The sequence below is a fragment of the Strix aluco genome, chromosome 3, assembly GCF_031877795.1.
Source record: "Strix aluco isolate bStrAlu1 chromosome 3, bStrAlu1.hap1, whole genome shotgun sequence".
Lineage (NCBI taxonomy): Eukaryota > Metazoa > Chordata > Aves > Strigiformes > Strigidae > Strix > Strix aluco.
In genome coordinates this window covers 103834274-104410989 of record NC_133933.1, presented here as the reverse complement: position 1 = coordinate 104410989, position 576716 = coordinate 103834274, and the positions used below count along the sequence as shown (strand labels likewise).

General features: G+C 38.6%; 1 protein-coding gene across 5 annotated transcripts; it reads right to left on the bottom strand.

The window, feature by feature from the left end:
* Positions 1-98241: 98241 nt before the first annotated feature.
* KHDRBS2 (KH RNA binding domain containing, signal transduction associated 2) lies at positions 98242-538022 on the bottom strand. 5 transcript variants are annotated; one of them, XR_012622653.1, is made up of 13 exons: positions 537804-538022; positions 440720-440847; positions 378364-378480; positions 325309-325455; positions 255790-255917; positions 251136-251331; positions 168991-169073; positions 150213-150271; positions 136001-136084; positions 132872-133045; positions 130870-130921; positions 119860-120068; positions 98242-99196 (listed from the first exon to the last, which is right to left on the bottom strand). XR_012622653.1 is itself a non-coding variant. In XM_074819841.1 (10 exons), the coding sequence occupies exons 1-10, from the start codon at positions 537892-537894 to the stop codon at positions 132948-132950; spliced, it is 1131 nt and encodes a 376-aa protein (XP_074675942.1). In that variant the 5' UTR covers positions 537895-538022; the 3' UTR covers positions 131960-132947. The 5 variants fall into 5 exon arrangements, 2 of the variants coding, with proteins under 2 accessions (XP_074675942.1, XP_074675943.1); XR_012622655.1 differs by lacking the exon at positions 98242-99196 and adding an exon at positions 103028-103192; XR_012622654.1 differs by lacking the exon at positions 98242-99196 and adding an exon at positions 113508-113619.
* Positions 538023-576716: the final 38694 nt, after the last annotated feature.

Below are 576716 nucleotides of genomic sequence, written 5' to 3'. Positions count from 1 at the left end.
AAGGACCAATCAATCCCTACTTTTGGTATTAGCTATGGAGAGGAGTAGGTGGAGTACAACCACCTGCTGATCAGATTTCAGCAGCTAATGAAAATAGTTGCTTTGGCTAATATCATTAGTACCTGAAAGAAAATGGTTTGACAACCAGAGAAAACTAAATTGGAGTTAGAGCCATTTTAAATGACAGTTTCTCCACAAATACAAATGGTACAAGATAGTGAATGCTCTCTAACTAGACAGATGGTGGGAATAAAGTCTCAAATTCAGTTCTGAATAGAGTTAGGAAGACAGTGAAATACTGAGCAATGCACAAGGAAAGAAGTTACACTGGATGGTACTCACAGGTGAATGGAGCATTGCTCTTCACCAGGAAAAGGCAACAATAAATCCTTTCCTCCATCCTAACTGGTCTGTCTCAGATGGAGTGGACTTCCCTCTTTTGCCAAGGAAGACTATAAAGCACTCAAAGACTCCAATTATATTCATTCTGCAGTCATGATGAGCAGATGAACATCAATGTGCGTGGCCAAGCTATTCTGAAGCTGGTGATCTGGCATATCCCAGGAAACAATTAGCACAGAAGAGTGGGTGAACTAAGACAAATGATATGAATATGTTGATCACTGAGATATTTATATTTTAGGTATTTTTCTTATTTGAAATGTAAAATAAAATGCAAAGGTTTTTCTCTGTAGTTTTGCAGAAATGTTTCGTCCTCAGTAAGAGTGCTTCAGGATGTTTCATTAGTGGTTCAGGTTTCTTGTTTTTCAGGCCAGTGTCATTCAGCAGGGATTTTGATTAGAACTCTTGCCTTGGAAGGGCCAATAAGTTAGATGCTTCTGTCTTTACCCATGCAAAAATTACAGGACAGTTCTGGCCCAGAGGTGAGAGAAGGTAAAGAATGTTTCTTTACTTCAGTCCAAGAATTACGAATCTTGGGGAACAATAAGGGGGAAAAATCCCCTTGTTTGGGAAAAAAGAAGCTTAAACTTTAACTAACCAAGTTCCAGATTGTCAACATCCCTCACAGAGAGGCTCTCTTTTTGAGATTAATGTATGTTTGTTCATACCAACTGAGATTGGGACTGGTTTAATTTCTCATCAACATCTTAGATGTAAGACTTTCAGTAGCATCTATTGGAGAAATAGATCCTCTGATATAACATACCCAGAAAATGAAGAGAAGTATGTGCCGGTGAAAACTATGAAAGGGAAATTCATTGTTCTCAACATCAGTTCTTCTATGACATGTAAAACAGACTCAGGCATTGATTTCTATTTAAGATACTCTCCACTGATAATAATTGGAAGTGTTAGCACAGCCATGTGGCAAAACAGTGGATACACCGAGTACCTTTGTCAGGCAAAGAGAAACTGGGCTAAAAGGATAGCACTGAGAACAGGGAAGATGTGAGGGGAAAAGAAACAAACAGGGCAGATTAGGAGGACAAGAGGAGAGGAAAAAGATGAGCAAAGTTAAGCGCCCATTATGAGCTTATGTTTCTGAGAGAGCTGCTTAGTTAAGGAACAGAGCTGAGGATTCAGGAACAGGAAGGAAATTAGTTTGAGGGAAAGTGAAGAATTAATTAATGGTTTGGATAGAAATGAGAAAGGAAAAAAAGAAATTATTACAGTTGTGGTTACACAGTCTGGATGCTGTCTGATTCACAGCGGATACTTACAAGATATAAGATATATGGTATTTATAAATAAGAAAAATGAAAAGATCTGGGGCGTGTTTGTGTAGACAGAGATGCGGCTTAGTGCATGACCTTCACCATGTGATGGGAGTGTCACTCAACAAAGCACTTAAAACACCAATGTGTTTTTATAGCCCAGAGTGTCTTTTAAGTTCAGTGTCTCTTTTCAGTGCAGTTCCATGAATAATTGTGGAGGTTACTTGTTAAAAAAAAGTGAGGCAAGTATCCACAGTGTATCTATGTGTTTTGTTTTGTTCTGTTTTGTTTTGTTTTGTTTTAAAAAAGCAAACAAACAAATGACAAAGATTCACAGAAGATGAAGTTTAAAGTCTGTTTTGTTCTTTTAGAACTGGATTGCAGTTTCTCCAACAAAGAAAATGATATGCAAATACATATTTTTTTCCCTGCTCTTTGGCTAAGAGCAAGCTATTAGTTTAACATCTGATCTGTCCCCTGGCCAGTAGAAAGTATGCTGCTTTTGAAGGCAGATGGACTTGACAGTCTAATAAGATTTTCTTCTCGCTAGCTAAAATAGTCATCCTAAATAAATCTTTCTATAAACTTTTCTACAGCAATTTCAGTTAATGAACCATAATCATCTTAGATTTAATGTTAGAAATATGAAGTCATTGACTGAGATGAAATTTCGGTTAGGTTCCTTGTGATTTTTCTGTTGAGCTACTTGAGATTCACATTTTTCTTGCCACTTGCAGAAGTGCAAATAACCTGCTGATCTCATGCCTATACTGTCTTATTTTGAGAGTTTGCTTTCAAGATTCTCGCCTCTATAATCTAAACCTAAAAATTATTTGTGGATGTTTTAAGTGCTAATATTTTTAAAGTTTTGATATCAGTCTGAATGCACATTCCGCATTTCATTCTTAGAACACACTTTTATATTAGCTGTTTTATCTCTGTGGGAATTTGCCAGTAAAATAGTTGAAAGAAATATAAAAATTAAGTCTTACTTTTATTAACAAAAGATGAAACACCTTCTCCTAGGGAACTAGGTGTCCCAGGGTTTGTTAAGTGATTCAGAGCCTCTTTTGAGTCTTCTGTAAGCCTGAATATAGATCTGGTTGTTAGAGACCATAAGCTGTCGCCACTCAGCAATCTATGTGAGATGACTATGACAATATACTCCTTCAATATGTGACCCATCTGTCCTGCAGTCAGTGGGGCTAACCCAATCTGATTGGGATGAGCTGGGTTGCAATCTTGGTGGTCAGATGTCAAGAAATTCACAAGGGACTCAGAAGACAACCCCAGCAGCACAGGGGTTGCTCCATCCACTAACCCCATAGCTGCAAGGCTGCTGTGGCTCCCTGTGTCCAGGTTCAGACAGTAGTAAGACTGAGTGCGTATTCCTGATAGACGTGCACACACATGTGTGCACACAGGCGCACATACACAGTCAGCCACACAGGTCAGCACAGATAGAAAATAGTGACTCACCAGCACCCACATAAATATATAGGTGTCACGTAAACAGGGACTGTGCAGTCCTGTTCCTCTTCTCCAGCTGGTCTGGATTGAAGTCTGCTAGTGGAATATATACATATATATTTACACACACATACACCTTATATGCATTTCTTCAGTTGCTGACCTTAGCCCAGTAGATGTGTTCCAGATCCCTGGCCTTCCAGCTGCTAGCATCTGCACATTTGAACGCACTGAGGTTTGCAGCCTCACTCCGGTTGTTGGTACTCAGACCCCTACACACGCACACAGAGTCAGTAAATAGTCCCAAATCTGTGGTATCAGAAACAAATGAGGTTTTTTTCCATTCAGATATGGCCATGTGATTAACTTTTTATACAGTAAAAGTACAGCTAGACATACATAAGAAGTTGAGAATCCCCAGAATTTACTGTGAATAATTCCCTTGAACTATGAAGTATACCAGAATATGCACTTCTCCATTTTCCCAGAACTGTAATCCTGTGTATTGAAAAAGTTTCTTCTAACATGGAAACATATCTTGTTAAAGTGCTGCGAAACTGTGCATTCTGGAAAGCTGAAATAAAAAAAAGATTATAAACATGACCCTATTATTTAAGTATCAGTATCTGATATTCAGCACAGTCTTGCAGGTCCTTGTCCACAACTACTACACCAACTGAACCATATTTCAGTAATTAGAAATCCCTTTCAATACCGTGTGTAATTATAAACCTTGCTACTGGTGAATTTGATCACTTTTTAAAATATACTTGGCTTGTCTTGTGTTTGCTATTCTGGATCTTGCTTCTCACAAACAATGTGAAATAAACTCATTTTGAATTTGCATAGCATCTCACAGAAAAATCTAGTGAGTAAGCAATAAACTTCAAGTGGCAACTTGATTTGAGCAGTATGTTGTCTATTAGGAGGTTTTATATGCTTTCAGTGTACCAGTCTACATATTCTTTGTCTCCTTGTAAAATAGATTTTACTCCAACAAATTGGATTATGACAGCATATGATTGGTAAGAAGGACATACCTTGTTTAGTTATAAACTGCCTTCTTACATCATTTTAGGCACAAACTACAGAAATAATGTATACTCAGCAGGCCCATCTTATGTTATTCTTCAGCAAATAGTTTATAAGATGATAACCTTTCATGACTTTTATTTTCCTTCTACATAAAGTAATTTTAGAGAATCTGTAATAGGTTAAAACTAAGGAAGAGCAAATGACAAAAAGAAGGCCTTTGAATGAAATGGATATTGCTACATTTCATTCAGACTAAAGTATCAGGATTTCTTCTGTTCAGTACAGGCATTAATACTCCCATGCTGACATGAATTTTACTTCAACTATTGAGGAAGCTGATTTAATAGAAATAGTATAAACAATAGGAAATCAAATGAGAGTATGTGTCTCCTCTTGACTCATTTTGTTACAACAATAATATTTTCATGTTATATTTCAACATTGTTAAGGCATGATATCTTTTTACTGACACAGTTTTGCAAAATGTAACTAGTTTTACAGACATAGTTAATTAAAAAAATGCCTTGGGTTTTATTTTTTCCCATGGAGAAACTGAATTTATTTAGCTCTCACAAAATGGGATACTAATGTTATCAACCTGTAGTCTATTTTAGTTTGCTACTCCTTAATCATATTGGGCTTTGCCCTTAAAACTTTGCAAGAGCAGGGTTGATTTATGAGTGAGTATAATTACTACACACTAGGAATTTAATACAATTCTTTATAGTTTTTAAATCAATTGGATTAATTATAATAAATTGAGTATTTGCATCCTCTTTTTCATCCCTTTCCTGTTCCTTTCAGTTTTTTGCTTTCCATATCCTTCCCTATTTTCTCCCTCTCTGTTTAACTGATCACCTGTATTCTTCCTCTAGTACACATTCTCCTTTGTTCCCCTTTTATTTTTTATTCCTGAGTTTTCCTTCTTTCTCATTACTCTCTATTGTTTTCTTTTTTACTTTTTTCCCTCCCTCTTTATTTCTCTCCTTATTTTGATTATGATTATTAAAGATTTAGTGAACTTTTTAAAGAAATCTGTCAGACAGGGAATGGAAAGAGATTCAGCTGACAGGCTGGCTAACAGCTATGGCTAGGGACCCTGATACAGCTCTACCACAACGGCAGTAGCAAAATACTGAGACTGACTTTGGTGGAAGTATCAATAAAGATTCTTCAGGCCAAATTTTGATTTGAGATTGGCATATAACACACAGTGGGGATTCATTGTGACTAATTCACCTAGTTGCCATATTTCAACTGGGCACGCTAGAGTCCTGTTACCATCACTGGATACAAAACCATGTGTCTGTCCATTGATTTATCTCACCTGTTTTGGACAGCTATTCCAGCCTGCCAGCTTACTAACTACCTCCTTTTCAGAGTATGAATCCCATCTATCCTATCAGTATCTGGGTGAGAATTAGAGCACAATATCAGAGCACAATGACACTCCATGCTGCCAGTCTCCCTACAAAGAAGCATTTAAGCCAGTGGTGCTGTCAGTTATTTCCTGTGCTCTGAATTCAGTGGAAAGCATGTTTTGTGCCCCAGAGTATACTTAAGTAAAGACTTCTATAAATGTAACTGAAAGTACCTATTATTATTACTGAGGTAAGTATCATTAACTTTCTATAATGCTTGACTATCTGCTTTTTTACTCATTCTGACAACAAAGCACTATCCTTCCTAATTTTAGTTGAGACATATCTGTGGAGACTTTTGTGCATCTGGAAACAGCTGCAAAGATTGCACGTGTAGTTGTAGATAAGTTTAAAGGCTGGGACTTCATTAGAGACATTCAAGTGCAACTGTAGCTGAACCGGGACATGCAACAAATCTCGTCTAAAGAAATGTATTGATATATATGACAACCAACATTTTAACTCCCTATCCTTTGCTAGAGGCTTGGAATGTCTCTTGAATAGGTTCATTTTTACCTTGACTGAAACTCAAATCACACTCAGATATATTTGGAAGATCTCTTCATTTGATTCCAAGAATGTGACCAGATCTACTCTTTGGATTTATGTTAGCTGTATAGACCTTTTTCTTCCTTTCATTTTCCAATTGCTCTTTAATGCGTCAAAAAGTTGTGGCTAGGGCTGAAATTTACTGAATGTTTTAGACCCCATTTGTGTGTGAGGTGGCTGTGCATGAAATAATATTGTCTACTGTTCCCGTGATTGCTTAATAGTAAAAATTGTGTGATTCTATGTGTTGTAGGAAAGAATAAAAAATTTCAGAGACTGATTATTTTGTGTATGTGTATGCATCTTTGTGTGACAGAAATCAATGCCTCTGGCAATTTCCATTATAAAATCTGATTTTCAGTTGCTTTTGTCTCTCCTGAATTTTAGCTATTTAGACTGAATTTTGCTATGCTGGTCATCACAAATAAGGCTTCTCCCCTGACAGAATGTCTGACTACATCATAAGTGGTTATTTAACTTAATGCATTTAATTTTGCATTGAGGAACATTAAGTTCACACATTTTATGGAGAAATAACTTCTTGCTGGGGAGAAATTAATTGAACTACAGTATTCTGAATATGTAATCTTCCTGCCTTTATGGAATAGGTACCTTATTTGGGTACACTCCCAGCAAAGAGACCTTGAAGTGGGTGAATGGGACAGTTGCTCTTGAAATAATCAATGAACTGATCTCTCTCTCCTACAAATACTGAAAGCAATAGGTGAGATTCGTGTTGATAATTTCTTCTATTTACTTGTTCTTGTCATCAATATAAACCTTGCTGTGAAGGCAGTTCCAAGAACATTTGTCATGGACAAAATCTTAAAAGATGTTTTAGAACATGCCAGTTTCAGCAGCAGTAGAGAATTTCATTACAAGTCAAAATTGAGCTGCACTAGAAAAGTCGATTTTTGCTGTAGCAGCGTAGATTTCCCACTACTAAGGAAAATAATATAGTTAAAGAGGGATTTGTTTAAATGTCTAGTTAAGATAAAACATTGCAAGGCTCTTAAAGGCAATAGAAATGTATTTTTTTTTACTCCAATCTGAAGAAGAAATTATTTAAGTCAAGTAAAAAAATGCTTAAACTCACTAGATGGTGAACATAAAATGGTCCTAAAAATGAACGAGATTACTGCAGATTTGATTAGTATAAGCCTTTGAGAAACAACATATATCTACAAAGTATCTGCCTTGCTATTGAAGTGTTAAGGAGGAAATTGATCTATCCCATATAAAATCAGATTCAATTAGTGGAGCTACTATATAGACCAGGGACCTAGAAATAAGGAAAGAGGGGGTTCCCTTGTCATGTTTTGATGTGAGGGTAAGGTGAAAGAACAGTTAACAGGCTGAGACTTGCAGGCTTCCTAACCTTTTATCTTCTTTTGTTTCTCCCTGGTGGGACAGAGTACAAGCCTGCCTTTAATACCATAGTGGCTGGTTCTGGCAAAGAGAAGTGGTCCCTCCACTTCTGAATCTGTGCATTTTAAATTCACTCCAGAGTTACTCTGGGTAAAGCTGAAATTACTCCAGGGAAGCTGAAATTACCTGAAGTTGTGGTCTGGTAGTGAGAACTGAAATCAGGCCAAAGACCATTTTCTCCCAGGAAAGATTTTTAGAAAAATGTAACTCAGCCACTGATTTGCCTGTGTGATTTCCAGCCTTTAATGAAGACAATTTATTTGGGTAGCTGACATTGCCCTCACATATGTTTTTCAGACTTTTTTGCTTATTTTAGCTATCTCAGTAGAATTTGGTCAATATCCTTTGCCTTACCAGATAAGAAACTGGTGGTATAGTCCCAATACTATAATCTTACATTATTGTGATATCTGGGTGCATGTACCTTTTAAAAACTTCAGAGATATTGGAAATAGCTTTCAGTGAACTAGATTGCTTTGATAAGCAAGTAACAAGCAAACTCATTAGAAGGAAGATAACCATAGAAGCAGAGAGCTCTAATTGCCTTTGCAGAATAAATACTGCAGTGTAGCATAACATTTACACTGCTTCCAATACCTGAGCTAGCTCATTTAAAATGAGGTCAAGTTGTTCCAACTTTACACTGCAACCTACAGTGAAAACATATGTCTTTATCTATATCAACATATAACACAGATTCTGCTGGCCAGGCATTTTTTTTCAGGATGAATATCTCACTGGGCTTTCTGATCTTTTTAATTGCTGAATAGCTCTTTTTCCACCTCTGCAGTTTAAACTGTTTCACAGTGTTGTTGGTCCTCAGTAAATTTTCTAGGCAGGTTCCAGCCACCTGTTGCATTATTTCATCAAGTTTTGTTGGGATTTCTTATGTCAGTTGGTTTTGACCACACTACAGTGTAACATCCTTCCTCCAGTGTTTTTTTTTCAACAACAAATCAACAAGTAGATTTTAGTAATGTTGGAGCCTACAACTTATAAGTTCTTGCCCATGCCCCCACCCACCTCCAATCACCAGTGCTTATCTTACCCTCCTCTTTTTATTCCATCTTGTAGTTAAAACACTGTTGAATCAACAACTTTTTATCAACCCTGCAGTCTCCAGAGGTCCTAGATTGACATCTTTTCTCTAATAGACAATTTTTTTTCCCTCTGCCACTCTCTCTGTGATCTCTACAGCATAATCACAAAATATTTTCAAAATGTATCCAAATATTTCATGATAACGGTAGCAAATATTTCATGCAAGTCATTTGCAATTGCTGTAAAAGTTGCGAGTCTCCTTCTGGGTCATTAAGTATCTATTTAATATTTCCAATAAACAAAATTCCATGTAGCCCTAGCTTGTCCAATCCTCACAACTTTCAGTTCATAGAATGACCTTCTTGCTGTAAAGGAAGCAATCAATCTCCTGAGCCTTTATCATTCAGACATGAAAAAAAAAATACCCCAAGCTGTAATGCAACTGATATTTTTCATTATAACGAGGAGATATTCTGCTAGGTAGTAGGTTTTTCATAACATTTATGGCAAGACAATTTATTTTTATTTGTCAAGCTGGTCTTTGGGGGATTGTCATAGAACTTACATGGTCTGGCTAAGAAATTGGTGATTCAAAGAGCTTTCATTTTTAGAGTAATGAAGGTGAAAGAGTAAAGCAAGCAAATTAGTTTTAAAACTACAGGGTCTTCAGGCTGCAGCACAAGGACAAAGTTGCCTGTGGACAGAGACCTGTAAAGAGCCACTTCAGACCTAGCAGTTCCCTATAATGCAAGGGATATTGTAAAAAACTTGAGATAGGAGGACTGGCAGAACATGTGTGTGTGTTCTGATCTTGCTCATACAAAGCTTAATGTGTTAGTATTCTGTAGGTAAAGAAAAGCTTGGGCTCTGAAGAAGAGAAGAACAACCATATTCTGGCAGTTGCCTACTCTTTCAACCAAATCCACTGTCTGGAGGATGTACTCTTCATTTTCAGGCAAAGCCTGAACATGCACTGCAAGAGGAGATCCCTGGAGATGCAGGTGCGATGGACAGTGTGGGAAGCAGGCACCCTGGAGCAGAGGAGGGAGCTTGCCTGTACTTGTAGGTGGTTATCTATCTTGGGAATGCAAGGAGTTTCTTCAGAATTTGTTGGGACTAGGGAAAATGCTGAGATTTGCTGTACTAGAAAGCAAGGCTGGAGGAAAGAATTTATCCTGCAGAACTCCAGTGGGCAGAAGGGTGATTCTGTATTTTGATTTATCTTACCCAGCAGATTGGCATTTTCCCTTTGTAAGAGCAACCATTTTTGTTTAATGCAACCTAGCTTTAACATTGAAAGCTTAAGACACAGATCTATACTAAAAGCTGTAAAATGTGGAAAGATAACGGCTTTTATATATAATATGAAATATATATATGTGTGCATAGAATATATTTAATTATATTTACTATTTTACAGATGAATCTAGAAATACAGGAAGCTCAGGGACACACAGTAAGTTAGTTACAAAGTAAAGAAACAGTATTTCCCCAGTATCCCCATTTCCCCCAATGTAATTTCTTATGTTTCAAAGACATCTTGTACTGTTATGTTGAACTGGTCATTTTACCTCTGTGACTTATATACAGAAAAAGTTATTAAAGGTTAATTGTAAGAGTTCAGGGAAGAAATTACTTTGAATACACTAACTAGGAGCAATTATAGAAATAGTAAAATGTAAAGCATATTTATAAACAGGGAAAGTCAGCTAGTGGCCTAGGTATTAGACTTCACATGCACAGGAGATGTATTTGGCCTCTGGAATATATTCAGTCAGGAGGACAAGCAGAAACCCATGTAGATAGAGGTATTACTGCATGAAAGAGAAAAGAAGACAAGGACACTTATGTGATGTAGAACAAGGCCAAATCTTTCAGTTTATTGAGCCAGGTACAGTGCCTCACACATGTAGCTGTTTCAGCCTTTGGCAACCATCTAGAAATAAAAGTAACGCCTCAACCTGAAGAAGGTGTCCATATCTGATTAGAAAAACAGATTAAGAAATTGTGAGAACTAATAATTTTGACTAGTCTTCAAGATATGAATTGATTAATATTTAGAGATAAACGAGTTGTTGTTGTAGTTAGGAACTGTTAATGTTGGGTTGATTGTTGGACTGGATGATCTTCAAGGTCTTTTCCAACCTAGGCAGTTCTGTGATTCTGTGATTCTGAGTTGCTTAAGTTCAAGGTTTTAATATTAACTTGTATTTTAAAACTTTATAGATTATCTTAGATAAATGCTTTCCATGATTAAAGCATTAAACTAATATTTTTAGTCCAAGCTGTGAAACATTTATTGAACTGAACAGATTAAAAATGAATAGTATATGTTTCTAGAGAAAAATACATCACTGCAGTGACTGCAGTATGAGACAGATAATAGTGCTCATTGTAGCTCCAATTTGTTTGTTAGAAGAATAAGAAAGAAAAATCCTATTTCATCGTCATAAAAAAAAAAAAAGCTTCTGCCCTTACTTTCTCTAGATTGTTAAACTAAATTTCCACAGTTCTAAGTGAAATAAATATGTATTTTGAAACGTTTCCCATTAAAAATTGGATAATAACCATATGAGCTTAGACCCATAGTGAAACTTGTCAGCAAAGGTAAGCTAGGCTTCAGCCCATTTAACTTTTAGAGAATAGTTATGTATGTAGTTAGTTATATGTTGGATTCAGTTACTAAGCACATCCATTTACATAGTGATAAACAGATGCTATTTGATAATTACTTTATGAAAAAAAACCCCAGAGGTTTGGAAGGCATGGACCTGCTTGTGCTGACTCTGTGTGAGAAAGAATGAACATGAGAGCAGTTTTCATGCATTTTTGTACTCTTTTGCTACTAGCTTTTTTCAAATTTTATTATTGACAGTTGTTTTTTAAATGCAACTTTATGCATTTTATGCATAATTAAACTTTATGCATTATTAAACAATGAGTGTTTAATTTATAAAATGTTTTGAATAATTGTTTTTAAAAGCCAAAACCCTAATATGAGTATTTAGTTCTAACAGACAATGACGGTGAGTCCGTCATTAATTCCTTTTACTTCAATGCATTGGCCATCAGCTGTCTGGTATGAAATGATCCTGCCTGGTTGGGAATCCAAAATAATCCAAGATCCTAGGAATGAAATAAGTAGAATCTAGATAAACCAATCAATTAAATTGTATTTTGTACTTAAAACCTGATGGGAGTGAGGTTTTGGGTGAGATTTGTTGTTGTTGTTGTACTTTGTTAGAAAATTGATTTGTGTGCAGAAATTTCTCATTCATAGAGCAGGAAGCACTTTTCAACTAATGATGTTAACTGTCAACCACTTGCCAAGGGTCCTTGACAAGCTGAGCCAGAAGAGTATTGTTCAGTGGCTGTCCCTTGGAATCAATGTAAATGTAGACTGATTTAGGGCTGCTGTTTTTCAGAAATTCAGACCCTATCTAAAGTCTAGGTGCCTGAAGTAAGGCTCTCAAGGTACCTCCCTCAACTGAGAAACTCCATTCAGGAGTCTGGGTCTACCAGCAGTGTTCCAATCTGCCTGCATGGTCTTCTCAAGAGGGTTCTGCTTTCTGTATTCATGATCTCAGGCAACCCAACAGATGAAAATTTATCTTCAAACCAGACACTGTGTATTTATAGCAGAATGATGGTTTGCCTGAGCTTTGGTTGGGAGACTGTTATCTGAATTCTCTTCATTTTCCTGGACTTTCAGATCATAGAATCATAAAATGGTTTGGGTTGGAAGGGACTTTAAAGATCATCTAGTTCCAACACCCCTGCAGCAGGCAGGGACACCTTCCACTAGATCAGGTTGCTCAAAGCCCCATCCAACCTGTCATCCCTCTCACATTATAAGATTTCATTCTTCCTTCTGACTGAGTGTTGCTTTTCTTTGTACCTGGAATTCTCAGTTCATCTCTCTTGAATATTTTCAACCCAGCTTAAAAACATTCATGCTATAGTATGTCAATGGAAGAACACATTTAGCTCCACAGAGTTGTAGAATGGAGAAGTCTTGTTAGACTTTGCTTCATTTCAGGAACAGGAGTAGAAGGCACAATCTGTACTCCTTCTGACCCTGGCCACTAAGTAATCCACACCTTGCCTTTTTATCACTCAATTTAAAGAAAAAGGAGGTGCTGATTTCTTCTGTTCTTATCTTCCTAGTAATATGATTGCAGCTAAAAGCAACTGTGATTATTACAAGCTTTGTAATATTTAATATTATTGTTCCTTTAACTATTAGTTATTCTTTGCAAGGAAGGAGATTAATTCATTAGTTTTATTTCTATACGTAGCTTTGTGTTTAGCTTAGTATACAAATAATTGCTATTAACTAATAGCTTTATTCCTTCCAGGGAATATCTAGTTGAAGATTTGGAAGCCTACATTCTCTGCTACCTGGTATTAGAACATCTATTAACTGCAAAGCTTTCAGGTCTGATATCTGACCACTTTAATTGTCACTGTAATTGATTTTACCTTTGACTTGGCATGGTGATTGCTTTGTAATTTGTTGATGATTAATGACTGTCCTCTAGTTATCCTGCTTGGGTAGGCCTAAGGCATAAACCAGGCAATTGGTTTGCTTTGACTGACTTGTCCTAAAAGATGTCAAAAACTATTTAGTTCAAATTTATCATATGGGGAAAAAGGAGACTCAGCACATTCATGGCATCCTCAGCCTCTCAGCTGAGCAGATGGATGGCTACAACTGGCTTTGCAGAATGCATTTTCTTTTTTAAAGAGAGTTGCATGGGAACTTAACTTTCTGTGCTTCTAGGGTGGCCCACATCATTTATCTTGCAACAACATTTGGCACAGTGGGAAACAAAACTTTTCCGGACAAGCCACAAGCAAAAATTTGTGCTCTTACACTTTTATCTAATGTTCCTTTTTTTTGCCTAAATTTGGGATGTCAAAGTTGACAGTGTAAGACCTGAGGCTGATCTTGAGATTGAATTGAGATTTAGCTGAGATTGTGAATGATTTATTCTTTTTATTTTCTTCTCTTTAAAAAAAAAAAAATAGCAGTGCTGCAAGTAAAAAGGTGGACTTGTATTTACAAAGCAATGAGGCTGCATCAGCTGAATGTACTTCTGGGTGTTTCAGAAATACCTGCTATCAGATTCTGGGTTTCAGATTGATATCTCTGAGCCCTAAATGTAAGGTTTATGAAGTTCAAAGCTGGGTGCTGTCGTTCTTTCTTTTCCAAGTCACTGTAATGGCCTGTTAGAAGAATTAGAATGTCCTCTATGTTAGGAAGAAGTTCATGTTTCTCACCAGGTGCCCCAATTTTAAGCTTTCCTTTTCTTCTATTTCCTACTTCCCTGTATTTCATTTTGAGAAAAATATAACAATATTCTTCAATGTGTGCCCTATTTTCTGTCATACACTGTAAGCTCAGAATCAGTTAGTAATCGTTAGTGGTAGCTCTGTAGCTGTAGCCATCAAAGAAGTGGCTGAGCCCCAAAAATGGATTATCCACCATGGAGCATAATTCTGGAGTAGTTACTGAAAGATCTGCTCAAGCCAATCAAGACATTTATCAGTTTGTTAAAATAGAAAGGACAGATATGCCAACATCCTTTTGAAGGGCTTCCAAAGTTTCACCACATTGACATGCAGTTGGATTTAGGACTTTGCAACTTGGTTTGTTGAGCTCTTTCTCACCTTCCTCCCTTCTCCCTGAGCACACTGTTAATGAAGGCAAGTGTGCTGCAGGTGCATGTGCTTTTACCAGTTGTTTTGTTGGCAGCAAAACACACAGTGAAGCCTTAAAAATAAAACCCCATCAGAGCACCAGGCATCGCAAAAACAATAAACCACAGAAAAAAAAAAACCCAAATGCTTTTTATCCCATTTAATCTGCATGTTTTATTTATAACAATAGAGACACAAATATAATATCTAAAGAACTGACTAAATACAAATCAGAACATAGATGGAATTTTGTTTCTAAATTATTTTGAAAAATGAAGCAATTCTGCTGCAAAAATATTTGCATTAGGTGTAAAAAATGTTGAGAGTTCATTATGGGAACTGTGATAAGCAAAGCAACCAAGGTTACTGAAAGCTTTGTTTCTGATTCTCAAAACAGGTGTAAAGTCTTCCCTTAGCAGCCCATACCAAAACTGCAGGTGCAGTTTGTGAGCACAGACATGAAAACCAGAGACACAGAGAAGTGACCTATTCCTGTGCAAGCTGATATGAAGGTTTGTTCATACCCAGCATCCTGTCTGCAGTAGGGAGAAGGTGGTGTGGGGCTGCCTTTTGGGCTAAGGAACACCCAGGAGATGTTGAATGGACAGGACTATTCAGCTGAGGCTGTAAAGGACGTGGTACCAGCTGATCAAAGCCATGGGATGTAAAAGCTGAAGGCAACATCTGTGGACTTCAATCCCTTCCTTCCACAAGGCACTGACTTGCCTGGGGCACCGGCAAATGAGACCTGTCCCCCACAGCCTCCCACCTCTTTCCCATGGGTGACCCAGAGCCCTCTCACCGTGTCTGTTTGCAGAGGACTTGGAAACTGCTTCCCACATGTCTGCTTTTCCCCTCCCCAGAGACTGCCTGCTCTTCAGACCCTTTCCCAGTTCCACATATTCCTCCAGTGCAGAAAATCACTTGGGCTTTCTGTTGCCATTGGAGGATCCCACTTTTGTAATCGGTGGGGCAGGGAGAAGACGAGGTTGTGTTGCTAAGTCGAATATGACCATGCAAATGTTGAGAAGATGTATAGGTAACTAGACCTAGTTCTGTGTTGGATCATTTCAAAATATGCAGGAATAACTCCAACAAAACAACTGAGATAAGCTGGTATAAAACCTCTGCAAATGATGAATCATGCTATTCAGTAATTTTAGAAAGTGAGTATACTAAATCAAATTTCCCCTTATAAAATAAGAAAATCAATGCACTTTATAAAACCTGGATTTTTCTTCTTAACCTGTGTTTTAATGATGTTGAAGTCTTTAATGCCAAATGTCGTATCTGTAAAAGTGGTAAATTTCAAGACTGTATTAAAAACTTAGGGGACATTTACTTTTGAAATGATGTATGACATGACCTTCAACTCTTCATAATTTGATAAGAATGCAAGGCTAACTAATTAGACTTCAAAATGACAGATAAGTGCTAATTATGATTCCTCTTGAATAGACAAAAGAAGCTTTTAAAAATAAACGTTTTAGAGAGGTTTAGAGACTTTGCTACCACTAGCAGCAAGACAGACAATGTCTCCTAAAAAATGTATTTTTCTCCTGGGCCCACACAGAAATCATCCTCAATATCTTCAAAAGCAGTACGTGTAGCTCAGTTTGAATCCAAGATTAAGTTTAACAAATACTACAATGAGAATAATTAATCTTCCTGATTTCTCATTTGCCAGTTAAAATCTTACACAAAAATTTGTCTTTATGTTGTTGTTATTAAATCTAAAGTAATAGAGTTGGATTCTAAATATGAGCAATCTGATTTTTCAAAGTATTTTTTTCAAAACAAAAATTCCTTAAAAATGATTAGATTACTCTGTACTTCATGTTCCTACAGATAAGCTTACAATATGATCATTCAGCTATTTACTGTGATAAGGAAGTTTCTTGGCTTTATCACCTAGAAAGATCTTATGTCCAGAAACGGACTTGTTGAATTTGGATAACTTCACTTTTAGATTAAATTAAGCAAAAATGTAAGCTCTAAAAAAGAGGTGATCTAAAAAGAAACAAAACATTAAAACTTCTCACATTTATGGAGGCATATGAAGCAAATAGAAAACTAGTAAAAGAAATGAAATAACATTCTATAGTCACAACCTTTTGTAAAATATTCTGGGGTAAACAACTGTTCTCAAAATATTACACTGCTTTGTCAAGTCAGCAAAATATTATTCTCCTTTCTTGGTTTACCACCCTGAAATCCTGTGATAATGAATAATGCTTGTCTAAGCTCTTCATTAACAACATTGAGTTTTGCCAACTAGCAGAAACCAGGACTTTTAGTTTAGTTGAGAATTTTTTTTTTTTTTTTTTTTAAGAATAATTCGTATTTGCCTTTTATTTTGTTGTTCATGTTTCTAATAGGTAATTAATATATTTTCCTTTTCTGTGTCTTGCTCCACACAGATGAAGGTATTTGACAGACTGGACTATTTAGATAGCTGTTTGTTACTTTACTACATTTTTAGGGTTAATATATCCTCTAATGCATGTGAGAGGAGCAAAGTGGGAAGAATTCAGAATGGAGTTTAGGAATTGGCAAGAGGTGGGTTTGCTACCTACCTACCTACTAGACTGACAACCTGAGCAGAATTGGTTATTTTGCTCGTTCAAGTATATAGTGCTGAAACTGGAGAGAGATGTATGTCTATATATTCCCTCCAGTGTATCTTGAATAAATATAGAGAAACACTGGAAAGAAGGAAAAGTTGACTGAGAAAGTATGGTATTAGTCAACAGTGCACATAGGTTCCTCTATATTTTTTTATATTCTATAGTACATAAACCCACAAACTCATAACCCATTAGTGTCATGTCTGATTTAGTTTTCTCTTGTATACAAACTCTATTCAAGAGAGATCACCATAGGCTTCTGAATATTTTTGCAGAACTCTTGTTCCTATTAGATTCCTTTCCTGCTTTGTCCATGTTACAAACCTTTTTCCATTTACCTTCACATTCGTTACTATCCTTTTTCTCTTGTCCAAATCTGCGCCATAAAGTATACTGCTCACTACTTCCAGCTTCTAATTTATTCCCATAGTACCAAACTTTGTGTGAAAAGGCCATCTTTGGAAACCCCTGAGGCTATTTGAGAACTCAGTAGGTATACCTATGCTGTCAAATAATTTATTTCCTTGTTTTCCCCCTGATCATCCCAATCTCATACATACTGCATCCATTCCTGTACTCTCCTTTGGAGTAAATCAGTTCCCTTCTTGATGAAAGCAGAGTGCATTTCTGGAGGTAGTTCCCAGAACGGTGTCCTGTAGAGATGTCATGTTTTCTGACACAGTGACCCTGCACACCTCAAGCTCCTCTTTGGTCAAAAGCCTCCAGGGCATAAACCACATATCCTCAGTTCAACAGTAGAAGAACTCTGATTTAATGACCTGTAATGTAAACCTCAGGTGATTTCAAATTCTTTCAACTTTAAAAGCTGACAGAAAATGGTTATTAAAAGCTTTGGGTGACCACCGTGGGAAAGGAGACTCAAGCCAAGTCTAGGCTGTGTGGAAGTTCTCAGTCTTCCCAAAGAGTGTCTGTCCCTCAACAGTCTGTACATGAGTGACCTTGTACAAGTTAGCCTAGGATGCAGATAACTTATTAGAGCAAGTGTCTTTATCTGTGTAAATGGAGGCATTACATTCCGCACAAATTAATAAAGAATATTTCATGCGAACTAATAACTCATAAAGATAATAAAAAACCCTAAATTATTCATAAACTTTTTTTTCTGTAACTCATTATTCTCTAGGCCATTTCTTCATGTCACCATCATCATCCTATACTCATCCTATTCTTGTCACTCATTATTTACATTTTTTCTCTGTATTTTGTCATATAGTCTTGTCTACAGCAAAATACATAGTTACAGTTAATGAAATTCTACATATATAAAATTTTGGGGAGAGTGTGTGTTAAATTGGAAGTTTTAATAAAACATGTTTTTCACAGAAGAAGATATTTAAACCAGTTTTTGCAATTAAATACATTTAATTTGAGCACTATTCCAGTCAGAACTAAAAGGAAAAATCCACAAAACCAATCCCTAAAACCATCCAAAAATGTAAAAACCCACATGTATTTATTTTTAATTTACCTGTAAAAGTGAAACAATATTCTGTGTCTTTTAGGGACATTTCTACAATAAACTCAAGAATATTGTATGTGTAGAAGCCCATTTGAAACATACAAAAATAATTAACGCCTTTTTATTTCAGAGGAGACAATTTGATTAAGAATGAAAGAAACATTCCTCATTTGTTCATACAGAAAAAAATATTCTGTTGTTTTCATACAAGGTATTGCAAGAGTTTTATGCTGTAAGTCACTTATACACTAAAGAACAAAAGAAGGAAGATTTAAGATGAATGAGCAAAATGAGATCACCATGACAGAATGAATAACAGAGCAATCCCTCTGAAATTTGCAGGAAATGGACAGAAAGGAACGAAATATTGTCAGAGTGATGGGCTAGATATGAGGGGAATGGAAAGAACCCATAGGCCATCCTGAATACCAGCAGGGAAAGCTGGAATTAGAACTGCAGGCAGCTGGATTCTGAAAAATTCTGTAAATTGTGCAGAGAAATGGAAAAAAAAAATACATATCTGGTCTAAGTTAATGAGTTATTAGGTAAAATTATGTTATGGTTTCTAACCTAAATTTCTAAATACAGAAACTACATCAGGCTCTGAAAATCCCTCCGGTATGGATAGGTGAGATAGGACAGCACTCAGGGGAATACCGTATGCGCTTGTTGTAGACTTACACTTCTCCATCCAGATCTGTTAACAGCTGGTGCTGGAGATGGCGTACTGGGATGGATGGGCCTTTAAAAACCCGATATCTCATTCTCATGCATTCAAGGAGTGTAATTCTATGAGAACACACATTTTGTTATACCACTCTGAAGGTAGCTTATACTGGAATAGGTACTTGCCTCTCCAGAGGGAGAGGGGTATATATATAAAGGTATGTATATAAAGCCCCTTTACACTAGTATAACTGCATGACATGGGGGGAAGAGTGGTGAGAGCATGGCTTTACAGTGTACTTAAGCTACCACCAAAAGATTTCTTCTGTCTGCAATTGGGTTTTAGACAAATTGTGATTGTTTGTGCAAACAATAAATTAACCGGGAAATGTAATTTGTGATGTATCATGAATAACAGGTTTCACAGGTCACTACACCCACTTGCCTCAGTTCCTCCTCTTGCATGTCAATTAAATCACCTGTGCTCTCTCTGGAGGTAGTATTTATCACCTCTGATGGGCATCTACAATCACTAGAGAAGTAGTAGAGAAGCTTAACAACAAGAATGATAATGAGAGGCTTTTGGAGGCTAACAAAAGACAGTACAATGTAATTTACTCCAGTCTTGTACTGCTCTTGGCTTTTGATGTCTGTAAATCACACTAGACCCTGCCTTTAATCTCCACACATGTAACTTTAGCAGCATTTCTTAGGGGAACATAAATTGAAAGGGGAGAAATGCAATACATGGGGGAGAAAAAGAATTTGTGGTTTACAGGCTCTCAGGAGCCCAGGAGTACTAAACAGGTTGTTTTACATGAAGAAACCATGCATGGGAGCAGCTAGCCTGTTAAAGGGAGGTCCAACATAAGAATTACAACATGGATGGTATGTGAGCTGTCACAGGCAGGATGCAGGAACAACCACAAAACCACAGGCGGAATGCAAAGCGTAAATTTATTTTCATTACCTCGCCAACCAGGGGATGCCTGAAGCAGAACCCGGGCAGCAGCATGCAAATGGAGATGCAGGCACTGTGAAGCTCAGTCTGTGCTAGAGGATCACCAAACCTGCTGTTTTCACCTGTATTTCAGGGATTTGCACAGGTGTAACTTACCACTGTGCTTTGATCTTTCCCACAGCAGGGCAGGAATCTCAACCATGTTCGATAGGGTGCCTCTTAGTCTATCACAGGCCTATGTTATCTAAACACAGATGTTCTACTTGTCCAATGCACAAGACTAAACAATGATTAGTATGATACATGTGTCTTTCTACACCCCAGCTGCAAGTCACTTGAGCCTGTTTACAATCCTCCTCACCAATCTTCCATTATTTTCCCACAGGTGGGAACTTGTTTTTCCTGTGTCTGAAGTGGTATGGTCAAGGTACTACAGAGCAAGCAATGGTTGCATTCAATTACTATTGCCTATGTCAGCTTAGTACCCAATGCTACTGCAGAGTGAGCAGGCAGACCACAAACACCCTGGATGTTCAACCATTACAAGCTTCACTATGAATGCTGTCATTCAGATGCAGTGGAACAGGTTGAGGATAAACCCAGAGTTGAATACCAGATGATTTCCTAACAGCACCAATGCAATCTCTTGCAGTAGTGGCCAAACTGTCTCTAGTATTACATGAAAATGGACAATGAAGGGCTGAAAAAGCTGATTGTCAAATGGAATTGCTATCCTTTAAAAATAGCAGTGTTTCACAATTTGTGATGCACTGGTTCGTTAAGATCCTTTATCAGGGTATATAGTAAAACTAAGAGTGGGTTTTTTTTCAGAGCAATATGGGACTGTCTTGTGGAACAACAAAATGATGTTTTGGGCCAAGTCAGGAACCAGAACACCAACATTTCAATTTCAGAATAACAAAATATTCCATATTGAACAAAGGAAGCGTAATTTCATTGTTTGCACATATTTTTCCTTGGCATAAGGTACCAGGTTTGAAAATAGTTTTCGTGATTTTCGTTCAAAATCAGTGTTAAAAAAAAATCTCTCCCTCAAATAAAAGGAAAATAAATGGCACAGTTCTGCCAGTTACATTTGTATTTCCCTCTGAGACACAGTTTTGTCCTGACTGGTGCTGGAAGGTTGGCTCTACCATATTGTGCTGATACAGGGGGTCAGCAGCATCCTTAGTGCAAAGACCATGTACTCCGGCTCAGTGCGTGTTTCTCTGGCTCATAAATCTCATCTATCCAGTTGGCCTAAACTTTACCAACAGAAACATTCTTTCTAAGAAATAAGAAGACAGGTTTTAGTAAGAGAGGTTTATGGTTTTCACCACATATTTCTCCAACTGAACTGTGATCATAAAGTTTAGTCACTGGGGGCCTAATTTCTGGTTTGGGTGTTTAAACTGTCTCTAGCTGCAGCCACATAACTAAATCAGGTGTGAATATGAGCCAAGTTCTCCCTGAAGTCACAATTTCTAGGGAATTGAAATAGTTGGTTTGATTTTGCGATCACTGTGTTGTACGTGGATGGTTCTTCTTTGGTATTTCTAAGTACATTGCAATCATCTTTTTTTGGTAGAAATATTGGTCCTATTTCAGTGTTGTCTTCTTTGGTCTGTTATATGATGATAAAATTATTCTGCGTTCTGAAACTGATGTTTATTGAAGAAAGAGTTATGTGAATGGCTATTACAAAGGTAATGTTTTATTACAAATAGTTAATTTTCAAAACCTATTTTTTGTGTAATTGCATTTTGTAATTTATTTGGATGACATTGATGGAGTATTTACATTAGGAAATTCTTGGAGGATACCTTCCAACCATATTTACGAGCAGTTTGCCCTTCATAAACAACCTTATGGAGTGGGTATTAGTTTGCCATGATGCAAAGGCTTTGGGGAATTACTTCCTTCTCTGTTGCAGAGTTCTGATTGCATTATTATGCTGTCAACAATATAAGCTTGAATGCCAGATTTGCTATTTTTATGTTTTTGAGTGGGTGCAAACATCAATATATGTATCTTATTGCAGCTGAAGTGTCAGTCACAAGTCTCCTGTTAAAAACTTTCCTTTATGGATGGTTCCGATGATCTTAATTTGGAAGATAAGCAGCATTTGTTTGCTTCTCCAGCTTCTCTCTGCCCCTCTGAAAGATTTAGTGATATTAATATTTTCTGTTAGGCAAGAACAAGTAGGAAATAGCACCCAAAGGATGCAAACTATATCCATCATAACATGAAAACCATAGTGTATTCTCAAAGAGCTATAAGGGACTCTTTTTCCTCAAAGAGTATCTATTTTATTGTTTAATAACCAAATTAAAAAATGTGTCTAATAGCTAAGCTATTAGTGAGAATGCCAAATGGTCAACTGTCCTTAGCATGGGGTTGTAAACTTTCAGATTAGGTTAAAAAACGCCAACTCTTACAACTCTATCTTAAAATACTTAAGCCAAATCCTCCAGGATGCTGAGGATCCTAACAGGTGTAGCTTGTAGAATTCAGCTGAGACTTGTAGCTGTTCAGACTCTTGACTTTCATTGATTTACAGGGGAATATCTTCCATAGTCTAAAAAATTATTTAACCCATTATATCCCATTATATTGTCCTACAGAGGCATTCTCTCTGGCATAATCATGGCTTGAAAAAGAAGGGTGTAAGACCCTGGTGTGTGATCTGCCTCTGCTGTTTTTCTAAGTAACAAATATTCCCAAAGCTAGCCTCGTTTCTATTGACTAACACAGGTGGCTGAATGGATGAAAAATAGGCTGAAGGTAATATTCTAGTTTAATTTTTGAAGCTGCTGCTAGCTGGACTTTCATTTTCCTTTGAGGCAAATAATTTCTGGAATGAATGTACACACACATAACTGTAGGTGTTATACAGCCATATTGTTATACTGCCAAAAGATGTACCACAGTACTGATGAGTGATAGCAATAGCTCTTCTGGCAATATTGGTTGTGTCTGTAGTATCACACCACCTAGTACCTGCATTCCTGTCTGCAGCATGTGTGAGCAGAGAAATGTCTGGGAGTCTCCTGCTCCTTACCATAAACTTCCACCTCTGTCTCCCAAGATACTGATATCAGGGAGGAGTTACTGCAGGTTTTTTTGCCTGCATCACCATGGAAACTCATGAAGATACTATGAAACTGAATTATAATTTCTTCTCTATCCTCACTGCTGGAACAGCACAGGTGTCCTGCACAAACATTTAAGTTAGAGTGTGTTGGCAGGCTCTGGTGCACATGTTGAACTCTACCTCCTGGCACTTGGAGCTCTGATCCTGGTTCATGATGGAAGAGGATGCTATTTCCAGACCAAGCTGCTCTACAGCTTGCTTAGTGATAAAGCTGACATTTACATTCAGAGGAAACACATAAGGAAGGTTGCTTTTCTGAGAATATCTCAAGGGAGGCTTCTGTAGCTGATTTGTATTCAAATGCTGGCAGGTAGAAGCTGTGGGGAAAACTATGAAGGTTTTCACATATCTAATTTCTCCAGAAGGTGTGACCATAAAGCAGTCATGTTATGGAATATTGAAACAGTGTCAACGTTCAAATGGTCCTGCAGTATCTACCCGCTGTCCTAACTGTTTATAAAGCTGTCCAGTAGCCAAGCCTCTCTGTGTCACTTTGCATTGTTGCTAATTCACATGCACTGAAATTTTTCTGTGGAAATTAGTGAAACTTCTAATTTTGCTATATTCTTAGCCTCAGAACTTGAATACCAACTTGAATCAGTGACTCAAGGAAATCAAGCATGAATGCCCGAAGTGTTCGGAGTTCATTCACTCCTGCTGAAGTTACCTATTCTAACACTGCATTAAGCAAGAGAAAAACCAATGAAAATGGGTCCCTCAAAGTGCCTGCTTCTTTATTAGTTTATACGCACCCATTAAACTCTAATATTACAGAGTGACAGAATCACAGAATCATTCAGATTGGAAAAGACCCTTGGGATCATCGAGTCCAAACATCAGCCCTACTCTACAAAGTTCTCCCCTACACCATATCCCCCAGCATCTCATCTAAACGACCCTTAAACACATCCAGGGATGGTGACTCCACCACCTCCCTGGGCAGCCTATTCCACTGTCTGACCACTCTTTCTGTGAAAAATTTTTTCCTAATGTCCAGTCTAAACCTCCCCTGTTGCAGTTTAAAGCCGTTCCCCCTTGTTCTGTCACTAATCACCTGTGAGAAGAGACCAGCACAAACCTCTCTACAATGTCCTTTCAGGTAGGTGTAGAGAGTGATGAGGTCTCCCCTCAGCCTTCTCTTCCTCAAACTAAACAGTCCCAGCTCCTTCAGTCACTCCTCATAGGATCTGTTCTCCAGGCCCTTCACCAGCTTCGTTGCCCTCCTCTGCACTCGCTCCAGCACCTCGATATCTCTCTTGTATTGAGGTGCCTAAAACTGGACACAATACTCAAGGTGTGGCCTCACCAGTGCAGAGTACAGGGGGACTATCACCTCCCTACTTCTGCTGGTCACACTATTTCTAATACAAGCCAGGATGCCGTTGGCTTTCTTGGCCACCTGGGCACACTGCCGGCTCATGTTCAGTTGCTTGTCAATTAGAACCCCCAGATCCTTCTCTTCCACACAGCTCTCCAGCCACACCTCCCCAAGCCTGTAGTGATGCATGGGGTTGTTGTGGCCCAAGTGCAAGACCTGGCACTTGGCCTTGTTGAAGCTCATCCCGTTGATGTTGGCCCACCGATCCAATCTATCCAAGTCTCTCTGTAGAGCTTCCCTATCCTCATGCAGATCGACACTCCCGCTTAACTTGGTGTCATCTGCAAATTTACTGATAATACACTCTATGTCCTTATCAAGATCATCAATAAAGATGTTGAACAGAAATGGCCCCAACACCGAGCCCTGAGGAACACCACTTGTGACTGGCCGCCAGCTGGATTTAGCTCCATTGACCACCACTCTCTGGGACTCTCCAGCCAGTGCTTGATCCAGCAGACCGTATGCTCATCCGGGCCATGATTTTCCCTAATCCTCCTTTTGCTGTTAACGAATTTATAGAATCATTTTTTATTATCCTTAACAGCTGTAGCCAAGTGGAGCTCTAGCTGTGCTTTGGCTCTCCTAATGTTCTCCCTGCATAACTTCACTACATCTTTATAGTCTTCATGAGAGACCTGGCCCCTCTTCCAAAGGTCATAGATTCTCCTTTTGTTCTTGAGATCCAGCCAAAGGTCCCTGTTTAGCCAGGCTGGTCTCCTTCCCCGTCTGCTTGTTTTTCGGCATGGAGGAACAGCCTGTTTCTGTGCCTTTAAGACTTCTCTCTTGAAGTATGTCCAGCCTTCCTGGACTCCCATATCCTTCAAGGCAGCCTCCCAAGGGATTTCGTTAATCAGTCTTTTGAACAGGTCAAAGTTTACCCTTCGGATGTCTAAGGTGGCAGTTTTACTAACCCCTCTCTTTGTTTCTCCAAGGATCGAAAACTCAATCATCTCATGATCACTGCACCCTAGACGGCCTCCAACCTTTACTTCCCCCACAAGCTCTTCCCTGTTCACAAGAAGCAGGTCCAGGAGGCCACCTTCCCTGGTTGGCTCACTCACCAGCTGTGTGAGGAAGTTATCCTCCACATATTCCAGGAGCCTCCTGGAATATTTTCCCTTTTAAGCTGTTCTTAATGGATATATTGTTTCTGTTAAGACTTTTTGAAATACATAAATCAAAAACTATCAAAATGAAGTTTTACCCTCAGCAAATCTGGTTCTAATAGGTTCTGTTCTCAATAATGTATTTCAAATTAATCCAAAAAATGTTGGGAAAATCATGTTTGTTTTGTCTCCCATACTGCTGAAATGTGTCAAGTTGATTGATTTTGCTGAAAGGGTCTTGGGCTGTTAAGGAATTAGACTTAATTAGGAATTTAGACTTAAAATTAGATCTGCTCTAAATTTTCTAAGAATTTCAATTATTTAGATTTTATTAGAGAGTTCGGTCATGTATTCATATGATTATCTCATAGAATCACATGACTGTAGGTTAATTCAGGTGTGGAAGGACCTCAGGAGGTCTCTAGTCCTACTTCCGGCTTAAAGCAGGGCCATATGGGTCTAATCAGGTTGCTCAGGGCATTATACAGTTGGGTCTTGAAAACCTCTAAGAACAGAGACTGTGTAACCTCTGGGCAACCTGCTCCACTGCTGAGCTGTCTTTATGGCAAAAATGATTTTCCTCATAGACAGTCTGAACTTCTGTTTTCATCTTGTGCTTGCTGTCCTTCATCATTCCACCATGCACTGCTGTGAAGAGCCACGTGCTATATCCTCAATATCCTCCCTATAGGTACTGGGACCTACTGCTTGGTCCCCTGAAGCTGTCTCTTTACCAGACTGAACAAGTCCAGCACCCTCAGCCTCTTCTCACAGGGCAAGTGCTCCAGCCCAGCTATCTTGGTGACCTCCACAGAACTTGCTCCAGTTTGTCCCTGCTTTCCTGTATTGGGTAGGCCAAAACTGTTGTATTCTGGATGAGGTCTAATGAATACTGTGTAAAAGGGGATAATACCTTCCCTCTATTTACTGGCCATGATTGTCAGGACACTGAAAACCCCAGGACATTGTTGACCGTCTTTGCTGCCAAGGCATATCAGCTTAATCTAAGCAGAGCTCTCCACAACTAGCCCCAGCCCATATTGTTGCAGGGGGTTCTTCCTTTCCAGGTGCAAGATGCTTTATTTTTGTTTTTGTTTTTGTTTTTTTTTTTGTTTGTTTGTTTTAATAACACGAAGTTACCCTAGCTTGTCTGGGTCTCCTGAATGGCAACCCTGTACATAAGAATATCAATAGGTCCCCCCAGTTTAGTGTCATCTGCAAACCTGATGACAGTCCACTCCTTGACCTCCTCCAGGCCATTGATTGACCCACAACCGCTGAACAGTTTTTTTGCTTATCTAGTTGTCTTCCCATTGCACCACAATGCTGTAATGTGGTTACATTGGACATTGAGGGAGACAGTGTTAAAACTTTGATGAAATCGAGGTAAAAGACATGTGCTCCTCTCCCCTCATCCATAAATCCAGTCATTTTATCATACAAGACAATAATGATGGTCAGGCATGTTTAACCCTTGGTGAATCCACCTTCTTGTGCCTAGAAATGTGTGCCAAGAGGATTCACTCCATGATTTTCCCAGGTACTGAAGTGAGGTTGACTGTTCTGTAGTTCTCCAGACCATCCTTTTGGCTTAGGTGCAACTTTTACATTTCCCTGGTCACCAGAGACCTGCCTCAAGCTCCATGGAATTTCATACCTATGTGTAAATATACTGACTTTGTTGAAATTCTTTGAAAGGAGGAATTTTTATTTTTTATCTGTATGTGTATCCTAGATATACACCGCAATACAGTGCTGTCTTATTTCTTACAACGTACATTTTTGAAAATGTTTTTGCAGTTTAGGCACTGAGGCCAAGATTCATTAAAAATAGTTACTGTGCATCCAATTGATTTTTAATAAAATACTTCTGTAGATCTGGAGGTAGTGGATCTACTCATTTGGCTCCCAAAGTACTGGGTTAGATTTGATAATTTTATTCACAAGATGCATCTATATATGTTATTACCTATGGAAATGTCTTTGCATGGCTTGTGGCAAAATTGAATAAGCAATCTCAGAGGGGCCATTCAGATGTCTGCTATATACATTGTCAGTGAGGAGGTGAGCTACAAGTAGAGATGCAGAGATGACTGGATAGCTACATCAAGAAGAAAGATAGTACTCCTGCTCCTACTTGGAGCAGGTCTCCAAGGTACTGTTTTAAATGGAGGAGAGCCTAGCAGCTGGCACAGAATTAGGCATCTGCATTACCCTCAGCTCATGCTCCTTCCTCCAGCACCTGCTCTGGTGAAGTTCATACCATCTTTACAGGAGAGAGTGGGGGGACCTGTAGTATTCAGTGTGCTACAGGGTACCAATGTAAACAGAAGCAGAACCAAATACTGGTGATCTGATCAAATTCCAGCCTTTGAGTCTTTATACTGAAGTCTCTTTTCCTTAAAAGAAGGATAGACTGGGCACGTCATTGCAGAAGGTTTTTTTGAAACAGTTTTTTATTTTCCTTCTAAAATGGCATTGTCTTCCAGTTCCTGGTATTTATGGATAATATCTAAGAATTTGAAAGTACATGACGTATATATTATGTATTACTAGAGATGCATCTTTCCTGGTATGTTCCTAGTCCTTTGTGGGGAACATTTGTACACAGAAGTTTGACACTGTGTAGAAGTCAGAGCCCATGGTGGAACCACTGTGCAAAGTGGCTGGGCTGCCAGCCAGGACTGAGACACATTGAGCAGTCAGAGATGCATCTCCTGTTCCCTGGTGCAGGGACAGGGACAGAGGCCTTGACTGGTGTGTGTCTGAAGTGATCACTACCTACCTGCTATACCTATCTTGATAAATAAATTTTAAATCTTATGTCAGACTGGTGTGGTTCTATTCTTGCAGCTATCCCAGACTGAATTTCCCTCTGACACCTCTTTCATTTTTTTACCTCAGTTAAACTTAATTCCTCTCCCTGTGTACAATGATCTAGATATTGGCCATCCTCTCTTTTCTTCTGCTGTGTTCCTTCCATTCTAACTCTCTTGGTTGTTGCCACTCCTGTATCTCCATATCAGGGATTCTTCTCCATCCCTCTTCATAAATTCTATTAAAAATAGTTCTGTATTACCCCATATTCATTCTTCAGTGTTTTCAAGCCTGTTTCCTGTTATATAGCAAATTCCAGGTTGTTGAGGAATCCTCTTGGAATATTGCTTTCATGAGCTTTTTAACAATGTTGTTAATAACCATTTATTCCCAATCTCATCAATTTCCATGCAACACTTATAGCTGGAACACATCTCCAGTAGCTTTCCCATCGTTTATCAAACCTCATTCTTGAATCATCAGTGCTAACCAAACTTCTGTAGTACAGCTGAAATTTCACCACAATACATTTCACTGCATTTCATTTGTTGACCCTGTATAGTGCTGTTTGCACAGTAGATGATTAGTTCTAGATCACCTAATTTCTCACTTGACATCTCTTACAGCTCCCTTACTAATTCATCATAGAAGGATGTCAAACAGCAGGAAGAGCATCTTTGCTCTTACTCTAACCTCCAGTGTGAACTAGCTACCAATTTCACTTGAGATCAGGTTCCATATATGCATTTTAAATAGAATCTGTTTCATCTAGAACATCATATGATTTTGCTGCTTTCTGTAATGCTTTTCTAAATGTTAAATTGAATGCCTTCAGAAAGTCAGTGAAAGGAGCAAACATCACTGTTCTTATTGCCATTTTAGTACTTGGTCATCTCAGGGTGAGTACATCAAAACAGTAGCTGATCTGAAACGACACTTTTCCTCTATAACTTTCTTTATAACTTGTCTGAATCTGTTAAAAGTGTCATTCTTTACATTTTCTTTTGTTTATTTGGTTGGTTGGTTGTTTTTTTTCAGAAACTGACAATGGCATTTGTATCTGTAGGTGGCCTTATAGATTGACACAGCCTCTGTGTTTTGCCAGTCACTGAGTATCACCACTGCTCAAAAACTTAAAGGATTGTACTTCTGATGCTTTGTTCACACTTGTCCTTCTAGCTATTTACAGCTCAGCAGTTATGCTGTCTGCACCATCAGCTCTCCTCTTCTGATCTACATCAGTGCTCCTTCTGCCTCCTTTTTCTGCTGGCAGTGTAGTGCTCACATCCCTTCTGCCTTGAAAGCTGCCCTGTCTTTCCAACATGCCCAGACTGCCTGGATCTGCATGGTCAGCAGGGATTAGCACTTTGTCAAAATGTTCTTCCTATCCTGCTGGCTTTTCTTTAGCATTGTTCTCACTTTACAGTTAGCCTTTTTTTTTTACCCATTGTACCATTGGTTTGACTGTGTTTCCAAATAACTTAATCTTATGCATATCATTTTCACAGCTTATTTTCTTTTCTTGTTTTTAACCGAGCCTGTTATTTTCCCAAAACATTGTGACTATTTTTTTTTTCAGGATTTCTTTAGTGCTTTGTGTTGTCCCATTTTTCCCCCATAAAATCCTTCTTTCATTATTTACCCTGTTTGTGTCTTCTAAGAACTCTCTGCAGCTCAACTGTATTTCTTCCACAAATATTTCTCCTTATGTCTAGAGAGATTTCTGTAAAGAGATTAGTCTGAGGCATCCTGCAAAGGCATCCTCCTGCTTTGCCTCTTTCACTGCCTGGAACTGTTGGAACAGTTCTCACACTATTTGTCAAAATCAAACTAACCTCTTGTTACATCCATTTTTTGTCGGAGTTTAATATGAACTTAATATTTTTCCATACATAGCACACAATCTTTGCCATATTAAGTAATACTATAGACACTGATATCTAGTGGTTAACATATGTGACACTGACTTGCCTGGGTTTTGTTTAGATGGTCTGGTGAGTTTTGCATAATGACCAGTAATCTCACCACAGTCTCTTATATTTCCCAGTTATTACTTCCATGACCAGCTGTAATGCCACATGTAAGGATCACATTTTCACTCATTTTCACACTCAGGTAGTCAGGCAATCAAACAGTTTCCAGGTTTTGGAGGCAACCCTGAATCTCAAGGCACCTTGATGATGATTTGAACATCTAAATAGGTATTAGAGTGATCTGACTGAAATCCCAATGAGTAACATTTTGTGAGGGAGGGCAAGACACTAAATGGATGCAGCTCAAAACCAGAGAATATTTATGAATGTAGCAGTCTTTTAGAAAACAAGAAGTGATGTGCTATGAGACAGGATGAAGTTATTTTTGTTAAGAAATGCTGCATAAGCTATATTCGTAATCAGCAGTAAATGGAAAGAAAAACGACCCCTTAAACATAGTCTTCTGCTTCTTCTCACCAGAGAAAACTGAGAGGGACATGTTTATCATGCTTCATGTGGAATATTTTAAAACAAGAGGAGAATGCTGTTGTTGACAGAGCCAGGGTCCTGAGGGTGTTCATATGTGTAGACTGCTTGCAATGAGACATGCGAGCACATTCCAGTAAATGGAACAATAGAGGACTGAAACAGAATTTGCCTCCTTTCACCAGGTTTGGACATTTGAAACCAGAGCCTTATTCATTATGAAGTGTCCTGGTTTAGCCAGGATAGGGTTAAGTTTCCCCAGCAGTGGCGGGGGAGCTCTAGCCGGGTTATTCAGATACCATGTGGATGTCACATCCTGGCGCTGAAGAGGACAGTTGGTTACCGCGTGCACTGGGGATTGGCTCTGTTCTTACTGCTGTATTGGTAGATATTTTGCTCTGTTCATTGTTATTACTGTTATTGTTATTGTTGTTGTTTGCTGCGTTGCTGTTGTACTGTTGTATTAAACCTGTCCTTATCTCAGCCCCGGGGCTTTGTATTTCACTCCCTTTGGGAGGGGCAGCGGCTGCGTGGTCTCAGACCCTGGCAGGGGCTAAACCATCACATGAAGCCATGCGTTATATCCACAGGAGACACTGTGAGCAGAGATGCCTCTTAGAAATATCCCCTTCACTTTGGTCGTCTTCACTTCTTGCCAGTCATCCCTGTCTCCCTGTCCTGTTTCATAAAGCATTTCTTGTAGTTCCCTGACATCTCACTCTCCTTACAGCTTACGGTAATCTATAAAATGACAAATTTGTTCTAAGGAGAAGGAAATGTTGAAAGCCAGCTGTGTCTGCAATATTTCCTTTTTTTAATCACTTAAAATGGATAAATGACCTTAATGTGTGCCTTCTGTTTACAGAGTAACGCTTCCCTATGTGCTACTCTTCCACCTACCTAAGATAGTTTTTCAAGTAGTCAGTATTTACTTGCTGTATTATTGAGTATATTCAATTAAATATCAGTAGAGAATTTCAGCACTGACTCTACTATGTAGCTGAAATATTACCTCTGTCATATTTCAGATAATTCTATAGCCAGTTGCTACAAGAATGAAAGAGGGATTTGATAAACTGAAGGCTTTCTCTGGAAGAATCCTATTTTCACAGACCAGTGAAGATAATAGCAGACCATGGTCTTTCAGTCATGAATGCAAATAACATCACCGATATGGTAAACTACAGTTCATACTTTGTGCATAAAATTATGTATAAGAACAGTTAGGAATATGTACAAAGTAAGTAATGTTCACCAGTGATTATGTTCAAAAATAAAAATGTACACAAGAATCTTTAAATTAGGAAATATTTCCATGCAGAGTAGTTCCTTCTCACCCAAAACCAGAATGACAGCTTTAAATAGTGACAAAGTTGTCTGGAAAGTCAGACTAGAGTCTTTTAGCTTCGAGCTGCATTTTTTTTTTTCTTTTAATCTGGGCAACTATTTACTTCACGGGTGTTTTCAGGAATATACACAAAGCCTGAAATGCTTGAAGTTAAACTGATAATAAACACCTCTGTAGGGAGAGCTACATTTTGGAGGAAGCTTTAGTCTAGTTTTTTTCAAATCAGCCTCCTTGAGGCAGTCCTGAAAGTCATTCACATATGTAAGTAGAAGCAAGGACAGAAAGACTTATACTAGTTTTAGTATTTTCATGTGTTCTACTTCAAGAGAGCTCTGTTTATTTTTTATTTATTGTTATTTTAGGGTACTGTGTTGACGGAGACTTAGCTAGAAATCATTCTCAGAGTTATCCTGTGATGCTTCTTACCTGCCTGTGTTTACCTTTTTGGAAATATATTCCCCTCCTTCCCTCCCCCTCTCCCTCCCTCCTTCCCTTAATTCTTGACTTCCTGCCTTTCTTCTTTCCTGCCTTCCATCTTTTCCTATAAATTCACCTATAACCATTAGGTTGTTATTTTTAATTGAAATAAAACTTTTGTAGGGAATGGATACAAATGTCTCCTGAGGGCAATGATATTTCCGTATAGTGGGTTTATGCAAGGTCTTAACTTGCAGCTAAAATTATATAATACTGTAAATATTCTGCTCTGAAATACTGATTTTAGCTTAGATTCTTCTTGTAAACAAACATCTGCTTCAAGTAGTAAATCATCAGACTTGAATACACCATCAGTATTTATCTCCAAGATCTAGCGTGAGACAGTATGGTCTCCAGGGGATTGGAGAAGGGCAGATATAGTAGTACATATCTGTAGAGAAGGAGAATCCAGAGAATTACAGAACAGGCAGCATAAACTCAATACTAGAACATTATTGGAACAATTTATTAAGCAATCAATTTGAAAGTACCTGGAGAATAATAAGGTGATAAGAGACAGCTAATATGGATTTGCTAAAAAATGACAAACCAGCCTAATTTCCTTCTTTGACATGATAACTGGTTTAGAGGACAGAAGGCGAAGAAGAAGATACGATAGTTCTTGACTTGAGTAAGGTTTTTTATGATATCCCCTATGACACTTTCAGGGAAATATGATGAAATTGTGAGTGATGAAATTACAGTAGCGTTGATGTACAAGTGGCTGAAGAACTGTAATGGGATAGTAGTTATAAATTGCTGCCTGTCAACCTGTAAAGTTTTATCACATGTAATATGACAAAATCCTAATCTGAGTTCGACAGGAGTCAAAATTTTCACTAATATTTTGGGATTCTGGAATAAAGAGAACCCATTTATTTTCAGCATCCTGAAGGGCTTTACAAACACATTCACAGGCATGAGTAGAAGTTAGCTGGGCTGAGTAGTACAAATGATGCCACCTCCTCCTCCAACTTTTCCCCACATCCTCTGCTATTCAGCACTTGTGATGTCAATGGATATTGAAAATGAAGTTCTTAATCTAGTGATATTTTTCAGCTTCCACAGTCTCTTTTTCAACAAATAGGCTTCACTAGTTCTGTACATTTGAAGCCATTCAGACCTCTGCTTAGAAGCAAGCCTGGAACAAGCTCTTTTTCCCCTTTTCCATTGCTTTGATTTAGCTTTGGATTCATTTGAGAGGTGATCTTAAATCAGCAAGATGAAATCCAGCTGCAAAATACAAAGAGAAAGTAGAAATCAAATTAATGAATGGAGAAGGTCCTGCTACACAGCAGCACCGGTTCTATATGTTATGATGGATTAGAAAGTGAAAACCAGTCAACAAATATGGTAGATACTTTTCCAAATAACAGGTAGATGATATTCTAAAGTATTCATAGAAATATCATATGCAGGGAGATAATTATTCTGCTTTAGCAGTGAAAGACCACTTGCATACTGGATAAATAATTTCTGATATATTCAATCTGTAAAATATAAGGTATTTATGAATCATGTCAGAAATAAATCTATCATTGCTATTGTTCCATATACATTGATACTCAGTCACATTGTAGTCTCAGCTGAAGTTCTGTGCCAGTTTTATATACCATATTTTGAGGAGGATGTATGAAACCTGGAACCTGAGAGAGCAACTAAGTTTAAAAAATATGACTACCAAGGAAAGATAGAAAGCATTGGGTTTCATTAGTCTCAGAGAAAAAGAAGACTTTATGAAGATATATGGGATCATGTGTAAAACATTTCTTATAAAAAGACAATATCTTCCACTTGCTTCCATGAGTATTTTGCACAGGCAGTTAATGGTCTCGAGAACATTTGAAAAATGAAGGTTCTTATGAAAGGTGTTTAATTTGGTGATACCATTTGGTGTGTAGTTTGGATGAAAACAATTAAGCTATGAGTTTAGCTGGTTTGACTAATACTATTAAACACATTTTAATGTTGTCATCCTTGTTTACACTAAGGTCTCATGCTACTTGAATGAGGAAGACAAAATTAAACCAGTGTAATTTCCTAAAGTAGACAAGGTATTTATATTTCTGCTTTTATTACCTGTTCTGCCTTTTAATGTGCACGTTAGACAAGTCTACATTAAGCTATTAAATCAATAAGGGAGAGGAAAAGAGAGAGAGAGATATTACAACCACTTTAAGAGCATTACATGAATGGGGCTTTTAAAGAGCCAAATTAGCTTAAAGGCTTAGAATATGTGCACACTACTAAGTGTCTACTGCTGTGTGGAAACTCATCATGTGCACATGCTCAGCCTTCAGCTAATGGGAGGCAACCCAAGCCACGTAGCTTGCTTTAGTTTTTTAACATTTGACATGTGCACAAGAACACTGACTGCTCAACATGCAATTGCTTGCATAGCAAGTTGTGAAGGAAATTCACATGGTTCTGATGTGTATGTGTAGCAGTTTGACAGCATGGTCCCAAATTATTTGTGAAACAAACCAAATGAACAGCAATGCTTTTGGAAAACTACTCATCAAAATTGTCCTTAGGAATATGGAGCCTTAAAAAAGAAGAAAAATGTCCTTCCTGACATCTCTTCTGAAATACTACCATTCCTCAGAAGAATTACCTAAAGTCGGAACTTCTCGCTGCTCTCTCATTTCTGAGTTCCCTTGCCCTTGAGCCACTAAGTCCAGGCTACTGCCTAAATTCTCTTGCAAACTTTCTATTGCCACCTGTTGAACACATTTTATTTTTTGTTTATTTGATTATTTGCTTTCAACAGTCTTTGTTCATGGTATTATTTCTAGAACAAAGAAGAATATGGTCTTTCCTTGAGTTTTTATCTGTAGCTCTTGGAGGTAACAGGCATATCTGAAGCATGCATTACTCACTTTTGAAACCAAGGAGTAAACTCAATATAGTAGGAGTGCTTATTCTTCAAATACCCTCTCAAAACTGTTCTCCAGAATGGGTTGGTTAATACCCTGCTGTGATCTGCAGAGAATTCATGACCTCAAAATCTGAGGGAGCAATGACTTGAACAGCAATGTGCAAAAAGCATCCTTCTTATCAGTCTAATTCTTTAGAGATCTCTTTCGAGATCTCCAGGTTTGATTGTTTGGGGTTTTTTTGTGCAAAAGTATGCAGTCATTGCTAAACATGATCTGTTAAAGTTATATCTAAATGTTCAAAAATGTGTTTATTAATTATGATGTTCAGCAATTATGAATAAACTTTGATGAACACATTTTCAACTAGACAACTGCTTTTAAAGAAAAATCTCTGAAATTATTTCCCATAACTGTTAAATCCTTTCCACAAAGGAAAAATTGATTAACAAATCTTGAATGTTTTATAGGTGAAATTTTCATTTGGACATTGTGTTGGGCAGTTACATTTTGTACCTGACTGAAGGAAATTGATTTGAAATCAGTGTATGCATTCTTTAGTTTACAAATGGATGCATAGCAGATAGAATGATGCATAAAATGTTTGTGTGTTGATATAGCTATCATTCATCAAAAACATACAGTATTATAATGCTACCGTGCTTTGTGGAACTGCAATTTTTGTAGGAGGTATCTATTTACTGTGAATTGTATGAAATGTATGAGTTTACATTTTTTCCTCTCCAGCAACCTAATTGCAAGTTTGAAACACTGAATTCTTTTGTAAAACTTTTTTCTAATAGAACAAGAAAAGACATCTGAGGATCCATGACCTGCACTGTCTCTACACCCTAGTGACACCCATGATTATTGTCTTGTGCCATCGCCAAGTCTTGTGTCAGAGTATAAATAACTAGTGGGAGACACTGTCTCCGTCCAAAGTACAAAGACCCTCCTGAGCTGTGTAACCGAATGAATTCCAGAAATAGTTAATCTGTTGTGCACTGCTGCTTGGCAAATGTCCTGAGAGATAGAGTAGGTACACTTAATCTGAAGAAAAAGAGCCATAAACACAGAGATAAGTTGAAACAACTTCATTGAGAATAAAAATTGCTGCAGTCTATAACAATGAGAGGGGAAAAGGACACAGCACTTTGCCAATGTGTAGAGTAACAGAGCATGGTAACAACCTGATCAAGATCAATAGCCAACCAGTGTAATACAAAGAAATTACTTGAACTGGGAATAAGCATCCAAGGAGAATGAGAGATAACTAACAATATCCATAAATTAAAAATATCCATATAAGTAAAACAAAATTAGAAAGAGAATAGATAGTCAATTTGTCTATCTACAAAATTGGTCAAATATCTTGAGGGCAGTAAAAGAAAAGGTCAGTTCACTGTGTATAGTAGCATATATGAGAGTCTTTGGGCTCTTAATAATTTCTGCTGATACCAAAGCAAGAAGCTACAGGACCCTCACACATCGTTGTTCACTGTGACCTCATTGTGAGTGTGTCAAGCTGGCAGGTACTGGAATTTGTTTTTCAGATGGGAGAAGACCTTGTATTAAGCAGCTCCAGTGCACAAGTGTGAGTGCTCAACACATGCAAGCTGGTTAGTCACGTCCAATCCAGTCTTACCCTCTCGTCTCTTTTTCTGCATGGGGTTTGAGGGATGGTCATGATGGAAGTAAAAGGAACAGGTTACTCTGTTGCTCCAGCTCAAAACTGTATTTAGACAGGAAAATGGAAGTTTGATGCTAACCTTGTTCAGATGCAGATTTGTAAATGTTACAATATGTAGCTAGTAGAACAACTTACTGAATAGTGTCATAGGTTGCCACCATGGGTGATAATTAAGAAAATTATCCTGCCTTGATTTTTGAAAAGTATTTCTGTAGTGTTGGCAGGAAGTAACAGTGTCAGGGAGCAATTTTGACTTGACCTGTTTTAGGCAGGAGATGAGTTTAGATTAGAATGACTCCTTTTGACCTTACACTTATGTCTGTACTTTGAAAGCTTCTAGTTTTAAGAAAATCACTTTCAAGGTCTCTAACTTATAGTGCACATCTGATCATCTATGTGACTGTCTATCTGCCTACTTATCTTAACATTTAAGTTTGGAGACACATTTTTGTTGAAAAGATGTTTTATGCAGATATTTTCCAAGGTTACTCCTTCTCTGTTAACAGTACTTTGGGGATCTGCGGTGGTGGTGAGGGTCCTTCTCTGAAGCATAAACTTGTACAACAATGCTTGTGCTATGGGCCTAAGTCAAGATGGACATAGACAGTGGATACTTCTGCAGGTCTATCAGCTCATTCTATGTCTTTGTAATGTTTCATCTGCTTCTTTGGGTACCAAATTCAGCAAACCTGGTTTCATACTGGATATGGAGTACAGTGTTGCAGGTCCCATGTGAAAAACCCAGCAGCTGCAGTGGTTCCTGGAACAGAGACCCTAAAACAGAGAGAATAAATACACCAAAAGACATACAACTAGTCAGAACTCTGTCACTGACAGTCTTCAGCTTAGACAATTTCTACTGTTTTAAGAACATCTAAATAATGGATCACCTCCTCTCACACTTCACCTTCTGGAAATCTCCTTTAAAAATATTTTGTATGTGTTTATATTGTATGCAAAATGTATGTATACATTTTATACTGTATACAAAGCAGTGGTACATACAATAGACACTTGCAAGTCACCATTTCCTTTATAGTGGACAAGCTCCATAGTGGCAGCTCAGAGTGACTATTGTCCTTAAAGAGTTAACTTGTTGGAGGTTTGGATGTCTGATAGCATTATAATCATCCTTGGTGCTGAAATGAATATATTATAGGAGAAAACCCTGTTTTTACATGACCTTGGTTATTACATAGTATGATAAAATAAGTTTTATGTAGAAAATTGGAACTGTGAGTCAATCATAATCTTGTATTCAGTCTCTGCTCAGAAAATTTTAGTAGTGATTAAAGATTTCCCCCGATTTTGCAGAAGATTATACTGATTGCCTAGAATAGGAAGGTGCTTTCTTTATTGTTCCAGCTGCAGTGTGTTTTTAGAGGGGAATCACACAAGGTTTCCTTGATGGTGGTAGTGCCAATGTGTGGTATAAACCGTGTGATACAGACAGTATCTGTTTCTTCTTCACTTTCTACTATAAGAAATCCTTTCTTCAGAGTATTTTCAAGTCAAGACTAAATAAATTAAGTGACAAAATATTTTGGGCACATTGGTATTTTAACTTCTTACCTGAATATAATTTAAAGGGCTTCAGTACTGAGATACTCAGAATTTTGTCTAAAAACAAGTGGTTAGAAAACACTCAGATTAGTTATCATTCATCCATAAAACAAGAGTCCTTACAGGCCATTCTGAGTGTATAAAATTTATAATAGAGTGCTTAGAAATGCAGTACATTGTATAGCTATTCCTTGAGCCTTGCCTCTTAACCATTTAATTGCATCAGTTCAATATTATACATCCCTCACTACATATTTATCAACTTTCTGACTAAGTTGATATTTTATGCCTGTGGGTAAATGCATGATTTTCTGTGCAATTTTTTGCCCTGTAAGTTTAACTGAGATCAATGTTCTGAACGTTATTATAATCATCCCACTCAAGACAAAATTATTTGCAGGAAGTCTTTCGAATATCAAACTATAACTCAAGTTAGGTTAGAAGTGGGGGAGGATGAGCTGCAAAGAGGGTTAGGTCCATGACAAAATACAAGAACAGGCTGAAAAACAACACAAATCATAGTAGGCAAAATCACAACACGCTACACACATAAATAAAACACCAGACACATTCTGAATTTATACAATAGGGAGTTTAGTTGAGCTCAGAATCGACATACTTTTCCAATTAGCTGCCAGTCTTTTTAGCAAGACACTATTCTGACCTTTACCTTTTCATTTGATCATTTATACAGCATAGATTTCCAAAACCACAGCATCTTAAGTAGTGGTGTTGGTTTTGTACTGTTTACATTGTAAATATACTGAGAGTCAAAAACAATTTAAAAAAAAAAAAAAAAGAAAAAGAAGAGCTTGGAAGCATCCTGGGAAAGAGAGAAATGAGCTGATGATTGGAATTTTATTTTTTTTAATTGAGGCTTCTCCTATTTAATAGCTTTATTTGAAATATCAAGTAAGGTCTCCAGATGATGGATGTATCACTTCTTGGCTAAATTTCCATATTTATCCTATGTAACTAGTTTATAGGTGTCTGTTTGGACTGACCTCTCAGTAATAACTCAGGTCTTTTTGTGCATTTGAATACACTGACTTACCTAGGAGATTCCCTCCATTCCTAGGGGACTTCTCTAATCTGCCCCTGTCTGCATCATTTGTCCTTGTACTGCTGCTGAGCCTGGTGTACAATGAATAATTCAACCCTCCTTCTCACCTTAGCCCTAAGGAAAAGATAAATTCATAATCTTTCTGAAAGTTGCAGCTTGAGTGCTGCTCCTACTACCATTGTGAATTCTCAGGTTTCAAGTCTCTTCCAGCTGCTCAGACCATGATTTTCTGCTGCTAGCCCAAAGTGTGTTTGCAAACTACTTCCTCACTCATACTCTTACAGTGGCCCACAGTAACAGAGGATGTCTTCAAAAGTGGGGAAGAAATGGTTTTAGCCCATTGGTGAGGTGAATATAGTAGTGGTGATGGCAGCAGGTAACACTTAGCTGCTGTCCCTGAGAAGAGCAGTGCATGGCCGTTACCATTATGCACTGGCCCTGCAAGGCCAACATTTGCAATTATGGCTTTCAGTTACTCAAAAAATAGAAACAGCACAAGAACTTTGTTTCTTGTAATGCCACTATGTTGGTGCATACTGGTCTTATACCAGTCTATTTTAATCATTTTTCATGACATGCAGACGATACATAGACTACAAGACTGGTGCTTTTATATCACTCATGTGTAATGACTACTGGACAGCATCTTCTTGGTCCTCTTTCATTTGGAGTATGATTTTTTCTTTTCCATAAAAATCTCAATGGTGTCGTGCTCCATGGGGACATGATTGCTGACTGGGGGCTTCAGGTATTTATGTCATTGAAACAATTTTGAGAACCATAGCTAGGGAATGAGGAGGCCTGCACATGAAATAATCTTTGCTGGTTATCTGCAAGAAAGCAGAATTTGACAGGTATTATCAGTGGTAAATAAATACTTAATGAAATACATGACTGCTGGTTGAAAATTGTTCAGGGCTGGTCTTTTTTTTTTTTTTTTCTGTTTTTCTGTTGCATTTGCTCACAATTAAAATGCAAATATTTATTAATTTGTATGTATGTGTGTGAATATTTTCCCTCTCTCACAAACTGCTTCTTTAGACAATGGGTTTCTAACATGTGAGTAAGTGGCTGTCCTCTGTGTAATACTGCAAGTTCCCCAGAAGTCTATCCATTCAATAATTTAACCTTGATAATGAGAAAAGGTTGATATAGTTAAGGTTAATGAGCCAATTATTTGAGAATAACAGTCATCAAAGCACCTTATTCTAGTTAACAATGTACATTTACTGAAGTCATCCCAGCCTTTTCTTTTATTGCTGTTCTTATCAATAAACCATTATCAATAAAAGGCCTAATTGTTCAAGAAACAAAATGTTTCTCACCACCTAAAATATCTGGGTTATGAAGTAGTTCAAACTACATGTCCTTTTTCCAACCAATTACCTGGTATCAGCTAACTTAATTATGATCTCCTCAAGCACATGGTTCCTTAAGCAGTCAAGAAACAAAGACACTGTAACAGGAAGGCACTCTGTTTCTCCATAAAACTGACCCTGGGAGCAGTTTTTCATCTCATGTCCCCCTGGCTGCTATAGCCATGTCATAGCTCTCCCCTCGTTCTCCCTCTTTATTACTCTTACCTACCTCTTACATCTACCTGCAAATACCTCCTACCTCTTCTGCCCAGGCAAGCAGTGGTATATGCCATGGCTAGTTTGCAGGGTGAGGGCATACTGACTGAACAGCTAGTACGTGTGAAATGGTCAGACAGCTCTTCTTTCTGTGGTATGATGTGGGCCAAAGGAAAAAAGGTAAGAACAGAGGTGTTCCTGCCTTTTCTATTCTGTTTTTCACTTGGATGCTTATTTTCACGGGACTTTTCAGAACCTCATATACTTTGAAATTCCTATTGCTCTGTCATTTTAGCTTGCAATTGGCTGCATGTTTAGAAGTTACTGACAGACCCAGAAATGGAAAAAAAGATATATCTATAAATATGTACATAAGTTCACACATACTAGGCCATATACAAATGTGACTGCATAAGCTTAAAACAAAAGAATATCCACTGGTGAAGTCTTTGGATTACTGGACAGCAAACATGACCGAGGAAGGTTATATTGTCACATAATGCAAACTATATGTACCAAGTCTCAGATGTGAAAAGCCAACAAGGCTCTCTGCCTTTACATGCTTCCAGCATCTCTGCATGAAGCACCCTTGTAAAACCTGAAATGAGAAATGAGTAACTCATAGTAGATAGAGATAATTGAGTAGAAAATAATAAGTAGAATGAGAAGGAATTATCATGTGGATGCTGTCTAGGTGCTGACTTTTGTCACTGGTATACAAAACAATTCAGAGGAGACAGGAAAAAGAAATATGATGGTGGAACCTGCCTCAGTGTTGATGTATAAAGTGGATGTATCCTTGAATGGTCAGAAAATCAATTTTTCAGCAGAAGTGTTTCTCAGACATATTGTGAGCTAAAGAGAACTGGTGCAGAGGAAGATGACAATTTTTCAAACTCAAGTTTACTCTGGTCTTACAAATTTATCACAACACATGAAGTACAGTAAACAATGAAGTCTGCAGAAGCTTGCTCACAGCCAAATGAAAAATGTAAATTAGTTTTAAAATATTAAATTCTGGTAAATGTCAGTAGTTACATTAGTACTTTTTTACAAGCTACAAATCTTTTAGTTTGTTCACTAAATGTTACTAGTTTTTGTTGTCCAAGCTTTTTTAAAGTGATCCCATGCATACGTTTTGAACTTCTAAATTGTGGAACTTCTAAATTGTGAAAGTATTAGTCTCAAGTGATTCAAGTCACAAATAGAATAGCTAAAATAAAAGTTCCTATTTATCCCATGTTTGTTTACTTCACAGAATTGAAAATACCAGACTAGACAAATTCAAAGGGACTTTTGTACAAATAGGTTTATTGATTGCCAAAAAGCAAATAAACTGGAGAGTAGAATTCCCCCTGCTAAATGACAAATGCATTATAAATCTCAAAGACATTCTTCAACTTGAAAGAATACACTTCAGCTCCTGGAAAATATCAGAGAACATTGAACAAAGTATTTTATCCAGTAACATGTTATTTAGCAACAAATAAGTTCTGATCTGTAATATTTTTAAAGCAAATAAAAAAAATACTTATTGTGGTTGCAATAATATTCCTTGATTTTCTTCTTTTCCTGTGATTAGAATTATTACTGTTCCATAAGGATTACTGCATTACCATTTTGCAGTTTGATTACTCCAGATTTCAACCATTCATTATGTTGTTAATTTTTCCTCTACAATTTTTAAAGTATTATAGTGTTATTACTATGCAAAATGCTGCATTTTTAAAATATATTGGCAATAAATTTATTACTGCAGAAACAACTGGATTTTAATTAAAAAATGCAGAAAAACAAATGAAATAATTTTGGGGTTTTTTTCATGGAATTTTTCTTAACAATATTTACCCCAGCTGCTTTTCAAGGACACCTTCCATATCATTTAGGTCTCTGAGAGCAGCTCAGCTACACAACTGTGTCACCATTTGTGATGATTGAGTTTCTGGATACTTCGGTCATATTCAAGCTTTTTTGCGCTGTAATATCCTCCATCAAGAGGCAAACATAGCTAAGAATAGAGTTGGCAGAAAACATAAGTTTGGAAGGAATTTAAAAACAAAACTGGAATTTCTAAATATCATAGAACCATATCACAGAGTCATAGAATGGTTTGGGTTGGAAGTGACCTTAAAGATCATCTAATTCCAACCCCCCCTGCCATGGGCAGGGACACCTTCCACTAGACCAGGGTGCTCAAAGCCCTGTCCAACCTGGCCTTGAACACTTCCAGGGAGGTGGCATCCACAACTTCTCTGAGCAACCTGTTCCAGTGCCTCGCCACCCTCACAGTAAAGAATTTCTTCCTTATATCTAATTTAAATCTACCCTCTTTCCATTTAAAACTCTTACTCCTTGTCCTATCACTACACTCCCTGACAAAGAGTCACTCTGCATCTTATCTATAGGCCCCTTTTAAGTATAATGTATCCCTGGAGCCTTCTCTAGGCTGAACAACCCTAACACTCTCAGCCTGTCTTCATAGGAGAGGTGGTCCAGCCCTCTAATCATCTTCATGGCCCTTGTCTGGACTTTCTTGAACAGGTCCATGTCCTTCTTATGTTGGGGGTCCCAGAGCTGAACACAGTACTCCAGGTGGGGTCTCATGAGAGTGGAGTAGAGGGGGAGATTCACCTCCCTCAACCTGTTAGGCACACTTGTCTTGATGCAACCCTGGATCTGGATACCGTTGGCTTTCTGGGCTGCAAGCATACATTGCTGGCTTATATTTTTTTCCATCCATTACTACCCCAAGTCCTTCTCTGCAGGGCTGCTCTCAATCCACTATTTGCCCAGCCTGTATTTGTGCTTGGGATTGCCTCGACCCATGTGCAGGACCTTGCACTTGGCCTTGTTGAACTTCATGAAGTTTGCACGGGCCCACCTTTGAAGACTGTCCAGGTCCCTCTGAATGGCACCCCTTCCCTCCAGCGTGTTGACCTCACCACACAGCTTGGTGTTGTCGGAAAAATTGCTGAGGGTGCACTCAATCCCACTGTCCCTTTCACTGACAAAGATATTAGACAGCAGTGGTCCCAATACTGACCCCTCAGGAACGCCACTTGTCACTGTTCTCCACTTGGACATTGAGCTGTTGACCACAACTCTGAGTGCAACCATCCAGCCAATTCCTTATCCACAGAGTTGTCCATCCATGAATTCAATGTCTCTCCAATTCAGAGACAAGGATGTTGTGCGAGACAGTGTCAAAATCTTTGCACAAGTCCAGGTAGATAATGTCAGTTGCTCTTCCTTTATTTACCAGTGCTGTAACCCCGTAATAGAATGTCACTAAATTTGTCAGGCATGATTTGCCCTTAGTGAAGCCATGTTGGCTGTCACCAATCACCTCCTTATTTTCAGTGTTCCCTAGCATAGTTCCAGTAGGATCCACTCCATGATCTTGCTGGACACAGAGATGAGACTGACTGGTCTGTAGTTCCCTGGGTCGTCTTTTTTCCCCTTTTTAAAAATGGGGGTTATGTTTCCCTTTTTCCAGTTAACGGAAACTTCACGGGACTGCCACAGCCTCTCAAATATGATGAATAGTGGCTTAGCCACATCATCCTCCGGTTCTTTCAGGAGCCATGGATGCACCTCATCAGATCACATGGTCTTGTGCACCTTCATGTTCTTTAGATGGTCTCGAACCTGATTTTCTCCTACAGTGGGCGGTTCTTCATTCTCCCAATCCTCACCTTTGCCTTCTGCATCTTGGATGGTGTGGCTGGAACAATTGCTAGTGAAGACTGAGGCAAAAAAGTCAGTCTTCTCCATATCCTGGGTAACCAGGTCTCCCATTTCCTTCCAGAGAAGGCCCATATTTTCCCTAATCTTTCTTTTATCATTGATGTACCTCTAGAAGCTTTTCTTGTTACCCTTGACTTCCCTGGCCAGATTTAATTTTATCAGGGCTTTGGCCTTCCTAACCTGATCCCTGGCTGCTCAAACATTTTCTCCATATTCCTCCAGGCTGCCTGTCTGCTTCCACTGTCTGTAGACTTCCTTTTTGTGTTTAAGCTTGTCCAGGAGCTCCTTGTTCATCCATGCAGGCCTCCTGGTGGTCTTACCTGACTTCCTCTTTGTTGGGATGCATCACCCCTGAGATTGGAGGAGGTGATCCTTGTTTATTAACCAGCTTTCTTGGGCCTCTCTTCCCTCCAGGATTTTACCTCATGCTACTCTGCCAAGCAGATACCTGCAGTGGCCAAAGTCTGCTCTCCTGAAGTCCAGGGTAATGAGCTTGCTGTGTGTCCTCCTTGCTGCCTTAAGGATCTTGAACTCCGCCATTTCATGGTCACTGCAGCCAGGGCTGCCCTTGAGCTTCACACTCCTCAACAGCCCCTCCTTGTTGGTGAGAACAAGGTCCAGCATAACAGCTCTCCTCATTGGCTCCTCTATCACTTGGAGAATGAAGTAATCAGTGTATTCCAGGAACCTCCTGGATTGATTGTGCCCTGCTGTGTTGTCCCTCCAATAGATATCAGAGTGGTTGAAGTCCCCCATGAGGACCAGGGCTTGTGAATGTGAGGCTGCTCCTATCTGTCTATAGAGGGCCTCATCCACTTGGTCTTCCTGGTCAGGTGGCCTGTAGCAGACTGTCACTATAACGTCTCCTGTCCCTGTCTTCCCTTTAATCCTGACCCATAAACTCTTGGTCGGCTCCTCATCCATCCCCAGGCAGAGCTTCATGCACTCCAGCTGGTCATTGACATAGAGGGCGACACTCCCTCCTTGTCAACCCTGCCTGTACTTCCTAAAGAACCCGTGTCCTTCCATTCCAACACTCCAGTCATAGGAGACATCCCACCACATCTCTGTGATGCCAATAAGATTGTAGCCCTGCAGGCGTGCTCACGTCTCCAGCTCCTCTTATTTATTCCCCATACTACATGCGTTTGCATAGAGGCATTTAAGTTGGGCCCCCAATGAAGCTGACTTACAGGCTGGAATTCCTTTGTGCTGCTCTTCAGGTGCTCTCCTGCTAACCTGTGATCCCTCTGCAGGCTCTGGGCATCTTTTGCTGGCACTGGCATCAAGGTGGTAGGAGTGGGATGAATTGAGGTTCTCCTCCCACTCTTCACCACTTTGGCAAGCCTATGACTGAAGATGCTCTTCCCCTTCTCTGACAGATGGACCCCATGAGCCCCCAGTAGACCAGGCTTCTCAAAGCAAATCCCATGGTCTAAGTAGCTGAACCCCTGGCTGTTGCCCCAGTCCCATAACTAATTGTTGAGTTGCCAGATTCAATTGGCCCTTTCAAACCCCTTTCCCTTTGACGAGGAGGATTGATGAAAAAACTACCTGTGCTTCAGAGTCCCTTACCACTGCTCCCAGGGCTCTGTAATCTCTCTTGGTACTCCTCAGACTGCTACTGTCACCCGTTGCCTTTTTTTAGTTGCGCTGGTTATTTTACGGGGAACAGCTCCAGCGTCTCTCCTGATGTGATGGGTCTTTCCTCTTCAGTCTGCAGAGTGGTGAAGTGGTTCTGCAAGGGCACCTCAGGCTTCAGAGAAAGTCTTTTCCTCCTGCAGGTCCTTGCCATTGCAAGCTTCCATTCTCCTGCATTATTGGCTCCCCTCCCTTCTGTGTGTGCCAGTGGGGGAGTTTTTGGCTGTTTGGCCATGGGTTGTGGGTCCACAGCAGACAGTGCTTGGAACCAGCTATCTAACTCCTTCTCAGCCTCCCTGATGCTACACAGCCTCCTCACTGCCTCCTGCAGCTCAGCCACCTGCTGCAGGAGGTCCTCCACCTGGGCACACCCTTTGCAGGCAGTTCTGCTGCCTGTCCCTGCCCCAGGAGAAAGGTCCGGGCACTTCCTACAGTCTGAGGCCGTCTCTGCAGCTTCTCCCTTCAGCAACTCTGTCTGGTGGAGGCATCGGCCACCGCTGGGGTAGATGGTGCAGAAGAAGCTGCAGCCTTTGCTCTCAGACAAGTGTCCGCCATCCTGCCTTGAGGGCCAAGTAGGGTGGGTGCCCTTGGCCTGTGCAGATGGTCACAGAATCATGCCCAGTTGTTGGGTTGTGTGAACTTAAAGCCTCTCCACTCAGCCAGTAGAATGTCCCTCCTATAATATATATTATATAATATAAATATTACATTTCAAAATGCAGACAAAATTTTTATTGCATTCAAAAAGCCTCAGCTTACAATAGCAGATACATGACCCCAACCATTGAACTGCCTACTGACAACACGTATTTTACTCTGTCTTTTCACTGGAACCATTTATAGTCTTCTAATGAACTGTTTTAAAACGCAATATTATTGCAGGTTTTCTTAAATCTGGTATTGAGAAGACTTTTCAAAAGCGGAGGCAAGAGAGGTATAGGATCTCAAAATAGTGATCTTTTCCTTGCTGTGGTTACTGTTTTAATGTTTTTCACAGAGAAAATCAGGCCAACAAGTGATGCTTGGCCTCTGATGTTCCTTGAGAAGCATACACACGAACATGAGAATGCCTTTACTGGCTTCCTGTTTTTACTCCCTATGTCTGATCACATGAATCTCAGCTGCTTGTGGAACCATGGTTACTGTGTACTGAAATTAAACTTTTTCTCCCTTGGTTCAAATATTTATTTCGAAGGATAGCAAATAGAAGTAGTTTACAACTTCCAGTTTGATGCATTTTTTTCAAGAGTCTAAAGTACAGGTTTTTTTCTTCAATACAGTTACAAAGACATCTTCAGGGAAGCAGTCTTTTCAAAGAAAGTCCTAATCTTGCAGCTGACAGTTGAAGGACATGTATTGAAGGAATTATTCACCTTTTTATCACACCTTCAATTTCTGTTGTGGTAAGCAAGAAAGGGTGCAGGGTTCCACTTGCACACTGAGATCCCAAACACAGCAATACAGTTTACACACAACTAATAAGATTTTACTTATAAGTGATTTGGGAATAATTAGGAAATGCAATTGAGTTTGGAGTTGCTGACTGACAAGGAAAATAGAAACATGCTCTAAAACCATATAACAAAATGGCCAGGCTTGGCATTCATGCTAATTTCAGTTTAATCACTGAGTCATCTTGTTGAATATGCCATGATTTCTATGAGATACAACTGGAGGGAAAAGGTAGTTCTCAAGACAAATACACACATTTAGAATCTTATTCTACAAACCTACCCTAATTACTAGTTAGAAGGTGTGTGTGTTTATTGTTTGATTATGAAAGATTCACATCATAATCATTGATACACCTCAACACCAGGAACTGTTAATTTTGAAGTATTTAACAACTCTTCATTGTGTGCCAATTTTATTCAAAAGGAGATGTGAAATTACTGAAAACCTATAAAGATATTTTCCCCTTCTTTCAATAGTGTATTGTACTTATCCCATGATTAATAACCCAAAAATTCAAGTTCACTCTTGCTGTAAGGAAGGCTTTTTCTCTAGGATTTTCATTGGGTTGGATCTGTTGGAAACATTTTTGAATTAAATCAAGTTCAGTTATAATTTTAAAAATTGGAAGCAGAATGCATCATCTCATGTATATTATATATTTCTGAAACAAATGCAGCATTCTAAGAGCTTTAATGTATAATGACAGCATTTCCTTATATTTAACTCTTGTATTGTGTATCTGGTACTGGGTAGACAAATGTTGCTCCAGCTTTTTTCACAGAAGCAACAAAAGGGTAAGAAAATGCTAAATAGACACTGTAGCTGGTAATCTGATGAAAAAGATGCCCACAGGGCAAATAAAGCAGAGCTGAAAAGAATACTGAAAATCAGTAGTCTCCACTGAAGATGTAAGTGAGGTCAATTTCTCCTTCTGGAAAGTCCAGATGAGGAAGATGAAGTGCATCCTGTTCTCCTATGTTCTGTTGTTATTTTTATGTGAGAGACGTCAGCCAGGAGATACAAGTCTCAAGTGCCAGGTGTTCAATGGGATGATCACAGTATGTCTGCCTTGGATTTGCTGAGGAAGGTTATTACTTGCAAAGCAACTTGAAACTGCTATTTCCTATGTACTTTTCTTCTGGATAATTCTTGTACCTAAAAGTTTTACTTCTCTCACCCCTTAGTTTTAAAGGCTTGTCTTGATCCCCAGACATCGTGTGCTAGGAAGAAGGAAGAACAGAATTGCAACAACATTAACTCTCTTCTCGTTCAAGCCTGGATGGTGGATTGTTCTCAGTGGTATCCAGATTGTTCTCACTTTCCCCCAGTGCACAAGATCCTGAAACATCTGAAAAAACTACCTATATGGCAGGAATACCTAGTAAAGTAGAGAACTTTTTCAGTTTTGTGGGTTTTTTTGTCTGGTTCAATGAAAAGCCTCTAATACTATATGAGCCATCCATACATTCTCCTGCTGTCTAGGGCTGAGAGAGAGCAAATTGTCCTTATGCTTGGTTAAGGTGAACGGAATTGTCCTTATGCCCTGCTAACAAGCAGATGGTGTTTTCTCATCCTACAAGGCTGACCAAAGTATTGCCCATGTGGGATGTTGTCATGTTCCGCTCAGATGAGGGAGACAAGTGACTCAGATTCGCAAATCCCCAACGGAGCAGACAATGGTGAGACAAGTCTCAAAGTCCAAACATTTATTAACTACCCACAATGTACTAATTGAACACATGATAATTGGCTAAGTATATAATGAGTTGTGGCAAGCAATACAGTATGCCTTGCATTGCTTAATGGTAGTGAAGGAAAAGGGGAAAAAGGAAAAGAGGGAGATAGAGGAATAGAGGTATAGAGATCACTGGTCTGGGTTCCTGCGTTGATCCTGCCAGTGAGAGTTCCAGGAGACATCCGTCATCTTCGCTTCACTGCACTCTCTCCCTCTCCCCCCGCCCCCCCCCCTCCCCCCCCCTTGATTTATACCCACTTTCCTTGGGTCCATCCCCTAGGTCGACTCACATACCTATGTATCCCATGTACGGGGAGGGTTAAGGTTTTTCATGGGATGATGTAATTAGCATGATCTTGTTAGTCTTCATTAGCATATTTAGGGGTGTTAACTTAAATATGCATTTCGTGGATAATGAAGCAAAGGTCATTCACCGGACAGATGGCCCTTGAAATTTGGCCAGGTGCACCAGAACAGAGCCGTCCTGTCTCCACAGGGCTCCCTCCTCCAGCTGCATCCTGTGTTATTCGGGCAGCCTTATCAGCTTCGACCTCCACACCATCCACGCCCTGACTATAGTTTTGTCTTGGGAGTGGTTTGAGGCATATCTTAGCTCGGAAGGCCTCAACTTTTATCTCTTTCTCAGACTGTTTTTCTCAGTCTCACAGGCCTGTTTTTTCGTCTCTCACAGATGCCAGTCCCAGTTTTGCAGCTCACTTTTTAGTAGAAAGCATTGTGATTTCTACTACTTTCACCAACAGTTTGCTTTCCCAGTTACCGAAGACATGGCCAAATCTAAATACAAACCTCTTTAAAATAATTTTCAGTATGAATCAATTTCACTAAAGAAGAAGTAGCCCTTGCTCTTCCAGCTCAAGATCATGCCATCTGAAATTCCTGTCACATGGCACAAAGAAGAGGGTGAAAGATAGACATAGATGTAACTCCTGTGTGTAGAGATGTCTTTAAGGACCTCCCCCTAATATCTGATGAGTGTACAAATTTCTCCCTTAGAGAAAGAGTGGCGATTTTACAAGGTGACCTAGTTATGAACTACTTCTTGGCTGTTGGTTTATGAAGAACTTTTGAGTTTGAGTTAGGTTTTCAGTTTTCTGGAGAAGTAGTGGAGAAGGTGAAAGTCACAGCAATTTCCTACCAGCAACTTCCCAGTCACATCACATACAGACAGGCTATAAGTTAGTGAGGAAGTGTTCTCTCTGCCTCTTAGTGGTTGCTAAGAACACACCTGTGAAATGACCTTATACAGCTCTATTCACACAGCTGTAAAACCTTTACAGTAGATATTATGTCCAACAAAGCCAAGCACTATCCCCTTAAGAACTAGGTCATGTGTTGGACTTGGCTGCCTAGGTATCTAGTGCTATTTTAGATGCCCTGGAAGATTAGGATATGCCTGGACTCCAGGTGCTACTTTTAAAAAAGCACCGGTTTCTTGTAGACCTGTGTCATATCTTCCAATCGCATGTCAGTGTCCTGGGTGCTCTGTGGCCTCCTGCATGTAATCCTCTGTGTACATGTTACCTTGAGTTACTAGTATGAAATAGGCATATGGAAAATCACTGGAGGAAGAAAGAGAAGTCCTTTAGCACTGTGAATTATGTTGTTTGGGATATCCACATGTACATGCTGTGAGCTGTGCTCCTTTTTTCACCCCTGTCAGACCACTATCTTACTTGTTTCCAAAAATCCTGTCTTTTATGACATTGGTGTAAAGCTTCATGTAAGGTGTGTTTGTGCCATTATGGATACAACTAAACTTGAGCACATCAGCACAGAAGAAACATTGTTGCCATAACAGAGCTCACAGCTTCTCATCTTACTTTTTTCCTCCTTGTTTCCTCAAATATTTCATTTTTTGCACACTTACTCCTATGCCATTTTCACATAAGTCTCTTTGTCTCAGGAAGGAAATGTCCAACCTACCTTGAGTCTTCCTGCTTCTCTTTTAGCACTGAACTACCTTTATATTTACCTGCATCATGTTAGCTACTTTTTTCTGTATACTACTCTGTTATCTTTATTCTCTTTTGTCATATGTTTTCTTATTTTTTCTTTCCCATTATACCTATCCCTTTCATTTAATCTCTTTGGTTTATCATATCACATCAACTAAACTTTATTTCTCCTTTTTGCAGCCTAGGTTTTTTGCTTAGCACATTGTCCTATTTTTCCTGTTTCTCCTTTTCTCTCTCCTGAGCATTTTTACAGTGTCCTTTGTCTGTCTTTTTCTGTCACATTATCCTGCTTCTGCTCTCCATTTTCTCTAGAGTGTCATTTTGGTATAAAAGAAATTGTATTGTATGTTATTTATTCTCTACAATTTTGGGTGAATGGACCTGCCTGTATATAGAGACACATTTACACAATGACAATTACTTCCAAATTGTCACTATAATTTCAAGAGTACACTATATTTATAGTGGTTGAATTCTCCAATGGTTAATGTACTATAAATCTTTCACGCTTATTTATTCATATTCTGTCATAAAGAGGCAGTATTTGAATTTTCTATTTCTCATGTGGATTATTTTAATGCCACAGGGCCAGACTGCAGCTAGGTCTAGGGATATGCAAGTTTGTAAATTGGGGGCAATTGAGTTCTTAATCACTGATCTCCCAGAGAGCCCAGACAGGAGGAGTGCTTGGCTAGTACAGTCAGCAGCACTGATATATGGGAGGTGCAACTGGGGTCATCACTCTTCTCCATGACCTAGCAAGCTGCAGCTGGTACAGGAAAAGTATATGCAACACAGGCTTTTCTAACCCTAACTCTGCTTCGGTTGCTGTTGCTTCCACAGGGATGGTGAGAAAATCCTGAAGTATCCCTTGAGGCCTTCAGTTGGTGCTATGCTCAGCAGGGAGGAAGTTTCTGGTGTCGGCCTCTGGAGTGGCATTTGTCAGGCATGACAGTGCCTTAGAAAGGCACAAAAAATGCATGTCTGGTGTAAAATAAATAGTGTCATCTTGCTACTTGGTAGAGTGGCTTTGAAACACAGAGAAAGCTACGTTTTCTGATGCTGTGTAAGAAAAGTTAAATTTTGTGGCATGCTTCATTGTTGAAGATGTCTAAGATGAAAGTGAATGCTGCAGAGCCAAAGTTTCCTTGAAAATATGTAAGGTGAAAATATGTAGGAGAGAGGTGACAGAATGGGCACAGGGTTTACTGTATACACACAGAAGCATAATTTTAAGTTTTGCTCTACCTTGAAAAATTCATTGGAAAGAGACCCAAGGAGGTCACCTAATTAACTGCCTTCCCCTACAGTAACCTATTTCTTTTTTGTCTCCTGTCATCTAAGGTCTGCTCAAACTTTTTCTTAAAGACCACAAACAAAGAAGATGCTACAGCCTCAAGGTATCTGGCCATAAAAAAATTTTCCTAATGTCTCACCTGAATTATTGCTCTTTGTAGTTTAAGGCATTTTCTTTTCATATCAACTATGCATGTGGAGTAGAGATTAATTTCTTCTTACTGCAGCAGTCTTTAGGGAACTGGAGACTATTTTCAGAATTCTTCTCTCAGACATCCCTGCTTTATGCTAAACAACCTCAGTTCTTTTTTTTCTTTTTTCTTTTAACCGATTGTTCTTTATGCATCTGATTCTCTGAAGTTCTTCTAATTGTTCTGTATGTATGTTTCATAAAACTGAACTCATGCTCTTGCTGAAGAAAGCAGGTACAATATAGTAAAGACAGTGTTTCCCTTGCTCAATGGAGTTGCAATGGAAGACATCACATATCTTTTATCCTGATGTCTGTCTTTTTCACATCCAATATTTGATAGACTGTAACTACCAGATCCTTTTCCAAAGAACCAATAAATTGTTCTACAGCCTGTGGTCAGCTATTCCCACTTTCATATGCTAGATTATTTTTTGGGGCTATTTATCTACTCTGTCAAGATAATTTTGAACCTTAGCCTCTGAAATACATGCAGTCCCACCAGCCTCCTGCTGGCAGCAGAGATAAAAAATACCAACACCCTAGTCTGTCTTTTTTTGGTCACAAATGGAATTGTTGAATAAGGCTGGGTGCAGAGAAGAAGTCTGAGAAATCCTTCTTCATGTGTCATTCTGACGGCAGACCTATTCCAGAATGATTTAATCTTGCTCATGTTTTCTTAGCTTGCTTAAAAAGTCTCATGTGAGAGTCATCATATATACAGGATAAGCTACTTCTCTTGAATCCACAACACGTTACATTGATTTACAAGAGTATTATGTTGTTTTGACTTGTTTTTCATAAGTAGTAAGCTTATATTTCCAGCTGACCTTTTCCACCTGAGAATTCACATTGTGATAATTAACCTAAAATTCCCTACTCTCTGTTTGCTCCCTTTCTGTCTTCTGTCCTTCACCTGCCATACACAAATTCTTAAAGGTAACTGTTGTAAATCTGAGACTGCTTTTACTGTGTGTTTATCCTTGGATGAAGTTCAGTGTGATTTTTTTAAAGTCAGGATTATTTTAAAGCATCTAAATTATCCAATAGTTTGTAAACTATTCCTTTCATGTTCTAGGGTCATTAGGATATTCTTTTGTCAACAGTAGCAAGTGTGATGATGACTTTCTTCACTGGGCTCAGTTGTGAATTGCCATGAGTTATGAGAACCAGCAAGCACTGAGGATGTTTTGCTGGACAGACTGCTCTGTGTGCTGTTGCTAAAAGGCAATGTACTTTGTTTGCACTAACCACTTTCACCTGATGATCTCAGACGTCCTAAAACAGACTTTTGGTAAGTCTGAGAACTTCAGAGCTCCTGTTTCATAAGAGAATAGCTGGGTATTAGCTATTTTTCTGTGGCATTGAAAACGTGTTTATTTCCTTTTGCTGCTACCCTTAACTTAGATATAACACTGATGTCAGGTATTGTCACAGCAATGGCTAAACCATCAGACAAATCAAAGTACTCTCCTCTGGTTTACAAACATTCACAGGTCACTTCATTTTCTAAAGTAATAAATTTTTCAGGCATCTTTTTTGCTATGCAGTATGCCCATTGAAACAATGGGACTAGATAGACTGAAAGATTATTTCAAGATCATGAATGTGGTGAAATTTGAGTCAAAATCTACCAAAGTCAAAAGATATATTGTTTATTGCTTTGGGTTTTAGCTCAAATATTTTTTCTTATATTTTGTGGACATAAGGATACTGTATTATCTCACTTTCTTAAGGATATAGTGTTGGCTACAGAGAAATTAGCTTCTATTTATTTATTTATCTACTTATAACTTTCATCTGGGCACAGAAGCCATTAGGATGATAAATATTTTTATATTTACAAATTGAAATAGATTAAAAATAAGCATATGCTTTCTGTCACTGGAAATACTTGCAAATAGAAGATGGAGCAGCAATGTGTTATCCTTATTGTCAGTAGAAGTAAGTCTTGGTGGTATTAATATCTGATATTGAACACTATTTTTCTTTTTTCAAGCAGCTGCAATCTAGAAAATAGAATTTCAGTGACAAGGATAATGGAGATGAAGTAGACATTGTATTTGTATTATCTAAGATAGAATTAAAGGGAAGTTGGTGATCATTGAGCAAATGACTTGCTTTGCAAGTTGGTGTTTTGTTTGTTGTTTGTTGTTTTTTTTTAATTACTTTCTCACTGTGATCTGTGTATATTAATTTTCAGCATTTATAGTGAATGCTGTTTAAGATGGGAAAAGATAGGAAGGTCTGTTAGAAATTTTGTGCTAAAAAATTGCTAGCTTAGGGCTTGTAGGAGCTGTAGGTGAGTGCTGCAAGATGTTTGTTCTTAAATGCCTTGCAAGCCTTGTGGCACATCACATTGCCTACATTTCCTATGTTCTAGAGAGCTAAATATTTGAATGAGCAGCTGTTATTTTCTGTTGTTCACTAGAATGTGATATTCCTGTGCTGTTGTGTAAATGTGTATCTCTTCTCTGAAGCCTGAATATTCAAAAAAAGAGGTGCTATTTCATTTAACGAAAAATGTTTCACTTACTTAACTTTTGAAATTTTTCCAGGGAAGAAATCAAAGTCTACCACACAAATTTCTCTATTCAAATTACTTATCCTCTACTGCAACCACTATGAAACACAGAGTCCTTTGTGCCAAGCTGTGACTGAATTTACAGTATAAAATGACATGGAAGAATATTTAATAAGGAAGGTGAAAACAGGAAATAATTAAATCCAGTTCAGTTTATTTCATCTTCTTGCATCTGTAGTTTAGGAAAGTGGAAAGGCCTTACAGAGTCTTGCAGACACTTAGAAGTTTTGAATCAGAAGTGTACCTGAAGGGGGTACAGTTCAAAGGCTCATATAAGAAGTGTGAGCATACTGCATAAGCCTCTTAGTATATTTCAGTTCCTTTATGCATTGCCAGTCTTCTCATGTACTTGTTTATGTGTGTTTTTTTTCTTTTATGTACTTTTATACACCATTAGACTGATAAAACCTTCTAGCTTCTCACTTCTAACTTATATTAATATTATTTCTTTTTTTTTTAAAGATATGACAGAAGAGAAACTCTGGCTGCATAAAGTAGACATTACAGACAGATTTAGTATGTAATAAGGCTATATGCTGAACAAAATGCGACCATTTACAGTGTTCAGAAATCGAAAAAATCAGTCTTTGAGCATGTATGGCAGGCAAAAGTTTGTCTACCTCAATTACAGTGCAATTAACTGTTGTACCAACATTTATATGTACTCTCCACACAATGTTTGCTCAAGAGTTTGGGGCCTCTATAAGACAGGATTTTAGTAAGTGGAAAAAGATTCTGATATCATTCATTACAGCATAGGACACACGTCATCATATAATATTGTCACCTGAACTATTCCAAAGAAACAGTTCCATAAGAAACAGTTTCATAATGTTAATAATGGGTAATCCATTACATCATATAACATACAACGACAAAGTCCATGAAGGGCTAACACAAAAATAAGTGTGTTCAACACTGTATTCAACTACTAATGGAAGTTTTTACTAGTTATCTATGAATTTATTACATCAGCTGTTTATCTAAGGTCATCCAGGAATAATGGTAACTTTTCATTAGTCTGAATAATTTCTTTTCAGTCAAAAAAGTGAGCAATGATTTGAATTTAAACCCTCTAAAACTTTCATGAAGTTGAATTGCTTGTACATGTACAACAGCACCAAGAACTGGGAGATCATAATCTTAAATCTGTGTGGAGGAAGGATGGTTTGCAAGATTTTTTTGTTTAATTTTTTTACAAATTCCCAATTTAATCATTGGACTGCATACCTTCTGAACCTTTTTTGTCATAGCATGAAGATCTCTTTATGCAAATGTGTTAAATTAATGATATTTTCTGCATTTACTAAATGACTCTGCCTTTTTGTCATATTAAGAAGGATGACAATCTTCATTAAGACAGACATTAAAGACTAGTGATAACCTATTGTGATAAACATCACAGAAGGATCAGGAAATGGCAGTCAATCTAGGCCTGAGGAAATCTTAAAGCTACAGAGAGAGCGAAACTCTCTAGCCTCCCCTCCCTCAAATGATTCATCTCTTCTCTTGTCAGTGAATGCAACGACAGCTAGAACAGTCTAAAAATAACAAATTCCTCTGGCATTTTTAGAAGTGTGATTTCAAGGTCCTTTTCTAAAAATCTTATTGCCCTATTCAGGCCCTCAAAATGACATTCATGTCCACTCTTTTAAATTTTTTTTCTTTCTGAGGACTGAACTGGAGATTTTACAGATCCAGATGCCAGCTCCATTTTAGTGCATATTTATCCAAAAAGCTGGATTAGTACTGCTTTTCAAAAGTAAAGAAACCTCACTAATTGTTTCATGTTCCACCAGCTTTGCTTATTCAGGTAAAAATATCCTGCTTGTTTAAAAGTAGTTGTTGTGGGAACACTATAGACTTGTTGCATGCAAGTCTTCATGTTTTCTTTGTAAAATTTATTAGAGTTTTTACTTGCTTACTGCTTCTTGTTTTGATAAATGAGTGCACTAAAATTAATCACCTGTATTGCCCTATACCATTCTCATACATGACTATCATGGTAGCACCTCCTTTATCTCCAAATGTAATTTTAATCCTGCAATCTAGTTTGCTTGTTAGACACAAGACTTCAGTGGATATTTGACAGAAAGGAAAACCATATCCAGACTTTGATCAGCAGGTGAAAAATATATAGAGCCTGACTGGTCTTGTACCTTTTCTTACAATTATAAGGCTTGTGCTCTTTGGCTGTTTCAGCTCTCTATTGTCACAGTGTTTGTTTTTTACAGAGGACAAGAAGCTCTGAATACTGTAAGTGCTAACAAATGCAAATAATAATTACATGTTTTTTTCAAAACAGGACCCATTCCGTGATAATGTGACTCTGTGTTAAATGGGCATGGATTGATGGGGCTGTAACCCATTCATTATTATTGCCAAAGAACAATGCAAGCTGCCCAACATATCACAGAAAAAAAAGCTGTGCTGTGTGAATATCATCTCCCTCCCAAACACATACTCTTTCCCAATCACAGTATTACAGCAGAATCGGCCCTTGTGTTAGGTGCTACGTGAATATCTGGAACAATTTGTCTTGATTTTCCAGACGTACCAGCACAAAACTGATAGTTCAGCTGATGCATAGAGTAAATTCTGGTACACTGTTCTAATCTGTTCTTTGACAGTATTTCTGGCTCTAAAGATGCAACTGAGGAAAGCTCTTGAATACTTTAGGACACAGCTTAAGAAAGTGCTTAATTTAAATTAATTTTGGTTAATGGAATTACTTTTTCAGTACAGGTGATCCCTGAATAGGGGTCAAAAAGGATAAAAAAAACCCCTTGAATATAAGAAAAGCAGCTCATGTCATTTCTTGCATTCAGTTATTTTCCTTTCCAAGACAAGATATATACAAGCTGATGAAGGGAAAAGTAGTTAAAGTAACATTTATATATATCTGACATGTAAATAATATAGGGTAGTTTTGGAATTTGCTTTAACAGTGTGATGTATATTCAGTAGGTTTTGCTTGCAATTGGTACAAATTTTAATGTAGTAATACAGTTCACCTGCAAATGAGTGATTCCTGTCAAAAAAACATGAATGTATTTTTAAACCAGAAAATCAGTCCTAAATCAAAGTTTCTTCTCCCCAGATCTCTGTAATTGCAAGAGTTCCCTTACCAACAACTGGAAGTCATTTTCTCTTCAGTGGAAAAAGAGGTTATGTTTTTCAAATAATACTTAATTTCCTTATCTAATTGCTTTGGCATAAACAAGATACAAAAACTTTTGCTGCCTAAAAACTCCTCATAATTTCTATTTTACACCAAATTATAGTAGCTTTGAAAGGAAATAATGCATCTGCAGATGGTGCTGAATTGTGTGAAATTAATTATTACATGTTCAAGTTCTCAATAATTAATTCCACTGAGGCCTTTAAAATCCATTGTGAGCTGAATTACATGCTTTTTAGTCTTTCCTTTTCTACCTGAAAATTGCTGTATCATATTTTAAGCCCAGTTAAAAAGTCACAAGGAAAATATATTAAGGTCATCCAAGAAAATGCATTAGATTTTCTTTGTCATGCTCACAGTGTAAAGAAATCAAGCTGTTACTGAGCTTGTGTTAGTACGGTGACCAAACATTTCTAAATTGCTTTCTGGAAGTAATTATCTGCTACTGATTTGGTGAACATGGGATTAGTGTTCAGTCCCCACATAGGTTTTAATATAGTAAAGACAAAGGTTTCAGAGTTCAGCACTTATGACCACTTGTAACAAGTTTTTCATGTCTTGTGTTTGGACAAATTTGGAAGAAAGGGGATTGCTGTATAGAAGCAGTGATGTAGTTTGGGGTAAATTCAGGAGGTTGAAAAGGATTTTTAAGGGTGGAAATTTTTGGATGATATGGCTAACCTCACCATTACACCTCTAACCTGGCTTGGGAAGGAAGCTGTAGATGACACTCATAAATTCTGACTGTGATGAACTTTGCACAGGAAAGGAGGCCTTGAAAAAACAAAATAAGTTGAAAACTCCAAGTTAATCATGATCTGCCTCCTGAAGCCTGCCTAGTCTGGGCTCAGTAAGGACAAAGTTCACAATGAGTATCATGCTATGTAAAACCTCTGAAGCCAATGCCACTCTACTTTTTCCAACTAGCTATTCAGTCTGGATTCAGTCCTGTGAATAACGCTAGTGTTGTGTGAGGCATGGCCATATTAGCTTGTTGCCATTGTGCTCCTGTAGGGTCTGTATAGGTAGGGAGACTGCTGGTCTAATCTGACTATACCGCTTGTGATAGTTGATGCTAATTCACCATAGGATAACTTGGGTGCAACCTCATGGGGCTACACTGTGTCGAGCAGACATATGTTGATGTACATAATTTTTGGCACTAACTTGAGCCAAAGGACTAGTTTGAGCATTCAGACTTATGCAGTTTTGTCTCTCACTAAAATAGAAGATTTGCTGGGACTGTGTTTGGGGTTTTTTTGTTTGTTTTTTTTTTTTTTTTTTTTAAAGGGCAGTGTAGATGAACCCTATTACAAACTGAACAATAACATTTTCAGCACATTTGTTACCCAATTGTTTGTTGTGTTATTTAATCAGAGAAGTTCCTGTAAATCAGAACACTTCTGACCGATATGTGGCTAAAGAATAGATGGTCTTATTGAAAAAACAATAATCCAAACAATTATCTTTATCAACTTGAATTGAATTTTAGCTCTTGTCTCAACCTTTATTCCTTTTTATGTTTTATGAAAATCAAATAGGAAGGGGGGGACTATGTTTCCAGGTTTAAATTCTGGTATGTATAGTAGGTGAGGAGTAAGTCTCTCATGTTGTCTGCCACATTGCACTTAAGAATCTGTCAAAAAAATGAATAAAACTGTCAGTCTCCAAACTTGCTAATGCAGGTTGATACCTTAAGTCAGACACTCTCTTAGAAGACTGAAGGTGGAAAGAAACTCTGAGAAGGGAGCAGTATTTTCTCTGCCTCAGGCACTGAGGATACGTGACTCGCTGGACTTTCTACTTTTTGCAGAGCCATGATATGTGTGCTTCTGTAACCTTTCAGTCCAGACAGCAAATGGATAAATGCCAAGGAAAGCATGATCTGCTTTCTAATCAGTGGACAAGGCCAGTCAAAAAGAGAGGTATTTTTTTCTTCTATAACCCCAGTGTGCTGGTTATAGTAACAGACAGTATATTGATTCAAGTTTGGGATTTTCTGTGTGTATCAGATAAAAGGCCCATGTAAATCACCTTTAGCTTTTCTTGGCTGAATTAAAGAATAATTATGTGGTTGATGCAGATTAGAAGCACATCATAAAACTGATTCTAGTGTTTCAATAACCATCATGAAATACAGTTTGGATATTTGGATTTCACAGAGACTTCTAGCAGTGGATTTAAGTTTTTTCACCATGTACCTGATATAGAATGTGTTCCTGATAAATGTGAAGCATCTGCTTTAACAGCTATTTATATTAATGTCTACATTGTTCAGGGCACCTATGTGTTCCTGACAAACAGAGGGCTCCTCAACCAGGGACTGTGCCCTGGAGTTCAGCCCACTTTCATTAAGAAATCATGAGAAAGCAGATGTGTTATCCTCAAATAAGCTTGTGGTTACAGTATCACTTTGGGAAGTTCAGGATAGTGGTGGATTTGTTACTGTGTGACTTGGAGAGCAGACAAGAGCTCAGTGCTCTCTCATGCTCTTGAGAGCTGTAACACGCCAGGAGCTTAACCTTGAGTCAGTTTTTCTTTTTAGAAATGTCTCCTTTTTCTGGGAACAATTAATATGCATTGAACTAAATAAAAGAAAATGTCTTAGTCTTTGGCCCAGTTGTTAAAGGGCACCTTAGCTTGTGGGAAAATGTGATGCAAGACTGTTGTAACCGCAATCTATTGTAAACCCAACAGTCCTAAGTAGGACTGCTGTAACAGCAAAGATCCCTTAGCTTGCAGACAAAGGTGAGAAGACTTGGACCTATATTTACTACATTCATGTGAGAAGAATAAACCTAGACTTGTGGGCTGGGATTGCCAAAATACAAATATGTAGTCCTGTTGGAGATGGTCTGAGATACCTAGAATAGCTACACAAGGCTGGGAAACATGACAGTAGACCAAAGGGATAATGCCACTCTGTTAGAGTTGCAGCTGGAGGCCAAATAAAACATCCCACCATGCCTGAAGTGACCATGTGTAGGCAAATAAATGTCTCTCTCTCTCTCATTTTGTCCTCTTCTTTGCAGTTTTTTTTTGTGAGTATGCTCTGAGTTTCCGTTGAGACTTCAGGCCTCACCATGTAGCTGACAGTGAATATCTAATTTAAAAACCTCCCTCTCATGGTTTGAGGTATAACTTCTATTTTTGTGTACTAATATTGATGTTTGAGTTCCTTCATATCTGTCTACCAGTAGGTACATAAACATTTATAGCACACAGTTTGCATATGCTAGTGGTGATGATGCTGGGACATAAATCACAGTATTAGCTGCTTAGTCTCCTTATAGGATGTGTCCCTAAGGACACATGCTTGAGCAATGCTTTTGTAGAGCATTATACAACATTTTGAAAATGTCATTTTGCACCTTGATATTACTTTCCTTTTTCCCCTCAAAGATTTAGTGGGTTAAATAATAACTGATTAATTGTTTGTTTATTTTAATTAAAATGTCAAAATATTCATAGCAATACAAATAATTTTTGAAGCTTATAGCTTGTAATTAAAAATGACCTAACAGTTAAAGTAGGCTTTATTTTTCTCCTTGATCCTCTTGTTTGTTTGCAATATGACCTTTGACTTCCCCATCCACAAACTATTTATAGTCATACTTGTCTGGATGATTTATTTATCTTAATTAACATTTATTTGTCTTTGTTAACATTGGAAAAGTGCTTTGAGATCCATGGATGGAAACTAGGATACAAGTACAAAGTATTTTCTGCTGCTAAAAAATCTATTTTACCAGAATCGTGAAGATGCAAGAGAGAGATGGATGCAGATGTATGTCTGCATAACAGCTATTCTGGCCTCCTGGGAGCAAGTTAACATTTCTTCCTGAAAGGACTGATCTGTTCATAGACCAGATAATCAAACACAGACACATTATACCGGCAAGGTGTTTTAAAGGAGAATCTTGACTAAAAATAAAGATACTCTTTGACCATCCTGTAAACATCAGCACAACATGTGAAAGTCCTTGATAAAACTGAGGATTAAAAATAATGGCATTTAAAAAAGTCATGAATCACGTTCTGCTCTCAGTAACACCAATATAAAGCCAGAAGAGCTACATTTTAAATAAAAATGTTTAGCAGAGAAGAAACTTCAGTTCGATTAAAGCACATTTCCTAGATGAGGGTTCTGTGAGCTGACACCCCATGAACTTGAAAACAAAATCTGGGCAAGATACAGAATCTCTTAATTTTTCCCTTTTGAAGATAGAAAGGATGACGCAGCTGCTATTTTCCCAACAGGTAATTGTTTTCTGAAAGTGAAATCTAGCCATTTAATGAATCCTCAGACAAAGCATTTTAAGATATGACCATAAAAATGCATCCAATTGCTTCTTAATATCACCCTTTCTACACTGTTGCTATTGATCCCCTTGCTGCTCATCCATGTGGGCACCAATGATCTGGCCAGGGGAGACCCTGAGGACATCAGGAGGGGCTGCAGGGCCCCAGAGTGAGCCTGTGGGCAATGGGAGCCCTGGTGGCTTTTCCTTCATCTAAGGGAAGGGTTTGGGGAGGTCGTAGGCCAATCCAGTACATCAACACTTTGTACAGAATTTGTGTCATAGATGGGGATTAGGTTTTTGCAAACACTGGAACCTCTTTAAAGGCTGCGAATGAGAGCAAAGGAATCCACCTGACTAAATGTGGCAAGACCCTCTTTGCCAACAGAAATGCAGGGGAGGACTGAGACGTGGTGGATCACCTTATAGCTGAAGACCTGCAATGGACAGGTACAAGCTCTTCAGGAAAGGTTGGCAAGCAAAGTAGTGGCAGGGGAACTGGGGGAGGTGTTTTTTGCATGAAATAACAGCTCAAATGTAGGGAGCTCTTGTAAAGGATGGACAACAGGCTGGGTAAGAGCTTGTGGGTCAAAACCAAAGGAGAGGCAAGTGTTGGTGACACTGTGGTAGGAGTCCATGGTGGGACACCCCACATCCTGGGTGGGTAAGCAGACAAAGCCTCTTTTAAACAACTCAGGAAAGTTTCTGTATTGCCCTCAATAACAGGGCTGTTATTCATGGGGTCCCAGACAGGGTGGAGCAGTGGCCCACAAGAACCTCATGTGGTTAAAGAAAAAATGGAAAGCACTGCACCTGGGAAGGAAGGGCCTTTTGCAATGATACAGGCTGGGGCTGCTTGGGGAGCAGGTCTGCTTAAAAGAATTGGGAGCTCTTGATGGACAGGGAGCTACACATGAGCCAGCAGTATGCCCTGGCAGCAAACTCGGCTGACAGTGTCATGGGCTATATTAAGAGAATCATGGCCAGTAGACAGAGGGAAGAGATTATCCTCCTCTACCTAGCACTTTTTAAATCTCATCCAAAATACAGCATCCAGTTGTTTTATGCCCCCAGTACAAGAAAGACCTCAATAAATTAGGATGTGTTAGCTGAGGCCACCAAAATGTTTGGGGGCTGAGCGTTTGACCTGTAAGGAGAGGTTGAGGAAGCTAGGATTGCTCAGCCTGGAGAAGAGATGGCTTCAGGGGAACCTAAAAGCAGACCCTAGTGCCTTCGTGGAGGGTGATCAGGAGACAGACCAAGGCTCTTCACAGTGGTGCCTGATGGGAGGATGAGAGGCAAAATTGTAAGTTGGAAAAAAGGTTCAAACAGGCCATAAGGAGAAACTTTCTCACCCTGAGGACAGCCCAGCAGTGGAGCAGGTTGCCCAGAGATGTTATGCAGCGTCTTTCCTTGGTGATTTTCAAGACCAGACTAAGTAAAGCCCTAAGCAACCTGGTCTGATCCCTTGACTGGCCCTGTTTTGAGTGGGAGGTTGAACTGGAGACCTCCTCAGGTCCTTTCATACCAGAATTACACTATGAATCTATGATTCTAACAGAGAAATTGTAGTGAGAATGCCAGTTTTTGAAGCTTTGGTGTATTTTGTTTAATCTCTGTAGGTTGTTCCATTGCACCTGTCATTCTGGAAAGTCTTAAAGTGACTTCAACTAGGGACAGGCAGGCATACTCTCCAGTGATTCAAGTGACTAGTTTCCACTGATTTCTGAGGGAGACAGGCACTTAGATAGGTTCGAGGAATTTGGACTAAGGACTCTCCCTCCTTTTTTTTTTTTTTTTTTCTAAATATGCTAGGTGAAAAAACATTTTTTTTTTTTTTTAAAAATATATTTTAATGCACCTATGGCAGTTCTCCTTTGCTCATCTTTCCTAAGAAAAGAAACAGCTGGTAAGAGGGAAATCAGCTTTCTGATTCTGCAGAACTCTTGAACTAGAAAAAAGAAACAAATCATAATACCTCTCCCCAGCACTGTATCTTCACCATACCACCACTCTCAACCAAGCATTCAAAAAAACTGGTTCCCTAAAAGAAACTAGTAGTTTTCTGTTGATTTCATATCACAGCACCATCTGCAGAAAGATCTATTCACAAATATGGGTATCTGCCAAAGTGCACTCCATCCATTTGCTGCTCTTTCTCCTACAGGCAAGGCAATCAAGCTATTTACTAGGGAAAATAGTTTTCCTGTTGTCATCAATATTAACAGGAACAGCTTAAACTATATCTGCCACTTTGTGGGAGATCAATGTAAAGAAAATAAGACCAGCAGGAAAATTGCAAGGCAGCAGTAGGAAAGCAGAATTCATTTTCTAAATATTGATGTACAACTACCTTAGATACATTTTATTTGGAGCCTAGGAAGCAACTCTTTGGCTCAGAGGTTGTCATAAGTGAAAGGGCATAAGAAATATTTTGTGTCCTGCAAGCAACTTGGAAATTCACACTTTAAAATATTTTGTTATTTTGCCTAAATCTTTTGGTTTCTTGCTATTATTCATGGATTAAATATGCTTAGAAATGAGGAGTTAGAATGGGGAAGGGCACACGTAAGGGTTTAAGCATATCCAACTTCTAGAAGACTGCTGTTCCAGAAGACAATATAAACAAACCTCCACATCAAAATGCAGATATATGTCATGACTGAACATAAAGTTGAATACAGAGAGTTGTAGGAGGAGGATTTTACTTTTTCTGCTCTGGGGAGATGAGAATAGAAGAAGTTTAAAAAAACTTTGAGAGGCTGAAGGACACATCCTGTCTTAACTTTAGAACATGACCCTAAGAAAAAGCACAAAATGTAAGGTAACTACTGAGTGGAAACCTTGGAACGTCAGGTTTATTTTTCGCTGGAAGCTGACTCCTGTACCTAGGGACTTTGCACATTCTTTTAAAAAGGAGCAGAATGCATCAAATAAATCAAAATGAATCAACCATTAACTTTTGCTTCTAATTGCCTTGTTGTGAGTATGCAGGTCAACAAGGTTAATTAACATTACAAACTGATCCACTATTTTGCTAAAATGATTTAGGTGTAGAAAGTTATGTGGCCTCTATGTAGATATGATCAGGGACTGCTAAATTTCATTCAGACAATGAATGAACTTATTCCTGGCACATCTCCGAACAGAGCTCAGTCTTGTTTAACCTGTCATGAAGGTCAGAGCATTGGAGAAGATAAGGCAAATATCATTAGTGTCCTGGAAGACCCTTAGCAACCTATAAAACTGGAATATAGGGAAGAATCTGGAGTAATTTGCTCAGACAATAAACATCTCCTGTATCTATAACTATCTGTAGTCCTTCAAAGTTTGTAGTCATATTTTGGGACTGCCCTATTAGTTTGTTCTAGATATAACAAGGTCCTCAGTCATTTCTTTACTGCAATTTAGGGGCTCAAACACTTAGTAAGAATGATCACTACTGAAATCACATAAACGTGCTAAAGTCTACAATATCATTAGTCAAATTTTGTTCTGTATATATTATGTCAAGAAAACTGCCACCTATAATTGACAGGGGCTAAGATTATATATTTAGTTATGGTTAGATATGTCTTTGATTAGGTAGTTATCAAATCATCATAGCTTTTGTTAGCTGCAATTTAAAAAACTTGGACAAGTGATGCCACAAAACATAATAACAGCTGACCAGGAAAGTTCCTAGAACCAGATATATCCTAGTAATACAATAAACGTGTAGGAAGTGATGTTTTCTCTATTAGTATATATATATATATAGCAAACCTATTCCTAAAGTAAAAAAATAACTATTCATGTGCCTTGTGATCATACCAAGTCAATCTAACCCTGTTGTTTTCATATCGGTATGTTAAAAGTATGCCATCACATATTTGTGTTCATGACAAAAAATACATAATAAAACTGCAAAATACCTCTCCAAGATATCTGAATAACGGTGAGTCATTTTTCTTATGAAACATCCCAGATTAATCAGTGACCTTCACAATCAGTTGATGACCTTGACTAGAAGATCAATTTCTACTAATATGAATCTTCATGATAATGCTAATAGAAAGTGGTGGTGTTCAAGAAACCCTGGAAACAAACCAATAAAAATGGCCTCTTTCAAGCACAAGTACTTTTTGATTCCTTTCTAAGTTACATTCTTCATTTGATGAATTTTCACAAAGACCTCAAAGATGGTCATAATCTAATATGATGAAGTCATTAAGAATGTGGTGAGACATGCTTTGGACAGGAATGGTTGTAATGTGCTTGTTCACTAATAGTGGTCAGCACTATTCTGCAACAGCAGAAGTTCAGGAAAGGCCACACTCTTCTAAAACATTTGTAGTGAAAGATGGGATGCCCCCCTCTCTGTAAGGAATGGTTCGCTAGTGCTTTTTTCCCTAATATTCCTTCTCCACTTATGATGGTCACCATGAGATCTGGGTGTTTTCAAAACCCTATCCTTTCATCTAACCCAGCATCATCTAGCTTAGATGAAAATATGGCAGTAGGCTGAATTTCCTCTACTTGTTTTTGGCATTGGACTTTAGAGCATCTAGCTATCCCAGTGCTAGTTACCCATCTCTCCTCAGTGTTCTCCCTAATTAAGACTATTGCTGAACACTTGAGGCACATGGTAAAATATTTAAGACCTTTAACCACTTTTTCTACATCTCTACTTCCTTTCTGGATTCATCCAGTTCAGTAGGGTCCTGATATTTTAATAGTTGGACTTAGCTGAAAAGAAGAATGACCTTTGTCCTCCTCTGGGAGAAGATTAAGACTGGTCAGATCAACCACTGCCTGCACCATGCTTTGGCCAGCAGTCTGGCTTATGGAGAGTGATAAAGGAAATACCAGAGAACTGGAGCCTCCTGCGATGATTTCCTGACCTAACAGCTGATTGCTTGAAGGAAGGAACTTTCTCACTCTGTTAATGAAGTGTGTAATGATTTCCACCAGCAAACACCTCTGAAGAGTTTGTATTAGCCAGGAGGGACATTTGCCCACCTTCTAGGCCATATGTTCAGTCAGTACATGTCATTACACAGAAATGAAAAAAATATGAAGGACAGTGATGTGACAGATGGCTGCTTATGGCAGAGAATGGCTTGAATGTTCTGCCACAGCCTAAAGAAAACAAATATATGAAGTGACTTTACTAAAGGAATACCATAACATACTGCCATCTTGTATCATATTTTCAATAAGCCTTTTGTCCTTGTTTATGTTTCTTTATTTCAGGTTTTCTGAAGTCATTAAATAAAACTACTTTGATCTGAACATTTTAGAATAAAAAGTGGTAAAATAACCACTATCAGCAGAATATTTCTTCTAGGATATATGTTTAGAAATACCTTTTTCCTTTTACTTTCAGAAGCATTGGTCTGAAATAGTCTTGACTTTTATTTTACAAAGCAATTATGTTAGAATTAATTTAGGTAGAAGAAAATTAGTTGCATACTCAAATTCATTCTGTGAGTGTCATGGGAATTTCTGGACTCCAGAAAGAGGAATGAGCTTTTGTGCAGCATTTTATTTGGACTTGCAAGATACAAATCTGAGTCCAAAAGACAACAGGTAGCTCGACTTCTCTCTGGTGATTTTGCCTGTGCATTTGCTCTAGTACCTGATTCAAACTGACAGGCTTTATTTATACCCATAACAGTTCTTCCTCAACTGTCCTTGTGATGTATGTGTGAATAAGGACCCATTCTTGTGGATCAGGAAAATAGAAAAGCTCATAATAACAATCTTAACTGGGACAGGGTGAAAATTGTGCAGAGATTAATAAGTTCACAACTACCATACACTTGCTGTATGCCTCCTTGCCTTCTTTGGTATGGTAACTCCTGTCTCCAAATAGACTGTATTTTTGCCTTTCTCATTGTCTCATGTAGATGTTATCCAACAGATAACATCTTTTCATGGCTAATTTTTAGATATACTCAAAGAGATGACTTTTTTTTTTTTTTTTTAAATATTGCTATTTGAAGAATGACTTGATGGATCTCTGTTTATGCACTATAGTGGAATCACTCATTTACTACTTAGATTCTACTTGCATGTTTGTTCCTTCCATGTTTAACACATAAGAGACCGGAGCCCACCCTACCTGCACTGTAAGTGGATTTATTTAGAAATCAGCCTTTCTGGCAGTAACTGATATTCAGTTATTAAACTGCAGTGCTCTACTGCATTAATTGTATCAGAGTCCTCATGAAATTTGCTTGATTAATCCATAAACAGTGTAAGCACTATTGTAAACACTTGAAGCAGCAGTATGGGATATTTTGAATTTGGACAAGTCATAGTCTTTTCTGCTAAATTAAAATATGATCAAGTTTCAATGAATCACTGGCACTGACTGAAAGCTTAAAATGGAAAAAGGATTATAGTACTGTATAGAACAACTGTACAATTCAGAGACCATATGCAAACTGTCACTTTGACAGATGCATTCCCCCAGTCTATTGTAATGATAATTTAATTGAGAAAGTAAAGATCCCAGGTTCAGTTCCCCGATGACTTGCCAGATTTCTATAGTGTGGCTAAGAAATAATGTATTTATTTATTTAGTAACTGTTCTGTATTTACAGTTCTTAGACTCTGTTCTTAAGACTTGGAATGGAGCTTCTGCGAGACATTGTTCATGTTTTTCTCAGCAGTTTGCCAATTTATGCTATGCCTTCTGATGCTTTCATTCACCAGATTGACTACAAGAATGTCTGTCAGAAGCATAGGCTGAACATTATTTGCTCCTAGGAGTAACCAATGAACCCCTCACCTAAATACAGGTTTGTATCATCCAGTTATCTGAACTGGTAATATTAAATGCGATCAACGCAAAACCAAAAAAAAAAAACAAAACACCTGTGTTTACAAAGCTATTACTGTGTCTGAAGATCTAGGACTTCTACACAATGTTTTGCTTTCCTTACTTGGTTCCTTCCTTTCCCCAGGAATCGATATTGGCACAGTCACTTTAACTTTTAAAGGTATAATTGAAAGTATCTGGTAAGGAGTGAAAGCTGCTCACTGGTGCCAATCTTTCTAAACTTGGGGTACAATGGAGGAAATTAACAGATTAATTTTACTGTGTAATTTTCATATTCAGTCATGCTTGAAATCTCTACTACTAATGTCCCAATATGCTTTCATATTCCTTCCTGGGCCTATCACAATTGAGATTTGTTTTAAAGAGGAAATTTGGAGAAATTCCCTCTTAGGTATGGGACAAGCTTAGCACATAGATTTTTGAAACAAAATGGCAGTACCTGATCAGATAAAAGCTGAAACCTATCATAACAGGAAGATGCTTTGTGGAAGTGTATGTACTCCCAGAAGCTTATCAAACCATCCCCTAATCTTCAGCCTGTTTTAGAAGATTCCACACCAAAGTTAGTCTTACATGTTATTAAACTCACAAAGAAATTAACCTAAATTTGCCATTTGTTTTATTTTGCTTATGTTATGCTGCTGCTATAGCTGTGATTGATTGTTTAAGGATGTAAGTGAAGCAAGACTTGTCAGAAAGATAGTATCTTGTACTAGAAAAACATCTGGAATAAAACAGAGACATCCCTGTGGTCTTCAAAATATGAATTGGGGAACAAAAAGTCATGGTTTTATCTTCCATAATTGTTATTTTTCTTATCTTGTGGATACTACATATCATGAACTCAATAAAGATCATAATTTGTTAGCACATTACAACTTTTACCACATTATCTAAAGATAACTTACTGTGTCTCATAAGCAGCGGTTACGTGTTTCTCTCTACCATTCTAGGGTTAATAGCATCTTCGTCTTCCTCCCCTTCCTCCCTCTTCTCCTCTAGTTCAAATCACCTCTTTGTCTCAAGCTAATTATTTAAGACAATAAAGATAAGCTTAGGCCAACTCAACTGTAAAGCTGCTGCCTTTCTTTCAAACCCAAGGAAGGACTGATTTGCCTTAAAGCTGTCCTTTTTCCCAACTATGCAAGTTTCTTTTAGTGAAGGCAATACTTTTCCAGAAAATCTTATATCTCATGTTTTTACTACGGTACTGAAAATTCGAACCAAAATAATTTCTGGGTTCTTTCTGTGTTGCTTTGTATTAGATGCTTCTTGACCAAAAGAAAAAAAATTGCTTTCCTTTCAGAATAAAGTAGTCTAAAAAGCACAAATATTTTTAAATAATCTATGATGAATTGCTAATAAATCTGTTTTCAATAAATTTACTACTCTGCTTAGTGTACAGCAGTATTATTTTGACACTTAAAACCAAAATATGACTTTCTTATTGTTTTTAGGCAACATTTTAGGCAACATTTGCCTTTCAAAAGAAAGTGCCACTTGGTCCATAAGAATTATGATTCCATGAGCGTGATGAAAACCTTTAATTCTTTGTAATTGACCTTTGAAAAGGGTATATCACCAAGTGTTGTGGTTTGAACCCAGCCAGCAGCCAATTGCCACATGGCCAGCCATTCACCTCCCCCCTACCTGGTGAAATAGGGGAGGGACAAAAAAGAAGAAAATTCGTAGGTTGAATAAAAAAAAAGGAATTTATTAATAGTAACAAGAAAAACAACAGTAACACGATGTAAATTCAAAACGGGTAAAATGCAGCAGTGGCTTACAGAGCGCGGTGACAGGTACACAGCTCCCCACCCCCCAGCAGCGATCCGACTGCACCAGCAAAAATCCCACCAAAGACCCGGAAAACCGAAAATGATGCCCGCCAGAGAGAGCCCCGTCCGCGTGTATACACTGAGCATGATGTCACATGGTATGAAATACTCCAATGATGGATCCGGACCGGCCCTCTGTGCTCCCTCTCAGCCCAAGGGAAGTTAACTCTATCCTGGCTCAAACCAGGACACCAAGATATTCACACCACAGAATTTATATGAAAGGATAATCCCACTGTAGGGTTTCAGATATAGTAGAGAGAGTCTTGTGTTGGACCTTGTGCCACTGGAACCAATGGTAGTTTCATAAATGATTTTCAGGATGAGAGCATTGTTTTCTGTGAATGAATTACGGGTACCACTTTCCAGTTAAGAAACTAATACCTGGAATTTTTTTCTTACCTCTGTTCAGTCCCTCCACCTAAGCAAATATGCCATATGTATTTTAATTTTATTCTTATCTTAAAGCCTGATTCTGGAACAATGATCTAGCTGTGTATCATTTGGTAAGCATTGCATATTAATATTTTCTGAATTTTTGTAATATAGTCATCTCGATGCTTCTGGGTATTTAGTGGGTACCATCTGTCTGGAAGAATGATCACATAAAGCAATTAGTTTTCTTTTTTTCTATTGCATCCTGTGAAATAATTGGATGAAACTACAGTTTCCAAAAGTAAGACAATTAGATACTTATATCAAAACTTTTGCCAAGAGATGTACTATAATGAAGTAGAAGAAGCAGTAAAGTTCATTGTATGGAGAACTTAGCATTTGCTAAAAGTTGTTTAAAAATGTATTCATTCACTCTCATGCAGTTATTGAAATAGTTGACATGGATCCATTTCTTTCATGTCCCTTAAAAACTGCAGCTTTCTCCAAATTACCTGGAGCAGTCAATTAATTCATTCTTTTACATCCTGATTTTAATTTTTAACTATCTTTGTTTTGAAGTTAGAGCCTGAAAATATCCAGTGGTACAATCACCTGGCTGATGATGCACAATAAAGGTGGCATTATGGGATTTGTCTCCACCTATTTTGTTACACTGCTGCATAAATGAGCTTGTTTTAAATCACAGCCACCAAAGGTTTTTAAAGAAAAAAAAAGTTATTGCAGTGTATTAATCTTGTAACTTGCTCTAAAGGTGATTTTGCTGAGCACACAAAATGTTATGTAATGGAATGCAGAAGGATCCTGTAACCTTCTGCTGGACAAAAGACAATACTAAAAAAATAATTCAACCCTGACTTTTAAACTTAGAGTTCTTCTTCCATATAATATAATATCACATTAATAACAACAGAGCAGATGATAGATAAATGGAGTGTTATCACATCATATTGCTCAAATATTAGTTTTTATCAAAATGCAGCCTGAGCTAGTGAAACTTCTGCAATACAGAGGAAGTTCACACATACCAAAAAAGATCTTAAATAATATTTATTTTACTACTGGGCAGGGAAATGTTAATTATAATGTTTTTACTAATTAAATAAAACCTACTTATTTTTTTTTCTGATAATACATATTATACCAAGACCATAATCTAAGATTTGTAGGAAGATAGACTTAGTAGTACTTACGTTAAAAAGAAAGGAACAGAGCAAGTCTGAAGACACAGGAATGAAACTGGGATGTTTCTTCCTCCATTATATGCTCCTGAAGGTCAATACAAGAGAAAAGTATCCTACAGTTTTCAGTTAGGCTCCTGGTTTCCCTCTTCTACCCATTACACTTGTGCAATTTAATTTGTTATAGCAGGGCTCTAGAAGTGGTCCTTGAAAATTTACCATGTTAGTTTGTTCATGCTGAGCTTGTTTCAGCATATTTGAAGAAATATTTCCTTTTCTTTAAGTGCCAGGAAGAGTCAGTTTTAGTTCAGTGGACAATTTTAGGTTCACTGATGAGTGGTTTGGCGATATGGATCTTTTGGTCATGCAAAAGTTTATGTGGGCTTGTCAGAGAACATAAAATTAAAGAAGTAAGCAATGGCATTAACTGTCTTCATTCTTATGGCAGGACTAATCATGGTGTATGGTAAGTTGTATTATTGCTTGGCAGGAAGAGAAATTTCCATCAACCACTAGGGAAAAAATTGGGTGCAGAAAGAAGAATTTCTGGACAGAGAGATGTAAAACAACTGAGATACATTCTGAGTAAAGCAACTAATATGAATGAGCTACTTGGAAATGACCAGATTTTCAGTGGTAGTTTTCAATGACTTGAAAAAAATTAGTTTTCAGTGACTTGCACTAGTCATTTTTTAATGGGGAGATTGTAATTGTTATGATTGTTCATCCCTACATCATTAGCTTGATGAAGTTTACTTTTTTCCCTGGTTTATAGAAATACTGTACTTAAGAACTCTATATCCATTCATCCTTGTGCTTACATATGATGTACAATTAAAAGCACAAACATTAAAATTAAATATAAATGAGGATTTACGCTTTTAGCAATGAACATCTGATTTCCTTGCATGGACTGAAAACTTATTATTGCTAAGTAAAATTAAAATGACCGTATCAGTATTTTCAGTTTTTTCTAAGTATAACATTTGACTCTGTAGAGCAATAAAAAGTCATATATCATATGCTGAAATTGAGAAAATTTTAGTTAAACCATTTCAAAAAGTCTTAAATATATATGTGCTATTTCACAAAAAAAAATTTCGCTATTTCATTCAAAAGAAACAAGAAATACTTAGGAGCTCAGGTGCTATTATATACCTTTTTCCGCATGTAAAAATAGAATCTGACAACTCTTTTGTTTAGAAAGTTAATACTGGTGGTCTTCTACCTTTGATAATACAGTGACTTAGATGTTAATTAACCCTGTTTTATCTTGAGCTGTATCATACATACATGTATATACACTTTTGTTCACTCTTCTACAAACTCTCCTTAGTCATCTAGTAACCTCATTCAGTTCTTTCCAATGCTCACTGAGCATTGTTTTCATGGAAATATCCTTAGGACCTGGGAAAAGCCTTGGTCACCAGAAATCCAGAGCGACCAGATGAGGTTTTTTTTAAATGCATAGCCAGTTTTCTGAAACATACCTCCGCAGCCATACTGTATTTTTCTAACTATTTTCAATCTCCCATGCGTGCTGTTAGCTTGCAAACGGTTCATAATTTCATTATAAACCGGGGTTAACAGGAGACTAGGAAGATCTGACAGGTTAAATGCAAATCCCCATTCACATGCTGATCCACACATATTGCTTTGCAGAAGAGGCTTCTTCGGTGCTGCAAAGTGAGCACACTGGCTGCCTTCTAGGACACTTTCCCTTGTTGAGTATGCAGGCAACATTTTCCCGTTCGTCAGAAGAATGAAGTAAACCCGATTAGATTTGTTCTCCGTCTGGGAGCAGGAAATTAACTTTGAAAATCATTTGAATGTCTTGCCTGGGAAAGGACTTTTGCCACTCTGAGTTCAATAGTTCAATTTGACAGAGCTCTCTGCCAGATTTCTAATGCATAATAGTTGGGTGTAAGGGATGAATATGAGGTGAAATTTTTAGATTGTATTAGCTGAATTCTTATATTAGGTTGCTGCATGGTTTTGTTCTACTGTTATTGGAAAAAGCTGGTCTGAAGACCTGCTTACAGCAAAGAGGGGTATGTCTACATTAGTGTGCAGTAGAGCAGATTTGAAGAAGGATACAGTTAGGGATGAAGACCTGATGTTCCACAGGCATTTGGGGGATTTTCACTTTCAACTAGCTTTAGTCTGGTCCTATGGACTGAATGTTTTTCCCCATGTTTCTGTATTGCTATCACAGGCAGAGGCAGATAGCTTAGCATCCAGATCTGCTTCATTTATGCTCAGGCACAGAAATTTGGGTTTGTTTAACTCCATTCACTATATTCCATGAAATATGCCAGTTTTGAAAAACCAGCAGTATCCAAAGAAAAAGAAAGTATAATCATAGAATAGTTTGGGTTGGAAGGGACCTTTAAAGGTCATTTAGTCTAATCCCTCTGCAGTGAGGGACTAGATCAACTAGATCAGGTTGCTTAAAGCCCTGTCCAACCTGACCTTGAATGTTTCCAGGGATGGGGGATCTACCACCTCCCTGGGCAGCCTGTTCCAGTATTTCACCACCCTCTTTGTGAAAAATGTTTTCCTTATATCGAGTCTAAACCTGCCCTCTTTTAGTTTAAAACCATTTCACCTCTTCCTATTGCTAAAAAGTTTGTCCCCATTTTTCTTACAGTCCCCATTTACATACTGAAAGGCTGCAATAAGGTCTCACCAGAGTATTCTATTCTCCAGACTGAATAATTTAAACTCACTCAGCCTTTCCTCATAGGAGAGCTGTTCCATCCCTCTGATCACTTTTGTGGCCCTCCTCTGGACCCACTCCAACAGGTCCATGTATTTCCTGTGCTGAGGGCTCCAGAGCTGCACACAGTACTGCAGGTGGGGTCTCATGAGGGCAGAGTAGAGGGGGAGAATCACCTCCTTTGACCTGCTGGTCACACTTCTCTTGATGTAGCCCAGGATACAGTTGGTTTTCTGGGCTGCAGGTGCACAATGATGGCTCATGTCCAGCTTTTCATCCACCAGCACCCCAAGTCCTTCTCTGCAGGGCTGCTCTCAATCCCTTCATCCCTCAGCCTGTACTGATATTCAGGATTGCCCCGACCCCCGTGCAGGACCTTTTACTTGGCCTCATTGTACCTCATGAGGTCCACACAAACCCACTTCCCAAGCTTGTCTTGGTGCCTCAGGATGGCATCCCATCCCTCGGGGATGTCAACCGCACCACTCAGCTTGGTGTCATTGACAGACTTGCTGAGGGTGCACTCAATCCCACTGTCTATGTCATTAATGAAGATACTAAACAATACTGGTTGCAGTACGGACCCCTGAGGGACACCACTAGTCTCTGATCTCCATCTGGACATTGAGACACTGACCACTACCTTCTGGATGTGACCATCCAACCAATTCCTCATCCACCAAACAGTCCACACATCAAATCCATATCTTTCCAATTTAGAGAGAAGGATATTGTGGGGGACCATATCAAAGACCTTACAGAAGTCCAGATAGATAACATCTGTAGCTCTTCCCTTGTCCACTGATGTAGTCACTCTGTCATAGAAGGCCACTTGGTTGGTCAGATAGGACTTGCCCTTGGTGAAGCCCTGCTGGCTGTTTCAAATCACCTCCCTGTCTTCCATGTGGTTTAGCATAGCTTCTAGGAGAATCTGTTCCATGATCTTCTCAGGCATAGAGGTGAGGCTGACAGGTCGGTAGTTCCCAGGGTCCTCCTTTCTACCTTTTTTTAAAATGGGTGCAATATTTTCTTTTTTCCAGCCACCAGAGACTTCACCTGACTGCCATGACTTTTCAAATATCATGGAGAGTGGCTTGGCAACTACATCAGACAATTTCTTCAGAACTCTGTGATGCATCTCATCAGGTCCCATAGACTTATATATGTTCAGGTTCCTCAGGCGGTCACAGACCTGATCTTCTCTTAGAATGGGAGGGACTTTGCTCCTCCAGTCACTGTCTTGCAGTCCATCCACTCAAGAGGTGTGGGAAGAGAGATTGCCAGTGAAGACTGAGACAAAAATGTTGTTGAATACCTCAGCTTTCTTCTCGTCCATTGTTACCAGTTTGCTAGTCTTTCTCATCAGGGGGGTACGCTATCTTTCACCTTCCTTTTCTGGCTGACATACCTGTAAAAGCCCTTCTTATTATTCTCTGCATCCCTTGCCAAGTTCGCTTCCATCTGCACCTTGGCCTTCCTGACCCCATACCTACACAACTGGGCAGCGTCTCTTATACTTTTCCCAGGATACTTGTCCCTGCTTCCACTGCCTGTGCATTTCCTTCTCACCCTTTAGTTAGACCAGCAGGTCTCGACTCATCCATGACAGTCTCTTGCCTTCCTTGACTGATTTCTTACACCTGGCGATCAAGAGCTCTTGTGCTCTAGGGAAGGATTTCTTGATGCAGAGGGCAACCCCTCTCCCCTTCCTTCCTTGCCTGTCCATTCAGAACAGCCTGTAGTCATCAATAGCTGCACTCCAGTCATGGGATTTGTCCCAGCAAGTTTCAGTAATGGCAACTAGGTTGTAGCTTTCTAGCAGCACAGTGGATTCCAACTCCTCCTGTTTGTTGCCCATGCTGCATGCACTGGTGTAGAGGCACTTCAGTTGGACTGTTGGCTGTGTCACCTTCTTAGAGGAACACCCCTTAATTCCTTTGAGGTATTTCACTGGTGTATAATGGGCGACATTCCAATGGGGACACCCCCTCTCAGATTTCTTCTGTATCTAAATTAACAGAAAATAAATAAGTTTCCAGTGGATAGTGCCCAATAACAGGTAACCTCTTCTGCGAGTTATGAAACTAGTTAAAATTAGATTGTGCATGGCAAATGCCCTGATAGCTTTGGTCAATGAGTGAGATGAGCTTACATCTTCTATACCCAGACTTAGTGCTGTGATCCTCTGGATGAAAGGTGGGAATGATAATATTTAGAATCATAGAATCATTTAGGTTGGAAAAGACCTTTAAGATCATTGAGTCTAACAGGTTGCTCCCTTTCACACCCTGAAACTCCCTGCAGTTTCAAAGAAAGTATAATTTTACTTGTGGGTTTTTTATTAGTTTTGTTGAGTTGTGGGGTTTTTTTTATTTGTTTGGGGTTTTTTTGGGTTTTGTGTGTTTTTTTTTTTTTTTTTTTTTTTTTTTGAACAGACTTAATGCATGTCCTTCTAGAATATAAAGATATGAGGATTTAAAGATATGACTAGGAATACATCTTGAGGTGAGGGAAAAGAGTCCTCCATTTGTAGTGCAGTTTGTATGAACACTCCAGTGGGGAATGAGATCTAAGAAACACAGCTCTTCAGTATTCCTACTTTTAATGGAGATAGTGTCATACTCTTTGGGGCTGCCACTCTTTGATGTCTAATTCTCTAGGTATGGTGTAGAGGATAGATGTCTAACAGTAAATGGAATTTCACCAGGCTCCTAATATCTGATGCTGAAGTCTTCCATTGCAATAACCATGTCCGATCATGAATGTAGCTGTGAATTCTGGAATACACTGAAGGCATCAAATAATTCCTTGATTCTCTGACAAGCTGAATCATCACTGCCTTCACTATATATCTTTCATTCATTTAATTCCACAGTTCTTTAGAGAAACACAATCTCAGAGACATGTCCTCAGTTAGATCAAAATTAAATGGGAAGTACATAGACCAAATTTACAGTCAGACTGCACCAGTTATTAGCCTCATGTGCTAATGACTTATTTACAAGCTAACCTGAAACTATATTATTTTAAGCACCAAAAGTACCAGATGCAGCTGAAGTGTGAAAGGTGAGAGGCCAAGTTAAACATCAGCAACAGTAAACCAAATACTGTTATGGTAAAGCACCGTGAAGTTCAAACAGGACAGCCAAACACATCACTTTCCATTAACAGCAGAAACAAGAGATATGGTGAACTGAATGCTTAAACAGAAGGTAGGTCCTGATATGGCAGGAGTATGAGAGCTACAAGGGAGAAAGTAGCCGTTAGACAGGATCTGGAGAGGTGTCCCGTAAGAGTGTACAGCAGGGTGATGACAGTGAAAGGTCTTTACCCATTCATTAGCAATAAAAATCAGAGTAAGGCCCATCAAAATATCTGTGTACACAATGGTGTTTTGAGGACAGGAGGAAACAGGTTAACTGGAGTCTTAAGAAACTAGATGACCTGTGAAGTTTCTTTGTCATTGGAAAGACTTTATATTTAAATAGTTCTATTTCCATTACAGGAAGAGTGACATTACTAGAGCTTGCCATTACTAGAGTGCTTTGCCCAATAGGATATAAATAAACTCCTGACACTATCATAGGTACCACTGATATACAAGATGCACCTATCAGTGTACCCGCAAGCCTGTCAACAAAGAGAGCCCTTGTCATTGACTCTGGAGGCCACAGTCCAGTTGCCTGTGTGTGCCTCCAGCTGCAAAGCCAGAGACCCAGATGGCAGCTGGAGGCAGGGTGTCATTTAGCACATACTATTGGCCCAGCAGTACTGGCAAGAACAGCTGAGGTCCCAACCACCAAGGGTGGCAAGGCCCCTGCAGCTCAGCCAGGGCCTGATCCCCATGCTCATGGAGGTACCAGGGCTGCCACATCTCTGGAGGAATTGTGGGAAGAGATACCTGACAAAGCCCTGTGGTAACAGGGGTTCCCCAATAGTGCTGGACCTTGTCCCCAGAAGATCCAGAAGCTCCAAGAGCAGAACCTGCCCCTCCCTAGCACTGTCTGTGAGGGTGATTGACCTTCCTTAACCAGAGGGCAGCTGCATCAAAGGCTCCAGGCACCCCAGGTCAAGGGCAGCTGACCATGCTCATCTGAAGCTGCTAGAGCTTCCTGAGACCCATACGCTGGTGTCTGCCCTTACCTTGTCCTTCCCCAGCAGTGCTGTCCATGCCCTTGCTAACACAGCCCAGAGTGTGGGACTGTCCTTGCTGGATGGGTACACTGCCCACTCTTGCCCAACTTGGTGTCCCATCCCCTAAGGGCCTCAGAAGTGCTCATTAGTGACCTGTCCCCAGACCAACCTGCTGCCGGGAATTAGCCCATCCCCAGCCTGGCACTTTGCACTTGCCTTTGTTGAACTCCCTGGGGTTCTCAGAAGCCCATTTCTCAGTCCTGGCCAAGTCCCTCACAAGAACTGACCAGCCTCCAGCACCACCACTGCCATCCCCAGTCTGGTGGCATCCTCTTCCCTGGCTGAGAGACACTAAGGTCTCTTCTAGGATGTGACCTATTTTATGCTAAAATAATGTCCAAAACAGATCCGAAAGATCTTGCCCTTAAAAAAATCTTTCTCTCCATTGCCCCAAAAAGGAACCCAGGATAACTGGTTTACATATAGACTAGTTCAGATTATCTGAAGTTAGATTAGATGAATCCCATGTACATTCAGTTCAATATATATATATATGTACAGTTTAATGTCATTGATTTGATAGCACCTGATGGATAGCCCCCCAAAAAATTGTAGTTAAAGTGTAAAAATATGAGCCTTTCTAAAATGGCTAAACTTTGGAAGCAAGGTTGTTTTATTACCTAATGACTCAGCTCCAAGTCAAGGAGAGACATCAGTTAGGCTAATGAAACTGTGCTTGTGAAGCTGTGCAGTCATGTAGCTTGTACCAAGATGACTAACCAGACACCGCTTCCAGAGGAAGCAACTCGTTGGTCTGGGATAAGAGGACTTAATCCCAACACTGCCCTTTGACACTCCTTGTTCTGAAATACTACAGGTCTGGCATTTCAGATTTTACTTTTTTAAAAAAATCACTTTTCTTACCATCAGTCACACAATCTAGTCAGTAACATTTACTCTCATTTAATTAGTTTTTCTCTGATTAAAGCAATCTACCTTTTACTCTCAACCTGCTTTTGTCAGGGGGAAACAACAGCACTGCTGCTTCTCAAGGGAAGATGAGCCAGCAGCTGAGCAAGGGCAATGATGGCACAAGCAGGGAATGTGACTTTACTGACCAGAGCAAAATTGAGCAGGACTGGCATGGTAATGGGAAAATGTCCCTCCACAGTCCTAGGCAAGGTGAGGTAATGAGTCATGTCCAGGGTCCATCCAGGAAAAGCTGGAGACAGGTCTGGAAACGTGGCTACAGTGCAGATCTGGGGGCTGTCTGGAAGGTACAATCAGTGACCAGTCCTGCTACAGCATTTCTGTTGCAGGGACTAGAGCCCTGGTCTGGGCTGAAATGGGGTCCTGGGCTGTGGACAGGGTGGGTGAAGGCCCTGAGGGTCTGGTCAGGGACAGAAAGGCATGGTAGCCCCCTCAGGGCCCTGACAGCTTGACTAAACATCACCTCATTCTATTGACAATTATTTTGATTTGATCTAAGTTATTCTCAGTGTTTATTCTCTGAATGTTTGCAGCTGCAAAAGTGATTACATTTTCTTACCATGAATGGAGATGAGCCAATACCAAACATTTGATCTGAACTTTCTTGAGCTTTGAAGAAAGTTACATACAGCTCCAAGTCCTGCATTTAAGAGCACTCGTCTTTGTATGGTAGTCCTAATGATATTTCTATAATGGTATGGCCAGTAATGTAACTCCTTTTTGAAACAGGGTTTAAATGTGCATTAGTAACTTATAAAATCCAGCTGTTCCAGCTCTTGAACTATTATATACTATGTGCACCACAGAAGGAACTTAGTCTGGATTCCTCTCCAGGGACAGGACCCTATGTCATGACCATTTCAGTGTTTGACTTTGAAAACCTTCATTCTACATTAGAAAAGGCCGTAGAACAGGAAGACAACATAGCAGTGGATGTCTAATATAACCAGATAGGTTCATCACCCTTCACTCAGCTTAGCATATCCCCATTTGCCCGTTTCTGTGATAGGGTTCTGACCAAGCAAGTGGAGGCACTGTGCAGTGAGCTTACTGAGCTGCAGTGCCAGTATTTAGAAAGGGACAGGGAATGCTTTATCTGAATTCAATCTCTTTAAATCCAGAAATATTCCAGCTTACTTTTCTCTAAGTGTTAAACACTAGAAATAACTATTTGAAGAGATAATTTCTTGTTCAATTTATTTATCCCTTGTCCCTTTGACAGGGTAGATTTTCTGTGGATTGTTCTGCCTTTGTATCACTGATTGATTTTTAATGTATTTATACTTCATTTTGCAAATATGCAACAAAATATGTTTTGTGACAGGCAAACCCCAACACTTCATATTTTCCAGCTTTGTGCAATGCTTCTGATAGGAATGGAGGCACTTCACAGAATTATGGGGTCATAACAGCGGCAAAGCCACTTTTACCATTAATAGGGATGAGACTGTAAGTTATACTCTTTCATTTTTAAAAAATTTAATAACGAAGCAAAATGCAGAAGTATACAAGTTTTGGAGGAACAAAGCATAAAATTGTGATGTTTCCTTTCAGAAGAAACATGGAAGATAATAAAACTCTGGTGTTCCCATCAGAAAGGAAGAAATATTTTTTTCCCTCCTGTATGTATAGGGTACACTTACAATGATATTGCATGGCCAAAAGATTTTCTTTGTGCTTGGAGGATAAAACTGCCCAGACAAGTTTTTGTTTTAAAGGAGTAACTTTAACAAAATATACAGACTGGAAGGAGGGGGTCATATTAAAGTCATCATGAGGGAATAAACTAATTATAGCTGACTGGATCTTGAATATTTATAATGCAGCCAGTGACAGCTCCCTTTGGGCCACTTGTTTACCAAGTCTGTTGAATTTATATACCCTGATGGGATACATAGTTCTGAAAAGAGCTATGTATGTAACATCAGATATGGTTAGAATACTTGCAGGTTGTAAGGCTTCATCCACTAAGGCTGCATCTTTCTTGAAACACACAAATTTGGGGTATCTTTCCTCCTGAAAGTGTCAAGGACAGATATCTTAGAAGGAAGATGCAGGAGGACTGAAAAATGGAACCTAACATTTTGACAGAGGTTGACCTTTGCTCCTCAGATTATGCCAGGTTTTATCCTGAAATCCATTTCACTAAGCAAGGCACTAATGCTGACAGCCTGTCAGACCCCACATCACATTTCTTTCACCTTTTCTCCTCTCTGAAACTTGATGCAGAAAGCAGCATTTCATCTTTGAGGGCCAGTACAAAAGCAGGGTTTGCATCAGTTGTAATGACAGAAACAGACTGAAATGAAACGCTGCCTTGGTGTGGGAACAAGCATCGCACACCTGTGACCAGGATTTATGAATGATTGTCCATCCAGGTGGCAAGTGAAATGTCTTTTCCCACTCCCATGCTAACTATATAGTGAATTGCCAAAAAATCTTCCTGTGTGTTTTTTAAAAGTAGGGAAGATCAAACAGGGAAAAAAACAGTATTTAAAAATAACTTTTGAAAGAGAATACCTTTGTAAAATGCAGTTGCAACATGGTTGCACAACTGGTTTGACTTGTATGAGATTGTGCTGTCAGAAAGCTCTTTCACCCATGGCTTGTTCAAATACAGTCAGGCCAGACACTGAGCTGGGGGAGTCATATGGATCTGAAAGGGGAGGAGCATTGTCTGCAAGAAATTTCATGAACACCATGTGCTGATCTAAACTTCTGGGATGGGGGTTGTATTTTGGAGGCTTTTTGTTCATCACCCAGCCCAGGAACCATCTGCAAGGTGGTTGATGAGGGTGTCATATTTGCAAGCCATTTGATTCATGTCTATGAGGAGGCGAATGGCACTCCAGTCTGTGTTGCACTGGTAGTGAGTTGAAGAGAAAGAAAGCAGAGCCTCCTCTCTCTTCTCCTTCCTCTCCTCCTCAACCTGTCCCAGAGGATGTGTGGAGGTCCTTGCAAATGTGGGTGATCTATTCTAGATATGCAGAGTGAGTTAGTGATGGGCAGATATAAAAACTGCTAACAGGCACAGAGTGGTGGTAAACAGTGTCTGTTTCAGAGCAAAGGAAGAGTGAGGAGAAGCTGTGGGGAGCAGTCAACTGCCTGCTGTGCTTTGGGGTGACAAGGTCCTGCTGCCGATCACACACTGCTGCCCCAGAGCTACACGGGTGGCAGAACCAGGGACAGACTGCCGCACAGTGCATGCTTTTACTGTAGTTTAACAAGCACATACTTGTACTGTTTTTGTACATGTGCCCTTGGAAATGTGATTTTTCAAAACAGCCTTTAGAGAAAGTGCTCTATCATTCAAGATTTTTATATTTTTGCTGGCGATTACAAAAAGCCCTTCAACTGAAACAAAAACACCCTGTCCTTCATGGGTCTAAAAAGTGGGTGAAGTCATGAGATTTTAAACTGATTTTACTTTAATGATGTTTAAAAAGAGGGGAAAGTGTAAAATCTGACACAAACAAATCTCTCTTATGCTACAGGCATTGTAAAAGTAATATTCAAGTTTCTATTCTTGGAAGAAGGTTCATGAAACATACAAAGAAGGAAATAATTCACCACTTCACTGTGTGTTAAAAAGTCTGCCTATTCCTTTTCTGATTCATTAAGATATCTCTGACAGCCTAAGACTTGGGCCCACTCAGGACATTAAAAACTCCTATGAGCAGTGGGGGAAAAATGAGCCAAGGAAGGACTATGGGCATTGCTAAAATTGATCCTTAATAGAGAAGAATGGGTGCCCAGCACAGATATGTTTTGAAAGACTTTTGGCATTAGCCATTTTTCCTTTATGCTTTATTAATGCCACGTTACATTTAAATTCTGCTAAGTGTGCAATGTAAAATAGTTTCCATCCAATATGAATTCAGAACAACACATTTAGAGAGTCATGCTGGATGAGGAAATGACCCCAGGACTCTGTGCATTAGCTGTGTGGAGTGCTGCACGCTTCTCTGATTATCCTGACATTTCAGTGTTAGCATTGGCCTGCTACATATGGCTGAGGATGCATCTCAGCAGTTAGAAAATCTAACTCTTTACAGAAGGAACTTTGAAAACAATTATTTAGATAGTTCAGTACATTTCCTCTTTAAAAAAAAAAAATTAAATCTTGCTTTTTTTTTTTTTTTTTTTTAAATGGATCCAGATAAAAAGAAGAGGTGAAAAATGAACAGCACTGAAAAGCAGAATCATAATGATTGCTTACTGTATTTGTTCGGGGAGCAGTAAAGAGAAAAATGATACATACCTTCCTAATGTGAGAAGCAGAAGTATCAAAGACAAATTATCTCAGATTACCTGTGTAGTACAATGTACCAGTTGAAAATCCCCTCTACTGCATTTCACTGAAAGTGGAAGGAGGTTGGCAATTCTTGTGAGTGGGTGTGGAATCCCATAGCCAGGAGCTAGGTTTTTTTCTCCCAGATTACATTTTCCTGCATAGAACTAGAGAACAGTGTGCTGTAACCCAGTTAAAGTATGAGGGATTGTAGATGGTAATGATTCTATGGGTACCGATTCAAAACCAGATGCCTACATGGTCAGGGCTGTTACCAGCTGAAGCCTCAGCTCTGGCTGATGGTGGGTACAGAAGCAGCACATTGACTTGCAGTATTAACAGAAAGCTCAACTATTATACAGGAATAGAATATAGTCCACGCTTTCACTCAGGAAGTGTCAGACATTTCCATGTTTGGAAGAGAAAACTTGTACTGTTTGTTTATTCTGGTTGGTTTGCTAGCCTTGTTCTCCAAAATTTCCAGTCCATCACCTGTGCGTAAAAGTCACACAATTATTTATTTACTTAAACCATGCATTTCAAATACTACCACATCTTGTCTGCTAGTGTCATAATAATAAGTCTGTTATTCTACTCAAGATTTTCCCTTCCACAAAAGAAGAGTGACAATACATTTTACTGGCTATTCCAGCAGCAGAAATCAGGCAGAACATGTGGAACTGTTACACTTTCAAAAATATGTTAACTATAGCTGCATTCTGAATTTCCTTCCATGAACTACACAGGCAAGCTCCTGTACGCTCTTCAGAGAAAACAAGGCAGAGAATTGCTTGCCTCTGAACCACAAAGCATGAATGCAGCGCTTATTTTCACTCTTATTTTGCATCCCAGGGGTAAAAGGAAACTCTTCAATTCATTGTTGAAGTGTGCAAGATGTTTGTTTACTTGAATGAAAAGATGATATTTCAAAAGTGTGTACCCATATATTCCAATTTCATAGAGTTTCTGATGCTGAAAGACTGTGTGTTGGCTTTGGGGATAAAGCAAATCATTTGCTTTCTGCTTAGCTGTTTATCATTCATGCAGTGTCTCATTGTTAGAATTCCTTGAACCAACTAAGTGTTTATAACTGCTTATTTAAAACTGCTTTTCAGAGTCGTCAGTATAGCACATGAGTATGTTATGATTGTGACTACTTCAATATATTAGTTCTTGAATGTTATTATGAGTTGAATGTTTTAAATATGTTTTTTCTTTCATCTTCTTCAGCTGTGTCAGTAGTAATTTCCAGTTTATTTTCTAGGGGGTATTAGACGACCTACTGAGATAAGACTTAGTGAAGTTAATTCTCATTCTAAATGCAGTACATTTTAAAGTTAATTTCAGTGTTTTCATATGCAGAAAAAATAGAAGTGTAGCAGTTCCAGATACTATTAAAATGTAAAACTGCATGTAAAAATTTCACAATGCATCCTTAAATTTAGACACAAAGTATCTGTCTGAGGGACTGAACTTCAGCATTGTCATATACCTATTTCACTTAGTAAGGTAGGGTATAAAGATCACCCAGATATATAAGGAGGAAGAAATCATCTGTGTAATGAGTGGAAGAAACTGTGGTAATATTTCAAGTTCAAGTGTATTGCACTTTATAAATCTGTCATACCTCTGAAAAGTTAGACTTTTTCTTTGCATGTTTTCTTCTCAGTCTGTGCTTATTGTGTTGTGTGGCTCTTGAATATTAAGTAAATGGAGTTTGACACCACTGTGAAGAAAGTTATAGAAAGAAGGCACCTTTTACCTGCTGCATCAGTTGTACACTTACCAAATGAACTTTAATTAAAACCAAAACATGCACAACCTTCTTTTTTATAGTTTAAACCCCAAGCTTCTCATAAATGCTTATGAGTAAGACACTTTTCTTCATCCGCTTATTTTCAGCTGATGAAATACCATCCAATGAACATGTCAGAGTACAAGAGGAGAATTATAACCTGGTATCATACAGGAGCTGCAGCCAGTAAACAACTTCATTCTCTCCTATGTGTTATATTATCTGTCCAGACACATAGTTAGATTGGTTGTCATAGCCCTAAATATCCCCCCCTCATCTGTTTGCTGTGTTGCTAACATTGTCTGTATTGGTTTTTGTTTTGCTGTTTAAACATCACCTCTAGGCACACTGTCTTTTCTTGTCATTCAGTTGCATGCTGTTCCATACCAGAAAGAGACAAGTCCTATGGAAAATCATTGGGGAATCAGGGAACATCACAAAAATCCTCCTTCCTTTTCAATGAGAATGTTGTACTGTTTCAGTGGAAATTCCTGAAGCATGAACATGCTGTTATTCAGACCGAATTTTCCCAAAGTCTGTATTTTGACAGAAGATGCTGTAACTGAACTGTAAGAGATTTTTCTGCCTGTAATATTTTAGAGAATTTTTTTAAGTCTCTTTGACACTTGTACACCTCCTGTCATTATAATTGAAGTACACACTCAACTAGTAATTAATAAGGATGTTAGGTAACCATCTGGCAAAAATATTTCTGAGTTTTGTGTCTATGTAAAATAGATCAATAGTATCTGCAAAAAGCAGTGTGAAAAGAGGAAAAGCAGAAGATTTACTGGTTCAAAGCAGCTGAGTAGAAAGGGTGTAAGTGACCCATAAGACAGATCACACCGAGTTCAGTCCAAATGTGCTCTGTCAATGGCTGGTAGCAGGTGCAAAAGGAGAGTATCTAAAGAATGGCAGTTATAGAAGGATCTTTCCTTTTGGTCACTTGTTTCTGGCAAAACTGGGAGTAACTGTCTTCACAAAATGAATGCTTGATGATAGCTGGGTAAAGTGTCTTTCTGATAGTCACAGGGAAATTCTGGTTGATTCTTCTCAACACCAGAGCTAAGGGTGATCCTTCAGCATAGCAGTGGTTTCAACATTTAGCCAGACTTGGAGCCTTCATTGCTCTTCTTATCTAGGGGTGATGGCCAGAATCAAATAAAATTAAAAAGTTGGATTGCCTCAGTCTTAGTTGACTGATACCAAAGATGACACAGGCTTTTTAGGCTAGTACTGTAATAGCCAAGGAAATCCTGTGTGCAAGCTCTCTTCCTCATTCTTCAGAAACTAACTGAATTATGGATCTTCCAGGAGACATTTGAAGGGTTTTATTCAGTGTGTACTGTTGGCATTGAAGTGGTTTTAATACAGAGAAAAGCTTTAAATATTTTTCTGATTTTTTAACTAAAACAGAATCCAGCAGCTCTTTGTGTGGATAATTACGTGGAGCAGGTTTGTCTGAACCATGTTTCAGAGAAATAAGATACTCCTCAGACAACACGTTATTGTCTGCTGATTTTGGCACTTTTAGCTTCTCTAAATGAGATGCTTTAATCAGAAATAGGGTTATGTAAACCCAGTGCTTGGCATCTCCTATTTTTAATACATTGTTTTGTTTAATGTAAATAAATTGTTTTATTTAATGTTTAAGATCACCAAAAAATATGAGCATTACTTGAAAAAATAGCCTTACTGACCTTCATTTAAGATAATAGTAAAGTACATTTGGCTAGATTTTACTGAGCACTGTAATAAAATTTTGCTGATCCATGGAAAATAGAACTTTAAAAGTGTAGAGAAACCATTGATGCCACCATTAACCATTTATTTTGCTTAGGATAAGAAATAAGATGAAGCAAAATTACATGTCTTTTTAAATAATACTGAAGTGATAATGCTCAGGACATGACAGCTACACTGGTAAGAGGCCTGTTGAAGCACATGAATGCAAGAGTCCTGAATTTGCTCAAAAGCAAAAAATAAATGTGTTTCTTCTTAAAAGTGCAAGTATTTAAGTAATATTATCATGAAAATTTTAACAGTACTGCTTTTTATATAGTGAAAATGTGAATGAATGCTACAGGAGTTTCATAAATTAAGGAAAAAAAAAATTCTTTTTATTTCCTGTAAGGAAACGTCATCCCTAAACAAGTGTTAACAACTCATTCCAGCTCTGGTCTGGGCTACTGCAGGTCCTACTGTACATCCTCACGGCTAAGAAATTGAGATTTAATGAAGATTAAGTCTATATGAATGAAAAAATCCTGCAGTTTTGGGGGGAGATAGGTGCAATTTAATTTTTCTTCTTGTGACATGTAGTAAAAGACCTCTAAACCACCACAAGATAGTCTGCTTGTTATTCTGGACACACAAATAATGAAGAGATACAGCTGCAAGAAGTTTTGTGTTTAAAACCAAATTATTCAATAAGATCAAAATGATATAGTATCTGTCTCCACCCTTCTGCTGATCATGATGGTGGCTTGTCATAGCTCCCTGATTAATAACCACTACATTTTTAAATATAATTTCAAAATACTGCTAGGGTCATTCTAAATGATGAAAATAATTGGAATGTTGCTGAAGTGCTGACTGATAATTCAGACTAGATTGGCCTTTTGTGTTGGTCTTGCTGATTGAGATTGAATTTTTACTGGTAGCTTTTGCAGATAACTCTCCTATTTAATACAGTATTTTCATACAAAAATTAAATTGCTGTGTGTTGAAGTTAATAACTTCAGCCTCCTTACTGTGAGGCAGACTCTGCAATGATTGAGATAAGGCAGGAAAGAGGAAATGACCAGAAAGTGTCTGAGTTGTATCTGCATCATACTAACATTGACTACACTCATCTTCTTCCTCCTTACATCACCTTAGACCATTACTTGGCAATGTAAGGCCCTTATTTCTAGTCTGGGGCACAAACACATGCCATTTGTAAACTTTAGAGGCATCCAGTTATGCGATGGCTTTTCAGCCCCTTGTACGTGAGCTGGAGTTAACTGAACTCACATTTGTCCATTAAATTTTACCATTGTGCTACACTCCCACCAGAAACAATGTGATTAATTTCCTTTTAAGTATGATATTTTAGAAGGTGGCATTTGTAAGCAAATGTGATACCATTTCATTAGCTGGCCATTATATCTCCCAAAGGGGCAGGCTTTATCACTAAATCAAACTGAATTTAGTATCTTGTTCTCAAACATCAGGTATAACATTTCTATTTCAGATCTTGTGATATTTGGCAGTTCAGGACAGAGGAGCTGAAAGTACTGAGTCATGTTATTTACTGATTTTGCTAGCACCTAGAACAGAAGTGCACTGCTAGAATGTCAGAATTTAGTGGGCCAGGATTTTTAATTAAAAAATAGAGAAAACTTGAGTGTTACAAATGTGAGTTGGGCAGCTTTTTACTGGGGAGTTTAGTACTTCTTAAGAAACAAACCACAAAAGATAACAAAGGAATCTAATGTGAAAAGCCCTCGGAGAGACTCAAACTTTCAAAGTTTTGAATGGAAATCTTATAACATTGTTGTTGTTAGCTAGAATCCATATAATATATAAATACCCAGGAAGAAATCTGGAATAATCTAAAAATGTTGTAAGGAGACTGAAAGCATCTGGACCCTAAACGCAGCTTTCCCTCGCCTCTTGTTTGTCATTGTACAAACAAGGCTGAGTTGGGCTTGCTTGCACGAGTCTGGGCTACTGCCAGTCTTCCTGGCACAGACTGCTTTTTCCACCATCTTTTGTTGTGCTGACAGGAGAGTTCACGGAGCCATTCCTGTCCCACATTCCCCACCGGAAGACTTGGGATATCACCCCGTGACTCTTGCTGGACAACCAGAAGCCAGACCCAACTTTGCCCCTCTGTTTTCTGTGCTCACCTAAGTGGTGAATAAAGAAAACAGGTCTCATTGCAGGTGAAAAAAATCTAATCCAGTCATGGCTTGATGATGGAACAAGTCAAAAGGTCTCCGATGCGGACTCAGGAGTCACATATTAAAAAATAATTACAGCAAGAAACTGGTAATACAAGTCTTTCTTGGGAAGTTTCTCAACTTCTTTTTAGTTATTTGGAGAAACTGCAGTATGTAAGACTAGCGGAGCACAGGAAGTCTTTACAAAATCATTTTCCCTAGCTAAAGCTTCTGACACTTGAAATGGTAAAAGGGCAGATATAGCTTAGCTCACAAAGCTGTTACATTTTAGTCAGAAGGCAAGGAAATATGGAGAGATTTAAAATAAGTAACAGGAATTCAACATCTGGGGACTGGATTATACTAGGCACATCAAGCCTGCTTTTTATTGCTCAGCTCAGTTTGTGAGCATTATATATAAATAGAGATGCAAGGTAATTTCTTCTCTCTGCATGGCTCAGGCCATTGTGCAGGTAATGAGATATAATCCTGGAATCCCATCGGTGACTGGTGGCTGACGCGATGATAAGGAAACTCCCACCTTCCTAATTACCTTTGGCCATAGGTCTCTATAACTTATGGAAAAAACCTTGCATCTTCATGTAGCCATACAGTCCTGTTAAATTTCAGGGTCTGGACACAAGGAATATTCATTTGACTCTCACCCATCATATGCCTGTTCATGTGTTTGTTCTGTTGCAGACACCGTGGACTTGTCCATATACCATGGGTCACCTGCAGTCAGTCAGAAGCATGAAGATTGAGGTCCATGGGCTGGGGATATCTTTAATATGTGGTCACAGCATGGCAGAAATGTGATGAGAGCTTCATGTGGAGTCAGCAGCAAAGCTGTGGGTGCAAAGAAATCTTTCTAGCAAGCCCACTTACATCTCTGCTGCAGCCTAAAGGAGCAGGTTTTCTTCTGCTGTATGAGATAATGTGTGTATGTTGTCATGCCGCATGACTGGATGCAATGCTTTTTTATGGGCTTGGAATGAAAACAGTCTCCTCAGCTTCAGTGATGTACATGCAAACCTTCACACCACAGTTTTTAGCTTGGGCTAGGAGCACTGACTCCCTGCATAGTACCTGGAGTCCTCAACACTACACTCAACCCCAGAGACTTCTGAGTCATGAAAAAAACTAAACTGTCCTGGCATGGGGCCCTGAGTGCTGGCTTGCAATCATCTGTAGCATGAAATTTTTGGTAAGGTACCTGGCATAGGTTTGGGCCAGGCGAGCTACCACCCTTCCTGACAGTGCCCAAGCCCAGCCTGTGGGACAGCATGAGTTTGGGACCTAGCATGTGGTTTGAGATGTAGACACCCTTTCTGGCAGACCTGATATCTCTGGCACAAAACTTCATATGATCAAGTTTTGCTTGTTTTATGAACAGTGAGTTGGCACTTGTCAGTGAGCTCAGCAATGTTCAGATGATGAAGTCCTTCATACACAAGCAGTCCTCTCCCTCTAGAGCAGTCCTGAAAGGTGACTGTGGATGGTCGAGGCTCTCAACCAGCAGATGAGCCTTGCTCATTCATATTTGCATGGATAATTTGTCTTAAGAACAGTAATGACAGTAGAAATGACAGTAGAGTACTTGTTATCATATTCTTTCCTTCCCAAGAAAGCTATTTTTGGAAGTTAATGTTCAGCTCAGAGTGATGGTCCATGCTGCCACAGTCTGATTTCAGTTGAAGGATTTATCCTTTGTATTCCCACGTCCTCCTGTCTTTTTCAGTTTTACCTAATGAGAATGCTCTTGTAGCTAAAGGCAGGAAGAAATCTGTCACGTACACAGCTCTCCCTCTAGCATGACTCCCCCCTCTCTTTGTCTTGCTCTCTCTCCTTTAATTGGGCTAGAGAGAAAACATTTAGCAATCTCTCTTCCTCTTTCCCCTCATTAGGCTAACGATGACATATTCTTTTTCCAGAGTGTCTTTAGGAGCACACTATAGCAGCCACTGTTCATTATTAACACTGGAGGAAGCAAAAGCTGGTGGCTTGATCCTGAATTTATGTAGATGCATGTAAATGAGAAGACATTTCCTTGAAATCAGATGTAATACAGCAGTGAAAAATCAATGGAGAGAGATCAGAATCTGGCTCAGTGGTCTTTTGAGTCTCTGTAAGTGCTTCTGTTTCTGATGAAGGTAGGCCTCAGGTACAATGATACAAACAGATAAACCTCAGGCTTTTTGCATAATTTTTTCAGTCCTTTATGATATATTTTACCTGACTTTGTGTGTCAGTTTTCCAGTTTGGTTTTCTCACTTTTATCTATATACTGACAAAGCCACATGCAACAAATTCAACATTTTTTCCATACACATGAAACTAGAACTGTTATTTCTTTCCTTTTCCCCAACATCCCTACTTTTTCTTTTCCTTTACTTCTTTTGTTTTTTGTCCTTCCCTCCTGCCCTTCTTTCTTTACTTAGGAAAAAGGTACTAATGAGCTTTAATGACCTCTCTATACTTCAGTTACTGCTGCTAATTGCAATCAAACATCACCCATTTTTTACTTCTTTTTATTACCATCAAACCATTCTCAAATCCTACATTCACATTACTGACCTGTATTACATTTCTCTATAGAGCTAAAAAAAAGTAAATGTGATAATTAACCCATAAAGAGTATAGGTTTCTGTACACCAAAGGAAAATTAGGTTTAATTGCTGATTTGGACAAAGCAGGCTGAGTTGAAGAAGAAACTATATTTAATATTCAACAGAGTGAATGGAAAGATGGGTAAATGCAAAATAGATACATTCAATAGTCATCGCCTACCACTCATTTAACAGGATTATTAAGAAACCAAAGTTCCTGTCCATTTGAAGCCTGAGTTTTAATGTGCCTGTTGACTTCCACCCAGGGTGATTAAATACTTTAAGGCACTGGTTAGCAAAGCTTAAGAGTGCTTAAGAGTATAGGTTTCTGTACACCAAAAGAGTACCAAAAGAGTTCTGTACACGCCATAAAGAGTATAGGTTTCTGTACACCAAAGGAAAATTAGGTTTAATTGCTGATTTGGACAAAGCAGGCTGAGTTGAAGAAGAAACTATATTTAATATTCAACAGAGTGAATGGAAAGATGGGTAAATGCAAAATAGATACATTCAATAGTCATCGCCTACCACTCATTTAACAGGATTATTAAGAAACCAAAGTTCCTGTCCATTTGAAGCCTGAGTTTTAATGTGCCTGTTGACTTCCACCCAGGGTGATTAAATACTTTAAGGCACTGGTTAGCAAAGCCTCATATTATGTCTGGGAGTGAGACAAATATTATGACCTTCACACAAAAGAATAAACTGGGGCACAAAGGAGTAAAGTGGCTACTGAAAGTCCACAGAATCACAATTACATCTAAAATAAACTAAAATTGAGAAAAGCTTGGATGAGACTGGAGCCCCATGTGGGTCATGTGTGGCTTCTCCTTTACATCAGCCTTTGGTTTCATCCCCTTTGGTCTTCTTCCACCCCAAGCCTAAGTCCACAGGGTCTTCTGTTGGTCAGCATCAGTGGGCAGGCTTCAGTGTCCCTGAGATGTGTCTAACCCTCTGTACGGAGGCATCACTTCCAGAGCTATGCCACAGAAGTGCACAAGCTCATTGAATTTATGGGCAAGTAAAGTGCCAGGACCTGACTCTGTTCCTTTGAAATATGTGGAAAATTAAGTGAAGGAATTGCTCAGCCCAGTGTCTCACACAGCAGAGCTTGCAAGGCAGCCTCCATGCTGATTCAATCACTGGCCTCTCTGCTGAGACTGTCAACAAAGGTGCCAATTACTGCCAGTTCTGATGATGATTTTCGTGGTGCCGACACCTGTCCACTATGGACTGGACTGTGACCACTATCACATTTCCCATTAGATGCTGAACAGCTGTCAGGTGGTAGCAGGGCTGAATGATGTATTAGCTTCTGTGCACATCAGTAAATCAGACAGGCTGTATTATCTCTAAACTGCCTTTCATGTCAAATTATTTTAATCTCTCTTTAATAATGCAACTGACTTTGTTCCTTTGATTTTAGAGTGTTTTCTAGCTCATGGATTATTTATTCATATAATATCAAGTAACATTGTGTGACAGAACAAAACAAATTCAAATGCAAGTATAATCAGATTTTGAGCTGCAGGCACAAAAAGCACACTTGCAAAAATGTACTTACATAGCCTTTTAACAGCATTTGGAGGTATAAATTGCATAATTATAAACCTATCTGACTTCCTGCACAATTCCAGCTTGATGGACACAGAGACCTGTACAAAGGAGTGTTTGCAACAGACATCTACAGGTTTTTAATGTGTGCAGATTTGAATACAATGCATCAGTTCACTTTGGAACACAAAAGGAGCTTTTTATATGCAGATGTAAAATAGGTATGTAGGTATACATGTGCAGAGATCCTGACCAGAAGACCATTGTACATGGAGGAGTTAGTGACCTGCACAGCAATTACCCCAAACAGGCACAGGCCTTCACTGTGCTGCTCACACATGACGTTCAGGTCTTTCTTGTACTCTGTGCACGTCCTATGGCCACAGGATAAACTTAGCTGGCTAATTGTAATGAAGCAGCCTGTGGGCAGCTGCCACTTGGTCCCACAGATTGTACCACCTGCAGGTCCTTGCCTTTCTCTAAACCAGTAGCAACAAATTCTCACTTGCATATCTGTCTTGTTTGACAGTGAAAATGATAAATGGAGTTATTTTCTTTTAGGAAAATCTTAAAGGAGCTGAGAAGACTGAAATATTGGGTAACCTTTACATGGACAGGATCTGCACAGGGTGCCGTGCCCTGCTTGGAGGTCCATTTGATGGTGCATAACTCCAGGTTCCCAGCATCTGAAGGGCTGTAAGATTATCTGTGCTAACCTCTATTTCTTTATCATGTTAGCTGCAGTAGATGGTATTTTAAGCAATACTTCACAGAGTCTGAGTGTCCTTCTTACTGGGATTACAACAAACCAGCACCTCCTGGTGCAAAATCATGTGTGGGAATGTGTATGTTGCATGTGGTCTGCTGTGTTTTGATGTCTCCCTTCTGTGATCTAGCTTCAGTATGACACCACATCCTTTTTTCATCTGCTGTTAATTTAATGAATATAATTCACAGAGGATTACATGATCCTTTTCTTTGAGAAGTTCTCATGGGTTCACAGGTCCAATATTTTAAATTCAACTTTTACTCTTCACCTTCTTTATTAAAGAAAGACTTCATGGAAATGCCCAACCACTACACGATTTCTCAAAGATAAGTGATGAAAGGAGTTGACTCTTGATGAGTCATGACTGTCTGCCAATGACTGCCGCATTGGTTCATAAGATGTAGTTGCTTATTTTGGTAATTTTTCAAAAAAGAATGCCTGTGATCGCCTAGTGGAAAAAATCCATTTTATGAAATAGCTAAATAAGGCTGCATAATGTGTTCAAGGTGTTCCCCATGTTAAATAGTGTGTGACACAGTAGCAGCCTTTTGCATAATCATGAGTGAACTGAAAAGAGTGTAACAAACCCCACTGTCTTCATCTGATATATTGGACGCACTCTCTGAGAAATCCTGGAATTGTTTGTGTGACTACATGTAGAGTCTACCCCTCAATAACCCCGATTCTCTACTCAGCTGTTCCCTAACCATGATCTTTAAAAAAATGGATACAACAGCATATATATTTTTTTTTTTTCACAGCAACAGTATATATGGTCAGAATTCTTAGTAATTCAAGTTATAAAAATTCATGGATTTCTATTGTGAATAATAATTAGGAACTGAAAATAGTTTTGTTTATTATTTTCTGTAGGCTGCATACTCAATGGCTGATACATCTCGTTGGGAAAAAGTGAAGAGCTATTTGTAGTCATTTCAGTTTCAAGGACTATTAGCTAAACCACAAGGAACTTGATAGAAACTTGTATCTAGTGGATTTTTTCTAGATGCATGGATAACATTAATTTCTGTAGCCATTTATGAAACGAACACTCATTAAGGATTTTTGTCTGCAGTTTTGCAAAACCTTTGAAGCTTCAGAATAGGTTGCACATTGTCTATACATTTTAAAAGCTATCCTACTTTATAGTTGCAAAAGAAAGGATGAAAATACATTTACAATCTCCAGTGGAAAATAAAATCACCTGCAGAAAAGAAAAAAACAGGTATATATATATATACACACACACACACACATATATATATTTATATTCACTCAAGACACTGAAAATATATTTTGGGTATGTTCGTTTTCTCTCTCTTGACCAAAACAGAATGGCTTTTCTCATCAAGATGCTTCATGTAATGTACCATGGAGAATTTTTTTTTCAAATGTATTCCCTGGATGGTGTGGAAAAAAGAGGTTCGATATGATTTCTACTTGTGAGCTTGTGCAAATCTGTGTAGGTCTACTTCAGCCAGCAATACTTCAAGACAGATATCTTTTGGAATAATATAAAGTATTTTCTTTAATAATTATGAATCTCTTTAATATATAACTTCTTACATTCTTTTGTAATAGCAGACTTGTATCTCATATACAAGAAACTAATACAGGTTCACACCATATAATAATTTTTTGATTTTTAAGCATAGCATTTGTTCACTTGTCATAGTAAGATTTACCATGAGGACCCTGATGGTGTATTTTAGTGTTAAAATACAACATCAAGTTCCAGGTGTTTGTCTTCTCTCCTTAGACCTATAAAGTAAGAGGAAGAGTCTTCATGCAGACAATGATTTAAGGAAGCAAATTGTGACAATTCCTTATATTAATCAACCTGTTAACAACCTACAGGATATACTACAAATTCTTTTGCCTTCAAAAAGTTCCATACCTTCAGGGACTCTCCAAAGCAGGACACATGCAATATGTTGTGTGTTGGAATACATTATCTCTGTTCTTAGATCTATTCAAACAGGAGCTGAAAAATCTACATTTTAAGCAGCACTGATGCAGTACATTAGTTGTTGCAGTTCAACACAGTTACCGTTTGACAAAACTCATTGCACTGTGTACTTTCTGTTAACACGTCTTCCCAGCTTTAAGACTAGAAAATATTAATGGAAACTGGGTCATTTAAGCAGGAAAATGTGTTATAAAGGACCTGAAACAAATAGCATGTGTGTTGGCTCTTTGGTTAGCTTAGGTTTTTGAAATCTACAGGATCCACAGCCTGAACATTAAAGCAGAAGATTTATTCTATATAGCTTCATCATCTTGTCACAATCTTTCTCATAAGAAAGGAAGAGGGAACCTTGTGCCATTTTCAGTTCTTGTTTAGTATCTTCTTCACAGAAAAATGTTGCCAGGATATTAAACTCATCTGTTCTTTTGGATAATAAGGATGTAATGTACCATTCTGACCTTTCCAAATGCTGTGTTTCAAATTGCTGTTCATTAGATTTTTTTTTTTCTTGATTAAAGTCTCACTAACCTGTAGAAACAGAATGGAATAAGACCTAGTCAAGACATAGCATATCAAGTATGATCAAAACAAAATGACACATTTGTATCACTCAAGGGCTATAACAGATATTAACACTTTTCGTGCTATATCATTGTGTTCACTCATAACAAAGAAGCTAAAATGATGTTTATTTAAATTTTTCTCATGACAATTAGGAGTCTCAAGCTGAAGATCTTCTATTTGGTTCAAAGTTTTATTAGTTGAATAAGAAAGACTCAATTTCTGACATCTGTAGAAAAGTTTCAGAGATGAAGTCATAAGAGAACTGTATTATGGTCATCAAATGGAAATGTAATTAAATGATGGAACATATATGACTGAGGGCTAGATTCTGTTAATCTTATTCATTTTTGTTGATTTACAGATTCTTAAATTCAGAAACAGATATTAAGGGCAGAATAAATTGTACATTATTGCCTAGTCTAACTTCCTGCGTGGTCCCAAAATTTTCTTTAGCGGTCTCTGTAGCTTCTCTGAGATGTCGCATACCTTTCAGAAGGACACAGATTACTGCAATAGTTAAGAGCTCCCATTAATTTGGTGGAGGGGGGACAGAATGGAATTCTTGGCTCCAACTAATTATACATTCCCTACTCCTAAATTAGAGAGTGCTTAATTGTCAGAAATCCTTTTTGTCTGTAGGTACCTGAAGGCTGTAGTCAAGCTACTTCTCAGTCATCTCTTGACTGAATTATTAGATAGAGTTTCGTGTTTCACTGTTGGCACATTTCCCCTAAATTTTGTTCATTTCAGAGCTCTCTTCTGTACATCTTTTTGATCTTCAACATCCTTTTCAACAAACCATAATGGTACATGGCTTTCCAGTAAAAAATTCACAAATGTTGTGAACAAATAGCTCTGTGCCAATTTCTGGATATTATTTACTTATTTACTCTTACAAGGATTATATTCATCTTCAAATAGCATCCTACTCATAGTTCATATACAATTTATTATCTATAGTGACACTGTGTCCTTCTCAAAATTATTATTTTTCTCGTTAACTAAGGATTAAAACACACTAAAACCAAAATAAACTATTAATCAAAACAAAAAATAAGACACAAGCTGTCCATTTGTATACAACTTTAAAAAAATCAATACACTGCTCACTTGTGTTCACAGTTTGGTTTTGCTATCTATAAATGCGTGTATTAATGGGACTTTAAACTGGAAGTTCAACACTTTAGGCTGGTTTCCACTTTCTTTTCTACAGTGAAGTGGTTTTGCCTATAGTTGACCTCTAACCAGGAGAACTGCCCAGCACTGGGACTGATGTTACAGAATTACATATACACTTGGTGGTGATAAAATGACTGTTAATGGTACTCCTGAGAGAGAATAACTCAACATTGGTGTCAATGTTATGAACGCCTCCTAAGAGACTGCACTATCTGTCAGAGCAATTTGTTAACTGTTTACTTTTTCTGTCTCTGTAGATCAGTAACCATTTTAAAAGCAGTAGTTAAGAATCTTTGTATTAGCACTTATTAAACCAAAAGATACATCAGGAAAAATATATTGGTGTAACAGAGGAAACCTCTTAGTCTGGGCAGTGAATTTCTTTTAAGTGGTTTGTATCACACCCACAAGTGTTAAGAGATGAACATGACAGGTAAAAATTCACATGATTCTCTGTAGGAAAAGATAGTATCATCAAGAAGAGCAATAGCTTAAAATTCTGTGTATAACACACTTCCTTAGATACATTTTTTCCTGAGTCTGAACATTAGTGTTAATGAAAACCACATTTCCCTAGAAAAGAAACAGAACTCCAAGAAGTAGTTTTAGCTGCAGGTTATAATAATTGGTTTTGCTATATTGCTGGGTCCTGGGATCAGGGAAGTCATCAATCAGGAAGGGTTTACAATGAAACTAGATACTGTATTAACTATTTTCTCACTTTCAATTCATATAGATAGCTCAGGAAAAGGAAGGAGCAAAGCCAAACCAAGTTATTTAAGATCTTTTCAGAGATCTAGTGTACATATAGATGCACATGTGGGTAGCCAAGCACATGCACACATCTATAGTGGCCAAAATGTGAACTTACAATCTTTTCCAATGTTTATATAAATTTGAAATATCAGTATGGCATATCACCATAGACTGTTCTGCTCTGCCTGGGGATGCCTTCAAAGGCATTCTCATCGGAGGCACTAAAAACTACGGGTGTGAACTAATTATCGTAGTCTTACCTCAAGTAACCATGCAAACCATGAAAACCCTTGGAGGAAACATTTCTCCTCTTTCTTGATAAACTGCAATCCTTGGCATGCCTTCCTAACAGGGCAGTATATGGAAAAAACTGGAACTCCATGGCACTGTGCATGGCTACTTTGCCCATCTACATGGTAACTGGCATCTGTTTAAGGATCATGAATGTTTTGTTGTGAGCTATTATAAAACCAGATGACCATAAAATGGAGCCATATGGCTCTTCCTCTTCTCAGAATGAGATTGATGTCAGTTACCTTACTTTGAAGTGTTACATGGAAAACTACCCAAATGCATCCTATTGACAGCGGGACTAGGCATTTTTGTTTTTTTGCCTAATATTAAGCCTACAAAAACTCAGCATCATTGATTTTATGTTTTGTTTTCACGAGACTGTGAAAAAAGAGCCTGGAGAATAGCAAATGCACAAATACCATTCAAAATGTGAGGGAAGAAAGAGTGAAGTCTAATTAAACAAATATGAACACCTGAGATATGGTATTTTGACAGCATTAACTAGTGACAGCTTAATTTTTCAGGGGATTCTGTCTTTTAGTTAGAAAAATACAATTTAGGTAGAAAGCTGAGCTTTCTTGTCAAGCCATTGAAGAAAGGACAGGGATTTTACATGACAGGAGATATCATTGTGTTTTTAAAATATTTTTGTGTGCTCCCAAATATTTTACCATTAAGCCAAACCCAAGAAAACTAATTTAATATTATCAATGGATTGTAACATTAGGGTTTTTCTTCTTTTTCCTTTATTTTTTCCCCTTCTGCTTTCTTTTCTTAAATTATTTTTTTTAGAAAAGTCAAACAGTTTTCTCAAAGAATTAAGTAGCTCAGCCTCTTTTCTTAAGAATTGAACTATATATGTATTCTATAGCTTCCAGCTTCCCTGGTAGCTGGAAGACTTTTACATAATAAATTCTTGTTTGAAGTCAGACATCAAGGAAGTTTCTTCAGACTCAGTTCTCCAAATATCACTTTATGCTTGCTTGTAAAGCTATTAGATCCTTGTAATTACTTTTATTTCATTCAAATGTTTTCCTTTTTCATAGGCAATGAAGCAGTCCATAATCACTGACCCATTTTGAAAAAAGACAAATCTTTTAATTACTGCAGGGTATTTCTTAACCTTGCAGTACTGGTCAAAGTGGCATGCAGGTATATCTTATGAATACAAGTAGTTGAACAGCACAATGATGAAGTAAACTTGGCTACATAAAATACAAATTTTTAAAAATTTACAGGTACATTTGTGATTCTAAGAATATTCTTCATAGGTTTTTCACTGAAAAATGAGGCTTTAATATTCACAAGTAAAAATACAAACAACAAAAAGAAAGGTGACAAACCCTGAACAGACCCTACTAATGGTGGCTGTGATCGACTATATTTTGCATTTTGAGAAATCGGAAAGAATTCTCTTTTCTGTGCAAGAAGTACAAATATCATTCTACAACAGAGACTAACCCAATATTTGGGATGCTCTTTCCCAGTATTGTTGCTGGCACAGAAAATCTCTCAGATCAGAAATCAAAGTTATTTTTTTCACCCATGTTTGTGTCTTGCTTGTGTGTTGCAGTCCAGTGGATGGCATATGGATATGTGCACACACAGACACCCACAGGGGGAGCAGCGTCCTCGACTCTTACATTCTTTTCATGGCTACGATTAAAGAGGTTCAGGTCTTTATTTTTCTGGCCTTGCTCGAGGTGAATAAATAACTCAGTGTGACAAAATCTGGAAAGACCTGAATTATATGACAGTAGAATAATAAAATCAAGGATCAAATGTACTACTGTACAAACTATAAACACAAACGCACTGTACTATGTCAATTCTAGTGTCAAGGCAACAACCATAATATAATATGATTTTACATTGGTTTCTAATACCTTTCTGGTAAGAGTAAGGGTGCAGAAAAAACAGATTTCTCCTGAATGATACCAGTATATGGGTTATTTCAAATTATGGACATTAAAAGTCATAACCACTGGAAATAGCTTTTTCTCCTGTTGGAGGCACAGAATAGATCCCCAAGAGCTGAAATTTACAGAGTTTATTATTTAACATGGAAAGAGCTACTTTCCTTTACCCCAGGGCTAAAGCGATGTCTGGCAAAATTACACTCTGTTTTGTAAAGGGAAATAGGTGAATATTGACACTAGGATTCAGGGCATGTTTTTTATAATGCCTAGAATTTTGGATTTCTTATGACAGAGTAGGAATGAAAGCAAAACCTACATATTTGCATAGACAAAAAGTAATTATTTTGATAATTCTGAAGTCATAAGGAAATTGTAATGCAGAAACATAAAATTTAATATGTAACCCAACAACAACTTGAAAAACTTCCTTTTTCAGAGTAAGTACTTCTTACAGAGTATAATGAAATCTAATGTGTCCAGAAATTAATAGAACGTGAAAATAGAGCATGAAAATGACTTAGTAAAACAATTAAAATTGCACTTAGCAGTAGTTTAATGATTTTAATTTTTATTGTTTTGTAGCATTTTCAAAGCATCAATGTGTGCATCAAATCAGTATGTGGACAATCCCAGTCTTCCCTGAAACTTACTCAGAGTTAATTCCTAGCTGAATAGATTTGTGGAATCAAAAAAAATTGAGTGGACACCAAGTACCTGTGATGAACATGTGTAAAGCTAGGCAGAATCCAGTGGAAATGTGACTGCTTCCCTGTCATCTTGCCAAAGGCAATGCCCAGTGACCACCTCAGGCTCCAAAGAGTTGCTGGTTCAGAGAGGTCACTGCTGGCTTCAATTTACAGTTACCAATCCATTACTTTTAAGAGCAGACGCTGCAGAAAACCCCCTCACCAGGCAGGTTGACCTGGAGCACTTGGTTCCTTATCTTCCTACTACGGAGCTGGAGGAGCTCCAGCAACTTTTAGAGACTCTGGCATGAGGCTGGGAGAGTGGCAAGGGAAGAGGAAGACTGGAAGCCCCGAAACCCCAGCAAATGCTTGATTATGGATTGTCCTACTGGGATCCTTACAGCCTAAAAACCACAACGCCAAACAGAATGGGTAGGACTTACAACATCACTGCTTGTGCCCCAGGTCCTGAGCACCAACACCTGCAACCCAGGCAGTACTTTCCTCACCCTTCTCCAACTTCAGTGCTCTCCACTAGCTCTGTATTTAATCTCTTCAAGAAAAAACCCTGTCCAAAAATAAACTCTTCTGGAAAAGGATTTCAAATTTCATTCCCTCAGCATTAGAGTTTAAGCAGTTTGCTGCTCATTGTTATAGTTTTAGTTGATACAATGGATTATTCTGTGTATCTGAATTCTGTATTCCATATATATGCACTGAAAATATGACAGACAGCAGTTCCAGGTCTGTGCTAAAACACTTAACAGTTATTAAACACTTTATTTCTGCTGCAGTGGAATGCTAAAACTTTATGTATGCAAAAATCAAATAGATTTCAATGACATTACACATAAGCTTACGTTTTATACTTCCTCAACTTTTTGCTGTATCAGATCCATCTACTCTTTTAAAGGGGTAAAATAAATATCCTTTTATTTCTCTGATTCTTAAGAATATCGAATCTCAGTTGCTTCACACTGCATCATATGTATAGCACTGAATTGAAGACTTGATTTCAAACCTCATGAACTCAGTGAGCTTCAGTGAGGGTTTGAATCGGCTTGAATTTGATCACCGCTGTCCTTTGTGGTCACTATGGCAAAAAGCCACTGCATTTCCATTCCTGGATAAAGAATGCTAGTCATGTACATAACACTGAAAGTGAAAAAATATGTACTGGGAGGTCAATGACAAAGAATGAGGCTTTCAATTTTTTGTTAATCCAAACATTTGTGTTTCTGATTTAGGGATTATGACTCAGCAGATGCTAATTGTTTACATTTCAGAAAATGGTACCTCTGATACATATGAAGGGCTCATCCTGAAGTGAGTCTGCTTGATCTCTATAAATATTTGGAGGTGGTGTGCTACTTTAACGGAATTAATAAAAATCATTGAGATTTTTATTGGTACACAGACTACACTCCATAGAACACTATTGAACTGATGTGATGTAGCCCATTTATTACTTCTTCTGTACTCTTATATTTAGCATAGTATAATTTTAGAGACTGATCTTACAACCTATACACCTATGATTAGACCCACTGAGGTGAATCAGTTTTCTCATTACTGTAGTAAGGTATGACTTTTTTTTTTAAATTTTTTACTTTCTTTGTCAGTCTGATACTGGGACTTCCTTACAGATATCTTGGAGTTGTACATAGTTACTGAGACTACTGGGAGACAAAGAAACATCTCAGAAACCACAACAGGCAATTATTCATAAAGGCTGATGATTTAATTACATCTTTTATAGCTTATGGTAAGTCAACACTGCGGTTTTAGTAAAAAGCTTAAATGGGTTCTCATATTTATTTTTCACCATTATTACATTTATCACTCTTAACTGTCCTTTACTTGGATCAGGATCATTCAGGTCTTTTTAAGTGTATGCCTAAATATATTATTGTTTACTCTTCTGCTGCCCTTTACTCTCCTTTTGTCCATGACAGAATCAGTTTGTTGTCCCTTGTGCTGGTTTTGGCTGGGATAGAGCTAGTATGGGGCTATGTTTTGGATTTGTGCTGAAGACAGTGTTGATAACACAGGGATGTTTTAGTTATTGCTGAGCAGTGCTTACACAGAGTCAAGGCCTTTTCTGCTTCTCACCCCACCCCAACAGTGAGTGCGCTGGGGGTGCAGAGGAAGCTGGGAGGGGACACAGCTGGGACAGCTGACCCCAACTGACCAAAGGGATATTCCATACCATGTGATGTCATGCTCAGCATATAAAGCTGGGGGAAAAAGAAGGAAGTGGGGGATGTTCAGAGTTACGGCATTTGTCTTCCCAAGTAACTGTTACATGAGATGTAGCCCTGCTACCCTGGAGATGGCTGAATACCTGCCTGCCCATGGGAAGCAGTGAATGAATTTCTTGTTTTGCTTTGCTTGCATGTGCAGCTTTTGTTTTACTTATTACACTGTCTTTATCTCAACCCATGAGTTTTCTCACTTTTAGCCTTCTGATTCTCTCCCCTATACCAACTGGAGGGGAGTGAGCCAGCAGCTGTGTGGTGCTTAGCTGCCAACTGGGGTTAAACCACAATTGTGCTCTTCCAGATTCTCACAGAGAACTAGTTGTGCCAACCAGTTTCCATGTGATGGAAATACCTGCCCTTTTGTTGATAGGATGGGCATATGCAGTATTATACTGAGGTATGTGTACCTCTGAAGCACATACATTACATTCTTTAAGTGAATTATTTTCCACAGTATTGTTACACTTAGCTCATTATGTCAGCTGAATCCACAGATACTGGGATGAGCTGAGTGCTTGTCTACAGTTCACAAATATTTACAAAATAACTGTTTACTGAAAAATATATTTATGAGAATGCTAAAAATATTACAATATTACAGAAAATATTTCTGTGGTACAGAGAGAGTAGAAATGCTGAGAAAGAGACCTGGAGCATAAGAACAGTAGACACAGGTAACATTCTTCTATCTAATTCAGGATCCTTTTCCTAGTGTTGTCATTATATGATGCATTAGAAGAGGCTGCAAAAGTCTCACAGTCCTTGTACCCTGTTCTGTGGTGCTGTGCAGAGATATAATTCTCTTTGATTTCATAGGCAATGTTTAGAGTACCTAAGTAATGAAAATGCTTTCCACTCAACTACCAATTAAACAACCAGTCATTACAAAAAGTCTTGCTCTCTGTATTGTGTCATTATTGTCACACCTTAAAAATCTCTATAGACAAAGATTGACTGTGAGAGGATAAGAAGTTGGATGAGATTCTGATAAAAAGCAATAGGAATTGGAAAGTCATATTAGAAGACTAATATTTCACCATCTTGGTATTCATATAAAAATTGATGCTGCATATACTTTAATTAAAATATAAGAATATGTCTGAAAGTGAAATGTCAAAATAGGAAGTACATAAAAATACAAGTAGGATAGATCTGAAAAGACAGTTAAGAAAATTCAGAGATGATATTAAAGTAGGGAACTAAGAAATACACTGGTATGCCAACATGCATTTTGACAACATGCAGACCAATGTACTTCAGAAATCTGGGTACTAATAGATATTGCTTGATTTTAAATTAATTGGATTCATGGAAAATATATAGAAGTCACTGTGTCCACCCCAATAGAAACAGCTGCTCAATGCATAACAGATGTCCAAGAAACAGCAAATAGCTGACTGTGACGTGCAATTAGAATATTTAGATGTTTGAATCTTCATCTAAAATACTTGAAAAATTGTAGTGGTTAAAATGTCAGTGCTCCCTATTGATGAAAATCTTATTATTCATTTAATTTAGAAACCAAAAAACCCAAAAGAGTTCAGAGAAAAATCATTTTTTAAAAATGTAAAATGAACTAGAACAAGCCCCCTTAAAGGGGGCCTACAGGAGAGATGGGGAGTGACTCTTTATCAGGGAGTAACGGTTTTAAACTGAAAGAGGGTAGATTCAGGTTAGATATAAGGAAGAAATTCTTTACTGTGAGGGTAGTGAGGCACTGGAACAGGTTGCCTAGAGAGGTTGTGGATGCCCCCTCCCTGGAAGTGTTCAAGGCCAGGTTGGATGTGGCTTGCAGCAACCTGGTCTAGTGGAAGGTGTCCCTGCCCATGGCAGGGGGGTTGGAACTAGATGATCTTTAAGGTCCCATCCAACCCAAACGATTCCATGATTCTATGAAGTCACTAAGACAAATTATTAGTAAGAACTGAACTAAAACTCTTCTAATATACATCATAAATATGGGTTTATGGGCAATGGCCCATAAAGCCATAGTTCTGGTGAAAGCACATCTCCCTAGACCCAAAAAAGAATGAACACACCAAATTGCACTTAAATATTCTAGAGGAACCCTGGTATTTAACTTTCTTCTGTACATTTAACATAGAGAAAAATTCTAAAGCGATGTGGCATTTTATTTAAAAAAATGTAGAATGTAAATCCTTATTCTTTAAGGGAAAAATGAGCCATCAAATTCCTGAGACTGGGGAGGAACATTCTGTGTTGTCACAGTTATTCCTCCTGGGGAACCCATCACTATTGGGCCACTGTTACAAGTGTCTGATATTCCTAAGATTTTGCCTAGCTCAGGTTTGGGCCTTGGTTATCCAACAGGTCATCTCTGCCTGGGTACATCCCTCCATCTGGAAGAGGTCCTCTGTTTATCTGTGTAATTGCTTATTTTGTCAAATCCACTATGCTAAAGTGGAACATGAAGCTACAGTGCACTCACAGCACATGCGGTATTTAACCTCTGCTCCATTTCCTGGGAGAAGCTGGTGGTTCATGCTGATAGCTTTAGTTTTTAACCCTTATAGGGTATGATTATGACCTGGGTTATTTCTTATTTATATAAATGCTAATAATTTGTTGCCTGTTTTATTATTCTCGAAAATGATGAATATATTACCAGCCCCTATGTAACCACTGCTGAAAAAGAAACAAAGAAGTGAAAATCTAGGTTGATGTAGACATGATGTTAAAGCTATAGAGAGTGTAAAATCTGTGTCCTGGTGAGGAAAATTCCTGTATTAACATCTGCCTTTCTGCTCAGGTCTGAGCATAGGAGCTTTTCAGAAGCTATTCCAAGTCATCCTTTTAAGGATGTGTCATCACCTGATTTTGCAGCAACTGATACTCCTAGAGCCTTTATGGTAGTTTCTAAGCAAACACTGTTAAGATCCACACTATATCCCTTGTCCCTTGTCCAAGTTTCAGTTGGCTATGCTAGGCAATACCCAAGATTCACAGCTTTTTATTTTTCAGAGAAAAACTTCTATCTTCTCTTGCTTTGTTTGCAGGAATCGCTGTCCTAACTGAAGTCTGTGAACTTGTAATTATCTTCAGAAAGTCCTTTACTTCACCATCTATGTTCAAAAAAGTTTTATTTCTTAAAATGACAAGTATAGAAGTACCTTAGGGAAGACATCCAGAGCACACAAATACATCTGTGGAGATGTATACTGAATATTACTTTACAAGAAGATGAAAGTATGTGGAGTGGAACTCCAGCTTGGATTAGGATTGTAAACATTACTTATTCATACCATAATATTCACTCTATTCCCCACAAAGACTGCCAGTTTTAACTTGAAAAAGCCTACCTTCACCAAAATTGCTTTAATATATCTATGTGCAAATCTCTATGGAAGTAGTGGTTATCAAAGGTAGGGTAACAGAAAGGACAGGAAACTGCAGCTGAAGTACTCTTACACTGTGTGGGAGATAGGCATTTCAGAAGAGTATCTGAAAGACAAAACTGGGTTTACTCTTCCAGTAGTGGGAAAGTCAGATCCCAAATGAGATCTTGAAGAAAAAGAAATGACTTCTTTAATGGCTCATCCACTGTGTAATACTGAAGACTTTGGAACTGCATGTGTTAAGTTAATGTCCAGTTCTAGAAATTTCTGCATAGTGAAGTTCAGAATAGACATTTTAGTTCCAAAGTCAGCAGACATCTCATGTATTATCCATGCATTACCAGAAAGATAGAAGAAAAGCGAGAAAGGTGACAACACTAATTGGATTAAGAAATGTTAGTGAACTGATGAAGACCATGATGGGAGAGGAAAGTCTCTTTCACTAGACTAGAAAGTAAAAGGGAAAAGCTGGTAAAAATAAATACTTTTTTCTGTGATCAGAAGAGACTGCACTTGTCATATGGGACACTGGAAAAATAAGTCCTACTTTCCCAAATAGCAGAAGAAGAAAAAGCAGAATTATGGTATTGCTGGGATAAATGAAGGGGTATCTTTTATGCAAAAGCTTGGATCACTCTGTGTAATTGGCATCCCATCTGATCTGTTAAATTCAAAGGTTTGCAGACAATACATGGAAACACTTGCCCTTGCTCTTCTCGGGGTGTCTAGAAAGAATCGAAATACATTCTTCTGGGACTATGTTGAATTTTTAGCCCTGCCAGCTCAGCACAGCTATCACAGCCCTCAAAGGATAATTTGGATATGCACAGTGACACCATCTGTAATGCATTTATTTTGCTTGAATACAATAGGCTAGGACTCTCTATGGACACTGTCCATACTTTGTCATCCCAAGAGCTCCCAGGGAAAGAATTGATATTCTGTCCATTTTCTAGCAGCAATAATTTGCTGCAGCACCATCTTGCTCTGCTTCAGCTGTGTTGGCCATTCTTAGAGCTCATGCTTAGCAGAGTGCATATGGAGAATGCAGCATGTGTTTCTCCACAACCGTGTTCAAGTTCAGAAAAAAAGGTGGTTGTTTTTTTTTTTTTCCTCATTTCACATAGTGAGTCTAAGATTCGATTTATTCTTCTGGGAAATTTGTACAAAAGTACAAATACACAAATGGAGTACCAACAGACTTGCCAACTTATTCCACTGGTGCATCTAAACAATACTTGGGCAACAATTCAGAAGAGCCATAACAAGAGAAACAGTCAACTGAAGAAAAGCATGAAGGCTAGAAGGTTGTGGATGTACAAGGGGAAAAAATTTCTGGCCTGCAGAAGCATCAATATTAGTGATGAGGCATAGACCAAAAAGTAGCCACTTGACCTTCAGGCTGAGGTTACTGGACTGGTAATTAGAAAATTATCTTTTTACTTCTAAGTGGATTACCACTGATTGGAAGTCACCAAGGGACAAAAATATGATGTTCAAGATGCTTTGTTTTTTAAAAAAAAATGGAGTCACATTTCAAGGAAAGCTGTAATTTGAAATGCAACATTTATTGCTACTTTTCAAGGCAGCACTAGAAGAAAATCACTCCGTATCTTCCTCAATAGCTTTTATATTAGCAAATCCTCATATACTCAAGTGCAAAATTACTGTGATAGCAAAAGAGAAGGGGTTCTTTTAATTTGCTTTGCTGTTTTGAACAGCTAGTGACCTGCAAAACCTGGATAAAAACCACTGGTTTATTCATTCACTAGAAGGCTTTAGTGAAGCAGTTACATCTCTGCTTCTACAGGAATGATAACTGCCTGGAGTTGTGAAATTTGGTGATTACTTCAGATGTTAAGAATAAACAGTGGCACCTCTGAGGTGCCTTGTATACCCTAACAGAAGATATAAAAGTTGTTGGATGGCATAATATTCATGACTAACCTGGAGCAGATTTATAATCCTGTTCCATGGGAATAACAGAATGAATGGAAAGCAGTTAATAGGATTAGACCCACTGTACAGAGGTGTGAAGCATAAAGCCATAGTTAATGACTTGTGATCTCTCTCCCCCTGTGCCCATCAACACAGCTTCTTTATTCCTCTTTGGTCTATGTAATTCATGTTTATTCTCCTCATCCAGCAGTACATGGCCTTGTTTAAGTATTTTGTCTTTTACTTACAAACTTAGATGATAGTAACATTACTTCTTTTAAACAGCAATGAAATGTATTATACATGTGTGAATCAAATTAAAAATATTACTCTGAAATGTTACCTCAGTCCACTAAAAATGTATATGTAAATTCAATTTAATTTCCACATCTTTGTTTCAAGCACCTCAACAGAAGAAGTGATGCTGAGACCAGGGTATTCTTTTAGCATGTTTACTCCTTCATCTGATATTCTCTGATCAGCATCGTGGCCTAATATCACACAGCAAAAAATGTACTGTTCTTTCCTCAGCTAAGTCACTTGCATGATATTTCAGGGTGTCTAATAGACCGAGATATTATTTCATTATACAAATATCAACCTATGGGACTTATCTCCTATTTCAAGTGACAACAGAAAGTGTTTAAATGTTTCTTACACTAAAAAGATCTCAAATTCAACATTTTGATGAGAACAAGACTGACACTAAACTCTTGCTGAATAAACAGCATATCCACTGTTATTGAATAAAGAGTTGCATATCTAAAGAGAAGGAACTGAACTTCATACTTATCATGATAAGTATTGTTTTAAAGACAGTACCACTTTATTAAATCATAGCTTATTCAATATATTGCAATATATTTAAAAAAACCCCTAAGGTTAGAAATAGCTTTCCTTTAGCTGATAAAACTCCAGAAAATACACTGAGAGGTATTTTGAAGTTAATTTTTTCTGTCTTCCAGATCCTGAGAGTTATAAAATAACCTGTAACTGGAGGAAAGCAAAACAGAGGTCAGTTCAACCTGTACAACTTGAAACCAGTAACTGAAGTCTGCATGGACACTTAGTAGAGCTGACAACCATCTGGAGTTAATCTAGCAACAGTGTGCAAATTTTTGATATTCTTCTGAGAAAAATTCTCATATTATTCAAATTGCTATCACGCTCTTGGCACTAGTGCAATAAAGTGTTGATTTTAAACCCGTGAGAATTTACCCCAGTAAATTGCTGTCTATGAGTTGTCACACTGTTTTGTCAATGTCTTCTAAGCATAATGGAATCTGGAACTGTTTTCAGCATAATCTGGAACTCCAGATATGGAGGTCTATGGCAAGAGTCTTGCATACAGTGAAAGTCTTTCCGTTACTTATACTCCACTCATTGTCTGGAGACAAATTCAGAAGGGACTGTGTTGAATTTGGCTGAAAGTTTGAGAACAGTCACAGAGGAAAGAGGGATGAGCAAGGCCACACACTGCCCAGATTAATGGTTGGCAGTCTGCTTGTGGACCTGCCAAATATAACCATGTAAGGTCTTCTAAAAGCAGGAAGTGGATTTGATACCAAAGACTGCATACAGGCAGTGGCTCTTAACTCAGGGCTTATGTAAGTGCATATATATATATATACACATATATAAAAATATGACAGAAGTGCCTAGTTAAAACCAGCCAGTCACCAACTCTCCTGCTGAACTATGTGTGTCTCCAGAGATCCTTATTCAATTATTAATGCATCTGCTACTAATTTCATCAGGCAGAGTGTGAATTTGTCTTTCCACATCGAGCTCTAAGGGAAGTTTGTAAGAAATATAGAACTTGTCAGCACATGAGAGTCAACACATTACTGCTGTGCTGCAGCCATTTATAACGAAACTAAAATGAGCACTCACTTGTTTGGCATTAATTTAATGTCCCACTTAGCTCCTATCAGACATAAATAGCTGCTTCATCCATTTAAGCATTTCTGTTCGTGCACATAATGAAGTACTCTGTACCTGTCAAGTAAGCAGAATTCATAACTGAAATAAGAAATGGATGAGGAAATTCAGTGTTCTTAATATTAAGGCTCTACAGGGGCAGCATTAGACTTTTTTTCTGGCCAAAGGTATCCTGTTGTGAGGTTCACCTTTTATCCCTCTCTGAAGAGACCATACAAAGACATGACGTATACACATGTTAGTATTCAAAGAACATTTCTAAAAGGACTATCTGTTCAACTCCTGGCACAATTAACAACAGCTGTAGTTGTCAAACACACTCAAAACAAAATAAATTAGCTAGCTAACCTCTTGATATTTAAATGTTTTTTATGTTCTCTATTTTAGAAAAACAGTTTAATTTTTAACAGCATTCTAGTTATGATCATCCTCTCTTGAGGAAATTTTTTATGAGAATGAATGGAGGTAATGACTACCATTAGTCACTGTCATTAGCATAAAACATTAGAAATGACAATATTTATAACAGGCTATGACATGACAATTAAAACATGACTTTCTATCACTTATGTATGCTTTGGCTACAGCTGGTTGCTATTTTCTAAAGTTAAACTGATAGAAGTCTGGTAATGGTATATTTAATAGCATGTTCATCATCAGCTCTAATTGTTTTCCACCACAGGGTATGAAGCTTTATGTCCTCTATCAACCCAAACCAAACAGCCATACTGCTTAATGGCAGTTCAATTAATGTTTATGGTGCTACTTTTACAACCTAAGTTACAAGGCAAAAAACACTCCAAGAAGCAATTTAAGAACCTCAGAAGCTTAATAGGACTTCAACCAATACCAAAAATTACTAAAATACGTATAAGGTCCCACACTTGAGGATGTGAAATAGAAGACATTAGTCAGCATTGAAGAATTCTTCCAGAACAATGGTATAAGTGCCAAAGGAGGGGAAATCAGATCTTCACGGAGGTAAAGATGGTTGAGTGACTTCAGGGTGGCTGCCTTGCAATTGCTGTTCATTCTGGGTTAAAACCTGTTCATCCCAAGCCATGTAAAGGTCAGACTCTGTTTCTCAAATTGCAAAGTTATTCTCCTGAGAGTGATTTGCCCTCAGTAACCTAGATGTTCTTCACCTACTCATAATTCTTTCTCCTGTTTAGCAGAGCTCGTGCTGATTAAAAGGAAAGAACAGTTCAAAGATAGGCTTCCCTGTTACTGCATTGGTGCATATTAATTTTTGTCTCTCCCTATTGTACTAAGCCTGTAGAAAGCAATGTAAAACTACTGTAAATATGTTTTCACTGGAGAGCTGCCATTGTTCTAAATTATGGAAGTAAATGATTTCTGGCCTGTGCTGTTAATTGCATATAGCAATAATATATTCATTCAGAGCTTCCCATTTTAATTCAGACACCCTGATCACTGGTTTTTAATGATGCATTACAAGCCTGCACTTCTCTGACACCTAGGCAATTAATCATTGACACTCCTCAGTCCCCCAAAGTAGCTGGACACAATTAGACAAGAAAGAACCAGACTTGAGGGGTGGTAAAAATTTCTTTTCAGGAACTACACGTTTTTTCACACCATAAACTCTGCTTGACATTCATTGCTGCAAATGTATTTTAATAGAACTGTTACTCTGCCTCTCCTCCCAGAATCCCAGGAGTTTTTGTAGATCAACATGACGTTCAGAAATAGGAAGAAAATGCTCTGCAAAGTTTAAAGGCTGTCAAGCCTTCTTGGCAACTTCCCTCCAAGAGTGCAGCTGAGAAATGACAAACTTATCACCTGACTGGCTGTTGTTTAAAGCTCACTGCTTTTGATTAGGAAGCAATGAACGTTCCATTCTGGAGTTCATTTTGTGTTTCATAAGCACCTCTTCACTGAAAATTATGCAGTTGAACTGATCTGAATTTGATTAGTGGAATGCTACAGTTTTATTATCTGTAGTACATACAGGTATCTTTTATCATGTTACTGCACATTTAGGGGAATTTCAGGATGGTTACAGACTTACTTTTATTTCTCATCTATTATTGCTTGGCATTTGAAAAAAAAAATATCCAATAATAATACATGTCTGTGTTGCAGTTACTCACTTCTTGTGCATTGCTCCACATGTACTCACACTCTACTTCCTTTCTGCTCCAGTGGGAAGAATAGGATGAAAGCAATCCTGCCTACTTAAGGACAAAGTATTGTGTCCTCAGCAGGTAAGTTGAGCTAGAAAGAAAGTTATTGTGAACTGCAAGAGCTTCTTTAATGGAAAACTCCTGTGTTAAATTCTATGCTACAGATTTTGTGACTGATACTTCAACAACTAGTGCTGTGGAAGAGCACAGCCACCAGAGGTGTCTGAAGAATGCAACTTCTTTGGTCAGTCTGTTTAGATGTAGAGGAGGAGAAGTGCATTTGACCAGAAAATAATGCTGAGTGGAGTCAGCTGGACAGATCAATAAAAGCTAAAAATAATATTTGACTTTGAGAGAAAAGAGAGTTCAGGGGATAGCCTAAAGGCTAGATTTGGCCCTAACTAAACATTTATCTCTGTATCAGTGTTATAAGGAGTGCTTAGTCACCTGAATCTACACAGAATTATAGAATTTCATAAAATGGTTTGGGTTGGATGGGATCTTAAAGATCATCTAGTTCCAACCCCCCTGCCATGGGCAGGGACACCTTCCACTAGACCAGGTTGCTCAAAGCCCCGTCCAACCTGGCCTTGAACACTTCCAGGGAGGGGGCATCCACAGCTTCTCTGGGCAACCTGTTCCAGTGTCTCCCCACCCACACAGTAAAGAATTTCTTCCTTTATCTAATCTGGTTCTACCCTCTTTAAGTTTAGAACGATTACCCCTCATCCTGTCACTAGATGCTCATGTAAAACACGCTGCAGAGCAGTTACAGATGTAGCTACAGAACTCTGCAGTAAGATCTATGATTAACTAACAGCTTAATGTATTTATTACTAGTATGGTCCTCAGTGTCTTAAATCTATTAGCTCCAGGCTGAATATTCTCCAACATTTAATTCTACCTAACTTTAAAAAAAATGTATATACTTAAACAATTTATCTTCTTATTTGCTTACCTGTTTTCATAGATCATCACTATATTGCATGAGTACAGCAACATATCCCAATCATTAGGGATGTTTTTAGAAAAATAAAGTAGGTTCACTTCAGCTGCAATTCAAGCTATTAATGAAGTATTAGTGTTATATATGCATCTTCAGTACTTCTCTGGTTTTCATTAATACCAGCTGGCTGTCTCAAAATCTGTAATATATTAATTTTCACAGTATCTGTATAAAGATGCAAGGCAAGAAGTTCAAAAAAGGTGTTTTGGGTGAGGATATTTAGATCTTGTGTGCCAGTGATGACTCCTGATTTTTGAGAACCTGAAGTTGAGACTAGTGAAAGCTGCAGGCTTTCACCACTTCTGAAAACAAGTGTGTCTTCAGTGGTCAAATAAAGATGGAAGTTTATAATCCATCTGTTGAAAATGTTGAGAATTATCATCAGAAGTGCCTTGTCCTAAGCAAATCCCATTTCTTTAATAAACAAGCAATTCAACAACAAAGCCACCAGAGGAAAGAATTAGCAAAGGTTATATAAGTACAGAAAATCCTCTTCTGGGAAACTCCATAGGCCAGTTTCCATGAGGTGAATGCTGTGCATGTGGAGCTCAAAGTGAAGGCCTTGAATGGCCCTTTCTATCACAGCAAAGCTTTTGTGCATTGGGCTGTGCTTCTCTATGCCCACTTTTCAACCTCTTGCTCCACAGTAAAGCATTGGGCACAGACAGAACAGGCTTATGTCAAACTCCAAGGACAAGTGTATGTGTCAAGCCTTGTAGTCCCTTAGCTCTACACAATTTAATTTATGATATGATAGGATAGGATAAGATAGGATAGGATAGGATACACACAATCTGTAGCTTTTCATGTACGTATCGCTCACAACTGAAATCTAAAATTCTGTTCCTTAAAAGTTTAATTATTAACATTGGGATTAATTTCAGCCAACCTCAATTATCTAAAAGACAGGTCCATAGTCTATTCTGGGCATCTAGTCCCACTTTCTGAACAGTAGAAGGCATTTCATCCCACTTGTTTTTGACACATACCTGAAAAGGGGCTAAATTGCCCTTTAGACTTGAATTTTATATATATGCACATATATATACAGCTGAAAAACAAGAAAGTCAGAAAATGCAAAGGAAGTTGTGAAAGCAGATGAACCTTGGTATTTTACTATGAAGTTCTGGCTTGCTCAGGATGGGGAAAAATCAGACTTTCCTTCCTCCACAGATTTCTGTTCACCTTCTAGAAATATAAGTAGGGTCTTCCACCCTCCTGAAACACTTTTTCACTTATTAAAATCTGAAGTTATCAAGCCAAAAGTAATCACTACTCTGAGTTTCCAAGAACATGAAGTCATTTTCTTTAGGCAAAGAATGAAAATGATCACCTACTTCCAAGTCTCACTTTTAAGTCATTTTAGGAAACAGTACAATGGTTAGGAGATTGGGCTATAAGTAAAGGTATTTTCATTCTGATGAATAGCATTCTGTGTGATACAGAGTGAACAGATTCCCCCTTCTCCTTCCATTTGCTATATGCAAAGCACAAATAATAGTAGAGGCATTAATCTTCTTATTCCACATTGCTATAATGTGAAAAACATTCCTAAAGAGCCCTAGACTATTATTTACAAAGTATTAACACACTTAACTATAATCTAAGTAAACCCTTAAGAAACCTGCATATTTTCACCCATTTCTTTATCTCACTCTCAGCCTACTTAAAACTGGAGTGTGAGTACTGTGACTTAGGGTTTCTTTCCAGCTCTAGCTAGGAGGAGAAAACTTGAAAAATACACTGATTTTTTTGTTCAAGTCTAAAGACGTGTTAGGTTTGAATAGCTTTTGGCCACATGCTTTTAGTTCTTTCTCTGTAGAGAGAAATCTAAATCTAAAGCAAGGCATAGTGCAAATTTTTATTGCTATTTGTAGAGAGAAGATCCAAAAATAACATGGGCGAAAAAGTGTTATCACCTTCAGAACACGTGATGACAAGGAATGGAGTCCTGTAAAAGGATGTCATGCTGTTCTGCAGTGCAGGAGACAAAGCTTCAGGTCTGGTGTACAATCAGAAAGAGCAAGGGAAGGACTGTGGTTTCATCAGAGGGATGGGAAGTGATGGTGTGTATGGGTCTGTATTTCTGCTGCCACTGCATGTAATCTGCCAGAGGAGCTGCAGAGTAACTTCACATTAGCTATTGATACTACTTTTGTTAGTTACCTGAAACCTTCTGGACTTTGCTAGCTACCATCAACAAAGACTGAAAATGGTCTTTTGATTTGCATAGCTATTTGCTGAAGAAACAAGCTCATTTCTAATAACTAAATGCAGTAACTGTATTTTTATATGACATATGACTACAAATAAGCTTATTACAGAAAAATACAAATTCCACATAAGTATTTAGCTTGGAAGATTTAGGAAATGTTAGATTTATACTTTCCAGTATCATTAGATGATGTTCTTTAGTATATACAAGAGAACATAGCCTTTAACTACAGAACCCCTTGCTACCCTTCTCTCCGCAAGACCTAATTAATTCTGGATATGAGATTGAATTAAATATACATATCTGTCTTAAACACTAGTGGTATGGCTCTTTTTTGTTCAATGTTCTCCATCCAAATGTCCACTGATGTAGATTTATTTACTTTCTTACAGGTTTTTGTTGTCCATAGTTTGTAACAACAATGCTACAGTAGCTGAACCTTATAAATATTAATAAGTGTGTGTTCACAACATCTCATGAAGATACCAAAATTTTTCTAGATGAATAAGTGGAGAACAGAGTAAAGAACCCCAGAATCTGCAAAATTTGGTTTTATCATGATCATCTCAATGAGTTAACTCATCCAAGGGGAGATGATTTCTCCAAATATTTGGCACTTTAAAAAAATTATTTCTGGGTTCAACATACTGCACAAATATACTTTGATTATTTTTGTTATTTCTGTGAGAAAGATGATTAAATATTATATTTCTTTACCACAGAAAGAGAGCATAAGAACTTAGATACATTATCAAACTACCCTGTCTCAAAGTAACATGCATCATAGGTATCTGTGTAAGAGCTCTCTTCCAATGGCAAACATAAGGGGAACTGCTTTAAAATAATCCTATTTTTTGCAGACTGAGGTAAGATGAATTATCTCACATTTGACATAAACTAAAAACATATAGACAAATACCACAGCTCACCTGATAGACTGGAGGATCACTATAAGTCTGAGTGGTGGCATGTCCTAGAGAGGGTGGTAGTGGCAGATCCAGAACTCAGGGCTGTGGAGAGTTCCAACCTGAGGCTCAGTCCTTCAGATCCCACTGATTTATTGCAAATGATGTTGAACACTCTCAATTCCCTGAACACCGTTCAAAAGGTACAGTACTCCCCTAAGGGCTCCAAAAATCTGAAAATCAAGACAAAGTTGGGCAGACATATTCAGTGAAGAACACAAAATTATTTGTCACATGAATATTTTAGCTTAAATGTCTTATGTAGATTTGCACAGCCTCTGTGACACAGGGTTAGTCTGGATAACTGCAAACTCTTCAAAGTCACTACCTTTCAAATTCTGCAACATATGAGATAAAGCAGTTACCAAAAATAACAGCATGATTTGTTACAGAGTTCTGACACATTCCTGTGCCCTGCAAGAAACACAAGTAGAATGAAGGAGCATGTGATTCTCTGCTTAAGGTTTCTGAAATAATGTATGTGCATAACAGAGCAAAAATGAGGAAAGGGAACAAACTAAATACTGGCATTTCTAGTTTTGAAATTTTTTTGTAAAGTTATTGTATGGAACTTCAGTGATATCATTTTAGCTCATCTTTCTCATTTAACTTCTTACTTTTTATAATGCTACAAATTTATGAAGTGCTGCCTTCAATACCTTTTCTCCAGCTGCAATCATCTACTTGAGATGAAGGCTCATGGTCCGTGCACAGTTGTATGAGTATGTTTTTATCAATGTAATAAAAAGGGAGGTTTGTGGCAGTGAATTTTATGAACACCAACACTTTTTATGCAGATAATACAACATAGTAATTATATTCATCCTGAGCAAATTACTTCTGAGTACTGGTATGGATGAGAATGGGAACTTGTGAGAACAGGTTGTGTGGGAGTTGTGTTTCATTTCTTGATAATATTAACATAATCCAGATTATGAGACACTAATTCAAATCAGTTCTTATTAAAATCAATGGATTGAGAGATAATGTGAAGATTTAGGTTGAAGAGGTATTTTTTTAAACACATTAGTTAGTCTCTTCAACCAGCCAATGGAGAGAAGGTACATCCAGACAGTGTTTTAGAGTACCTGGTTTACATACACTGAATTATTTTCTGTAAGCAAAGACCACTCCACTGAATGTATAGGTACTCTAGGTACCTGTAGTGACAAAAGCTAGGTGTTTGAAGCTAGGTGATGAATGTGCTCAATATTTCTCCAAATGTCACACTAAGGTAACTTCACATAAAAGAAAAAAAATTCTGATCAGTGGGGTAGGGGAATAAAAACAATTTTGTATAGCTTCTAGCAAGTTTACTGAGTTGGTAAAAGGCAATTTTTTGGATGTCTCATGATATTCTCCAAAACAGATTTTCATGAAAGCATCAAAAAATAATTTCTGGGACCCTCAGTAGAGTTTCCCCTACCAAAAGCAAGTTCCTGTTACAAATTGCAGGAACACTCAATTTGTAAACTGTGTAAACCCTTCCATAAACTTGGAGACATTTTTCTATGATGGAAAGTAATAGGTAGGTATAAACATCAAGCTTGTAAAAGAAATGGTTGAAGTAAGCCAAGAGCTCTGAAGTTAGATAAATATGAATTATGGGCCAGTGAAACCCTAATTCAGCTCCTTTCATTTGATGTAGTCTTCACAATGTTAATGTCATTTTTTTTTTTTCTGTTTGATTTCATGCATAAGAAAGGGCACTGAAAAAACAGCTATTTGGTATCTCTTACTCTTATTATTCGATGTGTTGTTCCTTCATTAATTTGCTTAACTCTATTCAAATCCTTAATTTTTCTTGACAAAATTAGGAATTTCATGGTTGGCTTTCTGTGCCACTTGTGGCTAGAGTACGTGAATACTCCTCATCAGTATGACTAATTTTTTACTATTATATTTCTGAGCTAAAATAAACCATTCATCACTGTTACATAATCAGGGAAACCCAAGGCTTGATTTTTTAAATACCTAACCTTAAACAGCATTTTGCATAGTCAGGCACAACTCCTGATGATGCCACTTGTAATTCTGATGAAAATCAGATCCTGGGATTTTCTGTAAGACCTCAAGACAACAAGAAATACAGCATTAGTGGGGTTTTACTTTGAGCAATTTGTCTACCCTCACACAAAACTGCTGGTAGAGATGCTGAAGGAGAATATAATCCATTCCTCTTAGTTAAACTCAGATCTTTGGTCATGAAACTCCCTCCATTTTTCTTGTAACCCAAATCACTGCATAGACCCCAGCACCTGGGAACGTCAGCCAGGTGGTTCTATGGATAAGAGCCTATTGGAGCACACAACCCTTATACCCTACCACAGCTATCTATTTGTACGTTAGACAAGACAGGGGAGTTAAAAATATGGACACTGGGAAGGCAAGTCTGAGATGGGATCATTCTTGTGTTGTTTAATTTGCTGATATAGATAAGCCTTCTACTTTTTCTACATACTTCTCCTGACCCCTCCACCATGCACCCCAAGCCTCCATTTCTGGATCTGATAGAAAAAAGATACTGGTCAGGATAGATTCATGGTCTGACAAAGGAAGGCCGTTCTTACACTCTCATGCATGAGAAACGAGCACTAGAGTGTACTGCAACACATAGTTTGCAATATACTCATAGACATTTGCTGATAAAAGAGGAACTTTTATTATTTTGTAAGTGACCAAAATGCTGTATTTTTCTGAACTATTTGGCATTTTGGCCAAAATCCTTGGATTGAGCAGATACACATAATGGAAAATTTAATCTGACGTGGACACAGTTGCATTTATAGAGAGTACTGGTGAACTTAATGGTAGATACTATTACCAGCCCTGCCAATAGCATATTTACAAAATAAATGAGACAAATGGAGACAGGACAGATTAAAGTTGTATAGCTTATTTTGGAGTTCTGAATTTTATCTATGAGACCTGTGAATGAATCATCCAAATAAATCCTGATGAAGAACCCGGTATAAAAATGATTTTATATTAAAAAACCGAAACTATTTTCTACATCCCTAAACATATTTTAGGGTTATTTTTGGTTGACTATGTATTACAAAGCCAGGTGTCTTATTTCCATTAATCTAGCTAAGTAGACTCCAAAGTAGAAAAAACCCCACAACTCTGAGTCTAAAATTAGCCTTAAAATGGTCTAAAATAGAACGTCTGTTATTTCTAGAATTGTCAGCACTATAAAGTTTAACAATATGTAGGTTTTTAGGGTCCAGTACTATTGTGCTCAGTGCTGCTGGGAAGGCATTGGGTATTATCAGGAATTTCAAGCTCTTATCAGTGTGTAGAGATGTACTTCTTGCTCATCAGACATACAGCATGAGAAACCATGGCAACAGGTGATGCAGATACAGAAAAATACAGCTATAGTACAAACGGAAAAAGATAATAATAACAGGCTTCTTCAGTGTAAATTTTGCATATGTACATATGCTTACTTCATGAACACATTCTGCTAGCTGCTTCATCCAGTTGCCTAGTAAAACGCAGCAGGTTTCAAGTGATGATAGTATATCTGCACTGTGGACAGGAGAGTTCAGTTCTCAAAACACATCACACTTCCAAATACATCTTGTGTTTCATTTTCTGATGCAAATTCTTGCCCTCACTTGCTTCTTTGCTAATTGCACCTTATTACATCTCTTTGACCTCCTGAATGACGTTAGCTAAATCATTCAGCCTCACTGTTTCTCTAATGCTCTATTACAAGGCAGAGATTAAAATACCTTCTTCCTTCAGTAAGCATTTTGAGTTCTATGCAGCATTTTTTTTAAGTTCTGTACATACTATTCAAGCTTTGTAAGAGCTATGCAGTATTCCTGCTGTTACAATAACAGAGAGCTGTCTTCCTTTCTTTTGAACGATCACTAGATTCCATGAAGCACATATCCCACAGGCCTTCAGAGTCTAGTGGATAGCCCATTTTTGCCTAAGGTCTGCAGACAAGTTCAGTAACACTGTGATTAAAGACTATGTAAAGTATTGTGCCTCCTTCAGAAAGTTGTTTGTTAGTCCTCACTCCATGAAAATAAAATGGTGACTATCATGAATGGATGAACTTTGTTGCCAAGTCGAGATTTGGAGTGACAGTCCCAACCAAGCACCTTTACCTAAGTATTTTTCTTGCACATGGGAAAATTAGTTTTGGTGATATAAAAATCAGGTATCTTGATGTTGGTAGTCTAACTGAAGTGCTCTTCCTGAGGCAAGGTTATTTCACACTGCCCACGAAGCAGGACAATGGCTGGAATGACACAGTCCAGTCCTTAACAGATATATGTTCTGTTTGAATTTAATTAAATTATAAAAATTAATGCAGGTAAAATTCTGAATTTCATATTCCCTTTTCCTTCCTTGATGTCAGCATGGATTTTTAGTGAATGAAGCCTGAGCAGGATCTGCAGGATTGAATTCTACATCAAACAACTACTTTGCTTAACTAGCATTGAACGTAATAGAGCATTCCTGTCAGTTGTTTGTATCTTTACATCATGGATTCTAATAGAGACACTAAAAACCTATATAATGCTCAAAATATCATACAGAATAAGAAAAAGAACCCTATCAACTTTAAATACTCTGAGAATACTAAGCTGAAGTCCTATATTATCAGAGAATAGCAGCATTTCATTTGAGAGTGTCCTTGACTATCTTTTCAGCTGAAGTAGGTATATGAACAATTATATTCTGTGAAGAAGAAGATAAAAAGGAAAAAAAGAAAAAAAGAAAAAGAAAGAAGGTTCATGGTCAAGACCTTTCCACTGAATTTTGCCAGTCATTGTAAAGGATTGTTAGAAAATTCAAGAAGAAATATAATGAGTTATTAGCTGTCCAATGACTATAGAGTCATAAGTGAATATAGTAAATCATGATACAAAATATCCACACATTTTGTTCTGTTTACTGTGCAGAAATAAAGAAAAAAAAACCACCCAGAATGCTAAGAAGTCATAAATGAGAAGCTCAGCAGTTTGCATCTCTGACTTGTTAGTGGTAACAGTGTGAAGGTCTTGTAATGCAAGGGCATATAACAAAGATATTCACTGTTTTCCTGTGAGTGAGCTATCCATCATCAACTAATGCATCCAGCATGGTAAAAACAGTTCCAGACATGATATAAGCAGGTACTCTCATACTTTATAATAACACTGTATAATAAGAAACTATATCTCAATTAAATCAATAGGGCACAGCAGCAAGACGAAGAAAAAGAAGCATTGTTTTCAGAATTAATTCTACCCTTATCAGGGCACTCAAGCATTACCATTATCCTATTGTACACCCAAATGTTAAAAGATATCAGAAAATTCTGATTGTTTCTATATAGCACCTTGAAAAATTCTTTGGACATACACAAGATTTACAGTATCAGCTACATAGCTTTTTCTTTTTTTTTTTTTTCCTTTAATATGTAAATAAGGACCTATACCATTACAGTATGGGTGTGATCTTCCTCCAATAAACATTCCTTCTGATTTATAGGTTTGAGATATGAAAGCCTGAAACTACTTTCTCAATATATCTTGCTATTCTCTGGTAAAGCATCCTAGATTTCAAAGTTAATTTGATTATTTGAGAAAAGAAGGCTTTTATGTCTTTCAATAAGTACTAAACACAGCCCTTTATAAGGATTTATATAAGGAAAACAAACCTTTAAAACAGTGACATGTTTTTAGTAGAAGTTTAGGAATCTGCATTTCTTATGCTTAAATTGACAGAGATTGCTTCTGTTTGAGAATGAAAACTTTGTTCCAGACATGCATGATGTAGAGATGTATTTCAACAATTTTAAAATGTTCTGCTGAGTTATAATATAAATTACTTAGTCAGTCAGAGATCACAAAAGGACAGAAAATCTTTCCTGTACTCATACTGGGAGTCATAGTTCATCTTTAGACTCCAGTGTTTCAGAAAATAAATACTGTATACAGCATGTCTTCACTAAAAGTTATCAGCATATCCATGAGCAAAGCTCATAATTTTCCTAATAACCATGTCGATCAGCAAATCTTTCAGTGGGAATCATTTTCCTTAATGTCTCCAAATGAATGCTAGCATCTAACCTACAGGACCAGGAACAAAACCAATTGAAGAAAAAGGAAAGGCTTAATGATTTCAAATATTTCAATCAGGTCTCAATAAGCAATAACAATGACTAGAAAAATGCAATTAGCTAATAACAGAGTGAAAGATGGTCATCATCTCTGAAGCTGTAATTGGTCTGAGAAAGTCACCTGTGTGCCTTTTCTGTCTCCATAGACCAATACAGTAAAATGGATAAAATACTACTTTTGATAACTATTGTGTTCTAATAACTGATGAAGGTCACAGACCCCATCTAAGTTTTAATGGAGGACAAAAAACTTCAGAAAACATTACACTTGTTTCTCTGTTTAGCATTCAAATAATTTTCAGTTTTTCCTGTAATTTTACTTATTAATTAGGGTTCTTTTTGTATTTTGGCTACTCTGTTGACAACAGAGGATGACTTTAAATAGTAACAGATATGATCTTCATTCTTTTGACATATATTTAATTACAGCCATCTTTTTCAATTTTTGTAAACTAAAATTAGTGCTTTTTTTTGGTAAAAACTTTGTAATCTCTTAGTAAAATGATTTTTTTTTTTTATTCCTACTTCGGTAAATTGCATCTACAAATGAACTCTGCCCTTCTGAACCTTAAAAATACATAAGTTCTGGTACAGAGATAAATGGGTTCTTTTTCACACAGGATGAATTTACAACCTATTCTATGATTCTGACTGTATGAACATTTTTCCCAAGCTACTTCATCTCCTTGCAGTCTTGAGTCATTTACTGAAGTTCTACAGCATTATAAAAGAATTCAGCAAATACTTACAGAAAAAAAACCCTATTTTCTTTAATATCTTTTCTAGAAAGTTCTTAATAAATAGATTCTGTAAGGAAATTATATTTAGATTTGGTATTTGTTTCACAATATTACAAGAAAACAATTATTTCTGTCAAAATATGTAGCTGCTTAGGAAATTCAGGTAGAGTTTTTTCAGTTATCTTTTCACTTTAGATACTCTTTTTCCATAAAAGAAAGAAAATGTATCAGTAAACTTCAGGGAGTGTGAAGTATCTTTAAGTAGGTCATATAGAGAATACTGATATCCAGTGATGTCCCTATTTAATTCTATACAAACTTGACTTAACTTGCTTGTGCAAGTTAATACAATACAACATGGAAAACTTTCTAGGATTTCCCTTCCTTAATGGATCATATTCTTCTTTCAGATGTTAACAAAGACTTTTTCTCTCTGATGTTTAGCTTATTCTATGACTTTCCTTTGTCACCATTTATAATTTTGTAACTGCATTATTTGACTCTTGCAAACCTTTGGACTTCTTAGAAAGACAGTACACAGAACAACACTCCTACTGTTAAACATGAAGGAAAGACATCACTAATGTGATTGTTTTTTATTTGAACACAATACATTGCTTGGTTTTGATTTTAACCTTCAGGTAATAATCCTGGACAATATATCATGAGGACTACCATAAATCCATATTACCATGATAAAATGTTAAGCCTTTTAACTGATGCATTCATATATGTTCATTATCCTGATTCTAATGGTAACTTAATTGCTTTACTAAATTCCAGGTACTCAGCTCAGTACCTGTGGTCTGGCAGCTCACTAACAATTGGGAAACACAGACTCTTCCAGCCTGCTGTGCTTAGTGACCAGGTCTTCACATCTGTTTCTTCAGAGCTACCACAGACACAGTGATCTGTTTTACGCACGCTCACTCACTTTCACTAATATTGGTGTTACCTGGTTAGTAACTTGGTTAGTCAGCACATGTTCAAGTATAATGGAGTAATTATTGCTGGGTTATAGACTGAATGGGGCATGTGCAGTAAAGAATATCTCTTAGCTTTATGACTATAGCTCTGTTATTCTGAATGGAGGTGGAGGACCTCATTGAGCTGGAAGAACATTGTCAATATCATTTGAGGTGAGGTCAGGTATACTGTACTTCCTAAGGTTCTTCATTTATTCATACGAAGATTTAAGATCTTGTTTAAACAGTGTAAAATAGGCTGTATATGAGAGAAATAGCTACATGGTGCTACTTTTTTTCTGATAAAGGTTGCTACTCTAGGGATATTTAATTTTTTCAGTTAGAATAGCTCTTGAATACACGCAACAAGTCTGCTAGACAAAACAGGGCAATTTTTCCTCCTCTGTTACCGTTCCAGGAGCTCTGTCCCTGGTGGTCCAGCTCTGGAGGTTCTATTCCTGTAGGTGACAATGCTCTCAGCCACTTGGCGCTTTCTTCCTACTCTGTTTCTAGCTGGACTTGAAAATTGCTCATGCTCTCAGACTAAATTTCCAGCAACTGAGCTGTGTCAGTATGACATCAGAAACTACAGATTATATCACTGTGCCATCCACTCCACTATCCAATGACCATTTCAACAATGTTGCATAACCCACCTCCAGAAATCATTAGTTTTGAAACTGGCTCATTGATTCTATTCATAACAAATACTTTTTGGAATGTGCATTGTTTGCATTTATAAGGCAATAGCCTACCTATTTAGGGTAATAAAGGTTTTCACCAAGGCATGCTCATGCTCTTTGCTCATGAAAGCAAAGAATTTTTCAGAAGTAAAAAGCTCCATTTTAAAAAGAAAACAATGAAAATAATATTTAGCTTGATGCTGCAGATGTACAATTAAGAATATTTTAGTGCAGTTCTGTAAAATAATGTATTTTGCTGTTTTAAGAACTGAAAATTATAATGCACTACTTTCTTTTAAAGATGGAACCGTTCTATAGATGAGGTCAACCTGGACAAAAAAAAGTCTTAGAAATCTTTTAACAGAAGTTTTGCATTTTCATCTCTGGTTCTCTTTTCCAGTGTTTTTTACTCATTATTTTGATTTGTTTATACTAGTTTTTCTTCCTATTACGAACAAAACTACTTGGTATGTGAATAAATCTAAAGAACATGTGGTTGGTGACTACAGTATTGGAATTATCTGTAGCACAAGTGGAGTTCTGTGTTTTCTGGTGATGCATATAAGTTTTCAGGACATCAGAATTATGTCTGACCTGACTGGTGGCTGTGTGGAATACAACACAGCTTTCATGGAAGACTTAAAGATAACTGTTAATTAAAATAACCAGACTCTCTTATTCTTTCACAAATTAAGAAAGTAGATTTTCTTATTAAGTCATAGCTGATTAACTGTAAGACTTCTTCAGAAACTGATGTGAAATATACTTTGTAGTTAGCGCAGAACAGCACATGCACAGGTAATTTTTCCTACTGATTTCCTGAAAATCAATAGAACAAATGTTTGCACAAACAGTTGTTTGCACTGGCTTATTAACCTACTTTTTATAAATAATTCTTGTACGAGAATATTTCACAATGCATCATTTTACTGAAATTCTGCATTTTTTTTAATCTACACAAATAATGGCTGTAAAGTGGACTTTGAAGCAATAATGTTAAAGGACACTGCTCTGCTATAAAGCTGTATTTATTGGAGTCCATCCTCAAGGAGTTCATGTTAGTTACCCTCACATAAAAATCTGATGCACAAGTGCGAAATTAATTTTATGTACTTTGCCTTGGATCTCACTTACATCAGGTGTGACCTGCTCACAGTTTTCCATAATTTATCATTTCAGTAAGGCATATAAGCATTTCCTGAAATACTTATGTAGCAAAATCTATAACGTATAATAATCTATAATCACAGTTATACCAGTACAAAACTATTTATAGCAGTGGGTGTGTTTTTCTTGTCTGTATACATATAACATAATGAAGGAAGCAGATTTGTATAACTATATGCAAGTTGGGTAGATGGAAGATTTTTACTATAGCGGTACGCTCACACTGATGTGACGGCAATATGCAGACAAATCTTAATGCTGTGTTATATCACTTTGGCCTGTAGACTGTTTGTAGCACATAAATCAAACCAATTTATAAAGGTCTTGAGTCAGCCCTTTGGAGAGGAAAATTAAGCCCTTTATATCTTGTTATACAACACAACTTGTGGTTTGTAGGTAACCGCTGAATACACTGATAGCTGGAAAACATTAAACCAGCCGACCACAATCATGGGAAAAGATGCCAGAGTAATAAATGTGTCTGGGACTGTGTATCTGGTGTGCATCATCAGTTTTGTTTATTAACTCTTATCTAGTTTAACAATCATGAGAGAGGAAGAGAATTTATACTTTTTGTATTGTGATTAGGTTGACATTTCTGAGTGGACAAAGTTGTATTTGAGCTGAATTTTGCTTTACGTTTCCAGCAATGACATTTATCCTCAGTCAAAAATTTCATATATAATCTGAAGTCTATATAAGAAGGTTATCCAAGACACACCTTTACGTTTAAACATATTTAACAGAGAAATATGGAAAGTTATGCCTTGATCTATGCCATTGCATGGTAATACCATCAATGTCTCTGCCATTCTAAAGCATAAAAAAGAAAAACCTATCAAGCAAAAGAATAAATAACAAACTTCCTGTCTCTTTATAGGTACTTTTGTCATAGGAAGGAATTACAGATATTTTGAGAAGCAAAGGGAGGCCAGTATTATATTTTTCTATGTCATGTGACTAGTTTGTTTCCAAAGTGTAGGCATGCTTTTCATAAACACCAGCTCTTGTTTTTAGCAGGAGCAGTTATAAAGTATACCATCTTAATATTTACCATTAAAAGACTAGACAACAAGACTTCTTTTATTTAAATGAAGCGTATCATACCATGTAAAAGAAAATGTTTTGATTGCCATTGCACCATAATCACTATGCTCTTATGCAGGGAAACATTGCTGGAAAGAATGATTTATTTTAAAACTCTAGCTGAATACATTTCTGTGTGTTAGTAAAAACAAATACACAGATGAAATAGGAAAGAGGAAAACCCCCTGAGATGTGGCAGAACTTACCTGACCACTTCTTAGCAGATCTGCTGCTTAGCTGTCCAGTGCCTGTGAGTCCCTGAAATAGTGAGACAGAATAAACTCAATGTAACCATCATGTCGCCTACTAAAATCACTTTAACATGTCAAATGACAAAACATACACTTCATAAACTATTTAAAAAGAGTTAGCATGCAACTCCAGCTGCAAGAGATTTTGTCCACAAACTGAACAGCAATAGGCCTGTACTTTATTCTCATCAAAAAAGTAAACCAATCACATTGACAAAAAGCCACTGTAAACAAAAAGACTGTATTTAAAGGATTAACAGTTTTGGCATCCCTACCATCAAGTCTTCTGTTTTTGGTTTTTTTTTTTTTTTTCATCAGAATTTAGGTTATATATTTGTTGTTAGCAAGAGTTGCATCACTATTATTGTTAATTTTAGTTCTGTTTATCACCTTGAGGGTTATATATGGTAGAATAATTTTGTTGTCACTAGTTAATGTTAATTAGTTGTTTTAATAGCCTATATACCTATTTGTTATCTTTTGGTAGGTTTACTTTTTTAACTATCAGTAACTTAATAACTGAGAATATTTAACATTACTGTTGCATACTCAAAATTACAGAGTTACTATTAGTGTTACCTGTTTAACGTTTAGTCATCCTTTGAGTCCTGCGACATATTTCCTTAATAATCATCAGCCATCAAGTCTGATAGTCTCAAAAGAAATATCAGCCCTCTAAACTGCCTTCAAGGGCGGTGATATTTAGCACTGAAAATTACAAATAAAGTTTTTGAAGTTGAGTACCAACAACTGGGCAGTGACACTGATGATTTGTTTATCAAGACAAATTGTTATATACTACGAAAAATGCAGTCAACGCACTCTTCTGAGTGAAAACAAATAGGTGAATCTATGCAATGCTTACATGTTGAATGGGATATTTAATGTGCGGGGAAACTCAAAGGTTGAAGAACTAGCATTTAGACAGTCTAACAGTGGTAAGTGGTAATCTTACCTCTTTAAACTCCATTACACTCTCACGAGAGACATGCTAATACAAACAAGTCAATCAGAGTTTGTGTTTAGCAAGATCAAGCTTAGAGGATAGTTTAAAATCCATTTATTGTTCTAAAGCATTTTTTTCCATTAACATGTTATACATTAGTGGATACTAACCATGATTCATGTAACAGTTTAGTTTGTTAACTTTTAAATTATTTAACAACCAAAATCTATTAATACAACTTTTAAAGTCTTACACAAAAAATCTTAAAACAGGCTTGGGTTCATTTTTGTAATTTTTATATAAAAAACATTTTAGGCATCTCTTGAAAAAGAAATAAAGCAGTCATTTAAAGCTAGAAAACAAGTAATTCCAAATTTAGTTTGTTACAAAAGGTTTCAGCTTTATTGACAAATTATGGCAAACATATTTGACAAAATTATGGTTTCCTATTTAGAGAAGCTTACACATGGAACTTTATGTGATTTTTTTTTAACAAATACAGGTTAAAACACTGAACAAATTCAGTTAGCTACATACATACAGTAGCTGCTTGTGTGCAACCCCATTAAAACAGCATTTAAAATTAAATTTACAAACTTAATATCGAACATCTTAATCTAAACTAACATATATTAAAAAAGACAGGTTAAAACATCTTCTCTACAGCTTGATTACTGTCTGGTTCAAAAAAAAAAAGGAAAAAAGAATCATATTACAGTCTTTCAGCAACCCTAAACAAAAACAGCCTTAGCTAGTATGTAGAGAGACTCAAGATCTGTAACAGTGTCATGCTTTTTAAGTTACACACAGCAATGAATACAACCAACAGAACATCATCTTTGAATGGTTTATAGACAATGCTTGCCAAAGGTTTTTTGTCTCTGTTTTTTTAAGTCCGTGTTATAAAATAATACTAATGCCAATGTCACTCCAATGTTATAGGAAATACAAGTAGTACATAGGATAATAATGAGCAGTAATCCCTAGGATAGAAAAGAAATGGACTATTACTTGTCTTGTTGCTGTTTATGTGAAGACCACAGGCTATTAATTGTCTTTGAGATGAGGTCACAGATGAGGAGGACCTTCAATATCTACCATAGGGGTGTTCCCTGTAACCCCCTCTGGCTGACCTTGGAGGTGGTGCCTTTAGGCTGGAACGGGTTGTGGCCCATTCTTCTTGTGCTAAAAACAGAAGAGAAAAACATGTTTTGTAAATATCTAGACTTGAAAGAACGAAGTGATGCCACTGCTAATGGCTGTCAAAATTCTCAAGGGTTTTGGCTGAAAGCTTTTGAAAAATAAAAGGATGGTGTTTTGATCCATTTCTTTATCCAACCACAAAAACTTACAAAAAACTAATCTTCTACTTCTCTGCACAGGCAACCTGTCTATCTCAGGATGAAAAAAACCTTACTCCTTCACTTTCAGCAGAGAATGAATACCTACTGTGGTGGCAGTACAGTCAGCCCTGGAAAAATCACTGCACTAGTCTGCCAGCTCAATTTATTTGATGTTTTGAGCTTCTAGCATGTAAGTTAAAGCATCAGTGTGAACAACATTTAATGCAGTTGGTATGTTAATAAGATGAGGAGTTGAATCATGAAAAGATAATAGAAATACACTTGATTTTTTACTTTCATTTGAGACCAAAAGAAAGAAAATAATGGAAGAAAAATAATGTGTAGAAATGAAGTTATTACATTAAGAAAAGAGTTTTGTGAAATAGTTTTTACTTTGCATTATCTTTAGAGTACTTTTTCAAATTTGTGTGAATGAAATATGCTCAGGAAGAATAAGGTAAAAACTGTTAAGGCTAGTTAAATTTTTAAAAAGCTGCTACAAATTATTCCTGACACCTCCAACCCACCCCCCCACCCCCCGACCCCGAACCCAACAAGGTATTTCTGGAAATTAAGCCTTCCAAAGGAGGAAACAATTGTGGTCCAGCTGTTGAACCCCAAACTTCAACTCTCTCCTAAATCAGCTAGTGGATCATCAAATGATGGTTTGTGTCTTCCACTGACTTCAACTGATCATACACACATTGATTAAAATGAAAATGTAGAAATCATAGTATATCATCTATCTTACATCACATCATAGTGCAACATTACCCCTGTTACAATAGTCATAGAATACATCTGACATACACTGTTCATGAGGAAGTTTCAAAATCTCTACATACCCTGCCAGAGTTATATGATATTCTGTCTATGTGTTTGTAATGAAATATAGAAGCTATTCAGCAGTGTGGCAAATATTAGTCATTTTCCATATTGTTTTATTTTACTGGTGATCAGCATGTTTTTATTACAGGTATGCGCAGAATATAAATCTTTGTAAGATATAAAAGTAAGGGTCAAGCCCTCTGATGCTAGGGGAAAAGAGAACACTTTTTAAGGTGCATAAAAAACAGAGATTGGAAAGAGAGGAGTTTAAAAGATTGGAAGGTGACTTGAAGCCAGTGGAAAAGGGAAAGGAAGATTCGAATTGGTGATGAAACAGTATACTTGCTGTTGCTATCAAAACAAAACTAATTGTTTGGTATATTAAAATAGATCCTTTTTCCTAAGTCTAAAGTGGGATTGTTTTATTTAATTTATAAATAGGTAACACAGTAATAAGCTGAACTATCCAGCCTTGAACTACTGCTGAAGATTTGAAACAGTCAAGATCCTTGCTCCATAAATTTAAACATCCAGTTGTATCTATTTTTTAAGAGGTACGTAATTTTTATGCCTTGATCCATACAAAGTTTTTTATGTGCCTGTTAAATAAATTACCATTTCAGAACATATTTTCCTTGCTCAGGTCTTGTTTTAGACTTTTGCTACCCTACTCACCCACCAAGTATTGAAATGAGTACTCCTCACTTGGCATGGTCAATAAATTTCATCTATATGGAATATAAATGTGAAACTTTCTGAACTCCCAGGTATAATGGGATAGGCTGTGAGCCAACATGGGACATATTAGCTAATGTGAGCAGGAGCAAAAACATTCATTGCTCATAGCCAAGAGCATATTTTTACTACATTTTTCATGTTACATGCAACTTTCTCATTTATTTTCTAATAAGCCAAGAAGAGATGTTCTTCAGTTTGATCTGATTCCTGATGTACCTGTAGAGTGAATCCAACCTCAGTTAATTTTTCTCTTTTTCTTGTATTCCATTCCCACTACTGGAAGGAGAGACTGGGCTTTCAAGTGTCAGGTCACTGCCAGAAAGCAGTGATGAATTCCTAACTTTTTGAAAATAGTTTGTCTGTTGCAATTCACTTAAAACACTAAAGAATTTTGTTCAATTTTTTAACAAAATAACCTAAACAAGAGAATAGAGCTTTCTATGCAAAATAAAATAAATAGGCTAGTACAGGTGAATATTAATAATCACAATTGTATTATTCATACATTTCAATGAAGGCTAACTACATTACCTTAAATTTAATCAGCTACTTGATTAATGGAATGATGGTCTTAAATATAAAAAGGAACTGAAAAAATCTTCATCTCCATTAAAACATGTCAAAGATTTTCTTTTATTAAAGCAAGCTTTTAGAGTGATAGTAACATTTTTCTCTCAAGCAAAGACTTCATAAATGTACCTTCTAGAGCAGAACAAGAGTTCAGTAAAAGGTCCATATTTTGATTGCTTTAGGCTCAGGTGCTATAAATAACTTACTAAAGTTCAACCTTCACTGGTTTCTCCTTAAACAGTTTATTCATATCATTTGGTTATGATGAGCTTAAAATGACAAGACTCCCCAGTGAAACTAATACATACAGAGGCCTTTGTTTCTCTTCTGCATCTTGATTAATGTGTCTATGATAATAATACAGAATTCCAAACACACAATAGCGATAGCACAGAAAAAATTGTTTGGATTTTTCTTTTTATATGCATGTTAGAGTCCAAGTTCCAAATTAATTTTTGAGCAGTATGGTGACATACTAGCTACATGTATGGAATGGTGTGCTGATGTTACCTTTTCGTTCTATTATTTCCAAAACCTTTATAATACAATATATGCTGCTGTCAGTGATACCACACTTTTAGCTCTAACATGGGAAGTATGTGAATAAATAAGTTTACAAACCCATCCTATCAGCAGAAGCTTTGCAAACTTGAAATCTTACCCAACATGGATAGGATCACATACTGTCCACCCACATGGGAAACTGGAGTCACAATTTCTTTCTCTGGTGGGTCAGGAAGTCCTCCTGGGTAAAGGAGAATGAGGTCTCTTGGCAGTGGGAAGGAAACTGAACTCTCTTTAAATGTTGCATGGGTGCAAAAGTACAAAGATACTGATATTAGTATAGAGAAGCTCTTGCAGAAGAGTTGGGGAAATTCACAGTTGAAGAAGCTACACCATGAATGGAAAGGCAGTAACATTCAGTGTGCCCTCTGTTTCAGGCCAAAGCAAAATGAGTTAGTTCAAATCAACACTGAAGGCAAATTAATGTTTCACGTTGCAGTGAAACTAAGAGAGCACTCACACCTTTGGTTATGGTTAAGAGGTGGATTAACAAAACACCTTTTCAGTTGAGACATGGTTAGTGACTGCATTAGTGCAAATACTCTATTTTTTAATACAAAATAAACCACATTGACTTGAAACAGTGCTCAGGGTCAGACACCATATTTTAGTTGAGAAGCAGTAACCAAAACCTGACAGCTTATGGAATAATATAAACTCCAGAAAAACGCTTTACTCTGGCAGTCACCAGGGAAGACACTGGTGACTGGAGATATTGCCAGTGATGAAGCATCAACTTTTTCCCCAAAAACTATCACAGGGCAGAGCATGATTATACTATCTAGGGATTGCTTGGTGTCAGATCATTTATTAAAGTGAATTTTGAGTGCAAATGGTCCGTTGGGCCATTAGATCATAAACCAGATCCTGGCCCATGGCCCGACCAGCTGTATAGGCACACACAATATTATTGCATGTTGGCATCATGTTGAATTGTGAATGGGCCCAAATGCAGTCTGGAAAGGACATTTATTTCCTCCCTCTTATCTTCTGATGATTTTCCTCTGGGTACAGGTGTAACTGGCCCACTAACTTTCTCATCTCAGCTACTCCTTCACTGAAATCAAGTATATTTCCCAAAACCAAGCGGTGAATTTGCCCATCCAATCACATCAGACCTATCAATGGGGCATTTGAAGTTTTGCGGTGCAGATTTCTTTTCAGTTTTGGTTTAAAATAGTCAACCATTAGTAAAGTACTCGCTATTCTTCTAGTGTAAATGAAGCATTATATATCTACTGACCTCATCATTGTCCAAACTTCATTTTAAAAAGGAATAAAAACATTGTTGATGTTAAGAATTATTCCTTCTGGCCGTTCACTTTTGAAGTTTAAAAGTTGCCGCTGCCTACTTTTAATTTTCTTTATAACATTTAAAGACTTTTAAGACTTTAAAAATTCTCCCTGAATAAATGAAATTCATCATATATGCACTTTCATTTAGTAGGAAAAAAACACAGTAGCCCCCTTAGAAAATCGGCATACCTGTCATTTTTTTACCTCACTAATTGGAATATCTAATGTTGCCACAGATCTACAACCGCAAAAAAAAAAATCTATATAACAAAGACCCCAGGAGTGAGCAGAGGCAACAGAAAAAAGTTTGTCTGAACTGAAGCATTTTAGTTAATGAGCTTGGTTTTTTAATGGGCATGACTTTATTGCTGGTATCTTGTTTTTGCTAATCACTGATGACTTTTGCGGCCAATAAAAAAATAATTAGCTGACTCTAGACTAAAATATGGAATGGTTAAAACAGGTATGAAAGATTGCTTTTGTAAAAAGATAATGCTCTATGAAAACTGAAAACTGACAATATAAAACATAAAAAGCCTCTTAAAATTCTGAAACCTATTTCTTCTCTGCAAGATGTCTTCTCTGCAACTACATTTCATTACCTTGTTGCCTTGAGGTGTGAGGGGGAAGCTTAGGGAGGGGGAGTTAAAGTGAGGCTCAGGCTAGCACATGTTAGGAGTGGACATCTCCAGAGAAGATTTGGTAGCAGCTGATCTTGCCATGGAACAAGAAACATTCCTATCGTGATTTTTCGGTGCATTCCATTTATTTTCTTTTTCTTTCAGCTGCTCAGGATGTTCTCTTGTTGAATATCAGGGGTTTTATGGTCACATGAAACCAAAGTTTACTGTAAAAAGCTATTCCCTAGGGGGTTGAAGAAGTGGCAGCCAATATGATATAGTCCTAAATCCTCAGGTCTCTCATTCCTACAGGGAACCCGTTTCCATATACTGAATTTAAAAATTCTGCCTCTGCAGTATGTTTCATTACACACTTTAAAAATGGCATTTTGCTGTAAATGTGCTGCAGCTTCAATTACCCATTGCTAAAGTGTCACTGCATTTGCAGAGAGGCCTTGGGGAGAAGTAAGATTTAGACAAAGAAGGAGAAGCTTGATTTATATAAATGAAAATAACTGAAGTAGTAAAAATACTCACTAAATGTACAACACAAAGACAAACCAATTCCTTGTTCCTTTTAAGTCCTCTCCCCCACCTCCTGACTGAAACACCTTTATATAAAGGTGAAACATGCAGTCTTTCTGGCAGTACTCATATAGTTAAAAATGACTTTATATTACCTATTGGAAGAAGCTGTTTTTTCTTGACTAACAGTGTTCTTAAAGTAAATTGCTGCTGTGACTGTACCAGCCTCTGATACAGAACAAGAACAGAAACGTAATTTGTGGTACAAGTCTCTTATGCTCTTTTTTCCAGTAACATGGTAGACCTATTTGCTTGATTTCAAACTTCAACAAGGAAGGATTATGGTCACAATTTATTTATATTTGGTAATATCATCATCAAAATATGAAAGGACGGTTGACAGCTAACAGTTCTTGTTGATATTTCATGATAGACCCTACTGCATTAACAGGTGAATCTGTAGCCAAAACAGATGAAAGTTTTGGGATTACAGTCTTCAAATAGGAAAACACTGGCCTCTACCACTTACACAGCAGTAAAGGATTAGACATGAATTGTGGAGAAAGCAAGATGATATGGAGCAACACTATACAGAGTCTGAACCACACGATGCCAATAAATTACAAGATGCAGCCACATCAAAGAAATATGGTTATTAGTGTTTTTCCCTACAGGGATTTTTAATGTAGAACAACATATCTGAATGCTAGTAATTAAAGGTTCCTTGATGTGCAAAGTTGATCTTTCATATCTCAGTTCCAGTACTCCAAGGCAATCTTTTCTTTCAGCATCACGGGTGGCTCCTGAGAATAGAAAGCTCTGTCTTCAGGAATACTCTTGAAGGATTGAAGCCATATAGACTACCTTAGTAGTTATGCAGAGATTTGGGTAAGTCGTTGGGTAGCAGAGGGGTTGAAAGACCCTTTGGCCTTTTTGATTCCCAGGGTGAGTTTCATTGTGTTTCAGAACATATGAGAACAGTGGAGTCTGGTCTTTCTGTGAGAGATTGTGCCAAAATGGAAAGGAAAGAGAGCCTGGACATATTTTATTTTAATAAAGTGACATGTTAATGAAGTGGAAACTGAGGGGGGATTTCAGGTGAAGAGCAGGTAAGAGTTGTAGCCTTGGAGAGAGAAAGGTAATTGTGAGAAATGCTAGTGAGTCTGTGAATCAGTGTGCCCAAGAGCTGAAGGGATGTGCAGGGTGGTCACCGTGTTTTAATGCTGATTCCCATTCCTCCTCCTGACTCCTGTCAAAGAAACCGTGTGGAGTCTGACCTCCCTGCTCCCTCAGTGCCACCCAGCCTGCTGTCCCATCCTTCCGCTATAGCAGGCTCCTCTCACCCCCTGTCCTTTTCACTTCTGACCATCCCCAGTGCTATCAGGTGTCAAAGACTGTGACTGAAAAGAAATCCACACAGGCAGCTTAATAACTGAGGGCTGAGGGTCCAGTTTTTCCAGGAATTTGGTGTTATTGCAAATTTGAAACATCTCTCAGATGTTGCCATTCTTAGCTAAGAAGAAATATTGTATGCTTTGCTTTCAGAAACTAAAAGTATAAGTTATGGCAGCATGATGGAAACATAAGAGTTTATAGCTGAGGAATTTGAGTGTGCTTGGGCATGAGGATTGCTTTGGGTGTGTAACAAGTGTCGTAGCAAAATTTTTGGTGACTACTTTGATAAGAAATGTGAAGTCATGGGCACAGCCCTTTTAATTACACTGCATACTTCTTTCAATTTGCTGTATCCTCCTTGTGAATTGATATTTGAAGCTCACATTTAGGATACATATATTAATTGTTATCATCACAGGCAATCAGCACCTTTGGTTTACGATTGATTGAAATTGTATGTTAACATTTTTTCACTGCTTTTCACAACTCTTAGTTGCTGTGTTCACTGAGTTATATAAATACTTCCAGTATCTATTACAGACATCATTGATATATTAGCTGAGAGTATCTTTAAAGATTATTGTTTGATCAATTGCTAGTAGACTCAGTAGCTCTGATCTACTGTTTAAATACAGAATTTAAGTTAGATTTTTTTTCTTACTGGAGAGTCAGAATGGAAAAAGAGTCATAGTATGCTTAACCTGTGAAATTCATTTGAATGTGGGGTCACTAAATGGTATTTCTAAGAGAGAGACATACATATGAAGTTGTTTCTGTCTTACTATTTTACCTATGTAGTATTCAAAGCACAAAGAAAAATTCATAGTGGTCCATTTACCCCAAAATTCTACCCCAAGGTATCATCACATGCTTAAATGTCCTCTAGTACAAGATTCAAGAAAAGCACATATTTAAGCACATTTTCCCTACTCTTCAGTCAGCATTCTGCAACCTTGTCATGGAATTTTCCAGCACTGAATAAAACTCTTTCACAAATGCAAAGAGGGCAACAACACATGTAATTAAAAGGCAGATCATATTAACAGACTCTTTAAAATTAAAAAATAGATATTAACAGCATGTGATTTTCATATGAATACATTATTTTGTAATAATTTAATGTTTATTTTCATTGCTTATTCCCTGTAATAATAAAGACCTGATCACTGCTTCTTCCTGGTAACTTAAAATCTGAATATTGCCCACAATTTTGCACACAGTTTTATTCATCTCTGGTCAATTATTTTGGGACAGGTGGCCAGGAAGAGATGAAAAGAGCTATTCTGTTTAGATAATTAAGATGTATATAACAGCAATTAAGATAATGGTTTAATTTGATTTGCCATTTAGCTTTCAGTGGTATTAGAAACATAGAAGTTGCTTTTAATTCAGAATAAAATAGTTTTCTTTCCTATGAGGAAAAAAATGACCTTCTTTGCAAGGTCATTATACTGCATACATTTGGAGACAGCACAGTGCACTAGAGATGGAGCGTAAGTGGAATTCAGGAATTGTGATTACTAGCTCTACTCCTTCTTTGCTCGGTGACCTTGGATAATTGTTTAATATTTTGTGGTATGGGTTCCTCACTGCTAGAATGAGACAGGAATACCTACCTCCCTGGGGTGTTCTGAGATGTAATTAATTGCCTGAGCAGTAAGAGAAAAGTGCTATAGATGTGTGCTAAGCAGAAGACCCAATAGAAACCAGACATTTAACTTTAAAATGAGAACACTGAAAATTAGAATTATTTTCTTTGGATAATTCAATTTGTGCTGTCTTTCTGGTAAGCCTCCAAACTTCTCCCTCCATGAAAAGATGGGTGGAGGCAAAGTACTAAGCAATGGTTGGAAACTTTGCCCTACACAAGCTAATGACTAAAGTTCAACTAACATTGACAAAGCCAGAATTTCACCCCATAAATCCATACAGAAAAGACAGCTGCACTTTGCTTGTGTCATAATTGGACAAGTATATATTATTTTAGACAAAAATTCAAGAACAGGTTTTGTCTTGTTTTTTAAGGAGAGCATTAGGCTTATTTTTTCACTCTTCTGCTCTCTTCTTGCTTATCTGCAAAGTCTGCAACATACACATGATTTTCTGACTTGATATCTATGCATTTTATAATTTTCTGAGAAGAACTGACAAAATGGCTATCTTTCAAACCCCAAACGATACCTTTCTTATTTTAAATGTGGAATCTTGTCAGAAGACAAAAAAATGTTCTCAAAACACAGGCTCAAAACCACTATGCTTACTTATATTGTGCTAAATACCACTTATTCTACTAAACCTACTGCATATGCAGTATATATGGCTTAAAAACTAGAAATGCTAGGAAAAGTGTGGTTTAATAGTCTATGTTTTGAACTTAGCTGTTTTAAAAAGCTTCTGTCCCTATGCTTAACAATACCTTCTTTTCAGGAGGACTAACAAATTAGACTGCATGGGTACTCCAAATCTACTTTAGTATTGTGAGCTGCCGTGGCTTAAACTGGTAGTGGAGAATCACAGAAATCCTCCAGCTGACTTAGCACTGGAACAGATGAGGACTGCCTGTGCATTCCACTCTGCCAGCTCTCCCTGCAGGTTAAGTAATGTCAGCAAGAGGAGCAGTAATAACTACTGGAGAAAATAATTTCTTACAAGGCTTCAACACTTTTGCAGTGAATATCTACCTCAGACAGGAAATGAGCAGTATCAGAGTACACAGCTAACTAGTTTGGGAAACTGCAACACAGGGAGGAGACAGACTATTATCAGTGTTGCTGGGAGGTATGCGTGAATGTGATAGTGTGGAGGGAGTTTTATTATTCTCTTTTTTTCAGTACAAGTTAATTTTCTATTACTTTATGGCAATACAACGTGAAATGTGCAGTGAGATACTGTGTCTAGAATTACATAGATGGTCAGCACTACATGCACATCAGTATTACAGGACCTTTGTCTTAGGTTCTCCAACTCTGTGGTTCCCACGGTGAAAGTCGGTGAAATTACCATTTCATTTACTACATCGGAAAGTTTTGCATGATTTACTTATTCTGTCATAGAAAATGATTTCTAATTCAGCAGTAATAGAGAAGCACAAGTTGCTATAGATTAAAAGCACTCTCTCTTCTCATGCTACATGTGGATTTTTTTTTGGTGTTGTAGCATAATAACTGAAACACAAAAGTTTTAGGATATACAATCAATAAAAAGAATGTGACAGGTTTAAATATGGAACTTTCTAAAGAATTATAGCCCAATTAAAACACTGATTTGACAAAACAGCAATAACTTTAGTATCATCCCCACAGTAGCCATCATAGCTGAATTCAAACTGTGCTCCTTTTCCTGGAGACTTTCAAAATCATGCTCTTATGAAAATCATAAATCTCTTCTGAGGGAATGAATACTATCTGGGAGACAGATAAGGTGGTTCTTCCAGTAAAAGAATTGATAAAATTTTGCATAAAATCAAGGAAATGCTTTTGACAATTCATTCTGGCCCACAGAGCAAGAACGGGATTTCTGATACCCTAGTAAGTATAGGAGTGACTGATTTAGAAGATTAATGAAGAGCAATTTATTTGGTATACCTTCTGTCCATATGCAGTAGAAATCTTCAGTGACTCCTGTTTCTTGTGGAAGAAAAATAGAGCGCTGTACAGGAAGACTTAGGAGCACTTCTGAGTTCCCAGGGCTGGGTGTACACCTGCCTCATGATCAGGGAAAGACCAGATGCCTCTATCACCCCAAAATAAAGGTGTTCATGCAGGCCTATGGCACACCTGGCATCTTTTGGCACAGAACCACTGCATGTGAAGCAAGGTCATCAGCCTGGACAGCTGGGGAGGCATCAGGACTCAGGTGCTGTATCAATATTAGCACAAAGTGGTTACAAATAGGAATGATCTGCATAGGGAAGCAGCTGATGCTGAGGACTTGATGTTCACACCATATGGCTTCTAGAGATTTTTTCCATTTCAGACTGGCCATAGTTTAAGCCTCTGAACTGAATTCTCATAAACAGTTGGGAGTGCATTTTCAGGTTTAGTTTCAAATTAAAATCATGTACTTTGAGTTCACTCAGTGATGTGAAGAGTGATAAATGGAGACAACTGGGAAATCTGCCTCAAAAGAGCACTCCTGGTCCTATGCTACTGTAGAAGGACCCAGCACGTGCTAATCTGCCTGCCAGGTGATCTGTCAAGGCACAGCAGAAAAACTCCATGACACTGGCACAATCTGTGTCCTGTTGCTTCTGAGATGCCTAATCAATGCTAAGATGCTCCAAGACCTAGAAACTAAAGAAAGTTTTCTTTGGTATGTCATTTCTATTAGATACCAAATGTATATGCTCAGATGATATAAATGAACAATTAATGCACATTAGTAAGGCTTTATTAATTCATGTTAGTAAAGATCTTGTCTGTAATCACAAGTTATATGAAATCAAATACTGTAATGAGGAGAATCAGACCTATGGCTCTTACATCTGCATATCAGTCACTACCTTATTTGAGCATTGATTTCCTCCATCTGCTGACTTATATAGGACTAGGCTAGAAAAAAATAGGGTAAGAAACCCTTAGCTGCCTAAGCATAATGAATATTAGGACCAATGACCTACAATACCAAAGTTGTTATTAAAAATGAGGGAGGAACTTGGACTTGACAGCTGAACAAACCTCTTCAGCTGCAGAGCAACTGCTAAGAAGTGCTTTTTTCAAAATTTACAAATATTTTTCTGTATACATTGCAGCATGGCTTCATCTGGCTTTGTCACTGCCACAGATTAATCAATACAGGGTTTATTTCACACTAGAATGGTAGTTACTTGAGTTTCTCCATGAAATGAGCATGCTTATGTCTTGTAATGAATCATAAAATCATAGAATGGGTTGGAAGGGACCTTAAAGATCATCTAGTTCCAACCCCCCTGCCATGGGCAGGGACACCTTCCACTAGACCAGGTTGCTCAAAGCCCCGTCCAGCCTGGCCTTGAACACTTCCAGGGAGGGGGCAGCCACAACATCTCTGGGCAACCTGTTTCAGAATTTATGTCTCCTAAGGTAACATCTCTTCAATCAACCTATTTATCAGAATTCCTGAAGTTTGAACACTCCATACACTCTTTCCTCCCCAAATGTCATCATTATATATTTATTTTTACTTTTACTTCTTCAGCAGAAACTATCATTGCTATTGATAATACACTCTTCAGGACAAACACAAAATTAAAAAATAAACAAGGTAATAAAAAAGTAGTGGAACATTGCTGTACATTTTTAGTTTTTAGCCCTATAAATAATTTGTTTATAAAATGCTGTCTGTGTAGAGCATTACTTAGTAAACTAAAATTGTCATCACAACTGCAAAGCTCTCATATTGAGTGATTGGCAGGGAATTATTTGTGAAATATTCAGTTAAATCTTTGTGGCAGCATTTTACAACTTATATGATGTCTTACATTAAAAGGAATTATACCAACAGTTACACTCTCCAATTTTAATTAAAGATGGAATTATCCTAAAACAAAATACCAGTTGTTTACAAGTGAGCACTTAATGCTAAACTGAAGTAGAATATGCACTACAAAATGTGGTAATTAGAGAAAATGTGCCTGTTTGAAAATTTTTGGTGAAGTTAGAACACATTTAAATAATGTTGCCTTGCTGCAATGCATGTGCACACGCAGTAAACAGCCTTGCAACCTTTTCCTGAACAGCAGCAGGAATGTGAGTGGAGTTCACTTATGTCTTCCCTCTTTGTGTAGGAGACAACGTTCAGATTAACCTTCCTAACTCTTGCCTAAGACCTTTGGCAGATGCTGTTGTTCTAATTTAATTGTGGTGGTTTAGGATGTTAACCCTCTCCTTTCACCCTCTACCTAAGGTTTCTGTTTTTTTGGTGATAGCAACAGAAGTCCATGTGTACTGGACTCTCAGATACTGCAGTTCATGACCTGGCATAAAAACATAAATCACCATAATTTTCAGGTAATACACAAGGCAGTATATGCACCATGCTGTGAACTATAACATCTGACAACAGGCACACCCTTACTTTCCTCCATCCTCACTATGGCAGTTTCAAACTTTGGAAGCAGAGGCAGGAGCCTTTTCAACCTTCTGAAGCCGAAACTGGCAGAGCTTGTCTGCTAAGATCCCCAGCCTTTGGAATAACTAAGACAGAAAGTATCTGATAAATAAAACCTCGTGTGCTCTGATCAGTGCGAGGAAGAAAAAGGATTCAGATGAAACAACTGTGAGGCAGGTCAGATATAATTAAAATAGCTTATAAGGTATTAGATGTGCCTCGCTAGCAAGTCATATTATGTCTGTTATCTTTCTAAAGTGGCCTAACACAGCACAACACTTGTATCAAGAATCCTGGTTCCTCTAAAAGACAGGGAAAAGGAGAAAGAAATGAGAAAGTGAATAGTATACAAAGGACTTTTCCTTTACAGTGGTCCTTGTCCAGTGAAGGTGCTTTCTGGACTTGGGCATGACATTACATATGAGCAGGAAAGGTTCTTAGTTACCAAATTTTTAGTTGTACATTTTATCCTAATTGATTTATAAGACAAGTCATTAAATTCATGTTTTCACTAGATACCTCCTCAGAGGACAACACTGCCAGAAGGGAAACCACAAAATTATTGAAGTATAATGAGAGCAATGGATATAAACTTTGTGTTCATAAATTAATCCAATTTCATGCCTTCTGTTTTAAAACATAAGCATCATCATCAAGTTAAAATGACAGTCACCGTAGTTTAGACTCCTAGATTTAAATTCGTATCTGAAGATATCAAGACCTTCAGTGACATAAGTATCATAAATGTTTACTGAGTTGATTAGAAGTGAGGATGCTCTACATTTTTCAAAACTGTACAGTACTTTAAGAGATTGGCCTTTTAGTTTTAAAGTGCCTGCTGAAGATATTTCTTTATCACTCACATGAGGAAGTCTATAAAGGCTACATCCACAAGATTTTCAGGCATATGTCCCAAATTTATGTTCCTCAGCCAAGAACAGTGATCTTCAAAATTCTCTAGCGGTAGCTGCATAATCCTGATTCTATCCAAAAATTGTAGGAATCTCCTTAGTAGAGTATTTTCAGGTGCCAGGAGGCTGCTGCAGGGAATGCTTTGAAGTGCCTCTACTTTGATCCTTCTGAGAGACTGGGTGTCAAGCATATCAAATCACAATAGAGTTTAAGTGTCTAACTGCATGAGAGGGTTCTGTGCTATGAATTTTCATTCATGGAACATCCCGAAGTCATGGAAATAGTGGGATTTTACATATATCCCTCTCAGCTGACTTTGCTATTGTCTTGGGAGGTTCCTTGGTTGCATTTGGAGGGGACTGAATTCTCAGGAACCTTCACATCAGAAACTGAACAAGGAGTCAAGGCAGTTAACTCAAGTCCTGGATTTTACAGTGGTGAACAGTGTGTAAGAGTTCATCTTGCTCAGCCTCAGATAAGTGACCTACACCCTTTCTTGTCTAGTACTTCCATCTGATCAAAAGAGAGATGAACTTCCTGAGAATGACACGGTGTTCAGGTGGGCTCTGCTTTGAAACACCCCTTTGATTTTTGCAATACTACCGTAAACAATCCGTGAATCTTAAGAACTTCTGAGGAAACAGTGCCCCCAGTCAGACTTCTCCACAAGCTCTTTTAACAGGAGCACAGAAAATCCCATGAGACAAAAAACACCTGCTACTTTTCAGGAGCCCAGAAAGAAAAGTCATAGCAGGCAGCTCATATAGGAGTACTATGGTGCTGTATGATACTTAAAAACTACTGAGAGCTCTATATTATACTTAAAAAAACCCTGTAAGTATGAAGTAGCATTGTTATTTGGTCGAATCTACTTCATGAAAAAGAATAAAAGAAAACCTTGGCATTGAGAACTGTCCTCACTGAAGATAAGTTGGAAGCAAGAGGATGCATGGGAGAAAATAAAGAAATGCCAAGCTAGTAAATTTTTGATAATTCAGATACTGTTATTGGAAGGGATAAGGGTGAAAAGAGAACTCATTATACAAAACATCTAAGAGACAACAACAACAAAACATCAGTTCTCTGTTCATGTACCATTTGTGTGTGGTCTTACAGTTTGGGGTAATTCTGAATTGCAGAAGTGTGACAGAAAGAATTGTAAAGGAAGAATATAGCCTTGTGGAAGGTAAAACAAGGTGTGAAACAACTGAGGTGAAAGAAAGACTGTGTTGATTTCTGCAGGATGGTGAAAAATGAAGGGACAGATGATTTTATACAGTGGGATGGATTCAGAAGACTCACAATGAATTGCAAAACATCCTGAAAAAGAAGTGGAGAACTGGGAACAGTTCTCTGGGAACAGAAAATTAGGGTAAAAGTTACATGAGGATGAGAAGGGGTGGCACCAGACTGCTTACTGGCTGTGTGGGAGGCACCAAAAAAGTCAATACAGAGAAAACATCAGTATATGTACCGAGAATTCAGAAAGCGAGGAAGTTAAACATATATTCTATAGCTCCATATACTCAGATTACCTCCTCAGGTGGTGACTTTGGGACGAAGGAAATTCATGCACAGTTTTCCAAAGCACAGAACTAGCAAATTTACTAATCTGCTAAAGAAAGTGAACGAACAGGAGCACAAACATTCATATATAAAAATGTCTGATTTCAGAAAGTAGAAAAATTGCAATTTGGAATATTATTCCATTTTTAAGTTTACTCCAGGTTACTGGCAAAAATTATTCCAGACCTTTGTATTAAAATGCCAGCTCAGAAAATAGTTTAAGCAAAAAACCAAGTCCCCAGTTATCAACCATGTATTTTAAGAGAAGTCTAGTAAAGCAAACCCATTCTGAGTTTGTTTCAGTTGCTGAAAAAAAAAAAAAAAAAAAAGTAGCTTCACACAGAGCATAAATTTAATCATGACCCCACTCTTTGAATGCTTTGTAAGTCTTAGCTAATTAGTCCATTCAAAACCCCTGCTGGGAAAACAAGTAATATTCTTCCTAGTTTTACAAATGAGGGATTGGAGGAAGAGTGACATTACTTTAAATGTCTTGCCCAAACACAGAGAGATTTAGCATGGGGGGGTCTAGTTAAAAGTTAACAGACGGTAATTCTTACTGCTGAGCTCAGACTATGCTTTTTTGCATCGTCCAACCTTAGCAATGCATTTGGGAGGAGAGGTGGAGAGGGTGTATGTAGAGGGGAGGAAAGGTCTTTCGCCGCAGGTATTTAAAAAGTACGTACAAAAAGGAAACAAAACAAAGGGTAACCAAACCACACACATTCATATGGATAAGTCATTATTATTAGTTCTTTAGCACTGACAATGTGCATGACTGCTCACTGTATTATCCAAATGTATTGTGAGTACTGATTATACAAAAATTAAGTTATTTCTGATTATGCAATGCAGTCATTTTGACATCTCAGTAATGTCTCATGATTTCTGTGCTAATACAAAGGAAACTGCAACTTTGCATTACAGTGACATTTGCGTCACAGCTGCATGAATAAAATTATTTCTTTCAAGCAGCAATTCTTATATAACCACTTACTGTAGCTTCGCAGAATCATTTCCAGCAGCTCTCATTTTCACAATGCTTTGGAATTCACCATGCAAACTTAGAATACTTTATTAGTAGTACTAAATCAAGCATGACATCTCTGCTGAATATACTAGGGTCAGTCTTTAAGCTGGCAATAGTCAGCTGTGCTCTATTATTTCAGTGAAAATGTCAGAGTGAGATTCAGTGTGCCATCTGATGGTACAATGTACTGAAAAAATGTTGGTAGGAAAAGATGGACTAGATTCTAATTAGTTATCAAAACAGATCATTAATGTCAAAGAACACACCTAGAAAATAGGCTGTAGACATTGGACCAACACTTTCTTTTCCTCTCATGCCCTTGGTTCCCATGAAGTGGAACTATTCCAGCTCAGACAGAGACTCATTGGGGAGGTGCAAAGGGTACAGCTCTTCCTCTACTCATACTGCCTTGTGTGGCACCAGGTACTCCTTTATCTTCGTGCAGTGGGGGTTCCCATGGTGGTACAGCACCCTCTCTTTCCACTTTGATTAAGCCTCTATTTCAAAATCTCACAAAACTCTCTGGTTGAAGTGATGCATATGACAGTAGCAGATGCATAGTCTTGGCACATCAAGCAGACTGAAACTTAACACTGTGCAATATATTCAGGCACTAATCAGAAACTTCAGTGTTGCTGTTAAACTGATCTGTGACTGTGATTAATTAGTTTTGTAATTTTGATCAAAATTGATCTGTCCAATTTTCTGGTCCTATTTCAGTAACTCAAACCTCACCGTCAAGTTACACAAATCCATTCATCTTGGTCTTTGTAAAAGCAAAGAAAGAAAAACAAGTATGTGGAAGTAATTTCTGAGTTGTCAGTGACAGATTTTTTCTTTTGATTTCACACTTTTGCTGAAGATAGAATAGACCTTACCGTAGCTGTCATAAGCCTCTTCGCTTGTTCCGTGACCATAGTCATAATATTCAGGCACACTGTAACAGATTCAGATAGCCATGTCACTATTATCATAGGTAACCAACTCAAAACAAAAACAGACCACAGAAAGTGAAATGTATTTTAACACTTGTACATGACAGCACAGTCCAGCTACTCTCAGGGATACTGAGAATTTTAAAAATATGAAGGAAAATGTATCAGTGACAATAACAGCTATTATACAGCACATCCTATTTGTTATCTACTGAACATAAAACAAATTTGGTCCTAAGTATGTAAACCTGGGAGATGTGACAAACACTGACAGAAATTCTATTTGCAAAAATAAGGTCTGAAAAAAGATCATCCACTTTATTATGCCCTATTGTTAAACAGCCAAAAGAGGTTTTAATCTCATTTATCTATAATTCCAAGCATTTATGCAGTATCAAACTCGGCATAGTTTGTTTTCCCCAAAGCTGACTCTATTGTATTGTCTGGAACCTGTAATCTTTACCAAAAAACACTGACAGGTTTTTCAGCTTTGCTACTGAAGAAGAAAGTATGTTTTCACTGCTTGTAGAGAGAAACCTGATTCTCCACAGCCTTCTTCCTTATACAGTTATTGGACACCCATGGAAAGTTTTATACAGTAATCAATAAAATGCATACTGAAATTGGTGAGGGTCAAATCAGACTTACAGTCTCAAATTCACTTTTTCACTCTTTTCTGTTAATTAACAAAAATTATGTATGGTCACATTAACATGTTATCAAAAGATGTCAGATCATAGTTGCAACCAGATAAGCAGCAGTTCTCAGCTATTACTTGGAGTGGACACTCAGAAAATTTGACCTCTGAAACATAATGAAATCGAAATGGAATTATTCACATTTTTTACCTGACTTCTATTATTATTTACAGTTTGCACTGTGTTTTTGGTACCTAGTACCAAATTCAAGGTCAGACTACTGTTATCAGGTACCAAGTAGACATAACAAGAATCAGTCTCCGTCCAGAAAAACTTGCAAACTCCATTAATTCTACTATACTGTATTTTTTCCATCTGCAGTGAACCAAACAGAAAATGTAACACTTTCCCTGTTTTTAATTTTTTGTTGTTGTCACTTTTGATTCTTTTTCCTTGGCCACTGTGTGAGAAAGACTTGCAAAATGAACAGAAGCAGGCAATCAGATCAATATTGCATTAGTTATAATATTATTGCTCAGGCAATTTTCCATATTGGATTATCATTTTAAAAATATTAGTTTATACTTGAAAGAGAAGCTTAGCTGACAGTGGAGTATAAGTAAAAATATTTCACAAATGCAGTAGAGATAAACAATCTGTAACAATTATTTTCTTAAACTAATTTTGACTTCTTGTTCACAAACTGTGTGTAATCAGATGTTTAATTTCTTGAATTTAATAGCTATCCATAACTATTTTTGGAATAATTTCTCAGAATAATTCATGTGCTGTAATTCACTTGAGAGCCCTGATTGCATGTATCTGATAACTAACAGTCAGCCTGGTTTGATTTGGGACACGTCATCCTGACTGGCTAGGCACAGCTCTCATAGTCAGTTTTCAGGCACAAATATCTGTGGGGGTTTTTGAACTGAAAATTCAACTATAATTGTTGTGCATTAGTTTAGTGATTTAGCCCGAAGCCATTCGTGTGAGTGCATAGTACTCTGATGTCAATATCTCAGACAGATGAAATTAATTTGCTAAAACAGTTGCAGAAAGTGGACATACAAGTGACAGAATGAAAATGAAGTTAATACTTCTGAAGATTTTTCCCAATGCCAACCAAGCTCTATAGAACATAATCACTGCAGAGCATTACCTTCCAGGATAATGGGAGCCATCCAGTTGCTTGAAAATTAATTATCTAAATATATACACCCACCTGTTGAAGTGGTGCAAGAAACAAACAGGAGAAATAGAGCTTTTATTCGTTGAACATCCTAAGCATTCTGTACTATTTTGCAATGATTCTAGGAGCCAGTTAAATAAAATTACAGGATTATGTAAGGTGGACTAGAGAACTAGCTGCATCAGACTTAAATTATGTATCTAGTCATATCTATAGGGCTCATGGTTTAGACCTAAGTAATTACTTGAAATGTTCAGAACAGATGACATACCATCCAGATCTAGCAGACAGTCATATAAAAAATCTTGTGTAATATAATTTAAGTATCAGCATTTTGGCATACTGACTGATTTTCTGGGTAGAGGAGAGTGTTGAACTAGTGAGTGGCGTTACAGGAGAAGGAACCTCAGAACTCTCATCTTCTGCCAGCAGATAAGATGCTAATATTTCTTCCTGATATATTTTACAAAACAAAGGGACTACATCAAAAGGTCAGCTTTAAAAGGAGTGCATTTAGAATCCAATCCAAAGGCCAATAAGTTATTAACAGCAGTTCTGCATTCAGTGGTCACTGAGTAGGGCCTTGAGCTATTACCATCAATATAACATCCAGCAAAACACAAGAATTACAAGAGCAGGTAAAAATTCATTGCTACGTTATTGTTGCTGTATGGTTTTATTACAGAAAAAACACACAATCATAGAGACAATGAGGATGTGAGATAAAAATCCTGCACAGCGAGCATTCTGAACTGAAATACATTATAAATAGAACCCAAAGTTAATACACAAACCGTTAAAATAAGAAACAAGCTGTATCGCAACTGTAGAAAGAAGTGATTTGTTATATACAGCATATTTGATGTCTGTGAGCACAATACTTAACACAGTTCTGAAAACACGTAATTCATAGCACAATACATGATTGTGATCTAAGTTCTTCAACTTAATCTCCCTGAATAATATACATTTTTCACAGATTTGAGCCGAAAATGGTATTTCAAATTCCTTGCCACCTCATATTAGAAAGTGTTTTGAACAATACCTTAGTGAAGAAAATTTATTTCTTAGTATGAAATACCTGAGTTAAACTCATATTTTGTCAGCTGCACTGCTTATCCATTAGTCTGCTCTATTCTAAACCTTTCTGAATATTCACTATAATCTACTACATGCATTTATTTGTGAACATTTTCCTCTGTTTTTCAGCAAAGTGAACAATGAATGACATTTATAAAAAATGTGTTATAGAATACACCTTTACATACATAAGCTCTTTTAATTATTGAACTACAGAGAGATGCAGTTCGTTTGCATTATGCCCATCTGTGGAAGGAAACAATCAGCAAATGCATTCAGCATAAATAAAACTTGTTTATATAATTTTAAAGTTCTCAGACTGTTCCTGGAAAATTCAGTGATCATGTTCTCTAGAAATCTCAGGGTCTCCTGGCAGTGCTAATTGGAAACAAGACACCGTTATCGGTCAGTAGCATTCATTACTTTCAAGCAACATCAAGTGTAATTTACTTAAGAACATGTACCTACCTGAAAGCAGGATTTTATAAATACATTTTATGAAGAAGATAAGATTAACGTGTTACAAACTTCTCAGATTTTACTCCTAAATTTTCAAAGCATTGCACTATAACTGCAGACTTCTGAAAAATAGAGGTCTTCATGTGCCATGACTTAGACCTTAGTAACCTTCTACATGTACCATTTATGGAAGAATCAATATACATGTGACTATGAATCTTACAAGTAGTTTAACTATGTCTATATCTCAAATGGCTTGCAATCTGAGAAGCTCTGATGTCATTTTTCGCTATCTATATGAAGCTTTTGCAACAAAGATGTATGGTTCTGTCCTCATTCCTATTCTCTGGGCAAGAAGATTAATAATATATATACTGTCAATCTTCATAACCATAACCTACTTATGCTTATCTTTAACTTAACTTTTGTTTTTGGTTAGTGCTTTTGAACATGTTACTTTTAAAGATTCGGGATCAAAGTTTCCATAAACTTGTGATGTCTTCTTTTCATGCAGATAAAGCCAGATCAGTTCCATAAAAAAGAACACAAAAGATGTTCATTGTTTGAGAGATAAGGGCCCCCTGAAGTGCCTTCCAATCTGAATTATTTGGTGCTCCTATGATACGAGAAAGGCTCAAATACAGAGGTCCTGTATCTAAACAGCAACCTTAAAAGCTGTCCTGGTTTAACCAGGATAGGGTTAAGTTTCCTCAGCAGTGGGGGGGGAGCTCTAGCCGGGTTATTCAGATACCATGCGGATGTCACATCCTGGCGCGTCACATTTCCTGGAGCGGGAGCGCGGTGCGCGTAGTTTTGTACATCTACTACTCTCACTGCTGTATTAGTAGCTATTTTGCTCTGTTCATTGCTATCACTATTACTGTTATTGCTATTGTTGTTGTTGGTTGTGTTGCTATTGCACTGTTGTATTAAACCTTTCCTTATTTCAGTCTTGGGGCTTTGTATTTCACTCCCTTTGTGGGGGAGGGGCAGCGGCCGCGTGGTCTCAGACCCCGGCAGGGGCTAAACCATTACAACTTTGGCGTTCCAACATGAGGCTGGAGAAGACTGAAATAAGGACAAAAGGAGAAGGTGTGTTAGAGCAATCTGTTAGGTGTAATTTTTTTTCTGTTTTTATTTGTATTTGTTTAATAAGAAACGTTTGCAATGCTGACCAATTTGCTTGCGTGGTGGGGCTGGATTAATCCTTATATCCCCTGTGTGTTTCCAGTGCTGGTGTTTGTTCTCGGTGGAAAATGTATCAAGGGTCTTGTTCTGATCTACTGGTTACTGTCTGCTTATAATGGGCTCGTTTCGCTGCTTGTGGGGGTGAACCGATACATGTTTGCTGCCTGGTCTTTTGTTTTGGGTCTCACCCCCTCTGTGGGTGAGCCAGGGGAAGAGATTCTCTCGGTTTTTGAGAGTTTCAGCTATCCCTGGAGCACCCAGACCAGTGTGCTTGCGGCACTGTGCTTTCTAAATGTCTGCCAGATCTTGTTTTGGGCCATGCGGTACTTCTCCAACAATAGCACCACCCGGAAACCTGCCCTGAGGGCAGATGGTTATAAATGGCAAGGTGTGTGGGAGAAGATGGGCAAGTACCTGAGTGAGTGGTCACCCCCAACGTTCTGGGATTTTACTGCCGAACAAGTGCAGAGTCCTGCTAAACTGGTGGAGCGTTTGGAAAAGGTGTGCTGCCAATCTGACAAACCAAGGCAGAGATGCAATATATAGGTGGGCTCGAGATCGAGGGGTGGACCTCGCCATTGACACCATCGCAGAGATCATCCATGGATGTGAGACATGTGCTGCAATCAAACAAGCCAAACGGGTGAAGCCCCAGCGGAATGAAGATCGATGGATGAAATATAAATATGGAGAGGCCTGGCAGATTGACTACATCACACTGCCACAGACCCGCCGAGGCAAGCGCCACATGCTCACAATGGTGGAAGCAACCACTGGGTGGCTCGAAACTTATCCAGTGTCCCACGCCACCACCCAAAATACCATCCTGGGCCTTGAAGAGCGAGTTCTGTGGCAACACGGCACCCCAGAGAGGATTGAGTCGGACAACGGGACTCATTTCCGAAATAACCTCATAGATGCCTGGGCAGAAGAACACGACATCGAGTGGGTCTACCACATCCCCTACCACACACCAGCCTCCGGGAAGATCGAGCGCTACAATGGACTGTTAAAAACTACATTGAGAGCAATGGGGGCTGGAACCTTCAAACACTGAGACACACATCTGACAAAGGCCACTTGGTTAGTGAACACAAGAGGATCTGCCAATTGAGCTGGCCCGGCTCAGTCAAAACTTCCACGTGTTGTGGACGGGGATAGAGTCCCTGTGGTGCGCATGAGGGACCTGCTGGGAAAAATGGTCTGGGTTAGTCCTGCACCGGGCAAAGGCAAACCCATCCACGGGATTGTTTTTGCTCAAGGACCTGGGTGCACCTGGTGGGTGATGCAGAAGGATGGAGAGGTCCGATGCGTACCACAAGGGGACTTGATTGTGGGTGAAAACACACTGTGAGTTATACTGTGCTTTTGTTAATTTTTCTTTGTTATTGCTAATTGCTAAATGGCAGCTGGATGTGACGCACATGGTATAGAATAAAGGGGTGGATTATGTCCTGGTTTAACCAGGATAGGGTTAAGTTTCCCCAGCAGTGGGGGGGGAGCTCTAGCCGGGTTATTCAGATACCATGCAGATGTCACATCCTGGCACGTCACATTTCCTGGCGCGGGAGCGCGGTGCGCGTGGTTTTGTACATCTACTCCTCTCACTGCTGTATTAGTAGCTATTTTGCTCTGTTCATTGCTATCACTATTACTGTTATTGTTATTGTTGTTGTTGGTTGTGTTGCTATTGCACTGTTGTATTAAACCTTTCCTTATTTCAGTCTTGGGGCTTTGTATTTCACTCCCTTTGTGGGGGAGGGGTAGCGGCCGCGTGGTCTCAGACCCCGGCAGGGGCTAAACCATTACAAAAGCCAACATAAGCTTCTGATCTCTCATAACTGGAAGTTTTTCAAACTGACATTAGCTAAGCAGAAATGATTTCCAGTTTGACTGTGTCAACACCCATGGGAAACCACACAGCTTGCTATCCAAAAGGCTGGAGAGGATGGTGCTTTAAGGTGGTTTGAGCAGAGAACCGCAAATAAGAGTTAAGATTGAAGCCACAAAACCCTGACTCTTGTGTCAACAAGCCACATAGGGGAAGGGTGATGTTCACCACTCAGAGATCAATGGCGTTAGGTACAGGAAATCACAACATTAATGAATAGGCTGCATTAGCCTTTGACCAATCTCTTCCTGCACCTGTGGGAAGCTGCTGGCAAGAGATCCCGGGTTAGCAACATTACCATCTGGTTTCCTGGCTGCTCTTACAGCTTCTGTAATGTAAAGCAGCAGAACATTACAAGAACTGAAGATCTTGAGTACTTCTTGTTCCTTCATGTTTTTGGGGTACTTTTGTTCTTCCTTTTTCTCTTTTTGTTCTTTGCTTTTACTTGTTGAGAGATGCATCTAACTTTTTATTCTCTAATTATGGAGCACAAAATGTGGTTGAAGACATACAATGAGCCCACTACAGCCAAAGCTGAAAGTACAAGAAGGGGTTAATCTGCTTTGAACACTGCTAACACTTGAATCCTTATAGGTGAAGTGTGTTTTGTAGTCTATCCTGAAAGATCCTAGAGAAACTGAAAGCCTTTGATTAAGACCTGTTGAGCTAGATTTAGATTTTAATTCTTTTTTTTTTTCTTTTCTGTAAAGACATTATTATAACTTATGTTTCTTTCTTAATGGTTGTACTTTTTAACTGGGAGAATATATTCTAGAATTTTTTATAGGAATCTTTTATTAGGAAATGTTTGAGAAAGAGCTAGTCAATTTAGAAAAGAGGCTTTGGATCAACCTTGGAGTTACAACTCAGTCTCAGGCTTCTTTTGTGAAATACCTGAATTGGTCCAAACTAGGATTCATCTGAAGCCAGTGAGATTCCACAGTTCAGGCGCATAATCAAACAGGTGAAAAACTTCCATGTTAGCCTTTGAAGAAGTAAAAATAACTTGAGAGACCTCCCTCTTTGTGTTGTAGCAATCAACAATGTGAGAGTGAACCAATATTGTGTTTTAGGATTTGCACTCTTTGAAGAGGGATTCCCAGCCTTTGTCAGCTTGCAGTCAGCATCTATACTTTAGACAAATAAATGAAGCTTTAGCACTCCTTATAGATATATCCCAGTCTGGGTTAGCTTTAGACAACAGATTCTTGAGTCAAACTAACACCCAGGATAATTCACAAGGATCCCTAGAGGTGGGATTCAATATTTAGACAATTCTCATTCTTTTTCACTTCCTCAAATGGATCCTTTGAGGTCTTGGTCTTCTATCTACTGTTATCTCCCTCTGTATCATTCCTGTTGAGTAATTGGCAGAGTTTACAACTTTTATCAATAATTGATACAATCAAATACTCAGCTCCTATGCTAACAGGATCCTGTCTAACGCTGCTGCAGTCATTTTATGTAAGACTGCCTTTGTAAGGCTTCTCCCTCCTACACAAGGGAGGGGAGCCAGCAGGATTTAACACATAGTTGGCCAAGAAAGAAAAGCTATTTACACAAGCAATATGCTTCTGTTTGGAAGAAGGTTGAGCAAGATTTGCATTCACAGGAATTGCAATATATGCAATTGTTACAAAATAATATTTCATAATATTTCATACTGGAAATGTGTGAATAAAGAAATAATCCTCCTAGGAATCTGAAACTTACTGGAACATCTCTATTTAACAGAGATCTATAGGAAAGATGAGAATTCTTCTGAATAAAGGAACTCCTTGTAGGATTCATCCTTAAATCACAAATATAGTCCTTTACTGAATAGATCTTTAGAGTTAATGGAATAATATGGTGAACATTTTAGTGGATAAAGTCTCTCTATTTCTGAAAGCTCAAGTTTGATTGTATCCAATATTTTTAACAGAGAATAATGTCTCCGCTACAATACTCTCTGCATTTATTTAGTACCTTACAGCATGGCTGAAGTTAAACTAGATCTCATCTATCTCCAGCATTTTCCTATGTTTGCTTTCATGCTACTGCAAATCTGAATTTAAAAATAAAATAAATAATGAAGCCAGTAGAGTTATAAAAGTGTAGGAGTGGAGAGCCATCATAATTGCAAGATGACTTTGGGTTCTGAAATTTCTGCAAAATCTGAAGTAAAACACAATCCGCCATTAATTTGCTACAGCCACAGATACATGGGGATTTCTGTTAAAATATTCTCCATTCTGCTGTACTTTTCTCAGAGACACAGAATTATGACTGTTTCAGAATATAATATGAAATGTCTGCAGACACAGTATTTACGACAGGAATGATGCACAATTTTAGGAATCCTACCTGGTTTTAGAGGGAAAACTTTTTTCTATTTCAGAGTAATGAAATTTGATTTCATTTTGCTTGTTGAATCAAATAAATGAGAAGTGGCATTTGAAAACAGTTTCTGATGATGAATGCTATAAGTGGATTGCTGTGAAGATATATAAAATGTCATATTCCAGGCTTCCTGGCTTGATTGATTTCAACAGGTTGGAAATAAAATAGAGGGAAATCTTTATTTATGAACAGGTGGATATAAGCACAAAGCCAAAATGAAATATGACAAAGTATAAATACAATGCATACTGGTTAAAAAGTGAGAGTGCACAGTAGAGAAAATAATAATGAATATCCCATTTTACAAAGAAGCAGTGTAACCACTCTACCTAGTGCAGCTTGGATTATGTTTATGTGTCTTTATATTTTACTATATAGTAATATTTTGATAGTGAGAGAGAAGTGAGTAAATTTCTGATCATATCACCAAAAGATTTAACCATGTGATGATCTACTAAATAAATTAATGATTATTCATTTATAAACTTAGTTTAAAATTAAATTAAAAAAACATTTTAAACTAAGGACAAAAATGTTTCATTTAACTATAGATAGTTCTCTCCACAATTAGTCTGCAGGAACGTTTTACAAAGCACGTAGTCAAAAACAGTGGGACTGACTGATTAAATAAATGTATCTATCTGATCATTGCTTTAAGCATTTACTAGTCTCATTCTACATTCAAGGAAGATCACTGACCTCTCTCAGCGTCTTCCTTCTGAATGCATCAGAACATATGAATCTGAGAAATTCCTTTTACTAAAGCTCCTCAGCAAGACACTAGGAAAGACTATGATTGTGCGTTTCTCAATGGCAACTCTTTGTCTTAAGACTCTTCAGAAATATTTGTTCCCTAGTTCTTTGGTATTCAATTAAACAGCCGAAGATCTTACTTCTACCCTGAGTATTTCTGCCATCTTTTACTTGGAAATCCCTCCACAGCCTTATAGCTGGGGATTCAGTTGGAGGCAGGGTAGATATTTGGACACCTCATGGAACACTGAACAAGTGGTAGGTACAAGTGGTAGGTACAAACACACTAGAGACATTGGTAAGAGAAAGGAACTTACTAGAAGTCTGCCAGGCTTCTCTGCCCACCCTAAATGTCTATCAGCTGGTAAGTAAACTGATAGCTGTCATGTGAAGATTGAATCCAGAAATAGGGATCAGAACTTATCTGCTGTACAACAGCCATTTGTTACTGGCAATGGTTTTCTCAAGTAACAGTTCTAATTAGATTTTGAGAAGTCTTCAATCAAGTTCTCCTTCAAATTTTAACAAAAAAGCTTCTGCACAAAATGGAATATAAGAATAATTTCTGTCATTCCGGTAGAACCTTTTCAGGAATTTTGACTCAAAGATCTTTGAAGAATGCATAAACTTTTCAGTTGTACAACTCTAGCACAGTAACGTGCTGATCAGCTACTGGGACTTCTAGACTTTACAGTGATGCTAAGGAATGAATGTGCTTACATCACTTACAAGGACAAAGGTGGCTTCTAAACTGGGTGGTTTCAAGACAGCTATCATATCAGTAAAAGTTATGAACAATCTGAATGCTGCTGCTATCTGTCCCTTAGATCCACAGCAGAAGGTTTTTAGCAGTCATTCTTGCAGATTCGTGGCAGACTTATTTTATTCTTCTCATGACTACAGATGTCAGTGAGAAGACTGACAAAACAGGTTTTGTGTTGTAACTTGCACTAACTATTGTATGTACCCTGGCACTGTTATAAGAAGTCTATGTCAATACTTGAAACCAAAACGAGCATCTAAGATAATTTATGTTTTACATGAGTTAGCCATTAATTTCCTTTGTATTGGCAAATAAAATTAATATAACTCTTCAGTCTCTTGATACATTTGTATCTCAGACTTTTTTCCCCTAATGAATTTTGCCCCTTTTCAGCATAAGTAAGGAAACAGTCTAAACCAGAAGGTTCATCCAGTGCTGCATTGTATTGTATTATGAGATGTATTATAGTCTTCAGTTTGTTTACATTTGTGTATCTAGATGAAAATGCTACCTGTGAAAAATTAAGATCTGATATCTTTATTATGAGATCATCCTTAAGGAATGGACTAGAATTATATACTATAATTTAATGTAACATGAAAAACATATGAAAGTCAGTAGCCTACTCTATTAAAAAGACATTTATTTTTTTAGTGCTTGAAACATCAGATTTGCTTTAATTGTTCCTAAAAGGATTTCTATCGGTTATAAACATCCCACAAATCAAAACAGAGTTTGAAATGGGATTATTTTCTTTTTACTTGTAATAAAACAGCTTCCTTAGTCCAGTTAGATTATCCCATGCTGTTATCTTGAAGTAAACCTAGTCATGCATGAATAAAAAGGGGAAAAGGTAACAGAAAATACAGCTAGAAGGGACTTTAAGATGTCACTTAGATCATTTCATCTACCTATAAGCACACAAAATTATTTACATGATTCTTTACTGAAATTTGTCTAATGTAGTTTTAAAATCTATGGTGATAGAGATTACTAAGCACTCTTAGTCCTGTATTACTATTCTTCACTCCCTTCTAATGCTAATACTAAATTTCTGTTACTGGAACATAGGGACATAATTCTTTGCTGAATCCAAAAAGGAGCTTGGAGAGAAGAATAGTCCATTGGGTAGGGTTCATCAAAGAACACGTATGCCCAGCAGAACTATGTACTGCTGTCTTTACTAGTGTACTAGTCTGAAAGTGTTACTTTACTTGCAACACTGTTTGTGAAGAACTCATCTTTGGAAACATGTGCATACAAAGTCTTGATATGTGGAGGTCGAGCAAGGGTAACCAGGATGAACTGGAGCTCAGGTAAGCATACACTGTTGATGTAAATAGTTACTGGATATTCAACTGGATAAAATATTCTTTGCTTTACTTCCTAAATAATTTTGCAGCATGTCTCTGCACTGAAGTGCTTGTACTGTAAGCCACATAAGTGACATGGGCTGAACTCTGGTCCATGTTACACTCCTGCATATCAGATCAGAAATAAGTAAGTGATCCCTAAACCTCCTGTGCTAGCAGCCCACACTGCAGAAGAAGGAACTGTAAACACAAGCCGTACAGTAGATAGCATGAACTTGTCAACAGAAACAAGAATAACCAGGGAAACAGTTTCTTTTCAAAGTCAGTAACTTCATATATTCAGTCTCAATGCTTGAATATGCTCTTGAAATGTTCAGTGGGTCTGAGTCATTATAAGAATGTGAATCAGAATTGAAGAGCTTATTACAAGTTGAATTGATAGGTATTGCTATGAATATATAGTCACTGGGATACTACTACATTGATATGGTCATAGCAACTATCTGCCATAGCGGGAAAGTGGACATACATAGGCAACATATATGACCCGAAGCTTGTTTTTGTCATTATATTTTTGTTACTAGCATTGAGAAATAGGAGCCCAATGGGACTTTGTATATGACAGCACAGCTAAAGGTATTAACAACAGATAATGATATCTTTTGAATTAAATATAATTCAGCCAGATGAAAGCTATGCCTGTGTCATGGTTTAATGCCAACTAGCAACTAAGCACCACGCAGCTACTCACTCACTTCCTTCCCTCTCCCCCCAGTTGGATGGGGAGGAGAATTGGAAAGAAAAAAAGTAAAACTCATGGGTTGACATAAGAACAGTTTCATAATAGAAATGAAATAAAATTAAATAATAATAATAAAAAATAATAATAGTAGTAGTAATTAAAAGGAAGGTAACAAAAAGAGAGAGAAATAAACCCCAAGAAAGACAAGTGATGCACAATGCAATTGCTCACCCCTTGCTGACTGATGCTCAGCCAGTCCCTGAGCAGCCATCGGCATCTCCTGGCCAGCTCCCCCAGTTTATATACTGAGCATGACATTCTATGGTATGGATTATCCCTTTGGTTAGTTTGGGTCAGCTGTCCTGGCCATGCTCCCTCCCAGCTTCTTGTGAACCTCCTTACCAGCAGAGCATGGGAAACCAAAAAATCCTTGACAGGATAAGTGCTACTTAGCAACCATGAAAACATCAGTCTGTTATCAACATTATTCTCATACTAAATCCAAAATACAGCACTGTACCAGCTACTAGGAAGAAAGTTAACTCTATCCCAGCCAAAACCAGGACAGCCAGTCAACTCGAATTTCTCTGATACTGCACCTTTCCTTTCTCTCTTCAGTCCTCTAATTTCATTTTGGCAGTTACATAACACAGTGTGTGTAAGCCTTCAGATCATGTAAAACCTTAGAATTTATTTCAGATGAATTAATGTCATCTTTCTTTATGTTACGATTTAGAGTCTGTACTATCATTAATTTCTTAGAGAGGAAGTTCAGACATGATATGGTCTGTAATATGCATTTCTTTATCAGAAACAAAAATTTGGTTGTTTGCTTAGCAGATGCAGGATGAGTGTGCAGTGTGCGTTTGACAAACTAAAAAGAAGTCATTGCCCCAAAATGGGACATACCAGCATGGAATATGTGTCCAGAGGACTGTTACTTATAGCATTACATAAACTATTTGCAAGATTAAGAATAAATATTTTGCCAAGAATTGCTTCAAGGCCCTAAATTTGGGTTACTGTCATTAGCGAGGCTGGGTCCAGGCATGCAGAAGAAATGCTGTTTACCTATGTCATCTTGCAGTTACAGCATAGATGAAGATATGCCATGAGAAGGCCTATGTCACCGTGGGATGGCATCTGTAACAGTAATGTTTTGCACTATTTTCATCTATCATTTATTACTGAATTATTTATTCTTCTTGTCAGTATGTTACAGGTTTTCTGATATTTTCAAGTCTATTTCTAGCCCAGGATGGGAGTCACAGACTATTCTTTCTTTAGTAAGCACCCACTCAGCAACTCACTTTGCAGCTGAACTTTGTTTTAACAAAAGCCAGACAGAACAAAAGCCAGAACAAGCCAACCAACCAGCCCTGGAAGTCATTGCCAATGTACCAACTACCTGTTCACAAAAACAAGAACTAACTGATGTGAGGGTTCGTGCCTGACACTGTGGAACAGGGAAATTATATGAAACCTAAATTTTAAGCTTCAGTGGACAATCATTTACTTCCTTTGCTTTTCCCTGTCAGGCACAATTGTTCACACTACATATGGTTGGATTGGTTCATCCTGCGATTGGCCAGTCAGTCCCAGATGTCCTTAGTATCTCTTTTGGCTGTGAGACATGGTACCTTTGAAATGAAACTGCTGGTGCTGACAAAGACACAAAGATCAGTGGAGGACTATATATGTGGTAGCAGAGCTGAAGATGGCTCTGCTGACCATCATGGTTCTGAGCTGATTCATCAGCAACAGATCCACTTCTGCAAAATTACTCTGTTGGTCTTGGCTGAGAAGTTTGGTCACACTTTGCGTGTGGTATAGTCTGATCCCCTACCAACCTCTGAGTAACCAAAGAGACAGATCTTGTAGATACTCTCACAAAACTTCTCATCTTTTTCTCCTGGTGATCTAGTGTTCTCAGCCCATGAATCCTGGGCAGTGGTGTTGGTTCAACAGACTTAAAAGTTCCTGCTAAGAAAATAAAAAAGTGTATTATACTTTGAAAGCTAATAGGATTTTCCAACATCTTCTGTGTTACAGCTGAGTTGGAATGGATACTTCTACCATTTTGGAGTTTTGTTTTATGGACTTTCTTGTTGCCCTGTAAAAATCATATTTATTTCTTTAAATCAATATCTGAATGGGAATGGGAAGAAAGAATGGTTGCCACCACATGTTCCAAAGTGGTTTGAAGGTAAGAAGCCATTGAGAATATCAGTGTGCTTGAACTGCTAAGAATCATCAAAAAGTGGAAAAGCAGCATAACTTTACAGGCCTGCACAGGAACGACATCTACCTTAGTAATGGAAATTGGGCAGCATCTGATAGAATGGCTCACAGGTGAGGGTTGAGTCTAGCTATACACCTGTACAGTGATAGTAATTTTGTTTAATGACAATCCTGTTAGACAACGAGAATATACTTATTACAAGTTTTTAAGTACCAAGTGTGAGGGGAGTGGAGAACTTAGATGGATACTAACTGGTTGCTGAGATGTGATGCTGCTGTTTCAGAACGTCAGGCTAATTCTTTCCCTTACCTCCCTTCTACACTTCACCATTGACACATGTGAACAGGCTATGGTGAGGAGCATGGATGGCAATGATATTCAGAAAGGGATTTTTACTTCTGAATAGCATGTCTAGGATTTACAGGTCTAACCAATATTGTCAGACTAGAGATTCAGGAGGTAAATCTAGCTGTCAGAAATGGGTCTGAGTCTTCTTTGCCCAAGTCCCAAGTGCCTAGGGAGTAGTGTACAAACTTAACAACTACTAAATATCTCTTGGTGTGTCTGGACAGACAGATATACTTATCACTGAAAGCCATCTTCACACTGTATGGAAGGGAGAGGAGGAGAGAGGAAAAAGAGGTCTGATGAAGAAATTCCAAGTGCGGTGCAACATTGCTCATGGGAAGTATGTCAGATCTGATGTCTGTCTCTGCCCACTGAAATGGTTGTTTCCTTGTTCTCTTTGACACTGGACAAAGATTTCATTCTATTTACCTTAAAAACTGTATTTTGACATTAGTATGAACAAATTTCTAAAATGACCAGGGTTTTTAAATGTCCTTGCTAAACCTGTAGTTTTTCATAGAATCTTGTAAATAATGGTTATAGACACCAGGTGGCTTTAGAAATACAGCTTCTGTTAGTGAAAGCAAGACATACCTCATGCAATATAGACTGTATTTGTCATAGTCCATAATTCTCTCCTTCCTAAAATAAGTCTCCCCAAACATAATATGGTACAGGTGGCTTACCACAGTGAGGGTCCTGCTGTTCTCTTCAAGTTGCTTATTGTGTCCTTTTCAAAGTGCTCTTGAAGTGCCTCTTAGCTCATTTAGTGATGCAGACTTACTGTTGGTTTCATTTCAGTCGGATCCTGAGACTCTGTCATGATCTCTTCTGCAAGTGACACCCCCCCCCCCCCTATTTTCAGCCTAAAAATCAGACTGCTGTCATGAGGACAGAGCCCTCTGTCTGGAAGGGTGGGTGTGGTAGAGTTCATTAGAGAAAGATCTATACAAAATGTGTTTCTGGGCCTGCAACACTGTCCCTGACTTTTAGTACAAATCTTCAGATAATTGTGCACAGAAGTACAGCATTTATCTCTACTTGCATCTGGATGATCTTGGGGCTTGGTATTTGTAGTGGTCCTTCTACTAAATCATAATCCTGTGTTGTAGCACAGTGGTATATGTTGATAGCGTGCTCATTTTCTCTGCTGTTGGCAAAGCCCAATTTACAGAAAAGTCTAACTCAGACCTCTTGGGCAATGAAGCACTAAGGGCCCTGAGAAGGAATATGTATGGGCAGAAAGTCTCTGGTGAGAAAATAGGGAGTAGTGATAAGGTCTGGAAGACAAAGGTATAGGTAACAAGGGTAGTGGTGGCAGACCGCCCAAACACTATCTTCACTCTGTGCATTGGCTGAGTAGGGGAACAAGGCATGACTTAACTATGTGCTCTGCTCTAAAGCACACTGAATTCAGCTTGCATTCAGCCCATCCATCCCATCCTGTCTGTCCACACCCCAACACATTCTTCTATTTGAAGCAACGAAGGCTTGATCAACATGTATGGTGAGAAAGACAGTCAGACAAGAGTTTGTATCTTCTCTAAGAATTTCCATATTGATTCCTTAAGAAGCCATAAAAAGCAAGTGGAAACTCTGCCCTTAATGTGAACAGAAATCTCTCTGCATTAAGCCACTAACTGCAATTTTTTCTTGTCTCTTGCTTTAGAATTTCAGTCAATCCCTGCAGAGAGCAGTAATGATACTTTTTTCACAGAGCACAGACATTGTCTACAAGTTTTTGTTATTCTTTTTGCTGTAAATTGCACAATGGATGAGATGGATAAGTACTTTGAAGCAGTACTACTCATCTTCTTTGTTAGGTGTGTGCATGATATGACTTGCTCATATGATTGGAGTACACTAATAACCAAGATCTGAGACTGGGAGAAAACTCTTTGAAATATACATCTAACCAAATATTTTGGTCATGCTATTTCATTGTATTGTATTATTTTGCTTCAGTAGAGAGAAATTTTTGTGAAGCTAAATGGCCAATAAGGTACAGAAATCCAAATTGCATAGCTAATGGTCTCTTTAAATCTTCAAAATGAGAAGTGTGTTGTTCTGAAAGTGCTCTCTTTGAAATCAGTAGACTACTTGTGGCATTCAGTGCCACTCAACATGGGTAAATATGACTGCATGTCCTGCCATATATTACAGAAGGAAATGTTTTAGTTGCAGATTTTGAACAGATTAGGTATCCTGGAGGTAGCTCATGTTAGTAGAAAACATATCTGATGACTAAACAGCTGTTTAATTGACAAAATTACATGACTATAGGTTTTCTTTCTTGAGTCAAATTATCGCTGCCAGTTCTAGATTGATACACTCCTCACAAACTTGATATGTTTGTCATTTAGTTACCTGGGACATCAACTTGCAAAGAAATTACAGGGTAATTCAGATGATACAAAGCAATGTCATAGCAGAGAGATTTCCAACTAATTATTATTTTTACACCATAGGCAATATCTCCTGTGACAATTCACTATTGTAGCAAAAGATGGGCTGAATCTTTTTAAAAAAGTTGGAGTACATTTGACAAGAATATCTACCTACACAATGACGTGATGGGTGCAGATAGTAATGTATAATTACTTGAACTGTTGTTAAAGTATAATTGATGGGGTTCACATTTAGGTGTGACAAATCCTTTTAAATATACTTCACTGGTTATAACAGTGCTTACAAAGTATTTTTTACGACCTCAGGTGTCGCTCACTACAGCAGTTCTGGAGCTGAATGTAATTCTGACAGGCACTTTCATCAGCAAAGCATTCAACAAAAAAGACGGTTAAATAAAAAGCAAGTTGAAGGTCCTCTGGTCTTTGGAGTGCAGAACTCTGTATGTTTATATCTCTTTCTTGCCCAGTAAGAGTCACACTAACTCAGTTAAAATCTGTGTCTTGTTAAAATTTCATTTGCCTTTCCACAATCTTAGATGTATACTTAGCAAATCATAAGAGCATTTTCTGAATAATTGGCTGAAGCACCCTTCTATCCTTCAGTTTAACTGTGAAAAAGATGTCATTCCATACTTAATAAACATGAACCAACTGTCAAATTAATATATGAGTGCTTGTGGTGTATACAAAAAGTGATTATTTTTGTTGCTTCATTTTAGTGACACAAATCATAAAAGATGTGAATGTAATTTTCCTTTTTTTGCACACAGTAAGGAGATAAAATAAATTTCCAAATTTGGTTGCTTTTATCAATTCTGAGAGTTGATAACAAAGTAGTTTGCTGAAAACAGACAGTTTCAGCCTTACTTCAGGCATGCAATTCCCTTCTGTAGTTTAGCTGGTGGATGCCGACCAGTGGCAGGTATTTACCACCATATATTTTTTTTTTTTATTTCCTTCTCGTTTTGCCGAAAACATTGTAAAAGCCATAAATATGAGATGCCCTTGACAACTTTGTACTAGTAAAGGAAAAAAAATTGCACAAACAAGTTCAGAATGACATCAGATAGGAAAATGATGTAATCACTTGCTTTTTAAAAAATAATACACTTTACACAGTTTTAAAAGTATAGCTGCTTGCATTTTTGCTTAATATTAATAATTCTGTATATAAACTCTGCCATTATTAGTTTTTGACAGCTTTTGTAACTACTGTGAGATTTTGTAGAATTTAATGTGGAAAATAAACCAGGAAATTTACATGAAAAGCTAAGAGAAAAAAAGCATTCTTTGAAAATTAATGTAAAATTACAAATGCTTACCTTTGTGTTTGGGTGGCATAACTGTTATCATATGCCTCATAGCTTGGATCATCATAGTCACCCCCATATCCATCATCGTATCCCTAAGGGAAAAATAGAACACCACAGCTTAGAAGAGTGATAAATCAAAGCATATTATCAAGCTGTCACAGTAACTTGCATCAGCATATATGTGTCTTGTTTGCCCAGTGTTATGTAAAGCACTCAGCCTACTGATGAGGACTGTGAATCATGAAGAACAACCTGTACATTGCAAGGGTAAAGAAATCAGTTACTCATTTAAGAACTCAGTTTATTAATTGATAAACTGTGGTATAGTCCAAACTACAGTGCTTTGGTGGGATCTATGTAGAATACAGATGAATGATAATGAAAACAATAATTTCCTAGCAATTTGTTATAGAAATGGTTCCATAAATAGCTATAGGTGAAATGAACATATGGCAGGAAAATTGTATTGACTGTACAACATTATTAAGAATGTTATTGTGATAAGATCATACTATTCAGTCTATTTAAGAAAAAGCCACCAAACAACCTGTGAGAAACAATATTTGGGCATGTTTGTAAAGGAAGTAATGGGTTATGATTTTTATAAATAACTTACAGTAAGCACCTTTTCCTTCACTGAACATCCCACTCTTTTTAAAAGCATGCTTTTCTGTGACAAGTTAATGAACACTTTAATACAGGTTCCTCCCATCTAACCTGAGGGTTCTAATTCTAACTGAAGGGCTCAGACAACTGCTCCGTCTGCCTAAGCTAGAGAGACACAAGTTAACTTTAGAAGGTGGTTCAGTTTGTCTAATGACTGAATTGTCTGCTGAGGGAGCCATGGGCAATTACGATCCATTGTAGTTGCCTCTGAACCAAAGAGTGCTCAGGAACCAGATAATAAATAAATAAAGAGATTATACAGGAGATAACTTTTGATATGTTCTTTTCATATGACAGGATAACACAGTAGGCAAGAAATGCTGTATGGAAACTTTTTTTTTCTCTATAAATTTTGGGAGCCAATATTTTTAGTTAAATAGAAACTGAACATTTCGTAGTCACAAGAAAATTTGCCTGTTATGGGAAGTGCTAAAGGAACTAGGGACCTTAAAAATCTTTGACTTAATATCAATTACGGCAGAAGGCACCCCCCCACAAGCTATGCAAAGTTTCGTTAGGTTGGGGTAGACGGGACAGCATGAGGCAGTTCCAAAATAACAGCAGTCCCATAAACAATCACTCTGCTACACCATCATAACCATGCAAACTACAGTGTTAAGTTTGGTACTTCATTATTTCTGCTCGTTAAACTCCATAATGGTATTGAACTGGACTTCACTGGTACTCAACAATTTAAAGAAAACATTCAAAGGAGGAAACATTCAGTTATGTCTCCTTCGGTCAAGCATATTAAATTTGCCTGTCTTTCTGGTCTCCTGCCCAGCAGTGAGGGTGAGTGTGGATTCCAGGTGGGAAACTTCCCCCCTGGGGTGCTGCATGGGCTGAAGGAAGGACAGGACTTTGGATGGTGACTCCACTTCTCAGGCACCAGCATCAGCTTGCAGTGAGGGAAAGCTTTTCTGGACAGGAGGGAGACTCCCATTTTGAGACTGCAGAATGGCCTCCCCCAGAATCTGAAGTCTACACACACCTTGTCATCTTCCATTTTAGGTGGAAGTGCACCAGTTTGACTTGCCTTCATTAGTATAAACTCATAGGGAAAAGTACAGTTAAGTACATATCCCTGCAGACTACAGTGATGTATTTAACATTATATAGCTAAATACACAATCTTGCTTCTGGGGACAGGATGAGAGAAACAATGAACCACAGGAGACAAATGCTAGTCACATCGATTAGTATGCTACTGGGCAGGATCCTGCTACTGTGAAGATGAGAGTGATCCAAGTTCCTATATAAAGATGAATAGCTGGAGGAAAGACATTTCAGCATGCTTACCCACCATATAAGAGAACAGGAAAAGCAACAATTACAAATTAGTTCTCTTAGTTTCTTGATGCCTGAGGTGGATCAACATTCAGCACCAGCAGGGCAGAGAATACTTGTTCCTATTTGACACTTCTGTGGGTTCATGTTACAGATTTTAACAGCCTCCCTAAAGGCTCAGAGCAGGTCAATACAGTGCAAATGGTTCAAGTGGAATGGTTGGAAAACAGAGACAGAGTTAAAAAGCACAATGTCTTTTTAATAAAGAACAAGTATTTTTGGATAATGTTCTCTTATTTGTGTCAATCTGTATGAGAACTATCTTCTAATCCTACAGGTGAACTATTTATCTAAGGTACATACTAGCATTTTTCCAAAGTTTAATATGGTGTATTGTACCCAGACACCCTTGTCCCAAAGAAGCCTTTAGGCATCTAGAATTGAGATCCAAAATAGCTCCTTTCACATCTTTAAAGTGCCTCAAACTCACTGTCATTTTTCTTCTCTTCAGCTCCCCAGCACCTAAAACTTTAATGTTTGAAAGTATTTCCTGCATGCACATTTTGAGAAATGAAACACCCAGCTCCCATGTAGACCCTGTAAAGACCCAGAAGCTATGAGTTTGAGGATGTTCAAATTCACATATTCTGCGCTATGTGTGTGATGAAGACGGTACTCCCAAGAACAGTTCTGTATAAATCCAGAGACCGGAACCCAGGACACCCTCTCCAAATGCAGTGCAATCTTTTACTTGGCAGTAGTCAGACACCTTCATGCACTCTCTAGGTCTATTGTCTCTATATTAAAAACAAACAAGCAAACCATATTAAACTGATAAACGTTCTGTATATGTATGCTGATAGGAACAGACCTGTCCTCTTAGAGAATCCAAGTTACTAGTGTTGTATCCTCACCTCACTGAAGGAGAAAGGATTGGTTACCCGTGCTGTCAGTGTTTTGAATATGACATTTTTTCTTCCATAATTTCTACAATTTTATTTATTTCACCAGAAATCTTCACATATATATGTATATCACTTAGAATTCTATTCTGCACGTAACGCCTTTTAATTGACGTCTGTGCTTTTCAATGAGATCTATCTCAGATAAAGCGACTTTGGGCCTGATCTGATCAATCTCTGCCACTGCAGAATCCATCTCCATGTTCATCAGAATATTAGAAAACTTGTATGAAATGTTGATAGGGTCAAGCCACCCAGTTTCAGTGAAGGGGAAGAAAGTGTTGCCCTAAATCTTCAGAGTTCTTTGAAGAGGTTAGTGAGGGTGCAGATAAACGGGGCCCAAGGGAAACAGGTTCCTTTGAACTCCAAAAAGTTACTGACGAGGTTTGATTCTCAAGGCTATCCAAGGGACTGGGGTTGGTTGCCTGGGAAAACTCTTTTCCTGTGTGAGGAGTCTTTTTGCCCATGGTAGCTGCCACCACCATTCAGAAGAAAAAGCTTATATTTAAGGATTATATTTATTATATTTAATTATTTTTAAATTTTATTTTACTTTCTATTTATTTTTATATTTATTTTTTAATATTATTTTTTTCATTATATATAATATTATTGTATTAAATGTTTATATTCAAGTATTTACCAGTCTTTCCCCACAACATGAACATAGGAAAAACTTTTAGAAGAATCTCAGAATAACACATGAAATTAACATTGGGAACACTCACTTCAGGAGCAAATACGTGCTACTCTACCACTAATAAAGAAAATTATAGTCAGGGGAAAAAGGAGTGCAGAAGAAAAAAGGGATATATTTGGAAAAAAAGGCTTATATTCTACTACTTGAGAAAAAAATAAGTATCAATTTGATAGAACACCCAAGATATCATTGAGAAAGATTTGTTTGATTTATTTAGATTTACTCAAATCCTATCCAAGTTTCAGATGCTTAAACAAATATTAGAAATACAAACAAAATAATAACTATCATCAGTAAGAAGGGTATCATAATCTAATGCAGTCTGATCTCTTTAAACATGAATTTCCTACTTAAAGTCCTATTTCAAACAATAACAGCCAAATGCACCAAGTTTAAATCACCTCTTAGCCTTAGAAAATAGGGTTTTCACAGCATGCTCTGAAAAATGGTAGGTTTCAGCTCTGGAAAACCAAGAAGGAAAATAATTCTAATAAAAACTGCCCTACTCACAATATTTTACGTATGTCCTGTTATATGATAAAGTATATTGTAAGGAAGTCAAAACTATTCAGTTTTTCATAGAAGATAGCCCAACTCTATCTAAAGTAGCAAAATGCAAAATAACTAGACTTTTTTTAAAAAAAAGCAAAACACAAACAACAGTAAGTCAAAGTGAGTTATGCAACTCTGTACTTTACTTGGCAAATATGTGAACAAGAAAAATGTCTGCAGCCAGAGAATGAGGGTAGCCCTTCTCATTAGCTGCACCCAGCAGTACATGAAAATTAGTACTGTACCTCAGAGAATGGGAGGGTATAAAAATCCACCTCTAATTGTAACTCTAAGTAAAACCAGTTGTTTCTCAGTAAAAGGGGCCTTTGCATGGTTTCCACCATTTTCTTCTCCTTGCTTCTGTAAAACTATAAAGGCTGTCTCACTCTCTTTTCTGTTGTGATTTGGCCACATTCATATTTTCTCACACGTCCATATCACCTTAGCTTAGAAGGCTAGAAGCCAGTTGTCTACCACTAACCTAGTGGTAGATTCCCATAAGAATCACAGGGTAGAAATAAAACATTTTGATACGGTCATTCATTCCACATACTTTTGACACCTATTGGAGGACAAGTTGAATTGCTCTCTAAATGAGAACTTTCTTTCCAATGACTATAAAGGGAGCCCGGGACAGATGTATTAGATTTAGATAACTAACCTTTAGGTATGTAAGTTAGTTAATTGTTTGAAGGAATTTATTGCTCAGAGAAAGCTGAGCTTGTAAAAATCAGTGCTGCTAAACTTAATCTTGAAGGAATCTGAGACCCAGAATGCAATCAGAATGCTGTGAATGATCCATGGGGATGGGTGGGCATGTACAAATAGCATCTCAAACAGGTGGCACCCTCATCAGAGATCTCAGGTTAAACAGCCTGGCATGCAACTGACTATACACCCAGAACTCAGGAAATGCTAGCAACTATGGGACATCTTAAATCCAACTTCTTTTACTGTATATGAAACACTAGAGAGGAAATACAGAAATACACCTGGTAAGCATTCTCCTTACAGATGAATGAATGACTCATGCCCTTGGCTAGTCATATAGCCTGTGTGGCTTAACGAATCTTAAATTTTTTCTTGCAAAGAGCATTTAAGGTAATTAAATCATGCCACAAAGAAATGGCAATTTTAACCAAAGTTAAAAGAGATCACAGCTATTATACTTGGACCTGTATACTGTCACCTCCTTCTCTGCTTGTTCCTTTTAAAAAAGCAGCAGATAGTGCCAACATTGTGTGTTCACAACGATTTGTGGCGCTGAGCTGGCTGAGCCTCTCTAGAGTGCTGTAAGGGGGAGGACTTGCCTTCCATCACAGTCATACTCATGAGTTTGGTGATTAGTGCCGAAGTCATTCTAAGATGGGGGCAGCTCTGAGTAGATGTAGAACAACACATATCAATATATTAGTTTTATGTAATTTAGACAAATGACAACTTCTTTCTACTGACTACAAAGAGGAGTAAAAACTGTAATGGCTTTAGATTTGAATTATTCAGTTTGAAAACCTGCACTTAGAGCAAATGAATCTCACTGAAGTACCTGGGAAGTTAGTGTGTGCTGAGCAAGGATTCCCAGAATCGTAATTTATGAATAGAAACTGAAATTCTGACTAAATCATTCCATAAATACGTATGCCTGCTATCATAGCTGGCCTTGGATTCTTCAGCTATACCTCCAGGGTCAGAAGAAAGAGAAACTACATATTACCAGTTTGATGAGGATGATCTATATCCCCTGCACTAGTGAGACCTACCCAGTGTTTTGAAGATGAACTCAAAGACAACTGACATTATATCCATCAAAATGATAAATAGTAGTAATATTGATAAAAATAATGCTGGAATTAAACTGCAAATACTAATCAGTTGAAAAATCAGAGCTCTATGTTATGGATTTCAGAAATGCAATATATGAACTAGAGTCTACAGTGCTGAGACAACCCAGAGTAGATGTGCTTGCCAGAGGCAGTGAAGTAATCTCAACACATTTGACCTCTTAATGAAATCAGTCTTATTCTTCACATACCAGCAATAGGAAACACCTTTATAACTGAATGGTAAAAAATATAGAAGTGAACATTTTTCACATACTCAGGGAAATATAATTGAAATTTCAGTATAATCAGTCACAGAGATTTTGCAAATTCAAAGCAGAGAACATAAATGAGCTATTCATGTCCTCATATTTCAGTGGTTTAAATAAACCTCATGTTGAACAACTAAGGTAATAAGGATGAGTCAAACTAAACAAGTTTACTACCCAGAAGTCCTAAAATTGATTGTACACAAGATAAAGATAGGGCAGGGACCACTGAAGCAAATAGCTGTGCAGTGGCAAAGTAGTCACAGTAAAACAGAAACTCAGATACTTCAAGAAATTGATATGTACTCTCCTAAATGTAGGTTTCTTCATTTTTTCCCCCTATTTTTTTCTGTAATTTTTCAACTAAATGCAAAATGAATGAATAACATCTAAAATACATTTTGGTGTACTGAAAAAGAAAATCAGAATGGAATGAAAATGTAAAAGAAAATCTAATAGAAATTAGACTTTTCTTATTCCTTCCATATTTGCAAGTCTGTAGCCTACAGCATAATTTGCTGCCACAATTATTACATTACAACATTCATCTAACATCTTTATTTCTTCAAATCCTTCTGTTAGCTCTCCTATGCTCATGAAGTCACATTAAAACTTCTAATATATGTGTCAAAGCTCTGTATAATCAGCTGCTGTTTACATCCATTTGTTGTACTTTCCCTGTCCCCTAACCATCAGTACTGAAACCATTTCCTCTCCCATTTCACTTCTGTGTTTTTTTCTCATATTGCGTCTCCTTATGGAATAGCATCCTAACCTCAGTGTCACTCCTTTACTCAGTTCCCATTGCACAGGAATGTCTCACAGAAACATCTCTTTCTTCCAATATTAATATTATTTTAGTAAATATTATTTTAGTAAAATATTCCAATGTATCTTATTTGTGTATCTGCAATGAATTGCATTTTTGCACTTGTCTATGATTCTGAGATCCCTGAAGAAAGCTTTTTTTAATTGTTACTTTTACTTGTCATGATTTAACTCCAGCCAGCAACTAAGCACCACACAGCCTCTCACTCATCCCCCACCAGTGGGATGGGGGAGACAATTGGCAGAGTTAAAATGAGAAAACTTGTGGTTTGAGATAAGAACAGTTTAATAGTTAAAATAAAATAAAATAAAATAATAATAAATTGTAACAAAAAGAGAGAGAAATAAAACCCAAGAAAAACAAGTAATGCAAATGAAAAACAATTGCTCACAACCAACTGACTGATTCCCAGCCTGTTCCTGAGCAGTGTCTCCCTGGTCAGCTTTCCCCTCAGTTTATATGCTGAGCATGACATCATACAGTATGGAATATCCCTTTGGCCAGTTTGGCCCAGCTGTCCTGCCTGTGTCCCCTCCCAGCTTCTTTTCCTCTGTCCCCCCCTACCTCCTCTCTGGCAGAGCAGCATGAGAAGCTGAAAAGTCCTTGACTTAGTGTAAGCACTGCTCAGCAACAACATCAGTCTGTTATCAACATTATTCTTATACAAAATCCAAAACACAGCACTGTACCAGCTACTAGAAAGAAAATGAACTCCATCCCAGCTGAAACCAGGACATTACTGATGACTTGTACTGCTTTACATAGTACTTGAGTGATAATATATTACAGTAGCAAGTTGCACTGGAGACAATATATCACAGAAGTGGCATTTAAATGAAAGATTTATTTTCCCTGTGAACTGAAATGAATAGAGTAGAAAGCAGCCTTCGACTGCTAAGGGCGGATGGGCTGTAATACACCCACTATTGGTTTTAATCTCTTTATCATATCTAGTATTTCTCTTTCCAAAATTTCAAGCAAAGCAGATGGTTAACTTCTTGTGCATCCCGATGCTCCCCCAGCTGTATAATCAATAGATGGAGCTGACATAAAATCTGTCCATGGAGCAGTAAGGCTTCTTGTATCATAGATACAGAAATCATTACAAGTATCTACTGAAGACTGACGGCTCTTCTGTCTGAGTTTAGCAACTTATTGATGGTTTAAAGCATTTCACAATGGTTTGGCTTGCTAGACACAATGCCTTAAAAGTAAACCATGTCAAACTTAAATAAGCTTTATAATAATCCAGGAAATGAAATTTCCAGGTCTTGGATGGTTGGGAATTCCAAGGAATTGTCCTTTTTATTTTCAAACCCTTGAAAACTAGACCACAGGATTGTACATCTTGGAGCCTGTAAATGTGCAAGCAAATGTTGAGGTACTAGCAAAGAGCAGAAATGTTTTGATACGTGCTTTACAGGACCTTGAATTGCATTTAATTTTAAATCAAATTTCACTCTGATGTATTATTAATGCTGAAAGTAGGCAGATTAAATACAACTTGGCCAAATGCAAGATAATGTGCTCTAGTAGATACATCCTCAAATTCTACAAACTGCTCATGTCTCTGAATTTACACAATTCCCTCAGGAAAAGACTTGTAGGAGTCATCATGATTAACAGCTAAGAGATCTGTCAAATTTTACTGCAGCATTAAAACAAAAAGCTTCACAAAAATAGGCTTGTATTTTCTATGTCAAGAAAAGAAAATACGTAGGTTAATTTTATGTGCAATCCCATTGTTTTGAATACATTTTAATTCTCTATTTAAATATATTTAATCAGTAAGGATACCATGAATTAGTAATACATAACAATAACAAAACTTCATAGTGGAATTAGAGAAAAAATTGTTTAAAGTGCTCAAAACACGGGGCAAATAAAGATGTATTTATTTATTAGGCCTGAAGCAGGTCTGCATAAGAGCTCAGGAATTCTTAATGTTGGAATCTTTATATCCTAATCTTTGCCAGACACCCCACACCTTTTACATAAATTACATCTCTTGCTGAATCAAATTCCAATTGTCCTAGATTGTTACAAAGATAGTGTATCACACATTTCCTAGAATCTAATTTTGTAGAAATATATTTCTGAACATAAATTTGGACAATGAATATTAAATTATCTTGTTTATATAATTTATGCATTTTGCATAATTTTTGATTCTTTACATAAACATTTTATCGCTTATATTTATTTTTCTTACCTTACAAAAGACCATACATCAGTATTTAGAAGACATAATAATGGTAATCCTTATTTGGCAGTGTTTTAAGGTTAGTATTTCACCAGTTCTATGATAGCTTTGATTTAATTTTTGAAGTTGCAACCTGAATAGTGCATCTCATCAATTTATATATTTGAATTGATCAAACTTTTTTTTTCATTCAATCTTAAATTTTGAAGGTTGACATAATGAAACTTACTGTAAAAAATATAGGTAAATTTTAAAAGTTATGAAAATTAATCTAGTACTAGGGAAACTAAATGTTAAGTTGATATCAGTTGCAGAAAAGTTAAAGTCTTTTTTTCTGCTTATGACAATGATTAAACTTATTATACAAGTGCTGCTTACCATGAATGCAGCAGTGTTTGCACTGCTGCTAATCACATTTGAACAAAAATGTTCCTGGAAATTCTTCTTGGTACTGTACAGGGATAAAAAATAAAGTGCCTTCTCACAGCATCTTCTTAACTCTAATATTTCATTTTCTAACAGATATTGTCAGACTAGGAAATACGGCTTAGCATGATATATAAAATGCAAGGAGTAGAGGTAATGCAGAATCTTCTTCTTGGTTTTTAAAGATGTGTAAGAAGAATGAACTTAACTAGCACCATCTTGTACAGGAATTATTCCAGAAAGGCCAGGTATAATTAAAAGCAAACATGTAGAATATGATGGGACTATTCATTTGTGAATATAATAATGAGCAAAACACTAAAAAGTGGTTGATACTTATTGAGATACTTAGAGGTAGTCTTTAAATTGTTATTCCCTCAAATTTGAGCACGCAATTAGAGAAATTAGGGATGGAAAAGAACAGTTCATCTATTAGGAGCTCCTGTCAAATATGATTGCTCCTTTCAGCACATTTTCTAGTGTTTTCTCTAATCAAATTCTAAATATTGCCAGTAGTAGGGATTCCACCATTTCTCTTGGGAGACTGCCTGACAGCCTAATAATCTTTGTGTCAGACACCTCTGCTAAATTTATCCCATACAACTAAATATATCTCACTGTACCAGTATTCTCAGTATTCTCCAATGTCTGTGTTATATTCTTCCATTTTCTTTTTAAAATAATTCAAATATAAATGTTCAAAGTCAAAAGCAACACTGACATAGACAAAGATCAGCAGAGAGCACAGCAACAAGTCAGAACCCCCAAATCTTCATGTCAAATACTATGATTAGCCCCATAAAGTGCAAGCCTTCTAACACAAGTGGCTCTCAGGTGGTGATAGATGACCTGCCTGAATTAAATCCTTAAAAGTCTGATGGAATTTTATTGCATTAAACTCCACCTAGAAAGTCACAGGAAGTCCGTACAGGCCTCAGAATATGATTTTCATAGCAAGACTCTCAGCTTAGTCCAGTAATGCAGATATGGATTACAGTAACAAAATCCGTGTTAAATAGAGAATGAAAATCCTGTTATTATGTATGGTATATTCCTAGACTCTGGTACAGCCTTACTGTTGTGCTGCAAACAGGGATGCATCATGATCCCAGATTGTAGCAAGACACAAGAAAGAAGGAGGAATAGGAAGAACAGTTTCCCTTACTGAATGCTACACTCTTTCCACCATGCAGCTGTAATTGCTTTTGTCTAGATTAGTCTTAACCTGCTGGCTATCATTCATGGTTGAAAACTCAGAAAATGGACTGTAAATTTGATACATTAACTGAGTTAGTTAAGTGTATTAAAGATACAGAATCAGGTAAAATTCTTCTAATTCTAAAATTCTCTGCTATTTCTTCTAATGCTCACCAAGGAATAAAAAGAAAGAAAAAGCATAAGAAAAGGTAAAAAAGGCCAACAGCCCTGTTCATTGTGAGTCTATTTGTCTCAGAATAGCGATTCTGATATTTTCTGACACAGCCTGTCAACAAATGAAGAACAAAATATGATTAAAAATATTGATAGACTGCCAATCAGCCCAGTTAATACTAGTGCTGATTTTAATTTACCATATAGGAGCAGTAGTTCATATCTAATAATACCTCTTCTACTCTAAAAACTGCAGTGGAGACATCAAAAGCAGAGTTCAACAACCTTCTCAAGCGTGTCTAGGGCTGAGTTCCCAAAGCTGTACAGACCATCCTGGGCCATGACTGCTTCAGACACTGTGCAGTCTACCAATGGTGTCCAACACTGTAATTGCAAATGGACCTGGAGAATCTCAACGTTTCTTTTAGTCCATCTCATTAGCTTGCAATTTAATTTTTATTGATATATCTCAATTTGTTTTTAACTACTTATTTTATTGTATTTACCAGTGAAAAATTAACAAAATGTTGAATATAGGAACATTTTAACATGCACTGATTCATAGAAAGCATAATCGTACCAAATCCATTGTTCTACTTTACACTCACCAATGTTTTGGAAAAGTTGCCATTCTAGATTTTGATGAGTTCCTATAAACCAAGGTTTCTAGCTGACCACTGCAATCATAACATCCGATATAGTTATAAAAATGCTTTGCACCTTGGAAATCAAAGTTTTTGTAAGAAACGGGGTCTTCTATTGTACACCATATATTAATACATTAAGGAATATATTCATATAAATTCATATACATACATATATACACACACGGGCACCTATCTTGCTCTTGGATAACAGCAATATTTGCATCCCTTTCATTCAGTTGCGTTGTATGAGCGTATATAGTTTTGAGGCTCACTAAAAAGATGGAAGGCAGAAAGTTATGTTCACTATAACTTAAATCTCCAGTGAGAAGTACTTTCTAGTTCCTCTTTTTAACAACTATATTAGATAAATAGTGTCAAATGTGACGGCTGACTACTTTCTAAAAGAGAAAAAAGTTTGAAGAGATTATTCTCTGGCCATAGAAGTGTAAGCACAATATAGATTGCAGGGAACATCTGACTAACGCACTTGAAATCTTGTGTTGTTCCTGTTTTTTTGAATGAATAGATTTTGCTGTCATTCCTTAGAAGTTCTCACTGAGCTCAGAACCCTTTTAGCTCCACATTTGGCATTGAACATAATTTTCTGTGATTTTAGATCTTCAGTAGTTTAAATTTTAAATCTTGCATGCCCAATCAGTCTGCATTAACCTTCTAGGGAGAACTATGTGTCATCCCATCCCTGCCCTGCAACACATACAAATATACACATGTGAGCAGAAACGAAAGCAATTCCCACACAAAACAATTCTGTTGTCTCTCCATTTTTCTAGAAAAAACCCAAGATTTTTATAAAAAGAAGCTTTCCATCATGACCTGCCACTCAGGCTGTATCCTCAGTTATTACATTTCCCTGTATGCCATAAAAGACTCTTAGCTTTAACCTTTGTTTCTTTTTATGAAGGCAATTTCCAGATTGTTTTGTTTTGTTTTTTGTTTTGTTTTGTTTTGGTTTTTTTTTTAATACAGAGACATTTTAATGATATAAAATACAGATTGCAATATATCTTAATTCTACTTCAGGAAAAGAAAATAGTGCAATGGAATGAAAAGATAGAACTTGTTAATTATCATCTCTTTTTAAACCTTGTTTCAGCACTTTACACACCTTTATTTTGTTTATGTCATGATAATACCTTGTCCTGGATAAGACGAAAATCTACTTGTGTCTCAGGTCTTCTTTGTTTTAAAGGGCAAGAATGTTAAAAGGAATTTTTAAATTGAATTCTTTGAAATTTATAACAGGTCTTAGGCAGCAAGTTCAAAAAGCCACTATGCCAGTTTTGGAATTTCTGAAGGATGCTGTGTTCATAGCTAAATAAGAAAGTCAAAGAGGAAAAGTTGGCATTTATTCAAGTAGAAAAGGAGAATCATATGGATACATTTTTTCACTATCAGTTCAGAGAAGAAGCCAACTAACTCTTAGACTCTGCTTGAATATTTAAAAAATGAGCAGAAGGTTATTCTCATCTTACAAGGTCTAATGACAGAGATTGAAGATTCTGTCATTATTCTTTAAAGTCTCAAAATTTTCTAAAAAGAGATTGTTCATGCCAGTAATGTTTCATCACTAACTTTTCAGCTGGTAGACCAATATTCTTCAATGGCAGTATTATCTCCTCATTGGCATGTCCTTGTTCTGTTAATGCACTGGAGAAAATAAAGATGCCAATTTTACTGTGATTGTAATGGTCAATGACTCAGGAATCCATGTCAAAAAAAATCTCTGTGATTCACAGAGGTGGTGTCAGCACATTATACAGTGCTTCATTACAGTATTCAGTTGGGTTTTGAAACAGAAAATCCATGGGATAAAGGGTTTTGTGTGTTTTTTTTTTTTCCTACCCAAGACTAGGAATTAGTCTAGTGTAAAAATATATACATGATAACATAACAGCAAAATGTTACTTAAAATAATTTTAAAATGTACTTTAATTATCTTTCTCTACTTTTTTTTTGTTTAATAAGCTTTCTGTTGCATAAGTTCGTAAAACTTGATTCTAAATGCTGAAGATACCAACACACTGAAGGAAATAAATACATTAAAATATATTTGCTGACTGCAACAAATTGCTCACTTCGGGGGACATGGATTGAAAGGAAGTTGACTCTTTTTGTGACTAGTGATTCTCTGCATTCCAATTTATCATAAGAAATATCCAAGTCAGGCTCATGAAAATATGACACCTCTGAGTCCGATCATGCTGAGTCCAAGGACTCTACTTGGAAGAGGCTGGACTAGATCAGCAAAACAATAGCTGTGGTCTTAAAAAAAGCAATCTCCACTAGAATCTCACTCTGTTAATGCATCTAAGAAGCAAAAGAAGCTGACTTAACTCTGATGCTGATTTCTCACAATGTATCCCTCTTAAAATATAAAAAATGAAGCTCTCGTCCTGACTTCCATATTTCTGTACATACCAGTAGCGATCCAAGAACATAGATTTCAATAAGGTGTACTGAATATTGACTTGTCTATTTAGCATTAATATTAAATAGGAACTAAGTCACTGGGGCTAGCAGTATTTATTCACTTGGTAAAATGTTTGGAGATGTGTCAGTAAAGTGTGATCGATAAACTCCTGAGCACCACCCTGCACATCTGGGAAGCCTAGAACCTTGCTTAGAATTATAAAATATAGGAAGGACATTTACAGCACTTAATTGCAAGCATCACTGAAATAATACTAAATTATTAGTATTCAAATAAACATTAAGGGTTGCATCACTGGTGATCGAAAGCCACCACTCAGTTTTTAAATTGTGGTCACCTTGCCAGTTGAAGAAAGCTGTATTTTAGTTTTGACCTTGAGGCAGATTGATGAATATATTTGCAGTCAGCAGAGAAGTGAAAATGAGAGCAGCCAGACATAACTGAACACATTCCTTGTAAAAATTAAAAGCAATATTCTTCCATTTTGCCATCTGTAGTTTCTGATCCAAGGGGTTCTTTTATTTCCAGATTTTCAGTGGAGAAGTTGAATGTAATGAACAACATAGTGACTTGCTAATACAGTTAGGTTTATCTAAGAAAAAAAGTGATATGAAAAAAATTAAATTGAAGTCCATTTTGATAAGCACCAAAATTTTCTTCTTTGAAAGAGGTCTTTCTCATCAGTGCCTGCTTGAAGTCAAAAGTACAATTTGGTGGAGTTGTCTAGTTTAAGACTATCTCATTTTGGTGCCAATGTGAGAACTAGGTGCCTCACATCTGACCATAGGGCAGATATTGAGAGCTCAATTCAGCAGCTGCACATATTTATCTACTGTTGTTTTAGACATCCTAACATATCCTGGATTTTGCCTCCCAGTCCAGCAGGGCAGAGGTCTCTCCTAAGTCCTCTGTGATATTGTTCATTCTCTGTGGATGTCTTCAAGGCTGTAGGGTCCTCAAATGACCTTAGAACTGTGCCCAGACAGCCCAACAGAACCTGAATTGTGAGATTTACTTTAGATGAAGGGTGTAGCTACATTGTGAGCCAGCAGTGTGCCCAGGCGGCCAAGAAGGCCAATGGCATCCTGGCTTGTATCAGAAATAGCGTGGCCAGCAGTGACACGAAGGTGATCTTGTCCCTGTACTCGGCACTGGTGAGGCCGCACCTCGATTACTGTGTTCAGTTTTGGGCCCTTCTCTACAAAAAGGATATTGAATTACTTGAGCGTGTCCAGAGAAGGGCAACGAAGCTGGTGAAGGGTCTGGAGCACATGTCGTACGAGGAGCGGCTGAGGGAACTGGGGTTGTTTAGTCTGGAGAAGAGGAGGCTGAGGAGAGACCTCATCGCCCTCTACAGCTACCTGAAAGGAGGTTGCAGAGAGCTGGGGATGAGTCTCTTGAACCAAGTAACAAGCGATAGGACAAGAGGGAATGGCCTTAAGTTGCGCCAGGGAAGGTTTAGACTGATATTCAGAAGCATTTCTTTACACAACGGGTTGTTGGGCATTGGGATGGACTGCCCAGGGAGGTGGTGGAGTCCCCATCCCTGGAGGTCTTTAAGAGTAGGGTTGACATGGTGCTTAAGGATATGGTGTAGTTGGGATCTGTCAGTGTTAGGTTAACGGTTGGACTAGGTGATCTTCAAGGTCCTTTCCAACCTAGATGATTCTGTGATTCTGTGATCAGTGTTTTGAGCTGGGAGCTGTCTTAAGCACTGATCCCCCAAAACTGAGGCTAACTGCCAATATGTCTGACGTCTCGAAGCACCTAAGATTTTGAGATTATATATTCCTAAAACTTTTCTTCCGGGCAGGCTCGTAGCTGCTTCAATCTTGGCAGAACGGAACAACTCAACAACTGTATACTACTAATGCCTAATTAGTATCCACTAAATAGAAGTTCTCCACTTATCATCCAGCAAGGTTTTGAGCCAGTTGGCGTGTTCCAGGAATATCTAATGCATACATCCATGATCAGTCTGCCCACAAAACACAGTTGATACCACTTCTGTCTTTCCAAAAGAGCACAATACCACAACCCTCCAGTGAAATGCCAAACCTGGTTCAATAACTATTTCAGCCTGAAGCTACATTTCTAATGAGAATGGCTATTGCAACAAATAGACTTTAAGCTATTTCATGATATTGGCACTCTTAACTAGTTGATTTTTTTCCATTTTTAAAGATTAATTTGGGAAAGAGAGGTTGCCAGAGAAAGCATGAATATCCAAATTTGGTTTTGGGACATACTCTTGGAGAAGAAAGTTTTAGATTGCAATCCATGGTCTAGTAATTACTCTGAGTTTTATTATTTTACAACATTTTAACACCCCTAGAGCAGAAAAAAATCACTGAGGTAAAATTTTCTGTTCTCCTCTATTGGCATTTTATAAGAAAGACATAGCTCCTCTTTATTCCTTAGTTTTCTAGCTGCAGAAGAAGATTCAGGGCTTTAAATCATAATTATTCCTAATGGACTTCATAAATAGATACTTATACCTATTTATTTATAACTGAGCAAAATTCAAGCATGCTATATAAAGTTCCTTTAATGTTGCAATTGGGATGTTAACCACAGTATTTTAACATAGAAAAATTTTGGAAATAGCAATCTTTTAAGGTTCTTGATTTCCATCATCCAAATACCTTTGAATCTAAGATGTAAATGTTGGTGTTTAATTACATAGTATCTCTGTAAAGGTTTTGTTTGTTTACAGATAATCTTCTAACTGTCTTTTGGAATGTTAATTTCACAAAGAGGAGAAATACTTCACATTTTGTTTTTGCTTTCCCTTCTAATGAGAAAGCAAAAGCAAAAACCACTGCATATTTCTGTTTCCTGAAGCAGCTTCTCTGCTTTTCATAGCAACTAGCATTGATCACAGAAATGACAAGTAGAAGAGAAAAATACTTTTCAGCATGACTAATCTGTCTCCTGGATTATTCAATCCATGTGGTAGAAATGTCATTGTCCGTATATTTTTATAAAGTTACAGCATGTGAACAAAAGTTATCCGCTGAGCTAAGTCTAGTTCCTCCTTAAAACAGTGGTAAAACTCTCATGGACTTCAGTGGCATCAAAATCAGAAAAACAAGTGGGAATTTTTTAAATTTTTAAATCTGGGAAATGTAACTGTAGATATTAATTCAGAAATTAAAAAATATGTTATACTCCAGTTGCCATTATTTATAACAAAAACTATTGTATTAATAATATAAATAATTATATTGATTCTGTTTAATGTATTAAAGAATTTAACTTTCAAGCAAACCTGTGATATAACTAATTATCACTATCCCTGTTATACAGGTAACAGAATTTAGAAGTGTTAATGTAATTAACATGCTGAAAATCAAACTGAAAATCTGTGTCAGAACAATGAAAAAAACCTCAGAATTACTTGGATCACATCACCACCATCCTAAATGGTATGAGTCATTTCTTGCTCACATCAGTTTTAAGAGCAGATTAGATATTGATGCTATTGGAAAGGCTGTTTTATAAACCTTTTATAAATATCTTTTCAAACAGCTTCACCAACTTAAACACTTTAAGATCCATGATTAGAAGTCCACAGCCAACAATAACAGGTTTATATCACCTTAGAACATGCAACTTAGTGTTGCAAAAAAGATGTTTTAAAATTGCACTGAAATATATTTCTATCCTGATGAGCTTAATGGTGTGGCTTTGTTCATTACAGTCTACCCTCATATGACTTTCCCATTATCTCATAACACTTGATGAATTTTCAAACTTATTCTTTAAGTTTTTAACTGTTTTAAGCTAACTTGACAGACATACTATTCTTTTGCTTTGTCAAAACATTTCCTCATCTGATTTCACTAACACATGAAAGGTGTAGGCTGCCCTTCAGACCTTCATTTAACATTCTTTCATCACACATTTATAACAGCGCAACAAAAAATGAGTAAGATTGCAAGATGATCAAAAATGTTTGTATACTTAGTGATGCCCATCAGTGTGTCTGAGAGCTGACAGCGTAGCTCAAAATAATTATTTGAAGGAAAAATTTAACCTTTCTGTTTGTGAGGAAATTATGATTTACCTAAATATATCTGGTATTTGAAAATAGGTGGGGGTTTTTTTTTGTGTCTTTTTTTTTTTTTTTTTTTTTTTTTTAAATCATTTCATCCAAAGGGAATGATAATGAAGAGTCCTCTGCCAATACTGTGATTACTGTCACTTTTTATCTGTATTTTATGACTACAACCAGGATTGAGACAGCAGCACTGATATACATACATCTGAAATTTGCTTGCTCTAAACACTTACTTATACATACACTTTAAAATTAAATTTGAGAGGGTAGTCATATGAAATGTGTTCAGAAACAGCCTGTGTAGAACTTTCAGCTTGTTTCTTACCCTAACACTTGTATTTGGTTAGTATTTTTAAAAGTCAGGATTATTGCTTAATTCTTTTTTCCATTTCCATTAAAATATTATTTCATTTTGAGGTTTTGTTTGCTTCTTTAGATTTTTCTGTGTGTGCATTTTAGATTAACACCTTTTGCAATGCTACACTTTTCTACTTAGAAAATACTATCAAGAGAGTTTATAGGTCTTCCGATGTATATCCAACCATTCCTGATGGATGCTGGCACAAAAGTAAACAAGCAACACAAAGAAAATCAAGGCAGCATACAATGAAAAACTGAAATGTCTTCAAAATTTACCAGAAGTTGAAATAAAATGATACTTGTATTTTGATTTAGGCACAATAAATTTTTACAATAAAACGAAGTTTTGCAGTCAAATTTTCCTTTCAGAAGCATGAAACCTTCCCCTTGAAATTAAGAACCTTCTGTGAAAACATATGACTGAAAGCTGGTCTTTCTTAAGAATGACTACTAGACATGTATGCATGCAAGTTAGAACAACTTTCAAAGAAATTTGTTAAAGTATTTGCAAAAATTAATTTACTACGTTACACTTACTAGTATCCACTAGTCAAATTTCTTTATTTCAAATTCAAAGGCACAATGACCATCTGATTTTTTTAGTCTTGTCATAATGAATTAGATTTAAAACAACATGGACTACTTGAATAACATAGGCTCCACAGTGAATAAATATATATATATATAAAAAAAAATTCCCTATGTAAGAAGTGTGATAGTCAAGAAAAGGAACTAAAGAAAGCCTTCAAGTATTTTAAGTCTCAGAGGGGACATGGCTAGAGCCTCACTGTTGGAATGAGATGCTCTGTGCTGGAGGCGGTACACCTCTGAGGGGACTGAAGCTGCAGGCATCCCACCCTGGTGCAGGGACAGCCTCAAGGGACTGCAGCCCATGGGCAACCCATGCCAGGGCAGAAGAGAAGAAGCAAGGAGCAGCAGAAGAAAACAAGTAAGAAGAACTGAAGATTAGAAAGAAAGTAACCACCATTTCTTATGGATTACACTGCAATTACCAAAGATTCCTCAAGGAAGGCAGTCATCCTCATGAGAAAGAATCATCTTCAAACTGTAAAATATCCTAAATGTATTCTTCTTTACATTTTGCTGTTATAATGATTTCCTTTCTTCTTCAAAGAGCACTTTGTACTCTTCTCTTTAGTCATAAGCACCTTAGGGAGCCATTTAAAAATAAAACCTACAAATAATAATTTTGCTAATCAATATTGGTAAGCCAGGAAGATATTTCTTGTATATAATCTTCATCACCATCACATAAAATAGAGCAAGATAAGAAAAAAAAATGGTGCTAGCATTTAAATGTAAAAGTTAGAATAAACAGAAAGATACATTCAAATTACAAAGCTGTTGCTTTAAGGAAAGTTCCAATAGAAACATCAATCCAGCAGTTAGCTATGCTACAGATGACCAGTGTCCCTGTTGAAAAAATAATGTATAATTCCTGTTGGTGTCTCCCCTGCATTGTTCCAGCCATTCGATCCAAATAAGTCTCAAAGTACTACTTTTCCAGGTTAAAAGGACATCAAATCCAATTTCTTTTTTTACATCGTTTCTTTCTAAAAACTTAAATTATAACCTCTTGTGCTAGGTGCTTATTAATAAAAATCATTTATCTTGGAAACATTCTACCCTGTAGAGTCTGTGTTTACAATGAACAATAAGATGCTTGTCTTTTTCATTGCAAATTTAATTTAAGATCTTCTGCAGTGAACAAGTCTGTCAAAAGCTTAAAAAATTGATTTGCATTTTAAGATAGTTTAGGAGAAGAGATGAAGGTAACAACCCAAGGAGTCTGGAGAAAGCAGAAGTCTGTAGGATTTAAGTTTGTGAAGCAGAACCACAGAATCAGAATCATTTAGGTTGGAAAAGACCTTTAAGATCATCACAAAACAAAAATGAAAAGATCTGGAAACTTAAAATGAAAAACACAAGACTAATTTCTAGCCTTTTATTCAATTAAATAGTGGAAGTGATGTTAAAAATCTCACAAACAAAGAAAAATCAAGGGCTACATCTCACCCCAAAGGCCTTAGAGCTAGATTTCAGAAGATATTTAAGCACTAACACTACTGATTAATACTAATCACAATGAATACAAGGGGTGTTAGACATTCAAGTGACTCTGTGGATGTCAGTTAAAAAACAACACAAGAACTCTTCTGAAAAAGTGGTCTGCTTGAGAAAAACCATCTTCAAAAGCAATCTGTGCCATGATGTTTTGTGATATGGAAACCATGTACTTAGGTTTCAGCAGAGATAATAACCACCAAAGGTAGGTATTATTTTTTCAAAATTCCTGTGTGCCAAGCCAAGGTGCTGATAAGGTGCATAGTGGTTGTATGTGCTATTCACATTTCCATTTTGATACCAGCTGTCATTTTCCATCATGCCCACAGGCAAAGCATGCAGTGGAAGTGCTTACCTGAACATATGTTTGCGACTGCAATTTACTGTCATGTAGTAAAATGACTGATCTGTGGTTATACCAATTAATGACTGTGTGACATAAAACTGTCTGTTCACCCTATATAAGATCAGACATCATGGACTACACCAAAGCTCCAACTAGCCTAGTATGCTGTCTATGACTGCAAAAGGTAGCAAATATTTTGAGAAAAAGTATAAACTGTATAGACAACTAGACAGAAGTACCATCTAGAATTAATAGAGCGATGATCTCTCAGACATAGTCTGAGAAGTAGTCTGTTGACTTTTAACCAATAGTAATGTAAGGACTTCCTATGTCAGTGGTTGCAAGTGCCCATTGTGGTGTATCTACCTTCCATGAATGTTTGTAATAATTTTTTTAACTAATTTTAAACTCCTTTTTGCAAATGTAACATCCTGCGACATAGATTCTAAAAGTTACTACCTGTATGAAAAAAATGCTTCCTTTTCAGTCTTTTAGAGTTACATCATTCCATATACGGGCAAACTATGGGATTTGTGCACACTTTGTTATCTTTTATTCAATGATTAAATCCATGAGAAAACTATTCCTCATATAACATGATGGCTTAATACCTTTAAGAGCTTTTTTTTTTTTTTGAAGATCATAATGACAGCCTTCTCAGAAATGTCAGTGAACTAACCTTCATCCTGTTAACATTTTCACTGCCTCATGCAAAGAGCTCTAGCATTTTTGAAAACACAGCCTTTAGACAGGCTGTGCAGATTCTCCCTGAGTACCCTGTGCATATGTTTATGTCAAAGCTTTTTCTTCATGTGTTAGTTTCATTTGTCAGTTTCGTTCTTCACAATTTCGAGTAAAAAAATCCAGTTTGCTGATCTATAGTTCTCCGGGTTATTCCAAATATATTTTTAGAAGAAATGTTATTTACCATGTTTCAACAAAAACCCTGTGTGTGTGGCAGGCAGAGATGATAACATTGTTTTCAATTCATCTTTAGGATTGAACTTTGTGCTCTGTTCAGTCTCTTTCTCTCTGACCTCCTCAACAAAAGTTTGCACAACTTGACTTATCTTTCATGTAAGCAGGTGGATGACCCTTTCTACTTCTGTATCTGATTATCTTCCTCAGATGCAGCTGCTTTGGAGAAATGCCTTATAACTGCTATGAAGAAGTGTGCTGCAGAACAAGACTTGCCTTTAACTAAGTTACACTTAGAAGCTCTTTAAGCTTATGTTATGCTATGCATCTTCACACAAGGTCCATCCTTCCTATTCAGCATAGACCACAACAATGCCTTAAAGCACAAGGAAAGTATCTGTGCTTGTATATGTTTGAATATCATGGATGTCCAATTGTGACATTATTTATGTAGTGCCTCAAAAAAATCCTTGTCTTCTTTCTGTAACTGTATCTTACATATTTTATGCAAATTTGATGTCCTCTTTTTCTCACGGATAGAAAGCTTGATATCTCATTAAGTCAAATCATCTTGCATAACAAAATGAGACAATTTTACATTAAGTTTCGTTATATGTTTCTTCCTTGTTCTAAAATGGTGTTTCTGTGTGCTGCAAGAAATTTCTAACTACAGAAATCCTTTCTCTACTTAAGGTAACTTGATTAGTTCCTTACCCTTACTGAAGGTATATTTGTGCCTAACCTATGTGCTAGGGTTGAGGAGATTACCTGTGAAGGAGTTGTAAAAAACTCAGGTGTAATAGCAAAACTTGTTCCTGGGGGATAGCAGACCAGCTATCTCCTCCTGATAGGCACACTCATTACCCTGGCATGGGAGGAAGCAGGCAGGTTGCTGATTCAGTTCCAGTTCTGCAGTTTCCCCTAGAGTTGGCTCGATGAAAGCTGGGAAGCCGACAATCCTAGCCAAGGAAAACTGCAGCACAGCAAAATGTAGCATTGCCTCAAGTCATTTGACTGTGCTATAACTCACAGTACTTCTCTCTCCAAGGCACACCCCACAAACTTTAGTTTCATACAGGAGTAAAAAACACATCAAATTTAAATGCATAAATGTAACTTATGATCATAATCCATGAAATACACAGAGACTGCAGGTTGTAAAGATATTGAATGAAAGAACTAACTATAAATAAACTCCTTTCAGGGGTGGGAAACATATTGTCTAATATAAAATGCAGGGAATATGGGCATATTTCCGTGTGCATAATATAGCCTTATTCCATTTTGACAATGCTTGCTTGTCTATCTAGACCCATAAGTGACTGCCACTGCTAAAATATAAGCAGATAAGAAAGGATTTAACATGAAAAAGATTAATCCAGCAGCAAAATCCTAACCGTAAAACTTTCAAACTGGGTACGGTTGCACCTTGAATGCTGCATTCAGTCTTGAGCCCCTCACTACAGGAAAGACATTGAGGTGCTGGAGCGCATCCAAAGAAGGGCAACGAAGCTAGTGAAGGGTCTAGAGCACAAGTCTTATGAGGAGCAGCTGAGGGAACTGGGATTGTTTAGTCTGGAGAAAAGGAGGCTCAGGGGAGACCTTATTGTCTCTACAACTACCTGAAAGGAGGTTGTAGCGAGGTGGGTGTCGGTTTCATTTCCCAAGAATAAGCGATAGGAGCAGAGGAAATGGTCTCAAGTTGCACCAGGGCAGGTTTAGGTTGGATATTAGGAAAAATTTCTTCACTGAAAGGGTTATCAAGCATTGGAAGAGGCTGCCCTGGGGAAGTGGTTGAGTCACCATCCCTGGAGGTATTTAAAAGACTTGTAGACTTGTGGTGCTCAGGGACATAGTTTAGTGGTGGACTTGGCAGTGTTAGGTTAATGGTTGGGCTTGACGATCTTAAAGATCTTTTCCAACCTAAATGATTCTATGATTTGTGATTAACTAGCAGAGAGTCCAGATGACTTAGTCTTGTGAAGATGGGTGCAGTTTTTGCATAGCAAAATTAAAGGGAATTGAAGGCAGAGTGCTGTGTGGAAAGCTGAACTTGCAGAGTGTCTGGAAAGGAATCTGGATGGCATCTAGTAGTCTGTCACACATCAAATTTTGTGTTAAATTCAAGAGAAAAATTTTTGGTTTAGAAAAGGTTTCAACTGTATGATTAGAAAAGTTATAACCATAAGAGTATAAAGCTGTTTTTCCTGGCCAACCTACATCTGCAGTTTATGGCTAGCTCACTATTTCAATTACATTAATTGTCCAATAGCTTCATGTTAAGTTCTCCTCAACTTTATTTCAAATGGCCAAAATTCATGCTAGTATATTCCTAAGGATAAGTAAAAGTACATGGTGGTGCACAGGAAACAGGTCCTTTTATCTAAGCTGACCTAGTGCGGGCTTCTCTCTGCTCCTTTTGGCTTCTTAGAAGCAAAGCACTCCTCTAAGTGCTGACACTAGAATTACATCAAAAGTTAAGTGACAGGAAAACAGCCCATTAGTATCTTTTCTATTGATCATAAGTCAACTTTGTGTCTATAAAAAATGCTTATTCTTTCTTTTTTAAAATAAAAACTAAAGATTGTTGCTCCCCTCAAAAAAAAAAAAAAAATCAATATTTTCCCCAATTCTGTAGATGAGTCAAAATAAAAATAGATGAACACTATAGGGATATTAGCAATACAGACAGCAGAATCAGGGTGTTTGCAATAGCAGCATTGAGAAAACTGCATCTTTTTGACTGAGGGTCCTAGGAGCTAAAGTTAAATATCTTTCTTACAGCAAAAGGAGCTAAACTAAGTTTACTGAATGCAAAAATAGATTACTCAATAAACACAGACAAATGATGGCTCATGGTGGTAATCTTCCCCTTCTTGTGCTTGCACTACTTTCCACAGAGGGAAAATCTGTACTTTTCTATACAATGGTGCTGACTGTAGCTGTCTTTCACCTTTATTTTACCTGTGTATTCAAACAAATGCTACCTAGAAAGATGAGAAGATATAAAAAAAAGATATTAAAATCTTCAGTTACTCCAGTCATTCCTGTATCATGGGTATACTTTGGACTAGTTTTTTCCAGAGTGTGCTTTGGGGCCAAATTTTCAAGCATATCTGGCTACTAATTAACTTTGGTAGAGTAGTAAATTTCTATCTAAGGGGGCAAAATTAGATCCTTAGGAGCATGGGGAGAGTTAAAACTTTCAGTTAACACAAGTTGGACTGGAGTTGTAACAAAGTTGTGGCAAGCATGTTTTGCACGATTAAGTAAATTTCTTATTACTATAACACATCTAGTATACTGTATGACTGTTAAATTGGTGGTATACATGTCAGAACGGGCATCAAATCAGCATAGCAGGTATCCTATACAAAGAAAACTAACTCCTTTTATATATCTCTATTGTGCTGTTTTTTTCCCTTGCAAAAAAAGAGACAAATGTCTTGCAAAAATACTGTTGAGAAAATAGCAAATGGAAATCTGAATTTTGTATAAAAGTATAGATATGAAAAGTACTGAGTTTTAACTTTAGTTTTTAGCATGAAAGCTTAGCTTAGGATGAAAGTTTAGCTATCAGAAAACAGGTATTCTATAATGTATAAACAAAACAGCCCACAATATGCAATAATGTATAGTAAGGGAAAATTCTCTTAGGTCTACATGACTGATCTTAGTTCAGATATGTTGTTTTCCCTCATTTCCCTCAGCAGAACTCACACTGATACCAACAGGAAGTCCATGGAGTCAGCAGGAGCACAACAGGAGAGTCCAGATTTCTTGTGACCCAATTTACATTCTTCCAGTACCAATATTTTATGTAAAGGAGATATAAAGAAGAGTGTATCTGTGTGGTATTTGTACATGCATATGAAACTGAGGAAAAATATTTGTGGAGCGAAAACGTCTAACTTCCAGAATGTAGGTACATATATATCCAGACTTTTAATTAATTACATATTTTAATGCCCATTTAATGCATTTAAGAATCGTAAATTTTATGAAACAGCTTAGACTAAAAAATGTGCTTGGATATGAATCTCTGCTGTAGATTTATGGAACAGAAAAAGATATCGAAGGATTGAGGGCTTGGAAAAATGATAAGCTACTATGGGTAAGATAAAATGTGAATTGAAAGATAGCAATTCTGTAGCAGTTACCTATGGACACATGCTCACCCTAAATTTAATCTCATGTTTGTTTCTAGCTATGCGAGAATTTAAAAAATCTGGATAGTGGAAAGTTGGACCATGAGATTGTCTAGTCCAACTCCCCCTTGCTCACATAAATTTTCTCAGGACCAATCTGGTTTTGAATATCATAAAGGATGGAGACTCCACAACCTCCCCAAGCAAGCTATTACACTGTTTGACCACCTCCATAGTGAAAGAAGTGTTATATATTTAAGTGGAATTGTCTATATGTCAGGGTGCACTTATAGACTTTACTGGCTCTGACCAGTCTCACATGGAGCCTCCATCGACACACCCTGCCCATGGACCCATGAGCCCCATTTCAGCTTGGCCTTCATTCTCTGCCTCAGTGACACCACAGGAGTGCCAGTCTCCAGTTCAACCACAGCTATGCCTGTGCCTGGCCATGGACCCTGTTGATTTGGACCCCAACTGCTTGACTGGCTTCCCAGCTTGACCTTGGGTCTGCATTGTCACCATGGACTTGCCTGACAGTCACTGGGCTGTGTCTGATCCTGTTCATCCTTACCAGACCTGATCGTGACCTGTGGATTGACTTCCTGGCTTCACCTTAGATCCTCATCATCTGTCTGACAATCTGGAGTCTTGGTTGAACCCGGGTACTGTCGCTGGGACAGGGCCCTGGGTGATAAGGCCCCTGCCCTGCTGGTCTTGATTTCTGGCTCTAGACAGCCCTTGCTGTTCCTGACACTGTATTGCCACTTGCAACTCCCATTGGGTGCCCCCAAAAAGAATCTGTGTCTTGTTTACTCCACCTCATCAGGTATTAATAAGCCTTGATGAGATCTATCTGGGTCTTCTTTCCTCCAGGCTGAACTGCTCACTTAGTCTCTCCTCATATGTATGTCAATGCTTCATCACCTTAATCACCTTCATGGTCCTTTGCCTGAATCACTCCAGTATGTCCATTTCTCTTGCACTGGGGAGCCCAGACCTGGACCCAGTACTCCAGATGTGTCTCACCAGTGCTGAGTAAAGAGGATCACCTCCCTTGACCTGCTGGCAATGCTCTTCCTAATGCAGCCTGGGATGCTATTGCATTCTTTGCTGTGAGAGCACATTGTTGGCTCATGGTCAACTTGGTGTTCACCAAGATCTCCAGTTCCTTTTTTTCCAGGCATGGGGTGATTCCTCACCAGTTTTAGGACTTTGCATTTTGCATAGCAGAACTTAATTATTTAAGTCCACACCTGGCATATGTAATTTCATTTAAGGGAGATGAGAAAGCTTTTCTGTCTATATTCTGATTCTGCATTCATGCAACCTAGAGGCCTAATTAATATGCCACTGAAGTCCCACTTTTTTTCTATTTTGAATAATATTCAAGCAGTATATGGGCAATGCTTACAGTATGTTATAAACTAGCCAGTGGGCTACAGTTCACAGCTTTGATCAGGTGTACCTGACTCACAGGTGTTCAGACACAGGGTAAGTTACACACACAAAGCAGGAACCTGACTTGAAATGTCATTGCTGCCCTCTTTGGCAACAAATTTTGATCGCAGCTAAGCAGCAGCTAACTGGATTTTCCATCAATAGCTTGGGTTGGATCACATGAGGGTGAAAAAGCTCATGCAGATTTCGAGCATTGTAAACTGGAGGTAGGAGAATAAAGCTAGATGGGGAGGGAAGTCAGGTTTCAAGGTGGGACCTGACATTAGATTTCACAGAAATTTTACCTTTGTGCTCCATGAACTGAAACGCTATCTGCATGGAACTGAATTAGTGAGTGCACAGGTAAGTTGGAAGAACATCACAAGATACATCTCTAAGTAGTATACAACACGCACATATTGTTTCTTTAGATATCTGTGCCCTCAGCTATTTATATTTATTATACAGCACCTTAAAATATCCAATGCAGTTTGTGTTAAAGCTATAAATGACAGTTTGTTTGATGTAATTAAAGGAATCTTTCTTAGTAATAGTATTAAATTAGCTTTCTTGTAGGAATGCAAAGAACAAATTAAACTCCAATTCCATCTCTAAAAAAACCGCTCTCACTTGGTATAATGTCTATTGAGGGAGTGCTCAGCTCAGTGGGCAGCCCATTCAAAGAGAATTTGGCCTCAAGTAGCTAATTTTTTCATTATTTTTTGCTTGGAAAAAGAAATAATGATTTAACAGTTGACATTCAACCACCAACTAGTTTTAGCTTGTATATATTTGCTTTTCTTAAACACTTAATGACTTTCATGTGATATTCACACAGCTAGCAAACTTCTCACTTCCACTAAGCCAACAAACAAAAAACCTAAACCGGAGAATATAGTAAAGACAATGCCATAAGCAGGAAGCTTTTGTTAAAATATACAACTCATAAATTAAAAAATTTCATGCTCTCTGAAATTCAATCTCAGTAGTATTTTAGGTCTGATTTTTCCCTAGACTCAGTTTAATTCCATCAATGACATTCCATCTCCGCAGTCAGTTTCCGAAACAAGTGTAATCTTTCTTTTATGACATGATCCATTTACTAATAAATATAGTAAGCTGTATAAAAGGTAGTAAAGGAGTCATTAAAAATATGTGACCACTAATATGTGCTCATTAAATGTGAGATGGAGGAAAATGGTGAAATAAAAAATGTAACCTGGTCACTTCCTCAATCTCTGAAATGTATCTTTTTTTTCCAACCAGCATATTAAAACAATAACTAGAACCTTTAATTTGTTTTAAGATATATAGTTGTTCTGAAGTGATCATTTTCAAAGTGTGGGCTTTTTGTTTTTTAAGGTCAAGTTCACGGTTGCAACACTATGTTTAAGGAAGTAAGGCAGACATACTGAGGACAATAGAATGCCTGATATTAAAATACATAAAACCAAGTTAAGTGCATCCAAGTCAAGTGAAAGGTAGTAATGACAGGACTGCTGTTAAAAAAACCCAAACTGTACCCTCTGTATTATGCATTGTTGACAGTCATGTAATTCACATCTTACTGAGGAAGAATAAATTTAGAAAAAGGATAAGAACCACAAAAGCATCTCTGACTGCCATGTGTCAACAAGAAAATTTCTGTCCAAAGAATATCTTCCTTTTACTGCCAATTAGAAGTAGGTAGTGCCAGATACCAAAGAAACTGGAGAAGAAAACAATCAATTGATAATCTTCCTCTAGAGGTAATTAAAAGTGTCTGAATACCTTAGTTCTCCAGATCTGTAAACTTGAGGTTAGTGAACTATCATAAAAATTGCAAAGTGCTGGTAGGTCTGAACCTTACAGTTTCTCTTGTACTACTTCCTTGAGCGTGACTGCATGGATATATAAGCAAATAAAATTTGTGTGCACATTTACTGCCAGACCTATGGAGGATTGAAATTCATTTATATACTTCTACCACACAACCTACATAGATGTGCGAACATGTACTAAGCAGCTGAAAAAAACTTTTTCTGTTCACGTAAACAAAAGTAGATATACATTAGAGACACTTATTTAGCTCCCTCATTGTAACCTTATGTACAGCTTGTTTTCTTCTATTCTATAGGCATTTAGGTGAAATCTCACAATCACTTGCCCTTGTTCTTGTGAGAGACTCTAACTTCCCAGACATCTGCTGGAAATACAACACAGCAGCCCGGGACCAGTCTCGGAGATTCCTGCAATGTGTGGGAGACAACTTCCTGACGCAGCTGGTGAGAGAACCAACCAGAGAAAGTGCCCTGCTGGATCTCCTCTTAGTGAACAGCGAAGGACTGGTGGATGATGTGGCGGTCGGAGGACGACTAGGGCACAGCAGTCACGAAATAATAGAGTTCTCTATTCTTAGACAGGCCAGGAGAGGGCTAAGCAGAACTGACATCCTGGACTTCCAAAGGGCTGACTTTGATTTGTTTAGGCACCTGCTTGACAGGATCCCTTGGGAGACGATCCTGAAGGGTATAGGGGTCCAGGAAGGCTGGGGGCTCTTTAAGAAGGAAGTGTTAATGGCTCAGGAGCAGGTGGTCCCCAGGTGCTGTAAGAGAAGCCGGCGACAGAGAAGACCACCCTGGCTAAACAGAGAGCTTTGGCTGCAGCTCAGGGAGAAAAAGAGTTTACAGCCTTTGGAAGAAGGGGCTAGCCACTCACAGTGATTACAAAGATGCTGTGAGGCTATGCAGAGCAGAAATCAGGAGATCTAAAGGCCAGCTGGAAATTAATCTGGCTTCAGCAATCGAAGACAACACGAAATGTTTCTATAAGCATGTCAACAGCAAAAGAAAGACCAGGGAGAGCCTCCATCCCCTGCTAGACGCAGGAGGAAACATGGTAACAAGTGATGAGGAGAAGGCTGAGGTGCTTAATGCCTTCTTTGCCTCAGTTGTTAATAACAAGACTAGTTGTACTGAGGGAATCCAGCCTCCTCAGCCAGAGGACAGAGACTGGGAGAATGACTGCCCCGCCTTCCAGGAGGAGATAGTCAGTGACCTACTGCATCACATAGACACACACAAGTCTATGGGACCAGATGGAATACACCCAAGGGTGCTGAAGGAGCTGGCTGGGGTGCTGCCAAGCTGCTTTCCATCATTTATCAGCAGTCCTGGCTGACCGGGGAGGTCCCGATGGATTGGAAATTGGCCAATGTGATGCCCATATATAAGACGGATCGGAAGGATGATCTGGGAAATTACAGGCCTGTCAGTTTGACTTTGGTGCCCGGGAAGCTGATGGAGCAGCTCATCCTGAGTACCATCACACAACATATGAGGGACAACCAGATGATCAGGCCCAGTCAGCATGGGTTTATGAAAGGCAGGTCCTGCTTGACAAACCTGATCTCCTTCTACGACAAAGTAACCTACTTATTGGATGAGGGAAAGGCTGTGGATGTTGTTTACCTTGACTTTAGTAAGGCCTTTGACACTGTTTCCCACAGCATTCTCCTGGTGAAACTGGCTGCTCATGGCTTGGATGGGCACACGCTTTGCTGGGTAAAAAACTGTCTGGATGGCCGGGCCCAAAGAGTGGTGGTGAACGGAGCTAAATCCAGTTGGCAGCCGGTCATGAGTGGTGTCCCCCAGGGCTTGGTTTTGGGGCCACTCCTGTTTAACACCTTTATTGATGATCTAGATGAGGGGATCGAGTGCACCCTCAGTAAGTTTGCAGATGACACCAAGTTGGGTGGGAGTATTGATCTGCTCGAGGGTAGGGAGGCTCTGCAGAGAGATCTGGACAGGCTGGAGCGATGGGCTAAGGCCAACTGTGTGAGTTTCAATAAGGCCAAATGCCGGGTGCTGCACTTGGGCCACAACAACCCCCAGCAGCGCTACAGGCTTGGGGAGGAATGGCTGGAGAGCTGCCAGTCAGAGAGGGACCTGGGGGTGTTGATTGACAGCCGGCTGAACATGAGCCAGCAGTGTGCCCAGGTGGCCAAGAAGGCCAATGGCATCCTGGCTTGTATCAGAAATAGCGTGGCCAGCAGGGACAGGGAAGTGATGTTACCCCTGTACTCGGCACTGGTGAGGCCGCACCTCGATTACTGTGTTCAGTTTTGGGCCCTTCTCTACAAAAAGGACATTGAATTACTCGAGCGTGTCCAGAGAAGGGCAACGAAGCTGGTGAAGGGTCTGGAGCACATGTCGTACGAGGAGCGGCTGAGGGAACTGGGGTTGTTTAGTCTGGAGAAGAGGAGGCTGAGGGGAGACCTCATCGCCCTCTACAACTACCTGAAAGGAGGTTGCAGAGATCTGGGGATGAGTCTCTTTAACCAAGTAATAAGTGATAGAACAAGAGGTAATTGCCTCAAGTTGTGCCAGGGAAGGTTTAGACTAGATATTAGGAAGCATTTCTTTACAGAACGGGTTGTTAGGTGTTGGAATGGGCTGCCCAGGGAGGTGGTAGAGTCCCCATCCCTGGAGGTGTTTAAGAGTCGGGTCGACATAGCGCTGAGGGATATGGTGTAGTTGGGAACTGTCAGTGTTAGGTTATCGGTTGGACTGGATGAACTTCAAGGTCCTTTCCAACCTAGGTGATTCTGTGATTCTGTGATTCTTATCAAATTGAGCTACTGCTACACATCATTAATCCTTACTTGGACCACATGATATCTTTATTATTAATAATAACATGAGATTTTCTGTTTAAATTTACAATAAAATATCCTAATAGAAATGTACTCATTAAAGAAAGAATTAGATAGCTTCTTTGAAGTAATATTGAATTTAACAAACTTTCTAGTTTAGACATGGTTGGAAACTGATGATCGGCACAGTTTCTGAAGAATTTCTTACAACTTGCAGATATCACTTGCTCAAAATCTTTGAGTAACTTCAAGAACTAAAACTGCAAACAACGCAAACTAACATATGTTCAGCCATTCACCTGACTGAAGTATATTCTTTCTTCTCTTCAGCACAGTTGATATATTTAGTAGAAAAGAGGCAGTTAGCATTTTCTGATTTATAATAGTTGGCTGATATGGAGTGAAGGAGTTTAATCATTTGCAGTTGATAGTGGTGCCTTCTTCACGATTTCGGCAAATTGGATGCACAGGCTAATTTCCTCATTAACTGACTCAGCCAAACCTAAGGCTCCTGAGAGAAGATTCTGATCTAAATACCTCTTCAAAGTGTAAATGAAGTTTTGGTGAAGCTACTGACATTTAGATGCTGTTACAGTCAGGAATTTGTTGGACTACATCACTGCTTTGTTGGATTAAGGCAGATCAGGAATGCTACAATATTCAAAATAAGCTGGAATCTTAATTTGTTAAATATTTGGTTAAAATAATTCATAACCCTGTGTCTGACAAGGACATGCAAGCAACGTATGCCAATGATGTATTGGTTTATGCAGCCAGCTCTGAAGGAAGAATATGATTTACTCTATTTTCCACATAGTGATAATTGCAAAGACTGTATGACTATGGTAAGCAAAGACAGGAAACAGACAATCAGGACATTGTTGCACTACAGATCACTGACCTTAAAGATTTTGACAGCATAGTAAGGAACACTTAGAACAAAATAAAGAGAAGTTTATTATATACCATTTTCAAGATTGAGGAAGGCTGCTTGAAAATACATAGCCTTGTGCTTCAAAATTCAGAAGATATGGGCTGTTATGTATATGTCAACAGTCATTCATAGATCTTTGCCTATCTTTGCAGCCTTTCTCTACATCTTAGAAACAAAAACCCATTCCCAGTTAATGACAAACTGAGCAGTACATCTGTATATATTAGGAACAGGTGATCCTACACAGACACAGCAATTGTCAGGAGCACAAACATGAGTTTGTGGAACACACAACCTCAAAAGACTGTCACTCAGTATCAAATAAGAACAGGGACTAATGAAAAAAATGAGGTTTGTTATGAACAGCGATGCTAACCTTTTTTGAGATTTACCAAAAGATATTGCAACAAAGTCCTTATACTAGAGTACTCTATCATAACTCTTCAAGAGTCTTTAGAGAATGTTGTAGGCAAAAGCTTATTCACAATCACGAAGCAAAGTATGGGAAGGGAAGAGGAAATGGTAGTGTTAATTTTTGTTGTAGGGTGATTTTTCTTTTATTTGGATTATAGAAAGACAGGAGCCAATTGTTAAATATATTCATGGCAAACATTTTTGCATTACAGTTTTGAATTTGTCATTACTATTCTGATAAAGTGTCTGATGTTGCTGCTTCTTCAAGTCTTTTGATTCTATCACTGCTTTTTACCTGCTTGATAATTTTGGCATTCACTCAATGATAGATGGTCATGCTACAGTGTTCTTTCAAATGCAACATCTATTCTAGAATTTCTTTATTTCTTATAAGCATATAAGACTTACAAATACAAAGGTTTGGCAACACTTAGACTTCAGCAGTCAGTCTATTCCTATTTCTAGCATGTAAGCTCATGGCACTTGGCATGAGTTTATTTGACTAACTCATTGGCACGATCAGGGCAATCTTCCATGTCTGTTATCCTCCTCCAGCCCCTAAGGTAGCTGTAACTGACCTCTCTGAGCTCTGCTGTGTGAATTACAATGTGCTACAATAATGTCATGGATTTGGGGAGGAGGTCAGTCAGGTAACATACCTTCAGATATCTCATTTTCAAGATGCCACAAGTTATTTTTCTGATGGATCTGATGGTTTGATATCACTGCAATTTTCTTTTGCAAGAGTTTCAGAACTAGTTTCTGCCATATTTTTAAGTTACGAGCGCTTAAAAGAAAAAAACATTGAGTTAATTTTCATAGGCAAGGAAGGCATCTGAACTTTCAGAGGAAATTGTAAGCTACTAGTCACTCATGTGCCTATTCAGTTCCCTGATCTTAATTTCTCCTGCCAAGTCAGATTTTCTGAGAAATCAAGAGCTGTGTAAACTGCTTCAGATCTCTTTCCAATGAAGATGATTCAGATACTGTACAGTACTTGCATAGTGGTAAAATGGATTTTCTCACTGCTTTGAAAGCTTGCCTTCTCTGGTGAGGAATACGAATCCAGTAGACAGTGCCAAGGATCCAGGATCCACACCTGCTCTGAACTTTAGAAAGTCTTCTAACTAGGCAAATGTAACTAGTTTATATAATGAAATGGTTATCCCTGTGTTTTTCTAAAAGGTGTTTTTTTTTTTTTAATCTCATCTATGCTCATATTAGTTAATAGGGAAATAGCATAAATTTTCTCAAACACCCCACATACTATGTAATCCTTCCTACTATTTCTGTGTCAAATGGGCACTCTCCAGTGTGTGATATTGACACCTAAACATCTTCTTACGGGATAGGGCTGGGTTCTGTACTACCTAGCATGTTCTTTGACTCAATTCAACTAACTTTCTTTTTCAATTTATCTTAAATGTGTACAAAGACTCTGTTGCAGCTAAATGAATCACAGACTGTCTTACCTCTCTGGATACTCTTTGACAAAATGGTAGGTAACAATAATGTAAGAAGAAGCTTCTAGAGGCAGACCTCACAAGGGAATCTTTCTATTGATTTTATCAGGCAATGAATCATCATGCATTTATAACACAGTTTTTGTGCACATTTCTAATTACAATTTGCACCCAGTCCTTGTAGAGTTTTAATTGTGGCTTTGTTTTCCTGTCCATGGCTTTTATGAGCATCTTCTAGTAGAAATATTTCTGCGATGTTTCATTTCACTTGAGTAATTTCTCAAGGAACATTTATTATATGTGAGCTATTGCGGCTAGGCATTTATGACACTTGCATATGACCCACTGCTTGGAATTACAGTCTTGTCCTTGTTACGTCTCAAGAAAAATCTATGAATGTTTAGCACGGCTTTCTTTAAATGTCTCTTCTGTTATATTTTACACACAGTGCAAGAGAAATATTTAGACTATTATGACAAATAGTGTAATAACATAAAATGCTGGCAGAACTAAGTTTTGTAAAATGGAAGAGGCATCCTTTATGACATTACTAGCATTTTTTTATTTTCATCAGCATTTTTTCAGATACTTTACAATGGATTCTTTAATCTACCTTACTGAAGACTGTAGCTGGCATTTGGGAAAGGAAAAAAAGAAAAATCCAGATAAGACTAGACACCATGTTATATATATGGCAATGCATGAGAGAGATAGTCTTATTGTATGTTTATGGAGCTAAGAAATCAAAACCCACAAATAACTGAAATGTTTTGCCATCCTTTTGGATAGGGAGCAGTAAAACAGGCATGATAAATCAACAGAACAAATTGTCAGGCCAGTAACATGGCTTGCATTGTGCTGCTTCTCATTAAATGCAGCAGCAATTGAGGAAAAGCTATTACAGCATTCAGTATTGTTAATGAGACATACTACCACAATTAGTCCACTGACAAAGTATATAGTCTCCAATTTGGTTACCCTAAAACATTTTTCCATGTAAGAGAATTTAGCAAAGACAAATTTCTGATGGCTACCAAACCTTGAAAACCTTCTTAAAATATTTGCTGTAGTCTGATATAAAGATGACCTTTGAACTCTGGCTCTGCTTTGGGTAAACTTAAGATTCAAAGCCAGTGTTTTATTGAAATTTAAGCCAATGCATTCTGATAAGCCCTTTGATTATCTCCAACAAACTCAATGTCAAGTTCAAGTGTTGGTTGGAGAAAGTGTCAGTTTGTAAATATTTCTCTGACAAATTTTTTTAGACAAATTCTAATTTGAAGACTGAACCAAATATTATTATCTATAACCTGGGTGTGAATTATATGCTGCAGAAAAGAGGTGATATTTTGGTTTACTTTTTTATGGAATATGTTTAAGGAGATTTCAGGAAAATGAATTTAAGGAAAGTCACAGTGCTTATCATTGTATACCTGCACTTTTAAAATGTTTTAATTAAAAAAAAGTTTTCTACTTGTTTCAACTCCTGTTTTGTAATGTTTGAGCTCTGATCTCTAGGTGTGAGGTTAAAGCCTGATACCATTTTTCATGGTATTTTTCCCTGAAGACATTCATATATCTCTGTCCATATCTGAAGCAGATTTCCAGCAGATCTGAGAGCTTTTAAACACAAAAATCTTTCCCTGAAGTGATTTTTTATTTTCATTGATTTCTTTTTCCCTTCTGTCTTTTATTTTTTGATAGTCATCACAGTAATATACCATGTTATACAACATTCTTCCCTTATTTTTCTATTTTTGCTGAAAACACCTGGGCCCTGAAGGCACCAGCAGCCCTGACTTTCCCTGCTCAGCATCCCGAGGTTCCCCCTACCTGCCCACAGCCCAGGACCGCATGTCAGCCCCCAGGGCCATCAGCCCCTGCCCCAGCAATGTCACAGTGGGGCCAGTCTCCAGCTCCCAGCAATGTCACAGTGGGGCCAGTCTCCAGCTGTGCCCAGCCCTGCCCTGCCCGGCCATGGGCGCTGCTGAGCCGGGCCCTGCCGCAGACCCACATCCTGGCCTGGGAGGTGCCCCATGCCCAAGGGCTGGGGCTGCCCCGGTGCCCCCTGACTGCGCTGCTCCTGGCTGGGGTGGTGGGACAGGCCCTGGCTCCAAGGCCACGCCAGAGGAGCATGTGCTGCTGCCGGCCCCCAGGACCAGGGAGCTGCTGACCCTCCCTGCTCCCTAAAAGAAAGTATTCTCTACTGTACTATAATAATTATTAATATTATACCAGGCTTTTTCTTTCCCTACAATATTAGGTTTTAAAAATACAAGAATAACTCCATCTCATTCATTTTGCTGTTCAAGTTCATCATGTCTACCACACTGATGCCTTCCCAGGTAACCCCGCATCTGCTGATGAGTTTATCAGCTCTTGTCAGCCTTCCAGCTAGGTAAACCCAAATGCCCATATGAGCATTATTCTGCACTGGTGAGAAACTTGTATCATCTGCCTACTCTTGTTTCTTCCCCTGAGCTCATCCAGTTTCACTTAATGATCAGCATCATCCTTTCTTGGCCACGGGTCTCTGGATCAGTTTTCGACTCTCCTGATGGAGACTGATTCTGCTCTTCCCTGATGTCCTGTCTTCTGTTATTGCCTACCGGAGAAACAAACTTCTGCCTCAGAAATTACTTTCCCACTAATGAATTTTCTTCTCCTCTTACACCCTTACAGTCATATACTTCCTCAGGAAACCCTTTCTCTCCCTCCAGAGCCAGTCTGAACCCCATGAACATGTGCAGCTGCATCACTGCTTCTCTGAGGTCTTTGTTTGTGGGTTTATCAGGACACTACCCCCACAGATCATGCCACTTCTGTGCCTATGTGTCTTCACTATCTCCTCCATCCTGCAGAGCAGCTTCAGTCCTGGCTCAGCAGCTGTTCTCACCATGTCTTCCTACCCCTCACTCCTAAACAAAAATGCACTGTCTGCACGGCTTTTTTCCTGGACTTACCCATAAAAACTGCAGAGTATTCTGCACTCCTGTTATTCCATCCAAACTGAAGAGTCTTAAAAGTCAAACACTTTTTCTTACTGAAAGTTTGAATATATTTTAAGAAGAAAAAGTAATGCAGGAGAGTAATGCAATCGTCCCCCCCAAAAAAAACCAGAAAAAACCCCACACACATACACACACACACAGAATGAAAGAGCAAATAAACTTTAGTTGCTTCTGAGAAAAACCTAGGCAACTCCTCCTACCCTGTTTTATTGCCTCAATAGGAATTTTAAAACCTTCAAAATACCTGCCAACTTTGTTTCTTGAATTGCAATTTTGCTATTAGAAGCATCAGATTGCTGCACTCCAACAGCATGTAGGTCACGAGAACAGGAAATTATGATTTGTTTGTGAAACATTGCTGGTTTGCAAGGTGCTTGGGAGGAATCTTTTAAACAGAATGAGAGGACTCAGTAAAGTGCTTGTTCTCTTTTATGATAAGTACACTGGGATTGCAAAGAAATACTGTGATTCTTTTAGATAAATGTTGAACATCACATGAAATAAAATGGACTAGCCTAATTTTCATATATTTAGCTTGACTTTTTTTTTTCAGGTGGCTTAACTTCTTTAAAAAAGAAAAGGCAGCTAGGGTCAATTATCAGATATTGACTATAATTTGTAAGCAAAACAAACCAATTCAAGTTGTGGTTTTGTACACAGGGCTCTGAAATCTCGCCCTCTAACCTTTACATGGATTTACAACTCAGTGGTGCGTAATAAGTACAGCCTCCACTTAATGAAACCAGATCTTCACATTTTAACACTCATTTGGAAAACCAATTAACTCTGGCTCTATCGAACAACTTGAACAGGAAATGAATCAAGTGTTAAAACACTGGTGAAGAGCCAGACTTTCTGTAATTAGAGCACTGATGTGCCCAAGGCTGTCTATGTGGTCTGCAGCATTATAGATAGACAACTTCAACTGTCCAAAGCAATTAAAATTGTATATATTCCCTTTGTTACACAAGCTAGCATCCAGCAAGACCACTGTATTATATTTATCCTTCAAATTTGGGTTCAAGTTCTTTATGATTTATAAGAAATGTAATATCCCTTATTCGATCTAGAAGACTAAAGCAGTTCTTTGATTTTAAATTACATTCAACCTGATTATTCTGCAGGAGATGTACAGCTTGTTAGGTGGGAGACCACATAAATTTCCTAGACAACATTAACAGGTTCATGGATCACATGCAATGTTTTCAATGAAATTGGAATTTATTATGGCAAGCCTTACCATATATTTGCTATGACTTACTTTGTTCTTCCATATTACTTGCATGTATAAAGGAAAAGACTTTATCGAGTCTCAGGAATCCAAATCAGTCATAGCATTCAGTATTTCTCCAAATGTTTAGTATTACTTTTAGACTTTTATTAGTTAGTCTGTTCCTGCCTAAAAATAAAGCAGATGTAGGAATAAAGTAGAACACCTACTCTTATCATGACTATCTGTTCCCATTGACTGTCAGAAATTCTGATTTGGCTTAGTTGGTGGTCAGAGTCATTCACCTGTCCCTGGAATTTAGATAAAAATATATATATGAATAAGATAAGTGTCTATAATGACAGGGGTCTAAATACAATCCTTATACAACTCTTAATAATTTAAACATGGAGCACTATCAAAAAGTTATATACTTGCTACATCCACAACAGCGTTTCCTGGTGTGCATATATTTAATCTTGAATACTAGCTAGAAATTGTAGTTAAAGATAGTATGGGCAATTTCTATTAATAAATGCTAAGTAAAAAGCCACATGACCTGCAAGTTGTGTTCTGGAGAAACATCTCACAATGACAATACAGTACTTCCACAAAATATTTCAAGCACTGAAGTTAAAAGCAGAGAAATAAATTTCATGAGTAACCAAAGAATTAATTATAAATGAAATTTCTTACAAATTCAGGCTCAGGTTGCAATGATTACTATGATTAATAAATTTGACAAATCTGTGGATCTATACATGGTATGTGAGTACTTGATAGCAAGAGGCTCCACCTCAAGACCCATTACCATGCTGTTTAATTGGACTCTGAGGTGCTCACAGTGGCTGGGTGGGTGTCTGGCTTCCAACCAGTTGTGTTTCCCAGGGAAAGAATCAAGTTCACCAGGAGCCTTAGCAATGAAGTGTGGAAATGGAGGACTAGTCCCTGCCCCTGGACTGAGGCTGGATTAAATACATCTGGATTATATACATCTGGATCATTCCTGAGATTTTGTCTAATTATTTCTCCAGAATTCTTGGCCAAATTCTACACCAGAATTTTGAAAAGAAAACCCCAACAACCTGGAAAATTAATTCTTCAGAGTGGTTACAAGCACTTCTGATAAATTTGTCAAGCTGGGGATGGTAGCCTATGCCAGGAAGATAATAAACAGAACATTTACATTAAAGAAATGTAATTAGAAGCACATTTGATTCAACCTCAGTAAGCTTCAGAGTACATTGTGAATGAAAACATAATCAAAGTTTTGAAAATGAGTAGAAGAAGGATAAATGTAATAAACGTTTATGACAGATATACTACACTGCAGCAGTAAAGACCTAGAGTAGATCAACTAAGATATCCCTTCCATTGCAACATTTCAGTGGATTGGACAGGCATCAGGTATATAGGCAACTAAATGTACCAATTACATCTGGTTCACATTCTCAGTAGTTTCTGAGCAATTACTGGTTCTAAACGCCTACCAAAACTTATGTTCGCTTGTTTTTAATAGATCTAGCATAATTCAGAGCAGCTTTGAAATAGTCTTTGGTTACTGAAAATGAATGAACAAGAGTGGTGCCTGTGTATAACCTCCCTCAGGGGATGAAGAAGCCAGATGGTCTAGAGACACTTGCTTGGAAACTCTCAGCTGGTAGTTTCTTTATCACCTCAACAGACGAAGGTATCAAATTATTTTTTAGAGCCTGCTACGATGCTTGCATGGGTAAATATAGTCAATCTCATATCAAATCTCTTGAAGACATTGTTACATATTTAAGATCTAGCATAGAAAGGGAAAGACTTTTTGATACATGATTAAATCTGCTCTGTCTTATAGCTAGATATACCTCATGAATAAAACCAACTGAGTCCTAAAAAGAAAATCCCTCCTGACCACAAATCACACACACCTATTCAAAGATGAAAATACCTTATTAGTTGTTGGTGAATAGCGGACAAAATCAGGCTTGAAATGGAAACAGAAGCTTTAAATGCTTCAATTATTAATAGTAAGAAATATTTATATAAGATAAGAACCTTGCCTAATAGAATAAGATTTTATTTCTGAAAAGACTGAACAAATATAGATAACAGGCAAAAATAGCAGTATATGCAAAAAGCCTTTTTTGCAGGCATAAATAAATTATTTAGCTTCTTCTTCCAGTACTTTAATGAATTGATCCAAGAACCTAAGAAGCAACATTTGATTTCACTTTTTGCAATCTATAGTTGAACATCATACACATTCATACATGATATAGCTGTTCCATATATAGCTGTTTGAACTATGGGCATCAGAATGATTTTTTATTCTGTTTATAATTTCTTTTATTTCAATCAATTTTTTCTAAGCACAGAAAAAATTGTTGCTCTAAGAACAACGTGGCATTGAGTTTTTTTTTTAATTCACTGTAGACACAATTTTTATTCTCTTGCTGGCTTTTATAATTGAGTTTTCTCCATGTTCACTGCATGATAAGTGGTTATAGCATTCAAGTGTAAGTATTTTTGGCACTCCATTCTTATGAAATTTTGCTTTAGTAAGAGACTATATACACTGTCTGATAGTTTAGCTTAGTTTGAACTCACTTTGTTCAGAAACCTTCAGAGAGTCAGATGAGTATCACTTGCTTTCTCAACATGCAAAATCTCCTTTTTTTGATCGCTCAGTTTCCAAAAATATCACAACTCTCTGAAAGTAAATTATAAAAAATAGTTAATTATAATAATTTTGCTAACGTTCCCACTGATGCAAATAAAACTGGTTATTTCACAGACTTATTGTATCTGACATTCATACTGTTTTAATCTTTGATTTTTAAGTTCTGTTGCAGGCTAAGCTCAGGTGTCATTTTCTTAAGAAACAACTATATAATCTATGAGGATTTTATTTGATTCATTCCTAAATTTAAGAAAAATTTAAAATTTATCCTTTAGACTGCATTTTTGCATTTATTGAAAGAATTTTTTAAAAAAATATTCTGTATCTCATTTTCACCCTTCAGCACAGAATCTGTTACAACAGCAAAAGTAACTATAAGGTGTTCATTATTATTTAGTAGCTCATCTATAGTCACAATTTGAATTAGTGCCTGTACATTACCAAGAAATAAGTGAAAAACAACTTATTTTGAATACCCTTAGACTCACAATTTCAAGTGGCAATCATTAACATTAAAATACTTTTTTTTACACTCTGACTCGTTATATTTTTAATTAAGATATCTGTCCACTGAAAGACATTTCAGATCCCCTATTCTTATATTTTAACTTTTCATTCTCGGTTATTGAAATTCATATATTTTACTTTTGACAAAGGCTCAGAATCTTTCCAATTAGTTTTAGGTATGAGACCGAGACACTTAGTTTGAGAGCACTGTTGCTTTACATTTCTTGTACTGTTAACTGATAAAAAATGGCACTTTCATAGATAAATTGCCCTTTGATGGAATTACTAGGGAAATACATCTGATAAAACAACATCTGTTCATCTAAAAGATGGGTTCAGAAATGTTAGAAAAATTATACTCGCAAGAATAATTATCAACAATCACTATCAAAATAAAAAGATGCAATAAAAGCCACAGGGCTTTATCCTTGGTCCAGTGCTATTCAGTATTTTATTTAATTACTTGTGTGGAGTTATTCCATATATAGTTGCATAGATGACTTCAAGATGGAACGGTAATGCAAACATGTTGGAAATTCAAATTTATAACTTGAAAGACATTTTGATATATTGGACATAATATTTAAAATTTGTTTTCTAAAGCATACCTTTGCACATCAAGTTTCTGTAATAATATTTACTTAAATAAAAGACTACATACACTATCTGGCACCTTAACTTCATTTCTCTCAGTCTTTTATCACAGTTACTATTTTTATCTTCCCTCCTATTGTACCTGTATGCACTATTTTATTGTTGATTTAAAGAAGAGAAGCAGACCCTTGAAAATGGCTGTAATACCAGATGTGGAGAACACCACAAATAGTATAACTCAGAAGAAGAAAAGGAGGAAAAGGAGCAAGAAAGAAGTAGATGTGAAGTAGACTGTCTCAGGACATGAAAGATGAGAGATAAAACATTACACTCTTAGAAGTAAAGATGAGACATTTCAATTAATACGAAAGTACACAGAGAGAAGGAAAGGATTCAAGGAGTTGGATGATAGTGTTGAAGATGCTGGAATATTTATTGAAAGGATTAGCACAGCAAATGCAATTTCAGCTTGTACTATATTGCTGAATGAATTAAACCCCTATAGCAAAACCACGTTATCCATAATGTCTGATGCAGAAAATGATTAATTCAATTCAAATTTAGTATACTGGCAGGAAAAGCTGATTTAAAAGAAAGAATAACTTATGAATCCATGTTTTCAGTCAGGTTCACCATCTTTCTTCAGTGTATGTGAAATGACTGTAACTTTTATCAGAAGCACCTCTTTTCATGATGAAAAACTGGCAATATTGAAGAAATACAAAAATATATTAAAAAAATCCCCCTTCACTCTACCACAAAAAACTGTAGATACATCTGAAATTACAGAAGAAGGGTGGGAAATCTCAGCTGAATCAATTTCAAAACATTTTTATGAAGTGGTTAGATTTCACAAAAATGGCTGTAACATACTAAAGAAAGGGAACAAATAAAATGCAAAAGATGAGTCTGGCAAGAAAAAAGAAGGGGAAGTATAAGGAAGTGTCAGTAGAAAATAAGAGAACAAATGAACAAATTATATAATTAATATTTACTTTTATTCTTTCAGAACTTCAGATTCATATTTGAGATACCTGGGGTAGCTGAAACCTTATAGTATATAGTGCAACATAAACTAGAGCATGACCTTCTTCCTACCCAAGAGAATGTCATTGAAAAGAACTATTTTTTCCTTTAATATGAAACCAGAAGTATGTAAGTTGAAGAACAGACATTATTTCCTCTCCATGAGGGTCATCAGGCAATAGGTTGAAGCATCAAGGGAAATAAATGAAGCCCCACCACTTAGTGGTATTTTAAAGAGCTAATCAGAGACAGTACTTGAGCTACTGAAGTAGATTATAATTTTGGCTGAACAGGGAGGTCTAGAGCAAATGATTAAAAAAACCTTTTTTATTCCATAATGGTAGTGTATAGGATCTTATTTTATATTTGTAGATTATTCACCCTACCCACTGCACCCTCCCAGTAAAAACACATTAACGCTTGTTAGAGTTGCTAAAGAGAATCAACTCTTGGACCACGCCAAATGGATCCTCTCCCACCAGCCCGTTGAGGAGACTGCGGAAGCAGAACAAGTGTGTGTCTGCAGGTAGAAGAACCTCTGAGGGCTTGTTGGTCAGGAACTCAGATCTGATCACAAGAGCATGCCCGTGAGTTGTCTGCCCCTAACCATCCCTGTGCAGCTTTTTTGGTGTCAAGAGAGCTTCTGCAAGCAAAAAAGACACTGGAGGTCATTCCTAAATATGCTCATTAATAAGGAGCACAAAGGATGTATTTGTAGGGATTTTTCAAACACTTCAACTGAATTCCAGAGTGATACGTGATTTAAAATGACAAGCATATCAGATGTCGGCTGTGAGTTTTATATCAAAAGCTAATTTCTTTCACAGACTTAGGCCAATGCATATTTTTGGAAATGAATCACCTTTTCTTTACCATAGTCTATAAAATACACTTAGAATTCATGATTATATTTGGCAATTATATTTAATTAAGTCTATTTTTATATATTTATAGTTACATATATTTATATATTATATATTTATAATTATATTATATTTAATTACCAATTTAGTGACAGGTCTATTTCTCAAGGTTGTAGCAGCACTACCACTCACAATGCTGACATGATGTTCTGTAAAAGTGACTTTCATAAACAATGACCTTTTACAGAGTTATTTACTGATGAGTGATTTTAATGTCTTCTGAATATTTGGTTGTTACATTTTAAGTGGATTTTTAAAATTCTATATTCTTTGCTTTTTGGAAACAATACTGTTTTCAATAACTTAATGGAAATATTAAATTACTTGGGGTGTAGAAGTTGTCTGCTCTTTGGAAAATGCAGTCAGGAATTTTAGGCTGTTAGTAATATCAATAATGTACCAGAACAGCTTGTCAAATAACTTGTGCAGCTTCTCTGTCATAGTTATTAGTCATCTATCCAAAATTTGGACCATCAACCAAACATGCGGAGAAAGTGGAAACGAAATGGCATTAAATATCAAAATCAGGAATGACCTGGAAAAAGCACTGACTGTATTTGTACATTTCATGATGCATTGGGTTTGCATGGCAAGGTTTAAGTAGCAGGAGGGGGCTACAGGGGTGGCTTCCATCAGAAGCTGCTAGAAGCTTCCCCCATGCCCGACAGAGCCAATGCCAGCCGGCTCCAAGATGGACCCACCACTGGCCAATCAGTAACGGTGGTAACACCTCTCTGATAATGTATTTAAGAAGTGGAAAAAACATGTGCAACAGCGACAACAGCCAAAGAGAGGAATGAGAATATGTGAGAGAAACAACTCTGCAGACACCAAGGTCAGTGAAGAAGGAGGGAGAGGAGGTGCTCCAGGCACTGGAGCAGAGATTCCCCTGCAGCCCGTGGTGCAGACCATGGTGAGGCAGCTGTGCCCCTGCACCCATGGAGGTTAACGGTGGAGCAGATCTCCACCTGCAGCCCATGGAGGACCCCACGCTGGAGCAGGTGGTTGTACCCAAAGGACGCTGTGATCCCGTGGGAAGTCCACACTGGCGCAGGCTCCTGGCAGGACCTGTGAAACCATAGAGAGAGGAGCCCACACTGGAGCAAGTTTTCTGGCAGGATTTGTGGCACCGTGGGGGACCCACACTGGAGCAGTCTGTTCCTGAAGGACTGCACCCTGTGGGAGGGACCCACGCTGGAGCAGTTTGTGAAGAGCTGCAGCCTGTGGGAAGGAATCACATTGGAGCAGTTCATGGAGGACTCTCTCCCGTGGGAGGGACCCCACACGGGAGCAGGAGAAGAGTATGAGGAGTCCTCCCCTCGAGGAGGAAGAAGCAACAGAGACAGTGGGTGACTGCAACCCCCATTCCCTGTCCCCCTGTGCTGCTGGGGGGGAGGAGGTAGAGAAATCAAGAGTAAGGTTAAGCCCAGGAAGAACGGAGGAGTGAGGGGAAGTTCTTTTAAGATTTAATTTTTATGTTTCATAATCCTACTCTGATTTGATTGGTAATAAAGGAAACTAATTTCCCCAAGTCGAGTCTGTGATGGTAACTGGTAAGTGAACTCTCTCTCCCCTTATCTCAACCCATGAGCCTTTTGTTATATTTTATCTTCCCTGTTCAGCTAAGAAGTGGATTGATAGAGTGGCTTTGGTGGGCATCTGTCATTTGGCCAGGGTCAACCCACCACACGAGTACTGAAAGAAAATATTCTATACTAAAATTCATTTGAAGAAATGAAAGCATTCCCAGAGAACTGCACCAGACGGCTTCAGCAGAAAGGAACTGTCACAGAACATATGGAAGGTGGGGTTAGGAAGTTTGTGTCTGATCACAATAAAATTACTTTGGATGCTGTAGTTAACAACACATTAGCAGTGATTCGTGTAGTCTCTGTAGCCCGAGAAACAGAATTAAGGTGAAAAACATCAAAAAACATTTCCTGAAGGAAAATGAAAAATTCTCCGAAAGTGACAGGGTCGGGGGGGAAGAGCTACTAGGGAGGAGTTTTCCTGAAAATCTCAAATCCTCCAGACTGGAGGAATTTTGCTTACATTGAGTGATACTTTTCTTGAGGATGCATGTGCTGGCAGCTTCCTAGTTAGTGCAGTACTCAGCTCATCTGAGGAGGGGAAATAATTTATGCACCTGAGCAGCCACAACTCTCCTCTGTAGTCAGCTTTGATGAACAAGATTAATGTTGTTTTTTCATAAGCAACCAGAAAAAGTACCTTCAAAGCCTGACTTTCAAAATAGTCGCTAATTAAAAAAAGAGGGTTATCAAGATAAGCAGCACATGGGCAGCAGGCTTAATAACAAAAATGCCCACATGGTGAAAGGATTTCCAGCCACTAAATATACCTGATAGCTGGTATTTAGAATGTATCACTACAAATTTAAAGTCACGAAAATCATTAGCATGGCCATGCAGAAGGGAGTATAGGTGCAGTCATAAACACTAATAGCACTTTCTACGGGACTATCCTGGGAAAAGGTACTTAATATTTCACATGCAAATGCAAGCTTTTCAAATGTTCCTAAAGCCTTAGAAATTAATTCTGGCCAGTGAAAATGACAGCAACAATGATAGAGAGATGTCTGAAAATATCTAAAAGTTGTTAACTAAATTGATATGACTTATTCCTGGGTCTTAATACCTTGCTGTCAGCTTTGAAATTGTGGTAATTTTATGAGTGAGCTAACTTTCAAACTTTGTTGTTTATCTACACTGCTCAAAGACATTGGATAAAAATAAAGAAATTTACATCCTGGAGGAGAAATTCTGTCCACTAATAAATAAAACATTTTCAGTTCTACATCTCCTAAACCTCATGATTAACCTTTATCTTGAGACCAAAGTATTACTCAAATGCAAACAAGACCATTTTATTATTCAGTAATATAAACTCACAAATATATTTGTAAGAAAGCCACTAATTAAGTCTAACATCCACATAAAATCAAACCTGTTATTATCATTCAGTGTTGAAGCTAATTTCATGAGTTATAGTCAGAACAGAAATCTACTGGTTGGAAAACTATTTATTTCCAGATCCACATAAACATATCGAAAGATTAAATACACACAAACATAGCACATTTATTAAACAACTAAATTTTATCATATTAATGGGTGTATAATCAACTGGAGAGTATAAATTTCCATGTATTTCCAAATAAAATAAACAAAAAGGGGGGGGGGGGGGGGGGGGAAGGGATAGACTATCAAGTTCATAGAAAAACACAATTCCCTTTGATTTTAGTGACAGGTTTTCCTGCATGGAAACTGTGGAACAAGGCTGCAATATGGATAACTTGGAGCCTGCACATAACTGTGTCAAGTATATTCACTACCCTTAATCACAAAAGATTTTGCAGATCTATGGAATATTTCACAAATTGGCTTTTGTATTATATATGTTAGGGTCAACTGGATATTTGCTTAAAAGAGAAAATTAAATAAGATTAAATCCTATTACATAAACATTGCTTGCTTTATAATGCCTTATTAAGTAGGGGTAAATAGGATATATGCTAATCCACAAATTTATACCATTAATCCTATTTTACAGTGCATTTATTTCAGAGGTTTTTTTCTATTAAATGCTACAGTCCTCTCAACATTTTGTGAGTTTACTAGACATCCATGTAGTAAAATAGCAAGGATGATTGCTTGGATTAAACATTTTGCCAATCTATACAATTACAATTTGTATGGTCATTACCTGACACTAGAATGAGTGATGAGAATTTGACAAAGACACAGCAATTTGTTAGTATTGCCTGCTGGCCTGAGTGACACTTTTTATATTACCTCCATTTTTCGCCTTGGAGTCTTTCAAAGCTTTGGTTTGTGATTAAATTCTAGGACAAGCAGTTGCTGCAGCCTCTAAAATATATTTCTGAAACAGCTTTGATAATATGGTGTCATTCATATATTCTGGCACATTCTTTCCTACACATTGTATGTTCCACTGTTTACCTTATACCCCTCTGTTCACAAATCACTGTCACTAATAATGTTGCACACCAATCAAAGCGCGGCTTATTTGCACATGGTAACTAGATATAAGATACCATCTACTCACAAATTAAACTAAACACTAGCATGCACTCTTCTAACATTAATCATTCAGGTTTCTTGGAGAAGGCAGCTATTAATGATAGAAAAAGCTGCTACAAGGGCAAGTATAACACCAGCCATTTTGGTCTGAAACTACCCTGTACTCTAGAAATCTCCTTGATGTAATACAGCCTGCATTGCACCTACATACATCCCAGACTTTGTCCTTCCTCAAGGAATAGTCTGTAGGGCCCAGGTACCGTGCACCTCTACACCCACCTACACGCACATTCCCCAAGGTGTGTGGTTGTTGTTTTGGAAGTACTGTTTTTTCCATAGTTGCATATTCATACACTGTGCAATGCACTGTGTCCTTATTTTTCTCATAGCAGGGAACTTGCCTCTGACTGCAAGTATATATAACAGCTTGATCAACATCAGTAAGGCAGTTACCCCAAAGCCACTCACACTGATGCAATCCTGTTCCTTTCCAAGGAGTCTCCTCTGCTTCATACTGGTGCACAAAGAATTAAAAGCAAGCATCACCTGCCACCTCTGTGGTCATTTCTCTAAGCCTTTCTAATGCTTCCTCTGCACAACTGCCATTGCATCTCAATATTAGCTTTTGATGTGTTTTCAGGATGAATCTTCAGATTATAAATTTATCACAAAGTACCCAGTGGTATTGTGTCCTTCCTAAAATAGATAGATTGAGGAAATGGAAAACCTTCAGGGAAATCTAGGCATTGAAGAGAAAAAGGTGATGCCAACAGTAACCTCTTATAATTAATTTATGGCCCTTTTCGTTACTTATCTCACAATAATTTTAATTGTGTCATTTATTGCTGAAAATTTCTTATCTTGCTAAACTTATCTTACTAATGCTTTCCTTCGTGATTATTTCCACAGATTTTAGTGGCATCATGCATCAAGTAATATTATGAGACCATCAGCATCTGGCCCATGGCTTTTCAGCATGGAGTAACCACTTAAAACCAAACCAATCAGGAAAAATTAATCCTGTGATTTTAATAATCTATTTTGTACTAGTGTTGTTTAATGCATGAAATAATTTTCACATTTTTTCTGTTAACAAAATCTATAGGTACTTCTTTTCCTACCTCTATTAAAATGATACATGACTGATTTCAGTCTGGCTTTTTTGGCTTTAGTATAAAACAAAGGAGAATTGCTAATGAAGTTGAAGCCTTTTTTTCCTAATATTCTAAGTATTAATATATCTTCAGCTTGAAATTAGTTCAGCAATTTCTTGTAGTTCAAATCAATCTCCTACATATGCACACTTAAATAAGATGGTGCGGAGGCACACTTTTTTTGTACATTACATAATAAGCTATATTTATTGTATATTATATTGTTATCATAACTGGGACTCCAACTTGGACTTATGCTAATTGTATTCATCTTAAACTAGTAATTAAAAATTACAGTCTGTTCATTTTAAATTTGTTTCCTTATGAAAAATATACAACACAAAAATATCTTTAGTTTATACTCATATCATGATAGTGAAGCTCATGCATAACTGTTGCACTGTAAAGATCACAATCATTACAAGAGAAAGGAACAAATGTTAAATTACATCCCCTGTTTAAAAAGATTCTTAAATATGAGTAATTCATTGAAGACTATACCCCATAAATAGTTTCAGATGTAATAGTTTTTTTTCTTTTAAAATATACTGTTTATCATGTAGTATGTCTAGGGCTAACAATGCTTTGCCAAACATATAAATAAAAGGTGCGAAATATGCGTACAAATACTGCAGATAGACATCATATATGCCAACAATGACAATGCCAGGTGATATGGAGACCACAATAATGAGAAAGGCCACTTTAATGAAAGAAAGTTTTTTGAAAGAGATTTCAAGTAGGATAGGTTGAGCATTCAGTAGAATCTTTACATTAATTCATAGTAATTGTTGAGATTGTCCTGGAAATACATTCATTTTCTGGTTTTATATTTGTAAAATGCTAGTCAGTAACTTGTGTTATAACTGAGCCTTATTCACCACTTTTTCCTCCCCTATCCTGTAATAGCTACCTAACTACAAATAACTGAGTGTTAAAATGATAACCCACAGAAAAAAGGCATATTGCCTTCAGTGATGACAAAATTTTACTGCAACATCATCCCCTTCTGACTTCTGATGCTTTGTAATGACTGTATAACCCGCTCTCAGATATGTTCTTTGCTCCACTCCACCTGCACCCGGGGGTCCCCAAGGCCTCCTCAGGACTGAAGAGGCAGCAGAAGATGCCTGTTAGATGTAAACTTTACAGAACATTAAACTGGATACTCTGCTCCAGTCTCCAGAGCTGGATTTCAGTTCTGTACTGGGTCTGTTAAAAGTAAAGGAGCTAAAGCAGATCTTTTCCATCATGATCACTATTTTGGTCAGTGATATGAAGTAGATGTTGTGTGCAGCTTGGGTGATTAAGATCTAAGGTGCCTTAGTGGTTCTTTTTAGGTGTGAATTTGCCTTGCCTTTTTATTCAGTGTCTAGTGGTGCTCAAGCAGTAATGCAGACATGCTCATTATAGCAAGTTTATTTTGTGTTCTTGCTTTGGTTGAGCTAGATACTGCAGAATATAATGTTTCTTTATTTTTTTCTTCAGTAAAATGTCAGCCATATATATATTTTAACAAGGATACAACATGTGAATGAATTCATCCTTGTAGTAAACCTGTAAAAGATCATATTCATACTTTGATTTGTACTACTTCTGAGTTTGAATGACCCAGACTGTGTTCTTACATCCCAGTCAGGTCAGCGGAAAGCTTCTCCATTCATACAACTGATCTTCTTGATCTTCAGAGATGCCTACCCTTCCTAGATGATTTTATAGAGTTTTTATATTTTTTTGGAAGGCTAGACCAAGTGACAGGACTAGACACCAATATTTCAGGCTGATTATAGTTTTGTTAGGTGCCATTATGTACAACATTTGATCTAAGCCAAACTCATGATTTATCTTTTGTTCTTTGCATCAGATTCAGTAATAAGGAGTCATATTATCTGCTATGCAACTGACTGAAATTGACATGAAATCCTTCTTTCCAAAGGTAAAGGAATTATTTAACCTATACTCAGCACTGTCTGTGTACTTGGTCTCAGCAAGTGTAAGGAGAAGAAGATGTGTAAGTCTGCAAAAAACAACTTAGTTTTACTGGCCTCCTTGGAACTTTAAATCTAGAAATCTCATTTCAAAGACACTAACATTTTGTTACTAACTGGAGTTCATAGTTACAAATGGGGAGAAAAGTAGTTCTGAATATACAGATATCAACACTTTGACCTCTTGCCCATGCCAATATTATTGTTTTAATTTGCAGCTGTCATTATTTGACCAGTACCTTTCTACATGGGTTCTTTCTTATTCTTGACATAGTTAAGTATTGCAACTCTTGATCTGTAAAACAGACTAATATAAACCAGTGATTCAGTTTCATTACTGGCAACATCTCAGTGCATATTTCCCAGGACTCTACTATGTCACACCATAAATTACCTCAGTCGACAGCTTTGGGGTTGTATTTTATTAGAATGTTAAAATACCAGCAATTTCTCTTTTAACTATAAAGTACCCTGTATGTATGGTCAAAAGTGGTCTCTGTAGAAAATATATTATTTGTGGAGAAAAAAAATACAGTTTAACATTTTCTTGGCATCATTTTTCCAACAGAAGATAGCTTTCATTTAAAATAAATCCCAAAAGCCCAAACAAAAATATTTAATAAGAACTAGAATATAAGTCTACCTCTGTATGGCAATTAATATACTGTCAAGACAACACAGTCTGCTTAAGACTTCTAAAAGTTGCAGAAAGTAACAACTTTCAGTAGTTGCTACTGTCCCCCAGCACTGTCCTTCATAATGCTATAGCATGTAAAAGTGTTCCCCTTCTTGAGAAGCAGGCCACTTTGGACAATAAATAAAAGCAGAAGAGAAATTAATTTACTTACATGCCTAATAAGGAATCTAGAATATATATACAGTCAACAGAGCCAGTGATTCTGAAGATAGGTTCTGGGTATTTGTTTCAAAATAGTATCCAAGGAATTACATCTAGATGAGCATTATGGAAAATAACATGCAGTATAAGACCGTTTTCACCTCTAAAAAGATTAATTTTATGCAACTGTCAGAAACAGTCTCAATTATTTTTCTGAATTTTGCTGTGATAAACCCATGTCTTCACTGGAACTACTCCACATTTACAACACTGTGAGAACAGGATTCAGACTCCAGCTATTTATTTCATTGACAAAGAATCCCCCATCACTGCTTGATGTTCTGTCATATTATGTTCAGTAAAAGTCAATATAACTATCAGCAGTGATAACTGGTAAGCTAAGATAACAACTACCAATTGGTTTCATGTATCTATAAATTGTTATAGATTTATTGTCTGCAAAGCATGCCTGCTGCAGCAAAATGTCAAAAGGCAGTAATTTCTCTTTTAATGAGAATATATATATATTAGATCACAAAATGGTCTCTGCAAAAACATGTCTGGAGTAAAAAAAATGCTTTGTATGCTTCTTCAATGGTACTTTCCCCACAGAAGAAGTCCTTCTTCCCTTATTTCAGTAGTCCTGCTCATTTTTTGGCATGAAGGCTTCAAGACTGTAAATGTTCTGGGATGAAGAATTTTTCATTATACAGAACTACACTTTAAGAGTATCACAATGGATTTCTGCAGTCCTTGGGTACTACTAAAACACAAAAACATTTATAATCAATGTTGATGACAATTTGGCTTATGCAAATATCTATGTACATAAACCAGATGTTTGCCAGAAAGGAAGTAGTAGGACGGCTGTATGATGCAAAAAAAAAGGGTGCTTTGACCAATAATACTGACCTCTAAATACCAGAGAGTGGAAGAAACAAAAGCTTTTGATCAAAAGATCTTGCATAGTCTTTGTACAAAATGACATGTGTACAAGGTCCTTCATCACCACTTTGAAGTGCCCCTGCCATAAGATTACTACTCTCTAGCCTGTAGATTTCTTTATTTTCTGTTACAGCACAGACCTGTTCCGACAGCTTCCTGATGTGGGTTAAGGTTTTTGGAAAACATGACTCATAGCATTTCAAAATGCCTAGGTTGAAGACATTTAGGATTACACTTGCTTTGAAGCACAAGTCTGCATAAGTGCCTCTTTAGATACTCAAGTATAAAATTCAAATTCTCAAAATTGCCATTGTCACATACTACCTAAGCCAGAAATATGTAAGTTTTTATAACCAAAATTCTTCAGATGTCTGAAAATCAGTTTCTGGGTGTAACCAGAATTGTCTTAATGTTACCTTCCTGATATGAGAAACTCCAGACCCTACCCACAAGGTAAATTCTTTGCCTGCAGCACCCAACCCAGTCGGTGTTTCTGGAGAAGCCCACTTCACCAGTTCCCACCAACAGAGAGGACACCTCCCTTATTTAAAAAGTCAGTGATTAGACTGACTATCCAAGATGTAGAATACAAAATTTACTCTTTCCTGCTTGGGAGGATTTAGACATCACAGTGGTACAGCATGCCATTGGGGTTCAGTGTCTCCTCTGCAGTACCCCGTGAGAGCGCTCTGCACCCCCTGCTGCTGGCTCCAAGGGTGACTGACATGTTGCATCCTGGCTCTCTTGTGTGGGGTTGAGGTGAGGTGCCTAAAGCTAGGGTTACGGATACTAAAATGAAGGCAAGTGTTGCTATAAAGAGTGGCTCCCGAGTCCTGGAGAGGTATGCAATTTAAAAGGGGCTTCTTGTTTTAGCATGCTGATCTTCATATGCTGTATGGAAATTTAAGTGCCTTCTCTGAATTTCACGGAGCTAGCCATACCTCCCTATGGCATTTAAAAATATTGGTCATTATCAATCACAATAGAAACTATCAATAATTAATGGTAGAAACACCAAGTTTTAACATATAGTCAGAAAAATACCACTTTGTGTATGTAAACTCCATCTTATTTCAATGAGCTGATTATGTACTCTATTTGTTACTTACCCCATATTGATATAAAGAGATGTGAATTTGATCACACCCTTGATTACTGTGCATAGCATACTGTAAACAAATAGGCATGACTATGTAAAAAAATGTCATGAGTCATCCTGTGACAAAAAACCATAGAAGGCCTCTCAGCTGCAGAATTTCTCTGGGAAGATGTTAAACATCAAAGAGAAACAAGTTTTACTTATATTTTTCCACAACATGGACAATTAAATGTAGTCAGCTCACATTAAAAATAATGTAATTCAGAAGAAAAAGACAATAAAAAGATGTTGAGCACAAGCAATGCGGGACATTAAAGAATCACTGTGCAAGTTTCAAGAACTCCCCATGCTCTGCAGGTATAATCCTGATGGGTGCTGGGTCATGAGATCAAAATGTTATTGCTTTGTTATAATTATATTGTTATTCTATTTTATTCAAAATGGCAATAAATCAATTTATGGTTTGAAAGGTCTGAGGTCTTGCTTACCATTACTATCTCTACACTGAAGATTATTAGTATCGTGATATCACTGTGTGATATTGGTTATTCAGCTATGTGTATTTGTAGTACTCAAGGTTGGCTCTATCTAGAAAGGGCTGGAAATACAGTGTTCTGCTTCACAGTCTCCCACTGAAGATACAGCTTCTCAGTTACAGCACGAATCATTTAAAACTGCTAGCACTGAATTGAAGACTTACTGTAGTAGCATTTATTAAAAAACATGCTCATTTGGAGCAGTAATTGTTCTGCTACCAGGGCACAACCCTTCATAACATCCCTTTAACAGTTTTTTTATGAAGATAGAGCTTTAATTTTTCCACTAGCTACAAAGTGCAATGCATGAGTACCTTTCCTCATTTGTTTTTCATCATGTATCGCTACCCAGAGGCAATCATTAGCTAATTTGCTGATTTACGGTTGCAGTTTACGAGCTTTAAACAATGCTAAGCCATTATGATTCCATTCTTAGTGCTATGAGAGGAAAATAACTGTCCTTCTACTCTAAACTGTATAAAATGTCCCTCAACCTATGTACTTCTAGCTTCTCTTACATCTAAAATTGTTGTTATATTGCCTTCCTTGCTACAATTAACCCTAAATGTTGTTTAGCCTGCTTCTTCCTCCTAAACTGCAGATAATTCTTATTTTGCCACCCATCACAATCCAAGGATGCAAAATGAGTTTATCACAGGAAGTAACAGCTATTGCTTACTCCGTTTCCTAGTGAAATCCATGTTGAAAAGTAAATTGGTTACTGCTGGTTATTTTGGTTGGTTTTGCCTTAGCTGCCTGAGACATTTTTTTAGCATATTGTAAAAAGCAAGAAAATTAATTAAAGTGTAGCATGTCTGTTTAATTGCCCTAATGAGGACTGATAGGTAATGTGATAAAATGCTCCTCTGTATACTAGCAAAGGAGGACAGGGAGATGATGGCAGGTGGGACAGCCCAGACACCACCCTGCGCAGCTCTCCCCATCACCAGCTACTGGTGGACTCCGTGTTACTGGGGGGACTGTGGATCAGTGTGTGTCTGTCTGTGTCTGTCTCTCTCTATGTGTAGGTATGTGCAAAGGGCTCTGAGCATCAGTAGCTGAGAGGGGCTGTGACCTCTGGGCTCTTATGTCTGGGTGCCAGTAAATGGGGAGACTGGGATCCAGGGGCAGGTACTGGGCAGACTGAGTGTCTGAGAACAGCTGCTGGGGGATCCACCTTGTATATACGTACGTATTTCCCACTAGTGGACCTTCATCCTGCTCAGCCAGAGAGGGGAGCGGGATGAGGCCTCTGGTGCTGCCTGTGTTTGTGTGATTGCTGAGTGTGCCTCTCCGTCTGTTCTTTATGGCTGGCCATGTGTACGTGCATACATGTATTGCATACAGGTGTTTCTATATGCGCCTCCTGGGAATACATGCTCAGCCTCACTATTAGTCTGTCTTAAAACCTTGGTGATTCCAACATGTTTTCTGTAAATATGCTGTGGGGCAGAACAGAGCCTCTGGATGACAAGTGGTACTACAGGAAGGAGATCATCCTCTGGACAAAGCACTCTGGTTAAAATTAAAGCCTACTGTCCTCAATATCTTCCATGTATTGCCTCTAGAAAGACCTAAGAATGAATATATGGTTAGGGATTCTGATAAAATTACCAACCATTTCTGTTGATATGAATTAAAATTCTCTTAAGCCTAATTCAATATTAATGCAATACAGTTTTTTTCTCTAAAACATCTGAGCAAACAGAAGTTCTGGAAACAGAGCAAACAATTTCTAAGAAAAAAGCACCTAGCATTACAGGCTTCTGGTGCAATTTGAAAAACTGAAGTTGAAATTTTTGTTTGTAGACCGAAAAAAGTATTAGGCATGTGTTATGAAGCTGTGGCACTAGCTGAATTTTTCACTGCTAAGTTATATAAGATCAACCTCATCCTAGCTAACATTATAGTTACATGTATTATAGCAGAAACAGTGAAAAAATAATGGATCAAATCTGCAGACAAATATAAGATGTTTAAGAATCCCAATCCTAACAACAGCACTGCATGTCAATTAAAATGCAGTTCATTTTAAAAGTGCTCTGAGATGGACTTTGACCCCAGGTAAGTGCTGAGCAGCAGAACAAGGGTTGGGTTGATCTCAAATGACTTCACCATACTTGTAAGTGGGATAGTAACAGCCAGTAAACCCCAGCTACAATTGCTAGGGGGTGAGGAAGTATCTTCTGTATTTCTACTTTAATGAAGAACCAGTTAAGACATTGATCTTACCCCTTCATAAAACAAAGATCTGCTCCACTGCTGCTAGATTATTATGTTCAGTTCTTATGTCTGTGTTTCAAAAAGCACATGGAAAAGTGGTCCTGATTACACAAGAGGTCAGACAAGATGCTTGCAATGATCCCTATCTACAAACTTGTGAATTTTAACATATGTAATGTTCTCCTTCAACTCACATCAATGTAAATCTTCCCTTGCTTTGGCCAGGTAGTTGCATATTTTTGTTGCAGTATAGTAAATATTACTCCCACTCTTAACTGAATATTTCCCTGCATCATGTGAAAGAGCACAGAGCCCATATGAGTCCTGCTGGATCCTTCTCGTGTGTTTGAGAAGTCCCCAAGTAATCCCAAATTAATTCTCTGATTGTCTGTACCAGGGGATCTGTCCTTAGTTGCTTAATAGGTGCTGAGCTGCATGTGGTCTGCTTTAATGTTACCCTTGACGATCAGCATAGATTCAGTGGGGACAGTGAGAACTGAAATGTGTTGCCTAAATCAACCCAAGACAGACTACTCTTCTTTGCAACCACTTCTACAAAACAGAGGAAGAATCTAAAGGCTTAAAGACATGAAAAGTTCCTCTAGAGGCCCAGTCTCCAAAGCCTAATTTAAACCACTGCAAACCAGATCTAAACCACTGTAGGGTACTCCTATAATTACACACAGTCCTCTAATAACATGCACGTACACTTATTTGGATCACTGATGAAGGAGTAGTAGGTACTCGATAAAAAGCTTGGACTTATGCAGATACAGTGGATGTGTTTTGAATAAGGGGGATTTTTCATTGTGCTTTCTTCATTTAAAGGCATTTGGTATACAGTGTAGGGACTTGAGTTGAAAAATGAAGAGCTAAAATAAAATGACTGGAAATGCAATTTAAACTATAGTCTGGATATCTTCCAACTGTCTTATAGAACTTAAGGAAAGAATGCAAATGCTCTGGAGAAGGGAAACAACAACCTGTAAATCTGTCCTGTTGCTAATGAGATACTGTGGTAAAGGAAATAATTTAAGCCAGTGAAAATTTACACATTCTTACTTAAATTAGCAATAACAAAACATACTGTGACAGTACGCCTAGATTCATTGCTGGATAATACTGAAAAACGGCACCTTTCTGTGACAACAACATGGAATTAATTTAATGATAACTTCTGGAATGACATTTCATTTAAGGCAGAGATTTAATTTGAGGCTTTTACATTTTGGTATTACATTTAAAAAAAAATTCTCTGGACATTAAGTTAGCCATATCTATTTGAAAATAAACAGCCTTTTTCAACATTACTTTATTTGACATTTTTCAGGAGAAAAAAATCATAGGAGTGTAAAGTATTGCTTTGGACACTGTTGTTACTGGCTAATATTCTCTTCTGACTATCCCCTGTATCAGACAGCTCTCACATTTTCTGGAATGTGCCCCTGTGACCTTATTTGTTTCCTTGTTGGTGCCAGGCTTTTTCAGGAATTACTCTGATATTACTAGTGTCATGATTCAGTCTCTGTGTATGATCCTAAGAATGTTACCTTTTCTTCACCTGCTAGTTTAAATAAGCACTTGAAATATAGTTAATTTCTTGCACAAGAAATGGACTGTGGACTTCTCTCACCATTTATGTGTTCCCTCTCTTCTGCAAAAATTTTGCGTTCATCATTACGCCTACACAAAACACGTAATAAGAACCACCAATTCCTCAGTCCCCCTCCTCCCGAAATTTTTCTAGGTCCAGTTCTGAACATAATCCTCTTTTCTACAATAATAAAAATGTACTCGCTAAGACTTATTTACTCTCACAGGTTACTATAGCACTGATGATTTATACAGCAAACTAGTCTTCATCCCAGCACGTTCTAGCAGTAGGTACTTGTAACACATTACTGTCATCAGTTTAACACATACTAGACCACTATCAGAAATGTGGTGGACTGCTTGATATTATTTCAATGACTGAACACCTTCATGTGCTCCCATACATATTTTTGAGTATGAGTCACTACATTCCTTAAATCCTGCAGGGGAAAATGCAGAACTTTGTTGGGAAGGATTTTTTTAAAGCTAGGTTATTTATTCCCTCCTATGCATGTGATTAGATGGTATTTTGAAAGTAAATGTGAAGTCAGTAAAAAGTGTGAGGATGCCTGTATCTGACTCAGTAGCATACATTCAGATGAGGTTTAGCGCAATGCTGCTCCAACACTGCCACAGGGCTTCAGATGACTCAAAGCCCAGGCAGAATATTCTCCTACCGTCTCAAAGGCTTCAGAATTTAAATACATGCAACCACATCCAAATAGGATTTGCAAGTTCAGAACAAACGATTTAGTATTGCAAGGAAGTGTTAGAAGTGAGCCCAGCAGAACAGCAGGTAAATCCCCACTTATCTTTCTCTAGTGCTACTTTATTATGCCACTCCTACTGCTGGTTTGTATAAGTAACTGGAAAACAGGGAGATGCTAGTGGGAGTAAAGTGCTCCTAGAAATAAATGATGCTCAAAGGGATAAACTGCACATAAAAGAACTGAATAGAATTGGTAATTGTTCAAAGAATTTCAAAGGTTGCTTGTGTGCCTGGGATTTTGTGTTATCACTACCACTGGAACTGCTTAGGAAGGAGAAAGATGTTTGCAAACTTTCTTGTGATGTCTTGAATCTTAGTAAACTAGCTTTGTTTTATCCTTTAGATTCTTCCATTTGCATTTTTGTGTCTGTATTATAGCTCCCTAGAAGAAATTGAAGTAGTCCAGATAAAAGTTGTGCCACTGTGTTAAAATATATAAATAAAAATGTCATAAAATCCAGTAAGTTTCTGCAAGTTGCCTCCCACACTAGACTCATAAATTGATCTTGGATAATGGTTTGAAGAACAAGGCAAAAAACATTTAACATCAAGATGGTTAGTGTTGGAAGTGTGAGGATGACATGCTTGATAAATGAAAATCAGAGAGTGAACATGAAGTTTTCAAAATGCTATAATAGCCCAATAAATTCCACATGAATGGTTAGTACATAATGCATACATTTTGGACATGAAGCAAAAAGGCCAGGAACTATGGTCAATTCATGTGACAAGCAACAATGGATACTTTTCAAATCACACCAACAACCTGCACAGAGTTGAAAACAACAAGCAAGCAGATTCATCTACTGCACTTTCTTGTCCCAGAGAAAAATATCTGAAGGTCAACCTATATCATTAAGCCGGTTTTAAGTATTTGATTGATGCCCTTTTTCATAAGCCTTTCTTTAGCTACACCCAACAATTTGTAAGATAGTACAGATGGTACTACAGTTTGAGTCCAAGAGAAGATGATGCAACTGTTATGTTTTGAGAAAGAACTAGATCTGGCTATTCAAAATAGTCACACCCAGATAAGTTTAAGTGAATGGGTAGTCTAAACTGTGACAAGATAGAAAGTTATCATCTCATTCGTGTTATAAATGATAATCTCACAAAAGGATGTATTTTTAAAATTTAGGAGATGGGACTGATGGAAAAAAAGATGGCCTACTAAAATATTCCAGGAAAATAATCCAAAATTTCTGAAGCCCAATGAGCAATTATTTGCTAATAATCCTGGACAAAATTTTGTCCTCAGCCCAAAAGATATACATCTCTAGAGGAAGAATTTCATGGTGTTTCTAACATTAGAAATGTATATCACATTGTCCTGGTTTCAGTTGGGATAGAGTTAATTTTCTTGAGCTGTGAGGGGGCACAGCCAGAGTGCCGGGATCGGATTGGCCATTGGAGTATTCAATATCACATGACATTATGCTCCATCTATAAAGGAAGTGGTTTCTCTCTTGCTTCCAGTCTGCGATGGCAGGATCTTCGTTCTATCAGGATTGCTGGTTGGGAGCAGGTTGGGTATTGGTCGGTGAGTGATGAGCAATTGCATTGTGCATTACTCATTTGTACTTTCTGTTATTGTTATTGTTTTGTTTTTTTACAATCACTAAGCTGTGGGGTCTTTTTAATCTCAACCAACGAGTTTTCCTTGTGTTCCTCCAGTCTCCTCCCCCATTCACTGGGCAGGGGAAGGGTGAGCAACCAGCTGCACGGTATTTGGCTGCTGGCCAAGTTCAAACCACGACACACATATAGTGTGAAGGTCTGCTTGTTTAATCTTTAACTTTTGAAAAAAATGTGATTTTGGATTTTGCTGGTCTTTACTGATGTGAAAAAGATGGAGAGAAAGATGTACAACCTCATAATACATCACGGCTTCAATTTTTAAGTCATGTAAGAGCTGGTCCTGCAAGTCATTGGCTGTTAGGAGACTTTCTGCAATGCATCAGGTTGACTGAACTATTCAACTTCATATATTTCAGAAATACACATTGAGAGGAATTGTGCTAGGTATCATCTGTTATGAAAAACTGACCCGTCTTTTTCAGATATAAATACGTTTTACAGCACATGTGCAGATGGCCAGCCTTGTCCTGAGGTTAAGCTACTGGGAAAACGATGTGAGAAACTGCTGGACATTGCAGCCAATGGAAGGAGAAGGGTAGCTGGTCAGTTCTGACCTGGCCTAGACTGACAAGGCAGTAATACAAGAAGACACTACCAGAAACCATGGAGAGTGAAAGAGAGAATCAGATACAATAATAAAATCTCCCCTCTTCAGGCATGCTTCTCAAACAGGATAAGGCCTTTGGTGCCAACTGAATTTTATTTTTGTGTTGAAAGAAGTCAGAGTCTTTCAATGTCTATTGTTTCTAATTTTTCTATACTCACAACATATTCTCCCATGCACTCCTCCTCTCCAATCTCTCCTCCACTCCATTACTTTGGTTCTCTTTTTCTCTTCTTTATGAGCAACCTTTGTTCCTTAATACAAGCACAGCTGGGTTTGCTCCTTTGCTTTCATTCTCTCAGCTGCACTTCTGATCTCTCTTTGTGACACAGAGGCATGTTATTGCACTGTTCCAAATACTTCTGTCTTTCCTTAGACTTCATTCCTTTATTTAAAAGCCATCTTTATATTTTCCCCTGAAAACACAAGTTTGCTCCCTTTGCTTGCTTTCCTCATCTGCTATCTTTATCTTACTCTTATTGTTCCCTCACATCTCTTTTCTCTTCTTGCTGCAAGTTTTCCTTCATGTTCTTCTTGTTATCTAAACCTGATTCTGTACACTTGTACCAATTCAAATCCAGAATAAAAAAGCAGGTCCACTGCCTACTCGAGATGTATTCTAGCAATTTCCTCTTAGATGCTAGAAAATTGCAGTCTGGACGTTTATTTTATTCTTGCTGATTCTCTTTCAAAACACTTTAATTATCTGTGAATGCATAATTTGTATGGATGCAAAACCAGTCTGATAGTCTTGCAACTGTACACTTCTTGAAATATCTGTTTGCTACAGTTTTAGGAAACAGAATAATTCTCAGGAAAAAACAGTGCTGCCTCACAAGCTGGAAACAGTATCACTTTCAGCATATGTCATTGCTTGCAAGATATAAATACTGATGTTGTGAAACTAATCTGATGCACTGCATCTGTAATTTTTTTCCATTTGATTACACTGCAGAAAAGTTTATGCAATCTAATGTGATTTGATAATACTGCATAATAAGTCTGTGTAGAATACTAAGTGCTTTGGGAGCAAGTGCTTCTCATAAAAATGACCTTTATTCTTTGACAGTATTACAGAAACACACCAAAATGACTGAAGAATAAACCCCTTTTTTGCATGGTTTTCCTTTTAATGACTCACTTAGCGGGCTGTTGTGGTATTGACTGAAATATGAGGAGGCTCAAGTCTGGGGCAAACACTGAAGACTGTGACATCCTAATTTTGAATTCTGATTCTTACTTTTGAAGATTTCACTCCCAACATCCAACCCCAAATTCTCAATCTGTTCTTGAATATTTTGAGCACTATTTTCATTGTTCCTTTCCTTTCATTTGTTTTCTACTTTACTGTATAATTTTAGCTACAGACATGACTTTCAAGACTCAGAAAATGCATCCATTGTACAGATTAAAGATGACTTTTCTATTAGGATTCTGCTGCTTAATGAATGTGCCTTTGTGTATTTTCATGCAGAAAAGGATGGATTTTTGCATCCAGCTGAGGTGCAATTAGGGGAAAACAGTTTGTGGAATAACTTTCGTGTTGACATTAATGTACAACAATTCTTTGATTTCAGTGCAAGAAGAAACAGTTCTACAGGAATATTCTGATGTTAAAGTTAGGATCATTATTAATTCACTACAACTAGCTTTCCTTAATAATGATTTGACTATAATCAGAGACTTTCAGAATCACGAAAAGCTTCTGTTCAATTGAGATTTAAGATCTTTGAAAGTTCAGGGGATAGGAAGAGTTGTCTTTAATTCAAAGCAAACCCACAATTTAAATATGGGAATAAAGCAACTTTGGGCCCAGTGTTTGATGAACAGATTCCTTGAAGAGATTTTTTTTAAGTTAGTTCCTAAGAGACTTTCTAAAAGTTATGTGTATACATTGGATTTACTTGTTGCAAGATGTTTTAAATTTCTTGGCTCTTTTGTATCAACTTTTCACTCAATCATCCTTTCAAAATGAATTCCTTAAGGACTGGACCGGAGCTTTCACTTATCCTTCCCACCCTCAGCCACTGATCCACACTTTGTTAGAATGTACATGTCTTGGCTCAGGCTTTGCTTTAACGTATGTTTGCAAAGTGCCTACTGTACATTTGGTGACATAAATAATGAATGATAACTACAACATTAAATCTATGGGTTTGAATAGGTAATCAAGAGAATGCAATATGAAAGGTCTATTTGTATTTTGGCTGTTTTTCTCCTCACTGTAAGCTCCTTAGTTACCAAGAGCTATTTGTAGAAACTCTTACATACCTTGCTGAAAGTCTCATCTGGCAAGATCAATGTGCTTTTTAATACCACATTCATTATGACAGTGATGACATACTGCCTACAAACTGCAGCTTGTGGACACAAGTCAGGGATTCAGAAGAGACTTCTGTATCTTATAATTCCACTTCTCAAAGCTTAGATGAAAGATACCATAAACAAGATAAGCCAAAAAAGGCACAATCTATAATTTGGAGTAGAAAGCTTCTGGGTGACAACAGAGGAGGTAAAACAAAAAACAGAATAATGCAAAACATGGGGGCATGACTGAATTTTCGGTCTCACCCACAACATGAAATAGCTTTTTATTAAAGTCAGCAGTATCAAGAATAAGTCCAAGCCAAGAAGATCAAAAGGATCAGTATCCAGATGTGTGTTGCATGAATCAGTAATATTTATAGGGGATGACTGGAATGAAGACTATCCTTGTATTTTTGCTGTCAGAAATCTACGGTGAAGGAATAGTTGTATGGTAGAAGTAAGCCTGCAATGAAAAATATCAAGCATATAGCTATCAGCTTCTGTTTTGCCTTTTAAAAAATTAATTACAGATACAAATTGTTCATTATCCATATTGTGGTTATTTGCCCAAAAAAGAAAAACTGTGTACTTAACATAAACACATTTTTAAATAGTCAGTCATTATGCTAATAACTTTCATGTGCAGAGTATATGACTCACAGAAAGTGCAGGTGTGCAGGAAGCACCTCAATGATTAGACAATATTAAGACAATTTGCAAATAGAGATGAGTGTATTTTCATTGCATTCCCAACTACTTCATGTATAACAACTTTTATTAAAACCCCATCTTTCTCAAAATGAAAAGTTCAATAGAATTTATACTTCTATAAGAACTTCTGGCTTTGTTAAAGACTATTACAAGTGTATCTGATAGTCTAGCACATCCTGTTCATAGACATCAGTATACTCTGACTAGGTCTAGTTGAGAACTTCATAGTTTCCGAGCTCACCTAACTACATATTCACTATTAATCTAAACAGGGTGAGAGCACAGGCCTGAACTCTGGTATATGATGCCATAACACGGCATATGTGCATAAAGGTATCAGTTCTTAGCAAAATCTACTACCACATGTAACATCTAAGTCCTCATTCCTCTGCATACATTATACCTCTCTTTCTAGAGAGCCTCAGAGATGCTGATTTTTATATTCCAGATGCTGACTGGACTGAAAAATCTCAAAGATCTTCCACTGATAAGAGGCTGCTGAAAACTTCCATTATCAGGAAGAACTGAACTTTCTATGAGGAATTAATGCTTCTAGCATCAACACACAATTATGTCATGACTATCATGCAGGGTCTGGTATTGCAGCTGTAAGTCACAAGGTGAAACTTGCCCTGTTCCTGAGACAGAAACTCCTCAGGGACCAGTCAGACAGAAGTGATGGAGTGAGCTCCAACATGGAGCTGTCACAAGCTTCTTTTCCTGCCCTCTTACTGCAAAGAAAACTTACTAATATCTCTAAAAATACACAAGTTCTCAGTCAGATGCAACTACTTTAAATAGCATTCAAAAAGAATGACTTTCAAAAAGACTTTCAAAAAGAATGACTGAAAAGAAGGACTTGTATCTAAAAGAATCAGCCTCATTTAATGTGTTCCTGTAAGGCACTCTGTCCCGATGCTGATCACATTAAGGACCAGCATATCACTACAGGAGATTCTTACACACAATGGAAACTCTTTGAAGAATGATGTGTGTTTGTGTCTTGTATTTTTACACTATCTAACCAACTTTGGAATCTTAAATAAACACAAATAAAATCATAGCACTTCATAGCTGAAGATAGTTGGAAGTTTTCGGTTCTCCGTATCTGAGTAAACATGATTGTGAATATTTTTAACATCTCACTAAATAATCAGGTTATGACAACCCATTTCTTTTCCAAGCTGCTTACAAGCCCTTGTCAATTCCTATCTATCCACTTTGAAACTGATCCAGTACATTATTACTAGTTTAGTACTTACAGAATCTTACAATATCTATCATCTGTATTATAGTTTAATAGGCTTGTTAAGTCTTACATCTAAAGCATGGCATTTAAAATCACAACAGTATTTTATGATTAAGAAAAGAAATGATAGTCATATCCTGAAATGACCATCAGTGTAAGGCTGACTCAGTTATCTCCAAGGGATGACTTTATAGTTTCAAGAACTGACAGATTGTTATGTCATGAAATTCATGCAGGGCACAGTATTGTGGCTGTAAATCATAAGGGCAACTCATACAGTGGCCAGCAACACTCTGGAATAATCATTACATCCTGTTGTGTTCAATAAACCTCTTAGTTGAAAGATTATGCATGATGAGTTATTTCTCCAGGACTGGTAAAGGATAGCTCCTATGTCTTTGACAGCTGTTTACTAAAATTTAAACAATGCTTTTGGTTGGGCATTTATCTGTACTCGTACCCCTTCAAGGACTATAAAGGACAAGCAATTCTAATCCAAAGAGTCAGTTTGTCTTTTGCTATTTGCTTTAGGCGTATTTAAATCTAAACTGCTAATCTAAAATCCTGGAAGCCCTACATTAATTAAATTAAATAAATGAAGCCATCACAGCTGGATTGTACTAATCTATTACATTTTCTGCTTTGTCTGACAGAGATACCCTTCTCCTGCTAACTGGGTCTATTCAGAAATCATGCTGAAAGAGCAGGTTGCACCACAGTCCTGGGGGAAGTCCTTTCCTGCTTGGCACATACTGAAATGTTACTTTGAAGTTTATGACTTCCATTGCAGCCGCAGTCTATGTGGAGTAAAAGATAACTGCACATATTTCAGATTATCCCTTCTCTTGACCTCTAGCTACCTACTAGAGTAAGGACAGCAACACCTAGGAGCTTCAGCCCACCCAAAAATGTATCTGCTTTACATTAATTCCTTATTGATTGCATATGGCCTGAAAATTGTTATGGCTGCTCCCAGATGGGAGATGTTTTTAAGCCTATAGCTGAGAAGAATAAGATGACATAGTAACATTTCTGATGATTTGCTGGGTGGCCCAACCAGAAGTATCTCAGGGGACCAAAGCTTGCTTCAGTCCAACCAGCAACAATGTTCTTGGAATATCTAATTTTATACCTAGAAATACAACTGTGCTCACTTTGATCTCTACCTCATTTTTCAGAGGAGCCACTCTGGATTTACAGTGATACATTCATGGATTTTTGACTTACGACATTGCTTATACTTCTGAACTTTCCTCAGGAGATGGTATATAGGCTTGCATGACCACCTGCCAACACAAAATGCTGGCTAACTTTATCTCCAAAAGCCCAATATATTTGTTTTTTTGGTTTGGGTTTTTTTTTTGAATATGCAGTCCTAAGGACCATGATGATTATAGAACATATATGCAAACCTGTATGCATCCTGAGAATCCTGCTGGTTTTGGTAATTTAGTGTTCATTTTCTTTGCCTCTATATTCCCTTCCTCTCAGTGGATGAAGTAGGCTATAGCAACCCTCAGTGTTTTTTACAGTATTTTTTATGTCAATTTTCATATATTTTTTTACTTCATAAGGAAATGATAAAGCAGTCATAAAATTCTGGGCTGCATCAAGCAGGCTTCAAGAAATAAAGAAGCATTAGGTTCATAATGCTTTGAACTTAGAAACAAAGTATATTCTTGGATTTTTCATTTTGTTTTTCTAAGGTCAGCAAATCTCAGGACAGTTCAAGAAATAAAAATTACAGCAGAGCTTTTAGCACTTTTAGCAGAGCAGAAGTGTTCTTTACAAAACAAAGTTTGTCAGCATGCATCATTTTTAGAGTATGGAAAATATATCAATAATAACTAAAGGTAATTTCCTCCCCAAAATAATGTTCTAATTTTACATCATAGCTACTCAACATCGAAGTCATGTAAATTTGTATGCTCATACTTACCATGGCAACACACATACACAGCTTTAATGGAAATGTTCAACAAGATTATCCCCCAACTAGGGAAGGAGAAGCATCATGTTACTGAACCTGGGAAGTTTATCTTAACATCTTTTAGCTTTCATTAATTACTTCTTCTCTATATACAGTTTCTCAGACTGTATCCCGTAACCTGTTTGCTTATCCCCAAATATATAAATTCTGATCAAGTATGGATGGGTTGGTATTTCCCAAACAGAGTGGAAGCTTAGTTCTTATAACAATTCCCTTCTTGCCACACAAACAACAAATGACTGTGTAGTCTGTATACTGCTCAAATGAGGTCCTGAGGAAAGAAAGCAGATCCTTCAAAAGCCTTTTCCTTCAAAATTCAGTTTCACCTCAGCAGTTTCCTCATTCAATCAGGGACTATCAAAACAGTGTTGCCTCTTTGCCACATTGCAGTCTGCTTTCCTCCTAGGAAGGTGATAGACTTGTCAAAGCAGATATGTAGGATGGTTTTTTAAAAAGCTAGAATAATTTTTTTCCCCATAAGTTTTCTCCAAAATGAATGGCATGTAAAAAAATAAGCTTAGTTATCTAGAATTTAAGTCTGTTTTCAGAAGTTATTTAAGGATTTAGAAGCCTACTTTGTTTGCAAACTTTGTGTGATTTAGGATTTCTGGATCCTGGATAAACAAAAGAACCATACAGGAATTAATGACATCCAAGATGGATGTACTTTCTTGTATGATGTTGTGAGAGATGGAAAACAGGCCTGTGAGAATCATGGACTGAGAAAAACAGCCTGAAAAAGAGATAAAAGTTATCAGGGGGAGTGGAGGCCCTCCGAGCTGAGGAATGTCTCAAACACTCGCAAGACAAAACTATAGTCACGGCGTGGATGGTGTGAAGGTTGAAGCTGATAAGGCTGCCCGAATAACACAGGTTGCAGCTGGAGGAGGGAGCCCTGTGGAGACAGGACGGCTCTGTTCTGGTGCACCTGGCCAAATTTCAAGGGCCATCTGTCTGGTGAATGACCTTTGCTTCATTATCCATGAAATGCATGTTAAAGTTAACACCCCTAAATATGCTAATGAAGACTAACAAGATCATGCTAATTACATCATCCCATGAAACACCTTTTTCCTCCCCGTACATGGGATACATAGGTATGTGAGTCGACCTAGGGGATGGACCCAAGGAAAGTGGGTATAAATTGAGGGGGAGGAAAGAGCTGGGGCGGCCCAGAGAGTGGAGTGAAACAAAGACAACGGATGCCTCCTGGAACCCTCGCTGGCAGGATCGATGTGGAAACCCAGACCAGTGATCTCTATTCCTCTATTCCCTCTATCTTCCTCCTTTCCTTCTTTCCCTTTTACTTCACTACCATTAAGCAATGCAAGGCATACTGTATTGCTTGCCACAACTCGTTATATACTTAATTATCGTGTGTCTGATTAGTACATTGTGGGAAGTTAATAAATGTTTGGACTTTGAGACTTGTCTCACCGTTGTCTGCTCTGTTGGGAATTTACGAATCTGAGTCACTTGTCTCCCTCCTCTGAGTGGGACGTGACAGATGTACAGGAAAACAGGTAACTAAGAATGGCAGCCACGAATGGTACCCATAGTGCTGTACTCTTTAGGACGCTTTAGCTGTTCTCTTGGAAAAGGTGAAAACAGAGCTTTGAATAAACCTTGATCCTCCCCGCGATTTAGGTGCCATTGTTTGCATTGTGGGAAGGCAAGTCCTGCTCTCAGCACTGAGACCTCTCTGGTAGTGCACGTTACTTCTGTAGAAATTCCGTAAGACATCAAGTCCTTTTTTGTAAAAGAAATGTAGAAGAGTAGATTAAAAGTAGTCCTTTCAGTCTTTTTTTATCCATCATTTAATTAATCCAAGATGTGAGATGCTGACTTTCAGTTTTACTCCTGCCTTTAGGATTTAAAGCTTCATTCCTGATGCTCCCCACTCAAGTGGATACCACAACACTGTTCTGCAACCGATTCTACGGGAGGAAAAGACTCTCACTGACCTTCATATTGCACTGTGCATGGAAACAGAAATAGTACACATACTAACCACTGATTCAGCCATACAGTTATTGACTACAGTTACAGCTGATGTAGTAACCTCACTTGTAATTATACTCCACTACTACACACATACAAGACAAATCATTTGCATCAGAGATGTTTTATCCCTTAGAAAATAAAAAATTGAAACTCTGGTGAAATGAATAAACACAATGAAAATTACTTTTTATTCCCTCTTTTGCTGTGTTATGTTTAGCACATACAAGTACTTCTGCTGTATTTTGCGAAATAGCAACTTATATAAGGACCTCAAGATAAGTAAGTTGGAAAAGCTCTGAATGACTTTTTGGATTTAGGTGTTTAGGGTGTTTGCATAAAGGGTGGCCTTGCAAGAAAGTGCAAAACAGCTGCTCAAGGAAAGTGAACAATGACCAAAGTATTGTGGCATCTAATTTATTTGTTAGATGCACTCAGACTTAGCAACTGCATTTCAGTAATTCTCCGCCTTTTTTTCTTTTCTTTTTCTCCCAGCTACAGTGTCCACATTTAAATTTGGCAAAATTTAACTTGCAATGAAACACAGGTCCCTTCTTCATCTCCCCTACAGCCTGATTTACAGGACTTTGATTTACTTTTATTTGTTTATAATCCTTTTACTTTATTGCAAACCATCTAGTTAACTGATGCCATTCCGTCAAAATAATTGGAAATCCCAATTTCCAAAATTCGGTTTCAGTTTAAAAGCACTTATTCTTTTACTATTATTGATAATTAAATAAAATTAAAACAACATGGTAAGCTTTTACATACCTGAGCAATTTTGGTAATAAAAGTAAACCAAGCTAAACCAAACCTGGTACTGAAGCCATTTTTTGCAATGATATGCAAACAGGTAATAAAAATGGAATTATCTATTTTTAAAATAAGACTTAACTTAAAAGAAACAAGCATACATTTTAACTCTGCATGTCAGTTAAATAGTACAGGCAGTGTTTGTCCAAAAAGTAGAATGATTGATGGTAACTGGCTGGTAAAATAGAAAGTAATATAGTTTCAATTTCAATGTCTTTTCTTTTAAATGTATTATTTTTTTCAGAAAACTCCCAGCTGCAGCATGTGTGAGGACTGGTATATGCACGCAAAGTCTTCATAAAAACAAGTGTATGGTCTACATGTCATTGTAGAAATCCAGTGTTGAGTAAAATGGTGCAGCATCAGTCTTTGACAAAAATACCCAAATGTAAACAGTTCAAAGGCATACTTGCTCATTTTACAGTTTAGTCCTCAGAAAGATTAATAAATAATGTTAACTTAATTTTTTGAGTTTTTTTTGACAAAAACATAAGAAAGTAAACTGTGAAAAGCTGTGTGATTCTAATACAGGGAAAGAGAAACTAAAATATTAAAAAACTTCAGTACAGTACATTAATTTATATATTACCCAAAAATAAGACTCACTTCTGGTATATCTGGTTGTTTTTTTTTTTAACTTCAGCTTTCTAAAAATGTGGACGTATGAAGTTGCAAGGGTGTACAGTAAGAGACAACAATCAGGGACTGGGAAGTCCAAATAAAAGATAACAAGATATGGGGTTTCTAACCTAAAAGTTGCTGTGTCCCCATTCAGACTTAAATAATTTGCTTCTGACAGACATTTTTGTGGTCAGAAGAATTGGTGGTAGTATATTGTCTAAAAGACTATTAATACTTTCATTACAGAAACCCATGAAGCGGCCCAGAAGGGTTGGAGGACAGTATGAACACCAAGGCTACAGGTAAAGCATCGTGTTAGGAACTGATATGTAATGTCATGTACTCCACTTGGACAGATATACTGATTTTGAGAGGTATTTAAATGAGGTTATACTGTATTGCATAGGGTAGTACAGGGGTACATTTGCAAGAGTGTCCTTGGAATACTAATGTATTCTCATGATACTAACTTATAAGAAGCATTTACTTATCTAATTTCAATTAACAAATGTTGCACTCTTTATGATTTCAGATGTTGCACTCCACAGATTTTTACACCATACCAAGAGCTACAAAACAACAGCAGGTAGTCAAAGAGAGCTATTAGCTGTCTATGAGTAACAGCACTTATAATGACTGTAGAAGCTATTAAAATGCAGGCAACCATAATTTCATCAGGAAAAAAACAGGTTTGTATGGAGAAAGAACATTTTTCATCTCTAGTCTTCTACTTTATTGTCCCAGACCCATTATACTACATCCCCCTCTTCTAGCGATTGCTACACTCTTTAAGAACCCTATAGGTCTTACTCAAGGTACGTTGTTTCATAACAAGATCAATTTTCTCAACATTTCTGCTACAGTTTAAAGAGGTACATTAAGTCTGCACCTTTGAGAAAATATAACTCATCTCATTGTTTTAAAAATGACCATATCTGAGAACAACATTGACCTCTTTATATGACGAAGAGGTATTCATATGAGTTTTCCAGTCACTTTAATACTACCTTCGCTAAAGAAGTTAAGGATTAAAAAAAATATGTGCTTCATCCAGTCCATCTGATTATACAACTATTCTTTTAAATATTTGCTAGTATCTTTTTCCTTTCTGTATTTATTTTCTATATTTACTTTTTTTCCAAAACTGTATTATTAAAAAAGAAAATATACGCTTTAAATTTTATTTCTTTGATCCTTCAGACAGACTTCTTACACAGTTACTTATGCACATTGCTGGCTGCAGAGGAGCTCTGCACAATATAAAGTCCTTATAAACAGAAGTGCTGGAAGTAACAGACCACATCTTTCTGTGCTGTAGCTATAGATAATATATACACATATCTGTATCAGAATGTATGCACATATTTCTATACCCAAGCAAAGATTTACTGGAAATGCTAAGGCAGTTGAAGAGTCATAAACCCTCCCCCTTCAAAAGCAGCAAATAACGGGACATTCACATGCTGCCTCTGGGGAAGCAATTGCTGCCGTGTGTCTGCAGATGGCCTGCATCCAAAGCACAGCTTGAGACAACTTTGCCTATAACAATATACACATAGGGTGTATATATGCATTCCTATGTGTGTGAAAATCTAGGCTCATTTATATATTTGAGCCCCCCTTAAATACCAAGAAAGATCAGGCATATTGCTTCTGCACCCAAATACATGAGAGAATTAATCTAGCAGAAACCTTTTCCTTCCTATGTATAACTGAAATTCAGAGTTGCAAATGCACTGAACATAATGAAGGAAAAAAGATCATAGGCATGTAAGACTACTTTTCAGCCCTTTTATTGTACCAAATACGAATCTTCTTTTTCAATTATCCTGAGTAAGCATTAAGTGTATGGACAGAGGCAACTGGCTAAAAGGCCCATCAGCCAGAGAATGTAAGAGAACTGTACTCTGTAATGTCTGTCTTTAAGTGCAATTGCTAAGTATGTATCTCTGCAGTTACATGCAGAGGTATTTTCTGCAAGATGACAATGTCACAAATGTACCAAAGAGAAGAACATGAACTCTGATGAAAGCTTCCTGCAACAAGAGTATTTTTAAAATACATGGCCTTAAAATTCCACTAAAACTAAAATACTATTTTGGAATAAGCCATAAAAGCTTTCAATTAATATAAAATAGTTCCTAAACTGTGCATTTTACTATATTAATAAAGCTCATGTTTTAGCTACAGTGAAAATCCCTAATAAATAAAGAAAACACACAAAACAGAAGTACTCTTAGCTGTACACAAAACCAGTTGATATAAAGAGCACGCCATCTATCCACTATAATAACAAGTCTCTAATCTGAGGCTAGACTGAAAAACACATGAGTAAAACTGACATACTAGAGGCAAGGCTGTTGTGATAATGTTAAGTGCCATGGCATTTTATCACCCAGAGCCTTTCCTGAAACCAGAGCTCAAGACTTCTGCAGTTGTGTGGTACAGCTGAAACCTCTGAGCTTACCAGTCTGCAAGAAAGAGCAGCCTGCACTGAGCTTTTCTCATTACTGCTGAGTTTCTATGTATCTGGCTCCTCAGGAACTCACCAGTCATGATGAACCTTGCTGTTCAAAATTATTTAACTTTTTAGTATCTTGGTGGACTAGATCTTTATAAGAAACTTTGAGAAGTGAAAGACAAAACCCATGCCTTCCATTTGAGCCAAATTCATACAGTAACCGAACTCTCAACAGCTCAAATTAAATTGCACTTGTCCCAAATCTTTAACAGCAATTCTCTATGTTTGTATGAGTTTGTACAAAACAGTAAATTTATAACTGGCCTTTGCAGCCTGTTATAAAAGGATAACATGGGTGGAGATACAGTCACATGATAATGTTCAGCCCGCGGATGCCTAGAGTTATTTTGTACCAACCAAGGCTGTTCTCCATCAGATAAACAGCCAAGTGACAAGTTGTGACAGATGCAAGTGACAGTAGACAAGTATTTTTGGTAACAGACTCCTGAACAATCACCCTGTTTAATGATCAAATGGTGCATTGCATGATGCAGACAAAGTCTGTCTCCATGGAGAATGAATACTCCATATATTTTTTTACGTAGGATCTTACAAATATAACCACATATACTATGCATATTTAAGGACCATATGAAGGGCTGGATCATCAGTTGAGAGATGCCTCTCACTTAGATCTCTATATAACAAATATAAATATTTATTAGGTTGTAGCTGGATTAACAGTACATATAATGCTAAAACATGTACAGCTGCATCAGCATTTTGTTTTATACTCTAGCATAGAAAATAATTTTGAACTGAAAATTTGGTAACTAATGTCAAGGAGAGAATTATTTTTGCCAAGTAAGGAGAGCATGAAGAGGACGACAGAAGACCTTATCCTCCACAAAATCTTTCTGCAGAATTTGTAAGTAGATGTTAGAGTTTTATGTATTTTACGAGTAAAGTTTAGTCCATTGAATAACTATGATTATTACAATCAAATCACAACAAATCAAGAAAACAATATAATAAAGTCTGCTTCAGAGCACACTGTCAGTTTGTGAGAAATTCATAGTGGTGATGAGTCTGAAAGCAGTAATCACCTTTATGATGCATTGCTCACAGGACAGTTAGCTTGGTTTCATGAGGCAAGCCTTATTTATTCAGACTATCATCTATAAGAATAAGACCAAAACTATAGTTTGCACAGGTCACCCAAGCCTTTTTTATTCACACTATCATCTACAAGAATAAGACCCAAACTACAATTTGCACAGGTAAGCAAAAAACTCTAGAACTGCAGGTTCCCAGAGACTGAAGGTTTAATGCTGACTGTGGTTTTTGCTCTTAAAATCAAGAAAAATTGCCACTACTTTAATTCTGTATGTATGTTGCTAGATGTTTTTGCAATAAATATATTTATACTATCGATGGACCAAATTCTCCAAAGTTTGAATAACTAACAGAAAAATCCACTACCTTCATGAGACCACCATTCACAGTATTCTTCTAACGCTCAATAGGTCTTTCAGATAATATAAACATTATCCTGTTTATCGCTATTATAGTAAAAATAAAATTTGATTTTTCACGTCACAGCAGATGTAAGCTGAATACAGTTTAGCTCTTTTTCTAAGTGCCTTGGGCATAAATAGGTAATCAATCATATTTAATCAATATGTTGTTCAGCCATGCAGATTCCCATGTCTATAATTCCAGCTTTATTCAAATGCGCTTTAGTCTCATTAGACTCTTCATTGATTTTTTTTCATCCAAAAGAGGCACAGAAATAAGTGGAACATCTTGAAACTTGGATTTAAAAAAAAAAAATATTCCCCTTTGACTATCATTATATCCAATGTATTTCACTATTTTAAGGTTTGCAACTAGTTGTTTTAGTTGTCTGGGCCTCACTCTCACAGAGAATATCCTACTGAGATTATAGGAATGGACTTCAAAAGTAGCAGAATCAAGTACTGATTGCTCACTTTAACATATTCATTAAAGCACTAACACAGGTGCAAACATGCCATGAAGAGGAAGTGCAGGTCTTTATGCACAGTTCCCATCTACATACAGAAGTGGCAGATAGAATGGATTTAAAATCCCTAGGAGTTGCAGTTTAAAATATTAAACAAAGCCCCCAGCACCCACAATTTTGTGGATTGCAATCACATGTAAATGTTGATTCTCCTTTTTAAAATGTTAAAGTGTGACAAAAGGCCTCTTATTGTCAGTCTTTTCGTTGTCTAGGATGACAATGAATAAACATGAGCATAGTTGTTTCAATTTGTTTGAAAACTATTGAAAAATGTAAATAACCATTGAGCTTAGAATAAACAGTTGAATGTGGCATTTGCCTTCGTTTTAAACAGCTTGAAATGAGAGGAAGAACAGCATGACATTAAAAGCACAATCTATCTTATTGTGTGGTTCTTTTCCATTGACTTTCTAAAAGCATTGCTCTCCACTTATTCCAGAAGATAACAAGAAGCTGCGTTTGGCTGGTTTGATCAGTGAAATGAGACGTGAGAAAGAATGTTTGCATTTAAAATTGCTCTTTAATCTGGCTGTCCTAGACCTAGGAGCCGTACCAGTTTCTCAGTGTCTGGACAGACTGGTCTATTTCTTGCAAACAAATTATATATTTCTTTGTAAATACAAGAAGCTCATTAAAGTATTCCTATTAAGATGAGTGGCTTTCTGTACAAAAGTCCCCTTTTTTATCCAGGAACAAAAAGTCTCATTTCTTATCCAGGAGTAAAAATGCAAGTGCAAGTAAAATATAAAAGCAATGTGTATTTTAGTCCCGAACTTATTCTGTTTTGGTAACTCTTTGCATCTGGGGTAAGGGAACAAGTGCTAAGTCACTTCTAGACTTGCATTAGACCTCTTAGCAAGACTCACCATAGTTCTTAAAAAATGTAAAGAAAAATATCACTGCACAGTTCATTACCAGCTTCCGATTCAGGAGGCAAAAATACAGCTCCAGAGTCAAATGCCTTCCAAAACAGGATCTGAAACAATGGTATTTTTGGCTTATATCTGGGTTAAGCACCCTTCATCAAATATTTAGCTTTAATCTTGAGTGAAAAAGTCTGGATGCTTAGATTAAAATATATTGTGCTAAACATTGGCTTTATTGCCTCAGTAGGGTGTTCCTTCCAGCAGAAGATCTATTCAAGCACTTCCCACTCTTCACTTCTGTATAAACATGAACCTCCATCAGTCATGTCTATTGCCTGTTTCATCAGTTGCCAACAAGACCTTAGCCATTAACATTGATGATTCTTGTTGAGAAAGACTCCAGAAGTCTCCCCTCAATCTGTAACGGTGATATCCTTGTCAATTTTCCTTACTATATTTCAAGTAGATGATGAAAGTACATATCCAACCAAACAAATCTTAACCTTTGTAGTGAAAAAATGGCACAAAATCAGTCTTACCATTGTCCTTGTCAATAAAGATGATAAGCAGGACTGAAACAATATTTGAACTAATTTTCATTTACCATCTCCTATCTTGGTGCACTGATACAGAAACCCTGTGAGATTTGTTGATGGGACATCATCCTCCTAACAGACAAAACCAATACCTCAGACCAAAACTGTGCAAGATATAAGTTTAAAAGAAGCAATTAGAATGCAATTCCAGTACCATTCTCTCTACTCAAAATATCTCTGCCCAATGCAATGTAGAATATGAACCTAATTTACAAGATTCATTTGATAAATCCCAAACAGCCATCTTGTCCTTAGTTCTAACTGAGGACCCTGCTGGCATTGCCACTCTCCCTACCATCCACTGTAGGCTCTTCAGCATCCTGGCAGTAACAACACGGCTCAGTGGTAAATCAGTGCTTCTGAAAAGTTCCAGACTGAGTCATTGCTTTCAACTGGTTGTGGCATGTATTGCTACACATGGAAAGAATTAAGCAATAATTCAAATTAATTTGTGCTGCATTTGTGGAAGTAGTAGGGAGTATGATCCATAATGTATTTAATGGGGAACAACACTGTGTAGTTTTGAGTAAAAAAACCACAACAGAACCTGAGGTCCAGAAGGCTGTTTTATAATGAAGTTTTGAATCCTTTTCAGCAGCTAGAGACATGTTCAGTATGGTGGTGTCTGTGGATTAGAGGTGTAAAATTATATCTCAGAGAGTAACAACAAAGGGCTAAATTCAGCTTTGTGAAAGAAGCTTCTTCTGAAGAAAATTGACAATGATAAGGTCAAGATTCTGCGCTGAACTGCACTCTGGTGGATGTCTCTTTCAGCATAAGAGGAGCACGTACAAATTGGTCACACTCAACTAAGGTTAGTCACTTTGAACAGCACTTTTATTCACCAGGTTACAAATACAGGACCATGTCTCTGATCCCAGAAGCTGCACAGCAGCTGTTAGTTATGCTCTCCATCCAAATTCACACACAATGAGCTGTTTTTAAAGTGAGGAAGGTTCACAGAGCAACTATTTCTTTCTTTCTGTACATATCTTCTAAGTCTGTACCTCCTCTTCCTGTGGGTAGTCTTCTGAAGTTCCACTGAGATACTATCTACACTGCACCCAGTAAAAGCTATATATGTTTCAAAAGCAAGTAAAGAAAAAGGTGTGAGGTGTGTCACTCTCCCTGCCCTCTCTAGCCCTCTTCTTTTCTGAAAGTTGTTCCAGATTATTTTCTCTTTGGTTGGGCTGACATTGAAAACGTTGAATGTGAATATATTCACCACAATGACAAGACTTCACTTTTCTTGAGAAACCTTTAGACATTTACTTTTATGGACTCTCACAAAGACCATCAGGAAACCTCAAAATATTTAAATATCTGATAATCACAAAGGAGTGGTCCAAACTTTTAAATGCTTATCCAAACCAATTTGAACAGGTCTGATATTTCAAGGTCAAACAGTCAATACAATCTCTGATTAGTAGTGCTGAGCAAATATCTAAAGATTTTTTTCAGGAAATGTTGTTTAAACATTAAAAAAAGTCCGCTGCAGTCATCCTGTTCTATTTCTTGAGTTGACTTTCAGCTCAGCATTCTGATGACTATATTCTATTAGAGCAAAGAAAAATCAAAAATATGGTAACTCACAGTCAATGACATTGCATTCATGTGCACAACTAATCAAACCAATGGTGCTGGCATATAGTAGTCAAAAATTGGAGTGAAATACGTAGTCCAAAATGAAAAACATAAACACATAAAGAAATTGTAATATGCTTGAGGGTAACCTACAAGCAGAAAATGGGACAAAGTAAATTGAATGAATTATTCATTATTAATTGGTTTTTCATCTCTAGGATTCAGTGTGAAAGAACAATAATTACACATGACATTTGTTGCTGGTCAACAAATAGATCCAATTGCTTTTAATATCCAGTCAGATATGTGAGGTAGTGGTTTATTTGGAAAGAAAAACTGTGTTGATTATTTCCTGAAAAATTAAAAAGATTTTCCCCTAAAATATCATTTACAAATTCATACATAGATATATGACAGTGAACTTTTCCTTCTACATGCACACAAACAGACATTTAATTATTATCTCAGTACATAAGATACCAAGATGATTTAGATTGCACTTACAAGTCTTTGCAAAATGGCAAGAGATTTTCATTGCAAACTGGTGGATGTTGATCGTGCAAGTCAGGGGAAGCCTATATATTCCCACTCTGGAATATAGATGTTGAAAGAGACAGGAGACTGAAGGATCTCCAAAACATCTGAATTTGTTGTATAAGGCAATGTTTCTTGCTACTATTTAAGTAGGCAAAATAGAAACACAAACACATTTGTTTGTTTTTATTGGAGTAATCTACTACAAACTAAAATGACTTCTTTAATTGTGCGTATATTTTGTGCTTCTCGGAGTGTAAGCATTTCAAAACAACATGGACCTGGCTGAATGCTTTCTTAACCTTGATAATCCAGTTGCCTCAACTTCTACTCCTGCTTTCCATATATTTACTATCCAGAAAAAAGCATAAGAAATGTTCCCTAAAAACTGCTTAATACATTTACCAGTACTGTAGATAAAAAAAAAAAAAAAAAGAAAATATTTACTTAATTCATAATCTCAGTCTTACAAGGGTTCTGTTCTGAAATTTGTCACTTATGGATTAGGAAAAGCTGCAGTTCTGCACAGAAAGGAAGGTCTTATACATTTTGATACTAACAGATAATACACTATCTATCAAGGAAGGCTATACTTTTTAAATTCCTTTTTTAGCAGGGCTTTTATCTCATTTAAAGGTGTGTCCTGGTTTAGCTAGGATAGGGTTAAGTTTCCCCAGCAGTGGGGGGGAAGCTCTAGCCGGGTTATTCAATACCATGCTGACATCACCTCCGTGTGCCGAAGCGCGGGAGTGTGGGAGAATCGGTGAACTCGTGTGTTATGCCATCTCTCTGTTCTCACTGCTGTATTGGTACATATCTTGCTCTGTTCATTGTTATTACTGTTATTGTTATTGTTGTTGTTTGTTTTGTTGCTGTTGCACTGTTGTATTAAACCTCTCCTTATCTCAGCCCCGGGGCTTTGTATTTCACTCCCTTTTGTGGGGGAGGGGCAGCAGCCGTGTGATCTCGAACCCTGGCAGGGACTAAACCACCAGAAGGTGGAAACTGTGTTGAGGTAAATAATAACAGAGTGAATTCCCCTCCTTATTTGCAGCTGCTGTTCACTTGTGACTCTTGGCATTAACAGAATGTGCATCCCTGATTTGAAGTGGCCATGTTCTAATCTTTACTCTACAAATACAGATGATTGAGTAAAGCTTTACCAACAAAGCTTAATTTCTGTTTCAATTTCCTGTCTTCTGTTCTAGGAAGACTATTAATTGAGTAAAACTGCATCTTCTCAATTATAGTGTATCTTTTCAATGGTTCTCCTAGTGATAGGATTATGGAATGGATTGGATGTTCATCTTAACCTTGGATTTGCCACAGTCTGTCTTGGAAAAAGACAGACATCATATTTGACGGTACTTTCTCCTCTACTTGAATATCTGTTGTTATGGTGATAGTACCAGGAGGAAACATTAATGAGGATGACCTGAAAGCTTTGATGTTTACAGCACGATTAGTTTTAACACCTCATAAGAAAAGGTGACAGCTAATACTGCCCCTTGCTAAATATGCATCATTGTATCAGCTTTTATGAAAATTACCTGAAGATCTATTTGTTATGTATCTGTAACACAACATCAAATACAAAAATACATATATACATTTATATGTAATAAAAAGGATTCAGAAGAATAATCCCTCCCCCATTACATCTCAAAGGATATAATCTGTTATTCCTAAGAATTTGCCTACAGTGATGAGTGACTTTTAGTTATAATATAATCTTTAGAGTATCTGTATTGCCGTTTTCTGACAACCTGAAAGCTACTGAGCACAATCTTCTCATATCCAAAACTAAGCTGTGAACAATTCTACAAACCCACATCACCCAAAACGCAGGTCTGCAGACACATTGCATCACCCAGACTGTAATTCACCAGCAGTGGGTAAGCAGTAGACAGAGGAGTTATTGGCCTGGAGTCTTCCAACTCAGATGCTCAACACAGAGTTTGGCTCACATACGTTATGAATGCAAGCGGTTACTTACATATTCTTCATAGGCCTCATGTGCAGGTGGTGGGGGTGGTCTGTAGCCAGGGACAGCCGGGGTGCCCCTTGCTCGAGGGGTGGGAACACCTCTTGCCACTGGTGGGACGGGGAGGGCTCCACGGGTCACTGGCGCTCCTCTGGGTGCTTGGGCACCTCGTCCAGGTAGGGGTGGAGGAATCGCACCCCCACGTCCCCTGTGGAGAGCAGAAGGAATGATCACTTTGGTGTGTACCAGCAAGGGAGGACATGCAAGTGCTACTCCATCTTACATTTTTACAACTATTTAAAGTATTGTATAACTCTGGGGTTTTGGCAGGTACAATGTCAAGCACTTTTATGCAATATTTCAGGCAGAACTCATATTATGGAAAGGCATTACTTTTAAGCCATCCAGTGCCTTTTACACCTGATCCTCTTGTTGCTTGTACTAATGAAATTCTGGATCATTGTAATTCACAGAGATGCAGAGTTACTTCAAAGTAGTTCTAGAGGAAGGAGAAAGTGAAGAAATTTTTCTGTTGCTCTTGAATTGTTTTACAAGAACAATCATCACTCTCATTCTCCTGTTTATTGGTGGGTGGGAGAAACTGATTGGCAGAAGATGATGCAGGATGGCAGAAACTTGCAAGGCAAAATAGAGCAAGAGTATAAAATGAGAATAAGAACTTCCTATCTAATTTAGTTCAGTACAAGGGAAGGGTAGCACGGGATTCTGCCTTCCCCCACTGTGTAGAGAGAACAGTGCATACAGACAAGCACGGAGAGGTTTAGCATCCTCCCGTTTATTTATGCTATATCCACCTTGCTGTACTTATTGCTGAGTAAGAAGCAGCTGTTACTGGTTGTAACTATACCATATGACAAATTAGAAGGGGGATATATCAGGGAAGCAATCTGTGCATTTTGTGTCAGAGCAGTATGCTCCTGAGTGTGCTGCCCTTTCTGAAGGCTGTGAGTGCCGGGTACAACTATGCATGACACCCAGATCCAGAGCTGTGAATGAGCTGTGGCTTGTTCCCTGCTCAGACAACCAAACCCATAGCACTAGCTTGTGATGTTCACTATTTTACTACAAGTTTCACTAGCCAATTCTAGAATTACAGAATCAAAGACTGGTTTGGGTTGGAAGGGACCTTGTGATGGATGCACTTGACACCCCATTAACCAAAGTAGCAGTAGTTTGGTAGAGGCTCCAAAAGAGGTAAAGGTCTGAGTCGTAGCCGGGCCAAGAACTCCTCTAGGAACCACAAAGGAGCAGAGCGAACAAAGAAAGTTATGGGTACAAGAAGTCTCATGCATACTTCTCCCATTGTATGCAATTTGACTACGAGCCAACCACTGTATCCCATAAATATGACAGCCTAAGTGAGCCTTCTTTGAGCTCTCCCTGCTAGGCAGCATGGCTGCATGGCAATGATCTCCCCTTGAGCAACAAGATCTTTTAACAAAAACAGATTGTTGGATGAGCCCGATTGGAGTTCTCCCTAAATTCCAACTGGACTGCATGCCAGAAAATTCTCTCCTTGAGCAGGGACATCTCTCAGTGTTAAGACATATTAGTCATTTAGCTTAAATAAGTAAGTTTTGAATAGAATGAATTACTTAGTTATACTGTTGTGTGATTTAGTATGCTATTTGCTTAGCTTTACTTACTTAGCATGAGTAGCTAGATTTGCTAAAGCCTTAGGCTGCAAGCTGTAAACTTTCACTTAGATTTACTGAACTTGTACCTACTTAGTCAAAACAGGGGCCTCCAGAGCCAGCATAAATCAGAAGATAAGGAGGCTTCAAGGCTACAACCATCAACAGCAGCTGAACTTGACAAGATAATGAATGGCCTGCCTGAAGACAGTGAAGGAATCCAATAAGGTGTCAGAAATGCTCAGACCAGAATCACTATGGACCAAAGGGGGCGTGAAGAGAGTCTAAAGAGTTTGTGAAGGGCGGGTGAATAGTCTGTAAGGGTATAATTGCCCTGGGATTTCTTTGTTCAGGTCCCTTCCTCTTCCTTCTCTCCCTCCCTCTCCTGAGGCACCCAGCTTGAGCTGATCCTGCTGCTCTACCACTCTATAAATGATTTATTTTTATAAGATTCGATGCTTGAGACTCTGTTTCGGGAAACCTAGGGTTTGAAATTTGGAATGAACTAAACACCAGATGCCTGGATGGAAGGTAAGTGATTAAAAGCATGTTAAACTTTAAAATCCTAAGTGATATAAAGGATTGATTGTACACATATAATCCTTTAGCCACAAACTGTTGACCAAGTCTGGGACTGTCAGTATCCAGCCACACCTAAGCTCCTCTCTGAGAAGTTTAGAAAACAAGGGGATCCATTCTGAACCTCATGACTGAATGGGAGGGTCTCCCTTACTGTCTTCCATCTCTGATCTCCGTGTAGATAATTCTAAATTGATTCTGACTTGATTTTCCTTTGTATGTTTCTCCTGTGAATAGTAATAAAGTGAATTTTTCCACTGAACTCTGTTAAGTTGCACTTTTACAAATTAAGTGATCTAAAACACTCATTCACAACAGACCTTCTTCAGAGATCTTCTAGTCCTGCAGTGAGCAGGGACATATTTCACTAGATCAAGTTGCTCAAAGCCCTGTCCGACCTGACCTTGAACACTTCCAATGACGGGCATCCACAGCTTCTTTGGGAAACCTGTTCCAGCGTTTCACCACCCTCACTGAAAACATTTTTTCTCTATGTCCAAACTAAACCTACCCTCTTTCAATTTACCTGTACTGGCACTACAGGCGTTGGTAAAAAGTCTCTCTCTGTCTTTCGAGTGCCCTTTCTTTATGGAAAGACCACAATAAGGTCTCCCTGGAGCCTTCTCTTCTTCAGGCTGAACAGCACCAGCTCTCTCAGCCTTTCCTCATAAGAGAAGTGTTCCATCCCTCTGATAGCTTTTGTGGTCCTCCTCTGGACCCGCTCCAACAAGTCTATGTCTTTCTTGTGCTGGGAACCCCAGAGCTGGACACAGTACTCCAGGTGAGGTCTCACCAGAGTGGAGTAAAGGGGCAGAATCACCTCCCTTGACCTGCTAGCCATGCTTCTTGTTCTGCAGTTCAGGATATGGTTGGCTTTCTGGGCTGCAAGCGCACACTGTTGGCTGATGTCGAGCTTTTCATCTACTAATATCCCCAAGTCCTTCTTTGCAGTGCTGCTCTCAATCCCTTCATCCCCCAGTCTGTGTTGACACTGGTGATTACCCAGCAGTAGGACCTTGCACTTGGCCTTGTTGAACTTCATGAGGTTTGCATGGGCCCACCCCTCAAGTTTGTCAAAGTCTCTGTGGATGGCATCCCTTCCCTCAAGTATATCAACAGCACCACCATAAATATAATCATGTTATTAGCATAAATTATTATCATAAATATTTAGTTTAAAATAATTCAATTGCTTTTTTTTTTTTTTTTTTTTTAATATTCTCCTGGGATTTCTGACTGGAAAATAAGGAAAGCATCCAAGATCCTCTATCTGTGCAACTGATCCAATCAGTTGGGTATTTTGCAGGAAGTGGGGGCCAGCACTCCACTGATAATGCTTTGAACCTAATTTAAAAGCTGTCAGTCTGTTGCAGTGATGTTCTGAACATCATTATTAAGTAAAGCCCTTCAGAGATCTTAGGTGTAAGGAAAACTGGTTTCTGAGCCCAAAAAGACTTTGAGTGGAAGATGGTCATGAGTGCCAAATGTAAAAAATCCTGTGCATGTGCATCGTACTACAGATAAAAAATTCCATTCAAGAACTGATGGAAACATGATAAACACCTCCAGGGGAAAAAAAAAAAGGGTTATAGGCAAGATCGGCAAGTTCGATTACCAAAGAACAACTCCTCTTTCAGTGTAAAATAAGGTACCTCCGTATCCTATTTCCTCCAAAATAAAAGTGGACTGCTTAGGACCCATTCTGAAATGATCTCTATGGATACCTAGAAGTAGCTAGGTAACTTAGGTGCCTGAGGCAACAAATTTCTTAAGGGTTCACAGTGAAAAATGAATCTGAAAGAGTGTATTAAGATTATACACTGGCCTTATGAACAAGCAGAGCTATGTGTTACCTATATCTGAAAAATATTCTTGGAATAACTCAGGAAACATTCATACACCAATGTTTTTAGATTATGCCAATCAAATTCATATAAAACTGATAACCTGTGCAACAAATAATATATAATGAAATATATATAATAAATAAATAATATGTAATGAAATATGTATATTATAGATATAATATGCATAGAAAAAGAGTAATTATTTGGCAAATAAAAGTCCATCCAGACTATGTAGCCGTCTCTGACTATACTGTTTTATTGACCAATGATTTTATGCTACTGACCATACCAATTCTGTGCTGGCATAAAAAAATTGTTTCCTAGAAATATCCTTTCACTGACTTCATAATATGCTCTGATTTGTTGTTTGATACTTGTATACCATCCATTGTAGCCTGTGAAATGCATATCAGAGAACCTGGCATAACACAGACCACACAAATTGTCAGAGGAGAGACATTTTGGTTTACTGACAATGATGTGTATGTGGTTATCTGATTTTCTTTTATTTTTTTAAAAAGAAGTTTGTTTTATCATTGTTTACACTTTCTAAATCTATTACAATAATAGGTCAGGTTAACACACCTTGAAGGAGCTGCAGGTGGCACACGGATCCCTCTTCCTCGAATGCCCCGTCCACGTGCTGAATCCTCAGAACCGTTCAAATACGACAGTTCTCTCAGCTGCTCCTGGCGAATTTCATCATTATAATCCTGAAATGCAAAAGTTGAAACTTACTGAAACTTTGTATTTTGGCTGAGCTGCCAAACCATCCAAACCAGAAATTACATGGATGGTATTTGGGTGAAGTGCTCTGCCTTATCACCTACATGCTGAAAAACCATACAGTGAGAGTGGAGAACTACCTATAATATGTGGACAGACAAATTTATATGGGTAGCTAAGGTGGCCATAAAGAACATGTACACACAAAATAAAACACACAAGGCACAGAAGGCTTAAACACAAAGCAGACATCAAGAACATATCTGTATACAAGATGCAAATGGACTTTCATATACAAAAGGTAGCAATCCCAAACAACTTAAAATTAGATAGAAAAATGCATTTTATAAATATTTTATATTTTTTGGTAGACATCCCTGGATACCTTTATGCACTTAAAACACAAATTCCACCTTACATTGCACTTTAGTATGCAAAATTTACACTAGAGTCATTTGATTGCATGATTTAATCCAATAACAATTAGCATCACTGAATGTAGACTTCAGTTATTCTATATATCTACTAAGAAACTTCTGAAAAGGGCTCTCTCTTTAGGACTCATAAGTAACAAAGCTATGTTTACTATATAAAATTGTTAAATGATATACAATAGGCCCGTTCTAAGACTGCAGGGTATCGACTCTAGCACTGCAAGCTTCTGCTGGCTCAGTAAACAGAACTTGGATTAATTTCCTTTTCTTACTGATACAAAATACATAATATTGGGCAATTTTTACTGATTTGCAACCTTTGTCTCAAACAGAAGTTTCTTTTTTTTTTAGTTTCCTTCCTTTTGTATTCAATTCTTTGCCTGCTGATCATGGTAATAAGAGCCCACTGCAGTAGCTGGCTTACTGGCAGCAGAACTGTGCAACAGCTAATTACTGTTTCAAAACAGAAAGGATTACTGAATTTCAACCCTTTGGTCTTTCCAGCCTTCCACAGGCAAGTGCCATTGGCTGTTATGCAAGGGTCTGAAAATGCTACAGTGCCTGCTGCTTCGTGGGTGGGTGACCGTGCAGGACGCATTACAAGTGATACTTCTTTTTAGCCAAGTTAACGATAAAGTGAGATGGAACTGAGGCCTTGACTGTTCCTTCTTCTTCCTAAGGAGGTCCAGAAAATCTGTTTAAAGATATGATGCTGATCGTGTTGTGTTCTAAGAGAATGTAGGTCTGGTCACAATTTCCCTTCTAAATTTCTCAGAGCTGGAGTGCAGTGCAGCTGGAGTAAAATCTATTAATGAAATTCATCAAAGAACCCCATTTATACAATATAGTGCATGATATTTGCAGCAGAATCGTAATTAAAACCAAATCCCTGATTTGCTAAAAAACCAGATAATGGTTTCCAGTTCACACGAATCCCCAAATCTTTTTGCACATTTTCTATCATTCTAACAGTAATGGTAATAAGCCAAAGACATCATCCTAAATCAATGTGCTCTGTAAAACACAGAGGGAAAAACACAGATAGAATCAATGAGGTCACATTTACAGCAATTGCTGAACAGGTACCATCTATTATGCCTTGCTTAATATCATGTGTTATTCACACTGGCTTTACAAGGATTAGGACTTCAAATTTGCTGATTGAGTTTACCCTTCAGATTCCACACCAGTACTGGGACTGAACTTCATTAATAATGTAAGTAAATTTTGTAAGAGAAAGATGGGGGGGAGGGGGGAGGGTGAAGAGAAAGGATGTGCAAGGGACAGAAATCGTAACTTTCTGTGTTGCTACTTTAATCTCTCTCCTTCGTAACACTGCTGTATAAATGAATTCTACCAGAAATCTCCTCAAAGTTGATATTCCTTCCTCAGATACACATATAATTTAAAATCTTAGTATTGATGAAGCAGAAAATCCGAATTAAATTTATAATATACAGTAAGATCTGCACCATTCTGTTATGCAATGCTCTCAGTTTTTCTAAAGGCTATTTACTGCATGTCCAGTAAAGAAATACGTACAATTTATTCTGAAATGGCAAGATAAAGACAACAAAGTACATGGAAGACTGCAATTAAGATGCTGGGATGCGTATCCTGAAAGAGAAACATTGCAATAAAAAATTATAACTCTATATAGGTAACTTATCTTAGGTGTCCTTTAAAAAGCATAATAAAGATCATAATTTCTAAACCTGAAATCTGAAATTTTCAATAGAAATGCTCCCTTCAACTCCTTCATTAAACAGAAATGTAACACTGAATTAATCTTTCATAACTGCTACATGAGTCTAGCTAGAATGAGTATCCTGCTGAATATTTAATTGTAGCTGAATTCAGAGCCTAGCACATGAGCAAAATTATGTTGCTGATGCTTCATATATTTCTAGTCCCAAGAGAGAGTACAAGACCTTGCAAGACATACCTGTAGTGAAGAACGTATAATGAGGTAGCTACGCAGTGCAGTAGTATATTGTGTTTCAGAAAAAAAGCCCTACTCTCATATTAAAATAAGCTCATGAGAAATGTTCTGTACTTCTTAGCATTTGTTATAGCTCTCTAATAGTCTTATAGCTGTTCTTACAGCTGATAATCTATTTGCATTAACCTATATGCTTTGCTCTTGTTTATACCATTAAAGACATTATTACCTATAAAGAGCTTTTCCATTTACTGATGATAGTAAGGGTGCCACCTACTCATATCACAGTGGTCAGTGTTTGCAAACAACCACTGTAGGTGACCTAACTACCCACGCCCACAACTATTCACCTAAACATGCATCTTGACTTTAGAAATACCAAAGATACACAACCTTAACAAAGTCAGTAGCATCCAGGGCTACCATAAATTGTAATGTTTATGTAAGTGCCTAAAACCCAAATTACATATTTAGATAAAACATTTAGTATTTTATAGTACATGAACATGTTTACCCCAAATTACCCAAATTATGTTTATTAATGAGGGTTGGTAATGATTAATTAGGTCAGTTTCCTTGACTGCTCTAGGAACAAAAGAAACCCGTTAGTATGAGTCCAACTGGTGGCAGGTCACCCAGGGGCCCTTCTGGCAGCAGCGGCAGAGCTGTGGCAAAGAGGAGAAAGCATGTAAGCTGCTAGAGAACTCAATAAACCATTTTGGTAAAAAATAGCAAAGTATGACGCAAGCAGCAAAACCTGATCTGAATTAACAAGAATGTGTAGTGACAAGGGAGGAGAGTTAATAAAGAAATCAAAGGATAAGACAGAGACAGAGGCAATGGATTTTGGGAATATATATCTATCATTAACATAACAAAGGCTCCTAGAAGTCAAGGATAAATCAATCCCTTAAGGACTGTGATCTCCTGCCCTGATGTGCTTCACACGTTTAAGTTCTTTCCATGCGTATGAATGATTTTCACTATTAATAAATATCATTATTCTTATCTGCAACAGTTGAATTTCATTCTAACTCCATAGTTAAGGGGAGAGTCATTTAGGTTAAATGCAAACTATTTAAGAATGTGGAGTTATGCAAGTCAAACCTAAAATTAAAAGCACAATTCTTCACATTGACAATTTTGAAGTATGAATAGAGCTCACTGTCCCTTATACAGATGACATTTTACAGCATACACACATTCCTTACACAGTTAAGCTAGCCACGTATCATGAGAAGAGCTGACTATCCTCCATGTAGTGTTGCTACTACTAGGACAGATTTACAGGCATCTTAATACTACAGACAAACAACTACATATTAACACCTTGTATTTAAGTCATCAAATTCCTTGATTTTAACTGAGCGAAAACCAGCACAAAAATAAATGCTTTTCTTCTGGTTAGTTTCTCTATAACTCTTAAAAGTGCTTCCCAAATGTCCTGAGGCATCAATAACTCAAATTTACAGCTGGCTTATGCAGAGATCCTATGGTCCTGGAAATCTCAGTCTGCATTGCCTGAAATATGAAACACTCTTTCTCAGGCATGTAATATTCTCTGAAGCTCTGGGTTGCCAATAGAGAGCACTACATTCACGCTCCATCCTGCGATCCTCTCTTCCCAACACACAGGTAGCAGAACAGGAACAGGAGATGTATCTGGACTCATGTGGCACTTCTGCATCCTGCCCAGCTCCCAGTATGAGTAAAAGAGCTCCAGGGCTCCACGTATTTGCACAGATTCACTGAAGCTAGAGTATCTCCCCTAAATCCTGATGTCATGCCTTGGGGCTATTTTCAGGCAGCTTAAATTGCAATTAGCCTAAAATTTCCATTAATTACATGCTTCAGAAAACCCATAGCCAGCCAATAGGACACAGAAGAACCAGTGAATTTTAGGTGGAGCTAGGTGATGTGAATATGGACCTTTTTTTTTTTTTTTTTTTTTAGATCCATACTAATTTTGGACACTAAAAGGGACATTGTCCACATGCTCCCTTGTGCACTGGGAAAGCACAAAACCTGTGAAAATAACTGGTGGTGAGGAGTTCCTGGAGTTGCTGCTTCTTTGTGTTCTCTGTGGCCTTATGAAAGTGAGCTTTGCCATGGTTCAGCTTCAAAGCATGGTGAGAACCACTCATCTGGACTCACGGGGTCAGGATCTGCAGTTTATTATATTGAAGAGGCCAAGAACCCAGGAATTCCCACTTTCTAGCTGAGTGCTTTAATATCAGACTGTTACAAAAATTAAGAATAGCACTGCTCAGTACCAGAAGAGCTTGATGAACAACAGAGATATTTAGCATTTCCTGTTATTTCTTTATATTCTAAGATCCTGTTCTAAGAGTCCAGTGCATTCAAAATGTAAACATATAGGACTTTTCTCTGCACATATCCAAAGCCTCTCTCTAACACTGTCTACTTTGAAAACTTGGACAATTGTTCCAGGTAGGTTGGATAGCCCTCTCCATCACCTAAAATTTGGGTGAGACAGTGCCTCAGCTGGGCATGCAAATTAGGTGGATGCAACTGCATCCTCAAACTTCATTCTTGGTCTCTCTAATACAAATTCAAAATTCACTGCAAAACACGAGGTTAATCTGTAGCTGAGACCATGCCCAATCAAGCAATTCTTACAAAGTTTATCAGAATTGTGGGAGCTGGCTCTAGCCCACCCCATGCGAGTGTCTGATGGGTATGGCATATGTTCTCAACAGAGTATGGAGGAGCTCAAAACAGACAGCTGTTTTCATGTTCCTAGATAAGACCCATGCTCTCTGAACCCCTGTTTAATGTATATGCTTGGTTTCCTGGTTACCTACAGTCAAGGCCATCTGTTAAGATGGCTTTTTGCCCATTTGCAGATTGGTCTGATTATTTCACTAGTGCATAGGTGCCAGGTAATGATAGGTTTAGATGGAAAGCCTGCAGTGCACCACAAGTGACAAAGCTTCTGCCAGAAGTCCTTCTCCGTGACTTCAATATTGCATTAGCAACACATGCCTCTTTGCATTTGCCCATATATATTGGCACTTATGTCAGGCCATTTTGTGTACATGCAGTTCTCTGGCAGCCAGTAACCCCAATAAATGCATAAAAATATAAATATAATCCATCTGAGCCCAAGGAAGAAACGATTTTCTCTAAGCAGTCAGCAACTTAGCCAGATCCACAGTCATAAACATTATGCCCTTTCACTTGCCACATATGCAAAAAACTGCTCTTTACCTGCTTATAGTTTGTCTGAAAAATACGCTTTAATTTTGTGGGTCACCCTTAGCAATTGAAACACATAAAATACACCATACATTTCTCTCAGTAGCAGTCTGAATGTGTTGCAGCCAACATGAGTTTCAGCTTATAAATGCCTATGGGCAGAATGTAAGCAGACATAAGCTGGAGCCACGTACACTTGCCTTTGAGGTTATTTGACAGCTGGGGGATTTGTCAGCTTGCCACAGAGAGCACTAACCCAAGCGTGGATGTCATTTTTCTCTTTGAGCATGCACAATTAAATCTGCCTGGCATCATCAGCATGGGGCACCATACTCTATAAGCAGTGTGGAAGGGAGGGGGGATGTCTTGCTCCTCAGCATCTGAAGAGAAGCTGCCAATCCCAGAGTGTAAATTTTGCATAGGCAACTGCTATGAAACTTCAACCCGGATATTCCAGTCGTTGCTAGAACAGAGCAAAATAAGCCTCATCTAACTGTATAATCAATGTAATATTTTTTTTATACTAAAGAGAGATTTCAACAGATTATTCCAGTTTACATGGAAATGCTGTTAGCCACACAAAATAACCACACTGAAGATGAGTGCATGACATTTGAAAAACTTGCAGAAAACTGTATTAAATTTGAGCTGTTTGCCCCAATTTGTTCCACCTCTCTTGCTCACAGGCCCCCAAACAAATGGATACTGTGGTCTGTAATTCATCCAAATGACAGCTATGATGCTTCAGAAGTCAGTTAGCTGACAGTTCCCTATCCCTGAATTTAATTTTGAGTGGATCCTGGCTGCCAGAGACTTGTGCTTATTTACAGCTGTCACTTGAAGGGGATATATAAGGGAATCAGTAGTATGAACAAAGGGCATATAGCAGGCTTCAGGAAGGGTGGTGTGGCCACGTACACCTAAAGAAATCATTATGGATTTGCACTGGATGTTTACACTGGATCCAAGGAAAGAAGGAATGTGATATGGCTGGTCTTCCTCCAGGAAAACCCAGTTGCTTCAAAGGAGGCAGGGAGAGTAGGACTGCCACTGCTCTTCCCCAGCTGTTTGCTGGAGCTCCACTACTAATGAGATCACTAATTGCTCTTAAGGCCAGAGTAGCTGTCTACTACAGTCTACATTAGAGCCAACACAAGTAACAATCTATATATAGGACCTATGCATCTTTTTTTTTTTCCCCAGCCATGCCAAGTGGGACCCATATTGCTTCCTGCTAGCCACTGCTGTAGGTTTGCAGCACCCTTGTCAAGGGTAACAGTGATGGCAACAGCAGCCAGCAAAATTCAGACATGTTTACTCTTTAGTGTGCCTGTCTCATTCAGCCCGGCTACAGCTATGCTCTCTCGGTCCCACGTGGCACATTAAACAAAAGATGTTGCTCAACCCGAGGAGACTGGAAAGAGCAATGAAGAATGAGAAGTCTGGGCAAGAAAATATCTTACTATGGGTTTGCTGAGTGACCTTTCTTTTAAAGCTTCTGAATAATTTTAGAATTTTTAAAAATCCCTTTAGGTGATAATCTGTACAAGTTGATCACACATAGTACATTGGGACTGAACTTGATACATGACACAGGAATTAGGTTTTAAAGCAACATTAGTATTTTTTCGAGTTATTGCAATATATGTTTAAGATAATGTGAGCTGTCCTTGGAGTAAGGACTGTCTTGGCAAGCACTAAGTCTATTACAAATGCAGAGCAGGAGTGTTCTTAATAATGCTACTAACATATACTGAAATCTATTAATAACTGTGGTCTGATTCCAAGTCAGGAGAGAGATAGAGAATATACTAAATTCAGTCACCACAGACCCAGCTGTAACATCCTGGGAGGGGGAGTTGGCAGATGGGTGATTCATCACAGCGGCACTGTGTCTCGACAGAGGAGCTGTGGGGATGGTAGTATGACCCATGTGTTTGGTCTTCTGTTTTTCCAGAATAAAGATTTCTCCAGACTAACCCAGGTTCTTGACTAGATCCTGTACATGGATTCCTTCAGAAACCCTGAATCTCTCTTTGATCATCCAGTTTAGCCATAGCCTGTGTCTAGGTAGGTTTTTGTAGGATCAGAATAAACAAGACCACCCATATCACTGATACTCTGACCAGAGCAGCATTGTCTCCTCTCCTGATGGCACTGCACCAGCACCAGCACCAGCAGCATTGCTGCTTGGCACAGCTGCTTGGAGGAGAAGAAACTAGTGGCACAGATTGGGGCAAAGCTGGACTGAAAGTGAGAAAAAAGATGAAGACTTTCCTTCCTTTGTTGGTCATAGCAGTGGGCATGGAAACTCCTTCCAGAAACCTCAGGCTGCCATCAGCACTTGGCTTTGGGGGGCCATCAGTGCCTTGGCATTCTCCCTAGTCAGAAGTCAAGGCAGAAAACACCTTATCTGTATTTCTCATGCGTTGCTTCTACACAGAAATCTGACTAACCCAAACTAAACAGCATAGAACATCTTCCCCAGAGCCAAGACTTTTTTGCATACTAAGGAAAAAATTAAAACAAAACATGCTGGGAAGATGATCTGTAATAGCACCGTAAAAATACAAGACCAATTTTCACTGCTGGAACCAAAGATATTTCAAATCTCCTTGGTTCAAACTGTTATAATCTAAATTAGTTTCAGTATTGAGAGAATTGTGGATAGCTAGTGTAATGATACAGAGGACAATCACAGGAGAACAAGCAGGTATGCAAGGAGTACCACTCTCCGCATTAAATTCAATAAGCATGAGGAAAAGACAGTGAGGAGATGACATTGAATCTCAGGGTCATCATCTGAACTGTCACAGAAACTAAAAATATTAAAATAATTTAGACTCAACTTTCTGAAGTTTACGCCAAACTTCCAGTGAGAAAGAGTGCAAATATAGAAATAAATAAGCAAAAATATACTGAAAGGAAAGAAACATACCAAATAAGAAAAGTTGAATCATGCCATTGGAAAAACAAAACAAACAACAAGCCCAATAAATTAGCAAAAAGTACTTTCTCAAATATCTAAATTTAAAAAAGCTGATTTAATAATTTCATCGGGCAGGTATGCATCAGGTATAAGATGTAGGTTTTGTCTTTTCAAAATAAGATTTAAGACAAAAGGAAAAATGATTAAGGAAATGATAAGCAGTAACAGGAAGTAGAAAATAATTTACAAAGAAAAGCTTAGACCATGTACCAAGTACAGATATACTCATTCCCAAGTGTCTCTCCACTCTTTTTAAAGTACATGGTATATGAAAGACTAGGAATGAAGTGTATAAAACTGAGCAAGTGTTATAATTAATGCAGCCAGGTATAGGTGAAAATATTGTCAGAGTTTCAAGGTCAACAATTTAATATAACCTGATAAAAATGTTATCAGTTCTATATTTGTTATTATTTAATTTGAATATATTTTATTTTGTTATTGCATAAATCCTTGTAAATAAGATTATCTACCAGGAGATATGGCATTGCTATTTATAATGTCTCCTTTTCTGCTCTGCAGCATGCATTAAAGAAGGTTTCAAGTACTTTAACACAATTACCACTTTTTTTTTTTTTTTTAACTGAGTATCAGATAATTCCTGCTTATTACCAGGTAGTAAAAAGTTCTGCCTCTCAAAATCTTTTAGGTTTTTTACATTGCTTCATGGCTGGTACATCTAACCCATCCCTTCCCAGGTGACTGCACAAGAAGACCAGCTTTAGATCAAATACGAACAGCCTAGGCTCAAGGGGAAAAGTGAAATAAGCTCCACAGCTGAAGGACTCTCTCACTGAGAATAACTGAACAGAAGCAACTGAAGATCCAGATCAAGCACAACTATTAACCCAAGGAGTGGAGTGTAGTAGAGGGAGAGAGATAGGCTGTCATGTGGAATGGTGCCAGAAAACTTACAGGTAAAAAAATCTATTTATAAACAGGACCCAGAATTGGAAAAACAGCTTTTAAACAGATGCATTTATAGCTAGATATTCCATTTAGTATACAAGCTTCTGTATTTCATCCCAGCTTCCGCATATGTCTCTCCAAATATGGTATATTCCAGCATCAGGTAATCTTGATGATATGCACTGGACACAGGAACAAATTGTATTATCAAGAGGAAAACCTCGGGTATACTGGAGAGATGCAAATGGGATACAAAAAGCCAGACTTAGCTATCATATTCCCTACATAATACTAGATTCATTAGTATATAACTTCTTCAACTTAATTTCTGACTCACAAGCCCACTGGTGTATTTTCTTATAAACTGGTTTATTTTTATAGAAACACAACATGACAGAATACTAAACTTTTAAAGAGTTTCATAATGATAATCTTATCATAGAAGATTAAACTCCAACTTCCTAATATCTGAACATATTTCCTGTAATAAAAGAAACAAAGAGCATTCAGTACTTTTCCATCATTTCCAAGCAACACAATCAGCATTTATACATGACACTGAAAGGGGAAAAGAGTGGAAGGAGGTAAAATGAGCTTGGAAAACATATGTTCAGTTTCTTTCCATTTCACATTGTTATACTGTTATAGACATATCAAAGTATTTTAAAATTTTAATCTTTAATCTAAATTTAAAATATTTTAAAAGAATTTTAAAAGTGACCCTACCTATTTTCTTAACTATGGCAATGCATACAGTTCTGCACTTGCAAATATTTTTTAAAATTTGTTTTAATTTTTGATAATATTTAAAGAATGGTATATAAATGCATATATGGTGGTCCTCCCTGCTTATTGTGACTGCCCATCACTGAATCGTGTCAAAATGTCTAGGTCTTTTTGAAGCTACTAATCTGGCCCTTTATCAAAGAAAAACCTTATTAAATTTAATTCTGTGCTATGAGTCAGAAATTTGCAAAAAAGGAATTATTAAGTTATTTTCTTTGTTATTCACAGAGATGAAATATTGCTTTCTTTTTCTTATGTTAGAGCAGATAATGCACGTGTGAGAACTGGGAATGTTCACAGAACTTTTTCCAAGCTAAATGTTAATCACTCTTTTATATTAGAACTAATTCTTCAGTCTTTCCTAAATAGCTAAAGCAAAAAGGTTCTGTAATTGTTTATTAACTTTGTATGAAAACAAGTATAGGTATTTAAAATACAGCATATATTGTAGACTGGCTCCTAAGGGAATATTATTAATTAGTAATTTGGCTAACATTATCCTGGCCATAAATCTCCTTTCTTAAATTTGCAGTCTGGGATAGTGAAAATATGGTTGAACAATTAGGAAATGAGACTCAAGAGAGAGAATATTATTTTTTTTTAATCCTAGAAATAAAGGTCAGATTGAGGTGTTTTAACATATGAGTGAGCACAACTCATATGCACTGAAGTACCTTGCTGAGCTCAGTGCCACCTTAAAACTGGACTGACTAATTCCAGCTGGAAAGAGGATCCCAGCAGCTGTTAGCCAAGTGCCATGTAAGTTGAATTTGCCAAGCAGATTTCCCATTCAGCACAACGGCGATACATCAATTCAGAGCCCATGTGTGAGAGCCACTGACTCCACCTGTGCTCAGGATCTCAGGACAGTTACCCCACACATACAAAACCCACAAACACATCCCAGCCAGGCACCCACAGCTGTGCTAGCTGTTAGGATAACACCTGATGGTCACAAATCCCACCCCTGATTTTGCTCTAGCATCACATTGGGGTTTGAAATCAGCCCTAAATTCTTGACTAAGAAAAAAAATCCCACTGATATCAGTGCTTTCCTGTGACAAAAAGCTAGGGCAGGTGGCAAGTCGTGGAGATACAAGGGTTTTAGTCATATAACTAAAAATATAACTTCATTTTTATCTAAAAATAATAGCTAGTGCTAATAAGCCTCAGCTGTGAACACAAAATTATTAGCTGAATGATGCACTGACTATTGGTTCCTCATCTGTCTTCTATGTTGCTAGAAAACCTGTGGTGAGCTATCTTAATATCAATGGGATAAATAGCTGTCACCTTACATTACATGTTTTTCAACTAAAAAATTATATAGACTTACAGTGTAAGTATTTGAAAATGAATACAGGTGATTGTGAACTCATTAGTTCCAAGCTATTATTCAACCATAATTAACCCAGTTCTGCATTATTGATTTTAGAAGCATGGAAATCTGTGCTAGACATTCCTTCTGCTTTTCCAGTCAATTCAACTAAAATGTCCTAAATTTAATTAAATGTGTCAAGTTTAGGACTACTAAATACCTCATCTTTCAATATAATTATTCACCTCATCATAGAAAATGTGAGTGGACGCTAAAGAAATAACAGTAATTTCATCACTGTTGTTTTGTCAAAGGAAAGACTGCTATAGATGGAATTAACTGAGAATAGTTTATTTCTTTTTTTTTCATAATTCAAATGATCAATTTTTTAAGTGAAAAATATTTAATTAAAACTGTAATATCTTTAATTAAAACTGAAATATATTTAATTTAATTGTCAATGTTTGCCACTCGTTTTAATGCCAAATCTGTATAAGTACTGGATATCAATGTCTCATTATGCATTAAAATTCATCATAGCAAGCCAAGGCAAACACATATGACTTCATCACACTTCAAGGTGCTGAGTACTCTCAGCTTCTGGTGGCTGCAACTAATCCTACTTAGCAGCAAAGATAGATTATTTTATTGAATTTAAGCCTTCCAGCCCTGGGGTTTATGAGATTAAATTCTCCATTCCAGCTCTCTCCCAGGCAGGCCTGACTAACCTGCACTGTTATTTACACTCACCACTGCCCAGGCTAAGTGGATTGGGTAAAAGTCTCATGACTCCTAGATTCCTAAAACATCCTATAAATAACGGGTTGAAAATTTCTGTCTTAACCTGCACTTTTGAAGTCCAGGCTTTCCTGCTGTCATCCCAAAGCCTCACTGAGGCATTCTGAGAATTATCATACCTGATGTTGCTGTTAAAAACCCAGATTTCTTCATCATTCAACTTGGTGATTTCAGGGTACACAAACTGGAAAATTTTAACTGCTCTAAGGTTTGCTCCTGTAGGCCTGTTCACCAGCAGCTAAACCATTAGCTTTATTTTTCTGCACATGATGAAAATGAGAAGACAGATATCAGACATCTCTTCTTGCTTGAACTCTTTCCTTTGAGCGTCCATTTCCTTGTCCGTGCTAAAGGAAGAGTTTGCAACTAACTTCCCAAAAATGCTCTCTGGACAACCACTATCATCATGTGCATGGCATCTGTGTCCCAGGATTCATCAGTCTCAAAAACCCCAAAAGCAAGCCCATCCCAATCCTACACTTCCTTCTGTATAAAGAACAGAAGAAAACCAAAAACAAACCTATAATTAATTTATTTACTTTCAAGTGGTTCTACCTGTTCTCTGGAGACGCTGGACTCTACTGTAATAAACTGCTCCCCTTGAATGTCATTTGTGCTCTTGAGTACATATTGACTCTGAACTGGTAAGGACTATCATCCGTATCCTTATGAAAAGGGTATTGAAGCAAGAGTAGGAGGAGAGAGCTGTTAGAAGAATCTTTCTGAAATATTACAATGCATATTACTGACCAATAAATTAGTTCTCCTCTCTTACCAAGCCTATCCCATAGTTTTTTTCAATACAGGGAAACCTCCAAACAAGCCTTTCTTAATATAAGCAGAGCCTTACAAATACCATGTTTCTGCAACTGTCTGGGGAGCAGACCAGGTTGTCTTCTTTTAAGTGGAAATTTTACCTCATCGATTGCCTTTGAGTTCAGTTCAGATAGGCAGAGATTAAGCATCTCAGAGACTATTTGTAAATATATCAGTTCTTGTTAAACATTTAAGCACAAACCTACGTATAAATAAATTAAAGACACACCATAGAAACCTATCCAGTAGCTTTACAAACACTACCAGGTTTACAAACACTACCAGGAACACTTCAATTTTCTCCAGGTTTTGTCCTATTGGCAAAGTAATCTTTCCTTCACCTCTCTAGGGCCATTTCCCAGCACCAACTTAAAATATCCAGAATGAAACAAAAAGGCTGTTTGTGCTACAGAATGCAATGCAATTCATCGTTAACTCAGTTTTATACAGCCACACAGTATTTGAAAACGTTGCCTTTTTTCCCTTTGTTTGTTTTTTTAAACCAGAATATCTGAAGGAAGCTCAGGGACTGGTTAAAGACTTAAGCTTGACTTATTAGAATATCTCTTTCATATCCTATTGGGTCTCTTTGCATCTTGTAATTTCTGAATTTTCTATTTCTCCAAACATAATTCACAGTTAGGAAAAACTATTCATTTGAGAGCTTCCAACCAGATAATCCTTCACGTTGTTCCAGGAGTGCACTAGAAAAACTCACTTTCATTCTTTCTCTTTTATTATTATTATTTTTTTAATATCCTCATCTTACTGGATTTTCTGCTTCTCATTTTGCAAGAGATCACAGTATCAGAGAAATTCAGCAGAGAAACAAGAATCTATCCTGATTCAAATCCACAAAAGTTTTGGTGGCTAAGATTTCCTAAATTTGTTAGGTCTTAGAAGAGAGGATCTTTCATTTTCCTTACTTTACTAGATTCAACTGTTATGTAACTATAATTTTGTTTTCTGCTTTTGGAAAAACACTTGTTTCTTCCTAACTAACTCCCACTAATCCCCTTTTTTCCCATCAGGGCCACATGTTTGAAGATTTGGAAAACAGAATTTCCACAGATCACAAAAAAACCCAAGCAAACCCACCCAAGACAACAGGTTCTCAAGCACTGATGAGTATTTGTAAGCAGAAAATAATTTTTAGAAATATATCAGTAGATGAACTTATATTTTCAAGGGTCAAAAATAGGAATAAGATTTTGGCTGGGAACAGAGCCATCATTGTGGAAAAGTACTCCATGACTGTTTAAGACCAGCACTTGTAACTACATTGAGCTTGGAAGAAAGGCTAGAGATGGAAACCATAGTCATTTAGTTTGAATCTGCTCTATTTTTGTCAGGTTTCTAGAAAAAAAGCTAGTGCTTTGATCAAGACAAACCAACTACCTGATTCAAGAGTAATTTTTCCATGATTTATTACTTTCCATGGGTACTTACTTGACAATTAACAAAGATTTGTCTTAATGGATGAGCAAAGTCTTCAAACAAACAGAATATGCCATTGTTTGAAGTAAAGAAAAAGGATGTGACTATGAAAAGTCACAGAATTAGTGTTGATATATCCACTGGATATTATTGTTAGGTATCATATACTATCTTGGCTCCTCAGTCTGGGACTGTCTGCTGTTAACTTTGTAGTCAGGATCAGTCCTTTTCCATCTATAGTACATTTATTATTTAAAGTAATCCATTAAGTAAACACACTTCCATAACTAAAATAGATCATAAGGACACAGAAGCCTTTCCCATCATATTCCTTCTTGATGCTCTGAGTATCTGTGCACCATCCAACTGTCCATCCTTCTGCAGTTCTCAGTTCTTGACATATCTCACAAATTTCTGCTGGAGAGGGAACTGCTCACTCACATGTGAGGTCAGGGAAATACTGAGAGTAGCATCTAAATTACTTACTCTGCACTGGTGAGGCCACACCTTGAGTATTGTGTCCAGTTTTGGGCACCTCAATACAAGAGAGATATCGAGGTGCTGGAGCGAGTGCAGAGGAGGGCAATGAAGGTGGTGAAGGACCTGGAGAATAAATCTTATGAGGAGAGATTGAAGAAGCTGGAACTGTTTAGTTTGAGGAGGAGAAGGCTGAGGGGAGACCTCATCACTCTCTACAACTACCTGAAAGGACATTGTAGAGAGGTTGGTGCTGGTCTCTTCTCACAGGTGATTAGTGACAGAACAATGGGGAATGGCTTTAAACTGCAACAGGGGAGGCTTAGACTGGACATTAGGAAAAAATTTTTCACAGAAAGAGTGGTCAGAGAGTGGAATCGGCTGCCCAGGAGGTGGTGGAGTCCCCATCCCTGGATGTGTTTAAGGGTCATTTGGATGTGATGTTGGGGGATATGGTGTAGGGGAGAACTTTGTAGAGTAGGGCTGATGGTCAGACTTGATGATCCCAAGGGTCTTTTCCAACCTGAATGATTCTGTGATTCTGTGTGAATAGGCACTTTCTTAAAGCATGAATAGGTGTCTCACCTGCATTAGGAAACCCAGGCCCCTGAGACCACAGGACAAGGCTGGAACAAGGAAGACTCTCCCGCAGTGGAGGAGGACAAGGTTAGGGAGCACTTAAACTCAACATACAGAAGTCCAATGGGCCTGATAAGCTGCACCCATGAGTGCTGAGGGAGCTGGCTGATGGCATCATGAGGCCACTCTGAAATATCCTTGAACAGTAATGGCTATTGGCAGAGGTTCTAGAAGTCTAGAAGAGAGCTGATATCACTCCTATTTTCAAAAAGGGCAAGAAGAAAGTTCTGGAGAACTACAGGCTGCTCAGCCTCAACTCAGTCCCTGGGAACGTGTTGAAGAAAATACCCCTGGAAAGCGTTTCCTAACACATGAAGTACAAGACTGGGAGTTCTTAGCATGGACTTACAAAGTGGAAATCACATTTGGCCAATGTCATTGCCTTCTACAATGAAAAGAATGGCTTGCTGGATGAGGGAAGAACTGTGGACATTGATTACCTTGACCTTATTAAACTCTTTGTCACAATCTCCCATAACATCAACTTAGACAACCTGACTAAAGTACAGGTTAGATTAGATGACAATAAGGTCGACTGAAAACTGTCTGGATGTTGTGATCAGTGGCTCAAAGTCCAGCTGGAGGGCAGTCACTAGGGATGTACTCCAGGGGTTGGTGCTGGGTCCAATACTGTTCAACATCTCTGTTTATGACCTGCATGATGGGACAGAGTACTCCCTCAGCAAGTTTGCAGTTGCTACAAAACTGGGAGGAGTGGTTGATACTCCAGAGGGTTGTGCCACCATCCAGAGGGACCTCAATATGCTGGCAAAATGGTCAAAGCTGAATCTCATGAAGTTAAATAAGAAGTGCAAAGTCCTGCACCTGGGGAGGAATAACCCCAGGCACCAGTACATGCTGGTGGCTCACTGTCCTGAAAGCAGTTTTCTGAAGTTTTGCAGAAAAGGGCCTTGGGGTTCTGGTGAACAGCAAGTTGGCCAGGTGCTAGCAATGTGCCCTTAGGGCAGTGGTATCTTGGGCTGCATTAGGAAAAGCACTGCCAGCAGGTCAAAGGAGGTCAATATTCCTGACTACTCAGCACTGGTGAGGCCACACCTGGAGTAGTGTGTCCGATGCTGGGCTCCCAAGTAGAAGAAAGATATGGAGTTACTGGAGTGAGTCCATTTTAGGGCCACTAAGATGGTTAAGGGACAGGAATGAGGTGAGTCTATGAGAGTTGGGGCTGTTCAGTGTGGAGAAAAGGTTGCTCAGAGTTATCTTATCAATGTTCATAAATATCTGAGGGGAGGCAATGAAGAAGAGGGAGCCAGACTCTTCTCAGTAGTGCCAACTGACAGGACAAGAGGAAATGGGTGCAAATTAAAACACATGAAATTCTATCTGAACACTCAAAAACATTTTTTCCTGTGAGGATGACTGAGCACTGGCACAGGTTGCCCAGAGATGTTGTGGAGTCTCCATCCTTGAAGATATTCAAAAGCCATCTGGACATGGTCCTGGGCAACTGGCTTGATGTGGCCCTGCTTGAGCAGGGAGGTTAGATCAGACGGCTTCTGGAGGTCCCTTCCAACCTCAACAACTCTGTGATTCTGTGAAAGGAAACCCTATGTTATAAATTATTTGGCAGCTGAAAAACAAGTTTCAGGTTCGCACTAGTAACCCGTGCAAAACTCTGCAGCTGAGTGACTCATTTCTTATGCTGAATTAAACACTCCCAGAATGTGGGCTGAAGTAATTTTGAAAAAGAATCTGTTCAACTGTCATCACACTCTCCTGAAAATGTAAATTAATTCTTATTCACAGCATCACACCCACTTCCTTTAGAATGTAATTTAATCTTCATGTAATTCTGTTTCTTTTAGGTCTGAGTTTTTCTTGCCATGCAAGTTTCAGATCATCACAGTAGAACATGCCAGGTAAGACTAGCTAGGGTTTATTTCCACATTGTATTGTATTGTATCGTATTTGTTGAGAAAGGACACATTTACAGCCATGTTTTCAAAGCATATGGTTGTGCAGCCACAAAAGATTGGAAATACAAAAACCTGTATTTGCACAGAGTTGTAAATAACTAGTTCTCTGTGCAATTGTGTGTGCCTGTATTTGTACTCATATTCACAAACAGATTTTGCAAGGAACTAGTGTTTATTGCTCTAAAAATTAATTTGCATTTTTCAACATGGTACATATTTTCTTTTCCTAACTGTTTTTATACACAGTCATAAGTCAACAAAGTATCAAACTTTCTGATTTACTGCAGGATTTCTTTTCTGGTTACCTAAACTATAACAATGGAAGAAAAAGTCTCTCTGAAGCTTTTTTTTTCAGTTCAAAGGGCCATTTCAAAATGCATAAATGTTGATGAGTCATGTTACGAGCATAAGAATTTTTTGAAAGTGGTATTTGGCATGAACAACTGACAGTCAGAGAAACATTTGCACAGACAAGCATGTCTGTTTACAGTTAAATACAAGATTTTAAATAGCAACTTACTTTCACCTTTTACTTTTTAAAGCTTTTAATTATATTGCAGTGGCATACTTGAGCAATTCTGTCCCAAGGCATACAAAAGCTAAGAAAGCATAAACGAACTCACATGCTTAATGAATGCATTTAAATTTAAAAATCAGCCAATAAAAATATTCAGCACTGGATTATGCAATTTGTTTCCTGGGAATAAAATCCTTGGATTTGTTTTTTCATTCCCCAAGTGATATGTATTCTAACTGCAAATATTTCTACTCTGACAATTAATATATAAATGTGTTTATTGGTCCTCTGTACTGCCAAATATTTTGTGTTTTTGTTAATATGGAATGGAGTTGTTCTATAGCATTTAATGGTCATAATCCTGCTTCACAGGAAAACTTTGGGGTGTAAAAGTAAAACAGAAGAAATGAGTGATGTTTTCTGTATAAAATTCAACAAATAGCTTGCTATCTAAATATAAAGTCAATGATTTGAGCCTGTAGGCTAGTATAACTAGGACAAAAGTAAATCCAGTGCTAGAACCTGATTTTCACAGTAACCTGTGGGAACTGTTTGATTCTTTTTTCTTCTGTAATGACAATGGTTTTGTCTTTCATTGCTAAAATCTGATACAGTAGCTTAATTATCTGCAAAACTTTGTAGTTCCTCTTCTTTGGATACTGTATAGCTCCATGATTTGACTTGTTTGCTATTCAGCAGTGAGTGCTGATGTAGAAAATAGAATATATTACTCCAGTGGAAACTATGGAAACTAGTTGTCACCAGTGATATTGCAAGCTGCCTTCTAAAACAGATATTGGATAATGAATTTCCTGGATTAAGATAGAAGAGTACTGCAACACTCACTTAAAGTTAATACACCAGATGTATAAGTTATGGGAAGATGCTCATCCATTTAAGACACTGATGGGATCAAACAGGTTTTTGAAGTATAAGTAAGAAATAAATCATCATACGTTATCAGTACTTCTCATTTTAATTCAAGTACCAAGTCTGATATAAAATTACAGTTTATATATCTCATGTTCATCTGGCACAGACCAAGAAGACGCAATACAAACTAATTCACCAATTCCTAATTTGAAATTATTCATATGTATCTAGGGTTGAGTACTAGCACAGACCAGCTCCACAGAGGCTGAGATAGAAACAACTTATGTAGTTTTCATGATACCACACATTTTTTGCCCAGGTGCACTGTATATGGCTGTGCTGAGGATTTATCAAGGTTATATGGTGAAAGGAAAATGTATCTCATACATACTGTCATCCAAAATGAAAACTTCATTGCAATGGCTTCCATCTGGATCACATACCTGGATTTTTGTTTCTGTCATAATCACACTAGAGGGAGGGATTTTTTATTTGTATGGGTCATTCTGTAACAGACTGATTTTTTTTCATTTCATGAAATAAAAAATTAAATGCTATATGATGGATAATATGGTAATTATTTTAAAACATATCAAATTTAATAATATGCATTTCTTATCAGACAAATTCAGCTTTTTCAGTGTCACTCAAGCCTGAATATAATAACACGATAATGATGCTTTATCCTATTACCCTGCATCTCTTTATGTCCACTTAGGCCTTCAGATAATAAAATGCTTAAGGAAGAGATTTTTTTCACCGCTTTAGCATTTTCTACCTATGATTTCATACACATGATTACAGTGTTGTACTGACTGATGCCAGTTTAGCATGAGGACATTTCCTAGTAATTATGTTTGGCTAAAATATTAAATATTACATGTCCTCCCTCTAGGCTGAGACTGCACTGCTATTTAAAAGCTGGAAAACATCAAACACAATGAACATGTGTGTGTGTACATATGCATGCATATGCATATATGTACATGTATATATATACACATATATAAAAATACTCATGTATTAAAAGACTTCCAGATGATTTGTATGTTGTTATAGATATGTGCTCTTTTAGAGAACTTGTCTTCATAGTACAAGAAAACTGAAAAATAAAAATCAATTTTTTATTATCTGTTGTTTTTAAGAGAGAATTCTAATCACTTCGTGGTTAGTCTCTTTTTTAAAGCCACACAAAGCATTTTGTTTTAGCTCCTGCTGGTAACATTACACTTACTTGAACAACTTAAGGAGTTTTTTGAATCATATTATCTATATTCAGCTGTCAGTCATTTAAAGGTCAGCATTAAAAGGTTACTATTCTGTATCAAATACAGTTATTCTATTAGAATTGCCATAATGGGGGAGGAATCTAGAAATCATGACATTTTGTGATGATTACTGTAACGTTAAAAGTAATTTCAATCATCTGTTTTATGTTTATCTTTATATATATATATACACACACACATATAATGCTTACATTCTTCCTTGTGAGTTTTATTTTAGTCTTTATTTTCTCAGTTAGTTTTTTTCTGAGTATTTTCCAGCCATGCTAACCTGCTAGCACTGCTCTGTCCCACAACTGAATGGCTCCATGCATATTCTCATTAGCACTATGTAAAGTTGGTACTACAATTGGTGTTTATTCTTTGAATTAATTCCCCACCAGGTAATATATACATTTATGCAATTCAAAACTAAGAAAGAAACAGTTAGGACCCGTTGACTGATACCTTCTGTTACAAGTTTCTGTTTAAAATTGTGTCCAGTTTTGCAGGTATTAAAAATCTCACTGAACATGTACACAAACAAAGCAATTAACTAAGCAATGTGTGGACCACATTATGCAATGCTTGTCTTTACCTAAAAATGTAAATTATAATTCTTTGCAGAATAGAATACACATAAAATATGAGAATACAGGAATGGTTTTGAGATATGTCCCTTGCTAACAGGGTAAGAAGTGATGAGAAGAAGGCTGAAGTCCTTAAAGCCTTCTTTGCCTCAGTCTTTAATAACAAGACTAGTTGTATTGAGGGAATCCAGCCTCCTCAGCCAGAAGACAGAGACTGGGAGAACGACTCCCCCACAATCCAGGAGATAGTCAGTGACCTACTGCATCACATAGACATACACAAGTCTATGGGACCAGATGGGATACACCCAAGGGTGCTGAAGGAGCTGGCTGGGGTGCTCGCCAAGCCGCTTTCCATCATTTACCAGCAGTCCTGGCTGACCAGGGAGGTCCCAACAGATTGCAAATTGGCCAATGTGACGCCCATATATAAGAAGGGTCGGAGGGATGATCCAGGAAATTACAGGCCTGTCAGCTTGACTTTGGTGCCCAGGAAGCTGATGGAGCAGCTCATCCTGAGTACCATCACACAACATATGAGGGACAACCAGATGATCAGGCCGAGTCAGCATGGGTTTATGAAAGGCAGGTCCTGCTTGACAAACCTGATCTCCTTCTACGACAAAGTAACCTACTTATTGGATGAGGGAAAGGCTGTGGATGTTGTTTACCTTGACTTTAGTAAGGCCTTTGACACCATTTCCCACAGCATTCTCCTGGCAAAACTGGCTGCTCGTGGCTTGGATGATCGCACGCTTTGCTGGGTAAAAAACTGGCTGGATGGTCAGGCCCAAAGAGTTGTGGTGAACGGAGCTAAATCCAGTTGTCAGCCGGTCACGAGTGGTGTCCCCCAGGGCTCGGTTTTGGGGCCACTCCTGTTTAACATCTTTATCAGTGATCTGGACGAGGGGATCGAGTGCACCCTCAGTAAGTTTGCAGATGACACCAAGTTGGGTGGGAGTGTTGATCTGCTCGAGGGTAGGGAGGCTCTGCAGAGAGATCTGGACAGGCTGGAGCGATGGGCTAAGGCCAACTGTGTGAGTTTCAATAAGGCCAAATGCAGGGTTCTGCACTTGGGCCACAACAACCCCCAGCAGCGCTACAGGCTTGGGGAGGAGTGGCTGGAGAGCTGCCAGTCAGAGAGGGACCTGGAGGTGTTGATTGACAGCCGGCTGAACATGAGCCAGCAGTGTGCCCAGGTGGCCAAGAAGGTCAATGGCATCCTGGTTTGCATCAGAAATAGTGTGGCCAGCAGGGAAGGGAAGTGATGTTACCCCTGTACTCGGCACTGGTGAGGCCGCACCTCAATTACTGTGTTGAGTTTTGGGCCCCTCACTACAAAAAGGACATTGAATTAATCAAGCGTGTCCAGAGAAGGACAACAAAGCTGGTGAAGGGTCTGGAGCACATGTCGTATGAGGAGCGGCTGAGGGAACTGGGGTTGTTTAGTCTGGAGAAGAGGAGGCTGAGGGGAGACCTCATTGCCCTCTACAACTACCTGAAAGGAGGTTGCAGAGATCTGGGGATGAGTCTCTTTAATGAAGTAACAAGTGATAGAACAAGAGGTAGTGGCCTCAAGTTGTGCCAAGGAAGGTTTAGACCAGATACTAGGAAGCATTTCTTTACAGAACGGGTTGTTAGGTGTTGGAATGGGCTGCCCAGGGCAGTGGTGGAGTCCCCATCCCTGGAGGTGTTTAAGAGCTGACATAGCGCTGAGGGATATGGTGTAGTTGGGAACTGTCAGTGTTAGGTTAACGGTTGGACTAGATGATCTTCAAGGTCCTTTCCAACCTAGATGATTCTGTGATTCTGTGATTGGGTGTTTAGGTAGGGTTTAGGTAGGGGTGTTTACCTGAATTTGCAGGAATTTTTCTATAATTAAGATAGGGAAATAATACATAGAGCAAAGTATTTTAGGGATGACATAAGACAGTTTATAACTGATCCCTTGGGTAGATTGGAGATCTTAGGACAGAGAATGCTCTCACATGAGGACAGATATGCAGTATATGATTTATCAGGTAATTTTTTCATTTTGTTCTGGCTTTGATACTTGTCTGGATCTTTATGGTATCACAGGCTTATTTAAAATAGACCAATTTCTCTTGCATTTAGTGGTAAATCATCTCTGGTGGTTTTGGTGTTTTGGGTTTTTTTTCTTTTTTCTTTCCTTCAGTACAGCAAAAATTAGTGGCTTATTCTATAACAATATAGGAAAAGTGTCAGCTGTAGAGCACACTAGCCATCTAACACAACTAGATTGCTCATTCATCCAGATCTTTTAAATCTATTAGCCTGACAGGAAAGGTACTTGAAGGCTTTCAAAGGCCAAATGACTGAAATTCAAATACAGTCTAAATTACTGAACACTTACATGTGATGTACAAGTCTGCTGGGCACTGGCCATAAAGTGACCTTGGAAGAGCTATTTACAGCAGTGTTTTAGATGCACAATTTAACCTGGAGCAAATAAAAAGGCATTTATCACATCAGAGTCTGCATAAGTAATCCCTCTCATTCTTGGGCTGTGGCACCCACTCAGTAAAGATCACAAAACCATCACAAAGGTCCCATAATCATAATTTCTGTTGCTCAAACGGGCTTGTTAACAATGAAGTAAAATGTTATGTTTGCATTCATGGAAATGTCCTAATCATCTGACAAAATACATTGTTTACTATAAAGATTTCATAATTGTTTTAGAAAGACTCCCACAATATGTGGCATGTTATAGAACAGGAAGTGTTATTGGCATGATAGAGTTGCAACACGTTTATGTCTTGCAGTAGTGTAATGCTCTTCCTTTGCTTCCTTTGCCCGCTCACCTAAAGCCAGCCTAAACCACAGGTTTCTTGATTTTTACTCTGAGGCTGATGGAATATTCATTAATGTATTAAACACGACAGGGCAAGAAGCTGTTTTTTTATGTATTCTATAGGAAGCAATACCACGTCCTATTTGTCAGGAAAATATTTCTATTCAGTGCTACAGTAAAGGCTGAAGATTGATTTTTATTACAAATGACATTTATTTTTCTACCTAACAGAAGAATCTGAAGAAAGAAAATCAGGAAAAAGAGATGTCTGACTTCAGTCAATTCTTCTAACAAAAATCAATCTGAATGCCTTTAACACACCTTTGAAGAATAACCTATCAGAAGTTATTGACCTTTTTTTAGTAACTAAGTCAGGTTGTGCTAGTTCCAGTAATCATTGTCTGGAACATCAAAGAAATCCCGGAGTCATAGCTTCTTATTTTAAATGAAAATGTAACATTTCTAGGCTTTTTCCCATGTTAAAATAGAGCTCACAGTGTAATCTGATTGCTGCAGAGGCATGTGAGTGGAGAAGAGTGTGTCATTCAAGGATTTCCTTCCCACCCCCATCAAAGGCTTGTGAGAAATCCAGTTAAGAAAATCCAGAGGAAAAGAGCAATATGTCTTCCTTTAATTCAGTCTTCTGTTCTGTTTGTGGGAAACCCTGAAACTGCTACCTTTCTAGGACTTGAATTTCTTCCTTGAGTCATCTCCCACTTTGTCCAGGACAGCTGAAATCTGTTCACCAGACTCAGGCCATGAAAAATTTGCACTTAAATGAACAGAGGAAAGGAATTTAGTCTGGAGCCACTGGAGATTATTCAATGAGGAGAAACAAAAAATGGTGGGGATTATCTGGAGGGATGGAGAAGATTTATGGAAATCACAAAAAGAAGATTCCAGGGTAATCTGCTCCTTCTATTAAAACATATACAATCACTTGTCGTGACAGTTTGCTCTGATTTTTCACATTATCCAGAGGGTATGTGTGTGAAACTATGAGTATGCATTTACAATCGTCAGTGAATAACCTTGCAATATCTCTGGTGACACTATCCTCCAATTGCCTGCTTCCCTTGTATGGGGTGGAGGTCTTCCACAACTAGCACAAAGCCTGTGGAAGGCTCAGGTTCATTCCTCATATATGAACACAGTATTAGAATATGTATGTTGTAGATTCCTACCTTCATGGAGGGCTAGAATCACTAAACACAAACTCCAGTTTAACTCATGTAAACATATAAGTAAAAAAAAATAAAAAGAAAACAAGAAAATTTCTGTTCATTTTTTGTTTAAAATGTTTCTGCTAGCTGATTAACTTGAATCATAAGCAGAATAGTAAGTAACAATACCGATTAATGAGTTCATTGATCGTGTACATGAATAGTTCTTGCTTGATGACAAACTTATTATATTTAATATCTGTTTACTTGAATTATTCTATTTAATCCATGTTTATTTGAAAGATTTTTGAATTACATTGCTAAGAAATTTTATATATTGAAAAAACTTTTAATTAGTCATGTCACTGTTTTGAAAAGTATTACAAACATTAGAAAGAATCACTGAATGCATCGGATGAAGAGCAAAATTATTATTAAACTTGTCACTAAACTTAGACACTGTCAGTTATAACTGCTATTATCTGCCTCTCACTTTTTATTAACATTAGTAAAAGAGAAAAAAAGCACTGACACTGAGGTGCTGCAGCTGCTGTCAATGAGAAAGCACCGCTAGCCTCCAAGAGGCACAAGCTCCCAAAGGCCATTTTGCTTCCCAGAACTTCTCAAGCGCGTCCCTCACGCAGCTCTGCAACAAAACAAAGGAACCTACAAGTTTATTTTCTAGTGTAAAAATGTGCTGTTGCAGCTGTTGATCTCTGACATACAGGGATTTTTTCTGCTTCCCCGCCCTCCCACTGACACTGTTGTCTTTCAGCATTTCTGACATTTTAAGAAACAACCTATTCTTTAAAAGCTCATCTCAGCACAAATTTGTGGACACTCACTGTTCTTTTCCTGTTCTGTAGAGTACATCACTTCTTCTGACAATGACAGGAGCCTGCATGACCCAGGCATGGAGCATCAAAGAAATAACTTGCTGATTTTGCTTGTAAAGTTGTGTGTGACATGATCCTCTGACTACTTAGAGGACACAAGTATAGTCTCCTGTTTCACTCCTAAAAGCTGCAAGAAAATGAGGCCAGTGATTTCTCAGATTTCTCATTCAGAAAACCACCACTAAAGACATTACAGGGACTGGTAGCAACGGTACTGCTAACAAGTATACAACTGCACTGGGAGATGGAGGCAGGATGGTCCAAGAAGTCAGGCTACAAAGATGGCAAAAGGTTGGGGTGGTACACAAAATACTGGAACTTGTGACCATCATGATGAGTATGGTAGACTTAAAGCTGAAAGTGAGCATGAATTTTCAAACAAAAAACTGTAGCAAAATGGAGGAGGTAGCTATGATTCCAGTTTTGACAGCTCACCCTCTGCAGGCCCTGCAATCACATCGACATGGTGGTGTCTGTGGCCATGACCAGTACTGGCTGTGAGCCCTGTGCAGCATAGAAGAGAATTAGAGCTCTTCCTGAATTGCCATGCATCCATCTTTCCTAAAGCCAGATGGAAAGGGTGTGTGCATTGCATGTCGGCTAAATTATCTTGCCATTTATAGCAGTGTATAGTGGAATTGCATTACATCCAATAGAGTTATTTAGGATTTACAATAAGGGTGAAAAAGAGTGAAATCTGGCCATGTGTCTGAAGGTCAAAGTAAGGGCAGGCACTTAAGCTCTGTGGTAATCAAAAACCCAAGCTATTTAAAATGCTAGATGAAGAGTATACATATATATATATGAAGAGTGTACATACATACATATATACATTGAACACAATTTATGATCTTACAAACACAAGAAAATGCAGAGGGAAGAAACAGATGGTGTACAAAACATCACAAGCAAATAAACAAGACATAAGGAACAAAGTCACCACAAAATCAAGAACTGTCAAACAAGTACTGACTGTAGCAAAGACACTCAGGCAGACACAGGCTCCACAGGCATCTCATGGTGCCACGGGGCACACTACTGAGATACAATCTTTGTCAGGATGTCACTGTGTTACAATGACTCCAGCAGCACCTCCTAGACTATCTGCATCCTCCCCAGCCGCTGCTCTCTGCCTGCCATCGTCTGACCTGTTGGTCTGCCCTAAGTCTGGCTATGGGTTTTGCAAGGCCACAGGTGAAATCTGCTCAATGGGAATAATTTCCCTTCCCTTTTCCAGTCACTGCTGACCCTGTGATCTCTCAGTCCCATCTTTTTCCTCTGATCTGTTTATGCCTTCTCATCAATTTTAAATGTAATTCAGCTTTCACCATTGTTATTCTGATTCCACCTGTTATTCCTGTCTTGCTGTTGTCATCAGCTTCACCTCTTTTTCCAAGGAGACATGATTTTTCCCAGTTGAAAATCAAGAAGAGTTTGGTAAAGAAAAGAATTAAACATCTTTTCAACCTCATGGCATCTACAATGGACACAGAAGGGCATCACTATTTGAGACCAGTGAAATCCCAGTTATACCACTTATAACTCATAGTCTAGGATAGGGACATTCCACCACAGGACTATGGGCTCGAAACAGAGCACCCAGCTATTTTAACATGGATCAGTCCTCATGTTTGTAAGAAAGGACAAGTGAAAGAGAATGTAACAGAATAAGGGTACCTGAGGATAATTAACAGTCTCTCTAAAGGTTCCTTTTCCTAAAGCTTGCTTTATTCTTCTACACAAGATTCACCCATTTTCATCTCCTGGGAAAACAGTGGGTACAATAAGGATAATATGTTCAGTTTCTGCCCAGTACTTCTTTTTCCTCTTTACTAAAGAACAGTGTTTTTCCCCCAACACCCTGGATAAATGACCTGCCAATAGTCAACTTGTAGCTAAGTCTATAGCCTTGGGCTACAGACATTTCAAGAAGTCTGGTATGTTTAGTATAGCCATCTGTCTGTTGTTTCTCATAGCTACCATTCTTCTTTTTTCCCTGCCTAAGTGGGTCACTTGTATCATCATCATCATCACTTGCTGTGCTTGTTTGATCTAGTCTGTCCATGCACACTGTTTCTTAGCAATGAATCTTTGCTGCACTTCAGCAACAGAAGTTTATAATAATTACATATCTGTACATATATTGTGCTATATTGATAAATGATGCAACATTTCAACAGGCATTGCTTATTTTAGTATCTCAGACAAAAATACTATGGTCAACAGTGGTCCCTGTCCTTGTTGAAAACTATTTATGTAAGACTGACAATAGAATGGTATATCATTACAAAGAAAGGAATTAAGTGTAATTTTAAGTATCTTGCTTTTTTTCCTCTTTCGATGCCATTTGCCAAGTTGTTGCCACAGATACTTTTCTCACAATTTGCAAAGGCTCTGATGTAGATATGTTAAGCCCCGTTATAGCAGAAAAATCATTAGCTAACTATGCTGGGTTTGTGTGTGTGGCGGGGTTTTTGGTAGTGGGGGAGGGGGCTACAGAGCTGGCCCCTTTGAGAAGCTTCTTAAAGCTCCCCGGGCTCCAAGTCAGACCCTCCTCTGGCCAAGGCTGAGCCAATTTGCAATGGTGGTTGCACCTCTGTGATAACATATTTAAGAAGGGGAACCTGGGAGAAGGAGGGGTTGTGAGTGAGATACCTGTGCAAACACCGAGGTCAGTGGAAGAAAGGAGGATAATGGGGGGTAGGTGCACTGAGCAGAGACTCCCGTGCAGCCCGTGGTGAGAGGGCAGGCTGTGCCCCTGCAGCCCACAGAGGTCCACAGTGGAGCAGATGCCCAACTGCAGCCCATGGAGGACCCCACACCAGAGCAGGTGGCTGCACCCGAAGATGGCCAGGACTCAGGGAGGAAGAAGCCCCACTGTTGTGTTTGGAGCTGGGAGGACTGCAACATGTGGGAGCGACCCACGCTGGAGCAGCTAGGGAAACACTGTGGCCCATGGGAGGGACTTATGTTGGAGAAAGTTTGTGGAGGACTGTTTCCTGTGAGAGGCAAGCCATGCTGGAGCAGAAGAAGAATGTGAGGAGTTCCCCTGCCCTGAGGAGGAAGAAGCAGCAGGACTGACTGCACCCCTCCATTCCTTGTCACCTGTGCTGCTGTGGGGAAGGAGGTAGAGAAATCAGGAGCAGAGATGAGCCCAGGAAGAAGGGAGGGGTGGGAGGAAGGTGTTTTTAAGATGTGGTAATGCTTGTTACTGTCTTACTCTTTCTGTGAAGTGTTGTTGTTCGTGTCTGAATTTATGTTCTTTTTTCTTCCCCTAATGAGTCTGTCTTTTGCCCATGCAGTAATGGGCGAATCATCCCTTCCTGTCCTTATCTCGATTCCTGAATCTTTTCTTTTATTTTCTACTTCTCAGTCCTGAGAGGGAAGAGGGGACTGAGTGGCTGCGTGATGCTCAGTTGCACTCTGAGGTCAAACCATGACACTAACACAAATCTTTCTCAAACATTTATGAGTTGCAGCTTCTTCATTATCAGTTCAGGTCAACGGACTGAACAAGTGGATTGTATTATCCACTTACAAAGTTTTTATATTTCACAGAACCATTGAATCATAGAATCATTTAGGTTGGAAAAGACCTTTAAGATCATCAAGTCCAACCATTAACCTAGCACTGTCAAGCCCACCACTAAACCTAAGCACCACATCTACACATCTTTTAAATACCTCCAGGAATGGTGACTCAACCACTTCCTTGGGCAGGCTGTTCCAATGCCTGACAACCCTTTTGGTGAAGAAATTTTTCCTCATATCTAAACTTCCCCTGGTGCAACTTGAGACCATTTCCTCTTTTCTATCAATTGTTACTTGGGAGAAGAGACTGACACCCACCTCGCTACGGCCTCCTTTCAGGTAGTTGTAGAGAGTGGTAAGGCCTCCCCTCAGCCTCCTTTTCTCCAGGCTAAACAATCCCAGTTCCCTCAGCCGCTCCTTGTAAGACTTGTGCTCTAGACCCTTCACCAGCTTCGTTGCCCTTCTTTAGATGCAGTCCAGCACCTCAATGTCTTTCTTGTAGTGAGGGGCCCAAAACTGAACACAGTATTTGAGGTGCGGCCTTACCAGTGCCAAGTACAGGGGGAAGATCAGTTCTCTAGTCCTGCTTGCCACAGTATCTCTGATACAATCCAGGATGCTATTGGCCTTCTTGGCCACCTGGGTACACTGCTGGCTCATATTCAGCAGGCCTTTTTCCTCCAGGCAACTTTCCTGCCACTCTTCCCCAAGCCTGTAGCTTGCATGGGATTGTTGTGACCAAGGTGCAAGACCCGGCACTGAGCCTTGTTGAACCTCATACGTGGACTTGGTCCATTGATCCAACCTGCCCAGATTCCCTCTGTAGAGCCTCCCTACCCTCAAGCAGATCAACACTCCTGCCCAACTTGGTGTCATCTGCAAACTTACTGAGGGTGCACTCGATCCCCTTGTCCAGATCATTGATAAAGATATTAAACAGAACTGGCCCCAATACTGAGACCTGGGGAACACCACTTGTGACCGGCCATGAACTGGATTTAACTCCATTCACCACCACTCTTTGGGCTCGGACATCCAGCCAGTTTTTTACGCAGAGAAGAGTACACCCACCCAAGCTGTGAGCAGCCAGTTTCTCCAGAAGAATGCTTTGGGAAACAGTGTCAAAGGCTTTACTAAAATCTAGCTAGACAACATCCATAGCCTTTCCCTCATTCACTAAGCAGGCCACCTTGTCATAGAAGGAGATCAGGCTTGTCAAACAGGATCTGCCTTTCATAAACACATGATGACTGGGCCTGATCACCTGGTTGTCCTGTACGTGCCGTGTGATGGCACTCAAGATCGTCTGCTCCATAACTTTCCTCAGCACCATGGTCAGACTGACAGGTCTGCAGTTCTCCGGATCCTCCTTCTGGTCCTTCTTGTAGATGGGCATCACATTTGCTAAGTTCCAGTCAAGTGGGACCGCCCTGGTTAGCCAGGAATGCTGATAAATGATTTAAAGTGGCCTGGTGAGCATTTCACCAGCTCCCTCAGTACCCTTGGGTGGATCCCATATGGCCCCATAGACTTGTGCATGTCTAAGTGGTGTAGCAGGTCGCTAATAATTTCTCCTTGGATTATGGGGGCTTCATTCTGCTCCCCATCCATGTGTTCCAGCTCAGGGGACTGGGTACCCGGAGAACAACTGGTCTTACTATTAAAGACTGAGGCAAAACTGCATTAAGTACCTCATCCTATGTCACTATGTTTCCCCCTGCATCCAACAAAGGATGGAGATCCTCCTTAGCCCTCCTTTTTTCATTAATGTATTTATAGAAACATTTTTTTATTATCCTTCATGGTAGTAGCCAGATTACATTCCAGTTGGGCTTTGGGCCTTCTAATTTGCTCCCTGTATTACCTCATGACATCCTTGTAGGTCTTCTGAGTTGCCTGTCCCTTCTTCCAAAGGTCATAAACTCTCCTTTCTTTCCTGAGTTCCAGCCAAAGCTCTCTGTTCTGCCAGGCCAGTCTTCTTCCCTGATGGCTTGGCTTTTGGCACATGGGGACAATCTGCTCCAGCGCCTTTAAGATTTCCTTCCTGAAGAACGTCCAGCCTTCCTGGACTCCTTTACCCTTCAGGACTGCCTCCCAAGGGACTCTGTCAACCACTCTCCTAAACAGGCCAAAGTCTGCCCTTCGGAAGTCCAAGACAGCAGTTCTGCTAACCCTGTTCTTTACTTCTCTGAAAATCAAAACCTCTATCTGTGATCACTATGTCCAAGATGGCCTCCAGCCATCACATCACCCGGTAGTTCTCTGTTTGCAAACAACAGATCCAGCCTAGGCCCTCCCTAGTTGGCTCACTCACCAGCTGTGTTGTTAGGAATTTATCTTCCACACACTCCAGGAACATCCTGGACTTTTTATTCTCTGCTGTATTGTATTTCCAGCAGACATCTACTAGGTCGAAGTCCCCCATGAGAACAAGGGCTAGCGATTGTGAGACTTCTTCCAGCTGCTTACAGAATATTTCGTCTGCCTCTTCATCCTGGTTGGGCAGTCTGTAACAGATTCCCACCATATCTGCCTTGTTGGCCTTCCCCTGTTTCTTACCCATAAACACTCAACCCTATTGTCACCATCATTAAGCTCTAGACAACCAAAACAGTCCCTAACATACAGGGCTACCCACTGCCACTCCCTCCTTGCCTATCCTTCTGAAGAGTTTATAGACATCCAATCCAGCACTCTAGTTCTGAGAGTCATCCCACAATCTTTCTGTGATGGCAACTCTGTCATAGTTCCGCTGCACAATAGCTTCCAGCTCCTCCTGTTTGTTGTCCATGCTGTGTGCATTGATGTAGATGCACGTCAGTTGGGCTATTGATCTTGCCACCTTTTTGGGGGAAGAAGCCCTAATTCCTATGTAACCATTCTCAGGCGCTTCTGTGGTTTCTAACACATCAATAACCCTTGTGCCTTTGCTACTGCACAGGTCTCCATCCCCTACCTCCACTGAGATGGCAGACTGATGGACCTTGCTAGCACACCATCCCTCAAACATTGGCATGGTCTCCCCAGGCTTATCTCTAGTGAGTCTGGTTTTATCCCTTCCCCCCTTTAAATCTAGTTTAAAGGTGTTTCAGTGAGCCCCACTTACTCCTGCGTATAGATCCTTTTCCCCCTCTGAGATAGGTGTACCCCATCTGATGCCAGCAGGCCTAGTGTTGTGTAAACTGACCCATGATCAAAACCCCCAAAATTCTGCCAGTGACATCAGGCTCGGAGCCAGGTATTGATCTGCTGGCTCCTCCTGTTTCTTCCCTCATCATTCCCTGCAACTGGAAGAATAAAGGAGAACACAACTTGTGCTCTTGATTCCTTGACCAGTTGACCCAAGGCCCTGAAGTCCCTCTTGATTGCCCTTGGACTTCTTGTTGCAACTTTGTTGCTGCCAACCTGAAAAATCAATAATGGATAATAATCTGAGGGCCGTACCAGGGTAGAAAGCTTTCTGTTCACATCTTTAACCCAGGCTGCAGGGAGACAGCAGACTTCCCTAAGAAATAGGTCTGGCCTGCATATTTGGCCTCCTGTTCCCTTCAGAAGGTAGTCTCTTATGGCAATGACTCATCTTTTTTCCTTTATGGAAGCAGTTTTGATGCAGAGCATAGGCCAACTTAACCTCAGTGACACCTCCAAGCTAGATGAACCATCATCCTCGTTATTGTTCGGTTTCAAGCTCTTATACCTAATTTATCTTCAAACTCCCCTATGAAATAAGCACAGTAATTAAGTATGATTATGCTAATTTTCCTAATTAAGTATCAAGTTGCATCAATGTTAAATATCTTCCATAAGGTTATACAGTGAATCAAAAGCAAGAATTCTTACCCTTCCCCAGTGCTTGACTACAAGTCCACCAGCATCTGGTAACTTACCTACAAGTTCATGGGGAGCTGATTTGGCTTTTCTTTATGAAGGACATATTTAGTCATCAGGGCTAAATGAGTTAAAACAACACCACCATTAGCACCCCCTTAATATGCCAAAATTCGCTAGTCATGTGATATAGAACCCCTATGGGACTGTCCCATTCTTTTCTGTATCCAAACTATCAGTCCTATCCATTCCCAAAGCACTAAAAAGTTTCTCCCTGCATAAATAAAATGCAAAAGATGGAGAAGTTGAAACATATATACAAATCACTATGCAAAATACATTATTTTATTTTAATTATCACTTTAGCCTTTTTTTTTTTCTTTATTAGCATATTTATAAAAGTAAATACTAGAAGGCTGGAAACAGATAGAGGAATCCACTTACAGAAAAACAGTTTAAGCACCAGACTTCCTGTGTTGAACATTGGGTCAAAAATATCATTAGCATAATTGCAGAACAGACAGTGGAAATTTCATAAATGTGAATAACAGTGTAAAGGGCAGGTACATTATTTATAAATTAACTTCTCCTGGCCCTGAATAAGAAGATAATAATCATAAAGGGCTCATTTTTCCTCTTCTTCATATAGTCATATCAGTTAAAATATCAGTTTACAAAGAATATAAAGTTTCATTTGGATCCAACGGAAAATAGCAAGCACTACTTGCTCTCTTGGACTTTTACTCCCTGGTTTCTATTATCCCATTAGTAGGTCTTAAAGATAACCTGTGTCTCCAGACTTGGGCTTTATAGGGAAACTCTTATAGTTCTCACATTGCTGAATTCTGGGAGGTTGTGGCCTCACTCACACATCAGTCACATCTATCACAAAGACGAATATATGAAACTTTCTTTTTCAAGAATAGGAAAAAGAGCATATCTGACATCTCAGTAAAGTGCAGGCATGAAAAAGCATTTTTCATAGAAGAAATGGCCATCATCTTTTCTACAGTTCTGTTTTCTTTTTAAACAAAGTTATGAGCTAGCCATTTGTTAAAGGAATGAACAATTGGCAAAAAAGTTTTGAGACATTTGTATCCAATTTGTTACATCAGATATTTCACATGCTTCCAAAGAGAAATGACTGACTGAGTTACAAAGCTGAGTTGAAGAGACAAATTCAAAGTAGCTTCCTCATTTTTAATGGCATATCCTAGACAAACAATTCCAGTTATGTCACTGTATGATACAACAAATGATGGAAAAAACCCAAGTTTGATAGCATTATTAGTCTCACTTCTATGAAGACATCAACTTCGTGTATTAAGCCACACCAGTCAGAGGCTGAAGGATACACACTATTAAACACAAAAATCCAATCTAAGCTTATGCAAGCTCAGTTCCTGAAACTCTTCATTCCCTTCACAGTCAGTCTAGTGATAAGAGATTTAAATCGCTCATATATGTAACCTTAATAGATCTGCTTTCTTTGGGAGTGGTGGAGGGGAAGAAGAAAGGAGGAGGAGAAAGGAGTTTCTAACAGCAGAATGGGTATCAGCTGGCGGTGTGAGACCCGCCCTGCGCTTTCCCCCCTCTTCTGGCAGAGGGGCTTCAGCACCCAGGGGGTGGTGGTGGGACTGCTGCCACACAACTCTTGCCACTGGGTGCCTGTGTCCCAGTATGCAAAGAAGTAAAGTGTTTTTTATCTTTGCGGCTTTTTAGCAATGAACTGTGGAAAAGAAGTCAGGAGTTTCTGCTACTGCATTCAGAGGAATCAACTCTACTTGTTTTGGTACTATTATGTTGTAGAAGAGCTTGTCAATGGTCTTTCTTCTTAAGGTCTAAAACATAGACATCCCAATTTCTCTGTTGAGATTCTAATCATTATTTTTATCATCAGTCTTTGGTATTGAAAGGTTATCCATACTGTTTTTCTCATGTGAAAAACCTTCTGGCCTTTGTTGGTGTTCAATCCTTTTCTACACCTACTTAATCTCTTTCAGAGGTATCTAATATGTCACAGCAATTTTTATCCTTACTTCAGAGGTACTTCTGGTTAGCTTTGTAATGTACTAATGACACAGGCAGGTATGGAATTTCAGAAACTTCTCCTGAGGCCAATATGCTTTCAGACTGCCTGATAGGGAATGGCCTCCATTTGCATAGTGGTTTGTTTGTTTATTTATTTCAGAGTTAGGATGAAATTAAAATATTTGTTAGGATGCTTGTATTGGGTTTGTGTGGCAAGGTTTTGGTAATGGTGGGGCTACAGGAGTGGTTTCTGTGAGAAGCTGTGTGAGAGATTGAAATGTCAAATGACTGTCTCAAAGCGTGCTTGTGTGTGTGCTTTGAGTCACAGGGTGACGTAAATAATGCCTCGAACATTCATCAAGGACCAGCTGTGGCCTTTGTAAATAGTCTGAGGAATGTAACCCATGAAAGCAGGAGTGTATCGAAGGATGCACCCTCCCACTCCCTTGCAGTTGTATCGACAAACTCCTTAGATAAGCCTCAGAGAGGGGGAAACATGGACTGAGTGAAACCAGGTGTGTCTCATCAAGCACAAGGACCGCTGATCACCAGCCATTGTATAAGCTGGATACTTTGTGGCTGTGTGGTGTACGCCAGATGCCATGTGTGCCTTGCAAATGACTTTGAGACTTCACCAGTGAGGAGGTGGTAAGAACTGGTAAGAGGTGATCATTTTTGCCCCAGAAGTGGGATGATTGCTCAAGAAGCATGAAGTCAGCAGATCTGTGGGAACTGATGCAAAAACAAAGGTGGGCAGGGCGAGCATAACCACTGACTCAATTGGACAATGGGTGGTGCACCCCATCCCCCCTCAATGTATGTGCAGAACCCATGCTCCACCTTTTTCCTCATCTCTCATGGAAATGAGTTCATGGAATACCTGTCTCTCTTTGTCTAGTATGCAAATCAGCTGATAAGATGAGCTTAAAAGGCGACAGAGAACTTTGCTGTGTATGCGCCCACCACTGAAGAACTGAAGACTGAGGACCAACAGGACACTGCTGGATCTGGTGGTGACTATTCTTGTGACTCTATTCTGGATGCTTGCTTGATTTCTGTCTTTTCCTTCCAGTCTGTCCTAACACTGCCACTCTTCATTTTTAATAATAAAAATTGTTCTGGGTGTATGGCATTTGACCTCATTTGTGTCTTAATTTCGCTCTTGGGATCATATCGAAACCTCCCCCGACACTGGATCGGGACAAGCTGTTAGAAGCTTCTCCCTGTCTGACAGAGCCAATGCCAGCCAGCTCCAAGATGGACCCACCACTGGCCATGGCTGAGCCCATCAGTGACGGTGGTAGCGTGTCTGGGATAACATATTTAAGAAGCAGAAAAAACCTGCACAACGGCAACTTCAGCCGGGGAGAGGACTGAGAATATGTGAGAGCAACAACTCTGCAGACACCAAGGTCAGTGAAGAAGGAGGGGCAGGAGGTGCTCCAGGCACCGGAGCAGAGATTCCCCTGCAGCCCATGGTGAAGACCATGGTGAGGCAGGCTGGCCCCCTGCAGGTCATGGAGGTTGACAGGGGAGCAGAGCTCCACCTGCAGCCCATGGAGAACCTCACCCTGGAGTGGTTGGATGTGCCTGAAGGAGGCTGTGACCCCCGTGGGAAGCCCATGCTGGAGCAGGCTCCTGGCAGGACTCCATGGACCCGTGGAGAGAAGAGCCCACGCTGGAGCAGGTTTGCTTTCAGGACTTGTGACCCTATGGGGGACCCACGCTGGAGCAGTCTGTTCCTAAGGACTGTCTCCCATGGGAAGGACCCACACTGGAGCAGTTTGTGAAGAACTGCAGCCCTGTGGGAAGGACTCACATTGGAGAAGTTTGTAGAGGACTGTCTCCTGTGGGAGGGACCCCACGCTGGAGTAGGGGAAGAGTGTGAGGAGTCCTCCTCCTGAGGAGGAGGGAGCAGCAGAGAGAATGGGTGACGAACTGACCACAACCCCAATTCCCCATCCCCCTGTGCTGCTGGCAGGGAGGAGGTAAAGAAAATCTGGAGTGAAGTTAAGCCCAGGAAGAAGGGAGGGGTGGAGAGAAGTTAAGATTTAGTTTTTATTTTTCATTATCCTACTCTGATTTGATTGGTAATAAATTAAATTAATTTTCCCCAAGATGTGTCTGTTTTACCTGTGATCACTCAAGTAATGGTGGGTGATCTTTCCCTGTCCTTATCTTGACCCACAAGACTTTCATTAATCTTCTTCTCCCTTGTTCAGCTGAGGAGGGGAGTGGTAGAGTGGCTTTGGTGGGCACATGGCATCCAGCCAGGGTCAACTCACCACAATACTATATATACCAAGCCAAAGGAGGAGATGGACAATGGATGGGGAAGAGTTTCTGCTAAAAATACTATCTCTTTCCCCTTCACACAAATATACAGTGAGGAATTGTTCCCTCATTAAAAAAATCAAAAGTGATACAAAAATGAATTTCATTCAAATAATCTTAACAATAACAACTTTGTCTTTATGAGTATGTCTTCTAAATTTCTCTCTTCTCAAAAAGCTTACTTGTAATTTAGGCACAAGCATTTCATTCAGACCCACCATCGGTCAATTGCAGTAGCAAGAAAACTCACTGATCATTCTAATTAAGTTACCCAATAATGCTAACAATTAGTGATTTAGGTCACTGCTGTATGATAATTGACTGGTTTTTTCCTCGTAAAACTATGAAACATACAGATTTATGGATAGAGCAACCACAGGTTAAGCAGGTCTGATGTTGGTTAATAAAATCTGAAAATAATTAGGAAAAAATATACTTCATGCCAGATTTCTTTTGGCACGAACATGCAGGAAAATTATGCTGTGTAGTTAGCGCCAAGCTGGATAGCTTTGTATGCTAATTCCAAAATGAGGTATGGAGTTTATGACAACCATCTGCTGAGATCTCTTCCCCATCCTGCCCAAGCAAAATTAAAATATTGATCAAAACAGTTTCTTCATGAAACTGGAAAATTTAATAGTACAGTTGTTACCTACACTTGCATACTACAATGTCTGCCTTCTCTTTATAAATTGTAGATGATAAACCAAGAGTTTTCTACATGTAAGATCAAGTCTGCCTTTTTTTCACTCGGCTTTATTGAATACTGAGACCCATAGACACCAAAATTGAGAGTATGGCAGAGTTGGCTCTAAAGTTGTAACTACAGTTCTGAACTTTTTCCTACTCAGATTTATCTGATCTTGAAGGCAACAAAACTTCATAGGTTCCTTATACTTTTTTCCCAAAGTTCGCCAGAGCATAGATTTTTCTTCTGGCAACCATTCACAAGCAATGAAGGCTTAAAAGGTATGAGCTCTTCAGCTTGATTTCTAAATAGCAGGTCTACCTTCATTGGAGTGCCTTGAGAGGCTATGTCTAGTATGTATCAGCACATGCCCAGTACACACTTACAGCATCAGGTGTCTTACAAAATGTACCTGTCAGTGTCACTCTCTTTAAACTGAAAAAAGCAGCAAGAGAAAACACTGCAGCTGAAGAAAGAGCTTCCCTGTTAGAGCTTCTGCTTTGGGAGTCTGAGATCAGCTTTGTGTGATGGAGTTCAGAACCAAATTTTGTCATTTCCCAGAAGTGTATGTGAATCATCAACTCATACACCAGGAGATGAGCAAAACAACATGGAGGAGAGAAGACACATCCCACTCTTTCTGTTGCACTAATACAACCTGCAGGTAGGAATTTAATATCCCTTAAAGTGAGGACTACTCTCTGGGTATGTGTTTTAACCTCAGTATTTAAGTAGCAACATTAGCTAAGAGTTAATTCTTATCCTTGTCAGTTAGAATTTATTAAAATTTCTCTGACAAGAGAATTCCTGTACTCCAGCTTATGCTTTATATTCAACAAAGAGCCAAGAGTGAAAGGAGCATCTTACCAACACTCCAGACTTCATGGTCCTGTTATAGCTTCCTTTTCTCTTAATTAATGCAATATTTCCAATTTCCCTAAGCTTGAAATACAGCAAACAGAACAATGAAATACCTATCTGTATTTCTGGACTACTATACAACACTCAGAGCTTCTCTACAATCAACCCGGGGTGAAGGTCTCCAAACATGGCAGGTTTACAGAATACAAGCATGCATTAATATTATCATACTAAACTGAGAAAAGAGAAGTTAAATTTATTTTAATTTTCTCTAAATAGTTTAGTAACTATGAATCTTTTAAATAATTTAAAAATTATTTAAGAATTGCCAGAGAATAAAGAGTGGAGAACAGTCACTCACTAACACAAAGAAATGTATATCCCTACAGTTCATTCTTACAATTACTTAGAATCATAAACTCATAGAATCATTCAGGTTGGAAAAGACCCTTGGGATCATCGAGTCCAACCATCAGCCCTACTCTACAAAGTTCTCCCCTACATGATATCCCCCAACATCTCATCTACACGACTCTTAAAGACATCCAGGGATGGGGACTCCACCACCTCCCTGGGCAGCCTATTCCACTCTCTGACCACTCTTTCTGTGAAAAATTTTTTCCTAATGTCCAGTCTAAACCTCCCCTGTTGCAGTTTAAAGCCATTCCCCCTTGTTCTGTCACTAATCACCTGTGAGAAGAGACCAGCACCAACCTCTCTACAATGTCCTTTTGGGTAAGTGTAGAGAGTGATGAGGTCTCCCCTCAGCCTTCTCTTCCTCAAGCTAAACAGTCCCAGCTCCTTCAGTCGTTCCTCATAGGATTTGTTCTCCAGGCCCTTCACCAGCTTCGTTGCCCTCCTCTGCACTTGTTCCAGCACCTCGATATCCCTCTCACATTGAGTGCCCAAAACTGGACACAATACTCCAGGTGTGGCCTCACCAGTGCATAGTACAGGGGCACTATCACCTCCCTACTTCTGCTGGTCACACTATTTCTAATAGAAGCCAGGATGCCGTTGGCTTTCTTGGCCACCTGGGCACACTGCCGGCTCATGTTCAGCTGCTTGTCAATTAGAACCCCCAGATCCTTCTCTTCCACACAGCTCTCCAGTGACACCTCCCCAAGCCTGTAGTGATGCATGGGGTTGTTGTGGCCCAAGTGCAGGACCTGGCACTTGGCCTTGTTGAACCTCATCCCGTTAACGTTGGCCCACTGATCCAATCCATCCAAGTCTCTCTGTAGAGCCTTGTGGTGGTTTAGGCCCTGCCGGGACCCGAGACCAGGATGCCGCTGCCTCTCCCCCACCCTCGGACCAGACAGGGCAGGGAGTGAAATACAAACCCTGGGGTTGAGATAACGGAAAATTTAATACAACAGTGTAACAATAACAAACTGAACAACAACAATAACAATAACAGTGATAACAATGAAAGGAACAAGAGATATACCGCATGGATACAGCAGTGAGGGGACTGACTGGACAAAAGCCATCTCTGGTCTTCCCGCGCTTGGGCACCCGGACCTGACGCCAGCATGGTATCGAATAACCCGGCTAGAGCTTCCCTCCCCGCTGCTGGGGAAACTTAACCTTATCCTAGCTGAACCAGGACAAGCCTCCCTATTTTCATGCAGATTAACACTCCCGCTTAACTTGGTGTCATCTGCGAATTTACTGATAATGCACTCTATGTCTTTATCAAGATCATCAATAAAGATATTGTACTTGATGCAGTTTTCCCCAAGGGATTTCACAGCTGCCAGCAATGTTTTGACAACACCGTAAACAAAAAAGTATGGGGTGACTGCCATGTGTTTTATATAGTCTTAAATGGTAGATATAGGAATTTTACATGTGTCTACAATTGCTAAAATAAATACTAATAAATATTCTATAAAGTACAATATTTAATCACAAAAGTAAAAATAGGCTGCTAATGCATTCTGGAAAATCTGCAGACAAAAGCTCTATATTAATTAACTAGCAGTTTGATTTCATTTCTACACCCATTTTTAGTTACAATTGAAAGACAGGAAAAGTATTGGCCTATATTCCTATGCATTATCTTTGATTTTCTGCAGTACTCTGAAAATACATGCTTTATATTAAGTTTAATATGTCCATAGATAGGGTGGAAGAAATGGCTTTTTCAACAAGAGCCCTTGTCAGCCACTGTACGGATTTAATAGTGCTCAAGGTACATTGTGTACTGAAAAACACTGCTTGCAGAACAGTTGTTTTATCAGCTACAAAAGTTAGAAACTATACAGTGAATGAGACAGGAGAGCATGGGATAGACATATCAGTTGGACTGGGCAAGTCAGCTATGCCAACTCTTGTTCTTAGCAGTTTCAGTTTCCAAACTGTGATTCCCAGAACTTGATTTAATGTCATGCAGCAATCAGAAATGCAATCAAAGTCAATGAGACTCTTGTTACAATGAACAGAGTTTTCTCAAAACATTTAATGTTGAAGTCTCTGGTCAATGAGGTTAAAAGTATCTCAGATTAAGTGTTCCACAGGAGTGAAAACATCAACCCTTATATCCCAAATAGCTCAATATGAAGTGACAGTTAAAAAGCCAGAAAAGCTTCAGGAATCATCAAAATGGTACTGAGAACAAGACAGTTCATTTTACTTCTCATGTAAAATCCTGGGTACCAGCTGTAATTCTGGTCTGCCCATCTCAGGATTGATGTAATGGAGTTACATGAAGGATGGATAACTATATAATGGAGGATGTAATGGAGGGATGGTACAAAGGAAGGCAACTAAAATGAACTAGGGGATGGAGCAGCTATCTTATGAGGTGAGACTTCAGACACCTGGACTCCTGTTTAGAGGTGAATGTTCACAGAGTCACAGAATGGTTGAAGATGGAAGAGACCTCTGGAGATCATCTGGTCCAACCCCCCTGTTCAAGCACGCCACCTAGAGATGGTTGCCCAGGACCATGTCCTGATGGCTTTTAAATATCTCCAAGGATGGAGACTCCACAACCTCTTTGGGCAACCTGTGCCAGTGCTCAGTCACCCTCACTGTGAAATAGTGTTTCCTGATGTTCAGAGGGACCCTCCTGTGTTTCAGTTTGTGCCCATTGCCTCTGGTCCTGTCACTGGGCACCACTGAAGAAAGCCTGGCTCTGTCTTCTTTGCACCCTCCCTTCAGGTATTCACATACATTGATGAGATCTCCCTGAGCTTTCTCTTCTCCAGGCTGAACAGTCCCAGCTCTGTCAGCATCTACTCATGTGAGAGATACTTCAGTCTCTTAATCAGCCCCCTAACCAACCCTTTGCTGGTCTCTCTCCAGTATGTCCATCTCTCTCTTGTACTGGGGAGCCCAGAACTGGACACAGTAAATACTGAAGGGGATAAGACTGAGGTTTACAAAATCATTAAGTAATTTGACCATGGACAAACTGAATAAGGAACTGTAATACACCAAATCCCTCTCCTCCCCTGCTCACCCCCTCAACTGAAGTAGCAGAACACAGTCCACCTCACTCACAAGAGCGAGGTTTAAACAGGTGAAAGACAATATTTTACACAACAGGTAGGGTATTTCTAGAACTTGTTTTCGCAGTACTATGCAGAGGCACATGTTATCAGCAAACTAAAAATGGGGCAGGACCATAATCAGTTGCCACAATTTGGAGTTGTCATTAATAACTCTGCTGAAATCTAGACTGGTTTATTTCTTTCAGGCTGCTGCTGAAAATTCAAACCAGTACTGCTTGTAACTGAACAAAGCAATATTTTTTAATTGAATTTCTTTTGTTACTTTAATGCAACAACATTTTCACAAGCTACAGCCAAAAACAGTAAAACAAATTTAATGCTTCTAATTTTGATTTTTCTGTATGCTATTTTTAATGGTCCTTTTACAAGGCATGCAGATTGTTTTCACAAGAACAAGTCAGCATTGGCAGGGAGATACAGATTACCTACATTACCCTTTTCCATCTCTAAATCCCACAAAGTTATAATTAGCATGTTAGTTTTCATGCTGAGTGTTTTCTTATTGATGGTATTACTCAAAAAAACGCACAGTAATTCAAATCAGGAAAAATTCCAGCTTCCTACAAGGGTTAGTTTCTGGAGTTGTGGAACTCATCTATCATGTCTTCAGAAGTTTCCACTACAACCATTACACTTTATCCTTCAAAGGCTTTTCTGCTATTTCTCTTGAGGTTTTGCAATTAGTACAGAACTTGGCAGCTAGAATGCTTGAAAGAGGCAGGACTTCTGAACACTGATGTGCTCTATCAACCCATATAGCAGTGAGAAGAAAGAAAAAAATGCAAAATACCACATTTCTACACTTTTCCCATACAAACAATAGTTAAATTTGCAATGGCCCTGAACACAAAAACCATAATCAAATAAGTGGAAGTGTGTGATTTTTTTTTTCTTTCCAGTGATAAGAACATCTCTATTTTAAATTACCTTGCACAGTTTGCTTGCAGAGACTATGTCCATAAAGATATGGGTACCTGGCTAATCTTAGGTATGTTAATTCCTGAAATTCTGTCTTTGGTAATTTTATATTTTGTTATTCACACTTTCAATCACTGTAATCAATATAACTATATAACACATCCAGCCAACAGAAAACTAAGTAAATCCTATTTTGCTTCATCAATCTCCAAAAAATAAGAAGGTGAATATCAGTTGACCGTTGATCCCTCACTTCTGAGGGTACAATCCATAATCCTTAATCAAAGTGTGTCGATTTCCAATTTGGATTTTGCATGTTATCTACGGTTTGAGGAACTTCAAAAATTTAAGCAAATCTTGAGATCTGGAGAACCTCAAGAACAAACATGAATGAAAATATTTCATCTCAGCTTGGAGAGAGTGGAAAGAGTGTGCTTCAGCTGTTTTCAAATTATCTGACAGTGCTGAAGGAGTACTCTAGAGAATTATTAATTTTTTTAATATTGTCTTACACAATACATCCCAAGTGGGTCTGACAGAAAAGTCACAGCATAAAAGACAGAAAATGAAAATTTCATTGTGACAGAGAAATTTTTCACTTGGGAAACATTTTCAAGCTTTTTCATTCCCAGCTGGCTGGAGAGAATTATATGTTATCAGAAACCTCTTATGATACCATCTATTGTTAATGTTTTTAATATCTCCCACAGTAAAAGCTGTGAAAGCAATCAAGCCACTGACATTTTCTTTCCTCTTTCACTACTGCTTTTATCTGATTAAAACATAAATAGAGATACCTAAGCCACCCAGAAAAGACAAAAAAGGTTTTTCTCTTTTTTTGTGAGTCTGAGTACTTCCTGATTGTTTTGGTTACCATTTTTGCACAATAATGTCCCTTTGCTGTATGCTACACTTGTAATATTTTAGGATTGATAGATTGGCTTTTTCTGGGTTAGTGCAGGGCTTAATTCTTGTATATGGGGCTCCTCATGCTGACTTGACTCAGCTTGGTTGTGGTCAGATTGCCATAAAAGAAGATGCAAAAAAATGTTCATTTAGAAAGTGGAACAATCAGAGTTGCTAAAAGTAGCAGAGCTCCATCCAGGAGAGCTCCTTTCCACCAGTCAAGGCCTCCTGGGACCCATCACACCCATCTGAGAACAGAAGTGGTTGTGGGTTTATGCGCTAGATCCTTAGACTATTTTGGAAACCTGGTTTTTGTGAATGCCATGTGGGATTATACATAGTCACTATGAAAACCTCTGTATCGCTGAAAAACTCTGTCTATGCGTATTTATCACGTGCTGGCAGATTTAGGTCATACTTCTGCCAAAACAGGGACAGTGATGAATTCCCCCCAGCCTGCTATGACCTGTTCAGAACTCAAGACCAAGTTTGCTTGATTTTAAGCCAGTGTCAAGCAAATGAGTGAAGGTAGCTGTGGTCATACAAGGCTTCAGAAAGTGTTCTGAGTTTTTTTGACAAGGAAGTGCAGGAAAGTTCAGGCAAGTCAATTAAGATGTCATGACAAGGCACAGAAAATATCTGGGTGTGGAATTGTATTCAGCTCTTTTATTCCCATTTTAGAAGAAATCCATAGAGGAACTTAGCTCTATACCTGTAATTGATTTACCTCTATCTTCTTCCCCAAATGTTCCTGTGTAGTCAAGATTTGAGATTCCTGGATGAAAATCATTATAACATTATAATTAGTAGACTCAGCTACATAACATTACAAAGGCAATACACTCTACTCACAATTTAATCTAATCAAATCAATGAGTTATCTTAATTTCTTCAAGTGCTCCCCCACCTCCCAACAACTTCTGTTGTCACAGAATCACAGAATCAACTAGGTTGGAAAGGACCTTGAAGATCATGTAGTCCAACCATTAACCTAACACTGCCAGTTCCCATCTACACCATATCTCTCAGCGTTATGCCGACCCGACTCTTAAACACCTCCAGGGATGGGGACTCTACCACCTCCCTGGGCAATCCATTCCACTGCCTAATAACCCGTTCTGTAAAGAAATACTTCCTGACATCTAGTCTAAACCTTCCCTGGCGCAACTTGAGGCCATTCCCTCTTGTCCTATCGCTTGTTACTTGGTTAAAGAGGCTCATCCCCAGCTCTCTGCAACCTCCTTTCAGACAGCTGTAGAGGGCGATGAGGTCTCCCCTCAGCCTCCTCTTCTCCAGACTAAACAACCCCAGTTCCCTCAGCCGCTCCTCGTACGACATGTGCTCCAGACCCTTCACCAGCTTTGTTGCCCTTCTTTGGACACGCTCGAGTAATTCAATGTCCTTTTTGTAGTGAGGGGCCCAAAACTGAACACAGTAATCGAGGTTGTCTGTTTCATTTATGTGATGTGAAGTATCAGGGTCACACATTTCTGGGAGGCAACTCAGCTTCATGTTTATTTGCGGGTCACAGACCCAGGGAGTATCTGAGAAGACCTCTGTCAACAAACTAAATCATACCTTGAAGCAAACAACATAATGACTGAGTGCTGAATATAATCTGAATGTATTTTGTGTGGCAGAGACCACACTTTTTGGGATACATTCTGTGCCTAATTCTGTGTCCAAATATATTCAAAAATTTGGCCCTGTATCTCAGCACACATGAGTCTGCAAAGATCTTTTGAAATCAAGAAGCAATGGCAGTTTTCACCAGCCAAAGTACTAACCTCATGGCTGCATCACATCTGAATGAAATCTTCAGCCTAAAACAGGACATACAAACACCTCTGTTGCCTTTGTTTATAAATAACACTTTATTGGCAAGTCCTTCTGAAATTACTTATGTTGGTGGCCCAACTGACTTTTAAGTCTGTAGCGACAAAAACCCCCGAATGGGATATTCATTTTCCGAGAACATTACCCATAAACCAAAATTTTGGAAAATGATTTAAGCAACAGTATGAAAATGCTCCTTTATTACTACAGGCTGTACTAGTACACTTCACTTAATCAGGATGCAGATAATTAGGAAATCTGGTTAATTGGGAATTTTCCTAGGGAGCTGAATTAAACCAAATGAGTTTAGACTGGCAAGGGACAATGGTTAATTGGGATGATAATTCCACTTAATTGGTATGCCTGCAGGCAGTTAAGTGGTCTGTGAGACTCAGAGGCTAATAACAGCCTTTCTTTCCTCAACAGACCTGTGTCTGTCCAAAACCAGTAAAACAAAATGGTTTTAATGCTCCCATGTACACATTAAGCATTGCTCAGTTCACTCTCTTCAAGAGGTCATCATTGTAAGACTTTTAAAGAACTTGGTAGCACTACATTTTTCCAAATATGTTTCATTACAGACTAAGGAAATAAATGACCAAGATTTTTCCCTAGTGGTGGAATATTTTACTGTCAAAGTTTCTCTCAGCCATCAGATTCCAATATTGGAAAATTAAAAAAAAAAAAAAAAAAAGAACAAAATCTAGTAATTCTAGTACAAAATTCCATTTGCCGTTCAACAGTCATCTTGCATTGAGATAATAAAAAGTAATCATTATTCCCTCTAGCAGAATAACATAAGACTTGGTTTCCTTTGCTCCTCATGGAATTTTGCTGAACTAAATCCAGCCTTGCTGACTTCACCATAAAAGTCCCAAGGGAGCACTCCCACATCCTTGACTCAGAGTCTCCTGTTCACCACCCTTCCCCAACACACTGGCTGCATCGCTTCAGATCCCTCCCAGGCCATCAGCCCATGTCTTACCCAGCTCACTTCTGTACTGCAAGTGCGACTCAAGTGCCTTGATTATTTGACTCATAAGACAGCGAGATGGATTTACTACCGCTACACAACATTGTTTGGGAAAGCTAAAATGTACAAACTGGAGTGTTTGTCTCAAACAGTTAGTTTTGTTTTTCCTTGATGGAAATGTAAGCCAAAACTATTTTGAGGTTCCTCTTGGCCAAGAAACCAGTTTTCACACAGCTTGTAGACAACATCTTTAAAGCCTGTACTCTTCCAATTTCTTTGAAATTGATTTTAAATTTTCTGACACACAGATGCCACATCTGCATTAGCCTCATTTCTTTAAGGAAATAGGTGAAAAATATATTTGTTATTATTTTTCCCCTTACTATACCATAGCAGAATGCTTCCTTTAAAATTCAAAAAATAATTAAAAAAGAAGATAAAGACTTAATGGTAAGTTAGGAAAGCTTTTGCAGAAACTCCATGTCTTCCTGGAGCGCATGAACTAACAACAGAAGGAGAGAAAAATGGTAACGCTATGTATCTGAAAATTAATACACTGCAATGTGTATTTATCATACTGAACAATGAAATTATTGAGTAAATGTTCAATATTTAATCAATGTTAGAATCTAGTTAAAAAGACAATCATTATCTCTTACTTGGTTCACTAATAACCTGCTGCTGATACTCAGTTTTAAAATATCGACAACCATAAGTATCCCTGTACCTGAAGGGAAATACTGTTTTTACAATATTTGTTTATTTGGGACATTTGTATAATTTGGACAAAGCTGTATTGGTCAGTCATCATCTAGAAGATGTTTCCTACATCCCTTTGGTAAGTGTAATCCTACAATTTGAGTTAGTCCATTAGTATGCCACTGCCTGGCTCTGCCAGTTCAGGATCTAAGTCTTTCAAAGAAGGAACCATATAGACTATTACAGAGTTGGGGGAACATGTATGTGGGGAGGGGTTTATACTTCCTTTCCTATAAGGCACCTTATTTCTTTGCAGGGATCTTTTCCGGAAGGGAGGAAATAGGAGCCTGTTCCCAACGCTGTTCACATGAACTTCATGAAGATGAAATGTCTTTAGCAGCAATCTCAGAAATCTCCTGAGAATATAATCTCCAAATAAGGCTTTTTAACTGGAAACGAGACTGTTCAGTTGTTCACTAATTTATATTTATGGCCTTACAATGAATAAATTTAACTAGCAATTTTATAAAAGGAGAATATACCTAAGCAAATCCTATTAATGTGACGGAAAGTGTGTTTTTTATTAACATCAATGCTTTATGGCAATATCAGGCTCCATCTTTTCTAACTTAACCTTGAAGAAAATAAATTGTTTCTCTGGTTTTAATTAAACTAAAATATTTCCGCCCTAAAATATCTAAAGCTTTGCAGGGGATCTTGTGTCCATCTGCAGATCTGTTCTTTGTAATGTTGACTGCTTCTCTGAGCACAATGAGTGCTCTTCAAAGCATGAAGAAATTATTGTAATAGAACCCTGACTTCTGGGCTGTTTATCAGTGCTATGATATCTATCCACGGACACAGTGTAGTCACCTTTATTGCTTATTCATACACGTAAACATGAAAATCCTTTCCTGCCATACACAGTCCATGGTAAAGATCCAACACAAAAGAAAGCAACTCTTGTATTACCCTGGGACATAATCCCTGAGTCTCACTCTGTTAACACTGTTACTGGAGGAATTTGTACTCAGTGGAACTCTACACTGATCAACTGCAACAAAAACTTTGGTATGATCCCAGATCAAAATGTAATTTAGTTATTTTTCTTCTTGTCTAGTTTCAATTATTTCCCACAAACTATGTGTATCAGCAGGTAGCTTTAAACTGCATTATGCTGCTTAGAATTGCATACTTCTCTTACTATATTCCCCAGGCTCAACAAAAGCAGTCAGAACTACTGTCCCAAAAATGCAGTGAGACCCTAGTTTGAGAAGCCTTTCAAATCCTCTCTTTTTCCTCAAAAAAGCAAAAGACCCATATGGAAGACCTGGGTAAGAATAAATATATATGAAAACACAACAGAGATGACCAGTGAACTTCTGAAAAGACCTTGTAGTCAAAACTGTCATTCCCAGGAGGAGGAGTCCCAGCTGAGGCAGTCCCAGGAGACTGATAAAGAAAGCCACACTAACTCACAGGAGAGGCTCATTTCTTGTTCTCCAAAACTAAGTAAATGGCAGTATTATTAAGGACTGTTTCTGCTGATAAGTACTCATAATTTTCTTGATTATCTACCTAAGCATTCCCAAATCATGCTAGCTAAATTGTTGCAGTCCTGTTTAGAACCAGGAATCTCTAGCAACTATATTCTGCTATTTTCTCCTTTGCTTTCCTTCAGCATGTATGAGTGCATCCTGCCTTGCCTTTCATCCATCCATTTCAGGGGAAGGTCATTCCAACACTGTCCTTTGACGCTGAAAGCATTTCTTTTCCACGTTTGTTTTAAACTTTTATATCCACAATCTCCCCAGCCTGCAGCTTCCTAGAAGAGTCTATCAAGCAATTCTGCAATGGTGAGTAATGGTAGGAGTTGCTTATTTGCAGATGTCCTGAAAAGACGCAAGTAGAGGTCAGCAGGCTTCTCTTGCCAATACCCACCTTCCAACTGGGGTGCATAAAACTCCTGAGCTACTTCTCCTTCCATTGTATGGCCTTTTAGTGTTCAGAATTGCAAACACATAACTTAGTCAACAAATATTTCATTTCCAATAACCTTTGTCAAAAGTTCCTGCTTCTTGAGTTTGACTTAGGGCAAGCAACAACCAGGGAATGCTCTACCCTGCACCCAAGTATTGAACAACCTTTTGCAAATAAATACCCTAGACAACTGACTACCTGATTGCCACCACCCCCTGTCCTCCTGGATGACAAAGCCTCCAAATGCCCCATAATCCTGTGACACCCAGATGCAAGCAGATTTCATTAGCATGAGAGTTTTGAGATTTTTTCCTGCTCTTTCGCTTGCTAGAATTAAGCAAGTAAATCTTACCATAAGACAGATGTCATTAGAAAACCATCAGCTTGCATATTAAGACTTTTGTTTTGGATCATTAAAGTCATAGATCTCCAAATTATGAAAGTGCTTCACTGTGAGAAGAAAGCCACAGGCTCTGCTCCTCCCTATGAGGATTGCATGTAAAGCTTCTATTTAAGTGGCACAAACAGCCCTGCGAACAGGAACTCTAAGTTAGGAATTCTTCCTGTAGCAATGTGCCCTTTTTATGGGGTTACAGCATCAGCAACTTTGGGGTCATTTTTCCTTTGCCCTGTCAGATGTTGCATTCAGAGTTATAGTGTTTGAACAGGACAGAAGGGGAACAGCTTAAATTTCAATCTTCCCTGCAGGATGGTGGCTACAATTGGGCACTAAAACCTGATAGCTCTGAGAGCCCCACATTCTGCATTCTCACTTGCAAACTTTCCATTACTCCAGAAGAAACGATCTAGTCTTTATCAATGGCTAAATCTGCAAAAATTCTTACATGTCATTTCCTACTATCCTTACAACTGCTCACATATCAGATCCACCATTATTGTTTCCTGGGGAAAATTTTGGCCATGAACTTGGTCATTATTTTTCTGTATTATTTTTCTGTTGTTACCCTGCTGAGATAATTACAGTGATGATATTTAAGTGTATAATTCTATGTACTTAATCTAATGTAGGTATGTCCAGATTATCAATAGAAGTATTCTGGACTGGATAGTTGATGATGAGTTACCTCAGAAAAATTAATGCATTTGTAATGACTAAGTCTGCAGGCTCGCCACAGTTTTGTTCTGGAGCATAGATTAGTGGGAAAATCCCAGACCAGCTTGTGTGACTTTGTGCTTGTGTTTTGTAGGAGCCAATGCATTTGGGTGTGTGAGCGTGTGCAGCTCTGTATATAAATGTGTGCCCACAAGGCTAACACCATTCTTCAAGAAAGAAATATTTTCAGCAGAGCTTTTGTGGTTTTCTACTCTTGGACAATCATTAGCAGTTCCTTACTCAAGTCTTCTAGTAATATTGTTTCAAATGTAAACTGTAAGAGGAATAAATGTTAATTTTTTGATGGTTAACACATTATGAGACAAATTGCTGAAAAAAAGAAGGTACTAGGATTGTGGTGAATAAAATTCAGATTTGTTTCTTAACTTCCACCAACTATAAAGTATTTGTATACATGACTAACTTTGGTCTCCCTGAAAACTTTGTTAATGACTAAACTACCGTCTTATTTCTGATGAAGTACTCTGTGACTTCACTACAGAAATTTTTTTAGAGTAAAACTGATCTGATTCCACTTAATATTGATGTCTATGGAAAGAAATAAAAAAATTCCATTTAGTGCCTTTTTCTCTGAGTCATCTGATATTTCTTATTGTGTGTTTGATCTTTCCTGCCAGCCGTGCTTGCTCCTGACTTCACCATCCCTGCTGTTCTAACCCTCCTCCAATACCCCTGACATGGTCAAGAAAATATGGCAACTACTGTGTGTGCTTTTGTGCTTTTTTTGGTTTTCTAATTTGGAATTTTTACAGTTAGGGCCAGTTATTTCTCAACCAACATGCATGAAAAAGCGATGTTGTCACACTGGCCTTCTCACAACATCTTTGCAGGTATTGTGACATTTTAAATAGTTTTTTTAATAGCAATGAGCAAAAATTCAAATGGGAAATTGGACCCTAGTTGGTCTGTCAATCTCAATGAAATAAAAGCTATTAATATTCCATCAAAAGTGTGAGCATGCTGTAATAATTGATAACAATTTCTCTTTGAAATAAAGAACCTGCAAGGCTTAATATATTAATGGCAATGTGTAATTTTTATGTGGAGTTCACCAGTTGTTGCATATGCCCTCTTATGAAATGGTTCCATCACACTTAATAAAAAATATAAACAAGTATTGTTTTCTCATAGACTTTGGAATTCATTTTTCATAAGTAAAGTAATTACAAATATTTATGTTACAGTTCATTTAAAAGCTACTTTTCCTGAAAATTTAAACAAAATTTAAGGCACCTGAATTTTTCATAGGTGCTGCATCCACAGGTAGTATCTGTCTACTGTTACTCATAATTTATTAATTTTTTTAAAAAAATATTTAAATTCATTTAATTTTCTTTATTCCCCTTGGTTTTCCTTTCATTTTCTTATCCCACTATTTTTATTTTCTCCATTCTTTTATGCTTTATATGTGGTCCCATCTCTGGATGGGAGAGATGGGACAAACACCTGCTTAGAGTATCTCAAAAAGAAGCTCACTGGTGGGTTCTAGCATCTGGCACACAGTATGTTATAGCACCCAAAACAAAGTGCAGAAAATATCCCTTTTTTTAGGTACTTTCTAGCGGGGAAAAAGGAGACAGGAAGATCGTACTTTACTGCAAGGCAATGTTCACAAGAGAAGATTCAGGCCCTCGGATAATAGAAATTAGAGCTTTCTTCAGGCAAAGGATGGAGTATAGGTATGCACGTGTTACAGACCACTTCATCTATGCAAGAAAATAAAATGTTCCTTAAACTTCTGCTCTTACTACACAGGAAGAAAAAAACGTCCACCAGGACTGACTTCATCTTGGGGATATCTGCTAGATATATCATGCAACTGAAACAAAACTCTAATGTTGCTAAAACAGGGTAGGTTCTGAGTTCAATGTATAGTAAGTCAGCAGTGAAACTATCCTGACAGTGTAGGCTCAGCTTGAAAATTAGTTGATCCTAGGTACACACTGATCTTGGTATATTTTCTGTAATTTTGTATCAGGAATACTATGGTCATTCAATATTTTAAAAGGGTCACCTTTCTGAAACTCGAATTGTTCTTGACATACCTGTCTGGGAATGAGTCTGCAGACAGAAATGTTATTGAAAGCTGGGAGCTGTTGAAGAGCATCTTGCAGGCTGCCCACATAACCCAAATGCCCCAGATATTAAAAAGGCAGAACTGGGCAACAAGCTGTTTAGGTTAAATGTCTACTTCAGAACAAAAACAAAGTAAAAGTGACAGTAAGAAGAATGGACAAGTATATTTTTAACATAGGTGACTGATCATGGAAGAAAAAGATATCAGTGAAATGAGAGTGATCAGTACAGTTAAGGGCAAAATATGGGCATTTGGAAATACAGTATGATTTACTCCCTTCAGTTCTTCTCCACACCTCTCCAAAAAGTAGGTCGAACAGAATTATGTTTCGAGATGAAGTTGTAAAGACTGTTACAGAAAACACTGAGACATTTAAATCAGGTTTTAGCTCCGTATTTGCAATGAAAATTGAGATTTTATCTATCTCACCTGATGTGGATAGAAACTTTTACCTCTCTAACAGAATAGGACGTGAGACTGTTTCCACTGTATGCAAACATTTCCAAATCAAGCACCTCAGCTGAACTTTTTATCAGTTAATGTCTTGATTTAAAACTGAGATGGAATTAGCAGGGATTATTATACTGAATAATTTGCAAACTGGTATTGTGGTATAGTTTTTTTTATTATTATTATTATTATTAGTATTATTAGTATTATCTGAGAGAAATCAAAATGCAGAGCAATGTCCTCAGAAATTGCTTCCTGGATCAACTCATTAAATATTCTTACTATTTGAACAATTATATCAAATCTTTTTTTGGTACTGCTTTGTAAACAAGTGGGTGGTAAAAATGTGCAGGTTAAATTACTATCACAAGTCTACGTGTCTCTTCTGACTACAGGCTCAGGATTCAAGAGCTGACATGAGAGAACAGTCAAATAGGAAAAATAAGCCTTACAATATGAGGCTTAACAACAATGTTCTGTTTAATGAAGAACTGGTTTGAGGAAACATCTGATTTCTTTGACACTTTCTCTCTCTGGAGACCCAAAGGGATAACTGAAAGCTGGAAAGAGGATGAGGTGCTTTGAATGTGGAAAAGACACAGAACTGCTGACTAGAAACTGAATTTAGGGGCAAAAACCCCCAACCCTGAAAATAGCCATAGTTTCCTATCAGTAAAGGCAGCTAAATCTTAGCAGGGAGATGATGAATTGTAGATCATATGGAACACTTGAAGTGAGATTTGATACCTTTCTGAAACACACACTTAGTACAGTTTTTAGGAGAAATTCTCCCTCCTATGCGGGCTGGGACTCGAAGGGAATAATCATACTTCCTGGTTTCAGAATCCATGAATCTATAAATTCTCCCTTGATTTCCTCTTCACAAGTTCTGGGGACAGATATCTGCCTAGATTATTCCCATCATGATCAATAAATGCCTAAAGAAGATGTGCATAAGTCACTTAGAAGGGTCAAGAAGCTTTTCTGACCCCAATACGATACCAGGCAGATGCATTCTTTCCTATCCTTATAACTATTTTCCCTAGAAATACTTGTGAGCCACAAGAAACCTGCCACCCTTTGAGACAGGACAGCAGTCAGTTTATGCCAGCAGGGAGAACCTCCCAGGTGCATCACATAATGCTTTACTTCTGTACACAGAAGGAAAACTGCCAGGTTTAGTATTAAAATGGGATTCTTCCTCCCTTCTTGATTCTTGGTCTCTGACCAGACAGGTTGGAAAGATTCATTTTTCTATAAATAAAAGTCCTCAGCAGCTCATTCAGGTAGTTCTCCTCACCTGCTGTGGGTGTCAGGCAGTAGTAGAGCACTTGTGCAGAGCAGCTGGATGACCCGAGCACAGGGTGTACAACTAAATCTGGTGCTCTCGATAAAAGAGTAGCTGAATGAAACCTAACTGCCTATAATAACAGACTACACTATATTATAGTAATACACTTTCTAATAAGTATACCGATATATAACATTCTGTGGAACACAATATATACACTATATTAGGGCTGACTTTGTCTTGTTTGGACACCTGCTTGACAGGATCCCTTGGGAGATGATCCTGAAGGGTATAGGGGTCCAGGAAGGCTGGGGGCTCTTTAAGAAGGAAGTGTTAATGGCTCAGGAGCAGGTGGTCCCCAGGTGCTGTAAGAGAAGCCGGCGACAGAGAAGACCACCCTGGCTAAACAGAGAGCTTTGGCTGCAGCTCAGGGAGAAAAAGAGTTTACAGCCTTTGGAAGAAGGGGCTAGCCACTCACAGTGATTACAAAGATGCTGTGAGGCTATGCAGGGCAGAAATCAGGAGATCTAAAGGCCAGATGGAAATGAATCTGGCTTCAGCAATAAAAGACAACACAAAATGTTTCTATAAGCATGTCAACAGCAAAAGAAAGACCAGGGAGAGCCTCCATCCCCTGCTAGACGCAGGAGGAAACATGGTAACAAGTGATGAGGAGAAGGCTGAGGTGCTTAATGCCTTCTTTGCCTCAGTCTTTAATAGCAAGACTAGTTGTCTTGAGGGAATCCAGCCTCCTCAGCCAGAAGACAGAGACTGGGAGAATGACTGCCCCGCAATCCAGGAGGAGATAGTCAGTGACCTACTGCATCACATAGACACACACAAGTCTATGGGACCAGATGGGATACACCCAAGGGTGCTGAAGGAGCTGGCTGGGGTGCTCACCAAGCTGCTTTCCATCATTTACCAGCAGTCCTGGCTGACCGGGGAGGTCCAAACAGATTGCAAATTGTCCAATGTGACGCCCATCTATAAGAAGGGTCGGAATGATGATCCGGTAAATTACAGGCCTGTCAGTTTGACTTTGGTGCCCGGGAAGCTGATGGAGCAGATCATCCAGAGTACCATCACACAACACATGCGGAACAACCAGATGATCAGGCCGAGTCAGCATGGGTTTATGAAAGGCAGGTCCTGCTTGACAAACCTGATCTCCTTCTACGACAGGGTGACCTGCTTATTGGATGAGGGAAAGGCTGTGGATGTTGTTTACCTTGACTTTAGTAAGGCCTTTGACACCATTTCCCACAGCATTCTCCTGGCAAAACTGGCTGCTCGTGGCTTGGATGGGCACACATTTTGCTGGGTAAAAACTGGCTGGATGGCTGGGCCCAAAGAGTTGTGGTGAACGGAGCTAAATCTGGTTGGTGGCAGATGTTTGCAGATGACACCAAGTTGGGTGGGAGTGTTGATCTGCTCGAGGGTAGGGAGGCTCTGCAGAGAGATCTGGACAGGCTGGAGCAATGGGCTAAGGCCAACTGCATGAGTTTCAATAAGGCCAAATGCCAGGTGCTGCACTTGGGCCACAACAACCCCCAGCAGTTGTACAGGCTTGGGGAGGAATGGCTGGAGAGCTGCCAGTCAGAGAGGGACCTGGGGGTGTTGATTGACAGCTGGCTGAACATGAGCCAGCAGTGTGCCCAGGTGGCCAAGAAGGCTTGTATCAGAAATAGCGTGGCCAGCAGGGACAGGGAAGTGATCTTACCCCTGTACTTGGCACTGGTGAGGCCGCACCTCGATTACTGTGTTCAGTTTTGGGCCCCTCACTACAAAAAGGACATTGAATTACTTGAGCGTGTCCAGAGAAGGGCAACGAAGCTGGTGAAGGGTCTGGAGCACATGTCGTAGGAGGAGTGGCTGAGGGAACTGGGGTTGTTTAGTTTGGAGAAGAGGAGGCTGAGGGGAGAACTCATTGCCCTCTACAACTACCTGAAAGGAGGTTGCAGAGAGCTGGGGATGAGTCTTTTTAACCAAGTAATAAGCGATAGGAAAAGAGGTTATGGCCTCAAGTTGTGCCAGGGAAGTTTTAGACTGGATATTAGGAAGCATTTCTTTACAGAACGGGTTGTTAGGCGTTGAAATGGGCTGCCCAGGGCAGTGGTGGAGTCCCCATCCCTGGAGGTGTTTAAGAGCTGACATAGCGCTGAGGGATATGGTGTAGTTGGGAACTGTCAATGTTAGGTTAATGGTTGGACTAGGTGATCTTCAAGGTCTTTTCCGACCTAGATGATTCTGTGATTCTGTGATCTATAATAATATACACAAATTCAATGTAGATCCTCCGTTCCCTCTGGCCTTAAACTACATAAAATCACTTCTAGCTCAGAACTGATTAAAAGTCTGAAGTACAAGTCAAGATTTAATTGATATATTGTATAAATAGCCTTTGACTATGGACCCTGGATACAGTCATTTACATAAAAACAGGTTAAGGTTTGGCAGAAAATGAAATGCATTCAGATTTTGTTTGTTTGCGATTTTCATAATAGGGCTATCACTGATTGATGGCTGTTTAGGTTGAAACGTGACACAGGATAAATTTTTTTTAAGTGATACTGCAATACATAATTGCACTACAAAACAAAATGAGGTTTGCGTTCCAGCAGAAAATATGATTTCTGACCATGCAAAAAGTTGAGCTCTGAGTGAAGCCTGATTAACCAAATTAAAACAGAGATCTCTTTAGATGGAGATGGTAAAACCACATTCTCATGCAGGTATGCAATAGTATATAAGGGCGTTATACCATTTTATGACATGAATCACCCACTGTACCACACTGAAGATGTGGTAGTGAAGTAGGCTGTCAGGATTCCCATTGCACAAATATTTTTCAGAGCTTTATATCACCTCTGTCTTTAACTGCACCTGCTTTCAGTTTGGTATGCAAGCTCGTACCCTGGATGCAGTTCATTTTACAGACTGACGTAAATCTGTTAAGTGCTTTTCAAAGCAAGATACACAGAAAAGTGTAGAACAGCCAATACCCAAGGCACAATCTGTCTTTCTGATGTGTTTATAGCCAGAAAAGAAATCTCAAAGAAAATCAGAGCAAAATCTTTGTTTAATTTAGCATTGGTTCCTTTCATCGATTTTTAACCAATCAGTTTAAGAATAATGACTGGGCAGAGACTATAGCTGTTTATTGTGTAACTTAGCACCATGTTACATATGCAATTTCCCTTTTTGACATTGAGGTGAGTTTCTTAGTCCCTCTGAGATAATAGCTTTGGTTTCCTGAACCTGCTGTAACTACTGTTATTTTACACCTCTTGACTGCTTTTCCCTGTCTGTTTTAACTCGGTGGCCCATGTGTGTTTGGCACCTAAGGAAATCCTACAAACTAGGGACTTGTGACTAGATTCAGAAATAGTGTGCTTAGAACAAAGCATTACTTATTCACTTCCTCAAAAGTAACAATGACATAAAGCAAATAATGAAAAAAATGAACAGCTATTAATTGTCAGTCTAAAAGTCATATTTTTTCTCTGTAAAGTTCTCTGTGAGCTTTTGAAGCTCTCACTGATTGGAAAAAATCACCTTCTGCCTGTGTTTCCCTGCCAGTTGTCCCACTGACAATTCTCAGACAGTATATGGCTATTCATTTAACACTAATCAAGAGTCCAGGGTCAACATCTTACTTTTGAATTTTAAGACAGTTTATAAAAACAAAGAAACAATCAAAAGGAAAATTCTGAAAAATAAGGACTTTCCATTGTTTTCAGCTCCTCCTTGTACTTTCTTGCTCAGCCTAACTCTGTGGTAAGTATCCATTATAAACAGAAATGTAAGTATGTACCTTAATCAGAAATAGCCACAGACCCTGCCCAGCTTGTCACACTGTCTGCTTCCAAAAATGTTTCAATTCCTCCAATCTGGCCCTAAAAATTCTGTTTTTCAACAGTGCTGTAACCAAGTTGATACTCACCAGGTCATTCACAAGTTATGCAGCCATGAAAATTATGCCGAAGTTGAGTTAGTGTCCAACAGACACACATCTTGTTCTAGCATGCCTAAAGGAGATACTTCCATTTTTTTTCTGTGTTTGGTTAGTAGAGAAGTGTAGAGATAAACTTCATTCATCAGAGTTTTCAAACAGCTGAGAGAAAATGGCAAGCAAGTAGGTAGATAGTAATTGAACTCAAGTCATTTAAATAGGAAATATGAGGTATTTCTTCTTGAGCATGCTTTTGTTGACTTCTGCATCCATCCTTGGCCTTCCTCTCTGAACGAAGTCCTGCCTCTATTCACTAGTGAGATTCTGTCCCATCATTCCCAACTGACTCCCATTTACAGCTTTGAGTACCAGACTGCCTCATTCCTCTTTGTCCGTAAGGTTGACAGTCAGCTCTGGACAAAATTGATCACTAGCGTAATTTTAGTGTGATTCTAGTGTCATCATGTTACTCTTCAGAAGGATTATGCTTCATATAAACTTTCTTTTAAAGAAAGGCTTATGTACCTATGAGAGTTTCATTTAGTTTTAATCTAAGTCACCAATGGTTTCCCTTTGTAGTCAATAGACTATGAGCAGCTCCAGAGAATGATTCCTCTTATTAAAATCCTTTTCTAGTTTCATGCTTACCTTATCTGGAGGTATGTCTCTCATCTTGATGCTTCCAAAGTGTCTAAACCTAGCAGGGAGGCAGGATATAAGATGCATCCCAATTCGCAGCATTTTTTGCATGTTAGCATAAGTGGGCTGCTGGCGGGGGATGCACTTTGAGGCACGACTCTCACACAAGAAGTCTCACCTGCTTAATGGCTACAGATTTTGCTGCAGGGTTAAGTGCTGCACCACCTGTGCCCCTCTGTAGGTCTCACCCAAAGGAACCTGCTGTGTTGAGAGACAAATATGCTGAAATGAAATATTCTAATATCAAGATGCAAATCTCCATCTTCAAAATTTGATACACAAACCAGGTTTGACAGACAAAGAAGTTTGACATACCAGCTCTTTAAGAAAATTGCTACAGACACACCTACTTAGGGAAACTTTCTTATTAAGAAGTTTTGAGTCCTGTCATATCACACAAGCAACATTTTCATAGGAATATCAGGTGTCACTAACACAACTAATTTTATCAACAAACATTCTCACTGAATATGAAATCAGATTTGTTGACAAATTTATTTTTATCAAGCCCTAAAAACATTTAAAGCAGTGGCTAGATTCCTTTCTCAATTTTTTTATAAGTTGCAATCTTTCCCAACTAGTCAGTGAAGGACTGGTGTCAGGCTGGTCACAGCATAACCACCACAAAGTCACACTGCTACTTCAAGTTTTTCTTTTACTGGCCACGTTTCTATTCCACTGTTTGTCATTCTAACCTAATCAACTTTTGACTCACTGGTCAACTCCAGCTGTACCTGACAGATGTCCTGTAGCCCTAAAAGAGTCAATCCTTCCAGTTTCATGAAAGTCCTCATCCAGAAGGGTGAGGAAGATCCCGTTAGTGCCCTTACTGAAGGGCAAATGCCCACATAAGGTGATCCAAAAAACCCCACAAATGAATAAGTTGTGAATGTCTGGAGCACATAAAAGTTTCATACAGAGAACACACCCCCTACCTGACCCCCCAAAAATGCAAACACGAGACACAAAGACATTAGAAATCAGCCTTCATTAGCTCTGGTTCTCACAGAACTGCTCTCAGACCAGCACACTATGACCTCTTCTCTAGTTTCCTGACTTTTTTCAAAACAGGTTTTCTTAAAAACATTACTGTACTAGTAACTGCAAAGTATTGCATCATTCCAGTAACATACACCTACACCGTCTTATATTTTTCCAGCTACACAACTGATATTTATGGAAACATTATGCTTTTTCTGCATCATTAATGTCATTGATAAAGTTACCATCTCCAGGGATTGAAGTCTTTTTTAGGATTCCTTTTATTTCTAATGTTCCTTGAACTCCTTTGTATTATCATTGCATTGCTGGCCACATATTTCCTTCACAACCATTCAATTAAATATGGAATTTTTATTTTATAAATTTAATTGCTATTAATTTGTCTTCTGCATCTTTTCATGATTTTTATACAGATTGTTAAATTCTTGCCATCCCTTCATTACTGAGGCTGAACCAAATCCATACTAAAGTTATTGTTTTTCTGTAGAAAGCTGTTTTCATAGTCAACAATCATTTCTTTTCAAATTGATATTTGAACTTATTTTTAATTTTAAAAATCTCTCATGCCAATGAAGTTTTATCTTAGTATTCCTTGCCATTAAGACACTGTAAACCTTTCAAAACATCAGGAATATAACCAAATACATATCCTTTACTTACTGAAACCTTCTCATATTTGCACACACTGAAAGTATTCAAGCTGTTGTTACTGGTCTTGTAGAAGTCCATTCTGTGGACAAATGTCATATGGCATGGCACAGAGCAAATGAGACATTCATTTTTAAAGATCTCTATGGATGGAGATCAAAACTCTCATCAGTGGCACCAAAAGTTGTCAAAAGGTAAGAGAGAGCACCTTACTGATAAACAAATCTCTCTTTGGTTATAGAAGAATATTAAGTATAGCTAGGCTGTTTTTAAATTTTTTTTGTTTTCTGAGGGGAAGAGTTTATTGAGTGATTAAAAAAATATGTTTTGCTCATAATATTTATAAATTATATAAAAAACTTTGAACAGTGAAGTGACAGCATTTCATTTAAAGTTATTCAGGGCAATAAAATCTAAAGGTTACTTCAAGGAATTGCTGAAAGATCTCATTATTAAAAATAAAACTGGCAGAAAAAAACTGAGTATTGATAAATGTAAACTAATGCACATGAAAATAATGAAACTTAAGTATTGATAAACAGTAAAATACTGAAAGTAAATAGCTCTAAATTAGTTATTAGCATTCAAGAAAGATGCCCTGGATTTTTGACAAATAGCATTTGGAAAACATCAAATCAGTGCAAGTGGGAAGAATAGAAGAAAACCTGACACTAAACCATAAAATAACAGAAGATCCATTTTATTAGTGTACTGCTTCTTGACTACTGAGATGAGGCTACAGTGTGCCATCCTCAACATCCCATCCCAACAACAAAAAAAAAAAGGTATAAGCTAAGGAAGACATAGAAAGATGTGCAAAGGACAGTTATGGTTATGTCACACAAATAATCAGAGATACCTCTGCTTCTGTACAAGAAAAAATATGGGACTTAGAAAAGAAACAAATCCAGATCAATGTAAGAGTGAGGATTGGTGTAAGATTATCCATTACTTTTAACCATGCAGGAAGATGAGGGCACTCATAAAGTGTTAAGCAGCTGCTTTAAAGCAAACAAGAGGAAGTGGGCTTTCTGGTTTTTCGTTTTTACACACTGCATAATTGAACTGTCAAACTCATTGCCACATGATGTTTTTCTGAGGCCAAAAAACTAAGGTTCAAAAAAGCATTTGACAAGCTCAGGGAAGAGAAAAAAAATCTACCAGAGCTATAAGGCAAGATGGTCTGGATACAGCTTTGAAAAGATTAAATTTTTGACTACTGGAAGCTGAAAGAACGCAGCAGAGAAAAGATTACTCTGTATTTGTCCTTTTTCTTTTATGCATTCCTAAGCAAGCACAACTTGGCATCCTCAGAATTGGCTACGCTGACCTTTGCTACATTAAAAAAAAAAAGTTTAAAAATGCCACCAAAACTTCTCTCTTCCCCTTTTTTTAAAAGCAAACAAAGAAACAAAAACCCAAACAAACCCCAAACCCCAACACACTGCCTTGGTAGTATCTGCAGTATGCTTTTCAATTTGAATTAAAGCAGGAAATTTTTTATCTGAGGCTACCTCCACAAATGGATTAAACCTCAAAAATCCCATTTTGTTGAAATAAGTGAAACAGATAAAGTAACCTGGCTAAGCCAAAAAACAATTCCTTGAAAGAGCCAAAATAAATAACTCTTATCTCCTTGTTTTCAGTCTTATGTTTATAACCTCAATATTGTCCTTTTCTTTCAATCTTTATTGATGAGATGATTGGCTGAATTTGTACGCACACACAGAGCTCTTAAATGAAATGCCAGATGTGTAGGAGGGTCTGGTGGTCCCTCTGAGGAGAAGGGGTTTGTACCAATACCATAGCCAAGTTCTTGCTACCTATTACAAATCTGCTATTAAGAAACCAGGAACTGTAGGATTCAAATTTCTCTGTATGAATTTTACCACCTACACCCAAATAATTGCTTCTGATGATCTGCCACCAGTGAAAAACCTACAGCCTAGCAAGGGGAAGCAGCAAGACAAGCCTATAAAATTGCTGATGAATACAGACTCACCAAGAAAGTTGTAAATATTTCTTTAGACTACAGCCATGCCTCAACAGTATGCTCAGATTAATCGCCAGTGTAAAAGCTCCAATCAGGTTAATGTCTCTGGTTAATCTGAAAGGCAAAACAAAGGGCTGGCTCTGGCAGTAAGGCTGTGTGTTTTATATTGATTCCTTTGTGTGACAGAGAGAGATCACCAAGGGATTGCTTTCACAGACAAAATATGTCTCTGGCGTATCTAAAAAGGTCTTAATCCACTCAGAGTGGGAATATCAACCCTGAAAGCACACATGAGTCTGTGAAGTAGCTATACCACCTTGAAGCAGCTGGGGAGCTAAGCCTAGGCAAAAGATACTTGTTGGTCTGGCATGCCAGCAGGAGACCCACTCATCACAAAACAAATTTAAAGACATTTGAGGAATTATGTGCTCTTTGTGTTGCTATCCATTTTATAGTTTCACAGCAGAAAGAACTGGTACTCTCTGCTGTACATTAGTAAGTACATAAAAATTCAGTCAGTTGAGAAATATTGGAGTTTAATTTTCAATTAAAAAGGATATGTTAGTGTATGTCTCCACCCCCAAGCCTTCACTTTGAGAGACAGCTTTACAGGTTATTTTCATTAAACTTAAAATGAATTATTTAAACTACATAAATTCTGCTGCACAATTGGCCCGTATTGAAAAACTCCAATATTGGAAAACTTGGGAGTCTGTAAAAAGTCAAGAATCACTGTCCACAAGCTATGATAACTCTCTTGAGTACACTTGTGTTTGAACATATTTATAATAATTTGATTTCATAAGTAATGTTTAGGGAAAAAAGCTGTGAAGAGGTAAAGCGCTATGACATTTTAGACCTTGGCAGAATCTCTGCATTTTTTTTTCTTGACTATCAAAGCCTGTGTGTGAAGTTGCCAGAGATGTTGCATGGTGGCATAAACAGAATGCAGCACAACTGAAACAGCTGCTCAAATAATTTCCTAATCACAGTTTTTAAATAATTGCTGTAGTTATTATTTATTACTGCAAGTATTTTTGCAGAAAGTATAAATTATTTACTTTGCCGGGTATAAAAGATGTGTCTTTTAGAGATGGAGCTGTGCCACTGCTCACTGTCATAGGGAAATACTTTGCTTGAGGTTCTTTTAAAGAGGGTAAAAAGACTGAAACCCACCCCCCCCCCCAGTAATATAGCTTATTTAGAAACAGAAGTAAGATCACGAAACCATGGAATGTGAAATGGTATGTAAATAGAGATTTCAAATTATACTGTAGCACAGAAGAAATTCAGATAGCTAATAAAAAATGTGCAAAATAATTGTCATATACCTACATATACTTGTTATAAAGCAGTCAAAACTGTGTTTTGACAAAAAAATTGTTACTGTGTGCTGTATGTACTACAATATAGCCAGCACAACATGGCATAACAGATCATTAGTAACTTTGGTCTGTAGTATATATGAGTTACTATACATACAGTAAACGTATGTTTGAAGTAAACCAACTTGTTTTGAAGCATTAGCTACAGAAAGACCTTCAACGGATTTAACTCTAAGATTATTTAATTGTTCCCACTGAAACAAACTGGTATTTAAGTTTGTTTTCAATTTCCCCCAGATCTCAATTTTTTCATACATACTTCTGTTATGAATAACTTCCGGTATGGAATTAGTAACTTTTTATTTCATTGAAGGGCTCTTTTCTTCAGTAATTTTTCATCTTTAGCCAGGAAGACTGAAGAGCTGATGCTGGAACACTTACTTAAATGATTGTAAGAAAATTATTTTAATCAGTGGTATGGAGCAAGGTGAGATAAAAAGATTGAAGTTAACTACTCGGTAAGAAATTTAGGCATTTACAAGAAAGCCTAGAATACTTTGTAGCCTGAATTCACAACAACAACAACATAAAAACCTGCATTCATCTGCTGCCTCAACACACTAATTCCTAATAAAGGAATCTGACCTGATCTGATCTGATAAACACCCTCAGAAATATACAGAGGTATACAGGCAGACGATCACAAGTAAACGTCCATCAGCTGGACTGCATTAAACAACCATGTGTTTATTTCCAGTCCTTGAGTGGCACCAATATACCTCAATTTAAAGCAGATACAAGTGGCTAGGAAAATGTATGCAAATAAGTTGCACAGCAGCTCTTAAAGCAGTAATTGGTTCGATTTCTGATCATCTGACCGCACAGTTGTAAACAATCTTTTTAAAGCAGCGGTGTCACTGCAGCTGCAACATGCTCTCCACATAATAGCACCCTATTATGGAGCACTCACACATAAAATGAATGATGAGTATCTGCTTCCCTCCTTGTCCCAAGGGATACTAATCATGTCAAATAAAAATGCTCTGCTTAAACGGATAAAAATGGTTATCAGAAAAAGATTTTGCATGTGTTACAAAGCACAGGACTCCTAAAGATAGTACAGCCCTTTACTATATGGAAATAATAGCTTGTCCAGAAAATATATTTGTACGTTTGGATGTAAATTAGAATGATATAGACATATCGATAAGAATGATGTAGCATTTAATTGCTCATTTATGGTGAAGAAAGTTTCACAGCATTTAATAGCTATGAACCTTTTAAAATTAGCAGAGCCTGAAAAGCTTCTAAGCTATTTCCCCTCCATATTGGCCATTTTAAACATCTCCCCTTCTAGTTCACTGACCCTGCATACATTCAGAGAGTCTGAGACATAACATCAGCCTTAGGTTCCTCATCTCACCTACGTCCCTGGCAGTTTGGGGTCAGAAGTACTTGGCAGTCAAGTACCTACATATTTTATTGAATCTGTGTTGGCCACAGAGGTGAATCTGCAAAACACATGTCCTCTTCCTAAGCATCCTTACTGTTTGTGCTTTCCTCATAGCTAATACTGGATAACTTACATTATGTTAACATCAGTTCCAAATTTGATCTTTACCCTAAAACCTTGACTTGGGGGGCCACATTTTGTTTTCTATTTTTACTAGGTTACCAAAAAAAATGGAGCAGGCAGTGGTATTTCAAAACTCCAAGGTATTAACCCTATTTATTTAATCATGGGTCTTTTGATCTGTCATGTTTTGATTATATTCAAATTTTCATATTGAGAGTAAACATCAAAATAAAATGGAGCACAGTATCTAACTAGTAAATGGATATGACACCCTCCCCACTCCCCAAGCCAAAGTTTTGCATAAAAACAACCAAAGATCTAGCAAAGTCAGTTGCAAAATAAATCTTATCCACCATTAGCTCCTGAAGGCAGTTCCCATGCAGACTTCAAGCCATTTGCAAAACGGAAGCAGCAGACAGTAAATGAAGGAACTTGGCTTTAAAAGTGTGTCAGTTGGTGAACTACCGAAGGCTACAGACACTGGGGGCTCAATCATTCACTGAAATGCCGGTTGGAGGGATCCCAATGCACCACCTGAGGCTGAGCTGCCTGCAGCTTTGAAACGTGCAACAGCTGGTGTAAATAGTGGTACTTAGTTTCTACCTCACTTGGAGGTGAAATCTTCACTAGTAAAAATTTTGATACTATTCTTGGGCAAGGTTGAAGGTGAAAATTAAGTAATCACATTTAAATCAAAAGTACTTGTTCATTAAAATGTTGCTTCAGTTAATAAACATTCATTTTTTCCCCCCTCAGTCCTATTCTACATTTTCCTCTTTTTCTAGTATTATCTAGGCATTTGTTTTAAAATTCAGTCTCATTAAAACTTATGCATAAAGTATAAAAACATTCTTCTATCTTACTGACACAATCAGTGTAATTTCTGAGGGCAATATTTCATTGAAACTTAACAAAATTCATAATCAAGGTGAAAACTTATTTGAATAGTTTATTACATCCTTGATTTGTTATAAATAATACTCTTAGATTCTACTGCTTTCATCCCTGTCATGCAATTCTAATATTCACTGCTGCAATAAATTAGGTCTTATAAACAACAAAGCATCATAAAACAAATTCAAGAGATGTTATAAATAGGGAACAAAAGGAAATTATTTAGTGCAAGCTTTTTGAGTATAAACCCCTTGACACATGTTGTAACCAGCCAGTTAATAATTGCTTTGTAAATTGTTGTAAATCTGAAATGAAGCAGGGGGGATAAAACTAACAAACAAGTCATAAAGTACAATTGTTACTTGTTTGGATTATTATTGCCACTGCCAACCAAGTTGAAAATCTTGTAACAAAGAAACTGTTTTTATATTTCCTCCAGTGTAGCTATTACACTTGTGCTGGAAAATACATATAATCCTTATCAATAAATATTGTGTCACACAAAATATATGCTTGCGCAGATGCTGAATATTTACAACACCAACATGCCACAAATTTAACACCACTCTCATCATATACTACTCTCTCTCCCTTATTCACCCAGAATGCATTTTCTCAGGCTGGACAGAATACCTAAGGGATGTTAAAAATCAAGTGGGCACAGGAATGGGTGCCATCATCACTGCATCATGCTATAGTGCAGGAGCTCTCTTTCAGAATGAAGAGGACATACAAAGATAACTTTAAACAGGAACCTCTTACAGAAACAAAGTTTGGCAAAGTCCCGAACAACTGGTAACAGATTATCTAAAGGACAAAGACCGGCAATCTTTATAATGGGCCCTGTTACCGTTTTTAGCTGTAACATTCCTGACTTTTCACGAACATGTTACTTAACTATAAATTTTCTTTCAGTGTTATGGCTTGACAGATCTTCACCATTAACTTGCAGCCAAAATGTCATTCCATGTTACATTGCCAACGTTATGACACTGAGCTAATTTGTCCCTTGTATTGTATGTTCAACACAGAGCCAGAATTCATGAACAAAATGCTTTCTTGTCTCACAGTTATTTCCCAGAATTTGAAATAGCTTTTATAGCTAGTGTTCCCAAACTGGAAGCATAATAACGAAATGGAAAGAGAGAATCAGAAAGATAGAGTCAGCTTGTTTAAAATGTAGCTCATTTATGGGCACTCACTTGGTGCCAGTAAACTTTATTATTTAAAACAAATATCCAGCTTTGTACTTTTAACGATTTTAAGTTACTTATTTTGTATTCTTAAAAAAATATTTAGTTGCTCTAAAAAATGTGAACATTATAAGTACTGTACTTGTACTTGTGAACATTATAAATATTGTACTTGTAATGTATTCTCCCTTTCCCCCACCACGAAGCTCCCACCAAATAAAACATTCAAGTTCTGTCACGCAAATACGTGTATGCCTCACCTGAACATCTCTTATCTTGGCTTCATATTACTCATAATAAAAAGGTATTCATTGAATCTTTCCATTATTATCGACAGATACGAACAGTTATTGCACTTCATTTTTTTATCACACATAGAAACAAGATTCCATTACATTTTTTTTAAGAAATGCAAATTCTGAACATTTTTAGAGTGTTAAATAGTCTCAGGATAGACCTCAGATAATAACTCACGTAATTTTAGCAAATCTCTAAAGCAACTTTTACCTAGTATTTATTATGCATATGCTTAAATTCTAGGACAAATTTTAAGCATGAAAATATCATGGAATACTGTATAAATGTGGAGAAAATTAATTTCAGAGAGTTTGATGGAAAATCAATGGACAAAAAGGTAAATATTTCAGAAAGTGACATATTTAGCATAAATTGAACTGAAAAGGTTCACAACTTTGGAATATGTTTCTGTGCTCTCCTAGCTGATGGAGGATTGCTAAACTGTGGTATGAGTCATGACGAGCTGTCTGAACAGAAATGTCTGAGGAATGTTTCACTCATGCCATTTACTCCACAAGAAATTAATTATCTTCATTAGCAAGATATCTAGATAAATCATTACATATACAAAAATGTTTTTACAGGCTTAAATATGCAAAAACCTTGAAAGTGTATTCACATAATAATGACTAATGTCTGCAACCAGAAAAAAAAAGTAATCCACCCTTCCCTCCTAAAACCAAGAAAGGAAAGCAAAAAAAATGACAAATGGAAATAATAAAGCATCTAGAAAATATATCAGGGGATTAACTGTGGCAATTAATGACCTGTTCGGCATCTCCCCAAGATGAAAGAATGAAAGATGAATGTTCAACAGAACTTTTTTTTTTTTTACCTTGAGCTAAAGGTGCTTAAAGAAGGCACAAATTCAATGCAGCAAAACCATAACCAGTCACAGAAGAATGCTATAAGCCACTTACAGGAACGAGGAATTTTTTTATTTCTTCCAAGGCGTGACTCATACGAGAATATGCCTCCCCAGGTGGAGCAAACACTTCAATTAATACGTGAAGCTCATCACTCAAGTGCGCGTATTTGGCTTCTCCACTTTTCCTTAGTTCTTCCTCCTATGAAAAAAAGGTGGGGTTTTTTTTAGAACTGGGAATCTACTAATTTTGCATTGATTTAGCATTTATAGAGAACATGACAAAAGGATATAATATAAGCAGACTTCTAGACCCTTTGAGAAATAAGTCTAGTACAAGCCACTTAAAGATTTAAAAATCAATTTTGAGTGGTTGAATGACAAAACTAGCATAATTATAATCTACAACAGATTTTAATCAGCACAGTGAAAAAATGCTAAATACTGCAGAAGCAAATACTGAAATATTAAATCCATAATGGAAATGCTGCACTAATCTGTCTGAATCTTAGCTGTTCACAAAAAAATAAAATAAAGATCCATTTACCATTTTGAAGCACTTTAATAAATGCTATTGTTAATTAAAGTCTTTAAGTTATTTAATGAATATCTGCAGGCTGTACATTTTGGAATTGCTAAAGCAAATTATGCCCTAGCACTTCTATTTAAGCCACGAGGTCTGAGTTTTCATCCTAGTTCTGATATATGGTACCTATGCAATCTAGTGTACACTGGTTAAGATGGTGATACACCTCACCTAGATTTATCTTGACAATCTTTGGGTCCCAGTTTTCCAGCTATAAAATAAGCCTAATAATCCTACTTTATGTTAGAGTAATGTTCTGAAACGTCAATCCACTTTCTCATACAAGGCTTTGAGATAGTGAATGTAAATTGTAATACACATTCATAGTAGTTACCTCTGCATAAAAAGCGAAGATATAAAATAGTGATCATGTTAATGGCACTGACTATGACAACATAATGAAAAATGTATGTCATTACTACACAAGATAGCAGTAAGTAATGCTGAAGAGATGAGTTGAAAACTCAGTCTTCAAAAATATTTTGAGTATTGTAATTTTGAAGAAAATATGTATGTATAGCTGCATTTTATAGATGGAAAACATAAACACAGAAAAAGAAGTAAACTGATTTGCTTAAAATTGGCTAAGATGTTATAGATTTATAGTATATACTAAAATAACACTTTATGAACATTTACATATCTAAGATATAAAAATTGTGACAATAGATTAAAATTCTTATTTACATAGCTTATTTAATTCTGCATTAACTTCACTTATTTTATCCTTGCCTAATTTACACCAGTGCTTGACACCAAAAGTATTTGCATGATGCTGTGCTTCAGACAATATGCATCTAGTTCTTTTTATCTACAGTAGAAGATCCAGGCCAAGGACTTTCTGATTTTTCACAGAATACATGATGGTTACATTCTTTACCTCCAGAGCCCTTGATCTGACTCCATGATAAATCAACGTTTTGCAGATGATGTAAAATCATAACTCAATAAATGTGACCCATGATTTTATTTTAAAAAGTTGAAAATTGGCATAATTGTTTTCAACTAGAAACTAAAAATTAAGATAAGCAGCACAGATTGGTAGAATATTTTTATCTTTACAGTTAAAGTATCTTTGGCATTTTAGTTTATCATTGAAATCTCATTGAAATGTCCAGAGCAATGTCCAAACCAGAGAAATGTCCAAACCAGAGCATAATATAACAGTCTATGATGAGATGTAACAGTACTTTTCAGTTTTCTGGAAAAGAACAATTGATTGCAGATTCTGGAATAGTTTGACATGAAGTATTTCAACAGAATTAAGATTTAACAGATATGAAATGATATCCTAATAATTGCTGAAAGTTTCTTTCATACTGCTTTTTTACGATTCTTTAAAAAAACACCAGAAAGCCCCAAAAGTTGTCTTTCAGGAAAAGACTACCAACAAACTTTGTAAAAATATAAAATGGTACTTTTTTTCAAATGTAGAAAAAGTAAAAAATAATGTTTGGCTCATTATTTTGATGAGGATTTTACACAGCTAAGACATCAGTAACATGATTTTATAATGCAGACCTGTCTTACAGAAAGTTAGGTATATGTTTGTGTGGTGGTAACAATGGTAACAACATTTCTCTTTCATTTTCTGAACAAACTCAGGAATTCTTAAAACACATAATTTTATAAACTTCTTCCTAGGTTCAGCACATGCTTTCTGTCACTATTCAGCTGTTAGAAACAGCAGGCCAGGACTGTGAGATCCTCATCATTTCTTTCTGAGGATATCTAATGATGTTTTTTCTTGTGGAACATATGGGGTTAAAGACTGAATTTTCACAGAATACCTCTGCCCACAACACGGTAAAATGTGAAGAAACTGCTTCTTTTATTGCAAGTGTGTGTGTTGATAGAGAGAAACCAAAACCACTTCAGGAAAAATAATGAAGAGTAAGAACTCATAGACCATAGACTGAGTATTTTAGGCCTGAATGCAGCCTTACATTTAATTGTATGTCAGACATCAGGCATCTAACAAGCTGAACAACAAACATAACTCACACTGTTGAGGAGACACTTGTCGATAAGGAAGGCTACACCTACTGGCAGGTAATACAGCTTTCTAAGTGCAGTACAGAAGAATGGGATCTCCCAGGAGCAGGTGAAGTTGGGCAACACCTTTATAAGTCTTCATTAGCAAGCAGCACAGCCCAACTGCACAGCAAAATGGTCAGTGTTGAGGATCCAACATCCACACCTACTTATATTTAGGATGACAGCACTACCCCTCATCTAGAACTTCAGTGGGTTTTGCTTCCTGCTAGTTGTAGCGTGGTTGCACAGAATTCCCATTAGAAGTAAGAGAGCCTTCTTGGAGCCCAACTTTGGCTTAGTTTCATAGGACAGCAGTCCAGTTCATGTCCCGTGATCTCTGCTCACTGTAAGTAATGATTTCCCAGTCAGTGGGAATGATCAGGAGGCTCTCCTCTAAACTGCGCTTCTGATTCAAACTAAAACACTAATGAATAAACACCCCATGTAGTACTGGTAAGGACTGAGATGGATTATGAGACTTTCTAGCATCTGCTACATGAAGGCAAAATGAATGAGATTATAATAAATCTATTTTATATGGTGTTATTTATAAGGTTATATTGGTGCTGTTGGCCTTGCAAGATTCTGCACCCCTAAAGGTCTCTAATGCACCTGTCCAATTACCTGTGAACTTTGTCTGTTTCTCATATAATTCTGCCTTAATCACCTGTGTGGGGTCCAGCTATTGCCCATGGTGCTGTCTGTTACTTCTGCCAGATTCTCACAGCTTTTTATGCTCTACAATTCCCGATGTCATGTCCACCAGTTTTCCAGATCCTGTTCAGCTTGCACAGCTTTGGCCAGGGTCTACCTACCAGCTCAGTTGTTTGCCCACAGCCCTAGTGCGGGAATTGTAACTGCTTAAGCCTACTTGTGTAGACATGAACTGAATCTCAGTGAAAGACAATGTGCACTGACAGCCTGATGGATTCGCTGTAGAGAACTACCCTGAAAACAATCAAAATGCAGTTAAGTCTTAAGCACTGGATCTTAGGAAAAAAAACCAACAAATCTGGGACCTGTTCAGTTCTGATTTATAAAATGAATGGAATTGATTCCCCAGGTGTCTGGATCAGTGATGGCAATCTCTCTTAGTACTGACCCTCAGGTTAATAATATGGTTCTTATTTACTACACGATGATGATGTTTAACTTTACTGTGGGTTGAGCACAGCACACCACCCTCCAGAGACAATTGCTCCCTCATCCTGATCCTCTTCCACTGTCTTCTGCATGCTAATTCCACTTATCTCTTGAGACTGACAGTATCACATTCCACACCCAAACCCAGCTCCCTTCACGCGACATGCTTCAGGCTTCCTTCATCTGCATCTGCTGCCTTACAGCATCTGTCACATGGTGCTGAAGTCCACCTGCACTTAAGCTGATGCATGGCTCCATAACCCAATCCTTCATAAAAGAAAACAGATATTTTGAAACACCTGCTGTGTTTTATAATTTCCAGTTGACCAAAGCAGGGAAAATGAATTATAAAACTATAGCAGAAATCTGAGGAGTACCGACCTCTACAAAAGTGAAGCATATGAGTGATAAGAACATAAAGGCCAAGAAAAATTATGAATTATCTCTGGATGAGAAAGCAGCCTTACAATTTTAAAAGGATGTGTGCTGATAGAGAACTGATTTCTGGCTGGAACCTCAGCCAAAATGCTTGAATAAAACTACTGGAAGGAAGTTGAAAGAAAAAATGGAGTTTGCATAGCAAACAAAATTACACAAACCAGATTGATGAATAAAAAGTGTCCTCATAAAATTGAAATAACAGAATATCCAAGAATAATAGAAGAGAAACCTGCAGCATGAATTGTGTAATCTCAGTCATAAATTTCATCAGTACAATACACAGAACTTCCTATAATGTAACAAATACAGCTATGAAAAGAAACAACAGGTACTGGAACAATATAAGAACTGCAGTGGATTTCATATCTTGCAAGAATTTGCAAATAAAAGCATAGCACAGAGACTAAACAAAGATGATAATCACAGCGCTGTTGCTACAGAGGCATTATTCATAAGATCAATGGACAATGTTACAGAAGAAAATTAATAAGCATACAGCTTGACATGCAAAACTATTAATTTTCAATCTTCAAATAAATGCAAAAATCAAGATGTGGTCTGCAACACTGTAGTAAAAGTAACAAGTGAACTATACTGTAACAAGTAAATCAGAATAGATATAATTTCTTGGTGGTACCTGTTTTGGGGTTAAAAAGCTTTCAGGTCCTAGGTCCCATCAATGGAGAAACAGAACAAAAGAAAAAGAACAATTTGGGAATGGATGAGGTGGATTGGGACAGTTCTCAGCAGAGTACAGAGCGAAGCTAAAAGGGCTTAGCCATCACTTGACTCTTGTTTCTAAAGCAGTTATTCTCACCTCAGGAAGAAGAATAAAGAAGGTGGAGATGGTGAGTACATGAGGAGAGCTCATAGAGCAGAGCTAACGGAGTGGCTGTACACCGTCTGCAGTCAGGCACAGAGACCCCATAATGAAATACAGGCATGTAGAAAGAACATTGCTTACAACAGAGGAAATTTTTGGAGATACAGGTGACAACAATTATCTTTCTATACTTGATGCATCATTAAAATTCTCAGTTATTTTGGTGAAATGGAGCAGAGATTTGTATATATTCAGTACTGCCTTGGGCAACAGGTCCTTCAGTTCAAGAGTGCTTTATTTCCTGATGCTTTTCATAATGAAATACAACAACATCTTAATGGCAAAGATGTACTAAGCTGTACCTAGATCATATTTTTGTTTAGATAGGTGAGAACGAAAACAAAGACAAATCAGTAGAAGAATGCAATGATAACACAACCATTGAATCACTATTAAAAGAGCCTGAATGCCTGGGGTAAATGTCAGATGAACAAAAAATATAAATTCTGGGAAAGAAAATAAATGTTTAGGAGAAAGTTTAACACATTAAAGTCGTATGTGCCAAAACTGAGGCTACAAGCAGGGACTGCTGTAACCATTACCTGCCAGAAAACTGATAGAGCAGAGATAGAGTTCACAAACCTACAAATGTTCCTACACTTGTACAAATCTAACCAAAAGCTAAAATGGCATAGGTAAGAATCACCTGGTCATTAGACAACTGCTGCTAGAACTAAACAAGCCAAAGATGTTCAATGAATATAACCAGCGTATTGCAAGTTTGCAAAGATAATGCAGGAAATCAAACATCCTCAAGAAATGCACAATTACCATATCTAAAGACGCTACCTAAGAAGATTATGTTAATCTTAAAACTTATGAACACAACTAGGGACCACTGCATTCAGGGTGCCTTCAGATTCAGGAAGAAGACTTTGCCTTAATTAATGAGAGTACAAAATGTCATGCTTTTATTTATGAGAAGTTAATTACCAATTTGTTGCAACCAAGTTACAGAGTAGGTTGTTTGAACTCCCACACATTCTCACTATGGGCAAAAACATACCTTATACAAAGTTGTCTTTTTTTTTTTTTTTTCTTAGTAAAGTTGTAAAAACCTAATCAAAGAGTTATTAGCAGTCTAGTACCATACTAACACTTGCAGCTCCAATTACATGCAGGTAAAATGACATATACACAAACTATCTAGTGTCTGACCATTTCCCTAGTGTTATGCTCACCCTTTCACTGCCCTGGGGGGTCCTAAGGTTAATGGCTTCTGCTGGCAGGGGTGGGGCATTGCTGTGAGTTAGCAGCACCTTCAATTCTTTGCTACAAGACATACAATACCGATAATGACAATTTCTTCCTCCTCTCTCCGGGAACTATTTGGGGCAATTTTTAGGTTTGTGAACATGCTACATAAATTACTCTTTCTCCATCGTTTTGCAACTCCATTCCCTATCCAAATTTGCTATATATGGTAAGATTTATATATGCTGTGTACTTTTTCTTTGCTCTCTTTGTTACTCATAAAGTGATTTTACCCAGCTACCAAGGCTGCACTCCTTTAATGACCAGTCACTGACCTTGCTGCTAAGTCCCTGCTTACAGCCCTGGAGCCTTCTTTATCATCCCATGCCTTTCCTCTCAAGGCCTCCACTTCCACCCCACCCCTGTACTCCCCTATGCTTCAGTTTTATTCTAGGGCCATAGCACCACCCTCTACACAGAATAACAACTTATTAATGCTATCTATTAGTTACAAGTATAGTACAAATTCAGGCAAAAGCTAAAACAACATAGGTAAGAATCACTCAGCCATTAGACAACTGCTGCTAGAAGTAAGCAAGCTTGAAGGGAGCCGGGGGCAGACCAAGGCCAGCCCAGAGCAAGCCTGGCAGGTTCCAAGCTCTGTGCTGCTGCCTTAGCACAAAGCCTGCAGCCTGCAACAACTGACAGCAACACCATATTTAATGAGATACATGTCAGTGGAAAGAAAACATAAATTACTTAGTGCCTTTGCTGAAGAGGTCTGAAAAATACTCCTGGGATACAGAGATTGTTTTTTCAGTTACAAATGTCTAATTTTCAACCTAAATACACACCTAGATGAGGCCTGCTGCTTTCAATGCGCTCCCTAGTTCAATCAGCAGATTTCAATGTTAGATTATACACGTGACTATCTCAGGGCTTAAAAACAATCATTTGGGCTCTGCCACAGTGTGAGCTATGATTGCTAGAGCTACTGCTGAGGATGAATCTCTGCATAGTGACCAGCAATAAGTAGCACAGACCACATTCCCAAACCTCACCATCGCTTTAGGAAGGACTCCTCACTATGATACAGGGTTTTGTTCAGCTACACCAGGCTGCTGACAGTCAAGTGCTAAATCAACACATTAGAAAGGATAAATACAGTTACCTAGTGATTTAAAAAAATTAGGACTAGAGAGATTTTATAATGGCTGATGACATTGTAAGAACTTTAAGAGCTTACTGTGTCAGAAGTAAAGCAATGAGCCTATGGCACAAGAGAAAAAGACCCTTCAAGCAAAGCAGACATAGCTTTGTTTACACTGCTTGGAGGAAAACATACTTTCTTTTCCTCTGCTATCATTCTTACTTTCTGGAAATCTTTTTACTAGTCCTATTACATCTTTCTAGCTCTATTTATTTCACTGTGTTTGGAGCCAAGTTATCTTGGTTTTATAAATTTTAATGCCTTTTTTTAGAGACAAAGAAGGTGAACAGTCACCTTAAAGTGATACAAATGTTATAGACACTGGAAAGCTCTACTTAATGTTTTAGGTAATTTAGCAGTCTACCTGATGACAAATTAACAGACATCTTGAAAATAAGGTTAACTGCATTCATGCCAAGAATTCTACACATTGACAATAGTAGTAGGATATTTATTTATCTACAATTCTTATTATTCATCAAACATTCATCTTGATATCTGTGAAGTATAAACAGTGTTCTCAATAGCTGTGTTGATTCAAAAATAATATTTGCCATTTAAAATATACAAACAGGAAGATTAAATTAAATATCTATATCCTCTTTTTTTTTTTTTCTTCTCTGTCATTAAGTTTATTATTAATATTATTGGTCCTATGAGAACACAGTTTTTTCTCCAAGGAATAAATAAACAGAATATTTGTATCAAGATTTGCAAAGAGCATTCTGCCTTTAAGTATAGGAACTTGTATGAAAAGAAATGTTTTGAAGTTGTCAAGGTTCTGAATGAATTATTTTGCTATGCACTATTGAACTGAAATATAAGTCAACTCCAGTTGTGTAGTAGTCAAGTACTTTAAATAGTTTGGTTTTGGTCACCTGGAGAAAATAGTAGAAAGAGTATTTCTACCATAGAGAAAATTCTGGAGGGAAAGATCCATGCCTAAGGTATTTTATGTATAAGTAGAATGAAAAACTTGTATTTCCAAAGAGAATCAGAAAACGGCTAATGCATGCACTTACATTTGATTATGAAGGAAAATGAAGTTTCACTTTGGGAATTCGTTTATTTTCATATTTAAACCCAATTTCACGATGAAAGCTCCAAGTACACACTTAAAGGTAACTACTTGCTTAACCACCCATTTGATGAAGGGCGCTTCCCCAAACACTGGCCTAGAGAATAAATCCACTGATGCACATAGGCATTACTCTGGTGCCTAATTGCTATTGTAGGTGCCTACATAAAGAGTTCCAAGCCTCTTCCGATCTAACTGTGTAAATTACTCACTTAGCTTATAGCTGCAAAAGAACTTAAATACCCAGGATTTAGGCATGGTTTTGATCCTAAACACCAGATTGTGGCCATCTAAATTCCTGTTCAGTTGTTTCCTATCCCTGGTATCTATAGACACCAGAGTTGTCCACAGTAATATTCCTCAGACACAGAAGTGTCTGACCAGCAGCACCACATCAGGGTGAAGGAGATCTTACAGTTATTCCAGGCTTAAGCTTCTTTGGAATTCATAAATTAGTGAGGGACTAAATAAGATGGATGTTCTGAATACACTCCTACTGAATAAAAAAGTGGCGCTGCTGCCCTTTTCCTTAATGAGGTAGCAGTTGGAGTGCTCATCAAGTTATGCATTACAAAAGTTAGGAAATAGGTGTTCATTTTAGGGAATTTGCTAGATGAATCCCACAAGAACCACCTGGGGACATGTTCTGTTAAACTATTAATAAGTGATCCAGAAAATGAGTTGAGCAGCAATAAAAATTGTCCAGTGATAAAAAAACAGCTCTACCTGTGCACACTATAAAAGACTCTAGATAACATTATTTCAGGAGAAAGATCTTGGAGGCATTACATTTGGTTCTACAGAAAGAATTTGTCTGGTGTCCAATATCAATTAAAAGGACATCCTCTATTAGTTATTTTTAAGAAAGGAAAAGAAATGAAACCACAAAACCTGGACTATTCCCCCACCTTCAATACTGAAGACCATTCTGGTGCCCCAATTTAAAAAAATATTAGAACCAAAAAAAATCAAGATGAAAAGGATGATTATGATTATGGAAATATTTCAATATGAGAGACTGAACACAAAAGTCTTGGCAATCTTGATGTTCCTGCAGTTCAGGATGTCCTTAAACAGCCAATTCTTCCAAGACCTCTTAGGTTTCACTAGTTCTTATGTTCTTACCAAAGCTTTCAGTCCTGTAACTTGCAGGAGCTGCAGACTGACCCCATTCTCACATTATGCTGTCTCATTTGGAAACATGAATGCATCTAGTGGGGCATGATGTCTTGTATACATACAGAATAAAACAACATGCAAACCTAGTATGTTTTTGTCCTATGATATTTGCAATTGCTTGCTGATGTGTTAGGTGTATCTTTTTTATTAAACAACACCTATAACATAGGCGTGTACACTGAAGGCTGTTGTGTCAAATATGGAACTCACTTCTACTAATGTTTCTCCCTAGGCTGCACATTTTGTTTAAAAGATCCTGTTACTAATTAGTATTCAAATGAGCTCAAAGTAGTATTACAAGTGCTTCATCTAGAAAGCAAGGCAATACTTCAGCCACTCTGATTGCTCATTATAATCAGAGCTGAGAGACTGCAGAGGAGAGATTTACAGCCACTTTCGGCTGCAAATTCAGGAATCACGGATCACGACTGCTGCAAGATGTGTAGAGAACTGACTGCTGCCTTCACCTCCTCACCTCCTGCGGTGGCAGCCTCCCCCAACCCTCCCAAGCAGCGTGACTTTGAAGGATAATGTTGTTGCATCTCTGATCAACACTTTCAAGTTCAAGAACTGATCATGCCATTTAACTCCTCATTGTTTTTTCTAGTGAGTCTCCACTGTTGAGCAGGTTTCCACGTTAACACTCTGTACCCTGAAATGTAATGGTACCTGTGATGCAGGAAAGGTCCTCCTCTAAACACTTGGGATAGGGGAAGGGACTTCTCTCCGACTGCCGTATTGACCTAGGCAGAGGAATGGGGATGGTTTGGCTTCTGGCACTTTAAAGACCTGGCTGATAAGTCGTATTATAAAGTTCATTTTCCTGCATTGCCAATAATTATTTCCTAAAGGCTGTCCCTTGATTAAGTACAACATCGCAAAAAACAGCAGCAAATGGATTCAAGCATCCTACTACCAAATATAGAAAGAGACCACTATTTTCTATAACCCATTGATTCTCATGCAGGGATACAGAAACCACATCGGTGGAGGGAAGCCATGTTGGTGGAGACAAACTGAACTCTGGGGAATGAAGGAGGAAAAGGAAGTTAATAAATAACTGGCAAACACAGTATCTCTAATGGCATTTACACAGACCAAAATGTTTCAGTATCTGAAATGACCTGAAAAATGCACTATCTTTTGAAACAGTATTTCAAATAACAGATAAATCAAATACATGAAAAATCAAACTCTTTTTCACAAACATATCCTTTTTCTTGAGCTAGAATATTAATGTCTTGTAAATGAGACATTTCCTCTCACATGTTACAGTCACACATGACTTTGCAGATTTCACTTGCTTTTTCTTTCCTTGTAGGATTAGGTTTTGCATAATGACAAAGAACGCAAACACCCTTTTCAATGGCAAAATTCCTTTTTCCTCCACAATCCAAAAAATCTAACTACTCACATTATATTAATTTAGAGAAATAAATTTTACTAAGAGTGCAAGTTCTTGGATGATTTATCACAAAAATGTTGGAATTAGTTAACAGATGAGTATGTTTTAGCAATATTACATATATCATGATTTTATGTCTGACAGATTTACTGAACACAAATAAAATTGCTGGCAAATAGATTCTTGGTCATCTCAGTTATGATTGTGATTTGCTCTGCAAAAATGGAAGAACACATTTTCTAATTTCTCATAATGGAAAACTGTAAGGATATTAGTCCAATATAAACTGTAAATTAGTCTGACTAAAAACCCTGAATTTTTTAATGAGTAGTGATTATAGCAATTCTAATAGCAATTTACTAGAAGGCTCATTTTCATGAAATGTGCAGAGTACTCAGACCATGGACAATTCAGGTAACATCCAGCTCCCTGACTGTGCAGTCTAGACCTGATGTGAACTCTGAACCATGAGAAAGTGACTTAAGAAGCTACTGCACATAAAGGAAAAGGGAAGTCAAAATGAGTTCTGACAAGTTTGTTTATCCTAAGATAACTTGGCTTGGGGGTGGGGGATGATGGTTTTGATAGCTTTTGGTTGGGGTAACTTAAGTCTGTGACTCCAACAGGAGCTCCAGTTTTCCTCACTGCAAATTTTTAGAATACATTATTTACCTAAGAAGAACAAAGATGTATCCTTACTAGAAGGCATACTGACTCCTTTGGCAAGGTACACAAAAATCCTAGTATCACAGAGAAAGTAGCCTGGAGGGTGTCAAGGGCTTTCCTCTGGGAAGTCCAACATTCAGAATTTCATGTTGTTCTTTGTACTGCCCCAAAGGAAACATCAGGTATGCATTCACCTCAGTGGAGTGTACCTCCAGCTGAAAGGGTCACTGGTACTAAACTGGCCTGACCAAGTTGTAAGTGACTAAGTGCAGACAGGACATTTCCTCTAAAAGCTCCCAGCATGCTGCTCCTGCTTCCCTCCCCAGAACTTCCAGTCTCCCACGAGCACTCTTATGGTGTCCAAATGAGAACAGACTACCACAAACACACCAAACAAACATAAAATTGCAAGAGTAAAATAATTTTAAAATAGAGTTTAAAGCAGATCATTGTAATGTAGAAAGGTTAAGTAGCAGCAATCTTCAAAGAGTCAGCTAATTTTACTGCACTAAAAATTAATATTCATTTTGCACTTAAATTTTATCATCCAGATCATCCCTGGCAATTTAAAGCACTCTTACAACCCCCTTTATGCTCTCAAATTTATGCAAGAAGACATAACCTTGTGCACAGGCTTTGAGTGTTGCAAAATTTTCATTACACAGTAGCCATACCTCACATAATCACAAAATATGCAGATTACATTAATCAATTATAGTCAATTCTGCTTAATGTCACCATCAGTTTACCACAAAATTTCTTTCTATTATAAGCTTTTTCCCAGGAAACATTGTAACCTGCCTCTGGCTGAAAATGAAGCATTGCATTTGTTTTCCACTTCCTTAGTGCTTTAGCACCTGTGGTCTCCCTTGTTGCTCATTTTCAATACCAGTACAGATGCACGTAAAATAAAATTGAACAGCAGCCCTGTTTATGGCAGACTTTCTCCATAGCTTTGAGAGAAAAGATGAGGGCATTTTTATTGTTGTATGAGCATCCTCAAATGTTCTGACTGATATAAATGCTGAAAAAACCACATTTCCTTTCCTTTCTTCCCTTCCCTCCTAAATTGAAAAGAGGGTAAAATAAAAAATAAATCCTAAATCAAGACTATGTGAACCACAGAAATTTAGCAGAACTTCAGCTCCTATCAGACTTAGCTCCCTGTGCTACGTTTTCCGTCTGAATGTTGGAGTTTTTTTCATTCAAAGTGTGCAAAGAACAAAAAGGACTCAAGTTCTTTGAGGACGTAATCATGCTCCCCAGGTTGTCCTCAACCCCAAGTCTTTGCTGATGTGCTGGATCTGAGACAAAGGTCCCAGTTTGAAAAGACAGTCACAAGACAACTGAACAATTATTTGAGTTCCCTGAGTAGGATTCATTTACCTTGACTTAGGTGTCCAGAAGCTAGATAATTAAGCCTAAACTAGCCATGTGGAGCTCTCAGTGGAAAGAAACAGACACTTTCACAGAGTGACTCTTCTCAAGCTGAAGTTGGTGTTCAAGATGATTTGGGAGTTTAGGTGAATAAATCAGTTTAAGGATCTAATTATCTTTTTGGATATGCCCAAACCATGTTAATAAAGAAGTAATCAAAGTAAAATTTGCAACTCTAAAAATGTGAAAAATAGGCCTAGCATTGGTTGGGTTTTTTTAATAAAATTAGCATGAGGGAAAAAAAAAAGCACTTTAGTTATGTTTGACAAATTTAAAGACTGTTGGCATCACTTTTGAAACTGGCTGAAAGATTATAGACATCATTTTAACTATTCTGGAAAAAGGTTACAGAACCAGCATGAATTTGAAGGATTGTATATATCAATTTTCTCATTCAAAGACATATTTAAGCATTAACTGTTTTCACTGGCCAAGCTAGATTACAATTGCATTATTTAACAAGTGACCTAGATGTTACACTGCTGGTGCCATGGAGAGCAAACAAGGAGATGGAAACCGAAGAAATCAGGCAAGCGCTCTTTGAGATGTTATTACCAGCTTCAAACATATTCTTTATGCTGTGTTGTGTAATTTTTCTTTCACTCCATCAGTGACTGTAAAAGCAACACTGGGAAACAGTTCCTGGTCCAATTTTAAGAGGGATGATATATCTAATTGTGAGAAACTCCATTTGTTTTATTTTCATTTTACATAAGTTACAGAGGGGTTTTGACAATGATGGAGTTTCCCAGCAGAAAAGCCACGTGGTGTTCAGGCTTTGACCTTTCTCCTGGGACTTGGGGGAATGCTGCTGCGCAACAACAATAGCTGATTAAACTTCTCTCAGCTGTGGTTTACCAGTTATATATTTTCACCACCAGTAAATCTGTCACGTAAGGACAGGTTCTGCCCCTCTGCAGAACATGGCACAGTGGCCATCGTGTTATATTACTGCAAGCACCTGAGATGTACAGAGAAGTCTGGAAAAGGCACTTGAGATGCCTCTGGTAATCAGAACCTGACATCTTTTCCATTAACAGTGCTCCTTGATCCCTGGTCATGATCAGGGACTGCTGTCCACCTTGGTTCACCTGCCTCCCAGTCTTGCACTATCCCTCCCTTGGCCCTTGCTACCTGCACCTGGAGCTGCGAGGCCTCCTCCAGTGCCAGACTGCACATGTGTTTCTTTGGCATGTCCTTCCTCCATACTCTCACAGAGAGCACTCCACCAGCTGGGGACTTACATGTAATATGACTAACAGGAAGGAAAGATGCTCGCCTGTCTGACTTCCTTTCCTTCCTTCCTTCCTTCCTTCCTTCCTTCCTTCCTTCCTTCCTTCCTTCCTTCCTTCCTTCCTTCCTTCCTTCCTTCCTTCCTTCCTTCCTTCCTTCCTTCCTTCCTTCCTTCCTTCCTTCCTTCCTTCCTTCCTTCCTTCCTTCCTTCCTTCCTTCCTTCCTTCCTTCCTTCCTTCCTTCCTTCCTTCCTTCCTTCTTTCCTTCCTTCCTTCCTTCATTCCTTCCTTCCTTCCTCCCTTCCTTCCTCCCTTCCTTCCTCCCTTCCTTCCTCCCTTCCTTCCTCCCTTCCTCCCTTCCTCTGAAGAGAAAGGGTTTTTTTGTTCCTTTTTTTTTTATTTTTTTAATTAAATGCTGCTATTGGCATGCTATTTCACAGTAGCTCTCTGAATCCCACCCGTTCTGCCAGAGGGTATTTCTATGTTAGAAATGTTCAGCAGCAAAGAAGTCCTCTTGACAACTATTTCTTGCTGCTGCTGTTTTGGCAGACTGCGCTCACCAGTGCCTGCCTTTGCCAGTGTTGCCTGCCTTTGCCTGCCCCTGCTGCCAGTGCCACACAGGCAGTAAGGCTGGTAAGTACTCGGAGAGAAAGGCATGAGGGGCGATGGAACATCTCCCCCTGAGGCACAGGGTCCCTGAAAGTCCACTGCCCACAACTCCTCTAATCCCCTGGTATGCTTGTTTTCAATCTTTCTGCCACTGTCTCCTCAGCAACATGGAGGGTGACAAATGAGATGAACCATCATGTTCACCATAGAGACTGGAGATGTGATTCTTCTGTCTGTGGAAATGCAGATCAACAACCATAGCAGCCTGCTGTACAGGAAGAGAAATTAAATGCCACTCTCAGGTGAATATTATGGAAATGTAACCAACCATCTGCATATAATGCAGCAATGATCCTGGACTATCTAAACAACAGCTTCAGACTGTTGGCTGAATTAAAGCCCAAAACTGTTGGTTTTGTGCTTAGTTCTGTGCTTAGGAATTGCTCTTCTCCCTTTCCTACAGTGAGAGAATATTTGAGTAAGTGTGGCTAGCGCCTTCTATCACATAGAATGGTACAGGACTCTGCACTGTGAGTAGGAAAAAGAGGTTAATAAACTGAGGTTCCCCCAAATTTCCTTTGCACAGAAAACAGAAGAAGCTATGTTTTTTCAGATTATGCAGGTATCAAGAGGAATGCAGGAATACAGTGGGTTTACCTGCAATGTTCCCTAACTCAGCACATGTGATTGAAATACTTGTAACTCTGAGGAGGTCCACAGCGCTGTCTTCTTGCTTACCTTATGAAGCCACATTGGTAACAACTGCACAGAAATATTTAAGAGGTTAAGAAACTCTGACTGTATGTTTTATGAAATGGAGGTAGAGCCAGATAATGTTATTGCTACCACTACACAATATATTGCATGCTATTGCATAACATGTTTATGGGGAAAAAGAAAATTTAAAAAATAATTTAAAAACTGAGGCTGAGTTGGCAATACTGCCAGTAGTGTAAAGAGGAGAAGCAGACAGGATGCCTGCCAGACCCAGCCAGCCCAGCACAAGTTCAACAGCTAGGGCTCCCTGAGATTCTGCAGAGCCAAAGGAAGCCTTTGGAGTACATGTTGACATGATGGGTTGGTTTAGCTTTAAATTTTATTTTAATTTGTGAACATACAGGACTTAGGTGGATGTATTGCCACAAAGTGCTATGCATTAATCTTAAATCTGAAGGATTTTCTTTTGTCTTACAACAGCCCCCCCAATACACAAAATAAGACTATAGAACACAAACACTGTTTAAAAACCTAAAAGCATGGTTTTGAGTAGCTTTTACTTCCAGGACAGAGCACAAATGGTCAGTGCAGAAACAATGTCCAAGATGAAATAAATCATCACCTTTGCCAGTACATGAGGCCTGTGACTGCTGACTAGCTTTGTAATCTATCCATGCCATATCTTTTCAGCCAGCCAGCCACCCACTGTTTCTATCACTTTTTGAATCTAAGCACAGCATGAAAGTGTTTTAATTCAGACTTGGTCTTCTGCACTAGAAAATCAAAATATCCTGGTTTTGGATTTGAAAACCTGTATTCTCTAAGTCTGCAACAGTTTTTTGTCAACATCATGGTTGACAAAATTGTTTATGCACAGCAGTCCCCTTCAGCGTTTCCAGTATAATTCATTACATTCTCATCTAAATAGTAGGGGGTGGGGTGGGGTGGGGTGTTTACCTATTTTCAGTAGACTGATTTGTATTTTATTTCTCTCACGTCCTTTCATTTCCTTCTACCCAGATGGGTCAAACTTATTTGCAAACATACACTTTGGGGAATCTTTTTAGCTGTTTCCCAAGCATGTTCATAATGAAAACAGGTGACTTGGAAACTGAATCCTTCTGCTCCCTGCTCACAGAAGTTCAGCTTTCATTTTCAGGAGAAAAAGAGATAGAGGGCTTGAAGGAAAGGGTATATAAACCAGTATGCAGTAATGAAGGCAGAAAATAATACCTTTCTCTTTTTTGGTACATTGTTTACTTAGGTTTGTATGGGCTACCTGAAGGCCTGTAAGATCTTCATTGCTGAGGTTCTGCTACTAGTGGTTTGGCAAAAGGATGTGACTGTGCTCTGTGTAATGGCTAATGGTGGTTTTAGAGGACAGCACCAGATTTTCTCCCATCTTTTTTTGTCTTTTGAGGAGGTAACTGCAGCTACTTCACTGTTGCTCTATATGAGAATTAACTCTGTTCTGCTCTGTTTTTTGACAAATTGAAAACTGTAAGACATTGATCAGGCACAGCCATCAGATTGTGCGACGCTGTTTTGCTGACAGTCGGCTGCTACCATGCAGGCAGCTTGGTGTCCACAGAAGCAGCATGGCAAAGCCTCTGTGGCAGCCTTGGAGAGCTAGCTGGAGACCAAAACACTGATGGACATCCATGTGCCATCAGTAGTACTGCCAACAATAGCTACAAGAATAGCTGTAAGAGTTGTTCAACACAATATAGTCTGTGCTGGATATAGCTTATGCTTGCCAGTGCCTGTATCTTTCACCAATGGCTATCAGATCTGGTGGGCATGCTCAACATCCTCATTTGGGCTACCTGAGCGAACATGTAATTACCACAGCTAATGAGAGGTTAAAACCAGAAGACATACAGGCTCCTGAGTGGAAAATGAAACAATACAGTGTGCTTTTTCCTGTGGAGAACAGAGGACCCAGCACCCATTTAGCTGCAGCTAGAGGTCTGTTTGCCTCCCAGCAAAAAAAAAACCAGAGGCAAGAGACAAAGTAGTCATGTGAAAATCTTCATAGGAGGAAGCCAAGAAAAAGGTCCTGTTTGGAGGTAGGATCTTTAAAAGAAAGCTTGACTTTCTGAACAAGAAAACTGTCTGTTTGCTATTTCCTATTACGTTCAGGTAAAGGGGTGTGGCACAGATTATTTGTGAACAAACGGGAGAAATGCTACCTGTTTCTTCCTCTAAGAGAAGAAGAGAGGGAAGCCCAGTATTACCTAACCAAGAAGCATCTATAACAAAGTCTAGAAGTACTAGGAGAGTTCTCATTGCTGTTGGTGCAAGGCTAGACGTTAAAAGAGAAGTTTAAGAAATAGCCATGGAATACTGATAAAGAGTTACAGTCTCACTACAAAATTATGACTTTAAGAAGTTTAAAAGGCTTTTATGAATGATTTTCTATTTGAATAAGCTTTCCTGCCCCTTGTAGTCTGGCATAATTCCACTGAATATGATGCAATGGATCTTCATAAATCTGTAACTATATTTGACAGCTATTCCCATACATTTGCCTTTGTGCTTTTCATCCAAAAAATCATGTTTTAAACTCCTGTGTGATTAACATTGTCATTAGTTGAAAATGAAAGGCAAGGACATGATGAGCTATCTTGAATGCCCACGGTCTCAAAGAGCAGTTTGGGCTGTACCAGCTGGCTTCTGAAGGCACCTGAAATCACTAGGAATAAACAGAAACTTCTTTTCAGAGTGACCAGAAGGCACAACTCATCCTCCAGGAGTCACCTTTTCACTTGGCTAAGAAGAACATGTTTACATGCTGTGCCCTGCCCACAGTCTCAGATGAACACACACATCAGCTGACAGCCAGAAGCTGCATAGCTGCAGTAAGCGTAGCAGAGACTCCATGCTAATATTGTCTGCTGGGGGGCAGATACATTAGCTCGGGTTCAGCACAGTGCTGATGTTTTCCATTCAGAGTCTGGCATGCTGCTTTTTGAAAAAAAAAAATCCCCACAGCCACAATCAGTCTTGCTCTCTCTTATTGTGCTGCTCTCACGGCACCCCTTCTTTCAGAGTGACCCAAAATAAGCAGAAAAAATCCTTTTCCTCTTTTCTTTGCAAAGCTCCTCAAGCATGTCCTTCTTTCAGTTCATGGGTACACAACTCTTCTAAAACTGCAAGTTCGTCCGCCAGTCAAATCACACCCATACTTCCCAAAGGCCACTAGTCTTTTCATTCAGGGGGATACTTATTGCCCCAAAGATAGCACAGCATCTAAATCTCAACCGGATAGAAGTATGAGTTGTGAAACCACACATCTGACATTACTTCAGACATTTCAGTGTGCCCACTGTCGCCCCCTGCCTGACTTTAGGCACAGTACCACAATCCCTCCATTCCTATACTAAGAATAGAAAAATACAGAACAGATTAGGTTATCTTCATTTTACTTTGGAGGCCTGTCCTGCCTTCTCCATTAATTATATATAAAACTCAGGTTCCTGAATTAAGGGCACACAATCCCCCTGCTGTGACTGGATGACTACTTTTCAAAAAATAAACCATGATATGTTCCTTAAAGCACACACTCTGAAAATGGACTTGCACTGTCACTACTGATTTAGCCTGCCTGGGAGGAGAGAGGGAGATTAAGGAGCACGACAACAGTGGCTCCATTAGAACCATCCAGGCAATTGGCAATGACTACTCCGTGGCTGTGAATTGGATATGAATCAGTAAAAACATTTAAGATAGTGAATGACAAAAGAGTTACACTTCAGTTCTACCACAGCTTGAATTGCTCTCATTTTGAATATGCTACTTGTGCTAAAGTTTAATTAAATGAAAAAAGGTTTTTAAACCAAAAAGATCTAAATACAAAGGCAACAGAGAGAAATCACAAAGGCCAGAAGCACAATGTGCTATATCCTCTGCATTATTCACTGACACAGCAGCCACAGGGCTTGGGATCACAGTGCTTAATGTATTAATGATCTCCTGGCCAGTCCCTGAAAGCATCTGCATACATTATCGCAGGACTAAAAGGATTTATGCAATGCTTTACTAGGCTTACGTAGATAAGATGAGTACACTTTTTTCTCACCCAAATCCCTCTTTCCCTTTCATAGGCATTGCATCTCTGAAAGCATATCTACAAAATGAACACAACAGTAAAACTGCAAGTTGCTCAATGATGCCTCAGAAAATGCCTCAGAAAATATAAACATCAATACTCAAGTCTGGAAAAGATACATAATATTTTACTAGATATATTGAATTAATAAATAGCTTAGAAATACTGGTACTTCCACCAACATTATACATTATTAAATGTAATATTTTCTATTTTATTCTGCATTTCTAAATATCTATCACTGTGTTCTATGTAAATTATACTATACTGAAAAATAAACAATTTTATTTAGAATCTGTTTTGTAATTTTGCTGGCACAAGCACTTAGTCTTTTCCTTATATCCTTGGAAAATGGTGTGTGTGTAAGTGTTGGTATAATTTGGCTTTATGTTTCTAAACCAAACAATGAATGAAATGAGTTGTTCATTGGACAAAAATCATTCCTTGAAAATAGCTACTGCAGCCAGTACAGCGTGGAAGAGCTTAGGATTCAAGCTGGAATAGGTAGAAAGACAAATGACTAGGATATTCAGAAGTATTGGGACTCTATTTTAGGAGAAGCAATTAAAATAGCTTGGGCATTTTGCTTAGCCAAAGCCAAGACTTAGAAGTGACATACATTCTCTCTAAAAAAACAAAAAAGGAAAAAAAGAATAAAAAATTGGGGGACTACATAAAATACATAAAACTGAATACATAAAATTGAGACAAAACATAAAAATAAAATTCAAGGACTATATTTCTAACTACCAGAAGCTATTTTTGTCTGGAGACAGCCTTCAGATGCCAGTAATGGGAGCAAAACTCTTACAATGAGTTTAATCAGGTCATTAAAATGGTCATGTAATATGATCAGACAGAACAGGAGCAGCAAGTCCGTTTCTGGAGCAGGGAAGCGCGATCTTCTGATACAGTTGTTATGCTCAGTCTTAACTTCATCCTTCTTTGGGTTAAACATATGCTGAAGCTTCACTGATTCCTGGAACGTTTACAGTCTCTATTGCCTACCAGGACACTCAGTCAGAGAGTTTTTGGGGCTTCAGGCTAATGTATGAGATAGCTGCCATATCCTTTATTGCAGAGGCAGTGCATTGCCAGAGTGCTCATAAGTAACTTGATTACTGTTACTGATATGTGAACTGCTTAAATATGAAATGCTTCTGTTAGGATAAAAATAAAGGCCAGACATACTGATTTGTTTTCGTTTCTCCAAAATACTTGAATATTTGTTTCCTCCTCTATTTGTTTTTCGTCCATAATACAAGAAATATATATATTGCTGAATTTCTTTTTACAGTGCAATTTCCCAGCAGCTTGAAGAAAAGAGCAAAATGGATGGTAGTGCGGCAATAAACTTAAGACACATACAATAGAGTAAAATGGAGAATGAGAAACTCTAGTAGGACTTCATGATTATGCATATAATTTTAAAATTTAATGTTAATATTAGAATGAAATTCTCTCTAAGTACTTTACCAAAGCACACTTAACATGCCCATACAGATACAACTGTGTAATTAATTTGCAGTGTTCATTACAGGACCACCAAGTGTAACTGTAACTTCTCCTGTAACTGAACCCTTCCTGCCTGTGAGGTTTACCAAGTCAATTCCCAGTGATGTTAAACGCGATGCCCACTGTTTGAGAGCCTGTGCAGATCAACCTCACGGAACATTCAGAATAAAACTGACTTCACCATAAGAGACTGATATTGCTCAGCTCGTGGTCAGCATATGCCTGAGCAGCAGACCCCATCCTGTGCCAGAGCACGGCAGTTCACTCTCTTTACCCCTATCAGTGACCTGAGGTGTGCTGTGATGTAAAGCATGCCCTGACGGCCAAACCACTGTGCATGCACTGTACAGCTTATTCTCCCATCTGACTCCCATCTGTAAAGCCTGTGCACTGAACATAAAGTGGACATAATAGGCACTTCAACAGACTATGCACATGCTGATTAGTGCTTTGACGAATTGAGACTTTGCACCAATTATTTTGCTACCGAATTTTTCAAATGTCTATTATGGTTTTCTAAGTTCCTAGTTAGGCAAAGCTAACATTAAAGAATGACTTTTTTAATTAGAAGATCACAGTAATTACTATATTATCAAGATGAACTATAATACTATTTTATATACCATGCCAGTATATATGAAATAAAAATGAATTAAGCAACTATGGGCCCACTTCTGTAACCTGCAAACTTATTCAAAGTCATTGTCCTTCATAACCATTTAGACCAAAAAAACTCCCTTGCAGGGATAAGGATTACAGTATGATGGCTAACTAAAATCAGAGTGTTTGTTTTCCTGCAGAATGGAGTAGTGACAAATTTATGATTAGACCTATGTTGGATACAGTTCTCTATTTCCAACATGAAACAAAACAATGGATTTTCAAGTGTATTATATCAGGACATCACAATGTTACGCTGTCATATAGAATATGAATTACATTATATGCTTTAGATCTTCATTGTATTTTTACATAAAGATACCCACAGTGAGAAAATAAAGAGAATGAAAAAAAGAATATGGTTTGCATAATACTACTTTGTTCATTTAGAGGAATTACATAATATATATATGTATTATAGCATGCATTTCATCTTAGCTTAGCTTTGTAAGGAATGACTCAAAAAACTAGACTCTTCATGGGGTGAAAACTCAGTCTTAAAATTGAGGTTATGTTAGTTTTAAAAAAGAAATAATCCAACCATTTAATTTTGCTTCTAGTTTTAGTTAATATTTCTCCAATCAACAGGCTGAGAAAACAGGCACTGGCTGCCAGCAGTTGGAATTGGCAGGAACCAAAAAACTCAAGTGCCTCTAAGTTTCATTTTGATTTCTATGAAAAGATCAGAAAAGTATGGCAGGAATTTTAAGACACTGAATTTGAACAGAGTACACTTTCTCCTACTTTAATTTTGCTTCTTTAATCACATTTAACTATCAAAGCAATTCTGTACTTACAATAAGTTCCTGCATAGTTTGTTTCTTCAGCTGATGGTGAAATATCTTCTATTCATAATATTATTTTGCATTACATGTAAAAAAATACATTCCTTTATGTTTATACATGGATGTGTTCTATTTTCGTCATTTCTTTATGTGTTCTAAAGAATTTTATGTGAAAAAATACGCTACTCTCTTGCTTGTTTGACTTCATTTCACTTCATTTATTACAGAGGTGAATGTACTCAAAAAGTTTTGTAGGGTTGGTTTGTTGTTTTTTCTTCAGAAATCCACCATTTTTCAGACCTAGAGTGTAGGACAAAGACCTAATAGTACGTGTACTCTAAGCTCCACTGTGACATGAACTCCGTTTACGATCCTGCATAGTCATTTAGTGAGGGGTGATGGATTTAGTCAACCTGAACACAGCATGCACCATAAGCTGCTTCAGTAAGAGCAAGAGCCCCAAGAAGTACTCCGCCTGAGAGACTACTTCTGAGACCAATTTCCTTCCCTATTTTCCATCCCAAGAAGGAAATGCTTTGATGCTACCCCCCAGCAACAGCAAATCATGACACTCCTGGTTTTGATTCAGCTAAGCATCACCCTGGTTTCTATTCAGCTAAGCATCACCCCTCCCTCCAAGCCACAGGGACCCTGCTGAGCCACCCACTCCAGGGCTGGGACAGCTCTCCATCTCCTGATCAAGAATGTAAGAACTGATGAGATTGTTAATGTTGTTTTTCCTCATTGGTTTTCATCAGCCTTCTAATCCCAAGGGGATAATACCAGATGGTGTGGAAGGAAAATGAAGGGTACGGAGGGTATTTTTATATCTGCATATTTACGAAGGAAATTTTAAGTGTTCAATTAATATCAAAGCTAAACATTTTCCTTGCACTTGCCATTTTATGGCTTCCTTCTTTAGGAATACTCTACTATTCTGTCTACCTGGTTCCGTAATACTGGCACAAAAAGCTGTACTTTGAAAGAAATAATTTGGAACCAAAGTTTTCAAGTTTACAGTACTGCAAGATGTAATTGGCCATTTCACTGTTTTTAACAAATGCTTCTTTCCATTTTGAGCAGAGGAGCAGTAATTCTGTAACTTCTAGTAAACCATTAAACTGAAAAAAACCACAGAAAATATTGCATTTTTATAGAGAATGACACTTTTACGAAATACCCGTGCACTACCTTGGAATACAGGTATTAAGCTCAATTTCAACAGCAAAAAGCAAGTCAGTAGGGCACTATAACTGAAATCTCAGCAAAAATCATCCTAACCAAAACACATTTTTAATAATGAGAGACAGAAGACCAGGAGGAAAAAGAAAAAAAAAAGCACTAGAACATTTTGAACTAGAATACTTAATTCAGCTATTAATTACATTTAATAGTAAACAACTTAGTGGGAAAAGAAACATTAATACCTCCTCTTGATTTTGAAAATTAACACTGCTTTCAGTTAGAGGCAGTACTAATATAAATGCAAAGACAATTTACTTCATAACTCACATTAACATTGTTTAAATAGCATTAAGGCAGCATCTCACAAAATGTCTTGAACAAATAATACAATCTCAGCGCTGTGGCACACACTGCTATAATGTACAATAAAAAGTACATTGCTATGCATCACTGCAAACCTCCAGCATATAACAATATAATGAGCAACAAAAAAAATCAAGACCTTCCTCTTCTGAAAGTAATTTTTAAAAAAACAAACTGTGAAAGAAAAATAGGAACATGGATGGGAACACTCACTATTTATCCTTTTCTATTCTGATGGTGCTCAGAGCTCTCATTTGGATTAAATGCATTGGATGCTGCGCTACAAATGGCCTCATTAATGCGGACTCTAATGAATATGTGCAACTTTAAATGGACAAGCATCCCTTTGACGTCCATAGGATGACTTGCATTTTATAAAGGATATCGAGTTACTTCCAATGAGAAGAAAGAAACAAGGGAAGATTCCTAGCTACTTTGTTACTGAGATTCAGAAATCCCTCAGTCACCAAAATAGAGAAGAAAAAAGAAAACAGGCCAGAGAACTCACCATATGGCACAAATTTAACCCTGTCCACTTCCATCTTTCTGTCCACAGCCTTCTGTGAGGAGGATTACTTTCTCTCAAATATCACTAGTTTTGCTATATTTGGTATAAAAAATCATCACACTGGAACAAAGCATGCAGGTGACAGTAATGTGTAGAAGATGAATAGAGAAGACAGGCTACCATCCTTAGGGGAAAGAAAATTGGTGTTGCACAGTCTGTTTTTTGTTGAAAGGTAATGGGAAAATCTTCTGCTTGTACATGGAGAATTAGAACATAGGTATTCCTTAAAAGCACACACTCCCTAAGAAAATACCGTGTAGCACATAATGCTTACACATTTAATCTTACGGCAAAATGAATTGGAGCACTGCTCTAGGTGAGACTGCCTCCAGTAAGGACCCATCTCCATCTCAGGAGAGCTTTCAGGTGTGGTTGGGGATGGTCTGAGAACTGCCCATGGGGTGAAAGCCAGCAAGAATAGTGTCCAACAGCAGACTAAGAAAGCACCAGAAATAGAGCGACAAGTAATAACTGGTAGCATTTTTCAATACAGAGTTATTTTCTATATAATGAAGCCTCAAAGAGGGGCTACAATACTGAGTGCTTTCTAAAAGACTACAATTACTCTTTAGATTAAGTGCATTAAGATGATGCATGCTTGCTTCTTCTAAAAAGTGTTTCCTACAAAATATTATACTAGCAAAAGTATATGTGGTTTGTTTAAGAAATTCTGCATTTGGTAATGAAAACATGCAGGTTTCCCCATACCAGTGTAGAACCTGGGTAGTACTGGGTATGGTCTGGTGAAGGAACCCTTTTTTTTCAGAGGTTATTAGAAGAAAAGGTTATCACTGACAGCTTATTTGAAAGGTTAAACCAGTTCATAGAACTGCTGAATGCAGCCAAACCTCTGCACTGAAAATTAATGAAAGAGTAATCCTAAATAGGTCAGCTATTGATCCTGTAATAATTAGTCATGCATTCAGTTATAACTTCTTTCCAGATTCTTACCTTCCAAAGCCACAGGGAGCTGAGTTTTGCTCAGGGTCAGGCACAGCCCACAGAGCCTGCCAGCTCAAGCTGGAGGTCTGGCAATGAAGTAGCTGCCTGCTCTGAGAAGGCAGAAAGAGCTGCCTGCAGCTGTAGGGGATAGGCAACTGCCCACTCAAACAACCCTGCGTGTTATCTTTACTCCTGCGTTAAACTGTAGAGTCCTTTGGGGAGAAAAACTGGAAGGGCTAGTTAGGAAGATAAGCATCAGTATGACCACAGTATTAACCACCATAGCACTGGTCCTCTGTGGAGTTTAAAAACACTCCATAGGCCACTTCTGCCCTTCATCCTCCATTCTTCTTCTCATCCAAATGCAACCAAATTGTGGCTTAGGGTCACAGAAGGGAAGTCCCACCGAGCAGAAGTCCCATGAACTTTGCACAGCTGCTGTGTCCCACAGCGCTGGATATCTCAAACTCCTCCCTATGAAATGGATGTGAATGGAAGCAGTCCCAGTCCAACTACTCTCCTCTCTTTTTATTTTTACCTTAGATCCCAGAGTATATATGTACTGTGGAGACAAGATCCTTGGACTAAAGAACTCCAAGATGATGACAAGGAGACTTGGTAACTGTGGTGGTTTGACCTTGGCTGGTACCCACCAAGTCATTCTATCACTTCCCCCCCCTTCCTCTTTTTTTCTCAACAGGGCAAAGAGGGGAAAGAAAATAAGATAGGAAAAAAAACCAACCCTTGTGGGTAAAACAAAAGCAGTTTTAATATAAGCAAAGCAAAGCAAAGGTCCACGCACGGAAGCAAAAATAAAGAAAACAGATTTATTCTCTACTTCCCATTAACAGGCGATGTCGGGCCTTCTCAGGAAGCAGGGCTCCAATACGCGTAGTGGTTGCCTCGGAGGACCGAGGGTGACCCCACTCCCTTCCTCCTTTCTCCCAGCTTTATACTGAGCAGATGTCATATGGTCTGGAATATCCCTTTGGTCAGTTCGGGTCAGCTGTCCTGGTTGTGTCCCCTCCCAAGATCTTGCCCACCCCATCCCACTGTGGGGGGGGGAATGTCAGAAAGAGCCTTGGTGCTGTGTAAGCACTACTCAGCAGTAGCCACAACACCAGTGTGCTATCAACACCCTGCCAGCTCCCAGCATAAAACACAGCACCATGAGGGCTGCTATAGGGGAAAACCAATCCCGGCTCAGCCAGACCCAGTACAGTAACACTTCATGGGACAACCTCATGAAGTGCAGACTTGGCTGGTGTAGGTCTGGAGTTAGTCTAAATTGGATACAATGCCACACTGGCAAAACTGGACTGCATACAAACACAAACAGGAAAAGTCTCCATGTCACAGCATGCTGGGTGGGCTTATGGACTCAGGGCTCTGCCACCTGAGACCTTGTTTCATGATGCTATTTTCCAGAGAATAAATGCCATTAAATTTTTGTTGAGAAGTTTTTCTTCCTTTTGAGAAGTGAATGGATCCATACTTGAAAGGTTTTGAAATTAATATTCCTCTTTTTCTTAAAGGCAAAGCCCAGTTACCTTCTAATCATTTAGGAAAATCTGATATGTTAACTGCTGAGAAGGTCATAGCAATTTAAATACTTAAAGGATAAAAAACTCTGCTGAAATGGCTAACCTTTCTTAAGTGGTTTCCTGAATTTCCTGAAAGTTATCTGATCAGTAGAAGTGCAAGGAAAAAGGAAGCAACATACTAAGCTGTACAAGCAATAATCAATGAAATCCCACATGAAGAAATTTCCAACCACAAATGTTCCTGGGTTCACTGAGAGCAGGCTGGACAAAGGACAAGCCTCCTTTAGACACCACATGGCTTAACACCATTCAGTTTTCTGAAGGTGCATTCTAAAGAAAAACAAAATATTACTAGTCTTGTCTGAAAATTAAATAAATGGGACCTTATTCCTCATATTAAGTTGCATACACAAATATGTTAACAGGGTAGCAATGGCACAGATTTTGGTTTGAAAGGTCTCTAACTTATGGGCATGAAGTAGAGTCATGCAAATAACCTGCAATGAGTATTTCATTTACTGAATTTTGACCTTTGCTTTTTTCTCCCAAAGTACCTAGCAGCAGACTTTTTGATGTCAATGCCTTTTACATGAGATTAGCCAGTGAAGTGAATTTCCCTAGTGTTATTGACCACAGTGTTATTTCACTTCGCTGAGTGGATGAGCATTTTAGACACAGGGAATTAGTAAAAGTTGACTACCAAGTGTATTTTTGGATGTGATTCTAAAATTTTCTAGCAAAACTTGATTGTTTGAATACAAGAGAAGCTACTAGAAAAAGGATGAATACAGAAGACTGATTAACTCATCCTGTACCTGACCCCCTGGTTCACTGTTTAAATAAATATCCAGCCTACCTTTGCCCAGCACCCTGCCTTGTACCCTGGTTCTCTAAGTCCACATGCTCTCATGGAGACATCAAAACTCTGAGTTCCCCTTGACACTGATGGAATGCCATCGGCTTTCTGGAAATTAAGTGAATGTTGTCCACAGTCATTAATTCTTCTCAGTTTATTTTAAAGCTATGTTCTAACCATTTTTAAAAGGTAAAGCCCTCTTTTCACATCACATCACATCACGCATGCATTCTTACTGTACTCATTTCTAGGCTCATGAACCCCTATTTCTCACACCCCACACTTTCCTTTTGTTCTGAATATATCAAAAATTGACTTGAAGATCTGATGCAAAACATTACAGAAAATGCAAGGGAAATGGTAGAAGTGCAACATTGCAACGACAGGTCAATGAGCCTGCTGGATGATGGGGCTAAAGTCCACCTTGCAGATTTACATTAGAAGAAGACCTGATGAGCAGAGGGAAAACAAAGTACGAGATCTTCTGACTTGATCATGCCTGTGGTTTGAGAGGAGTTTTCTCTGAAGTTATCTCTTCATTACAACACATTTCAAACGACCAGAAAAGGGTGGTCAGGAGAGCATACCTGAGTCTTTCCTATGGCCTTACACCATGGTTGCGAAGACATGGCATGTCAAACTGCTTCCAATATAAATACTGGATATCATGGCATGAAACTTTTCCTCAGACAGAAATATATCTTAGTATATACCAACAGACATCAAAATCTCTTTCCTCACCTCCTCTTTAGAGGAAATGGTAAAAATCAGTAAGGATGATTACTCAGATGAATACACTGACTTACTGGAAAAATATAATGATTTCATCTGTGTCACTCAGACTGGAAAGACAGTATAATATCTGATGCATGCTTGAGGAGAATAATTGTTCAAAACTAAAGCAAGCAGAAAAATGTTTAATTCATGAGAAGGGTTTATCAGCTACGCTCCCAAGCAAGTGTCATGAAGATTTTCCTGACTACAGCACTACTGGGTATTCTTTGATAGCTCTTTCCCATTTTTCCATTTAGGCAAAGATAAATGAATTAAGCGTTTTCACAGAATCACAGAATAATTCAGGTTGTAAAAGACCCTTGGGATCATCAAGTCCAACCATCAGCCCTACTCTACAAAGTTCTCCCCTACACCATATCCCCCAGCATCTCATCTAAACGACCCTTAAACACATCCAGGGATGGGGACTCCACCACCTCCCTGGGCAGCCTATTCCACTCTCTGACCACTCTTTCTGTGAAAAATTTTTTCTTAATGTCCAGTCTAAACCTCCCCTGTTGCAGTTTAAAGCCATTCCCTCTTGTTATATCCCTAATTACCTGTGAGAAGAGACCAGCACAAACTTCTCTACAATGTCCTTTCAGGTAGTTGTAGAGAGTGATGAGGTCTCCCCTCAGCCTTCTCTTCCTCTAGCTAAACAGTCCCAGCTCCTTCAATCGCTCCTCATAGGATTTGTTCTCCAGGCCCTTCACCAGCTTCGTTGCCCTCCTCTGCACTTGTTCCAGCACCTCGATATCTCTCTCGTATTGAGGTGCCCAAAACTGGACCCAATACTCCAGGTGTGGCCTCACCAGTGCAGAGTACAGGGGCACTATCACCTCCCTACTTCTGCTGGTCACACTATTTCTAATACAAGCCAGGATGCCGTTGGCTTTCTTGGCCACCTGGGCACACTGCAGCTCATGTTCAGCTGCTTGTCAATGAGAACCCCCAGATCCTTCTCTTCCACACAGCTCTCCAGCCACACCTCCCCAAGCCTGTAGCGATGCATGTGGTTGTTGTGGCCCAAGTGCAGGACCTGGCACTTGGCCTTGTTGAACCTCATCCCGTTAACGTTGGCCCACCGATCCAATCTATCCAAGTCTCTCTGTAGTGCCTCCCTATCTTCATGCAGATCGACACTCCCGCTTAACTTGGTGTCATCTGCAGATTTACTGATAATGTACCTTATGTCCTTATCAAGATCATCAATAAAGATGTTGAACAGAAATGGTCCCAACACCGAGCCCTGAGGAACACCACTTGTGACCGGCTGCCAGCTGGATTTAGCTCCATTGACCACCACTCTCTGGGACCGTCCATCTGGCCAGTGCTTGACCCAGCAGACCGTTCGCTCATCCGGGCCATGGGCAGCCAGTTTTTCTATGAGAATCCTATGGGGAACTGTGTCGAATGCTTTTTGAAAATCCAGGTAGACACAGCTTTTCCCTCGTCCAATAGTTGGGTCATTTTGTCATAGAAGGAGATGAGGTTTGTCAGGCAGGACCTGCCTTTCATAAACTCATGCTGACTGGGCCTGATCCCCTGATTGTCCGTTTTATGACTTTTAATAGCATTCAAGATGATCTGCTCCATGACCTTCCCTGGCACCTAGGTCAGACTGACAGGTCTATAGTTTCCTGGATCCTTCTTTCTGCCTCTCTTGTAGATGGGTGTTACATTTTCCACCCTCCAGTCCAATGGGACCTCCCCAGTTAGCCATGATTTCAGGTAAATCATGGAAAGCGGCTTGGTGAGCACATCTGCCAACCCTTTCAGCAGCCTTGAGCGTAACCCATCTGGTCCCACAGTCTTGTGTGCATCCAAGCGGTGTAGCAGGTCTCTGACCATCTCCTCTTCAACTGTGCTGACCTCAATCTGCTTCCCCTCCCCATCTCCCAGCTCATGAGGCTGGGTGTCCAGGGAACAGCCAGTTCCACTGCTAAAGACTGAGGCAAAGTAGGCATTGAGCATCTCATCCTTTGTTACTATGTTTCCCTCTGCATCCAATAAAGGAGGGAGATTTTCCCTGATCCTCCTTTTGCTGTTAATGAATTTATAGAAACATTTTTTGTTATCCTTAACAGCTGTAGCCAATTTGAGCTCTCGCTGCGCTTTGGCTCTCCTAATGTTCTCCCTGCATAACTTCACTACATCTTTATAGTCTTCGTGAGAGACCTGGCCCCTCTTCCAAAGGTCATAGATTCTCCTTTTGTTCTTGAGATCCAGCCAAAGGTCCCTGTTTAGCCAGACCGGTCTCCTTCCCTGCCTGCTTGTTTTTGGGCACACAGGAACAGCCTGCTCCTGTGCCTTTAAGACTCCTCTCTTGAAGTATGTCCAGCCTTCCTGGACTCCCATATCCTTCAGGGCAGCCTCCCAAGGGATTTTGTTAATCAGTCTTTTGAACAGGTCAAAGTTTGCCCTTAGGAAGTCTAAGGTGGCAGTTTTACTAACCCTAAGTTGTTTTGTAACAATTTAGAAGTTTCTAGAATGAGCCAGAAACAAATGCAGCTTCCTGTCTGTGGGGAAACTGAAACTCAAAATATGGAAGAGCTCATCAGTGTGACAGGTCCAGATCAGAAGACAACACTTCTGACACGACTTTGATGTTTATTTGTATATTCCAGTTCTGTGAAATGGTGCCTCATACCTACTGAATTATGTTTCTTCAAGCCATCATCTTACAATTCATCTTTACAGGATTTCCAGAATTTCCCAGTGTGATTTTTATGGCACTGCAGACTGGTCAGGAGGCTGTTGGACTGGCTACCCCTTCCTCACCAAGCAAGCTAGTGCCACTCTGTGCCTCTTTTTTTAAGCACCAAATTCTTGGAGGAAAATCCGGATTCATATATGGGATATTATACTTTAAAAGGCAATTTTATATGCCTCAACTTCCTCAATGAAAGTAAACTGTGGGCTACACGTAGCCACCTCTTGCACATGCTTTGGAGGACAGCCCCCTTAGACCAGGGAGAGGAGAAACAGCAGAAGAATGACGCAGTGGCTGCTGCCAATCCCCAATTACCGCTGTGTCTGCTTTAATTGACATCATGCTTATCGATGCTGGGTTTTACTAATAAGAATACTGTGTGCATGTGAAAAAACATTGAGCCGTGCTTCCTAATGCTGGCGGTGTTATCCACAGCACCCTCTTTACGGGGCTTACTCTGGAAATCAAGACCGACAGCTTGTGAGAATTTGGCACCATGCCTGCTCTTCAAAGCCCCAGGCTGCCAAAGCCCAGCGATTATAGAAGAGAAAAGGGCTTTCAAGCACAACAAGAAATGATATAGCAAGTCAGACAACTGCTGTGTACACAGTAGCAATGCTGGTGGCCTGAAATGAATACTACTGAATAGTTAGTAAAATGTTTAGGAGACTCAGAAGTTCAGTCTAGCAGCAAAACTAGGGATTGAAAACACTGAGAAACTGCAGAACCAGATATTAAAGCAGCTCTGTTTAAACATCGAGATGTGATGAAACTGGCAATCATAGTAGATATCGGTGGTGCAAGAAGGATTTAGAAATTCCACATTATGTACCATCTAAACTGCTTCTGAATCAGAACATTATATGGAACAAAGTAAGCCCAGGAAAGAGTAACCAGGCAAAAAATAAAATCTAGTGAGAAGAAATTCAGAAGAACTTAAGAAATTAGGAGTAGTCACAAAAGTAACATTAATCTCCTCAATTTTGAAGAAAATACTTTGTCCACAACCATACCCATATGCCAAAAGTACACACACAACAGGTAATTATCCAGGCAGTACGAGGCATGTAACACAGAGTGTGCCAGGTCACACCAGTGGATATGTGAAATTTCACAAACATAGCAAGGGTGGGAGGCAAGTGTGTGCTAAGGTCCAGGTACAGGTCAGGTGACATACCCTAGGGCACTTTAAATGGCACTAGACACCCAGGTTTAAGCAAATACTCAATACTATCCAGAGAGCAATTCAGCTTGCATTAAGTAAGGCATCGGGATCTAGTCAGATGAAGAGATCATTGCACCTCAGTGATGCTGCTCATTAAATCTCCACTGATTCCAACAGAAGTTTATACTCTTCATTTCCATGTAGCCACCTACATTTATGCATCTGAATCAGGAGCTATATTCACCCACAGCATGGATTTAGATGAGAAGGCCAAAGTTTTACGTGGTCAGTGTGTGAGAGACTGAAATGTCCTATGACTGTCTCAAAGCTTGCTTGTGTCTGTGCAAACCTCCAAGAGAAGCTTCTGTGGCCTGTGAATTGGTCTGGGGGATGTTGCCCAGAGAAGCGGGAGTGTATTGAAGGATGCACCCCCCCACTTCTTTGCAGTTGCATTGTCAGACTCTTTAGACAAGCCTCAAAGGTGCAGACCTGTACTGAGCTGGCCCCATCCTGTAGCCATTTGTGGCTCTATTGTGTAGGCCAGACCCCATGCATGCATTGCTAATGAACTGACAAGAGGCAGATGTTCCTGCCCTGAAGCCAGATGCAACAAAACCTATGGGACCAGAGAAGAAAAAACTAAAGGTGAGCAGATATGCTAATCAGCGGATACGATGAACTTAAAAAGGCAGCAGAAAATTTTGCTCAGTGTGCATCCACCCTCAAAGCCAGATCCATGTGCACCCACCACCGAAGAACTGAAGACTGAGGACCAATGGGACACCGCTGGATCCATGGTGGTGACTGTTCTTGCAGCCCTATCCCGCATCCTTGCTTTATTTCTGTCTTTTCCTCCCATTCTGTCCTATCGCTACCCCTCTTCACTTTTTAAATAATAAAAACCTGTTTTGGGTATACAGCATTTGACCTCTTTTGTGTCTTAATCTCGCTCTTGGGATCGTATCGAAACCTCCCCCGACATTGGATTGGGACACAGTGGCAGTGCAAAAGATGGACTGGTGAAAGTAGAGCAGAAACCTGATATAAAAAACATTGCCAAGGCTTGCATGGCCTTGGCAGGTAGAGGGATGTTTATTTTTTCGCAAATTATACACTATTCAATCTCTAGTAGACAGTATTCTTTTTTTTTGATGAAATCCACATGCATTTGCTAGCTTCATTATATAGGGCATTTTAACATTTTTTAAAAATCTATGTTCTCTGTTGTACCATGTCAGAGATAACACTGTATCTATATTAATTAACTTATTTCTTTTTACTGTGGCTAAATATGTTAGTCATGATACTTCTTCTTTTAAAATTTTATCTTTGACAAATGATGCTATTTGGAAGTTATTTTCCATTTTCAGGAACACTTTTGGTTTCAGAGTTTACATACAAATTCAAAAGACAATTATACATGCTGTTCTGCAGAATATTTTATACCATATTGCAATCTCCATATCCTCTAGAAAAATGCCACTTTACTTTGTATTTCAGCATTCTCTTTACATTATGTTGCACAAAAGACTTGGTGGTGTCATTTTTAAAAAATCTACTTGATAAGTCTTTCTTATCTGTATCAAAACTAAATTGAAATGCAGCATTTAAAGACTGTTCATGTGAACTAGTAGTCTGCCAGAAACATCTTTATGAAATGCCTAAAAAGAATGCTCCAACCACTTTTGAAATGATATTCCTATCCATAAGATTTTGGAACAACAGAAAAATAAAGGCCAGTGAAGCAATAGGAACAGAGAGACAATACGAACATATTTTATTGTGTAATACAGTGAAAGTTAAAACAAGATATGATAATAAGATATAATTACGTAATAATTGCAATGTGAGATTTATTATGTTCTTTTACACATGAACATAACTGATAACAGCCAAGTCACCTATTTTTTATTTTTAGATGAAAATTTAGAATATCATAAACAGCAATCGGGTATTTAGGAACTATTATTCTTACTCATCTTGGTAACTTTGATCTTAATGTCTGATTAAGATAAGAAAAAACTTACCTTTTTTGTACAAAAACCATCTTTCTCAGGCTCAATAGAGAAGTTTTCTCCAATGATGACACTATAGCCTGTCAAATATTCATCCCACCCAAACCTCTTAATGAGATTTCAGTAAGCATATGAATACATTAATAACTATGTAACAGGACAAAGGTGTGGGAAAATATTCTGGAAATCATAATAATCTAATTATATAAGAATCATGTGCAAAACTGAAAACTATACTACTGATGTTTTTCAGACACAAAATCTGAGACAACAGAGATTTCCCACATCAGTATCTATTTGAGCAGCAACAGCAGAATACAAATAAGTGATGTTTGAGATTTTCTTCTACTCAATCCTGTCCAAAGTCACTGAAGAAGCTACCTGACCATATCTAGACTTTATTTAAATATGGGCTTGAATTCAAACTCAAGCTCCAGCCTCTACCTGTGAAGTCTCTGGAGCTTAATAAGGTGAAAACTTTATGCTCTTACTATTCTTTAAGGTAGACATAAACGTTCAGGCCAGATGTTGCAAGTCCAGATATCTTTATGCCTGCTCAAATTAAGTCTGCATTTATATCACAGAATCACAGAATGGCTTGGGTTGGAAAGGACCTTCAAAGTTCATCTAGTCCAACCCCCCTGCCATGGGCAGTGACACCTTCCACTAGGTCAGGTTGCTCCAAGTCCCATCTAACCTGGCCTCGAACACTTCCAGGGAGCGGGCATCCATAACTTCTCTGGGCAACCTGTTCCAGTGTCTCACCACCCTCATTGTAAAAAATTTCTTCCTTATGTCCAATCTAAACCTACCCTCTTTCAGTTTAAAGCCATTGTCCCTTGTCCTGTCACTACAGGCCCAGGTAAAAAGTAATTCTCTGTCTTTCTTATAAGTGCCCTTTATATATGGAAAGGTCACAGTGATGTCTCCCCAGAGCCTTCTCTTCTTCAGGCTGAACAACCCCAGCTCTTTCAGCCTTTCCTCATAGGAGAGGTGCTCCATCCCTCCGATTGCTTTTGTGGCTTTCCTCTGGACCCACTTGACCAAGTCCATGTCCTTCTTTTGTTGGGGACTCCAGAGCTGGACACAGTACTCCAGGTGAGGTCTCACAAGAGCTGAGTACAGGGGGAGAATCACCTCCCCCAACCTGCTGACCACACCTCTTGTTATACAGCCCAGGGTGTGATTGGCTTTCTGGGATGCAAGTACACACTGCCAGCTCATGTCCCATTTTTCATCCATATATTTTACTATATACTGCAGTGAGATATAACCATTGCCAGGCCAAAGAAGCAGCTTAAGCTCATTCTTATGAAAATTTAATGTTGTGTACATCAAAGTAGTATTCACACCACCCAATTTCAGGCATGGAACTTAGCTAACTAAATGAGAAGACGGATGTTCCCCGGGCTATAGCCAGTGGAGAGTCATAGCCTCTCCTGGAGGATGGCACAATGCAGGAGTTCACCTGTTTATGACATGAATAGCAATGCATGGAACAAGGTGAAGTCTCCCCTGTTTTTATGCATGAGCCTCCTCAAACTTCAAAGACACACATGTCCTCTGACTCTTGCAGAATTTAGTGTCTCCAGGTCAGGCCCACAACGGCGGCTGTGCAGGTACAGAAAGAATAAACATCTAAAGGGTTAGAAATTGTCCAGATCTTCCTGAACTGAGATTAGAGTAATAAATAGGACAGAAATAAAATCCTATGTTAAAAAAAAAAAATAACCCACATGTAAATAACTACAAACAGCTCAAAGATCCAACTAATGACTACAGCAATCCTGACACCAAAGGCATCTAAAGAAAGTAGAAAAGGATAAACAATATAAAAGTATCACTTCAGGTGTAGTCTCAGCATTTTTGTTTTTATCACTAAGATGCCAAAAGCTGACAGGATAATTTTTAACATTTCACATCACTCAGTTACACTCCTATCAGTCCAGAAGCACATGCATCTTTTTAATGACACTCAACTGTGGCCTATTCAACGTATAATGAATGCCTCTTCTATATTTAAAATGTAAATGAGAGCATACATCATGAATCATTCACAGAAATAAAGGAACAAACTATTGCAAATATATCATGGTGTATGGAAGAAGTCTCAGTTTTTCATGCCCCATAATATTTGAGTCTTAAAGCAATAATGCTTCTTTGAAGTCTATAAACCCTTTTCTTTAACTTACAGAAAATGAAATAAATAAATCAAACTCAAGATATGTAAACCTGTTAGACTGGTATCACCTGTCAGAGCTTTGCTGCAACTCTTATCTAAACATATTCTTAGATTTTCTTTCTGGTATCAGGAGTCTCTTCTAATATTTGCCTGCAATACTCCTGCCATGCTTCCAGTCCCATACATATAATATATTCTAAAGACACAGAAGATTATTTTTTTCTAGTGACATTTCTTGATACAATGCAACAAGAAATCTTTGCACAAATAGCTTAGCAAAATTTAATTAGGCATGCTGAATGGAAAAGAATAACATATGCTTCTATGCTAGCTAATGTATTAAGAAGGGTCATTTGCTTTTGTATTTCATGGTATAAGGTGATAACTTATGTGTGATAGAAAGGAATCGTCTCCTCAATCATATTAGCTTTTTCAATTATCCAGGAATATTACTTGCCCCTATTTATCCCCTCATAATTTTCTAAAAACTGAATACTATTTCCAGAGCCAGGAAATAACACTAGATGACTTAATAATTCAGTGCAGTATGACAACTCATAGATTTTAGCGCTGTACTACAAATACTATAATGCAAAATGTGAAAATTTGCCCTTATTGCTATATAGTACAATCAAATTTTATAGTTGAAACATGGAGAAGACCAGTATGGAAACAAAAGTCCATACAACAAATGCCATGGTCTAGGATCTATCACGAGTCCTTTCTCACTGAAACCCACATGAAAAAAAAATATTTTTATACAGAAGGGTTTATTGCTGCATTCTTAAACTACATATGTTAAAATCCTTTCAGATATTTATTATTATACACTATCTCCTTCATTAATAGGTTGCCAGGATATGTCTGAAATATGTTTCTGTATATGTAAAAATTCCATATAGACCTGATGATGAATGACATCTTATTCACTCTACTTGAAGTACTGGTTATGAGCTCCCAGTCATGTGTGAACAGTTTAAATCTATTTGTGAACAGATTTCGGAACCTTATTTATAAACTATTCTAGCAATTTTTAATACTGATATCCTTCAATGAAATGAATGTAAACATTTTAATTTAAAATTGTTGTATCTAAATATGTATCTATAGATAATAGTACATACTGTATATCTGGTAGACTAAGCAGGAAAGTAATAAATGGTAAACCCCAAAGAAGTTTGCAGTTACCTCATTTGGACCTCATTTAAAACCCCCATAATTTATAAGTTCATTCTCTACATTATTTAAAATTTGATGCAGAATATATAATAGTAATGTTTCACCCAAATATTTCAAAATAAGAGGACAACAATATTATTACAAATGATTTTCCAATGAATATGGCCACCAGCATAAAGTCAAAAACATCAAAAGCATCTGCGTATGAATGATATGGTTGACATAGCGCTTAGGGATATGGTGTAGTTGAGAATGGTCAGTGTTACATTAATGGTTGGACTAGATGATCTTCAAGGTCTTTTCCAACCTAGATGATTCTGTGATTCCGTGATATTTCGGACACCACAGATTCCTCACTGTAAATGTGGTATGTTAGGTAACTTTGTGGGTATCCTTCCAACAGCACCAATATTTCTAGCTCTGTTACCAAACAAAATTTGAAAAAGATCGGAGCATATATTAATGAGAAATTCTAATTTTACTTCCACATGCAGAAGTTTATATTAACTGCAGTTTTCTTCAACACCTCAAAAAGCTACTTTGAAATTCCTGGACACTTATATGCATAATATACTCTGAATATACATGGAATCTTTCATGTTGCACATTATCTATGGATAATGAGTTGAGTGCCCCTATCAGCTGAGATCTGCAAAACTCTCAATACTTTCGCTACAACTCACAGAGCAATTCAAGTTACAAAGAATGGCTAGGCTGGCATTTGGGGTAGCTGTTTTTGTATTCTTAAGAAAAAATTTTGGACTGTGTACTTACTCATATGACATATATTAATCAGATTCAGTAAACGTTATTCTGTTTCAATAGATGTTCTTCAATTTTATTGGAATTGTTTAATGAATTTAGAATAGACTGTTGCCCTCAATCTCTCCTACTTCCTTTCTGTCACATTGTGGGTTTTTTGGTTTGTTTATTTGGGGTTTTGTTCTGGGTTTTTTTATTAATTTTGGCCAAAGTTTACTGTAGGGTACGTGTCCTCTAGTATGAAGGGACAGTTTGAAAATTCTGTTTCATACACCTATTTGGACTGACATACCCATTAAATATTTTCTATGAATTCAGAGTTAAACACAGGAGGAGTCTTATGTTCTCAAACTGTAAGGATGTACAAATACTTAAGGAATACATACGGGTGGATGAAAATGAATAAAATTCCCATTCATACAAGAAAACATAAAAATTGAATGACTAGTTCTACACTAAAAACCTAAAGAAAAGTGGATTCTCAAGAGAAATGTTTAGACATATACTTTACTCTCTTATTTCTAGAACTTGGAACAGAATTGACTTCCTCAAAGTGAAACAGGAATTTTGAATAGTCTTGCTCCCTCAGTGACTGCGCGATCAGGAACAGCCAGTATCCACCTCACGTACTTCTAGCTCCCCAAAAGTCAGGTGTGGAGCCTAAGCTAGTTGTGTAAGTCAGTGAAGGCAGTGTGATTCATCCCATGTAGCTAGGAGATGTAGATGTCCAAAGAGGGAATAGACTGTCTTATGGAGGTGGCTGACATTCGTTATACAGAGGTTCTGCAGAGTAACCTCCATTAGAGAGCTAAAGGAGGAATCTCTCTCCGCATGTACATTTTGTGATGTTCAGAAGAAAGAGTTCACCAGTGAGAATTTATCCATCTTTTTGCATGGTAGCGCTGGCAGTAGCCACAGGACAAGCAGACCACTCAAAACTGAAATAGTGGAAAACTCATAATAAGAAATTTCTCACGAAAAATTATCTGGTGTATATAATAAGTATTATCCATCTACATTATTAACCAAAGACTGTATATAATCTTGCTAGCAAAGGGGTGTGAGACACCCCTTTCTTCCCTGTGATAGTTGTCTGCATCAGGGGAGGAGAAAGCAAATCTGCAGATTCATTACATTGTTCTGCTTACCTAATAAGAAAGGGGAAAGAGAAGATGACAGAAAACTAAAGGTAGTTATTTTCAGTACAGGAACTGTAAAAGATGGAGACTCATGTGATTCTCATTAAAAATTATCTGGGGTCTGGATCATCAAGGGGACAAAAAAAAGATTTTGATTCAGGGGTTCAATATCACATCATTCTTTACCATGGACTTTTTAGCACCATGATTGAGCGTCCTACTTAAAAATAGCTTAAAAAAAAAGCTTCCTATACTTCATAGTGATGATTGCAAGAGATTAATTTCTGTGGAGCGTGTTCTAGCAATTGCAGCTAAATCTTTGAAAGAACAAAATAAAATATTAATTCTGTTTGCAACAGTTGACACCAACAGTTTGGCCTTGAAACAGTGAAACAGAATAATTTAGTGTCAAACTATTCAGGACCACACATTTGATACATCGACTTAAAGAAATGTGAAACAATAGTTTTGGACTTACACATGCACCTATGGATCAAGTCTCTTAATAGCCAAAGACTCCATATAATACCAGTGTTACACTAGAGCTGAAAGAGTAGATGTTAATTATGTTTTTAATTAAGGAAGTAAGGGTTGCTGACCATTTCCTATATCTCCCTACCCTATGAAGAGACCTCTGGAGAAGGATTAACAGCATAATACAAAGGAAACATCCTTTTTCTTTTCCCCTCATGCCAGATAAAAAACATGTGGTAACAGACTTCTTTAATATAACAGGAGATGAACTGGGACCTCTAGCTGGACAGAAAAACAGATATTTATTATTTATATTAATATTTATTATTTTTTTCCCCACTTCAAAAAATTCTTCAAAGGTTATAGATATTGTCTAAATAATTCATCTGCTGGAGCACCAAAGAACACACAACATGCAGCCATTGACTTTCACAGGAAGGGTTTGTAAGCACAGGAAGGGAGGACTTGACTGTAAGGCCTAAATTCAGCAAAGCATTTGCACATCCACAAGCTAAAAAAATCTCAACCATGTTCCTATTTCTTCTAAACAAAATGTATCACATCTGGGTCTGGTGTTAAGTGCCAGGGTTACTTCCAAAGACTTGGTTTCAAAGAAACTTCTCAGATAGCGTGAAAGGCAAAAGATGGGGATCAGGGTAAGGCTTTGTGTGCATATTTTAACTGCTAGCTGCTACCATTCCCACCTTCTTCCCAAATTCTGTAAAAATAAAAATTCATTCTTTTTTGGATTATAAATGGAGTTGATCTGATTTAGACCAATGGAATATCCAAATTATAAATAGGTAAAATATCATACCAGAATAAAAAAAAAGGGAAAAGAACCTGCAAGCGTTGAGCACATCCACAGGTGTCTTATGAGTGGGATGTATTCTGCAGGGATAACAGCTCACTCATCTGAACTCACAAAATTCTGAATTTAGTGCAATAGCATGTAGTGTTTGTAAAGAGATTTCTAATTATCAATGAATTAATTCTCTGTAGACACCTCTAAAGTAGATGGGCAAGAAGTGTTATCCTTTATTGTGGGGAAACTAAAAATCTGGGAAAGAAAGCCAGAGCCACAAAGTGATGAGAACTAAATGCAACATTTATATTCCTCCTGACTCCAAATGCTAGCTCTATATTGGATTGAATTCATATTCATCTCCAACTAAAATAACAGAAATAAGAAAAATAAGGAAAAAATCTGTAATAGCAGTTGCAATGTTAATATCATACCTTCTGGTTTCATTGTATATTCAAAATAATGACTGTCCAGAGCTGTGCACATGCCATACTTTAGCTATATGTGGTAAAACTGAAATGTATCTCATGCTCAAGTGTTCTTGGAAAGCAGCTGTTGTCAGAGAATATGTAAAATTAATATTTCTCTTTTTCAGGGAAGATGAAAGGAAGGTGGGGGGGGAGGGGTTGGTAATATATGGCAATAAACTCAAGTTAAATCTGTACAGATTTCCTTAAAGGTGTCATTGAGAAGTCACAAATTATTGCAGATTGCATAACAACTGTACCACAATGAAGTTATAGCTCAAAAGTTATATTGATGTTGGGTAGATATATAAAAAAGGAATGCTACATTACAACAGTAATCAATCAGAAAAATAATCTAGAGACTAATCAATGTCTCTGAATAAAAGAACATTAATCCCTGATGGAGATATTACAAACAAAATAATATCTCTTTTAGCTATCTAAATTCCACTCACCATCTTCTCCTATTATGTTTATCATGGAATTGAATTTCAGAGAACTCCAAAGAGCTGTTGCTTCAAGTCTGATTTTTTTCACTATTCTATTTAATTGTGTGCACTGTAATTTAATTTACTGTAATGCTGCCTCTATTGTGGCAATGCAAAATTCCGTGTAACAGTAACCCATTAAAGTATATTAAAAGCATTTATCATGATCCTCAAGAGTACAGATAACATTATGCATGGAAAACTGGGATTTAATGTAATTGCTACAAATAATTCAAAGCAGTTCTTTTTGCATTTATCTATATGTAAAATAGCAAGAACAATAATCGTAAAACAAAACTCAGCAAGATCAAACTTGGTCTTTATGAAGTCACATATAGATAAATAAAATACCTTGGAATATAAATCTTCCTCTCTCACACACATTCATGTACTGCATTTTGTCTTTTCGAGCTTATTTTTTTAAAGAAAACTTATTGCCTGCTTCAAGGGCACTGACGTTAGTGTTAGGACTCACACTGACTACATTGTTCAGGTTTGCAAACATCATGTGAGGGAGAAGGGAATCTCCCAGTTGACTGCATGGTCTCACAACCAAACCTTTTCAGCAAGGTGAGACACCAGAGGCCCCCATGGGCAGTGGTGGCAACTGAGCGGTGTCAACCAGCACCAAATGACTCTCTGGCTGATGAAATCTGAAGGACCTGAAATCAAGAAGAATTTGGCACAGATCTGGATGTCAAACTCAGATTTTTGGGTGTCAAATTGGTGCCATTACAGACAGAAGGAAATTGCAGCTGAGTTACTCTGCAGCTTGTTTCTAATGCATAATACATGTGCACACAGCTTTGATTACTTTGCCAGGGTATTTAGAAAACATGATATTCCACAAACAAAAAATGTAAATTGTTTTCAGGTCAAAAATTTACTAAATGTTTACAAGTTGGCAAAACAGAAAGCATGTAATTTTTCACTACTTCAAATAATATATATTTTTCTTCACTAAGGGCCACCTTTACTCTTCCCACATTCCTCTCTTTTGCCACTCACTTGTTTTGCCTCTTTTAAAGTTTCATGGTCCTCCATCACTTTTAACTCATAAATCTGAAGCAGCAGCTCAACATTTTGCCCCTTGGAAGTAGTCTAATTTAGCAAAAAGAGGAGAATGAGTCTCACCTTTTTAAAACCAGCAGTGTAAGTCTTACAAATGTCATGTAAGAGCTAAGAAACATGTAAGTCTGTTTTAACATTGGATGTGAGGGAGGCGATAAAGACTTAATATCACAACTCTGTTACATCAGTAATAAACCAAGGACTTTTCAGCATCTGTTTGAGGTCTGATATAATTCTTTTGTGAGGAGAATGTAATTTTCTTAACCATCAGCCTTAGTGTATGACATTTTTAGCATGGAGTTAAATTGCCCTCTTACTTAATCCCTTTTGAAAATGACATCACTAATTACATGGAAGTATCATATCACTCCATGAATCAAGTTAGCAGGAAATACTTAAAATGATATATCTGGCTGAATCTCTGCAACCATTCTAACATCTCACTCTTCAGGCTGGGACTTTAGTCTAGAAGTTAATAGAGAAATATTTGGAGATTGCATTTGAATTTTTATTCACCCGTTCAACAAAATACTGAGTGATTTATTCCTCTCACTGGTCATTAGCAAAACTGCCACTGGCTTCAGCAGTACAAGAACTGCATTTCTGGGATACTGAGAGTATTAGAGGAGATTTTAGAGATTTCCTTAGGAGTCAAAGGAGATCATTTCAACAGTTTTCAAATTTTATTTACATTTCAAACATTTTAAGTACTTAAATGAGTGTCCCACTTTACTGATTCTTTTAACCTACCTTTGCACTTAACCAGCCAATGAACTTTAATTTTTCATCAGTAATCAATATAGGTCAGGGTTAGGAAGGAATGGTAATATTGATTTTTCTGCCATCTTTCTAATTTAAAATAAAAACTTGTGTTCTAATTTTCCATGGGTATGCAGAAATATAAATCTTTGTTATATAATACCAAATAATTTAATAAAAAAACAGCATATCAACAAGGTCAGAGGTTTCAGTTCAGTTTCCTTTAATAAGCATACAAAATTGCACAAATTGTTTGGTATTTATAGCTTTTTCCAGGAAATCATGGGTGAATAAGTTATAGACTGTTTCCAATATTTACAGTCCAAAATTTGTCTCTAAGAGACAAAAAGACAAAAAGAGTTTTTATTTGTTCGATTTAGGATTTTTCTCTTCTGTCAAATATTCACTGAGCAAAATGCCAGCATAGCAATCTTCACCGAGGTCTTTTTGGTTACTGCTGCCTCAGGGAGGGACTGGCTGAGAGATGGTCAGGATATGGTGCTTCTGTGACCCAGCAATTCCTGATGGCTAATTCTTGACTGTGATTGTAGTCCAGATCTTGCACCAGTGAAAACAAGCTCTAAGGAACAACACCTACCTTGTGACCTGTGTCCCTTTTCAGAAGGGGACACTTCATACAGGTAAGTATCTAATTATATGAAAAAAAGCTGCAGTAAATTGTTGCAATAAAATACTTGTTTTCATAAATAACATGTAAAAGCCTGCTGACACAAATTTTATGTCTTCACTCACAAACAATAATTTTTATAGAAGTGCAGCTAAAAAATTTCCAGCTGCCATGAGGGTAGGAACAGGTTGCGCACTAAGAGACATAAATTACTTCTCTAATGGGACAACAAAGTCCTGTTCATATGCTTCTACAGTGACCAGGAACTGGAACCTGACTGGAGAAGTCAACAGATGGTACCACTGCCTGATCTTAAGACCTAAATCATGAAATACAGGTCAGAGCAGAGAGGCAACATGAACCACAATCCACATCTCTAGGGAAGAGATTTTTCTGGAACTTGGGAGACTCAAGCAAGGTGGAACTCACTGTGGTAGGGACAAGGAGCCACAGTGCCTTGTATACAGGCAGGAAAAAGTAATTTGGGGGGTTTGAGGACCTAGAATGATACTGAAATCTTTCTCTGGTATAAAGGGTGATTTGGCATTGATTTTTTTTTTTTTTTTTTACCTGCTGCATGAAACTCAAAATGGAAAAAAAGGTGACACATCACCCACACTTAGGACATCAATCGTCTGGAGGCTTATCCACATATCTCTTGAGAAGACTAAGTTTTATACCAAAGTGAAAGGAACACTGTTGAATACTTTGGTGATAATCTAACAGTAATGCTACTTCAGTTATGCTCCTCTTAAAATGGAAGTGGTGTCATCTACCAGGAATTTCCTACCAACCTGTAGAAAGATTTAGGAAATGAGTTATGAAATGATCTTTAAACTTTTGAAGCAATTATGCATCTTTTGGGGATAGAAGAGTGGAATGTTAAATAGCTAGCATGGGAATTTCAAATTGTTGATAAAAGACAGACATCCCTAGTCACTGTGTAGAAGACATCAGAAGGAACTGGATAATACATAATGACTTATGCTCAATCATGAATTACAGCTATGCATCACACGCATATCTTTCTCTTTCTCTCTCTCTCTCTCTCTCTCCACATATACATACAGATAAAAACCTTTTAAAAAGCTTTCTTCAAGCCTGACTCCTCTAAGTAAGGTCTGAGTTGTTGAGCCACCCAGCCAAAACAAAGGAGACCTGTTCTTAACCCAAGAGGGACTGAGGAAAAGACTCTTCTCTCTGCAGCAAGATGGGCTATGTACTTAAATGAGCTCTAAAACTCAGAGAGGGAAGTCAAAGAAAACATCTTCAATCTTCAACATAAATATGACAGACCACCTTCGGAAGGAAAAATCTATACCATAAGGAAACAAAGTTGACAGAAATGGAAACAAATGGACTTTCCCAAAATTTTATAGCACACTGAAACGGCCAGGGGTTACTATGTTGCAGATCATTTGAAACTGCATAAATTGAAGGGTAATCTTTCCAGCCAGGTTCCAAATCCAAAGTTACTGGTCAATGATATTGAGGAGATGCTTGTTAACACAGATGAGCTTTCTGATAAGGACTATTTATCAGAAGACATTGCATTCATTAGGTATGTAGGCAGGATGTAACTGGAAGTAAACCTACAGGTTCTGTTTTAAAGAACTAAAATGGACTTTTTATAGAAACAAATTTTTATCTCCACCTATAAGAGCTGAAACCTCATGACAACACACTGGGCTTAACCACCATAGCCATAAACTAAAGCAAGCAACCTCACTGGCATAGGTGGAGTGGCACCAGCGTGAAATGTGGTGCAACAAACCACTAGGTGATTTTTTTTTTTTTTTTTTTATCTTGTTCAGAATGCTGCCACTCTCATTTGGAAGGAAATATTGCATATGTAACCATACTGCATAAGTTTAAACGATTATAACAGGCAGTGACACTCAAAGGCTATTGTACCCAGAACACTAAAGACACTTTTGTTCTCACGTTTCAGTAAAGCAGTAGGATTGGGAAAGAATATAACGCAATACTTGGATCATCACCTCCTATAAACAAAACTTGCAACTTTTTTCTTCCCTTTTGGGCTATCTGAGCATTATTTTTATAATGTTCCGATGAAAGCAATGAAGTCAAGAGAATGCTATCAGATAATTAACTCTGCACTATTATGACACTACGCTCAAGGTAGACATGATCTAATGAAAAAATATTTTGTGCTTCAAAACAAAAAGTTATTCAGCACTATTCACGTTATATATATGGACTTAATCCTGTAAGATATTTAACCATATATTTAAAGACTGCAGAATTGCAGTCAGGCCATTTAGCATTTGCAGGGAACAGACCAGTGTGCACTGCAACTCTCCTATATTTTCAAAATCTGTTCTAAGGTACTCACATAATATGGCTGTTACGAACCACACTAAAGCCAATACGTTAATCATAGAATCTAGGTAGGTTCTCTGTGTGCCAACTTTAGAACTTTTTAGTTGCCAACAAGTTCCTAACACCCGTGTTTTTTAAAAAGAAAAGCTAATGCAAGAAACCCTGTTTAACAGAACAAGCTGTTGTCCAGTGGCAGTGGAGCTTCTTTGGAAAGTGCTTAACCCACATATTAATGAAAGGCAGATAGTTCTACTGCCATTAACTCTTCTTGATTAAACCTTCTTTCTTTACTAACTACTTTAAACAACTTGAAGAAGAAAGCAGTTAAAAGTTCACTCAGTAGCTGACAAAACATTGAGTCATTAGTTTACATGTTTTTTCAAAGCTGCAGTGTAAGTTTGTTCTCTAATTTCCCATGTTTTATAGGAAAGAAACAGGAATCTTTAATAACAGCATCCTCCAAGTAGCCAGGACAAAAAACATGAGTAAGTGGAAGTGCAAACAATAAAAGAAATGGGTAGTAAACAGAAAGTGAGCAAAACAGGAATTGGTGTTGACAGGATTTCTCTAGGTAAAAAGTAAGACTTGTGGTGGCAATTATACATCAGTGTTCAGATCTGACTCAAACACTATGACTTACATTTTCCTTCATGCGTGGCTGACAGCCCATGTGCTACTGTAGTAACTGGTGTTTTAGCTTTGTTTTATATAAAATTTAGCCTTGTTATCAGGTTATACATTAATTTACAAATCCTGCATTATGGGTTCAGAAAGAAGTCTGGAGTGTCTGTGAATTCTGCAAAGACAATGTGAGACTCTTCAGTTTAAACAGTTAATCTGTCTTGCAAGTGTCTTGCAGGTGATGAACAGTAAGTTTTCAGGAAAAAAAATCCATTTAAATCAATTTTTCATTTTTTTAATACAATGAAAAGCAATCAAAAATCATCCTTTGGGTAACACTCGAAATGATATTAAAGCAAAATTAGAACTTTTCATTGTGGTTAGGTTATTCAGTTCTTCCAAACATATTCACTTAGGTTAATTTTTAAATAAAAAAGTTCTTTAAAAAAAAAAGCACTAACATTTTATCCTGAAAATTTTTCAACTACAACACTTGCACATTTTCAAGATTTCTCTCACCCCTCTTCTTTATTTCAGAATTTTGGAGCCTTTAAATGCCTCTACCTTACATAATTTTGTGTTCACTGGAATATTTCCATCATCTCTTTCTTTGAATGTCCTTATCATAAAGTTATGCATGTAATGGGAAAGAGAAAAGATAAAATTATGTATAAGGTAGAGTTTTTCTTTTGCAAAAGGTTTATACCTGCATTTTTTTTTTTTTTTTTTTTTCCCAAGCCAGTCTTCTTTCCTTTCTCAACATGTTTTTGCTTTTTCTATGCCTTGTTCACCTTTTCAGTTATTAATCTGGGATCATGGCCTTCATTTGCTCTCTTTTACCGGCATTATTCATACCATTTAATTACTAGTATCATGCTACAAAGAGTCATTCCAGGCAAGCCTCATCATACACAGTCTCATCTACTCTGGTACAGATCATCTCTGAAAAAAAACATAACAAAAAGAGACGATGTCATGTTGCAGATAAGTACCACAGTCTCTGAAAAAAAACATAACAAAAAGAGACGATGTCATGTTGCAGATAAGTACCACAGCTGGACTATGATTAATGCTGTTATCTGTTCTCAATCTTGTCATTAAGGATGAGGTCCTGCCTCAGACCAGTATCTCTTAGATCCATATTTTCTCTCCAGTCAGTTGAGGGTTCTTAGGGAAACGTGGAAGGGGAGGGGTATGTTTTTGACTCTTCCCACATATTCTCCCTAAGATCCAGCAATCTGCAGTCACATCAAGCAGCCCTTAAAGGCAGTTCTAATGACACCAGTGTAGTTATTTTACCTCTGTCCCTAAACGTTCTTGGCTTTCCTACAAAAATTTTCCTTTCACTCCCATCTGTATGAAATCATTGCCATCTTGCTTTCTCCCAGACTATGTTCTGAAGTTCCACAAAACACAAAGACCAAGTTACATATACTATCTAGGGCCTGTTTATTGTACGTTGGTTTATAATTTACCTGAATAAAAAAAAAACCTGCTCATATAAATAATCTAAAACCAGGGAGTATGGAGAAATAGTGCAAGGCCCAAGACTGTGCTCTCTCCTATGAAACTCCGGCAGGTAACTAGCTCAAGAAATAGATGTGTTTAAGAAACATTGCTACATATTTTTTAGAGAATCCATGCTCTTCCTGCTATAGTTTATGTACAAAAAGCTATTCCAGCTCACTGCATACATTTTTTTTTTAATAGCACAATGAAAAGCATTCATCGCATGATTGAAAAGGAGAAAATCTGAATCTATGTATGAAAGCAGCCAATTCATTCCACTTGTAATGAGATTTTTCCTGTCACTTCAGTTTGATTGTTTACCTTTACAATCTCCTCCCATGCTGTTTGGAAAAAGAAGAAAAAGAAATGGAAAAGAATCAACAGCCAAGCAACTCAACATGACTATGTTTAATCTCATCACACCTGTTCTGAAGAATGTATTTGCATATTTATAATACTATATTACCACAGTAATGACAACCTTCAGTGGCAACATGTAAGCCAGCAAGCTAGTGAGAGCTCAACCTGCTCTACCAGCTCAATGGAAACTGGCTATGCTCTTACAGTGGGCACAATTCTCAGTGGTCACATCTACACTCAGCATGTTAAATAATGCCTTCTCTATGATTTAAAAATAAATGCAAGTTATTCAGCTAATAAATAATTCAAATTTTAGCTACAGTCTTGCATGCTAAATCAAAGGTAAGAAGTATCTAAAAGCCAGCATCATCTTCTCTTGTGTCTAGTGGACTGTCCATGTTTCATGATGGTGCTTGTTTTTCCTGTCAGAATACTGTAGGAGATTTCTTCTGTTAAAGAAAACTCAACTTCTGCACAGACAGTGACATCATTAGTTTAAGCACAGAGATTTAAGTACTCACATTAGCCATGCTGCTCTGGAAGAATTGTAAGTTTTCCTCATATCCTAAATAACACGCTGCAAAGCTGCAGCAGTTACACGTGGGCATCTCTTCAACAGCTTCTAACACAACTTTCTGTGACACCAATATACAAGCTCTGTGGTATTTAATGAACAATTGTAGTTGTTCACAATATTCATTTTAAGCAAGTTCCATTGCCTTTTCAAATTAATCTATCTTGTTCCCACACAGTAGGCACAGTGAATACTCAAAAATCTCAAGTCACTCTTAAAAAGTGTCTCTTGAGGCTCTGAAAAGGAACAGCCCAAGTTCTTTAGTCTCTGAAATTTACTCACAAATTTCTTTTATAAAGATAAGGAAATTATGAAAAGCAGATATACCTCCCTTGACAGAGTCTGCTTTCCAGAACTGGAAACTGCCCCTCCATATGCCCCAAATTACAGAGTATGGCCAGAGTGGTTCATTGTAGAGCCAAGCATTTGCCTCCTGTCATTTTGGCACTAAAAAAACTCAAATCTGTGGATCAGTTGTTTTCAAACACTATGTACATAAGGATTTAGGGCACAAATTTATTTAGTATTTTCCAGCAGAAATTCTGTTTCTGCTGCTCTGATGCAGCTCAGCATCCAGCTGCACTGGACTGGAGGGGAAAAACACACATGCCTGCAGTCTGCCTGGAGATTATTATGATTCATGACATAATACAGACAGCTTTAAGGAAATTCTAGTTTACAGAGAGAAATTACATATATTTTTCTTGAAAATTCCTCCAGAAGGAAAGCTCATCTGCCAATATACAAAAGCTGATTTCTTGTATGGTACAAAATAAGCACAAAAAGCCTCCAGAATTTGGCATTTTGTATTTAAATCAGTAAAGAATACTGTGTAAATGAGACTAGTGGGCTTGTTTTAACCAGAGCAAGTAGTATTTTCCTTAGCTATGTAGCAATTCACACTATTATGTACGCTCACAGTCAAGTATATTTTCTTTTAAGTTTTACCAGTATCTCAACCTAGAATATCCTCTCTGAAATGCTAATTGTAACTATTACCCATCCCATGATCATTCTCAGCCTCTTTTGCTTGGAACTGGTTACAGTGATGTACACGGATCAGATAATTCCTATCTCTCACTGTAATTGCACGGGGATTTTGTTTTCTTTTGAGTTAGTAATGTTTAAATTGGATTAAGATAACAGTGACTTACAAGGCCTTCTCTACAGACATTGCCATAATCACTGCTATATTTAATGCTATTTTACTCTAGAACTTAATTTTTTACGCGATATGAATGAGTTTCCATGAAGCTCATACTTAACTTCAGATTACACTTAAGGACTAAACACTCTGTGAAGAGGAAAAAAATACCTTGAATTTTGTTTTTGCTGACATACCCATGAATAAATGTAATAACTGGCATGCTGGCACTGTTCATTATAATCAGATGAAATTCAAATGATGTGGTAAGAAGAGTGACCTATCTCAAAATCGAAGGACTTAGTCTATCTTTTTATGTGTGTTTAAACATCTTTAGCTGGTAACAAGCCCTTCACATTCCCCTGTCTGGGCAATTGCTGCTCTTGGCAATAATAGTCTGAGTGGGCGGCTGAGAATGGAGTTGGCAGATGCAGTACTGATGCAAATTACTGCCACTTAGCAGCACATGCATTCATTCATCCAGGGAGTCATTTTTTATCATTCCAGAAGTAAGCCAAAAGTCATAAAATATTTTACTTGTCAATACCTAGAAATAAAATCTGTACTGTATTCAACTTTTATTATCATAAAATATGTGAAATAGATCAATGAAGTGTCAGTATGCCCAATGTCGTAAAGAAATCTCTGAAAAAATGCAGTACATTCTATGTGCCTAATTTGTGGGGTTTTTTTTCAATATTGCAATTGGAGACCTCATAATGCACGTGTGAATGCTGATACGCATTTCCAAGACCAATAATGCCAACCATAAAATCCTGATTAGTCTTTTCTCTATTCTGGCATATTATTGCTTTCATGATTTTAGCTACTGAGATGAATGACGGAGGTGACAGAAAGGAAAGCAGAATAATGCACAACATTATTAAAGGCAATATACAGTTCAATGAAATTAGCAGTCATTATTTCTGTGTTGACCATAATACTGCTGTTCTACAGACTGTGAAGTAAGACACCACAATGCAATCAGCAGTTGGTTCTTTGAGTCACATCTATATGAAGCTGCCTTACCTTACAAATAATTACCTTAAGTGCATTGACCAGATACTGATTCCAAACACATCTTTTTTCTTTTATCTATAGTGCATTTTTACACACATTTAAGTAAAGCGTCCACTTTGTTATCTTTTTTTTAGACTCATGCCCTGAATAAATAGTCAATCTTTTTAAAACAGTCCCCTTTCTAAAGAAACAATAAACAACAGAGAAAACCTATTTATGTACACCAATATTAATCAGTAATCTATACAAGCTGTACTTTTTCAGGAGAAACAGACTTCTCTCAGAACAAATGAACTTTAAGCTGGTTTCTCTTTTAGGTTAATTATTTAAATAACAGTGGTAATATAGTAACTGTGAAGGTCCACAATTATATGGGAAGCATTATATGCATAGCAAGAGAAAAATTGTATTTAACCAATTGATGTAACTTGAAAAATACAAACTAGTCTTGGAGTCAGAGTCTATTATGAGTCTATTAATTGAGTAATTAATAAGTAGACAGGCAATCTAAGTGTAACAGCTAAAGCACAAATGTTTTCACACTAATTGCAATGTGAATCCAGACACAGTACCTTAGCTTTATCCCTCATGGATCCTTTCCCAAGGATGGACATTTTTGCACCTGTTTCTTCTTGCAATCTCTTCAAAGAGTTTCCTCTTGGTCCAAGCAACTTTCCAACAAAATTGAACTAGAAAGCAAATAAGAGAACTATTTTAGACCAAGAGGTACTTTTTCAAAAAATTAATAAATCTTTATAAACAAGCTACTTAAAAAATAAAAGTTTACTTTCCTTTAAAAAAAGTACTCCTACTTAGTTCTGAGCCTAGTTCATTGGGATACAAGTCTGGAGAACCAAGGTATCCTCTCACCTAGCATGAAAGGCAGTAAAAGCATTCATGGTTTATTTGAACCCCAGAAATTTTCTCTCTAGGACAAAAATGGCCAGTGGCTGCTTAGGTTTAACTAACTGCTAAACAAGATCTTTGCTTATCAGACGGTATAGGTGAAACCCAGAGAATGCATACGTTCTTTCCACAGTTAGCCAGCTTTATTGGCAAAGCAATACATTCTGCAAAGTTAGAGCTTTAGATGGATTTTTAGGAATTGATGTTTTGCAAATTGGTTTTAAAATAAGTGCTGTTTGGTGTATCAGCTTCAAATATCTGTTTTGCCAGCAACAGAACAAATCACAAAAAATAGATCACTGTATAGATATTCAAGGCTATTTTCTGAGAGGATTTTGAAGAACAGTGGGCTTTATCTGACATGCTGCTAATATCCTTAAACACTGCACAGTTCATGTGACACATACAACATTGTTTTTTCTGTATGAAGAGGACAGATGTCTACATGAAAATCAGAAGACAGAACAATAAATAAATGAGGTGTTATGTTGACACAAACCAGCAAAAATGGGGGAGTCTATTAAGTAACAGTAATTTGTTTACTCTGTAATCAATAGTCTCTTCAATTTATTACTTTTTATGCTTTCCAAAATGTTTTTAAAAACTCTATAGCATGCTGTCTTTGGAAGTTGACTGGGAATGATCAGCACTTGCTTAGTATGTTTCTGAATTATTTTCAGGTCTTAACAGAGAGTACTCTGGACTGGCTTTCAACAAAGAATAAGCTTAGCCAAAGAAAAAGGTGTGTAATTATATGAGCACTTCCTTGTTTTTATTACAGAGATAAAGAAAATTACAATAAGAAATAGCAATCAAGAATATGATGCTGTCAAAAATATACCTAAAAAAGTTGTTATACCTTGTTTTGCATTATTTTCTATTTTAAAAATGGAAAAAATGGGGAAATATTCTTGTTTCCACTTTAGCCAGCAAGAATACAACACAAATGCATCAGCCATGTTAATAAACCCCAAACTCGGAACCAAGCCAGATATCCCAGATCCAAAGCTGTTTTTCAGTCCAGTGTCTTAATTATAAATCACTTGTAACTTACTTCAAATATTGGTTAAACCATCAAAGAAAATAATATGTAATCACAGGACAAATAAATATGTAAGGTGAAATCTACTGCCTCCTTAACTAACATAACTGATTTCAGCAAAATAAGATGTCTAGGGGAAGTAGTAAGTGGTAACATTGCAGAAAAACCCAGCAAGATTTGAAGATCCAAATAAAGATTTTTCAAGCTTATGTGCTTGTATTTTTTTTCAACTCTACTTGTTCATTTAATAAAAGTTATCAACTCTTCAATAAATGATACCCAATCGTGGCACCAACAATCCTATGTCTTGAAACTGTAGGTACGCTTCTTCCAGGAACAACTTGGCTTAGAAGTTGTTGGCTTGAAATTTCTTTTAAATTTCGTATAAACCAAATAGTGAGGAAGGAATGGCAAGGACTAAATTTCAACTTTAATACTAGACCTTGGGCTTAATCTATTGATACAAATAAGATTTCAAAAATTACACACCTCATGTATGTGAAGATTTATTAGAGATGGCCAAGCAAATAGCAGAAATTTTGTTCCTCTGCAGGGACTCCCTTACATGCAGAATGGCTGTTCACAAGGTACAACACCAAATCTTTTGTGCCACTTATACCTCACCAATCAGAGAAGAACCATCTACTGCTGCATCCTATCCGTGTCTCTTAATATTAAGAAAAGCTGCCCCTTGAAAGAGCTATACCGCTATGTAAGTTGGAGGAGACTATGAGAAGGGCAGCCAAAGCTTGACTCCGTTTATTCTCTGAATGGAATAAAACCATTAAAATAGACTCTATGAAGATTTATGCTGACCATTTATATTTGAGCACTTCATAAGCTGTCTAATAATTACTTTGACATACGGCTGCAAAGGAGTGGTATGGTCAGCATAAACTATGCACAAAGTGGATTTTAATCACTTCACAGGAAATAAGTGGCTGGGGATTTTAATTCTATTGATTACGTAGCAGACAGACACTCACATTTCATCCACATTCAACACACATCAGGAAGCAACTGAATAACTGAATTGCTCTTAATTTGGTTTTGTCTAAAGTTGCAGAAAAGCCAGTGCATTATATCAGAAATTCAACTGTTGTACTCAGTCTCCCCAGTGTCAGTAAGCTCTAGGGCCACTGGTTATCCTCGGCATCAGTCTATAATCACAAAACTCCCAGAAGTCTGAAAGCACTATCAGAGTAACTTTGACTCAATAACTTATGAAAAATTAAATCCTTTATGTTCACACGTGGATAAAAACAGCAGGCAACTAAGAGAACGTTTCAGTGAATAGCACAAATTGCAAAAAAATTGAAACACAACTATTCATCTTTATTATTTTATTAAGACATGCTGGAAAAGAACCTGAGCAGAACTACTTGTAATACTGTAAGGCAAGGCTTAAGCTCCAGTTATGGTCACAGACGCAGACGAGCATACAGCTACAGTGAAGGAAAATGTGAAAACTGAGGCAGTTTGACTGCATATAATGATGACCCTTGCCTACAAAAATGCATTCCTGGTCCAGCCGTTGTAAGTGCAGATCTTATTTTGAAATCTCAGTTCTGATGCAATTACACCATGTGTACAAATTTTCTCCAAATAATAGTAGGTCTATATCTCTGGGATAATATCTGGTCATATTCAGAGAGGATAGCTGAGAAATTATGACATACAGAAGAGAGAGTATGAACAGAAAGCTTTCATTGCTGGGGAGAAAACAGACTTACACTTGGAAAATATGGCTATTGTTCTGTTATTGGATGTTTTTATAGGTGGCTTAACTTCTAAATCATATTTATGAATGTGAGCTAGGATTTCTGTGTGCTTGCAGAAACCCTTCCTGATTTATTGCAAAGATTTTCGCATTATTTTCTTAGATTTTTTTTTTTATCATTTGCCTGGGGGAGATGGACGCATGTCTTCAGGGGAAAATGATGAGGTGATAGGAGAGCATGCTTTTCTTATAATCAGATGCATAGCTGGGCAATCAACTTGCTCCTGTGCAGAATAAAACTTAACAGAGAGTATAGCTCGACAGATCTTTTGAGTATCCACAGCCAGTTTCCCCAGCGTCTTCCCCAACCAATATACACACAGTTTCTCCAGGTTTATCTGCATCTTGATTACTTTCACACTCCACCCCGCACAAGCAATCATACTGTAAGGTGACCAAAGCCAACTCTCTGGCTTCTCAATCTCAATCAAAGTTTTTGTTCATAGAACTTTTTTTTTATACACATATGGAAATAGCCAAAAATGATACTGTATATGTGGACACACAGACATTACTCTTCCCCAAACTGTGCTGCTCCCATCCATCTGCAAAGCTTTGTGCTTACACATGGAGAATACTTACTGATAGAGTCTATATACTAGGACTGAATACTTAAAACCAAAGATTAGATACCCAACAAGCATATGGAAAATGGAGAAATCTTAAGAACTAATTACATGAAATTTCTTATAAAAAAAATGCCTATGTTAGTGAAAAGCTAAGGATTGCACAACATGCATGAATACATAATCACAGACTTGCTAATCTCCAAAACCCATTGCAGCAAAACATACTGCACATCAACACACCTCACTTGCTTCAGGCTAAGACACTGAAAAGAGAATCCCTAAAACTAACCACGTGTTGTCAAGCTGGATCACAACACAAGCAATCTGTCTCCCAGTGTCAGCATTTATTATGTCAATATACCACACATGGTTTCTATGAAATGCCAGAAATTAATTACAACCTGTGCTGTAAACAAAACATGTACAATAACTAGTTCTTAAAATATATCCTACAGCTTACATACAGTGCTGTGATAGTCTTAAGTGTACTGCAGCACCTCAGTAAGATCACCACATATATTTATTCCCATTGCCATGCTTGAACTCACTTGCTTTAACAGGGATATGTCAAGTGTTGTCCTCAGAAGTCATCATATCAGCAGAACTATCACAGAATTGAAATTAAACACACACATGCATTTATAAGTTGATAATTACATAGCATCTGATTTAGGTAATGTGGCAAACTCAGGCAAAAGTTTCTTCAATATATGGCATGTTAAAACAAATTGTCCAGGAGACGAACACAATGGGAGTTTGAACTTTGAAACGGGCATCAAAGGCAAACAGACACGGCTTTACTATTGCGTCTGTGTTGTATAAAAGATGGGGAAAAGGAAGATAGTGAACTTGTGCTGTAGAGAATCTATAGCTAATACTAGCCTATTTAAATGTCCTTGGCTCCTAGCATCAGAGCCCTCTCTGAGAACGAACCCACTCCAACAGCAGCAAACAGGGCTAACGGAGCAAGGCAGATAGAAGCTGCTGACTTTCATCACTACCTTATTTTTTAATGCTGAAAATTGTAATCAACCATTGATCCTTACCTTGGTTGTATACATGGGACTCACTTTATTCTCAGTATGTGATAAACTAGCCTTTGAAACAGCAGACAGCCATACAATGGCCAGTTCTCTTGGAATACTCACCACACTGGTGGGCTGACATTGCTTCTCTGCTTATGCGTGCCAAGGTATACTGTGAACCTTCCAAGAGCTGGGACATGGGCTCCAAGGTCCGGTGGGGTGACAAGGAATGTCTGACAGGGGACTCCCTGAAGCCAGCAGAAGTCTTGGGCTGAGAATGGTGACACGCAATAAGGACACCATCCTGCCTGCCCAGCCATGTGGCAACGTCAGAAGTATATCAAAAGTTACTCCACCATATAGCAGCACTACATGCTCCCCATAAAACCTATCCTGTTTAAAACCACATCTATCTTTCTCCCTACCTCCCTTTTGCACATGGGGGCAAGAATGCTGGTAACCGATTAAGCAAAGAATCATATAATTTGCTGATATGCTGCAACATAAGGCTCTAATCTGCAGTTCTTTCAAGATTAAAAACTACATTTAATATTAATAAGGATTTTGACTACCCCAGGACAGCATACCATAGTTATAACAAATCTAACATATAGTTAACAGCATCAGCATTAAAGCCTCAAACTAAATGCAATGATTCACACAGAAAATGCATGTTTACATTTAGAAGAGCATTTGTTTCCCTGTTTGATGTAGCCCAAATACATTCCTACTAGAACTGTAACACTTTTTATTTTATAAACACTATTTTAACTGGGTTTTACAAGCAGAAACAAGGAATATGCTTGCAATTCAGAAAAAGTGTTTGTGTCACTGACTGCTTCTGTGTTATACACATATCAGTGTTCAGAACAGTAACAAAACCTAGATAATAAGGAATGGAACAGACAAATGTTTCCAGCTGTAAGATAAAGCAGCACAAAGCCCTGAATTGGGAGAATAGATTAATGTCTTCTAGAAACAGCAAAACAGAAATAGCATGGGCCTGGCAACATGAAATAAGTTTGTTATTTCTTAGTGTGTTCTGTTCACCATTGCTATCAGCTCCTCTGTGGGGTGACAAAGTGTCTTTCCATTTTCAGAGCTACTTATCCTCACAAAAACCTATCCTTATTCCTGGGGAAAGAAAAAATCCTTCTAAATTCAGTCCTGTGCTAAAGAAAAGGGGAGAAGACAAAGATGTTATTCAGTCCCTAATAAAACTTTACTGATTGAGACCTCTTAAAAATTAGTTTTCTTCTGGTCCTATCCTAGGACTTCTTATAGTTAATTTATTTTAGAATAGCATTAATTTTAAGAGTATCTCATGTTTTGATATGCAGAAGGGACTTCCCTTCATGTTATGGCAGCACTGGACAATTATGAAGGCAGATTTTATTTTTCTCAACACTTTTTAAGTATGACAATGCCTGTAATAGTATGTTTTAACTTTTGGTCAGCCCTGAATTGGTCAGGCAGTTGGACTAGATGATTGTTGTAGGTTTCTTCCAACTGGAACTATTCTATTCTATTCTATTCTATTCTATTCTATTCTATTCTATTCTATTCTATTCTATTCTATTCTATTCTATTCTATTCTATTCTATTCTATTCTCTATAGCTCAGCAGAATCTGCAAACTTCAAGTTTGCCTCTCTCTGTATGTAGCTGCTTACCTCAATACCTCTTCAATATCTAGTACTTTTTTGATTTTCCAAAGTGAACTTAGTGTTTCAGATAAGGATGCAACAATATTTTTTATTACAGTGATGTGATGCTTGCTTTTTCTGGAGAATAGCTTCTGAGAAACCTGTTTGGTTAGGACTGAACTTTGCAGGGCTCCACCCCTGCAAGCGGCACAGGGGAATCAGGGATGGAAGTTGCAGTCAATTCATCACCCGTTGTCTCTGCCACTCCTTCCTCCTCGGGGGAAGGACTTCTCACACTCTTCCCCTGCTCCAGCGTAGGGTCCCTCCCACGGGAGACAGTCCTCCATGAAGTTCTCCAATGCGAGTCCTTCCTATGGGCTGCAGCTCTTCAGAAACTGCTCCAGCGTGGGTTCCTTCCATGTGGTGCAGTCTTTCAGGAATAAACTGCTCCAGCGTGTGTCCACCACAAGACCACAAGTCCTGCCAGGAGCCTTCTCCAGCGTGGGCTTCCCACGGGGTCACAGCCTCCTTTGGGTGCAACCACCTGCTCCAGCGTGGGACCCTCTCTGGGCTGCAGGTAGATATCTGCTTCACCATGAACCTCCATGGGTGCAGGGGCACAGCTGCCTCACCATGGTCTGCACCACGGGCTGCAGGGGAATCTCTGCTCTGGTTCCTGGAGCACCTCCTCCCCCTCCTTCTTCACTGACCTTGGTGTCTGCAGAGTTGTTGCTCTCACATAGTCTCACTCCTCTCCCTGGCTGAACTTCCAATTGTGCATCAACTTTTTCCACTTCTTAAACATGTTATCCCAGAGGCACTACCACCATTGGTGATGGGCTCAGCCTTGGCCAGTGGTGGGTCCATCTTGGCATTGGCTCTATCGGACACAGAGGAAGCTTCTAGCAGCTTCTCACAGAAGCCACCTCTGTAGCCCCCCTGCTACCAAAACCTTGCCACGCAAACCCAGTACAGCATGTCAGGAGACAGCAAACAGCAAAAGAAAATTAATGTACTCTTTCAGAGGGTCTCTGGAGATCTACTCCAAAGGACATGTGCTAATGCTTTCTTAAAGTATTGCACCACTGAAACTTCACTGTAGTGATCCAGAACTGAAGGAGAAGGCTGCTAGTTTCTACAGAGCTCACTGGGTCTCATCTCTTCATTATGCTTTGAACAATAACCCGATGCCAGAGTGTGGAGAAAAACGGACTCAAAATTAAATGCTCAAAGGGAAAATACAGCTTCTTGACAACTCCGTGCCAAATTAATTTCTGGTTTAAATCAATAGAATTCCCTCAAGAATAAATTAAATCCAAGTAACAAAGTTAGAATCATTAAAGCTACAGTGACTATAAGATTTACCTAAGAAATAAACACTTTTTTATTACACATTTTTTTACCTTGAAAAGTGCTGGGAGTTCATATTTATGGCGTGCTTGAAGAGGAAGCTGCAATATTTGTCTGGCTATTTACTAGACCATAGCAAGCATCTAAATCTACAGTAAAAATACATTTTTGGCATAACTCCATGAAACAGATGGTCAGTGACTCCAGACAAACATCTTCCAGATACAAGTCCACATTGAGATAGTAAAAATATCCCCTCACTTTTCATTTTTATCAGTTTTCTGTCAGAATTTGGTAACAAGTTGTGGCATTTAAATAAAGCAATTTAAAAGAGTCTTAAAATTAAAATAAATTTTCTGATTAAGAAAAAAAAAATGTTGGTGTCTGATGTATCTTTATTCACCTAAACATTCTTAACTCAGGAAAATTTAAATAGCTATTTCTCTAATACATTCGTTAGCAGTGTGATTTATTACAATCTGCTAATCTTTCAGACACCCAAACATTTTACTTTGTGTGATTCTATTTTTAACTCTGACTTGAGGTAACTGAGGAAAAGCCAAGGAACCAATTAAATTTGGAGATCTATATTAAATCTGCAATTAACAAGGTTAAGGGGTTTATTATTTTAATTGCAGAGATATCTAGAGAGACTCATCGTACCAGGTACTGCACAGGCATGCTGAAAGACATTATCTTGACTCTGAAGAGTTGTCAAGTATGTTAAAAAAACCAAACAGGCCTTATTGAATGTATATGACTATTATTACTTATTTGGATGGCCAGGGAGTGATTGCAGAAACTACTGTCATTAAAATCACTGGGGTCGGTTATGAAAGTGGGTATTACTCAAAGTAAGTGCAGCAGGGCAAGGTTCTGCTGACAGGAGGACCATGCAAGACCCTTCTTTCTCAACTCAGAAAAGAGAAAGATGATCCCAATGTCACATTTTATTATTGGTTTTTGCCTCATAATTCTTCTGCATCTTTGAATAAACTGCTTTTTCATAAGCTTACTCCTATTTGGCCAGCCCAGCTCTGGTGGTGTGGAAGGCTGAGGGCACACAGGAATGGCTCTCAGGCTTTTTTGCCCATGTTAGGGAGGTTAGAGCTATTAGCAAACTAGTCACCAGTCAGAGGTCACGATGGATCCCAACCCATGTCTCTAAAGAGTTGCGAATTTTTTTGAGGGCTGACTGCTCCTTAATGGAAAGTTGTTCAAGAAGATCAGTGTTTATAAAAACTGCAGAGATGTTGAGCTAACAATGATTGTGCCTTGTATTTATGTCACTTTCTGTTGAATCAAGGGCAAGAGGCCTCTTTAGGGCAAAAAGCCACCTGTCTTTTAACATTCATCCTTGGTATCCTAGCCAAGCCTGAAGTAGTCAGGCTTTTTACTATTTAGAAATAAATAAAATGGAAGTTAAGTAATAAGGAGTTCTTGGAATTGTGTATCTAAGACTGGCTCATTTGAAGAACATTGTCTAAAACAGTACTTCTACGAATGCTAACAATTCAGACTGTAGAAGTGCGCCACTAACCTCTTTTCAAAGTGCACAATTAAGTAAGTGTATATTGAGCATATATGCAGGTATGGAAATAGGTACTAAGACTACAACATTTAAAAGCACAATAAACATTTGGTGGGTTTATCACTCCCACAGATACATGCTTTACTGGTCACAGTGATAAATATCATCTGCTCTTTGCTAACTGGCAGTAACCTACCAACCTTTTTCTAACTTGGAAAGTTTGGAATGTAAAAGGAAGATCTAAAGGAGTTGTAATACAATGGGATTTCCAAGCACAATATCTTACTCTTACTGAGCTGAATATAATTTCAAATTAGGTGAAAGATTTCTCTTTGTCAGATGTTATATTTGTAAAGTTAAGTTCTAAGTCAACAAGAACCAGGATAAGTCAGGGTTGAATACCCAACAATAAAATCAATGCATCTTTCCCATGTATGTTAGTGATACTGGACTAGTAAAATTGTAGCATAAAACTCAAATTTCTTTTCAGTCAAGGAAATTATAAGAACAGCTTTGGACCCAGTATGTTATTGAACTGATTTAACATGCATGCATATAGTATCTGATTTTATAGACAGCATTGTATTAAATCACAAATAGTTTATATTAATCTAATTAAAAACTCTGTTAGTCAACTTGATTTTGTCTTTTGCTATTAGAGTAATTATACTTACAGCAGCATTTATATATCAATTTACATATACTGAGACCTACGCAACATTAATTTTATTCTCAAGTCGCATTCATAATCAAAGCAAAGCATTACTTTAAATTGATTGACATATGCAAACTCACATAGCTCTGTGGAAATTAAACCAGCAAGCAAAAGCACTCAAAAACATTTTACAAAATTCTGTTTCTTCCCCCTCCCACCATACATTTTCTATACTTATTTTTTGTTCTTTATTACTAAGGACAAATGCAAGAAAATACAATCTTTCTTCCTTAGACCTCATTACCTTCTACTTTTTCTACACTTAGAGAGGAAAACCAAATATCTTTCAAGATTTTTTAATGAGGACTTGGCTGATCTGAAGTGGTAATGCAACAAAATGTTTTAAGAGGAGCAAAGCATTCCAGAACAACATTGACAAGGTGAAAACAGTTAATACTGTGCTAATGCAAAGACCCAAACTGGTGCTCATTCTGTTTCCAAGGTGTACAGATAGGACGTCTGTCTGATTCATACTTAAATTTCAACTGTGTCTCAAGTGAAAATTGTACAAATTTAAGACAACAGATATTGTCCTCCACTTGTCTGTTCAATCAAATGTGGCAGGACAGAATACAAACTCAGACAATGCGAAATAAATACTGTTGGATATATTGCCACTGTTCATGAGCTTATTCTCAAAAGCCACATACAGCAGCACTCTGTTCCAAGAGCAGACTACACACTAACTGAATAGACTCTTTTTCTTAGCTCTTTTGCTCACTGTGATGAGATTATGGAAGAAAAACTAACCAGCATTAACTCGGTATCCGGCACAGACGGCTTTCCATCACAAACATATTGGGCACATAAAAATCCTTTCCATTCACAAAACTGAAACTGCCCTGGCTTGCTCTATAGCATGCAAACCAGAGGGTCTGTGGAGCCTCCTCCTCCCCAGTACACACTGTTGATTGCAACAGTAGCAAGCAGTGCAGCAGATTCTTGAATTTAGATTTCATTTAACACTGATGATTGTATAAACAAGCTTAACATATATATATAATCACTCTGTAATTGGATATAAATGTAACAGATTTGCTAACTGTGAAGAATCAATCACTGTGTTAAATATGCATACAAGGAATGTGATTTTTTCCCCATTATCAGTTTGTGTCAGTGTTTATAATTTGCCAAGTTGATAGCCCATAGTACTCACTAATTGTGATTTAGAATACCTACTCAGTCTCATCACAAAACTAGAAATTGTAGAGTTTTATAACATTTGAGTGTAAAAAGCATCTAAAAACCTGAGACTGATTTGCTGATGGCATCCCTCTACAAGTGACATAACTGTTCTTCAGACAGTTAATGTAATACAGAAAAAAGTACTTTCAGGGCAAGACCTTGAAAGAAGAATAAGACATACTGTATGTGACAAATGAGCTGGCAAGCATGAGCTGGAAGGCCTAAGTGGCTTTGAATAACACAGGCTGCAATATCTAACAGTATCTAAGAAGTCTTGACGTTGCAGTACAGCAACTGTGAACAAAACCGTGGCTAGCATGCTCCTACCTGATATAATATTAAATGATCTGTTTTTTTCACTTGTACCCTTTTTTGTTATCCCCGCAGTCCAGGCTAAGATCTGATTCTCACTTAAAAGAATATTATAGAAGTAATATTGAACTCTGCTCTAACACAAGATTAAGAAATGCTTCAGGTATATTTAATAACTATCTATTTTTAATAACTATCTAGTTTATTCTAATATTAGTTTATCTAATATCTCCTAGGTATCTGCTGGGATCACAACACAGCAGAGAGGGAACAATCCAGGAGGTTCCTGGAATGTGTGGAGGATAACTTCCTCACACAGCTGGTGAGTGAGCCGACCAGGGAAGGTGCCCTCCTGGACCTGCTTCTTGTGAACAGGGAAGAGCTGGTGGGGGAAGTAAAGGTTGGAGGCCGTCTAGGGTGCAGTGATCATGAGATGATTGAGTTTTTGATCCTTGGAGAAACAAAGAGAGGGGTTAGTAAAACTGCCACCTTAGACTTCTGGAGGGCAAACTTTGACCTGTTCAAAAGACTGATTAACAAAATCCCTTGGGAGGCTGCCCTGAAGGATATGGGAGTCCAGGAAGGCTGGACATACTTCAAGAGAGGAGTCTTAAAGGCACAGGAGCAGGCTGTTCCTGTGTGCCGAAAAACAAGCAGTCGGGGAAGGAGACCGGTCTGGCTAAACAGGGACCTTTGGCTGGATCTCAAGAACAAAAGGAGAATCTATTGTCTTTGGAAGAGGTGCAGGTCTCTCATGAAGACTATAAAGATGTAGTGAAGTTATGCAGGGAGAACATTAGGAGAGCCAAAGCACAGCTAGAGCTCCACTTGGCTACAGCTGTTAAGGATAATAAAAAATGTTTCTTTAAATTCATTAACAGCAAAAGGAGGATTAGGGAAAATCTCCCTCCTTTACTGGATGCAGAGGGAAACATGGTAACTAAGGATGAGGAAAAGGCTGAGGTGCTCAACGCCTACTTTGCCTCAGTCTTTAGCAGTGGAACTGGCTGTTCCCTGGACACCCAGCCTCATGAGCTGGGAGATGGGGAGAAGAAGCAGAATAAGGTCAGCACAGTTGAAGAGACCTGCTAGACCACTTGGATGCACACAAGTCTGTGGGACCGGATGGGTTACACCCAAGGGTGCTGAAAGAGTTGGCAGATGTGCTCACCAAGCCGCTTTCCATGATTTACCTGAAATCATGGCTAACTGGGGAGGTCCCATTGGACTGGAGGGTGGCAAATGTGACACCCATCTACAAGAAAGGCAGGAAGGACGATCAAGGAAACTATAGACCTGTCAGTCTGACCTTGGTGCCAGGGAAGGTCATGGAGCAGGTCATCTCGAGTGTCATTAAAAGTCATATAATGGACAACCAGGGGATCAGGCCCAGTCAGCATGGGTTTATGAAAGGCAGGTCCTGCCTGACAAACCTGATCTCCTTCTACGACAGGGTGACCGGCTTATTGGATGAGGGAAAGGCTGTGGATGTTGTTTACCTTGACTTTAGTAAGGCCTTTGACACCATTTCCCACAGCATTCTCCTGGTGAAACTGGCTGCTCGTGGCTTGGATGGGCACACGCTTTGCTGGATAAAAAACTGGCTGGATGGCCGGGCCCAAAGAGTTGTGGTGAACAGAGCTAAATCCAGTTGTCAGCCGGTCACGAGTGGTGTCCCCCAGGGCTCGGTTTTGGGGCCACTCCTGATTAACATCTTTATTGATGATCTAGATGAGGGGATCGAGTGCACCCTCAGTAAGTTTGCAGATGACACCAAGTTGGGTGGGAGTGTTGATCTGCTCGAGGGTAGGGAGGCTCTGCAGAGAGACCTGGACAGGCTGGAGCGATGGGCTAAGGCCAACTGTATGAGCTTCAATAAGGTCAAATGCTGGTTTCTGCACTTGGGCCACAACAACCCCCAGCAGCGCTACAGGCTTGGGGAGGAGTGGCTGGAGAGCTGCCAGTCAGAGAGGGACCTGGGGGTGTTGATTGACAGCCGGCTGAACATGAGCCAGCAGTGTGCCCAGGTGGCCAAGAAGGCCAATGGTATCCTGGCTTGCATCAGAAATAGCGTGGCCAGCAGGGACAGGGAAGTGATCTTACCCCTGTACTCGGCACTGGTGAGGCCGCACCTTGATTACTGTGTTCAGTTTTGGGCCCCTCACTACAAAAAGGACATTGAATTACTCGAGCGTGTCCAGAGAAGGGCAACGAAGCTGGTGAAGGGTCTGGAGCACATGTCGTACGAGGAGCGGCTGAGGGAACTGGGGTTGTTTAGTCTGGAGAAGAGGAGGCTGAGGGGAGACCTCATCGCCCTCTACAGCTGTCTGAAAGGAGGTTGCAGAGAGCTGGGGATGAGTCTCTTTAATGAAGTAACAAGTGATAGGACAAGAGGGAATGGCCTCAGGTTGTGCCAGGGAAGGTTTAGACTAGATATTAAGAAGCATTTCTTTACAGAACATGTTGTTAGGCATTGGAATGGGCTGCCCAGGGCAGTGGTGGAGTCCCCATCCCTGGAGGTATTTAAGAGTCAAGTCGACATAGCGCTGAGGGATATGGTGTAGTTGGGAACTGTCAATGTTAGGTCAATGGTTGGACTAGGTGATCTTCAAGGTCTTTTCCAACCTAGATGATTCTATGATTCTGTGAAAGTAGAGCAAACAAATGGATGCAGTCTTAAAGGTAAAAAGTATGGATTTGTGTCGGGGTCACCATTAGCCGGGGTCCTTATTTCTCCATGCGGGAACAGAAACGATGCAACACCAATGTGATGATCAGGTCGTCCATCTTTTTTTATTTTTCCTTTTCTGGGTACATTTATATTCTACTAAGTTCCGTACACGCACTCATCTATCTTCTAATAGGCTACAGGTCATCTACACGCGCTGTTCACGCGCCTCTACAAGCATTTGCATTGGTTAATTGCAATTAGCACGTAAAGCCCAAAACTTGCCAAAACTCCCTTATCTCATACCCTGTTTCGCTCAGACTTGTGTGCTTTTGCTGACCACAGGTGTTTCTCACTTATCTGCTATCTTGTGTGTTTTTGCCAGCCTTATTTTGCTGGCCTTGTCTTCGTCCTTGCATTCTTCTGTCTGCACTAACTTTCTCCCAGTGCGGCCCAGACTCCTACAGATTTGTTCCACACGTAAGTTTCTGGGAATGTTTTCCCACTGCAAATTTATTACAAAACAATCATGTTCCCCTTAAAATTTAATATATCTTTAAATAATACTGCACCAAAATAAGCACAGACCAGTGCACTTCAACCTGCAACAATGAAATCAGTAGGCAACTACTGATTGATGTAATCTTCTCCATTTAAAACGCTATACAGTGATATTGACAACCTAGCAAATGTACTCTCACATCTAAGCACCATCCACCAACTCATTAGATTCAGATTTAAAACTGCCTTATGAAAAGCTTATTGTATTTAAAAGCCAGCACATAACTTTAAGTTTCATTTTAAACATCTAAATTTGTAGATATTTGCCTCAGATGACAACTTTCATCTTTGCCAGGTTTTTTCTTATGACATGTAGCATCCTGTTTTATTCATAATCACATCAGCAAATGGGTATTTCTGAATGTGTTTTAATAGTATAATTTCCAGACTAAAGTTTTGCAAGTGCTTGTAGATGTAGGGTATGGATATTACATGTTGTTTGTTTATTCTTAGGCTTGTCCATCCCACACTTAGAATAATAGAAAGTAGCTTTCTCATTAATCTTTAGCAAATGCAGAACAAATGAACTCCAAGTGTGCTAGCAAACACAGATGCCCAAATCCTAGAACAGCTTTCAGCTGGTCAATTCCAGTTTCCCAGCTGTCAAGCCTGGTGAGCCTCAAACTTTAGTATTCTCTAAGAAATACCAGAGAATATTTATCACATGAAAGTTTCTGATTTAGTACATCCACACAGAAAAAGTATTATGAGAAGAAAAATGAAATGACAGGAAAAATGACTGTGAAAAATAACAGTGATAAATTAGGAAAAGGATTGTTCTATGGAAATCCTATTTCCAAATCATGAAAGTATGGGGGGGAAAAAAAAAAAAGAAAAAAAAAAGAATTGAAATATACTATCTTGGATGTCAGTTTGCAGACTACAGTGGGAAAGAGGACAATTTTATAGAGAAACTGTTAGCTCTAGCCAACTTCGTTCTTTCATGTTCTCAAGACGGGCCAGGTGGAACGCATCAAGTGACAACATGCCATGATCCAGCTACTGTGACATGGACAGAGCCTTGTGCTGGTGGCTCTGAAGAGAATGTGCATTTTGTGGACCTCATAAGAAGTCCATGCAGACTTCAGAGACATGCTAGTGGCAGGAATTTGCAGTCCTTATATAAAACAAAAACTGAGAAATGCTGGAGAGAATTTCTGGAGGCCAAATACAGGTCATTTGGGAGCTGAAAGCTGGGACCTGCACAGCAGCACTCTTTGCAATACTCTCATTACACCATGTGCAGATTCAGAGAGAAGGGGACATGCCAAAGCAAAGATGCAGTCGTGGGCTTAAATAAAGGTGTTAGGAGGAAGAACTGAGATTCACCTGGAACTCAGGACACATCTAGGATAGGGAGAGTCTGTACAAAAGGAAAAGACCTCATTTGAAGTATAAAGGATCCAGCTGTTGATATGCCTAAAAATCAAAGAGATTATATGTGCAGGATATGGAAAAATATTTAACTTACTTAAATTTTAGAATCAAAAAAAGATTTTAAAAAAATCTCAAGTTGTATTCAAATATGGAGAACAAAAGTGACCATGAACTAGCAGCCTAAAAAAAACCCCAACTCACCTAATCCACAAAAAAATGTTAAGAGAAAAAGTTTGAGGAACAACTTGGAGAAAGCATAAAAAATGAAAATAAAATATTTTTCAAAGATTTGGAAGCCAGAGAGCTGGTAGGGCTAACAGCTGTTCAGCCTATAAATGGACTATTCAAGGAAGATGAGGTCAGAACACAAAAATAAAATGCTTTTTCTCCATCTGGGTTCATTATTCAGGAAACTGTGAGGAAGGTAGTCCAAGAAAAATTTTCTAAGAATTTGCAATTAAATTACTAAATATCAGAATAGACAATAAAATTAGTGAACAGGAAAATAAATAAATAAGAGAGGTGAAGAGCTGACATGGCTATTTTAAAGGGAAATAATTTCTCAGCAATGTACTGATGTTCTCCAAAGAACAAACAAACATGGAAATGAAAGTAAGCTGATACCATATACCTGATTTCAAAAACACATTCATTTTCATGAAGTCCTTTATCAAAGGCTCTTAATGAAACCAGCCTGACATGCGATTAGAAGAAAGGCCCTCTTGTGGATTAAAAAAATAAATAAATAAATTAAATTATAGAAAAAACTTGGAGTAAATGTTCAGTATTCACACTGGGAGGATATCCCTGGTTGAGTCCTGCAGGGATCCAGTGGGACACCCAAGCTGGAAAAAACAGTGATCAGTGAGAAGAAAAACTTTATTGATGATGCTAAGGTACATCAGTGCTCTGAAGGCAGGACTGGCTATAAAAAACTACAGGTTATGATACTTAGTGATAAAATGACAGCTGAAATTCAGTGTAAATAAATGTAAAACACACAGAAAAATATCCCGTGTTTATAAATACAATGTTGTGCTGATTCTAACTCCTCAGAAATTATTTCAGGAAAAATAACAGATGGCTCAGTGCACAGTAGTAGTGAAAAAAGCAAACTATATGTGCTATGTTATGAACTATTAGGGAAGGAATGAAGAAAAAAGCAGAGAAGAGCATTATGCTACTTTAAAAATCAGTAATACCACACCACCTTGAAGATTATTTACAGTTACGGCCTCTCAGTTTCAGAAAGGCCATAGGACTGGGCAATTTGGGCAAAAAAAATGATGTTTCTGTACAAACAGTGACTAAATAGGAATAACCAAGTGAGTCCTGATGTTTCATTTTGGAAAACAAAACTGAGAACTACAAAGATGCCTAAAATCCTGAGGAGCATGAAGGAGGTCAATTGGACGTGATCACCAGAGCCTTCTACAGACAGAAACTGGGGGCCGAAGAAGGTCCTAGCAAGCAGCAGTCTCCAAACTAGCAAATGAAAACTTTCTGCATAGGATTCTTCCAAATTTGAGTTTTAAAATTATTGACAGATTCAACAGAGAAAATACCCTGAGCTCAGGACATCCTTGTTGGAAGTTGAGATAATATTTTGGAGATGTGTCTCTGCACAGTTTGACTTTGGTTTAGGTGTCCAGTGTTGGTCACTGCTGGAAAAGCTAAACCACAGCAGAGTAATGTTCCCGTTATAAGTTTGCAATAGTCAGAGATAATCTGTGTGTCATAGTGAAGCAAGTATTACCCTCTTTATACTTAAATCACTTACTACTTACATCACTTACCGATGAAAATCATCAGGTCTATGGTCACAAAAATGTTACTATGCAAAAATCATTAGAAACAAAAAAAGCAAAAACATTTTTTCCATATTGTATTTTACTGCAAAAGCAATTATGTTCATGAAACATTTTACTTTGAGATGTGATACAATATTCTTCTTTCATACTTTAGTCATATATATGGAATTATTCTATTTTATTCCAAACATAATTGACTTAAACAGTTATGGTAAACAACACATATTTGCAGTATGCTTTGATCCAAATATTAATCTCTAAAGATACAAGTTTTGACAGTCCTCTGGAGTATCTACAAGATTCTATTCATACGCAAAGACAGCAATTTACAACAGTGATGGCAATTAAATAAATTATATTCTTAATTTAAATAAATTATCAGCCCTGAAAAATGAATTACATCCAACTACAGCAGCATGTCCCCTTCTGCTATTCGCTGGGAGCTGTTGATGTGTATTTTTCACTTCATGCAGATAGAATATGACAAATAAATAAATTCCTTGTGTTTCTTCAGACTGAAACATATAAAACTAGGCTAAAGACCTAATCCTACTTCCCTATTTGTTCAGGAATGATCATATTTTTATGAATAATAAATGGACGTACTGTAACTAATATGGATGTAACCCCGCCACAGAATTATCGCTCAACACTCAGATTCTTATACAACTCTCACACTCATACTGGTCTGCTTTAGATGGAAAAAACAAGGTGTTTTGCTGATTGAGGACGCCAGTTAAACTCAGACACTAGAGTGAAAAGTGTAGGCTTATTTTAGTGTTAATAATCAAAGTATATAACCAAGTACAGAATACAGAAAATAAGGAATAAGAAAAATACAGAATAGTACACTTAATTATTACTCCATACAGTTAATTATAGAAAATAAGAATAAGCAAGGCAATGTACCTAATCATTAATACACAACAGGGAGAACAGTGATTAAGAAAGATACCTCACCACTTGCATATGTTACCACCATACAGATCCGCAGTCGCTGGGGAGCCCCGGTTACAGCGAGGATTTGGAGAGCCTGTCCCGGCAAGTGGGAAATCCTACGCGGTGCATCCACCCATAGGTGAGGCATCCAAAGTCACTGTGAGCGGGCCCAGCCTTATATACTCAAAATCAGCAAGGCAGAATAACTTGCACTTTTGTTTTGAGCAGAAACATCTGGTTTCGTCCTCCTGTTGGATTCCACCCAAAGCCTGGCCAGGGCTCAGGGGGAAGAACCAAGGGAGTTTCTAACAAGGCCAAACACTTGGGTTCTCAGCCTTGAACAAGGCTAAATGAGGGAAGTTGGATACATTCTCACAGCATTTCATCCTCACTACTGATTATATTCTGTCTAAGCTACATCTTTCACTAGTGAGCATACATATTTCATTAATGATCAGATATTAATTAATAAATGCTAATGGTAATACAGATTTTACTAATAAACATGCTAATAATGAATAATGTTTAGTTGTGAGGTTCATCTAGAGGTCAACGTTATTTCAGGGCCTATTATTCAGGCCCTAGCACTATGCAAGGAGAGTGCAGAATGGGCTTCTCCCTGTTTTTTCTTGATTTAACTAAAAATAACATGATTAATTAGTCTGATGCATACTTTACAAGCACTAAACTTAAAAAAAAATATTAATCATCTCTTGTAAATATGATTTTCAAAGATAGCACTTCATAGCCTTGACATGTAGACAAAGAATTAATAGCTAAACTAAAATAAATATATTGTGAAATAGATTTTTCAGGTAGTAACTAGTAATTAAAATTCCTTAGTAGTAATTAAAATTCCTTATTTTTACTGTCATTGAAAAGCATCAAATTTATTCATGATATGACAGAATTCACTATGACAAAATGCAGAACTGAAAATGTGTTTGATATTGGATGTAGACATTAAGGTTTATCTGTAGAACATATGGGGTTTAATATTTATCTTATCTTTATAAAGTTTTGAGGCAATTATAAGCCATAGGTATGAGGTAGCTGGCAACTCCTTAATAATTATTTCTGAGATGTAGTTACAATGTGATGAAGAACTGGTTATTAACATAAAAGCAATCATTGGTTTATATAAAATTATAAGATATGGAGAAGATGAGCAATGAGTCAAAAAGAAAGTGAGTCAGAGATGTGTACAGCACAGGGTTTATGCCAAGTCTTAAGAAAAGATGACAAAAATATCCTTTCACTATCACAATTACTCTTAATTTGCACAATCTGAGTGTACTGTATACTTTGGAGAAAAATACATGTCATTAAAGAAAATTAATGAAACATTCAATGAACTCAGTTTCTCCTTATTTTCATGTAAATGATTTTAAAGTGTTCTGATGTAAACTGCTAAATGATAGCTTTCAGAACTAATCAATATTTTTTGTTTTATACTAAAAGGAATTTTTTTAATGCTGTTGTCAGTAGACCCATATGTATACAAATAAGTCTGTGTATCTTAAATGAACTCCATCAAAAATCTTTTACTGTAATCTCTCATTTCTTTATAAGCAGAGCACAGTCCCCGCTGGCCTGAAAGCTAAAGGTAATCAATGTGCCAATGTCTCCAAGCAAAATTTAGTACAGCACATCTACAAACAAATACTGTAAATGAAGCACCAAGCAGAAACAATAATTTATTAGGAGCTATAAATAACTTCTCATTCTATACAAAATGGCTCCTTATAACTGAGATTTCCCTGTACTTCTGGAAAATGCAAGCAAGAAAAAAAATGTACCAGATAAAAACATACTGGGCATGTTTCCCCTTTTAAGCAGTTTCTTTCTTAGCTCTTTGTTGGAGCCTATATCATTAGCAATTCTAACACGTTCAGCTAATTATTATGAATCTTTACTTGGTTAAAGTGACTGTACACAGCTAATCAGAACGTTTCCCTTTTAGTTGCAACTGCAATTTCAACCCCATTATCCCATTAAAAACAAAACCAACTACATCTTAAAATTATTAAATAGAACATTATTTAGGACAAACTTCGGGAATAAAGACTCTGTTCTAGCCTTGCTAAGTGATTGATTTCTATTTAATTTCATTAATTCCACTTTGGCACAATCCAAATTAGCTCATACAGATGTATACAAGGAAGCTAAAAACTGCCAAAAGTTAGTGGACTACATCACACTGGGGAGCAGTATTTCAAAAGAAATTGTGTAAACTGGAGAATTTGAACTTTAAGCTGACAAAAATATACATTATACAGTATATCTTATGCAGCACAGGACGGTTTTCTATGTTTCAAAGATTCATGATGAGTTCAGGCTCATTTCATTCAAAATAATTGCAATGTAATGACCATATTGTGATTTGGATTATGTGTCTGTGCAGATTTGCAAAACCCATGTTTACATTTCTCTGCACCGGAGCAAGCAGGCAGAGCATCGTTCTTGATTCCACAGTTGAGCAGCTCTTGCTTCTGCCTTGGCTAGACTTTTGAAATTATTAAACCACTAAGCAGAGGAGGATGTGCAGGCTGCATGTATGCATGTACACAGTGTCAGGAGACAAACTCAGCACTGAAGTTGAGCACCAGCACTGCTAACATCATTACAACTGTCCTGGAAAGGCTTTGGACCAGCCAGTGAGTCCTCTCCCACGCAATCTCTGAGAAGACCTTGGGAATGAACTGGGCCAGGAATGATTTCCAAGATGCATTTTTTATGAAGTCATCTTTTTACAGAGGATAGGAGATTTAATGCTATGGATGTGGCTAGATCATAACAGCTGGCTGCAGAGCCTAACAGGCATTGGCACTTCTTAATTTGCTAGTGTAGGTGCAGCCACATGCACTGTAGTTACAGTTGAAATCCAAAAGCAAAATATTTATTGTCTCTGCTGTACTAAAGTTACATCTTGATTAGATTAATGTTATAAGATTCTTAAAACCCTGTGAAATGTTTGCATTAAAATAGAATTTCCTATATACAAATTCATTCAGTGTTTAAAGTATTACACATAAATATTAATCATTAAATCTCTTTCCCTGTAAGGCTGAGACAAGATTATCGATTAGTGTTATATCCTTATGAGATAGAAGGCATGAACTCACTCCTTATCATAAAACACGTTTTAAAAACTGTAAGACAGGAAGCATAACATTCCAAATAAATGTAATTAAAGTGTTTTAAAGGAAGAAGAACAAAATATTACTTTCCACTTTCTACCCAGCTAAGTCAACCACCACATTACTGTGAACTGTAGCAGCAGATTGAAAAAACAATTTGAAATGCATCACCAAACCTAAGGAGTTTTGTCAAACCACATTTTGCAACACTTTGGTAATAAAATTCATCATCTCATTAAAAACAGGCGTTATGTGAAATGGAAAACATGAAATTCAGTACAAAACACAAATAGAAGGAAAGAACAAGAATTCTATGGATCAAGTGACTGTTAATTCATGTATTTTTGAAAAAAATATAAAGTAATATTTCACAGTGTCTGAATGATGCATCACAGAAACATATTTAACCTGTTATAAATATTTGAATGAACCTATTAGAAATATTTAGATGATTCTGGAAAACTATGGATGAGTATATTTTGTCCTGCTGGATGTGCTGGGTACAGGCGCTCTCAATATACTGAGAATGCTTAGAAACCACAGAACAAGAGGTGAAGTTTCCTGTCATGGACTACACCCAGGTCAAGAGTTAAGGAGGAAGATAACTGGAAGAGATGGACTGTCCCATGCCAATACTGAGTGTTTCATTACAGATTTTGTGTTGTACAAATCACCTAGGCAAGGAACAGAGCTTTACTTGGGTCTGGACTTCCAAGGGAGCACAGAAAAATTTTGGCTGTGTCAGAATACCTGTGGAGAGTGCTGTAGCGATGGAGATTGTGGCTTCTGATGTTATAGACACACAATACAGATAAATGAGAAGGTTGAAAGCAACAGGCAAACAACACAGAAAGAAGACTCTTGGGAGCAGCAGAAGGTGTTAGTTAAAAGATTGAGGTTCTGTTTACATAGTGTTAATAAAATTATATTTAAAACAATTTATAAAGTGGAGTAGTTAAACTGCATTTGGGTGTTGTTTGGACACATTTACTCAGAACTAATGTGATCTTAATCTGAATTAATTTCTGAACCAAATAAATATAGAACTAATTAGGACAACAAAAGCCATTGCACTTAATTTTCCTAAGAATTCCAGAGTAAATATTCCCCTTCCATGCCAAAGAGTGTAGAAGACTAAATCTTCTGCCTTTTTTTTTTTTTTTTAATGCAGGGACACTAAACACCTTATAAACCCTTTCTGACACTGAAATTAAAGCTGTCTTATATCCCTATTGAGAGAAGGTGATTATTTTGCAGTACTGAGTGATAAATTAGCAGTGTTATTTCAAAGAAAAAAATATCACCTTTCCACCATAGCTAAATAGGGAATTTTTCAGCCAGATGGTATAGGTTTTGGATACTTACACTGCATAACAGAAAATATTTGGAAAAAAATTAATTACAGCAATCACTGCTGTATCAACTATAGTGTTAGTCAGTTTGTTTAACATTTATTTCATATTCACTGTATTAACCTCTCCCAATTCAGAAGCATCAAATATTTTGTTTAAATAACAAAAGCTTCTTACTTCAGTGAAACAATGTAATTATTGAGATGAAGACACTTCAACATATGTCAAACTGTGAGCATATCAAACAACATTAATGCAATTTTTAGGAAGCAAAATTTATTTTCAGTATACAGTCTTAATGAGTAAGCATAAAGATTTACAGCTATGATACCTTAGGCTTAAAAACCAGACCATCTCTATTTCAAACAGCATATATCCTCCTAAGAACCTGATTAACTGTATTGCACTTCTTAAAGAGCATGATTTTCATTACCAGGCAAATTATTATAAATGTTTGGTTTTTTTTTTTTTCTAATAGGGGGTCTCATGAGGCTTAGAGAAAAAAAAATGGAAGTAGGAAGAGATGTCCCCACATGGAAATAGAAACAATACCTACCAATAAGCCATTGAGAAGGCTCAACATAAAAATGTTTTAAAAATCAAAATATCTACAAAGGTTTTTGTTTGTTGCTTCTTAACTGCATTCTACACCACTTTTGGGGATTTAGTTTTTGTTTCAACTGTAAGTCTTTCTATCTTTCTTTCTACCTTTTTTCTCCAAAAGAAGTTAAAAATGGAACCATTCAAATGAGTAATTTCTGCTGTAAGAGAAATTCTGATTAATTTTTTTTTGCTTCTGATCAAAGCAGAAAAACATAGTAAAATTTAATTATTAAAGTATGAAGTAGGTTTATAACCAACTCTTCAGAGATTTAAAATATTTTCAGGATTTTAAAAATTATTTGCAATTGGACTTTTTTGTTTCAGATTTATATTATTTCACACTATTTTACAATTTCATGAATGTAAATTAAATATCTGATGTGTATCGTTAACATACCTTTTTTCTTCCAAGAAAGAAATGTTTCACCCGTACTTAGAAACTGTCACAACTTAAATATTAAAAAAACCACCCATACTCAGAAACTGTCACAACTTAAATATTGAAAAAAATATATCAGTTATGGTTTTATTTTCTCAGACAGTAGCAGTATATTGCCATGAATGGTTTAATATGTTTAAACTGCAGTTATAAAATAAATTAGAAACATATTTTTCAATTTTTCAACAAGTAACCTAAGAAGTCTCCAAAACAACACAATTACTTTTTAGCAATCATCGAATGCACCATTAGCAAGCTTGCTATTGATACCAAACTGGGAGGTGCTGTTGACTCTCTTGAGGGACAGGAGGCCTTGCAGAGGGATCTAGATAGATTAGAGCATTGGGCTATGATTAATGGGATGAAATTTAACAAGTTGAAATGCTGGATTCTGCACCTAGGATGGAGTAATGCCAGGCACAAGTATGAATTGGGAGGGGAGTGGCTGGAGAGCAGCCCTGCAGAAAGGGATCTGGGGGTGCTGCTGGACAGCAGGCTCAATATGAGTCAGCAGTGAGCCCCGGCAGCCAAGAGGGCAAACTGGGGTGCATCAAACACAGCATAACCACCTGGGAAAAAGAGGTGATTATCTCCCTGTATTCAGCATTGGTGTGGCCTCACCCTGAGTACTGTGTGTGGTTCTGGGCCCCACAATTTAAGAAGGATGTGAAGGTCCTTGAATGCATCCAGAGGAGGGCAACAAGGCTGGTGAAAGGACTGGAAGGAATGTCCTGTGAGGAGCCACTGAGGACTTTAGACTTGTCTAGTCTGGAGAAAAGGAGGCTGAGTGGCAACCTCATTGCTCCGTACAGATTCCTGAGGAAGGAATGTGGACATGGAGGTGCCAATACCATCTTCCTGGTATCCAGTGATAGGATGCATGGGAATGGTTCAAAGCTGTGCCAGGGGAGGTTTAGACTGGACATTAGGAATCATTTCTTTACCAAGAGGGTGGTCAAACACTGGAAGAGGCTTCCTAGTGAGGTGGTCAATGCCCCAAGCCTGTCAGTGTTTAAGAGGCATTTGGACAATGCCCTTAATGACATGCTTTAGCTTTTGGTCAGCCCTGACTTGGTCAGGCAGTTGGACTAGATGATCATTGTAGGTCCCTTACAGCTGAAATACTCTCTTCTATTCTAATACATATTGGTGTAAAACCCCTCACTTACTCAGTCTCAAGAACTTTTTGTCTTAACAATACAAATGTGATGGTGTTTTATTCTTATGCTTTGTAGTCAGAGCTTAGATAATGGTCTACTCAAAGAAATAACTACATTTTTAACTTTAGAATTTATCTTTCTTCATTCAAGTCATATGATGATTCTTACGAGTCAGGCTAATTTGCATAGTTATAATTTTAGTTTAATCTTGGTTTTTCAGATAAAGTTGTTCCACAAAGCTGATGAAGAATAAGATCGTATTTCTGATGCCACTGTACCCTGGTTCCCCACAATCTGCCCTGTAACAGCCCCAGTTCCTAACCATGGCCTCATGGAAAGAACTTGCACATGGTCTCTGAATGGGGTCTCCATCCTATCTCCACTTTCCACAGAACACATAAGGATTTCATTGTCTTTAAATTGTCTGCCTCCTTTAAGATGCAGCTGAAATAAATAAATAAATAAATAAATAAATAAAGGAATAAATAAAAACTGAGTGGGAGTACAGGCTGAAAGATAATGAATACGACAAATTTTCCTCCCTTAAAGACCTGACTGGGAAAATGTAACAAAAAACCCCTCCCAATTCTACTCTCCCCCCTTTGCAATCACAGTTTTGTTGTTATTACAGGAGGGCATTTTGGTTTTCTTTTTTTCCATTTTGAATTTCATCTTTCACTTCCATATTTTCTAACCTAGGCAGGTTCTGTGAGAAAAACATCTGGCTTTGATTTCCATGTTTGGTACATCCTGCACAAATCTCTAGTCCTCAACAAATTCCTGTATCTCAAATCTATTTCTGAAAATTGGCTTCATTCAGAGTATGGCAAAAACTGCCTCCTGAAGAAACTAAGTCAAGGACAGCTCATGGGAAAAATTGCCAATGTGGATATTTCTTGAGCTTGTAACATTTAACTTCTGAGCCTTTGCAGCTCCAAGTCTCTGTCCATCATTGCACTGTTTTAGGAAACCTGGAACAACCTTGACACAACTTTAAGAGGAAAAAAGTGGTTTCATTGAAACAGTTTTTTTTGAGAAGAAAATATTTTTTCCTGAATAAGAAGCGGTTTGAGAGAAAGGTAGCAACCAGTTTTAGTGATGTGTGTTCAGAGTCATCAGTGCTCTTTCAGATGACTATGCAGAACTACTAAGCTGTTTCTGTAAGGTCATTTCCTCTGCATGGTTTCAAATAAAGAATTAGAAAATTAAGATCAAAATGTAAGGCAGAGAAAAGGTCACTAATATCTGGAATAACTCAACTAGTCAAATGACAGAAGACAACTAACATTGCAGCGTAGGCTATCAACTTAGTTTTATGATTAAAACAAATCAAACCAAAATTATCTCTCTTCCAGCAATGTGTTTAATGCCCTGAAGCCCAGCAAAGTTAAAAGATGCTGAAGGAGCTTGATGCCTCAAAGCATCAGATCCTTCCTTTAAAAACTGTCCAGAACAGCTGGTCTTGCCATTCAGTAATGCTATTTCATTAAACATTTCCTTCTTTGTATGAAGGAATATCTTCAATAACTTTTTGAGTATTCTTGAAAAGCATGTTAAACAGATAGCAGACAATACAAAAGCAAATAATTTCTGAAAGAATTCCTCTCCTGTAATGCCAATGATTATGTCAATACACCATTACAAGATAAAGTTCCATTATATAAATGTACATAAAACAGACATTCAACTATTCATGGCCATTAAAATGAATTCACATTAAGCAAAGATCTTTCATAGGAGATCTTGAAACCAAGAGGACTAATAATACAATACCAATAATACACTGAGACCCTTATTAAAAGGACAGTAGTTGTTTATATGGTCTTGCCAACATTTCATCTTCTCGTTCAGCCCAATGCTACTCTTAAACCTGTGCTATTTCCCAACACCAGCCAGTTGTTACCAGTCAGTCCTGGGCTGATGCCATTAAACGGTGTAGCAGATTTACACAGCACAATCTGGTTCATTCTACACCTGTTCTCCACTGCCTCAGTGGCCTCTGGGGAATTGTCACTGGTGAAATCCATCATATGTTACAAAGCCACTGGCAGGGCAGGAAAATACTGAGCAGTAACCTTTGCCTATCCTCCAACTAGTCCTCAGCAATGAGAGTCATGGCAGAATGAGAATCTGGATGTGCTGTTTGTAGATTATTTGCTGTCCTTCAGCACAGCAGTGCTATCTGCTGCATTTTCTACAATTAGAAAATGACTACTGATACTGCTACAGAAGCACCACAAAATGATCCTAGAAATTCCAAGGAACAGAAATCAGTACTCTACTAATACTATTAGGCTGACAAAGACTTAATTAAACACTCATCAGTCCTGATATCATAAGGATGCTCTTGAATTAAGATATGATCTATGTGACCTTTTGATTTCTATGCTGTCTATTCCTTATGGAGAGTTTCATCCACTCTCCTCTGACTAAACTAAAATTCAATAACTGAATGATTGCTGGCTTAATTATTTGTAGTTTTCAGATTTCTGAACAGTTTGAAGTGAAGTATAATTCAACTTTTTATTGACTAGAAAAAAAATTGTCATTATTCTGTGAATGATTTAATGTGCCTAAACCCTGTGGTCCACTACTGTATAATTAATCCCCTTAATTCTATCCTTTCTTTAACAAAAAAGTTTGGAACATCACTCTTAAGAACAAATCTTATTTCCCAAACTAAACTGATATGCAGACTTCCATGGCTTTAAAGAGGACCTCATCCCAAAAGGTATACTTTACAATATCCTTGAAATGATACATATAATAACATAAAAATATATAATATATAAAATGTATATATAACAATACATATTACATACAATACTATTAATGATTGTATGGTAATGTCTCAGTAACTTTAAAGAGTACTTGCAAAATATTCACCTGCCATCTGAGGCTCTTCTGTGACCAACCAGATAACTGTGTGCAGAGTGCCTCACGGTTCAGGCTGAATAAAATAAAAATCTAGATATCATTAAATAAAATATACCAATAAGTGAATGACTGCTAAAAACATTTATTGGTGCTAATTAAAAGCACAATATATTTCAATCATTTTCTTCTAACTGGACAACTTGTTTTTTTCTGTCATATTTACTCTCCTTTACTTACATAGTTTAGAAACATCTTATTCAGAGGCCTAAGTGGCAAAGTTAGGATGTATGATCAAAGATGTCTGAGATAATCTTTATGTTACCACAGAGGAAATGAGGATTTGAAAACTGATCTCTGAAGTTGCTAGAACAGCATGTGGGGGATAAAGTTCATGAATTGACTGGCAGGATATGAATCTGAGTGATCATGAGTGAGAGATTGTTCCTTCTTGCCAGTTAGGAAAGACTAAAAGAATTACTCCCCATCCATGACTTAGAGCTACCCCAATGCTTAGAAATCATGCAGGAGGTTTGAAGAAGAGGTAGCAAGAGAAGCTGTGAGAATAGGGAACAATTTGGAAGTCCTGACCCTATCCATTTATACTGCATAATGCAAAGAGAAAGAAATTATTAAGTAGTTAGAATATTCTTTAAACAGGAATAACTAGTTTACATCTCATGCATTGAAGAAAACAGGATTTGGTAAAACAAAACTTTTAAGAGCAAATTAGGCAAAAATCTGTCAGTACAGATTAAGATATAGCTGATGCTGTCTTGGAACAGGGCAAGAGACTGACTTCCAGAAAAAAAAAAAAGAGTGCCGAGACTTAGAAATCCAGTCATACACTTCAGAGGTTCTCATCCCAGTGTACCATTTCAAATGGGATTCTCACTTTCTCTCACAAGGCCTATCCAACCACAGCTCAGTCCCTGTTCCTCTGCTTAACACCGTCCAACTTTCCTATAGACTCACACCAGTTCCTTTGGGGTATTGCTCCAGGAGACTTCATCTCCCAACGCTGCTCTACCTCTTTTCTAATCAAGATGACTTATTTTATTTTTTACTCTCCTCTCTATGAAATAGGAAACAAGCCATTTATTGAAAATTGTCTACTGATGTTACAAATATATAAATAGATACTAGGTCCACCTAACTCTTTCTCTTATTAATTTTTTTCAAGTATGTGTTTTCTTTCCCTCCTCTCTGTGAGGAAAGACAGCTGGGAGAATAAACAAAGAATGATTTTTTTAATGTTCTTTTTTTTTAATGAATTCTTGCAGATGCTATATTGCTGCTTCTGAAAATATTGGAATAATGTGTCCTGTTTCTGAATTATACTTGTTTCTGAATCAGACTCAATATTAGAATGTAATACTCTTCCAGTGTGAAGTCACAATGAAATGGATGAAGCTTTTTATGGGTGTATTTGTAGTCCAGTTGATTAAGACTGAAGGTTCATGACCTTAAAATGTATTTTAGAAAAGGGAATACCTGAAAGACAGAACAATTGTGAGAAACAAACTATAATTCTTGGAAAATTAAAAATCACTAAATATTATTTTTATTTTAAAACAAGTAAAAAAAATTGAGTAATAATCAAAAAGTATTTCAGCAGATGCAGAACTCTGCAAAACATGCTGAAACTAAAATTACCCTTTGTTTACTTTCACTTGCTAATCCTCATTAATTTACACAAAAGTTGTCTTTTTAGGAAACAATTTTAGAGGCTAGTAAGCAAGTGATAATCATCAGAATTATGTGTTGTATTTTTTCTGAGCACACCCAAAATGTTTAAAAAATGCTCATAAAATTTTAACTTTATTAGCAATCTGAAACAAGTAAAAAGGAAAAGAATCTGCAGCAATGAAAAGAAAAAAGCCACCCTCAATTGTCCTGTTAAATTGAACATAAAAGGTATAATTCTAACAGCCTTCACCATGCTGTCATTAAGGTGATGCTCAAAAAAGTGCTGATCGCATCGCTCCACAATACTAGTACCACTGTACACTAATTGTGTGTATGAGGATCATTACAGACAGGAGGAAAACCAATTTTCATCATCTGGAAAATAAATTACTGATACGGCAAGTCACTACAAACTACATTAGGAGTAGTTTTATGCTGCTGGAACTTCTAAAGAGAAACCAACACAGTTCCAGAGAGAAAGTCTTTGCTATATTTTGAATTAATAACTTACAAGAAACTATGAGAAATGCCTCATAATATCTGAATACATTATATTACTCTGAAAATAGTTTTTTAAACATACAACAACATAACTATATAATGTGCATCTCAAGTTTGCAGTTCACTGCTATTTATTCTGTTCTAAAACAGCCTATTAAGTAGCATAGATTTCTCTGTGGTAAGGCAGAGAGATGGAAAGCTGATAAAGGCTTAAAGTATGATGTCTCTACAAACAAGCTGCCTATAGACCTCAATAAAACACTACAAAAAAACTGAGCTCTTTGCTCAGACATTAAAAAGTAAAAAAAAAAAGAAACCACTTCAATGGGTGAAAATCAATAAGGAAAATATTCATTTTTCTCATTCTTATGTTCTAGCCTCGATAGCCAAATATCTCATTCTCAGTGTACTGACCCACAATGGAAAAACTAACTTCTGTTCTAAATGGGTGATTACGATAGAAGGAAAAGCTGATGAGAAAACAACAAGAAAGCATTATGTCCCAGGCTGTTTGGTAAAGATTTCCTTTTTTGTTTGTTTTCTCTTTGCTCACTCAGATATTGCTCCTGACATCAGTACTTATTTTTCAGAATCAAAAAGTTAGCGGACAGAATCCATCCAGAAGACGGACTCCTTCTCTGCGTAACAACTTACAAAATGTGCAGATACAAATTGTATTGAAAGTAAATGCATTGAGAAAACCTTGCTGTTAACAGCTTTTAAATACAGGTGTACATTAAAGATGATACAAAATTTCTGAACAGATTATTAGCCATCATTTTGCTGGTTTGACCTGCAAACAATGAAATATAGAGCTAAAATGGCAGTTAGGTAAGAGCCTACCTTATTAAAAGAAAATATCTGTGAGCAATTAAGACTTTGAAGTCTTCTACATAGCCACTAGCTTCTAGCAGATCAACAAAGTATACCTTAGGTTTTGTTATGTTTAAGGTTTCCAACATCAGGAGTCTCTAAACGCACACACACTTTGGAAAGCCCAGCAGAATACAGAGGTCTCTGCTGATGAAATTCAGATGACAAAGCAAGATTTTAAAAGAAACAAGTGTGGCCATTTCCACTCTTTGAGGTGCCAAGTCAATTTAGGTACTTAAATTCTTCATCTGCCTCAGCAGTGCCTTGGCGTGTACGTATTACAGGAAAGTATAGTCCTTTTACGCAGACAATCAAAAGTAAGGGTCCGATTCTACCTCAGTTACACTGAATGACAATTTCTAGTGGTCTTGTGTACCACTGTCAGATTCTGACAAAATAATATTGCCACAGTCATACACACTATCATTTGAAAACAATTAGCAGTTATTAGGTAACAAATAGGTAAGCCATGAGAATCTTGACTATGGGAACTGATGAGGACATGGGATAAACATGTCTGAGCACAGATATCTACAGACACGTAAAACTGGTCCTCCTGATTACCCTTCAGCTGCCTCTTCAGAAAGGCAGGCTTCTTCACCATTGATTACGTTTTCTTTGTCAGATCTGAAAAACACCTAGAGCATCTACTATGGTGTCTAATGCCTGTGGTGAGGCAAAGCAATTCCACTAGGGTCACAGAAGTAACTGGTGACACTGAAGGAATGCCAGCCCTATTTCACACTGTCAACAGAGGTAGATTACCCCACTTCTCTGAGCTTGTGTACAAGAACATTGTGACAAACATTTCTGAAAGAAAGAATCCTAAAAAAACGCCCATCTTTAGTATTTGGCAGGGAATCTAACCTAGTAATCTATGTAGATAGGAGCACAACTACAAAGAAAAATAAGGGAACGTGGTGTGGCATTATTATATTACTCTTCATTCTCCTATAGCACCAAATTTAGTTTTCAATGCAAGAAGGATAGACGGGGAAGGAGAGGCGGTGGAGTTGCCCTGTATGTAAGAGAATGCTATGAGAGCTCAGAAATCAAGTATAGTGGTAACAGGGTTGAGAGTGTTTGGATTAGGTTAAGGGCCAATAAAGCAGATCTTGCTGTGGGAGTCTGCTATAGACCTCCCAACCAAAGCAGTGAGGTGATGAAGCTTTCTATAAACAGCTGGGAGAAATCAGTCACTTGCCATTGTTCTTGTGGGAGACTTTAACCTCCCGGGTATCTGCTGGGATCACAACACAGCAGAGAGGGAACAATTCAGGAGGTTCCTGGAATGTGTGGAGGATAACTTCCTCACACAGCTGGTGAGTGAGCCGACCAGGGAAGGTGCCCTCCTGGACCTGCTTCTTGTGAACAGGGAAGAGCTGGTGGGGGAAGTAAAGGTTGGAGGCCATCTAGGGTGCAGTGATCATGAGATGATTGAGTTTTCGATCCTTGAAGAAACAAAGAAAGGGGTTAGTAAAACTGCCACCTTAGACTTCTGGAGGGCAAACTTTGACCTGTTCAAAAGACTGATTAACAAAATCCCTTGGGAGGCTGCCCTGAAGGATATGGGAGTCCAGGAAGGCTGGACATACTTCAAGAGAGGAGTCTTAAAGGCACAGGAGCAGGCTGTTCCTGTGTGCTGAAAAACAAGCAGTCGGGGAAGGAGACTGGCCTGGCTAAACAGGGACCTTTGACTGGATCTCAAGAACAAAAGGAGAATCTATTGTCTTTGGAAGAGGTGCAGGTCTCTCATGAAGACTATAAAGATGTAGTGAAGTTATGCAGGGAGAACATTACGAGAGCCAAAGCACAGCTAGAGCTCCACTTGGCTACAGCTGTTAAAGACAATAAAAAATGTTTCTTTAAATTCATTAACAGCAAAAGGAGGATTAGGGAAAATCTCCCTCCTTTTTTGGATGCAGAAGGAAACATGGTAACTAAGGGTGAGGAAAACGCTGAGGTGCTCAATGCCTACTTTGCCTCAGTCTTTAGCAGTGGAACTGGCTGTTCCCTGGACACCCAGCCTCATGAGCTGGGAGATGGGGAGGGGAAGCAGATTGAGGTCAGCACAATTTAAAGAGGAGATGGTCAGAGACCTGCTACACCACTTGGATGCACACAAGTCTGTGGGACCGGATGGGTTACACCCAAGGGTGCTGAAAGAGTTGGCAGATGTGCTCACCAAGCCGCTTTCCATGATTTACCTGAAATCATGGCTAACTGGGGAGGTCCCAATGGACTGGAGGGTGGCAAATGTGACACCCATCTACAAGAGAGGCAGAAAGAAGGATCCAGGAAACTATAGACCTGTCAGTCTGACCTCGGTGCCAGGGAAGGTCATGGAGCAGGTCATCTCGAGTGCCATTAAAAGTCATATAATGGACAACCAGGGGATCAGGCCTAGTCAGCATGGGTTTAGGCAAGGCAGGTCCTGCCTGACAAACCTCATCTCCTTCGATGACAAAATGACCCGACTATTGGACGAGGGAACAGCCGTCGATATTATCTACTTGGATTTTTGAAAAGCATTCGACACAGTTCCCCATAGGATTCTCACAGAAAAACTGGCTGCCCATGGCCCGGATGAGCGAACGGTCTGCTGGGTCAAGCACTGGCTGGATGGACGGTCCCAGAGAGTGATGGTCAATGGAGCTAAATCCAGCTGGCAGCCGGTCACAAGTGGTGTTCCTCAGGGCTCGGTGTTGGGACCATTTCTGTTCAACATCTTTATTGATGATCTTGATAAGGACATAGAGTGTATCATCAGTAAGTTCGCAGATGACACCAAGTTAAGCAGGAGTGTCGATCTGCATGAGGATAGGGAGGCACTACAGAGGGACTTGGATAGATTGGATCGGTGGGCCAACGTTAACGGGATGAGCTTCAGCAAGGCCAAGTGCCAGGTCCTGCACTTGGGCCACAACAACCCCATGCATCACTACAGGCTTGGGGAGGTGTGGCTGGAGAGCTGTGTGGAAGAGAAGGAAATGAGGGTTCTAATTGACAAACACCTGAACGTGTGCCGGCAGTGTGCCCAGGTGGCCAAGAAAGCCAATGGCATCCTGGCTTGTATTAGAAATAGTGTGACCAGCAGAAGTAGGGAGGTGATAGTCCCCCTGTACTCTGCACTGGTGAGGCCACACCTGGAGTATTGTGTCCAGTTTTGGGCACTTCAAAATGAGAGAGATATCGAGGTGCTGAAGCGAGTGCAGAGGAGGGCAACGAAGGTGATGAAGGGCCTGGAGAACAAATTCTATGAGGAGCAATTGAAGGAGTTGGGACTGTTTAGTTCAAGGAGGAGAAGGCTGAGGGGAGACCTCATCACTCTCTACAACTACCTGAAAGGACATTGTAGAGAGGTTGGTGCTGGTCTCTTCTCACAGGTGATTAGTGACAGAACAAGAGGGAATGGCTTTAAACTGCAACAGGGGAGGTTTTAACTGGACATTAGGAAAAAAAAATTTCACAGAAAGAGTGGTCAGACAGTGGAATAGGCTGCCCAGGGAGGTGGTGGAGTCACCATCCCTGGATGTGTTTAAGGGTCATTTGGATGAGATGCTGGGGGATGTGGTGTAGGGGAGAACTTTGTAGAGTAGGGCTGATGTTTGGACTCGATGATCCCAAGGGTCTTTTCCAACCTGAATGATTCTGTGATTCTGTGAGTTTTAATTCAGTGCAAAACGACTATTCTATATATTGATGAATAAATTCAGAATGTCAAGTTTTTTGTTCATATCGTTAATGACATTTAAGTCACATACTGCCATAATTTCTGATTTGAAGTTAGTAAAAAAAAGTTTGTCTTTACTTTTTTTAAACAGAATTAAAAGCCTTGAGTTAAGATTTACTTACTCAAATAGGACATTACAATGCAGCTGGTATGTGCACTGCAAGAGCAATGAAGAAATTTATACGAAAATTGGCAGATAATTGGTAAGTGAATTGCTTTTGGAAAATTATTTGGACTGAGAAAAAATATCAAAGTTAATTTTTGCATACTGGTAATACTAATCAGTTTAAATACAATTGTTCCTTCTTATAACGTGGATTGCATTGTCATTCAAGTTTAAGTATTGTTAATTATTTTTACATTAAACCAAACTCTGGTAGGATTGTGTACTGAATTTTATTATATAGTATCTCCACCCTGCCAAGCTGATGGGTAGTCTTGGTAGAAATAAAGTGTGTTTGAAGAATAGTACTTGGTCTTGCATTTACTAGAAAAAAAAAAAACAACTGTTCAAAATCACTGTAAGTTTTTAAAAAACCCCAACCAAACAACAAAACCAACCCTTAAGTAGTTTGCTTGGTTCAGTTGCAAAGGAGATATTCTTCAAGATTTGCTCAAATGCACATTACCCCTGTAACTCCACACTGGTGTCAGCTGAGATGAACAACCTCATGCACTGAGTGCCAGCAGAACAAATGAAAACAGCTCGAAAGAAAGATATTACTTGAACCCTCACTATTAAAAATACATCTTTTTACTAACTGTTGTTACTTAATTGGTGTGCTAATTCCTCTGGTTTTTTCCTTCTATACCTGGGGAAAATTTCAGATTTGTTATAACCTATTTTTACAGAAGCTATGTTGCATGGTTATTCTATCCAAATGATGTGAAAATAAGTTTTTATACTAGGTCTTCCATAGAAGCTTAATTATGAACATGTAAGGATCACCTCTGCTATTTCTTTACAAGCAATCTGCTTCTCATATTTTTTCCTGTATCAGCTGCACTGGGTTACCTACACAGTTAACAGCAGGTAGCAAAAAAATGACAAGATGAAGAATGCATTCGCTAGCAGGGAATTTACATACCCCTAGCTCGTGCATCACCACAGCTTACATAAGTTTTAATGACTCTTCTGAACTGACAAGATGAGGATGGTCCCACTCTGTGGGACTAATCAGAACCAGTAAAATGCTTCAGTGACCAAAATTGGACTGAAAGTTGCATAACTGGTTATCTTGTCTTAAGGACAAATGGGGGTAGTGGGGGCTCATTTAGTTTCTCTCAATTACAACATCCACTAAAACAGAAAACCCTGTTAAGGCAATGAAGGCATGAGGAGTTCAAATCGAACAGAAGAATAATCTTAGTGGAAAAGTCAACTGAAGTTTATACAGATGGACTAAATATTATGTAGAAATGTCCTGCTTCTGCATTCATCCTCCTGTATTAACAAGGGATCATTATACAAGATAGAAATTTCTATGAAATGACAGAATGTGACAAAATACATGTCAACAAATCCTTCTAGGTTCGAAACTGAATGAGGACAGTTTATTCTTATTATATCAGTTGAGCATATCAAGTGCTCAAAATTATATCTTCATTTCTCCAAAATGAAACTATAATGCATTTGGTATAACCAAGAAGGGAATAAGCATGTCAAGCTAGAAGAGGTTCCTAAAAATATATTAAAAAAAAGATATGACTTTCAAGGTTAGTAACTGCTCAGTGGATTGGGAGTGTTTGGAAGAAAATTAGTTATTTTAGCAGGCTTAAAAAGCAGGAATCACAAGCTGTGTGACCAAGAGTCGTGAAACTGGTTAGAGGATGGGAAATTCATGTTAATGGCTTCTCTCTACCAAGTATAATATCTCTATAGCCACATCATCATTTTCTCTTTGATCTGCCCTGCTTAAGAAGGCAGGAACTTGTCACAAAATCTTTATGGGGCACTGAAACATTATTTTTGGCTGACCTCAGTTCCAGAGGGCATATAGACTAAAACCATTCAGGTGCACCTTGAGCAGACATCAGTGCAAACTGCAGGTGCAGTTCAGAAGTGGCATATGGCCCCTTATTATCTCCACAAATATGCTGCTACTGCAACAGTAAATCTTTAAAAGATATTGCTAACTCTGAAGTCTTAGATATATCAATGTTTATAAATCCGTAAGGTTTGACTGAATGAAATATACTACTGCTCTAACCTCCAACCCACAAATTACTTCCCACTGAAGCAATATAGAGATTTCTTTTCCCAGAATAAGTAACAAATGTATGAGCAATAAAATGTATCAAAATCTGATACAGAGATTTTAAAGCTTTTTTAAAATTTCTTTCTAATGTATAAAGAAACAATAGCAAATGTTGTCACCCCTCCTTGAGAGAGCATAGTTTATCTGCCCAAGAACACTTGTTTAATCATTATGGAATTAAAAGGGAAAAAACTAAGGAGAGAAAGAAGGAGAAAATCCAGACTGATTAAAAAAAAATGTAGAAGTCAGTAGAGGGAACAGCTCAATGCCACATTCTCCCCACCCTGACCACTGCCATGTATTAAGGTTCCCTCTGGTAATAGTAAATACATACAGTTTTTATCCACATTTGCCTAAACAAACTGGTTGCAGAAAAATAGTTCTTAAGCCATCTGTTAGACTCTGAGGGGTATCCCACAGTGACAGCACAGACGTCTGGTACTTTCCTCCTGTGTGTAACTTACTTGGACAGTAAGTGTCGAGAAGCCAGAAAAAAAATTCCTCTGAACCTAACATGAAAAATGCAGCTATAGTATATGATTCTGCAATATAAAACCATTTTTGTAACAATTTAAAACCAGAAGTGCATTAGAGAGACTGATGTACAAACACATATTCATTGCATGTACTGTACTATCTAAATCAATATAAAATTAAAGATATAAGTCAAAACAAGTAAAGACATAATAAAATGAAATACCTACTATCATAGCGATTAATCCCACCAGCATAACACATAGACTTTCTGGCTTTTTTATTCTTTTGATCTGGTGTAAATTCAACAATAAACCAGTAGTCATTCCCATGTGAAAAAAAGAGAACTTAAAAATTAGGTAACTTAATAACTTCTTGAATATTTATGAAGTAGATAGATATAACAACTGTACTCTTACACAAGTATATGCTATTTACATCTTAGAATGCTTTTCATAGTTTTTTTCTGCAACAATTTTCCACTAATAATCCTGAAAAAACATATTTAATTACACTAATTATTTGCATGGTTAAGTGCATGTAAGGTTTTTTTCAATTGTATTTAGCAAATTTCCTGTGTTTTAAGTGAATGAATGTCAGTTAAACATGTACTGATAATGCAGATCCTCTTCTAATGAATTCATGAAGTGTTCTTTTAAGCAGCCTGTTAGTATTGACATATGTAGTGGAGATACACAGTTATTGTCTACAAGGAACACACCAATGCTTGGAGGAAGTCATCCTCAGGACATCCATATGTTTGGCTGAAAGAATTACTATGTCTTGTGTTATCTGACACAGCAGGAATAGGCCAAGAAGAAAGCAGGATTTCTTGGGAAGGAAAGAGCAGTTTCTGAACATTTAAGATTTCAACTCCAAGGATGAGATGCACATGATACAACTGTAATGGTCACCAGGGCTTCTGTCTGCAGGACCTAATGCATTACCCTACACACAGTTTGACTAGAAACCCTCAAAAGGCCAACTCTGCAATGGTTATGTTTACCAAATAATTTTAGTACCTTTTTAGAATTGAAGTTAAATTTTGAAGAAAATTACGTTAAAAAGACATTCTGACAGGGAATGCTTAACTTTCATTTCTAATTTATACAGTTTACATTGTACATGAGTGGGAGGCACATTTTTGAATAATTCAATGGTGACAAGACTCTACATAAAGAGAAGGATGAGGGATGTGAGAAATTAGTAAGAAGGAAAGAACACATGCATCTCTCAGGGGTCTGAGAATGGCAAACCCAGTGATGCACAGAGTATAGGAGTCCACTAAAGAGTCGCATGGACAGTGCTCCTGAAAATGAGAAATATAGTTCCTTAACAGAGGATGCATAAAATACGATAGTGAACAACACTGGAGCAGAATCAGAAGAAAAGATTTATGATGTATGACTATCAGTATATGCACAGATGCACAGCTATATCCATGGATTAAGAAATTCTTTACTCTGCAATTTACTACAAGTAGCTGGATACACAAAACCACCTGCAGAACCTGTCATATTAGCCCCTATACATAAGATTCTCTGAAATATCCATTTCCTATTCCTGTTACAATGCATTATTAAAGCATTACAATAAAAAAAAAAAATTTTCTTTTTCATTTCCACAGAAAGGAAGGTGTACCTGAAAAGAATGAAGGTGTCCATATGTAGATCATACATAGAAATGCTACATATATACAGTCAGGACAGAATGATACATATAGCCAAGAATTCATATCATCTGCTGTTAAAGAAATACATAAAAGAAGGGTTAGATATTATAGAGAGATAAACTGGTTTACCTGAAATAGATGTGAAGACAAGAGTGTGTGACGGACAACCAACAAAAAGACGGACAAAAAAAATGCATAATCAGGTGTTGGCTATATAATAACTACAGAAAAGAGCAACACCTGTTATGCAGTCTGGCTTCTATAAAGTTTTACAACTATCAAGAAGCCAAGAGAAAAATGGTGCCCTTGATATTACGGGGCTGCATCTGCTGATGCCTTGGCACTTCACATGCAAGGCATGGCTTTAAGATTGTGCATTTCACATATGTAATTTGTTATGCACAGGTATAAGCAGGTGTCTTATAAGATTTTCAAACGTATCTGAGGAAGCAGGGAATGAACTCCCTTTAAACCAACAGAAAGCGGCGTATAGATCACTTCAGGCACCTAAAAACCCAGCAGACACCTACCGATAGCCACCTAACAGCTTGGAAAACCAGTCATACATACTCATGGTAGCTATTTCCCAGCAAGAGTATCAGCAAACAGCTATCAGACAGAACTGCACTAAGAGATGCTAAGCATCAGTAAAGAAAGGTCTGCAAAGTGAGGGACTTGCAGTGGTTAACTCTCAGCTACTTTATCACTGAGAGGACAATTGCTGCTTTGGTTTGCATGTCCTGTACCTCAGGACAGCTGGCTAAAAGTAATTCATTATGTATTACTCATCATATATAATTTCAGCTCCTGCTGAATTTTAGTTTATGGACTCAAAAATTGCTCTCATAATTAATGTCTTACTAGACAAATAACTGGCATTAGCAGCAGTCAATGGCAGGTGAAGATGTATTGCTGTTCCCACACAGATGCGGAGGTGTGACTTCCTCATGTGTGCTACCGTAGTGCTGCTTCCCCTTGTGAAAATTCATGCAGGTCTGATGCTTACAGCTTGATTCACACAAAGGCAATGATGGGCTTGGGGGAGAAGAAAGGTGATTTACAATTTCCAGTTCCAGATTTCCCTAACCAGTGAGATGAAAATATGTGGGAAGTTTTCATAGTCACACAGAATTGAGAAGGACTGTGTGGATCACCGAGTCTGAATGCAGACTTATACTATATGGTAGTCCACAAATCATCTGTTTTTCTTACACAGAAAAAGACACAAAACAGTCACCAACATCCTATGATAGACTTAAGTCCTAGTAGAAAAGACCAAGAGCCAGAAACCATGGTATGCACAAGAGGCAGAAGAAAACAAAAGCTCTCAAAAAAATACAACCATTAGAAAAACTTTTTAAAATATTTTAAAAGGTTCATGGAAATGATGTTGCCAGCCCTGCTGTATCTCATTGTAGTTCTTCATTTTGTACTAAATCTGTTTTCAGCTCTAAAAGCTGAAGTCTGCCACCCTGTCATGGATACTGATGACTCCTAACTTAAAGTGAGTATTGATATTAAACTGGAGTTAGAAAGACTACTTCTATAATACATAGCGCTTACTTCCAGTTATTTTAAAATAATAAAAAGAGAAATAGCAAGTATTTCTGATAATTGCACGCCTTGTCATCCATAAAGTTTAAAGCCTGTCCATTTTTATGGAATGCAGCTTTAAAGAATGTCCTGTTACACATCTAAGAAAGAAAAAGACATTGACATACTTCAATGCTTTTAAGAGGTAAGAAAAGAAATATAGAGTAGCAGTAAGGTGTTACTACCCTTCTTTTTGCAGAACACAATAGCATGAACAATAGTGTTAGAGAGGACACCTGGAAACAAGGTGGGAAGCTTTAAAAAAGAAACTAAATCCAAGCTCTGTAAGATTTAAGAATGTATTTCACTGGTTTGTTAAACACAGCTACCTGTTTAAATGTTCTCTGTTCCTTCAAACTTAGTCAATAGTCCAGCCTGTGACTCTCTGACTTTGAGCAGACTGTTCAGCTTAGTAAGACGAAGTCCCAAATTTTCAGTATTTGTTCTAGGATCATTTCCAATACTTACAGAAAAACTTTATACATCAGTACAATGCACTGAACAAAATTTCAAAGGAAAATGATGGAAAAAGAGGTACAAAGAAGGGGAGGAGAAAATGAATGGTCTTACACTAGGAAGTCATTTATGCAATCAACTCATCATTAAAGAGTAAGGATTTGAATTCTTCCCTTCCTTGAAGAAAGGCAAGATTTAAAGGCACAGGTAAAAGATTCAGGAATCCCCAAGAGTTATGCATACGTATGTACAAAATAAGGTTGGACAGAGTGCACAAACAGGGGTTTCTAATCATTGTTTTTTCTTAAAAAGACACTAAGATTACTATACACCAACTGAAATAAAAAAATTATTTCATTTGTGTATCAGAATGGTAGTCTGGTAGTTATGACTTCTGCTTGCTTCAAGAGGCATATGAGTAAGCTCGTATTTGAAAGTCTGACCCAGAAGTGAAGATTCTACTTTTCCCACAAAGTCATCTGGTATAGATCAAAAATGGGGACTGCATTAGAGTCTGCATTCAGATTCGATGATCTACATGGTCCTTCTCAATATTTCAATATTGATATTTCAATAACTATCTGTAGTCTTGTGCTCCCAGATAAATGATAATAGACCTCTCACCATGTACTCCAGTTATACTTGTCAACATGCTGTGTTGATTCCAGGGAATAAATATTGTGATACTGAACTATTGATCATTTATAATATTAAAGATTATTTGAAAAAACTATTTCTGTATCCTTGCTGCAGAGTCCTTGTATACTTTCTGTAGATCAGATGAGCACATCTGATTGCGCATTGAGTATATATAGTTACCTCAATTTGTTTTCAGGCCGTGGACTTAACTGTTATTCACATGTGCATTCACATATACATACTACTCAACTATGTGTTAAGAAATTATATTCACCACTTGCACACACTATCATTTGTAAAGTATTAACATAAAAGTTAGAGACCCACATCACAAGTTAACTTTATTTTTTACTTTCTTGAGTTATTTGTTCTGTATAATTACCATGCATTTCCTCAAAACATTAACAAGAGACAACTCACTCTCTTACAAGAATGATAAATACAATGTATGTGACTCTATCGCCTCATGATTAATAGGATCTTTTTTATTCATGAAGTTAGATGTCAGACTCAGCTGAAAAATGCCTATCATCTTGTATGTATTTATTCCAAAACTTAGTAAAATTGCTTTACACTGCTACAGATGGATACAATAACAACCACTTTTCATTGTTTTTCAAATTAACACAAGATGTATGTCAAATGATGACCTTAAACTTCCTGTGTTGGAAATGTCATTTAAAAGTTGACAAATATACTGGATGCCAGAATAACACAGTAATAAAAATTCACATGAAACCTACTACATCTACTAACCACATTCCTAAAAAAAAATCCTTGAGGCTTCAAAATAACCATTGGCCTTCTGTACCCTGGAACGAAAAACTGTTCAATACTTTTTTTGTTTCCTCATCATCTTTTCAGTCCTCCTCTCAGTAGACTAAGAAATTTACTTTTAAATTAAGACCAGTACACTCTTTTCCTTTAAGACTTACTGCAAAGTTGATAACAACTGTTGGAAGCACTGTTACTGCTATTCTTCTGTAAATTTCAGAGAATATTCCTCCTTTCATCCAGAAAAAAATTTTAGGATGTGTCCATGAGCACCCCACCTAAACAGAGCACCACATTCTCCCTATAAATTACATGACAGAGTAATAATGAGTGTTTCGGAAAGGTTTTAACTGAAAATTGCCTAAAAATCAAAATGGACAGTTAATAGGTATATTACAGTATGTCCTGGGTCCTGTAACTTGCTGGTTTTCATTATAAGCCATTGCACTGGCTGATAAACCTCCAAATTTACCTTAGCTCATTTCCTGAATAATTATTAGACTCCAGATGCCATGAAATCAAGTAATGTAAAAGTGAAAAAAAGTGAACTTGTAAATTAGTGAATCAAATCCTATATATTTTCACCATTCAAGCCCTGAAAGGAGTATTTGATATTTCTGACACACCTGTTTTATACAGCTATAGTACCAGACTGAAATAGCCTGCTTTCTTTCTATTTTCCTAGTTATAAAAGTATGAGGGAGCCAATTATTCAGAAAATGAGAAACAGCATACTAACTGAAGAAAAAAAATTACTTTTAATTATTCATGTTAGAGATTATATCTTCCAACAGATTTCAAGTTACTTGAGGTAGAAGAACACAGACATTGCTGCTACAGTTATTTCCAGGCTGAAATCAACTGTTGAAGAGAATATGTTCACAATACCCTTGAATAGTAACTTAATGTGTATGATTTTAAGAAAGTGGCTTTGTGCAGATATTTTTCACAAACAGCAGAGTCTACAATATCACTTTTTTTTAAACTTTCCTTGCTGTGACGTCTTTATTCTAGAAAAAAAAATCTATTTTTATGCATCCTAAGAATATCTCCATTGTCTTCAGTAAAACTAAACAGAGTATGTAAAAATCTAAAATACATGCAAGTATTTGCAATGCCACCATCAAATTCCTAATATGCCATTAATCTCAAGCTGTTATACCAATACATAAGAACTTGTTATACCAATACATAAGAACTATTTAATTTTAATGTCACTTCAGACTACTATCTGTTTCCAGAGAGATCTCATTTTGACCAGAAAAGCCCAACAAACTTTGTCATGATGTCTCATCAGCGATTTGTTTCTTCTTTGTATGACATAAATGCAGTCTTCATTTACAAATAGATGTCTACAGTGTTACTATTCCTTTTCCTTAAGCATCATATATTTTAAATGTAACAACGTGATAAATGAGAAGAAAGTTCCTGTAGACTACTTATCCAAATATCAGTAAAAATACAAATCATTCCAGATGTAATCACTCCCTGTAAAAAACAAAGTGCAGTGATGCATGCAGGGCATCTCATTATGGTCAGCTGGCAATAAAATCTCTGATTTAGAGGAAAAACTTTGTCTAATTGCTCAGGGTACTTCAAAACTGCCTAGTCTTGTTCTCCTGTAAGAAGTTAAGTCTGTTCTTGGGATGCTACATCCAAGCCATATGTATCATGAATGTACCATGTACTGGATGACATGTGTCCATTGTAGCTGCAAAAACACAATTCAAGAGCATAATGTAAAGAATCAGTGATGGTGGGGGAAGAAAAATACATTACATTTTGCATTTTTATATCTATTTAATCACAATTATAAGGAATATTACAGAAGAACACTACATAGTCAGATGAGGAAGCAGCAGTTGGGTCTCAAAATAATTTTCAGAATTCTATTATATACATTTTTCAGTTTATATATCTATAGCCGTACACCACTTTTACAACAGCGTCACACTGATAGCTGTTAAAACTAGCACACTGGGAAAAAAAACCCAAAGCTGTCTGAAACTGCAGCTTGACCCTTAGCAGCAATGAAGTCACTACTGCTGGAGCACTAACATGTAACAGCTGAAGAGTGACTATCAGAAAAAAACAAGATCAAGTATGAGTGCTGCTGGTGCAACAACACACTAACTTGAATTAAAAATCTCCAAACTCTCTTTAGTCTGTTCCAAGACTTGGTTGTAGCAGTTGTAATATGGTTTATATGCCTTTCTTAAATGCATGAACTACCCCATCAGCGCATCCCCATCATCCTAGATCAGGAAATTGTAAGGGACTGTGTCAACTGTTTTGTGTTGGCATTTCTGTTGTGCCACTACCATCTCCTGAGCCACGGGGTGGTGTAAGAGACAGTGTTGGACTGTGTCAGCTGCCTGTTTCAACATTGCACCACTTCCTAAACTTGGCCTCAACATCCCGTTGCCAATGAAGAACTACACCCTGAAGGAGATGAAAATACCCCCGAAAAAACCACAGCGTCTGCCCGAAGCTGAAGCAACTACATCTTTCATAACATCTACCAAGCTGCGCTTGTGCGCAGGGCCAGGGGAAGAAGTTGGGACGAGGAGGATGTGCGGATGCTGAAGGCGTCACCAGTCGACTCCCCCCGGCTACGACCACTGTGGACACCTGTGCATGCACGCATGGAGGAACACGGGGCAGCGAGTATGGTAGTGAGCTCCGTGGAATTAGGCAGACTGATCGTGGGGACTGGGATGATAAAAGGACTGCGTACTCTTCTCTCGGTGGATCCCCCATCACCTGCACCAAGACTGAATCAACAGGACGCCGCTGGATTCGTGGTGGTGGTAACCGATCTTGCTGCATCTCTTCCATTTGCTTGCTTAGTTGTTCTGACCTTTTCTGTTTCCCTCTGTCCTATCACTATTACCTCTTGTTACTGGAAAGTTTGAAAGGTTATACGGCATTTGACCTCGTTTGTGTCTTAATCTCACTCTTGGGATCATATCAGAACCTCCCCCGACATTGGATTGGGACATAAATCAGCCTGTAAGCAAAACTGATTTGTATTTTCTCACTGTCACAGAAAAAGCTACATATAGGCCTTTTTCGGGATAAGACAGGGGAGCTGGTAGTGATCCAGCTTTCTAGATATAAGGAGATTTGGTTTTACAATAAAAACTTAGGAGCATATTTCCCTTAGAGAAAACTATCTTGTCATAAAAGCCTAATGTTATATACAGCCTAGTGTGAATTCTTTTTTTTTTTTTTTTTTTTTTTGGGACAGGATAGCACTAGACATGAATAAGCTAATTTTCATATGATTATCTGTTTGGTGGTTTGTGCAGCCTTTGCATACTGTCTCTATGAAATGCAAATCTTTCCCAGACTGTTGGTGGTAAAATTAGCCGTATTTTGTCAGCTGGTATGTCATGTGAACTGCTCATCTTAAAAAGTTGTATGTGTGTGTGCGCATGTGCATGCTTTATGCAACAAACATTTGGTTTTCAGTATCTTTTATCCCATAGTAACTTTCGTTAACATTATATAGAAATTTGGAAAGAAAAGTGGACCTATAACATGTTGCCTTCAGAAGATGTGCAAATATCAGGGAATAAAACCTCTGCTTCTAAGGTGTAAAAAGATACATGGGTCAAGAGAGCTAGAATCTTCAAAAGAACACCCTCAGAGAAACAGCTGAACTGGAGAGGTTATTCCAGTGGCTTTCACTGGTTTAGATCATGTTCTATAACATTAACTCCCTTTTCTTAGGTGGTTTTATTTCACTAACTTTAGAGTTGAAGTTGTCTGTTTTCTAGCCAAAAAAGACAAAATGGTGCTTTTAGGAAACCTAAACCATATGAACATTTAGGATCAGCTTAATCACCCTGGAAGAGCCTATTTTTCACTAAGTAAGCTTCTAGACTTGCAATGATGAGGTATCATTTTAACCCCAGTCATCTACAAGCAACATAACTGCTCTCAGTAAAAAAAAAGTGCTCTTTTACTGACTGCCTTCCTCTAAAATTGTACACCATATAGTCTGCAGGCATGTAGATTTTGGGGCGATGCAGGGGACATAGTTGAGATGGACTCCTTTCTAGGAGCATCCCTTTTCTCCTTTTCCTTACCTCTGACTGGAATGAAGGGACTTGTCCCACATTTGTTCTAGCATTATCTTTAGTCAAACTTGACAAGTATGAAAGGGCAATGCATTCACAGAATCTTTTACAGTTTCCAAAGTAATGATTGATCACTTTGTTCAGTGATAAATTCAAAGTCAAACTGTTATCTCAAAAATGACTTCTGAATCTCCTTCCCCAGAACATAACTATCTTCCTCTGTGGTACCAGTTAATTCATTCCTTGTGATCCCATTTGCGGTAGAAAGCTCACATGCATTAGCATTAATTTTCTTGTCTGACTAAACAGGCATTTTGAGATTACAGTACTCTTAATACATCAGAAATGCAAATAAAAAAAGTCATATATTATTTAAAAATAGTAATGTTTCGTCATTGCACTGAATATCTGCTATGAAATGTGACTTGTTTGGCAGTTTTCTCTTGCCAGTTGCTATGAAAGTAACCAAGTCTCTTCAACTGCTTATATAATAAGGTTCTTCTTATACTGGTATCACTTTTATTAGTTCCTCTCTCTATTGTGAATGCTTCTTTTTGATAGTAGGAGATTTTTTTTTTCTTTTCTTGATTTCTTTAGATCATATGCTTGGCCTCTGTATAGCCTAAAACCTTAGTAACTGTATCCCAGACAGAATTAAGAGTGTTTCTAAGTATGCAACAGCTGTGGGCACTTTTGGCCATACCTAAATTACCTTTAAGTTCACTAATTACTTACTGCTAACAACGAAGACACAAAAGCACTGAAGCTGACCTGAGTTACTCAGCCCACTCAGAAATCTGGCAAACCCTTACTGAACTCTGAGCTATTGCAACTAGCTTACTTGGGGGGGGTGGGAAAAGGAAAACCTACAAAAAGACCACCACAACAAGCTAATTTAAAGACAGTTGGTATGTTTTAATGGGCTGCAGTCACATACCACTTGAATGTCTTCTATCTGTACAACCTCCCTGGGCAACCTGCTCTACAGCTTCACTGTCCTCAGGCTGATGAAGTTTCTCCTTTTACCCAGTCTGAACATTTCTTGTTTCAAGCTATGGCTGCTGTCTCTTATCCCCCCACCATGCACCACTGTGAAGAGTGTCCTCAGCACCCTCCCCACAAACACTAGGGAGGCTGCTCTTAGGTCCCCTGAAGCCAACTCTTCTGCTGATTGTTCAGCCCAGCTCCCTCAGCCTCTCCAAACAGGGCAAGTGCTCCAGCCCCTGATAATCTTGGCAACCCTCCACTGAACTCACTCCAGTTTATGTCTTTCTTGTATTTGGAGAAGTAAAACTGGACACACGTTGTGTAGGTAATCATTTTGTATTGGCAGCAGATGGACATGCTAGTTGCCCCATCATCATTCCTTTCACAGCCTACATATCCCTCATCTTGAACATAAAGAAAATCTTGCCATTCTCACTCTAGAGCAGATTAAGTCAACTTGCTTACTAAGCAGACAAATTCAGCATTGCAGAGTGCTGATGTGCACCTAGCTCTGCCCCTGAAGATGTAACTGACTCCGTGTACTTGGTCTGCGAGCTTGAGCCTAAACCTACCAAAACGCACCCTTGCAGAGACATGGCATGTTCTAGTAACCAGCTCCTGGGAAAAAAAAAAAACAGAATTTTCTCTCTTCATTGAGGAAACAATCATGAGAGGATTTGTAGAGATTCCCTTCTCCTTATTCCCTCCATCCTTCAGGTATATATAGAGGAGAACATATTTTCTATTCCCATTATCCTATAGATTCTTCTGAAAAGAAATCCTTAGGAAAGGGAGCAAAAGACAAAGTATCTGAAAAGTTGAATGCTCTGTTTTCCAATTTTTTCCCCCATCATCTCTTCCCTCTTAACGATATTATGAACAACATGATGTTAAGTGCTCTGAAAGTCATCTTGCCTTTTTATGTTAGTATGATTTTTGCAATCTCAAAAAATGTGAGAAATGTAATTATGCCTGAAAGAAATAAACCTTTTCTTCTTGCAGAGGCTGAAGGAATACTAAAACGTGATCTGTACTAGTGCTAAGCTAATTACAGTGACACCACTCATGCCTCTAGAATTCTGTTAGTGTCAGCACTTACATTATGAACCCCTCATTTCAGGGGTTTATCACTCTGTTCTGTGTGAGTTAGCTACTCTTATGGGAGTGCACAACATGGTTGTTAATGGCTTCATTAGTGACATTTTCCTAAAAATGGCTTAAATTTCGCTTCAAAATTTTGTAACTCCCTTCTCTGTTACATGGTGTAAATCATGAACAACTTGTGACTCAAGGAAGACAATGCAGTAAGACAAAAGCCTCCCAGAATGTGATTTATATGCTTGAATTTTATAAGGTCTATTTTGCAAAGTTTGGAGACAAGAGTTGTTATATATACTAATTATCTTAATTATCTTCACACCCAGACATGGTATTAGGGACTTCTGGAAAAGAAGTGAAGTTCCCATGAAAAAAACCTTAATATTACCATGAGTAAGAAGAGAGTTTTATAAACACTAGATGTCAAATGAAGTTTTGGCAATATAGTCATCATACATCAGTGTTAGAAGTTTCATATGTGAACACATTTATCTAGCAAAAATCTGGTGTGCTTTGTGATATCTGTAAAAGTACTTACATACCCTGGTAATCTGCAGATAACCTATCTACTTAAGTATGTCAATTATTTTAGACAACATGACAAATTCACTGGAAACACTTGAGAATGCAGACTCTTAGGTCTGAAAACTAGCAAACCAAAAAAGCACTGTCTTGCATCATGCTGGGACATGAATTAAAATGTGGTCTTACATTATATCCATTTTTTAATTTATATATAAAGCTATGCATCTACAGTCTCTAGTACCTATGTCAGTAACTGAGCTAAAGTTTTACAGCTTACACACAAAAATTTCTATTTCTTCCAAAATCAGTATTTAAAGCAAGGTGACAAGGAGTAGCCTAAGATAGGGTTCTCTTTTACCCAATCTGAAATAATATTGCCAGTGTATCAGAAAAAGAAAAAAGACAAAAAGACAAAAATAATTCTTTGCCAGTAAAAGCAGTAACAAATTGTTCTCTTTCAGAAAGAGGGTTTTTTTTTTCTGTCTCTCTGCTACCCACCAGTCTGTTTCTCAATAAATGACACAGAAATAGCCAATCTAAAACTAGAACTAAACTTCTTTAATTTCTAAGAAATAATTTCATTTTATTATCATTACTGAATAATCCTCTATACGCTGTATAATTTTTCTTTTGATATTTCATTAAACGTTGCTCCAGTGAATTTTCCTTGGTCAAAAATAACCAGCTGAAGATTTAATTCTCTCTTGCTGACTTGACATAAAGTTCCTCTCATCTGATAGTAGATGGTCTATCAGCTTGGAAACCAGTGATCAGTGAGCAAATTGTGCGCAGTCATGCTATGTTTGCCATGATGTACACTTCTTGCAGAAGAATAATTCATATGTGAGAGTATTTACCTTATGCTACTTACTCCTTACCTAGGTAACAAGATTATGATCTCAGAAGGTAGATGGAAACATATCTTTGCTATATTTGTTACCCATTCTAGATCTATCCTGTAGGAACAAAACTATGATTTCATACCTAGGACAAGTGATGCAAGAATTGCCTCACCCCCATCTTTTTTTAAGAATGTATGAGTGACAGCACTGTGCATTGCTACATTTCTTGAAATATGAGAGGGAGGACATGGTTTCCTCCCAGTTTGTACACATCATTGGCTTAGTTCTGCTCCTACGAAGGTCAACAGTACTTTGATAAATCTCGCCCTAACTAATGGTTTGCTTTATATTTCTCATGAAGAATAGGTCCAATTTGAAAGTTTTACTAGATCTGATTCACTGTGTAGTTAGAGCAAAATTTAATTTTTACTGTTCACTACCCCTTTTAGTCCTTAAGCAGCAACACAGGTAAGTGGAAGCGAGCTAGATTCTATTTCTTATTATAAACCACCAATGGACTTGTTTCCTGAACTCCCCTCAGTTTCCAAAAGCTGGGTCCTCTGAAAATGTTGAATTCGCACTGATGATAATGAAGACAGATTTTAGTCCAAAAATCTCAATTAATACAAACAGCAGAGGAAGAAACAATGCTGTTGTAATTGCAAACAAAACCTCAAATACCCTTCAGTGTAGGTGGAGCACATCTCTGCAATCACACAATCTGTACCGTTAACATGAAGTCATCCTCCTGATTAGAATTGTCTGTTAATGTAGGCTAAATTCCTGCCTGCTCTCAAACTTATTTTATTAAAGTGGTGTTATGAATTATATTTTTTTGTGGTTTTTTTTTTTTTTTTCCAAATAGGAATAATAAAAGAAGAATAGAGAGAAATACAAGAATTTTGGTGGCTTCAAAAGCAAGAGAAATGACCAACATTCCCACTGGCAAGTGGCTAGGACTGGTCTGTATTCCACACTGCTGCTACCACATACTATCTCTCTCTTGCTAATCGTTTTTGTCTCTGTGTTTTTGAGTACAGTTGGAAATACTGAAAAAATGAACTGAAAAGCAGAATTACATCACTAGTAAGAGAATTTCGGAGGGGTGGAATAAGGTTTTGAGGTTTGACATGTTTTGGCTTTTCTCTTCAGTTGGAATACAGGAAGATATTGAGAAAAACAAGAATAAAGATAACTGCTTTTATGCTTTTTCTCTATTCAAGTGTTCACATACTTGATTTCACTTTTCAGAATTAGTTGGATAGTTCATCCAGAAATGATTTAAAGCAAATACTTTGGTTGCAAACAGCTATTTATTTGTAGCAAAGAAGTTGACAATAGTGGAAAACTATAATTTGAATTTTGAAATATTTCTGCTAGTATACTTGAAATGAAACTAATGATCAGGATGGAAAATATAGACTATAGGAAATTTGGTATGAAGCAGAAATGAAAGAGTATATAAGTGAAAGACACATTTTCTAATATCTGAACAGCTTAATTAGGGCCTGGTCTTTCATCACTGAATCATTTTTATTCAACTACCTTTTCAAGAGATTTTTCTGAACCTTAAGTACTAAACAATTTATGTACTTTTCCTGTAATAATCTTCTGTATATCATTGACTGCAGAAAACAGAGATTTAATGAAAGCATCAAGTACTACTAAATTCCAGATTAAACACAGAACATGAACAAGTTTTTGACCCTATTATTCCTGGTTTTGTGTGGATCTGAGATTATGGGTGACAATTACACTTGAATATGAAAATTAAAATGGCCTTAATCAAAAAGGAAGGTTGAATAAGAAGTGATATTTTGTTACAAAGACACACATTCAGTTACTTCAACAAGACCTGGTAGAGGTAGAAATCTTTCAAGATATATATATATATATTTTTCAAGATATTAACAACTATTCACAGCATCAATTTCAGTGCAGTACACATTATCTAAATTAATAATTTTCTGCCTTCCATTGTTCAGACTTCTCTTTAAAGAATTCAGTTGAAAAACAGAACAAGTATAATCTTTAGATTTAGTTTGGCATCAGTCTAAATACTAGTATCCTTCCAAGTATAAAGGCTTTTCTTGTCTTTCATGGAAGAAAAAAAATTCTGCTAGGTCAGGTGAAAATCCCTATTCTGTAGTTAGACAATTAGTTCTGTTTCTTTTTGTGAAAAATATTGAGAGCTTTCTTCCAATCTCCTGAAATGTCTCAGGACTGAGTGACAGATCAAATTTCCTTTTACTTTATGCATCAACAAGGTCCTCATTTCATTACAGCAATATAAAACACAGTTTGATGTCCTGGCTACTCACTGAACTGACAGCACAGGTCCCATTTTCCTTAGAAATTTTGTATTTTCTTGTCGATCCATCTAATGGATGTATCACTGTATCTTTTTTTTCCTATCTTACTTAAAAGGGAAGTAAACACACAAATCACCTGGAGATGATTCATATGACAACAATTGCTCTGAAAGCAGAATAGCAACTGTCAGGTTTGAGAGAAACAAAACACAAAAGAGGGAGAATGCTAAATAAAAAAAAAAGAATCACCATATTAATGGTCTGAGCCCCATGTGAAAGACAGAACAAGAAAAGAAAAGCTCACTCTTCACAATGGATTCTGTAGCACCGGTGAGTTTGTATGAGTTATTTGCTTGAAGTCATGGGTGTATGAAGTATAAAACGATATAAACAAATATTTAGTGCTGTGATAATTTTTTTTAGTTTTATTTGAATCTTTAAAATAGTAAAAGATGCACTGCAATATTAAAAGATTTTTTATATACATATTGTTTATTTTTCTGACTTGTCAGCTATATTATGTATCTGCACTTATATAAAAGAAAAGTAATGAACAAAACGAGGGTATTGGATTTGTCTGTGGCAGGGTTTTTGTAGTGGGGGAGGGGGCTACAGAGATGCTCCTGTGAGAAGATGCTAGACGCTCCCTGGCTCCAAATCAGACCCACCTCTGGCCAAGACCCAGTCAATTAGTGATGGTGGCTGTGTCTCTGTGATAACATATTTAAGAAGGGGAATCTGGGAGGAGGAGTTTTTGTTGTGAGGAACATACCTGTGCAAACACTGAGGTCAGCTGAAGAAAGGAGGAGGCAGAAGGCAGGTGCGCCAGAGCAGAGACTCCCCTGCAGCTTGTGGGGAGAGGGCAGGCTGTGTCCCTGCAGCCCATGGAGGTCACTGGTGGAGCAGATGCCCACCTGCAGCCCATGGAGGACCCCACGCCAGAGCAGGTGGATGCCCAAAGAAGGTCGGGACTCTGAGGGAAGCCCACACTGGAGCAGTTTGGTGCTGGGAGGACTGCAGCCCATGGGATGGACCCACGCTGGAGCAGTTCAGGAAGAATCACAGAATCACAGAATCATCTAGGTCGGAAAAGACCTTGAAGATCATCTAGTCCAACCATTAACCTAACACTGATAGTTCTCAACTTCACATATCCCTAAGCGCTATGTCAACCTTACTCTTAAATACCTCCAGGGATGGGGACTCCACCACTGCCCTGGGCAGCCCATTCCAACGCCTAACAACCTGTTCTGTAAAGAAATGCTTCCTAATGTCCAGTCTAAACCTTCCCTGGTGCAACTTGAGGCCATTCCCTCTTGCACTATAGCTTGTTACTTGGTTAAAGAGACTCATCCCCAGCTCTCTGCAACCTCCTTTCAGGTAGCTGTAGAGGGCAATGAGGTCTCCCCTCAGCCTCCTCTTCTCCAGACTAAACAACCCCAGTTCCCTCAGCCGCTCCTCGTACGACATGTGCTCCAGACCCTTCACCAGCTTCGTTGCCCTTCTCTGGACACGCTCGAGTAATTCAATGTCCTTTTTGTAGTGAGGGGCCCAAAACTGAACACAGTAATCGAGGTGTGGCCTCACCAGTGCCGAGTACAGGGGTAAGATCACTTCCCTGTCCCTGCTGGCCACGCTATTTCTGATACAAGCCAGGATACCATTGGCCTTCTTGGTCACCTGGGCACACTGCTGGCTCATGTTCAGCCGGCTGTCAATCAACACCCCCAGGTCCCTCTCTGACTGGCAGCTCTCCAGCCACTCCTCCCCAAGCCTGTAGCGCTGCTGGGGGTTGTTGTGGCCCAAGTGCAGCAGCTGGCATTTGGCCTTATTGAAACTCATGCAGTTAAATAGTTGCATCCTGTGGAATGGACTCGCATTGGAGAAGTTCATGGAGGACTGTCTAGCAGGGAAAGAGTGTGAGGATTCCTCCCCCTGAGGAGGAAGGAGCAGCAGAGACAACATGTGGGAGGAGGTAGAGAAGATCTGGAGCAACGTTGAGCCTGGGAAGAAGGGAGGGGTGGGGGGAAGCTGTTTTTAATAAGTGGTTGTATTTCTCACTGTCCTACTCTGATTTGATTGGTACATTAGTGCTGGTGGTGATGTTCAAATTAAATTGATGTTCTTAAGTGTATAAAGTTGCTTAAGTCATATCCTGTTTTTAGAAACAAAGAGGAAAAGTACAAAACCAGTTCTACTTCAAATGGTTATTTCATCCAAAATTTATTTCAGTGCCCTCTAAGAAAGTTTTTAGTAGAGACATTCACTCTGAAGTGTGATGTATACAAAGCAAGCTAGTTCTTTGTTGTTCAAATCACCTGTGAATTCTGTTTTAATATATCATAGAGATTAAAATACTGTACAAGATTTCAGCTGAACAAATAGATTTAATTTCAAGAGCAGTGTCTCCATCCAATGAGAAAGGCAAACCAAAGAATATCAAGAATCTGGAATTTAACTTACAGTATTCATTAATATTAGCTTAAGTCTCTTCCCCAGAAACACATACTCTGAAGCAGGGTGCCAGCCTTTCAAAGGGTAAAAGCCTGGATTATATCCTTCCTTTTCCCCAAAAATGGCAGCTAAACATCCAAGAGGAAGCTATCAGGAGTTAGGAAGCTCACCTGAAGTCAGACCATATTTCTGAATGAGATAATTATTGCCCATCAGCTGAGCCTTTGTGCAGGGAAGAGGCTTTATTACTCTGCATCCTCTGAAGACACAGTGCCTTGCAGTTTGCAACTCAACATCATGGAAGCCATTCAGAAGAATCAACCTGCTTGTCGTGTTTGACAACCCTACCAGTTCCTAGCGGTTAGCAGGACATGCTTCCAGTATCTTATATTTTTATAGTTTTTATTATCTAACAAACCAGTAGAGGGAAAATTGAAATATAATTGTGTACTTAAACAGATTTTGTTTTAAAACTTTCTAAATTTATGACTCAGTCTAGCATCAGAGTAAACTGTAATTAAATTTACTTAGTATTATACTTACATAATTATAGTTACATAAGAAATATCCCATCCACTCCCATCCACTTTTATTTATAGACAGATCTATCTTTATTCAATAGTCATATCATTAGAAAACTATTAAACATCATCTGCTGTTCAGAAGACATTATATTGATTTCTGTCCCTCACTGAAAAAAGTTTGTTATTCCAGGTGTCCTGGTTTCGACCAGGATGGAGTTACCTTTCCCTGGGTTGAGATGAAGCACAGCTAGAGGGCGGGTCCCGATCAGTCATTGTCGTATTTCATACCATGTGATGTCATGCCCAGGCATACAGGTGGGCGAGGGCTCTCTCTGGCGCACGCTTTCGGGTTCCGGTCCGGTCGCGTGTTGCTGTGGGGGCGGTCGCCGCGCTCGGTAAGCCACTGCTGCATTTTACCCATTTCTTTTGGACTCACTATTGTTACTGTTGTTCTCTTGTTATATTTAGTAAATTCTTTCTTTTTATTCAACCTACAAATTTTCTTCTTTTTGTCCCTCCCCTATTTCACCGGGGAGGGGGGAGGTGAACGTCTGGCCACGTGGCGTCTGGCTGCCAGCTGAGTTCAAACCTCAGCACCAGGTGACATCAGCTCCAACTTCACTGCACCTACCAGTCATCAGTAACTAAGTAACTTGGAAAATTTCTTCCTTAATTAACTGTTGTTTTTTTTTTTTTTTTTCCTGAACATGCAATTTCAATGTAATTGGGATTTGATAAAACTGGAAATTTTTTATCTTGAATGTGAACTGTCATACAATTAAATAACTACACTCAGCATTTTGGCTCTAAATTTGTTCATGTTATTTCATTTCCATTAAATTTAGATTAATTTACCTGTTGATAGATCAGAAGGAAAAGAAATACCCAAACCCAGATATAACCAAATAAGAACTTAATTTCTAGAAAGAACAACTGGAAAAAAAATCATTATATCTATAAATTTGAACTGACTTGGGTTCCTTCATCTTGAACATACAATAGTGGTTTTGGGAGTTGATGAGGTAGTAACTCAAACCAAAGTAACTAACTTTTGTAATTCACATGAAGAGAAAATGATTACTGAAAATCCAAGGTTTTCCAGAAAAATTTTCATGACAGTAACTGAATGTGTAAGTTACACTTGTTTGGGTGTTTTGACCCTAAACCCATACAGGAACTGACTCTCTGAGAGCTAGGTATTGACATGCAAATGACAAAGTTTCCCATCAAGCCTCTAAATTGTGACTTTTGTTTTTCAGCAACAAGATCATTTCAGACTTCTGTTTGCTTCTTTGTTCTTTTTTTTAAATAACCTACTCTTTTCACACATTTGATGAATCCAATATAAAACATTCAACTGATAAATGGTGAAATCTTTACGAACAAGCCCTGGGTGTTTTCATGCAAGTTTTAAACTGAACAGCTACAAAAGCTGAAAAATGGAAAAGTCTGTAATAAATAGTCTTCTGAGTGTTTTTGCTCGTCTGCCTTAGTTGGAATTCACATACCATGAAAGTAAAAAAATGGCACTACAGGACAGGAAAAAGTATCAACAAACACAAGGCACTGCATCACCTTCTGTGGCAGGTGCATCTGCCCAATGAAAGCAGAGCTTCTTGGCTGCTGAAGTGTAGCAGCTCCTGATTGCCTGTTCTCAGGGCCTTGTGGTAGTTGGGGCCTTTGGCCAATGGGAGTCGCTATTGACTACAGGTCAGATTCGGCCTGGGTATCAATGGAGTCCCCTGGGGGAGCCATTTGGAGCTTGTCCCCTGGAGCAGCATGCTGTGGTCGAAGACTCTCCCCTTGGGTCAGGATGCTGCCCAAGGAAACTCCTCAAGGTGCCTTGGGTTGGGATGCTGCCCTGAGCAGGTCCTCGAGGTTGAGAGCCCTCACTTATCAGGTGAGTGATAAAGCGTTTTGGGTTGCCATTAAACCCTAGGGAGTGGGGCTTTGTTCAGCGTTTTGGGTTGCTGTTAAACCCTAAAAAGTTGTTCTGTTCTCCTCTCACAGACATTCGAACCTGTAATTTACGGAGAGCTAGTTAACTGTGTTAATAATTAATTTTTTTTTTTTTTGGTGGTTGGTTGTTTATTTGAGAGTCTCCATAACAACTGGAATTGTTGGCAGGATGTCGATAGAGGACTTATTACAGAAATATAGTTGTACCCCTTCGCCCCCAGATGTACAATGGGCGAAGGAGAGGTTGTTTGATCCGGTGGAAGTTGCGAGAATGTTGGAACAAAGCCGGGGAAGTTGGTGGATAAATGGAAGTGAAGGAAAAATGTGCGCCATATTAGGTGCCTGCTTGATTCTGGCGCAGGATTATTTTGTAGCAGTGGAGAGAGATGCCTTAGAGGAGCGGTTGGAAATTGATCGTTTAAAGACAGAATTATTACGAGAAAGAGAAAGAAAGTCATTATTAGAAAAAAAAATTGAAGTTATGCTGGCACGAGCAAAAAAGCCCCCTAGTGTTGCTCAGATTTGAAAGTTAATTACCAGTGTAGATCTTGAGGAGTGGGATGGAGATATTTGGGGAGAGTCTGATGAAAGTGGCTCGGAGGAAATAAAGGAATTGGAGGAAAGACATGTGCGACCTCTCATTAAAACAGAAAGGCATACAGGTCCACAAGGTGGGAACCCCCGAACCACCGTCCGTACAACCGCCTGGATGGGATGCGAGCTTAGTGAGCTTCAGGTTAAATATTTGCCTAAACCGGGTGAAACTGAAACCGAGTATTTGTGGAGAGTTTCTTTAACGGGGGTGGGAGGGGGGATTGAATTCTGTTGAGTGATGATGAGGTGGAAAGTTTCTGGGGTCCTGGAGTGTTTTTAAGTGACGGACCAGCGGGTAACCAGTCGGTAACATCTCGAGTGGCTTACTGGGCTGGGGGTGTGGACCCTAAGGAGAGGGGAGAACCTGTTACCATTAAGATGAAGGGACTGTCAGAGCTGGCAGAGGGAGTACAAAAGGCGGCTTGTATTCAGGCGATGTATGAGAGGGGGCGGTGCAGAATTCCGCTTGCCGTGCCCATGCATCCCAGCCACCTTAGAGCTCTCATCAGAGGGCTCCCGGATGCCTTAAAGATCCATGTCCAGTCCCTCAGAGAAAGGGTGCAAAGAGCTATTGAATGCAACCAGCGAAACCCCCCCACCCCTCGCCTGCACACGTTAACGTGGGCAGAAGTGTTACATGATCTGGTTACTTATGGGCGAGAGATGGGCTGGACTGACCCGGGTGGGGGCGAAGGTGGAAGCTGGAGAGTTAGGCACGTCAGTTGGAAACTCCCCCTTAAGCAGCCTCCTCCTAGAGAGTTTAATCCGCCCCAGGATAAATCAGGTCGATTTTATGATTCAGGAAGGAATCATCTTTGGCAGAGGGCATTGGCACTGGGGGTAGCCCAGGCAATATTACATGAGCAATCTACTGGTAACATCTCGAAGTTGGTGCAATAGCTGGAGGGCAGAACTCGAGAACAAAGGAAAAATATTAGGGTTTGATGTTTTGGCAGGTAAACAGTGGTGTTTACCACACGGCAGTGTGGAGTTTTGGAGTTAGGGGGCACGGAAGTTAACCTGTGTCGCTCAATATCCACTGCCAACTGCTGCCAAGCAGGGTATTTTTGAGGTGATTCATGATACTGAAAAAAGATTATAAATCCTACACATTCCCCTTAGAATTCTCCGGTGTGGCCAGTCGTAAACCAAACAAAAGGTGGTAATTAACAGCCGATTATGGGCGGCTGAATGCCCATCCAGGCCTTTGTCAGCTGCAGGGCCTGGCTGGGCTGGGTGCAGGCCGTCAGCCAGCTCTGGGACAGGTTCGCAGCGGGTTCTTTGTTGTTTCTTTGTCAGAAGCAGAGATGGCTTTGCTCCCCCATGGGATTGCCAGCAGTTTACATTTGCATGTCTTTCGCCGACAATTGCTTGCTATGGACTGGCTCAAAAGCTCACTAAAACCACGCCCGGAGAAGGGGTTAAGAGCTCTGGAAACCCCCCCTCACACAGGACGGGGTGGGGGGAGTCGGGCAGTTTCTCACTGCCAGGAGCGGTAGTCCAGGAGTGGGCACACAAGGCATCAAGTGGGTGTTTCATACACCATATTACCCTCAAGCTAATGGCATGGTTGAGCGAATTAATGGCTTGATCAAGAGACATGCCAATGTTTCACGACCTAAGTGGGATATAAGGTTAGCACAAGCGGTTTTTATTGTTAATAACTGCTAGGGACATTATGTGAACCCAAAAATACGAGCATTTTGTCCTATGGGATTATCAGGTGATGATGCTCCTATATTTGACAATCATAAGGGCCAGGTCCCCCTGAAAATATATGCTGCTTCCTGACTACAGCTGTCACTGAAGGTGTCTACCCTCACTGCAGCTTAAAAATACTGACCATAATAAACGTTTAGGCCAAGGGTTCCCTTGAAGCAATTTATATTTCTACATGTAGTTAAAATAAGAGCAAATGTCTTTTAAAAGATTGATCTCATTCCTAAATAGAGAGTCTGTAAACCACGTGATTTTTTTTTTTTAACTGGTCAGAATTTTTTTCCAAAAATGTATACTCTTGGACACTTTCTTCAGATTTACAGAACCCTGCTCACTCAGCACTGCCCAAAAAAGCTTATCAACCAACAACAAATGAATAATTTAAAATAATGTTCTTTCAAATATAAATGCCTCTCAGGTGAAATTATACAGCAATTCTCCTATCTCTTTATAAGTACAGGTCTGATCAACTGCTCTTATTACCATATTCTGCTAAATATATAAAATTAATGTCTTTTTTGGTTATTTATAAAGCAACTGAAGCAACCACGGTATACTGATTTTGACTATCCTAATGTATACAATTCATCAAGAAAAGATAAGACATTTGACCACAGCAATCAGCAGTTTGATAGAAATGGCAAATGAAATCCTTGAAGGATCATTACTAGATGGTAGCAGGAAGCCTGCAGTTCTGCGAATAATTCCATGCCAAGCACAGAATATTGCTAGCAAATCAACTACAGAAAAGTTCCGAGAGTGTATTTTGCATTATTGAATAAGTATTTCATCTCCACTACATTGTTTTTTTCTTGTTTCACCACTCAAAACCTCTAGAAATGCTTTATCTTTTACTACTCATTAATATGACAAGCTCATTAAAGTAAATGAAGGTTAATTTAATCATAATCAGGCACTATATTGGATAGATTATTGCATTTGTCTTTTAAATAGTTTGTCTTTCATTCTATTATCTTCATCAAATAGTATTCTGAATAATTATCACATTGCTGTTATAAAGTTACAGCACTATTACATTCTTATTAAGAACTTCAGGTCACCTGTATCATTTACACAAAATACCACAAATCTAGTCAAAGAACCTTGGGCTATGCAGCAAGAAAGTAATTCCCTATAGCACTGTGTGCACTTCTAAGGTCTTTACCATTTGGATGATTACATTATCTGAGTTTTATATTTGTTAGTCAGGAGGTAAATGTCAGCTAGAATCACTGAATCTGAATTTTGTTTTACACCTTTGATTTTGTTTGATAGGCTTTTTTCCCATTGTAATTTATTACTCTTACTGAAGAAAGTATGAAGTAAAAAGGCAAGTGTATAATCAAGGCTAATAGCGAACCAAATACATTGTGATAATAAATCAGCAAGAAAAAATACTCTAGAGATGGATGAAGATATTTACTATTTAGATTTGAATACTATTAGAACAACTGTTTATTAAAACACAACACTGTACACAGACACAAAAAAATCAACATTCTCTTCCTTCATGTAAAATAAAAACTAAAACTTTGGAGAAGCAGCTGAATTTGGGGCTCTTTTGAAAGAAAAAGTTTTTTTAATCATAGTATGTAGCAGTGAGGAGAACAAAACATAATATGAAGAAAGTATGTGGCATAAAGACATCTGAATGTTATAAACAGGGGCATAGATTGTGAAAGTCATAGCTTGCAGTAATCCAGCTACTTTATCTTTTAAAACTTATTACACCAGAGAAAAACCCCCAATTCCTACATGAAGAAGCTGCAGCACAGTGGACTTTTTAGAATTATTGAATTTTTTTTTTTTTTTTAATTCTGCTGGAATATCCTTTTCTTAACTGGTCTTTTATTTTCTAAAAAGATGGAACATGTGAAAAAAACAGCTATAAGAAAAAACCTCAACAGTTTGCCTAAGGACCAGCTACAAAACTGACTTGAAGTACAAAAAAATCTCATTCAGTTCAATAGCTTTTCTGAAAGGCCCTGAGACAGAAGTTAGAACATATAATAGCTAATAACAGAAATTAAAATAGGAGCTTCATTTTTAGTTGTTTGTTTTTTTTTTTTTTTTAATACCACGAAGCCTGCATAGTAAGAGTCAATAAAAAATGGTTAAGTATATGACTTTTTCATCATTCTATGAAGAAAGATTAAAGAAGTGTTAGGCTATATTTACAGTACCTTTGGATATTGTTTAACAGGGATCAGAACTCTTTCTGACAGCTTTATGTTTTTGTTGCTGATAACATCAAGATACTTCTTTTCTTCATCTTCCTTCTTGACTTCAGAACCCTGAAATTTCTCAATTTCTGAAAAATATTAAAAAAGAGAGCAATTAGTGACGTATTTGTCATCCTCAGAAGCTTTAAACTTACACATTATAATACAGACTGCACACTGAACAGTGCTGCTGTTTGTAGTCATGTGACACGTACTGGAGGAGCGAGCACTGTCAGTGGGGAGGCCCCATGTCCTCCAGGCAATGGCAGGTGACAAGGAGGCGATCGCCGTGGAGGTCCCTCAGCATATCACACCAAACACAGCGGGAGTGGCAGAGGAGGAGGGATCGCGACAAGGGGCGAGCTTGAAGCCCCCCACGCGTAGGAACGAGTGCCGTCAGCAGGGAGCAGCCAACGGCCGGCAACAAGCAGCTGATCCCGGTGGAGGTCCCGCAGCTCTGCTGGGCACAGGGCCTGGTAGCACACCCTACCAAGAAGGGTATTACTGTATGCCCTGCTACTAGGGTCAGAAATGATACTACTTGTCACGTCCCGCTCAGAGGAGGGAGACAAGTGACCGAGATTCGCAAATCCCCAGTGGAGCAGACAACAGTGAGACAAATCTCAAAGTCCAAACATTTATTAACTACCCACAATGAACTAATTGAACACATGATAATTGGCTGACTATATATAGCAAGTTGTGGCAAGCAATACCATATGGCTTGTATTTCTTAATGGAAAAAGAAAAAGAGGGAGATAGAGGGAATTGGGAAATAGGCCATGTATGTAAGAGAACGCTATGAGAGCTCAGAAATCAAGTATAGTGGTAACAGGGTTGAGAGTGTTTGGATTAGGTTAAGGGCCAATAAAGCAGATCTTGCTGTGGGAGTCTGCTATAGACCTCCCAACCAAAGCAGAGAGGTGGATGAAGCTTTCTACAAGCAGTTGGGAGAAATCAGTCACTTGCCATTGTTCTTGTGGGAGACTTTAACCTCCCAGGTATCTGCTGGGATCACAACACAGCAGAGAGGGAACAATCCAGGAGGTTCCTGGAATGTGTGGAGGATAACTTCCTCACACAGCTGGTGAGTGAGCCGACCAGGGAAGGTGCCCTCCTGGACCTGCTTCTTGTGAACAGGGAAGAGCTGGTGGGGGAACTAAAGGTTGGAGGCCATCTAGGGTGCAGTGATCATGAGATGATTGAGTTTTTGATCCTTGGAGAAACAAAGAGAGGGGTTAGTAAAACTGCCACCTTAGACTTCTGGAGGGCAAACTTTGACCTGTTCAAAAGACTGATTAACAAAATCCCTTGGGAGGCTGCCCTGAAGGATATGGGAGTCCAGGAAGGCTGGACATACTTCAAGAGAGGAGTCTTCAAGGCACAGGAGCAGGCTGTTCCTGTGTGCTGAAAAACAAGCAGTCGGGGAAGGAGACCGGCCTGGCTAAACAGGGACCTTTGGCTGGATCTCAAGAACAAAAGGAGAATCTATTGCCTTTGGAAGAGGGGCCAGGTCTCTCATGAAGACTATAAAGATGTAGTGAAGTTATGCAGGGAGAACATTAGGAGAGCCAAAGCGCAGCTAGAGCTCCACTTGGCTACAGCTGTTAAGGATAACAAAAAATGTTTCTATAAATTCATTAACAGCAAAAAGAGGATTAGGGAAAATCTCCCTCCTTTACTGGATGCAGAGGGAAACTTGGTAACTAAGGATGAGGAAAAGGCTGAGGGGCTCAATGCCTACTTTGCCTCAGTCTTTAGCAGTGGAACTGGCTGTTCCCTGGACACCCAGCCTCATGAGCTGGGAGATGGGGAGGGGAAGCAGACTGAGGTCAGCACATGTCCTGGTTCAGCTAGGATAGGGTTAAGTTTCCCCAGCAGTGGGGGGAAGCTCTAGCCAGGTTATTCATATACCACGCTGACGTCACATACCTGGCGCCATAGCGCGGGAAGAATCGGTGAGCGCGTGGTTTTGTACAGCCCGGGGTTTTGTATGTGCAGCCGGTCCTCTCACTGCTGTATCGGTAGATATCCTGCTCTGTTCATTGTTATTACTGTTACTGTTATTGTTATTGTTGTTGTTTGTTTTGTCGCTGTTGCACTGTTGTATTAAACCTCTCCTTATCTCAGCCCCGGGGCTTTGTATTTCGCTCCCTTTGTGGGGGAGGGGTAGCGGCCGCGTGGTCTCAGACCCCGGCAGGGACTAAACCACCACAACTTTTGGCGCCCAACGTGGGGCATGAGAGGGCTGAGATAAGGACAAAAGGAGAAGGTGTGTTAGAGCAATCTGTTAGGTGTAATTTTTTTCTGGTTTTATTTGTATTGTTTGATAAGAAACATTTGCAATGCTGGCCAACTTCCTTGCGTGGTGGGGCTGGATTAATCCTTATATCCACTGTGTGTTCCCAGTGCTGATGTTTGTTCTCGGTGGAAAATGTATCAAGGGTCTTGTTTTACTGTACTGGCTGCAGACTGCTTATAATGTGCTTGTATCACTGCTAGTGGGGGTGAACTGGTACCTGTTTGCTGCCTGGGCTTTTGTTAGGGGTCTCACTCCCTCTATGGGTGAGCCAGGGGAAGAGATCCTCTCGGTTTTTGAGAGTTTCAGCTAACCCTGGAGCATCCTGGCCACTGTGTTCGCGGCACAATGCTTTCTGAATGTCTGCCTGATCTTGTTTTGGGCCATGCGGTACTTCTCCAACAATAGCACCACCCGGAAACCTGCCCTGAGGGCAGATGGTTATGAATGGCAAGGTGTGTGGGAAAAGATGGGCAAGTGCCTGAGTCAGTGGTCACCCCCAATGCTTTGGGATTTCACTCCCGAACAAATGGAGAGTCCTGATAAACTGGTGGAGTATTTGGAAAAGGTGTGCTGCCAATCTGACAAACCCCGGGAAACACAAATCCTTGTGATATGCTGGGGGCTTGCCCATGCCTACCGTGTCATCTTTAACACTGTTCACTGCTCAAGGGGGAGAAGGGGCTGCAGAATCTGAAAGTGAACCTACTGATACAGCAGCTGGGCCAGGGGAGCAGGCAGTGCCAGTACCAGTTGCCTCCATCAGCACAGCAGCTGGGCCAGAGGGACAAGCAGTACCAATATCAGTCGCCCCGATATGGAAAACCAAATATACCAAAAAATCCCCTCGCAGTGTACAGGGTAATGATGAACCAGGCCCATCACGAGAGCAGGAGGAAGAGCCAGAGGTAACCATCCGATCTGTATCCCTGAGTGATTTGTGAGATATGCGGAAGGATTTCAGCCACCTTCCAGGCGAGCAAATTTGCACCTGGCTGCTCTGGTGCTGGGATAGTGGAGCTGCTGGTTTGGAATTGGAGGGGAGAGAGGCCAAGCAGCTGGGACCTTTAGCCAAGCAGGCTGGTATTGACAAGGCAATAGGGAAACAGGCTCAAACCCTCAGCCTTTGGAGGCGACTCCTGCTCGCTGTGAGGGAGAGGTACCCTACAAGGATGATGCTCTATGTCGGTTAGGCAAGTGGACCGACATGGAGAAAGGCATTCAAAACCTCAGGGAAATGGCTGTGTTTGACATGATCTATGGTGATCTGAATGATGAACAGTCACCAATGGATCCAGATCAGGCCCCTTGCACACAGTTGATGTGGCGGAAGTTCCTGCAAAGTGGACCAGAGGGACATTCCAAAGCATTAGCAGTAGCATACTGGTGGCGAGACACCCAGACTCAGACAGTGGACGAAGTGATTATCCAGCTCCAGCAATATGAGGGAAGTCTCCCTTCCTCCCAACATGCTTTGGTTTCAGCTGTAGAGGAACTGTCTCAGAGGCTCCAGAAAATGGAAGAAGACATGTCCTATGTTCCACCTGCACGAGCCGATGTCTCAGCTATTAGAAGCAGGCGTTTCCCCACCCAAGAGAAGGGCAGTGGAAGGTACACACCACGGGGCACCCTGTGGTTCTTCCTCCGCGACCATGGGGAAAACATGACAAGGTGGCATGGACAGTCCACTTCCGCCCTAGCTGCATGAGTACAGCAGCTGAAAGGGAAGACCACCATGAAAGGGGAGTCTTCCAAGAGAGATGCAGCTCCAGTGCCCAGTTGGAAATCCCCCAGACAGAATAGAATGGCCAACAGTATGCTTGACCCTCTTGAGGGGACCAGGAAGCCATTCTTGCAGGAGTCACTCTTAGATCAAATGAGTGATGGTGAGCAGGATTAGAGGGGCCCTGCCTCCAGCCAGGTGGAGGAAAGGGATAATCGGATTTACTGGAAGGTGTGGATCCGATGGCCTGGCACATCAGACCCACAAGAATATAAGGCCTTGGTAGACACTGGCGCACAGTGCACCCTGATGCCATTAAGCCACAGTGGGGTCGAATCCATCTGTGTCTCTGGAGTGACAGGAAGATCCCAACAGCTGACCCTATTAGAGGCTGAAGTAAGCTTAACTGGGAAGGACTGGCATAAGCACCCCATTGTGACTGGCCCAGATGCCCCATGCATCCTAGGTATAGACTACCTCAGGAGAGGGTACTTTAAAGACCCAAAAGGGTACCGGTGGGCCTTTGGTATAGCTGCCCTGGAGGAGGTTGAGCAATTTTCCACCTTACCCGGCCTCTCAGAGGACCCCTCGATGGTGGGGTTGCTTAAGGTTGAAGAGCAGCGAGTGCCAATTGCTACCAAGACGGTGCACTGGTGGCAGTACCGTACTAACCGAGATTCCCTGGTCCCCACCCATCAGCTGATCCGTCGACTAGAAAGCCAGAAGGTGATCAGCAAGACTCATTCACCATTCAACAGCCCTATATGGCCAGTGAGAAAACCTAATGGCAAATGGAGACTAACTGTGGACTACCGTGGCCTGAATGGAGTTATGCCAGCGATGAGTGCTGCAGTGCCGGACATGCTAGAGCTCCAGTATGAGCTGGTGTCGAAGGCAGCCAAGTGGTATGCCACAAATTACATTGCTAACGCATTCTTCTCCATCCCAATAGCACTAGCGTGCAGGCCACAGTTTGCATTCACTTGGAGGGGTATCCAGTACACCTGGAATTGATTGCCCCAGGGGTGGAAACACAGCTCCACCATTTGCCATAGACTGGTCCATACTGCACTGGAGAAAGGTGGGGCTCCAGAGCACCTGCAGTTCATTGATGATATCATTGTATGGGGGGACACAGCTGAGGAAGTCTTTGAGAAAGGAAAGAAGATAATGGAAATCCTCCTGAAGGCTGGTTTTGCCATCAAGTGACAGAAAGTTAAGGGGCCTGGAAGGGAGATTCAGTTCCTAGGAATAAAATGGCAAGATGGGCGTTGCCACATCCCAATGGAGGTGATAAACAAGATAACAGCCATGGCCCCACCAACCACTAAAAAGGAGACTTAGTCCTTCCTGGGTGCTGTGGGGTTCTGGAGAATGCACATCCCAAACTACAGCCTGATTGTGAGCCCTCTCTACCACGTAACCTGCAAGAAGAACGATTTTAAATGGGGCCCAGAGCAACAACAAGCCTTTGAACAAATTAAGCAGGAGATTACCCAGGCAGTGGCTCTCGGGCCAGTCTGGACAGGACAGGAGATTAAGAACGTGCTCTACACCGCAGCCGGGGAGAATGGCCCTTCCTGGAGCCTTTGGCAGAGAGCACATGGGGAATCCCGAGACTGACCTCTAGGCTTTTGGAGCGGGGATACAAAGGCTCTGAAGTTAACTATACACTGACTGAGAAGGAGATACTGGCAGTGTACGACGGAATTCGAGCTGCCTCAGAAGTCGTTGGCACTGAAGCACAGCTCCTCCTGGCACCCCGACTGCCGGTGCTGGGATGGATGTTCAAAGGAAAGGCTCCCTCCATACATCATGCAACAGATGCCATGTGGAGTAAATGGGTTGCGTTGATAACACAACGGGCTCGAATAGGGAACCTCGACTCCCCAGGATTAGTGGAAATGATCATAAACTGGCCAGAGAGCAAAGATTCTGGGATGTCACCAGAACAAGAGGTGAAACGTGCTGAGGAGGCCCCACCATATAACGAGCTGCCAGAGGAGGAGAAGCGATATGCCCTGTTCACTGATGGGTCTTGTCGCATTGTGGGAAAACATCGACGATGGAAAGCTGCGGTGTGGCATCCCACACGACAAACCTCTGAAGCTGTTGAGGGACAAGGTGAATCGAGAGAGTTCGCAGAGGTGAAAGCCACCCAATTGGCCTTGGAGATTGCTGTGCGAGAAAAGTGGCCGAGGCTCTATCTCTACACTGACTCGTGGGTGATGGCAAGTGCCCTGTGGATGTGGTTGCAGCAATGGAAACAGAACAACTGACAACGCAAGGGCAGACCCATCTGGGCCGCTGAAGTATGGCAGGATATTGCAGCCCAGGTGGAGAACCTCGTTGTGAAGGTGCGCCATGTGGACGCCCATATACCCAAGAGTCAGGCCACTGATGAACATCAACACAACCAGCAGGCAGACCAGGCTGCTAAGATCGAAGTGGCTCAGGTGGACTTGGACTGGCAGCGTAAAGGTGAACTGTTCATAGCCCGGTGGGCCCATGAGACCTCGGGCCACCAAGGCAGAGATACTACGTACAGGTGGGCTTGAGATCGAGGGGTGGACCTCACCATTGACACCATCGCAGAGATCATCCACGGATGTGAGATATGTGCTGCATCAAACAAGGCAAACAGGTGAAGCCCCAGCGGAATGAAGATCGATGGATGAAATATAAATATGGAGAGGCCTGGCAGATGGACTACATCACACTGCCACAGACCCGCTGAGGCAAGCGCCACATGCTCACAATGGTGGAAGCAACCACTGGGTGTCTCGAAACTTATCCAGTGTCCCACGCCACCGCCCGAAATACCATCCTGGGCCTTGAAGAGCGATTCTGTGGCAACACGGCACCCCAGAGAGGATTGAGTCGGACAATGGGACTCATTTCCGAAATAACCTCATAGATGCCTGGGCAGAAGAACACGGCATCGAGTGGGTCTACCACATCCCCTACCACGCACCAGCCTCCGGGAAGATTGAGCGCTACAATGGACTGTTAAAAACTACATTGAGAGCAATGGGGGGTGGAACCTTCAAACACTGGGACACACATCTGACAAAGGCCACTTGGTTAGTGAACACAAGAGGATCTGCCAGTTGAGCTGGCCCGGCTCAGTCAAAACTTCCACGTGTTGTAGACGGGGATAAAGTCCCTGTGGTGCGCATGAGGGACCTGCTGGGAAAAATGGTCTGGGTTAGCCTTGCGCCGGGCAAAGGCAAACCCATCCACGGGATTGTTTTTGCTCAAGGACCTGGGTGCACCTGGTGGGTGATGCAGAAGGATGGAGAGGTCCGATGCGTACCACAAGGGGACTTGATTGTGGGTGAAAACACACCGTGAGTTATACTGTGCTTTTGTTAATTTTTCTTTGTTATTGCTAATTGCTAAATGGCAGCTGGATGTGACGCACATGGTATAGAATAATGGGGTGGATTATGTCCTGGTTTAGCTAGGATAGGGTTAATTTTCCCCAGCAGTGGGGGGAAGCTCTAGCCAGGTTATTCATATACCATGCTGACATCACATCCTGGCATCATAGCGCGGGAAGAATCGGTGAGCGTGTGGTTTTGTACAGCCCGGGGTTTTGTATGTGCAGCTGGTCCTCTCACTGCTGTATCAGTAGATATCTTGCTCTGTTCATTGTTATTACTGTTACTGTTATTGTTATTGTTGTTGTTTGTTGTGTTGCTGTTGCACTGTTGTATTAAACCTCTCCTTATCTCAGCCCCGGGACTTTGTATCTCACTCCCTTTGTGGGGGAGGGGCAGCGGCCGCGTGGTCTCAGACCCCGGCAGAGACTAAACCACCACAGCACAGTTGAAGAGGAGATGGTCAGAGACCTGTTACACCACTTGGATGCACGTAAGACTGTGGGACTGGATGGCTACATCCAAGGGTACTGAAACAGTTGGCAGAAGTGCTTGCCAAGCCGCTTTCCATGATTTACCTGAAATCATGGCTAACTGGGGAGGTCCCACTGGACTGGAGGATGGCAAATGTGACACCCATCTACAAGAAAGGCAGAAAGGACAATCAAGGAAACTATAGACCTGTCAGTCTGACCTCGGTGCCAGGGAAGGTCATGGAGCAGGTCATCTCGAGTGCCATTAAAAGTCATATAATGGACAACCAGGGGATCAGGCCTAGTCAGCATGGGTTTAGGCAAGGCAGGTCCTGCCTGACAAACCTGATCTCCTTCTATGACAAAATGACCCGAGTATTGGATGAGGGAAAAGCTGTGGATAGTGACTACCTGGATTTTCAAAAAGCATTCGGCACAGTTCCCCATAGGATTCTCACAGAAAAACTGGCTGCCCATGGCCCGGATGAGCGAACGGTCTGCTGGGTCAAGCACTGGCTGGATGGACGGTCCCAGAGAGTGGTGGTCAATGGAGCTAAATCCAGCTGGCAGCCGGTCACAAGTGGTGTTCCTCAGGGCTCGGTGTTGGGACCATTTCTGTTCAACATCTTTATTGATGATCTTGATAAGGACATAGAGTGTATTATCAGTATATTTGCAGATGACACCAAGTTAAGCGGGAGTGTCGATCTGCATGAAGATAGGGAGGCACTACAGAGAGACTTGGATCGATTGGATCAGTGGGCCAATGTTAACGGGATGAGTTTCAACAAGGCCAAGTGCCAGGTCCTGCACTTGGGCCACAACAACCCCATGCATCGCTACAGGCTTGGGGAGGTGTGGCTGGAGAGCTGTGTGGAAGAGAAGGATCTGGGGGTTCTAATTGACAAGCAGCTGAACATGAGCCGGCAGTGTGCCCAGGTAGCCAAGAAAGCCAACGGCATCCTGGCTTGTATTAGAAATAGTGTGACCAGCAGAAGTAGGGAGGTGATAGTCCCCCTGTACTCTGCACTGGTGAGGCCACACCTTGAGTATTGTGTCTAGTTTTGGGCACCTCAATACGAGAGAGATATCGAGGTGCTGGAGGAAGTGCAGAGGAGGGCAACGAAGCTGGTGAAGGGCCTGGAGAACAGATCCTACGAGGAGCGACTGAAGGAGCTGGGACTGTTCAGTTTGAGGAAGAGAAGGCTGAGGGGAGACCTCATCACTCTCTACAACTACCTGAAAGGACATTGTAGAGAGATTGGTGCTGGTCTCTTCTCACAGGTGATTAGTGACAGAACAAGGGGGAATGGCTTTAAACTGCAACAGGGGAGGTTTTAACTGGACATTAGGAAAAAAAAATTTCACAGAAAGAGTGGTCAGACAGTGGAATAGGCTGCCCAGGGAGGTGGTGGAGTCCCCATCCCTGGATGTGTTTAAGGGTTGTTTAGGTGAGATGCTGGGGGATATGGTGTAGGGGAGAACTCTGTAGAGTAGGGCTGATGGTTGGACTCGATGATTCCAAGGGTCTTTTCCAACCTGAATGATTCTATGATGCTATACAGATCACTGGTCTGGGTTCCTGTGTCGATCCCGCCAGTGAGGGTTCCAGGAGGCATCTGTCGTATTCGCTTCACTGCACTCTCCAGGCCCCCCCTCTGAAGTGCTAAGGCTTGGACAACTGGCCCAAGCCAGAGTTGACCTATAGATGAATGCTGTATATTTTATAACTGATAACCATTGTCCTAATAGGTATTATACTAAGTTAAAACAAACCACCTATTCTGATGTGTATTGAAGCCTGAACAACAGGCCCTGAGCCAAAACTGCTAACTCAGTATGTAATCATTAGTGAAATATGTATGGAAGATGTAGCTATCCTGAATGTATATTTATCTTTCTTAGTGTGTAGATAGAATAACAGGGTCATGGAGACAGTTGTCTGGCACTGTGGCCTGATGTGACACCTTGTGCATAATCCAATTAGATAAGCAGAGGAACTCCCTTAGCTTCTCCCTTGAGCCCTGGCCAGGCTCTGGGGGTATCTAATGTGAGACTGAAACCAGCTATTTCCACTTAAAACAAAGGTGCCAGCTATTCTGCCTTGCTGATTTTGGGGTATACAAGGCTGGACCCACTCACAGCAACTCTGGATGCCTCACCTATGGGTGGACGCACCGCGTAGGATTCCCCACTTGCTGGGACAGGCTCTCCAAATCCTCGCTGTAACTGGGGCTCCCCAGCGACTGCGGATCTGGATGTTGGTAACATATGCAATTCTTAATCACTATTCTCTCTCTCAAGTAGTAATGATTTGATGCATTACCCTGTATTTTCTTATTTGTTTAAGTGCACTATTCTGTCTTTTCTTACTGTATGTTTTCTGTATTACTCTGTTACATTATTTAGTTATGCCCAGTAAAATATGCCTACTCTTTTCACTCTGGTGTCCGAGTTTACCTCCTATCCTTAATCAGCAAAACAGCCCCTTCTTTCTTTCCTCCCTTTGGTTTATACACACTTTCCTTGGGTCCATCCCCTAGGTGGACCCACATACCTACGTATCCCATGTACGGGGAGGGGTAAGGTGTTTCATGGGATGATGTAATTAGCATGATCTTGTTAGTCTTCATTAGTATATTGAGGGGTGTTAACTTTAATATGCATTTCGTGGATAATGAAGCAAAGGTCATTCACTGGACAGATGGCCCTTGAAATTTGGCCAGGTGCACCAGAGCAGAGCCGTCCTGTCTCCACAGGGCTCCCTCCTCCAGCTGCATCCTGTGTTATTCGGGCAGCCTTATCAACTTCGACCTCCACACCATCCACCCCATGACTCATAGTTTCGTCTTGCGAGTGTTTGAGGCATTCCTTAGATCAGCCTCAACTTCCACTTTCTCAGGCTGTTTTTCTTAGTTTCTCACAGGCCTGGTTTCTCGTCTCTCACACTACTTTACACCAAAACTGCTCCTACCAACAACTGCAAAAATAAAGCCAAATCCAACTACAAAGCTTGGGGCCAAGGATCTGTTCTCCATTATAAAACACGTCTGAAAATCTAAAGGGACTCTTGCGAGGCCTTTTAGGGTTATGATGATTACAGGATAGAAACTTGGGTGCTGGTTTTCCCATACTGTTCCATGTTTCACTCATCTATATTATTCTCTTGTTATTTTCTTCTCCTTCCTCCTTAGAGACATTAAAAGTAACCCCCAAATCTTTTACAGACAAATTTGCCCCCGTGGTACGCTCTGTACAGAGCCTCACGTTTAATGCCTTCAGTACATGCTACAGACTCTTCAGACCACATCCAAAGACTACCAAAGTCACTGAAAAACTATCGTGTACCAAGAACAGGGTTACTTTCAAGTAAGACTGGTGGGAAGAGGAGCTTTCTCAAAGGACAGAGGTGATACCATAAAGTAATCACTGGACCAAGATTAACTGTATTCAATTTTTCTATTTAACTAAAGTCGCCCTGACTAGGACCACCACAGATCAGGAGGAGTAGGACACTGCCATGAAGGAATTCAGATTGGGATCAAGCTGGTGACTTGCTGGCTCACAGCACTGATGTGCAGCATTTGCATTAGTTATAAACTGTGACCTGGCGACCAACTAGGAAAACTATGTTCACATATAATGCTCACTACAAAAACATAACCAATAACTTTATATTTTAAAACTACATGTTTATTTTTATGAATGCAACCATTACACATTTAGTGCTTACTGAAAGTCAGAGTTAGTATAGGATTTTGGGAGCAATGGAAGAAGGTCCATAAACAGCAGCATTCTTCCAGTGACTACAAACCCAAGGAACTCAGTGGTATATTTTCAACAACACTGATCTTAGGCAAAAAGAGAAAAGAAAGCATTCCTTGAGAAGAAGCCTCACACATTGTCCACCCACTTTACTCTCAACCAACTGAATTAAAACAGGGAGACAGAGAGCTATTCAATTATATCCTACAGTACCTGTCAATCCCCAAGCACACTTTATTCTCGCCTTTCATGAGTAACACAGTACTCTTGCACTTGCTTCTGCATAACACACATGTATCTCATCCCTCTTAACTGGAAGAGAACATGCATATCACAGTCATGCAAAAGAGGTCACCACTAGAGAAGTGTCATAGACTAAAGGCATTTCTAACATCTTTTTAGAGATAAATCTTCCCAATGAAAATTTATCTTAAGCTCTCTCCAAACTTGGAGCTGCAAAATTCTGGAAATACTGTCAGTCTGTTTACAATTTTTTTGAGGGGACTAGCTTCTTCTTCCTTCTCTTCACTGATTTAGCATGAAATGGAATAGCTGAGTGAGTAGATCTCACTTTTTCAAAACCATCTGCTTTACTCTTACAGTGCCAATAAAATTATGTTAATTATAGTTCACTTCAAAGTACTTGACACCTATTACAAAACTTCTGTCATGATATATTTTTTTCCATTAAAATTAGTCATCCCACAGTAAAAACATCCTTTTGCTACGCTTAAAGTCATGTCAAAACTCATCAAAAAATAATGTTCTTCTTGTCAGCCTGTCCAACATACCAAAAAATGAAATCTACACATCTCTTTTTGCTGTCAACATCTGCCTCCCACTTAAAGGAATTCTGCAAGTCTACCTTGCACCTTACCTATCTGTCTTTTCTCATTTTTTTGTTGCAGTACTGGCATTACTTAATTAAAGAAAGATGAGCTGTTGTTACAAGGTCAGGCACTTTTAAGGAATGATATGTTTCCATTAATGGGAATGATTTCCAGAATGGGAGTATCACCAAACTCTTGCAGGCATGTAGTATTATACATTGCAGAGTTATCTAGTACTCTAAGAAGTACACTTGTTCTGCAGGTGAATGAAGGAATGTTTGAATTGAAAGAGAAAGAATGAGCCAATGCCAGTAAAAAATACAATTGCTAAATCCCTGACATCTCTATTTTAAAAAGAGCTTTTTTAATTAAACATCATTTAAAAATTACAAAGTTCAAACCCTGAATGACTACAATGAGGCTCATTTTCTGTCTAAGGTGTTTCAGTTTTAAATGAAAGCAGGGCTATTGGATTTTGAGAGGGAAAAAATAAAACCACAGCAGATGGCTCAATAAAAACAGTGGGACAAATTAAAATGAAGTTAATGAGAAGGGAACATCCTAAGGTTTCCAGTCATGAAAAGGACATACAAACCCCTAAGGACAGGTAACGTAAAAGTAAAATCACTCAGTGTCTAATAGGAGTTGGGAGGGGTTATCAGGACAGCACAAGCGGCCGCGAACTCTGAAAAATGAGCCAGTGGCTGGCTGCATTCACCCAGAAACACATGCACCTGTTACCAACATACCTCCGCTATATGTACACATACACATTAACTCACACAGCTAGTTGGGATGATTCAGGGGGGATAAAGGAGTAACTCCCGTTACAACAGAGACAAGTAAGGCAATAGCTTTGCCAGTGATGAATTTCATGCCTGTAAGAAAACTGTGCCTCTTACCTACATGTCTGTGTTAATCTACTGTGGACAGGTACGAACTGAATTTGTCTACCCCAGAAGCTTTGTAACTCCGTTAACTCGAGCTGAACTACCTTGGCTCTCGGGGCAAGAAAAGTGGCTATTAAAATAGGGTTGGGAAAGGATTCTAACAGACAAGTCAGAACTGAATGAGAGAGACCTGTAAAATCAGGAATGGTATGAGAAGGAACAGAAAATGGGTATTCCCTGTTTCTCAGGAGGGGAAAGCATCAATCTGCCATGTTACAGATTGAAAACAAGCAAAAAATTACTTTTACGTACAACGTGTACTTAAGTACATTGTGCAACTCCTGAAAGCATCCATCCATATTGATAAAACAGTGTCTTTTACAGACTTTTCTCCTATGATGTCCCATAAGGCAAGGTGTCCTGCTGAAGGTCTTTTCAAGTAGGGAACATCTGAAAGTGCAGTGTCCATCCGAAGTTTCATTCCTACTGCAGGCTTTTTTCACCGTTGGTCCAAATGACTGTTATCCTCTATCAAGGTGCCTATTGTACAAAACGCAGAGGGCACATAGAGGAGTGACCACACCCTTTAGGCAGTACTCATTAGATCGCATCTAGAACGCTGGGTCCAGATTCACCCCCCTCTTCCACAGAACAGGAAAGATGTTGACAGTGTGGAGTGAGTTCAGCAAAGGCCACCCAAGATTGTTGGGGCTGGAGCACACGCCCTGTGAGGAGCAGCTGAGGGAACTGGACCTGCTTATTGTGGAGAACAGACAGCTTTGGGGGACCTAACAGCAGATCCCCAGTAGCTTCCCGGTGGGATGAGAGAGTCAGGCTCTTCATAGCGGTGTGTTAGACTAGATATTAGGAAGCATTTCTTTACAGAACAGGTTGTTAGGTGTTGGAATGGGCTGCCCAGGGAGGTGGTGGAGTCCCCATCCCTGGAGGTGTTTAAGAGTCGGGTTGACATAGCGCTGAGGAATATGGTGTAGTTGGGATCTGTCAATGTTAGGTTAATGGTTGGACTGGATGATCTTCAAGGTCTTTTCCAACCTAGATGATTCTGTGATTCTGGGAATTTTAAGTGTGATTGCCAACCAGTTCCTTAATACATGTAATCCTAGTTTGATTTCCAAATAATTCCTTGATATTCCATGTAATTTTAGATATATAGCAACTGCAATCATGAAAAAATTTGTATTTATGATGAAATTTACTCTAGAAAATTGGTGGATCTCTTCACAGCAAAAATAACAAACAGGAATTACTCAAGTTCAGCATCTGCATATGCAGTATAAAGAGTTATCTGGCATGCATTTTGAGTGCAGTGTCCTACTAAATACAGTTGTTGATAAAATTAAAAAGTCACAGCAGCGTTAGCTACAAGATATATATTTTCAATTCCTTTTGGAAGAACATTGTTACTAAAATGAGTGAGCAATTACATTGATTAAATATATTTTTTATCAAATTGATAAAAAGCAAGCCACCAGGTAAGATTTTAAAGACTAAGGTTCTTTCCAAAGTGTCTTTGAAGTCCAGCATACCTTTGTTTGGGGAGTTAGCCTGAGTAGGCTGTGATGAAAGTTTGGTGTTGGCAGCTGTTGTATTGCTAAAACTACAGTGTGCAGTTCACTAAGTAGCTGAACTCAGTACAGTTCTCCCTTCTTACTTCTTACCTTCAAGCAGCTTGGACAGTAATATGAATATGCCACCAGTTAGATGAAAGGCAATCTTGAAAGTTGCTAATATATTTTTTATTTAATTCTGGTTTTCTTTCATCTGAACATGAAACTACTCATAAAAGTAGGAAGTAGAGAGCATGTGAAAAAATGACCAGGAAAAAAAGAAAGCAAAAACCACTGAAAATATCAAAAGTGTATTTATTTCTGAAGACATCTCTAAGTGTCCTTGAATTTAACATCCTCAAAAACTGTGTTGCTATGATGTATAAGAAAAATAAAGTAGTTCTTTGTCAATATTGATTTTTTGTAGCTTCAACTGCAGTAAAGTCCATTCAACAAGGCACTTTAAGACATGTTGAAGTGCTCTCCCGGATTAATCCAAAGAGAAAACATCAACAGTGTGCTACATATTGTATGGTGCGGAACAGATAAGTAGGGGTTAAAGATGAATCAATCAATGAAGTCACTGGTAAGTCCCCCAGTGAGATATTCATTACCTATTCCCAACTATCTGAAACCTGGTGTTATTCTTGAGAGGGTGGCTCTGCCAACTGGAACAACTAGCAAAAAGGAAGCTTTTTTGTCTCTTCAAAGTTTCTGGAAAGGAGGAAATACTTTCTTTTTCTCTCTTCAGTCCTAGAGCTTATTAGTAGTAAAAATGTCTGCTATTCTGTCCTCAGAGCAAGAGAATGAGATGAACAGCAGGCATTTTTTTTTTGCTGCTCTCAGCCTTTTTAGGGTTTTTCTGTACTGTGAAGTGGAACAGCTACAGATTAAGATAGACATCTGGAAGTACACAGTACTGAAAATTATGAAAAGATGCCACTTACTGAAGTTAAGAACTGGTATAAAATTTTGCGTGGAGTTCAGGCTTCTCACTGACCTCTCTTGGTTTTCCAGTTAGCAATGCCACTAATGAGCTAATAACCTCTGCTCACACAGTTATCAAAGTATTCAAAAGGAATCTGCAAACCTTCAAAACAGTAGTTTTCATTTAGGATGTGATTTCAGCTCTTGGGCTCAGAAAGTCTGAGTATCTGAAAGAGTGACAGGAAAACTGAAGTTCACTGAGGAAGAAATTATGAAACCTCAAGTAAATGCAAGGAATTGCTGAGAGGTGGAAGAGATTTCGAGTGTCTTGGAGAATGACTGTTGCTTCCTAATGTGCTTCTGTCATCAAACAGGAAAGATTGGCTCTGAGTGCTATACAGACAGGAAAATACTCTGTGTGTGTACACGTACTCATAAAAATGAATAGTTATATATAAAATAAATATACTTTTTATTCATAACTGGTAAAAAAGCACAAAAGAAGGAAACCAAAGACTCAATGCTGGTATATATTATTTTATATATATATCTACCTCTCAATAATAAGATTATCTCTTAAACAGTCATTGCTTCATCACAAAAGAGTTCATTTACAGAAAAGTTGCATCCAGGTGCTCATTAATACTATATAGCCAACATACACATTAAGTTTGTTTCTGGCAAATGTCAAGTTTAATGATGTTCAGAGATTCACTAAATGTTACCAGGATTTCATAATTCATCCAAAAGATCACATTGCTTCCTATTACAATGGAAGATAACTGATCTGCTTCCATTGCAGTACATTTTAATTTACCTTATTTCAAACTGAGAGCAACAATTACAAATAATACCTTTTGGATAAATTGATACTTTAATTGAAGGACTAAACTAGTGATATCTAACAGCAGAAAGGTATGTAAGCCTTCACTCACAAACCCACTGGGCATATCTTTGATCTGAGCCTCCACTTTGAAGATTGTACAAACAGATCCTTGTTACAGAGGATCAGTAATGTACACTAAAAGATGATCAACCTTCCTGTACTGCCTCTTCAGGAGAAATTGTCAACAAAATCTAAAAATACATGGCTTATGCAGCAACATAAATGCACAGACTTATAAATGTGTGAAGCTGAAGTGGAGAAAATGAGTAAAATTTAGGATATTTTAATAATCTGTAGAGACTTTATTGTATAAAGTCTCCTGTGGACTTTTTTATAGAATTTTCAGTGAATTTGACAGAACACACTCATGCCCACACCATACTCATTAGGTTTTCCTTATCCATACTACTCTTCAAGCCATATCTAAGTATTAACCACTCAAATACTGATCTGCAGACATGACAGGGGGTATGCTAACGAGATGCCAATGCTTGGGCCAGTGTACCATTCTTGGGCCAGTGTACCAGCCATAAGGTAATGATAGAGAAACTAGTCCAGTAATCACCCCAGAAGTAGGAACAAGTGCTAGCTGTAACAGGTTTAGCAACTACGTATTAGTTTTTGTTAAATGATCCCAAGCGTTCTTGGCTACCATTTATCTATGCAGGATATAGCACTTGGCAACTGAGGCAAGGGCCATACTTATGATTGAATATAAGTCAAGTATCTACAAACTATTCAACAAGAAGCAGGAAACCTGAGTTCTGCCTGGAAATAGGATTCTCTATGGGAACTTCAAAAAAGAAAATTTCAAGCAAGAGAACTTGTATTCATAGGAAAGAAAACACGTTAGCACCAAGAAATGTGATTTCATTACACCAGGTTATTTGACACAAGGAAGTAAAACTCATCGTAGAGTGGTATTACAGCCTGATATTGCAGACAACAAGATACATGTTTTTCATAGGCTTGTCACCTTGCCTTAAGAGTACTTGTTTTCATTGTAGAGGCCACAGCAATAAATTAAAATGTAGAGATGTCAAGAAGAGTTCTTTCATTTCCTGCAAATATCCTTCAATTCCTTCAACTACATTTCTAGGAATCAATTTTAAAAGGTGAAGAAGACTTGTTTGAACCTGTCTGCAGCCCATTTCATCACTGCTAAACATGAAAGCCTGTTATCTTGTCAAGGGGAAGAAAGGGGCCCAGGATAATGCTTTCAAATAATATGAGTACAGTGTATGCTCCTGGCAGATATCCAAAAATCAGTGATGGGAAGCCTCCTTTTTTTCCACTAGATCCTTTGCCTCTTATTCAATTAAAACAAAACAAAACAAAACAACCACAAACCCTTTGAGAGTTAAGATCCATGTCAGCAGCTGTAATAACCAGACATTCACATGCCAAGAATACGTTTATCACAGACAAGCTCACTAACAAAGACCAGTTAGATGAAACTGAATCCAGAGTAAGCAGGAGTGCTGACAGAAAACTCAGCAAGCAACCTGAGAAGCTCCCAATAGCAGTGAAACCTCCTTATGATGTACCTACACAGCTGCTTATTTATTACGGTCTAGGAGTAAGTTTGAATCCTTGCTGAGCTCTTACAAAACTGGATATCCATAAATGATACCTAGCCATTATACTCCTAATTTCAGTCAGCTGAAAGATCCCACGCTGGCATAAAATGTCCAGGTATCATTTTTTCATCCTGTCAAAAAGACGCATTTCTTGTTTTCAACTCCACTTCAAAGTGCTGCACATATAACAGCAACATACCATAAACCCAAATATATTCTCAGCTCCCAGGTATGGCTTTTCATTGTTTCAAGTCAAGTTCAAAGCAATGACACCCATTTTCAAGGCACTTCCTAGACCATGGCCCAGGGTATAAAAATGCTGTCCTAAAAGTCTATGCCAGACCCTATGAGAAGTGAGTTCACTCCTCAAGCACAGTGCAATTCACTATATTATCAGGGTGGAAAAGATTGTGTTCAGCTCTGTGGGAGATAATAGTTTTTCCAGGAACCAGTCCTTCCAGAAGATGAAGGTCTGTTATGACTCTTTTCCAAATACCTGACCTCATGCCTTGGTTTTACCTTATTGTTACTGGCACAAATATATGGTAAAAAGAGAATAACTAATGAATTTCAGTTTCCTATAGATTTGTGAGCAGTATCTTTCATCACCCATCCTTGTACACAATATCCTTATTTGCTCTGTGTGTCCTTTTCATCTCACCTTCCTCCCTGGTCTCTCAACTGCTTAGATGGAGAAGGAGGCAGCAGATATTTTGGCTGACTCACAGGTTAGCTTAAGCATCTGTTTGCTACCTTTCAGCATGGATGTGGGGCTGAGCTATCAGCATCAACATAGCCGCTATTTGGAATACCTCTAGACACAATGGCCAACAACATGTAGGAAATTCACATGCGTGGATTTTTATCCTTGTACCAAATATGGCTGAAATTAGCCAAGATGTTCAAAAATTATTTGGGAAAAAGAGCCTGGCAGACAAATAGACCACTTAATTGTACAAACTAACTGTATTTCCTTGGAAATTTTTCCTTAACATTCCCATAAAAGATATTTCAATACTCTTGTTTTTCCCTAGGACTTGGGAGCACTAAATACCTGAAAAAATGTAGAAGCACAGGTTACATGAATGGGACGGAATGTAATAAAATTATATTTGATCTAGGATCCCATAGGCTGCCACTATGCTGACTCCTCATTGCCTTTCTCCTTACTAGCATATCTATAATTAAACTGCTTAGTGAATAATGTACAGCAGCCAATGAACCCAGTACGAATACTTGTGTAGAACAGCATAAAGAACTAGAATAGAATTCAGGAAATTAAGTAAACAGAAACATTAAATTTCATCTAAAAAGCAGAAGTACCTTTCACCTTGTTTTTTTTCACCAATATGAATGCTGGTTTGTTATCCAGAAGCTAGCCATATAAATCTGGCATATGCCCCACCTTTCTTTTAGAACCAATTCTTTCCTCCAGTAAAGGTAGCTGGCAGGTAAGCCTTTGTAAGTGTGAAAAAGAACAGATGCCATACTTAAAATTGTCAAGCTAATGAAAAACGCTCATTATACTTCTGTCTATCTGATAACATCTTTTTTTCTTTCCTGTTTCTTCCACTTTATATGTCACCTTCATGAATTACCTCACTGCTAGTGTTCATTAACAGGCATATGAAGAAGTCCTTCTGCTGAGATATCTTTCCTTCTAGTACACTCGTGAAACAGCAGTGAGGTCTCTAAGGCTAGCCAGACTTAAGAACTGTCCTGCTTCACAACAAACATCCTAATTAACCATGACCAGATGAAACGGTTTATGCTGCTGCAGCTTACATTTCATGAAATATTTACTAAACAGGGAAAAATGCTCACAATGAAAATGTTAAAGGAAATTGCTCGGTTTGCCTGCATTTTATGTCTCAGACTAACAAGCCTTTCATCTGGTTACACGTCTGCCACTGACAATCTCGGCTGCTGGTAAGAAGAAACATCTGTCAATCCATTCCTGTTCCTGAGGGTGTACAGGGTAGAGAAAGGACTTGGGCAAACCTGCATTGATTCAAGCATGCTGAAGAGTTTGTCAGTTGCCTTGATTAGCACAGGAGACAGCCTCTTGAGTTCAGAAAATGCCACAGGCTCATGCTCGAAGAAGAAGAAAATTTCCAGGAGCACACCGTGTTGCAAGACAATCTGTTCTGTTGCAAAACAGGTCTGCTCAGGCTCAGTCCAACACAAGAACTGCAATCTGATGCTGAGCTAATAAGTAATTCAGTATTTTTGAGGAAGTGTTTCTTTCCTCAACAAATTATAACCATTTTATACAAAAAAACCCTCCATCAGGATTTGGTATGTGTATTGTTGGGGTTTTTTTTAATGCTGATAAAAATCATATAGCTTTACCCTTGTTTTAGGACGGATGCCACCAACAGCTGACAGCACTCACAGATACATCATTTCAATTTTATGGAGTAATGAAAATAGAATTTTTGTTTCAGTCAGAAAATATCCAGCAGTCTTAGTACTGGAGAGGCAGAATTGTTGATCATCACTGGGAGTATATCAAGTTATTTCACACACAACAGCTTCATGGCTTCCCAGCTAGATGACTGCAAATATTAATGTCCATTTTAAAAGTACTTGTTTAGCAGGATGTTCCAAGAAAGAAATATGGGTCTTTTCACTTACCTACAAAAATAGAAAGTGTGAGCAATTTTAAATGAAAAATAACTAAATAATGAAAAAATTTTTTAAAAAGAGAGGGGTATGATACTCAAGACACACAAAATCACTTTGATTTTCTTCTGGTTTCTCAGAAACCTCCAATGGTTTAAAATCCTTTCTTGACTGAAGAGACTTTCTTTAATTCTAGAAAGCAAAATGAAGCCCTCTGACAGCTTGCAAAGTACTGTACAAGAGATAGCATTAGACACTCTATAGATGCAGCTTGGTTTTCATTATAAAATGTTTCTGGAAAAGGAAAAATCCAGCTGGAAGGGAAGGAATCTGGGAATTTGGAGAGAAAGGTGTCAGGAGATGGCCAAGAGACACACAAGGAAATACGAAGCAGAAAAACAAGAAAAGAGATGACAGGATCAACCAAGGTAACAAAAACAAAACAAAAAAAAAAAAAAAAAAAAGGAGACGAAAGGAAAGGCAAAAGTTCATGTCATACTTTGTCAATCTTCTGTTTGAAGAAGCAGAAAGTTATCAGGAAGAACATGAGAAATCAAGAGAAGAAATCTGAATACTGTGCCTGAGGTGGAGAACAACCATGGATATTAAATAGGAGAAACAGAATTGTTTCTGAAGGGGAGCTAAAAGAGGAATGGGTAAATGTAGACTCTCTCACTGATTAAGCACACTTTGAACCTTTAATGTTAAATGTTATGTATATATGTAAATACATATGTGTATATATATATGAAATGTTAATACACACAATTTTTATCTCACTCCTCACTCAATATTCTTAGGTTTAGATGGTGTCTTTCAATCTAAATACACCACCACAGAGAAAAAACTGTGGCTGGCAATTCTCAGACATCAAGTGGAAACTGCCAAACACTCCAGAGCCTGGCAATTCTTCCTGCCTCCTGGAAGGGTGGGGACACACAGGACAATCATGACCGGGAGCATATACTCAGGTGCACCAATTCATGGGAATGAGGGTGCAGAGGTCACTCAGGGGCACTGACCAACCTATTTTCTTCCACTTGAACCCAAACTACTTGAAAAATGCAGATGAGTGGGTGACAGTTTTATATTACAAGCTAACCCGTGCTTTCTTCAAATCACAAAATCCCTGAGTGTCAGGGACTGTCCCTGTGAACTGGAACTTGACCAGCTATACCACCCAATGGCCAGAATGGACCTGGCAAGACTCAGACTCACTGGCATTCTCCCAGACAATTTTGGGGCATGGCTGAGGAGCACACTACCAAAGGCCAGGGACCATTCACAGTAAAATGTCTGCATGCACCCTCTGTTTTGGAGGGCGGGAGACATTAATAGCATGGATGCAGCAATTTTCATGCAAGTTAGTTTCAGGACCGAAGAACAGTCCCAGGTATACTTAATATACTTACGTAGACATAGCTTATGTCTACATGGATCAGAGGCTGGTGCAGTTCAGTGATTCTGAAGTTCATTTCAGTGTTTCTGAGATTAGATATAACAGCTGGGGTTCACTCTGAGATTAGGTCATGTCTGCCTTTTCCCTATGGCCAGGTCACTTTCTTAAGAGCCTCTTCTTAGGGGCTATATTTATATATGAAGGTTTAAAAACAAAAAGTAAAACCTGAGAGGTATTTTATATGTCTTATCTATTCTTTCTGCTAGTCTTTGTAGATTCTCAAAAACAGCTCAGGGTTGGGGGGGGGGGGGGGGGGGGGGGCGCTGGGGGGGGCCGCAGAAGAAAGGCCAAAGCAGCAAAACTTTGGAGAAGAAACTCTGCAGTACATAATCTTGTTAGTGTTACTGCAAAGAAGCAATACCTGATAAAGGAACCTGTAGCTGATCAATGAAATGAGGGTGTGAAGATCAGGTCTTGCAAAGAACCTGCCAAGGGTGAAACTAAACAAAACCAATCCATTACATCATATTATACCCTTCATATAAATGGACTTTAAGCATAGGCTACATGTTAAATGTCACTGTGGTATTTGTCAGGGTATCCTAGAAAGCCCAAGGCATCCAAGTCAAGCAAGATCAAGCAAATGAACCTTACTGTCTCAGCAATTCAGATAATAACAAAGTCCTGCTTTAAAACACATCTACAAACTGAAATTACACAGACAGGCATGACATGAATTTTCCATAGAATTTATTAATTTCAGCTTTTGGAGGTGGAAAAAAGAAAAAAAAAGTCATGTTACATTTGAGTTCATGCATCTATCTACCAGTAGTTTAGAACAGTACAGGAAAAAACATCATTCTGTAATCAAACCAAAAAATTATCAACAACTTGCTAATAGAAAATATGCTTTGAATGGCACATTGGCAGGCAAAAATTCAGATTTTGGAACATCAACATATGAATAAAGTGACCTGGAATAATAACAGGCTTGTTATTCTTTCTGCATTCTTTTCTAGCTTTTCTTCCTAGAAATTGATGCTGCTAACATGAACACTCCAGTAACTTAGCCTTCATTAATCAAAAGATGTTTGTTGCTCTATTTCAGAAGATATATGCTGCTACAGCAAACATCTTTACTTTACCAATAAAAACTGCAGCAAACAAATTAAAGGCTAGGCTATTGTTATAATATGAAGACAGATTCCAATATGTGCAAACAGAAATGGTGTAATTATTCATGTAGTTAACTGAAAATCTTGGAATAATGTAACTTTTCATAAGTGGTTGTCTGGCTAAATGTCAAGAGGAAATGGAAGACATGCAGATCTACCTTTGTGATCTATACTACATTTTAGGTATTGTCTATTGTCCTCTATTAATCTTCTCTTCCTCATACCATATGGAAAACTTTACATAAAGACAAATTCGATGGATTTCAGAAGAAACTACGCTGTTTTTATGAAAGGAGAAAGCTGTGTGTTAGAGTCCATAGAAACACTTAGCTGAGACAATCAAATCATAAACAGTGCAGAATGGGGTAAACTAAAGGCATCATGAAACTGGAGCAGGGTCTTTTACTCGTGTGACAGCAGCTCTGACAACTGCATGCCATGGGGATCAGCATAAAATGTGCTGTGAAAATCCTAAATTAAAGAGAAATATAAAAACACATTAGTGCTAATGGATACATTCTAAAATTGTCATGTTTAAGGAAAAATTAATTTAGCCCTGGATTTTAAAGACAATTATGTGCGTAATTCATACTGAAATTAAGAGGAATCAGATGACTAAGTATCTTTTGAAGCCTCATCCTTAATGCTTATGAATAAGGCCAGGACTGGATCATGAAGTTCTCTACAGACAAGTATAGTACTAGATCCAACACTTTTCATGTGATTCCCACCATTGTGCCAACACAGTCTCATGCATAGGATGAAAGGGCTCTTTTGAGATTCAGATTCCACCAAATACACTCAGATCAATAAATACACCATTAGGAAACCAGTGGGAATACAACAAGAAAAATGCATGACTTGTTTTCAGTGAACATGAAATCCATCCCCTGGTTTTGCTTGTCTGTTTTTCCTGTTATGCACAGTCCCAACCAAACAGTGATATTTGAGCAATGAGCATACACCTACAACACTCTTCAATACTATTGTTTAAAGAAAGGAAAGGACTAGTCTTAATCTTGTTTATATTGTTATCACGGCAAGAAATTGCTGAGGTAACAAATCTTCCACACATAGTAACAGTATCTTTTTCTTCTACAGTTAATCTCCACACACAAACATCTGAGTTTATGTTGAAATCCTTCATTTTTATCATTTACAATTAATTTTTGTACATACAGAAGAAGGAAACCCTTGTGTGGATATCTGTTTATTTCCTGACAACAAAAGGAGAAACCCATGGCTGGATCCTAAATGTCTGGATCCTAAACCCATGTCTGAAGCAGAAGTCTCTCTACAATGGCCAGAACCAGATCTTTTTTGGTTTCCTTTCACTGGGAAAAATGCATAAAATATTTTCCATATCAGAACCCTTTTTATATTGGTGCTAAACAGGAAGGGCATCACTTTCAAAACCATGGCATTATTTAGGAGCCTAGTTCCTACCCTCAAAACTCAAAGCAGTTCCTAATGCTAACCTTAAGCTCAACTGACTGTATATTGACTTCTAGGAGCCAGATTTTTGAAGGAATTCAAGTATCTAATAGGGTAAGCACTCAATTCAATGCCATGAACTCTGGACTTGGAAGAAGTATTTACAAAGTATAACAAACCTCTGAAAGAGTGTAATTCTGGATAGCATAAATCTCATAGGACAATATTAAAGCTGTTGAATAATCATATACTTAAGACTACAAGTTTGGGTACAGGCACAGATCTGGTCTCTATTACAGTGAGGAAAAAAAAAAAAACACCAACAGGCTGAACCTGTTCCTGGTAACTCCTAATTGAGTTATCAAATAAGACATATTAAGAGAACAAAAACAAAGATGTTGATGGAGAAATGGGAATATGCAGTTACAGCAAAACTAGCCTATATTGCGTGGCAGGAGAAATCTCAGCTTGCCACCTGCCTACAGAGTGCCGTGCCACAGTGTTCTATGGGCACTGAAGTGAAGGCGACACTTCAGAAAGCATTTGCAGAAGGATGAGGTAATGGTAACTTTTAAAGGAATTTCATCCCACATATGAAGGACTACATGAAAAGTGCAAATGTTACACAGACAAAAAAGAGATCATTAGCAAAGTTACAACCAGGAGTCATCTTAAAATTTCTACCTAAAAGATAGTTTCTCTTCGGCTTTTATATGAACCTGGACCCTATTCAGACATAAGGATCAAGAACTAAAATCTACATTACAGGGCACATCCTTTAAAAAGGGCCCATTATGTAACACCATTAGTATTTAAATACTAAATAGTCATAAACAGTAACACAAACTAATACAAAAAAGTAATATAACTATTACTAGGTGCATAATAAAACTTACTTGCTCATCTATTTGCAGTATTTTTTCAGGATATGCAAAATATAGTTGCCTCTTAAAGATTATCAGTTTTTATTTCAATGTCAGTTTATATATTTTTTTCTATTAGTCTTCATTATTAAATGTTATGAAAGAGATACAAATAAAAGTGTTTAACATTTAGGAATTGGTTTTTGATATGAAAATGATGAACCGATTAATAGTAGAATGGATACACACAGTCACTACTCACAAGGACTTTTCTTTCTGAAAATCTGTTCTTAACAATACATTAAACTATGTAAAAAGGTAAGTGGGAATCTCCTCAACTTCAAATAATAGAACAGTATATATCACCAGAGAAAGAAAAGTTTTTAAGTATAACAATTCAGCCACTGCTTCTCAGTAATTTTGTTGCTACAATGAGCGAGGAGAATTTTTTGTAATAATTGGAGGTGTAGAGATTTAGATGCGGTTTACAGGTATTAATATGGAGGACAACCACATGAGAAGCATAAAGATATTTCCATGAGGACCCGGAAGAAGGTTGATGGTTAACTCAGCAGGCAGATCTTAGCTGGGAGATGACATCTCAGTAACAAATGATGAATGGCTGAGGAGGTGGCAGAACTGAGAATATGCTATGAAGAGATCTGGAGACATAAATGTATATCCTGTTTGGTGTAAAAAGAAAAGAGAAAATCACGGGTGAAACTCTAAGAAAGGGCAATACCCACAAGGTTATTTCAGAAGTGTTTTGAAGGGATACAAAAAAGGCAGATTTAAGCTGTCATCCAGAGAGAAAGATGTGGAAGCAACAAGAGAGGAAAACAGTCTATGTGAGAAAATTAACTGGATAGACAATAGGAAAGACTGATCCTACATTGCTGATATGTGTGTCTATGGCAGTGAGCTGGGTTTGAGTGAGTGGTGGGGTTTTCTGGCAGCAGGGGAGGGGGCTACAGTGGTGGGCCCCTGAAAGATGCTTCTCAAAGCTCCCCCAGCTCCACACTGGACCCGCATTTACACCAAGGCCGGGCCAATTAGCTGTGCCTCTGCGATATTTAAGAAGTGGAACCTGGGAGGAGTTGTGGGAGTTGTGAGGAGAAGCTGCAAGGAGAACATCTGTGTGAACACCGAGGTCAGTGGAAGAAAGGAAGAAAGAAGGCGAGGAGGGGAAGGTGCGCTGGAGCAGAGACTCCCCTGTATTCCATGGTGAGCCGGTAGGGCCGCCCCCTACTGCTGCCCATGGGCTATGGTGGAGCACATACCGATTTGTGGCCTGTGGGGGGCCCCACGCTGACCCGGGTGGCTGTGCCTGGAGAAGGCCAGGACCACATGGGAAGGAGCCCCCGCTGTTGTAGTCTGGCATTGGGAGGACTGCAACACGTGGGGTGACCCACTGTAAGGGACCGTGTCAGCCATTTTGTCTCAACATTGTTGTTACGCCATTACCCTCCCCCCCTCCCCCCAGCTGCAGGGTGGTGTAAGATGGCACCACACCATTTCATAGGCCAGGCCTCCACCTCCCGTTGCCGGAAGGACAAAATCTGCCCAGAGCTAGGAAAGCTTCGTGTGCGCGCAGGGCCAGGGCAGGAGGGGGACGTGCGGAAGCTGAAGGTGGCAATGGCTGACCCCCCTCCCCATACGACCACTGTGGACATCTGGGCATGTGCACATGGGGGAACACGGGGCGGCGAATATACAAATGGGCTCTGTGGCAGCAAGCGAACCAGTGGTGGGGACTGTATAAAAGGGGCTGCATGCACTTCTCTGAGAACACTTCTCGCTTGAGATAGCTTTTCGCGTGCCTTCGCTGTATCGCTTTTCCAAAGCTCTCACCTGCCGAAGCTCTCATTCCCCAAAGCTTTTCGCTTGCTTGTTTTCTTTCCATCGCCTGCAGTGGGACTGGACCAATGGAATGCCGCTAGACTCGTGATGGCAACATTACCCATCGTCTGCAGGAACCCCCCCCATCGCCTGCACTGGAACCGGATCAACAGGACGTGGCTAGACTGGTGGTGATGATAATGAGTATTGCTGCTTCTCCTTTTTGTTTGCTTGCTTAGGTGTTCTGACTTTTCCTTTATTTTTCCTTCTGCCCTATCACTATTATCAGTTATTTTGTTAAATAAAGTTTACAAGGTTGTACGGCATCTGACCCCGTTTGTGTCTTAATCTCGCTCTTGGGATCATTTAAGAACCTTCCCCAATATTGGATCGGGACACCCACATGCCCGTGGGAGTGAGTCATGTCAGAGATGGTTTGTGGAGGACTGTCTCCTGTGAGAGGGGGACCACACTGGAACAGGGGAGGAATGCCAGAAGTTCCCCACCCCCGAAGTGGAAGAAGCAGCAGGACTGACCGTACCCCCCATTCGCTGCCCCCTGTGCTGCTGGGGGCGAAGGAGGTAGAGATACCGGGAGCAAAGCTGAGCCTGGGAGGAAGGGAGGGATGGGGGAAGGTGTTTTCAAGTTATGGCAATGCTTCTCATGGTCCTACTCTGTCTGTTAAGTGCTGTTGTTGTTAATGTCTGTATTTAATTTATGGTTTTTTTCTTCCCCTAACAAGTCTGTCTTTTGCCTGCACCTTAAAAGGATGAGATCATCCCTCCTTGACCTCAAGTTCCTGGGTCTTTTGCTTCCCTCCTTCTCAGTGCTGGGGAGAAAGCGGGGAGTGAGTGGCTGCATGGTGCTCAGTTGCCCTCTGAGCTCAAACCACAACAGGCAGGAAAGAGGGAAGTGAACCCACATTCTCTCCTGACACCCCTGGGTTTGGGTAGCACAGTGGATTGTCTTGTATGTATTTGACACTGAAGGCAATGTGGTATTTCCTAGTCAGAACCTGAGATCAAACTCACATATCCTTAAATATTCACCTTGCACTGCATTATGCTCTGTGAGCAAAAGCTGTTCCTAATTTCAGGAAGTTTCTCCTGTATATGAATTGTCATAAATACAGATGGTTATAAATCAAACTTTACCATACAAAATGTTAACAACCATATTCTATTAATAAAGTCACAGGTTTTATTTATAGTTCAGGCACATTTCATAACACTTCACTCATTTTCCTGCTAGCAGATTAATATCTTCCATACATCTAATAAAGGCAAGCAGAAATGAAGAAGAAATAATTCTTTCTCTTTTTTTAAAAAAAAATCTCTTTTATAGAACATAAGATATTGTGGGCACAGTACCAGTGAAATTCTCAAGTTAATTACATCATTCCTTATGCTACTGAGACATGCTTTCTACTGTAACTGTTCAAAATTATTTCTATATGCAAAAGTTCATCAAGCACAATGGCATTTTGGTTTCATAAATGAAAGTAAGTATTCTTCAACAAATCTTTCAATCTTCTGAAATACTTTTACTAGGCCATCAAATCTTTGTCCTGTGGAGGCCTCAATGTCCGTAATTACTGGCCTTAATACCAGTAATTTTGCATAAGGATTGCTGAGCAATATAAGTAAATTCAGCTGCTCATTGTGTATGAATTCATACCGAACTGAGACAGGTAATATGAGTACTACGTGTTCAAGTTCAATTAATTTTGAATTCCAGGTTCAACTGGAAAATTAATAGGGTAATGATCACCATTTTTTTGTTTTAAAGACATATTTATTTATAGTAATTGTGTTAGAATTGTAATTGTAAAGAAGCAAACTGAAGGAGGCATTAGTAAACATTTTTATAGTCCAATCTTGCTATTAGCTAGGTGAGATGCATAAATAAATTACAAAACAAAAATGTAAACATTATAGCTGTCAAATGTAGCCAATGTTATGAATTATTCTGCACTGTGTTGTGTTTGTCATAGTCTAAAATTGACTAAGTCATGGGTAAAATGCAGAAAGAAAAGACCTCACAGCAGATGTCAGATGCTTAATCGGAGTGGTGGAAGATTCTGCAATCACAGGAGGCATAAAGTAACCTGATCATAATGGTAGTCACTTCACAACAAAGCCAAAATGATCATGGCAAAAACTGTCTGTCCACCTACACAGAATTCTCTTCTGTATTTTGGTTATTTTTCTTTCTAATTTAAGTATCATTTTTTAAATGTTTTCATTCACTGCAATGGTAGTGAAATAATAAACGGCACATAATAAAAATCCGAAGATCTGAGGTTGCCTTAAGAGTGTTCTTGAACTTAGTACTTCTTCTGAATCTTCAAAAGATCAGTCCAGTTCTCACGGAGATTATTATATCCTTGTTTCACTCCTATTACTGCTATCCTCAGAGCAACACTGCTGAGCAGTGCACTGGATTCTCACTTTGCAAAGCCGCCTGGTTGCTCTCTGCAGGTCCCAAGTTTCACCATCAGTCTGTAGTTCACACATATTGGATTCTTGTTATTCTCTGTCACCACTGTCAAAACATGCTCTCTTTGAATGGCTCCACAGAAATCACTTAAATCACGGTAAGGATGATGACATCTGATTTTCTACTCCACTGAATACCAGATATGCTAAAAAGATATGAGGTATTTGCACTCTCAGTGCTACCTTATTTTCACTAAAAAGCATGACGTACCTGTGGAAAGGTGACATTCAGCAGCCATCTGTATACTACAATATATACTTTCAGAAGTCCCTATGCAAAATCAGAATTCTTCCAAATATTCCAAGTGCTATATGCTTTCTGTACAGTCTGCAATTATATTGATACTCTACAGATAAATCACTTTATCTTAATGCCAGTGTCACAGAAGATAGCAAAGAAGTCTGGAATGCAAACCAATACAAAATGTGAAGATCGCATGAAATAAAAGTGAAGAATGGCAAGATTTGCTACTTCATATGAAGCTCTGATCTGTTGCCTCATCACTGCCTTTATAAACTTCTGTTATAAAGTACACTATTTTAATCTATACTTTTATTTTAAAAATCACATTATTCAGAAATCCTATTTGTCAAAGGAGATGTTCATTGCCCTTGTTGTAATTTGGCTTCATGAAAAAGATAGATATATAGATATAGATAGATAAGAGATATTTTTATAAAAAAGATCTAGATTTTCGAATACCCATTCATCTCCAAAGAGCCACGACCCATTTGATAGATACTAGAAACTGCACTTTCAGCCAGTGTAATTATCATGCTTTTACTAGATTCATGACAACTTACACCATACAGCATAACACAGGTGTAAATAACCCCCAGAATAGCCCAATCCTCAAACAAGAGTCAAATGACTAAAGATTGCACCATCTCAGCCTTTGTACACCAACATGAAGCTAACAGTGAGCTGGAAGAATGAATTTTAGCAGCAGTTTCTAGCAGAGACTATGCTTAGAAGATGCCTAACAACCCCCAGAAGATGGTTTCTCACAGTGTCTAGGACCTCAGCAGATACATGACAGTAAGTAAATTTATTTCAAAAGGGGTACACATACAATCAGTACCATATAATCCTACCCACTTGTCTTCCTTCAAGTCCAAACTATACCATGGAAAAAGCTATGTTTTAATACACTTTCTATTTCATAAAATCATGCGATTCTTCAAACCAACAACAACAAAAAAAAATTAAAAAAACAACAGAAAGCATCGACTATCAAAGTATAAGCAAAAAGTGTTGAGTAAGCAGGTTAAAGCCCACTACATCTGTGTACATGTATCTAGCAAGCATCTTGTGGTATAATCAGCAGAATAATAACAGACATTAATAAAGTACCCGTCCATGCAGTTTACACCTCTGGTCGCATAAATTTCTTTTCACTTCTCATGATCAAGCAAAGCATGGAATGTAATGTTTTCTCCTTCCCATGACAGTAGGTCTATGCTTTACTGAAAAAGCATTTACTTATGTTTATTGTGATAAGGTTAAAATAAATTGCATTGCTATTTTTATGTACTTCTCAGCCACTAATCTGTCTTGATTGCCCGATGATGAATTCTTTATAGTGTGATGTTATAAATATTTCTTATAAACATTAATATGCCATTTTCATAATGAATATATGCATTGTTGAATACATGAATATATTTTGAAATCTTTTGACTGTCCGATGCAACCTTATGCTGAAACATAATGTTAGCTTACTAAAACTTGAATATGTTTATCACTCCTTGGAAAATTATGAATCTGATCACCTCAGGTGTATACATCATTATATAGGTCACAGAAATACAGACATGTGTCATCTCACTGATTTTAAATCAATTCTTCAGGGTTTATCAGCAAATCTTTATACACACTGCTTAAAAATACAACCAAAATCACCTTCACTGATAGCAAGAGTTCTGAAGAAACACTCATGTGAAAAAATACAGGACCTTAAAGAAAATGTTGAAGTAAAATGAACAAATAACAAGTGGAACATTTATTAATAAGTAGAAAAATTATTTGAAAAAGAAGGTGAATTAAATGCAGACACGTGCCACAATACAGATAAAAAGGTATCAAAACACAGTGACAGGAGATAGGAAAATCCTAGAACATTTCAGTAAATTAAGGATAATAGAGATAACAGCAATACGGTCATTATTAAAAAAAAATCAGCACTCAAACAGGTTTAGAGGAGTACTTCTAACGCCAATCTTAGATGTAATCCCTTCAATATGAATTACAGAAATAAACTATCGAGGTTCTCCATCTTTTAACGACATCATGAAACACTGACACAATTAATGAATAAAGCATCGACCATCTCAAATGGAAGCCATTTTTGAAGACATTTGTTTTCACATTACTCATTACATGCTTATCGTGGCTCCACAGGGCAGTTACAAGTCCACTTGCTGCAAAAGCCGGGAGGCAGACGAGGCAGCAGAAGGATGTGAGAGGGAAGACAGCAATACAGTGATCGAATGGCACACATGGGGAGCTGGCTGGCAAGACTGGAGAAGAGAGCCCTGAAAGGGGAATACAACCAAAGGGTTGGCACCCTGGAACAAGTCTCCTAGCTACTTCTGTACAGCACTCATCTTCTAGCTTCAACTGACACATGCTTTTGGCTCCTTTCACATTCCTATAGAATAACATAGACTATTTCAGTTGGAGGAGACCTACAATGACCATCTAGTCCAACTGCCTGACCAGTTCAGGACTGACCAAAAGCTAAAGCATGTCATTACAGGGATTGTCCAAATTACTCTTAAAACACTGACAGTCTTGGGGCATCGACCACCTCTCCAGGAAGCCTCTTCCAGTGTCTGACCACCCTCTTGGTAAAGAAATGCTTCCTAATGTCCAGTCTAAACCTGCCCTGGTGCAGCTCTGAACAATTCCCACATGTCCTGTCACTGGATATGAGAAGAGATCCTACTCAAGTTGTCTCCACTCCCTTCTGACTCACATATGCTCCCCCCTAGTTTTTCACTCTTTGGCTTATCTGACACTAAAAAGACAGGTGGGGAGCAAAAGGGGGTATGTGGCCTGTGAAAAAGTCACAAGCATGTATGGGTATGATGGAAGACTTGAAGTGATGTTTTATTGGTTCTAATGAAGAAGGAATTGTTCTCCTTCCCTACGGTGATTCACACTCTGCAGTAGTATGTAACAATGTAAGATGGTTGTTAAGAATTCATGAAAGAATATGTATTTAATTATTAAAATAAATTATAAGTTAATTTGTAGAATTTTATATCTAGAAAATAAGTACATATTTTACAGGCTCCTCTATTAATTTTAACTACAGCAAAACAGTAAAGTATCACTGAAATACCACTATTAAGGTAACCAGAGGACAAATTTGTCCACTCCAATGGTAAACTTCTGAATAGATGTGCTTTAACATCACAGCCCAGTAGTGGCATAGCCCTGTGGATCAGGAAATTTGATTTTGCCAAGTGGTAGCAAGAGGCCTTCAACTTTATAGCAATAACTAGTCATACCAGGCTGCAAGCCTTAACTGCCCTTGTCTGGTCTTAAACTTACTTTAGCTTGATTTTAGCTGTATCTGCAAAAATTATTTGAAAAACTTCTGCTGCAAGCTGCTCTAAGATCAGGCAACTCTTGTCTAACTTCTAGCTAAAACAGCAAGAGTACCCAAAGGTCAGGCATCTACTCCGTGCTTTTGAGCTTGTATAAGCTGTGCTGGTTATCACCTAACTTTTTTTTAAGCTTAACTTTTTCTCAGCTTTCTACTTGCATGGTTCTCCTTCACTGAAAGAAATACCATACAGGGAAAAGGCTAACAAACCTCAGCAATCATGCTTCATAAGAAGTGTGTTACAGAGGCCCTACAGATCAACAGAAGAGTAAAAAGAATAACCCATTACCAAATATGGGGTTGAAATAGATAAAAATAACCTTGAGCAATAATAACCTTAGTATCAGGGACAAAACCCTCCACTGCCATTGATACTGGTGAAGAACTGGGATGCTGACAACTCACTAGACCATCCTACCCTTGACCTAGGACTATGGATGATCAGAGAGGTGAGAAAACGGAAGAGAGGAGCAGATATTTGCAGCTATTGATTTCACTGTATTAGTAATGAATCTCAATAGAAACTGCATTATTTTGATTGTGTTAGCACTGTTACAACTGGAGTAAAAATAACTGGTTGTTACATTTTGATTAGATTGTTAAAGCATTAATTAAAGCAACAATAAATTCTAACTCTTGGATACTCCTACACAGAGTGTTCTTTTTGATTACCCATGTGAAATTATGTAAATAGGAGAGGATCTCCGTGTTTCCTCCTGGAGACTGAGAACAAAATGACAAGTGTTAAAACATATAATGGAACACTGCATGTAAGAAATAAAAAGAAATTCTAAATCGCTGCTTTTTAGATGTTTCAAAGAGCATACTCCTGTTACAACAGTGGAATAACATGGCAAAATTTAAGGTGAGAAACAGAAATTATTAACAGCTTTATGCTATGTACATAAAGTTTGCTGCATGATGGTCAGAAGTAGGGCCAGTTTTTACTGTATGGACAGACCACCTTCACAGGTTTGTAACCCTCAGTAAAATCCTTCCAAGTGTTGTTTCACTCTTTCACAAGGCACAGAGAGCATACACGCTAGCACCAAGGCTGGCACCACAGCACACCAGAGCCAGAGAGCCTCCAAGACCAGCAAGGACCTGTTGCAGCAGGGAGTAGCCACCACATGCACAGGAGCTCGCACGGCTGCTTCCTCGGCCACCCCCAGGACCGCAGCAACGTGCACACTGCCAGTCTAAGTGTCAAAAGGGACATGTGGGAGACAGAATCATCTGGATAATGAAAAACCCATGCTGTTCTTGTTCTGCATACTCTTTCCCCTTCCTGTTGTGCTACACTCATGCAGATGCACACATCCACATCTCTACTGCACCAGCTCCTGTTGAGATTCTCATCAGCTAAAAAGCATTTGAGCTATCACTGATCAGGAACACTGTTGGACTGAATTTTCAAGGATGCTGTCAAGTTCATTTTTATATGCACCAAATGGAATATCATCATGCTGCAATTAATTAGAAATTCATTCAAAATTACCTAAAACTTACGGGAGAAAGATTATATATATCACAAAGTATCAATTTATTTTATGGACATAAAATCCTCCCAAGAGTGTCCCAAATACACGTAATTTTTGACTGATGTTTGCAATAGAACATTTTCATCAGCAGATATTCAAACGAAAATACACGTGCCCGACCATCTTTTTAATGAGTTCACAGAGAGTACAATACATACCCCTTATCCCATATAAAGCTGGAAAAACCGAGAACTAAACTGACCAGTACACACCCTGGGTTCGCAGAATTAATTTACTGAAGTGCTCTCCAAGCTGCACTGAGGGGGCTGAACATAAGGAATCAAAGGTGCAGAGCTAACAAGGAACAACTGAATGAAGAAATTACAGTAGTTTGAACTATAGAAAAGATATCTGCAAAAAGGCTATCGCTGGAGAACAAATATTTCCCCAAAGCAGTAGTGGCATAGAGTATCCAGGGAAACAGGTTGTACAGTTTCCACCACCTGGCATTATCAAGATCAATCTGGTCAGAGGAATCTTCTAACAACACAGCTGATTCCATTTAGGGCATGGCAATATAGAGGATATGACATTCCAAAGAGTCTTATTTTTCTGTAATTCAACATATTTTTACTATTTTATGCTGATGAGATTTTTATTTAGCTAAATTTGCATTGGGCTTGCTGTAATATAACGTACCATCATTGCACTGAAAATAAGCTAACACTGGTTTACATATCTTTGACAAATCAACACATTCATAAAACACGCAGTTGAGAAATATCAACTTGAAACATTAATGTGTATGAAGACAGAAGTCAGATGTTCCATAGGGAAAGAATGAAGAATTGGTAGAAATTTGTGTCCTGGTTTCGGCCAGGATAGAGTTAACTTTCTTTGGGCTGAGAGGGAGCACAGCTAGCAGGCCAGGCCCGGATCGGTCATTGGAGTATTCCATATCATGTGACATCATGTTCAGTATATCAGCGGATATACCCGTGCTCTCTCAAGCCCCGTTTCGGTTTCAGTTTCCCGGTCGGTGCGGTGGGATTTCTGGTGCAGTTGGGATCGCTGCCGGAGGGGCGGACTGCGCACCAGTTGCCAGTCGGTAAGCCACTGATGTATTTTTACCCGTTTGGACTTACTACTGTTGTTTTGTTACTATTACTAATCTTTTGTTTTATTCAACCTACAAATTTATTTTTTTTTGTCCTTCCCCTATTTCACTGGGGGGGTGCGGGGAGGGGGGTGCAGAGGGGGGGCGCGGGGAGTAAAGGACTGGCCATGTGGTGATTGGCTACTGGCTGAGTTCAGACCACGACAGTTTGGAACATCTAAGAATTCAGTAAAAACAAACTGAACAATAAAACAGTATCTTTGAGTGCTCATTCGGAGAGGCAGAGTAACGTTAACAACTTAATAGACTGAAGTAACAGTGGGTCCCAAACTTTCTGAAGCAACACACTGCCCCTCTCTCATCCCTGGCTTCTGAGTCCCAGCTGCCCCTACCACCACAGTTTCTCCTCCAGTTCTGTCCACAGGCAGTCCTCACACTGAATTACCTCCAGACCTTACCTTGTAATGACATAAGTATTCTGGAAGCTTCTTAGCATTTATTTAAAAATCACAAATATGTATTTACAACATACAAAAATACTTTCCAAAGAAAAATGAGTAAATTATAGTGAATCTAGTACTATTCCTTCCTGAGGGGCAGAGTAAGTAACAGAGGAATAAAGGCCATCAAAAAACAAAAGTATTTCACACTAATAAATATCATTTAAGTGGTCATGGAAATTTAATAACGGTAAATGGATTTAAGCATAAACGAGTAATAGCAATACAGTTATGAAAGGTTTAAAAGTTAATTTTTCTCATAAAGATCTAGAAGTAGTATTTATTTATTTTCCTATATTTTCTGTGGTTATTATTATTTTTATTATTATTATTTTGTACTTAATCAGATGAGGAAGTGTAGCAATAACTGTGCAGCACTCTTTGGCTGTGTTACATAAAATTGTGAGGTAGCCTGGTTAAATGTTTCAGGCTCCAATAATGTTACTGCCAAACCTAGAACAGTGCTCTGCCGTTGGCTCTGCAGGCATTAGCAGCTTTGCCAATTACTGCACTACTATGAACGCAAAACAAACACAAAGCAATGCCCTGAAGTCAACATTTCTTAAACTGTCCACCCTGGAGAAAGTAGTAGCCTTTACACTCTGAAGACATTAAGGCACTCTAACTACATAGTAAAGTGTCAAAGATCTACACATTTCAAAACTGAGACTGAAATGTGGGTATGGATTAACTCTTCATATTTGCTGAAGACCAGATAGGCAAAAAAAAGTGCATGCAGTAAAAGCAATTACTGTTCTTCCAGTTCAACATCTCAATAATTACAGCACTTACAGGATATGTGGGAATCATGGAATAGGATCCGCTTCTTTAAATGTAGGCTGCCTTGCTCTGTCTAAGCTCTGGGTAAGTAGGTCTGGAAGTGAAAGTCCTAGAATAGCATCTAAGTCCCCTCTCTAGTCAGTGGAAAGCAGAACATGTGATAGAATACTTGCAAAGATGGGCAGTCCACACAAGTGAGACAACCTTCTTTTTCTATTCATATGCTGCATAGAGCAAGACAGAATGATCCACTGAATTTCAGTGTCCACTGCTCCCTACTGAGCATCCAAAGAACCAATATGAACTACACGCACCCCCACACGATATAATTCTGGGGTATTATAGCAGTGGTAACCACCTTCAATGTAATTTTTCTGTGCATTATGGATAAGTGCAGTAACACTGGCAGAAAGCTTTCAGCATTAGCAGGGAAGCGCCTCATGCTATACTCGGGCAATGCTAGGAAGGGAGGTGAACTTAACTGTCATTTGGGACTCAGGCAGACAGCCTTCTTCATTGATTAACTTCCTCTTCAGTGTAAAGGGATACAAATATACATCTAATAATTCTGAGAAGAGGCTACTTTGGAAGAGTAGAAGGTGTTTCTTAATGTCTTCTGCTGAAGTAACTGCATGGCATTATATAATATCCCTCTAAACGAAGGAAGAAGAGTACTATTCTTTGCAGTCTGGTCAACTGCATAGGGATTGCTTCCAGTGATTACAAAAAGAGTATGGTATGAAATACATTTCAGGGAAGAGGCAAAATGGTGAATTCTTTCTAAAACTCCTGAAAATTAGAATTTTTTTCCCCTCAAATGCTTTTCTACTAAAAATACCCCACCACTACAACAAATGTATAAGGAAAACCAGAGAGACCAGTAAGGAGAATAAGGGCTAGAGAGCTTTCTTGGTGTTGTGGTTTAAGCCCAGATGGCAACGGAGCATGAGGCAGCCACTTACTCACTCCTTCCCCCTCTAGCATGGGGAGGAGAAAATACAACAAAAGGCTCGGAAATCAAGACAAAGACAGGGAAGGATGACTCACCCATAATGGTCATGGGCCAAAGACAGACTTCACTGGAGAAGAAAAAGAACACCAATTTAATTTGAACACCATCACCATTTAATTTACGAATCAAACAAAGTAGGACAGTGAGAAATACAACCACATCTTAATACCACTTTCCCCCCACCCCTCCTTCTTCCCAGCCTCAGCTTCGCTCCTGATTTCTCTACCCCCTTCCCTCCAGTGGTGCAGGGGTCAGGGGATGGGGGTTGCAGTCAACTGATTACCCATTGTTTCTGCTGTTTCTTCCTCCTCAGAGGGAGGACTCCTCACACTCTTCTCCTGCTCCAGCATGGGGTCCCTCTCATGGCAGACAGTCTTCCATGAACTTCTCCCATGTGAGTCCTTCCCACGGGCTACAGCTCTTCATGAACTGCTCCCCCATGGGTCCTTGCTGTGGGTTGCAGTCCTCCCAGCAGCAGACTGCTCCAGCGTGGGGAGTCCCAGCCTTCTTTGGGCACATCCACCTGCTCCAGCGTGGGGTCATCCATGGGATGCAGGTGGGCATCTGCTCCACTGGGCTGCGGGGGCAGAGCCTGCTCCCTTACCACACGCTGCAAGGAAATCTCTGCTCAGGCGCACCTATCCCCCTCCTCCTCCTTTCTTCAACTGATTTTGGTGTGTGCATAGGTGTCTTCCTCACTCCTCCTCCTCTCAGGTTCCCCTTCTTAAATATGTTATCGCAGAGGTGCAGCCACCATCACTAATTGGCTCCGCTTTGGCCAGAGGTGGGTCCAACTTGGAGCCAAGGGAGCTCTGAGAAGCTTCTCACAGGGGCCACCACTGTAGCACCTTCCTGTCCCGATCCAGTATTGGGAGGGTTCTTAAACGATCCCAAGAGTGAGATTAAGACACAAAAGAGGTCAGATGCCATACAACCTTGTAAACTTTATTTCCCGTAACAACTGATAACAGCGATAGGACAGAGAGAAGAAAGAAAAAGTCAGAATCCCTAAGCAAGCAAACGATAGAGATGCAGCAATTACCAACACCATGAATCCAGCGATGTCCCGTTGGCTCGGTCTCGGTGCAGGTGATGGGGTCTTTGCTCCAAGCTCCACCAAAGTCCCAGCTCCAACTGATAAGATCAAGGTCAAGAAGATCAAGATCATCAAGATTAGGATTTCCAAGAGAGGAGGACGCAGTCCTTTTATTGATCCAGTCCCCACCATTTCTCCGAAGAGTCCGCCCATTTCCACGGAGCTCACTGTAATACGTGCCGCCCCATGTTCCTCCATGTGCGCATGCCCAGGTGTTCACGGTAGTTGTGCTGTCGGGGGATCAACCTGCGGCGTCTTCAGCCTCTGCACATCTTCCTCACCCTGATTTCCTCTCCACTCGGCTCATGCGCAAGCGCATCTTGGTAGACACTGCCACGGATGTTGTTGCTCCAGCTTCGGGATGATATCGTGGTTTCTTTGGGGACAATTCATCTCCTTCAGAGCGTACTCCTCCACGGCGACAGGATGTTGAAGCCAGGAAGTAGTAGTGGTGTAGCAGCATTGTTGAGACAAACACAGTCCAACACAGTCCCTTACACCACCCCATGGCTCGACATTGCTGTCTTCGTGGTGGCGCGAAAGATAAAGGTGCAAAGAGAGAGAGAGAGAAAGGCCAGAAATAGCATGCAACACAATAACAAACAATATTTTCGGCAAATTTTTAGTCAATAAACATGTTATTAACATTATTCTTAACAAATATGAATATATTTATCTAACAAGCATATAACCAAAAACATCTCTAACAAATACGTCATGCTTAAAACTAACTAACTTTATAGAACCAAAACATTTTATAAACCAATTTTAAGGCTGCGATGAATCAGTAGAAAAACATGACAGCAATTTACATGGTTGACATTTACAAGAACAAAAAAGAAGTATTATAATAACAATTAAGATAATGGTTAACAAGGTTAAGGCTACAAAGTGAATTGAAATTAATCCCGGCATATGATCCATTATTCCCGTAGTTTTAACAATGTACCACAAAGTGTTTGCAGCCCTGGCAGTCCACGCGGTCTGCTGCTCTGGTCTGCCGGAGTTGGGGTCAGCGTGCGCAGCGGGAAGATCACTTTCCACGCCCCCTTATCCTAAAGTGCATGCATCGTCTGGGACTAGAAACTTCTGTCCCAGATTTAAACAAAGGTAAATGAGCAATAACACTGTTCAACAATACTCTAACCAAACATATAAAATGTAACAGTAACAATACCAATACCAATTAACAATTTTTTAACCAAACATACTTAAACAAAATGTGTCTCAGGCTAGGCCGAGGGGTGTGCTCCCTGTCTTTGGGAACAGCGGGGAGAAGGTGGTTGTTTACATGAACAGGTACAACTACAAGACGGTTTACATGGACACTTACAGGATGAACACATACATACCACAATATAGCAAGAGCAAAAATATAGCAAGAGCTAACAAAGCAACTGCCACAAAATTAAGTATCAAAAGGGTGTACATTCTGGTCGATTGTGGAGCTGAAGATGGTGGTCTGACTTGCCTGAGTTGGGGGTCTGTCTATGCAGCAGGAAAATGGATTTCCATGCCCCCAGCCCAGAGCGCATGTGTGGTTTAGGCCTTGGTACATCCATCTCCCCTTCATGGGCCCAGTAGTGACCTTAGCAAAGGGACCTTCTCCTAATTCCAACAGAATGACCTAAAACCACAGATTCGTTTTCCTCCCATTCCTGGTTAACATTTAGAGAGCCGGAGCTTCCTCCGGAACCAAGGGAGAGGAGAACGGTCGCCCAAAACAGTTTCAATGATGGTACACAATACATCCTACAAATATTAATAAGGCAATAGACATCAATACTACACAAAAAATCAAAACCCACATAGGGATCCCCCATCGTGACTCAGGATGTCATTCTCCGGGGCGGTTTTACCTGCAAAGAAGAAGAAAGGAAAATCTTCTTGGTTCATTTTGAGAACCGGAAGGGGGTTATAATCAGAAAGATGGAATAATCCACCTTGTATTAATTTTGTGCTCTTTTCCATGAGCACCTTTGGCTTTCCAAGTACAATTGTTCATTGGGGTATCCAATACCGGTGGTACTGCTCCCACTGTGGGGAGTTTGACCAAGACAGGTTGTCCTGGAAAATGAGATGGATTGCTAGGGTGATCAGGGCCATGTAGACCTGGCATAATTGTTGGAGGTTTTGGACAGAATGCTGTGATCTTTGGGCATCCATTTACTCCCCAGCGACTGTTGATGCTGGTCACTGCATCCCACACTCGCTCAGCCCATCCTGGCTTGTGCGGTTTGAGGAAGCGTTTTAATAGTCCATTTGTTCTTTCCACAATTCCATTTGCTTGTGGCTAATACGGAGTATGAAACACCCACGAAATTCCCTCCTGGGCTGCCCACTCTTGGACCACTTTGACTGTGAAATGTGAGCCATTGTCTGATTGGATTGACTGTGGTTTGGGGAAAATTCCAAACCATTCTTTCAGAGCTTTTATTGTGTTTTCTCCTGTTGCCTTAGCACATGCTTTAGCCTGCACTAGTCCAGATACTATCTCCACACCTACCAGTACATAGTACTTTTCCTCTGACCTTCGAAAGGGACTGATGTAATCAATCTGCCAGGCCTCCCATAGGCCTTTTCCCTCTCTTAAGTGCAGGGGGTCACCCTCTAGAGGGTGTCTGTCCAGACGGATGTGACATTGTTCACAGGAAGATATACAAGTTTTACATTCTTCCCTGGTAACTGGCCACCCTTGGGATTGTGCCTCACAATAGAGGTCCTTAACTCCTTAATGTTTCCATTTTACATGTAGCCATTCTAACAAATGTTCCCAATTTCCTGCTATCTGGGTGCTTTGTAGGGGAGCCAGCCGGGCTAGTTCATCCACTTTGGCATTCCATCAGCTCACCGGGGTATCATCTTGTTGATGAGACGCTACCCATGCTACTGCAAATTTCCCTTGTCTGGGAAGGGTAAGAATATCCTGCCATTTTTCCTTTTGCCATACAGGTATTCTATTGACCTCCCATCCATTTTGTTCCCAGAATGGAAGTCATTCAGTGCAACCTTTGAATACAGCGTAAGAGTCAGTATAGATATAGACAGAAGAAGCAGACTGAGCCTCGTGTTGGAAAACGCTCCACACAGCAATTAGTACTCCTACTTGTGCGCTACCTCTTCCTTCAGTAATGATCTGTTCCTTGGTGTCTACCTGAAGTGCCACAGCTCGGTATTTCCAAATTTTTCCCTCTCGCTTTGACGAAGTGTCCGTAAACCAGACATTTTGCAATTGTCCAGAAAACAGAGGAGCTACTTGTATGACAGACAAAAGCTAGGGTGTTTCCCTATCCGGGTCTACTTCATCTTGTATATTTAACACTTTCATGGCTCCTTCAGATACAGAAAAAATTTCACAATAGTGTTCTGTTTGTGCATACCATTTTCGCACAGAGGCTCTCTGGGCCACTCCATCAGGGAGTGGAGTTCCTGCCAAAACTGCTTTAAATGGGCCTCTGAAAACTAAAGGTTGTTGCCAGATGGTACATTCGGCTTCTCTCAAAGCTAGACTAACTACAAATAGACCTTTTTCCCAAGTCGTATACCTTTTTTCAGCATCTTTAAAGCTACAAGAATAAAAACCAATGGGCCTAACAGGACCCTCTGGACCCTTTTGCCACAAATGGATGGACAGTCCAGTCTTGGCGAACCCCCATTCAATTTGAACTGGATCTGTTGAGTGAATGGGACCCAGGGCTTGATAGGCAGTCGCTTCAAACACCAACAGCTGTAAAGCCTTGTCATGGACCCGAGTCCATTCCCACTGAGCTCTCTTTCTCGATAAGTCATACAAGGGCCTAGCAATAGTTGAAAAGTCAGGAATGTGTTTCTTCCAAAACACAAGCAACCCTAGTGCATGCTGTAAATCTTTCTTTGACTCTGGCATCTTGATCTGATTGAGAGACAAAAGAGTATCCGGTAGGATACACATCATCCCTCCCTTCCACCAGATTCCTAAAAATTTTACATGACTTGAAAGGGTCTGTATTTTCTCAGGTGGAATTGTCAACCCTATACTTTCTAGATGGGTGATTATGTCCTCACGGGTTTCTCTAACTTCTTCTACCTGACTCCCTCCTATGAGCACATCATCTATATATTGATACATCTTCACCTCTGCTTTTATGGGGATTGTTTCCAACTCTTGCGCTAGAGCAGGGTGAGCAAGTGTGGGGGAGTGCTTGTATCGTTGAGGGAGTCATGTAAAGGTGTATTGTCCTTCCCAGGTGAAGGCAAAGTGATCCTGGTCCTCAGGTTGTAAAGGGACCATAAAAAACATATCCTTGACATCAGTTGTTGCCATGATAGGGTGGGATTGTTCCTGAATGGTGGCTATCAATTCAGCAATGTTTGCTACAGCAGCTGTTAGTGGACCTGTGTTGGCATTGAGTCTCCTGTAATCTATTGTCAATCTCCATTTGCCGTTTGGTTTTCGGACTGGCCGTGCTGGAGAGCTGAAGGGGGAGAGAGTGGAAACTACAACCCCTTGTTTTTTCAAATCCTCCAGAACTGGTGTAATTCCCTCTGTTGCTCCTAGAGGCAATGGGTAGGGTTTAACATTTGTCAATTTGGAAGGAGGTAGGGTAGGTGTCGTTTGCAATAGAAACACCTCTGTGCCAGATGTTTCGGCCAATTGCCTGATCTGGGGAACACCAAAAGACCATGAGTTTCCCTGGGTGTCACGCCACTGTCTACCCTTCAAAACATCTATACCTAGAAGATTCATCTGAAAAGATCCTATGGTCACCATGGTATTGACAGGGTTTTCCTCTCCTGGTAACCAAAGTATCACTGGAGTCATAGGTACTGACTGTGTTTTTCCCAAGGCATTTAAGACAATTAGATTTCTAGATGGAATCAAGATTCCACATTGTTCTGCTTCGGTCCACATTAGCATGGCAATTTGTGCCCCAGTATCAAATCAAAAATGTTACCAGTCTTTTCCTTGGTCCTACAGCAACAGTAATCAGTAAATCCCCTTTTGTACTGCAGGTGAGTTGTCTGACAAACATCCATCCTCCGCCTTCCCCCTCACCTTTGGTGGGCAGAGAGTCTAGTTTCCCGCCACCTTCTTTTCCCCAGTTGGCTCCTCCTCAAGGTCTATCAAGGGTGGAGCATTAGGGGTTGGTCTGAAAGCGGCCCTTTGTCCTGACCATTTCTGCACAAGTTGTTCTAATTTTTGAGCTGGGAGTCCATCCATCAAGTCCCAGGGAATGCCTTTCTGAAGCCCTAGTTGCCACAGTCCCTGTCGAGTTAGGGGCCTCTCTCTCCCAGAATTCTGACCTCGGGGCGACTCCAAGCTTTGGACCTTCCTCATCGATGACTGTCGTCCACTAACTCACTCTGCAGCCCATACAACCCTGGTTTTGGTTCTTTGGGATGATCCACCAACTGGGCCATATTTTCTCCCAAAATTAATCAATTCCTGGGCTACCTTTCCCCATGTCCATACTTTCCTCCCTGGCCGCTGATGGTCAGGGGTCACTATCCCTTCCAGAGCAGCCATAATTCTTTCTCCATTGGGGGTGTTTTGAATCTTCCCTTGTAATTGAATCCCAATGGGTTTCAGGGAGTCAGGAAGTCCCCATATCAGGGGAGTCATCCTCTCTGGGTCCACAGGCAACATCATTGGGGAGCCCTGGTTGGGCTTGAGCTCCCGATCATACATCATCTGGAGACAGGCCGCCTTCTGCACACTTTCCACTAACTGATCCACCGTCCCTGTTATGGCAAGGGGATCTCCTCTCTCCAAGGGGTTCAGTCCTCTGGCCCAACACGCAGCTCTCTGAGTCAACGACCATGGGGCTCGGCAGCCGCCAGCAGTTAGAAGCACACCCGGACCCCAATATCCTTCTGCTTCTTTCTCTAATAACAAAAGTCCATCCCCTCCTGACAAAGACACTCTCCACACATACTCTGTCTCTGATTCTTTCGCAGTCCTTGCAAAATCTTTTCTCAGCTTTGCCAGTTCAGTTGCTGTAAATGGGACTTCTTTGGCGATAACCTGAGGACGGTTATCGCTATCATCCTTGTACACATAGTCTGTTTTAACCAGTGGATACATATGGGGGAGGCTTTCTACGGTTTCTTTTGCCTTCTGCAAATCTCCTTGGGGATAAATTTGCCGTATCCCCTTCTCCGAAAGCTTCACTTCTACCTCCGCCAGTGTATCTGCCTCCCTCAAAAGCTGATCCCTCAACTTCTCCTTTAATATTACATTTTGGTTCCTTTCCTCCTCTAGCAATTGTTTGGTTTCTTTCAATTGTTCCTGCAGGGTTTGTATGACCATCTGCAGGGAGTCTATTACAGTATCAGCTTGACAAGACTTCTGCTTTCTCTCTTCCACTGCAGATGCCAGACTCACTCCCAACACTGCACAAGTTATGGCTTCTCCTTTCCCCCTCCTAACCTTAGCTTCCTTCTGCAATACTCTTATCCTATGCACCACACTCTGCGGTTGAAACCAGTGGTTTTTCACCCAATCTTGTCCCTGGATTGAGGGGCGAGATCAGTGCGCCTCCAAAAGATCATATAATTTATGTATTCCTTCAACCCATGAGGGCACATCATCACAAGCATTGGCTGCCTTCTGGGTAGCCATTCTTTTTCCTTTTCTTAATGCAAAGGGGTTATTGTCCTGAGAGGGTCACACCTTAATGTCAAATTTCCCCTTTTCTCTTCCAGGAGGCCACACCGTAATTTACCACAAAGCAACTCAAAGGGGTTATCGTCCTGAGAGGGCCACACCTTGGTACACAAGTTTCCCCTGTTCACTCTCAGGACGTCACACCTTACCCAAACACAAATATAATATCACTGTGCACTCTTCCCCCTGGTCACTCTCAGGAGGTCACACCTTAATGTAACACAAAGGGGGTTATTTCATCCTGAGAGGGTTACATTCCACACAGCAAGATAGTGCAGCACTCTCATCTCTAGGGATCCTGTCCGTGATGCCAATTTAAAATGTCCCAATCCAATATCGGGGAGGGTTCTTAAATGATCCCAAGAGCAAGACTGAGACACAAAAGAGGTCAGATGCCATACAACCTTGTAAACTTTATTTTCCGTAACAACTGATAACAGCGATAGGACAGAGAGAAGAAAGAAAAAGTCAGAATACCTAAGCAAGCAAATGATAGAGATGCAGCAAGATTAATTACCACCACCACAAATCCAGTGATGTCCCGTTGGCTCGGTCTCGGTGCAGGTGATGGGGTCTTTGCTCCAAGCTCCACCAAAGTCCCAGCTCCAACTGATAAGATCAAGGTCAAGAAGATCAAGATCATCAAGATTAGGATTTCCAAGAGAGGAGTACACAGTCCTTTTATTGTCCCAGTCCCCATGATTTCTCCGAAGAATCTGCCCACTTCCACGGAGCTCACTGTAATACGTGCCGCCCCATGTTCCTCCATGTGCGCATGCCCAGGTGTTCACGGTAGTTGTGCTGTCGGGGGATCAACCTGCGGCGTCTTCAGCCTCTGCACATCTTCCTCACCCTGATTTCCTCTCCACTCGGCTCACGTGCAAGCGCATCTTGGTAGACACTGCCACGGATGTTGTTGCTCCAGCTTCGGGATGATATCGTGGTTTCTTTGGGGACAATTCGTCTCCTTCAGAGCGTACTCCTCCACGGCGACAGGATGTTGAGGTCAGGAAGTGGTAGTGGTGTAGCAGCATTGTTGAGACAAACACAGTCCAACACAGTCCCTTACACTTCCCCATTACCAAAACCCCGCAACACAAACCCAACACAATCACACCTACATAATCACACCATCACTAAGAGCTATCCTCCCTATATTTAAGATTATTAGATTCCCTGTATGAGAGACATCCAGGTACCTCAAACTCATGTCATAGAATGTCAAAATAAAAATCAACCTTGTATCTTTTCTTGTAACAAGGAGATTTATTGTATTACTAAAACTATACTATTATTAGGACTATTGTATTACTGGAACTATAGACTATACACAGATAATTTTTAATAAATGTAGCTCTATTTTAAACATGTCCTCTGGCAATACTCAGGCTGAAATAATCCAAAAAACAACATAGATCTAGTAGGCACTTTTTTAAACATCTCTCCTCTAATTGAGAATGTTCAAGTCAGCTAGAGCTAGGGCACAGAATGCAATTTCTGTAAAAACTGCAACATATTCAATAAAGTGAAAAAATCAGGTATGTTCTTTCAAAATTGTTCTCACATTTGACCACAAAAATTGCTCCAAATTACTCCCAAATCTACTTAGTTTTCTGTTATGTTTATTTTACTTTAAGTTTGCAAAGAATGTTTAATGATAGCTCAATCATATACTACCCATGCTTAACTCATACATAAACATCCCGTCCCATTGTCTTGTTAAAAAAGGATTTCCTTGTGATTCTGTTGACACAAAAAGCCTTTACTACTTAGCTAAAGTAGTAGGGGCCAAACAACTTGCCCAACGTATGTGGGAGTAATAGTCAAAACCCAGGGTACTGCAACCATGGCATGCATGAACTCTTGTACTAGAGCACTGTTGCATTTTGAATGATAAAAGCAGGGTTTAGTCATGAATTTCAAGACAGTAACTGAAATCAAAGTCCAGATAAACAGTACCCTCAGCTCAATGAGAAAGTCTATCACAGAAGACCTTTTATCTTTCTACAATGTGACAATTTACAGTTCCTTTCCACACTGTGCACCGACATTGAGAAAAGACAGCAGTCACAATAAAAAATAGACAATGTTACAGTTCTAAAACAGGTTGATTTCTCAACCCTCAACTTTAAAGGATTGTCAAAAGATACCTATCACTAATTGATTGCTCTACTAATTACCTAAAATATGTTAAGCTACATTGCTCTGCGTGGATTACAGGTTTAATGAAAATCCAAAAAATATTTCATATTAAACCCTCCCTGAGGGATTCATATCCTCTTAGCCAGAAGAAAAGCAAGTATTTGTCACTTTTTCAGCACTAATTCCCCAAAATTGCAGCTGGCTGAACAACAGGTTGATTGAAAGAAACAAGATTACTAACATCAACAAAATCTGTTTCCTGTATTAAAAATATTAAATCTCTTGGGGAAGAAAAAAGGGAGAGCTCACCTCTTCATACTGATGAACTGGGACAACTAGGTTCTACATCAGGTAATCAAGAAATGAATGAACAAACTGCCTAAAGTGCATATTTCCATCACAGAAATGACTAATTGCCCAAGATTCACTGTGATCACCTTCAGCCTGTCAGGCAGCTTTCTGTGACTAGATTAAGTTTTATAACTGAGCTGTCACAATTTAGGGACAAACAGCACCTTTTAGATTCTTTTTCATAACTGACTCATTATTTCAATTCATGAACTTAATCATGTACACAGCCTCAGCAGACTAAGGCCTATATATCAACCTCTTCAACTAATCAAACTAATAAAAATATTTAAGTAAATTAATGTAATTTTTCCAAATTGCATCCCATAATGAAGAATTACCTTTCAAACACCACCAACAGGAATATTAGTTTGGAAAGCTAATATAATCACTGAGGTTGAGTGAAGGGAATGTTGTAAGGCTTCTGAATGAATGGTAATTGATACATATATATATATATATGTGATGAGATGCACAGTGCAGACGGGTTGATGATGGTGACTGATAATAGTTAAAACTATTGACCTTTTAAAACACAAAGCCTAAAGGGGTAAGATACCTGTGATTAGGGACATATGAAACAAAAGTTGCCCTAATCACAGAGTCATTTACGTTGGAAAAGACCCTTAAGATTATCGAGTCCCACCATTAACCTAGCACTGCCAAGTCCACCAGTAAACCATGTCCCTAAGTGCCACGTCTACACATCTTATAAATACCTCCAGGGATGGTGACTCAACCACTTCCTTGGGCGGCCTCTTCCAGTGCTTGATAATCCTTCCAGTGAAGAAATTTTTTCTAATATCCAATCTAAACGTCCCCCAGCAAAATGTAAGTTAATGTATCTTTCTCCCCTCCTGACCCCTGACATCTGAAATGAAGAAAGAGGCCTGAAACTTCATGTTCCCCTTCTTGTTCTCTTCTGTTTCTCCTTCCTGTTGAAGATAACTGCACAATCCTACATTTAGATGCCACAGTTGCGTGGAAATATAACAGACTCACAATGCGTTCAGAGCATTACTGGTCAGAATGCAACTTATTTCAATGTGTAAGTTCAGGTGAATCGGGAAGAGGCTGTGTCAGAGGGACAAACTCAACGTCTGTGTACATTACGTGGTGCCACTTATGCTAATTCTAGATTCAGTAACTGATTTAAGGTTCAATATTAGTATAAAGATATATGTGTCAGTAATAACAGCACTGTTTCTCTATGTAGGTCACAAGAGAGTAGCAAAATGAGTAACATCAAGACACAGTTCACTATTTAAGGAGTGATCTTTTTTCCTAGAAAAACCTACAGTTATTATAATTTCTTTAATTCAACTATTAATTCTTAAGGGCCCGTGACCAAGCCACTAATATTTCTCCCAAAGCAGTAACTCTTACAAAGTAGAAGACAGTTGCTCTCATGTTATGGCTAGCTCAGTTCCTTCCCATTCTTTTCCATAAAACTCTGAAAAATTACCTTTCTTGTAATCGATCTTTACAATGATGAACATTCACAGTGTAATTTGTTCTGAGTAGGATCCCTGCATTTTGTTTGCATTGAAACCAAACTGGCTCTGAGGCATTTCCTCTTGGCACTAATAGGATTTAAGAGATTTAAATAATATAAAGCAGTCTTGTGCAATATATCAAAGTTAAATCTAAGCACTATTTCAGTGTATCAGTGGTATTAAGAAGCCTAAAGAAAAATTATAGTATATTTAGAGGTATTTGGAAACACTGAATTACATATATTGAAACACTGGTTAAATGTGTCAACAACAAGCAAAAGGTCTCAGCAGTATGTACAACCCACCTTTTAGGAAACATGAATTAACAGAAGCAGATGCAAAGAACCTTTACCTGAAGAGTCAGTGACTGGCTCAATATTTTAGAAAAACTCATGAATGCTTTCCCTTATGGATTAAATATGAATAAATTTCTTCATCCCCAATAAGTTAATTAACATATGATTATAAAGCAATTTTCACTTATACCGTGATCACTATTAAACATTTGCCAATTACAACTGCATTTTGTTTACTGGAGTGTATTCCATTGGTATTATCTTTCACACTAACAAATTTTAATAATGACATATACATATCTAAAGACTGTCCTATGTTCATTACTATGGCCTTTTGATGCTATTTGGAAAGTTTACCAAAAGAGCAGCAACGAATGGCTAAGTCAGTCAAGGGCTGAGAAGATTCCCCTGTATTTTGAGATAAAAGCCTGCCCTAAGGTTTGATTTCCATAATTCCATCTCAATTAAAACATTAGTTCTGTAACTCTGTTGACTCTTAGCCCCATAACAACAGAATGGCAGATGAAGTATGGATATTTTCTCATCTCCCCTTTCTACTATTTCTGTGGATTTCAGAGTATATGAAAGTGTCAAAAAAGAGCTCAAAATATAAGCACAATCTTATGAAGACGCTAGGCCTCTTTGTCCAAACAGCAATGAAATCTAATTTAGACTCCTTAACTGTTTTGCCTGCAGAATTTAAAATCTGAATTTAATCTCCATTCTCATTTTTAATTAAAAAAATGAGATCCAGCTATGAATGTCAATAAGGCCTATCCATGGCTACTTTTAATTTTATTGAGAAGCTTAATACTGCTTTATATTAAATCAACGACATAAATACCTGTCCACAGTATCAGAATACCAAGTTCACTGTAATCATTCTGTGCTTCTCCACAACCCTTTTTGATATGCATCTTTTTTTGCTTAACCCTTTCCAAACTTCATGGATGTTATGAAGACGTATCTTCAAATGTTTATGTCCTCTTGTGTTTTCAGTAATTCAGATGAGACTAAGACTTGAACTCCTTTGTATGCATACAGCTGGTGTTTTTATTTTATGATGACCAACCTACGAAATTTGCTTTCTAAGTTTTGGTGGTAACACACTGAGCATCATGAAAAAACCTGACCAAACTGTCTGCAGTCAGCACTGCTCATGTGTTTGGATACCAGAACATCTGAGTCAACCTTGAGGAGGAACAGAAAAGAGGCATCGCTTAAAAAAACTGATGATGAACATCCTGTGCGAGACTGGCAGTTCAACAGGTTCCCGGGCAGAATTTTTCCTCCTGCTCCATGTTTGGCATACTGCTTCCTCCTAGCCTCCTCTCCGAAGTTCATGTGATCAAAAACTTCTCTCTTTGACCTCTTCCCTCCTCTGTCATGCCAATCCTGGCATCATAATTTCCCACCACCAATCTTCCCTCCTTGGTCTCCCATAAGCACTTCCAAATATTTCTCAAATATACATCATCATCTACACCGTGATTCCACCCTTAAATTCAACTGTTCAATTAACTTGTCATTTTACACAGACTAATCAATATAAAAGTGAGACTAAACTAAAAAATAAGACTTAAACTACACGTTATGTCACATTATGTTTTGTGATAGATGTCAGGCACAATGCTTTTTTTTTCATAGTCACAGTGGCTCTTATATAAGAGGGGGGAAAAAAAAAAAAGGTGAACACATTTTGAGGGTGATTTTGAAGATGAACACGTGATTTTGAAACAGGCCAGGAACTAGCTGAAGAAGAGAATGTTAAAGAAGATTTTTCTTGGTTATGATTTGAAGTAGCAGAAATGGTTTAAAAAGAAAGGGCAGCTTTCATCTATTTTTGGCCATATTTATAATGGTAACTAGTAATAAGCATGACAGTTTTGATCTCTTTAAAGACTGCTATAAAACTGAATGTGTTTAAACACAAGGTATTGTTATGCTGAGCATTTCAAGTGTTTCTCTTAGTGCTGCTGATGAAGTATGAGGTTCTTGTCACACTGGGGTCCACCAAAGTTCTCCATGTACTTTTGAGATTTAAGGTCAGAGAAATCACACTAATGTGGCAAAACCCAATCATTTTTAAACCTGCTTATATGGTAAGCATTCTGCTGAATTCTCCTACAACACTAAGTCTCCTCTCTGCTGAAGGTCTAAGCATTATTATTAGCCAACACAGTTACAGATAAGTTACTGGTCAGAACTGAGTAATGACATTTTATTAGTGAGTTTAACAAAGCTGCTGATACCATACAGAGAAAACACTCAGTTGATGCATTTGTTTTGGTGCTGAACCTCATTTTTTTTTCACAAAACTTCAATGTAGATCATAATTATAAAGCTTCAGTCTAGCACTACAGATAGTCCCATCACTCTTTGATGGCCAATTTCAAAACTTTCAGAGCCTCCAACAATGAAACTTAATAAAAAGGACAGATATTATTATGCAGTTTGAATACATGCATGAATACACTTAGTTCTATGAGCATTTTAAAGAACAAATCTTTCAACACAGAAATTCAAGTTTAATCTATTAGAATACAAAAGCAGTCAAAGTTAGATCATTTTGTTCTTATACTTGAATGTTAAAAGGCTTGTGGTTATCCTGAACTTAATTATTTCACAGTGCTATAAATTTGCTTTTTCTGAAACTAACTTTAATAATTAGACTAATTAATAAAATTACTAGCTAACTCATGACCTAAATACACCTTTAATTAGAACTCATCTATAGAATCTTCAACAACAAAAAAGGAGAAGGTATTCTTTTACCCAAAGACTGAATATCCAGGAAGCAAAGACTGAAAAAACAGGGCAACAAGACACTTCAATGCACGATTCATTTCTCAAACTTCATACAAACGGTGTAGGGCAGCTGATTAGTGCTGTAAGGATGGCCACCCTGTCCTGCCAACGCACTCTGTTTATATAAGCCAGTTACTTTGACTGTTTCAATACACCAACTCATCTGTTTACCTCAGATATTGCTTTAAGGTGTAGGATCCCCTTAGTTCTTAGGTTGCTAGCCCTAGGAATAATAAAACATGCCAGCCTGGATAGAGCCAAAAGAGTAATTACTTCTGAAATGATACTGCAAACTGCTATCTTAATTCATTTGAAGCTGTTTATCCTGGGAATTTTATCTTTTCCACTGTTTCCTTTTGCTAGTTTCTCGCTTAATACTTACTGGCTGTCAGGCATGTCAATAGCAAATAGGAATTCAAGTTCAATATGCTACTTGGTAAAAAAGAACAACCCAAACTTCCTCATATTCATATATATTATTAGGATATATAGAAGATAACTTCTGAAACAAATTTTCATATATTATTCAATATTCAAACAAAACTTTTTTTCAAAAATTTTAATACAGATTTTGCAAGATTTTAAAATATTTAAAATAAATTTTACATGAAATAAAGCTTAAAAATCCTGGTAACCACAATTATGAATTCAGTCTCAGACATTAAAATTTAAAAGTAAATTGCACAGTATAAACATTTCTTCTGAGGGCAGAATGATACAATTCTGTGTCCTGGTTTGAACTTGGCCAGCAGCCAAACACCATGCAGTCACTCACTCACCCTCCCCCAGCCTGGGGGATGGGCAAGTGAATTGGAGCGATAAAGGGAGACTTGTAGGTTGAGATAAAACCAGATTAATACATGAAATAAAATAAAACAATAACAGAAAATACAAATGGGTAACGCACAATGTGATTGCTCACCACTGACTGACTGATACCCAGCCCAATCCCAGCTAGTGATCCCCAAAAAAACAGGATCCCCCCAATCATAATCCTGGAAGCGAGGGAGAACCCTCCTCCTTCCTGGCCACCCCTCCTTTATATACTGAGCATCACATTACACGATATGAAATATTCCATTGGCTAATTTGGGTCCAGTGCTCTGGCTGTGCGCCCTCACAGTTTCTCATACATCTGCGCATGGACAGGACATGGAACGTTGGAGAGACCTTGATCTCTTAGCAACAACCGTAAACATCAGTATATTATCAGCATTCACAGAATCACAGAATTGTATTCTTCTCATACCAAATCCCATACCGAATCCAAAACACAGGCCTATTCTAGCTACTAAGAAGGGGAAAAGTAACTCTATCCCAGCCAAAAACAGGACAACCTCCACCCCTTATTCCATATCATTTACGTTATACTCAGGTTCACAACACATTCTAAGTAATTGCCATCCCTCCAAAATGTGTAGTGAATTCATTTAGATCATAACTTTGGGTTCCATTTGTCATGACAGTCTTTTAAGGCAGGAGGGATTGAGGCAGAGTTGGCTCAGTCAGTGGAGTGGGTAACCTTGGATGCTGCAGGAGGATTGTCACCAAAACGGGATAAAAGAACTTATCGACACAATTTAAAGTAGATAAGCAGACACTCCTTTATTAATGGCCAGGTGCACAGGGGAGTCGTCTCACCAACAACGCACACCTAACTCGTGTAACATGCTGATTATATTGGATACAGTAATACATATTAATCAAGTTCTTATACATAAATATGTTAGCTCCCATAACTCATTTTCTTATTCCCACCTCTTTCCAGTCATGCACACTTGAGTCCTGAAATGAGTCGGGGGGCTGCTTTTGCGACCACCACGGACTACTGACCTAAAAGAAAGACCCTCTAACGCCCCTGACTCAATGACTTTGGCTCACATTGCAATTTTAACATGCTTCTAGGCCCTTTCACAATACAGCTTTTAACACACCTGGTCTACTGGACAATAAATCATCCTTACCAAACAGCCTAACAATGGTACCTCGTCTAGCAGCGTAACTGGTTGTACGGTTACTTTAAACAACATCTCTATGACTACTTAAAACATTACACCACTATCTTTTATAAATAAAACTGATATTTCTGTGAGATTCCATTTAATTGATTAGTCCTAATCATTCCTTATCAAAATCTCCAAAAATCATCAACTCAAATTAATAACAAATCAGTAACAGGATGGCATGTAGTCTTTGTTACAATTGAAGCTCGTAGCTGATTTATCTGGTGCAGTCCGTGCTCACAGTCTGTGGGCATAAGATGTTTATCTTGAGGATGCTGTTGGGCACCAATTGCTGAAATCAGTTCTGATTCTATTAAGTTCATATTTTTTTATTAATGTGATGCTATTAGTATAATATGTATCATCCATAGCGATGACAATATGCCATAACAGGGTTATTTGACAGTTAACATCATACAGTTCAATTTGTTGGCTATTTTCACCTAAAAACAAATCCCCTTGAGGCACACATTGGACTTCCTCGTCCTTCTGCATTACCCACCAAGTGCACCCAGGTCCTGGGGCAAAAGTAATCCCATGCATGGGTTTACCTTTACCTCATGCAGGAATAACCAAAATAAAATGTAAAAGTCAACTGCACTGTATAAACATTTCTTTTGAGGGCAGAATGATATAATTCTGGAATACAAAATAGCATCAAGACTCCACTCTTGTTCATATTTCAGACAGTTTGGTTGCAAAGACTTCCCTGGACTGTAACAACTACATAATATTTAACTGCTTTCACCAATTCCCTTTATATTACTATTTTTTTTATTACAACTCTGAGAAAGTTACACTATAGTACATATTCCTTTAGTTGCTTAAACTTAAGACCCTAGTGCAATCTGAGATACTGAAGGACACCTCACCTGTCCTGAATCTGCCAGTGCAGCAGAATGCAAATCTTCTGCAGGTTTCCATGTCTTACTTCCAAGCCTTTCATGAACATATCAGATGTGAATGGAATTCAGCTTCAGATTAAGATACCTAAATTTTGATGTCTACTGAAAATGTAAGGATTTGATTCAATTACTTAAATACAGCTATTTTTACTACCCTAGATGTCAGATACCCTGTCTACCCTCCAGCTGCCACTCTGGAAGGGTACAGGTCTCCCACAGGCCCTGTGTGATACCTGTACCTGTCAGATCTAGTCATGTCTCCGATATCACAGGACATCTAAAATGGCACTGGACCATGTTCAGATAAATGAACCAATCCCACCCTGAGATATCTTATCAACAGAGAAAATGAAGCTAAGAAAATAGCTCAGCTTAGTGAAATAGACATTCAGATGAATCTCTCCCCATTCCACAGACAGCATTAACTAGATCTCCATCAACTGTAACAAGGGCCTAGAGCTTATCTTGCATGTAGATACACAAATGTAGGTGCCTCAGTAAAGAACTAAACTGCACCCAAATATTACACACTGCAAGAAAAATATCATCCCAAATGACTCATTCTGCAAGGCAGAATGTGAATGTGTCATCCCCATGTTGCAGATTGTCCCAGTATCTGAAAGTATTACACTGGTGGGCTTTTTTAAGCCCAAGTTATTTCCAGTCCCTACTATCCAGAAGAAAAAAAAAAACCAAACCAACAGGTTAAACACATCTTGTGACATGCAAAACATAATGAAATACTGGTTTAAAAGTGCAAATCCGAGAGAACAGTGATAGAGGACTACAGTTATTCCAAGCAGAGGCAGACAGTCTGGACAAGCCATGCTGTATTGACAGACACTGTCTAGCACCTAATTCAGCAGGAAATGGCCATTTTAAATGTATTGTAGGAGAGGGGTTTATGTCACATGGATCTAGTGGCACGGTTCAGAGTTTGACTAAAACAATGGTCTTATTAGTTACCTGAGTTGTCAGTTACTTAAAAAGTTTTTAACAATTTGGGGTTTTTTTTTTTCAATTTATTGAAATACTTTACTGATTAAAAAAACAGTATCACATTTCTCTTGTGATAGAAAGTAAAATATATTTCAGAAGGAAGATGTCCTTCTGATGTTACTATTTTTAGCCTGATTTGTGCTCAGGGTTTCAAAGTTATCTCTAGATACTCTGACTCTAGGGACTAGAAAGTCCTCATAATCAGGTTGAAGCTTTTGATTACTAACATTTACTTTGGGATATTAATATCCATAGACAAATTCCCACTCAGTTTCCTAGTATTGAAATTAATCTTAAAAGATATTGCAGGGCAGTCCTGCTAAGCACTCCTCTGTAAAGCAACAGCATGTCCCTGAGAGCATCATGATTTGAGTTCATTTTTCATTCCCAAATTATATTAAAGAACTATATCCCCCTTTGTATACAGGATGACAATTTTGGAGGGCACCTCAGCTCCAATCCTTAGATGGAAACCATTAGATTCAGAAATTTCTTCTTTCTGGGGCTAGAAATTCAAGCTATATTGAGCATAAGATGAACTCTTCCCACTTAAGTCTATTTCCTTCCAGTGCTCTGAATTATGTTTCATATGGCTAGAGAAAGCAGTTTTAATACAGTCTTCATAGTCTTTGTAATATAAGAAGTAAAAATGTACCTTTCCCTGTTCAGCTTACAGAGAAAAGAACCTTACTTTACCTTTGCACTACAGAGAAACACCACACCATTTTCTCCTAAGGAAAAACGTGTTTCTAGCAGCAGGGTGTTCTCCAGGCTAACTTAATGCCTCAGAATACCTGTGTTGTCATTTCTTGGTCTCCTAGATACTCAAAATTCATGAAATTTTAATAGGACTGTGGTAGCACAGAACTTGAGCTGTCTTCACCGCTTTTACTGTTCTTGAAAGAGAAGCCAACCACTCCAGACACAAACAACAGATACAGGGCACAGCCACACTTCAAGCAGGTTGGAGAAACATCTAAGTCAGCTGACTGTCAGACAGACATTTTGACAGGCGGGCATTACTTCTTCATGTATTTTTCAATCATCAATCATGATGCAATGTACAATATTTTTTCCTAGTCCATCACCTTGACTTGAACAAAAATTACCAGCACTGATTTGTTTTTAATATACTAAAAGATTGGGCAATCTATGCAAGACTTATAAAACATGCTTGTTCTTAATTTTAGCAACACACTGCAAGTAAAGTATAATTTTCTTCCCATCCCTACCCTAAGAAACTGGCAAGTTCACACTGATTACAGAAAACAAAACCAAATATATTTACAACTCAAAATGAAGCTTTTTAAAAAGTTATTTTCTCATCTTAAGAAAAAAGAAAATATATTTGTTAATGAAAGAATTACCAGTCTATTAACTGTTTATTTCCATTTAACTCCTTTTTGTTTTCTCAGCAATACAGATTGAGAGCTTTTACAGTAGTCCGTTCAAATTATATGACAATTTTTAGGACTTCTTGTTCTATTTTTCAGGTACTGTCATAAGACTTTATTCAACGCTTCAGTTCTCAGTCTACTCGCAGCATTCTAGTAAATAATGTCAAATAAAAAAAAAATCTCCTTGGAGCATCACTTTGGCTTCAAAGTGAACACAGGAATTGATAAGTACACAGAGAAGGGTGTATGGACACCACATCCATTTGTTGCCAGGACAGAACCACCTCAGCAGCTGTTTGACTCTCACAGCACTTTTCTGGATCCATTACCACATGCAGAACAGGCATCTGGAAAGTGCATCCCTTGCCCTAAACATCCTGGGAGTGGTTTGGATACAGAGTTGTCAGTACTCGAGTCAGTTCAGACAGATATAAACTGAGTACTCATGCCATGTTTAGTCTTCCAGATGCTACACAAATCTTGGCATAAATAATATTACCAGGCAGCAGACAGTGTACAGCATAATACAATTACATCTGTAGAAACATAACCACAGAAAGTTAGGCTGTATTTTTCCAACTTTGAGTGTTTAAGACTATTTTTGAACAATATTTAACAAACTTTATCATGTAAACAAAAATTGATAACAGTATTTTCAGAAATCTGTGCTTTTGGGATAACTTTTTAAAGTGGTACAAGATACCAAACGTTGAACATTCCACTTGACTCCACATGAATAACTTGACCAAACCAAAAACTGATAGAAATTAGGTTCAGAACTGAGCAGCTGTTGGTACTGACTTTAGAAGGAATTATTTTTAAGAATCTCTTAACACAAGCAGATGTAATGTTGAAAACTACTTATATAAATACATATGTTATGCATGTACATTTCAACAGACCTAAAAAGATTAAGAAAAAAGCATATATTTCAATAGCTAAGTTTAGTGGATTTCCTGTTCCCTTGTGCTGCCATGTGTATTCTTCCAGTTTGGTTATATTTCAGAGGCCCTTAACTCCTTTAAATCCTGTCATCCTAGCCTTTCTGGCACATGGACAAGCACTGCTAAAAAAATATGCTGTGGACAGCATTGTATCTTGCACATATTGACTATCATCAAATTGAATAGTTTGAAATTTCAAATCTCCAATACAGCATCAGCAGCTTTAAGCAAGGGTAAACACTCCATAGCTTCTGGACCATTACTTTGATGTGCAAACACTGATATTAACCCTGCGTTCACAATCCAGGAAACCCAAACAGTCTAAAAGCATGAGGTTCCTTCACTTTCTTTGTGTGTGTGTATTCTACAGCCCCTGTGATAACATGAAACAAAACAGGCTTTTTCTTCAGCCACTGTCTGCAAGGGAGTTTGAGTGGCTTTTAACTTGTGTTACTGGTTTGTAGGCAGTCAGTGCAAACAAGCACACTGTGACAAGCATCCTACTCTATGACTTACTGATTCTGAAGATGTAATTTAAATCAAAAATATCTTTATTTTGTTTTCCAATATTTTCAACCATCATTTTTCTTTTCTGCAATAAAGAATAGAACTTCGATATTTTTGGAGGAAGAGTAAATTGGAAGAGCAAGACTGTTTTCTCCATGTAGTACCTGGCAGGCAGTAGGACTAGATGATCGCTGTATGTCCCTTCCAAGTGAAATAGTCTATTCTACCATTTGAAGCTGTTCTCTAACATCCTGTTTCTCTGTTATTTACTTCCAACACAAAACTGACCTTAGTTCATCCTAGTTATAAATAATATGTATGAACAACTCTGTGGCCATCAGTAGCATTATGTCTTTAAAAAGATTAGCAGAAGCTTCTGAAAAGCAAGATGTTCCTATCACCATTTCTCATTGCTCAAGAAAAAAGTCCAGAACAAGGCACTGATGCTTCCTGCCTATGAAAATTAGAACCTAAAATATAGCAAAAGTAAAACCATGTTGGAGTGTGTGCATGTAAGAGAAGAGGGGAGAAGATTAGGAAACTAGGAGGGAGGTCACATGTGCCTTGCTTCTTAAATAATTCTTTCAAATTGTAGCAGTCCTGAATAATTTATTAAATAACATAAAATAACTGAGGTTTTAAGGAGGGAGCAGCAAACGTGGCGTCTTAGGGAAGTAGGGTGGAAAGAATCACCTAAAATGCACTCAAGAGCAAAAGCAGAAAAAAGTCATGGCTGTTTGGTGGAGAACAGAGAGGGAAAGTGTATGATGAGGGATGTAGTTGCATGATGTGGAGCTGTACAAACCTGACAGCAGGAGAAAGGACAAATGAAAGGGATTTGATATTATCAAGATCTCAGTTTACACCTACTAACTAAATACAATAGGGCCAACAATGCTTCTCTGGCCCCGAGACCAGCCGTCACACACAACTCATACCTGTTCACCTAAACTCTTCTAACCAAGGCAGATACCTATCCTGAATAGTGCCTAGCTTGCACTAAACTCTGAACCATGCCCAGGCCTGGTTTGGAAGAATTCCAGTCGGACTGCCCCAAAACCACATCAGGAAATATCCCACAAATTTAACAGAGTGGGCAAAAGGGCCAGTCCTTGTGCCAGAGTCCTGATCCCATTTCATTTACTACTACAGATACAGCCTTCATGTATGGCAGGAAGAATGGGCAGGAGATTACAGAAGATTGTGCACTCTTCAACTCCTTCACCACTTTTCCACATCTCATGCAGGCTCCCTGCCAGAGATGCATTCCAGGGCACTTTAAAGTGAGAAGGTTTCAGATCCTTCCATCCAAGCCTCATGTCTCTGCTAGTACATCAAGCAAACATGATCCAGTACACAGTGGTGGTCATTAAGTGTCATGGCATCAGTCTGTTCTGCAAAATCCACAACAGTGCACTCAAACCATGTGAATTCAGTTAAGCATTAGACCTTGTGTTAATATTTATATATATGTACAGGTACAGGGCAATGACCATCTCTGTACATTCCTTTGCAATAACAATGGGCAACTTCCGGCTTACAAAATGACAAAGACAAGGTAAATGTGGACATACAGAGTCAACTTTCAGGAATCCAGCTGTACTCAGTGAAATGACCAACTAAGCCCAATGCTTCTCAGAAATTACAATACACTGAAGACTAGAAGTTTAGAAGTCCCTACTCAAACCTGTAAACAAATGCAGTCTGATCATGAACTTGCTTAGTCATTTACACCTGAGAAAAGGAACAGTTCCTTATCTGATAGCATTTTTTCCACCAATCTTATACAGATTTAAAGGAATATATAAAATACTCTGCAATGGAGAATCATCTTGATTTATTTGTCGCTAGGTATGCAGTACTTACAGAAAATGAAAGTTAAGCCTCAGTTTTTTATTAAATGCCCTGTACAGTTAATTAGTTTCACAGGATGACTATAGCACATAATTATTTCATTTTATAGGTTTTTTTATGCACTCCTTAATTTTACAACTGTCTGCTTGTTTTATTATTTTTTGGAAAGGGTAAAAAGATAAAATCAATTAATTTTCTAGAATACCTCATTAAAGCATGTCTTCAACCACTGAAACCACCTCCCAGGGACATGGTAGAGTCCCCATCACTAAGTTTTCAAGATGTGATTGGACAGAGTGTTAGATAATCTTATATAGGCTCCCTTCCCACGAGAGGTTAGGCCAGATAATCTTTTGAGGTCCCTTCCAACCTGGGCTGTTCTATGATTCTTCAATCTTCCTGTAAAATAAATTAAACTTGTTTTTTCATAATTCATTGCAAGTCAGTTATGTCATGTTTAACTGCATTTTGTACTTCACTGGTTCTTTAAACTAAAAGGACTAAATGCACTAAATGCTTCTGGTAAAATTAATATATTTTCATATCTCATCCTTACCAAGCAAAATATTCTGACAATATGTTATAATGATTTTCGGTTAGCGTTTAGTTGCATAAACACAGTTGGTGCCTTAGTACTTCATCCTACACTAAATATCCACAGCAAATGATAGCCTCCTGTCTAAAAAGCCTTACCCCTTAAGCCAGTTACCCAAATGTAGGTGTATCTGACTGTGTCACATTTATAATCTGGAGTTTCATACAGTTCTGAACAGCTGCTCCTAACTGTAAGTTACACATATAAGGAAATTTTGCCCTTGTGCAGCCCCTTTCTTCATCAGAATGAGTAGCGTTCATTAACTCTGGTCCTACTCTGTTTCAGAAGTAGACCACTATGATTGTTTCCAGCATAATCAGTTTTTATACCACACCTAAATTATGTTCCTTCTTCTGTTGCTATTCGTTTTCTTTGCAGCCTACTATGAAGAATCTTATCAAAGGCTTTGTGAAAATCCTAGAACATTATGTCTGACAGGTAACCTTTATGTACTTTACCTACTTTTTTTTCAAAGAACTCCAGCAGACTGAAAAAGCAAAATCTTCCTTAGAGGAACTCTGATACTTTCACCCCATCATACTACACAAATGTACTATTCTGTCTTTAATTATAATCTTCAGTTTACCTGAAATTCTCAAGAAACCTCCTGGGCTGTAACTCACAATCTCCTGCCTGCTCCTGTAAGGACAGTATCACAATAGTGATGCTGCAGCCTTCTGCAACAATTACTAGTTAAGAAATACAGCATGCTCTACCAGTTCTCCATTTGCATAAATGGTTTGGTTCAGAGTATTTAAAATTTGCATAATGCTCTAAAGTATATACAACACTTCATAGATACATAACAACAGGCCAAGCCTCTGTCCTGTGAAATTTATAATCTAGTTCATAAAGGTATTTAGAGGAACATTATCCAGATCTAATTCACTTCTGCTTTATTTCATATGGGTATTTCTATGGAGAGACATAATGTATTATTCAATTAGAAGTTTTATGAAATAATAATTTTTTATTCTCACTTTAGGGAATCTCAGAAAATAGAAGTGAAACAGTTAAAGTATACAACTAGAAAGCTGTATTATAAGTGTGTGTGTATATATATAGTTATATCACTAATAAAATCTCCTATAACATGAACAACTGATAATTACTGCCTAAAAGATTAGGGAATTCTTTAAAACAAAAATAAAAGCACATCTATATATATATATATATATATATATAAATTGCTGATCTTAAACCACTGTGTTGCTGTCCTGGTTTGAGCCCAGAGGGCAACTGAGCACCATGCAGCTGTTCACTCACCCCTTCTTCCCTCAGCGCTGGGAAGGAGAAAATGGAGCAAAAGGCTCAGGAATGGAGATAAGAACACAGAGAAGTAGCTCACCCATTATGATCACAGGCAAAAGACAGACTTGTTAGGGGAAGAAAAGAACACCACTTTAATTCAAAACACTAACAACACTTAACAGACATAATGGGACAGTGAGAAGTATTACCTTGTCTTTAAAACACCTTCCCCCACCTGTCCCTTCTTCCCCAAGTTCAGCTTTGTTCCCAACATCTCTACCTCCTGCCCCACAGCAGCACAGGGCAGGGATGTGGGATGGTGATTGGGGATGCAGTCAGTAGACCACTTCCTCCTTCTTCAGGTTGGGGGGGGGGGGGGGGGGCAGAGGGCAGGACAGGGATGACAGCAACAACTCAGCACATTTTTCCCCTGCTCCATATGGCTCCCTTCTTACAGGAGACAGTCCCCCATGAACTTTCTCCGGCACGAGTGCTTCCACAGGCCACAGCCATTCCCATTCTGCTCCAGCATGGCTCACCCCCCCATATTGCAGTTCCCCCAGCATCAAACTACAACAGCAGGGCTGCTTCTTCCCTCAAAGTCCCAGCCTCCTTTAAGTACAACCACCTGCTCCAGCATGGGGTCATCCACAGGCCACAGCCACAGGTCAGCCTCTGTTCCACCATGGACCTCCATGGGCAGCAGGAAGGGCAGCCCTGGTGTCTCACCATAGGACATGGGGTTCTCTGCTCCAGCGCACCTCCCACACTTCCTTCCAGTGACCTCGGTGTTCACATAGGTGTCCTTCTCGTAACTCCTCCTCACAAGTCCCAACCCCCTCTCAGATTCCTTCTTAATACATTATTACAGAGGTGTGGCCATCATCACTAATTGTCTCGGCCTTGGCCAGAGGCGGGTCCAACTTGGAGTCAGGGGAGATTCGAGAAGGTTCTCACAAGGGGTCACCACTGTAGCCCCCTCCCCCACTACCCAAAACCCCATCACACAAAACCAGCACAGTTGCAAATGACACCATCCATATCAAAATATACTCTCAAAGCTCTTTGTTCAGTACAATATCATGGCAGTTTTCAAAGGTGTAATTCAAATATCAGCCTTAAAACTAGGATTGATTTCTTGTTAGAAAACATGAAGCTCATGCTCAGACCTTATTTTCTCATAAGTACTTGATGGGCTGAAGTACACATTATACTTAGAGGTAGCACTCCAGATTTTTTTTGTTGTTTAGATTTTTTCCTTTTTCTCACTGGCATCTCTCTGGCCTATTGACATAAGAGAAAGTGGCTTGGAGCAGAGGCAAAATGCCTGTGAAGATCCTAGCAGATTAGTGAATAAGGGCTTCTCTTATTCACTCTGATATATCTCTGAAAATGCTAGCTGGGGGAAAATGAGCTAAGGCAGCACAGAAGAGAAATAAACTGGCAGTTTTACCCCCCAGCAAACTAAAATATGTGTGATGACTACTGGGGAGGAATTGTTTAGAAGCAAAAAGCTACAATATTTGCAGAGTTATGCCAAGACGTTACTGCTCATTGAAGCTGATTCTACATTTTTTGCTGGTGACGGACCGCTGAACTACCCCAATTTATACCATCTGCTGTGCTATCTTCATACAGAATTGATTTGCTGTGGGCTTTTTAGTTGTTGTTTGCCTAACTACCATTTCTCCATTGTTTTTTCCATACATAAAAATACATGTATGTGTGTACACACAGTTTAGTATTCCCACACTACTTCCACAACAAATGGTGGAAAATTAAAGTGAAAAAGAAAATAACTGGCTTGCTTTAGAAAAAAACATTAAGCATAGGAAAACCAGCAATAGTTGACCGTGTGGAGAAAACACACTGACAGTCCCTTCCCGTGTTCAAAGCAGTGCAAAACTGAATGCCTGCATAAGTTAGTAAAGCTTTAGTAACACAGTTATAAATAGGAAGCGAAATGGGTGTTGGGGAGCAGGTGGGCAAGATGGAAGTATCTATTTTATCTAATTGGGGTGGTTTTATTATATTCATTTTTATGACTCATCACTACTACTGTGGGTAACTGCATTCAGTACTCCCTGATTTTTTTTGTAGGTTGTGATGTGGAACAAAGAAAACAGCTTGCTACTAGCATCAATTTCTGTTTGCAGTTATGTATAGAGTCTATTTCAATGTAAACTATGGGCTCTGAGCTACACTGACACTTACTTGCTTCTAAATGATGATGGTCTTCCAAATTTCTTGATTGCTTGACATGTCTTTGCTTGACACTGCCAATAGAGTCCAGATTTGACAGGAGAGTTGCAAAGATATATGAAGCATTCTCACTTACTGACTTGAAGTACAAGACAGAAATGCATCTCAAATAGACACATGACTCAGCTTCTCAATCACTGATGATTGTAAATGAGTATAAACATGTGCTGGGTCAACACTGAGAAGGAAGTTGTAGAACGAGCAGGGGGCTAACAACATCTGTAGAACAGCAAATGTTTCCATTTTAATTGAGAACAAAAAAACATTGTGAATTTAATTCTCAAAATTCAAGTAAATGTGTTTGTAAAGTATTTGTATTTGGGTAGAAAAATCATCTAAAATGAATATTTCATCCATGTTAGTCAATATTATAATTTTCTTATTGATCTATTTTATACTGTAATTTGGTGTTTTAAAATATATGAAAGATGATACCTTAAACAAATACAATTATCAAAACCCAAGAATTTACGTATATTTTTGTCCTTACGGAAGAAATCTAGATTTACTAGCAATGTGTTTTAGAAATAGTACTATTCACTTGGTTTAAAATTCTTAGCACCATAAATCAAGTCACACTTTTAGATTAAGCTGAAATTTAAGGAAACACTACTAAGCACATTTCTGACCAGCAAAAAGGGACATTAAAGCTCATAACTGCTGACACCCAGAGCTAATGAGTTCCTTTTTTATTTCAGCCTTTGTTAAAAAAAAAGTTGATTAGATGATTAACACAGTAAGATTATCTTAAAAAGTGAAAGATATTGGAATAATTTTGGGTTAAAGGCTACTTTGATCAATCAATTCTTTTCAGATTGGTTGAACCTCATGGAATTTATACCAAGCTATATAGGTTAAGATATGGCACAAAGCTCAAGCAAACAATCCTGACTAACGCTGTACTTGTTCCGCATAAGGCAGTTCTCTCTCTGCACCACAGTCCAGGAACTGCATATCAGTGATATCAAATCTTTCTAGTTAGGACAAGAATCTCTGCACCCCTTCTTCAGCTGTCAGCAGGGCCTCTGAAACTGGGGCCAAAGGGATTGTAACTGCTTTGTGGCAGCTGGCAACGAAGGAAGAGGAAAGACAACAGGGAGCCACGGAGACAATGGCAGAAGTCTTTGGGAAAGAAAAAGGAGAGGAAGTGCACCTAATGGAACATGGCACACATATCAAAGGGTTAGAAGGCACCACTGCAAAGGACTTAGAAAACTGACTGAGATAATGCTAATACTACTAGCAAGTATGTTTGAAAATTCAAGATGAGATTTCAAAACACTGAAAAAGCTAAAATACTACCAATCTTCAAAAGGAGAAAAGGAAAGAATAACAAATTAAAGCAATAACTAGTAGTAGAAATTATCAAAAAAACTGTAAACATTAGGAAAATACTGAATAACTGCTAACTCAGATTTATTACAAATCATGGCATGTCTGCTTTTATAACAAAGTTTCAAATTTTTTAAAGACCTTTGAAAATTCTTCACCTTTTAAACAAAGATGAAAAATTATCATTTCTACTGAATGTAAAATCACTCTTTCAACAGTACTCTAGAAGGGTTATGGTATGTCATGCTTTCAATGGGATGTCTGGGAAGATGTTATCAAAATATGTTCCTTCTCTTGAATTTGTACAGATATTTTTTTCAATTGGTAAAACCAAAGGAGCAGTTAACATAACTGAACAATGCACTAAAAACAATACAACATGCATAACAAGAACTAGGAATTAATTTGCTTTACCTGAATAAGGGTTTTGTCAATAATACACATGGATTTAAGCCAAAATTGCATGCACAGAAGATATATAGACCTTTTGGGCACCCTATCAAGCTTTTAGTACCACACAAATCTGGAAGAAGACTGTACAGTATAAAAATGTTTAAAGTTTCATCCTTTCAAATCCTATATTTCCTCTTAATTCCTTATAATTTAATCTCTGAATTATAGTTTTCCACTACCTTGGTGAACTTCGAGATGATCTGCTGGGGACTTCTCAGGCTGAAAATGAAACAAAGCTTTACCACTACAGTTTGTAAAACATGAAACGGACATTTGACTTATTAAAAAAATAATTATCCTTTAGACAACCATGAATATGGGCTTATAGCCGGTATCGTTTAAAATCTCAGGTTAAGAAGCCCATATTTATTGGTGTCATTGAGATAATTGCATTTGATTTTCGTTGCTGGCTGTAAGAACTTTCAGTAGCAATTTTATTATCTGACCTAAATGTATAAATGATTAGCAAAATGTGACTTGGCAAGTGGCAGTTTAAACACTGCCTGCAGCCCATGATGCCTTAAAAGACATAACACATTTTTTAAATAAAACTCTAGAGATTAAATGCTGGCCTCTTTCCTGCAGGGAAGAACTCCAGCCTAAAGAAGTCAAGATATTGTCAGGAAAAAAGTAACAATAAGATACTGAATATGAAGACTCTTATGCCAAATAAGAACAGGCACCCAGCTGACAAATATGATCATCAGTAGAGATTAATACAACTGCAACCTGCATATGAAACTATTTTTCAAACTTCCGTACTAGGTTAACATTTAGCCTTGCTGAACCTGGAGACAGAGTTCCAGTGTCAAATGAACAGAATTCAACAACACTGATCTTGTAAGCAAAAATTTATACTCTGGAGGAGAACAGATAGCCCACAGAGGAGGCATCCACAATGTGGAGTCAGCAAACTGGGGCATTCCTTACTTCTGCAGCATCATTCATTATCGGGCAGGAAAAACAGCTGCAGTCACTCAGTAAAACTTACCTGGTAAAACTTGCACCACTCCCTTTCTGCATCCATCCATATATATTAATATGAGAGTCCTAAACAGCATGTGTTAGAGGCAGTAATGCTTTATTTTGTCTGCAGGCATACAGGAGTACCCACTTTCATCCCACATGTAAAGAACACCCTCTTTACAGTGCACACAGTGGTGCACAGCTCTCAGATTTAAATCCCCAAGATGTTGACCCACAATGGCATTACAATTTTTGTCCTTCCATTTCCCTCATTTCCTTTGTGTTGCTCACTAAGTCCCAAACTCAGCTGCCCAACATTTCTGCACACTCTTATTTACCATTTGCTGGGGGGCAGGGGTGGGGGGTGGGGGGGAGAAGCTTCAGTTACTGCAGTAACAAAATTTTATTAGAGGGTATCCCATTTTGATCTACTTATTCCTTGAGCAAGTATATTTCCTATAAATCTTCTATGCCTTCCTGTTATTCCAAAGGGCTAATGTTCTGCTTGTCTTTTCCTTACTGTTTATTCTCCATTCCACAAAAACATCAGTTCTTCAAAACTAGCTCTTTGGTACCCACAAAAACTCCTCAATCAGTCTAACATTATAGCCTTCCTCCCACGTAAAAAGAGAACAGTATACCCTACACAATTCATGGTAATCAGACAGCCTTTAGCAGATACAAACAGTTATAAAACCTTATTTTACTTAACCAAAAAGTGATTTGCAGGTTACATGTCAAGGTAAGGCCAGATACTGCATAAAAAAAGCCCCAGAACTACATAAAAAAAATATGGTGGCACCACTGACAAAACTATTGAAGAAAATTAGAAGAAATTATAATACAGGAAATCAAGTGCTAAAAAAATACTAAATTCCAAAGGCGGCTGCTAGCTGAATCCAGACTACTGGACTGAAACAGATTAGTACTTTAAAAAAATCCAGAAAAAACTCATAGGAAAGGAGAAAATACAAAAAAAAAACCCCACAACTTGACAGGCAGTTAAATGTTTACTGTGGAAGTAGCATTTTAGCTATCAGACAAAGACGTATTAGTAACAACTTGGAAGGAACAGCTTGTGTCAAATTAAGTGCACACAGATTCCTATTGTTCTACTTGTCATAGTTATCTTCCTGACTCCATTAACCACACAGAGATCATAAACAAGGAAAAAGAGTCTACTCACTTATCTTGACAATATTTGCATGTGTTCTCCATATTCTTCTTACTTAATATGTTCAAATTTGGAATCCATGTAAACATAGCACTCAATTCAAGATTAAGACACTTAATTTAGGACTCAAATATTGGGTCCAATATCATTTAACGTCACCCAGATGATGGGACAGAGTGCTCCTTCAGCAAGTCTGCAAAGGATTCACAACTGGCAATAGTGACTTACACACCACCGGGTTATGCTGCCACTCAGAAGGACCTCAACAGCCTGTAAAAATGCATCAAAAGAAACCACATGGTTCAGTGGAGAGAAATGCCAAGTCCCACACTGGGAACAACCCCATGCACCAGTATAAGCTGGAGGCCAAACTCTTGTTTGCAAAACAAGAGTTACCAGTTCTAGCAGACACAAAGTTGACCATGAGCCAGCAACGTGCCCTTGCTGCAAAGAAGGCCAAAAGCCTCCTGGGGTGCAGTAGGAGGAGCACTGCCAGCAGGTCAAGTGGATCCTCCCCCTCTACTCGTCACTGGTGATGCTCCATCTGGAGTGCTGTGTCCTGTTATGGGTTGCCCAGTACAAAAGAGATACGGACATACTGGAAAGTCCAACAAAGGGCCACAAGGATGATTAAGGGACTGGAGGGCCTCACATATGAGGAAAGGCCAAGAGAGCTAGGACTGTTTAGTCTGGAGAAGACAAGGCTCAGGGGGGATCTCAATGTCTATAAATAGCTGGAGGGTGTAAAGAATATGGAATCAGACTCTTCTCAGTGGTATTCACTGAGAGAGGGATTATGTGGGAAGCTTTCACGGAGGATAAAGGAACTATCGAGTGCTGGGAGCTTTTTTAGAATGCTGTTCTGGAAGCACAAAAACAGTTCATCCCCTTTAAAGGTAAGGGAAGTAGGTGGAGCAAGAGATCCCCCTGGCTTAACTGTGAGCTTCTGAGTCTGCTCAAAACCAAACAGGAAGCATACCAGAGATGGAAAAGCAGATGAATACCCGTTGAGAACTACAAGAGCATTGCCAGGGCATGCAGAGATGCAGTTTGAAAAGCAAAAACTTAGCTTGGATAGAAATTGGCCAGAGATGTCAAGAACTACAAGAAAGGGTTCTTCAGGTATGTAAATGACAAGTAGAAACAGAAGGAAAATATTGGCCTGCTGTTAAACAGGAGAGGTTGAATTAGTCATCAACAATGCTGAAAAGGCAGAGATTCTCAACATTTCTTCACCTCCGTCTTTACCAGCACTGTTGGGCCCCAGGCCTTGGGAACAAAAATCCAACTTGATGCAAACAGACTCAACATCAGTGAAGGAAGACTTGGTATGCAACCTGCTATAGGAGCTTGACCTCTACAAATCAATGGGCCCTGACATTATCCACCTGAGGGTGTTAAGAGGCTGATGTTATTTCATCCACTCTCCACAATTTTTGAGAAGTTGTGGAGATCAGGGACATTCCAGAAGACTTGGAAGAGGCTAAATTCACCCTGATCTACCAGAAAGGCTTAAAGGAGGATCCAGGAAATTATGGGCCCATCAGTCTTACTTCAGTCCCTGGGAAAGATATGGAACGAATCCTCCCAGGGGCTATCATAAGTCAAATGAAGCACGTGATTGGGAAAAGCCAGCACAGATTCACCAAGGGCAAGTCATGCCTGACAAACCTGATCGGCTTCTACAACAAAGTAAACTGCTCAGTTGATGTGGGGCAAGTGGTGGACATTGTCTACCTGGATTCCTCCAAGGCTTTCAATACAGTTCCCCACAGGCTTCTAGAGAAGCTGATGCATTACAGTCTAGATGAGTGGTCTATACAGTGGATGGAGAACTGGCTGACAGGCTGACCCAGAGGGTGGTGGTAAATAGCTCCTTTTCAAACTGGCAGCCTGTCACAAGCAGGGTCCCCCCCCAGGAATCAATATTGGGCCCGACACTGTTTAATAGCTTCATAAGTGATTTGTATGATGAGATCAAGTGTACTCTGATGAAGTTTGCTAACGATACCAAACTGAGTGGGGAAGTGGACACTTCGGAAGGGAGAGTCACCCTGCAGGAAGACCTGGATAGGCTGGAAGAGTGGGCTAACAAAAACCTTAGGAAGTTCAACTAGGACAAGTGTAAGGTCTTGTACCTGGGAAAATATAATCCAGGAGTGCAGCACAGACTGGGACCTACCTGGCTGAGGAGCAGCTCTGTGGAAAGGGACCTGGAGGTTCTGGTGGACAACAAGCTCAATATGAGTGAACAGTGTGCTGCTGCATCAGTGACAGAGAAAGCCAACAGGATGCTGGGTTACATCAACAGAGGCATCAGCAGCAGAGATAAAGGAGTCATTGCCCCACTCTACTCAGCCCTTGTCAGGCCACACCTGAATACTGTGTTCAGTTTTGGTCCCTGCTATAAAAAAAAAGATGTGGACAGACTGGAGTGGGTCCAGAGGAGGGCCATAAAGATGATCGAGGGAAGGCAAGCCTGCCACATGAGGAAAGGCTGAGAGAATTGGGTTTGTTCAGCCGTGAAAAGAGAAGGCTTAGGGGAGATCTCATCACCATGTTCCGCAATTTAAACGGTGGCTACAAATAAGATGGAGACTCCCTTTTTACAAGGGGTGACATGGAAAAGACAAGGGGTAATGGGTACAAGTTACCCCTGAGGAGATTCTGATTAGACACAAGAGGAAAACTTTTCACAATGAGAACAATCAGCCAGGAATAATCTCCCCAGGGAAGTGGTGGATTCCCCAAGATTGGACACTTTTAAAATTCAGCTAGACAGGATGCTGGGCCATCTTGTCTAGACCATGCATTTGCCAAGGAAGGTTGGACCAGATGATCCTTGAGGTCCGTTCCGAGATGGTAATCTGTGATTCTATGATCCAGTGACAGACAGGACAAGAGGCAGCAGGCACAACTCCAAATACAGGAAATTCCATTCAAAGATAAGAAAACACTATAATTGTTTTTTCTACCTGAGCCATTAAACTTTTTTACCTTTTATTCTTTTGAATCAGGTCATCTTCGCATGGAGTTCTGAGTTTTATGTACATTTCACCATTCCATATGTGTCTGTTAAATGATAAAAAAGGGGACACTAAAGATGATTTTTCTTTCCTCCCCACAACCTCCAGACCTTGCAAAGACCACCTGAAACCAACCAGTTCTGCAGAATTAATTCCATTTGCCTTAACAGTATCATTTTATTATTACCATTATCACTGTACCACTATAGTGGTACATTCCTTAGTGATGGAGTTTGATTTCTAAAAGCATAACTTGGTACTTGCCTTTGCATCCTATGTTATATGACTGAAGACTTCTCCCTGTTCCACATTTTGTACAGTTCTAGACAAATGATGTCAAACATAATGGAAAGCAAGGATCCCAAGAGTGAAAAACGTGGCCTTGACGTTAGTATACACGCAGCTTCCTCTCTTCTGCCCATGCTCTGCAACAGGTGTTTAAAGATAGAATATTATTGCCATGATCATGTTCCTAGCTTGAGCATCAACAGCAAAATGTTTTAATAAAACACTAAACTTTTAGAGAAGACCATGTTTTCAGAGTTTGGAGGGAAAAAAAAACCACACAAAAAAACCCAAAAAACCACATTATCTAATGTTAAAGCAAAAATTTCTGAGGCAAACAAAGCCTTCTTTAAAGGGAGCTGTGTAGCAGCCATACAATGTCAATGACAAAAAGAAACACACGTGGCAGTCTGGTGCTAAAAGATTCCCAGCTAGGTCCTCAGTAAATCTTCCCTGAATTGCCCTTTCTCACTGAAAGAGCAAGTAGCATACCAAGATAAGAGCATCGGGAGTAGGTGTTACAAAACAAGCACCTGAAAAATCACAGTTAATAATAAAAAAATCTTCTATTATGGAGAAAGTTGGAATGTTAAGGTGTGATTAACAGCCAATAAGGTAACATATAACAACATGACACCATCTATAGCTAAATCATTTAACTTATCATGAAAAGGATTTAATGACAGAAAAGTTAACATTTTTCAAGAAAAGTGTAATTCTGGCTTTTGTCAAGAAGCAAAAAGTCATGTCAGGTCTACATCTGTGTGCCATACTCCTGCATACCACTGTTAGCATTTTCTCAGCATAGGATGCGTTTTCAGAACTCCTCCTGCTGTTGATGCAAATTAACTTTTCCCTTGCAGCTTCCATCACATTATACTAAAGTACACATGTAAAAACTTTCCTGCCTCTGTGACCTTAATGAAACACTATTTTTGCCCTTAGACTTTGCTGCTGGTATCTTACCTTTTGTAGTCTTTTAATGACTGCAAATAGCAATTAGCAACTCCTCCCCATTCCTCAACTTTCTCACCTGTTCTCACTTTTTCTTCTCTTGTAACTCATTTCAGCTGTATGTCATCTTGGTTTTGCTTCCTACACACTTGTACTCTTACAGTAGCCTCCCTTCCAATTATTTCAAGCTTAATTCTCTAGCTTGTCTCCTAGTCCTCTTATGTCAAGCTTCTTGTATTATCCCAACCTGTGGTAGCTGTCCGATGATAACTCAGCCTATGACTACCAATCTAGGTGATGAGGTTTTGTAGATTTTTCTTTAAATATTGTTTATTCACACAATTCAATTCACGTGGACTTACTTGCTCTTCAGGGCATTCATTCAACTAAGCTCTGGTGCCTTAGACACATGCTAGTTTTCTCTGCTCAAAAACTTTCGTTTCCTCAAAAGAAAACTTATTATCCAGCTCAGCATTCTCCCTTTTCCCACCATCCTGACAATCCATTATGAGACTTTCCTGTTGTAACCCTGTAAATTAATAATTTTAATACATCAGTGTTCATTTAACTTGGAAAAACACAGGATGCTGGATGGAAGAGTGACTTAATATGTTTGACATTGTTGAAGTCAAAATAAAATGTGTGTGTGCACAAAAGGTAGAATAAAGTCAGAAGTGAGCAAAAGCACCTTGCTGTTCAAGAAATAAATGCCTAGAAAATCATGAGTGTGTTCCAAGAGGTACATTAAGAATGACTGAATTATATTATTTTTCAAAAGAGCAGTGCAGTCTGCATTCTACTGTGAGGGCAGGAAGGTCTTCCTAACCAGACCAACATGCACTAGATATTGGTTGGTACACTTGGAGATAATCACGAACAACTTCCAAAGATATTAATGGAGAGACAGTTGGAAAGATAACAGGTACAATACTTAACTGGAAGAGGCCAAAGGTTAACAAAGCAAACAGGCCTATTACAGATGGCAATGGAAAGCATCTTCATGAACACGTCCACAGGAAAGAGCTCAAGCAAACTGAAACTTTGAATGAGCAGGTAATATGAACCGAGTGACACTTGGGCAGGGGGCATCTCCAGAACAGACTCCAAACCTTGCTGATGGCTTTTACAGGCAACTCTGTTTTGCAGTGATCGGTTTCCTGACAAAGAACAAGTGACAGAACACATTTATATGTACTATCACACTATATTTACATAGCACCTCTCACCTGCTTCCTAGACCTTGTAATCTAAGTGAGACAAGGGCATCCCATGGCATAGAACAACAATTCAGTAAAGGGAAAGTGCAAGAATTATGAAAAACAATAAAAAAGTAAATATTAGTTAAGAACTTTTAAGTACAAGATCCTCACTAAAAGGTGGAAAAGACTGATTGACTTATTATGCAAATATAGATATAGCAGATACTAGGTCTTTTTTTCTTCTCAGTCCACTATGCAGCCTAAGTAACAGGTTTCCATGCATCCAGCTCCTGGGAAGAAAGCACTACAGGGCTTTTGTACCCAACAGGCCCATTGAGTGAGGTACCATTAGAAAGATGGCACCCAGAAAAGATGGTTAGTGGGTATGGGTTATTCAACCATTTCAAATGAAGCAACACCAACAATCAAAGAGATTATATATTCCAGCATCTGAAGAATCCTTCTTTCGTTCACTAGCAGTAATTATGTTCCTCAAACACGTATTCCCAGATTTTCTCAAGGAGGCACGTGCTGCATCACCTGTCTGATGTTCATGCAATTTACTTACAGCATAAGGTTAATTCTATACTTCCACAGGGCTGGAAATAATGGACTTGAACATGAATTATGAACACGACTCATGTTCAGGCACAAAAGATCTTAAAAAATAACTTTAAATTCTGAAGTGCTGAATCATCAGTACTCATGTCTTCTAACTACTGGTTTGCTTGTAAAGTTGTGCAAAACAGCTTTAGGAATGAACCAAAAAGGACAAAGACTACTTTTTTTTCCCCCCTGCAGTTGTCAGGTTTTTTCTTAAACTGATGGCAATATTTTTATGGTAGGTTTATCTTTGGATTCCTTCCTGCTTAAATACTGAGACACACTCTCATCCAACAAGACTCCTAATTCCAGGCATCTAAGCTTATATAACCGAGATTAGCTAGAACCTGAAAATTGTTTTTTAAAGGTCTCCAATAAATTGTTATTGTAAAAGCATACTGTTTTTCTTTCAGAATAACTCTTACTCAGGGTAAGATCATTATTTTGGCAGTACTGTGACATGCCTCTGGACCAAACATCATTTCCCAGTCCATGTACCTCAGGCTATAAACATTTAAATTATGAGAGATGGGGAAGTTTTAGAATTCAGAGATCATGAGCTTGTAGTGGTATTTACACAGCATTTAAATGAGGGATTAAATTCCAGAGGGCCTTTCATCAGCCAGATCAAAAAGTACCTTATGGAACACCATAGCAACAGATGTGTCAAGTTATGAGACAGTTTTACCTTAATACACTCACTTCTTCCATAGAAATAAATGGACAACGAGCTACTGTCTGGACTGAAAGCTTCTAGGACAAACACACCATAACACTGAAATTTTTAATGGTTGAAATTATACCCCCCAATAATGAACAAAGCTGGTGTTGGAAAAAAAAAAAAAAACACTATCCAAAAAGTCACATCTTGGCAAGTGATGAGCTCAAAAATACTTCAGTCTTTTAAAAATCTAAATTCACTTTGATATCACTGGCAGCATGCTGCACAAACTGTAGTTGAAGGCAGAAGCAATATAATGCAGATACTCTCAGTAGTTTCAGAGTTAAGAGAACTTGCTTTTACTGAGAAGCACTGTGTTATTTAGCAAAATTTTATAAATGATAAATCATAATAGAAGAATTATTTAATTTTCCAACTTAAGGATATGATATCATTATTTAATACTATTTTTGTTAAGCTTTGGGAAAGGCTTTGTTGTTATATTAAAAGAGTTATGTCCTCTGTCTCCACATGTTGGCAGAGACTCCAGAAGCCACCTGTGCAACCAAATCAGGAGTCAAGCATGTATTTTTGGTGACCACTAAAGAAACCATGTTGCTTTCAATCAAGTGGCAAATAGAAAAAAAACATGCCCCAAATACCCCGTTTCCTTATTCACACACTGTATTTTCTACCCAAATTCCACTACTCAGTGGAGTGTTCCTCAGTGGATAGCTGATTGAGGCAGCCCATATCACAATGCAGTTTCAAAACAAAACAATAAAATAATGCACTTAACACTGAAGAGTAAAGGACCAGACAGATACTGCAAATTTAAATTGAGTGTGGTGCATCTGTACTGCTATTCACAATATTCAGATGACTGAATATTGTACAGTACAATCCCCTTATGACCCGATTCTGAATCCATAACAGTATTCTTAGATTTAGAATAGTATAATTTGGTAAAGCCTCACTCCTTCCAGTAGTTAATAATCTTTCTAATATAATATCTAATATATCTAATTAAATTATTAATGTAGAAGAAAATAATACTACATCCTGTAAGGTACCCTTGATCATTCTATTTCATTCTTCTCTCCTGGTGTCCATTACCACTTGTTAGGAGAAGATTCCTTCTTTTTCCATAAAAAGCAGTTAAAACAATATAGAAATGTATTAAAGTAACATTCACAAAGAAAGAGGTCATGATAATAGATTTAAAAAAAAAAAAAAACCAACCACGTTTTCCTTGTAATCCTGAACCCTGAAGGAATTTTTGCTTATACATTCACAGCTATGGAAGGCTGAAGCCTTTGGAAGTAGTGTATGTGATAAAAACCAAGACACCTGCTCCTCTGCAACTAAGTAGCCAGATACCTTACAGAATGAAAAATTTACTCAAGAGCAATGGGGTAACAGGCAAATCCTTTATCTGGAGTGAAAAGGAGGGTTTATTCCAAAGAAAAGGAAGTAGACTGGGACTCAGGAGATATATAAGCAGTTCCCAGTCTGATCACAGGTTTCCTCTATGACCTTGCACAAGTAATTTAATCACAGAATTGTCTAGGTTGGAAAAGACCTTGAAGATCATCCAGTCCAACCATCAACCCAACATTAACAGTGCCCAACTACACCATATCCCTCAGCGCTATGTCAAACTTACTCTTAAATACCTCCAGGGATGGGGACTCTACCACCTCCCTGGGCAGCCCATTCCAACAATTAACAACCCGTTCTGTAAAGAAATGCTTCCTAATATCTAGTCTAAACCTTCCCAGGCGCAACTTGAGGCCATTCCCTCTTGTTCTATCACTTATTACTTGGTTAAAGAGACTCATCCCCAGCTCTCTGCAACCTCCTTTCAGGTAGTTGTAGAGGACGATGAGGTCTCCCCTCAGCCTCCTCTTCTCCAGACTAAACAACCCCAGTTCCCTCAGCCGCTCCTCGTACGACATGTGCTCCAGACCCTTCACCAGCTTCGTTGCCCTTCTCTGGACACGCTCGAGTAATTCAATGTCCTTTTTGTAGTGAGGGGCCCAAAACTGAACACAGTAATCGAGGTGCGGCCTCACCAGTGCCGAGTACAGGGGCAAGATCACTTCCCTGTCCCTGCTGGCCACACTATTTCTGATACAAGCCAGGATGCCATTGGCCTTCTTGGCCACCTGGGCACACTGCTGGCTCATGTTCAGCCGGCTGTTGATCAACACCCCCAGGTCCCTCTCTGACTGGCAGCTCTCCAGCCACTCCTCCCCAAGCCTGTAGCGCTGCTGGGGGTTGTTGTGGCCCAAGTGCAGCACCCGGCATTTGGCCTTACTGAAACTCACACAGTTGGCCTTAGCCCATCGCTCCAGCCTGTCCAGGTCTCTCTGCAGAGCCTCCCTTCCCTCGAGCAGATCAACACTCCCACCCAACTTGGTGTCATCTGCAAACTTACTGAGGGTGCACTCGATCCCCTCGTCTAGGTCATCAATAAAGATGTTAAACAGGAGTGGCCCCAAAACCGAGCCCTGGGGGACACCACTCGTGACCGGCTGCCAACCGGATTTAACGCCGTTCACCACAACTCTTTGGGCCCGGCCATCCAGCCAGTTTTTTACCCAGCAAAGCGTGTGCCCATCCAAGCCACGAGCAGCCAGTTTCACCAGGAGAATGCTGTGGGAAAAGGTGTCAAAGGCCTTACTAAAGTCAAGGTAAACAACATCCACAGCCTTTCCCTCATCCAATAAGCAGGTCACCCTGTCGTAGAAGGAGATCAGGTTTGTCAAGCAGGACCTGCCTTTCATAAACCCATGCTGACTGGGCCTGATCATCTGGTTGTCCCGCATGTGTTGTATGATTGTACTCAGGATGAGCTGCTCCATCAGCTTCCCGGGCACCGAAGTCAAGATGACAGGCTTGTAATTTCCGAGATCATTCTTCCAACCCTTCTTATATATGGGCGTCAACTCTTTGTCTCTAAAATTCCAATTCCTTTTTCTGTTTCATTTGTAAAAAAAATATGCATGACAAATACTTATATAGATGCAGAGATAAGTACAGTGTTATGCTGTCCTCATTCAGCTAGGATAGGGTTAAGTTTCCCCAGCAGTGGGGGGAAGCTCTAGCCAGGTTATTCATATACCACGCTGACATCACCTCCTGGCGCCAAAGCGCGGCAGTGCGGGACAGTCGGTTATCGCGTGTTATGCAATTTCTCTGCTCTCACTGCTGTATTGGTAGATATTTTGCTCTGTTCATTGTTATTACTGTTATTGTTGTTGTTTGTTGTGTTGTTGTTACACTGTTGTATTAAACCTTTCCTTATCTCAGCCTCGGGGCTTTGTATTTCACTCCCTTTGTGGGGGAGGGGCAGTGGCCGGGTGGTCTCAGACCCCTGCAGGGACTAAACCACCACATATGCTTGCATTTAAGAAGTGCAACTGTACAAAAACAAAACTTCTGTTTATGTATACTGGCCACAAAACAACACCAGGACCCAAGAGCCTTTACGCCTTTCCTCATATTTTAGCCAAATTGAGGACTAGGCTACAGTTTCTGCAAACTTGTAATGATCTAAAAAACCTTTTAGTAGCATTTACCTGCAATTAATACATTTTGTATTGGAATGTGTAAATATTTTTCTCTGTTTTGCTGTTGAACAAACTGACCAAAAATAAATGGTGCAATAACCATAGAATGGTTTGGGTTGGAAGGGACCTTAAAGATCATCTAGTCCAATGCCCTGCCATAGGCACAGACACCTTTCACAAGATCAGGTTGCTCAAAGCCCCATCTAATCTGGCCTTGAACACTTCCAGGGAGGGGGCATCCACAACTTCTCTGGGAAACCTGTTCCCGTGTCTCATCAACCTCACTGTAAAAAGAAAAAAAAAATTACGCTCCTTCTGTCCAATCTGAATGTACTCTTTCAGTTTTAAACCGCTGCCCTCTGTTCTGGCACTACAGGCCCTGGTAAAAAGTCTCTCTCCATCTTTCTTAAAATCTCCCTTTATATATAGAAAGCCCGCTATAAGGTCTCCCCAGAGTCTTCTCTTCTCCAGGCTGAACAACCTCAACTCTCTCAGCCTGTCCTCAAGCAGGTCCATGTCCTCTCATGTTGGGGGCCCCAGAGCTGGACACAGTACTCCAGGCGGGTCTCACAAGTGTGGAATAGAGGGGGAGAATCACCTCACTCGACCTGCTGGCCATGCTTCTTGTTATGCAGCCCAGGATATGATTGTTTTACTGAGCTGCAAGTGCGCACTGCCAGCTCACATCCGATTTTCTGTCCACCAATATCCCAAAGTCCCTCTCCACAGGGCTGCTATCAATCCATTCATCCCCCAGTCCCCAGTCTGTATTGATACTGTCTCAACCCAGGTGCAGGACCTTGCACTTGGCATAATGCCTGATGCCCATGTGAAACTACATAATTGTTTGCTAAACTGATACAGAACTTTTATGAACACCTTCAAAAAAAAAAATAGCAAAGTAGAGATTTTGTAAAGAAACACCTAATACGGAAAGTTTTGTATTTTTGAAGTTAGACTTTGGCAGGGGGGGAATATACAAGGCAGCTGTAATCAAAATTCATTCAAAATAAGAATTTGTCTCAGATGACATGAATACTACAACAATATCTGTAATATATTCACATTTACGCTTGAGCTCAAGAAAGTAAAAAAATACCCTCAAAGCAAAAAACCCACAACATTCAAGTGTGGCTCAACTTATTTCCCTTGATAAACTGTATTGTGGGCTAGCAAAGTAATATCCCACTTTAAAAGTACAGATTAAATCTACCTTTTGTTGTTTGACTTTAAAATGAATGAAAACTTGTATGAAATACTGCAACATGGAAAATGGTTCAAGCATTTAAATTCAAACAGAAAACCAGCTTTAGCAAAGCAGGAAAAATCACTCTTAACAGTGTGACTGAAATTTAGCATTTTACTCTACAGCTCAATTTTTCATTAAAAAAACCAAACAGTACTGTTAAATTCTATTCCCAGTGTATGGGCAGTGTGAACAGAATCCTCCCAGAAAGCTGTCAGCTGTGAGAAGAGTTACTTGGGACAGCAATTTAGCATACAGTAGCCATTTAACGCTGGAGTCCTGATGCAGTTTTTAGCACAGTCTTTCTTCATGCACAAACCCCATATATGCTGCTAAAACATCCAACTGTAAGCTTCTTCCTGACACAACAGACACTTGATAACCAGCTTTTCACTGACTTTCGTTCTTGGGAATTTTAGTGGCACCTTTTAGAAAAGGTTTTTTCCTATTAGTTTTACCAGAAAGCTTCAGGTTTTCTTATCTGTGCCTTCTGTTCTGAGCTAAGCAACATCTGAATTCATTTTTACTTGACATTTATTATCCTCTTAAATACTGTCATACTTAATTCCACCACTCCTGGACTCTGATAGAACTCAGTGCTTTCTATAGTGCAAGAAGAATATCAAACAGTTTTGAAGTAGGTTTTTTTCCCCTAAAATGTCATTGAGGTCACAGCCCCCAAAACCCACCTTCAGAAGCTTCTGACATTTTTAATAGCTTTCATTTAACTCAGAAAAGGAAAGAAGACATGAAGCTGCTGGAAATGATGAAGAATACTACACTCCGGTTATATTTTTCTACATTGTTTAAAAGAAGATCTACAATGTAGAACAATGCGAATATTACCTAAAGATGAAAAACAGGTTTTTCAACAGTAGAAAGACTAACCATCATCAGGTAAGATTCGAATCTGCGGAAGGATGCTCAGAAGACTGAAGACTTAGAATTAGGTTTCAGTGAAACAGCTTGGATTTGGCTCATAAAAAAAATCCATCCACTTTGGATTGTAGCTAGGAAAAGGTGCGCTACAGAGAAGCCAAAGCTCACCTTGGAGGAGACTGGAGGTTAAGTAAAAACACCATGGAACATACATACTGCAGCAAACAACCCAAAGTACAATACATCCATTGGTGTCTCCCAGGAGGCTGAGGACAATAAAATTTAGATAAACTACACAAATCCCCCAAAGATTTGGAACATCCCTGGAAAGAGTTAGAGAGCTGGGTTAAGACTTGAGAAGAAAATGTAGGATGTTCAGGAGAAAAATTAACACAGTAAATTGAACAGAGATCACTAAGAAGAGACAATTAACTAAGCTGTGTGCCCCACAAGACAAATGGAAAGGTATAAAGGTGCCTTGGGATAGTGAACTGTGTAACAAAAATCACACCTCATCCATCCCTCTGAAGCAACCAGTGCTGACCCCTCCTGTACAAAGTACACAAGAAGCAAATCTAAATACGGAGTAACGAGAAAAGAAAGCGTGTAGTGAAACAATCTCCATTTTCCAAGTACTGTGGAATAAACATGACCAAAGTGGCCATGCAGCATCTTGGAGAATACTGAAATAGCCCACCTACAACAGTTTAAGAGCCAATGGCTTCTGTATTTTGGGTGTAATAAAAACAAAACATTACTATATGTAAACAGGATTCAATAGGAGACAGAAATACCCAACTAGAAGTTCTCATGGTGATCTGGGCTAAAAGTAACCATACATCAGTCTGGAAAGTTCTGGCAGTTACAATTCTTCAGAATTTGAGGAAAAATAGGGATGCAAAATCGATAAATAATGTGGTTTCACATGAAACAGGGAATCCTACTGCTAGTATTATTGAAGAGAAGACTGCTTATCACAAGATGGCTGGCAGAATAAATTTTCACCTGCTAGAATAAGGTAAAGCATTAATTTCAAGCACTTTGAGGACTTCAGGTAAAGCTCTTTATACAAAAGAATTTTTATTCATGTTTCCAAGAGCATTTTTTGAGAAATTGAGATAAAAGGCATACATGAACATCACCATGACTACATGTTATGAAATATCCATTGAAATTTATCAAACTTATATTTGTATCGAGGAAAACACTAAGGCTTGTAGCCCATGTCAAAAATAAAGTCAAACAGAAGGAAAACACCCTTATTGTTGTCATATGAAAAATTATCACTCAGAAATGCCATGGGCAAAATTCTGATTATGTTAATTGAGGAGGGCAAGAAAAAAAAAAAAATCAAACCATAAAGCTGTAAGACTTTGTTGGGTTTTTTCCTAAATGACTGTTCTCCCTTTCCTGAAATAGCATAATGAGAAGATGCTGCTATGCATAATATGATCCTGTCTATCAATTCTATTAGTTTATTAAACTGCTGTATCTGATATAGGATGTTCTGTAGTAAGCCACAATTCAGTGGTTTTGTTACCTAATGTACAGGGAAGTACGATTTAAGATAGATCTCAAATATTCAATATCCCCGACTTTAAAAAGTGAAAAAACTATGTTAAAACAAAAATATGCCTCTTAAAATGGTTCTGAAGTTTGATTCTGATCCACAGCCAATACTGTTAAAGAATGGTACAAATCATGAAGAAAATGTCAGCAGGTAACAATTCAACAAAAATTGTTAGCGGTAAGGCTCACATTGGCAGAAACTAATGCAGGAATCTATCCCCCAGGATTGTAATTTATATAAGAAAAGTGAACAAACACCACAATCTGATTTGGAATGCTGTATGTGGTCAATGTTTCATTTAAGTCAATCTGGTTAAGTCTGTCCTTAAGTCACAGCTCTGGTCTTCATCCAGCTCAATGCTGGGACAAGAGTACAACACGCAGCATCACTTCCTATGCCAAATTCTTGTTTTCTTGAGACACAAACAAAAGCATGTGAGAGGGAAGAGCATAGCCCTATACTCCAACAGGTAGGCTGACCTACACAACCCAGGGAAATAAAACTGCAGTGCTTACACTGGAATACACCTGTCTCACAAACAAGATGCAAGCAGCCCATATCTACACCTCAATACTAGCAACAGGAAGACAAACATTTCACCTGAAATTTCAGTTAGGCCACATATTTCACGTCTCTGACAGCTAGAGTAGTCTGCTAAGCTATCTGGGGGGAAAAAAAAAAATAATCTTATTGCATTGTATCTTTTCCTAATTTTCACTCCACTTCTTTGTTTTAAACCAGGGAATGAACCTGAATTACCCTTTAATGAGTAATACTACAAGTGCTAAAGACAGTCAGAAAAGCCCTACCATAAATAAATTGTAATATAGCCTTCCAATGTGTTATAAAATGTGCATTTATATATTTTAATTACATTTATTACATAACATGAGAGAATTAATGTTAATTGAAACTTAAATGATCCAATTAGAGTCATGCCAATTGTTTTCTTTTACTGTGCAAACTAGTAAAATGCAAAAGCTGGCATAACAATCTTACCTCAGATTTGCCAATCAAGTCCCCTTTTTTAATCCACTGCTTTATGCAATCTTTTTACTATTTGCAGTTTGAAGCTGGTTTTATCATCTCCAAAATTTTTGTTTCAGTTTATGGATAGCACAGAAGTTAGCTTTAAAGACATAGGAGAGTGTGCTGCTTGTGAATTGGTGCTCATATCACTGTGAAGGTTGTTGCTCTCTAATCAGTTGCAGACTCCACAATTGAACACTTACTCGATATCATCTTGGCATATCTAACCTTTCTTCTGTGAAACCCCATAATGCTGCATAAAATGTTCAACATATCTCATCCTCGTCCTGAAAAGTTATTAAGTACTTCTAGGTGTGGTAATACTCACATACGTTGAACCACATTTCTGTCAGAAGATGAATTACATTTAATTTGGGGGATACATCAGAATGCCTGGAAATTCCAGCACCTGAGTAAGTTTATCTCTACGGATGTAAGACATAGAGCAGTCATTATTTCTGGAACAGTCAGCCTTGATGTATGCCTCACCATAAGAACACCATCTTTTCAAAGCAGCATTAGCAGTGTTATACTGAATTATCCATGTACTGGGGTATGGACAAAGGGTTATAGCCTAAAACATGAATAATCAAATGACAGAAGTGAAGATATTTCCATAAGATAGTGCACTACTCTACAGCTATTATGTACATCATTTTTTGTAGAAAAAATATAAATATGTAATATATATTAAAAATACATATAAAATATTAAATATTACATAAAATAGAATTTTAATATATAAATATATATATATACCCAGTAACTATTTCTCTGCTTGTATGGATAAGTAGAGTGTATAGCAAGTGAAGTATATCACTTTGATAAACATTATGCCCTTTAAAAGGTGAAAAAAAAAAAAGTATCCAATTTAATTTTCATTCTAACATCTTCCCTGCGCGTTGCTCTGTCTTTCTGAGTTCCCCCCACCAACCAATCCTTTTCTCTCCTAAAGATACACTATCCAGTCACCTGCCTTTTTCCTCACCATAACGCCTTCTGCTGAACGTTTCTGACGTCCTTCTCCAGTAAAACTGCCACCTTTACTCCCAGCCGAAGCCTCCATGGAAAAAATAAAACACCTCCTCCTCTTCATAGAGCTTCTGAGGATAGTAAAAGAATATAAAACAGAATGAAAGTGGCTGAAGGTGGGGAAGTTCACTAATTATATTAGCTGCTTACAGGAAGGCTGGAGGAGACATCAGTTTCCAGGGGAAGGCAATGCAAAGGAACACGCTGAAAGGGCGGCACGGAAATGGCAGAATCTGGGCAATCCTTCTCATCTGTAATGAGAAGACCACTGACATAAATAAATCAAAGTTCAAGTTCACACCTTGTGACACTAGTACACTCCAATCCAAAGTGTGAAGGCTCTACTATGTAAAGAAAGAAGGAAACTCCATACCTAAAAATTCAATCTGTTCAACGTTACAGTACTACCTTTTAAAATAAAAAGCATAAATAAACTATTAACTGGCTAACCATAGTATTCCAGAGGACTGTAAATATTATTACAAGGAAGATCTCAGTTTCTGTTTAGCATAAAACTGGGAGCATCTCTGAAAAACAGACTGTTGTGTTTAATTACTGCATAATTTAATATATATATATATAGGGCAGACACCTATAATGTATCTCTGAACACATGAAATACAAGTTTCAAAATTATGTAATTGTTCACAGAAGCTTTTCAGAAATAGTTGAACTTCATTTCAATTTTTCTTAAATCACCAACTGCATTTTCAAATGCTTATTAGCAGCTACTTTTATCTATCCATTTTAATTGAATAAAAATTAAAAGCTTCCAGAAGTCCTTAAGGGTTCAATATTTCTAGCTTTCATCAGTTTCTTAGAACTAAAGTAACAACATTTTACACCTGCTAAACCAGAATTTAATTCTTCACTTTTCTGTTTTAATTTTCTTCTCTATATCCTTTTCTGTACTGCTACTCCCTTCTCCCCTTACAATCTTCTGTTATTTTTCTCTCCTTTTTCCACCTTTTCTGCATTTTCTGTTCCTTTTCCGCCATTCTTCCCTCTCTCCATCCTACTTTTTCATTATTTATAAAAAACCTTTAAGGGCTGTGAGAAGGGACAGAGATGAACTGTCAAGAACAGAAGAGTTGCAGCCAAAAATTGGTATTAGCTTCTAATTATTTTCTGTCTATCTCTTACTCAGGACTTTAGTGTTTGGATAGATGCGGAATCACATCAAGCTCATGCTTTGTGTCTAAGTCGAGATGGTCCATTTCCACTTTCTGATGAATACGTCTCCTTCCACTTCCACAAGCACTCAGAGAGTTGACAGTACATACGTTCCCTATTAAAAAAGTATTATCTCAAAATCTTTGTAGCAGTTTAAAAAACACTTAGTCTTCTCTTCTCCCTTGCACCTGGCATATCATTTCAGATTATTCATACACTTTGGGGCAGCAAGGTATTTTCTTGCTGGAACAGATGGTTTGTGTATTCTAACAAGCTGGTACTGTATGAACACCTTTTTGCCATGCACAACTCAACATAAACTATTGCATAACCACGTTACCTCACAGTTTAGTCTTCTGGAAAAAGTAACAAAATAGGTAACGTAAACACCTGTTTTCCCACATTCCCTGCTGACCTACTGATCTCTTGGCTTTTCCACTGATCACTAAAACATTTCTCACAGGATTTTGCACAACCTGATCTGTTGGTGTCCACATTAAACCATTTGCAGCAAGCAAAGAACCAACCAACCACACCAGTAACAGCAGCAACACAGCATCTGGAAGACACCTAACAAATGAAATAAAATTATAATAAATTATAGGACATTCTGCAATAGTGCATTTACAGAGACAGAACAATCTTCTTGTTAAATAGGAGTGTGTAGGATCAGGAAAAAGCATCCACATAATATAAGAATTGAGCATAGCAGACAACAGCTTTTGAGCATAACTTGATCTACAAGTATGAGGAGGAAAGAATCAAATTCTACAATGGGCTAAAGTAAAGCCCACTAGCTTACATACAAATATTAGTGAAATAATTGCAAATATGTATCTGTGCAAAAGCTAAATCTATTAGATAGCTCTACAGTCCTATTCTACCAGAATAATAAGCATCATTTACCAAAATTAACTCTCCATCTTCCTGTTGAACTGAAGACAGGGAGGGGAAAAAGGTATCTTGGAATTCTCCTTCACTTTATCATTCCTTCAAATGTCAACAGAAAAGACAGTAAGTCACTTAAGAGTTTGGTGCTGCTTATTTCAGCAGAAGCAGGGAAAAAAAAAATCAGTTTAAGTGCAAATTGGAAAGTCAGGGAGCCAGCTTCACAGCTGCAGCAAATCAGGGTAATCCTAAGTATTTAGGAAAAATAATGTCTCTTTCCCCATCTAGAGCTTATGCTGTGACCCAAGGATATATGGCACAACCCCCAGACAACACCAAGAAGTTCTTACCACAGTCTCAAAAAAAAGATAAAATGCAAGGAAAAATTTTGCTTAAAAATATTCAGAAAAATCGCCAATATGAGCCCACATTATCAGAAATACAGAGTACAAAAATTTACACAGGGAGAGGTAAGAAGGTAACTAAATTTTTCAACACCAAAAAAACATTTTCAAAACATACACAGTCCTATTTCAGGGCAAGTTCTTTAATGTTAAGCATTTGAAAGAGAGCACTGAAACATACATTTGAATCCTAGAGAGCATTAAACTAGGGGAATATGCCAAAAAGGGATTTGTTTTCTCTCTCCAGTGTTCACACCTCCTAGGAAAACTATTTGTTCCTCTAATTCACAGTGCTGCTCTTCGGAGGTTGACTGATTGAGCCAGAGGCTTTGATCCCTACTTTTGTTTTTGCTGAAGACACACCTGCCTTCACCAGTTAGCAAATCCAAACTGCTTCTACTATAAAAGAAGTCTCTTTTCCTTCCAGATACAAAGCTGAGCTAAAAGAAGGAATGAAGATTTTAATAAATCTTTTACAGAGTAGCATGAAGTATTACTTTTTCCAATAGCTACATCAATTCTCAGAATTCAAAGTATTTTATAAATCAAAAGCTTTAGAGGTTTACATCTCTCAGTGTAACCTTTACAACAAGAAATAGATGCTAGGGTATCTGATGAACACTTCAGCAGGTGCAGAGAAATTCAAAGGCAGCAGTGACCTGCCCTGTGTCTTTTAGGCTTTGGATCATGCTAACCCAAGAAGAACAAACAGGAATGCCCGCTGCCAGCAGAGCATTTGAAATTTTAAAGATGCCTTAGGTTATATCACATGCAGCCATATATGACCATCAAAACTTTGTATCATCTTATTTAAATGTGGATGATCTTCAGTATTACCATATTAGCATTACTATGAGTTTCACTTGATAAATTTTTCAGTATTCAAACTAAAAAAATTCCATTTTAACAGAAAAACTTGCAAAATCAGGAACAGGCATAAATTATTCCATGAGTTTTTTGGGGGGGGGTTGAAGGTTTTTAATCTGCTGAACGTCTTAGATAATTTTCTTCATAGTTTTTATTAGTTCCAGTCCTTTTTAGGATAAGGAAATAGCTGTACTCATTTCCAGCAGGATTCCAATTAAAATATGACAGGATTTACAGAAGACTGTAATAACCAGGATTATTTTTGCCTGCAAATTTAAGAAGAATAATTTGGTATTAAAACTAATAACAATAATATACATTTCTTATAAAGCTCTTTTCACTTAGAGATCTCAAAGATTAGAATGAAATTCAGCATTAGATGAAAGTTTTAGAAGGTATTAATTGAATGTATATAGTACAAGGAAGAAACAAGTCAAAACTCTATGTTACTATGCACCTCAGACCTTTACCCAAGTGTCAAGGTTTTCCATTTCTCTGGTTAGGCTGCATAGTCCTTATTTGTTTATACAGCCAAAGTCTACACTGTAGCATCACTGAAGTTCCCTACTTTACACACTTCATTTTAAAAACTGTCTGCTTCCTCACTTATTCTGATACTGCGTGCTGATATTCCTAACCCTGTGCTACAGTACCCATCCAAGGACTGAAAAATGCAAGGTGAAAAAAAAGATGAATGCATACCTTCATGCTGCTTCGGCAGGAACAGCCTGCAAAGCAGCATTTTTTTTTTTCCTGTATTAACACCTCAAACTCTTGAGGAAAGCACTTATTATTTATTTATTCTCAAAAGTTTTTAAAAGAAAAATGTATATCCTGAGGTCAGCCACGAGGACACTGAATTCTCCTTCAAATTCAGCAGTTTGTTGGAGAAGAGAGATTTAAATTGAAACAGTTAAAAACTGCTTGTTTTTGAAAAGGCACTCCTACCCTGAATTGAAGTACCGGCTAACTGCAGTGACCCTGCAGGTCAAGAAAACACTGTTTCATCTAGGCAGTATGTTTAGCCTGTGGTACAGCTGCAAGGCACAGAAAGGCATGATGTATTCCTACTTTCAATAAAGCTTGGAGAGGAACTATCAAACAGCAGCAACATCTACACATTCTAAAATAAGACCCAACATATCTGATACTTTGAGCTTGAAACCTGTGTCCTCGGATGTCACAGAGAAACCATTTTACTCTCGTGGCATTGCTTTGGTGGGCTAAGCAGATGTTCAGCCTTTCTTAGGTGACTTATGCACTGGTCACTATGGATCATATCAGATTTTATAGGCTATTAAATAGCCCAGCATGCTAGAGCAAATCTGGTTGTCAGTATATATTATCTGCACACTGCTTAAAGGAGAAAAGCATACATCAAATGTACAAGAATTTGATGTATCTGTTGGGCCAGACTAGCCCCTTCCCAGAAGGTGCTGGGATATGAAGGTCTATTTTGTCATGTGGAGCCCAACCATGCCACCTCCTGGTTAGGAATGGCCACTCTATTCTACACATTACACAGGTGTTCAGTGCTTGGGAAGTTAACAGTTGACTGGGGTTTTCTACTCGGCTATACAGCTATTCTGCCTTCTCTTCTACTGACTGCAAATATTATCAATTTTCCAAATTCTTGAGTTTAAAAATATCTCCTTTGAGGCATAAAGGAAGAGAGATGGATGATTACAGTAGGTGTTCCCAAAATGAATACACCAAGGAGACTAAGCATGAAAGAAATTTACTAAAATAATTCCCAGGACAAATAAACACTCTTCTCCTTCCAAGGAAAACATTCATGTTGCCAAACACCAGCACACTCTATTGATGAGGCTATGGCCATCTGGATAAGCCTCAGCAAATGCCTTTGACCTTCCCTTAAACAGTTGGTACTAAACTCTATGATTCACACTGAATTGCGCCTTAAGCAGCTCCACCAATTCAAGTAGTACCATTTAAAGAATGAAGCACTATTTTTTTTTTTTCTTTTACACAAGGGTATCAGAATCTAACCTTCAGTTATTGCATTTATATTGTTCCCTCTTTGCAGGAGAATTTGCTGGGTTTCAAAGTACATATTTTCTAAGATCACAGATCAAATGGTCCTAAACTGCTTCAGATGTCTGAAAGGGAGAGATTTTTATAATTTTTTTTTTTTCTTTAATCACATCTATCTTTTTTTTCTCCTCTTAAGCAAGCCCACCTTTTATGACTAACAACTTAGGGTCAACACAAACACTTACAAAGGTTGCTTTGTTATACTCATTCTAACATCTCATAGTATTTTGTTTTCCCTAAATACGGTTATTGCCTGGGACTTATCCGCATTACATTCTGCAAAGCAAAAGCACTTCCTAAGATAATGAACACGTACCATGTTGTCAAACCATGATAAAAAGCTATTCCCCTTTAAAAAAAAAAAAAAATCAAAATTCAGTCAGTTCTAAAACCTGTAGTATATTCTACTGATTTTCATGATTACTAGGCTATTATCTGCATCATTCAGTATATTATATTTGTATAATGACTGCCTGATAGCCCACTAATGGCAATAGGAAGATTGCCATTAACTTTAGTGAGCTTTGAACCAAGTCTGTAATGCCTAGTGCATCACCGCTTTATAGAAATTATAAGTAATTTGTATTCATCTAGAGTTTGCATTGATACTACTCCTTTCTTCTTGAAAAGTATCCAAATGTAGATATATAAATCCAATTTCTAATGAAACCAAGATATCTCAAATACATGCTCTAAACATTAGTCTTTCCAGAGTCAATCTTCCAGTTCTTTACACTGCATTTCTTGGGACAGCAAAGTAAACAATGATTAACACAAACTATTTTGTGAACAAAGATTTCTTCTCACCTGATGTAAACATCAGGAAAAAAAGAAACAGTAACTAGAAAAGTGACCGCTCACAGATTAATATTAATGTGTGAATTTACATTAATCTTATTTTGTTTAGACAGAGTAAACTAATAAATTTGAAAGTCTATTTTCCACAAGTAGTTTTCAATGGAAAACTTGATAAAAATTAGAAAGTATCGGAGGCCTGACTTCAGCAGGTCACAGGCTTGGCCTTTCACATCTCGGGCTAAGGATATGATTGTCATATTCTATATTGACAAGACAACTTTCATACCGCGACCTTATTATTGCCCCAGGTTTTTAATAGAAAGATATACTTATGAACTAAATCTGCCTTTCTATATGAAAAGCAAATGAATCTCCAAGAGTCCAAAGAAATCCAAACCCCACATAAGCCAATATATTAGTTGAAATCCTGAACATAAGACAAAATGAATTTGCATTACATCAACAGTTTTCAGACTGGATAGAACAATTATTGCAGGCTTGTATGAAAGACTGTACTAATGTTCACTGAGTGTAAAGGCTAAGTAATTATATACCTTTTGAATAATCATACCCTGTCCTACAAGGAGCTTTATGATGCTGAGCTATATGAGACTAATTGACACGACTGGAGGTTTAACAAACTCATGCTATGCCACATGGAATAATCTAGAGACTTAAGATTAAAGGCCTGATTCTCATTGCCTTCAGAATGCCAATTGAAAGTCTGAGGTCAATTGTACTGTCATTACATAAAGAGAAATTAGCTACCTCATTACCCAAGTAATGCTGATATTTCCATGGGGAGAGATGCTCTTACTTTGGCCAGCTCCTTCCAATAGGTCTTTTTCCTTTATGTTCGTATTACAAAACACATAACTGGCTTTGGAATATCTTGCACAGTATATTATTAAAGCCACACATATATATAAAGTTTGCTTTCCCAAAAAGTATATAGACAATTAGCTGGCACTTTAGCTTATTAAAAATAACACTGATAAAAAACAAGTTTTGAACTACCAGACAGTTTCAGTCAGTCATACCCTTCTACATCTTCCACACCTTCACAGCTAAAGTCACACACTTCTTTTCATATTCATAATCATAGACATCTTACACAAAGCAATAAATATTTACATACATGCAAAACAACACACAGAAGCAGCTCATGAGTTACCATAGTAGGAAGTAGCACTAGAACAGAGAGGCTCTCAATTCTCACTGGAGCTCTATAGTGTGCTGTGGCATAAGCACAAGTTCAGTACGAAAGATGCTGCTCAAGAACACACTCTTCACTTTTGAGATTTTTGATCTGACCAAGCATCATCTGACTTCATACACTGATCAGGATATCTCCTGACCAGTACTATCTTACCCAAGAAAATAACTACCTGCAACCAGTTTACAATAAAATCTATTAAAACTATCCATGAAACAGTGTAATTCTTCCAGCTCTTATAACAGACTGGTACACAAAATAGTTCAGTTAACAGACAAAAAGTCCTCTCCAACAGATGGAGATTTGCCTATTCTTTGGAGTTCAGCTACCTATTACAATTAAAATAGGTCTTCTTTTCTCATTGCTGACTAGATTACATTATCAGAATGAATATGTTCAATGCATTTTGTAAGAGTCCAAATAAACTAATATAGACAGGTAAATATCAGCAACGATTCACACTTTACAAATTCTTCTAAGAGATGACTTATAAATGGCTTTTCCATTTCTAATAGTGCAATAATCATGTAGGAGCTACTTCTATATGAAACAGGTAATGACCCAGGGGGAAATAAAGCATCTTCTGTTTAAGGCACTACATTAGTCAATTAGAGACTGGGTTCATTTTCAGAATTCACCACAGATTCCCTTGGTGATTTTTAGAGAAATTATTTGTTTTATGCCTTTACACTTTGTATCTAAGAAGTGCCAGTACCTTTTTCATCACCTTTGTGTTGTTTGGTAAGTATGCAAATTCTCTGCCATGGGAAATGTCCCTTTTCTGTGGGCTTTACCACACATTGCACCATGGAGGCTCTAACCCAGATAAGGACTAAAGTAAGTAATTTCTATTCATCCCTCAGTGGTGAGGTGTAAATAGCTACTGATTCAAGTATGCATCTGACACAGGTCAACCTGTAGGACACAGACCTACATATTAAAACCACAAGTAATTTGTTGTTTTTAAAATAACTTAAGTACACCAAAACACAGAAACAAACAAACAAAAAAATCAAGCAAACAAACAAAAACATTAATGGGGAAAAACATCGGGTTTTATCTTTACAAGTAAATCCAGTGTCGTAAATTGAAATCGTATTTCTGGAATGCCTATCACTTGTGTGCCCTTCTGCAGTTTCACACAGCAGCATGTCTCTTCTGAACCTCAGGTTCTAGCAACTGACATGAAAAATCACAGCACTTTCAACTCAGAGCAAATGCCTGAGGCTCTCATCTCTGAAGCAAAACTCTTCAAATCTACACTTACGCATTTTATACAAAATCTACTAGCAATCAAAAAAACTTAGTATACCATAAAAATAACACCTGGCTGCTATTGTTACGTATGTAGCTGGTCACATATTATAAAGAACAGAAATCCAGAGTCTGGAAGCATTGCTTCATTGTGGATATATCCTAGAAATACAATATTACAGAGATCCTTGCACCACTGCCCTATGTTCTTCCTGCACCCAAAAATAATTCTGCCAGTTCTATACATTCCCTTTCTGTTTATACCCAGCAGCAACCAGTGCATTAATTCTTGTTTCCTCAAGTAGTTATACTCTTACCTTGATTAAAGTGTTTTAACAGTCATCATATGTTAGACTCTAAACCAAATCTCTAGAAAGCTTGACAGATGGTGTTTTGAAGGATAATGCCAGGTATCTGGTGTGAATCTGACATCAGCATTCCCTAGAGACAACTCACCTTCATCTTTTCAAAATCCACTAAAATATACGTAGACCTAGTTATACTAAGAAGGAACAAGAAAACTAATCCTTTATTCAATCTCACTATTGCCCAAAATGCAATTTCCACATGGACTTGACCCCTAGAATCACCTATTTTATTCTCCTTTTTTTTAACTTTACTTTGCACGCTTTCGATTTTGTCCTTCGTGCATTTTCTCTTTCCCATGCAAACGTACAGACTCTCAGTAGATACCTCCCCCCTCTGGGAAAAGATCGAACTGCAAGGTGCCAAAAACATCCCTCTAAGAAATAAAGGCTTTGTTTATAGTATGTTTATTAGAAAAACAACTATAAAAAGTAACACGGCTGCCTCTTCAGCAGCAAGGTAGCTATGACAAAAGTGTACCAAACATGTTGGCACTCGTACCGAATTTCCAAGCCATCAAACCGAAGCACTCTACCAAAACCTGGGCTCAGTATCTTCATTCACAATCAATAAAACATATATTAAGGAAAGACAATATAAAGACTGCTGACAGAGGAAGACACTTACTGCTGGCATTGTAAGTTTTAATTAGTTATGATTTTCCATAAGACATAACAGAACGTTGGAAATTACTCACCACCTCTGAATGGGAGTTTATTTGAATTTGTGACTCTCTCAAGGGCCTAACCATACATTTCTTTGCTTTAGTCTCATTTAAGGGCTTGACAGGTTGTTTTGATTTATGCATAATTTTTACTGCTTCTTTTTGACATGAGGTTTCGAGTTTTACTGGAATTTTTAAAATGAGTATTACTTCAGAATAAGTTTAAGTGGAATTTACTGGATTACACTTCTGCAAAAGTTGAAATGCTGTACCGCAAGGCCCACGCTCAATAACTATACTGAGCAGTTATTAAAAGACAGACTGATGTATAAACTTTTTAAAGACTCTCCAGTTGAACTAGTTCAACTGAAGGAAGGAAAGCAGAGTGAGTTACAATGAATAACAAAAGCCGTACATTCTGAATCACCACACACATAAACCAAGAGAAAACCACCATGCCCTGGATGAACCAGGGTCACGAAACTGATAAGCCGCATCCAATCCATGCCCGACACCGCGTAGTCAACTAAACCAGTGCCACACTAACAGCATCACGGCAGCGCCACACAGACCTCATCACTTCAGCACGGGAACCGAGACGCGACGAGTTTAACGAGAAGCCAGCACCTGCCTCTGCCTACAGGAGACCGCGGCCCGCGGCAGCGCTCCCCGCCGACACCAACCGAGCGCGGCGGCGGCGACGCGGCCCCAGCGCACTGCCGCGGGCGGGCGCGCGCTGCCCGAAGCGGCCCCGAGGGCGGGCGCGGGCCGCGCTCAGAGGGGCTGCCTGGGCGCGGAGCCCGGCGCCGGCGCCGGGGGCGGCTCCGCGCCCGCGCAAGACCCACGAACTGCCGCCTCCCGGCGCCGGCGGGGGCCACGCGCGTCGCTCCGCGCCTCCCCACGCCCGCGCGTGGCTAAGCCGCCCCCCCGTCTCCCCTCGCCGGCCGTTTCCAGCGCCGAGGCTCGGGGGGGAGCACGGCCGCACCGCCGCCGCCCGGCCCGGACCGACGCCCGCCCGGAGACCCGAGTGCCCTCGCTGGCGCCCGGCCGGGGCCGCCGAGCGCCGACCCGGAGGGCGGCCCCCGCCCCGCGGAGCGCCCCACGCTGGGGGAAGCGGCGGGGCCGCGGCGGCCGTTGGGCCGCGGCGGGCGCGAGCGCAGCCTTACCGTCGGCCAGGAGGCGCATCGCGTGAACAAAGGAGGGATCCAGGCTGTCCTTCTCGGCCATCAGCTCGGGCAGGTACTTCTCCTGCTCCATCGCCTCGGGGCCGCGGCGCCTGGGCACGCCGGGACGGGCTGCGCGGGCGGGCGCCGGCTCCCTCCGCGCCTCCGGCCGCCTCCTCGTCGCTCGCCCGCCCCCCTCGGCGCCCCGCGGCTGGCAGGTGCGCCGCGCCTCCGCGCCTCCGCGCCTCCCCGCCCCGCCCCGCGCCGCGCCGCGCCGCGCCGCCCCGCGCCGGCCGCCCCTCCCGCGGCGGGGCGCTGCCCTCAGCGGCCCCCGGCGCCGCCTCCGCCTCCCCCTCACGGGGGCGGGGGCTGGGGCGTGCGCGGGTCGGCGCGTGCCGCTGTTCGCGCGCCTCGCGCCGCCTTTCCGTGCCGCCCCGCCCCTCCCGCCAGCCAGCGACCCGCTCCCACCGGCCGCCTTAACTGGGGAGGCGGGGCAAGGCGCGCCCCGCCCCCCGGCCGCCTGTTCCCATTGGTGGCTGCGCCCCGCCAGGCGGGGGCCCGAGCGGGAGACTCGCCGCGCCATTGGCTGTCGCCAGGCGGGCGGGACGGGGCGGGGGTAGCGCGTGAGGGATCGCGGGTGTGTTTGTGTGTGCGCGGGTGTGTCTGTGTGCGCGTGTCGCTGTGCGTGTGCGCCTCGAGGTGTGCGCGCGTGTCTGTGCGCGCGGGTGTGGACGCGTGTGCGTCTGCGCACGTCTGTGTGCGCGGGTGTCTGCGCGGGTGTGCGTGTGCTCGTGTGCAGCTCCGTGTGTGTCTGCGTGTCGGTGGGAGCGGGAGCACGTGCGGGATGTGTGTGTGTGCGTGCGCGCCTCTGTGGTTGTAGATGGGAAAGTGCGTGTGCGTGTGCGACTGTGTCAGGGTGTCGCTGTGTGTCTGTGTGTGACTGTGCCAGCGCTTGGGGGTGTCTGTGGGAGCGCGAACGTGTGTGTTGTGGCATGTGAGAAAGTGAGTGTGCGAATGAGCGAGTGGGGTGCGGGGGACGTGTTGTGTCTGTGTGTGTGTGTTGGCCTCTGGGGCTGGGGGTTGCAGCTGTCCGCGGGAGCGTGCAGGTGGGGTCGTGCCCCTGTGCCTGTGTGTGCACGCGTGTCTCAGGGTGCGTCTACGCGCGTGCGTACGCGTGTGCACGGCGGCTGTCTCTGCGTGGGCCTCTGTGCCGGCGCACGCCCGTGGTGCTGTGTGCCTCCGCCCGTGCGGCGGGTTGTTGTGCCTGCGTCTGCGCGGCGGCGATCGCGCGTGGCCGTGGCCGTGTCTCGGCTCGGCGCGTGCTGGGACTCCGCGGGCGGCTGCGCCTCCACTCACGGTCCCGGCGCCGCTCGGCCGCCGGGCGCTCTCCGCGGTGCTGAAGCGGCGCGCAGGGCCCGGACGGCGGCGCTGCCCGCCGCCCTCCCTCTCCGGCGGCCCCGCGGAGCACGGAGGGCCCTCCCCGACCTCCGCCGCGCTCCCCGAGCCCCTCGGCCCGACAGCTCTGTGCGGCGCCGGGGAGGTGCCCTGCTCACGGGGTGCCGCAGCGGCGCTGTGCCTGCGCTGGAGCTGCGGGGCAGCGTCTGCGCCGGGGCTGGGATCCGAGTACCAGCGACCGGGCACGGCTGCTTACACCGTGCGCCGGGAATGTCTGCCCGCGGCTGCTGCGCGCAGCTGGCGAGAGCGCAGGAGGTGCCTGGCGGTCCTGGGGGGAAGGGCTCATCTCTGCTGAGGAATGCCGCGCTGCACCCCCAGGAGCTGCTCTCTGCAGCTCCCACGGCCTCACATCACAGAATTAAAGCAGTTAAATGCAATTAAATGTCTACAACTGGACTAAATACAACTGATTTTAATTAGAATTTAGCTCTAAGTATGCCTATACTATAGGTGATATTTATCCAGGGTTTTCCCCCAACAGACAATTTAGTAACGCATTTTGATTTTGAGAGTAAACAAAAGATGCTTAACTCATCTTAAGCCATTAAAACTTCATTTGTGGGACCTCGAGAGCAAACACGTTGTGAAAGACTACTAACTTAGTATTTATTCTAATGACATAGTTGCTGCAATAATACATTTGTAAATCACCTGCTACAGTTCATCTTGAGATTTTTTTTTTTTTTGTACGTGGTGTTTGGAATTTTCTTTTTTTTTTTTTTTTTTTTTCAGAGGATGAAGGAATGAAGAAAGGTAAAAATCAAGACAAAAACTCTGTAAGGGCATGCACAAGGTTTTGAAGATATTGTACAGCCATTGCATAAAAATTTGGTCTGTGATGTGTTCAAAATTCTAAGATATATGCGGGCAACCTTTATGAAATTTCCACTCAGTGTGCAGATGATTGAGGGGTTACAAACATTTACAAGAATATGTAGAGAATGTCAGTGTCCAATGTGCTGTAGTATTTCCATGTGTGTGTATGTGTAATAAGATACCTGGGAACTATCTTCCCTGCTGAGAAAGAGTAGGATCAGGAAAACAGTGTGATTTTAGCAAACTTGTGAAACACTTAAGAAGCAGAGAGGACTGACAGCAGAACTGAAAGGTTTAATTGGCAATCAGCTTTGCTACGCGCTGGGGGTGGGGATAAAGAGAAGGCATCAGTCCTCCTTTTAAAATTAAATAAATAAATAAATAAATAAACAAGAGAGAAGCATAGAATGAAGATATTTTATTAATAATTTACCCTGATTCAATTTACCGCATGAATAGTTCTTCTTTCCCAGTTAACAGTGTAGCAAGAAATGGCATGCTGTTTGCAACACAGCTCTGGACTGTCTTGCTTGAGAGATCATCTATGTCTTCAGATCATACTTCTGCAGCTCTGTTCATCAGAGTAATTCAGGCTGGTGCCCCTCAGTTCAAACAGAGAGAAGACTAGTGATAGGTGTATTCACCTAAAGCACCTTCAAGACAAATCTAAGCCATCATCATTCAGAAGCAATCCTGGTCTGGTAGCTTTCAAAACACACCATATGGTCATGTATATGGAAAACAAGTTTTGGGGGCTTTCCATCTGGGGTGTTAGAAGAATAGTGTTACTTTAGTCTGTCTAATTGTACTTAACCTACTTAAATGGGAGGAAGCTTTAATTTAAACACCTTTAAGTTTATTAAACAGTGGGAAGTGCTACATTCATCAAAGTCATTTTTTCTGGTCGAAAGAGAGCAGGTTTGCTTGCACAACTTCATACAGCAAAGTAGACTGAGACAAGTTTCCTGTCAGTTCATTTTTTCCAAAGTTATAAAGTTAAATTGACTTTCAGTGATACTTAGGCTGCAAAACCATTGAGATGCTTTCCTGAATTGTAACTTATACCTCATTAAAAAAAAAAAAAAAAGCATTAAAATCTGTCAGACAGGAAATATAGACCTCTAATGACATCAAGCATGACTTCATTGCTAGTTGGAGATCAATTTTTTTTCATAGCTACTAAAAACCAAAGACACATTTTACAACTTTTTAGTCTGAAGTGTCAAGCTAAATTAAAGTTTATCTGTACTATATTTTATTACTAAGTCTGATACTGAAGTGGATCACAACATGCCAGACTATAGCTTATTTGAAGATAGAACAGGTCACAATCATGTGTTTTTGCTGGTGCCAACTAAATACGCATGTATTATCATCTAGCACTGAAGTCAGAAGGAAGCGGAAGCAAACAGTTGCAGGAAAATCTCCAAACTTTTCAAATGCTTATTTAAAATTATTAAATCTTTTGAGAATATGCAGTAGAATGAGTGGTCAGTGTGAGCACAATGACAATGATTTACCCTTCTGACACATCACATTAAAGTCAATATAATAATTTAAATCAGCACAGTTATCTATGTGTGTGTGAGTACACCTAGGACCTCAGACACCAAAGATCAGATTTGCCAAGCATTTTCAATTTCAGAAATTCCATCTGCTTTCAAATTTCTCCTCTGTTTCACTTGCTTAACTACAGATAAGGGTTATCTGGTTCCTGAACTGACTACAGATCAGAATAAAAGCTAGGGAGTTTCTCCTACCATCTATGTTAACCATATCCTTCCCTTAAAGTGGAATCATAATTGATGATATAAGGAATAAAGAAGCATCAATACATGTGCAAGAAAGAGGGAATGTCCCCACCTCCTTTAGTTTATTTATTTCCTTCTTGGGATACTTGAGATACTGTCTGTATCCAGAGTACCATCACACAACACATGTGGGACAACCAGATGATCAGGCCCAGTCAGCATGGGTTTATGAAAGGCAGGTCCTGCTTGACAAACCTGATCTCCTTCTACGACAGGGCGACCTGCTTATTGGATGAGGGAAAGGCTGTGGATGTAGTTTACCTTGACTTTAGTAAGGCCTTTGACACCGTTTCCCACAGCATTCTCCTGGCTGCTCGTGGCTTGGATGGGCACACGCTTTGCTGGGTAAAAAACTGGCTGGATGGCCGGGCCCAAAGAGTTGTGGTGAACGGAGTTAAATCCAGTTGGCGGCCGGTCACGAGTGGTGTCCTGCAGGGCTCGGTTTTGGGGCCACTCCTGTTTAACATCTTTATTGATGATCTAGACGAGGGGATCGAGTGCACCCTCAGTAAGTTTGCAGATGACACCAAGTTGGGTGGGAGTGTTGATCTGCTCGAGGGTAGGGAGGCTCTGCAGAGAGACCTGGACAGGCTGGAGCGATGGGCTAAGGCCAACTGTAGGAGTTTCAATAAGGCCAAATGCCGGGTGCTGCACTTGGGCCACAACAACCCCCATCAGCGCTACAGGCTTGGGGAGGAGTGGCTGGAGAGCTGCCAGTCAGAGAGGGACCTGGGGGTGTTGACTGACAGCTGGCTGAACATGAGCCAGCAGTGTGCCCAGGTGGCCAAGAAGGCCAATGGCATCCTGGCTTGTATCAGAAATAGCGTGGCCAGCAGGGACAGGGAAGTGATGTTACCCCTGTACTTGGCACTGGTAAGGCTGCACCTCAATTACTGTGTTCAGTTTTGGGCCCCTCACTACAAAAAGGACATTGAATTACTCGAGCGTGTCCAGAGAAGGGCAACGAAGCTGGTGAAGGGTCTGGAGCACATGTTGTACGAGGAGCGGCTGAGGGAACTGGGGAGAAGAGGAGGCTGAGGGGAGACCTCATCGCCCTCTACAACTACCTGAAAGGAGGTTGCAGAGAGCTGGGCATGAGTCTCTTGAACCAAGTAATAAGTGATAGGACAAGAGGGAATGGCCTCAAGTTGCACCAAGGAAGGTTTTAGACTAGATATTAGGAAGTATTTCTTTACAGAATGGGTTGTTAGGCATTGGAATGGGCTGCCCAGGGCAGTGGTGGAGTCCCCATCCCTGGAGGTGTTCAAGAGGCGGGCTGACATAACACTTAGGGATATGGTGTAGTTGGGATCTGTCAGTGCTAGGTTAACGGTTGGACTAGATGATCTTCAAGGTCCCTTCCAACCTAGATGATTCTGTGATTCTGTGATTCAGACTCCATCTGATCTCTGCAACCTGGCCTGTGGATACAAGTCATTGGACCATGTGGCTTCACTGTTTGATAATGGGGTACCTGAACATGCACAAGCTATCAGTGCGAAGCTTGCTGCCATGTAACCACACTGGGAGGACATATTGGGCTTTGGCCAGCAGTGGCTGTGCTCTCTCCTCATAGAGGCCACCCCTGCAGCACCCCGCACTGCTGACACCTTGCCACATATTCCAGAAGGTAAGTGTGCATCAGCAAGTACAAAAATCTCTGTAGATCACCTTCAGACTACCCCGGGCACAGCAAAAGACTCAGCCATATGGTCCAACCCACACCTGAATGGTCTCCATAGCAAGTCCCTGATTTCAGTACAATTTTGATCTCTCCACTCATACAACTGAATAAACATTAGTTTTCTTAGAGACAACCCATACAGATTAGTCCTTAACCTATATAAATCATACAAACCATCTTCAGTTAAAAAATGAATCAGTACTTATTTCCTTGCAACACATTAAATAGTTTCCTATACTTGGTGAGCCTAGGACGCCGGAAGAGTTCAGTGTGAGTTCCAGGTGTACAAAGAATGTTAGCTTATACTATAACTTAGTTTATGGTATGTTCTTAGTTCATCAAAACACATCAAACAAAATCATGTCTGTTACAACTCTATTTCATATTTAGCATTCCTGAGATCTTGTAAAGAAGAAGTAATTGAAAACGTGACCCAGAGTAAATGCCATGGAAGGAAGTATAACCTCACTGAAAGATCTTCTTTATCATTAATTTGGGATGCTTTTAACCAAAATAATAAACTAAAAAACAGCAGCTGAAGACAGAAAAAGATGCTTAAATAGAAATGAACGGCAAAGAATAAAATGCAGTCTACAATGATTGTGTCTCTGGACAGCTTGATGTCCAAGTGGAGAGCAGTGACAAATGGCATTTCTATGGGGTCGGTATCAGGACCAGCGCTGTTTAACATCTTTGTGGCTACATGAACAGTAGAATTGAGTGCACTCAATCAGCAAGTTTGCTAACGACACCAAGCTGTGTGCTGCAGTCGACACGCTGGAGTGAAGGGATGTGCCATCCAGGGGGACCTTGACAGGCTTGAGAGGTGGCCTGTGCAAACCTCATGAAGTTCAACAAGGCCAAGTGCAAGGTCCTGCACATGGGTGGGGACAATCCCAAGCACAAATACAGGCTGGACAATGAGTGGATTGAGAGCAGCCCTGCAGAGAAGGACTTGGGGGTGTTGGTAGATTGAAAACTGACTATGAGCCAGCAATGTGCACTCGTAGCCCAGAAAGCCAAATGTGTCCTGGGCTGTATCAAGAGAAGTATGACCGGCAGGTCGAGGAAGGTGATTCTCCCCCTCTACTCTGCTCTCATGAGACCCCATTTGGAGTACTGTGTTCAGCTCTGGGGCCCCCAGTGTAGGAAGGACATGGACCTGCTTGAGCAGATCCAGAGGAGGGACCAAAAGATGATCAGGGGGCTGGAGCCTATGAGGACAGGCTGGGAGAGTTGGGGTTGTTCAGCCTGGAGAAGAGAACGGTCCCGGGAGACCTTACAGCGGCCTTCCAGTACCTAAAGGGGGCCTACAGGAAAGGTGGGGAGGGACTCTTTATCAGGGAGCATAGTGATAGGATGAGGGGTAATAGTTTTAATGGCAGGGAGGGTGGAACTAGATGATCTTTAAGGTCCTTTCCAACCCAAACCACTCTATGATTCTCTCTCTTCCTTGCGATGCTACCAAAACTGACTGAGAATTTATGAGTTTATGACATAATTTTCTCCTCTCCGCATGTAGGTAAACACCAGATCTTATATTTTGCTTACCGGTGTTTGAAGTTCTATCTCTGCAGTTCCTTCTGACCTTTATATTACAGCTTATCCATTGCAGGTAACTCAAACACTTTACCAAAAGTCTCTGCGATCATAGCACAGTCTCCAGTTCACCTGTTTCCTCTAACCTTACTGCAATCAATAAGTAACAGATGTCTGAGTATACCTTTCATCTTTACCTCCAAGATTTAGAGCTGTTCCTTTTCATACAAAACCTCCAATTACATTGCTTTCCAATTTTCCTTTTCACATGATGCAAAATGTATCTTTTGTACATTTCTTTTACTTTTTCCCTTTCTGCTTATTGTTTCCACCATCCTTTCCCAGTATGCAAATCTCCCTTTAATACAAATTTCTCTCTTGAAGGATAGCAACAATAATAAAAACTAATGGACAAGCTTAGGTATGAAGAAGGTGCTACATGATTTAGAATAATTGAGCTACATATTCCAGACTCCTAGGACTCTTCCTTGAGCTAATCCTTCAGTTTGTAGTTAAGCACCAATTATTCAGCACAGCAAGTTACAGAAGTTGGTAGTGTCACCTAGCTTTAGGCATGTAAAAATCGGATGTCTAACTCTACTCCAGTCGCCATAGACACGCTTTACAGTCAGTAGGTTGCAATAGGCTCTTCCAGCAGTTTATTCATCTCACCTGCAGGTACCTATCTTTGGTTTAGATGAGTCATCCTATGCAAAATCTGATTTCTCTCCACTGGATGTGAAGTCAGTAACTAGATTAGTCGTAAACATCTATCTTGTACATAACAACATTAGCGCAAATGAATTCCAACAGATTTCACTAGTGTATGACAATAAAGAGGCCAGAGGAGTTTGTCATTATATAACAGATGATGGAACAGAAAAATGACTTCCAAAAAGTACATGTGATTTGCATGAAAAAATGTATTCTACTTCAGGCATACAGAGGTAGAAAGGAAGACAAAAATAAAATGGTAGAATATATTTGAGAAAAAAAAGATGAGAGATCTATACATATAGTTTACCTAAGATGTAAGTATATCTACAAATCCCTGAATGAAGTATTATACCCAAATGAGAATAGAATTGTTTAGAAGATGCAAATGATGTAAACTAGAAATGAGATTAAATTACATATGGCAAAATGCATACTGAATGTAACAAACTTTTACCCTTTCATTTAGAAAGTGAACTTTAATCAGAAGTAGAAAGCAAAGAAAGGGAAGCTTGTAGCTATGGATACAAGAAAGCAGGTAATACAATATAGTTCTGTTTTTGGGGAGATTTGGTGGGGGTTTTTTTGTTTGTTTATTTGTTTGTTTGGTTTTTGCAATACATTTGTAGCTTTTTATCCAGTTTGGTTTTGTTTAAGTTTTGTTCAGAGAGTATTCACCTGTAATTGATTAATTAGCAGCTTGATTTTGTTAAGAAGGATACAATGGAGACAACTGTCTGAGCCCAATTAGTTTAGTGATCAGGTACACAAATCCCATAGCCAGACAACAAGACAAAATTATACTTTATTAATCCATTGGTCTATTGCAATGTTGCAACAACTGAAATGGAGCAAATTCAGGATATGATTTAACATATGCCTATTTATGCATTTACAATATATAGCTCTACAGAATTTAGCCAGTTCCCACTTACTTATCAGAAGTGTAGAAGTACACTGAGAAAATCCCAGACAAACCACCTTTGGATGGTATCCAAATAGCAATCTTAAAACCAAATATATAAAAACTACAGGACATGCAAATCATCAACAAACTGGAACAAAAAAAGACAATTCTTCACTAAACAAGTTCCAAGATACCTCACAATATTAAAAGGTCAGAAAGAGTTCAACTAACTCTCCAAGCCATAGTCAAACATTACGGAAATTTTGTTCAAAATGAAGCATGACATGGGGAAGGGTTTGACACTATACAGCATCTTTATTGATTTACATACTTTTAAGTATAAACTTATATAATTGTTTATTATAAACCCATTTAAGGTGTGTAATACTAGCAACTCAACAGTTTACTTGCTAAATATAGTATTGGAAATAACTGCCCTCCAGAACCTTGCAAGAGAGAAGATTTTGAGCTTTAAATGAACCTAAATCTCTCCACTTTCTATATAAAGAACTATTTGAGGCAGAATATTTCAGTAGGAACCTAAAAGTTAGGAACCAATTAGGTGTCTAACCTAGGATTAAATGCAGGTATTACCGCAAGTATGAAACAAAAAAGCCACAGAAAATATCTTCTTTTGACAATGTATATTCTAGTTCAGCAGAAGGCTGTGAAGTGATACTCATCCCACTTGTAAAGATTTGTCTGTTTTTAAAGAAATCATAGAATCAATACTTCACATACGTTTCAGTCTTACTGTATCATAGCAGAAACATTTTCTGGAAGAGTCACTGAATGATGTTAAGGCTCTTAGCAGTATACAAATGAAGGTGTGTAGAAGATAGGAAATTATTTTAAAATCAAATTAGCATTTTATCAACTGCAAATCGTGGAAAAATGTTATAAATTATTTCACAATTTATTTGATCAAAGCTGAGCATATCTGAATGAAAATTTTTAATGGGTAATAGGAGATATAGACATTTTCAGTTCAGAAGAATAAAAAGCTATACCAGCTTTGTGAGTCAGTATTTCTTAGAGAATAAGTCCTTTATGAAAATGCTTTTAAATTCCCAGTTTATCTTTTTAGGTAAGAGCATGCTGACTCCTAAAATATCCTTAGTCCACGCTGAGCATTCTCACCCATAAGATTTAAAAAAAAGGGTATGAACCCAAATTTTAAGACCTTCAGATCACAAGTAGTTTCAAAACTTTTAGCAAGTTTTCCCTTTCTCCTTGCTTTTTTAACACTAGCAAAGCCATTTAATGCTCCCAGCAGTTTCTTTTTTGAGAAGTCATAATATTTAGTTGTACTCGGAATAGGTCTCTTAGAGTTGTGAATAATAAATGGAGAAGGTCGGGGAACTTAAGAGAAGAAATTTAAAAAACAGGCAAACATTTAGCAAGTTTCTGAAAAAAAAATGTTTTCAGTGTCTGACCAGCTCCAGTTATAAAGTAATAGGAATGAAAACGTTAAAAGCTCAGCAAATGTTGTTAAATCTGCTCATAATGATGGCGTTTATTTGCCATTTATGCCAGAGCAAATGGATTTGCTTTATTTCAGGAGCTGTGCTGTATTAGTCTCAACTATTGCAAAGCTCAGTTCACCCATGGAGCAAATGGATCATGAGTCATTCTTTTGCTGAAGAGAGCATTAAGTGCAGTCTCATCTTGCAATTATTTAATTTTCCAAATAAGTCATTCCAAAGCTCTATGAACTCCATGATTATATAATTTTTTTGGAGGGGATGAAATTTAAGGAAATATTATACCACTGTTACATGTCTAAGCACTGTCCCAGTTCAGTCAGTATCATACTAATTTTATGTAGTGACTGAAAAATAATATTGCCTTCTGATCCTAATTTTATAGGATTTTGTTCTATTATTTTAAACTTTGACACCCGAAGGGCAATTCAAACTTACAGATTTACAAAACTTTTTTAAGAATTACTACGCTTTTCTATAAATGTAGCATATCATATACAAATGGGAAATTGGCAGCTGTTAAAATAAAAACTTGTAAGAAATCTATAATGCAATGGTACTTCCCAAACTATGTAAATGTCAGCTACTCAAGAGTACCTAAAACATAATTACATTCATTTTTTAGGAGTATCAAAATACAAAGCATGATGGCTTTGAAGAGACTGATTTCAAAATATTTTTTTTAATGAATTGTGCAAAACTACTTTTGTCTGCTCCTGTATTTGCAATTTACTTTTTCATCCTTATTTTAAACATAACTTGCTCGTGACAATACACCAAAATATTAATATCTTAAATAGAGAATTGACATCTATTGAGGACCTTTGGAATAACTTCCCTGAATAGACTACCCACATCATAAGAGACATGCACAAGCACAAAATGACTATAGTATTTACAATGTTAATTGAATCCTTTAATGTTTCCAAAAGTTTTCTGATGAAGGCCGGTAAAAAGAGAAAAATAAAAAAATTGTCATAAATGAAGTTTTTAAAATATCAAACTATTGTTGTTTGTTTGTTTTGTTTTGTTTTGTTTTGTTCTGTTTTATTGATTCTTCACCTGAATGACCATTAGTTTTGATATGAGTATTGTCATTGACAATGATCTTTGAATCAGGCACAAGGACACTGCAGCAGATATACTCCAATCTGCTGGAACTGCTATGCTGCCCACCAGCACTGCCTTCCACTGACAAGGTAAGGTCTATTTTTGTGCTGGTCTTTAAAACCAAAGGAGGAGAAGTATTTATCTGCAACAGAAAATTAAGTAGACTTTTTTTCTTTTTTTTCCTGAGGGCAGACATAGTTAAACACTTTCTTTTGGGAGCTTAAATCTTTCTCAAAAGAAAACGTTGATGCATCAGACTATGTCAAATTGGTCATTTTAAGCTATTTGTTTCCTAAGTAATTCAGAACATTTTCCATTTCATCCATCCTTTTCCCTTTTCCATTCCATACCATTCAATTTATATATCAGATGACTGGGGTCATACTGTATGTCATCTTGACTAGCAATTCTTATAAATAACTCCATGTGTCTTCTAACTCTTTGCAGAATTACAAAGTGCTACTTTGCTTTCTGTTTTTAATATATATAAACTAAATAAGTGGACTTCTTATGTTTAGTCTCTACACTTCTGTCTGTCTTCTGCTGAACATCTGCCTTCTGTTGAACCAAACTTCTTTTTATCCTCTTGTATAAATCTATATCCAGATAAATTTATAGAGCATGTGTGTAGCTGAGGGAAAGAGACTGCTGAATGTTGAATGCATAACGGCAATGTACCTTTGCATCTATTTTTCAGTTCATTTCTGCTTCTATCTTTTTTCTACCATAACCTGCAGTTTTTACATTTAATTATAAGAAAAAATAAATCGGAAGAGAGGCATAAGAAAGGGACAGGAAGTTTCTTAATGAACTCAGTACTTAGGTAGGTACACAAGCGTAAGCTTGAAGCTGTACTAAATACTGTACTGGCATTTACTCTTCATGAGAGAGTAGATGTTTTACCAAACTAGCAATTGTTCTCTGTAAGACACAGAGAACTTGATCTCTCTTGGTTGCTACTACAGTTTTCCTAAGTCACTAAACCATCTGATGTAAAGAAAAAAATAATAATCTACCTTCTTTTATAGTGAGGTTGTGTGTTTCTGTTGAATGCAGATGTGGATATGTTACCATATAAAGCCTAGCATCCGATGACATATAGCTGGAAACAGCCACTCATTTAGCAGAAAAACTGCATGTATTCCCATAAAATAGTTATATTGGAAGAAATCTGTAAATTTTGCCTGTTGCACTTGTTTCTGGTTTATATATTTTCTGGTTTAAGCAGAGAGAGTTGTGCTGGCTTAAATACAGTGTATTTATTATAAGGAATGCTTCATAAGGTTGGATGTAGGCAACTTCAAGAAAGACCACATGCCAACTATAGAATTTCTGTAACAGCTTGATTACCTTTGCTCCCTGTTCCCCCAAGGCACATGGCTATGGACATATGACTCAGATGGCTGCAACTGATCAGATAAGAGGCAAAATCCTTTGATAGTAAAAGGATAAGTTATTTGCATTTCTTGCTTAAGACTGTAGGCTTGAAGTGCTAAGGCTTGGACAATAAGCCCAAGCCAGAGTTGACCTATAGATGAATCCTGTACATTTTATAACTGATAACCATTGTGCTAATAGGTATTATACTAAGTTATAGCAAACCAACTATTCTGATGTAAAAGGTGGGAATACTGAAGCCTGAGCAACAGGCCCTGAACTGAAACTGCTAACTCTGTATGTAGTCATTAGTGGAATATGCATAGAAGACGTAGCTTAAACATCATAAAACATGTCTATCTTGAATGTATCCTTATATTTCTTTATGTGTGAGCAAGATAACAAGGCCACAGAAACAGTTGTCTGGCCTTGTGACCTTGCTCATAAATTAACTAGATAAGCAGGGAAACTCCCTTAGCTTCTCCCTTAAGCCCTGACCAGGCTCTGGGGGGAACCTAACGTGAGATGAAAACCAGATATTGCCGCTTAAAACAAAGGTGCCAGCTATTCTGGCTTACTGATTTTTAGGTATATAAGGCTGGGCCCGCTCACAGCGACTTTGGAAGCCTCACCTACGGGTGGATGCACCACGTAGAATTTCCCACTTGCAGGGAAAGGTTCTCCAAATCCTCGCTGTAACCGGGGCTCCCCAGCGACTGCGGATCTGGATGATGGTAACGTATGCAAGTGGTGATGTATCTTTCTTAATCACTGTTCTCTCCCTCAGGTAGTAATGATTTGATGCATTACCCTGTATTTTCCTATTTGTTTAAGTGCACTATTCTGTCTTTTCTTACTGTATGTTTTCTGTATTATTCTGTTATATTATTTAGTTATTTCTAGTAAAATACGCCTGCTCTTTTCACTCTGGTGTCTGAGTTTAATTGATATCCCTAATCAGCAAAACAATGCTCTGATTAGAAACCATGTTATAATTTTATTTAAAATATTTTAATTACTTAAGGCAGAGGGTTCCAATTGTTTGCATGTTGGGTTTTTTCCCTCCAAAATATACTTACTACAAAACCAAAACCTCCCTACTCAAGACACCAATCTGTGCTACAATGATCAAGTTGTTGTTACATTTCTTATGCAATTCCAAAGAAATTTCTTACTTGGAAAAATAGTGGATTTTTTCAAATCCTCTTAAGCTTGTCAAGTTCCCTGCTCCTGTAAATTGATTTTATTTGATTGCTTTCTGATCTTTCACAAGAAAGTTATTCTGGTTTGACACAAAGAGAAAGGATATGTAGCAATTGTAACTATCAATTACCCAACACTGACTTTATCTGTTCATCAAAGTTCTTTGTAATTTTTCCACACTCCTATAGAGTCTTTTCAGTATTGCAGCAATTCAGGTTGATCAAAGTAGATGGTGGGCAAAGTTAGTGGTTTACATCAGTAACTTGGTAGATGTTAGATTTTACATGTGCTGTTATCAATCATCAGGCTAATTTTAAAAAAGCCCCTATAAGATTGATGAAGCCACAACATTGCATGTAAATGAAGGAAGAGAATTAGAGAGGTCCAGACTGGGGTGAGAGGAGAGGAGAAGAGCTGGAGCTCATGTGAATTGTTCACTATAGCCCCATATGAACCCTTCATGTGTACTCGAGAGTGTCCAAAGAAGGGCAACGAAGCTGGTGAAGGGTCTGGAGCACATGTCGTACGAGGAGCGGCTGAGGGAACTTGGGTTGTTTAGTCTGGAGAAGAGGAGGCTGAGGGGAGACCTCATCGCCCTCTGCAACTACCTGAGAGGAGGTTGCAGAGAGCTGGGGATGAGTCTCTTGAACCAAGTAATAAGCGATAGAACAGGAGGTAATGGCCTCAAGTTGCACCAGGGAAGGTTTAGACTAGATATTAGGAAGCATTTCTTTACAGAACGGGTTGTTAGGTGTTGGAATGGGCTGCCCAGGGAGGTGGTGGAGTCCCCATCCCTGGAGGTGTTTAAGAGTAGAGTCGACATAGCACTGAGGGATATGGTGTAGTTGGGAACTGTTAATGTTGGGTTGATGGTTGGACTGGATGATCTTCAAGGTCCTTTCCAACCTAGACAATTCTGTGATTCTGTGATACTCTGTGCTTGTACCTGCTAAAGGCTGCTCAGGGGTGGGAAGTTCAGCTTTGGGAGAAGGAATAAGCAATTCCAGGGTGGGGGGAGTAGAAATAGACTTTACCCAAAATCTCTGTATACATACTAGGGAAAAAGAAAATCAATAACAGCACAGAAAACAATAGGTGTCATCTTGTTTTTGTGGACCTTCGTTTCAATGTTTGACAGTTTTTCTCTACCGTTCTCTGCTTGCTTTAGGCCTAAGAAGAAATTGCTTTAATTTAAGAAGCAGCTGGTCTGACTGTGCTATTCTTTCAGCTTCCTCAGATACTATTAGTTTAGTGAATTACTATATGAAGTTGATGCCCAGCTAAAAAGGAATTCAATAACTGTATTTATGCCAAAATAATTTATTGCAGCATCAGATAAAAACAATTAAATTAAAAATAAAAAGGAATTATCTGGTACCTCATGAGTCAAAACAGACAAAACACAGGTTTGTATTTAAAAAGATGCCAAAAAAAAAAAGACAAGTGGTGTAGGCCATAAAATTACACTCCTCAGAAACTAAAGCAGTCCCTTCTTCACAGGTATGCTATAGGCATTCAGTTCTAGGCTGTGTACAAAATAGTTTAAAAAATATGTGTATTGCTTTTCTGGTTAAGCTCTACCTTGGGTTCTGTTATTTTAATTTTTTCAATCAATCACCTAGGAACATGGTATATGCTACCAAGATGTAAGCATACACAGGGTCCCTCATGTTCCTTGTATGCTTAAAGATGTCACTGATAGATATTCAGTGGCTTTGAAGCCTAGCAAAGACTGCCCTCCGTCTGTCCTTCTACATATATTCTTCTTTATGCTTCCACTGCGTGCTGCAGGCCCAAATTATTCATATGCTATTTACTGCATTTGTATTCAAATAGTTTTGTAAGAACTTTCCATCTGCCAACACTTGTGGTAGCAGTGAGATCTATCCCTATTACTTGGCAGACATGCTTCTATTTAAGAGGGGGAAGCTAAGTATGCACTATCAGTGACCTCAACATGACTTGAGAGCACCCATTTTCTGAATGCAAGCTGTAGTTCCAAGAATGTTCCTAATGTAAGTATCTATGTAGAAAACACTTAAAGAGTCACGCTGCAAACCTACTACCACAGCAATTTGATGGCTGACTGTACTGTCAGTGCTGCAGTTGAGAAGAATGACCCATTTCTGCACAAGCACAGTGTCTTTGAACTGAAGATTTTCATCCCACATAGCTGGGGCTAGCCCCTTGCACAGCTCTGTGACAGTCTATTTCCTCATTGAAATTCTGAAGTCATGGCTGATCACACATTCGAGATGATAAGAGTCTACCCTGTGGAGTGGAACTGCTTCACTCAGAAGTGTTATTGTTAGATCCTGTCAGAGAGCTAGCATTAACGTGTCCTAAGATCCTCGTCAAGGCAAAAGCATGCTTTTCCTGAAGAATATTATGTTGGTGGAGGTGAATTAAAGCCTAGGAGAAAACCATACTTCAGTCACTAAAACATGATCAAGGAGATTATCTTATGGGTAAAAGCAATTTTTTTATTTAATCTGTAGGTAGTGAGACAATTTTAAGTGCCTGAACTCTAAACCAAGACAGTAGCTAAACTATCTGCAAGGGATACTGACAAAACATAAATTCTTTAAATTGCTGGAAAGAGAGATGTCTCAAACATCTGTTAAAACCCAAACAAGATTTAAGCCTGTGAGGACAGGGAGAGAAGCAAAGGCTGCACTGGGTTTCTCATGAAAAAAAAAAAAAACAAAAAAACAAACAAACCAACTGCTGGCTAAATCATCTCTAAAACAAACAAAATTTACTTCCTAAAATACTTCCCTGGGTTCCAGCCCTTTAGGGTGGTTTATACCTGCATTTCCCTCTGGCCTATACACCTTGATTTTCAAGGTCTGGAAACCATCATTCAGTAGGTGCATACCTTGGTTTTGACCTGACAGAGATGCAGGATGCAGCAGGGTCAGATGACTGGACCCAGGAACTGTGAAGCAGTCACGTGTGCTATAATCTAGTTATGCTTTATGACTGTAGGTATTAAAGCAAGAGTGAGAAAATTTCTGTATTTCTGGTTGTTCATTTTGTAAACTGTAGTAATTATTTTTTCACATAAATGTGGCATAAGGACTGACCTGATTTTCAAAATCTAAACAAGTCGTTTCAGAGCCCTGCTTCTCTACTGCATGGAAAATGCCCTCAGGGCCCTGGAAAATTTAATAGTACACTTTAGTCATTCCTAATATTGTAATAAAGTAGAAGTTCACCAGAGTAGTTTGAGCAATATCACATGATCCAACTCATTATAAAATGTATTCATTTGATTAGACTTGTGATAAGTAACAAAAAAAGACTCCTGAAATTAATAAACTTACTAAATCAGTTTACAATATATGAAAAACTAAGATTACTGCAGTGTTTTACAAGTGTCTACAAAACTAAGTAACAATTAATGATAAACAAAAATGTGCTCCCTTTGTGTTTTATTCTCATCCAGCTGCATCCAGCTATGAAAGGGCTCTCAAACAAAACACTAATTAGTCGTCAGTTCAAGACAGTTTCAGAAAGTAATCCCTTGGCTTTCAGTTTCTTTTTGATACTGTCACAATTTCAGGAAAGTGCCTGAAACTGCACAAACCCTGTTGCTGCTTCGGGGCAGGAGCCAGTCATGAGGTACGCAGGCTTCCTATGCAATATGTGAAGGATAAAGGAGCAGAGAATGGCATCCACAAGGACTAGCAGTCTGACAGTTGACTCCAAGGCTATGTCTTATCCCTTGTCTCCTTATGGTCTTTGGCAACGAGTTCCCATGCTGCAGGGAAGCCTCTCCAAAGTCTTAAAAACGCCCTTCCTTGAACAGCATCCCTTTCCCATTGTCACAAACTGTTCATAAAAAAACTTGTTCATAAAGAGGATGAACCCTGTGGGGGAGAAGCAGAGTGAGCTCTGCAGAGGTGAGGTGGTGGGCCGTTTCTCTCCCCTCCCTCCTGTGGTATCCCAGAGACAGAACTTGCCTAACTGCACAGGTACAAGCCAGAGAAAATGAGAACCTTCTGGAATAGCCTACTGAGCATGCGTAAGAAAGATTATATAAAGACAACATCCCATGTGTGTCTTTGTCGACCCACCACCTACAGACCAAGCTGGCTACTCTGCAACAATGCAGGATCCAGGGGTGGTGATTCCCCTTTTCCTATCCCCTCCTCCTCTCTTTTCTCTTTCCTCTTTCTGCTCTCTCTCTTTCTTGTATATATTCATGTATATAAGTTCTGTACGAATTGTGATCAGTTGATTATTTTTAGGAAAATAGTCTCACCACCACAGTGACTTTATTCGCTTCTGATGGTTATCAGTTATGGTTGCCAAATTGTCTCCATTCACTCAATAAAGTTCTTAATTAATAAAGTTACCAACTAAACTGTTCCTCTGAGTCATTGTCATTGACTTGACCCACCCTGTGGCTCTGCCGAGCAGAGACTGGCTCTTCCACTGTCATGCAGGCCCTCAGGGAATTCAAAAGATTCATGCCCCCTTGTAACCCACCATGTGGGACGGGACACCCATAGAGTGTCAGTGGTGGCGGCAGCACTGCTTAGTTACTTCCATGTTAGTTGCAGCTATCTATCCTCCATGATGTGGAATATGCGGTCCACCTCCTCTTCCCTATATATACTGATTTTTAAGAAAGTCATCCAAACACTAGTCTAGACTTGCAAACACTTACCAAGTCCATTTTAGTCTCTTCATTGACTTCCATGGTAAGCCTTCCTTAGAATCCCTTCTGTGGAAGCTTTTTCACTGTTTGGAGCAATTACATATCTACCAGTCAAAAAGAGATCACCTGTGTGACTGTAGCCTCATGATTAAGGCACTTTCCAGACAAGAAGACAATGCAGTTCCAACTCTCACGTGATATATATGGTATACTGATGAGACCTGAAGACTCTGTTGTCAAAATGCAGGTTAGACAATATAGAAAATAGAAAATATATTTTGTAGCTGTAGATTGTGTTTTTGTAGATGTAGACTATGTTTTAACATTCTGGGATTCATTTCAACAGAAACTATAGACCTCAAAACCAGCTACCTGACTTTAAGCTAGTTAGTGCTACATTCCTTTATAGTTAATGGAAAGGAATAAGCACCTCTAGAAGGGGATTAATCTCATTTGCCTTAGATATCTATTTATCTGCAAAGTGACCTTCAGTTTATTAAAACAGATTTAGGCAACAAATTTTCAGATACTACCTTAGGTTTGATGGATTCCAATCTCTGGTTGTAAATTCAGTAAAACTTCCTTGGATCATGTGTGATTCATATTCACAGAAAGATCTTTCCAGGTCACTGTAAGCTACAATTCAGGTAACTTTAGGAAGAACTGAGGTTGACCACCAATAATTCAGCCTAAAGCCATTTTACAAGCATACTTGTCCTGAGTATATCTTAACCCGGGAACTTCAGCACACCTTCCTCTTCTTCCTCCACAAATCCCACAAATACAGAGTTCAACCTATGAAACAAAACCACAATGCTAATAGATCTAGTAGATCAAGGAAGAATTATTCTGTGGTCCTGCTCTTGAAACCCACAGCTCTTTTATCATTCTCTTTTAGTATTCCTTCAGAGTTTTAGAGAGACCACTTAAGAGATTCCAGCGATATTGATTCTATATCCACTTAAGTCTTTTATACCTGGATTTTTGCCAAGCAAAATAAAGTGTCCTTTGTTTCAGTGACCTCAAAGCCCATATCAAGCCTTTTACTGTAAAAGTAGAGATTTTCTTTCTTTTAGTTTTCTTTCTTTTCCTCAGCCTTTCAGAATATTGTTCTAATGTTATATTCTGAAGCAAACTAATCCTTAAAAATGTTGTCACACAAATAGAGTAAACATTGGTTCTGGATACTGTGTTTCACTTGAGAACCAACAAAATTAGAGCTTTTACCCTACTTGGCTATCCCATGCACTTACTCACTAACTTACTTTCTTCACTAGGTCTCCACTTTCCATCCCAGCAGGCAGATAACTGCTGGTCTGGGAAGATCAGGCAGAAAGATGTGCCAGTTTGTGTTGTGCTGCTGCTTGTGCTTCTTCACCATCTTCCTTCCTGTACCCCCCGCTTCCTTCTGAGACCACATCTTCTCTTGAGTTCTTAATTTTTAAGACCAACTCTTCTTTCTGGAATGCCAAGCCTCCAATTTTCCCAATCTAAGTAGTCTATGTGCAGAAGCACAATGCATGACCAGCCCCCTGACTGGTGGTTGTGTGTCATGTCTCTTTATTAACTAACTGGAGGATTTAGTGTCATGGTATAAGCCCAGAGGGCAACTGAGCACCACACAGCTCCTCGCTCAATCCTTCCCCCTCAGGGATGGGGAAGGAGAAAATACAACAAAAGGCTCGGCAATCAAGACAAAGACAGGGAAGGATGACTCACCCATTATGGTCATGGGCCAAAGACAGACTCCACTGGAGAAGAAAAAGAATGCCAATTTAATTTACAACCACCACCGCTTAATTTACCAATCAAACAGAGTAGGACAGTAAGAAATACAACCACATCTTAAAACCACCTTCCCTCCACCCTCCCTTCTTCCCAGACAGCTTTGCTCCTGATTTCTCTACCTTTTTCCCTCCAGTGGTGCAGGGGGCAGGGAATGGGGGTTGCAGTCTGTTCATCACATGTTGTCTCTGCTGTTTCTTCCTCTTCAGGGTAAGGACTCCTCACATTCTTCCGCTGCTCCAGCGTGGGGTCCCTCCCACAGGAGACAGTCCTCCATGGACGTCCTCCAATATAAGTCCTTCCCATGGGCTGCAGCTCTTCACAAACTGCTCCAACATGGGTCCTTCCTGCAGGCCGCAGCTCTTCATGAGCTGCTCCAGTGTGGGTCCCTCCTGCGGGTTGCAATCCTCCCAGCAACTAATTACCCCAGCATGGGCTTCCCTCAGAGTCCTGGCCTTCTTTGCGTGCAGCCACCTGCTCCGGCATGGGGTCCTCCACAGACTGCAGGTGGACAGCCTCCCCTCTCACCACAGGCTGCAGGGGAATCTCTGCTTGCATGCACCTCACCCAACCTGCTCTCTTTTCTTTCACTGACCTTGGTGTTTAAATAGGTATTTGCTTCACAACTCCTCCTCCTCCCAGGTTCCCCTTCTTAAATATGTTATCACAGAGGCACAGCTACTGTCATGAATTGGGTCAGCCTTGGCCAGATGTGGGTCTGTGTTGGAGCCAGGGGAATTTTGAGAAACTTCTCACATGAGCCACCTCTGTAGCCCCCTCCCCCACTACCAAAACTCCACCACACACACACAAACCCAACACATTTAGGATGTGCCACTTTTGTCTAGTCCAGATATTATCAGAATTTATGGCTAGCCTTTACCAGTTGCAGCTAACAAGTAGTGGGCTTCTAGCAGTTAAAACTAATGACAAAATAAAATTTATATAACCATTTTAAAAATGCACATGACATAGTAGCTAATGTACCAAAAATTTCTTTATAAAATGTTAATGTATTTCTGCATTTTTAATGTAATTTATTTTCAGATTTTTGGAGAAATAACAGCAAGATTTCTCATTACTCTTATATGTGATTATACGTACCTTGCATATATAATATCACAAACTCTTTGTGCAATAGTTCTATCTTAAGGGAAACAGAAAGAAATTAAAGTTGTTTATTCTTCCTGTTCCAAGATTAGTCAAGTATTACAGAACTAATAGTAAGATCTCATTTTTATCATCTGTATAGTGATCTTTTGTTTTGGTTAACTAAGAAACACTCTCTATTATGAAACATTATTGGAGCCTTTTTTTGAGGTAGTTTGTATACCTCTGTTATTTGTAGGAACTCTGACAGGGGAAAAGTTCTGGCGCCAGGAAAATACCAATGGCTGATGCCAGGAAATTATCTTCAGTGGTCTGAACTGGCCAATAAACTACAGAGAATTGCTGTTTTCCTGTTGGGGTTTCCATTATTGCTTTTTGACTGGCAGCATACCAAAGCCACAAATGATTTAAGCATGGAACATTGCTCCTCCTGCAGCCACATTAACATCCACTGCAGTGAGAAGTACTGGGAACAAAACCTCAACCCTTTGCTTCCCAGGGCAAAGGTAATTATAAGAAAAAGAGATGTGGGTGTGATTATAGAGATCTGGGAGGGATATCTAGAATCTCCTACTTGCAACCTTTTCAGTCGTGAAGATTAGGAGGGACATGATGCAGACATGGAAGAACAAACGTAATAGGCAGGAAAACATGAATTACAGCCCAGTACATTGGACAACAGACATGAATGAATGAACATAGATCTTTCCCAACCTGGTTTTCATAAGGCATTTCATATTCCACTGAATTTTCACAGAATCATAGAATGGTTTGGGTTGGAAGGGACCTTAGTGATCATCTAGTTCCAACCCCCTCGCCATGGGCAGGTACACCTTCCACTAGACCAGGTTGCTCAAAGCCCTGTCCAACCTGACCTTGAACACTGCCAGGGAGGGGGCAGCCACAGCTTCTTTGGGCAACTTGTTCCAGCATCTCACCACCCTCACAGTGAAGAATGTCTTCCTTATATCTAATCTAAATATCCGCTCTTTTAGTTTAAAGTTATTACCTCTTGTCCTACCACTACATGCCATTGTAAAAAGTCCTTCCCCACCTTTCCTGTAGGCCCCCTTTAAGTACTGGAAGGCCGCTATAAGGTCTCCCTGGAGCCTTCTCTTCTCCAGGCTGAACAACCACAACTCTCTCAGCCTGTCCTCATAGGGGAGGTTCTCCAGCCCCCTGATTATCTTTGTGGCCTCCTCTGGACCCACTCAAGCAGGTCCATGCCCTTCATACACTGGGAGCCCCAGAGCTGAACACAGTACTCCAGGTGGTGTCTCACAAGGGGGACAATCACCTCCCTTGACCTGCTAGCCACACTTCTCTTGATGCAGCCCAGGATACATTTTGCTTTCTGTGTTGCAAATGCACACTGCTGGCTCATGTTTAGCTTCCCATCAACCAACACCCCCAAGTCCTTCTCTGCAGGGCTGCTCTCAATCCGCTCATTGCCCAGCCTGTATTTGTGCTTGGGATTGTCCCCACCCATGTGCAGGACCTTGCACTTGGCCTTGTTGAACTTCATGAGGTTTGCACAGGCCACCTCTCCAGCCTGTCAAGATCCCTCTGGATGGTATCCCTTTACTCCAGCGTGTCGACTGCACCACACAGCTTGGTGTCGTTGGCAAACCTGCTGAGGGTGCACTCAATCCCACTGTCCATGTTGCCAGCAAAGATGTTAAACAGCTCTGGTCCCAATACCTACCCCTGAGGAACGCCACTTGTCACTGGTCTGCACTTGGACTTAAAGCCATTGACCACAACTCTTTGAGTGCAAACATACAGCCAATTCCTTATCCACTGAGTGGTCCATCCACCAGATTCATGTCTCTCCAATTTAGAGACAAGGATGTTGTGCAGGACAGTGTCAGATGCTTTGCACAAGTCCAGGTAGATGATGTCAGTTGCTCTTCCCTTATCCACCGACACTGTAACCCCGTCATAGAAGGCCACCAAATTTGTCAGGCATGATTTACCCTTGGTGAAGCCATGTTGGCTGTCACCAATCACCTCTTCATTTTCCATGTGCCCTAGCATAGAATCCAGGAGAATCCACTCCATGATCTTGCTGGGCACAGAGATGAGGTTGATTAGCCTACAATTCCCTGGGTCTTCTTTTTTTCTCTTTTTAAAAATGGGGGTTATGTTTCCCTTTTTCCAGTCAGCGGGAACTTCATCAGACTGCCACAACTTCTCAAAGATGATGGATAGTGGCTCAGCCACTTCATCTGGCAGTTCTCTCAGGACTAGGGGATGTATCCAATCAGGACCCATGGATCTGTGCACATTTAGATTACTCAGATGGTCTCAAACCTGATCTTCTCCTACAGTGGGCGGTTCTTCATTCTCCCAATCTTTGCCTTTGCCTTCTACAACTTGGGAAGTGTGGCTGGAGCACTTGCTTGTGAAGACTGAAGCAAAAAAGTAATTGAGCACCTCAGCCTTCTCCATATCCAGAGTAACCAAGTGTCCCATTTCCTTCCAGAGAGGACCCACATTTTCTGTAGTCTTCCTTTTACCACCAACATTCCTATAGAAGCTTTTCTTGTTGCCCTGATGTCCCTGGCCAGATTTACTTCCATCAGGACTTTAGTCTTCCTAACCCAATTCCTGGCTGCTCAGACAATTCCTCTGTATTCCTCACAGGCTGCCTGTCCTTGCTTCCACTGTCTGTAGGCTTCCTTTTTGTGTTTGAGCTTGTCCAGGAGCAACTTGTTCATCCATGCAGGCCTCCTGGTGGTCTTACCTGACTTCCTCTTTGTCAGGATGCATCACTGCTGAGCTTGGAGGAGGTGATCCTTGAATATTAATCAGGTTTTTTTAGGCCTCTCTTCCCTCCAGGGCTTTATCCCATGCTACTCTCCCAAGCTGATACCTGAAGGGGCCAACATCTGCTCTCCTGAAGTCCAGGGTAGCGAGCTTGCTGTGTGTCCTCCCTGCTGCCTTAAGGATCTTGAACTCCACCATTTCATGGTCACTGCAGCCAAGGTTGCTCTTGAGCTTCAGTTTCCCCACCAGCCCCTCCTTGTTGGTAAGAACAAGCTGAAATTCAAAGTGTACTTATGATTTTGTATTATTTCTCAAAGAGAATACAACTTCTGTTTGTGCCACTTTTTACAAGAGATACTTACTTTTCCAAAACCCTTTTCTAGTGACTGATTTATGTCAGATGCCAATCTTTTCCCCTTACTTGTTAGCACAGCTAATCCTACATCTTCACTAGTAGTGATTGAAGTCAGTGGCAAGTGCCAAATCTGAATTGATGTTGCATATGAAAGAGTGGGGAATTATTACAGTTGCACATGACAATATCTGTCATGGTTATTTATTCTTATCTGTATTAGCATGTGCTGCTGAGATCCTATGTAGTCATTTATTCATTCAAAATTTGTAAAATATCTATGGATAAAGCATGTTTATCACTGAAAGGACATAGGAATGTTTCTCACATTTTTTGTAATGTCATTATTTTTCTTTACAGTGTTTCATTATGCTAGCTATAATAAGGCCAAACCCAGTAGTGATTAGCAGTAGCAGGCTTGGCAGGAAATGAAACATCTGGCCCAGAGGGGAACTGAACAGTGGCCTCTCCTTGACTGCTATTGATCCAGTCCCACTGAGGTCAACATTCGTGAGCTTTCAAATATTCAAATAGTTTGCATTTATTACATCTGTTCCAAATATGTTGTGACCTGAAACAATTTCTGTACTTCATCTTGTCCCCCCTATATTTTTTAATTGCAAAATACAGAGGTTTACTTCATGTTGACCTTTTGCAAATTGATGTCTACCTGTGGAGCTGTGGGACAAATTAGTAGAGCTAGTATTGTAGGATTTCACCAATTTGTATTTTAGAATGGATCTATTACAGAAATCTAAGCTATTTCCACTATTTACCTTCCCTCTTTTTTGTAAGGAGAAACTATATAAAATGGCTACTGCAAACTGAAATATCATTCATTTCCTTTTTCAAAAACATACAACATTGTAAACATACAACAATTGTAAACAACAATACAACATACAACAACTGTAAACATACAACAACCAGTTTTTATGAACCAGTTTTCATAGACTGTTTTGAAGATCAGATGGAACATTTACAGAAAGAGTCTATTCCCAAGGTAAAATGTTTAATATTTTTACTCATCTATTCCTTCACAGAGTCTAATAATTGTGGATGACTATTGCATGAACTTCAGAAAATCAGACAGTTTTGGTTTAGGATATCTAATGATAAGGAATCCACTGCTTATGTTAATAGTGTGAATTACTAACTTTCCTTTGACTTTTAATGGGCTTGTATCAACATTATGCTTTTTGTCTCTAAGTTATACTATTTACCCATGTAATGTATCCAAAAAATAGAGGAAAACAGCTGTTACACATCATTCTAATTCAAGCTGATCAGTTTATACCAAAGGATAGGCAAATCTGAAATGTTACAACCAGGGTTCATCTAAAATTATATTGAGAAGATGATAACACTCTGTGCTGCACTATATTTGAATAAAGCCACTTCTTCAGAAAGACAATTAAATTAAAAAAGAAAAATAGAAAAAAAGTGGTATGATTGGTTAAATTAGAAGATAACCAAAGAGAAGGATTTTTTCATTTTGATTGGAATAACAAATAAAAGTGATGGACGTGCATATTATATGTGTTACAATTGCCTCCTATATTTAATATGACTTCTGTCTCTTGTCTCCTATTCTGAAATATTTGAATTGTAGAGTAATTTAATACTCTCTTACATGTAAATGAACGCACTGGGCTTTGTTAGAATGAAAGGGCTAGCTAGGCTGTGGGCGTGACAGGAAGAATAGAGTGTCTAAAAATGATCATGTTAAAACTGCCCTTGGGGGAAATAGCTTGAACTCATTTTAAGCATCAGGGGAGACTGGGATGAAAAGAAGAGCAAATCCCCTTCAGTGTCAAAACAGTGCATGCTGAGTCACATTGTAATTTCAAATGTGAATGTTGGAATGCCAAGTAGTCGGAGTAGTTCAGTTTCTTGTCTCAGGTATGTGTGTCCTGAGACAGTGACAAATAAGGGATATTAACTGTTAAAGAATTAGACATATCTTCTTAGTATGTCTGTGAAAGACTTGTGATGTTACACAAAAAGCCTACACGGTGATGCTGAGCTACTGAAAACTGTACTTGTGAAAGATAAAGACATCTCTAACTATATTGCATCCTGTAAATATGAAATATATGTATTCAGTTTTAAAACTAAGGTTTTAAAACCCTATGTGACAAATCAGGAAATGTATATTTGAGGACTTAGACAGATTTGATTCTGCTAATAATACATACAAAGAAGGCTGCTGATGTTTATGTATTTCAACATGCAGAACTGCAACAGCACTTACACATGTGCATGCATAAAAGAAGCCTCATATAGGTCTGAACGCTATATATTACAGGACATTTATAAAATGTGCTGTGGCTTGACTGTCATGGTTAAGAGTGAAAACAGTACTGCAGCGTGTTATGCACCAGTGATTGATTCCATGCATTTAACAATGAACCTTTTTCTTCTTGTTCTGTGTTATGATGAGTCATTGTTTTGATGAAAACCTCAGCCAAAGAATTCAAGCACTCTTACCTAAAAGGCAAATTGCTGAGAATCCCTTACAAAGCAGTAAACCAACACAGCTCTTACTGGCTGTGATGATCAGTGCTTGCTGAGGATACTGAAAACCTCAGAGAACTGTACTCTATGAGGAACAGACCAGATAGTTCCATTTTAATATATTATACATTTTTGTCTTTAGAAAAATCTCATTATTAACCTCAGCTTGAAACATAAATTCCATCACAATATTGCCCTTACTTGTCACAGCTGTGGCTTATATTGAATATACTGGATTTTTATTAGTCTTCACTTAATTGTTATTTAACAAATGTTCTTTTCCTTTAAAAGTCCATCAGTATTACAAGTCAATAATTATGCTACAGGAGATACATAACTTACTGTGCATATAAATGTAGTGTGTGTACGTATATATATATACATATATGTATATATATTCATACACACACATACCGACCCCTTGTTTGCTTAGGTTATTTAAGGAAAACTTACCCTCTTCAGTAATGCCTCATCTGATGTTCAAATAGTTTTTATCTCTTTGCCATTATAGATTATATTTCTGCATGTGGCAGGTGAACTGTTCTTTCTTGTACTTTCAGATCTTGTGTCTTCAAGACAGGAGAGAGGATTTTGGAAGTGGGTCTAATATTTTGGAATGTTTTGAAATGCCATAAAAAGATGGGATTAGTGGGTTTCTGTGTCAGATCTTATAGATGCAGTCACAGCAGGGGCTGCCGATTCCCCAGGCTGGGTGCTGGTAGCAGTGGGGGGTCTGTCAGGGCAGGGCCTGGCAGCCAGGTCCCATCCCACTGCCCAGCCAGGAGCAGGGCAGCTGGGGGGGCACTAAGGCATCCCCAGCCCCGGGCATTGGGTACCTCCCTGGGGATGGGCCCATGGCCGGGCAAGGCAGGGCTGTGGGGAGTTGGAAAGTGGCCCTGCTGAAGCATCACTGGGACAGGGGCTGATGGCCTGGGGGAGCCAACATGGGGTCCTTTGATGTGGGCAAGATGAGGGGAAGCTTGGGGCGGGGGTGGGCAGACCATGACAGTCAGGGCTGGTGGTGCACTTGGGGACCCCAGAGTACAGCTACGGAAGAAACAGCAATTCTTGCTGGGATTACACATGCCTCACAGCTAACTTCTGCTGAGCTGTAGGCCAACAGTTTCCAGAAATGAAATATATATTGATCTGAAAAAGCAGTGAAAATACTCTCATTTGTTTGACTTGGCAGAGACTGATCTGTATAAATGTCCTGAGTCACTGCTTATGTACCCTGAATATCATCTCTGTCTGATTAAAAAGCCTGTTAGTATCATAACTATTTTATTACAAGGTAAACAATGCATTTGGAAATCTATAGGTTACTGGCATACTGCACTGCCAGGCAGTTGTTTGCCCTGTTAGACTGTGCAAACAATTTGGGGCAGAACAGCAAACCCTCTCCCAGCCGGGCAGGGATCAGCCATCTGTAGGGATTGGGGGCTCATCCTAACTACAAGTTATCATGACATCAGCACCTGGAGTGTACATGTTTAGTAGTGTGATCACAAGCTGTTCAATGCCAGCTGCCCTCAGTCAAAGTCCGTCAAAGAATGGCCTAGGCTGCTTTGATTTACTGGTAGGGATGTAGCTATATCGTCTATAAAACATATTTATCTCCCTCACTCTAAACTGTGAATTTTTACTCCCTTCGTATAAATTCATCAAACTTTAAGTATTTTCAAGTGTTAATTAAGTTAAAATTGGACAACTCCAACACTAAGAATTTGTGTTCTGTTCAAGCAGCATTGTATGTAATGCTTTCTTTGCCTATTTGAGGCAGAAGAGGTAGGCTCTGTCTTTGAAACTGTTGTGTAGTTGTTAACATGCTGCTAAAAATGTCCAAGAGCATGACTGTCTTCTTTGCTGTAAGACAAGAAATGAAGGGTATTGTTAATCAGTATGAATTAATTTCCGTTATGTTTTCATTGAAGAAAATATGTACCTGCTGCACACACCAGGTCACTGAGTCTGAACTTTAAAGACTTAACAGTGACTCACCCTGTGAGCTGCTTAATGGTAGAATTTGTAAATTGTTCATTTAGTGTGGTTTGAATATGCACTTGCACTGAACATGACAGGAAAAAACAAAGAGCTATTTAACTATCTAAAAGGTATTTTTAAATTTGCAAAGTTAAAATAAGTAGTCAAATGCACAGCCTGACTCTTCTGTTTTCCAAGTTGCTTAAACTTGTGCTTTAGAGACAAATAGATTGGTTTTATTAACTTAAGGTAGAGTGTAAAAAAATCTCAATTAATCAGTGGAGCTAAATTAGGAATGACATATATAATAGTGTTAGAAGTTTCTCCATGCATGTTGCTTTCAGATGAGGTGCTGTGAACACATCACAGATGTGTACAAAATGGAATAATTGCATTAAGGAATCAGTATACCATAACTTGATATTTTCTTATTTGAATGCATGGTGAACAACAGACACAGTAAAATATACTGCAGCTGCCTGATAAATAATTTTACCTCCCTTAACAGTTATTATGCACAGAAATACAACAGAACTGTCTCTCAGTGCTGAAATCTCTTCATGATTTGTATAAGAATGAATACGAATCAATAGTTCTGTTGTATCCTTTGAGTAACCAAGATGGATGAGAACATGGTAACAGTCTGTCTAGGCAACACAAGACAAATGTTTTCAGTAACAGGATACATATCACAATATTTTCCTTCGTAGGTTAATCAAGTACATTTCTTTGTTGAGTTTGGTAACGTTATACATGTTTTTGACTAATTATTTCAACATGTTGTTATTCTCTCAATATTATTTCATTCAAAACATTGAAGGTATTTATTTTATTATTACCTTAAATTGTTGAACCATATACTTCTAAGTATGTCCTTTCCTTCAGAAAATCTTTCCTTCCCACTAATACCAAATTTGAATTGTTTCAGAGCTCATATTCACATTCAGAAAATATAAATGACTCCAAGAATGTTAGGTTTAAACAGTAGATATTTTTATTTTTATGCTTGCTACAATGAAATCAAGCAGTATCAAGCCTCTTAACATGCTGACCTACAGAGGTAATTCTGAAGTTTTGAGAGCATAGACACATGTCAGCTTCCCTTTTGGAGACCCAAGTATGAGAGCCAGCCAAGCTTCTTAATTAAATAAGAATAATCAATTGCACAGCTAAAAGCTGAGGAAACAATTTTGTTTTCTTCAGAGCAGTTCTGGGAGTCATATTGTACCCCAAGCTGAAGCTGATGTCATGCTTTCCCAGAAAGGGTAATCAGGAGGTAAGCGGGAGGGTGGGCAGTGGGCAAGCTGACAAAAATGCCTTTGCTGTAGTCCATAGAAGTTTGCTTGCTCATTTTAGGCCTTGGGTGGACTGTGGTATGCTGTGAGAAAGACGTGGATTAATTGAAGTATTTAGAGAGCACTGCGATTTATAAAACGTGATTTCTGGGGAAAACAAAGTGAGTGGAATTTTTCAAGTCTGGGAAACAAGACTGTGGGAGGGAATCAGCCTCATTTGTGGAGAGTAGTACCAGAACTAAAAAACTCAAAATTTTCATTACAAAGATTTTAATTTGAAATTGAAAAAAGGAACTGTATTGGTTGCAGGTGTCCAGGTTTTGCTAGCAGGGAGTGCAGGGCGGCCTCTGTGAGGAGCAGCCGGGGCTGCCCCGTGCCGGACACAGCCGGTTCCAGCCGGCTCCAACCCACCCACAGCAGGGCACGGCTGAGCACCCCCCCCCCCCGGCCAAGGGGGTGGCGCCTAGGGGAAAATGCCCCACAGGCAGAGAAGGAAGGAGGGAGCAACAAGAGTGAGAAACAGCAGAGGGAACAACAAAGTCAGAGGCGAAAATGGAGGAGGTGCTCCAGGCACCAACGCAGAGGTTCCCTTGCAGCTCAGGGAAGAGCCCACACTGGAGCACATGGTTATCTCCTGAAGCAACTGCAGCTTCTGGAGACCCCACACCTGAGCAGGAGAAAAGTGTGAGGAGGAAGAACTGGCAGAGAGAAACTGCTATATATCAACCATAACCCCCCATCCCCCTGCACAGCTCAGCAGGGTGGGTGTGGTATAGGAGTCTAGAGTGAAGGAGTGAAGTTGAGCCTTGGAAAAGGGTGAGGAAAAGGTGTTGTTATAATGTTTGTTGTTTTGTTTCTCACTTCTCAAATCTATTTTAACTGGCAATAAAATAAATTTTGCCCAAGTCAAGTCTGTTTTGCCTGTGACAGTAATTGGTAAGTGATCTCCTTGTCTTACTTCAAGCCACAGACTTTCTCATCCTATTTTCTCCCTCCATCCTGCTGAGTGAGTGAGCAGCTGGGTGGGTATTCCGTTGTTATGCAAGGCTAACTCACCACAAGAACAGGTAAACAAACTTTCTCTAATGAAAGAGTGAAAAAGGTGAAAGGGAATGCCCAGGAAGGCTTTGGAAATCTCACTGAAGATCTTTAAAAGAAGGTTAAAGCAATATCTACCAAAATGAGCTAGACAGAGCTAATCCTCTCTCATAAGAGGACAAACTAAACAATGTCTCACAATTCTGTATGTTACTTTGTTATGATTTGGTAGGAATGAAACACTCAAAAAATATATAAAAATTTTCTTTTTAGAATGTTTTTGACCAAGGAAAAGATTCATTTTTTCTGTATGGAGCATACTATAGATCACTTTAGAAAAGATAGCTAAGCTAAACAGCAGCAGTTCCATAAAATGTGATGAAGGTGAAATAGAAATCAGTCACATTGAAGCATAACATAGAAGTACACAGAAACACTATCATTTTGCATTCGTCATCTTACTTCTTTAAATGCCAAGAAGTTGCTGACTAAACAAACAATAACCTTAAAATTTAGAATAATGTTGTTTCAGCAGATGTCCTGCTACCCTGCAGTTTTATCCTTCCTATATAGTTTAAGAAAGTTAAACTAAAAAATAGAAGGATTACTGGAATACTGGTAGGAATAGAGAATCCACCTGGAGAAAAATGTCCAAAAAGCGTGGCTCGTTCAATTTAACATGACAGCTGAAAGAGCTTACTAAGCTGATCAGTCTTAATAAATAACATTGTGGTTAAACATAGGGGTAAAAAATGAGTTATTAAAAGGAAAATACAGCATTAGTCTAGGAACTAGACAACAATACTCCAGAAAAGAGTAATGACACATTCCATTTGTGCTGGAAATAAGAAAAGCTTTAACCATTAGAAGAGCAACCATATCCAAATACCTCATTGCAGCCCGGAACAGATCTTGTGTCCTGTGTCCATAAGACTTAAATTGATTTACTTTGCTTAGATATTTAGAATACTTTACAATCAAAACGTTAGTAGATGCAAAATATCCATCTCTGCAATGCTTGTCAGAAATATTGCAAATCACATTTTTAAAACAAGTATGCAAAACTGAAAATTTGGTATGTGCAGTACATAAAAGCAGAGAAAGTTCTATTTTATAGGTTCTAAAGAAAGACACCATGTCTGAGACGTTATGTTCCAGTATAAAAGAGAAACATTGTCCATTAAGAAGATGAAATGTACCTACTGCATTTTTTCCAATTATTACTTTGATTTAAATATTTATAAAGCTGGACATTCTCCTGTATGAATCAGATGTAAATCATCAGTCATAGCTTAGCTGGAGAACAGATCTTTAAGATAACTTTTTTTATAAAGCAAGTGGAATTTTAAGCAAACTTTTAATAATCATTCTTTATTTTGTGTTTTGTCAGCTGTTCACGGCTGAACAGAAAAAGAAGTAAAGTGCAACAGTAAATAAAAATAATGTAACAACTTTGGGTGAAATAAATCTCAGGAAGAATATTTTTTTTTTTAATGGAAAAATAACAATTCCACCTGAGCCCACAAGTAGATTTCATGAGAACTTGACTTGACTGTCTTTCATGTACACGTAATTGCAGGTTGGTTGATAACTGACTGATTCCAGAAGAACTCTATCAGTTCATCAGTTGGGGACAATATAATCTAAATTTCTTAAATAGGAATCATACAAATTTATTTGCATAGTTTAATCAGGCAACAATCTTTCCAGATTAGTAGCTTTTCCAAGATTGTTGCTGAAATGAAGATATTCTTATAAATGCCAGACTTTAAAAAGTCGTATACAAATAATTTCTCAGATTTAGAAGGGAAATAAAAATCCTTTACTTCAGAATAATTATGCTTCTATTTTTGCTGACTCAGAAGAGGTAGCTAACTATACCAGAAATGCTTGTGGTGGTATTTGCCAAGCACATTTCAGTGCTATCCTTTGGAACAGCTCATTTTTAGAAACCGTGATCCTTGCTGAAGTGTGTATCACAGAGTAGTGCTAAAGATATGGTAATAATGCAGAACTACTTGCGTACATTAATTTGTTACATGGATGTAATAGGCATTATCGTAAGGGTTCTACCTCTGAATTGCACCTTTTCTATGATAAGCTGGCCTATGCACACTGTTTCCATGTACATTTACCACCTATTCAAACATCCCCATCTGCTTCTAAGACACATTCTTGGTTCAGATTGGAAGCTTAATTCACTTATGCTATGCCTTTAAACAGGACAGTCTGAGATGATAGTAAATAAGGAGTCACAGCCAAAGAGTATCAAAAGCTGTTGTGCTGTAGTACTCTCTAACTGCTATGGCTAAAAAAGTTGTATTGCACAGCTGAGACTCATGGTGTAACTTTAATCAAACTCTTATGATCTATAGTTGTGCAGGAGAACTGAAAGACTGAACAGATGATGAAACAGATGATGAACAATTGCACAACAAGGTAAGTACAAAGATGACTTGTTAGACAAATGTCCTGTAAGTGTCCAATTAGAATGAGGCTCTTCCAAAAATGCATATACCATCAATATGCCACATCAGCTGTGTGTCCGTAGCAAATTCTTGGTCATGGAATCGGAAAATAAGAGAAGATAGCAATAGCAGGTCATTGAGAGAAGCTACAAAATAAAGTTCTTTATGTAACAGAAGTCATTCTGTTTTAAACAAATGATTGTTTTGAGTTAAACTATCTTAGACTATCTTACAAGTAGGCAGATATTCATGTTATTTTACATGGACTATACATGGCAGACTGAGTACAAAATGAGTCGTAATCACTGCTGAAGACAGAGATATCTCAGTGGTTTGTCCTGCATTCAGCAGTCATACATTTTGACTGATGTATGAGAAAGTGCAGGCGTAAGCTGTGGATGCGTGATATTCATGAAACAGCATGCTTCCTTGTCGCTGAGGTAGATCTAATACTGGCTAGTTTGTGTGCCTTTCTGCAATGTAACATTGCTACTTCTATCATAGCCAAGAAAAAGTTGAAGGTTAAAAACTGATGAGATAGAAGCACTGTTATTACTCAGTGTTTTCTATGTCATGGAAGCTTTCATTAACTCTTTTAGAAAATTGCAGGAATACACTCATCATCTGCATGTCTCTCAAAGTCAGCTGATACCAATGTATGAGTCAGTGAACTCCTCTAGGCCAAATGACCTGAAACTGACTTCAGCAAGTTTCTGCCAGCCAAAATCTTTCTATTTCAACAAGGAATATAGAGGTGATCCAGTAAATTACAGATTTACATCTTATGACATGGATATTGAGTAGATGACTGGATCAACAGCCTCTAAAGCATCTTATACGAAGGTGCATCTGTAAGATAGGTCAGATGAATTACTTCTTCTTACATAGTTTTCCAATTATAAGGAGATCTTAGGGCCCTACATAACATCGTTTGATCAAGGGAAGATAACAAACTATTTGTTAATGGTACACTTAGTGAATATATGTTTTGATTCTTAATATGTGTTAAAGATCTCTTCTTATCAACAGATATGCAAAGCTCGAGGTTCGTAACATGAAAACAAAAGGGAGGTATTATCATTAAGAACATAATTATTATTACTATGTTACTGCTACAGTTTAACAAAGGCTATAATTTATTACAAAATCTACATAAATGCTTTTAAAAAAGCATTATTAGAATTTGTTACCTCATGTGACAGTACTAGCTTAAATATCTAACTCTTGATTCACTGATTACCAGTGTGAATGAAAAGGTCTTATGAGGGAAAATACTGAGCAGCAGAAAAGGGAAAGACCCATAATGCATATCTGACTGTACTCCACTTGAAAAGTAAAGATTGATTAATGAACTTTAAGATCAGAAGGGATCAGTATAACTACTTCTTTTTTTTAAAGTGAGAATTAAGTGCTTGTGTTTTTGTGTTATACATTTCCACTCAAGAGATTTCTAAAGAAGGCAATAGCCTTTTATTCATTCATTATTTACAGAATGCTAATTCAAAATTGTAACATAGTCTTTCCTTTTGCAAGAGATAGTGGAACAAAATGGGAAGGGAGGAACAAAGGACTTAGAAGATTGCTAGTGTTATATTTTGCCATTTACTTCTGGTTTGGTTTGAATGGCCAAGACATCTCTGTGATCCTAAACAAGGGAATAACTACCTTGCACTGTAATCTCCCTCAATGCAGAAAATCCTACAGGTCTTTAGGTATGCACCAACACATTTCCTGAAAACATCAAGTCAACAGAGAATATGGGTGGAAATGAGGGTTTTCTGTGTCTGAAAGTGAGGGAATAAAAGGATTCAAACATCATGACAAACCTGTAGTGGTTGAGTTAGAAACTGGTCACTATTGAATTGACATCTAATGACAGATTCATGGAGTGCTATTAACCATTAATAAGACAGATCTATTGTAGGGAGAAGAGACTGTGCAGTCACACAGAAAGAAAATGGTTTATAAGGAAAGAGAAATTTTATCTCCCAACTTCTAACTTCTTGAAAGGCTTCAAAGCATTCAGATACAGCCATCAAAAGCTTTATTATGTGGAAAAATTGGATTTCCTGATTTTGAAATTCACTTATGATATTTGTAAAGGTTTAGAAGCTATTTATTAAAGGTCACTTTCTGTGCTGAGTAGGTTTTGTTGGACTCACAGGAAAAATACTGGAAACAAGAAGCTCTCTGGAAATGTAAAATAAAATTTCTCTGTAATCTCCAAGCATATGTTTCTTAGAATCTAAGTGTTTGTGTCATTCTGTAAAAGAAAGCATTTGACATTATACATCAAAATTCAGCAGAACTTGCAAACTTCTTGGGTATTTCCTGATATAGTCATGTGATTGCTTCAGTTGTGTAGTGCAAGAGTGAGTTTCAGTGCCATCTTGTAGAATTAAAGCCAATGCAAATGTTTAAATACATCCATTGCATGTTTTGAGAAACACAGTCTTTAAAAGTATGAGATGGTCATACACACATGCAAATCTCCCATTCTCAACTGATAATCATGGTAAGACTTTTTAAAGGGCCGTGATGAAAATAGTGTTTTGCAACAAATTTCTGGTTTTGTTGCACATAACAACTGCAAAAAAAGTAGCTTTTAGCTATCTCTTCAGAAGACCTACCTGTGCCATTGAAGACAATCTGTGTGTTTCAGTTTTTTAATGCCCCCAAACTGTAGACATAAGGGTGATTTCTTGGCACCTCAAAGAACATTGTAAGGTGGACTCCCATTAAAAGTCACTTAGATCCCATCAGCTCAAGTGGAGTGGAAGTCCTATTGCTTCCACAATTTGACTTTTTCATGGCAAGATATGCATGTTCGTTTGGGAACTCTCCATCACACGTCATTCTAAGTCTTTTTCTTTGTATCTCTTATTTGAATCAATTCCTTAATAACTTCAGGTTTTTCTATTTATTTTTTTTTCTTAGCCTATTTTTCTTAGTATACTTTTTTTGTAATTAAATTGAAAAATCAATAGAAAGAAAATGTGATTTCTGGTTAGTATAACTGCTAACACATAATTTATTTTAAGGTCTTCACATGTGCTTGATATGACTTACCTTTACAGTTTAAAGGTCCCAGTCCAACCTAATAATCCTCAAGGTTAATATTTATGAATTAAGTCCAAGAAAAGGACTTCAAATGGCTCTTAAATTAAAGTTTTTTTCATAAAAACACAATGTCTACTGCTTTAATTTCATATGCATCTCTGGTTTTGAATATAAGGTTTGAATTGAAAGACAACTGCAAGTTCTGTTTCTGCACAGCTCAGCACCTAAACCCGTTTAAGATTCAGAAAATAGATCTGCTCTACTTAGTATGTTTTCTCAGAGCCTACTTAACACAATTCACAGGAATGGATTCTGTACCCTATGGCAACATCCCAGTTTTAAAAAATGTATTTATTTAGTGGCTAACACACATCTAAAGGAGACTCAGCCTTATGAAAGCATTCAACCTATGTCTGCTATTTCTTAGTGATGTGCCTTGAAACTAATCTATAAACTGTTGTGTTGCAAAGGAAATTGTTCACTGCTGCTGAAGTTTGGCTGATGTGTAGCAAGGAATTCAAAATTTACTGGAGAAGGAGAGAAAGTGAAAGGAGGTATGGCTGAAGTGTATCAACAAAAGTCTGTGCCTGCGAGATAAGATCCTAGGTCTCATCTTCTCCTAAGAAACTTTTAAGTAAAATACAGAAGTAGTACTGGAAACAGAGACCAGAGATTTCCTAGATAATATGTCCATTACACTATAAACTGGTGTTCTCCTTTCTGTTCTCACACTAGCCACTGAAGAAGAAATTTTATACAATGACACTATTTGGAAACATCTGGTTTTCCTGTGGTTCACATAAGACACCAACACTCATATTCCATGTTCCTGTTTTCTGTATTCCACGCAAGAGGTCAGAAGCACACGGAAAAAGGCAGTAAGTACTGTAATTCTTCACATCAAAATGTCTAAAATGGAATTTTAATTCTGAGCTGGGAAGTCAGTTTCCCAGGAAGTTTGAGGAACCACCAAGCAGCCTTCTGGAAATAAAAATATCCTTAAACTTAACCTTAAATTTGTGGTTTTACACTCTCACCCCAGAAGAGGGTCTCCAGATTGAGAATTTAAGAGATTAGGCAAGAAAGGCTGCTGATTGCTTTCTGGCCCAATGGTTCACATTGCTGATTCCATGGAGTTTTGACAGAGTTGCATTTATTAGAATAAGAAGTCAACAAATAGTGTGGCTATTGGGACACACCATGGAAAACAGGGATTGTTGACTCACATTGAAACAGTCCTAACACTAAATTCAGTCATTTTCTAAGGGTAAGCATTTCAATGACTAGATTATTATTCCAAACCTTAGTCATCACTGAATGAATTTTCACTGTAAAGTAAGTTGTACTGCGTGTAAAATGCAAAGCCGTTTCCTAATTATACTCAGAACATGTCTACCAAATTCCTTAGAAGCACCAAGACCCAGAGTTTATGAATCTCAGATGGCCTTAGAAGACAGATAGGAAGAAAAACTTATGCCTTTGGCATACATGGAAGAGTTTTAAATGTCTGAGGAAATTTCAGAAGAAATATAGTCATCATGGGCATTTAAATATTATTTTGGATTTTACCACAGGTTCATAAGCAGTGGCTATGTCCTAAAGGGGATTTAGCTTTATGTCTGCTTTATGAGTGGCATGTTCTACAGAAGATAAAACAAACTGTTTTTAACCCAAGATCCCAATGTTGTAGAAGGTATAAATTAATACATAATTATTAACTACTTTCTTGGCTGGGATCCATCTACGTTTAGATGTCTATAGTGTTAGGATCCT

Coding starts and splice junctions, on each gene's coding strand:
- KHDRBS2 (XM_074819841.1), bottom strand. CDS start 537,894: ATGGAGCAGGAGAAGTACCTGCCCGAGCTGATGGCCGAGAAGGACAGC. Junction 378,481..440,719: donor CTGTTAAACAATATCCAAAG/GTACTGTAAATA, acceptor TTTGCTTTCTAG/TTCAATTTTGTTGGAAAGTT. Junction 136,085..150,212: donor AGAGGCTTATGACAGCTACG/GTAAGGTCTATT, acceptor TCCTTTACCCAG/GAGGACTTCCTGACCCACCA.